The following is a 576,716-nucleotide window of genomic DNA, read 5'->3' on the forward strand; positions in this document are numbered from 1 at the left end:
TAGCACATTGAGCAATTTGTTTTTATCAAGACACGTTATCTGAGCTCTTTATAACGAATGATGCGGAGCGACACTGGTCTTCTAATTATTATATATATATATATATATTGCGAATGAGCCCATTAGGACTACGCAAAGTACTTAGAGACAGGCATTTGCCTTTCTTTGTGCCCACACTTCCTTCATTCGTTTGCTGTGTGCTTCTTTTCTCTCTTGAGACCATGTTGTTCCGGTCTTCTTCTTTGGTTTTTCTTCTTGGTCAACTTGCCACTTATGAACTTTGGTTCTGAAGATAACCCGGCTTTGGATGTCTTCAGATGTAATTCCTGCCAGTTTGAGATCTGTTTTAATTTCGCCAATCCATTTTATTGTGTCCGTTTTAGCTTTACTTCGGTTTTCATAAAATTCAACTATTTGCTTGGTAAGTCTATCTGGGTTCATCCTTTTTATATGTCCAAAGAATCTTAATCTGCGTTTTCTGATGTCGCTGTGAATGTTAGAAAATTGTTTGATTTCCTGTTTCCCTCTAAGGCGGTACTGTTCATCTACGAGTTTTGGGCCTAAATTTTTTTTCTAATGATCTTGCGTTCCTTTTTCTGAATATTTTCTAGATCAGTTTTCCTGTTCAAAATTAGTGTCTCTGATCCATAGAGGCATTCTGGTTTTATAACTGTATTATAGTGTCTTAGTTTAGCATGCTTGGAGAGACACTTTTTGTTATAGATATTTTGGGTGAGTCTATACGCAGTTTCCATTTTTTGGCATCTAACTTCATTGGCTTTTGTTTCCATTCCATTCTCCTGAATTATTTCACCGAGATATTTGAATTGCTGGACCCGTTTTATTTTGCCATATTTTGTCTCCATGAATTTAGGGGCTTCTTTGCTGCAGGTCATGTATTCAGTTCTTTCAAACGATATTTGGAGGCCGACTTTTTCCGCTGTTTCTTTCAGGAGTTCGATCTGGTTTATGGCTGTTGAAACGTCACGAGTTAAGATTGCCAGATCGTCCGCAAATGCCAGGCAGTCTACTGCTAATTTGCCCCTACCAAGAGTGATTGGTTGGTCAATCTTGAGGGCAGACTTCTGTTTGCGCCATTCCTGTATTACCTTTTCAAGGACGCAGTTGAAGAGTAGTGGAGAGAGCCCATCTCCGTGTCTTACTCCTGTTTTGATCGGAAAAGGGTCTGAGATTTCCCCCATGAATTTAACCTTAGATTTTGTGTCTGTCAATGTCTCTTTTACAATTGCGAGTGTTTTCCGGTCTAGACCCTGTTCTTTTAATATCTGAAACAGTGATTGACGATCAACTGAATTATAGGCCTTTTTGAAATCAACAAAAGTACAAACTACATTTTTGCTACAAATTCTCTGATGCCTTAGGATTAACTTTAGGTTCAAAATTTGCTCTGGACATGAACGGCCTGGTCTGAAACCTGCTTGATATTCTCCAATTTTTGGTTCTAGTTGCTGTTGGGCTCTATCGAGAAGGCACTGAGATAAAATTTTGTAGGCAACAGATACCAATGAGATTCCTCTGTAGTTATTTACATCTGTTCTGTCTCCTTTCTTATGTAAAGGATGAATTAGTGCACTTTTCCAATCTTCTGGAATTTGTTCTGTTTCCCAAATCTCTTGGATGATACCGGTGAATTCTTTTATAGTATTTGGGCCTGCTGATTTGAGAATTTCTGCTATGATCCCATCCTCACCTGCAGCTTTATTCATTTTAAGTCGTTTTATCTGTCTGGTAATTTCTTCTTCATCTGGTGGTACTGAATTTGGGTTTGTGAAGTCAGGTTCCTGCGGTGGAAATCTTTGTGTTGGCTCTGGGCATTTAAGCAGTTCTTCAAAATACCTTGCAAGTTCGGTGCAGTTTTCTTGATTGTTCAGTGCAAATTGCCCATTTACTTTCTTAAAGCAAAGGTTTTGTGGCTGATACCCTGTTAGCTTTGTTTTGAAGTTCTTGTAGAAATTTCGTGTGTGGTTTATTTCGAAGTCCTTTTCAATTTCCAGTAGTTGATCTTTCTCGAATTTTATTATTATTATTATTATTATTATTATTATTATTATTATTATTATTATTATTATTATTATTATGCTGTTTCGTACCTGTACTGATCCACAGAAATCAGACACAGCCTCGCCCGCTCTGCAATGATTGAAAAATGTGATTTGTTATCTCAGACTTAAATGAAGTTTGCTTGATATCCCGCTTGCTGTAGTTTCTGACAACTAGCTGTCTGATTTAGATACCCGTAGCAGTTATAAACCCATGAATTGTACAACACTTTGCAGGCAAGCAGGCATTAGTGGAGAGTTGGCATAAACAGCCAGCGTAAGCTTCGCTTGGCAGGAATAATAAATGGATCACGGATGTAGACAGGCGGTTAGATTATCATGCAATCTGCCACATTTGCTTGTCCTAGTTTCCTGACTTTACAACTGGAGCAAACAGAATTCGGAGATGAGTAAGGCTGCTGGCATTTCTTCAGCAATGGACTTTCTGAACAATGTTCTACAATAGACTCTGAATGACATGAATCTGATGTACGAGGGTGATTCAATAAATGTAATAACAAGTTCATATATTGAGTAAATTTAATAAACTACTGCATGCATATAAATGCCTATGTTACATTTTCTCTCCCTGTGGGTGGAGGTGGGTGATAGATTACATCCATGGTATACCCTGGCTGTAAGGTAAGGTAAGGGAGTAATCTGCCCGAAGGCAGGTCCGAACCTCCGCAGAGGTGTGCCTGAGGAGGATTTACGTACGGTAGGGTGGTCAGTTCCTTTCCGGTCGTCCATTCCCTTACCCCCACCAACAATGCGTGGAAATCCATCCAAATCTTGTCCACGCCCAATGTTGCTTAACTTCGGAGATCTCACGGGATCCGGTGTTTGAACACGGCTACGGCCGTTAGAAGAGGCACTCTACTAGATGTTATCAGCTTTACAATGAGGTTTGTCGACCATGGGAATCTGAGTCTGATGTTGATTATACTTTTGTGCCGGCTCTTTGCATTCACATATCCTGTCTGACATCTCTTGGGGAACTTCTGTTCTCTTCCAAGATCGACGGTATGAGGTTTGCAATGCCTAGGGTGTGTTTCTTTTTCAAGCCCCTTGTAGTCCTTCCTGTTCTTTTTATTGATGCCTTCATTCTTCGAAAGATCAGACATCTACCACTTCTTGCTCTGAATAGTGTTAAGAAAGAATGGCTGCCCAGTTGCCTTCCTCTTAGAGCAATAACAACAGTAAACTTTCCCCACACCGTGTGGGTGGTAGAAAGTCATTCACGGTAAATCTGCAATATCAACGACAGTGGCTTACAGCATTGTAGCGTGGTTTGGGACCCGTGGCGGTGATTGGGAGAAATCATTACATTTTTTATTCCATTTTCGTCGGCTGAAACTAGGAATTATTGTAGACATTATTAAAAGAAAATCAATCAATTTGTACAAGTCCTTTTGTCTAATCAGATAATTATTTTCTTTCATTTTCTTATGTTATTAACAAAATTGGTGCAGCTTCAGCACACGGTGTACAGACTTAGGCATGATAAAAATCATATAACAGTGATGTGCAACGATACCTTAACTAGCAGAAAGGAGAGATCCTTCCTTTATGCTTGCTAGAAATCCACTATCCAACCCCAGGATGTATTCTTACTTATACAGCAGAATTAAAGCTGAGACTGTGTAAATCAGCTGAATCGACCATGTGCTGTGTCCCTACTGGCCGGCCAATTTTCGCGATGTGTTCCTATTCGCCCGACAAGGTTCGTATTGTCTCCGATAGCTCGCATCGTGTTCAAGTACAGGGCTGCCATATTCGCTAAAAGTAAGCGAACCATATCCAGACCAATGGTTTTGTCACTAACCTACCGTAACCTATTCAGACCAATGGTTTTGTCACTAACCTACCCTAACCTATCCAGACCAATGGTTTTGTCACTAACCTACCCTAACCTATTCAGACCAATGGTTTTGTCAATAAGCTACCCTAACCAATTATTTTGTCACTGACCTACCCTAACCTATCCAGACCAATGGTGGTATTATGCGGGATACTAGAGGCCTAAGGGCCGTTTCGCGACTTTAACCTGGCGGCTTACGCCCCCAGATCCCCTTTGCTTCCCCCAGGCCAATGGTCTAGTCACTAACCGGACCTAGTCAATCCAGACCAATGGTTTTGTCACTCCCCGGACCTAACCCATCCCACCCAACCAATCCAGCCGAATAGTGTTGACACTAAGAATGCATAAGTTGGCAAGCCTGCCGAATGTTAAGTAACGTCGCCCGAGCCGCGCCATTTTAATCTCTAACCTCACTCTCGCACACCGTGTACGGAAGTTTTACCACAAAATTATTAGCGAAAATACGCACAAAATGTCGTTCGTTAACCGATTTGTATAGCGCCACAGCAAGTAATGGACACTGCATGTGCTGTGAGGAAGAGTTATATGATTTTGCCATGGTCAGGTACACTGAGGAATGATTCAACCGCTTGCCAAGCGCATTCGGCGGTCTGACAATCTCTTTGGTGTCAATGAGCTTCTTCGTGTGTATTCACATACTAAATGATTTTTAATTGTAAAATCTTTCTATTTAACTGTAATGCATGTGTAATACTGTTCCTTTGATGAAAGTTTTACTCTATAGTCTTCTTCTTCTCCTTCTTCTTCTACTACCGCTTTTCCCACGACTGTGGGGTCGCGGGTGTGAACTGCATCACACTTGTAGATATGGCCCGTTTTACGGCCGGATGCCCTTCCTAGCGCCAACCCTATGCGAAGGGATCTAATCACTATTGCGTGTTTCTGTGGTGGTAGGTAGTGTGGTATGTTGTCTGCATATGATGAGGAGAGTGTTGGTACGGGCACATACACCCAGTCCCCGAGCCAGAAGAATTAATCAAAAGCGATTAAAATCCTCGATCTTGCCAGGAATCGAACCCGGGGCCCTCTGAATCGAAGGCCAGTACGCAGACAATTCAGCCAACGAGTCGGACAAAGTTTTATTGTATAGTATTGAATCAAAATGTCAACAAATTTAGTACCGCACTTAAGATACTAAACTTTCAACCTTTACCTCACTGTCGAAATTCACTCAACTTACAATTTTGTAGCTTTCCTTTTTCAGTTTTGATGTACATATCTCCCCTCCCTCGCTCTCTATATCGGACAAACCTGGGTACTTTTTGTCGTCTGTACATATTTTGCAAATCCCAACCCCACTTCTAATTCCTAATCGCTGCTACTGGTGGGTCTTATGCGAGTCCGACATTGCTCCTACTTACCTGAGTCAGTTTTCTCATTTTCATCCATTCTGTCAGATCTCTTTTGGTCAACTCTTTTCTCTTCCAATCCCGGCGGTATTAGGTTTGTGCGGCCTATGGTGCCTTTCATTGTCAAACCCTTTATAATGTAAGTACCCCTATTCTTCAAAATATTTCATTTTTTCCTGTTATTTTTATCAAAAGGGGATAGCAGCCGAATTGTACTTAGTCTTAAAACAATAACAACCACAACCACCAGGCGACATTCAGGCGTACCCGAAGGTAGGGCAGGGTTTGCTGGTAACTGAAGCAACCACTGGACTTCTAATTACAAATAAAAGTGAAGGAGGATTTCTAGAACTCACTGCAACCCAGATGAAACTTGTGGATAAAATTGAAATACCCAGACATGATAATTTTGAAGGATCTATACGCAGAGAGAGAAGGGAATTGATGATCGAATAAGTATAACTTGGTGCATAGATCGAGAGCGAGGTGGTGAATTCTACAGCGAGGAAACGAAATTGCTGGCTGTTGCAGCAGATGGAATAGATACCTGAGATTTAAAGATAAACTCTGTGATGTGTCATCGGTTGTATGAAATCCGGTTGTGAGTGAATAAGGTTACAAATAACTGTTACAAAGTATTGCTTGCTACAGATAAATAGAGTTGTTTGCAGTAGACAAACAAGAGAAAGCATCACATATTATTTATTTTACAAGGAGGAAATATTTACAATGTATTTAATATTACTACTTCACAAGCAGCTGCCTGGCCGAGGCGGTAAAGGCGTGCAAAGCAAAGTCATCTCCGTACAGGCCACGAAGGACCTTGGAGGGGTGGAAGGTAAAGGCTTCCACTATCTGTAACCTCGGCACTTGATGGGGTAGAGTGGTTAGCTCTGCGCCCGGCCGCCTTTGACCCCAGGAATTAACCTGTACTCATTTTTGGTGTAGGCTGAGTGAACCTCAGGGCCATATGCACCTCCGGAAGTGGAAACCTCGTTTCTTAAATTTTACGACTTCCTGACGGGGATTCGAAGCCACGTCCTTCCGGGCGAACTGAGCACCTCTGTTAGTCACTCAGGCTATACTTTCCATATTCCTTGCAAGAAGGAGATTCTGTTTACTAACCTCTCTTGTTTCATCTCTTTGATGTGTCCATAACAGGCTAGTCGCCGTTTACTAAAGGTCATTTTTATATTTTTGTTTCTTTTATAGAGTTCCTCACTCGATCTCAACCAGAAAGTATTGTACCAGGAACCGCCAGCGGTCTGGAACATAATTTATTTCAGCGCGAGGTACTGCGAAGTAAACAAGGTCACAGCTGGAACTTTTGGTGAGAGAGCGAGTAACTACGTCACGAGTTCCACGCAAGGAAGTGACATTGCTGTGACGCGCCGATCACGTGTACAGCGCGTGATTGCATGGAAAGGAATGGAACTTATTTTTACGATAGCTTGATCCAGATAAGCTATCAAATAATGGAATATGTCATTTTGTAGCCCATCATTTGAAAGCAAACATAACCAAATTTCAAGTGAATCGTCCCACGGATTTACGAGTATTTCCACCTCACAGGAGATCAATCCTGCCTCGCAAAATGATATGAAAGGACAGCGATTCGCCAAGTAAAAGTCAGTTCATAACTAGCAGCTGAAGGAACAACACAATGTTGTACGCGAGTGACTGCGCTGAGGTTCGAACATAGCCGCCACGAGTGAGGTTCGCCGGTAAGAACTCTGCCGTAATTGTCGTCAAAAGACTTGTATTCAATGTGCTACTTTTGGACTTTCAAATTTTTCGAAAATTAAAATACGGACTTAGTTTTCACGAACTACTGGGACTATTTCGAGAATGTGTGACAATAACTTAAACTGTGGAATAATACCTTTGAACTTCAACTCAGTTGAAAGCGATTGTGCAGGACTTGTACTCACACCAGATTTATTTTTAACTTGAAACATTTGTAATTTAAAAGCGTGTGCATATTAACGCAATTGCCCAGTGAAATACTTAAGTACTTAGTCTGTTGAAACCAATAACGCAATAAAAGTGCTTAAAGATTGGTATTTAATTGAATTTGTGATTAACTCTAAACAGCATCAAAACATTCGTCGCGGGTGAACAAGACAGTGCCGCATTAGACGATGTCTTCTTTGTAACACTCCAACTATCTGAACGTACAAATATTCTTGAGTTTAAAACACTTCTACTGTTGTAAATAGAACTTTTCTTCTTGTGTCATACCAATGATTATATTGGAACTGTGTTTTTCCTCTGAACAGTTCTTCCGATAAATGAGCTTTCATAATTTTGCTGCCAGTGTTAAGAACAGTGAACAAGTGCGCATTGCAAAGTACCGTACATACTCTTATGAAGTGCAAGTACGAGTTATTTTGAATAGGACACTGCTAAGCAATCAAAATCAGTTGAACTTAAACGTGTTCGCTTACATTACTCAGTGACGCGTGAAATCGTGACAGGTGCCTATTTCTCGTAATCATGATATGCCTGCCGCTACACAAGCTGAATCTCGAATCGACGTGGAACGTGTCAACAAGGGAATGGAACTGCGGTATCAACGTGGGATATGGAGCGTGGTGCTATGGTGATGACTTCACTACATCGGCTGCCTATTGTAACAAATTGCTGTTCGCTGACCAGCAGCTGTCTACATTCCAGTCCTGAGTTCCAGTAAAAACAGGTGATATGAAGTGCATTTTAAACCACTTTTAAAACAAGTGCATAAAATTCCACAAAAAACCTTCTTCTTGCCAAATGGAATAGTAAAATCAGTGACTTCGTTTAGCAGCTTTACGAACAATTATTACAACGCTCATTGGAAACTAGACTTTTGCTAAATTCTAGTTTGTGTTATTTTCGAAGTGTTAAATTTTTTATACGTGTAAAAACTTTTAGGGAGAAATTCACAAACTTTGAAAGTGAAATTTATTATTTAAAAGACTGTAGGAAACAAGTGAAATTTATTATTTAAAAAGACTGTAGGGAAAACAATTCAGTATTTGGAATTTTGAATTTGATCTTCTGGCGAAAGACATTCATTTCAATCAATTTATGGTGACTTACGTAAAAACAAATTATTTTCAAAACATCAAGATAAAGGCAATCTTTTGTGGATATCATGTTTTTAAACCAGGCAAACATTGCATTACGAAAATTTCGTAAAATACTTTGCTTTAATGTTTAAATAATTTGCCAACGAAGCAAATATTTCGTGAAAAGGAGCAGGAATAATACAGTAGGAAACATTGCCCATAAATACATGGCGGTGAATAAATTTAGTTTTAAGCCCAACTATTGTTTTGCTCTGCGTACGCCTCTCTGTACCTGCTCCATAAGAGCCGTCCACCCCTACGTGAAGATTCTCATGTCCAGATCCCTGATCGTTTCCCGGTACAGTATATTGATCATTTTGCTACATTTTCGGATCCAAGATCTGTGTACAGACTAGACATCACCCGTTGCGGGATCATACGTGGGTGGATTTACATTTCAAATAGAGTTATTCCATATTTTTCATCGTTGTGATTCGCATTCCCCATCTGCCGCTGAAGCTGATGACCATCTTTCTGTCTCTCCCAACTCTGATCGGTTCGCCGACCCACTTCCCGCTGGGATTGGTTACCCAAACTTCCACTAGGTTGTCCGAACTAACAGGTGCACATCTTGTAGCTTATGTATGTTGGAGTTGGAGTGACAGTCTAGATGGTACTACTACTACTACTACTACTACTACTACTACTACTGGAGGGCAGGGAAACCAGAATTGGCTGCGTGGTGTGGGTCACGTAGCTATTAGCTTGCATTAGGGAGACAGTGGGTTCGAGTTCGAACCCTGCATGTATCGGAAGCCCTGAAGGTGGCTTTTCGTAGTTTTCCATTTTCATAACAGGAGAATACAGGGTCTATACCTTAATTAAATTCGAAGCTGCTTCCTTCTCACTCCTAGTCCTTTCCTACCCCATCGTCACCGTAAAACCTGTGTCGGTGCGACGTACAGTTAATTGTAAAAAAAACCAGACTATTTTTCTCCCTTCAGAAATCAATTACTCAGCCGTGTTTCAGTTCACGATCTTGTGATCTGGAGGCAGGCAATATTAATAATAATAATAAGAATAACATTATTGTTTCCCGTTTCCACACCAGGCAAATTCTGGGGCTGTACCTTAATTAATAATAATAATAATAATAATAATAATAATAATAATAATAATAATAATAATAATAATGCTATTTGTTCTACGTCCAACTAACTTCTTTGACGGTTTTCGGAGACGCCGAGGTGCCGGAATTTAGTCCCGCAGCAGTTCTTTTACGAGCCAGTAAATCTACCGACTCAAGGCTGACGTATTTGAGCACCCTCAAATACCACCGGACTGAGCCAGGATCGAACCTGCCAAGTTGGGGTCAGAAGGCCAGCGCCTCAACCGTCTGAGCCATTCAGCCCGGCTGTACCTTAATTTAGGCCACCGCTGCTTCCTTCCCACTCCTAGCCCTTTCCTATTTTATCGTCGCCATAAGACCTATCAATGTCGGTGCCACGTAAAATCAATTATAAAAAATGGCGGTAGGCTGTCATTGTAGTAATGGCCGCAAGGTGTTCAGTGTTTCATATATTTACTTATTAGAAACTGACCACGATGTACTCACAACGACAGCCAACCCAAAGTGAGTCAACAAAGCGCCATCTTATCACAGACTATGCGTGTGATGTCACATATTTAGCACATATTTTGCCTAATTTTTGAAGCGCTATTTCATGAAATCTATATTTCAGATTTTCAATGTTTTTGCAACGAGTAGCCTCCTCTTTTATCTGTCAGTTAACGTAATCGTAAGTTAAATACTCTAGGCAATATACGCGTTCTACCCAAAGATTAAAAGCATCTTAATTTTTTCATGTAGGCCTACTCATTGTCGAGGAACGTAAGTATACGTTAAAAAAAACTAGTGTTGATTAAGGATAGCCGGATAGGAAAGACGAAATTGAGGAGACTGTCAGGTGTAAGTGGACGTAATTCCAGACTCAGCTAGGGGACCTGCCGTCACCAATTCAGTCTGTCTAGTTGAGATCCCCTGGGATTGGTCACCTCGTACGGTAAGCGATACCGTGGATGTATTTCACCGCATCTATCTACGGTGATACGAATACCTATCACTAGATTATGTGTCGGACCAAATTCCTCATCGAAGCCTACTGTTCGTCAAGTTTGACGCACTGAGGTGAAGACTATCAATACGGTATTCTTTTAAGTCCGAGTTCACTCCCCATCGGCATGGGAGTTGAGAATGGGCAAAAGAGAAAATATCCTAAATTACCGAGATTATGGATGTATTAAGAATAGCTCTCAACAACACTTGGTACACATGACTTTCTTTCTTTCTTTCTTAATCTGCTTGCCCTCCAGGTTTGGATTTTCCCGAGGACCCAGCGAGGGTTCCCACCTCTACCACCTTAAGGGCAGTGTCCTGGAGCGTGAGACTTTGGGTCGGGGATACAACTGGAGAGGATGACCAGTACCTCGCCCAGGCGGCCTCAACTGCTATGCTGAACAGGGGCCTTGCAGGGGGATGGAAAGATTGGAAGGGATAGACAAGGAAGAGGGAAGGAAGCGGCCGTGGCCTTAAGTTAGGTACCATCCCGGCATTTGCCTGGAAGAGAAATGGGAAACCACGGAAAACCACTTCCAGGATGGCTGAGGTGGGAATCGAACGCACCTCTACTCAACTGACCTCCAGAGGCTGAGTGTACCCCGTTTCAGCCCTCGTAACACTTTTCAAATTTCGTGGCAAAGCCGGGAATCGAACCCGGGCCTGCGGGGATGGCAGCTAATCACACTAACCACTACACTACAGAGGCGGACACACATATGACTTACTATCGGAAAAAATATTGTGGGGTAAAATACCCCTAGCACTCCTAGGGGAGGGGGTGAGATATAATAATATTTGAAAACTACTGATATTAATGCTGAATCCATTGTTTACGAGGTCGATATGTTGATCTGTGATACTCTAGATGCCGGTTAAATCATTCTTCAGCCGCAGTCAGAATGAAGGTTGAGAAGGAATGGAAATGAATGTAAAAATAACCGAGGTTATGGATCTGTGTAGTATGTTCCAGAATAGCTCTCAGCGTAACTTGGTACACATATGACTTACAGTGTGGAAAACAATATTACAGAGATGAAAAATCCCAGCATCCGCTGCGGATGGGGAATGGGAGGGAGATGACATGTAAAATAATTGAAAATAACCTATATTAATGTCGATTCCATCGTTTATGTGTCACTGAGATGAATTGTGACAATCTGGATAGCGTTTAAGTCCATCTTCAGCCTTTGTTTGGACGAGGGCTGAGATGGGGTTAGAAATAAATGGTTTAAATTCACCGAGATTAGTCTTGATTGCACTGCTTTTGGGGTCGCAAGGCTGATTGGTGACGGTCTCAATGACAGTTGGAATCGTATACGTCATATGTACAGCGCGACGGATAAATACATATGGTTATCACGTATTATTGTTTTGAAAGGATCGAATACTTCCCAGTTAATTCGAGCCTCCACAAGGACAAAGTTTTACTCGAAAATTAAATAATCTACAAACTTGAAATCAAACACACCTAAATAACTCTAAATCTACATATTAGATCATAAAATATCAATTAACTTCTCAACAAGGAATTCTATAAAAATTCTAATATACCGGGCGAGTTGGCCGTGCGGTTAGAGGCGAGCAGCTGTGAGCTTGCATCCGGGAGATAGTGAGTTCGAATCCCACTGTCGGCAGCCCTGAAAATGGTTTTCCGTAGTTTCCCATTTTCACATCAGGCAAATGATGGGGCTGTTCCTTAATTAAGGTCACGGCCGCTTCCTTCCCATTCCTAGGCCTTCCATATCCCATCGTCGCCATAGGAACTGTCTGTGTCGGTGCGACGTAAAACAAATAGCAAAAAATTCATCTCACACATAATTAACAAGTAATACAAATCTTAATGGTAAACATTCAAGAACTATCCGGGCAACGCCAGGTACAACAGCTAGTTTGAAATAAATATGTTACTCTTGTTTCAAAATCAGCTATGTAGCTGTGCTACAATTAATGAAGGGCAGCTTATACAGTATATTTTTTTATTCGTCTCTGTTCCATCAGAGTTGTGTTGTTTCACGTGTATATGATCCTCTGATGATGATGATGACTCATATCTTCGTATTACTCTTTATTTTGTGTGATTTATACAACCATCCAGGGTTGACTAGGTATCTATAACTTTCAATGAGTGTAATACCTCATAGAGAAGAATGTATTGATATGTATGGGTGATAGCACAGCGATCCATTACAGCCAGACAGAGCCGTATACACACAGCGGACAGTTTATGTACTGCTGGACATTAGTTAACATCGTCAACACGAGTTCATCGCGCCGAGCAAAGGGGCCTGATACACTGACAAAGTACACACACATATTACAGGGGCTTCCGTCATATCTGTGTACTTACAGGGGTACAAACCCTCATGGATATTCTGAGAGGAATATTGGAAGGTAATGTTCAAAATGATGCAGCCCATCATTGATCAGAAACGTGCTACATAAAATAGGGTTTGACCTCATACGACCGAGAAAATTTGTTTCTATTGTTTAGTTGGATTCTTTTCAAATAATAATATACACGATATAGGCTTTTGGGCTTATGTAATGTCAAGTAAACAAGGTGAAACTGTTCACATTTCACAGACAATCACATTAAACGAGTATCAATTACCTTGTGAAATAATTCAGAAAAAAGGGGCTGGAGACAAGAGACAATAAAATTAGTTGCCACGAGATGGTAAGCGCATACTGTCTAATCAAAAATGTCTCTAACAAAATATGTATCTCAAAGCACATAATACTAAGGCAATGCAATACAGTCATATAACCCGAATGTTCTTATGGATCAGAAACGCTAATTTTTAACAGTAAAACAGAGAGTGAAAATAATGAGGAAAAGGAACGCAAAATCGTAAGAAAAAATATATGCCAAATCTTGCTGACTGACAACACCAACTCAGAGGCAGACAAGAAATCAAACAATACGCAAATATTTACAGTGACATTAGAAAGCGCATGTTAAGATTCTATGGACCTATTGAAAGAATGTATCTAGACAAATGTACAAAACAAATAGTTGAATTCTAATAAAACAGGAGAAAATCCAAAACAGACACAATGAAATGGATTAGCGAACTCATAACGGATTTGAAACAGGAAGGAATTACACCAGCAGTTGTCCACAATAGGGTAATCGTCAGATCAAAAATTCACAAATGGCAAGAGGAAAGACCAAAGAGGACTGAAACACCACATCTGATATGGAGACAGGAAGGAAGCCTACAGTAAAAGAATAAAATAAATATGGGAACAAAAGAAGACAAATGCACTCCTCTAAGTACTTTCCGTAGTCCTAATGGGCTTATTCGCATATATAGAAAAATATCAATACCGTTCAAGCTGAGGCACTGCTAGAGTATCGTCAGACCAGAGGTCCTTTACGCTGCGTAATGTCTCACAATGAACAAGAAAGGCCTGATTGAAAAATTTAAGGCCAAAGAAAGGAAGATTTTGAGAAAATCTTGGGCATTGTGAAAGAAAATGGTGAATACAGAAGAAACCACGAACTATACACCCATGTGGAGAAGATAACAGACACCATCAGGAAAAGAACGATCACCTTTTGTGGAAACGTGACGTGAATGAACCCACCAATATTGGCAAATTGGATCATTAACTATTATCAGGACAAGAAAATTGAGGGCTGGTTCAGTGAGGCAGAAAATGATCTTGAAGAACTCAACGTAATTACATCCTGGAACGTCTCCGACTCTAGAAGAAACGTCAAGCATGCCAATGTTTCCAGGAAAAGTGAAAGCTAAAAACAGGAAAGGCATGGATACAGAAGAGGAAGGAATAACACAGAGAAGGAATGCAGAAGTACTGGACAAATGTCAAAGGCCAAACAAAGAGACAATTGGAATGACGTGGTCCAACTTTGCCGAAACGAGATTAATATAATACTACTACTACTATTATTAATAATAATAATTCGTTTAAGTTCCACTAACTAGTTTTACGGTTATCGCAGACACCGAGATGCCGGATTTTTCGTCTCGCAAGTGTTCTTTTACGTGCCAGGAAATTCGCCGACACTAGGCTGGCATATTTGAGCACCTTCAAATACTGTCGGACCTAGCCGGGATCGAGCTCGGCAACTTGAGCTTAGAAGGCCAGCGCTCTACCTTCTGAGCTATTCAGCCTGGCGATTTATGTACAGCTCATGTAGCTGTTTCATTTGAAGTAACAGGTGGACCCGCGAAAAATTTGGAAATATAAACATAAAATAATACCGTAGCTCCTTAACCCCTTTACCGGGATGTTTTCATCGAGGAATAAACAATCATTGTGGGTAATATATTGGCTGTATAGGAATTAATTCTCATCGACAATACATTGATACGGATGATCGAGTAACTCGTGTCACGTGTTCACGAAAGACGTGCTAGCTGATCCTAGGGGTTTCATTTATATGTTATTAGACTATAATCTAATTTTGACATTAAGAAACGCTCACTAAAATAATGCTATTGTCCTAAAATACTGAACATAATCATTACATTATTGGAATGCTATGACAATAATTGTAAACATATAATTAACAAAGTACTGTAAATTCGAAAGGTTGCAGATAATATTGCATAAAAACTCGTAAGTTTGCGATATGGTGATACAATTTTCAAAGATTCTCTGTTTACAATGGTAGGCCTTGAAGTATGGATCCAGTACGACTGGAAATCCAGTGGATTATTATTATTATTATTATTATTATTATTATTATTATTATTATTATTATTATTATTATTATTCGATTCCTTGGTGAATGGTCAGCGTCTAAAGTCTTCCGTTCAGAGTGTGCCGGCTTCGATTCCCAGCTGGGTCGGGGATTTTAATGGCATCTGATAAATTCTTCTCGTTCTAGGTGACTGGATGTTTTTGCTTGTGCCTCACACTCTCCTCTTCATATTGACACAAAACATCATACTACCAACCATCAGAGAAACAGGCAAATGTGGATAAATCCATCCAGATAGGTTTGGCGTCAGGAAGGGCATCGGGACGTAAAACAGGGCCAACTCCACATGTTCGCACGTGCGAACCCCTTAAGTGTGGAAAAAGGTGAAAAAAGAAAATGAAATGTATTATTATTGTTACGGAGTTATCCGTGGAATGCAGAGGTGAAAGAAGGTGCGGGCTGGAATGGGTCTAACTAAAAGTCCGAAATATGAATTAAAATTTCAATAAAGGTTATATTTTCAATAGACAACAAGATTTAACAAATTTTCACTAGGTGAAATAACAATGAAAAATCAGGTACAATTATAACTTTACAAACGAAAGCACAAGTTAAGGGATCTTAACAAATTCTGGGCTTCGAGCACCAATTTTATAATTCCTGAGCCCTCAGTTCACAACCACAATTACCAAAGGGCAGAAAACCCCTCATTACATGGAGCACTTGCTCCCACCAAGTAATGTCAAGCCTCCTAGAGGCACCTTTCAAAACACCATAAAGAGCTGACCCGCTCTCAATCTTTCAAGCCTATTAAAGGCAATACAATGCTTTACAATCACTTGCCATCGAGGCGCAACTTACAGGAATTAAACCGGGGTATCTCGTACCCAGCCTACAGGGCCTTATAAGAAAAATAATAGGTTAATTAAATGGCCCAAAATACCAATATGAATTGAGGCGTAGCTTGCGTTCCTACATGAAACCTTATAAAACCTAAGGGGCCGATGACACAGGGGCTATTCCCAAACTAGGGAGGTGACTCGTATAAGAAAATTTTAATACATTAAGTGTAGAAAATTGGTTATGAAAACGTAGTCACCTCAACTCAAAATGAAGGGGAGCTCGAGAGGGTAAAGCACTCTCTATCCTCGATTTACAGTTAAAGTAACAAGAAACTTTACATAAGCCGGCACAAGTTACATTTTTAGAAAGGTAGGTTACATTGAAAAAGTTTCGGACCTTCCTCGAGGGCTAAACTGCTGAGCTAGCAAGAAATAAAGATGTTAAAAGGCCATTACCTTGTAGAAGAGCTGCTGGCGGATGAAAGAGGCGCTTCCCGCCTCCTGCTATACTTCCATACACTAAGCAAAATGTTGTACGAGTGGCTGAGAGACAAGAAAATCAGCAGTTTATATACTCTCGGGGAAGATTCGAGACCTTTCATGAATAATTAAGACACACCCACATGCATTTATTGGCTAACTAAAATTTACACATCAAAAGTTGGAGAAGAAGGACACAATTGGTTGAAAATTAATGACAGAAATATTTGATTGGCTAACTTCAAAACTGGCGGAAAGAAAAGATTTATATTGCCAACCCACAAATGAAAGAACGAAATTTAGTTATAGGAAAACTTATGAGTATAAGATACCTTCAAAGAAAAGTTCCGTCACTTCGCACCAGGGTGCATGATCATAGTTTTTGGTAGAGACATTTGTGAGAGAATGTCCACACTTCTTGATAATTAGTAAACAAAAACAATTCGAAATTAACACAGTGACATCTTCTGATAAACGGTTGAATTATTTCAGTTTTAAAGTTCAGAGTTTTAGCTGTAGAGGAATACTTTAAGGCGGAAAATTCAAATGTGCGGCGTATAGGTGTACCAACCGGTACAATTATTATACCTCTTTGCTATGAGATATTGAACACTGTCGTCACATGAGTTGTCTGGAAGTTATTTAGATTTTAAAACTTTCATATTCCCTCAGGCTCACCAGCCTATGTAAGATTACTAAATTATAGATGTATTCTGTATTATTTTACAAGTAGCTTTACGTCGAAACTACACAGTTAGGTCTTATGGCGACGATGGGATAAGGAAAGGCTAGGAGTGGGAATGAAATGGCCGTGGCCTTAATTAAGGTACGGACCCAATATTTGCCTGGTGTGAAAATGAGAAGCCACGGAAAACCGTATACAGAGCTGCCGGCAGTACGGTTCGAACCCACCATCTCCCGAATGCAAGATCACAGCTGCGCGCCCCTAACCGCATGGCCAACTTGCTCGGTTAGTAGTGTTCTATAACAGAATGGTACATTTCGGAACGTCGTGATTTTGGAAAGGTCTATCGTCATGTGATGAGAGAAGGTTTCTGGATGTTTACTATGTGATTATATTAATGTGGCTTGGGAGAGTCTTTTCCAAGCTACAATAGTATTCTAACTTGGAAGATTGATTATGTGCATTTACTATCGTATGAAGGATGTACTGGAAAGTACTGTAGTTAAAAGTAGTGCTGTACTCGCACATTAGGACTCTAATGGCCGGGGGCACACATTAGCTTGGTTATGTTGGCTCACACTCGTTTAATATGTGAACTATATATCTTTATCACTATACTTAAAAAATATTATCTTGCATTCAACTAACTGAAAAGTAGACATTATTTAAAATTTAAGGGAGTGAAGCATGCACTGGATATTTATTTATTTATTTATTTATTTATTTATTTATTTATTTATTTATTTATTTATTTAACGTGGCAAAGTTAAGGCTGATAGTCCTCTCTTACACGTAACCACGTAAATAACAGGATAATCCCTATATACAACTAATTTTCTATTACTTTTATAAAATTAAAAATAACAATGAATATTGAATTTCCACGACTGCATTGTCATCGAAACAGACTTCAACCTATTAGGTCGTGTCACATACATTTAGTACGTGTAGAAGGGATGTTAGGTACAGAACAAAAATGGCAAATGGTACACCATTGGCCATTTTCCACCATGTGCACGGGCAGCTTATCGCCATCCTTCAGACTTTGTGAAAGGTCGAATCATTGGCATGGGGGATATGGGAGCATCATACCATCAGATTGTTCAGACAGTTGGCTGTATTGCAATGACTGCGGAACGAGTAGTGATGAGATGAACTCAGGGCAACAGTGTGGTGCTAAGAGCAGACGCGGGTCCTTCCAGAAGGATTACCCCGCAAGAAGATCGTAGGATTCGTCGGCTAGCTCTGACGAACAGACGGATGACAACAGCTGAAATCCGGACAGATGGTACAGGCACAGTGTCATCACGAACCGTCGGAAACAGATTAATGCCGATAGTGGGATTCGAACCTACTATCTCCCGGATGCAAGGTCACAGCCGCGCGCCTCTACGCGCACGGCCAACTCGCCCGGTATTTGATGATCTCAATAAAGGCATCTACAAAAATACACTTCACACGTAATTAAAAGGTAATAGAATTCCTAAGAGTAGTCGTTCAAAAATTTCAGACTCCCTGGCTGAATGGTCAGCGTTGAGGCCCTCGGTTCAGAGGGTCCCGGGTTCGATTCCAGGCCGGGTCGGGGATTTTAAACGCGTCTGATTAATTCTTCTGGCTCGGGGACTGGGTGTTTGTGTTTGTCCAAATACCCTCCTCTTCATAATCAGACAACACACTACCGTAGAAACACACAATGATGATTATATTCTTTCATAGAGACTTGGCGTCAGTAAGGGCATCCGTTCGTAAAACAGGGTGAAATCCACATGTGCGACACACTTCGCACTCGCGACTGTACAAGTGTGGGAAAAGCGGTAGAAGGAGAAGAAGAAGAGACGTTCAAAAAGTACCCAGGCAGCACATGGAGCAAGTTTACACCAAGAAACGTTATCTGACCTATTTATAACGAGCAGCACGGGTCCTGTAGTAGATATAACAAACAAACGAAACAAACCCCATGGCGCTACAGCCCTGGAAGGGCCTTGGCCTACCAAGCGACCGCTGCTCAGCCTGAAGGCCTACAGATTACGAGGTGTCATGTGGTCAGCACGTCGAATCCTCTCGGCCGTTATTCTTGGCTTTCTAGATCGGAGCCGCTATTTCACCGTCAGATAGCTCCTCAATTCTAATCACGCAGGCTGGGTGGACCTCGAACCAGTCCTCAGGTCCAGGTAAAAATCCCTGCGAATCGAACCCGGGGCCTCCGGGTAAGAGGCAGGGACGCTACCTCTACACCACGCAGCCGACTCTAGTAGACATAATGTTAGTTGGGAGTATCTTTTTTTTTTTTTTTTGCTAGGGGCTTTACGTCGCACCGACACAGATAGGTCTTATGGCGACGATGGGATAGGAAAGGCCTAGGAGTTGGAAGGAAGCGGCCGTGGCTTTAATTAAGGTACAGCCCCAGCATTTGCCTGGTGTGAAAATGGGAAACCACGGAAAACCATTTTCAGGGCTGCCGATAGTGGGATTCGAACCTACTATCTCCCGGATGCAAGCTCACAGCCGCGCGCCTCTACGCGCACGGCCAACTCGCCCGGTAGTTGGGAGTATCCACAGGAGTTGTACCTACATGGGAAATGAATCATATTTTATAAATATTAAAATAATGCTACTAGTTATGAAATGTATCATATACAAATTGAATCAGAAGTAGAATAAATAATCATTTTGCAATCATTCTAAAGAAAGTTGTATGTAAATGTCTACGCTACAGATTAACTATTTGATAGTAGTATGAAATCAATGAGTTGTTTTTAATGGATAGCATGGTTTTACTTCCTAATAAAGTGCGTCATATTTGATTACTGCTGGCTTACTTCTTTTTCATTTCATCTTTCGTGACGTGCGCTGAACATGCAAACTCGTTTATTGTGTACAGACTCATTAACATGCAATTAATTGACCGGGTTGAACGAAACTCCATTTACGTCTTAATGTATTTAGACAAGTGTATGGTTGATGTGTTTCATAACTGTCATGAAATAAAGTCGTCATGACTGTAATTTCTTAGACTAATCTATTAGTGTTGTTCAAGATGTGTGGGATTGTTTTACGTTGCACCGGCACAGGTAGGTCTTATAGTGACGATGGGATAGTGAGTGGCTAGGAGTGGGAAGGAAGTGACCGTGGCGTTGATTAAGACACAACCCCAGCATTTGCCTTCCGTGAAAATACGAAACCACGGAAAACCACCTTCACGGCTGCCGACAGTGGGGTTCGAACCCACAATCTCCCGAATGCAAGCTGATAGCTATGTGCACAGCTACTTTCTCGGCACTACTGAAATTAATTGAAGAGATATCTCAGTGTACATTAAAGATAAAACTGTAACATTTAGTTTACGTGGGATGAGATGGGATGGTAATTTCAGCAATTTCAGAGCACTTGATTTAGAGTTATACACTTTCTAGTATCAGTATAATAACTCTTCTCTACTTCCAAATTACATCTTACAACATTAAAGTTGATAGCAAAATTAGCATTAATTTTGGTCTTTTGATGTTTTCCATCAGTCTGCTTTTCATTTAATATCACGTCTTTAGAGATTCAATAAAATTATAATTACCGGTACCCTGAAGAGTTCACCTGAATTCTAACACTACGAGGCCACTCTATCAGTCTAGTAATTAGTTGATGCGAAGGTAGTATGAACAGTAATGTGAGTATGTATAGTGCAGATAATACAATTTATTTCCCATTTTCTATTGTATAACATATTCTCTATGTTATACAGAAGACTATAGTTGAGTGCTTTTACCACTTCTGTTTTCTTTCCTTACAGGTAAGCTAACGTGGCATTTACCTTTGTTACCAGGAGAGAGCGGCATTGTACTGAAGGTATGTACAATCACTTCTTGTTTTTTACGACGAGGCCTGCTAGCGACCACGTGTCAATTTCAGTTCATCCTTCCTTGTTGATTCGTCTTCCGTTCTTTCCAGTATTCCTTCATCATTGACTATGCCTTATTCTTGTCTTCTCAGTACACTTTGAACCAGGTTTCCTTTCCTTTCTTCCTTGGAATCCTTCCATTCTATAGATAAGAGCGCAAAATACCAATCTCCTTTATCTCATTGTTTCTGTTATATTTTCTATGTTCTAGTATATTTTCTTTTACTTCTTATTTTCCATTGTTCTGTTGTTTTTATTAGTTCTCAGATTTTTCTCATGATTATTCTTTCTAGTACTTCCTGTTTATCTAAATTATTGTTCAAAATTAGACATTCACTTGCGTAAAGACATTCTGATTCCACCACTGCATTGTAGTGCCTTATTTTAAGATCTTTAGATACACATTTCCTGTTGTAAAAATCCGTGGTGCTGCCATACGCTCCTTCCATCTTGTGTAGCCTTTCTTCTACAACAGATTTTTCTAAATCATAAAAATGAATTATTATTTATCCCAATTACGTATTATTATTTGTTCTACCCGTTAGTCATGGGAAAATCACTTTAGATGTGCATGGTTACATTCTTGTCGTCCATCTTATTCAGTATTCTGCGCAGAACGCAATCAAATAAGATTGCAACAAAATAGTCTTTATTATACGTAGCCGGATAATTTTTCATAACTCTCCATACAACTATCGATTATTGGACTTATATTTTCACATGAACACCACCGATATTTCCTTTCTTTTCCACTTTATCGGAAAATGACATGAATATAAATTTTTTAATTTTTTAATTATTATTTCTTTTCCTGAGCAATATTCTTCTACAATCATTCGTAAGGGGGTTACGTCGAGTTTTATACAAACTGTTAATTATTATTATTATAGTTATCATCTATACATTAAATATTTACTAAAAACAGAACACCCTCCATGGCTCAGACGGCAGCGCGTCGGCCTCTCACCGCTGGATACCGTGGTTCAAATCGCGCTCACTCCATGTGAGATTTGTGCTGGACAAAGCGGAGGCAGGACAGGTCCGGGTACTCTGGTTTTCTCTGTCATCTTTCATTCCAGCAACACTCTCCATTCTCATTTCATAGCATCTATCAGTCATTATTAAACCACTTTGGGAGTGGCGACTCCATCGTACTAAGAGCCTTTATATCATTCATTCATTACATTCTTGACCCGGTCAATGACTGGAAAATAGGTTGCAGGTTTTCATTTTCACTAAAAACAGCAAACAGCTTTTTTCCCGTCCGTCCGTTCTACTGGACTGATTTGCTCCATTATTTTTTATTCTCTCCGGAATTACCTGTTGGTGAATCATGAGGCACTGCTACGTTTCTAAGTTCATTAAACTTTTAGTAATCCTAAAATCAATTCACTAAATGAGCACTTCTATAATAGCAGACGGAAGCTTACACTAGCCCGCAATACATTCTTTACTTGGCGGGTTGCACACAGTTAAGGAGCAATATCCGTACGTCAAGTTATCGGCAAATTTAAACGATTAAAAATGACCGCGTCTATAGGCAAAGACAAACCTGCAATTTCAACTAAATATGGGGGAGTAGGACACTCCAGGCTCCTGTAGGTGTGGAGTGTTGAGAGAGTGACATGTAAAAATTATTGAAAACGATCTATATTAGTATTGGATCCATAATTCTCGTGGCCACTGATATGAATAGTGACACTCCGAACGACATTTAAGACTTAGTTCAGCCACCCTCACCATAGGAAAGAAGGGGTGAAGAAAGAAAATGTCCAAAATAATCGAGATTATCGTTGGCAGTTTTTGGGTTCGCTAGGCTGATTGGTGACAGTCTCAATGACAGCTGTAATCGTGTACATCATATCTATAGGGCGACGCGTAAATATATGCAGTTATCACTTACTTTTTTTTTTTGAAAAGATCAACTACTTCCTACACAGTATAGGCTGCACCAACGACAAAGCTTCACGCGAAAAAAAAAAAAGAAATCTAAAACTTAAACTTTGAATTAAACATGCAACAATAACTCTAAAACAACAAAAATTCATAAATTATCAGTTAACGTCACAATAAAGAAATTTTAAAAAATCACCTGACAAAATTAATAGGTAATACATTTCCTAAAAGTACCTACTCGGGCAGCGCAAGGAGCTATTTCATAACAACACATTTACCTGACTTCGCTACGGGATTCTAAGAAAGACTGTCTTTTTGGTTTTCCTCACTACAGTTAGTTAACTTAGGCCATTTCAAAAACGTCGGTAGGAATGTTGGGATTAAAAGCAATGTTATCATATAAAATGCTCGCTCAAATGAAAAACCGCACACTTTCTCACTGTTGACGAACAGTACTACGATGCCGATCTAACAGTCCAAAGTTCCAGAGCTGGAATGACCAGGCCGCAGACAGCCATGAACACTCCTCTGCCATTGTTCCGTTAAATATACACACTGATCATTCCAATCAGTGCCACACGGTAGGTACTGAATAGCTCGAATGCTATGATGAACCAGTTTGTTACGTACCAGTACTATCAGAAAATGTATGAACATGAGGAATGGCATGCTTAAGAAGAAATTTATCTAACTCCCCAGCTACATCCCGCCAATATTCAGGCAGGCTGTTATACTCGGTACGACCGGGCGAGTTGGCCGCGCGGTTAGGGGCACGCAGCTGTGAGTTTGCATTCGGGAGGTAGTGGGTTCGAAAACCACTGTCGACAGCCCTGAAGGTGGTTTTCCACGGTCTCCCATTTTCACACCAGGCAATGCTCGTTCTGTACCGTAATTAACGTCACGGCCGATTCCTTTCCACTCCTAGCCCTTTCCTATCCCATCGTCGCCATAATACCTATCTGTGTCGGTGCGACGTAAAGCAAATTGGTATACACTTGGTATACAGTAGTAATCCCATCTATCGGACATGACTGGCAACAGAAGACACAAAGCACATCACAACAAACAATGGTCAATGTAGTGTTATTATTGTTCAATGTCATGAGCTTTCTGTGTTGTAGGCTTTCACATTTAGTTTTCTTTCGACCCTGTGATAATTATTAGGGCTTCTTACGAAATTATTTATAGTGTAGACTGTAGTTCTTTATTCCCCGACTTTACATAACGATTTTCATTAAATTCTGTCTACCTATTTTCTCGTGACTTGACGCTGATATGGACTCAGCAACAAAAGCCCAAATTCATGAATATCTCTGTTATGATAGCCTGTACGATAAAAATGTATAAGACATAAATGATCGGAAATTTAATACTACCGTATATAACTTTAGTAATGTAGCATTTGTCGATAGGACCACTAATAACACAAATACTTGAGAATTAAATTTTAAGCCTTCCCCTAAACTACCATTCCACTCAGTGTGAATAAAATTATTCATGGCGTAGATTGTAACGACTTATTTCCCGACTTTGAATACCGATTTTCATTAAGATAGGACCACTAATAACATAAAAATGTGAGAATTTAAATTTAGGCCTTCCCCTAAACTACAATTTCTTTCAGCGTGAATAATGTTATTTATGGCCTAGATTGTAGATAGATAGATAGATATGGTTTATTTTAACTGGCAAAGTTAGGGACACGTGTCCCTGTCTTACACTTCACCAGTGAAATACATAAATAACATAAAAATACATAAAATACTAAATAAATGAAAAAAGAGACTGAAACAAATTACTATGGCACTATGCTATCCTGCTGTACATAAAAATAACTATTATAATACACAATATAAATTAACATTTTGCTTCCTACGAAGAAATCAACATACAACGAAGTACAATTTCATTAATAATAATAATAATAATAATAATAATAATAATAATAATAATAATAATAATAATAATAATAATAATAATATAGATAAACATACTAATATTTACAATTAATTTGTCCAAGTCCAGAAATATATCACATTGACGAATGTTACAGTTTTCGTGTGTTTACTGTGAGTGAAAAACATTGCAACTTATTTCCCGACTTTACATACCAATTTTCATTAAATTCTCTTCAGCCGTTTTCTCGTGATGCGTGTACAGACAGACAGACAGACAGACAGACAGACAGACAGACAGACAGACAGACAGACAGACAGACAGACAGACAGACAGACAGACAGACAGACAGACAGACAGACAGACAGACAGACAGACAGACAGACAGACAGACAGACAGACATTACGGAAAATTAAAAAGTGCATTTTCTTGCTACTATGGACACGATCGATACAGAAATACCATCATTTTTAAATTCTGAGCAATGTACAGACAAAACTTATTATATATATATAGCGAATGCTGTGGACCAATTCTGGTCCTCTAGTTACGAGGGTGAGTCAATAAATAAGTCGCAAACATGTGTGTGCCTTATACCATTGGAAATTACGCGCGCAAGTTTTGCCAGCAGGTGGCAGCATATGTATGTTTGTCGTACGACATCTCGCAGGCGCTCAGTCAGTCAGAGGCTGTTAGTGCACGATAACACATGCGTTGCATGACTGAGCACGAGAAGAACAGCGTGCATTTGTGTGTTTTTTGTGGGCCAAAGGGCTGCCCACAGAAGTGCATCGCGAAATGCATCCCGTCTATGGTGAAAACTGTTTCTCACGGAAAGCTGTGTTCAATTGGATACAGAAGTTTAACCATGGAAGGAAAAGCATCAGAGATGGGGAGCGTCCTGGTCGTCCTGCGGAGGTGTCAACTGGAGCATCCACCGTACAGTTCTGACTTAGCCCCCAGTGATTTTCATCTGTTTGGGCCCCTAAAAATCATTTGTGTGGCCGTCAGTTTGATACAGATGATGTCGTAATCTATGACGTTACACGTTGGCTGCGACAGCAACTAAAGGGCTTCTTTGCTGCTGGCTTTCAAGGACATGCAAAGAGATGGGATAAGTGCCTGAATGTACAGGGTGAATATGTGGAAAAGTGAAATAAATGTTACTTTGATTATTTTTGCCTCAATTCAGTTTTGCGACTTATTTATTGACTCGCCCTCTTATTATTACCATTATCATTTTTATTATTATTCTGCTCGATTTTGGCCACTATGGACCACGGAGAAACAACTACGGTATCCTGCATCATCTTTTCCTTCCCTTGTCTTTGATCTTCTGTCAATATATATCATTCCATGGCTTATCTGCTTTCTTCGTTCTTCTGAAAGAATCACTTTTGAAGATTTCTTTTACCGAGCTTGATAGCTGCAGTCGCTTAAGGGCGACCAGTATCCAGTAATTGGGAAATAGTGGGTTCGAGTCCCACTGTCGGCAGCCCTGAAGATGGTTTTCCGTCGTTTCCCATTTTCACACCAGGCTGTACCTTAATTAAGGTCACGGCCAATTCCTTCCACTTCCTAGGCCTTTCCTATCCCATCGTCGCCACAAAACCTATCTGTGTCGGTGCGACGTAAAGTAAATAGAAAAGAAACACACAAATAGCGAAGATTTCTTTTATCCTTCTTCTCGGACACCTCTGAAGTCTGAAAGTAGTTGTCGAAAATGGTTCCTGCTTTGGTTGTCTTCATGACTAATGCCCATTCTCTCCATATCAGCATGTATCTCCATAAACCACCTGGGACCGGGCGAGTTGGCCGTGCAGTTAGGGGTGCGCAGCTGTGAGCTAGTATCTGGGAGATACTGGCTTCAAACCCCACTGCCGGCAGCCCTGAAAATGGTTTTCCGTATTTTCCCATTTCACACCTGGCAAATACTGGAGCTGTACCTTAATTAAGGCCACGGCCGCTTCCTTCCCAGTCCTAGCCCTTTCCTATCCCATCGTCACAATAAGAGCTGTCTGTATCGGTGCAACGTAAAGCAAATAGAAAAAATCTGGGAATAATCCGTTTCCCTTCGAAATATGTAACGAGTTTTTGAGTTAGTCTTCCTTGTTTCATACGTAGGAGATGTCCATAAAATTGTATTCGTCTCTTCTTCATTGACTCTTCATTCAGACCATTGTTATTATTATTATTTCCCTACAGAATACTTACCGTATGAATCTAGTTTTTGGGACAATCTTTCGATCCCATTCCCTGTCGAGCTCAAGAAGTATAGGAATAAGTAATGTCTTATGATTTATTAAGTACGATCTGGTCAAAGAAATCAGTTAGGACGCTCGACGGTGTTCATGTATTTGAACATCAATATTCCATAGCCAGTTATACAGATATCTGAAAAGTATATTAATTTATTGGAAAATGTTTATAGCCAAAGCCGATATTTGAATACGGAAGTAATATGAGTTGTAATCCACAGAAAGGAACATGTAACAATAAAAAAATCTAGTTTATCGTAATTTCGAGTGAACTAATCACGAAACTTGACTCCCAGACAAATAGCTCAATTGACAAGAACATATTATTCTCACGAGACCAATGAAGTTTGCTTGAGTAAAATGCCTTATACACTTATATGTTGAAATCAAATTTGTCTCTGTTGGAACGTGAGGTAGATTCAATGCTTGATGTTGCTTCTAACGAACGAATGTAACTCGATGAAACTTCCACTACTAGTTCGTCTTCAGTCACTGTTCTCTGGCTAATGATTACGCATACTTTCGTGATCCTGAACACAGTGTTTCATTGAAGCCTTGATGGAGTAGTGATAAAACATCACATTCTTCCATTTAATTACTCGTTGAGCATAAGAGTAGCTGAGTAATATGAGTTAATTGAATGTACTTCAATCTTCATAAAACAGTGCGCCTGCCCGTGTTGTAGACGAAGGTAATAATACTGCCCGTTCCCATCCACATTCTCTCTTCTTGTTCCCTCCTCTAGCGTTTTAACTCTCACCCTCTGACAGCAAGTAAACGTTTGTACAAAGCTTAATTTTCTTTCTGCAGCAATTTTGTCTTGGTCTACATGAATTTCTGAAAGATTTCCCGATGATTGTACGTAAATTTACCGCCAAAGTTTCTCAAAATATACAATTCGGCACACGAAGGAAACTCCGGGCTCTTAAAATTTTTTGCAACACTTTCTACGAATTTATTTTGGCAATGGAAATCCTTCTAATCATTTTACCGGGTCAGGAATGGAAGGAATGAAGCCCCATCTAGCGGCTTGGATTGGAATTGTGCCAACTACCGAAGCCTGTCGCACTCATCTGGGGAAATGATTAATGAGTGACAGATGAAATGATATTGGAGAGTGTCGCTGGAATTAAAAACGACAGGGAAAACCGGAGTACCCGGAGAAAAACCTGTTCCGGATCCGCTTTGTCCAGCACAAATTTCACATGTAGTGACAGGGATCTGAACCACGGATCCCAGCGGTGAGAGGCCGACACGTTGTCACCTTAGCCACGGAGGTTCTTTATTTTGGCAAAATATGGAAGTGCAATATATGCAGTACCACTTATCCTGAGCCTTTTCCCAATTTATTGAGGTCCGGACTGTGTATGGATTAGTCTGTTTTACACTACTGTGTATGTCCGACTCGTTGGCTGAATGGTCAGCGTACTGGCCTTCGGTGCAGAGGGTCCCGAGTTCGATTCCCGGCCGGGTCGGGGATTTTAACCTTAATTGGTTAATTCCAATGGCCCGGGGGCTGGGTGTTTGTGCTGTCCCCAACATCCCTGCAACTCACACACCACACATAACACTATCCTCCACCACAATAACACGCATTTACCTACACGTGGCAGATGCCGCCCACCCTCATCGGAGGGTCTGCCTTACAAGGGCTGCACTCGGCTAGAGATAGCCACACGAAATTTAATTACTACTGTGTATTTCTGTGGTTGTTGTTAGTGTTTTTTCAGATTATGTTTCTTAACCCACTAATGCCCACCGTATGATATATCATACGCAAAACGTGCTTTCCAAATTGCGTTATATCTAAGTCACCGTGACTGTTTTGCAAGTTTTAAAGGTATCATTTAGCGCATCAGGGACGCAAATAATGTTTCCTAGCTAATGGCATTGTTGTTTTCCTCCTGTTACGATGATAGTTGGCAAGAGAGTGCGGGTAGCGCAGCAGGCTGACAAAAATAACGCACCGGTGAGTATTTATAATTATTGAGGAATTGAGCTATGAAAAATTAATCATATTTCAGTATATTTGTTACGGGAATAGTACGAGGATTTTACCTCGTATGATAGTTACAATCTTCACTGACCGAGATCGCATTCAAATACAAATATCTTTTAACGTATGAAATATCATACGCTGGGCATTCGCAAGATGAATTTTTTCAATTTCAGATAAAATACAATAACAGATAGGGAGGCCATTCTGAACATTTTGGACAGCTTACAAATTGGTTATTGTGATAATGACCCATTTTTAGTAGCAGATGAAATATGATTAGTGCTTACGGGAGCTGTTGATGGCAATGACAGTGATCAAGACGATGGGCCTAGTGATGATGATGATGATTGTGCTACAGCTTGGGATGTAGGGAAGGGTGTACTTAGACAGGAAATCGAGGTCAGAGGGTAAAGAAATCTCCGTGTGGCTTAGAAGAGTGACTCGATGTATGCATTTTTGAAAATTCAGAGAGAGTATTTACTGCAGCTGATGAGAATCAGGTACCACTACAGAAGGCTCCTACAATTACAGAATCCATTGATGTATCTTCCGAATGGAATAAATCCAGGAATCCACAAAAGAAAGTAAGGGAAGTAAGAAATTGGGTAAACAAGGAGCTTAAGAAGTCAGTGAAGTTTACAGAGAGAGAGATGTGCCAGAACCATCATGCATGTCAGTAAGTTCACTCCAGTGCTTTGTTCAGTTCCATATAATGAAGTGATTACTAAATGGTGATGGAGAGAATCATGAAAACAAACAATACTATGTTTTCTGTGGTTACTGATACTAATAAGTTTCTGCTGTATTACAAAAACAACAGTAGGCTTCAAAATTCGCTTCAGATCATGCTAACACATCATATGATAGGTGGGAAGTAGGGACTTTCCCCACGAGTATTGCTTGCCCCAGAGGGTTCTGAATTATTTAAATTCCATCTATGAGATCAGTATTCTGTTTTTAGTTCTAATTTATGTTGCAATAAATTATTTTTGTTTTTATTAAATCATAACTATATTTGGTGTAATATGTTACCCCCTACTGCCCAGCGTATTGAACCCGAGTGACTTAGGCCCATAATCAATCATGATTTGATCGGTAAAATAATATGATACATTTATTGAAATACAGAGGAGTGTATTTGAAAATATTTCGTTTAGGTAATGTCGAAATCAGAGCGAAGGAAGGACGACAGACTGGAGCCTGACGGATTAGCTCAACCCGACAACTTTTAGCTACTTCACAGCAGGGAATATCATTAGTTGGCGTACAAGTAAATACAGAGTCCACAAATAAGTCTTGGTCAGATAGAGGAAGGGGGAGAGTCATACAAAGAAAACCCACCACATGAGTAAGACCTTGGGATATTTTTGGTAGGACGGAAATTCCATGACCTCATGGAAAATTACAGCGGCTGAGTGTACGTTCGCTAGCCTAAGTTCGAGCAGGTGGAGATTTAAATCACGTGACCGCTTGCCGGCCAATAGTAAAAATTTGATGGGAGACTCAGTGATACCATCTTAAGGAATGATGGATGAGATATTTTCGTAACTACAAAAGTAATCAGTAATAAATTAATCTGAGTACGCGGATGAATGTACTGAATTTATTAGATGTCACGCATGGAAAAATAATCAATACTTAATGGCAAATTAAATAAATTGAAGGCTGGATTTCTTGGAAACCGGACAGCTTGAATCTCATTGGCTGAAAGAAGACCACGTTGTCAGGGACGCTTACAAAGGCGCGAAATGTGAGGAGCGAAATCCATCCATATCTCCTAAATCTGTGATCACCTGGAGTTCATATTTTATCCAGCAGATATGCTAGCGGAGTGGATTAATTTGATGTAAATTTTAACTTCCAATTCGGAGTGCAAGTACCGATATTAAAAATCCACCCCCTCCCTAAGGGGCATGACGTCAACGAATCCGCGGGAAAAAGGCTTCATCCATATATACGGAGCTGAATTGACGGTCGCCAGCCACTAGTCTTGAATCGTTGGAGCTGAATTGACGGTCGCCAGCCACTAGTCTTGAATCGTTGGAGCTGAATTGACGGTCGCCAGCACACGTGAATTGAATATCGGGAGTTGAACTGTTGGTCGCCGGTAACTTAGAATTCTACGGACGTACAGTCATTTAATGGCGCGAGCATCCGCCAGTGTTTGTAAAGTGTGATCGCGCTCAAGCAACATGTTAAATCTGGAAATAGTTAACGTAGGATAGTGTTTGTCCTTTGTGAATATCAGTGATGTAAAGTAATTATCCTGCAAGAGAGTAGTATAAAATATATCACCATAAGTACGTACATAATAGACTGTGTGACGAACAGTACTTTAAGGAAGTAGTAGCCTGTACTTAGCTATACCGAACCGATGTAATGAACACGTCAAGAATGCCGTATAAATCGGGCGTATCGCGGCGGGCGTAATGGTTGACACCACGTCGTACGTGTCCAGGTCCATTGTGCGGTAGGTGGACGAAGATTAAATAGTGTAAATATATTAAATTCTTGGGTCTAGGATAGAAATTTGTTGTATCCAAATTAAAGCATACAGTGTTAACGTAGTAAATGGTGAAGGTTTGTGGTAATCAAGATATGAGTGTAAAATAATAATAATGTGCCAGGAAATCTTTTGTGAAACTACGCCATCAAGGATGGAGGAGTAAAACGCAGAGAGGGGCTGGATGAAGCCTCTCGTCTGCAAAGCTGCAATGGAATACCGATAACTAAGATGAGTACTAAATTGTAAAATATATTTGGGAAATGTTATCGTGATGGGAAAAATGGGAATAATTTGATTATACTTGGTTACCTTCTGTAACAAGATGGGTCGCTTAACGACCCCATCCTAAATTTGTAGCACGGACAGTAGTAAATCATAATAATGTAAATAATCGGGTCTTTTATGTATTCAGTTTGTTGGAGATGTAAATTTGTATATATAGTGTAGTACGTTAAGTCATGCATGCATTCATATTTTCTTTGTAGTCGATAATTTTCTTTACATTTGATTTTGATTATGCTAGTTAAATAAGACCCGATATGTGCTTTTATGTTTTGTCATTTTAACGAGCCATTTAATGACATGGAAGGAAAATCCAGCTTCGCCATACCAAGAGTGTTTTGTTGAAATTAATATGGTCATATTTTCAAAGTGAAGTTGTTAAATTTGTGAGATGCGATTAATATAATATTTCCAAGTAAATCATATCTGGAGTGTTTAGTGCCAGAATAAATTGAATTTGTAAAAGAGGTTATGCGTTAAACATAATAAGAGTGGACTACCGTATTACAGGCGAAAATATTATTTTTTTTTAAATATTAATAATAATAATAAATAAATAATATAACTATTTTTTTTAAGAAGATATCTTTTTTAAATATGATTTGGAGATAATAATAATTCATGTAATTTATGTGATCAAGTGTTGAGTTTATTGGGAATCATTTAATGACGGGATGTCGTTTTTTTTTTATTTGGAATTGAAGTGCGTGGTAATTTAATTTGATCGAATAATAATATTGAAATGTAGATCGGTGCTAATAATCCGTACATGTTAATGAACGTGTGGTTTAAATTACGGTCCAAAATTTTTTTACGTATAAATGTCGCGTTTTGAAGTTGCGATTCATTAGCCGGAACATGTAGTGCTAATATTACGAGACCATGATTGTCAAATTTTGGTAAATATAATTTCAAGATGTTACGATTATTTGTGGAGAATGAACTAAGGCATAGATCCAAATGAGATAGAAAATGTGAAAGAATTTGCAGTCAGATAATAAAAGGTCGTACGATGTCCGAAATGAATAAATAAGTCAGTTGATAATTCTGTGAGGAATAAATAAATGAATCGAGGAATATTGAGATAGAGAGGAAAATAAATTCCGTACGAGAGACACTTAGGATATTGATACGAGTGTAAAATGTACGGGCAGTGTCACAGAGAAATACTGAGTTACGCAGCGGGTAGAATTCGAACCCGTGACAGCATGTACGAAAGAAATAGACTGCACAGCTATTCGTTGAGATACAACGGATCTAAGGATAATGAGAGTTCAGATTCCACAGAAATGGTCGTATATTGTATTCATTGTAATAACGAGCGAGGGACAATCATGATGTCGTGATAATAATAATAATAAATATTGCAGATAAAGGATTGGACCGCCTTAATTAAATGAGCGTTGATAACGATGTTAAACGGGAATCTAATTGAGAATATGCAACCGATAATAATAACAATGTAAGGACGATGTTAAATCACCGCGGTCGGATTAATAATAATTGTCATAATAATAACTGTAATGATGTCGTTGGTTGATCAGTGAATTAATTTGTAATTGCGACCGATATCTTAATATATAATTTGGCGGAAGTGACCGGTCCATTAATAATAATAACCTCTTAAGTGACGTGAATAATAATAAAATCTTGAGTCACCTATTCATTAATAATAATAATAATCACGAGAGGGATATAATAATAATAATAACAGTAATAACCATTTGTGTTTGCGTCCCGCATAATAATGATGATATTAATCAACGTGACAGTGCCAGGAACCGTTGCATAATAATAATAATAATAATAATAATAATAATAATAATAATAATAATAATAATAATAATTTCGTGGATTAAATTATTTGGTGACAACATCCCTCTATTAGTATGTTTGAATATTGAGAGTGATAATATTAGAGTCTTTTGGTATCTTTTTATTGTACGGTTTCCGTACGGGACGATGTTACAGTCATACTTGCGTGTTTGTTTACTTCGCTCGCGATGCGAGGGGGGTCACTGGCACGGTATTTCCAACCGCTTCTCGTTATCTCATCTGTGTCAGTAGTCTACTAAGGCTAACTGGTGACAATTCAGATCACATGTAAATAAAATGTAAATGCTAATTCATTGGTATGGCATCAGCTGGATATCGTAAGATAGGAACTGTCCGTGGAATCCAGTTTTCGCACTTCACGAGAAACATTACCCAGTCCGAGTACCGGTCTCGGAAAAATGTATATAGCCGGAGTACATCATCTTAGTTAAATCGGGAAGCCGACCGTAACATGGGTTATGCTCGGGCTCCCGATAGAAGGAAGCTATATCCTTGAGTAACGGTTCGATTCAAATGGAATCGATCCGTAAATTATACCTCCATAATGTCATTTTATTTCAGAAGCAACGCAGCAATATATTGATACCACTTGCGGTATGGCAAGTGATTTATATATGTAACATGTGTGTAAATTCAAATATTGTTGCCACGTGTATCAAAGTTTTATACGTCAAATGGCGTAATAAACCGCTCCTTCTGGCAAATTATTTCAAAGGAAACCACTCTCATAATCTTTTTATTGTAGTTAGATAATGCCCTGTATAAAGTAACAGTCACTTCCTAGTCCTATCATGGAGTCCTTAAAGTCAAGTTACAATCGAGCCTTCCCCATTTTAATTTTAAGTTGCTCCGTTCATCCCCGTGTTCTATTATGCCGTTATATTTATATTTGATGATTTAAATAATGAACCGACACCCCTGAGATAAATGCTAGTCTGGGACTCGGGAGGTGGACGGGTGCAAAATGGCGCCCAGCGTGGGGCTTTAAGAACGGCAGAGAGGGCCTAACAAATGAAGGGAAGAACTACGAGTCATGTTGGTTGACATCAGTAAAATGATGACCAATTGTAGGACATGTTACAGTTGGGCCAGAAGCAAAATGGCTGGCCCAAAGTGGGGCTTTAAGAACGGCAAAGTGTTGCTTTAAGAACGGCAGAGAGGCCAATTTTATTGCTAATCAATTTTTATATTTTTATACTTTTTTTTCAAAATTTTATATTTTTAATTTTTGATTTTTATTAATTGATGACCGCATCACGGTCAAGTGTGTGTTCACTTGTAACGTAATATCGTGCTAGAGTAAGGTTAGTTTCGAACGGAGCTAGATTTGGCTAGTTATTAATATAATCCATTGCTAATCTCTTCAAGTTTGGCAATGATTCAAAATTCAATAAGCTCGAAGATTTGATGTTTCTCTTTTTCCCATATGGAATTTAATATTTTTTTGGTTATTCAGGACTCCATTTAAATGTCATTGGACATGAGATGAATATTATAAACAGTTGTTTAGGAAGGCTTGAAATGGTAAAAATTTACTGAGCACCAGTTCAAGTTATTAGTTAAAAAGAGGTTGAGATGGTATAAATTAAAATTAACGTATTTCAGGGCAGGAGATTTCCAACTTCATCGTTGTTTTTAATGTTGTTGTTGTTGTTATATTGGAGCGGTTTATTGTGAAATCTTAGGCGCAAGCCAGCATTCAAGTTGAATGACCTGCAAATGTAAACAAGTTTTATAGTCAAAATTTTTTTTGTTAAATGAAAGTTAGTGTAGGGGTATAATGTCATATGATAGGGCCTAGACCCAATAGCGTATTCCTTCGTGTGCAGCTAGGTGAGAGGCCGATCGGCCCTTTTGCTTTCTCAAGAAAAGTTATAATGTCTGACGACGGTGGGGAGCGATCCCAGGACATGGTGGTAGAAGGACAGGGAGAGGTGAAAGATACAACGTTAGAGAAATTAATGCAAGCGTTGGCTTTGAATAATGTTGCGATGGAACGTAGGCTAGATCAAATGCGGGCCGATAGTGTTTCGGAAATTGTTCAACAAATGAAGGCTAATAGTGTTTCTGATAGACAGGAAATTATTTATAAAATAGACAAAGTACAGGCCGATAGTGTTTCTGATAGACAGGAAATTATTCAACAAATGAAGGTTAATAGTGTTTCATTAGAGAACAAAATAGACCAGGTACAGGCTGCGTGTGAAATAAATAAATCAGAACTCAAGGCACAAATAGATGCAGTTCAGGCCGCGAGCGTAGCGATGGGACAGGAACTTAGGGACAAATTAACTCAAGTCCAGGAAGCATGTCACTTCGCGAAAGACGAATTAAAAGTGCACATGGATGCGTACATTACCATCGTTAATGAAAAGGTTGACCGCGTTAGAGATGAGGCTCAAATGGAACGCGCAGAAATTAAGGAAAAATTGAACGCTAGTGTCAAGGAACTCGCCGCTCTGCGATTAACTGATAAAAAAGACATAGAATCACACATAGAGGAAATTCGGGATGAGTGTAGGAAGGAGAATGACATCGTCCGGGGACAAGTAGAAGAAAAATGCGCGCAGATAGCTGGCACCTTGGACAAGCATGACAAGGGCATGAACGAGTTACGTGGGGAAGCCGCACGTACACTTGTCATCGTAGCAGGACTGAAAAACAAAGTCGAAGAACTAACTATAAATTTAGAAGACCGTAGCCAGAGAATAACCAAGTGCGAAGACGCAAACTTAGCGTTATTCCAGCGGACGGAAGACTTAATTGAACAGGGCCAATCATTTGCCGACACGGAAGTTCGCTTGTTAGAACAATGCAAGGCGTATAATGGGCAAAATTCCGGCACAAAAGAAATAGCAAGTTGTAATCCCGACGGAATGGATGACATGCGAAAAGACTTGGAGATGTTGAAGGCTAGGTTGGAACCATCAGCATCTAGCCAAGATTTTAACCTCCAATATCGCGAATACGAAACCCATGATAACCAGGGGATTCATAAGAAAGGAGGCCTATCCCATGCTGATACACACGGTTTCAAGTTTGAAAACAGAGATGGGTCATCTACGTCATCAAATGCTATCCCGACATCGGTGGTACACGTCATTAAGATGTCTGATGACAAGCCACCAAAGTTCGATGCCCGTGGGCATATCACCCCGAAAGGTTTCATCCGGGAAATCGCCGGTTATATAAGTGAGAATAAAATACCAGTAGAGCGACAACTGCGAACGGTCGAGAAATTCCTAGACGGAGCACCAGCTGTATGGTTCAGGGCTTTCTTGTATACTTTTGAAGATTTTGAAGGATTTCGGCGGGCTTTTCTCCAAAAGTTCTGGAGTATTCAGGAACAGCAGGAGTTAAGGCTGGAAGTATACTCCAGACGATATGCAACATCTTCACCAACGAAATTCTCAGATTACTTTGTGGCACAATTTCACAAGCTACGAGAGCTTGATAATCCAATGAGCGAAACAGAATTGATTAGCGCCATTGGAAAACAATTGCCATTCGAGGTCCAACGAATGATGATAGCGTCAAATGTCCAGACAGCTGTCGATGCGGAGGCTTTATTACGTCAATTAGACCTCACAACGCATCATTCGAACCCAAGACAAATTAGGAGCAGGGACCAACAGGTGAATAATATCGAACGGACAATCGAACCGAAGACCACTAGTACGAAGAACCAGGGAACTAGTACGGATCCGGAACCTCGTCGAGCATATAATACGGAGTGGAAGCCGCGACAATGGACGAGACCAAGGAATTTTGCGGAAGGCAACCGGCAAACAAACCAAGGAAATTTTCGAGCCGACAGGGGATACCGTGGATGCCAGAGAAGTAATTACAGGCCGTATCCAGCTAGGAATCAAGGGAACCCGAGATATTACCAGGGAGGATCTCGTCAGGAGAAGGATGACAGATATCAAGAGTCTAGGCGGTATATAGAAGAGCTGAACAAGAGAAAATGGGAGGAGGCGATCCATGATCGAGGCCGTGATGAGGAAGCGACAGGAGCGGAGAGCTTGCAATTCCAAAGAGCAAGGATAGGTGGCAGCGACTTGAACCCGAATGCACCGACGTTCGATTCGGGACAAGGAAACAAAGAGATGTGACTAGAAGCAGAGGATGAACGAGAGGAAGCAGATGACGAGCCGGAAGAAGATGATGTCGAAGAAGAGGATGAAGAAGATGACGGAAGGGAAGAAGAAGTCCAAGTAATCCATACACCAATTGAAGCAAGGCCATGTCCAGAGTGTGGAGAGATAGACAGAGACGTGCAGGAATTCGTCAATGCGATCCATGATATCGAAAGACAGAACGAGGAGTTAAGGGTCAGGAACCAGATGTTGAGAGACGAAATCAATAGCCGTCGCAGAACAAAGGATCCAATGTCAAATCATGATAGTGATGATAAGGACACATCAAAAAAAAAAATCTCATGATGCTCACTAGATTTTTTTTTACCTGGGCAAGAGGAAGATGAACCCGAGTGACTTAGGCCCATAATCAATCATGATTTGATCGGTAAAATAATATGATACATTTATTGAAATACAGAGGAGTGTATTTGAAAATATTTCGTTTAGGTAATGTCGAAATCAGAGCGAAGGAAGGACGACAGACTGGAGCCTGACGGATTAGCTCAACCCGACAACTTTTAGCTACTTCACAGCAGGGAATATCATTAGTTGGCGTACAAGTAAATACAGAGTCCACAAATAAGTCTTGGTCAGATAGAGGAAGGGGGAGAGTCATACAAAGAAAACCCACCACATGAGTAAGACCTTGGGATATTTTTGGTAGGACGGAAATTCCATGACCTCATGGAAAATTACAGCGGCTGAGTGTACGTTCGCTAGCCTAAGTTCGAGCAGGTGGAGATTTAAATCACGTGACCGCTTGCCGGCCAATAGTAAAAATTTGATGGGAGACTCAGTGATACCATCTTAAGGAATGATGGATGAGATATTTTCGTAACTACAAAAGTAATCAGTAATAAATTAATCTGAGTACGCGGATGAATGTACTGAATTTATTAGATGTCACGCATGGAAAAATAATCAATACTTAATGGCAAATTAAATAAATTGAAGGCTGGATTTCTTGGAAACCGGACAGCTTGAATCTCATTGGCTGAAAGAAGACCACGTTGTCAGGGACGCTTACAAAGGCGCGAAATGTGAGGAGCGAAATCCATCCATATCTCCTAAATCTGTGATCACCTGGAGTTCATATTTTATCCAGCAGATATGCTAGCGGAGTGGATTAATTTGATGTAAATTTTAACTTCCAATTCGGAGTGCAAGTACCGATATTAAAAATCCACCCCCTCCCTAAGGGGCATGACGTCAACGAATCCGCGGGAAAAAGGCTTCATCCATATATACGGAGCTGAATTGACGGTCGCCAGCCACTAGTCTTGAATCGTTGGAGCTGAATTGACGGTCGCCAGCCACTAGTCTTGAATCGTTGGAGCTGAATTGACGGTCGCCAGCACACGTGAATTGAATATCGGGAGTTGAACTGTTGGTCGCCGGTAACTTAGAATTCTACGGACGTACAGTCATTTAATGGCGCGAGCATCCGCCAGTGTTTGTAAAGTGTGATCGCGCTCAAGCAACATGTTAAATCTGGAAATAGTTAACGTAGGATAGTGTTTGTCCTTTGTGAATATCAGTGATGTAAAGTAATTATCCTGCAAGAGAGTAGTATAAAATATATCACCATAAGTACGTACATAATAGACTGTGTGACGAACAGTACTTTAAGGAAGTAGTAGCCTGTACTTAGCTATACCGAACCGATGTAATGAACACGTCAAGAATGCCGTATAAATCGGGCGTATCGCGGCGGGCGTAATGGTTGACACCACGTCGTACGTGTCCAGGTCCATTGTGCGGTAGGTGGACGAAGATTAAATAGTGTAAATATATTAAATTCTTGGGTCTAGGATAGAAATTTGTTGTATCCAAATTAAAGCATACAGTGTTAACGTAGTAAATGGTGAAGGTTTGTGGTAATCAAGATATGAGTGTAAAATAATAATAATGTGCCAGGAAATCTTTTGTGAAACTACGCCATCAAGGATGGAGGAGTAAAACGCAGAGAGGGGCTGGATGAAGCCTCTCGTCTGCAAAGCTGCAATGGAATACCGATAACTAAGATGAGTACTAAATTGTAAAATATATTTGGGAAATGTTATCGTGATGGGAAAAATGGGAATAATTTGATTATACTTGGTTACCTTCTGTAACAAGATGGGTCGCTTAACGACCCCATCCTAAATTTGTAGCACGGACAGTAGTAAATCATAATAATGTAAATAATCGGGTCTTTTATGTATTCAGTTTGTTGGAGATGTAAATTTGTATATATAGTGTAGTACGTTAAGTCATGCATGCATTCATATTTTCTTTGTAGTCGATAATTTTCTTTACATTTGATTTTGATTATGCTAGTTAAATAAGACCCGATATGTGCTTTTATGTTTTGTCATTTTAACGAGCCATTTAATGACATGGAAGGAAAATCCAGCTTCGCCATACCAAGAGTGTTTTGTTGAAATTAATATGGTCATATTTTCAAAGTGAAGTTGTTAAATTTGTGAGATGCGATTAATATAATATTTCCAAGTAAATCATATCTGGAGTGTTTAGTGCCAGAATAAATTGAATTTGTAAAAGAGGTTATGCGTTAAACATAATAAGAGTGGACTACCGTATTACAGGCGAAAATATTATTTTTTTTAAATATTAATAATAATAATAAATAAATAATATAACTATTTTTTTTAAGAAGATATCTTTTTTAAATATGATTTGGAGATAATAATAATTCATGTAATTTATGTGATCAAGTGTTGAGTTTATTGGGAATCATTTAATGACGGGATGTCGTTTTTTTTTATTTGGAATTGAAGTGCGTGGTAATTTAATTTGATCGAATAATAATATTGAAATGTAGATCGGTGCTAATAATCCGTACATGTTAATGAACGTGTGGTTTAAATTACGGTCCAAAATTTTTTTACGTATAAATGTCGCGTTTTGAAGTTGCGATTCATTAGCCGGAACATGTAGTGCTAATATTACGAGACCATGATTGTCAAATTTTGGTAAATATAATTTCAAGATGTTACGATTATTTGTGGAGAATGAACTAAGGCATAGATCCAAATGAGATAGAAAATGTGAAAGAATTTGCAGTCAGATAATAAAAGGTCGTACGATGTCCGAAATGAATAAATAAGTCAGTTGATAATTCTGTGAGGAATAAATAAATGAATCGAGGAATATTGAGATAGAGAGGAAAATAAATTCCGTACGAGAGACACTTAGGATATTGATACGAGTGTAAAATGTACGGGCAGTGTCACAGAGAAATACTGAGTTACGCAGCGGGTAGAATTCGAACCCGTGACAGCATGTACGAAAGAAATAGACTGCACAGCTATTCGTTGAGATACAACGGATCTAAGGATAATGAGAGTTCAGATTCCACAGAAATGGTCGTATATTGTATTCATTGTAATAACGAGCGAGGGACAATCATGATGTCGTGATAATAATAATAATAAATATTGCAGATAAAGGATTGGACCGCCTTAATTAAATGAGCGTTGATAACGATGTTAAACGGGAATCTAATTGAGAATATGCAACCGATAATAATAACAATGTAAGGACGATGTTAAATCACCGCGGTCGGATTAATAATAATTGTCATAATAATAACTGTAATGATGTCGTTGGTTGATCAGTGAATTAATTTGTAATTGCGACCGATATCTTAATATATAATTTGGCGGAAGTGACCGGTCCATTAATAATAATAACCTCTTAAGTGACGTGAATAATAATAAAATCTTGAGTCACCTATTCATTAATAATAATAATAATCACGAGAGGGATATAATAATAATAATAACAGTAATAACCATTTGTGTTTGCGTCCCGCATAATAATGATGATATTAATCAACGTGACAGTGCCAGGAACCGTTGCATAATAATAATAATAATAATAATAATAATAATAATAATAATAATAATAATAATAATTTCGTGGATTAAATTATTTGGTGACAACATCCCTCTATTAGTATGTTTGAATATTGAGAGTGATAATATTAGAGTCTTTTGGTATCTTTTTATTGTACGGTTTCCGTACGGGACGATGTTACAGTCATACTTGCGTGTTTGTTTACTTCGCTCGCGATGCGAGGGGGGTCACTGGCACGGTATTTCCAACCGCTTCTCGTTATCTCATCTGTGTCAGTAGTCTACTAAGGCTAACTGGTGACAATTCAGATCACATGTAAATAAAATGTAAATGCTAATTCATTGGTATGGCATCAGCTGGATATCGTAAGATAGGAACTGTCCGTGGAATCCAGTTTTCGCACTTCACGAGAAACATTACCCAGTCCGAGTACCGGTCTCGGAAAAATGTATATAGCCGGAGTACATCATCTTAGTTAAATCGGGAAGCCGACCGTAACATGGGTTATGCTCGGGCTCCCGATAGAAGGAAGCTATATCCTTGAGTAACGGTTCGATTCAAATGGAATCGATCCGTAAATTATACCTCCATAATGTCATTTTATTTCAGAAGCAACGCAGCAATATATTGATACCACTTGCGGTATGGCAAGTGATTTATATATGTAACATGTGTGTAAATTCAAATATTGTTGCCACGTGTATCAAAGTTTTATACGTCAAATGGCGTAATAAACCGCTCCTTCTGGCAAATTATTTCAAAGGAAACCACTCTCATAATCTTTTTATTGTAGTTAGATAATGCCCTGTATAAAGTAACAGTCACTTCCTAGTCCTATCATGGAGTCCTTAAAGTCAAGTTACAATCGAGCCTTCCCCATTTTAATTTTAAGTTGCTCCGTTCATCCCCGTGTTCTATTATGCCGTTATATTTATATTTGATGATTTAAATAATGAACCGACACCCCTGAGATAAATGCTAGTCTGGGACTCGGGAGGTGGACGGGTGCAAAATGGCGCCCAACGTGGGGCTTTAAGAACGGCAGAGAGGGCCTAACAAATGAAGGGAAGAACTACGAGTCATGTTGGTTGACATCAGTAAAATGATGACCAATTGTAGGACATGTTACAGTTGGGCCAGAAGCAAAATGGCTGGCCCAAAGTGGGGCTTTAAGAACGGCAAAGTGTTGCTTTAAGAACGGCAGAGAGGCCAATTTTATTGCTAATCAATTTTTATATTTTTATACTTTTTTTTTCAAAATTTTATATTTTTAATTTTTGATTTTTATTAATTGATGACCGCATCACGGTCAAGTGTGTGTTCACTTGTAACGTAATATCGTGCTAGAGTAAGGTTAGTTTCGAACGGAGCTAGATTTGGCTAGTTATTAATATAATCCATTGCTAATCTCTTCAAGTTTGGCAATGATTCAAAATTCAATAAGCTCGAAGATTTGATGTTTCTCTTTTTCCCATATGGAATTTAATATTTTTTTGGTTATTCAGGACTCCATTTAAATGTCATTGGACATGAGATGAATATTATAAACAGTTGTTTAGGAAGGCTTGAAATGGTAAAAATTTACTGAGCACCAGTTCAAGTTATTAGTTAAAAAGAGGTTGAGATGGTATAAATTAAAATTAACGTATTTCAGGGCAGGAGATTTCCAACTTCATCGTTGTTTTTAATGTTGTTGTTGTTGTTATATTGGAGCGGTTTATTGTGAAATCTTAGGCGCAAGCCAGCATTCAAGTTGAATGACCTGCAAATGTAAACAAGTTTTATAGTCAAAATTTTTTTTGTTAAATGAAAGTTAGTGTAGGGGTATAATGTCATATGATAGGGCCTAGACCCAATAGCGTATTCCTTCGTGTGCAGCTAGGTGAGAGGCCGATCGGCCCTTTTGCTTTCTCAAGAAAAGTTATAATGTCTGACGACGGTGGGGAGCGATCCCAGGACATGGTGGTAGAAGGACAGGGAGAGGTGAAAGATACAACGTTAGAGAAATTAATGCAAGCGTTGGCTTTGAATAATGTTGCGATGGAACGTAGGCTAGATCAAATGCGGGCCGATAGTGTTTCGGAAATTGTTCAACAAATGAAGGCTAATAGTGTTTCTGATAGACAGGAAATTATTTATAAAATAGACAAAGTACAGGCCGATAGTGTTTCTGATAGACAGGAAATTATTCAACAAATGAAGGTTAATAGTGTTTCATTAGAGAACAAAATAGACCAGGTACAGGCTGCGTGTGAAATAAATAAATCAGAACTCAAGGCACAAATAGATGCAGTTCAGGCCGCGAGCGTAGCGATGGGACAGGAACTTAGGGACAAATTAACTCAAGTCCAGGAAGCATGTCACTTCGCGAAAGACGAATTAAAAGTGCACATGGATGCGTACATTACCATCGTTAATGAAAAGGTTGACCGCGTTAGAGATGAGGCTCAAATGGAACGCGCAGAAATTAAGGAAAAATTGAACGCTAGTGTCAAGGAACTCGCCGCTCTGCGATTAACTGATAAAAAAGACATAGAATCACACATAGAGGAAATTCGGGATGAGTGTAGGAAGGAGAATGACATCGTCCGGGGACAAGTAGAAGAAAAATGCGCGCAGATAGCTGGCACCTTGGACAAGCATGACAAGGGCATGAACGAGTTACGTGGGGAAGCCGCACGTACACTTGTCATCGTAGCAGGACTGAAAAACAAAGTCGAAGAACTAACTATAAATTTAGAAGACCGTAGCCAGAGAATAACCAAGTGCGAAGACGCAAACTTAGCGTTATTCCAGCGGACGGAAGACTTAATTGAACAGGGCCAATCATTTGCCGACACGGAAGTTCGCTTGTTAGAACAATGCAAGGCGTATAATGGGCAAAATTCCGGCACAAAAGAAATAGCAAGTTGTAATCCCGACGGAATGGATGACATGCGAAAAGACTTGGAGATGTTGAAGGCTAGGTTGGAACCATCAGCATCTAGCCAAGATTTTAACCTCCAATATCGCGAATACGAAACCCATGATAACCAGGGGATTCATAAGAAAGGAGGCCTATCCCATGCTGATACACACGGTTTCAAGTTTGAAAACAGAGATGGGTCATCTACGTCATCAAATGCTATCCCGACATCGGTGGTACACGTCATTAAGATGTCTGATGACAAGCCACCAAAGTTCGATGCCCGTGGGCATATCACCCCGAAAGGTTTCATCCGGGAAATCGCCGGTTATATAAGTGAGAATAAAATACCAGTAGAGCGACAACTGCGAACGGTCGAGAAATTCCTAGACGGAGCACCAGCTGTATGGTTCAGGGCTTTCTTGTATACTTTTGAAGATTTTGAAGGATTTCGGCGGGCTTTTCTCCAAAAGTTCTGGAGTATTCAGGAACAGCAGGAGTTAAGGCTGGAAGTATACTCCAGACGATATGCAACATCTTCACCAACGAAATTCTCAGATTACTTTGTGGCACAATTTCACAAGCTACGAGAGCTTGATAATCCAATGAGCGAAACAGAATTGATTAGCGCCATTGGAAAACAATTGCCATTCGAGGTCCAACGAATGATGATAGCGTCAAATGTCCAGACAGCTGTCGATGCGGAGGCTTTATTACGTCAATTAGACCTCACAACGCATCATTCGAACCCAAGACAAATTAGGAGCAGGGACCAACAGGTGAATAATATCGAACGGACAATCGAACCGAAGACCACTAGTACGAAGAACCAGGGAACTAGTACGGATCCGGAACCTCGTCGAGCATATAATACGGAGTGGAAGCCGCGACAATGGACGAGACCAAGGAATTTTGCGGAAGGCAACCGGCAAACAAACCAAGGAAATTTTCGAGCCGACAGGGGATACCGTGGATGCCAGAGAAGTAATTACAGGCCGTATCCAGCTAGGAATCAAGGGAACCCGAGATATTACCAGGGAGGATCTCGTCAGGAGAAGGATGACAGATATCAAGAGTCTAGGCGGTATATAGAAGAGCTGAACAAGAGAAAATGGGAGGAGGCGATCCATGATCGAGGCCGTGATGAGGAAGCGACAGGAGCGGAGAGCTTGCAATTCCAAAGAGCAAGGATAGGTGGCAGCGACTTGAACCCGAATGCACCGACGTTCGATTCGGGACAAGGAAACAAAGAGATGTGACTAGAAGCAGAGGATGAACGAGAGGAAGCAGATGACGAGCCGGAAGAAGATGATGTCGAAGAAGAGGATGAAGAAGATGACGGAAGGGAAGAAGAAGTCCAAGTAATCCATACACCAATTGAAGCAAGGCCATGTCCAGAGTGTGGAGAGATAGACAGAGACGTGCAGGAATTCGTCAATGCGATCCATGATATCGAAAGACAGAACGAGGAGTTAAGGGTCAGGAACCAGATGTTGAGAGACGAAATCAATAGCCGTCGCAGAACAAAGGATCCAATGTCAAATCATGATAGTGATGATAAGGACACATCAAAAAAAAAATCTCATGATGCTCACTAGATTTTTTTTTACCTGGGCAAGAGGAAGATGAACCCGAGTGACTTAGGCCCATAATCAATCATGATTTGATCGGTAAAATAATATGATACATTTATTGAAATACAGAGGAGTGTATTTGAAAATATTTCGTTTAGGTAATGTCGAAATCAGAGCGAAGGAAGGACGACAGACTGGAGCCTGACGGATTAGCTCAACCCGACAACTTTTAGCTACTTCACAGCAGGGAATATCATTAGTTGGCGTACAAGTAAATACAGAGTCCACAAATAAGTCTTGGTCAGATAGAGGAAGGGGGAGAGTCATACAAAGAAAACCCACCACATGAGTAAGACCTTGGGATATTTTTGGTAGGACGGAAATTCCATGACCTCATGGAAAATTACAGCGGCTGAGTGTACGTTCGCTAGCCTAAGTTCGAGCAGGTGGAGATTTAAATCACGTGACCGCTTGCCGGCCAATAGTAAAAATTTGATGGGAGACTCAGTGATACCATCTTAAGGAATGATGGATGAGATATTTTCGTAACTACAAAAGTAATCAGTAATAAATTAATCTGAGTACGCGGATGAATGTACTGAATTTATTAGATGTCACGCATGGAAAAATAATCAATACTTAATGGCAAATTAAATAAATTGAAGGCTGGATTTCTTGGAAACCGGACAGCTTGAATCTCATTGGCTGAAAGAAGACCACGTTGTCAGGGACGCTTACAAAGGCGCGAAATGTGAGGAGCGAAATCCATCCATATCTCCTAAATCTGTGATCACCTGGAGTTCATATTTTATCCAGCAGATATGCTAGCGGAGTGGATTAATTTGATGTAAATTTTAACTTCCAATTCGGAGTGCAAGTACCGATATTAAAAATCCACCCCCTCCCTAAGGGGCATGACGTCAACGAATCCGCGGGAAAAAGGCTTCATCCATATATACGGAGCTGAATTGACGGTCGCCAGCCACTAGTCTTGAATCGTTGGAGCTGAATTGACGGTCGCCAGCCACTAGTCTTGAATCGTTGGAGCTGAATTGACGGTCGCCAGCACACGTGAATTGAATATCGGGAGTTGAACTGTTGGTCGCCGGTAACTTAGAATTCTACGGACGTACAGTCATTTAATGGCGCGAGCATCCGCCAGTGTTTGTAAAGTGTGATCGCGCTCAAGCAACATGTTAAATCTGGAAATAGTTAACGTAGGATAGTGTTTGTCCTTTGTGAATATCAGTGATGTAAAGTAATTATCCTGCAAGAGAGTAGTATAAAATATATCACCATAAGTACGTACATAATAGACTGTGTGACGAACAGTACTTTAAGGAAGTAGTAGCCTGTACTTAGCTATACCGAACCGATGTAATGAACACGTCAAGAATGCCGTATAAATCGGGCGTATCGCGGCGGGCGTAATGGTTGACACCACGTCGTACGTGTCCAGGTCCATTGTGCGGTAGGTGGACGAAGATTAAATAGTGTAAATATATTAAATTCTTGGGTCTAGGATAGAAATTTGTTGTATCCAAATTAAAGCATACAGTGTTAACGTAGTAAATGGTGAAGGTTTGTGGTAATCAAGATATGAGTGTAAAATAATAATAATGTGCCAGGAAATCTTTTGTGAAACTACGCCATCAAGGATGGAGGAGTAAAACGCAGAGAGGGGCTGGATGAAGCCTCTCGTCTGCAAAGCTGCAATGGAATACCGATAACTAAGATGAGTACTAAATTGTAAAATATATTTGGGAAATGTTATCGTGATGGGAAAAATGGGAATAATTTGATTATACTTGGTTACCTTCTGTAACAAGATGGGTCGCTTAACGACCCCATCCTAAATTTGTAGCACGGACAGTAGTAAATCATAATAATGTAAATAATCGGGTCTTTTATGTATTCAGTTTGTTGGAGATGTAAATTTGTATATATAGTGTAGTACGTTAAGTCATGCATGCATTCATATTTTCTTTGTAGTCGATAATTTTCTTTACATTTGATTTTGATTATGCTAGTTAAATAAGACCCGATATGTGCTTTTATGTTTTGTCATTTTAACGAGCCATTTAATGACATGGAAGGAAAATCCAGCTTCGCCATACCAAGAGTGTTTTGTTGAAATTAATATGGTCATATTTTCAAAGTGAAGTTGTTAAATTTGTGAGATGCGATTAATATAATATTTCCAAGTAAATCATATCTGGAGTGTTTAGTGCCAGAATAAATTGAATTTGTAAAAGAGGTTATGCGTTAAACATAATAAGAGTGGACTACCGTATTACAGGCGAAAATATTATTTTTTTTTAAATATTAATAATAATAATAAATAAATAATATAACTATTTTTTTTAAGAAGATATCTTTTTTAAATATGATTTGGAGATAATAATAATTCATGTAATTTATGTGATCAAGTGTTGAGTTTATTGGGAATCATTTAATGACGGGATGTCGTTTTTTTTTATTTGGAATTGAAGTGCGTGGTAATTTAATTTGATCGAATAATAATATTGAAATGTAGATCGGTGCTAATAATCCGTACATGTTAATGAACGTGTGGTTTAAATTACGGTCCAAAATTTTTTTACGTATAAATGTCGCGTTTTGAAGTTGCGATTCATTAGCCGGAACATGTAGTGCTAATATTACGAGACCATGATTGTCAAATTTTGGTAAATATAATTTCAAGATGTTACGATTATTTGTGGAGAATGAACTAAGGCATAGATCCAAATGAGATAGAAAATGTGAAAGAATTTGCAGTCAGATAATAAAAGGTCGTACGATGTCCGAAATGAATAAATAAGTCAGTTGATAATTCTGTGAGGAATAAATAAATGAATCGAGGAATATTGAGATAGAGAGGAAAATAAATTCCGTACGAGAGACACTTAGGATATTGATACGAGTGTAAAATGTACGGGCAGTGTCACAGAGAAATACTGAGTTACGCAGCGGGTAGAATTCGAACCCGTGACAGCATGTACGAAAGAAATAGACTGCACAGCTATTCGTTGAGATACAACGGATCTAAGGATAATGAGAGTTCAGATTCCACAGAAATGGTCGTATATTGTATTCATTGTAATAACGAGCGAGGGACAATCATGATGTCGTGATAATAATAATAATAAATATTGCAGATAAAGGATTGGACCGCCTTAATTAAATGAGCGTTGATAACGATGTTAAACGGGAATCTAATTGAGAATATGCAACCGATAATAATAACAATGTAAGGACGATGTTAAATCACCGCGGTCGGATTAATAATAATTGTCATAATAATAACTGTAATGATGTCGTTGGTTGATCAGTGAATTAATTTCTAATTGCGACCGATATCTTAATATATAATTTGGCGGAAGTGACCGGTCCATTAATAATAATAACCTCTTAAGTGACGTGAATAATAATAAAATCTTGAGTCACCTATTCATTAATAATAATAATAATCACGAGAGGGATATAATAATAATAATAACAGTAATAACCATTTGTGTTTGCGTCCCGCATAATAATGATGATATTAATCAACGTGACAGTGCCAGGAACCGTTGCATAATAATAATAATAATAATAATAATAATAATAATAATAATAATAATAATAATAATAATTTCGTGGATTAAATTATTTGGTGACAACATCCCTCTATTAGTATGTTTGAATATTGAGAGTGATAATATTAGAGTCTTTTGGTATCTTTTTATTGTACGGTTTCCGTACGGGACGATGTTACAGTCATACTTGCGTGTTTGTTTACTTCGCTCGCGATGCGAGGGGGGTCACTGGCACGGTATTTCCAACCGCTTCTCGTTATCTCATCTGTGTCAGTAGTCTACTAAGGCTAACTGGTGACAATTCAGATCACATGTAAATAAAATGTAAATGCTAATTCATTGGTATGGCATCAGCTGGATATCGTAAGATAGGAACTGTCCGTGGAATCCAGTTTTCGCACTTCACGAGAAACATTACCCAGTCCGAGTACCGGTCTCGGAAAAATGTATATAGCCGGAGTACATCATCTTAGTTAAATCGGGAAGCCGACCGTAACATGGGTTATGCTCGGGCTCCCGATAGGAGGAAGCTATATCCTTGAGTAACGGTTCGATTCAAATGGAATCGATCCGTAAATTATACCTCCATAATGTCATTTTATTTCAGAAGCAACGCAGCAATATATTGATACCACTTGCGGTATGGCAAGTGATTTATATATGTAACATGTGTGTAAATTCAAATATTGTTGCCACGTGTATCAAAGTTTTATACGTCAAATGGCGTAATAAACCGCTCCTTCTGGCAAATTATTTCAAAGGAAACCACTCTCATAATCTTTTTATTGTAGTTAGATAATGCCCTGTATAAAGTAACAGTCACTTCCTAGTCCTATCATGGAGTCCTTAAAGTCAAGTTACAATCGAGCCTTCCCCATTTTAATTTTAAGTTGCTCCGTTCATCCCCGTGTTCTATTATGCCGTTATATTTATATTTGATGATTTAAATAATGAACCGACACCCCTGAGATAAATGCTAGTCTGGGACTCGGGAGGTGGACGGGTGCAGTATGATATATCATACGCCAAAAAAAAAGGTCCTTAAAATTGAAATATTCAGATTTTTTACGTATTATTGCTTCAAGGATCGGTTATAGATGTAATGTTGAAAAAAGTACAAGAAAACTCGAAAAAAAATATTTTCTGGGCATTAATGGGTTAAGACGAACGCTAATACCCAGTACCCTTAAGGATAAAATTCTCAGCACAACCGAGGATATAACCCGGAGCTCTCTGATCCGAAGGCCAGTACGCTGACTATTCAGAAAAGTATACAGAAAATATGTATGCAATACCACACATTCATTAATATGGTGTTATTTTTTTGTTTGCAATTTGCTATACGTTGCACCGACAGAGGTACGTCTTATTGCGACAATGGGATAGGAAAGTGATAGGAGTGGATAGGAAGCGGCCATGGCCTTAATTAAGGTACAGCCCCAGCATTTGCCTGGTGTCAAAATGGGAAACCACGGAAAACCATCTTCAGAGTTGCCGATAGTGGGGTGCGAACCCACTACCTCACAAATGCAATTTCACAGCTGCGCGCCCCTAACCGCACGGCCATCTCGCTCGGCGAATATGTTGTTAAACTATAAGCCAGAAGTAATAATGCTACAGTTCATCACTTCAACTTTTCTATTAAATACGGTAATTGCTTTTTAAAATAGACGCATAATTAGTTCAGTAGCTCAGGTGCTGGCTTCCCACCCAGAAAGCTAAGGTTCGAATCCCGGTCAATTCTGGGTTGGGATATTCATCTGAACAATCACGTGGTGTTTGGAAGGCCTAAAAATCCAGGTAAAAGAAAATAAGCCTGGGTGGGTCCAGCGACCCGAGAAATAAGGCATTCGATAATGTTGACTGGACCAAGCGGTTTGAGATACTGAAAGCAATAGACTTCATATACCGGGAACGAAGAATTATCTAAAATTTGTATGAAAATAAGTTTGCAGTGATAAGAATCGAGGGCTTTGGAAGGTGTTGGTGGTAATTATTGTTTGAAGAGGAAGTACAGCTACGCAACCATCCTCTATATAACACTAATCAGAGAGAACATATGGAAGGGATCCGACACGTCGGAAAATGAAGGTATCGGCCAAAGAAAGACAAGGGCCACGGAGGGCGTGAAAAGGAGACTCCGTAGGCCTCGAGTGCTCTAATACCGTCGGGGTCGGAAAAGAATAAGAGTTGACCAAGGATGGTCTTATAGGATAGCCTGACGCAAGTAAGTGGAATGCCAGGACTCAGTTAAGGGCCCGGTGGTTGCCAACCCACAAGTTCAGAGCCCCTGGGGTCCCTCCTAGTCGCCTCTTCCGACAGGTAGGGGATACCATGGGTGTTATTCTACCATCCCCACCCACAGTGGGAGGGCTTTGGAAAAGAAGCAGTAATCCAGAAAGGAGTGACGCAAGGTTGCAGTTTATCCCTCCTACTTTTCAATGCTTATGTAGAATAGGCGGTAAAGAAAATCAAAGAGGAATTTAGAAAGGGAATCACAAACCGAGCGGAGGAAATCATAACCGTTGATTTGCCGATGATATTGTTGTTTTATCTGAACCTGAAGAAGATCTGGAGAAATAGCTGAATGGTACGTACAGCACCTTGGCGAAGGAGTATGCAGTAAGTTGGAAAATAAGTCCAAAACAAAAGTAATCGAATGCAGTCGAACAAAGTCTCGTGATGTAGGAAATATTAGATTAGGAAATTAAATATTAAAGGAAGTAGATGAATACTGTTACTTGGGTAGTAAAATAACTAACGATGAGAGAAGTAAGGAGGACATAAAATACAGTCTAGCACAAGCAAGGAAGGTCTTTCTTAAGAAAAGAAATTGGCTCACTTCGAACATTGATAAAGGAATTAGAAAGATGTGTTTTAAGACTTTCGTCCAAAGCGTGGCACTGCGCGGAAGTGAAACATGGCTGATAACTAGCTCGGAAAGAAAGAGGACAGAAGCATTTGAAATGTTGTTACAGAAGAATGCTAAAGGTGAGATCGTTAGATCGAATAATTGGTGAGAGGATATCGATTAGGTTAAATTTAACGAGAAGAAGAGATAGAATTATAGATTATATCTCAAGACACCTAGGACTTGTTCAGTTGGTTTTTCAGGGAAGTGTAGGAGGTAATAATAATTTCGTGTGGCTATTTCTAGCCGAGTGCAGCCCTTGTAAGGCAGACCCTCCGATGAGGGTGGGCGGCATCTGCCATGTGTAGGTAACTGCGTGTTACTGTGGTGGAGGATAGTGTTATGTGTGGTGTGTGATTTGCAGGGATGTTGGGGATAGCACAAACACCCAGCCCCCGGGCGATTGGAATTAACCAATGAAGGTTAAAATCCCCGACCCGGCCAGGAATCGAACCCGGGACCCTCTGAACCGAAGGCCAGTACCATTCAGCCAACGGGTCGGGCAGTGTAGGAGGTAAGAACGGTAGAGCTAGACCAGGGTACGATATGACAAGCAGATTAGAGCAGATATAGTCTATGGACTTATGACTCAAACAACACAAGCTGAAGAAAATAAGTTGCAAAATACTGACGTAAACATATAATACGTCCTCCCCATAAGTGGTGGCATATTCGGCAGCCGGTTTTCTCCATTCCCTCCTATTTCCAGCAAGAGCTTCGGCGTCTTCCGATCCGAAGCTCAGAACATCTTGGTTCCAAGCAAGCGTTCTTAGCCATCTGATTCGGGGACGGTCTCTATGTCGTTTGACGTTTGGTGGAATCAATGCGAACGTTTCGGTTTCCTGACGGGGAATCGAACCTATATCCTTCCGGATGAACCGAGCACGCCTTTACAGCCAAGACCAGGCAGCCTTTAATTGGTGAAGAGTGCATAGGAGTCACTGGAGATGTTGTACCGAGCAGGATATTGCAAAAGTAAGAGAAACTCGTTGTCCTAATAGATGAGGAGGAATGTGATTTTGTGAAACAGCAAGTCAAGAAATTATTTTAATAACTACAATAATAATAGTTGTACAAACTTACTATCAGATATTTAAATACATTTTTCGTGATTTAGTCTAAGGAAGGGGAAATTCATTTAATGTTCGTGTCAGTATCAATAATATTATTTACCGAACGAGTTGTCCATGGTTTCCCATTTTCACACCAGGCAAATGTACCTTAATTAGGCCACGGCCGCTTCCTTCGCACTCCCATCGTCGCCATAAAACCTACCTGTGTCCATGCGACGTAATGCAAATTTTGAAATACAATATTTAAAAAATATATTTTGTGATCAAATTCCAAATTATATCAAAGAAAAGCAGGTTGACAGTAGGAAAATGAAAATAGTCTAATCAAGTAGTTTCGAAACTACATTGAGGCCCTCATGGTTATTTAATCAATGTTTGACTCGACAGAAAAGTTTTGTAAATTATAGTTATTGCACCAAACCCCTCAATTCTCGATAACTGCAGAAGAGATAAATAAAAATAAAACTGAATCAATCCTGTTGTTGACTGTGTTCGTAATACAAATTGCATCACAGACTTTCTTTAGATCTTTAGAGCCATAATGGGGTACTTAGTTCTTTGGTCTCGGTGGATAGTGGATAAAAAAAAGTTAATGTCTATGCAGTTGAATTTGCGAATCTTCATTTAGAAGACGAGCCATTCTCAATCTAGATTTACAGAGTCATGAATAGAAGTAAGTCGTATTTTCCAAGGCTTTTGAATGCATTACGCTGCGCGTTCTCAATGGAGTTCTTTATTTGTTTGTTCCTTCAGTAGTTTAATCATATTAGATTCAAAAGAATCTTCCTTGCAACTTATCTAGATGGAAGTCTGTTTCTATTTTAAAGGAGAATACTCGGTGTCTTGCAGCGGTCTATATCGCAGCTCAATTTACTCACATTTTCTTAGTGATAATAGGTCTTAGATGATGATGATGATGCTTGTTGTTTAAAGGGGCCCAACATCGAGGTCATCGGCCCCTAATGGTACGAAATGAGACGAAATGGAATGCTAAATTAAAAGTCCAAAATCCTCCACTGACCAGAATTCAAAATGTGAGGACGAAGAATGAATGGATGGATATGAATTTAAAACAATCAGTGGATCCGACCTACAATGTCTCGCATTCACAGAAACTGACGTAAAACAATAGTATTACTGACCAAGGGACTGCGTCTATAGCATAATACTGAATCGATGATGCTTTTAGTCTCAAAGGGTCCAAAATCCAAGTCATCGGCCCCTCATAATGGTACTTACCGTTAGGAAAGTAGAACCATTGTATTTGTCATGTTGCGGTACTAATCAAAAATAGCGTAGAGTCGTGGCATTCCACACAGTATGGTACTACTAATGAAATTCGCACATGGAATACAGACCTATGGTGTTTCACACAATGCGGCGCCATTTACAGGCAACGCAAACCTATGTTCATCTCATACGTGTACTAACCACAAGTACCCGCACTATCCCGTGGTGTTCCTCATATAGTGGGTAGTAATCATAAGCAAGCCAGAACCATGGTATCGCTCACCCATGGTGGCGCTCCTAAAGTGGTACTAATCACAGGTACTGTAGAAGCCGGTAACGCACTCTGTTGCAAGTAACCACAAACTGATTTGGTACCTAACATAGTAGTACTACGTGCAAGTAAAAGTGGCCCTGGTGTTCCCCGCGTGGTGGTACTAATCACAAGTAGTTTCGTGGTTCTAATACAGTCATCCCTTGGTCGCCCCTTTTAGTCGCCTCTTACGACAGGCAGAAGGTACCGTGGGTGTAGCCTATTCTTCGCCTGCGTCTCCCACCCACAGGGGGTTATGTGTTTGGTCCGCGAGAGGTATTTTATTTCCATCAAGTCCGCCGGCAAGCCGGTTAGGACCCCCCTATCCACCACCTGGGACGCGTCACGTGGGAGTATCACCTCTCCCCCGGCTACGCCAGAGTAGTAGGTTCATGGATAGGTCATAGAAATAATAATACACTGACAAAAATGGAAATTGCAACATCCAGAAGGAGTGGTGCTACATTGCTGCAATTGAACATGCAGGACGAGTGTTTGGTTGTGATTCGATGATTACACTTTCAGGTCCCTCTGACCGCAAGTTTGGACAACAATCAATATAGGATGTGCCCAACACGAGCTGCAATACATTGATGAATTCGTCGAGTCATGGAATCAATAAGGCCCTGGATCGCTTCCTGAGGAATTGAGGCGCATGCTTGCTGCACTGCACGGGTCAGTTGTTCCAGAGTTGTGGGTGGCTGAGGACGGTTGGCCAGTTATCGACCCATCATGTCCCACACATGCTCAATAAGACTGAGGTCCGGGGATCTGGCGGGCCATTCTAAGGTTGTGATGTCGTGGAGAGCTTCTCTGGAGATGCGTGCAGCGTGAACTCGGCCATTGTCCTGCTGAAATATCACATTAGCAATGTTCGCCATCATAGGGACAACCACTGGATTGGGTACGCTATCAGCGTACTGTCGAGCAGTCATAGTGCCCTCAACAAGCACTAATTGTGATCTCACATTAAAGCCAATAGCTTCCCAAACCCTAATGCTTGGTGTTGGCCCTGTGTGCCTCTCGACAATAAGATCTGGGCGGCCCCTCTCCCCGATACGGCGGCGCACACGATTCCAGCGATCACTCCGGGCAAGACAGAAGCGCGATTCATCACTAAAGACGACCCTATGCCATTCGTCGACCCACGTCGATCTTTCTCGACACCAGGCCAGCCTTACACGTCGCTGTTGTGGGGTCAATGGAACACCTTCTGCAGGGACACGGGCTCGTAAGCCAGCTGCACAAAGGCGATTACCAACTGTTTGTTGTATAGCGTGGGGTGCCACAGCTGCTCGAATTTGCGCTCCTGTTGCATGGGGGTCCATCCGGGCCATCCGAATGATACGGCGAACCTCTCTCACAGTTGTCTGTCGCGCTGGGCCTGTGCCAGGTCTACGAGTGTTGGTACCTTCATTTGACCACTGCTGCCATACACGTTGTACCGTAGATGCCGGTCGGCCAACACGTGCAGCGACAGTCCTTACTGATAATCCAGCCTCACACAGCCCAATTATCCGAGCCCTCTCAAACGGCGACAGTTGTTGATAGCGTGCTCTTCTCTGTCGTCGAGGCATGTTTGACGGGGAACACTTGACTGCACAGACTACACGTCAACTACGCTACACCAGAGTCCGTATACTGGAGTTGATTCCTCCGCAATCAATCACGTGGGGAGACTTGTAGCAACAATCCAATGGGTCTGAAACTTTGATCGCTTACACACCTACATGGCATAGTTCCATATCTTGAAAATCAACAAAAACGACCAATGCCTTCATGGTGTTGCAATTTTCATTTTCTTAAGTGTAATTGTACCGGGAGGTACGCCTCAACGCCGCGCATTCAAAATAAGCGCCCTAATGAACTCCTCTATTGGACAAAAGTGGAAACCACTACAACAGGAACTTAGAACTAACAGAAGATGTCACCACTGAAAAATTAAGTAATTGTTTAGTTGTAAAGTTTCCTAAACTGAGTGAATTTCTCCTTGTTTTCCTTTCATCAAGAAGTTTGGACTTTCTTCCATAGATGACACTACCAAAAACTATGATCATGCACCCTGGTGCGAGGTGTAAGAAGTTATAAATTAAAGAAGTTTTGTATTTCTGTGTTTTTGTAACTGATTAATGTTCATTTATTTTTGCGTTGGCAATATTTCCTTTTTCTTTCCGCCAGTTTTGAATCTGGCCAATGAAAAATTTCTGTAATTAATTTTCAACCTATCACAGGCTTCTTGTTCGATTCTGAGTGTAACTTTGAGATTAACCAATTAAATTGAGAGGGTGTGGCTGGTTTAGTCTTGAATTATCTCGAACCTTCCCTGAGGATTTATAAACTGCGGATTTTTACGTTTTTTTGTCAATTGATCATTGTCTTTCTGAGAGGGTGTGTGTTTAAGCAGGAGGCGGGCGGCCTCTTTCGTCGACAGCTAGAACATCTACAAGGTAATGGCCACATAACTTCATTCTTTCTTGCTACCTACGCAGTTTAATCCGAAGGAAAGGTCCGAATCTTTTGTTGTGTAACAAACTTTTCTAATATGTAAATATTCTTCCGGAAAAATTTCATAAAGTTTTAACCTTAAAACGGGGATAGAGTGTGAGTTACCTTCTCGAGCTCCCCTTCATCTTGGTTTGAGGTGACCGCGTTTTGTACCTGTTTTTCCTTCTGTAATATGTTAAAGTAATTTCTATACGAGGCACCTCAGTAGTATGGGAATAGCCCCTGTTTCACCGGCCTAGAGCCCTTTAGGTTTTTAAGTGTTCATTATCTTGGATCGCAGTATGCCTCCATTCTCTTTGTGTTTGGGCCAGTTATCTAACCTGTTCTTTTTCCATGTAGGCCCAGTGGGTTGGGTATTAAATACACCTGTAAAAATAACTTCCATTTGTAAAGGGTGGTTTGAGAGACCAGAGATTGATGTAATGTTGCCTTGAGCAGGCTTGGAAAACTGAGAGCCTGTTAGCTCTTTTTTCAAAGTTTTTTAACTGTAAAGTGTGCCTCTGGGAGGCTAGATATTGTGATTTAGGGAGCAAGTGTTCTTGAATTAGGGGATTTCTGCCCTTGAATTAATTGGTGCTCATTTGTAAATTTGAGCTGGGAGCTCAGGAATTGTAAAGCGTGGGAATTGAAGCCGAGGATCTGAAAAGTTTACAAATCTTGTTTTTTCCTTGACTTTTTTCAAGATTGTCATTGTACCTGATGTTTTTGTTAAGTTCGAAGTTCTGAAAATATAACCTTCAGTTAAAGTTTTAATTAAATTTTGACATTGTAGATCGTCCCATTCACCCAGGCACCTTCTATAACCTCTTTCTGCTCCACTGGTATCCCCGTAACAATAATAATAATAATAATAATAATAATAATAATAATAATAATAATAATAATGATAGGGTAAAGGTAGGCAATACCGTGATAAATTTTAATAAATCATCATTTATTCCGGAAAGAAAGTCAACAATAATGCGAAATTAACAAAAAAGATTCCGTGAATGTATACACGTATATAACCATAATGAAAACATCAATGGCAAAAAAAGAAAAGAAAATACAATCACTTACACCTGTAGACCAATACCGTGATATGGTGTCGGTAATACCGTGATAGATTTAAACTTCATATATACGTACATACAACTCAATAAGCAAAAGAAAACATTTTATAACATTAAGATATGGAAAATGGACAGTACGAAAAATAGTTTAATAACATGCAGGACCTATTTATAGATGTTTAATTATCATCATCGGACGTCACAACATTGTCACATTTTCTGCACGTGAATTACGGAGATTCACCCACTTCAACACAATTTTCGTAAAACCAGTCTGAACAAAACCCACACCGAATCCATTCTGCCTTTCCTTTTTCCTCATTAAAGGGGGACACTTTCGTAGATATTTCTGTCAACTGAAATGCTAGTCGCTTTATGGTGGTGACATTCAATCCGAAACCCAACTCCTGCATTTCTATGACATGTTTGACCAGCTTTATTTCAACGTCTTTCGATAGAACAAAAGGCCATCCGAGTTTTGGTACCTCATGAGGTTCTTCGTCATTATGACGACTCACGTGGTCTCTTAGGGTGCTCCGTGGTACGCCAAACTCTTTAGAAGCCTTATATAATGTCCATTTCTCACTAACAACCCTTCTAACAGCACTTAAAAGCTGATTACAAGTATAGCTGCCACGCCGCAATTTTTGAACTCCCACTCTCCCAGGCCCACCAACTCGAGATCTGTAAGAAAGAAGGCCGAATTCGTAAGCTTCCCAAGCTCCCCCCACTGCTCGTAACTAACATCAAAGCACACAGGCAAATCGAGCCTTCCTTCTAGTATATATAATGCGATTATCGTTTGCCTACCATGTACACAGAATATACAACACAATTTACACTAACTTCAACACATTTAACATAGTACTTACCGAGTTTCTTTCACCAATTCACAGTTTGACTTCCTCTGTCGTTGTGTCTGTGGCTTCTTGGTCGGCGCCATTACGCTCACTGAAGGGTCACAGAACAAGGAAACTATTCTCCTTTAAAACAACCCTCTGCTTCGCTTAGTATTTTTTTTTTTTGCTAGGGGCTTAACGTCGCACCGACACAGATAGGTCTTATGGCGACGATGGGATAGGAAAGGCCTAGGAGTTGGAAGGAAGCGGCCGTGGCCTTAATTAAGGTACAGCCCCAGCATTTGCCTGGTGTGAAAATGGGAAACCATGGAAAACCATCTTCAGGGCTGCCGATAGTGGGATTCAAACCTACTATCTCCCGGATGCAAGCTCACAGCCGCGCGCCTCTACGCGCACGGCCAACTCGCCCGGTCGCTTAGTATTACCGTGATAGAAGTTCAAATAAAATATCACGATAATACCTAATTTTACCCTAATAATAATAATAATAATAATAATAATAATAATAATAATAATAATAATAATAATAATAATAATAATAACAGCGAGTTCGATAGATGCAGTCGCTTAATTGCGGCCGGTAACCGGTATTTGGAAGACAGTAGTTTCGAACCCCACTGTCGGCAACCCTAAAGATTGTTTTCCGTGGTTTCCCATTACCACATGAGGCAAATGCTACGACTGTACCTCAATTAAGACCACGGCCGTTTCCTTTCCACTCCTAGCTCCTTCCTGTCCCATCGTCGCCATAAAACCTATCTGTGTCGGTGCGACGCAAAAAAAAAAGAAAAGAAAAGAAAAGACTCTCCTTTGTCGCTCTTCAATTGAGGTTGTGCGTGACTTGACGAGTTTCTCCGGTGCATCCCTCATTCCCGCAATTTTCTTCCTTAAGGTTGTTCTTTGCTGTATATCTCCCTCCCAGATCATTTCTTCAAAGTTCTTGTGGACCTCCTTAAACCATAAAGGTTGTGCCTTCCAATTTTCTTGTAGACTAAGTATCCTGTATGCCAGTCTCTTTGATTTATCATCTTTAATGTACCCATAAAAAGATAACCTTATTTTCCTCAGTGTAGCTGTTTAATTCTCAACTTTTTCATGAAGTTCTCGATTCCGTCTCAATACGAACATGGGTTGTGAATCTAGTGACTTTTTTCGACCTAATATTTTACTAAAAAATCTCCTTTTCCTTTTTCCGATGACTGTTTCCGTTACCCTCCTCATGGTTTCCACCGCATATAGACGCTGTGCTCTGGCCACCGTACAATAATGTTTTAATTTTGCTTGGACTGATATGGATTTGGATTTATAACTTCCGTATCATAGTCTGAGAGCAATTTTCATCTCTCCTACCCTTCTATTTATATCTTCTTTCTCATTTCCATTCGGGGTGAGAATTCTTCTTCTTTTTATTCTTCTTAGTATTATTAAAGTCAATTCGGCACTCAATGTCGAATGATGTCGGCATATAAAAGATCTCTGGTGGGATATTCAATATTTACACACACACACATGCACACACACACACACACACACACCAATATTAATTAAAATGAGGTAATAGGGCGTGGTTTTTCTGCCATATGGTAGTATTTGCTGACAGCCAACATGGTGTAAAATTGAAAATCCTGCACGCGATAGCTTATACCATACTATTACAATTTACTTATTCAGTTTTCCTCGTCTTTTCCCTACTAATTTGGGGTCAATACTAGACGCGGATTAAGTCCCGCTTCACGGTCGAATGTCCTTCCCAAGATTAACCCTACGTGAGAAGATGTATTGGCCATTACGTGTTTCTACGGTGATGGGTAGTTCAATGTGCTGCATGTAAATGTCTTTGTTCTATTAAAATTTTACATTTGCAAGCCTAGTTCCAGAAAGGTCCAAGTCTATCAAATGCGCAACCTGCATTTTACAGTTCAAACAGTATTCACTACCTTAGACGCTCAACAGTCGAACCTCTTAACATAAAATAATGAAATTGAATTTTACACAAGTATCAAATACCCATTCTACCGGGCCACTGTGGAAAACAACAGGTTGAATTTACTGGCCTAAAAATTTAGAAAAAGATATGGAGGCGGAAAATTCCACTCCTTGAAATTTGCAATTAAAAGATGAAAGCCCTATTTGGGATTCTATCCCGAAGTTACAGAGTCTAAGCCTATACTACTGAAGTGAACAGATGGAGAAAATTTAAGTTACAAGAGTTACATACAGGAAACGGTTACAAGGCCATTGTCACCTCAAAGTCAACTTGATGGGGAACTCGACAGAGTAACGCACTCTCTATCCCAGAATTTCAGCTAAGTTCTATTAACTTGTTTGAAATTTACATAAGAAGTAGAAATTTACATTTGTGGAAATTTAAGGTAACATTTTTAAAGATTGGAAAACCTTCCCTTCGAACTAGCTTCCATAGACTATCACTTAGTTATATAATGGATGCCAATAGGCGAGACGCCCCCGCCTCCTCTATTAAGACACACTAGGTAGACTGGACGATCAATAAGACAACATGGTCGAAAAATATGCCAGCTTTTATACCCGAGAGGAAGGTTCTAGAGAGCTCTGGGCTAAAGCCCGACACATCCCCAATATCCATTGGGTAATTAAATATATACAAGATAGGTGTGATTGGTTGAAAAATAAATGTACAAAATTTTCTATAGGCCAATTTTTGAAGTTGGCGGACAGAGATAGAAGTGTTGTAAATTTTAAAACGCCAAAATCAGAGAATAATCAACTCAGTTTAGGAAACCTAGGATAACAAAATTACTTAACTATTTTAGTAGCCCATCTTCACACCAGAGGGCATAGACATACGTTTTTATGGTAGAGACATCTGTAGAGAAAAGTTTGAACTTCTTGCACTAGTTGTTGCAACCTTCATGTATCAGTTGGCATTCTTCAAGGTGCTTCCTTTGAATGAACGGGGCGGGTGTACCCCACGGTACAATTATTATAGGCAGAAACAGATAAGTAAATGAATACGTTAGAGCACCTTTACAAAGTTAGCAAGTCAGGACAAATATTATAACAAGTTATGTTCATCACAAGGGACATTAACGGAGCGAGTGGCTGTGCGTTTTGGGAGATGGTAGGTTCAAAACCCACTGCCGTCGCCCTGAAGATGATTTTCTGTGGTTTCCCATTTTCACACCAGGTGATTACTGGGGCTGTACCTGAATCAAGGCCACGGTTGCTTCCTTGCCACTCGTAGACCTTTCCTATCCCATCGTCTGTGTCGGTGCAACGTAAAGCAAATTATAAGGAAACAATGGACTAAGATGTTATAGGACATGAATTGATTGCCGGGGATTGTGAATTTTATATGCTTCTTGAATCGTCTGCTCCTATCCATCGTTCGTCCTATTATCTTTCTAAACAGTGATGTAATGGCTTTTGAACAGCTTAAGATTGTTATTGCGAGATCTAACAAGGTTTATAAACTCTCGTTCATCTCGGAGGCTCAGGGAGACGATTGCTTCTTTACGAGGTGTGACTAACACTTCACTGGATTGAGAACCAGGATAACAAGGATTCAAGAGTCGTTCCGTGTAAGAACAAGCTGTTAAACTCTACAGTTTCCTCCGTCATTAAATGAGCTTTACAACGAGATCGTCAAAGCAAGTTACTCGAAAGTAATCATGAAATTAACCCAGAAGTAATAGAGATAGTAATTGTAATTTTTTTACAAGTTACTTTACGTCGCACCGACACAGGGGATTGATCCCACTATCTCCCGAATACAAGCTCGCAGCTGCCGCACTTAACCACACGGCCATTTCGCTCGGTGATAGTGATTGTTACACAAGTGGTAACATGGGATCCGCACCAGGATTAATTGATTCGAGAATGGAAGGAAACCAAAGGAAAGCAGCACGTTTTGTTCTGAGTTATTTCTGACAAAAGAGTAATGTTACGAAAATGTTGCAAAGTTTTCGCTGGAAAGACTTTGGAGTAAGGAGACGAGCTGCTAGTCTAAGTGGTGTGTTCCGATTTGACATTGGAGGGATGGCGTGGATTGATATTAGTGGACGAATAAGCTTGAATAAAGTTTATACAAGTAGAATGGATCATAATATGAAAATAAAGTTGGAATGCAAGGGGGTAATTTTTTTATAGTAAGAGGATTGACGGATGGGAATAATTTACGAAAGGAGATGTTCGAAAAATATACATCTTCTTTGAAATCAATTAAGAACAGCTTCTTCTTAATCTGTTTGCCCTCCAAGGTTGGGTTTTCCCTCGGAGTCAGCGAGGGATTCCACCTATACCGTCTCAAGGTCAGTGACCTGGAGTGTGAGATTTTGGGTCGGGGAATTACAACTTGGAAGGAGAACCAGTGCCCCGCCCAGGCACCCTCACCTACTATGCTGAACAGGGACCTTGTGGGAGGATGAGAAGACTGGCAGGTAGGTACCATCCCGGCATTTGCCTGCAGGAGAAGTGGGCAACCGTGGAAAACCACCTCCAGGATGGCTGAGTGGAGGGGATTGAAAACCCCTCTACTCAGTTCACCTTCCGAGGCTGAGTGGACTCCATTCCAGCCGTCGTACCAATTTTAAAATTCCATGGCCTAGACGGGAATCGAACCCGGACCTCCGGGAGTGGCAGATAATCACGCTAACCACTACACCACAGAGGCGGACCAATTAAGAATATACTTGGTAAAACCCTGATAGGGAATCTGACACCCAAGTGACAGCCTTAAATGCAGATCATTTGTGACTGATTAAATACAATCGAAGGTTTAAAAAAATAACTGTCAGAATCTTCAGTCTGCCAAAAATAATTTTGAATAAATAAATCTATAAATCATCTGAAAAAGAAACAACTTAATTGTAATAGAAGACATGTTTCGTCCTTGAAATAACATCGTCAGATTGTAGGATATCACACTCAAAAACTTTTAGAATTGTATAAACATTTGTTTATTTCTCTTTAATGAAAGTGAAAATCCACAGCCTGTTTCCAGTAATTCGACCGGGTCAGGAATGGAATGAATGAAGCCCACATCTAGCGGCGAGGATAGGAAATGTGCCGGCTGCCGAAGCCTGTCGCACTCCTCGGGGGCAACGATAAAAGACTGACAGATGATATGAAATGTTAATGGAGCGTATTTCTGGAATGAACGATGACAGGGAAAACCGGAGTACCCGGAGAAAATCCTGTCCTGTCTCCACTTTGTCCATAGAGTGACCGGGATTTGAACCACGGTATCCAGCGGTGAGAGGCTGGCGCGCTGCTGCCTCAGCCACGGAGGCTCTTATTTCTCTTTAAATCCTTAAAAACTTAAAATTTGCGATCATTTTTTTAAAATTAAAATTTTAATTTTTACAAATCTTCCCAATCATCCTTTTGCAAGTCTCGCTGTCAATTTTAAGCTCTAAATGCTAAATTTAAAGGGTAGCATTTCGGCAAATATAGAGCTAGTCCACGCCCATTTCTTCCACGCTGTCAGATAAAATTAACTTCAAAGTTCGTTCGGACTACCATTTCAATAATACAGCTGGAACATATTTATCTCGTATTAGGCCTACACTGTGTGTAAGAGGAGAAAGACATCTGTGGGAGTAATTTACAGTTCAAGACAGTTTTAAAGCAAGTATATTTCTTAAAATTTCCAATTGCTTTTATCTAGCTTAAAACTTTTTCAGCTCTTTGTGTGCATAAAATGCTGCGGGCGACAGAAGTCTTATCTCATTCACCTGAAATGTTTGAATGTGTACAAGAATTAAAACTGGTTCTGCATTTTGGTATCAGTTTAAATATTTCCTTCATATTTTTACTCCTGAAACAGTACGATTTTTGCCTATTGAATGAATAATGAAAAACTGAAAAGAAATATATATATCTCCAATATTTTATACCTGACTGAAAAACCTGGAGTTGTTGATAAATATATGAATATTTTTGACAAGTCTGCCAAATTATAGCCCAAAATAAGAAAACTGTACCTCAAGGAGCACTTCCCGCACAACATATACAAAATATTTGTCAATAACTTTTTAACTCATTAACCAATTAACTCCAAATTTGGTGTGGAGCAAGATCTTATTAATATGTGCTTGTGTTTTAAATTTGGTTTGTGATAAGTGGTAAATTGTAGAGGTTCAAAATTTCAATTACAGCAGTCTTTAATGAAGTTCTCACTTGTCTCCACTCTGGCATGCTACAGTGGAGAGAAGGAAAGACGCAATCTGGGGACTCGAATCCACGCTCCCAAGTTTAGAGCCCATCGTGGTCTCAAATTAGTCGCCTCTTACAACAGACAGAGAGTAGCTCAGAAGAATTTTGTCGCCCCTACCCACAGGGGTTTTCTAGAATTGGCCTTGGAAGATGGAAGTCAATGCTGTTCAATTCAGAGGTGTCCGAATCCTGAAGTTGTGACTATGGAGCCCAGGATCAGGCCAAGTTCCACATCCTCCAAGTACTTTACGTCCTATTAGACTTCACCGGGCGAGTTGGCCGTGCGGTTAGAGGCACGCGACTGTGAGCTTGCATCCGGAAGTTAGTGGGTTCGAATCCCACTGTCGGCAGCTCTGAACATGGTTTTCCGTCGTTTCCCATTTTCACACCAGGCAAATGCTGGGGCTGTACCTCAATTAAGGCCACGGCCGCTTCCTTCCAACTACTACGCCTTTCCTATCCTATTGTCGCCATAAGACCCATCTGTGTCGGTTTACGTTGTTTCCAACCATCCAGTATATAGAACGATTTAAAGCGTTTCATACTTATTTTGGGACTGAATAGAAAATGAAAACTGGAAATCCACAGCCTTTTTCCAGTCATTCGACCGGATCAGAAATGGAATGGATGAAGCCCCATCTAAGGACGAGGATAGGAATTGTGCCGGCTGCCGAAGCCTGTCGCACTCCTCTGGGGTAATGATTCATGAATGACAGGTGAAATGAAATGATAGTGGAGAGTGGTGCTGGAATTAAAGATGACAGGAAATTCGGAGTACCCGGAGAAAAACCTGCCCCGCTTCCGCTCTGTCCAGTACAAACCTCACCTGGAGCGACCGGGATTTGAACCACGGAACCCAGCGGTAAGAGGCCGACGCGCTGCCGCCGGAGCCATGGAGGCTTGAGTGAATAAAGTTGGTTGTTAAAGGTATTAAATAGCTTAAGGGTGAAGTAATAGATATGTATCATGATTCTTATTGTGTATGTATTGTTAATGTTCTGTTATATTTTTGTTAAAATATTTGTATATTTCTAGGACAAACAGATGTGTGTAAGTTAAAAATATTTGCTTCAGCTACAGGCAATTGACTGCTTCTTTGCGGCACATTACCTGTAACTAATAAAATACGTGAATATTGATTGATGAGTATCAGTTTCGCTGCCAGGTCGTTGTTGGAAGTCCTCAAGCGGTCTAGTAGAAGTGGCCACACAGCCGCTGTCTGCTTGAGATAATTTAGGAATCTCTTAAAGTTATCACTTGCATGTTTCTAGCGTGAGGGAAGAACTGGGCTCACTAGCCGCTATAACAGCACAGGATGTTGTAACTTTATTCGGCAAATCGTTTCATCGAGGGTGGATGAGCGAGTTACAGTTTCCATATAAACTTTAGCGAGACTTAGTGAACTCGTTTTCTGGGATGAAGTTCACTCCCATCGAAACAAGCTTCAGAATATCATCAATCGCATCAACCTGCCTGATCTTCCAATCTCAATTTTAACTTTGAAGAAAAGGAGGAAGCGTGTGCTCTTTTCTGCTACGATCAGTCCCTTATTCACAATCGAAGCAGTACTATGTGATTCTACTATTACTATTATCATTTTTTTTTTCGCTGCCTCTGTGGATCAGTGGTAGAGTGTCGGCCTCCGGATCCCAAGATGGCGGGTTCAAACCCGGCAGAGGTAGTCGGATTTTTGAAGGGCGGAAAAAAGTCCATTCGACACTCCATGTCGTACCATGTCGGCATGTAAAAGATCTCTGGTGACACATTTGGTGTTTACCCGACAAAATTAATTAAATCTCAGCCATAGACGCCCAAGAGAGTTTCGGTTTACTCGGTCTGACATCTAGTGGGGGCCTAGAGTAAAACGGAACGTCGAAATTGACGAGCAGACAGCCAGATGGCGTCAAATTGAAATGTCTGCACACGGTAGCTGAGGCCATACGATTATTATTATTATTATTATTATTATTATTATTTATCATTATTTTTAACAACAAGTACTTCTCACTCGGGAAATATCAGGGTGGCAATGGCCACTTACAGTAATGTGATAATAAAATAAAGTTAAAACATAATTACATAACAACGACAACAACAACAACAACAACAACAAGAGTACAACAAGCAATTCCATGGAAAGAAAATTTTACAAGAAATACTACTAGTTTTTTTGCTAGTTTTTTTACGTCGCACCGACACAGATAAGTCTCATGGCGACAATGGGATAGGAAAGGCCTAGGAAGTGGAAGGAAGCAGCCGTGGCCTTGATTAAGTTACAGCCCCGGCATTTGCCTGGTGTGAAAATGGGAAACCACGGAGAACCATCTTCAGGGCTGCCGGCAGTGGGGCTCGAACCCACTATCTCCCGATTACTGGATACTGGCCGCACTTAAGCAACTGCAGCTATCGAGCTCGAAATACTACTAGTTTAACATTCTAAATCCAGCATCATCGCATACAATTTATACAATATTGCTATGCTATTGTTGTAATAATATTGCAATACAAGAACATTTTCTGTAACCCTGTTTTACAGAATGGTCAGTGTCGAGGTCGTTGGTTCAAAGGGTTCTGGTTTCGGTTCTCGGGTGGGTCAAGGATTTTAATTATATGTGGTTAATTCTTCTGACTCGGAGTCTGGGTGCTTTTGTTTGTAATAATACCGGTACAAATAAAACATTATTTTATTACTGTAATTTATTTCAGGATGCCCCAATAAAAGCTCACAAACACATACGTACACTCACAATTCTATCCAACCATGAATGTCAACACTTACTGATTGCTGTATATTTACGAGTCTCTCTTCTTTTTACACAGCAGGTGGTCAGGCCTGTTGGTATTATATGGGGACGGCTATAATCCTTACTTTCACTTCTCCAAGTCCAGCCACCCCATACAGTAGCTGCGAGGAGACCACTGGGTTTGAACACTGTGCTACTGGCTACACAACACGTAATGACTGTCCAGTAATTCAGAGTCAAACACAGTGAACAAATAAACAGCAACATTTCGACAGTGGGAGAGTACTTACAGAATAATTATTCAACTACTCACGATAGCTGCTTCTCTCACTGGCTCACGGCGCTCCTCTGTTCACAGAAGTACATACACAGTACTCCAAGGCAGTACACAGTCTTCTGACCGGTACGCCGTCCTCAGACAGCCACTAACTCGGCTCTCCGACGCAGCAACCTACAACTCCTCGTTCAGACCGCGGTGGGACACTAGCGACAGCCAAAATCTCGGTCACCCTCAGTCCAACCACCGAACACCAACACACTGAGTCCCACAGTGACTCTAACACTGACTCAGGGTACAGCACCAACACTGACTAACCGTCCGAGTTTAGCCTCCCATTTTATAACTCGGGTGCTATGAACCAGAATATTCGCGACGTGGCTGGGTACAGAATATTCCCGTTGCAACTCCCAGGAATTCACAAGTAGAATAACCGGGCAAGTTAGCCGTGTGGTTAGGGGCGCGCAGCTGCGAGCTTGCATCCGGGAGATAGTGGATTCGAACACCACTTCCAGGAAGTAATGAAATGGGCTACCAGAGGGCTGGCACGTAACAATACCTCACTCAGCACGGTACACAGAAAACCGGGATATAACCCACTCAATAGTAAAAACATCATCGGCCTTGTAGTCAAGAATTAGTGAGTCTATTTCTTATCGATATTCTAAGGTTCCATTTCTGTCCAAATAAGGGATTTATACCTGGATCCGAGAGCTAGTTCGAGGTTCACTCAGCCTACGAGAGACCAATTGAGGAGCAATCTGACGGTCTAGAAAGCAAATAATAACGGCCGAAAAGGTTTGTCGCGCCAATCACGTGTTACCTCTTAGTCCCCAGGCCTTCGGTTTGAGAAGCAGCCGCTTGGTGGGCCAAAGTTCATAAGAGCTGCAGCATCATGATGTTCACATCTTTTAAAGTAAATACATTCCTCCGCATAAGGCTGAAGTCGAAAAACGCATCCGGTCATTATCATCATCATCATCTGTTTACCCTCCAGGTTCGGCTTTTCCCTCGGACTTAGCGAAGGATCCCACCTCTACCGCCTCAAGGGCAGTGTCCTGGAGCTTCAGACTCTTGGTCGGGGATACAACTGGGGAGAATGACCAGTACCTCGCCCAGGCGGCCTCACCTGCTATGCTGAACAGGGGCCTTGTGGAGGGATGGGAAGATTGGAAGGGATAGACAAGGAAGAGGGAAGGAAGCGGCCGTGGCCTTAAGTTAGGTGCCATCCCGGCATTCGCCTGGAGATGAAGTGGGAAACCACGGAAAACCACTTCGAAGATGGCTGAGGTGGGAATCGAACCCACCTCTACTCAGTTGACCTCCCGAGGCTGAGTGGACCCCGTTCCAGCCCTCGTACCACTTTTCAAATTTTCGTGGCAGAGCCGGGAATCGAACCCGGACCTCCGGGGGTGGCAGCTAATCACGCTAACCACTACACCACAGAGGCGGACTTCCGGTCATTATACTCAGTGAAATTCAGTTTAGGGCTGACCCCAAATTATTGGGAAGTGGCCAGGAGGCCTCGTACCTGTGAGGTCTACCGAACTACAATATATGAGTCTACCAACATTAATTTTATCGGTTACCTTGTGCATTTTACGTGATCACCATGCGGTGAAATTCCAAGTTCACTCGGAGATATGACAGCTCAATAATAATATTATAAGGAAATCTCATGACCTGTACCAACACTCACAGAGAAACGTCAGCTACATTTATGAAAAGGCGTTTGAAATTTTACGGACAAATTCTCAGAATGAGTAGTCAGAGATTCATCAAGAGAATTTTGAACCTTGCCCTATCAGTGAATGTAAAAAACAAAAAACAAAACTTGCTGCTCGAAGTTGGAAAAGTTCTTCAGGAAATAGGCATCACAGATGACATTGCATAAGACAGATCCAAGTTCAGAAAATTAGTCAACAATCACCGTTTTGCACACCATCCAAACACTAGCACAAACAAAACCTGGTTAGAAGATCGCAAGAAAAGCCACAGCGAGAAGATGAAGAGATTTTGAAAGAAGGAAAAAGGCGATTAAATTAGCTAAATGAGTTCAATCGCGCTCCTCAGTCGGGCATAACGTAGAAATAATAATAATAATAATAATAATAATAATAATAATAATAATAATAATAATAATAATAAGAAGAAGAAGAAGAAGAAGAAGAAGAAGAAGGAGAAGAAGAAGAAGAAGAAGAAGAAGAAGAAATATTTCAGCGAGAAGAATGAAGGTGGCGAGATTCTGGAGGAAATGAAGTAAACACACCAACTAAATAACATCAGTAGTGGTCCTCAGTTGGACACAATGATATCAAAGGTAGAATAACAGTAATACTTATCGTTAGCCATTATTTCAACTTCTAGCGGACGTGAATAAGTTATTCGCTTTCACTTTGAACGAAGTAGGCTCGATTTTGCTTCAGTAAGTCGAAAAATTTAGAAACGAGACTACAGCATCTGCAGAGGCACATTGGTCTGGTGTTCACTTAGCCTACAACAGAAATGAGTACCAGGTTAATGGTTTGGGACAAAGGCGATCAGGTATCTTTTAGAGCTCACTGCTCTACATCAGAAATGAGTACCAGATTAATTGTAGGGGACAAAGGCGATCAGGTATAGAGCTTACTGCTCTGCATCAGAAATGAGTACCAGATTAATTGTAGGGGACAAAGGCGATCAGGTATAGAGCTCACTGCTCTACATCAGAAATGAGTACCAGATTAATTGTAGGGGACAAAGGCGATAAGGTATAGAGCTTACTGCTCTGCATCAGAAATGAGTTCGGTATAAAGGCGATCAGGTATAGAGCTCACTGATCTACAACGGAAATGAGTACCAGATTAATTGTAGGGGACAAATGTGATCAGGTATAGAGCTCACTGCTCTACATCAGAAATGAGTACCAGATTAATTGTAGGGGACAAAGGCAATCAGGTATAGAACTCACTGCTCTACATCAGAAATGAGTACCAGATTAATTGTTCGGTATAAAGGCGATCAGGTATATAGCTCACTGATCTACAACGAAAATGAGTACCAGATTAATTGTAGGGGACAAATGTGATCAGGTATAGAGCTCACTCTCTACATCAGAAATGAGTACCAGATTAATTGTAGGGGACAAATGTGATCAGGTATAGAGCTCACTGCTCTACATCAGAAATGAGTACCAGATTAATTGTAGGGGACAAAGGCAATCAGGTATAGAACTCACTGCTCTACATCAGAAATGAGTACCAGATTAATTGTTCGGTATAAAGGCGATCAGGTATAGAGCTCACTGATCTACAACGAAAATGAGTACCAGATTAATTGTAGGGGACAAATGTGATCAGGTATAGAGCTCACTCTCTACATCAGAAATGAGTACCAGATTAATTGTAGGGGACAAAGGCAATCAGGTATAGAGCTCACTGCTCTACATCAGAAATGAGTACCAGATTATTTGTAGGGGACAAAGGCAATCAGGTATAGAACTCACTGCTCTACATCAGAAATAAGTACCTTGGTAATTGTTCGATATAAAGGTGGTCGGTTATAGAGTTCACTGCTGCACGGTACATCAGAAATAACTACCGGGTTAATTGTTCGGTGTAAAGGCGGTCGGTTATAGAGTTCACTGCTCTACATCGGAAATGAGTACCAGATTAAATGTTCGGTATAGAACCGGTGAGTATAGAGTTCACTGTTCTATATCAGAGATGAGTTGGTCTACCGGGTTAATTCCTGGGAGCAAAGGTGCTCGGGTATAAATTTAAACACAATCATCGTACTGAGTTGCAAGGTTACAAGTTATAGCTGCACTACTTTTCGTGATTGGAACAGGGGTGGTATTTTCTCATTTTATGGGCGACGGACTTAACATACAGGTTGACTGATTACAAATTTGGACGTTTGGAATAGTCAGTGATCGTTCTGAGATATACACGTTGTTTTCTTTTTCTCGATCCCGGTTTGCTTTCGAACGTTGTGAGCCTTCACGTAATTCTGTGTAAAATTGTCCATATTTGTATGAGTTATTCTTTGTCAAGCTCTTCATCCGGTCAGTGTATTGGGCCGAGTACATCCTCTTTGCCGTCTTTCATCAATTTTCCCCGGGATCAGATGCATATCGATGCTATGTTGTCGGATGACATGTTATTCTTGTCTTTTGATATTCAGAATGGAGTCATTTTTTCTTCATGCTACCCATGACTTTTGCCTACCCCATACAAATCTATTACAACGATTAATCTCTAAATCTGAGGAGACCATGAGCAGAACAAAATTCCCTTGATACAATACGGCAGTAACTCTTCCATATCTCATTCATGGTAAGTGTACAGACTCTCATTGAATTAACATTTGCTCTGAAGATCCGCAGTGGATCCACCGTGACATTAGAATTTAATAAAACACGTGTACGGACATAGTGTTAGTTGTTTTCACAATATGTATTAATATTTGATGTCTACATTAATATGGAATATACATATTGTTTCTCTTTTATTGTTTTTATCATTTTATGAAATAAATATGCCTCTCTTCCTCTATCAAACCAAAATTTAATTAACATACGTTGTAACTACAGTTTATTGCACTGGTAATTAAAAATACTTTCAGCGGGAGGATATGAAACGACTAGTGCCCGGTGGGTTAATAAAGTAAATGAAAATGAAATGACGTATGGCTTTTAATGCCGGAACGTGTCGGAGGACATCAGCTCACCAATTGCAGGTTTTTGATTTGACGTGCGTAGGCGACCTGCGCGCCGTGATAAGGATGAAAGGATGGTGAATACGACAAATACACGCAGTCGCCGTGCCAGGGGAATTAAATAATTATGGTTAAAATTCCAGGCCCTACCGAGAATCGAACCTGGAACCACTGTGACCAAAGGCCAGCACGCTAGCTATTTAGCCATGGACCCGGACGGTTAATAAAGTAATAACTGGTAGTAGACTGATATGTTTATATGTTTCGTTTGTTTCAAGATAATGCCCAAAAGACATACATACAGTTCATTTTATTTAAACTCGAATGGCAACATTTTATAGTGCATATAAAAAAAAATATACGTAACATTCTTTACTTGCGTCCATTTAACTGGATTGTTGCAGTTTTGATTATTATTATTTCGTATAAGGTAACAGATATACTGATGTCACAAGTGCAAGGAAATTGAAAAATTAATAGGTGGTAGGCTGTCACTATTGTAACGGCCACAGTGATTTTTGATGGTTTCCTAGACTAACTTATTAGAAATAAAAGACCAATATTATGTGGATAATAAACTTTATTCGTTAGAACGTGATACACTTGGAATGTGGGTAATGATTCGATGTAGTAATGGTGTGTGATATGAGAAACAAGAGACCTAATTTAAGAGTTCAGGAGTAATACTAGGAGTAAAAGTAAGATAAATAAATTAATTGTCCAATGTGCTAGTATAGTTACTCGGAACAACATTCAAATTAAAGTGATGTTTGAGAAAATCAAGTATCTTTTCATTTCTTTGGGTGTCTATATTAAAATCGGCCATCGTGCTGATTGGCACATACATACAACTGACCACGATGTATTTAAAACGACAGGTAACCTCCAAGTGAGCGCGCCAGTCAACACAGCGCCATCTTATAACAGAGTATGTGTGTGACGTCACATATTTAGCACAAATTTTACCTTAATTTGAAGTGTTGTTTCATGAAAACTACGTTTCAGATTTTCTTCTTTTCTTTTACATCAGGTAGCCTCGTATTTTATCTGTCTCGTCGCCATAAGACCTATCTGTGTCGGTGCGACGTAAAGCCCCTAGCAAAAAAAAAATTTATCTGTAAATTGAAACATTGAACATAATCGTAAGTTAAATATTCTCGGCAATATACGAGTTCTACCCAAACACCAAAAGCGTCTAAAATTGTTCATTCCATGTACCTGTTGTCAAGGAACGTAACTCTACGTTAAAATACAAAAATGCAAAGAAATGAATATGTTAAATTATTTTAAAATTCAATTCGCGACCGGAATCCTTTACAATGCATTGTTGCTGACAATCGACAGCATTAACAAGAGCTTGACAATGTATAATTTTATTTCTTTCCTTCGTTGTATGAAGACCAGTAAACGTAAAAATCGTGCCAAAAATAACTAAATATATTCTGATTCAGCAGTGGATATACGGACAACAGATCTTACACTTAGAAATAAAATAATAATACTTAAGCAAAAGTGACATACTTCCTAAATTTAAATGTTGAAATGTTTAAACGTATTTCATGTACAGTAAGAACGTGACGTGATACTTCAGGTGCCTTGTAAAAACGTTTTCAAAACACAAAATATTCTAAAAGTTACTCGTCAAAAATGCTTTAACTGATCAGAGTTACAGGTATAAACAAGTGCTTTAGAATCACTTACGGCGAAGTGCGCAGAAGGCGATGAATTTTAGAAATGTATGTGTAGCGCATTTGTGTCTCCCAACATCCCTTTTAAGAAATTAAGTAATGTATTTCTTCCAAAATACCGTCAGAGTAAAATTCCTATCCAATCAATGTTAAGGAAAAACTACCTCAAACCACTATATTCAGAGTATAGATGAAGTTAAATTCCTACTTGCTTTACATTCACAACACCACAGATAGAATTGCCAAGGTCCTTCTCAAGCATAATATAAAAACCGTGTTTGGTACCGTCACTAAAATTGCTTATAGTTTAGGTAAAAGCAAGGACAAATTGTCCCCACTATTACACCTTGGGGTGTGTAAAATTCCCTGTACTTCCTGCAAAGTATACATCGGCCATACATGCCGGTCCATTGGGACTCGCAACAAGGAACACCAAAGAAATATCCGTCTCAACCAGACAGACAAGTCAGCAATTGCTGAGCACACCCTATCGTTGGGTCATGATGTCATGTTCCAAGATGTTCGAACTCTTACCCGCACTAAACACTACAGGTCTGTGATTATACGGGAAGCTGTGGAAATACATACAAATCCTAGCAATTTCAACAGGACACTGGCTATCAATTAAGTAATACGTGGTTGCCAGCCATTAAGGATATACGTAGGTAGTTCCCTTCTCTGACCTTTCACTACTGTTATTTCGTTTCGCTGTTTTCCAAATTCGTACGTCCGTCATCACCAGCTGGTTCATTCCAAGCTATGCGTTATGTATTATGTCATATTGCAGCACGGCCGACTGGATCGCTCGCTGCGGTCCCTAGCTAGAGCGACGCATCAAGTCGGCCGTGATTGCAGCTTAATATTGTCGTCAGCTCTCGCTTGGAGCGCTGTGCCAGCATACAGCGAGCCACCTGGTGACGAACGAGCGTACCACTACAATTCTCCAACGGTAAAATATTCTTAAATTCAAACTCTCATTATTGTAGAAGTCTTCGCCGAGAACAGTCGAGGTTTTCTTCTGAAGACGCGGAGCAAAGTTCTCTGCGAAATGTAAAGAGTTTCACTTTGTTTTCTTGACGCGGGATAAGCCCAAAAGCTCATATCATATCTTAAATCCCTTTGTTTGTCAGGGGTACATATCTCTGTCTTTCAGTGTAGATTCTTCCAGGGTTGTTAGGAGACCTAAAAGAGTCAAATATAAATGAAGCAATGCATAATATATTGTCAGCTCAGAATGTCATTTGCAACACTACCACACAGCTGTTCATGAACAGACTTCATCAAATAGTTCGCTGTGATAAGCAGCTGCTCCTTTGCTGGAGCGACCTAGTGTTTACTTTGTCTTCTGGCATGAACTAGAAGAAATATCTTACTTTGATTGATATGTCTCAGTCTTATCCTTGGCTTTGACAGTATGAAAGTAACTGAGGTGTGAACGATACTAACAATATGATTTCTAATGAAGCCAGTCCTTGTTGTGAATGGTGTGAAAATGTCTCTCGTAGGGTCGGTAGGTGTGAACGTATCAGTGATCTTGACAGATTCATATGTAATATCAGGGCGAATGAACTCGTGTAGTTCAGCGTTACCACCGCAAGGTGGTGCTAGTGTCAATTGGTCTTAACGCAACTTCATAACGTAATAATGAAACAGTTGGACCTGGAGCTTGTCAGCGATATACTGCTAGACTTCTGCACGTAATTGAAACATTAATGCGTCTATTATTTGGTATTCCATATAACGCACTGAAGTACTCTTTGCAGAAATAAATGGTAAACAATGCGATGCAGAGTATTGAAAATGAAATAAATCTGTAATTAAAGTAATGAAATACCACTTTGAGTAAATATAATACCTGATGATCCTCTGAAGACCACAAATTTCGAAACACTTGAAGCTTACACATCATATCCACACAATCTGAAAGTATATCACCTCACAAGTGTCTTCTCCCTTTTAGCTTCTCTTCCATTGTAGCGTCTTTCAGCACGTCGTAAAAGGCTTTCGAAAATATTTGAGACATTTAGAGTTACTACCGCCAAAGACGCGTAATTTGGAAGGAACGCTTACATCACTAAGGGCATACTGTTATCACTACATTGGATAACATCGTGGAACTTTTTCAATGTGTTTTGATGCTTGTCATCATTTTAGAACCCCCTCAATTGGCAGTTTTAAATCCATAGCATCGTAAATGTTGTTCATACCACGTGAAAATATTTCAGGTACATCTCCGTTTTCGAAGCCATGCATACCAAGTGCTCTATAAAACGGCAGACCGATCGCAACTGACCTGATAAAAAGCTGCACTGCCAATTAGACGATCATCTTTAGAAAAACGTTAGGATTGATGTGCCTTAAGATTTACATCCTGACACAAACAGCATGGCGAGATGCTGTTTGCATTTAATAACAACATTCAATTCACACACAAACAATATTTTACAGTGCGTCGTGCCTACACAATATTGTTTTCAACTGCTACATGTTCAGACCAAACGAACTGTGCGGCGCGTGGTGTTGTAATATGGAACTAAATTATCTGGACTTCGGAGACTTATGGATGTTTCAACACTTGTTAATTTACCCGACCTGGTAATAGCAACTTCTGGCTCGGTGAGGAAAGCAACGGGATACCACCCCACATGACATATCCCTTGTAAGACCCTTGAGTGCCTCCTAGACCATCTATAACCAGCCTTCGGGCTGACTACTCAACACACGTACATAGCCTTTTTCTTCCTGACCTTTGGGGGGGAGCACTTTACGTGGATTAATCCCAGTTTTATACCCGGTTGCCCTTCCTAACACCAAAACCTATGTGAAGGGAAGTATTCACTATTGAATGTTTCTGTGGTTCTATTATTTTCCTATGCGTTTTACGTCGCACTGACACTCACAGGACTTAATAGCGACGATGGGACAGAACAGGACAGGAACAGGGAAGGAAGTTACCGTGGCCTTAATTAAGGTACAGCCCCAGCGTATGAAAATGGGAAATGGTGGAAAGCCATCTTCAGGGCTGCCGAGGCTGGGGTTCGACCCCGCTATCTCCCAAATAGCACATTTGATTTATATTCACAACAATTGATCATTTAAGATTTGATAAAGCACAACTCTTATTTCCCAAGAATATTATCAAGAGTACAATGGACGATTCAACTGTTGTTATCGATCATATGACTTACAATTTTAACAACATTTCTAAGATCTTATTTTAAATGTCGTACCATACATCAATATTTTAATGTGTCTTCCCAATTTTAACAATATCTATGTTGTATTCTGATATATTAATGTTAATTTATTATAGCTGATGATGACCTTTAGGGGACGAAACATGTACTAAACATAATAATTTATATATTGCATTGAATAGGCGGACCACTTGGTTATAATATTTTAGTTTATCTTAAATATTCACTACTTGATTATAGTCAATACGGGATTAGTATTACTTGAAATGAAACTGTTAAAGCTTGTTACATATAATACACACATCTAGGTAACCAATGGTCAGGCCGGGAATTGAATAGAAAACCACTAATTTGAACATGTAGCCAAGGAGCCGGACCCTTTGAACTCAGCCGGACTGAGTGGCTCAGACGGTTGGGGCGCTGGCCTTCTGACCCCAACTTGACAGGTTCGATCCTGGGTCAGTCCGGTGGTATTTGAAGATGCTTGAATACGTCAGCCTCGTGTCGGTAGATTTACTGGCACGTAAAAGATTTCCTGTGGGACAAAATTCCTGCTCCTCGGCGTCTCCGGAGACCGTAAAGCAGTTAGTGGGACATAAAGCAATTATTATTATTATTATTATTATTATTATTATTATTATTATTATTATTATTATTATTATTATTATTATCGGGCGAGTAGGCCGTGCGGTCAGGAGCGCACAGTTGTGAGCTTGCATCCCACTGTCGGCAGCCCTGAAGATAGTTCTCCGTTGTTTCCCATTTTCACACCAGGCCAATGCTGGGGCTGTGCCTTAACTAAGCCCACGGCCGCTTCCTTCCAACTCCCAGCCCTTTCCTATCCCATCGTCGCCATAAGAGCTGTCTGTGTTGGTGCGACGTAAAGCCACTAGCAAAAAAATATTATTATTATTATTATTATTATTATTATTATTATTATTATTATTATTATTATTATCCTTTGAACACAGCCTACCGTGAAGTAAAGAGTGACACCACTGGAAAAGAGACAACTGATAAGGTGTGGTTTAGACTGAAGGATCACGCTTTGCCTCGAAAATCGTGTCTGCCAGCACACGTTGTACCAACGGCGAAATTTTAAGGGGTGGCAGCAAAAGTTAGATACATTTTTCATGGGATGGACTTATCCCTTTCATAATACTGGTGAAAATCCTAAATGAGGGAGAACACAAAGCAGTTTGGCCAGTTGCGTGCACTTGACGGTACAAGAGATGATCAGCTTGCCATAAGACGAGGTGTGATTGCGCAGTTTAGGTCACTAGGTAGGTAGTGGGTTCGAACCCCACCGTCGGCAGCCCTGAAGATGGCTATCTGTGGTTTCCCATTTTTAGACCAGGAATTCCAGCTCCAGGGATCCGGATTCGATTCCCGGCAGGGTCGGGAATGTTAACCATCATTGGTTTATTCCGCTGGCACGGGGACTGGATATATGTGTCGTCTTCATCATCATTTCATCGTCATCACGATGCGCAGGTCGTCTACGGGAGTCAGATCAACAGAGCTATACCTGGAGAGGCGAACACGTCCTCGAACACGCTCGGCACTAAAATCCATACGCTATTTCATTATATTTTGATCAGGCAAATGTTGGGGCTGTACTTTAAATAAGGCCACTGTCGTTTCCTTCCCACTCATAGCCCTTTCCTATCCCATCCTCGCCATAAGCCCTTTTTGTATCCGTGCGACGTAAAGAAAATGTAAAAATAAAACGAAAAAGATAATAATAATAATAATAATAATAATAATAATAATAATAATAATAATAATAATAATAATAATAATAATAATAATGTTATTTGCTGTACGTCCCACTAACTGCTTTTGAGGTTTTCGGATATGTCGAAGTGCCGTAATTTAGTCCCTCAGGAGTCCTTTTATGTGCCAGTAAATCTACCAACACGAGACTGACGTATTTGAGCACCTTCAAATACCACCGGACTGAGCCAGGATCGGACCTGCCAAGTTGGGGACAGAAGCCCGGCTGAAAAACGATAAGGTCTGTGTGGAAATGAATTGTGTACAGTAAGAAATTTCTTAGGACATCTCGCTTTGTTTCACATTGTAATGTTTAAGAAGTCAGATTTTCCGGGTTAGAGTTCTTCACGTAGAATTTAATGTCTATTCGACCCCACTTCCCGGTACGTCATTGGACTCCGATAATAGCGATCAGTGGCGAGATCAGAAGCGCGATAGATCTGTAAAGACAACCCAAGGGCATATACCAACTTGGTGTTTTTGTTTTTGTTCCCGACACGAGGCGAGCGTTAAGTGTGAAAACATGCCGAGTGTGTCTCTAGGTAGCCTATATCGCGATCGCTGCTGGCCGCAGTGCAGGATGAAACAATTTGCTTACAGGTTGAGTCGCGAACTGTTTTATCGAGTGGACGAAAATGTATTATAACTAAAGCCCTGGTTTTCATGCGGTAATAGGTTAGATTGGAAACTAATTTGGTTAGTAGAAAATGTCGGCCACCCGCTCTTCTATAGTGTTGAAAGAATAACATAAATTATAGGGGTTCTGATGGGCCTTACCCCTAATGTTTATGCGAACCCCATAGCATAGTCGTTGTGAAGGTAGGCTATACTTGCTTCTCGCTTCAGTAAGTTTGCATTCTAACCTATCAATGCATAAAATTCCGGGTTCTAATTATAACCTCGCCATCGATAAGGAGGGCTATCCCCTTGATGGTATGGACCTCCCTCTTATTCCATCACGCTGTAATCGGTCTATGACCACATCAAACAATTCTTGTTCAAGGAGAGCAAAATGAGTTAGGGAACGCTTCGAAACGTTTCTCTTACAACATTAACAAAACATTTCCAGACAAGCGATGGGTGATGTGTAGTCACGTTTTATTTGGGGACTGATTACATGTTGCTGAATAGTATTCCGCTGTAAATTTAAGTCCTTGAACAAGTATGTCCTTTGCCCTTTGTCATGTGTACTTTCATAGCAATGCAGTGTCCGACTGGGTGTTTGTGCTGTCTCCAGCATCTCTACAACTCACACACCACACATAACACTATCCTCCACCACAACAACACGCAGTTAACTACACATGCCAGATGCCTCCCACCCTCATCGGAGGGTCTGCCTTTCAAGGGCTGCACCCGGCTAGAAATAGCCACACAAAAGATAAATAAATATAAATACACTTGTGTAATTGCCTGCAATTCCCAACGTCCGATGTGATTATTCTTGTTTCTTTTGTTCGAGTTTGTGTGTTCGTTGCGTATCGCATTAATTATTTGCTCCTTAATGTCTGTCGTCTTCAACACCAAGACAACACAGTCAAATGAAACACGAGGTTGATTGCATCAATCAGAGCGGAGTCAGTCTCGCTGTCATCGCAACCAGCATCCATACGAAAGAAAATCATTTACATCGCGGCGAGACATCGAGGCACTCAGCCGGACTGCGTGACATCGTGGGCATGCACTGTTCCATTCTATTCAGTGCTTTTGTTGTAGCAGCGATGCGGACATCGATAGGCGAGATTCACAGCGACCGGCTCGGTGCAGCTGTAGCTGTAGCTGCCTCTGTGGTTCAGTGGTAGAGTGTTAGCCTCCGGATACCAAGATAGCGGGTTCGAACCCGGTAGAAGTAGTAGAATTTTTGAAAGGCGGATAAAATTCCATTCGACACTCCATGTCGTACGATTTCGGCATAGAAAAGATCTCTGGTGACACATTTGATGTTTACCCGATAAAATTAATTAAATCTGAGCCAAAGACGCTCAAGAGAGTTCCGGTTTACTCGATCTGCCATCTAGTAGGCGTAGAGTAAAGCGGAACGTCGACATTGACGAGCAGACAGCCAGATGGCGTCAAATTGAAATGTCTGCACACGGTAGCTGAGGCCATACGATTATTATTATTATTTATTTATTTATTATTTATTTAGCGTATGATGCTTCATTTGACAATCGTTTGAAATGCATTTTATATATGTGTTATTAGAAAAAAGAAACATATTTAAATGCATGGATATAGGGTATTTACAGACTAAGTAGGAGGTAAACACACATACACACACAACTCCAGGTTCTGAGATTTCAGCACAAACTGATGTCAAGTCCTTCCAGCCAAGTGAGTGCCGTAGGGGTTACTTGATGTAGCTCCTCCATAGGCCCAGTGAATGCTCGGAGAGCACATTCTTTCACGATGTGGCTGATGGTTAGCACTTCAGCACCACAGTTGCAGGAAGGAGACTCCAACCACCCCCATTGGTGTAGTGCAGAAGCAGTTATTCCAACACAGCAGCGTATCCTGTTTAATCTAGTCCAGATGGTGCGTGGGAGGTTGAACCCAGGAGGTTTTGCTGTTGGGTCATCAATGTTGATTAGACCATGTGGGTATAATCTGGCCCATTCTTGCTTCCATGCTTCGTCAGGTCTAAAAGGTATGTCAGTTAAATCCCTGGCCGCCTTCCAGGCAGGTTTCTGGGATTTCAGTCTCGCAACGGCGTTTTCTTCTGCATCCTGGTGGATGGGAAGTGAGCTGTTCATCATCACCTTAGTCCATAATATGACAAGAGCGTTTTGTCGTCTGATGTGAGGAGGTTGAATGTGGCTCAGTACGGGTAACCACTGTACAGGAGTGGAGTGTAGGCTGCCAGATATGATTCTCATTGTATGGCGCAGCTGGACATCGATCAGACGAGTATGGGAACTATTCATCCATACAGCAGAACAGTATTCAGTTGAAGAATATACTAGTGCTAAAGCAGTTGTTCGCAGTGAATTCGCATCTGCACCCCATGATGTTCCAGCTAGTCTACCCAGAAGGTTGTTACGACTTTTCAGTTTAGCTGCCAGTTTCTGAAGGTGATGGCGGTAGGTTAGGGATCTATCTAAAGTTACACCGAGGCTTTTGGGGGTAGCATTACACCGCAGTGTGTGATTTCTGAACCTGATTGTCGGTTGGTAGTTTGCATTCCTGTTACTGAGGTGAAACGTAGCTACTTCTGTCTTTAGAGGGCTAGGTGTCAATCGCCACTTTGTGAAATAACCGTCCATCTTTTCAAGGTCCTGGGATAAGATTTCTTCAGCTTCACTGAAGTCTGCTCTTTGTATGGTGAGGTTGATGTCATCTGCATAGATGAACTTGCGAGATGTGGTTCCTGGAATGTCGTGTATGTATAAGTTGAAAAAAATTGGAGACAGCACTGAACCCTGTGGCAAGCCATTGTTGAGTTTGTGGAAACGACTGTGGACATGTTCTGTATGAACCTGGAAAAATCTATTTCCCAGCATATTTTTTATTAGAGTGAAGATCTTGAGACATGGTATTGCTCTGCCAAGTTTCAGGATGAGGCCTTCATTCCAGACTGTGTCATAGGCGGCGGTAAGATCGAGGAACACAGAGACACTTTTCTTCTTCCTCTCAAATTCATTTTCTATAAGGAAGTCAGAGCAGGCAACTGATCGCTGCAGTCACGGCCATGACGAAAACCAGCTTGCTCAATCGGAATGAAGCATTCAATCGTAGGAGCTATTCTGTTAAGAATCAATCTTTCCAGAAGCTTGTAATTTACGCTTAGTAGGGCTATCGGTCTGTAGCTTTGGGGTAATTTGGGATCCTTGCCTGGTTTCAAGATAGCGATAATCTTAGTTTTCTTAAACAGCGGAGGCAGTTGCCCAGACTGCATAACATTACTAAAGAAAGAGGCAAGCCAGCGCTTGGTTGCAGGACCAGAGTTCTTTAAAAGTTCTGGGAATATGTCATCAACTCCGGCACCTTTACCACTATGAAGTGAGTCGAGACCATTTTGTATCTATTCTGAGGAAAACTGACTTGAATATTGGTCATTTGGTTGGATTTCTTGTTTTCTCTGCCTTAGTTCCGACTTAACTTGCTTTGTGAATTTCTTATTCCCCGGAGCCCGTGATACAGATACCAGGTGGTTTGCTATGGTTTCCACATTTATGAAGGTCTGCAACCTAAGTGGTGTGGAAGTTGGATCTAGTTTATGGATAAGTGACCACGCTTTTCTACTAGAGTGTGTGAAGTTGAGATCTTGTACTGCTGTTATCCACTTCTCTCTTCTAGCATTATCTAGAGATTTCAGAAGTTCAGTTGCTTTCTACTGACTGTTTTTTTCTAAGTATTCAGCAAACAAGCGACTTGTTTCCTCGTTCCAACCAGGTATGTAATCCTTCCGATAGCCACGAGGAATGGTTATTTTTGCAGCTGATTTTATTAGTCCAACAAACCTCCAGTAATTTTCTGGCGTTGGAGCTATTCACCTAATGTTGGCATCTGTGTGCAAAGCATATGACATCCAGTCAGCTTTATGGAAGTTCCATCTAGGTATGGGTACAGGCCTAATAACGGGGATCTGAAGACCAACTCTATAGATTATGGGTCTGTGTTGGCTCCGAGGGAAATTGTTCAGTACCTGTCTGTGTATTGAGGTAGTTGTCATAAGGTTATGGGAGCAAAACAGAGATCTGGCGAATAGTCTTTTTTCCAACGACCAGAGTGGAAAGTTCCTTTGCCCTTGGCATCGTACACTAGCTTAAGATCGCTTGCATCCATCCATCCAAATAGCCTGTCTCCATTTTCATCGCACTCATCGTATCCCTACAGCGTGTTGTGGCTGTTCAAGTCGCCATGAATGATGCTGTTTTCTGGAGTTACCAACATTCTGTGTTCTGGCCAGCTGACGCTAGGTGGCTTATATACGTTAGTAATCACGACATTATCTACCTTTATAGATGAGGAGAAGAATGCTTCGTTTGCAACGTGTTCCATTGCTTCACAGTTAGCTATATCGTTCTTGACAAAGGTGGCTATTCCGTATGTAGGATCATTCACTGCTACCGCTAGTTGGTATCCTGGAATTTTACCCCTGTGTTTCAACTGCTGGTCATCTTCAGTGTGAATTTCCTGGAGTAGAACCACATCCACGGAGAGTTCATGAAGGATTTTGGATAAATATTCACTTTTTGTCTTACTAATGCCTTCTATGTTAAGTTGGCAGATGGTTAATACAGAGCCGAAGGTTCGGGTGTGTGAATGTGAATGTGAATGTGAGTCCTCAGAAGGACTATTATTTAAGTTCGTTGCACGATTGACATAGCCGTGAGGCCCTGTAGGGCAGTACGGCGGCATCCTGCTGTTGTTGCTCGATTAGCACCACCCGGAGGACACGTGTAGGCTACTTTAAGGTTAAAACCTACGGACGTTGAGTATCGTTGTCCCCCATTCTTCTTCTTATTATTATTAGCGATGTTGTGTGGTCAATGGCACACTTGCTGCAGGGATATGGACTCGCAACCCAGGTGCACACGGGCTAATGTCTCTAGGGTTCCGTCTAGGCTTACCGAATACCACAACGATCCTGCCGATGGCAGGTGCTATATCAGATCCAAGTGATTGTGTGTTCTTGATTGAACTCTGCTGACACACACACCGTAGCTGAATGTCGACCAAGATGTTCTGCTTAAATCCTTAGAGATATCAGTGAACTTTTGTTAAGTTTCACTGTGATCCGAATACTGAAGTCGTTCATTCGTGTCACATCACATGAGGGGGTTAGGTGGCGTGTGTACATACAGTACGCTGTATGAGGCAAAGCAGACGATACGAAAATTACAGACGTGCTCCGAACATCAATAGTCTATATGTCGTTATAACATGGGAGGTGACGAAGGCAATACGTCTGCAAGGATAATGAGAATCAGAACGAGGAAAAGAAGCTGAGTAAGAAAGTAACTATTCGAGTAAAATATATTGACAGGCAAATGATTATGTCAGAATAGAGGACCAAAAGAACAATACTGGAAATCTGAGAAATTAGAAAAAAGTTCTCACTAAAGAAAGAAACACTTACGAATGGAGAAGTAAGAGCTATGGTGTGGTTGCCTATTGCTCACGGTAAAATGTTTCGTAAAATTTGTTGTAGAATAAATTTTATAAAAATTTGGTGAAAAGTTGTGTTGCTCATGGTAAAATTATTTTATAAAATCCGTGGAAGCATCAGAATGGCCATCTATGAACTCACTTCTGAACTAAGACGTGTATGTGCTGCCATCTATCGATACACTTTTAAATCAAGAATCAGCTGTTCACTTTACATTGCTTTTGAGAGTATGGCTCCAACAAACAAAGCAAAATTTGCTGCTTTAGCTGCAATTATATGTTTTACAGTGGTAAAAAGGAAGAAAAGAAATGCCAGGAAATACTGGACTCGGGGATTTGATCAAAAGAAGAGAAGAAGGTAGAGGATTGCTGTCCTTGGTCGAAATTTACTTGAGGTTAGAAGACCAGCATTCATATAGGAATTAGGTGATTGTGTTTTCTGCCTCTCTTCTTGCATTTCTGTTGTGGTAATGTGGCGTTTTAATTTCATGCAAACAAGGATATTTCTGGTTATTCGTCCAGTAAAACGCTAACAGCTTCCTTAGTCCACCAGGATCCTGCCATTTTAGAAAGACGTGTTTGTTTACAATCTTCTCACGACGTAGTGCCAGCATCACCGTGATGTCAGCTTCGCTGATTGGTTCGTTTCGTAGAATTAATTTTACGGAATAGAACATGTCCTATTTTATGAAAAGTTTTATCAAAGGTTTTACAAAACTTGAATATGACCGTGAGCAATAGAAATTTGATAAAATTAAATTATTGTACAATAAATTTGACAGAAAATTTTACCGTGAGCAACAGGCATAATGGTTATTTATAAGAATAAGGGCCAAAGAGAGAAACATGAAGGGTATCGTTTTTTATGTGGGGGAAATCATGAAAGAGGCATAATTGCTGAGAGTACTGTACGTCAGGAAACAGACTAACTTAATGTCAAATACCTGGGCAGTGACTGAAACACAAACAGAGAAAGAATATCATACGATTATAGACATGTCATAGGCTTTTGGGCTTATGCCTGTGTCAAGAAAATGAGGTGAAATTCTTTACGTTTTGCAGAGAACTTTGCTCTGCAGCATCAGGAGAAAATCTCGACTGTCCACGAGAAAGGCTTCTTAAACAATGAGCTTTGAATTTAGACGTTATAATAGAAGTGGAAATGGTACGTTCATTCGTCACCAGATGACTCCCAGGACGTGGCACAGTGCTAGCGTTCGAAGCGGAAGCTGACGGAACCATCAACATCAGTCTAAGAGGGTCACATAACATAACAGGCGTACGCAGCATATGACATTGACAGGTGTATGACATTGACAAAAGCCCGGAATGAAATATCTGGCGATGAGGAACGTACGAATTTGTAGAACACCGAAACGAAATAACAATAGTGACACTGGCTATCAGTTAAGTAATATCTGATTGCCAGCCATTAATGATTTACGTAGGTAGTTCCCTACCCTGTCCCTTCACTTGTCTTGCATTCGGGAGATAGTAGATTCGAACCCCACTCTCGGCAGACCATTTCCCATTTTCACACCAGGTAAAGGATGGAGATGTTCCTTAATTAATAATAATAACATTATTGGATTTACGTATCACTAAAACTTTTACGGTTTTCGGAGACGCCGAGGTGCCGGAATTTAGTCCCGCTGGAGTTCTTTTACGTGCCAGTAAATTTACCAGCACGAGGCTGACGTATTTGAGCACCTTCAAATATCACCGGACTGAGCCAGGATCGAACCGGCCAATTTGGGGTCAGAAGGCCAGCGCCTCAACCGTCTGACCCACTCAGCGCGTCGTTCCTTAATTAAGACTACGGCTACTTCCTCCACACTCCTAGCCCTTCTCTATCCCATCGTCGTCATAAGACCTATCTGTGTCGGTGAGACGTAAAAAATATGAGTTTAACTACCGTCGTTTCGGACTCCATCCACTTCTCATACCTCAATGTACGAATCCGTTATGCTTCTACTACGTATATAACCTCTCCTCCTACTTTCGTCCTAATACGACCCGACCATGGAGGTTGGTATATACTCACAACTTCATCCACCGAGTTTATTCCTAATTGAGCCTCTATCCCCTCATTGGAAATACCTATTTTTCTACCTGTTCGCACCAGCGATCATTCTTGCTACTTCCAACTTGCCAATTAGTCCACCCAGCTTACACCCTTGTAGATCAAAGCTTTTTACGTCGTACTAACACAGATATATCTTATGGTGGCGATGGGATAGGAACAAAATTAGCAGCAGGAAGGAAGCGATAGAAGCCTTAATTAGGATACAACCTAAGCCACCAATTTGACTGGTGTGAAAATGGGAAACCACGAAAAACCATCATTAGGGTTGCCGACAGTGGGGTTTGAACTCACTCTCCTCCGAATGCAAGTTGAAAGCTACGTGATGCGGATCATGCAACCTCTCGCTCGCTAGATGCGGGTTGAAAACAGACCAATGTAATGATAGCTTCTTTCGAGAACGTACTTCCTTCATACAATACACCGTTGATTACAGTTTCGAGCACCGAGCTCGATACTGCAGTCGCTTAAGTGCGGCCAGTATCCAGTATTCGAGAGATAGTAGGTTCAAACCCCACTGTCGGCAGCCCTGAAAAAGGTTTTCCGTGGTTTCCCATTTTCACACCAGGCAAATGCTGGGGCTGTACCTTAATTAAGGCCACGGTCGCTTCCTTCCCACTCCTAGCCCTTTCCTGTCCCATCGTCGCCATAAGACCTATCTGTGTCGGTGCGACGTAAAAGCAACTAGCATAAACAGTTTCGAGCTTACTGCATTAACTTCGCTAAACCGTGATTCGGTTTCACTTACTATACCAATTTTCTGGGAGAATACTCATCCAAAGTACTTAAACCATTCCCACCGGGCGAGTTGGCCGTGCGGTTAGGAGCGCGCACCTGTGAGCTCGCGTCCGGGAGATAGTGGGTTCGAACCCCACTGTCGGCAGCCCTGAAGATGATTTTCCGTGGTTTCCCATATTCGCACCAGGCAAATGCTGGGGCTGTAGCTTAATTAAGGCCACAGCCGCTTCCTTACAATTTCTAGGCCTTTCTTGTCCCATCGTCGTCATAAGGCCTACGGGTCCGAGTTCGATTCCCGCTACTGGTAATACCAGAAAATTAAAATTTGGAGAGGAAACTGGTAAGTTGTTAAGAACGTACACGCATGTACAGAAATGATGTCCTTAAACAGAGGCCTAAAGAAAGCATGGCCCTGTCGCTTAACGCATTGCTGCAGGTACACAGCCCGCTACAATACTGTTGTGATTGAAACGGGCAAAGTGGTGGATGTGTAGATACACACACTGTACCTTCAACACCAACCTTGACTTCCCTCCCCTTCCCTCCTTTTCAGTACTCGAGTGGAGCAGTGTTGTTTGTTTATGCACGGACACCATTTCTGTGCATGCGTGTACACACAGTTCACCTCCACTGGAGCTGTGCATTAAAAGAACTGCACTACCTCGGGTAGTGGACATGATTTACACTTTATACGGTTTCTTCTCTCAATTGTCAGCGTCGTTCAGAAGGTTACGTGTTCCATTCCTGTCTGGTCGAGAATTTTATTCTTGAACAGTTAATTCCTTTGCATCAGGCAGTGAGTTTTAGTGTTGAATCCAACATTACTGCAACTCGCGAACCATCCGCACACACACACACACACACACGCACACGCACACGCGCGCACGCACGCACACACACACAATATATTTCCTCCAACACAGTAACAAGGCGTTTCCCATACACAGAAGATGCCACCTACTGAACCAGACTAGTATAACGACACAAAATTAAAATTATTATTATTATTATTATTATTATTATTATTATTATTATTATTATTATTATTACTATCTACATATTAAAACTTTTATTAAAACACCTTTTTCCAGTCCGACCGATCGGTCTACTGTATAGATCTACCTCATTTTTATTTTATTCTCTAAGGTAAAACTTGTCGAATCAACAGGCAATTTGGTTTGAGAAATCCTAAAATCAAATCACTAAATTACCACTCCAATAATAGCAAGCGAATGCTTACCCTAGCCCGCAATATATTATATACTTAGCGTGTTTTTTCCTCACCAGGTGGGACGGCACGGCCGGTCAGTAAGGTAGTTATAAGGGTGGCTCTTACGTGTGGATAGGTTTTTCCGCCCATGTGAGCGTCCACATAATAAACTTAGTTTATTTTTATTTTGCAAGAGATGGCGTTTACATGTGGATAGGTTTTCCACCCATGTGAGCGTCCACATAATAAACGTAGTTTATTTTTATTTTGCAAGAGTGGCGTTTACATGTGGATAGGTTTTCCGCCCATGTGAGCGTCCATATAATAAACTTAGTATATTTTTATTTTGCAAGAGTGGCGTTTACATGTGGATAGGTTTTTCCGCCCATGTGAGCGTCCACATAGTAAACTTAGTTTATTTTTATTTTGCAAGAGTGGCGTTTACATGTGGATAGGTTTTCCGCCCTTGTGAGCGTCCACATAATAAACTTAGTTTATTTTTATTTTGCAAGAGTGGCGTTTACATGTGGATAGGTTTTCCGCCCATGTGAGCGTCCACATAATAAACTTAGTTTATTTTTATTTTGCAAGAGTGGCGTTTACATGTGGATAGGTTTTTCCGCCCATGTGAGCGTCCACATAGTAAACTTAGTTTATTTTTATTTTGCAAGAGTGGCGTTTACATGTGGATAGGTTTTTCCGCCCATGTGAGCATCCACATAGTAAACTTAGTTTATTTTTATTTTGCAAGAGTGGCGTTTACATGTGGATAGGTTTTTCCGCCCATGTGAGCGTCCACATAGTAAACTTAGTTTATTTTTATTTTGCAAGAGTGGCGTTTACATGTGGATAGGTTTTCCGCCCATGTGAGCATCCACATAGTAAACTTAGTTTATTTTTATTTTGTAAGGGTGTCGCTTACATGTGGATAGGTTTCCCGCCCATGTGAGCGTCCACACACACACACAAATTATATTTCCTCCAACACAGTAACAAGGAGTTTCCCATACACAGAAGATGCCACCCAGTGTTAGGGTGGTGCTTGCATGTGGCCCGGTTTTCGGTTCATGTGAGCGTCCACATAGTAGACTTAGTTTATTTTATATTTTGAATTTTTTCATTGTAACGGAAACAAGGTAATTATAAGGGCGGCGCTTGCATGTGGCTCGGTTTTCCGCCCATGTGATCGTCCACATTGTAGATTTAGTTAATTTTTCTCTTTTTCTTTTTTATGCTACAATTTTTCTTTGTAACGGAAACATGTATTTGGGCCGAAAGCCTGTAATGTTCTTCATTAAAAAATACATAAATACTTAGCGGGTTGCATACAGTTAAGGAGCAATATCTTTACATAAAGATGTCGGCCAAGCTAAATGATTAAAAATGACGGCGACTGTAGGCAAGCATGCCGTTTTACCAAACTTTGTATACATATGATTCAATACTATCTGGAAATAAATACTGTGGGACACGCCTAGCACCGCTAGTGGGGAGGGAGTGACATGCAAAAATAATCGACTACGACCTATATTAGTTTTCGAGGTCGTTGAGATCAGTAGTGACACTCCTGATGTCGTTTAAGCCTCCATTCATGTCAAGATACGTTATTTGACCTGTTTACAGCGAACGCTGTGTAGCAGCACGGGTCCTGTAGGTATTATTATTATTATTATTATTATCATTATTTTATTATTATTATTATTATTATTATTATTATTATTATTATTATTATTATATAATGCGTTTTTCCTTCTAAGGAACACGTAGAACCATTATTTAGCTCTGGACTTCTTATTATTCTTATCTTCGCTAAACCTCCTCATCCTTTCACGATGGGCTTGTCTTCTCTCTTGTGTCCAAGCACTTTTGAGTTTCAAGTTCCTGGTTGTTTGATTCTTGGATGTGAGCTTACGTGAATTGATTTTCTGTCTGAATGTGGTCCGTGTAGTTTCCAGTGGGTCAATACGGTATTAATTTCGGCAAGGTCGCTTTGTGTGTCTACCAACGACCGTAATTTGGTTGTCGGCTTCCGTTAACGATGAAAAAGATTTTTTTGTCATTTGAGAGTCGTCTATGCGTGGTATGTATCCGTAAAATTTCATGCGCCTCTTACGTGCAAATGGCGAGAATTGCTCGGTCACGGGATACAGTTCTTATGAGGTTTACGCATCCAGATACCGTCTTGGATCTTGCGTCCAAATATCTTCCTCAGTATCTGCCATTCTATTTTCTCTATGTCCTTGATGTTAATGGTTAAGGATGACGTCTCAATTGCGTACAGTGATACTTCTTCTTCTACCGCTCTTCCCACACCTGTGGGGTCGCGGGTGCGAACTGTGTCACATATGTGTATTTGGCCCTCTTTTATGGCCGGATGCCCTTCCTGACGCCAACCGTATAATGAAGGATGTAATCACTATCGCGTATTTCTGTGGTGGTTGATAGTGTAGTGCGTTGTCTGAATATGAAGAGGAACGTGTTGGAACAAACACAAATTCCCAGTCCCCGAGCCAGAAGAATTAATCAAACACGACTAAAATCCACAACCTGGCTGAGAGTAGAACCCGGGGTCCTCTGAACCGAAGGACTCAACGCTGACCATTCACCAAAATTGCGTAGAGTAATAATAATAGTAATAATAATAATAATGCTAATTGCTTTACGTCCAACTAACTACTTTTACGGTTTTCGGAGACGCCGAGGTGCCGGAATTTTGTCCCGCAGGAGTTCTTTTACGTGCCAGTAAATCTACCGACACGAGGCTGACATATTTGAGCACCTTCAAATATCATCGGACTGAGCCAGGATCGAACGTGCCAAGTTGGGGTCAGAAGGCCAGCGCCTCGACCGTCTGAGCCACTCAGCCCGGCAATAATAATAGTAATAATAATAATTATTATTATTATTAGACATGTCAAGTTTCTTCTAATAATCGCCGGCATTCTTTCAAGTAGTGAAAAATTAGACTTTTCTTTACTAGGGGCTTTACGTCTAGTAAAAAAAAATAGACTGTAGCTTTCTGCACAGTCTTATAAATAATCCAACGAACGTGAACGAATATCGGTTATATGACACCATTCCATACCTCCATAACTCTGAAATCAATAGATCGTTTCTGATGTTACAATTTCCATTGGGAACAGTGTATAAATCCAAAGCGAAACATACAGGCTGTTCCCGTAAGAGTGTGCAATTTTTTTTAAGAAGATATAGAGGATGCTCCACTGAACATTTAGTAGGAAACCTGGGGTCGGAAAAGCCAGCGTAAGGAGGTAATAGGAATACAATCACATTACTGTGTACTGTTTTATTTACATTAGTTACAGTTAACTGCAAATACTATCATTGACACAATGAACGTACAATTTTACAGTGTCTTACAACATGTGCTGAAACTGACGGCCATCAACCTCAATGCAAGCATGTCATCGACGAACAGGTTTCCGACGCAGCCTGACAATTATCCCTGGTGTGTTCCGAATCACAACACAAGCAGCTACAATTCTGGCAACTAATTCCATCTCCGTATCCACTGGGGTCTCATACACAAGTGACTTTAGATATCCCCTTAGGAAATAATCAAGGGATTCAGGTCAGGTGACGTTGCAGGCCATGGAATAGGACCGCCTCTTCCAATCCAGCGACCAGGAAATACAACATTGAGATGGTTGCGAACATCCACACCGAATTGAGGCAGTGCACCGTCATGTTGCATCGACAGCCTCGCACCAACAGCTAACAACTCAGGTAGAAATCTTCGATAGCTGCAGTCGCTTAAGTGCGGCCAGTATCCAGTAATCGCGACCCCACTGTCGACAGCCCTGAAGATAGTTTTCCGTGGTTTCCCATTTTCACACCAGGCAAATGCTAGGGCTGTACCTTAATTAAGGCCATGGCTGCTTCCTTCCAACTCTTAGGCCTTTCCTATTCCATCGTCACCATAAGATCTACGTGTGTCGGTACGACGTAAAGCCAATAGCAAGGGTAGAAATATTTGCAAGAGCCTCAAGTACAGGTGGCCATTCAGACGGCCAGGTAGAAGATATGGCCCGGTGGGATTGTCGTCCGGCTCCATAGCTAACGGTTAGCTTGGTGGCTTTTGGTCACAGGGGTCCCGGCAGGCTCGGGAATTTTAACCATAATAGGTTAATTCCCATGGCACGGGGACTGGGTGTATGGGTCGTCTTCTTCATCATCATTTGATCTTCATCACGACGCGCAGGTCGCCTACGTGAGTCAAATTGAAAGACGTGCACCTGGCGAGCCGAAGTCCTCGGATACATCCCGGCACGAAAAGCCATACGCCAATTCATGATATTGTCACCTGCAATGCCGGCCCATATATTCACAACAAAACGTACTTGATTGTGTGTCTCTATTACAGCGTGGGGGTTTTCCACAGCCCATACGTGGTTAAATCCCTGCTGTTCGGACTACCATCACGATCAAATGAGGCCTCGTCACTAAACAGCTCGATTTGGATGATATCTGGTCGCTCAATCCATTGTTGAAGCAACCACTGACGCAATGCGAACCTTGGTGCAAAGCCATTCACAAGAATTGTGGGTGATGTGGGTGTTATTTTTGTTCGTGGAGTACTCGCCACACGCTAGTATGTGCAATACCTATTTCACGTGCAATACGACGAGTACTTGTAGTGGGATCCGCTGCAGCACGTTCTGGCACCTCCTCTTCAAGATTGGGTGTGCGAGTGGTCCTCGCGTTTGCCAGGTTCCTCATTTCTTCTTTCCAATGAATTAGTCTCCCTCATTCGTCGCTCGAGAGAAATAAACACTCCTCGTGAAGGATGATGCCTGTTAGGAAATCGTTCCCTGTACAGACTTTCAGCAGCATGAGCATTGCAACACAAGTTTCATGCCAGTGAGTTGTGCGAAACTGTACCGGTACCGCTCCATCGTATTGTATTGCATTTCTCTGAATAGCACTGAGTAATGAATGGGTCTGTCGGTGATTCATATCACGCTCTGTCATGGGACAATGCAAATACGATACAACAGAGCCACCTTATGGACAGATAAAGTAAACAAAACCAGCATCAAGACTTCCTAGTAATCAGGAAATAAAGAATGTACATGTAAATAAACAGCACAGTACCTGTAAACTTGTACGCATGTTAGTAGTAAATAAGCTGGAAAATGGTAATGCAAGCCAGAGTGGTAGACAAGTTTACTTCCATATCTCCGTAAGCCGGCTTCTCCAAACCTAGGTTCCCTACCTCAAATTGTTCATTGGAGCATTCTCTATGACCTGTTAAATTTTTGCACGCTCTTACGGAAACACCCTGTATGTGTTGAAATTTGCAGACTCCAGTTATTATGTATTACCCGTATATGGCTAAGTGGTTAGCGTGCTGGCCTTTGGTCCAGAGTGTCCCGGGTTCGATTCCCGGCCGGGTCGGGGATTTTAACCTTAATTGGTTAATTCCAGTGGCTCGGGAGTTGGGTGTGTGTGGCGTATTGAGCATTAGGTATCACCCTAGGTAGGGTCCTCATCTTCACAGACATGCAGGTCGCCTAATAGGCCGTCTACTAGAAAAAGACCCGCACCAGGCCTCTCCTGAGGCCATACGCCATTATTATTATTACTCGTATATATCCAAATATTTTCCACACTGTTGATGACTAAATATTTTCCATTTTTAAAGTGAAACGAGAATTAAAGAAATAGTAAGACTGATGAGGAATTGATGACAATCCATAGCCAGTGTATTTGTTTAAAAAGCTACAGTTTCACTTTATTCTAAAACGTGAGTAATTAAGTCATCTTAAATAGAAATTGCTTTAATTAAAAATAACTCAATTTGAAACATTCTGCTGTCGATACGAGAGATTGTATCGAGAGCAGCAGGTATTGACGTGCTATCAATTCTTGCCGGTAGAAATTGAATGCGGGTTATTTTTTACAGAGCCTGGTTGAGCTTCACCAGTTCAAAAGCTAAATGTGAATACAATTAGCTGATATCTTGCTGCCAAACACTTCATATTTCGTAAGGACTGGATGTTTAAGGTCTCATAGGACTCTATCAATTTTCTTTTCATCTTCAGGTCTAGGGTTTGGACATATACAGGGTGGTCCGAAATAACGTGAACAGGGTATGTGAGCATTAGAGAGTTGGTCATACTGATACATAATCTGAAGGAAATAATTCGATATCTCCCACCGTTATCATTTTATCGATTGGTGAAGTTAGCCAATCAGATCACTTCTCGTTCGAATTCGAATGGGGTTCATGAGGCGGTGTTGCCAAATCAGCACGTGGCTAAAGACCGGCTTGAGAGTCATGCCGAGGAATTAACATTAACTACAAATGCACCCTGGGTTTCAGCCGGTGTCACAGTAGCGCACTTCCTACGGCGCGATCTTATCAGCTCGGAGGTCCGTGTTCAAATATCTCACCTGACGAAGTTTCTTCCTTAGATTGGTTTTCTCAGCATGCCACATGAAATGTTAAAAATGCCCTCCGTTAACATTTAGGAAAGCATCAATCCGCCAGCCATTCTGATGCCATCATGCCGTCTGTTCGGTAAAAATCTATCCATACATTCGCTTTGTTATCCTGCAGTTATTGATGTAAAGCTTAGTATTATGTCGTAAAAGGCAGTGGTATTTTTTTTCCTAGTGGCTTTACGTCGTCTGAAGATGGTTTTCCGTGGTTTCCCCATTTTCACACCAGGCAAAAGCCACTAGCAAAGAAAAAGCTTTACGTCGCACCGACACAGATGGGTCTCATAGCGACGATAGGATAGGAAAGGGCTAGGAGTTGGAAGGATGTGGCCGTGGCCTTAATTAAGGTATAGCCTTAACATTTGCCTGGTGTAAAAATGGGAAACCACAGAAAAAAATGGTATTTTTAATCGCAGTTTTTCTATATAGAACGGTTGCCTGGTGAGCTCATAGTTTTGTCTCGAAGGAGCGTTCTTTTCCAGGCAGAGAACATTTTAAAGCTATATGCCCTTCACTCTTTCTAGTGTAGCTAGGTTCTCCTTCGATAGGTGTTCGCTGAAAATGTCTAAGCCGTATGTCATGATGGGGTCTGTTTGTACGTAGACTTTCATCTCTCAGCAGCATGTACGTTATTAGTAAACTCTTTTAATATGTAGATATCAAGATGGAGAAAATGAGTTGTAACATGGAAATAAAGCGCTTGCTGACCGATGTCCATAAACATCATTTACTCCTTCTATGTGTGAGGAATGTGTCGTGAAAGCTTGGCTGTACCTTAATGTTATACGGTTATCGGTATACGAATTACCGATTCGTTACGATATGGCTCATCAGATCACAAGTAAATAACGATACTACTCGGTCTGTGAAGGCGGTCATTTCACGAGTTCAAGGTAGTGGAAAAGACTTTGTACTCAATCGGTTGAACAAGGATGCTTAAATACAATACAGCAGTATTTCTAGGTTACTACCGAGTTAAGAATCTCTTTTCAAGGTGAAATTGCGACACTCAAGCATCTCTCAAAGCCAATAGTCAAAGCCTATTAGCCACTTGTCTGTCTGACGATCCTGTCGACCATTGATATGTTCCATTGATTATGATTAGAATACTTTTCGATACACATATAATCGACATAATACTTAGCAAAGAGCTACATTCAAATCACATAAATGTTGAATCGCACGCTGCACAGACATGTTTATTTTACTGTATGTGTGGAGGATAAAACCCTATTAAAATTCGGACGTTCGAAACCTAAGCAAGAAGGTACTTACTGCTTGCAGAAAGTTAAGGCGTTCTTCGCTGCTTGTCCTCAGACTACGTTGAAGATCTGACGCGATTCGGAATTCTCAAGACTAAAATGACGCCAGTCAGTCGAGAAGACACATCTACTTGTCGACGCAACCTTGTTTATCTTCTTTCTGGTTTTTAAACCAGTTCTTGATACTGTAGTTCTTGTCTCTGTTACATTTTTTACTTCGTCCTTCTCTCTTCTACCGGGTAAGTTGGCCGTGCGATTAGGGGCGTGCAGCTGTGAGCTTGCGTCCGGGAGATGGTGGGTTCGAACCCCACTGTCGGTAGCCCTGAAGATGGTTTACCGTGGTTTCCCATTTTCACACCAGGCAAATTCTGGGGCTGTATCATAATTGTTATTTTTATTTACGTCCCTCTAACTACTTTGACGGTTTTCGGAGACGCCGAGGTGCCGGAATTTAGTCCCGCAGGAATTTTTTACGTTCCAGTAGATCTGTCGACATGAGGCTGACGTATATGAGCACCTAGAAATACCACCGGACTGAGCCAGGATCGAACCTGCCAAGCTGGGGTCAGAAAGCCAGCACCTCAACCGCCTGCGCCACTCACCCCGGCCGTGTACCATAATTAAGGTCACTGCCACTTCTTTCCCGCTTCTAGGCCTTTCCTATCCAATCGTCCCCATAAGACCTATCTGTGTCGGTGCGACATAAAACAAATTGAAAAAAACCTCTCTTCTGATTTTCTTCTCCAAAATCCTTCCTCCAATTATATTCGTGAGAAAGGCATTGTGCCTCAACAAATGGCCTAAAAGAAATGTCTTCTTTCTCCAAAAGCTGTTTGCATAATGCCTGCGTTCTTTGATCATGTTAAGGATATTGTCATTAGTTTTCGTTTCATCGAGTTTATTCCTAATTTACCGGGCGATTTGGCTGAGCTTGCTTCCGGGAGATAGTGGGTTCAAACCCCACTGTCGGCAGCCCTGAAGGTGGTTTTCTATGGTTTCCCATTTTCACACCAGGCAAATGCTGGGGCTGTACCTCAATTTAGGCCACGGGCACTTCCTTCCCTCTCCTAGCTCTTTCCTGCCCCATCGTCGCCATAAGACCTGTGTAGGTGCGACGTAAAGCCAGCTGTAAACAAAAAGAAAATTCCTAATTTATCCTTTATCTCCAGGTAGCGAGTGTTCTGCTACAGTTTCTACCTCTTTGTAGCAGAAATCTCTCCCGCAACTTTACCTTCATTACCTCCAGTCTCCACAACTCCACTGATCCCATAGGTTTGCGGTCTTTGGACGTTCGTAACGAAGCCAGTAGACGACTTATTGGCTAAAGTCTGCTAAATGATGGTGATATGAAATGAGGTCGCAGAGCTGGTTGTAAACAGAGGGTAGGTTAGGTTAGGTTAGGGAGTTCTGCAGACAGCGTTTAAATGAAATATGCAGCCGCCTTTAAGAAGCACACTCCAGATGATTCTTAATAAACTGCTTTTGTATTTCAGTGTTGATTGATTGATGAGTAGCTGTCCTTTCTCTTGAAATGTATGTAAGTACTTTAAATTTCACATAGGGAATACGAAAATGGAACATACGGAACATGTCAAATACTTAGAATGTGTATTTCCTGAAGATGGCAGATTTGTGCCTGTACGAAATCCCACCAAGGTGCAGGCCGTGAGTTTGGAGATGCAATCAACAGTATTCTATAATAAACAAGTGAGCTGTGCAGAGAGAGTTTACCGTAGGGGAATAAAACCTCGATGGCTCAGGATTCATAGATTAGAGATAACGGAGTAAAGTAGCGGGAATGATTTGTGCTAGGAACAGATGGGGATAAAAGCAGGAGAACACTCGCTATATTTATTTATTTATTTATTTATTATATATGCCTGTAACAGAGTTTTACTCCAATTACAACAAGTTAATTCATATTGAAATAATACAATTTGGAAAAAATAACACAGAAATAAAGATTAGATTTAAAGGACTTGGCATATATAGGTCAGGATAAGGTTTTCCTTTAAATTTACAGTTATTGACTATTACTTCTATAAGTTACATTATATATATATACATATATATATGCCAGCACGGATGTTTAAAGGCAAATGAGGTTCATAATTAATTAATTTGATGAAGTAATATACCAATGATTACATACTGTTGAAATTCATTGCGGTGACTCCGAATGAGTTTGCGTAGTTAATTCTATTCCCTTTTTAAACAATGCTGCTTTTGTATTTTAATGGGATACGGTGGTGGGATAATGCGAGGAAAATGCATTACCTAAGGAAATATTGATATGTAGAGGCAGATCAAGACGGTGATGATGAGACTCGGTTTTAAATTATTTAGTGTTAAATGAGATAAAAGCTGGTTAAAAATAGAGACACTTGTAGTGTTTAAATTATTGATACAAGTGCGAGGCACGTATTATGGTAGTTGGTGGTTTTTATTAGAGATGAATAATTATAGCACCCAGTATCTTAACCTGGAAATGTTTTCCAATCATCCACTAATTTTTCATCAGCTCATCTTTGATGTATTAAATACGGATCAGCAGTTGTTACTATACACATCAGATGATTGGAATTTTAGTTTGGTGTTGGTCTGCGCACGAAATGGTCCATTAGTATGGCATTAGCCCAGAATTAGAAAAGTGAAATGGATACCATAATATTGTTTATAATGTAAAATGAATAAGGTTTTAAATTTACATTTATATATTGCAGTACTGAATATCCAAAATACCACATTCTGCAATTTATCCTCATTTTAAACCCATATATATAGTACCTCGGATTATTCAGTTCTTTTACAATACATCTGGTAAAAATGAGATTTGGGCCTATGATATAATATGCTGTACTGAAGACACTACTTCGCCGACATCCCTTCGCCTTCGTTCAGTTCTGAAGAAAATAACAATTAATTCTTATTAAATTATGTAGACACAGTAGTTATGTATCATATGGTAGATATTTTTTACAATTCTGCTTTATGTCGCACCATCACAGATAGGTATTGTGGTGGGAAGGAAGTGACCGTGGCCTTAATTAAGTTACAGCCTCAGCATTTGCCTGGTGGGAAAAAGGGAATCCACGGAAAACCATCTTTAGGGCTGTCGACAGTGGGGTTCGAACCCACTATCTTTCGAATGCAAGCTGATAGCTTCATGACCCATTCCCATTCAAACGATTACATATCCACAAACATAGTGTTTCAATTCCGTCTTTTCCCATCCCTCCTCATCAGTCATCCTTAGTGCCATTTTTAAATTTATTTCACGATTGCCATAGCCGTGAGGCCCAGTAGGGCAGTACAGCGGTATATTATTACTTGTTATTGCTCTATTAGCACCACCCAGAGGACACGTGTAGGGTACTTTAAGGTTAAACCTGCGGAGTCGGAAGATGTGATTCTACTCTACTTCAGTGGGGCTGGAAAGACTCTCCAGCTTGTGACTGTGGTGCTGAACTGCAAACCATCGTGCACATTCTGAGGGACTGCCCTCTACGAGCTTTCGTTCGTTCCATCGAGGACCCCTGAGACACTCTCTTGGTTGAAAGAACTGGACATTCTTCTGTAAGGGACTGAAAGTACTCCAAATTAACCTTTTTAATGTGGAATTTGTATATATGTATTTTTAAGGAATATATAGAGTCGATTGTATGCCTTTTTGTATGTGTCAAGAAAGTGTACATAGAACATCATACGCTAACTAACTAGCTAACTAACTAACTCACTAAATAAATAAATGCCATTTTTTTAAACTTAGCCCACCTGTTGGCCACGATCGTTACGGGGACATGCCTATATGGTTTGACACCATACTTAGCCGATTTGAGTATCGGTGGGTCCGCCTCTGTGGTGTAGTGGTTAGCGAGATTAGCTGCCACCCCCGTAGGCCCGGGCTCGATTCCTGGCTCTGCCACGAAATCTGAAAAGTGGTACGAGGGCTGGAACGGGGTCCACTCAGCCTCGGGAGATCAACTGAGTAGAGGTGGGTTCGATTTGCACCTCAGCCATCCTGGAAGTGGTTTTACGTGGTTTCCCACTTCTCCAACAGTCAAATGGCGGGATGGTACCTAACTTAAGGCCACGGTCGCTTCCTTCCCTCTTCTTTATCTATCCCTTCCAATCTTCCCATCACCCCCACAAGGCTCCTGTTCAGCATAGCAGGTGAGGTCGCCTGGGCGAGGTACTGGTCATCCTCCCCAGTTGTATCCTCCGATTTAGAGTATGTAGCTCCACGACACTGCCCTTGAGGCGGTAGAGGTGGGATACCTCGCTGAGTCCGAGTGAAAAACCGACCCTGCAGGGTAAACAGATGGAGAAAGGAATGTTGACCCTCAAGATAGGAGAGATGGTGGTGTACAATGTCTAATCACTAGGTGGCATGCCAAAAGTTTGGATTCAATTCTAAACCTCTCCCGGAGTTCATATGGAGTGAGGGGATATGACGCTGTTGATGGTGATTCGTTCATCGGATGGAGACATTAAGCCTTGAGCAGATCTCTTAGTGTTATACGATAGGAGCGGACTGTGTGCCGACACTATATTTCACCCTCTCCCTACGTCATTATCATCATCCTACATCCAGACGTGCAAGTCACCCGCGGGAGTCAAATAGAAAGATCTGCACCTAGCCAACTAAACATCTCCTTAGGCCCTCTCTGCACTAAAAGCTATCCTCTAAATAAAAAAGAAAGGAATGGAAATGCCAACGTAAATTATCTATACAAGTATTTTAAAGTTTATAAGTTTGTTGATGTATGGATGGTAAAACTGACAGTGACGGACATTTATGTACTTCCACTCCCAATGCCACACTGGTACGAAACGCTGGTAATTTCGCGATGCTAAGGACTATTAATACTTTTAAAATATTGAAAATCAGTGAAATTAAATCAGGGTTCCATTATAGAAAATTAATTTGTGACACATAATAATAATTTATCGTTGATAAATAGGCATGGAATTTTCATTAGATGAGAGAGATAATTATCTCTATAGACAGAGGTGGTATGTCACAATGTTTACTAATGACCGGTGTAGTTCTATTCAGATGGGTGAATTGGTAATGTATTACTGCGTCAGCTGCTAATGTTCCCATTTGTAGATACACTCGGTACTTCGGAGTACATTGAATTGTCACAAGATGCATCTCAATTAGAGGTGGAGACATCAGATCTGTAGCATCCATTGATTGTGTCAAGGGAAAGACAAAATTGTGGAATAATCGAAGGGGGTTTGGATATGCAAACTACATGCATTGTATTTCGGAAATATCCGCTACTAAAACGTCTTTAAAGTTACAACTTCTTTTGATACTTGGTACAGTATTTATGAACTCGAATTAAGCGAAAGAACCAGTTTCAGTAAGTTATGAGTCTCTTCTTGACGTAGAATATTTGTATCATTTCGTTCCTGTGCTGGTATTCTTCTTCTTCTTCTTCTTCTCCTTTCTCATGGCATTTTCTCATTTGTATTTGGCAGTGCTCCTTGACTTGGCGCACGTTTACGGCTGAATGCCCTTCCTGACGCCAATCCTATGTGGAGCGATCTGTTCATTATTGCATGTTTCTGTTGTGGTTGCTTGTGTGGAGTGTTCCGTCCATCAAGACGATCACAGCGGGAGGAGTTAACCAGATGTGACTAAAATCCTTAGTCCGACGCGAATCCCAAACACGATCGGCTGAACCGAAGGCTGCTACGCTGTATGTTCTAATGCTGGGTCCCTCAGTAAAAAATGTGATTTCCAACATTTCCGGATATCCTTAACAATGATTTCAAAACAATAAAAGCTAACAAAATTATAATGACTGAGTTGGAGAGAGGAAGATGTCTGGCTCCTTGGCTAAATGGTGAGCGTAGTGACCTTCACTTCAAAGGGCCCTTGAATCGATTCCGGATCGTAGATCTTTTGTCTAATTCCTGATGATTGAGGGCTGGGTGTTTGTGTTAGTCTTATGAAAATGAAAATCCACAGCCTGTTTCCAGTCATTTGACTGGGCCAGGGATGGAATTAATGAAGCCCACATCTAGCGACGAGGTTAGGAATTGTGCCGGCTGCCGAAGTCTGTTGCACTCATCTGGAGCAATGATTAATGACTGAGGGCTGAAATATTATTGCGGAAATGAAATGGCGTATGGCTTTTTGTGCCGGGAGTGTCCGAGGACAATATAGGCTGGTCAGATGCAGGTCTATTGATTTGACTCCCATAGGCAACCTGCGCGGCGTGATGAGAATGAAATGATGATGAAGACGACACCCAGCCCCAGTGCCAGCGAAATTAACCAATTAAGGTTAAAATTCCAGACACTGGCGTGAATCGAACCCGGAACCCCTGTGACCAAACGCCAACACACTAACCGTTCAGCCATGGAGCCGGATGATATTGCAGAGTCTTGCTGGAATGATAGATGACAGGGAAAACCGCAGTACCAGGAGAAAATTCCTGCCCCACCTCCGCTTAGTCCAGCAAATGTCTCACATGGAATTACCGGGATTTGAACCACGGAACCCAGCGGTGAGAGGCCGGTGCGCTGCCACGTGAGCTATGGAGGCTCGTTCTTGTGTTAGTCTCAACACACATCTTAATTTACATAGAACACATCACGCTGCAAACGGTCACAAAAAACACGCCGTAATGAATATTTCCCGCCAAATAGGGTTGGCGTCGTGAAAGGCATCCGGCCGTAGAAATCGGCTAAATCCATACAATGTGCCAACTCCACGTAACTGGGAGAAGACGAGAAAGAAGAAAAAGTAGGAGAGAGGAAAATCTGCAGTGTCTAGTGGAATAGCGTTTAATGCTCGGTACACAACAGTGAGAAGCGCGCCTTCGGCATTTTGTTGTGAAATTCGCATTTGGTGTGCGTGGTAAAATTAATGTAACGTGAGACTGAGTCGTGATTTGCATTTGTTTCATCCACGTGAGATCCATTTATTCCTGTAATAATATTTGTGAGTAAAACTTAATTTAATAATAATAATAATAATAATAATATTAATAACAGGCCTAATAATAGTAATACAATTTCGTGTGACAATTTCTGGAGTAATAATGAAAATCCGCAGCCTATTTCCAGTCATTCACACGGGTCAGGAATAGAATGAATGAAACCCCCATCTAGCGGCGAGGTTACGAACTTTACGCACTCCTCTGGGGCAATGATTAATGACTGACACATGAAATGAAATGGTAATGGAGAGTGTTGCTGGAATGAAAGATGACAGGGAAAACCGGAGTACCCAGAGGAAAACTTCTCCCGCCTCCGCTTTCTCCAGCACAAATCTCACATGGAGTGACCGGGATTTGAACAACGGAACCCAGCGCTGAGAGGCCGGCGCACTGCTGCCTGAGCCACGGAGGCTCACTCTAGCGTAATAATAATAATAATAATAATAATAATAATAATAATAATAATAATAATAATAATAATAATTGTTACCGTGTTTTGTGGTAGTTATGCGTGAAAGAAGGTGCGGGTGTGAACGGGTCTCAAACTACGAAAGTAAAATTAATTTAAAATTTAACAAGGTTATATTTTCTTTTCAAAAACAAAGAAATAACAAGCATGGCAGGTACAAAGTAGCAAGTCAAAGGGTAGTTACAATATTTACAGGATTTGGGCTTCGAGCCCTGAAAACACAATGCTTGGGCAATCAGCTCAGTTTTACCCCAAACACAAGTTTCAACAGAGGGGCAGAAAATCCCATTCATGCCTAGGAGCCCTAGCTCCAAATTACACTGAAAAGCCTCCACGAGGCATACAACACTCAATTTACAAAAAGAGCCACTCGCTCTCAACTTTAAGCCTCTCAAAGGCCACACCGAACTCCACCTTCAAGTTGTCCTCACTGGACATAGACACAGGGGTAAAATACCCAACCTACTGAGGTCTATTAAATGAAAAGGGGTAATTACATGACCTCTAAAATAACAATTTGAGAGGAGGCGATCTGCACTCCTAATACACTTGTTTTAAAACCTAATCCGGCTCAAGGCCACTAATGCAAGGGCTAATCCCATACTACAGAGGTGACTTTAGAAAAGAACAATTTGTTTTACGTTAACGAAGAATAGGTTGAGAAAATAAGTTCACCTCAAAACAATATGATTGGGAGCTCGAGAGGGTTAAGCACTCTCTATCCCGATATGCAGTTTAAAAGATAGGATAGATACCAGTTTCTTTACATTTTACGGAAGGTTACATAATGGAAAAACTTCGGACCCGCCCCGAGAGTTAAACTGCTGATCTAGCAAAGAAAGAAGTTATTAATTGGCCATTACCTTGTTGTTGACCGCTGCCGAAGAAAGAGGCGCTTCCCGCCCCCTGCTATGTACTTTACACACAGAAAGATGGAACAGAAGTGGCGCAGAGACCCTAAAATCAGCAGTTTATATACTCTCGCGGAAGGTTCTAGGTGTTAGGGGAATGAAAACACCCTCCCACAAACTTTTTATTGGGTAGGATACAGCAACATATTCAAGTTGGGGGAAGATACCTATGATTGGTCAGAAATTAATAACGGAAATTCGGGATTGGTTAAATGCAAAACAAGGGGAAAGAGAGGGGTATACAGCCAACTTAAACAATAACAGAAAGAAATTTAACAAAGAACAAACTTTTGAAATAAAATTTTCTCCAAAGAACAGTTATTTTTTTTCGCACTAGGGTGCACTATTGTAGTTCTTCAGTAGTGTCCTCTAGAAGAGAAAGTTCACACTTCTTACTTCAAGCAAAACAAAAACACATCAAAAATGAAAAACTCCGAAATTTACAGGTAGTGACATCTTCTGTGAAAGTAGAAAATTAATACCGTCAATAAAGTTCAGACTTCCTCCAGCAGAGGAGTTTCAACTGGCGCACATTTTAAATTAGCGGCGTGGAGGTGTACCGCCCGGTACAGACCTCCCCCCCCCCAAAAGTTCCTCCAGGGGTTACACATGAAATCTGTTTGAGACAAGTTCCAAGTTATGATGTGGATATGAAGATTAATTGCTGAAGAATTTATAAGATTTTCGTAATGAGGTTTGATTCAGTTTCAAAATTTTTGTTGTAACTGGAGAAGTACAGTTTTTATGTTTGTAGAAGTTGAATTCAGAAGGAAATCTTTAGTTTTTAAAGTTGTGGAAAATTTTCTAAGTCCACCAAAAATTGCCGTAGAATACCCAAGAAAGGGTAGTAAAGTTGATCTGGAATGTCCATATAGTTGATGTTGATTAAGTTGGATGGCCAGACCGGCCATTGCAGCTTGCGTCCAGAGGAGGCCGCCCGGACCCCTCAAGTACCCTGAGATACCGCTCGCCCGCACCATGAGGGGAGCAGTGGTGTTGAAACACGCCGCGCCCGCGGTGAACATATACAGGCTGCGGGCAAGTAGCAGGTCGTGCGCCGCACATCAGCCTTGGCCGGGAGGAGAGCTCCGGCTCGCCGTGCACAAGTCGTCCTCGCTGGGGTCGAGGGGGCCCTTCCTCGAGCCCAGGCGCGGCACGGCGCCACGCGGCTGCGGGGGCACTGAAACATTAAAACTAGGCGGCAGAATTGTTGGACCATCATCATTTTTTGAGGGCACAGACTTGGTGGAGAAGTTGAGGGGCCAGCGGCGTGCAGATATCCATGACATTTAATATACGCAAGCCACAGTGTGTATAGCAGGAGACGGGAGCGTGGTAATGGCCGTGGTAAGGACAGAAGGGCAGTTTAACGGATCGGGGAAGGTCTTACAAAAGCTTACATATAAAACAAAATATAATAGGAGGAGCAGAATGCCTTAAAAGTGAAACTCAAAAAAATATAACCTTCATATTCCTTTAAATTATATGAAGCAAGTTGACACAGAAATTACACCGGTTTCACCTGGGACAGGTGAACCCTAAATATCCTCTCGGTGGCTGGATTGCTTACTAACAATGTAACCGGCGTAAGAAAATCGAGAATGATACAAGGCCCATGAAATCTGGGGGCAAGCTTGCCCGCGGGAACAAAGTTCTTGACCATAACTTGGTCACCTACCTTCAAAGGGGTGGGTCTCCGTCCACGATCATACCTTTCCCTAACCTTTTCATGAGACACTTTAAGATTGGCTTTAGCCTTCTTCCAAAGATCTTTAATGTTGTCCGGATCTATTGTCTCGGGTAGAATGTCACTCAGAGACCAGAGGTTAGAGAGCGGAGTGTTGGGAACAAACTTGAACATCAACGAGGCTGGAGTAAATTTATGTGATTCATGAACCGCCGAATTCAAAGCAAAAGCTAACCAATGCAAGGACGTGTCCCACCTGGAATGATCTTCATGATGATAGGCAATAAGCGCGGACCTGAGATTACGGTTAACCCGTTCAGCCAGCGATGGTTGAGGGTAATAAGCAGAAGTAGTTACATGAGAAATAGACAAGTCAAAACAGAATTTACGAAAAAGGTTTGATGTGAACGCCTTAGCATTATCAGACACAACATATTGGCACGGACCAAAAAAAGCAAAAATAGATTTTAGGCAAGTAATGGTGGACTGAGCGGTAGCCAGCTTAGTCGGAAATAACCAGGAAAATCTTGTAAAACCATCTACACATACAAAGATGAATTTGTTGGCATTTCCCTTCGACTGGGGGAAGGGTCCTACATAATCGATATACAGGCGTTCCATGGGGCGCGACGCTTGATGCGAAGACGGAAGGCCTACCTTGGTGGACATGGTGGGTTTACTAAGCAAACAAGATTTACACGCTTTTACAAGTTCACGGATTTCACCGTCCATACCCTTCCAGATGAACATTTCACGAATCTTTTCACGAGTTTTAAATATTCCCAGATGCCCCCCCAATGGAATCTCATGATAGTATTTGAAGATCATAGGCACAAGAACAGCTGGAACGACAACCTTCATCATCTTGTCATGCCTCGAAGGGCAACATAAAACACCATTCCTCAGAACATAAGGGACGACATGTTCCCCAGAAGAAAGGGTTTCCATTATCGGAGCCAGCGTCGGATCTTCACGTTGGTATTTCTCAATATCCCTAAAAAGCATGGGAGCATCTGTTAAGATGGCATTAACACCAGATAGTATGGACTCGGGAGGTGATGAACTGTCGACCGGTTCCTGGGTCTCGACGTCGTTAGAAAACATACGGCTGAGTCCATCAGCAACAACATTTTCGGTACCTCTGATATGCCTGACATCAAATTGGAAGGCAGAAATACGGATGGCCCAACGGGCTATACGACCAGTACGACGCGGCCTACCTAAGACCCAGCTTAAAGCTTGATTATCTGTCTCCAGGTCGAATTTGACGTGTTCCAGATAGAGACGGAACTTTTCTAAGGCGAATAAGACTGCCAAACCTTCGAGCTCATAGATGGAATACTTGGCTCCTTGAGCCGATAGAGTCCTAGATGCATAGGCGATGGGTCGCCTCCCTAGTTCAGTCTCTTGAAGAAGGACTGCCGCAACAGCTGACGACGACGCGTCGGTTTGGACGATGAATTTCTTCGAGAAATCAGGCATAGCAAATACAGGGGCATTGCAGAGAGCTAATTTAAGATCTTCAAAAGCGGCTTGTTGAGAAGGTCCCCACTCGAATTTGATGCCTTTCCTACGAAGAAGGTTTAAGGGCGCCGCTCTATTAGCGAAGTTAGGAATAAACTTCCTGAAGAAATTCACCATACCAATGAACCTGGCGATACCTTTAATGTCCTTGGGAGGTTTAAAATCACGGATGGCCTGCGTTCTAGAATGATCGACTGCTACACCATCAGGTGACACAATATGCCCTAGGAATGACATAGAGGGCTTAGCAAAGGCGACCTTGGACAACTTAACGGTTAACCCAGCCTTACGAAGGCGATTGAGAACTTCTCGCAGATGATCTAGATGTTCTTCAAAAGTCTCTGAAAATACGACGACATCATCCAAGTAGTGATATAAGTACTCAAATTTGATGTCGGAGAAGACCCTATCTAGTAGCCTAGTGAGTACAGCTGCTCCCGTGGGGAGCCCGAAAGGCACGCGGTTGTATTCGTATAAGTTCCAGTCCGTGGCAAACGCTGTAAGATGTTTAGACTCTTCGGCAAGGGGAATTTGATTATAGGCCTGATTCAAGTCCAAGATAGTAAAGAACTTGGCCTTACGAAACCATGAAAAGCAAGAATGAAGGTCAGGAAGGGGCACAGATTGCAACACCACCTTCCGATTGAGAGCCCTATAATCAATGACAGGCCTGAAGCCTCCTTGGGGTTTCGGGACTAGAAAAATAGGCGAAGAATACGCCGACTTAGAGGGCCTAATAATACCATCCTTCAACATTTGATCGATGATTTCTTTCAATGCCTTCATTTTAGGTGGAGATAGCCTATATGGTGGAAAACGGACAGGAATCGAATCCGTGACCTCAATTTTGTATTCAATAAGGTCAGTAACACCAAGAGTATCAGAAAACACCTCTGGAAATGACTGACATAATTTACGAATACTATCAGCCTGCTCCTCAGGTAGATGTCTAAGGTCTAACAACATCTCATCCTGGGTAGGCGAAATAGATGAACATGACACAGAATTACACTTTAACAAGGGAATTTTACATTTGGACGCAAATTTGAATGTGCACGACTTACTCTGAAGATCGAGCACAAGACCAGTGTGAGAAATGAAGTCCGCTCCCAGTATGATGGGGCAAGACAAGTGCTTAGCCACAAACAGTTTGGTTTTCCATGTAAATTTAAAAATACGAATTTTGACCAGTAAGGAACCTAGAATTTCTAATGGGGATGAATTAGCCGAAACATATTGAACAGGAGAGGAGACATAGTCAGGTAGTTTACAAACAGACTTAAATTTTGAATACCATTGGTCCGAAATAATTGAACAAACACTACCTGAATCTAATAGAGCGGTTATAGGCTCGTTATTTAACTCAATCTTAAGAAAAGGAATAGGTGCGGGGGTATCCGCCGCAATCCTAAGACATTCTTTAGGGCATTCAAAAGATGAATTTGAAGACTGCTCGTTCCCTGAATTTACAACCTGTTTACCAGGGGCTGAGTCCCGGGAAGATGGATTAGTCGACTCAGCCGAAGCCACTAGTCACTTTTTATTATTGGCATAGGTGGAATTTGCACCAGAAGTTGAGCAGGAGGGGGTGCTATTTGAGTTTGGGCAATTCTTGGCGATATGTGAGAAAGCCCCACATTTAAAACAGCCTTGTGATGAACCAGCCCCATTCCTTGTCCCACTCGACTTGATCAGTGGACACTTATTGCGCAGGTGGTCAGGCGACCCACAAGCATAACATTTACGAGGGGTGACTGATCGGCGAGGTGGAGGCCGAGTATTACTAAAGGAAGGCGGGGGTTCTTTCGCTACACGCAAAGAATCGGCGTATCTAACTCCTTCTGCTGAGACGGCCAATGCTTCAAGTTCAGAGAAAGTTTGCGGGCACGCCGCGAAACACAAATATGACCTATAGGGAGGTGAAATTCCCTCTACAATAGCCTGTACAATCTGATCCTCCGGAAAGTGAAGAGCAAACACCCTAGTATAGAATTTAATATCTTGGATGAAGTCAGCCAGGTTTTCATCCAAACGCTGTACACGATAATAGTACTTCTGAATCAGAGATGACCTCGCGCGGGCGGGAATAAAATTTGCAAGCAGATGTGCATGAAAATCTTCAATAGATGACTGTTCGGCTATGGCTCTTACTATTTTGTCAGAGAGAATACCAATTGCATAAGGATAGATAATTTGCAAAATTTGACATGGAGAAAGAGAAAATACAAGGGCATGATCCTGAAATTCAACTAGAAATCTTAAAAATGAAATTACGTCACTGGTGGTGTTAAGGGAAAATTTAGAGATACCTCTGAGCAACATTGCCAATGGATGAGGCAAGCTACTGAACCCGGGAGACATAGTAGGCAAAGGTTTCAATGGCAAGGAAGTTAATTCCGAACGGATGTTACTCAACGATGCACGGCGTTCAGATTCGTTGTCCAATGGGGCAGGGATAGTTTGAGCAGCAACGGTTATCCTATTGACTTCTCCCTTGGGAGGCGCTTCCTCACTACCTGCATTCACTGTGGTGGGTAGGTCGCTTTTGGGAGGAACTTCCCCAGTTAACAATTGAGTGACCTTGCTAGATAATTCAGACATATTTTCAAGCAGCGTACTAGCTTCCTTCTTCTGAACGTCATTCAACTTTAGAGACAACAGATCGTTAACTCTATTTGAAAAATGAAACAGCCTAGCTTGCACACGCTTAATTTGATTGGGAGAAGGATCATTTTCATCAAAAAAACTAACTACAGAAGCTAGCCCAGTAATATTCTCCGTGATCGTGGAAAGAGAGTCGTCAATTTCTTTCTCTCCCAAATTGGGGATGGAAATGGGCAAATCTAGGGACTCTCTAAGCTTGTTTGTGTCTACTGCAACCGTGCCTCCAGATTGTACATTTCTGATAGTTAACTCATAGATCAACTCCTCCTTGCGCAAATAGTTAAGATGGAGAACATCGCGAGGTCCGGGCATGATGACAGAACAATTTTGAAAAACTCAAAAAAAAAAAAAATCCAGCAACTGAGAAAATTGTTAGAGTTCGGAACAAAACAATGTTTAGCCGTCAAAAGGGGCTAAATTGAGACCCATTCAACCACGCTCTGCTACCACTTGTTACCGTGTTTTGTGGTAGTTATGCGTGAAAGAAGGTGCGGGTGTGAACGGGTCTCAAACTACGAAAGTAAAATTAATTTAAAATTTAACAAGGTTATATTTTCTTTTCAAAAACAAAGAAATAACAAGCATGGCAGGTACAAAGTAGCAAGTCAAAGGGTAGTTACAATATTTACAGGATTTGGGCTTCGAGCCCTGAAAACACAATGCTTGGGCAATCAGCTCAGTTTTACCCCAAACACAAGTTTCAACAGAGGGGCAGAAAATCCCATTCATGCCTAGGAGCCCTAGCTCCAAATTACACTGAAAAGCCTCCACGAGGCATACAACACTCAATTTACAAAAAGAGCCACTCGCTCTCAACTTTAAGCCTCTCAAAGGCCACACCGAACTCCACCTTCAAGTTGTCCTCACTGGACATAGACACAGGGGTAAAATACCCAACCTACTGAGGTCTATTAAATGAAAAGGGGTAATTACATGACCTCTAAAATAACAATTTGAGAGGAGGCGATCTGCACTCCTAATACACTTGTTTTAAAACCTAATCCGGCTCTAGGCCACTAATGCAAGGGCTAATCCCATACTACAGAGGTGACTTTAGAAAAGAACAATTTGTTTTACGTTAACGAAGAATAGGTTGAGAAAATAAGTTCACCTCAAAACAATATGATTGGGAGCTCGAGAGGGTTAAGCACTCTCTATCCCGATATGCAGTTTAAAAGATAGGATAGATACCAGTTTCTTTACATTTTACGGAAGGTTACATAATGGAAAAACTTCGGACCCGCCCCGAGAGTTAAACTGCTGATCTAGCAAAGAAAGAAGTTATTAATTGGCCATTACCTTGTTGTTGACCGCTGCCGAAGAAAGAGGCGCTTCCCGCCCCCTGCTATGTACTTTACACACAGAAAGATGGAACAGAAGTGGCGCAGAGACCCTAAAATCAGCAGTTTATATACTCTCGCGGAAGGTTCTAGGTGTTAGGGGAATGAAAACACCCTCCCACAAACTTTTTATTGGGTAGGATACAGCAACATATTCAAGTTGGGGGAAGATACCTATGATTGGTCAGAAATTAATAACGGAAATTCGGGATTGGTTAAATGCAAAACAAGGGGAAAGAGAGGGGTATACAGCCAACTTAAACAATAACAGAAAGAAATTTAACAAAGAACAAACTTTTGAAATAAAATTTTCTCCAAAGAACAGTTATTTTTTTTCGCACTAGGGTGCACTATTGTAGTTCTTCAGTAGTGTCCTCTAGAAGAGAAAGTTCACACTTCTTACTTCAAGCAAAACAAAAACACATCAAAAATGAAAAACCCCGAAATTTACAGGTAGTGACATCTTCTGTGAAAGTAGAAAATTAATACCGTCAATAAAGTTCAGACTTCCTCCAGCAGAGGAGTTTCAACTGGCGCACATTTTAAATTAGCGGCGTGGAGGTGTACCGCCCGGTACACTATTACTTTACTGTTTTACTACCTTTTTACTTTTTTACTACTTTTGACGGTTTTCGGAGACGCCGAGATGCCAGAATTTTGTCGCGCAGGAGTTTTTACGTGCCAGTGAATATAAATAATCTAAATATTTGAGTGTAATTTGATAGAATCTGAGGATGTTCTTTCAAGAACGAAATATCCCATTCTTTGTTAAATAGTGTGTATTTTTATTCCTAATTTAATGCGATGTTTATAGGTTAAATTAGTTGTGTGTTTGACAGACTGAAACGCTTTTAAGTTACATTTAACTGAGTTGACACTGGTAAGTTCGTTGTTAAGCGCGTAGATCTACTGACATGAGGCTGGCGTATTTAAGCACTTTTAAATACCACCGGACTGAGCCAGGATCGAACCTGACAAGTTGGGGGTCAGAAGGCCAGCACCTCAACAGTCCGAGCCTCTCAGCTCGGCTTCTTCTATCAAAACAAGCAAAGAGTAATTTACAAAGAACTGTCCTGTTGAAACCCTTGTTTCACTGTTTCCTCAGACACTGACCACAAAGGTTTGTGAAAGAAAAAGAGGCATCGATGCCTTTGAAATGTGGTGTTGTCTTAGAATGGTAAGACTGCCTTCCACCGGATTAAGAACCAATACATTCATACTTCATGCGTGGAAGATTTTAGAACACCTTCCTTCTCGTATCAATGAAAGATGCAATGAGAGATGACCTGGATAAAATTTAAAGAAATTCATGATGGGAAGGAATACCAGTGGGGTCATGACGCTCAGACACAAGTACATCGATAGTGATTATATTTCCTAGCCTGGTGCATCGTTTCATCCCTCGAGTATAGAAGCTACGGGTTGCGCGTTATTGTGAGGGAGGATAGTGCAGTGTTGTGTGTTAGTTGCTAGAATGTTGAGGGGAAAAAACACCCAGCCCCTAAGAAAATTCAAATCCCATGATCCAGCCAGGAATCGAACCCAGGGCCTCAAAGGCCAAAACTCTGACCACTCAGGCATGGAGACGGACGATTTAATGAGCGAAATAATGAAAAATACTTTGGAAATTTCCAAATTATTACAATATGTTAATTGAATCGGCCATTTGTAGAAGGGCACATGTCCAGAAAAGTAAATTTTACAGGAGAGACAAAATTTGGCAATGTATATAACTAGTAAAGGGCCTTTTATTTCCATAATATAGATTTTAAATTCCACTCCTCAAGAGCAACAAAAAAAAAAAAAAAGATATCAAATTTGATTCCTGGAGATGTACTCTTTTCCAAGTGAATTGAATTTCCTTTGAAATTAAACACACATTATTCATCCCGGTATTGTTAATTTTGTTTTAATTATATTTTATCATTTTAGAAATTAGAAATCAGAAAATTACGGAAAGATTAAAAGCATTGTACATAAATAGTTTTGATAAACAAAATTGGTAGTACTGTTCATTACAGTGCGGTTACGGGGGCCCAGCTGTGAGCTTGCATCCGCGAGATAGTGGGATGGAAGCCCACTATCGGCAGCTCTGGATATAGTTTTCCATGGTTTTCCATTTTTACACCAGGCAAATGTTGGGGCTGTCCTTTCATTAAGGCCGCAGCCGCTTCCTTTCCACTCCTAGCCCTTCCCTAACCCAGGACGAAGTCCAATCGACTTAGACAAAGTAATCATTTCTGATATTTCTGGGAGTCTGGAGATATACTTAGACACAGACAGAACTCCGGGTACTGCATTAACACGGCTTTCCTTCGTGTGCATTAACGCGTCTATATTTCAACTACAGGAATATGAGAAAAGATGCACTTGAAAAAAAAGTGGACATGTACCCTTTTCCAAATGATCGATTCAATTTAAGGACATTTCTAGCGCGAAGGTAGCAGGAAAAAGCAAGAATGAGTCAAAAGGAATATAACAAACCTCAAGTGCCCAAAAATAAATATGAGAGAGCTTATGGGAAACGTAAGAAAGCCGAGGATAGACAATACTGGAACCTCCTTTATGTTGACGACACTCTACTCGCAAGTACCAGAAGATCGGATCTACAACATGAAGTCCAATCATGAAACGACCATCGTAGCCAATACTACCTCCATCATAACACAAAGAAGGCTGAGAACAGTGACACCAATCCGAGTGATGATACTCTTAATGGTGAGAATCTTTTAAAATATTCCTCCTTCAGATAGCTGGGGTCCTGTCTGCAAATTAATCACAGTTTGAATTACGAGGTACGGGCGAGGATATACGCGACTTCGATGCAGTGGAGAGAATGGTCTGTTCTGTGAACACCACATGTCAATCCATCTTAAATTCCAGATATTTAGCAGTGTGGTCCACCCCCTTGCTCTGTATGGATCAGAATATTGGTCAACAATGTAGAGTGCAGAGCACTCTCCACATCATGGAAATGCAAATGTCTCGATGGAGCATGGGAATTACGTGATTATACCTCGCTTACAACGATACAATCAGGCAGCGAATGGATATCACTCCTATTCATGAAGAAACGCGAAAGAGGTTCTTCTAATGGTAGGACCACGTCAAATGTGGTGCACATGAAACTGTCACAGGTACAACATGCAGTTTTGAGCTCGATGGTTAACGCTCTCAAGGAAGATCTAAAAAGCGAAGGTTGAATACAATTCAGTCTGATATATAATGCGTCAGCTTATATCCAGCTGACGTATTTGATACATTGAAATAACGTTTTGCGAATTGAAATGTGGGCCCTGAAACTTTTGGAAAACGTTAAAAGGAAGAGGACGAAGAAGAACAAAAATAAGAAAATCACTGAAATTGAGATATTCAGAAATGTTATTCCTGTTGTTGTTTGAGTCATCAGTCCATAGACTGGTCTGATGCAGCTATCCATGCCACCCTATCCTATGTTAAGCTTTTTATTTCTACGTAACTACTGCATCCTACATATGCTCTAATTTGCTTGTCACATTCATACCTTGGTCTTCCCCTACCGTTCTTACCACCTATACTTCCCTCAAAAACAAACTGAACAAGTCCTGGGTGTCTTATGGTGTGTCCTATTATTATATCTCTTGTTCTCGTCAAAGTCAATCTCCTCTCACCAATTCGATACAGTATCTCTTCATTCGTAATTCGATCTACCCACATCACCTTCAGCATTACTCGTTGGCTGAACGGTCAGCGTACTGGCCTTCGGTTCAGAGGGTCCCGGGTTCGATTCCCGGCCGGGTCGGGGATTTTAACCTTAATTGGTTAATTCCATTGGCAGGGGGGTGGGTGTATGTGTTGTATTCATCATCATTTCATCCTCATCACGACGCGCAGGTCGCCTACGGGAGTCAAATAGAAAGACCTGCACCTGGCGAGCCGTACCCGTCCTGGGACATCCCGGCACTAAAAGCCATACGACATTTCATTACCTTCAGCATTCTTCTGTAACACCATATTTCAAAAGCTTCTCTCTTTCTTTCCGAGTTAGTTATCGTCCATAATTCACTTCCATACAGTGCCATGTTCTATAAGAATCTCTTCGAAAATATCTTTCTAATTCTTAAATGAATGTCCGAAATGAGCAAATTTCTTTTCTTAAGAAAGCTCTTCCTGGCTTGTGCTAGTCTGCTTTTCATGTCCTCCTTACTTCTGCCATCGTTAGTTAATTTACTAACTTTACATAAGTAAGTATTCATCTACTTCCTTTGAGACTTCATTCCCTAGTCTAATATTACCTGCACCGAGCTCGATAGATGCAGTCGCTTAAAGTGCGGCCAGTATCCAGTATTCGGGAGATAGTAGGTCCGAACCCCACTGTCGGCAGCCCTGAAAATGGTTTTCCGTGGTTTCTCATTTTCACACCAGGCAAATGCTGGGACTGTACCTTAATTAAGGCCACGGCCTCTTCCTTCCCACTCCTAGCCCTTTCCTGTCCCATCGTCGCCGTAAGACCTATCTGTGTCTGTGCGACGTAAAACAACTAGCAAAAAACAAAAAAACAAAAAAATTACCTGCATCACCTGACTTTATCCGACGCACACTCCATTACTTTTGTTCTGGACTTATTTATTTTCATCTTGTATTCATTATCAAAGACTCCGTCAATAACATTTAGCAATTTCTTCATATCCTCTGCACTTTTAGATGAAATAACAATATCGTCGGCAAATCTCAGTGTTTTGACTTCTTCTCCTTGGATTGTGATTCCCTTCCCAAATTTCTCTTTGGTTTTCTTTACTGCCTGTTCTATGTAAACATTGAAATTTAGGGCCTTGGCTCACTCCTTTCTGGATTGCTGCTTCTTTCTCAAAGCCTTCGATTCTAATCACTGCAGACTGATTATTTTTTTTTTGCTAGGGGCTTTATATCGCACCGACACAGATAGGTCTTATGGCGACGATGGGATAGGAAAGGCCTATGAGTTGGAAGGAAGCGGCCGTGGCCTTAATTAAGGTACAGCCCCAGCGTTTGCCTGGTGTGAAAATGGGAAACCACGGAAAACCATCTTCAGGGCTGCCGATAGTGGGATTCGAACCTACTATCTCCCAGATGCAAGCTCACAGCCGCGCGCCTCTACGCGCACGGCCAACTCGCCCGGTAGACTGATTTTTATACAGAGTGTAGATAATTCTTCGTTCTCGGTATCTGATGGCAATCATCTTCAGAATTTCAAATAGCTTGGTCCAATAAAAGTTTTCGAATACCTTTTCAAGGTCTGCGAACTTCAAGTACGTGGGCTTATCCTTCTTAATTCGATCCTCTAACATCAGACGTAAAGTCAGGATTGCTTCACGTGTTCCTGTATTTCTTCTCAAGCCAAATTGATCTTCTCCCAACTCAGTTTCAACTCCTCTTTCCATTCTTCTGTAAAAAATACGTGTCCTCTTGATATAGATGTTGATTCCCATAGGGAATCTGAAATATTTGTCCTGAATGAGCAAATTTATAATACCAATATAAATGGTCCGTTATTGGACATTATAAATTTTCCAGCTAGCTCATTCTTGGTTGCCAGCGTTTCGCCCTCGTGTGCTAGGGTGGGCTCATCAGTTGGTACCTAGCACACCTACCAATACGCTGGCTAGTGCATACCGTGGAGGCCACTGCGTAGGCTAACTGGAGCCACCGGCAGTGCCAATGCACTAAGAGACTTTGTCTCAACACTAAAAATTGATGCCTGCTTGGCCATCAGATGATATAGATGTTGATTCCCATAGGGAATCTGAAATATTTGTCCTGAATGAGCAAATTTATAATACCAATATAAATGGTCCGTTATTGGACGCTGGCAACCAAGAATGAGCTAGCTGGAAAATTTATAATGTCCAATAACGGACCATTTATATTGGTATTACGTGTCCTCTTGTTGCGAAATTTTACGCGTTGATTAATACGGTTCTAATTCAGTTTATTTTGTGGGCAAATATTTTGAAAACGAGGATTTTTTACATATTTAATTCTGTAGAGCTTCTTCCATGGTAACGCAACCGCGAGACCTGTGCTTTAGAGTAGAGTGAAGGAGCAGTTGTCCTGTTGGACTGGGAACATTGCAGAAACTTGTGGTGATCTGCAGTGTTTATACGCATAACGCTCGGCATTACCTACACCTAGGCGTGTAAAGTCGGCAGATAACGCTCATTTCTAGCAGAGCCCGCAAGCTAATTATGCCCTGGAGAACTTAGAAGTGTCCTGCAAGACTGTTCCCAGGTGTCCGCTCGGGTTTAAACAAGGAATTCACATAAACTGCCCGCAAGAGATTACGGATGTTCAAACGCTGGGGAATAATTGAAATTTGAGACGCTATAGTATGATAGGTATTGGTCCATCAGACAGGTACACTTGACAGCGGCATTCCTAAATTAAAAATTACAATTGGACACTGTCTTCTCTTTGTTTTGGTGTGACTTTATTATTTGTTATTTGTTATTTTGAAGTCCAAGATGTGAAATATTTTAGCCACTTATCAGTACTTTTTATAAAAGAATGTAATTGAATTTAGATTGAACGTTAATACACAGAGAACAGTACGAAGATCTGCTACGGCTAATTTTCTGTATATCTTTCTTTCTTTCATTCATTCATTCATTCATTCATTCATTCATTCATTCATTCATTCGTTCATAATTGATTTTGGCCAACCATAGACCACGTAAATAACTCTTCATGAGTCCAGTCTTCTTTGGTGCCAGTATTCATTCATTCTACGAGCCTCCGTGGCTCAGGCGACAGCGCTGGCCTCTCATCGCTGGGTTCCGTGGTTCAAATCTCTGACATTTTAATATGAAATTATTTCTGTTGTGAAGATTCAATAATCGTAGCACATTGCATTGTTCTTGTAGTCTTCACTGACACTGTTCAAAGTAGAGGTTGAATTTATTCTTAAAAAGATAATTGCTCCCGTCTGTTCTACGACATTGTTACCGTGGATCAAGGCTTAAAAATTCGCATCATCACTCGGTTGCAAGATACTCACTGAGTTGAGATCGAAAGGCCTTGAAAAGTTGTGTTGCCCAAGTGTGTAATTACTGAGTACATGTCGACACGTCCTATTTGCCAGACTAAAATGTGAGGCACTGGTTACAACAATTATTACCCAAGTGGCGAATAATTTTGATGTGAGTCTGAACTACCTCTAGGGCCCTGCACATGTTACCCTGTCCTCTCCAGCTCTTGGTGATTGCTTACTGGGACCCTGTTTTTTCCGGACAGGCTTACTGGACAGAAATAATAATAATAATAATAATAATAATAATAATAATAATAATAATAATAATAATAATAATAATAATAATAATAATAATAATAATAATAATAATGTCCGCCTCTGTGGTGTAGTGGTTAGTGTGATTAGCTGCCACCCTCGGAGCCCCGGGTTCGATTCCCGGCTCTGCCTCGAAAATTTGAAAAGTGGTACGAGGGCTGGAACGGGGTCCACTCAGCCTCGGGAGGTCAATTGAGTAGAGGTGGGTTCGATTCCCACCTCAGCCATCCTGGAAGTGGTTTTCCGTGGTTTCCCACTTCTCCTCCAGGCAAATGCCGGGATGGTACCTAACTTAAGGCCACGGCCGTTTCCTTCCCTCTTCCTTGTCCATCCCTTCCAATCTTCCCATCCCCCGCAAGGCCCCTGTTCAGCATAGCAGGTGAGGCCGCCTGGGCGAGGTACTGGTTATTCTCCCCAGTTGTAGCCCCCGGCCAAGAGTCTGCAGCTCCAGGACACTGCCCTTGAGGCGGTAGAGGTGGGATCCCTCGCTGAGTCCGAGGGAAAAACCGAACCTGGAGGGTAAACAGATGATGATGATGATGATGATAATAATAATAATAATAATAATAATAATAATAATAATAATAATAATATTGCTTTTTACGTCCTACTAACTACTTTTGACGGTTTTCGGAGACGCCGAGGTGCCGGAATTTTGTCTTGCAGGAGTTATTTTACGTGCCAGTAAATCTACCGACACGAGGCTGACGTATGTCAATATCTTCATATACCATCGGACTGAGCCAGGACAGAAATAAATAGTTCGATTGCGTACTACATTGCCTGATTACACTGAGGTGAATTCCGGCTCCATGGCTAAACGGTTAGCGTGCTGGCCATTGGTCACAGGGGTCCCGGGTTCGATCCTGGCAGAGTCGGGAATTTTAACCATCATTGGTTAATTTCGCTGCCACTGGGGCTGGGTGTATGTGTCGTCTTCATCATCATTTCATTCTCATCACGACGCGCAGGTCGCCTACGGGTGTCAAATCAAAAGACCTGCACCTGGTGAGCCGAACATGTCCTCGGACACTCCCGGCACTAAAAGGTATAGGACATTTAAATTCATTTACTGGAGTGAAACGCTGGTAATTAAGAAACATGGAGAGCCTGGATACTTTAAAATTCGCAGTCGGAGAAATTAAAATATGGTTCGTTGTTGGAAACATAGTTTTCGAAATAATTTATTGGTTTTACGTCCAGCTAAGTGCTTCTAACGGTTGTCGCAGACGCCAAGGTGCTGGAATTTTGTCCCACACAAGTTATTTTACGTGCCGGCAAATGTTTCGACATGAGGCTGGCGTATTTGAGCACCTTTAAACAACACCTGACTGAGCCGGGTCCAAACCAGCCAACTTGAGCTACCCAGCCCGGTTCTGGGAAACGTTTTGCATTCTCAGAGTGCTGCCAACAAGCAGTCTCGTGAAACTGTAAGAATGGCAGTCAAGTAATTCAGATCACATACCACATGCATATCTAGAAGAAAGGGAAATTAGAATTAGAATTCCATTCTCCACCTATCTTTAGACGATCGAAGAAAGGCGTTTCACATTCTGTTGGTAATGGGGTCAAACACAAGGCGGTGTAGATCCGTAACTTCTAACGATGTTTTTAAGAGCTTACAGATCTCTCTTTAATAGTTTTAGGATTTAAATTGTCTTCAGCTCAGGAGACACGTACCCGCCCACAGATTGTGCAGGTATATGGAAGTTTGAGATTTATCGCTCCATTCAGCTGGTCAATCCTTTCTCGCTGCTGACATTGCGTTTTGTCACATCTGCTTCCCACTCATCAATTGTATTCAAAACGTGCCCGAGCATTTTGTCCTAGGATATGAGAATTTCAAAACTAACCTGACAGGGGTAGGATATGAGGTCTATATGGTGGATAACATACTAGGTAGGTGACCTCAAATGGATCATCTATTCCTAAAACAGTATTTTTCACTTTTTGACGTTATATGAGTTGTAAATATTTTCACGATTACAGACGCAAAGACCTATTTCCCTGCAAAAAGAGCACTTCTGATTCTACAACAATTCATCATCTTTGTGAAGTCGGACTCGTTGGCTGAACGGTCAGCATACTGGCCTTCGGTTCAGAGGGTCCTGGGTTCGATTCCCGGCCGGGTTAGAGATTTTAACTTTAATTGGTTAATTCCAATGACACAGGGGCTGGGTGTATGTGTTGTCTTCATCATCATTTCATCCTCATTACGACGCGCAGGTCGCCTACGGGAGTCAAATAGAAAGACCTGCACCTGGCGAGCCGAACCCGTCCTGGGATATCCCGGCACTAAAAGCCATACAACATTTCATTTTTCATATCTGTGAAAACTCTCTGAATAACTTAAATAGCTGATATGAACCACAAAATGTTCTTCAAACTTTCTACATTAAGCCCTATCCCATAAATATATTAATCATATGTGTTAGAACTAGAAGGAAGCAAATGTTTAGATATCGATGATGCGCGAGAAAATACTCGTATCTCACAATCCTCTTCCGATTTATGATTCTCCTTAACACTGGTCACGCCTCCCAGCCACATATGGATATGCAGTCCATCAGGACAACATTCATTGTGTTCATTTTCCTGTGTTCATGTGTAAAGGGAAATAAATGCATTATACTGTAGGAATGCGTAAATACTTCATGAACATATACAGTACTACAGTACGGTAAAACAAGGTTCATTTTCCTTTACATAATGGCATAGAAAAATGAACGCAACGAACATTGTTCTGATGGACTGCATACCCATGTGTGGTTGAGAGGCGTGGTCAGTCTTAAGGAGAATAATAGATCGTAAGAGCATTGTGAGATACGAGGTTTTACCTCGCGCACCGTCCATATGAAGTACGTTCCTTAATTTTTAGTTTGCTCTTTATTGTAAAGATCAAAATAAATATGAAATATCGTTTCTTTCTCATTGTAAATATAATATTAGAATAATTAAGATAATAGGTTGTTGTTTCAGTCATCAGTACATAGACTGGTTTGATGCAGCCGTCCATGCCACCCTATCCTGTGCGAACCTTTACATTTCAACGTAACTGCTGCATCCGTTCTAATCTGCTTGACATATTCATACCTTGGTCTACCCCTATCGTTCTTACCCCCTACACTTCCCTCAAAAACCAACTGAACAAATCCTGGGTGCCTTAAGGAACCGCGAAGTGTGATAGGCTCCAAAATGATAATTTTCGTTGTTGAGTTTTAAAGAATCCAATCTTTCCTGAAGAATTTGGTGTGTCAGTTATTGTGCTGAAATTATATTTGAGGCAATAAAATTAGGTTTGAACATCTGAATATTATTGAATGCCAGTTACCAGTCAAACATTCTTTTTTGATTTTCAGTTAGTCTTGTTTTTTTTTGGAAATGTGTGTACCTTTCTCCGAGAAACTATCACATCAATGTATTTGAAAGTTGGTAGACTCTCAGAAACTATATAAATCTGCTTGTGGAAGTAAATTTAATCAGATATCTTGATTAGTTCATGGAGGCCAGTTTGAAGAGCACTGAAAATTTTACAGAAAATTTCAGTTTTCAACTAGGATATTAAAGAAAAACATTCTCAACTCCCGTAAACAATTGGACAATAATTTTACTTCAGAAGCTCAAAAAAGTTTTAAATATTGTACATGATAATTTTATTGGATCTGGTTTGAGTATTTTCTCAGAAAAAAGTACATCACTTAAGGCAATTTTTAACAATAATTTTAAAAATATTATTTTAATAATTTATTTCCGACACAAAATATTAAACAGAAAAGCTTCATATTCTACCCAAATAATGACGAATGTAATCTCAATATATTAAAAGTTCATTCAAGGAAATACCTCTTTTAGTTTCTGAGATATGAAACTAAACATCGGATGTTACATTTTTCTATCGTTTTACATGTCCCGGTTCCTTTAAAACGTGTCCTATCATTATATCTCTTCTTATCGTCAAGTTTAGCCGAATTGACCTCCTTTCCCCAAATCGATTCTGTATCTCCTCATTCGTGATTCGATCCATCCATCTCACCTTCAGTGTTCTTCTGCAACACCGCATTTTTTAAAAGCTTCTGTTCTCTTTCTTTCTGAGCTAGTTATTGCCCATATTTGACTTTCATACAATTTCACGCTCCAGATGAAAGTCTTCAACAACATATTTTTAATTCTTGTATGAATGTTCGAAGTGAACGAATTTCTTTACTTAAGAAAGACCTTCCTTGCTTGTGCTAGTCTGCATTTCATGTCCTCCTCACTTCTGCCATCGTTAGTTATTTTAGTACCTAACTAACAATATTCATTAAGATTTCATTTCCTAATCTAACATTTCCTGCATCACCTGACTTCGTTCGACTGCACTCCATTACATTTTATTTTTATTTTTTTGCTAGTTGCTTTACGTCGCACCGACACAGATAGGTCTTATGGCGACGATGGGACAGGAAAGGGCTAGGAGTGGGAAGGAAGCGGCCGTGGCCTTAATGAAGGTACAGCCCCAGAATTTGCCTGGTGTGAAAATGGGAAACCACGGAAAACCATTTTCAGGGCTGCCGACAGTGGGGTTCGAACCTACTATCTCCCGAATACTGGATACTGGCCGCACTTAAGCGACTGCAGCTATCGAACTCGGTCCATTACTTTTGTTTTGAATTTTTTTATTTTCACCTTGTACTCCTATCCCAAGACTGTCTATATCATTCAGCAATTTCTCGTAATAATAAAAAAAAGAGCTAGCAGCTCTATTCCTCTTTGTGACGAGTTTATAAATAAAGAAATACTTTCTTGTATTCGAGGGAAAGTGGGTTCGAATCTCACGGTCGACAGTTAGAAGATGGTTTCCCGTAGTTTCCCATTTTCACTCCCGGCAAAACGCTGGGGCTGTACCTGAGTTAAGGCCACGGCCGCTTCCTCTGCCTCCCTCCTCGCCCGTAACCCTTTCCTATCCCACCATTGCAATAAGACCTATCTTTGTTGGTGCGACAAAGCAAATTACAAATTTTTAGAAGAAAAATAGATACTTTTCAGCAGGAAAATGGCTATAATTTCCTTATATATACTGAATGAATGTCGATATTTCACCTGAAATAATCACTATAAGTAGAGACTTTTTCAACTTCCATCACTGAATATAACTTGAAGAGGCTGCAATATTTCGTGGCCTGGCGCTGTCGTCATCAAAATGCTGTAAGCCATGTTCTGTTCCGCCGCTGGGAATGATCGATTACCCTCTCTTCAGCGTTATGAGCCGTCAAACTGATTGACATATTATCGATTCCAGGTTGGAATTTAATCTAAATACTCTTGTCTCGTGAGACACGAGCTGACAGGGCCCTACTCCACACTGGAGGGTCATTCTCATTGAACCTGCTTTTACGCGAGTTAACATCTATATCAAACATTGCTTTCAAGTGGAAAAAATTCTACATTCAACCAAGCCACCGTTTCAAAACTTTGTTAATTATGAAAGGAATTTGTGTGCTCTGTTTTATTTCCTCGCTGAGGTTCTTCAACAAACATTCCGTTTCGAATCACACTCTTTGTCGGAGAGTTTGTCCAAAAGGCAGGGATTTTATTGTTACCGATTATCAGGGTCCTTAACACTTTCAGTAAATCACTAAGCTAAGAGATTGAATGTTTAACTATCCACTAAATTTATTGAACTACTATTTACAGTTAATTGAAAGTTCACTCGTTTTTTAGTTTTCAGTTCGAAAAAGCTACTCACCGCGTACTCCACTGTCGACAGCCCTGAAGATCGTTTTCCGTGGTTTTCAATTTTACACCAGGCAAATGATGGGACTGTACCTTAATAAAGTCCACGGCCGCTTCCTTCCAACTCCTAATCCTTTCCTATCCCGTCGTTGCCGTAAGACCTCTGTGTGCCGGTGCTACGTAAAGTAACTTACAAAAACAACTGGATACTGCCACGTTGAACTCCTGCGCTCCACACGGGTTTCCACAGCTCAGTGTCGTTCCGGGATGGCTCATAATTTAGAAGGTTTGGTGAACTCCGCGTAGCCGACTGACGGGCTCATGCTCGATAAGTGATTTGCCACGGACTCGCGACCGTCTGTTTACGTCCACTCATGATTGACGCACTCGAGACAGACGGTGCTGCAACGGTTGAAGTTTTTATATAGAGCCACAGAATCTAAGAGTACCCATTTCCAGTTCATTCTGAGTGCCTAGTCAATCGTTAATCAACTTCCAACTTCTTCTAGGGGCTTCCTCTTTTTTTTTTTTTTTTTTTTTTTTTGGTAGTGGTTTTACGTCGTACCGACAAAATTGGTCTTATGGCAACGAAGGGACAGGAAAGGCCTAGGAGTTCGAAGAAAGCGGCCGTAGCCTTATTAAGGTTGCCTGGTGTGAAAATTGGAAACCACGAAAAACCATCTTCAGGGTTGCCGGCAGTACGATTCGAGCCTACTATCTCGCGGATGCAAGCTCACAGCTGCGCGCTCTTAACCTCACGGCCAACTCGCCCGGTAGGGGCTACCTTATCGCGAGAATAAACAATTCGTTGGCGCCATTGTGTTGCTCACTGCCGGCCACCCTATATTCGGCCTTCACTATCACGATATTATATCTGTACATATATTAAATCTGTAAATCGGAGCGATGTTTTTGAGTTTGATTGACCGTAACTTAGAAACATATGGAGATATTTCAGTGTAATTTTCTGAATGCTTAGGTGCATTCTTGCCTTAAATACTAGCTATATATATGAAATTATAATTTTATCTGTACATTTTAAGTCTTTGACTTTGACTTCTTGTACTTAGTATAATTTTGACTAGGTTTATATTTATCAATATCACCGCCCTGCATTATATAAAATTTGGTCAGTACTAAAGTACATTTTTTCATCCACCCAGTTTGGAATGTAATGTGTCTAAGTTGAGAAATTTAAGGTAAAATATAAGGGCATTAGATAATTGATTTCTTCCTGAAAGTATTCTGTATATCGCAACCTTTTATTGTTCCGAACTACGCTATGAGTCTCTTTATCTAATTTCCAATCATTTGCGTCAATATAAATTTCTTATGAATTACTCTACCTTTAAACAGCAAGTTACCTTTGTTATCTGAAATATGAAGCACAGGGTAAACTTTCGGTGTATTAGTATGTAATATTATTTATTAACACATCTTTGTAAACAAATCTTAAAATGTAATGTAGTTAATATGCTGAGATAATTAACTACATGACCTGTGCTATTTATGAGGAAAGGGTGAATTCTTGACCGATGACTGCCCTTAGCAAAGGGTTAAGATGAAATTCAGCTCGCTAATTATTTTAAGGATAAACATTCATTTTGAAAATTTTGCTTAGTTATAAACGAGATATCCAGAATCCGCTGCTCCGTAGAACAAGCGCTTTACTTTACTTTTCAATGAAGTGGTGCATGTGATGCTGTACATTACATAGAGAGAATATTAACACATTTGGTCTATTTCTTGTACTGCGGATATACTAACTTAAAACGGTTGAAAAATAGTACTTATACATTTGACTTTCTCGTCTGAGGGAGTGGGCCATCTTCATTTTACGCTGATATATATATCCTGAACCTTTCCACACCAGCATGTATCATCGCACCATGATGTAAACTTAATATTTCTTCACTTCGGATTCATGTGACTAAATATTCTCGAGTGGTTGTACACGATCAGATAAGTGATATGAGTGCCAGTTGATTTCTAATTCGTTTGATATAATATACTACCTGAATTAATGTGCGAACAACAGCCCTACTACTTCTGAGATTTTTACACTGTATTTTTATTCCAGATATTTACAATAATATTTCACGCTTAAATCAAGCAGTCAGTTTGAAACCTTACATATTTGTTTTATTTTGATGAGAAACCTATGGCCTATTCTTGTTCTGAAATAGTAAAGAATGTCTTGCACATGACTTGGAAAACCGTTCATGACAGACATCACCACAGAACTGAAGGACACCTTACCCTTCTGTAACATTAAAATTGTGTTATTGGTGTTTGATTTCATTGCTATTTAGAAAGAATCTATATTTTGCTAAAAGGTTTCTTTTGTCACTTAGCATTTACCAAGATAGGGAATGTAAGGATTAGTAAAAAATCTCTTCATCGATATCCTGTACCTTACTGTATACAGGATGTTAGAAAACAACGTGAAGCGGGTACTTGAGCATTAGAGGGTTGGTTATACCGATAAATATTTTGATAAAATTAATTCGATATCTCGCATCGTTGTCATTTTATCAGCTGCTGAAGATAGCCAATCAGATCGCTTGGCGGGCGAATTCAAATGAGCTTTGCGAGGCGGCGTTGCTAAATCTGTACGTGGCTTAAGAACGGATTCAGAACATCCATCGAAGAAAAAGAACTTCGTCAGGGCAGTGATATGAAGACGGACCTCGGAGAAAACAGGATCGCGCCATAACAAGTGCGTTACGGTGTCACCGGCTGAAACCCACGGTGTGTTTGTATTGATGTTTATTTCTGGGCAAGGCTTTCAAGCCATTCTTAAACCACCTGCAAATTTAGCAACGCCGCTTCGCGAAGCCCATTTGAATTCGCCCGCGAAGAGATCTGATTGGCTACCATCAGCAGCTGATAAAATGACAACGGCTCGAGATATCGAATTACTGTTTTTATATTATTTATCAGTATGACCAACCCTGATAGCCTCTGTGGCTCAGGCGGCAGCGCACCGGCCTCTCACCACTGGGTTCCGTGGTTCAAATCCCGATCACTCCATGTGAGATTTGTGCTGGACAAAGCGGAGGCGGAACACGTTTTTCTCCGCATATTCCGGACTTTTCCTCTCATATTTCATTCCAGCAACACTTTTCAGTATCATTTCGTCTGTCATTTATTAATCATTGCCCCAGGTGACAGGCTTCGGCAGCCGGCACAATTCCTACCCTCGCCGCTAGATGGGAGCCTCATTCATTCCATTCCTGACCTGGTCGAATTACTGGAAACAGGCTGTGTATTTTCATTTTTTTTCATGACCAACCCTGTAACTATTATATACACGGTTGAGTTTGTTTCCGACCACCCTGTATATCGTTGAAAAATTAACGGAAATTGCAATATTCATTTTATTTTTCGTATGACTTTTCGTCCCGAGAGTTTCCGATGACTTGTTCGGCTCGCCAGGTCCAGATCTTTCTATTTGACTCCCATGGACAATCTGTGCGTCTGGACGTGGAATGACGATAACGAGTTAGCGAGAGGGTGAAACCCGGTGTTGGCACATAGCCTGCTCCTGCCGGATAACACAAAGAGGTCTGTTCAAGGCTTAACGTCTCCATCCGACGGACGAATCACCATAGACAACATCATATGACATCATTCTACATGAACACTGCGGAGAGTTTTGGAATAGAATCCAGGCCAATCGACAAGTTAAAATGGAAAACATCATGAATGAATCTGGGTGTAGAGAAAATTCGCAACGTCGAGGCGAATTGGATAGTGACGGATAGCAAACAAAAGAGAGCGTCGAGACTAAACTTACCAATGCTGTGAGGATGGAAGAAACTCCAGACGGTGTAGCGTATCGACTGCAACTTCCGACGCCCCTGTACTTCAGCCAACGGTTGTGGACTTGTATATCGATGTATTCCAAGCTAGTGAACACGATACAATACTGTAGAGTGTAGAGAACAGTTTCAGAGGTGGTGGGGTTTCGAGAGACATTGTAAGTTCGCGAATGAACACTTCCAGAGGTTGTTTCAGATAAATCCGTCAACATCCCATCCCGAGAGACATATCCATGCATGACACTTCCATCTGTCTCTCCAGTCAGTCTACCCCATACTTTAATGCTGAAAAAATTTGTTCACAGACAAAGTAAGGGTCCTCATACTACCAAAAGCAGAAAATTAAGCAATTTCCTCAATTGTGCCGAAAGTCCAAGACCTAAAAGGCCCGGAAAGACTTCAAATTTTGAGTCTTGGATAGCTCTATCAAACTAAAAAACAAATTTTGAAAATCACTTCTGACCCAAATGCAGTTCCGGAAAAATAGCCAAATATCGCTTGTTTTTTTACTCGTTTTTCTTTTTGAATCAAATTCTAACCAAATTAACCTATTTATATAATCCTTTCTGTAATGTGTTCCTCGGTTGAATACCCTCAGGCTTTTCTTATTTTTTGAAAAATGTCCACACCGAATGTAGTTTTAAGTGCTTAAGTGAAACTCTGTATTGACTTGCATTAGCGCTCGTAGTGGTGCTCAAGTGAAACAATGCATTGACTCACATTAGCGCTCGTGGTGGTAGAAAAAGGCAAACTGCTAATTTAATTGACCGGATAACTATGCTAAAGGAAATATTGTAATTTTTAGGAATAAATAAAGAGTATATTCTCATGATTTTATATAGTTTATTTACCTAAAATTCATGGCCAATATCCTTGGGATGTTTTCGACTTTGAATTGCTTGCCTGAAGGGCTAGAACTGTGCATTTCTCGTTGCTTTCGTGTTTCACACAATATGTAACTCCATGTCCTGTTTCAAGTTAACTACCGTTACTATCAAACTGTCCGGCTCCATGGCTAAATGGTTAGCGTGCTGGCATTTGGTCACAGGGGTCCCGGGTTCGATTCCCGGCAGGGTCGGGAATTTTAACCATCATTGGTTAATTTCGCTGGCACGGGGGCTGGGTGTATGTGTCGTCTTCGTCATAATTTCATCCTCATTACGACGCGTACGTCGCCTATGGGTGTCAAATCAAAGGACTTGCACCTGGCGAGCCGAACATGTCCTCGGATACTCCTGGCATAGAAAGCCATACTCCATTTCATTTACTATCAAACTGTCGTATTAGTAGCATGATTCGTATTGTATTTTATGTCCATTGCTGAGATGCATCTAACTAGAGTCGTTCCCTCCATGATCATCAGTTTGTCATGACTTGTACACGCATGCACAGAAATTGCGTCCCGATATGAACAATGCATTGCGTCCCCCCATCTCCTCACTTAACTCATTGTTGCAGGTAGACAGGCCGCTGCAAGACTGTTGTGACTGAACTGTGCACAGTGGTGAATGTATAGCAATACACACACTGTGCCTTTAGCACTAACCCTACACTCCCCTTTCCTCCTTTTCGGTACTGGAGTGACCTTCAACACTCCTCCTTCACTCCCTTCACTCCTTTTCGGTACCGGAGTGGCCTTCAACACTCCCCCTTCACTCCCTTCACTCCTTTTCGGTACTGGAGTGGCTTTCAACACTCCCCCTTCACTACCTTCACTCCTTTTCGGTACTGGAGTGGCCTTCAACACTACCCCTTCACTCCCTTCACTCCTTTTTGGTACTGAAATGGCCTTCAACACTCCCCTCCCATACTTTTCGGTACCGGAGTGGCCTTCAACACTCCCCCTTCACTCCCTTCACTCCTTTTCGGTACTGAAATGGCCTTCAACACTCCCCTCCCATACTTTTCGGTACTGAAATGGCCTTCAACACTCCCCTCCCATTCTTTTCGGTACTGAAATGGCCTTCAACACTCCCCTCCCATACTTTTCGGTACTGGAGTGGCCTTCAACACTACCCCTCCACTCCCTTCACTCCTTTTCGGTACCGGAGTGGCCTTCAACTTTCCCCTCCCATACTTTTCGATACTAGAGTGGCCTTCAACACTACCCCTCCACTGTCTCCCCTCTTTCCAGTACTGGAGTAGCGTTCAACACTACCCATTCATTGCCTCCCTACCTTTTCAGTAATGAGAAGAGTTCAACACTACCCCTTCAGTACGTAGAGGATGGTTTCAATCAACAGTGGTTAAAATGTAAAAACTTTAACCGTAATAGTTCCTGCGATATTGGAATATCTTTTCTGTCAAATTAACATTGTCAAGATAGGGCTTTCTCACTCGCCTTAAATAAATAATGACCGAGCTCGATAGCTGCAGTCGCTTAAGTGCGGCCAGTATCCAGTATTCGGGAGATAGTAGGTTCGAACCCCACTGTCGGCAGTCCTGAAAATGGTTTTCCGTCGTTTCCCATTTTCACACCAGGCAAATGCTGGGGCTGTACCTTAATTAAGGCCACGGCCGCTTCCTTCCAACTCCTAGGTAGAAGCTATAGTCCAAATACTTAGTAAAGGTCCTTCTAAGTTACCAGCGGGGTGTGGATATTTAGATAGGGTGGGAGGTATCTCTCTTTACCAGCAACTATATCTTAACTCACTTGTTGGCAAGTTGTGTTCAGTCACAGTGGACAGTGCTTAGCACGATGTATAGACGAAGACTGGGCAGTGAGAAAGACGTGGCAGTCCCCTACGATTGCCCCTTCTATATGCGCGGCCGTTATCCGCGCCGGACCTTTACTAAGTATTTGGACCATAGTACTAAATATCTATACTACAGTATTAACAAAAAATGAGGTGGTGTTTGTTTGTTGCGGATAGGCTCGAAAACTAATCGACCAAATGATCCGAAATTTGGTAAGAATGTAATTTGAAATACTGAGCCTCGCAAGGGATACTTTTGATTTTGATATACTTCAACGTTTTGAACCAGAGGGGAATTTTAGAAAGGCATGTTTCATATTTGGGCAACTTTTGCCCTACTTCAACTAAAATAACGGGTAAACAGTTGGCCCTATCGAAAATTAAGTGCACTACGTAGCCATGTATTTAAATTTCCTACAAGAAGTGCCTGTCATATGCGTCATCTTCGTAACTCTTAACGGTTTTCGAGAAATTTCAGCTTCTTTGTGTTATTACCTTTGGTCACCTTTACTAATGAATTGGCTGGCACGTGAGTAGGCGTTTTCCCCATGGCGTACAGCCCAGAAGGGCCTTGGTATACCAAGCGACCGCTGTTCAGCCCGAAGACCTGCAGATTACGAGGTGTCGTGTTGACGGCACGACGAATCCTCTCGGCCTTTATACTTGGCTTTATAGACCTGGGCCGCTATCTCACCGTCAGATAGCTCCTCAGTTGTAACCACGTAGGCTGAATAGACCTCGAACCAGCCCTCAGATGCAGATAAAATTCCCTGACCTGGCTGGGAATCGAATCCGGGGCCTTCGGGTAAGAGGCGGGCACACTACCTTTATACCATGGCGTAAGTAGGGGTTACGTGAGGTAATGTTCATGTCATTTGCGTATGTCGTTGTTGGTTTGTTAACAGGCCAGCTGAAGAATGAGTGCGCCATTCTGCGAAATGCTTTTGGAGGCTACCGTTGTATGTTGAGAGTGCTAACCGTCCTCATCCATATTTGAGAACTGCTGTGGGCCGTAGTTCATTTATTCAGCCATTTTAATTATCGTCATTGTATTGTATTTATATTCCATGTTTCTATCGTTTAATATTCTGTAGGTTCAAGACTTGCAATTTGCTTTACATCGAACCGACACAGATAGGTCTTATGGTGACGATAGGATGGGATAAGCCTAAGACTGGAGGAAGGAAGCAGCCATGGTCTCAATTAAGGTATAGACCCAGCATTTGCTTGGTGTGAAAATGGGAAACCACGGAAAACCATCTTGAGGGTTGCCAACTGTGGAGTCCGCACGCATTATCTTACGTATGCAAAATCACAGCTGCGCACCCCTAACCGCACGGCCAACTCACCCGGTAAGTTTAAGATTCACATTTAGTGACTTTATAATTCACACTTCATTTTGCGTCTTTAACCACTTTAATTCTTGCTTATAAATCTGCACGAAGTACGGGTACTTTAGCTAGGTTTCGAGTAAGAGTATAATATCCAGAAATCTGATTTGCAGTATTGAATAACTGTAATCCCCTAAATTAGTCAAGTAATACTAGAAATGACGTGTGTAAGGTAGCAAACATCCTTTGTTCTGTGAAAGTGAACTTTATTAGCGTTCCATGAAGCTACATTTCTGTTTGAACCTTGAGTTAAGGTTATAGACAATGTTAGATTGCTCAGTTTGAATTGAAGCTAATGTGGGCCGTAATTTGCTAATGCTTTATATATAGCAGCTGTGAGTTGCCTGTTCTCAATCACGCCTTCATTATGTCCAATTGATTATCGTCGTCGTTCTCCGTCAGAGAGCGGACACTTGAACTATTTATTCCGTCACTGCTTCTCGACTTCAGTACAGTTCTGTTACTTTATATAGTCTACCTAGAAACCCTTCAATAAGCGGATTACCAGGTAATGTATTTGTAGAAAAAATGTTTAGCTCTATCCTTCTGTGGAAGTATTTGATGTCGAATTAAATTTATGAAGACTTCTCGTGTGGTCAACAGCCCTTATTGATCACGACGATAATGGATATAGCTAGCGAAATGTGACGAGAACTTGAAACTTAAAGGAAAGGTCACTTGAAGAACGAGTGACAACAAAGAGAGAGCGGGGGGAGGTGCGGAGTGTAGTAGGCTGAAAGCGTTTGAAAGTCCAGGTCTCGAACGTCCAATATAGCCGAACCAGAAGAAGAAGGAAACCGAGGTTAAAGCCGCAAACATTTTAAGTGAAGATATACATGTTATAAAGTAACTCATGTATTATTCCCTTGATGCAATTTTTAAAAATATACAGGTCTGTGACTATGGAGTATGATACATAAAGTGTAAGGTCTGCATTAATACCATGCAGAAAGGTAAGATCACTCTTGCTAATTCCAAGAGGTGTGTAATCAAGACACGTACTCCCATCCAATATGTTCCTTTAAGAAATTTAAGACCGGGCGAGTTGGCCGTGCGGTTAGGGGCACGCGGCTGGCGGCCTGCATCCGGGAGATAGTGGGTTCGAATCCCACTATCGGCAACCCTGAAGATGGTTTTCCGCGGTTTCGCATTTTCACACCAGGCAAATGCTGGGGCTGTACCTTAATTAAGGCCACGGTCGCTTCCTTCCAACTCCTAGGCCTTTCCTATCCCATCGTCGCCATGAAACCTATCTGTGTCAGTGCGACGTAAAGCCACTAACAAAAAAAAATTAAGAGTCGATAACATAGATCTTAGGACGTTCAAACAACAAGAGTAAAGAAATCATCAACAGGCGAAAATAACTTGAAAAGGTTTGGAATAATAGTCTATTAGTGACATCTGTAAAAATTAAGTACAATCAATTTCGCAAGCTAATCATTTTGTATGGAGTTAACTGACAGAAGAGATATACATATCGTTGGTTCTGTAGTTCTTTGCTCTGTTAAACGATATATGATATCAATCTGTAGTTATAATACATTCAAATCCAATTATCGAAAGACTACTTAAAAATCACTATTTTTATCCCTTGTAATTTGAGGCCCAACGGTCTAATTTTAAACTCTGCTCAAGCTGTTTGAATATTCTGAAATTGAGATTGCCGAACAATATCTCCGCGACCTTGTGCTGCAACTTCGTATACACATGTAGAGAAGGATGAATTCATAATGAAAAAATGAATGACCTACAAAAGTTGTCAACAATAACACAAAAGGTGGATATTTCGACCAATGTTGGAAACTAGATCCCGCAGCAGTCCCAAACATTTTTCCAAATCTTTCTATATATTTTTCACGAAAAAAAAAAAAAAAAAAAAAAAATGGCGCATGGCTTTTAGTGCCGGGAGTGTCCGGGGACAAGTTCGGCTCGCCAAATGCAGGTCTTTTGATTTGATTCCCGTAGGCGACCTGCGCGTCATGATGAGGATGAAATGATGATGAAGACGACACAGACACCCAGCCCCCGTGCCGGCGAAATTAACCAATTAAGGTTAAAATTCCCGACCCTGCCGGGAATCGAACCCGGGTCCCCTGTGGCCAAAGGCCAGCACGCTAACCATTTAGCCGTGGAGCCGCACTTTTCACGAAACATCCTAGTAAAATGTTTTTCATATCAACGGCAGTCAACCGAAATAGGTATTCCTTCCTCTCATGGTTATGATATTCCATACTGGATGCATTTTTTTACAGACGGAGCCTGGTGTGAAAATGGGAAACCACGGAAAACCATCTTCAGGGCAGCCGACAGTGGAGTTCGAACCCACTATCTCCCGGATGCGAGCTCACAGCTGCGCACTCCTAACCGCACGGCCAACTCACCCGGTGACCAAGCCTTTAGGCCAGGAACTACGAGGGTACGCACCACCCCGTCCTGTAAACAGTCTGCTTTGTACTGCAAAGTATTCAACTGCTATGGTACGTCACTAGTCATGATTGTGATGTGCAGTACCGTTAAGATGCTATGGCATGCGGCTAGTCAAACAACATACAGTACTCTGACTAAAATGTAGTGATTGCTTATCTATATATTATAAAATAGCTTGTCCTGACTGACTGACTGACTGACTGACTGACTGACTGATTCATCATCGCCGAGCCAAAACTACTGGACATAAAGAAATGAAATTATGGGGATATATTCATATTATGATGTAGGTGCTCGCTAATAGAGGATTTTTGGATATTCCTTTGCTAAGGGGGTGAAAATGGGGGTGAAATTTTAAAATGAGTGTATCTATATCTCAAAACTCTAAAAGTTTACAGATGTAAAAATTGGTATTTAGAATGTTCTTTAAAAATAAGGAAACACGTATTTTTTTGTTTTCAGAAAATCCCAATATGAGGGATGAAAAAGGGTGAAAATGGGGGGAAATGGATTGAATGCCTTTAATCAGGATACCGGTACTTCTATCTCAGAAACTGAAGATATTACAGACCTGAAAATTGGTACTTTTGATCTCTTTTAAAAATAAAGAAGCACGTATTTTTTTGTTTCTGTAAAATCCAATTAATGGGAGGGTGAAAAGGGGGTGAATTTTTAAAATGAGTGAATCTATATCTCCAAACTTTTAAAGTTTGCAGATGTAAAAATTGGTATTTAGAATCTTCATTAAAAATAAAGAAACACGTATTTCTTTGTTTTCGGAAAATCGCAATAGGAGGAGTGAAAAGGGGTGAAAAATGGGTTGAATGCCTTTAATGAGGCTACTTATATCTCAGAAACTGAAGATATTATAGACCTGAAAATTGGTGCTTGGGATCTCTTTTAAAAATAAAGAAACACGTATTTTTTGTTTTTCTGGAAAACCCAATTAAGGGGGGTGAAAAGGGGGTAATATTTTAAAATGACTGTATCTATATCTCAAAACTTTTAAAGGTTATAGATGTAAAAATTGGTATTTAGAATCTCCATTAAAAGTAAAGAAACACGTATATTTTGTTTTCGGAAAATCATAATAGGAAGGGTGGTAAAGGTTGAAAAAGGGGTCGAATGCATTTCATGAGTCTACTTATATTTCAGAACCTGAAGATATTACAGACCTGAAAATTGGTATTTGGGATCTCCTTTAAAAATAAAGAAACACGTATTTTTCTTTTTGTGGAAATCCAATTAATTGGGGGGGGGGGTGAAAAGGGGGTGATTTTTTAAAATGAGTGTATCTATATCTCAAAAACTTTTTAAGTTTATAGATGTAAAAATTGGTATTTAGAATCTCCTTTAAAAATAAAGAAACACGTATTCTTTTGTTTTCGGAAAATCCCAATAGGAAGGGTGTAAAAGGGTGAATAATGGGTTGAATGCCTTTCATGAGGCTACTTATATTTCAGAACCTGAAGATATTACAGACCTGAAAATTGGTATTTTGGATCTACTTTAAAAGTAAAGAAACACGTATTTTTTCGTTTTTGGAAAATCCAAATATTGGGGGGTGAAAAGGGGGGAGGTGAATTTTTTAAAATGAGTGTGTCTACATCTTAAAACCTTAAAATTTATAGATGTAAAAATTGGTAGTTAGAATCTCCTCTAAAAATAAAGGAACACGTATTTTTTTGTTTTCTGTAAATTCTAATAGGAGGGGTGTAAAAGGGTGAAAAATTGGTTGAATGCCTTTAATGAGGATACATATATCTCAGAAACTGAAGATATTACAGAACAGAAAATTTGTATATGGGAGCTCCTTTAAAAATAAAGAAACACGTATTTTTTTGTTTTTGGAAAATCCATTTAATGGCGGTTAAACAGGAGTGACAAACTGGGGTGAATTTTTTGAAAGACTATATCTACAGAATATCTGAGAAACGTAAAATGTTACAGACGTAAAAACTGGGTATTTGGAATCTCTGTAAATGTAAAGAAATATAGGTGATTTGTTTTTGGAAACTCCACTTAAGGGGAACTTAAAAGGGGTGAAATTTTAAAAAGAGAATTTCTACAGTATATCTCAAAAACTTAACATGTTATAAAAGTGCAAAATTGTATTTTTTATCTCTATTAAAAATAAAGAAACGTGTATTTTTAGCTTTCGGAAATACCACTTGGGTGGAAGGGTGGGGGTGGGGGGGGGTAAAAGTGACTGAAAATGGTGATGAATTCTTTTAATTAGGCTACTGATATCTCAAAAATGAAGACATTACAGACGTGAAATTAGACATTTGGAATCTGCTTTAAAAGTATAGAAACACGTATTATCGGAAAATACAATGAAGGTGGAGGGGGGGGATGAAAGAATTGAAAAATTAATTGACTTAATTGTATGAGAATACATACATCTAATAAAAACTAAAGTTGTTACGGACGTGAAAATTGGTATTTGAATCTCCTTAAACAAAGAAAAACGCGTTTGGGGGGGACCATCTTGGGGAGCGAGAGTGAAAAGGAGTTGAATTCCTTTCATGAAGACATGTAAATAAAAAACTGAAGAAGCTAGAGTCGGGATAATTCCTATTAGAAGATCCTTTACTATTAAAGAAACAAGTATTTTTTGCCGGAAAATTCACTTACGGGTGGGGGGGAGTGTGAAAAGAAGTGAAAGAAAGTGAATTATTTTTATGGGAATACTTACATCTCAAAACTGAAGGTAACAGACGTGAACAATGGTGTTTGGAATCTCCTTTCAACATAAAGAAACACGCCTTCTATTATTTATTTTTTGGTGGGGGGTAAATTAAGTTAACGGCGGTGGGGTGTAAAAGGAGGTGAGACCAATTGATTTTACTGTTAATAATGTACTTATAAGGAGCCTCCGTTGCTCAGGCGGCAGCGCGCTGGCCTCTCGCAGCTGGGTTCCGTGGTTCAAATCCCGGTCACTCCATGTGATATTCGTGCTGGACAAAACGGAGGCGGGACAGGTTTTTCTCCGGATACTCCGATTTTCCCTGTCATCATTCATTCCAGCAACACTGTCCAAATTTCATTTCATTTGTCATTCATCGATCATTGCCCCAGAGGTGTGCTTCGGCAGCCGGCACAATTCCTATTGTCGCCGTTAGATGGGGCTTTATTCATTCCATTTCTTACCCTGTCGAATGACTGGAAACAGGCTATATAGTTTCGATGTACCTATTCTGATCATAAACCGATCATGTTTTAATCTTTCCTGGGTTCGTTTTCAACAGCCATCTTTTCATTCGGAGAACGTTCTTAGATTACAGTAGATTCTCCTGGCATATAAATAAAAATTTAAACACATTTTAAATGAACGATAGGAATGAGATGGACCGTCAAATTGTTCACCTCTATAATAAGGTCAATAATGCACGGAAGTATGTCATTGGTGTCGGCAGAAATCCCGCACACTTGCCTACGCGCGACAATGGTGCTGGTCACATTGTAACAATGACACTGGCAGCAGATGTAATTTACCGCCACGTAGCGGTCTTGCATCTTGCTCTGGGGTCGAGAACATATTTTAATAATAATAATAATAATAATAATAATAATAATAATAATAATAATAATAATAATGTTCTGGACCGTTGTCAAATGTGCGGACCACCCTGGAAACGGGTCCTGGACGTGTAATGACTAAGAATGCAGTCCGGCCGCGGGTTCAGTACCGCGAAGGCACCCAAGACGACACCAAGCCGGATCTCCTGAAGGATTTGATTCATATTAAAAACGCTTATAGGAAGAGATGGCAAAGATTTAGGGACCCAACTGACCGGGTGGAATATCTGGACCTAGCCCGGGAAGTACGAAATCGATTGCTGGAAGGAAAGATTGAAAAATGGGAGGAAACATACCGTAATCTATTAGAAAACGAGTCAGATCGCGAATTTTGGCGGATTCTCGCAGAAAACGAGTCAGATCGCGAACTTCGGCGGATTATATATCTAAAACAATAAACATTCAATTGTAAACTTCAGTATAATACCGTAGCGAAGCACGGGTATCTTGCTAGTACTTATATAAGGAGGCGACTTATGTTCAGGTCCCTTCTAGATGAAGATTTTTCGTGAGGATAATGTGTACGTAGAAGTACAATGTTCCGCATAATTTAGAGTTACAGAAACAGATTTTACATATGGCCTTCAAATATCTTTTGAGGTACCAAAAAATTCGTGTGTTAGAACCTCGAGTAATAGAAAATAACACGTAAAAGATATAAGATTCCGTCGGGAAACGAAAATCCTTGCGAGATATCGAAAATTCGAGGTCGAGTAATAAAATCTCGACTAATAGAAAATATATACACGACTCTGTCGGCAAACGAAAATCCTTTCCACATATCGAAAATTCGAGGTAGAGACGTTCGACTTATAGAAGTTTGACTGTATTAGCTCTCTAGGTTCTAGCGCCGGTGATATTCATGTCACAGCCTGTAGAAGTTGAATACGTGCATGTACACTAAAGCACTTAACAAAACTCTCTTTTATTTGTGTTATAAATAATCATTCCAACTGAATTTGATATGTGGACGGTTTCGTGGTGAATTACTGAAATAACACAGAGTTCATCTACACGCATAATCGTTTGAGATTCCGTGGTTTTCCATTTCCATACCAGGCAAATTAAATTAATTAAGGCCGCCTCCTTCCCACTTCTAGGCTTCTCCTATTCCAACGTCGCCATAAGACCTATCTGTGATGATGTGACGTAAACAACTTGTAAAAAAAATCGTTTGATGCTGTTTGAGACACTGGTAAAGTTATTAATGAACCAATTTCTGAACTTGAGTCACTTCAAATTGTGAAATATTTCCTAAGCAGTTTTCATCGCTTTCTTTGGAAACAAAGAACAGTGTGTCTTATTTTGTATCAAACACATAATAAACATAGGTGTGGAACAGTAAGTATAGCATGCAATACTGAAACATCACAATGTTAAATACAGTTCTTAAAATAATTTTGCCGGGCTGAGTGGCTCAGACGGACGAGGCGCTGGCCTTCTAACCCCAACTTGGCAGGTTCGATCCTGGCTCAGTCCGGTGGTATTTGAAGGTGCTCAAATAAGACAGCCTCGTGTCGGTAGATTTACTGGCACGTAAAAGAACTCCTGCGGGACTAAATTCCGGCACCTCGGCGTCTCCGAAGACCGTAAAAGTAGTTAGTGGGACGTAAAGCAAATAACATTATTATTATTAAAATAATTTATTACCGGGCGAGTTGGCCGTGCGGTTGGGACGCGCGGCTGTGAGCTTGCATCCGGGTAATAGTGGGCTCGAATCCCACTGTCAGCAGCCCTGAAGATGGTTTTCTTGGTTTCCCATTTTCACACTAGGCAAATGCTGGGGATGTACCTTAATTAAGGCCAAGGTCGCTTCCTTCCAACTGCTAGGCCTTTCCTATCCCATCTTCGCCATAAGACCTAACTGTGTCGGTACGACGTAAAGCCACTAGCAGAAGAAAAATATTTAAACATGAACTTCCGAATTGAATCGCTTCACATGCCATTTTCACAGTCAGCTGCACCCCAATTAGTTACTCTCGCCGCGTAGTGAAGGTAAATATCAACCAGCACAAGTCCTCACTTTGTTTTATTTCTATTCCTGATTCGGTCATGCTTGGTTCTTTCTCGATGGAATGCCTCTCATTTACTGAAGCAGTAAATTTGTCATGTAGTTACAAACAGCAATATTAACGTCATCTCCTAACACACTACTGAACTAGGTCCTTCGACAGTCAACTACATTAGATTAACGCTACGCTCTTTATACCGACATAGACAATCACTTCTGAAGTCACCCAGCAAGTGGTCAAGTGGTTTGGCTCACGTAACTATCAGCTTGAATTAGGGAGGCATTCGGATCGAACCCCACTTTCGGCAACCCTGAAGATGGTTTTCCGTGGTTTACCGTTTTTACACTAGGCAAATGCTGGGGCTATACCTTAATTATGGCCACGGTCGCTTCCTTCGCACTTCCAGCCCTTTTCTATCCCATCGTCGCCATAAAACCTATATGTGTCGCTGTGATATAAACAAATCTAAATAAATAAACAAATATAAATAAATAAATAAATAAATAAATAAATAAATAAATAAATAAATAAATAAATAAGGCTGAATTTCAATTGATATTGTCGGGTAAACGCCGAATCCGTCACCAGAGATGTTTTACATGCTGACATCGTACAACATAGAGTGTCCAATGGACAATATTCCGCCCATCAGAAATCTAATCATCTCTGCTGGCTTTTAACCCTCGATCTGGGGATCGGGAGGAGTTCGACGCTCTACCACCGACCCACAGACGAAGCTGTTGAAACTACAATCGCACACTGTAAGTGGTATGTCATTATGCATGGACAACATCATCCAGGTTGTCTATATTACATATAAAAAGTAGTCCGCCTCTCTGGTGTAGTGGTTAGCGTGATTAACTGCCACCCCCGGAGGTCCGGGTTTGATTCCCGGCTCTGCAACGACATTTGAAAAGTGGTACTGGAACGGGGTCCACTCAGCCTCGGGAGGTCAACTGAGTAGAGGTGGGTTCGATTCCCACCTCAGCCATCCTGGAAGTGGTTTTTGCGTGGTTTCCCACTTCTCCTCTAGGCAAATGCCGGGATGGTACCTAACTTAAGGCCACGGGCGCTTCCTTCCCTCTTCCTTGCCTGTCCCATCCAATCTTCCCATCTCTCCACAAGGCCCCTGTTCAGCATAGCAGGTGAAGCCGCCTGGGCGAGGTACTGGTCATCCTCCCCAGTTGTATCCCCCGGCCCAGAGTCTGAAGCTCCAGGACACTGCCCTGAAAGAGGCGGTAGAGGTGGGAACCCTCGCTGAGTCCGAGGGAAAACCGACCCTGGAGGGAAAACAGATTAAGAAGAAGAATTATCTGGAAAGTTTTGATGAACTTCTGTATTTGAAGAATTTTAAAACTCTGATTTAAAAATGACGCTTATCGCAGGATCAATACTTTCATAACATCAGAATACAAACGTATTGAATACAATCGTTAAGTTCTAATATTTATGTAAATGCCTACTTTAGGAGTCCGCCTCCGTAGCGTAATGGTTAGTGTTATTAGCTGCCGTCCTCGGGGGTCCGGGTTCGATTCCCGGTACTGTCAGAAATTTAAGAATGGCACGAGGGCTGGTATATGGTTAAAATGGTACATGCAGCTCACCTCCAATGGGGGTGTGCCTGAAAAGAGTTGCATCACCTCAGGATGAGGACACGAGTTTACTACTACTACTTACTGCCTACTTTAGGAAATATAAATGATTGCTATATTACTCGCAGTTATTGACTGTCAGCTAGACCGTTATAGTCCCAATCTCTTACCAATGTAATATGTCATTATTTTGGTAAACAGGATTACTTGATTCAAGAACTCGAAAAAATTAAAAGAAGGGCAGGCAGCTCGATTTGTTCTGAGTGATGTCCCACAAAAGAGTAGCGTTACAAAAATATTGCAAAGTTTGGGCTGGGAAGACTTGAGAGAAAGGAGATGAGCTGCTCGACTAAGTGGTATGTTCCGAGCTGTCAGTGAAGAGATGGCGTGGAATGGCATTAGTAGACGAGTAACTTTGAGTGGTGTTTTTAAAAGTACGAAAGATCACAATATGAAGATAAAGTTGGAATTCAAGAGGACAAATTGGGGCAAATATTCGTTTATACGAAGGGGAGTTAAGGATTGGAATAACTTACCAAGGGAGATGTTCAATAAATTTCCAATTTCTTTGCAATCATTTAAGAAAAAGCTAAAGAAACCTCAGACAGGGAATCTGCCACCTGGGCGACTGCCCTAAATGCAGATCAGTAGTGATTGATTGATCGATTTAAGTAGGCTTTATAATTATAAATATTAAAAGATATTAACCGAAATATATCTTTTATGGTTCTATACAAGTGACAGGCACCGGTATGTAAAATATGGAAAGTGAAACTATTATTCCAAAAATATATTAACACTTTCATTCCAATGATCCAGTTACATTTTACGTACTAATTATGATTGTCGAAGACTGAATTACGTAATAGTTCCTTGTAATTTCCAGTGTTTATTATAAGTTCTACAAATACAGCGTGGTCGGAAATTATGTGAAGCGGGTATACGAGAGTTAGAGGGTTGGTCATACTGATAAAAAAAAGTTAATTTGTCATCTCACGCCGTTGTTGGTAGTTATCGGGCGCAGATTCAAGACCATTCGAACAAAATCGATTAACTTTTTTACTAAAAATCACTAAAATTTCTTAGTAAAAATAGCTATTTTTAAGCAAATAACATCGATTTGTAGTTATTTTAGTAAACAATAAGAAAAAATTTGAATTCAGTTTTATAATCTATATTTATAGTTGATTTTTAGATATTTTAGGTTCATCATTAAATTTATCTTTAGATAACAAAAGCTTAATTTTATTATCTATATATGTCTTTTCTTAGACGTCCGACTCGTTAGCTGAATGATCAGCGTACTGGCCTTCGGTTCAAAGGGTCCCGGGTTCAATTCCCAGCCGGGTCGGGGATTTTAATCGCTTCTGATCAATCCTTCTGGCTCGGGGACTAGGTGTTTGTGTCCGTCCCAACACTATCCTCTTCATATTCACACAACACACTACACTACCAACCAAGACAGAAACACGCAATAAGGATTGCATCCCTCTATATAGGGTTGGTGGCAGGAAGAGCATCCGGCCGTAAAACAGGTGCTAAATCCAGATATATGTGTGACGCAGTTCGCACCCGCGAGCCCACAGGTGTGGGAAAAAAGCGGTACAAAAAGAATAAGAAGAAGGAAATCTGTCTTTTCGTAGACACTATCAAGTTATTCTTTTGTAGTAATATCATTATCATAGTAGTCCGGCTACATGGCTAAATGGTTAGCGTGCTGGCCTTTGGTTACAGGGGTCTCGGGTTCGATTCCCGGCAGGGTCTAGAATTTAAACCATCATTGGTTAATTTCGCTGGCACGGGAGCTGGGTGTATGTGTTGTTTTCAACATCATTTCATCCACATCACGACGCGCAGGTCGCCTACGGGTGTCAAATCAAAAGTCCTGCACCTGGCGAGCCAAACAGGTCCTCGGACACTCTCGGCACTAAAAGTCATACGCCATTTAATTTCATAATCATAGTTTTAAATTTTATTTCCGAATATATCCTTTTATTACATCTAAAAATTTAATGAAATTTATAAACGTTTGAAAACAACTTTAAAACAAAAATACATAAATATCCACAAATATGTTCATCAAACTTTTGAAATATTTCATTTCTTACTAAGAATCGCTCCTTTTACTAAGAACATCGCTATTTTTAATGTTTTTTGTAAAATTAATCAATTTTGTTCGAATGGTCTACAATCTACGCCTGATAACTACTGTTGTCATTCTACCAGCTTCGCAGCCGGATTCAAATGTTCTTTGAGAGGCGATTTTGCTAAATCTGCACGTGACTTAATACCGGCTTGAGAACTATGCTGAGAAATCAGCTTCAAACACAGCGTGGATTTCAGCCGCTGTCACCATAGCTATGGCACGATCCTGTCAGATCGGAGGGCCGTGTTTAAATCCATCCCCGTGTGAAGATTTTTTCATGGATAGGTGCTCTCAAGCCAGTTTTAAACCATATCGCCTCACAAAGCCCATTTTAATTCACCATCGAAGTGAGCTGGTTGTCTATGTTCATCAGCTGATAAAATAAAAATCGAATTATTTTTTCAAATTATTTACCAGTATGATCCGTCTCTGTGGTATAGTGGTTAGCGTAATTAGATGCCATCCCCGGTGGCCCGGGTTCGATTCCCGGCTCTGCCACGGAATTTGAAAAGTGGTTCGAAGGCTCGAACGAAGTGATTTTCCGTGGTTTGCCACTTCGCCTCCAGGTAAATGCCGGGATGGTACCTAACTTCAGGCCACGGCCGCTTCCTTCCCTCTTCTTTGTCTATCCCTCTAATCTTCCCATTCCCCCCGGTACCTCGCTGAGTCTGAGGGAAAAACCAACCCTGGAGGGTAAACAAATTAGGGCAGAAAGAAAGATTTATCAGTATGACTAATCCTCTAACGCTCATATACACGGTTCATGATTTTTCCGACTACCCTACAGAAAGAAATGCGAATTACCCACGTGTAAAGCCAGAGGCAAAAGCTAGTAATTTATAAATCTCTAAACGTAGCTCACGCGGTGTTACAGTGTAGACCTCTGGATTTCAAGGTCGTGAGTTCAAATGCGGCAGAGGTTGTTAGAATTTTGAAAGGTGGAAAAAGTCCATTTGGACATCCATTTCGTAAAATTTGGCATGCAAACGATCACTGGTGACACCTTTTTCTCTCGAACGCAAGAGAGAACGATTCTTGCACGCCTCTCACCCTAATTACGTGCAACTAGAACTCTGTCGCGCGAGCTAGCAGAGTGCCATTCATGTCCCGGAACAGGTGAAAAATGATAGTTTGGACAATTTTATCATAGAATGGCGCAGAAAACGGCATATTTTATCTCCTGGGTATCATGAGATACTATTGGTGATGTTAAGAACGGTCACAATATATCTACATAACAAATTAAATTACATGACAGAATTTATTGAAACTCAGCCATTTAGTCCAATAGGGATCCAGTTTGCTCCACCATTTGGTAGAGTGAAACTAAATGTCAGCCTGTCTCTGTGGTGTAGTGGTTAGTATGATTACATTTTACTCACTAATTTTGACTATCGAAGACCGGCTTACGTACTACTTTGGTGTAATTTCCAGTATTTATCAGTTCTAGCCCGTGTTCGATTACCGGCTCTGCCAAAAATTTTTAAAAAGTGACGTGAGGACAGAAACGGGGTCCATTCAGTCTCGGGAGGTCAACTGAGTAGAAGGGGGTTCGATTCCCACCTAAGCCGTCCTCGAAGTGGTTTGCCATGGTTTCCGACTTCTCCTCCAGGCAAATGCCGGGATGATACTTAACTTAAGGACACGACCGCTTCCTTCCTTCCTTCCTTCCTTCTTCCTTGTCTATCTCTTCCAATCTTCTCATCCCCCGCTCCCCCATACAGCCACCTGTTCAGTATAGCAGGTGAGGCCGCCTGGACAAGGTGCTGCTCCTCAACTCCAAATGTATCCCCGATCCAAAGTTTCGCACTTAAGGAACGAACCCCAGATGTTAAACGAAAAACGAAATGACATGAAATATAAAGAAACTGACGTCGAAGTTAACGTGCAGGTAGTCTAAATGATAACAAGTTGAAATGCCTGCACAATGTAAATGAGGTCATACGATTATTATTATTATTATTATTATTATTATTATTATTATTATTATTATTATTATTATTATTATTATTATTATTATTATTATCAATTGAGATCAATTTTTGCTGTGGTGTAGTGGTTAGTATGATTACATTTTACTCACTAATTTTGACTATCGAAGACCGGCTTACGCACTACTTTGGTGTAATTTCCAGTATTTATCAGTTCTAGCCCGTGTTCGATTACCGGCTCTGCCGTGTTCTAGACTTAACTTGTTCTTGCTCAAAATTCCCCAATTTGAAGGTTTTTAAAAGACTAATTTTACAAAGCTTCTTCTTCTTCTTCTTCCTCTTCTTCTTCTATTGCTTTTCCCACACCTATGGGATCGCGGGTGCGAACTGTGTCGTACATGTGGATTTATCCCTGTTTTACGGCCGGATGCCCTTCCTGACGCAACCTTATATGGAAGGATGTAAGCACTATTGCGTGATTCTGTGCTGGTTGGTAGTGTAATGTGTTGTCTGAATATGAAGAGGAAAGTGTTGGAACAAACAGAAACACCCTGTCCCCGAGCCAGAAGAATTAATGAAACACGATTAAAATTCCCGGCCGGGACCCTCTGAACAGAAGGCCTCAACGCTGATCATTCCATCAATGAGTCGGACAGAAAGCATCTGCTTATAACCCCGCTATAATCGTCGAAGCAGATTCCGTACTTGAATCAGCTGTGATAGTTTTAATACTTTGTTTTTCTCAGAAGCAAGTAGGCTACATGAGTATATAATTTAATGAAATTTAATGAAAGTATACGAATTTCTGTCCCGGACGTTGAAGCTTCCGCTATTCCAGCTGCTCTCTTGTTGGAATTCACCATTCTACTGGGGAAGCAGCATAAGGCGTTTAGTGGGCTTTATGAAATTAAAACTGGCAGAGAAGTGGGGGCTTGCAATAAGAGGATTGTAGGACAGCGAGAACAAAGCTAATTACATTGGCAGTACTGCGTGCCGTGGGGAAGCGACAGATCCTACTGATGGTAGTTGTTACATTTCTGCCTTGCAGCAATCTGAAACTGCTGTCACCCCTCGATCCCTTACAATTCATCCTGCATTGAATCTCAGAGAGAACTCGTCCAGAATGAAAACAAGTTGCATTCCTATTATCCTGTAATATCTCGCATCTCTGAACACTGGCACGTTACAAATTCCCTAAAAAATTATCGGTAGGCTGTCACTACTGTAACGGGTTTTGAGGGCTTCGAAGACTTATTGGAAATTATGTGAAATCGTTATGCCACAATTTTGACCCACGACGACTTGGCTATGAACATGGACGTTCTTGTGGTTTTTGATCTGGACAGTTGTTATTAGGTCCGCCTCTGTGGTGTAGTGGTTAGTGTGATTAGCTGCCATCCCCGGAGCCCCGGGTTCGATTCCTAGCCCTGTCACGAAATTTGAAAAGTGGTACGAGGGCTGGAATGGGTACACTCAGCCTCGGGAGGTCAACTGAGTAGAGGTGGGTTCGGTTCGCACCTCAGCCATCCTGGAAGTGGTCTTCCGTGGTTTCCCACTTCTCCTCCAGGTAAATGCCGGGATGGTACCTAACTTAAGGCCACGGCCCCTTCCTTCCCTCTTCCTTGTCTATCCCGTCCAATCTTCCCATCCTCCCGCAAGGCCCCTTGTCAACATAGCAGGTGAGGCCGCCTAGGCGAGGTACTGGTCATCCTACCCAGTTGTATCCCCGACCCAGAGTCTGAAGCTCCAGGACACTGCCCTTGAGGCGGTAGAGATGGGATCCCTCGCTGAGTCCGAGGGATAAACCGACCCTGAAGGGTAAGCAGATTAAGAAAGGACAGTTGTTATTAGTAAGCTATGTACCTGATCTTGTTATCTTTTGTTATGCTTGTTATATTTTATTATGACAGTTAATTATACTAGTTAATTAGTCTGTTGACAGTACAAGTGAGATTTGCTCAGTGCATCTGTATCTTGTGTTTCGCGAATGAATGAATAAATAAATAAGTATTATGTGAATAATAAATTTCATTCAGTAGACTTACTATTTACGGTCAAGTAGTCAGAATGGACAACAAGAGACAGACCTCAAGAATCTACATCACCATTTCTAGCGGGAAGGAGACAAATGCTACATGGAAGGAACTGATTCGAAAAGATTTAGAATTTTTTTTAAAAAAATCTCAAAGATATATATTCAACGGGGATACATTTAGAATAATGATAACCGGGTGAGTTGGCTGTTACGGACACGCAGCTGTGAGCTCGCATCCGGGAGACAGTGGGTTCGAACCCCACTGTGCGCAGCCCTGAAGATGGTTTTCCGTGGTTTCCCATTTTCACACCAGGCAAATGCTGGGGCTGTACCTTAATTAAGGCCACTGCCGTTTTCTTCCAGTTCCTAGGCCTTTCCTGTCCCATCGTCACCATAAAACCTATCTGTGTCGGTGCGACGTAAAGCAACTAGAATGCTGATCAGAACATCCGACACTCTCCAGTCACTGTCAGAGAAAACATTGCGTCTTGAAATGGGAGTGAAGTGGACTCGGAAAAGGAAAGAAACCCACAGTGCACAGATGAAGAAATACCGGGCTAAGAAGAAACCTCATCAGAGTTACGAACCACATGGTCCAAGGGAACTCAACGAAACAAGAGGAACGTGGTACAGTTGAAATGTGGATAATAACTCGGTGTAGTATGGGTCTGAGATATGAGACATACTTTAAGAGTACGGTAATAATATTACGAATAAAATAAGATCAATAAATGAATTGCCCAGTTAAAGTGATGTTTGAGCAGCCTCCGTGACTCAGGCGGCAGCGCGCCAGCCCCTCGCTGGATACCGTGGTTCAAATCCCGGTCACTCCATGTGAGATTTGTTCTGGTCAAAGCGGGGGCAGGGCAGGTTTTTCTCCGGGTACTCCGGTTTTCCCTGTCATGTTTTATTCCAACAACACTCTTCATTAACATTTCATTTCATCTATCAGTCATTTATCATTGCCACAGAGGAGTGCGACAGGTTTCGGCAGCCAGCGCATTTCCTGTCCTCGCCGCTAGATGGTAGCTTCACTCATTCCATTCCTGACCCGGTCGAATGACTGGAAACAGCTGTGGATTTTCGAAGTGATGTTCGAGAAAATCAACCTCCAACTTAGCGCGCGAGCAATACAGCACCATCTTGTAACAGAGTATGTGTGAAACGTCACATATTTAGGACATATTTTGGTTTACTTTGAAGCGCTCTTTCATGATTCTTTTGCATCAGGTAGTCTCCTCTTTTATCTGCCAAATGAAACATTAAACATAATGGTAAGTTAAATACTCTTAGAGTTATACGCGTTCTATCCAAACACTAATAGCGTCGTAAGATTTCTCTTTCCTTCTACCCGTTTTTGAGAAACGTTAACTCTACGTAAAAAGTCTCCTTTATTTATCGAGACCCCTGAGAAACGCGGATAAACGAATACAGTTCTAGAGAATTCAAAAATTCTTTCATCTGCCAATAAATTGAGCGAGTTGGACGTGCGGTTAGCGTCGCGCAGCTTTGAGTTTGCATTCGGGAGATTGTGGGTTCGAATCCCATCGTCGGCAGCAATGAAGGCGTTTTTCCGTGGTTTCCCATTTTTACACCAGGCTGTACCTTAATTAAGAAAAAGGCCAACACCTTCCCAAACCTTTGCCACCTTGCGTCGCCGTAAACCTTCGAACTGTTAGTGCGACGTTAAACCACTAGCTAAATAAATAAATAAATAAATAAATAAATAAATAAATAAATAAATAAATAAATAAATAAATAAATAAATAAATAAATAAATAAATAAAATTGGATGATGGTATGTTTGAAGCTAATAGACTCGAAAACTACTGGACCGATTTCGCTGAAATTTTCACAGTTTGTTCTTATTACATCTGAGAGGTATTATGAAGTGGTTTGAACGAAATCTGATTGGTGGTTCGGCACTAAGGGGTGAAAAAATGAAATAGGGAAAGATAAGCAAACCGCAAAACAAGTCAGATCAGCGGGTTGCCTGCCCAACAGTATGTGAAGATTATGATGTGTTCCTTAAAAGTTAATTCTGCTTTTATCGAATAGCGTGGGGGCAGGACACTCCTCCCAGCCCAAGGGGAGAGGATGAAATGTAAAAGTAATCGAAAACGACCGGTATTAGTGTCGTGTATGTTGAGGTAAATAAATGTACACAGGCAGGACAACGTCTGTCGGGTTTTGCTAGTAAATAAATAAATAAAAAATAAAAATCAGCGAATAATTGTAGAGGTGGTGTTATTTTTCTTTATCTAGTGGTGCAACTAGGATTTTACTGTCAGGTGTGTGCTCTGAGAGTCATTTTAGTTGTTGTTGGTGGTGGTGGGGGGAGGGCAATTTTACTGGCTCGGATATATAACTGATAAGAGCATTAAAGTTGTGCACGGTTTAGTTTCATTTCGTTTATACAAATAGTTTCATTTGTATAGTATCATCGTTAAACAAGGACAAGTTAATAAGTACCTACAATTTTGCTCAACTGCCTTTAGGTTGGCTCTACGGCATTGTGTGCTCACCAACTGCTATATGGCACCGTTATCTACGTCTGTAGTAGGTTTCAGAGTTATTCGCCACTCTGTTTGCACCAAGTAAGAACAGCAGAACCATGGCTATATGTCTTTTCGCGAGAGTTTAATCCTGATGTAAACATGATATGTCCACGCCTGCGCCAAAGAAAGGGTTGTGATTCCATCCCGTCAACGTCTCGTGTTCGGACGTACAAGGCTGCGCATAGCATTTGACAACAGTGCGAAGATGAACTTCTGAATAAACGACTAAACCTGGATTCTGTTCACTTAGTAGTTTATTGAACACATTCACGACGCACTGCCTATGGTCACTTCTGAGCGGTTTTCCTCTTTTTTGCTTCACTACACGCGATGGCCCTACCTCTTGCTCCATTTATCTCACTATGAATACTGACTCACTGACTGCTGCTGCAAGATGCAACACCTTATCTCCACGATGTACAGCTTGGGACTTTCCCCCACTACGAGGAGACTTCCTGTATTACACCACGCCTTGTGCCTTCATTTCTCATTATTTACTCGCTATTTTTATTTTTTTTAAAAGCACACATATATATACCGGTACATATGACAACAATATTTTAATTTGATTACGCACTCTTCCAACCTTTCTAAGTGTATTGAACTAAAATAAAATAAAATGAATGCGATGTACTACTTTTCTTCGAGCTCGCATACAGTCGAGTGAGTGCGACGGTTGCTTCTAACTACGTCTAAGTATGTCCACGTGCAAAGGCAAGGTGCACAGCCTATTTGTTTACATCAGGATTAAACTCGTGTGAAAAGCGGTATAATGTGCATATGCTTTGCCACGTCATCAGGAGTCACGCGTCTGTTATTCAGGATAATATCACGCACTTGTTCAATATTGGCAACAGTTACGGCTGCAGCCCGGGTCTTTCCTCATCCTTCACGCTCGTGCGACCATTTTTTTTTTTTTGCACTGTTGAATCCATTGGTAAACACCTTGCTGCGGCAAAATATTGTCTCCGTATTGTGCTGAAAGTCGTCTATGAATTTCCGCTCCTGGTACGCCCTCACACCACAAAAATGAAATGGCGTATGGCTTTTAGTGCCGGGAGTGTCCGAGGACAAGTTCGGCTCGCCAGATGCCGTCTTTCGATTTGACGCCAGTAGGCGACCTGCGCGTCGTGATGAGGATGAAATGATGATGAAGACGACACATACACCCAGCCCCCGTGTCAGCGAAATTAACCAATTATGGTTAAAATTTCCGATCCTGCCGGGAATCGAACCCGGGACCCCTGTAACCAAAGGCCAGGACGCTAACCATTTAGCCATGGAGCCGGACCTCACACCACAGAAAACCGATTACGAAACACTGTTCTTCCTTGGTGCAAACGAAGAGTGGCGCAAGCTCTACTGATCCGATAACTCTGAAACCTACCACAGACGTTGATAACGGTTCCATCTAGCGGCCGAGCAAGTGGCTGCGCGGTTTGCGTCACGTAGCCATCAGCTTGCATTCGGGAGGAAGAGGGTTCGAACCCCACTATCGACAGCCCTGAAGATTATTTTCCGTACTTTCTATTTCCACACCAGACAAACGCTGGGGCTGTACCATTATTAAGACCACGGACGCTTCGTTCCCACTCCTAGTCCTTTCCTTTACACTACCACCGTCACCATTAGACTTACATGCGTCGGTGCGACGTAGAACATGATGATGATGATGCTTGTTGTTTAAAGGGGCCTAACATCGAGGTCATCGGCCCCTAATGGTACGAAATGAAATAACAAAAAAATTCAAATTCATCCACCACTGACTAAAATAAGATAAAAATGTCATGAAGAATGAATGGATGGACATGAACCCTACAAAAAACAAAAACAAACAAACAAACAAAAACAGTGGACCAGACTCAAAAATAAGGTAGTTAATTAGATTATTACTGACCAAGGGACCATTTATAAAGCACAATGATGCTTGATGTCTGAAGGGATGCTAAATTCACGTCTAAGGCCCCACCGAATGGTACATGTCGCGAGTAAAGTAGAACCATGGTATTTGTCATTTTGGGGTACTGATCAAAAGTAGCGAAGACTCACGGTGGTCCACACAAGATGGTACTACTCACAAGTATTGCAATTCGTACAGGGAACGCAGACCTATGGTGTTTCGCACACAATGGCGCCACTCACAGCCAACGCAAACTGGGAAAGTTCCTCACCTAGGTGTACTAGTCACGGGCGCCGGTATTCCCGTGGTGTTCCTCACATAGTGGGTACCAATCACAGGCAACGCTGACCCACGGTGCCGCTTATATAGCGGTACAACTCACAGGCTACGCCCAGACCCGCGGTGTTGCTCACATGGGTACAACGCACGGGTACTGGAATCCACCAGGCCAGGCTTTTTACTGCAACTAATCACAAATCTATTTCGTACCAACTTAGTGATACTACTCGCAAGTACATGCAACCCATGGTGTTCCCCGCATGATGGTACGAATCAAGAGTAGTTTCATGGTTCTAATTCAATCATCCCTTGGTCGCCCCTTGTAGTCGCCTCTTACGACAGTTAGGGCATACCGCGGGTGTATTCTACATGTGCGTCCCCCACCCGCAGGGGGTAGTGAGTTTGGTCCGCGAGAGGTATTTTATTTCCCTCAAGTCCGCCGGCAAGCCGTTTAGGACCCCCCCTATCCGCCACCTGGGACGCGCCACGTGGGAGTATCACCTCTCCCCCTGCTGCGCCTGCGTAGTAGGTTCGTGGCGACGTAGAACAGATTGTAGAATAAACTAATTTTGATGAAATAATAATTGATAAGTTTGCTACAGTAGATGCGAGGTAACTATTAATATCATTTCGTTTCCTTCAGTTTTGTTTTAGCTAAAATCAAAATATCAGTTGAATGCATAAATTTTAGAGATAACACGTAATTTTCCAGGGAATTCATTTTTTGTTTATTCAAAAAATTGGCCATCGGCTTCTACACACTTCGCCCACCTTTTAGTTAAGTTATGGGTACCATGCCAGAAAAACTGCTTGTCTTTTGCGGCAAACCATTCATCGAGCCAATTTCCAGCTTCTTCGAAATCGTTGAAGTGCTGCTCTGCGAGCGCGTGCCCCATTGATGCGAAGAGGTGATAGATGGTGCCAGGTCGGGGCTGTACGGCGGGTGCGAAAGGATATCCCATCCAAGCGATTTCAAGGTGTCATTCACTGGTTTTTCTGTGTGAGACGGCGCATTGTTGTGTAACAAAATCACTTTGCCATGTCTTCTGACCCATTCCAGTCGTCTTTCGAACAATGCGTAATTTTAATTAATCATTTGTTCGCGATAGCGTTGAGTTTGATTTGGATCATAATCTTGTAACGCCTGCAATTGCTCGTCTTCGCACATCTGTGGTCTACCAGACCGAACTGTCTTTCACATTGAAATCACCACGTTTAAGTTGTCGAAACCATGCCTCAGATGTTCTAATCGATTAAACGCGTTCACCATAAGTTTCTACCAGCAAACGATGACTTTCCGCAGTCTTTTTTTTCTTTTGATTAAATAAGAAAATGTTCTTTTTCAGGCACAAACTTAGACATGATCACTGAACGATACAAAACAGACTGTAGTGTTTGGCGGACTCAACTTCTGTGTATATCAGACGAACAAACTGACGTATGTGTCAAATTCATACGCTGCGTACTGTTCGCTGGCGCCATCTTTTAATGAAAGCGGAAAGGACTTATGCATTCACTTAGTAGTTAAGATTTGACTAATGGATGATAACCCAAACATATTTGTAAAATCACATAAAGGTAAGGGTGTATTCTGCCCGAAGGCAAGTCCGAATCTCCACAGAGGTGTGCCTGAGCCGGAGTTTACGTACGGTACGGTGGCCAGGTCCTTTCCGCTCCTCCATTCCCTTACCCCCCACCAACAGCGCGTGGCAACCCATCCAAGTATTGACCACGTCCAATATTGCTTAACTTCGGAGATCTCACGGGATCCGGTGTTTCAAGACGGCTACGGCCGTTGGCATTAAATCACATATGTTGAAAATATTTCAATTTTAAGAATTTTAAAATGACATTTTTAGTGTAAATGCGGTGTACGTCACTTTACGGAATTCTAGATTTTATTTTTTAAGCTGCCTTCTAATAATGTTGCGGGGATGGGAGGTGGGGGGAAGGGGCAAATCACGGCTTGCCCAAAGGTTCTATTTTACTTAGTTACGCCACAATGTACTACTGACACTATCGGATTATCACATATAGCCATGAAAATGTCATCTACTGCAATCTTGACCCCAGAATGTTTGACGGATTATGTTGAACGCTTCTTGCTTTGTATGTATCAACTGATTGGTATTTCCACTGTAGAATCCTAAATGTCCGTCTCTGTGGTGCAGTGGTTAGCGTGACTATCTGCCACCCCCGGAGACCCGGGTTCGATTCCCGGCTCTGCCAGGAAATTTGACAAGTGGCACGAGGGCTGGAATGGGGTCCACTCAGCCTCGGGAGGTCAACTGAGTAGAGGTGGGTTCGATTCCCACCTCAGGCATCCTGGAAGTTGTTTTCCGTGGTTTCCCACTTCTCCTCCCGGCAAATGCCGGGATGGTAGGTACCTAAATTAAGGCCATGGCCGCTTCCTTCCCTCTTCCTTGTCTATCCATTCCAATCTTCCCATCCCCCCGCAAGGCCCCTGTTCAGCATAGCAAGTGAGGTCACCTGGGCGAGGTACTGGTCATCCTCCCCAGTTGTATCCCACGATCCAATGTCTCACGCTCCAGGACACTGCTCTTGAGGCGGTAGAGGTGGGATCCCTCGCTGAGTCTGAGGGAAAAACCAACCCTGGAGGGTAAGCTGATTAAGAAAGAAAGAAAGAGAATCCTGAATAAGTATCTGATATTGTCAAAGTAGATAAGCTTTACAAGTAGTTGCATTAGAGTTCCCTTAGACTCAATATTATATGTGAATTTTAATTATTGAAATGGCTATCTTCCCTTTCCCATCCTTGCGTCGTAAAAACCTTTAGTGTGTCTTCATTTTAAGGGAATGAAGCGAGAAGGAATTTCGTGTGTCTGCATGAATCGAAAGAGCTCAGTACTTCGGTCACATACTTTATTGATCAAAAAATTATATATTTTGGAAGATCATGAAGGAAATGTGACAGAAAGGGTGAATATAAGACACCATATAATCTCTCGGCTACGTAATATAAAATGTTTGGGGAGAGGTATGACTGAAATTCGAAACATTTCGGGGGGAAAAAATTCAATTTCTTCTTTTTGCATAATAAAATAGCCCAGTCCATGCCGTATCAGAAAATAATAAATTAGTATAAAATACGACATGATAATAAGGGCCATAACAGGACAGAGAGGGTCCCGGGTTCGATTACCGATTTTAATCACGTCTGGTTAATTCTTCTGTCCAGGGGACTGGGTGTTTGTGTTGGTCCCAAAACTTTCCCCTTCACATTCAGACATCATACTACACTATCAACCACCACAGAAACACGCAATAGTGATTATATCCCTCCATATCGTGTTGGCGTCAAGAAGGGCATCCGGCCGTAAAACAGGAACAATCCACATGTGCTACACAGTTCTCACCCACGAACCCACAGATGTGGGAAAACCGGTAGAAAAAGAAGCAGATGAACGGCCATAACAGGGCAGTTCTGAGGTGAGAACTTCGTTGGCTCCTTTTTAAGTGTTTTCTCAGTTTCACATTTTAGTAGTTGTTGCTGTGTACAAAATGCTCCTTGTAACAGAGTTTTTCTTATAACCTGTACAAAATTTATATACAAGCTGTGTTATATGGATAGATAGATAGATAACTCTTTATTGCCACCCTAGTTTGCACCATCGGTTACAGACAATAAAGAGCATAAAATACACATGAACCCAAAAAACCAAACAAAACAATATAAACCAAACAAAACAAAACAATATAGACTAACATACCATTATATATAATATAAAGCTCTAACTATCTACACTAAAACTATTAACTAAGAACCCCAAAAAAACCGCACAAAATAATATAAACCAAACAATACAATTACTATCTACTCTACTTATTAGTGGTGTCAATGTCGGCGGAATCCAGCCTAACACTGCACCAACTTGTCTAAAACTATTGAGATGCCTCTGGTATGCGAGGAACTCCTCCGCATGTAAGGGCATCCCCTATCTACTCTCTACAGCTAACTAAACATAAAAAAAAAACCTCGGCTGCTGCGGCATTCCCTGTGAGGAGAGATCCATCCCACCCTGGCCGCTTCAGCCACTCCTCCCGGGTTAGATATTACCCCCACCTATAACTCGTACTTCTCTCCTCATCTTGCGTGGCGAATCGTAGAGGCGGTTTCCGGTCCGTCATACGATCCGTCACGCATTTATCTACTGCTCCGCCTATAATCGTGTCGTCTTACCGCCACCATCTTGATTCAGTTGTTATTCTGTGAGCGGACATGTTTCCTCTTTCACCTAGGGATGGGACTGTACCATCCAACCCGTCTGTCTCTTATACCCCTCCCCCCTTCCATCCCCAATCTTCCCCTCTTACTCTTCCTAGCCTCTGTCCATCTCTCTTATAATACTTATTCGCTAACTACTAACTACTTTCCACTTTACCGTATAGTTAATATTTATACACTATATACAAACGCACTTGTTGACAATTTCCAGTTCCTTGCTCATCGCTTTTCTTTCTTATTCTTGCGTCTCTTAGACTAAAACTACTTCCTAATTTCATTTTTTTTAAATAGTTTAACTTACATATTAAACCACGGAATTGCCACAAAACAAATCTGTCTTTTCCTAGTTTCCTCACATCACTTATCAATCCTTTCCGTCTCTAAACAGTCCAACAGTTCCTCTTCCTCACGGCCACTCATTACTTATTAAATTTTTTTTAAGCCAGAGTTTAGAATTATCTACTATTATGTTATCCAAACACCTTTTCTTGTCCACTAACCCTATCATTCATATTCTAACACTGTTTACAAATGTATTTGTTGACAATTCTATAGCTCCTACGAGTCTTAGACTAAAACTAAAAAACTACTCTCTAATTTTTTTTATTTTTTTTATTTTTTTGAACTTAAATCTTAAACAATCGAATTGCCAACAATCAAACCTGGCTTTCCCTTCTTCCTTCTCTTTCTTCCGCTTATTTCCATTTCTAAACAGTCCAACAGTTCCTCTTACTCACATCTCTCATTGCTTTATTATTATTATTATTATTATTATTATTATTTTTTCTAACATTAACTACCACCTCCGTTCTCTCACACATGCAATCCTCTCCAAATATATACAAATCTTCTTTTCATCATACAATCAGATTGTACTTCAAACTCCTCTTATTGTCTTCAATTTTTATATAACCTAGCAGTTTCGTCTACCTCCTTCCTCTCCTTCCTCTGTAACCCTCTTTTACCCCTTATTCTCTTAATTTATTTATAAATCTCATTCTAACCATATTTAAATATTTCGAAATATTTGTTCCTCTTCCCCATTCTCTGGCCAGCCAAACCGTCATCTTTTCAATTTTTTCTACTTTTTCTATCTCTTTTTTACTCAACACTTTCTTTTTCAGCTCTTCTAACTCCCTACATTCAATGAATATATGTAGGTCCGACCATTTTTCTCCACACAGAATACATCTACCTGCATTTTCTGTACCTATCCAGCCTCTGTTGGTAGGAGTTCCAAAAATCCACCAGTATAGACCTCTCTTGCCCTTCCGGTCCTCCACTTCGATTTTCGGGTTCATGATTTCTAACAATTTATTAAATACTGATAGTGAGGCTCTTTCTCTACATTCCATTATTAAACTCTGTCTCTCTATATCGGCAACTCTCCTTATAACCCTTCTCCATACCCATTCTTTCTTTTCTCTCCACCTCTCATATCCTATATCTCCTAACCCCAGTTTTCGTAATTTATTTTTGCACTTATTTACCCAATACCTCTCGTTCTCCATATTTTTCTGGAACCTATATGTGTCTTGTACTAAATCCCCTCCCTTCCCTTCTTCCAATCTCATCCAGTACTTAATCACCCTCTTGGCTATATTAGTGTCTATCGATTCTTTACATACTAATCTAGCCCCCACATTTGCAGTACAGTTTGGGACTCCCATAATAATCTTACTGAATTTCGCCACCACCTGGTTTAGTTCTTTTCTATTTTCCTCTAATCCCCATATTTCTACCCCATATAACATTTTTCCTTTAACCATTGATTGGAACACCAATCTCTGTATTTTGTACTTTATATCCGGAAATTTATTTTCTAATATCCCCACTACTGCCAGTGCTCCCCTTCCTTTATATCTGGCTCTTCTAATCTGATTTTCCCACGTGCCGTTACTACTAATTATAACTCCTAAATACTCCATTTTTTTTCTGGTCTGATTTCTTGCTGCTCGACTGTCCAGAATTTCTTTTCTTTTTTGGCTTTCCTCTTCCTACATATCATTATCTGCGTCTTCCGTACATTTATCTTGAGTGCCCATCTTCTAGTATATTCCACTACCTCATTTAGTCCTTCCTGCAACCCCTTTGCTGTTAATGCCAAGATTAATAAATCGTCTGCAAATAGCAGCCCCGGTATCTCCCTCTTCCCAATCCAAGGGCATTGCCATCTCTCGCCTCCATGTCTATCCAATACATTATTTATAAACAGTAGAAATAATATGGGTGATAGCTTACAACCCTGCCTCACACCCCTTTTCGATTCCATACACTTACTCAACCCACCCCCTTTTAGTTTAATCATCACCAATACTTTCTCATATATTCCTTCTATTGCCATCCTCATTTTTACCGATAACCCAACCTCTCTTAATCTAGTAAATAACGCCTCTCTATTCACTGCATCGAAGGCTTTCTCTAAATCTACTGCTGCTACATATAATCTCTTCCCTGCTATTTTCACATACTTCGTAATTAAAGTATCCAAAATCCATATATTATCCACAGTATTTTTCTCTTTACGAAATCCATTTTGATAGTCCGAAATCCTTCCATATTTCTCTGCCCAATTTATAATCCTATTAGCTAAAATACCTGTATATACCTTCGACAGCGAGTCCAGGAGTGTTATTCCTCTATAGTTGTTTGGATCACTTCGACTTCCTTTGTTCTTATATATAGGACAAAGTACTCCTTTTCTCCACTCGCTAGGGAATTTATTCGTTTCCCATATCTTGTTAAAAAATTTCACCATCACTTTCAACATTACTTCATTTGCTCCTACTTCCTTCCATATCCTGTTAGTAATACCATTTGCCCCACCCGCTGTTTTGGTTTTTACTTTACTTAACACCCTAACTATTTCCTGACTTGTTATCTCCTCATCTAGTAACTGTACTCCTGTTTGTACTTCCTTTACAATATACGTCTTTTCCATACCCCCGTGGCCTTCTCCCCTCCCACCCAAAAGCTCTGCAAAATATCCTATCCACTCATTTTCTGTTATCATTGTTCCTCCCCCTGTCGATCTAGTTCTCTTTATCTTATTTATAGTTTCCCAAACCCTATCAAATCTTTTCTCTTTGCAATACCTGTTTACTCTCTCAGCTTCCGCTGCTTTCCAGCACTTTTTTTCTCATTTAGTAACTTCTTGTAATCTCTTCTTACTTTACAATAATCCTCTCTTTTCCCTTGTTCTCCTCCTTTCTTGAAGTCCGCTAGAGCTGTCATTACTACCCTTCGTTTCCTCTTACACTCTTCATCAAACCACCCCGCGCCTATGTTTCTGTCTATCTCTTCCCTTATTCTCACTTTCTTACCCACCTTCCATACTGGGCGTTCTATTAGTTTTAAAACTTCATCCACATCCCCTCCTTCCAACATCCTTTCACTTTCAACCCTTATTCTCTCTTCACTCTCTTTTAACTCTGTTCTCAATCTCTCGATCGTGGTATCATTCCAAATGTACTTCCATCCCTCCTTATACCTATCTCTTTTTCCTACCCTTCTCTGCACTCCATCATACTCCCCCCTTAATTTTATCTTGATGGGCATATGTTCTGTTATCACACATTCTGTCACCTCAAAACTTATTATCTTCTTTAGAGCTATTTCCGTGCTAACTCCTATATCTACTACACTCCCGCCCTTCGATGAGATGAATGTCAGCTCACCATTACTATCTCCCTTCATCCATCCATTTAAAATATATAATTTTTCTATAGCACATAACTCTAATAATCTTACCCCATAGCTATTTATATCTTTGTCTTTACTATTTCTTCTGTACTCACTCACTTCCTTATCCTCTCTCCCATAATCGGGTACCCTATTACTCACTCTTGCATTCCAATCCCCTAACAATATCATTCCATCTTCCACATATAATCCTTTCATTTTGTTTATTTCTTCAATCAGTTCTTCAAAAAATGTTTTATTAGCATAAGTTGAGTCTTTAGGATGGTTGTATAATAGAGCCAGGCAAATTGCCTCCGCATCATTTCCCATTTTAATTCTCAGCCATACCACCCCTTCTACCTCATTCTGTATTCTCTCTACTCTCTCTACTAACTCATTTTTTATTAAAACTGTTATCCCGCCCGGATTTCTTCTCATTCTCCCCCTTTTTTCTTTTATCACGTTGACTACTCTATACCCATTCCATTCAATTTCTATCCCTTTTCCTAACCACGTCTCTACTAGGGCAATAATCTCATACTCCTTTACTGTTTTCTCCAATTCTTTATTCCCTATTTTCCCCATCAACCCCTCAATATTCCACACCCCTATCGCCATCTCTAGTTATTTATTCCCTCCTACTCTTTGCCCCTGTGCTTCTCCATTTCCACCTCTACTCCTTGTCACTCTTCCCTGTGAGTCCTCTCCAGATCTCTCCTCGTTCTCTTTTCTCCCGTCATCCTTCCCTTTCTCCATACCTACGCCTTTTTTCTTTCCCCAGAGATCTTTCAAACTTAATGATCTTTCCTTATTTAGCGCCTGTCTTTTTTCCATTTTATTTTCAGTGTTCCTTTTACTCGGAGAGGATGCATTCTTACCCTGCCTACTGTTACCTTCATTCACAATTTTCACTGTACTCCTCACCAGTTGTGGCACATTACTTGCTTCCTCCATCTCTGTGTTGTGATGACTCTTCAAGGACTCTCCATTTCCGCCCACCTGGTTGCTGGCACTGCTGTTCAGCACATCCCTACTTCCCGCATCTGATGTGATGTGGACTTCGCTCACTTCCGTAATATCACTCCTTTCACTGACCTTCCTTGCTACTTCCACTGTTGCCAAGGACACGTTCTGCTGCTGTTGGTGTTCTTCATCAAGCTTTTTCAGCCTTCCCGCCCCCCACACTCGATTCCACCTTCCGTTTCCAATCACCAGCTGCTGCCCTCTAATATATGCCTTAAGACCTTGTTTTCTTGCCTCTCTTAAATGTTTATTCAGAATTCTGTTCTTCTCTATGGCTTCCCTGTCCATCTCCCGTTTTATCCACACTTTCTCTCCTTTCAGATTACTCGAATTTCTTATTACAATGTCCGCCATCAGTGTCGATAGTAATTTCACTCTAATTGGTCTCTTACCTTTCACTCTCCCCACACGCTGTACATCGTCAATATCAACTTCACTGAAGTTGATCTTCATCCTGTTCTGGATAACTTCTACCACTTTGTACACTAGTTCGACTTTAGACTCTCTTTCTTCTTCTTGGACACCGTATATGAAGATATTTTTTCTTACGTTGTCTTGTAGACTCTTCTCGACTGCTCTCTTAGTTTCTCTCAGGTCCCACTCCAGGCTTCTTACCTTCTGCTTCAATAGGTCTAATTCATCTTTATTACACCCTTCCTCTTCCACAAACTTCTTTACATCTTCTTTGATACTCAATTTTAGGTCCATAAATTCCCTGGATAACTCTCGGAACATTTCTTTTATTTGCTCCGTCTGACAAGCCTCTCTAATCATCTCTCTAATCGCCTCGTACTCTTCCCATCCAATGGAACCTACTGGACCTGGGCCGGGATTAATCTCTACTCCTCCTATTATCAGCAACACCATCACCACCGCCGCCACCAGTAACGTAGCCACCATCTTCCTTTTTTCACCCTTTAACTCCATTCTTGTTTCCATTCTGCTTCCCTTTTTACAGTTCCATCTGCCGATCGCTATCCTATATTGTGTCAACGTGATACCCATTGCTCCGCGCTCCACTCAGCACATACGCTCAGCTCACTGTCTCACAGACGACTGTGCTGTGTTATATGTCAGAATTAACACTTGGTGTTGATTTTTTATATCCAGAATGTATAACAGCTTTATTTTTCACATTGAATTGGGGCCATGCCCTTCAAAATGATAACAAACAAATTTTAAGAATTAAAAACTCTATTGACTGCAATAATCTTTATATAATTATACAATGGTTAGCAAACTTTATTTGTACATCCATACGGTACCTTTTTATTGGATTTGGTATCATTTCTCACAAAATGTCAAAAGGAGCGTTTTATATTGCGCGTCAAAACTTGTATAGAAATAAGAATAACTTCAAAACCAAATAACCTAAATGAATGAAATTTAGTAAACAGCTTTCTAATAAGGGTCTATGTACGTGACAGAAATATCATTGCAATAGCTTGAAAACAGTAGTAGTTTGAAGTTTCAGTCGTACCTCCCCTAAAGAGTTACGGTATACAGTTTTTTTTTGCTAGGGGCTTTACGTCGCACCGACACAGATAGGTCTTATGGCGACGATGGGATAGGAAAGGCCTAGGAGTTAGAAGGAAGCGGCCGTGGCCTTAATTAAGGTACAGCCCCAGCATTTGCCTGGTGTGAAAATAGGAAACCACGGAAAACCATCTTCAGGGCTGCGATAGTGGGATTCGAACCTACTATCTCCCGGATGCAATCTCACAGCCGCGCGCCTCTACGCGCACGGCCAACTCGCCCGGTGGTATACAGTTTAATGCGTAATATAAATGAATTGGCAAGAAACAGAACTCGTGGTCAGATGGATTTGTAAGTTGATGGACGAGGTACAGTACATAACAACTGGCACTGTAAATGTGAATACATGTCTACTACACCAAGGTGTTTGATCTTTAAAGGTGGACACCCCTCTGGAGTATTCTCTAGGACAGCGGACTGCACTTAGTGGCACTCGTGTGGAAATACGAGTGAGCAACTTGAAAGCAGAAAGGCGACAATGGCTGCATCTCAACACTCCTCCTCTACGTTTTATAGAACATATAAGGAAAGAGCTTAGGAACTAGGAAAGAGATGTTTTCATCAGGAGACATAGAATTGGTGATCTGAGGTACGCTGATGACACTCCGATTCGTATTACTTGGGTTGTAGAATAATTAACCATGTCAGAAGTAAATACATAATGCAGACTATTGTAAGTAAACAAAACCTTTCTTAAGAAAAAATGTCTTCAAGCATCGATATGCATATTCAAAACATGGATAGTAACTAGCGCATAAACTAAGAAAATGAAAGCTTCGAAAAGTAAGCGGGAAGTAAGCGGCTCATGTTTCAATTAAGAGGTACTTAAGGATATTTTCCTGGTTGGAAATGCGACACTACGTAAAACTACCTTCAGGGCTGCCAACACTGGGGTTCGATTACACCATCATCCGAACGTAAGCCGGCAGCCATATGGCACAAACTGCATAGTCAACTCACTCGGAGTAGAATAATACTGAAGATGGAATGGGTAAATCGGATCATACTGCAAATATAAGGATCCCGAATCGAGAGTCTGAGAGAGAACTATCTGACAAAATTTGACTAGACGAAGAAAGAGATCGATAGTACACATCTTACGACAAGGAAAACTTGTTCACGATACTCATATGTGAGCAAGGCACACTTTTATACCTTCCAATACATTACTTTCAAAATTCCATTTCGTGCACTACCACTTGCCAGACAGTAATGAAATTCACAACATATAACAAAATCTCTCTCCATAAAACTGAAATACCGGGCTGAATAACACGAATGGTAGAGCAGTGGCCTTCTAAACTCGGCTTGGCAGGTTCGATCCTGACTCAGTCAGGTGGTATTTGAAGGTTGTCAAATACGTTAGCCTTGTGTCAGTATATTAACTGGCCCGTAAGAATAAATTCTACGGGACAAAGTTCCGACAACTCGGCGTCTCCGAAAACAGTAAATGTAGTTAATGGGACGCAAAATCAATAACATTATTATCATTATTATTATAATGAAGTGTCTGTCTGCTTTCCGATGTGACATCACATGTAAAGCGCTACGCGGACTTGCATGCAATTTTGCACAGACTTTCTCATAGAGATATGTCACATGACTATTTTTCATTTTAAAGCGTAGACCTAAAAATAAGAAATCTCCGAAATTATTTGCGAAAGATCCTTACTCTGAAACGGGGTATCATAATCTCACCAAGCAAAAAGTTTGTCACCCCTGGAGAGATCAATACGATCATCATTAATACCGTTTACCTCCGCCTCTGGACTTGATAACCGCCTGGATTCGGTAAGGGTGTCCACAAGGTTGTGCAGATACGTCGTATCTGGGTTAAGCCACTCGCAGAGGATTTGATCGCGCTATTCCACCAAATTGCGGGGATCCTGATGTCAGCGTTTTACCCGCTATTCCAACATGTCCCACAGATTTTTAATGAGGTTCAAGTCAGGTGAATATGCAGTCGAATCGAGATATAGTAAGGTGGGGGAGTGTTCATAAAACGAGACACATATGAGTCCATCCCGATGAACCTTGCTGTTGTCAACTTCAAAAATCGGGGTAACAATAATATAATTTTTTTTGTTATTGGCTTTACGTCGCACCGACACAGATATGTCTTATGGCGACGATGGGATAGGAAAGGCCCAGGAATGGGAAGGAAGCGGCCGTGGCCTTAATTAAGGTACAGCCCCAGCATCTGCCTGGTGTGAAAATGGAATACCACGGAAAACCATCTTCAGGGCTGCCGACAGTGGGGTTCGAACCCACTGTCTCCCGATTACTGGATGCTGGCCGCATTTTAGCGACTGCAGCTATCGAGCTCGGTAATAGTATAATCATCATGCAGATGTTGACTGAAAGGCAACGCCTGATCATCCAGAATGGTTCATATTATTGGTCACCTCAGTGCGCGGGCCCAATCCATAAAAATAAAAACACCCCCAAAACATCACAGACCCACCTCCGGCTTGAACCCGACCTTGCACACATCCAGGATGAAATGCTTCATTTGGCTTTCGGTGAGCTCGACGACGTGCGTCATTGGAAATCAGGCAAGAAAGTGATCCGTCAGACCATATTACGTTTCACCAATCAGCTGCTGTCTACGTTCGATGAGTTCTAGCCCATTGAAGATGCGCAATGTGCCCGTGTGAACAATGGCCTCTAGCGAGGTGGCAAACTCCAAATGTGCATTGCATGCAGTTTCCGTCGCTCACGCTAACAGCTGGGATGGACCTTCATTCACTGTAGCAGCAATTCCTGTCTAGTTTGGAAGCGATTTTGGTTCACAAGCTGTGAAATTCGCCTCCGGTCCCTCTCAGTCAGGATCTTTTTCCGACCACACTTCTGACGTAGTGTTTCGTGGCCACGTGCAGTACACCACTGCTTGTAGACACGTGCAAGAATCCGTTGCGAAACACCAACAAATCCTGCAACTTCACGTTCTGTATGGCCATGGGCACGGCCAAATACGATTGGCCTTTCTTGCCACTTTGTCACATTCTTACATTCAGCCATGTTGACGCACACTGTCCGCTTGAAACATGAATATGTGACTGAACGCTACTGCCTTACACTCCCTTCCTGTACACAGAACAGCAATCTACACGAAATCATTCACCGTTACCGCAGCCCGACAATGGAATCTCTTACCAGTGGACGTCAGAAGCATGTCCAGCAGCTTAGCTTTTAAACATGCCTGTGTCGAAATACTAGATAAACATGCATGAATCATCAAATTATGACCTGAAAACACCTACACCTATCGCCTCTTCATCATCATTTCCCTCTTCCTTTCACAGATATTCTTCTTCTTCCTCTTCTTCTACTTCTTACTAATCCTTCTCTTCACCTCTCAATTGAAGGCGATATTTCGGTGTACTGTAGAAATGTATATATTTTCTAAACTTTTTGTTAAGTAGTTGTTATAGTACTCATTATTCATAATTATATTCTTAGTACTCATTATTCATAATGATATTCTTAGTACTCATTATTCATAATGATATTCTTAGTACTCATTATTCATAATTATATTCTTAGTACTCATTATTCATAATTATATTCTGCACTTTACGTACGATTTATATTATATAGATGATATGATCTTTTTTTTAAAAGTGTGGTTACTTTTGTTAATGGTATTACTGTTTTTTTTTTGCTAGGGGCTTTACGTCGCACCGACACAGATAGGTCTTATGGCGACGATGGGATAGGAAAGGCCTAGGAGTTGGAAGGAAGCGGCCGTGGCCTTAATTAAGGTACAGCCCCAGCATTTGCCTGGTGTGAAAATGGGTAACCACGGAAAACCATTTTCAGGGCTGCCGATAGTGGGATTCGAACCTACTATCTCCCGGATGCAAGCTCACAGCCGCGCGCCTCTACGCGCACGGCCAACTCGCCCGGTGGTATTACTGTTACTATTGTCCATATTATCATATTATTGTCATCAGTAGTTATTATTAAGTGTTCTAGGTTAAGACTGGTTAAGTGTAAGAAAGGGAGTACATCCCTAACTTTGCCAGGATAAATAAAACATATTACTTACTCACAGACAGTCATTGCGTGTGCGATTGAGCACGGGACTCTGTAAAGGCTTAACGATCCATCTGTGCGTGCGCGCTGGGATGACTAACTTCCTGTCCGGTGGGCTTTGTTACTTCAGCATATCAATGGCAGAAGTAGGCTGTATGATGATGATAGCCCACACTTAAATAGTCTGCGGTATGCTGAGTGTAGTGAAAGTACTTCGGTCTTTGTAGAGCTTTCCTGCACTAAAAGTATCGAGCGAATTAACAGTGCATTTGGCAGCTCTGAAGATTGTTTTCTGTGGTTTCCCAGGTTCTCAAAGAGCTACCAGCTTGCAGTCGGGGTACAGTGTGTTTAAACCCCACTCCTGACCGTGATTTCCCGTGGTTTCTAATTTTCACATCAGGCAAATGAACCTTTATTAAGGCCAAGGTCTCTTCTTTTCTACTCTCAGATCTTTTCTATCCAATCCAATTGTTAAAATAAATCCGATTTTCACACCAGGCAAATGTTGGGGCTGTAACTTAATTATAGCGACGGCTGCTACTTTCGCAATCCAAGCACTTTTTTACACTTGCTTCGACGAAAACGTCCGATAAGAAAGTGCGACACTAACTAGCAAGAAAGAAGACATATTCCTTGCGACATTATCTTTCTTAGTTGAATTCAGATTTCTAACTGGGCAAATTAATGCGTGCTAAAAGCTTCAAAGCTACTCAAATTCTGGGAGAATAAATAACGGCCTCTGTTACAATCTTAGTTTAACATTTTAAACGCAATAGAAATAGAATTTGAAATTGTGTATTCGAGGATGTAAATCACTCCATTATCCTTCAGTTAGAATTTGGGGGATGTATACACATAAGAACAGTAAGGACCTAAGGCTTGAATCTGAAAAAGAGATTAGAATAGATTTAATTGCAAGATAATGAAAAGTTTAGCACAGGGTAAGTTCAAAGACGGACGATTCAAAGAGCAATAAAATTAGACGCCAAGGTGCCGGAATTTAGTCCCACAGGAGTTATTTTAGGTGCCAAAAATCTACCGACACGAGGCTGACGTATTTGATCACCTTCAAATACCACCGGACTGAGCCAGGAACAAACCTGCCAAGTTGGTGTCAGAAGGCCACCGCCTCAACTGTCTGAGCCACTCAGCCCGGCATTATTATTATTATTATTATTATTATTATTATTATTATTAATGAGGGAGTGGGCCGTGTGATTAGGGGCGGGCAGCTGTGAGCTTGCATTCGGAAGATATTGGGTTCGAACCCCACTGTCGGTAGCCCTGAAGATGGTTTTCCGTCGTTTCCCATTTTCATACCAGGCAAATGCTGGGGATGTACCTTAATTAAGGCAACAGCCGTTTCCTTTTTTTTTTTTTACAAGTCATTTTACGTCGCACCAATACAGATATGTCTTATGGCGACGATGGAAAAGGAAAGGGCTGGGAGTGGGAAGGAATCGGCTGCGGTCTTAATGAAGGTACAGCCCCAGCATTTGCCTGGTGTAAAAATGGAAAACCACGGGAAACCATCTTCAGGGCTGCCGGCAGTGGGGTTCAAACCCACTATCACCGAGCTCGATAGCTGCAGTCGCTTAAGTGCGGCCAGTATCCAGTAATCGGGAGATAGTGGGTTCGAGCCCCACTGTCGGCAGCCCTGAAGATGATTTTCCGTGGTTTTCCATTTTCATACCAGGCAAATGCCGGGGCTGTACCTTAATTAAGGCCACGGCCGCTTCCTTCCAATTCCTAGGCCTTTCCCATCCCATCGTCGCCGTAAGACATATCTGTCGGTGCGACGTAAAGCAACTAGCAAAAAAAAAACCACTATCTTCCGAATACTGGATACTGCGTTTCCTTTCAACTCCTAGCTCTTTCCTATTCCATCGCCACCAAAAGACCTATCTATGTCGGTGTGACCGAAAGCAACTTTCATTATTATTATTATTATTATTATTATTATTATTATTATTATTATTATTATTAAGTAATAATAGTAATTTCGTGTGGTTATTTCTAACCGGGTGCAGCCCTTGTAAGACAGACCCTCCGAAGAGGGTGGGCGGCATCTGGCATGTGTAGGTAACTGCGTGTTATTGTGGTGGAGGATAGTGTTTTGTGTCGTGTGTAAGTTGCAGGGATGTTGGGGACAGCACAAACACCCAGCCCCCTGGCCATTGGAATTAACCAATGGAGGTTAACATCCCCGACCCGGCCGGGAATCGAACCCGGGACCCTCTGAACCGAAGGCAAGTACGCTGACCATTCAGCCAACGAGTCGGACATTATTATAATTTCCAAACAAGTAATCTTACGCACAGTCGTGATGTCAGTTTTTCATGTAACTGGTGGAAATGTGGTCGCAGTGAACCGTACTGGCATTTAATGTGACTGTGACACGCGAAGTTGTGAGGGAGACATTTTTTGAGCTGTCCGGTTGACGTTCATCAATCAGTGGAATCACAAATTGAGACACCCTTTATTGTTTTGTTTGCGGACATTTGACAAAGTGACAGCCTTTCACCACCACACAGGAAGTACTTTTGATTCATTTTGACACAATAAACAAGACAAGTGTTGGGGTGAATTGAAATATCTGCCATAAATGTCACTTTTCTCGCTAGTGTTGTGCAATTCAGGTTTAACCTATAACATACATTAACACTAGAGGGAAATGTTCTTCTCAAGGATATAGAAACCTAACACAAGTCTCGTCTGTATTTGTTAATTCATTGCCGTTTTAGAAGGCCAGGGGATTTAAAAAAATTGATGGTAATTGAGGTATATCAGGTCGTAAGAGTGAACTATATGCCCTTCTCGTCACCATTATGAAGGGGCCTAACTACACAGGACACAGTTTACGGATATATGCCCTTCTCGCCGCAATTTTGGAAAAGTCCTAACTACACAGGGCACAGTTTCACGGACAGATGCCCTTCCCGTCACTATTTTGGAGGGGCCTAACTACACAGTCACCGTCTTGAACTCAGTTTTACAGACAGATTCCCTTCCCTCCTCACAGACGCCATTTTTGGAGGTGCCTAACTAAACCGTCACCATCTTGGGCCCAGTTTTACGGACACATGCCGAATCGCAGTTCAGTTCGTCCAACACAGAAACCTTTAAAACTCCGCTTCCTCGAAACAGTTTCGGCTACATAGTTCTTTTTATATTATTATTTTTATTCACAGCGTTGTGCCAAAAGAGGGGGTGCGATTTAACTTATTTAGTAGATGTACTTGCTTTTTCTCTTTCCAAAATCTCTTTATCCTCTCGCTGTGGATTTTCTTCCGTGGTGGTTCTCATCTTGGGTTTTTGCAGCAAAATGACGTTCGTTCACCAACATTCGAAAGCTAGGCCTGTTTTGTATAGGCCATTTACACCTGTTATGTTGATTTCTTGAAGGTATTTTTCGATTTCGATTATGCAATTAACTTGACTTTTAGAGAGGAGGCAAAATAAATATCTACCTTTTTTATGTCTTTCATTGTTCATTCTTTGAATGTGGCCACCAAATTTCAATCGTCTTTTTCTAATAGCGTCTGACATTTTCTCAGAATAACTCACGAGACCTCCCTTAAATCCACACTACTCCCATGCATACTTGGCCAAAGACTTTCCTAAGGATTTACCTTTCTTGCTTTGAAAAATTTTAAGTTGGTGATCTGCCTCCAGTGGCCCTGGTTTCAGACGTGTATTATGACTCAAGCTTAATTCCCGTGTAATATAGTGTTTTAATTTAACATTCAGAGATATTATTTTGTTTTTGTAGTTGGTCCATGTGATTATATAAGATTATTATCATAGATATTATTTCAGTAGTATAGATCCCTTTTGCGGCCCTCACAATTAACCTGTCGTGACAAATGAGCACTCAAAGAAAAGAAAAAAAGATATTAGCAGTGAATAACTGCACTCTAATTTCATAAATATCGATAATTTCTTTAAAAAAATGTTTGAAAAATTGTACAAAGTGTGCGATTTGCAAATACTGTTGCTGTAGGAAAATCATTGCTGTCCACTTCACACTTTGGCCACTGGGACACCTGTTTCACGTCATTTTAACATGCTGTATTTATGAGTTAAGAAAAGAAAGAGAATAAAACCAAAAATTACTTTCGGAACATTCCTCAGTATAATAATGCACTTGCCTTTGCTTCCGTTCAAGTGGATGCCATAAATATTAAAAAATCAAACAGTACATTAAATGGTGAGTAAGACTGTCTAATATTGTACTGATCTGCGTATTCATTAATTCACCAGCTCATCAGGGGTCTACTCCATCATATACTTTATGAAAGTGCGAGATTTCTCGCACGGGTCCTCTAGTTATTATTATTATCATCATCAAAATACTTTACTTATGGTCAGACAACGTGTCAAATTTTCATTATTGGGTGATGATGATGATGATGATGATGATGATGATGATGATGATGATGATGATGATAAAAAGAGGAACATCTCCGAGGCTCTTGATATCAAGAAGATTGTTTTCACTTGAAGAGTTGTTACAGGTATAATATTAACTCGATTGAAAGGAGGAAGTAGAAGTTTAACTACATATTTCCGCAGGAACAGTATTTTTATGAGTCGTCGTTGCGCCTAGGAAAAGCGCTATGTGATAATATTGCAGCTTAGAACTCTGACCGGCTGTGAGCTTGCATCCGGGAGATCGTGAGTTCGAGCCCCACTGTCGGCAGCCCTGAAGATGGTTTTCCGTGGTTTCCCATTTTCACACCAGGCAAATGCTGGGGCTGTACCTTAATTAAGGCCACGGCCGCTTCCTTCCAACTCCTAGGCCTTTCCCATTCCATCGTCGCCATAAGACCTATCTGTGTCGGTGCGACGTAAAGCAAATAGCAAAAAAAAAAAAAAAAAAAAAAAAAAAAGAACTCTGACCCCACGAACCTACTACGCTGGCGTAGTATCATCATCGTCATCATCATCATCATCATCATCATCAGAACTCTGACCAGAAACGTTCTTTCATCTAAGGTTCAGTATTGAATGAACTGTATCAACGAATTTTCGTTCTTAAGTGATACATGTACTTGCTTTTAGGTGGCCTTATTCCTCACTGCCTTGACTGAAAATATTAACATTTTCTGTGAACTGTATAGTGGTGAGCGCAAAATACGAACTTTTATTGTAAAATAAGCTAGCAAGCACACAATCTTGTAGTTTTACGTGGCTGTTTATATCGTGACTATAGCCATCGCACCTCGAGTTTAACGTAAAATCTAAGCACACAGGAACGAGACTATGCTACGCGGCTATCATGCCCCGTACATGGAAAATACTTGCTTTTTGAGGAAGAAAGTCCAGGCTATTATGGGTCTGCCTTTGCACTTCATTGATGGTAAAAACAAAAGGAAGGATACTGTGAGCTTTCATCTTTTGAATGTGAAAGGCAAGGTAGTGTGATAATGGAAATTATTTTCTTTGCAATTCCAGGTTTATCGGATAACATCCTCTGTTAGAATAATTCCACGGGAATTCTATCTCCGTTTCGGGCTAGGAGATTCTTGCATGCAAACTTGCAGCTTGTTATAAGCACACTAGCTTCGTGAATGAGCGGCAGGCCTTTGGCAAGACCTAGTGACAATGTTAGCGGATTAATGGAACCCATTTAATCTCACCGCACCAATTTGCTGTGTCAATTTGTCTCATTCTCCAATAGCAATGGCACGGCAGTGTACTGACGTTTGTATGTCTGCACCACTTGTAGTGAGAGTTGCGCCAGGAACCTATAGCAGTGTTCACATCAACTGCTATTTGTAGTCCAACCTGCCCATTTAGATTACTGGCCATCAACCGCGTGATCAAGCAAGCTTATGAGGAGGTGACAACAACGCATTCTTAAGAACTTGGAGGAAGGTGCCACGCATCTCTACGGCTTGATGTGTCACTCCTTATCGAGAGTAGTGCGCGAGATGTACTAGTTTCCAGTTTTTGGGAAGTTTTTCTATTTTTTGGACATTCCTATTCTATGAATAAAGCATAAGCATTAAGCCTTATAGCCGCTATCTTGTTCCAAGTTTAGCTCCAATTCCGGGGAGGTCAAGTTAGGTTAACGTGTGGTCAGCGTAACGTTAGGCGTACAGTTTTATGCAGTTAGCTTGGGTATCGAACTTGAAGTCTGTTCAGTTCAGCTTCCACTCTTATGCGGTTAGCCGTTGTGTTGAACTTTGACTCTCTTAGGTTAAAGCTTGTACTCATAGACTTCGAACTAGGGTCTGTACGGTTAACGCTCTTAGGCCTGGAGTCGAACCTGGGTTCTGTGAGGTTAAGCTTGAACACGTAGCCAGCGTAAGGTCATGTGAGGTTAAGAGAGCGCTCTTAGCCAACCACACTTGTAAGGTCATGTGAGGTTAAGCATGTAATCTTAGTCAGCACATCCCGGGTGGTCGCCTCGCACAGGGGGCCGGAGGTGGAGGTGGTGGCAGAACCATCCTAAAGTACCTACTATACTTTCCTCGCATATTGCTGCCTACGTGGGATTGGATTAAAAGGGAGTCAATGGATGCACACTATGAACATTTCACGGTGATATAAAATACTTTTTGCAATTTCAGTTTTTTTTTTTTTCGAAAATCGTAATTGTTGTAATACACATGGGAACTTTAATTTGCCAGTTATTCCTGCGCCGTTGTGGGGCAGCTTTGAGATATTTTTGTCTGGACAGAACGCAGAGGAGGTGGTTAATAAATAGGCTGCCCATTAAATAATAGAGCAGGCCATTCCCAGGAGAACGGCGAGTGCAAAAGGATGCTTTTCTAATTTGAGTACAGTTTGAGAACAAAAATATATATGAACATTTCTCCGCTACACGGAAAAACATAGAATCATGGATACGATTTTGGGCACAAAAGAAGATAAGAGGGAGAGAGAACACATTATTTGTTGTTCCCCTCTAAGTAACCTCTTACGACTCCACGCGCAGGCGACATAAGGAGTTCCCAATACATCGAAAAAATGTAACTTCATGACCTACGTCCAAAAATATGGCAGCTGATCTAGCACAGAACATTCCCATGACATGTCACAAGATAGCACCATCTGTCATGATCTACGTCCAATAATATGACAACTGATCACGCACAGAACATTATCATGCCACGCCACAAGATAGCACCACCTCTCATGATCTACGTCCAATAATATGGCAGCTGATCCAGCACAGAACGTTCCAATGCCATGTCACAAGATAGCACCACCTGCCGTGATCTACGTCCAATAATATGGCAGCTGATCCACCGCAGAACGTTCCCATTACATACCGCAAGATAGCACCACCTGTCATGATTTTCGTCCAATAATATGGCAGCCGATCCAGCACAGAACATTCCCATGCCATGCTGCAAGATAGCACCACCTGTCATGATCTACGTCCAATAATATTTTTTTATTTACTGCGCACTACAGAATTTTTAATCCCAATTACAGTGGCAGATGTTTACACGTGTTTTATTTTTAATGTTTCAATCAGTCTAATAACCTAATATCTAAACTATTCTAATATTATATTTACGTTGAGAAATAAATAATATTACTTATCTAATCCTTACAAGAAACAAGTAGATAAAAATCATAATTTCGTATCTAAACCAGTCTAATAACCTAATACCAAACTATTCTAATATATTTACAATGAGAAAGGAACAGTAGTTCACATTTAATCTAATTTAATCTTTACATGAAAGAGTAAAATAAAAAATAAAAATCGTAATTTCATATCTAAACTATTATTTTCTTCTAGTTCTAACACTTATAATTACATTTATGGGGTAGGGCTTAATGTACAATGTTTATAATACATTTTGTGGTTCAAATCATCATTACAAATTAGAGAGTTTTCGCGGAGATGCTGAACTGTTGTAAAAGCAGGTCTAGAGGTACACAGCAGTCTAAAGAATTATTTTTCTGAACTGCACTGTTGTAGACATTGCATAGCCTGTAGAGTGGGGAATTTTTATGAGCGGTTGTTCTGACTTTTTTGTTATGACAAGTTACATTATTTTGTCCTCGCATTAAAGCGGGGCACGTGGAAGCTCAAAAGACATACAAAGTCAGGGGTTTAAAGGGTTTGACATTCTTCATCAAAAATCCTAATATCCTGTATGACTCAGCAACTACCTTCTGTATATGTGGGGTGAAGGTGAGTTCTCGGTCTAATAATATCCCGAGGTCTTTAACCTCATTTACTAGTTTCAGGTCATCGTAACCTAGTTTATAGTTAAAGGAAATACACGTTTTATTTCGAGTGAACGACATGGATACACATTTCTCTACATTTAGATATGGTTGATTTTCAGTCATCCTTTGTATTAAATTACTTAAGTCAGCCTGGAGAAGTTCGCAGTCGTTAATGGTAGCAATGGATTTGAATACCTTAAACTCATCGGTGTACAAGAGAGAGTCCGATAATTTTATTCGTTCAGGTAAGTCATTGATTAGCACCAGGAACATCCACGGCCCTAGATTAGAGCCCTGAACTATTCCAGAATTTACAGGGAATTCTCTGGACGAGTTTCTTTGATAAGTTACATACTGCTTCCTACCACTTAGGTAGGAGCTGAAAAGACATAGTAATGGGTAAGATAATACAAGCGTATTTAATTTTTTAGCAGTATGTCGTGGTCAATTTTGTCAAAGGCCTTTTCGAAATCAGTAAATATTGCATCTATCTGGCCACCTCTATCAAGTTCTGCGGATATTGCTTGTGTAAAATTTATTAGATTTGTTACTGTAGATCGTCCTGAAATAAATCCATGTTCCTGTTCTGATATTAAAGGTCTTGTATAGACTGTGAGTCTACGTCATAAAATAAATTCGAAAACCTTGGCTATAGCTGAATAATTGATATTGGTCGGTAGTTTTTTATTAACATTGGATTACCCGATTTAAACACAGGACATACTCAGGACAGTTTCCATACTGTGGGAAATACGGATATTTTGAAAATTAAGTTAAAAATGTAGAGGAAAGGATATTTCAGTACATCTTTGCTACCTTTTATAACATACGCCGGTATCTGATCTGGTCCCGCGGAAGACTTTGGCTTGAGCTTTTTTAACGCTAGTTCAACAACCTCTACAGTCATGCTGTCAATATGGATATTGTCAGTGGTTCCTGATGGAACGTTTGGAATGTTATACTGAGCTCTATCTTAGGAATATACAGACCGAAAGTGCGTTGCAAACCCTTCCGTAATATTCCTATCATTCTCTAATACTTTTGAGTCGTATTCATAGGTATTGCGATTATTGTTGTTTTTATTTTATTCTTTACCCACGTCCAAAAGGTTTTGGTGTTATCAGTGATATCCTGCTCTACAGTTTTTACATAATCGTTATATGAGGATTTAATTGCCGACTTAGTTTCGGACCTTAACGTTTTAAATTGCCTATAGTAATATTCTGAAAGGTGCTTCCGTTTTCGGTAGTATTCTTTCTCTTTCAGTTTTTGTTTTATGCTCTCTGTGAACCAAATTGGGTATGTTCCGACTTTTGAGAACAGTCTCATTTAACACTGCGTAAATTTTAGAATAAAGACAGGTTACTGCTGTGTCTGCATCAGTGCATTCGTACAGGTCTTACCAAGTAAGATCTCTTAGTCCTGTGAACAAGTGTTCAAATTTAGCTTGTTTGAAATTATAAGTATTTTGAGCTTCCCTTTTGCAGTTTCGACGGTTTGGAGTGATATGTACTTCTATTTCTAGGGCAGGGTGATGGGAGGGGAGTCCTTAGGTAGCAGCGGATCAGTGTTCTTTTTACAGGTGACATTCGTTATTGTCTGACTGGCGAATACTAAATCCAAAGTTTTACTGTTACTATTGGGAACGGAATTATAGGAATTCAAGTCGTGTAGACTGAGGAAGTTTTTTAATTCTGGCAGCTGATCCAGCACAGAACATTCCCATGCCATGTCACAAGATAGCACCACCTGTCATGATCTGCGTCAAATAATATGGCAGCTGATCACGCACAGAACATTCCCATGCCATGTCACAAGATAGCACCACCTGTCATGATCTACGTCCAATAATATGGCAGCTGATCACGCACAGAACATTCTCATGCCATGCCACAAGATAGCACCACTGTCATGACCTACGTCCAATAATATGGCAGCTGATCCAGGACAGAACATTCCCATGACATGTTACAAGTTAGCACCACCTGTCATGATCAACGTCCAACAAAATTGTTGCTGATTTGGTACACTAACTTTTTGGTCATAAATGTACGCATGATATGAATTATGAGAAGCGTTCTGCTGACTTCGGTGACGTTGCCGTGTTTAAGGGGCTTTGCTGTGACCTAGACGAAACGCTATATAACGATAATGCAAACGGGGTGAAAAAAGACACCACATTTCCCTTTGCGAAAATCAAATGGTCATAAGTACAACCTGTTAAAATAAAGTTCGGTGAATACTCCTGCACTATCAACATAGATGAACAATGCACGGCAGTGACCTTACTGCCTTTCGAAATAGTCTCCTCCCATAACTATGCACTGCTGAGTTCGGCGATACATATCCTGAAAACTTTGAAATAAGGCTTCATTTGGAATGGTGTTCAAGAGCCTCGTAACGTTTCGTTGGATGTCAGGAATATCGTCAAATGTTTTTCATTTCAAAGCGAGTTTGATGCGTGACTTTTCGGCTCTGACCTTTTTCCGACGAGGGGATCTCGTAGAACGCCATCGCATGCTTTGCCGTTTCGTTTCAGAGTCGTACCTGAGACACCAGGTTTCATCCTCAGTGACAAAACAGTTCGTGAAATTTGGTCGCATCCACCGTTTCGACAAAATCCTGTGAAGCCTCTAAACGTGCATGCTTCTGATCGTCAGTCAAGTGATGTGGCACAAGACGAGAACACCTTCTCCTCTTCCCTAACTTCTGGGTAACGATTTGTCGCACGGATTCACGGTTAATCTGCAGTTCATCCGCTATCACGTGCACAGTTAATCGCCGATCGTTCGTGATTAATGTCCTCACCTTCTCAATGTTTTCATCACTGACGGCGGTTGCCGGTCTTCCGCTACGGGGGTTGTCAGAAACACTTTCCCGGCCTCCTCGTACACGGCAAACCACTCGTACACACACTTCAAGGGCAGTGCTTGATCTTCATAAACACGTACCAGCATCGCATGCGTTTCTTTCGATGTCTTGCCAAGCTTAAAACAAAACTGTACATTGATCTTTTGGTCGTTCATGCTCCTGTTTGCAGTTCAGAACCAACGCACTAAACACGCACCGTGTCAAACAGGTCTTACACGGCACACACACGATGCTCAACTGAACAACGTTGGGAGCAGGTGGTCAAAACCTGCTGCTACGCAGGTGCAACGTTGTGTGTTGCCAGTGTTGCCGGATCGACTGAACTTTGTCACAGGTTGTATATCACCCCTGTGGGTGGGGGGACGCTGACGAAGAATACCCCCACGGTATCCCCTGCCTGTCGTAAGAGGTGACTGAAAGGGGCGACCAAGGGATGATGGACTTAGAACCATGAGACTACTTGTAATTAGTACCATCACGTAGGGAACATCATGGGTCGGTTTTACTTGCCAGTAGTATCAGTATGTTAGGTACACAATAGGTTCGTGATTAGTAGCGACAGTGTGTGAATCAGGGTGGATTTTACAGTACCTTTGATTAGCATCCCTATAAGAACGACACTATGGGTCTGTCTTGCCTATGATTAATACCCATTATGTGACGAACGCCACAACTGTGTGAGGAACACCATAGGTTTGCGTTGCCTTTAAATGGTGCTGCAATATGAGAAACAACATAGGTATGTGTTATATGTGCGCATTACATCACCCGTGAATAGTACCATAATGTGTGGAATACCGCGAGTCTACGCTGCTTTTGATTAGTATCGTAACATGACAACTGCAATAGTTCTACTTTCCTAGCGATAAATATGAGGGACCGATGACATAGTTTTGGAACCCTTTAGTCTACAAGCATCATCGATTCAGTCTTGTGCTTTAGAAGCAGTCCGTTGTTGAGTAATACTATTGTTTAATGGTAGTTTCTGGGAATGTGAGGCATTGTGGATTGGATCCACTGATTGTTATAAATTCATATCCATCCATTCATTCTTCGTCATCACGTTTTGAATTCTAGATGGTTTTGGACTTTTAAATTGCTATTACATTTCGTCTCATTTCGTACCATTGGGGGCCGATGACCTAGAGGTTAGGACCGTTTAAACAACAAGCATCATCATCATCATCATCATCATCATCATCATCATCATCATCATCAATACCTCTCCTGGTCATGGCCATCTATCAACGGCTGCAGATTTCAGTTGGCAACCAGCCTTACGACAGCGTCTGCACGGTTGCTAGGTAACATTGTGTACCATCCATACATTACATCACTGCCTGCACCTTTGCTATGGTTACACTACAGTCACATGTTTTGTCGCATTACACTACACAAATTTCCGAATGAACCCCAGCCTTAACACATTATTATTATAAGGCGTCATTTGTACCTGCTGTACATATAAGGCAGACTTTTGGCACACGGTAATAATAAGAGGGGAATTTCTCATGGCGGTATTATTGGACCTTTATGGTTTGCTATAAAAATCAATGATATGAGTAAAGAGTTGAACCAGAGACAAGGCTTTTTGCGGATGATGTTATTCTGTACAGAGTAATAAGTAAGTTAAAAGAATGTGAGCAACTGCAAAATGACTTCGACAATATTATGAAATGGACAGTACGCAATGGTAAGACAATAAACGGGGTTAAATGTCAGGTTGTCAGTTTCACAAATAGGAAAAGTCCTCTTAGTTTTAATTACTGCGTTGAAGGGGTTAAAGTTCCTTTTGGGGATCATTGTAAGTACCTAAGTGTTAATATAAAGAAAGATCTGCTTTGTGGATATCACATAAAGCACATGGTTTTGAGAGTATTTAGGGGTTGCAGTAAGGATGTAAAGGAGACGGCATATTAGTCTCTGGTAAGACTCCAAGTAAAGTATGGTTCCAGTGTATGTGACCCTCACCAGGATTACTTGATTCAAGAACTGGAAAAAATCCAAAGAAAAGCAGCTCGATTTGTTCTGGGTGATTTCCGAAAAAGGATTAGCGTTACAAAAATGTTGCAAGGTTTGGGCTGGGAATAATTGGGAAAGAGGATACAAGCTGTTGGACTAAGTGGTATGTTCCGAGCTGCCAGCGGAGAGGTGGCGTGGAATGACATAAGTAGACGAATACGTTTGAGTGGTGTCTCTAAAAGTAGGAAAGATCACAATATGAAGATAAAGCAGGAATTCAAGAGGAAAAATTGGGGCAAATATTCGTTTGTAGGAAGGGGAGTTAGGGATTAGAATAACTTACGAAGGGAGAAGTTCAAAAAATTTCCAATTTCTTTGCAACCATTTAAGAAAAGGCTAAAAACAACATACAGGGAATCTGCCACCTAGGCGACTGTAAGAGGTGCAGATCTGCAGTGATTGATAGTAATAACTTGAGAATAAAAATGACGAAGACTTATTACGAATAGATGACGAAGACTGGTTTCTTGGTTACCACGGGCTCAGTTTTCCGTCCATGCCAAATCGATGACACTAGTTTCAAATAGACCCCCTGCCCAAATACGTATTCAAGTCAATAAAGAACTTGACAACGTCGTACAGTTCCTACACATCACCGTGTTGCAAACAGTCGTGGGAAAACAAACGTTCGCGTGTAGTGTAAGATTCATTTGCTGGGATCCTATGCTGTGCTCAGTAGCTAAGTGGGGCAAATGGAGGCCCTGCTTGCCCGAGTACGTGCCAAGCCAGTCCGTGCCACACGCCCGGTGTAAACGTTGACATCTCCTTACTTTCAACTTAATTTCAATGGGCTATATCTTCATAACTATACTTATAAAGGATTTTGGAACAAAATACGTTACGTTTCCCTATCTTAGAGGTTTCATAATGTGTTTGGTTTGCGCTACCATTTACCGCCAGTTTCCAGGTGACGACGTAATCACGTTTGCTACCAGCACGACGTTGTAAAAGCCTTATATTCCATGGCATCCTGACATAAACAATCACACACTGCCTCACTCCAGTACTGAAAAGAAGGCGAGAGAGTGTAGAGGTGGCGTTGAAGGCCGCTCCAGTACCAAACAGGAGGAGAAGGGAGTGAACGGTTAATGCTAAAGGCACAGTGGTTTTTTTTTTTTTTTTTGGCTGTACATCCATCACTGTGCCCGTTTCAATCACAACAAAGTCTTGTAGCGGGCTTTCTACCTGCAGGAATAAGGTAAGCGAGGACGTGGGGGCACATCATGCTTTGTTCATATTTAGAAGCCATTTCTGTGCATGCATGTACCAAGCTCCACATTGGATTTCAACAGATTCTTACATTAGTAGAAGATTTTGAAACATATTTCATGGTTTAAAGCCAGCTTCATCTCTTAATAATACGTGCATGAGGAACTGTGGATTGTCTAAGCAAACATTAATTGAAGGCAACTGGGGCTGGAAAGTCTTTTGTGGCCAAGGCTTGCACTTTCTGTAAATGGCGAAGGTCTGTCGCCACGTGGTCGTGTGCTCAGTATGTTCTGCTGCTGTATTACTTCTCGTACTTGTTCACGGCGTCTTCTCCACTGTGTATAACATACCTAGTCTTCACCTGCATGGAGCATGTGAACGAACCAGTTCCGCCCAAGTGCTGACGGAGACTTATCAGTGCACAACTGTGTCTTCTTTGAGGAAAAAATGTCATGGTACAGTTCTCTCAATTTCCTCGTCAACAACGGGCGACTCAAATGTCAGGCAGTACCAGCCCCCGACAGTAACCAGATTTAGGACTGTCTACAGGCGTCTCTGTCCTGACCAATAGCCGATGGCTCTCGACCAATAGCATGATTGCTTTGGCAGCGACAGTCGACGTGGAGTACTTCAAAACCGTTCCGGTCCTGAAGCCGGCTCGCTTGTCAGGTCTCCAGTGTTGCACAGCTGCACACAGGTCTATCCAGTCTCATTCTCAGGGGCTAAGTAGATGAAGCGGAGAGTTGACAACGCTGTTTCTCGAGTTGGGAAAATTCTGACACACCGTGGACAAGGAATGTGAACAAAACAGACCAGCTAGACTTCAAAAGTGTGCCGGTCGTTAATGAGGAATTTACAAGAACTATACTGCCACGTTCCTACCCATGCATCAGCGTTAGCACGTCCATACATGCTGAAGTTCGGTGAGGAGGAGCCATGTACCTAGGACATTAATCATAAACATCGTTGTAACCTTTACGTGACATCTTGGAAAGGTTTTCGTTTATTAGGACATCTTTCTTGATTCATTGCTCTGTACTTATCCATGCAGTTTGAACATATTGTTTTTGAAATATCTTGTACATTTAGGATTATTGTGGAACATTATGGGAAAAAATTGTCTGTGATTGGTTGTCCTGTTCTTTTATTTCATGAATGTCTGACTCCTTCGCTAAATGGTTAGCGTGCAGGCCTTTGGGCAAGGGGTTATGAGTTCGATTCCCGGAGGGGTCAGGGACCTTAACCTTCCTTAGATAATTCCTACGGCTCGGGGGCTGGATGTTTGTGCAGTCCTCAGCATTAGAATTCATCTTACGCAAGTCCACTTCCTCATAGCCACTCAAGTCACCTATACGGAGTCGAACTGAGTGGCTCAGATGGTAGAGGCGCTGGTCTTCTGGCTTCAACATTGCAGGTTCGATCCTGACTCAGTCCGATGGTATTTGAAGGTGTTTTAATACTTCAGTCTCGTGTCGGTAGATTTACTGGCGCGTAAACGAACTCCTGCCGGACCTCGCCGTCTCTGCCAAATAGCAGAAGTAGTTGGTGGGACGCAAATCAATACAATTGTTTATTTATTTATTTATTTATTTATTTATTTATTTATTTATTTATTTATTTATTTATTTATTTATTTATTTATTCGCTGGAGCCATCAAGGACCACGTTAAGTCTTGTTACATTTGACAATGAACTTTGCTTTCCTTTGAGCCCGGAATTTCCTAATTCTTGCTGAGTGGGCTTTACTTGCGTTATTCTGTACAATATGAAGATAAAGTTGAAATTCAAGAGGACAAACTGGGGCAAATTTATATGACGGGAAGATAGGGATTGGAATAACTTACCAAGGGAGATGTTCAATAAATTTCCAATTTCTTTGAAATAATTTAGGAAAAGGCTAGGAAAACAACAGATAGGGAATCTGCCACCTGGGCGACTGCCCTAAATGCAGATCAGTATTGATTGATTGATTGATGGATTGATGGATTGATTGATTGATTGATTGATTGATTGATTGATTGATTGATTGATTGATTGATTGATTGATTGATTGATTGATTGATTGATTGATTGATTGATTGATTGATTGATTGATTGATTGATTGATTGAATTGACACCGTGTCTTCTTTTCGATTCCTCGTCTCGGTTTAGCATGTTCGTCACTATCTTTTTTCCGAAGAGATATCTGACGAAGACGTCTTCCGGTTTGATTTGTATCACTTGAAGGTTTTCTTTGGTGTTTCCAAAACAAGGCATCGTGGTTTTAGGTTCTGAATCAAATAGGTGAAATATCTATTTGGTCAACCTGTTCGTGTCTGTAATTTTTTTCTATTTCGTTATAACCCATTCCTGTATTTGGATCCCATGATACCCTTATTTATTATGGGCTCCTTTTTCTCCACTTCTTCGAGGAGTTCTTTATTGGCATTTAAGGATAGGATTTCGGATGCATAAGCAAGTACTGGCCTCAGAACCGCTTCATAGTGACATATCTTAGTATTTGGGAAAATACATTTTTTCTCGTAGATCCATTACCTGGAAGGACAGCTTCAACAAACGATCTTCAGCCTTGGGAGGTGAGAATGAACGTCTTGCTGTAGATAAGACGACGTTGAGGACTACTACGTCTTTCTATTTACATTTGCTCGTCCATTTCACGTGTTTTATTGAGCTCTTACTCCTTTCCAGTCTGAAAAGTTTTAAGAATTTCAGTAATTTCGACGTTTCGTGCAGGAGCCAGAAAAGTTTTCTTTGGTATATAGACGATATACGTTCCACGAAGAGAGTGATGTAATATTGGAACTACTAAGTCATAGTCGGTCCTATCTGGTACGAGAGCTCATAAACTTAGTGGAATCACCAATCAGAAATTTATAGGGCACTGCCGCTACAACACTTTAAAATACGATATGTTCCCTGTCTGTACTTAAATGCTCGCTTGTAGTTTTGTACAAGATGATGGACGGTATTCGAGGAGAGCGGAAAATAATTCATTCTGTAGGTAGAGAGTGCAAGGTAAATTGTATACCTATTTCTGAGCCTCAGTGGCTCAGTCCGCAGCTCGACGGCCTCTCACCGCCAGGTTCCGTGGTTCATATCCCGATCACTGCATGTCAGAATTTTGCTGGACAAAGTGGAGGCAGGAGAGGATTTTCTTCAGGTACACCGGTTTCCCTGTCATCCTTCATTACAGCGAAACTCTCCAATATCACCTCATTTCATCTGTCAGTCATTAGTCATTGCCCCAGAGGAGTGCGACAGGCTTCGGCAACTTCGCCGCTAGATGGGGACTTCGTTCATTCCATTCATGACGCGGTTGAATGACTGGAAGAGGACTGTGGATTTTTCAACTCCTAGTGCTGTTCACAGTACTTAAGCTCTCCCTCCTGTCATTAAGAGTGGTATAAAGATCCCCGACTGGATGAAATACGTCCCTGGTATCTCCTGTCTTCGTAAGAGGTAATAATAATGATAATAATAATAATAATAATAATAATAATAATAATAATAATAATAATAATACATTTTTAATTTCGTGTGGCTATTTCCAGCCAGGTGCAGCCCTTGTAAGGTAGACCCTCCGATGAGGGTGGGAGGTATCTGCCATGTGTAGGTAACTGCGTGTTATTGTGGTGGAAGATAGTGTTATGTGTGGTGTGTGAGTTGCAGGGATGTTGCGGACAGCACAAACACCTAGCCCCCGAGCCATTGCAATTAACCGATGAATGTTAAAATCAATGACCCGGCCGGGAATCGAACCCGGGACCCTCTGAACCGAAGGCCAGTACGCTGACCATTCAGCCAACGAGTCGGATAATAATTATTATTATTATATTATTAATTATTAATTATTATTAATTATTATTATTAATTATTATTATTATTATTATTAATTATTATTATTAATTATTATTATTATTATTATTATTATTATTATTATTATTATTATTATTATTATTATTATTATTATTATTATTATTCTTGTCCGCCTCTCTGGTGTAGTGGTTAGTGTGATTAGCTGGCACCCCCGGAGGTCCGGGTTCGATTACCGGCTCTCCCACGGAATTTGAAAAGTTGTACGAAGGCTGGAACGGGGTCCACTCAGCCTCGGGAGGTCAACTGAGTAGAGGGGGGTTCGATTCCCTCCTCAGCCATCCTCGAAGTGGTTTTCCATGGTTTCCCACTTCTCCTCCAGGCACATGCTGGGATGGTATCTAACTTAAAGCCACGGCCGCTTCCTTCCCTCTTCCTTGTAAATCCCTTCCAATATTCCCATCCCTCACAACAAGGCCCATGTTCAGCATAGCAAGTGAGGCCTGGGCGAGGTACTGGTCATTCTTCCCAGTTGTATCCCCCGACCCAATGTCTCACGGTCTAGGACACTGCCACCTAGGCGGTATAAAGGTGGCATCCCTTGCTGAGTCCGATATAATAACCCGTCGAGTTGGTATCAGAAGGCCATCGCCTTAACCGTCCGAGCCACTCAGCCCGGCAGATGAATGTAAGTGTAACAACCAAGGACTCTCAGTTTGATAGTGTGGGTTGGAGATCACGGGTCCCCTACCTGTGTCTAGCATTGTTTGCATTTATTTGTGTTGGGCTTTTCACTTTCATATTTTCTATCCGGCCTTTAAGCCTTTGCGAGCTAGATGTAGTGTTTACAGTGCACTATGTCTTCTGGTATGGGCTATTTCAAATTTGTTACTTTCATTGACCTGCCTCAGTCTCATCCTTGGCTTTGACAATATGAAAGTGACTGAGGTATGAGTGATGCTAGTAATCTTTCTTTCTTAAACTGCTTACACTCCAGGGTTGGCGTTCCGTCGGACTTAGTGAGGGCTCCCACCTCTACCGCCTCAAGGGCAGTGTCCTGGAGCTCAGACTCTGGGTCGGGGGATACAAGTGGGGAGGATGACCAGTACTTCGCCCAGGCGGCCTCACCTGCTATGTTGAACAGGGGCCTTGGTGGGGGATAGGATGATCGGAAGGGATAGACAAGGAAGAGGGAAGGAAGCGGCCGTGGCCTTAAGTTAGGTACCCTCTCGGCATTTGCCTGGAGGAGAAGTGAGAAACCACGGAAAACCACTTCTAGGATGGCTGAGGTGGGAATCGAACCCACCTGTACTCAATTGACCTCCCGAGGCTCTGTGGACCCCGTTCCAGCCCTCGTACCACTTTTCAAATTTCGTGGCAGAGCCGGGAATCGAACCCGGGCCTCCGGAGGTGGCAGCTAATCACACTAACCACTACACCACAGAGGCGGACATGTGATGCTAGTAATACAATTCCTTATGCAGCCAGTCCCTGTTATGAATGGTGTGAAAATATCGCTCATAGGGTTGGTCGGTGCATGCATTTCAGTGGGCTTGGCAGACTGATATGTAATAGCAGCGGCTGGATCGGTGAGGAAAGCAACGGGGAACTACCTCACTCCTCATTTCCCTAGTACGCCTCTTTAGTGACGCCTAGGCTATTTATGACAGCTGTTGGCGGAGTTGCAGAGGATCAAACCAGCCTTCGGACTGAATACCCAACATACAACATACATCCGGCCTATCTTGGTCAACTCTAGTTCTCTTCCGATCGCTACGGTGTAAGGTTTGTGAAGTCTGGGGAGTCTTTAATTTTTACGCCCTTCGTGGCCCTTTCAAACTTCGAAGGGACTTATATCTTTAATAATTTCCTCTGATTAATGTTGAGAGTGATGTTAACCCACTTGTTCTTACTCTTAATAATTACACAACCAGCGGCACTCGGATTAGCTTTATTAAATTGGCTTCGTGAGTAGCTTTCACAGATTCACCTCGGGTACAGTGGATGGGACACAAAAATCATTACTTTCAAACAAGTTTTGTAACTTCGTACTTAACTTCCTCAGTTACGTTTCGCGAAAATAACTTCATGATTTTAACAAAAAAAGTAGTATGTTTGGCAATGTTGTTTTATGGCATGTAGCATACGCAACATCAGAACTCAGGGGTGATTTTCCTACCATTATTATATTTTTCTTATATTGTTGTAAGTACACACAACTACATATAGAGCATATGCTATGTACGGACTGAGGAGGCAGTCATAGGTGCACAAAACATAGGAACCATAGTATTTGAAACATAGGCATTACCCTGCGCATGTTTGGTTTGAAACAATCCCAACTGGTACTGTGTAGAAAAAGAATCAAAACACGTTTCTCGAAGATAACTTACCCCAAGATTGCTCGCTTATCCCTAGATTTGAATTCAATGAACATCTCACCAAAGTCTCCGTGGCTCAGATGGCATTGCGTCGGCTTCTCACCGCTGGGTTCCGTGGTTCAAATCCCTGTTACTCCATGTGCCATTTGTGCTGGAAAAAGCGGAGGCAGGACAGGTTTTTCTCAGGGTACTCCGTCCGGTTTTCCCTGTCATTTTTCATTCCAGCAACACTTTCAACTATCATTTCATTTCATCTGTCAGTCATTAATCATTGCCCCAGAGGAGTGCGACAAGCCTCGAAAGCCGGTACAATTCCGATCCTCACCGCAAGATGGGGGCTTCATTCATTCATTCCATCCCTGACCCGGTCAATGACTGGAAAACAGGTTGTAGGTTTTCATTTTCAAAAATTTCACCACTTCTAAGAGCAGGGAGAAAACACCTGTGAGTTAGTACCCTTCCACCCCATGCTGTATTCAGCAACAAAATCCACACTTATCATTCGTTCCTTTAAGCGTCTTACAGAATATTATGATTTTCTTAATGAACAATCTCACTTCTTTATATTTTTATTCATACATACATACATACATACATACATACATACATACATACATACATACATACATACATACATACATATATCTTCATTGCGGACTGTTATGCATTTCAATGTTCGGTCTGCAAGACTGTGAATTTACTAATCGCCGCCACAATCTCCAATTTGTAACTAGTTCTATGGCCTCGTTTAATTCTATATCTCTTACCTTTGAATCGTTAGAAACTGAGTTTAACGATCGTCGTCTTGGTCTCCCTCTATTCTCTGATCCTGCATAATAGAGTCCATTATTCTCATAAGTAACCTGTCCTTCTCCATTCGCCTCACATGGCCTCACCACCGAGGTCACTTTATGAGTGTTACCGTGTTTTGGTGGATCAGCAGAGGTGAAAGAAGGTGCGGGCTGGAATGGGTCTAACTACAAGTCCGAAAGATGAATTAAAATTTGAATAAAGGTTATATTTTCAATAGAGAACAAGATTTAACAATTTTCACTAGGTGAAATAACAAAGAAAAATCCGGTACAATGTAACTTTACAAACGAAAGCACAAGTTAAGGGGTCTTTACAAATTCTGGACTACGAGCCCCAAAGTTTAACAATTTCTGAGCTCTCACCTCACAACCACAAATTACCAAAGAGCAGAAAACCCCTCATAACATGGAGCACTTGCTCCCACCTCCACATCTCTAGCCTCTCTGAGGCACTTTTATCACAACACCATAAAGAGCTGACCCGCTCTCAATCTTTCAAGCCTATTAAAGGCAATACAAAGCTTTACAATCACTTGTCAAACTTACACGAATTAAACAGGGGTATCTCGTACCCAGCCTACCGGGCCTTAAAAGAAAAATAATAGGTTAATGAAATGGCACAAAATACCAACATGAATAGAGGCGTTGCTTGCACTCCTACATGCAACTTGTTAAAACCTAAGGGGCACTAGGCCGATTACACAGGGGCTATTCCCGCACTAGGGAGGTGACTCGTACAAGAAAAATAATTTAACACATTAATGAAGAGAAGAAAATCGGTTATGAAAACGTAATCACCTCAAATCCAAATTGAAGGGGAGCTCGAGAGGGTAAAGCACTCTCTATCCCCGATTTACAGTTAAAGTAATAAGAAAATGTTTACATAAGCCGGCACTAAGTTACATTTTTAAACAGGTAGGATACTTTGAAAAGGTTTCGAACCTTCCCCGGGGGTTAAACTGCTAAGCAAGAAAGAAATAAAGATGTTAAAAGGCTGAAGAGCTGCTGCTCGAAGGAAGAGGCGCAACCCGCCCCCTGTTATACTTCCATACACTAAGCTAGATGTTGTTGAAGTGGCCGAGAGACCAGAAAATCAGCAGCTTTTATACCCTCGTAGAAGATTCGAGACCTTTCATGAATAATTAAGACACACCCACATGCGTTTTTTGGTCGGCTAAAAGTTACAAGTCAAAAATGAAGAAGAAACCTGTGATTGGAGGGAAATTAATTACAGAAATTACTGATTGGGTAAATTCAAAACAGGCGGAAAGAAAGGATTAATATTGCCAACCCACCAACGAAAGAACGAAATTTAGTAAAGACAACAACTTATGAATACAAAATATTTTCAAGAAAAGTTCCTTCAATTCGAACCAGGGTGCAGGATCATAGTTTTTGGTAGAGACATCTGTGAGAGAATGTCCACACTTCTTGATAATTAGTAAACAAAAACAATTCGAAATTAACATAGTGACATCTTCAGATAAATGGTTGAATGAATTCAGTTTTAAAGTTCAGAGTTTCAGCTGTAGAGGAGTAATTTAAGGCGGAAAATTCAAATGTGCAGCGTATAGGTGTACTAACCGGTACAATGAGTACAGCTTCATACATAAAATTCACTCCTAATTTAGCCCTTAATCAATTATTAATAATAATAATAATAATAATAATTGTTACCGTGTTTTAGCGGTAGGTAGAGGCGTAAGAAGGTGCGGGCGTGAATGGGTTTCAAACTACGGAATCAAAGTTAATGTAAAATTAATTTAAAATTTAACTAGGTTATATTTTCTTTTCAAAAACCAAGCAATAACAGACATGGCAGGTACAATGTAGCAAAACAAGGGGAGATACAATATTTACAGGTTTTGGGCTTCACGCCCTGACTTCAGCGATCAGCTCAGTTTTACCACAAACACAAGTTTTAACAGAGGGGCAGAAAACCCCATTCATCCCTAGGAGCCCCTGGCTCCGAATTACACAGAAAAGCCTCCACGAGGCATATGACACTCCATTTTCAAAAGAGCGATCCGCTCTTAAAATTTAAGCCTCTCAAAGGCCACACCAAACTCTACCTTCAAGCTGTCCTCTAAGGACGTATTCACAGGGGTAAAATACCCAACCTACAGAGGTCTATTACATGAAAAGAAGGTTGATTACATGACCTCTAAAATAACAATTTGAGAGGAGGCGATCTTGCACTCCTAATACACTTTGTTTTTTAAAACCTAATCTGGCTCTGGGCCGCTAACGCAAGGGCTAATCCCATACTACAGAGGTGACTTAGAGAAGAACACTTTACATTACATAAGCGAAGAAAGGTTTGAGAAAATAAGTTCACCTCAAAACAAATGTGAGTGGGAGCTCGAGAGGGTTAGCACTCTCTATCCCAATATGTAGCTTTACAAGAAAAAGATGAAAAGAGTAATTACATTTTAGGAAAAGGTTACATGATGGAAATGCTTCGAACCCGCCGCGAGTGTTAAACTGCCGACCTAGCAAGAAAAGAAGTTATTAATAGGCCATTACCTGGTGTTGAACGGCTGAAGAAGAAAGAGGCGCTTCCCGCCTCCTGCTATGTACTTAATACACTGAAAGATGGAACAGAAGTGGCCCGGAGACCCCAAAATCAGCAGTTTATATCCTCTCGCGGAAGATTCTAGGCGTTAGGGGAAATAAAACACCCTCCCTCAAAGTTTTTATTGGCTAGGGAAAAGAAACCCCTACATAGAGGAAGAAGAAACACATTATTGGTGGAAAATTAATTAAAGAAATTCGGGATTGGCTAGATCCAAAATAAGGGGAAAAAGAGGGGTATACAGCCAACTTAAACCATGACAGAAAGAAATTTAACAAAGAACAACCTCTTGAAATAAAATTTTCTCCAACAAAATAGTTCTTTGATTTCGCACTAGGTTGCACTATTGTAATTCTTCAGTAGTGTCCTCTAGAAGAGAAAGTTCACACTTCTTACTTCAAGCGAAACAAAAACACATCAAAAGTGACACAGTTCAAAAACTCAAAATTTTCCACGTGGTGACATCTTCTGAGAAAGTAGAGAATTAATAGAATAGATAAAGTTCAACCTTCCTCCAGAAGAGGAGTTTCAACTGGCGCAACTTTTAAATAAACGGTGTAGAGGTGTACCGCCCGGTACAATAATAATAATAATAATAATAATAATAATAATAATAATAATAATTGTCCATTTGCTTTATGTCGTAGCGGCACAGATAGGTGTTATGGTGACGACAGGATAGAGAAGGGCTAGCAGTGGGAAGAAAGCCTCCGTGGGTTTCGAACCCACTATCACCCGAATGCAAGCTGATAGCTGCGTGACTCAAACTACGCAGCCGATCGCTATGTTGTTATTGTTGTTATTAGGGCCCACTAGACTCCAGTGTATAGTGAACGGTACATTATTGTGCTGTGGGACGTTTAATAAATAGGGCCTACGTTTCTTCATTATATGTTTTTTTTTTGCTAAGGGCTTTACGTCGCACCGACACAGATAGGTCTTATGGCGACGATGGGATAGGATAGGCCTAGGAGTTGGAAGGAAGCGTCCGTGGCCTTAATTAAGGTACAGCCCCAGCATTTGCCTGGTGTGAAAATGGGAAACCACGGAAAACCATCTTCAAGGCTGCCGACAGGGGGATTCGAACCCCCTATCTCCCGGATGCAAGCTCACAGCCGCGCGCCTCCACGCGCACGGCCTACTCGCCCGGTCTTCATTATTTGTAGTTGATTACGACATTATTTAAAATTACAAGAATAGTATCTGGTTAATTGTAAGAAAGAACCTGGCTTTATCACTTTACGAAAACTTGAATAAATACGATCAAACAAATAAATAAATAAACAAACATTAAAAATTCAATTTCGTGTTTGGCCTAGATATTGAACATTGTTGAGGACGAGCTACCGAACCATTGCTGCGTTAACGTGGTGTCCCTCTGTGATCGACTTGCGAAGTAATCAAAAGGACTTTTGTCTACCGCTGTAGCATCAATACAGCCACTTCCTGCCTGATGTTACCACAACGCACTGGGGAATTACAGGTACGCCGGAACCAGTACAAAATGCGACATCAAAGAAGGTTTCTGTATTTAGTGAAGCATTCCCTGACTACAAGCCTCACTTTCACTGTACTTCTACATTCAGCCGCATTTTATTCTAAATGAGTCAATAGAGGTACCGTCGATATTGTACTGCAGTGAAATCTGTTTTTTAGAAGGATGGTTTATTTAAAGGGATAGGCATCATTTCCTTCATATTATGATATAATTGTGTTTTTTATATGTTGGAAACATTTGTTAGCAGACAAAGTAGGGATTCTCATACTACGAAAAACGTAAAATTAATCTTTAATCAGTCGCTCATGGAGTTTTCCTCCGCGCCGGTTACATTTTGCACGGTACTGAACTTTCCAGTTGAACTATGGGTCTCTCCTTCCCTATACCTTTCTCCTTGTTCATTTGGACTCGTCCAGTCAGCATTTCGGCAGGATCATGCATCCTGTGTGCGAGTGTGGGATCATTGTTGTGACGAGTGACATCGCCTGGACGTTCCCTCCGTGTGCGATTAAGTAAATTACCTTATATTTTAGAACATATTTTTTTATTTTGGAGGTCGATGACCTTGTTGCTTTGTTCTCCTAAACCTAGAAAAATATTATTTCATATTTCATATGATGTTATCGTCGTAGGTAATGGCGAGTCTCACGAATTTAATATCATACGATCATTCGGCATAGTTAATTTCTACAGTATTCTGCTTTTAGATCAAACAAACTGTAAAATAACCTATAAAGTAATCTAAAAGGGTTTATTTTAATTATACCGAAGAATACTGCAAACGAACTTGCCAAAACAACATCTCAAAGGACGAAAATGACGCGTATTTTTAATCCTGGAGATTACCTCCGTGCACGACTAGTAACGTAATAATTTTCGCGCGACTAGACAAGGGTTAAGCTCCTCGATTGTGCTGAAAGTTGAAGGGCTGAAGGGACCGGAAAGGTTGTAAATTGTGACAAGTATTTCAAAATTTTACACCATGACTTACAGTAAATTACTATTTTCGTAGCATATACAAATTCACACATATTTTAAATAATTTAGATGCATTACTACTACCATTTACAGTGGGTTGAGCGTTGCATTAAAATATAACCCATCACATAGAAAATTACACAGACATTTACATACAATTTACAGAACGCTGGAGTTTATTCTTGAAGCATCTTACATTTTTGGGAAAAGGCTCTCAGACAGCTGCACGTAATGCATTCCAATCATGAATTCCTCGATTTACAAAAGAATATTTACCATAGTTAGTTTCCAGCGATCTACATTTTACTTTAAGTGGATGGTCTGTACTACTTACGTAACCGGGCTTTTCTAGTTGACTGTTCAACTCTCCAGAAGTTGGCTTATTCGTGTAGGCATTATACACGGCACATAAACATGTTCGCTTCGTTCCAGTTTCTAGTGTCTTCCACCCAAGTTTTTTCTATCATACTTTACATTCTACTTCTAGGGTTGAAATCGTTAAACACGTATCTTGCAGCATTTCACTGTACTATCTTAAGTTCCTTGATGAGTCCTGTTTGGTATGGATCCCAGACCCCTTTTCTTTTCTTTTCTTGTAATACCTGGTAAAGTAAAACCGGGACGTCGAATTTATTCTTTTTCTACCGCTTTTCACACATCTGTGGGGTTGCGTGTGCGAACTGTGGACCACATGTGGATTTGATCCTGTTTTGGGGCCGGATGCCTTTCATGACACCGACTCTGTATGAAGGGTTTTAATCACTATTGCGTGTGTCTGTTGTGGTCGGCAGTTTAGTGCAATGTATGGATCAGAAGAGGAAGGTGTTCGGACAAACACCCAGTCCCCGGGCCACAAGAATTAATCCAGGGGAATCGAACCAGGGACCCTGAGAACCGAAGGCCTCAACACTGACTATTCAACCAATGAGTCGGACAAGGCAAAGGCAGTCAATATGGCGTTAAATTAAAATGACTGCACACAGTAGCTGAGACCACATTATTATTAATTACTTATTTTTGAAATGACCACTTAAGATCACACAACAATTTCAGTTTTTTTGTCTGAAATTTCCTATTCCTCCAGTAATCCTTCATGTGGGCGCTATATGCTTTTTCTTCTGTTCATCCGTGCAGGCTATTTCCGTCTTTGCAGCTCTTTTGACCTGAATCCATTCCAAATTTTGAATCATGGCCCGAAATGTTTTACCGTCTAACACCTGAATTTCCCGGATGTTGGACTTCTATAGATCTTTACGAACTTCGTTAACCCGTGCCGTCGTTGTCTTATTATTGTTATTACTATTATAATTCGATGAATGACGATAGTGGAAAAAAAGAAAGGGAAAAGCGACGAAGAGGATAAACATGAAAAGCTCCACAGATTTCACAAACGTAACACCATCGGTGTTGGTAGCGAGCAAGAATTGACCCAGGGACGTCTGATAGATTATATCGTTGTACATGAAAGCGAGGAGTCTTATCACAAGGAAGTGGGAACAATTCTGGACTCAGCTATCGGTCCTATGGCCACCAAAGTCTGTTCTAAAGTTGAGAGCTCCTAGGCTTCCCTTCCAGTCACCTCATACGACCATAGTATTATTGTACTTCCCTAAACGTTACCGTGTGGCGCGGCTTCGATGTTCCTTGCCTTGCGCCGCGCCAGTGACATAAATATTCTTTAACTGAAGCCGCACCAGTGAGCGCTCTGTAGTATCCAATGAAAACGTGAGAATGACGTATGGCAGTTCCATATCAACTGCGCGTGGAGTTGCGACATCTTGTCGTCTTGTTTCATACTGTGCTAGTTCGCTTGGCAGTATGGATGGTGTTATTATGAGTTGCACTGCAGAAAGAAAATTGGCAACTCTGCTTCCTCTTCCCATTCCACTCGCTTTTGGGCAACCCTTTGAGGCACCGGTTGTTAACCTAGAGAGAAGCACAGTAATACCGTGACTTTGCTCTAAAAATACCGTAGTGGAATGAATATATGGGAACCATAACAGGCACATTTCAATGCACCCCAATCCCGTGGTTGCATACTATCAGTAATGGACCACTTCCAGAACTGAGATGACAGGAAGCATCAATACGTGATTGGAGAAAGTCACATTATCCTAATCATCCACAGAATCTCCAAATCCGTGAGGTGCTTAATGACCTACCCCCTTCTCGTCTTATATCAAGAAGAATGGTGTCAAAACTGGAGCTCTGCACCTGTGAAACACAAAGGTGTCCATGATCCCACAACTTTTGCAAGTTGCTTTACGTCGCACCGACACAGATAGGTCTTATGGCGACGATGGGACAGGAAAGGGCTAGGAGTGGGAAGGAAGCGTCCGTGGCCTTAATTAAGGTACATCCCTAGAATTTGCCTGGTGTGAAAATGGGAAGCTACGAAAAACCATCTTCAGGGCTGCTGACAGTGGGGTTCGAACCCACTGTCTCCCGAATACTGGATACTGGCCGCACTTAAGCGACTGCAGCTATCGAGCTCGGTACCCCACAACTAGACTCCCAGGATTTCATCTCAAGAGACACCAATGGATTGAGGACATGGCACGCTAGATATAATGCCATGCTACATAAGTGGTGACTTTGTTGACGAGGTTGTGTGTGCCTAAAAATTGTGTACAGCTGCAAACCTCTCCACATTGCTAATGTGGAGTAAAGGCTTATAGCGCTGTTGATGGTAATTCGTCTGTCGAATTGATACATTAAGTCTTGAACAGATCCTCGCCTGTGACTGCGGAGCCCCTTCCCAGTCAGTGTACCACTTTGTTGAGGAGTATCCTCTGAAGATGTATGACGGACCAGTCTCAGATGTCATCAATGCTACACCCCACTTTTTAGACTGGCTATAACAATTGGACATTCATTTGTAAATGTGACTGCTTCCAACACTCTTGTCTTCACTTGCCATACGATAAGTACATTTAATAAATAATAGAATGAAGCAAGTTTGGGGTATAGTTAAAAGAAGATTTGGAGCTGACTCCCAAAGAAGATTACGATACTTGACTATCTAGTGAAGAGCACCTTACTCTATGCAGAGATATGGAGATGGGTGAAGCAACCAAATCTGGAAAGAAACAAGTGCGTTACATAAAATGGATCTTGGAACTAGACAGATGCACATCTAACTTTATCGTACTAGAAGAATGCAAAAGGGATGACATCAGAATACACGACGAAATGATAGCAGCAAAATTCGAAGAAACGGTGCGGCAAAACAATCAAAGTACTGAAATAATACTTGAAAGAAAGAAATAGTGGGAAGAAAGCACTATCAAAATGGGAGAAGAGACGACGATAATATTGTAACCGAAACGGACTGTCACCAGGAGAAGTCAGAAGGAGGTGGGGACAAGACGAAGACGTACTTGACAGCTTGCGCAGGACGTACAACAGCAAATCAGATCGAACAAGATCGATAGAGACCAGTACTGCCAAATATCGCCGTTGCGCTAGAAAAACCGCTATATGATAATATTATTTCAGCTTAGAACTCTGACCAGGAAGGTTTTGTCATCTAATATTCAGTATTACATGAACTAAATCAACGAATTTTTGTTTTCATACATGTTCTGCGGGTCAGTATTTCCCCCCTTAAAATTGTCACATAGCGGTATTCCGATGCCCAACGACGATATATAAGAATATTATAACAAGGGATCTACCACAATACCTACGCAGAAGAGCACACAATCAAGAGCAAATAATCATCATCATTGCCAAACTCTGGCCAACGGCTACCGGGCTAAAAATAAAATAAAAAATTAACTCATGAATCTGTGGAGAAAGTAAAGAAACAATGAGATACCTGTTATACGAGTATATACTGTCAAAGAGGAAAGAAAAATTCCTCCAGAGGATATATTGAACGAAAGAGGGGATGGAAAAATGAGAATGGGAGAAATCTTAAACCACCGGAGAAAATACATTGCATAAATTATTTCATGTTTTGTACGTGTAAGTTCACGGATTATTTAGGGATGCAAGTGCCGGATTGTATTCAGTTATCATCATCATCGACATCATAATCATCATAATAATCATTTTTCATTTCCCCATGTCCAGCTCCTGTCAGGTCGGTGTAATGATGGTATACCATGAGTCATTTTTAGACTGTCCTTAGGACAGAGTCGCCACTCCCAAATACATTATAGAGCTATTACCAACAGTTATTCAGATGGCCCGTTACTAGGGAAAATACGCCTTTGTATTCGCCCCTAACATAGGAAACAAACGCTGCTGATGAATAGTGTACTCATACTATTCCCTGAGTACTGGGCTTCCTCTTTTGCAATCTCCGCCGTTCCGAAGTCCATCTTTCCCACAGTAGATTTCGATGACGTTTTCATTCGTTACCCTGAGCTTGGACTCTTACCGGATTTTTTTTTTTTCGTGGGGGCCCCCGAAGCCCGCTACATCCGCGTAGCAATCGTCACTAATCTAGATTGTCTGCGACATGCTATTAGTTCTATACTGCTAATAATAAGAGTTGGCGTGTGGCATTTCTTAGAGGGAGGTCCGTTTACTGCCTGCCGAGACGGGATAAAGGGAGTGGCTGTGTGGTTGGCATGGAAACGAGGGTGGGGCGACTGCGGTTGCCATGCAGATAAAACTTCCGGGCAGCTCGTCTTGCTGGGAGTTGCCAAACCTGTCACTGTCACTGATAAGAACCTGACTGTATAAGAGTGATCGCAAATGGGACGACACCGCCTGGCCAGGTAGTCTACAACAGATCACAGCGGTCAGAATGAAGGAGGGAACAATTGAGCCGGAAGCGAGGGGTAAGAGCATGTAGAAAGGAATGCTGGAATGTGGCAACATCGTGAAATGGCACGTGCAGTGCTCCTCCCTCCAACCTTGCCCGTCAGACGCCAACTTTAGTTAAGTCTAGTATAGGAAGAAAGAGTTAGTAGGGAAGAATGGGAAATGATACTACAAGAGTATCTGCTTGTTTGCACGTCAGACGCGTTACCAGGCAAGGTGGTGTTGAGGCGTGGTATTAAGAGTCATGGAAACCCACATAGGTGGAAAAAGAAAGAGCCTGACAAATTTTGATAGTACAGGCGAGGATGTGGTTTCTGGATAGGTCCAGGTGGTAGTTGAGATTAGGTGTCATGCACAAGTCATTAGCCATATTCTCGTGAGTCCAGTTATTCAGGATATAGATCCTTCTGGGCTTGCCGTGACTAGCGTGGGCCTTGCCGGTTGCGGGGCCACGTGCCAATAGCCACTAGGATCTGTCCCAACGCTCGGCCCCCTTGCGGTCTCTCGTATCCTGTTTCCGATCCCGGTGAATGAGGCCAAGCCAACCAAGACGGGGTCTCCTGGTTGGGGGTGGGACATGACGCCGAGCCTCCTTCCTCTCTGCCCACGCCATGGCCCGGTAAACAGGGCAACTGCGATGACAGGCCAGATGGCCCCCCACGCAGTTAGCGCACACCGGCGCCTCCTTACGAGTTGTTCAGGCCGTGTAATGGTGATCAACCTCACAATGGTTGCACCTCACTAGGAGCACACTCAGTGAGCTCTGAGACTCACATAGGCAAGGGCGCCACTCCCTGGGTAGGGCTACCTACAAAGAGGGTTCCTACGTACTACCGTATCAGTTAACATCGTAAGTGGACTATTTTCAATGCCGAAAGTCAAGAAATAAAATTGCTACTACCACTACTAATAGTACTACTACTAGTAGTGGAATTATGGTCTCAGTCAAATTTAATGGTCCGTTCCTGAGCTTGGACGTACTCTCACTGCGGCAGGGTGCGGTGACAGAGAGCAGTTGCTGAGAGTCTATGTCAGGGCCTTTCAGGGTGCATGCACCGGTGCATTGCGTGGCGCAAAGTGCAAAAGACGACTTCGCTTGGTTGACCAAACTGCAGACTCCCACTCCTCAATTTCGAGCAATAGCGCTGTCTCTCTCTTTCCCTCCACCTGTCTAGCTCACTCCGCATGTCTCCCCCTTCCTCAGTTACTCTGCAGCGCTCCACCACCCGAGCCTAGCTGAGCCGAGCTTACCCAAGTCACCCCGAGACAAAACGCTGGTCCGAACACAGCCGAGTCGGACCGATGCACTGTGCACAGAAGCTCTGCGCCTCGGTTTGCACGCGTGAGATTTTGGGCGTTTGAAAGGCCCTGGTATATGTTAAACGACAGAAGTTTCTCTTTGTCCACTACTGTACAATACGTCAATCTCTGAATATGAATCAACAGCAACAACAATTAATATACCGTCATCACTCATGCATACATATTCTTCTTTTTACGGGACACCAACCAAAGCAGTTGGGCTCCGAAGTTTTCATTCGATGGAGAACGTAACCACACACACACATACACTCGTCTTCCGCTTACAGCTCGCTTTAAATGGAATACGCCCATTGGCGATATCAGGAGGTGGGAAGGGAAGGGGAGGGAGTGAAATGTTAAAATGAGCGGGAGCAAAATAATCCTCTTGACTCAGTAACAGCACCAGAGCCAATGTCGCCAGGCCCGAGGCTTTGAAAGCTTTCGCCACTTCACCAGTCTCTCTCCACTGTAAAGCTTTAGGCGCCTGCATTTTTAAGAAGATTTCTTAAAGCTTCACATCTCTTTAACGACGAAAGGATTAGATTCCCCATCCAACACAGCTATTAACTATTTCTTCTTTCATTCTTTTCTCTTTTTTTTATGAAAGAAATATGCCCTTTTGAAAACGGTGACCACAAAAGCACTATATACAACACCTGGATAATGCTGTTGTTGTGAACCGTGTTTTTAAGTAAAAGAAAAAAAGGATAAAGAAGTACGAAAGGAGATTTAGAGTATAAAGTGGACAAAAAAAGGTCCAAGCTGTGAGAAGATGAAACTTCACATGTAGTAGCGAAGCAGATGAGTTTCCCCACAGCAAATCGATGAAGTACCACGAACACCTGCATTGAGCTCGTACGAGAGGGAAGAACGTTTTCATTATCCTCTGCCTTCCAAAGGATAATTGTTGCTTTAATTTCAAGAGATTTATATCAATACGGGGAGGGGTGTTTAAAGAGAGCAGTAGGTTAGCTGCTGCATTTCCACTCAGAGAGTCCTGGTTCAAATGCTGGATAATGTTGTGAACAGCGATTTTTAAAAGATGAGTGATGGGAATAGACAAAATAAGAGAAGTATGCTTGGATATTAGAACAATTCAGTAATTGACATAGGAAGAGACAAAATTTCTATAATTTGTTAATCAGGCGTTAAGCACGTCTCAAAGAAACTATTAATTTGACTACAAATAGAAGAAACATAGCATATCAAATAATCTTCGATTTAAGGTATTCAGCACTTTTCAAGTAAATACACTGTTATTCCAAACACAAGAACAACTGATTTTTAAACAACTATCTATTTTTTGTCGTACATGTGCATTTATCCCTGTTTTGCGGCCGTGTGCCCTTCCTGACGCCAATCCTATGTGTAGGGATATAATCACTATTGCGTGTTTCTGTGGTGGTTGGTAGTGTCGTGTTTTGTCTGAATATGAAGAGAAGAGCGCTCAAACAAACACAAACATCCAATCCCCGAGCAAGAAGAATTAATCAGACAAAATGAACATCTCCGACCTAACCGGGAATCAAACCAGGGACCCTCTGAACCGAAAGCCTCAATGCTGACCATTCAGACAAGGAGTCAGACAACATAACTGTACTATCATCTCTATACATCACATCTTACATAAATTAACCTTTAACACAATATAGCAATAAGTAACACACATGGGACAGAGCGAGTTGGCCATACGGTTAGGGTCGCGCTGCTGTGGGCTTGCATTCGGGAGGTGGTTGTTCGAATCCCCCCATCGGCAGCCCTGCAGGTGGTTTTCATTGATTTCTCATTTTCACACCAGGCAAATGTTGGGGCTTTGAATATCCGTGCACAGTTTCTATATTATCTATATTAAAACAAACCCCCACTAAAAAATTCAACAATTCTAACACCTCTTCGAAGAGTGCACCATTTGGCAGATGATCAAGACCGGCTTTCTTTGAATCAAAGATATCTCCTGCTGCAACGTGTCACGTATGTAGACTCACTACTGACTCAACGCTGTCGAAAGAGTATAGAAAACATATATGATATTCCATTTGAGCAATGCATAAGCCCTGTGGAAGTGAATATATCACTAACATATCTATATAAAGATCACAGATTGGCGCAGTTATGTCAACATGATTTGACTCTCCGATATCCTTCGTCTGTTAACATTTATGCTGGTGGATCAAAAATACCAATAAGCGACGTAGGTTGTGCGTTCTACTGCCCTGAACAACATGAAGGTCAAGTTTTTTGTTTGTCATAACATATTTCTATCTATACAGCAGAAACTATTTCCGTTATAGAAGCTCTCAAATATGGCAGACGATTCAACCGTAAAGGTATCACAATTCTTACCGATTCACTGAGTGTCCTTTCCACACCATCCACACCGCTTTTCCTCCCAAAACCCAATGGATCTACAGTATATACCATATCAGTATCTTTTTTAAAATCACACGAATTCCAAAGACGCGGTTCCGGAGTAAACTTCGTATGGGTCCCTGCTCTCATCGGGATACCACATACAGTAGAATTCCATTAGTCCGGCATCCAGCAGTCCGGAACGCCCAATGGTCCGGCACCATTCCAGGATTTTTTATGTTAATTATTTTACGTTTGTGACGGTTAAAGCGCACGGCGCGGTTCGAAACCACCCGGAAGTGTCCACTACGCGTCTGCTATTGTTAGATACAATCTGCATTGTTGGCTGTCACAACACACAGTTTCAGTACATTGTATTGATTGCGAGCACTTTTAGCTGCAGTATTTTTTCTTGCGATATAGGATCCGTATTACAGTAGTGCAGTAGTGTAATGAACATAGGCCTACATATCAAAGTGCCCTGTGGAAGTTTTCTTGGTATTTAAGCAGTGACAATGTTCCCGAAACCGAAACCTTCTTCAAGTTCCAAATCAGGAGAGAAACGTAAGCACGTAACTCTGACCATCAACCAGAAACTGGAAATAATCAAACGCCTGGAGGAAGGTGAGAATAGAAATATTTTGTTCAATGAATTTAAAATTGGCTTGTCGACCATTTTCGACATAAAAATAATTTAAAAAATGTTGCTGCAAAACGCCGTGTTACAGCTGTTTTCGCTGTACGCCTTAACCTATACCTAGTAAGAGGTACCGCCCGATAGTCCGGCATTTTCGGTAATCCGGTACCGGGCCGGTCCCGAACGTGTCGGACTATCGGACTTCTAATGTAATGAATTCGTAGATGCCTTAGCGAAGGAAGCATATGTTTTTGGACAGGTCATGAATACTACCAGCAACTTCATGGATTATACAGAGAGCCTATAGTCAGTGGACAAAGAAGTGGAAGGAAACAAAGGACCATAAAGGTAAATATTTCTCTGTGATCGAACAGAATCCTCCGCAATCTCCTTGGTTCGCACAACAGACGACTCAACGACGATTCATCTCGACAATCACGCGAATGCGATTCAATCATGGACGTTTCAGTAGTCACCTTTTAGTGGACACACCATGCTGTACATGTGATGGTCAGTCGATTCAAGACCTAAATCGTCCGTTTTTTAATGTGCTCATTACCACAAACAAAATATGTTGATTATATCTCTGACGTGGTGCTGGTGATTATTGTTTTGTGAGGAAGTACACTTAAGCAACCATCATCTATATAACACTAATCAGAGAGAAAAATTGACAGCGATCAGACACTTCGAAAAATGAAGGTATTGACCAAAGAAAGACAAGGGCCACGAAGGGCGTGAAAATGAAAGATTCCCTAGCCGTCGGAAACCTAATAGCGTCGGGGTCGGAAAAGAACAAGAGTTGACCAAAAGAGGTCAAATATATGAAAATGAAGAGTCTGGCACAACTAAGTGGAAGCAATACCAAGATTCAAATAAGGGCCCCGTCGTCGCCTGCCCACGCTCCCAATTTAAGATCTCCTGGGGGGCCTGTTAGTTGCCCCTTACGACAACCACAGTTTACCTCCCTCACCCGTAGGGGGGATAAAGTGGAAGAAAGGTACAAGCTGTGAGGAGATGAATGTTCACATGCAGTAGCGAACCAGGTGAGTTTCCCGCAGCAAATCGATTAAGTAGTAAACATGAGAACTGAGCTTATGAGAGACGGAGGAACGTGAACGGATTTTGTCTCTCCGCCTCCGAATCCCTAATTGTTCTTAATCTCGGTTATTAACCCCTTATTTGCAAACTTTTTCTTTAGGAAACGCGATGAAAATCGTAGTTACAACCCGAAATTCGCTCACTATTAAGAATATTACGACCGGGCGAGTTGGGCGTGCTGTTTAGGCGCGCGGCTCTAAGCTTGCATCCGGGAGATAGCGGGTTCGAATTCAACTTTCGGTAGCCCTGAAGATGGTTTTCCGTGGTTTCCCATTTTCACTCCAGTCAAATGCTGGGGCTGTACCTTAATTAAGGCCACGGCTGTTTCCTTCCAACTCATAGGCCTTTCCTATCTCATCGTTGCCATAAGGCCTACCTGTGTCGGTGCGACGTCAAGCCAACAGCAAAAAAAATGAAGAATATTACAAACTCAGTTTATTACATGCCTTTGCCGGTGAGTGAGACGTAGTGTTTACAGTGCACTATGTCTTTTGTTACTTTCATTGACCTGTCTCAGTCTCATCCCAGGATTTTACAGTGCATTTCTACTGCGGGAGTTGATTGAAGAATGAAGTTACAAATGCCTTATTTCATAATTTAATAGTGTACTTTTGAGTAATGTATAATAAGGGGTTATGAAGTATCTCATTTTCGTTTTAGTTAGGTCAACTAAACAAAATATATTTAAATATTTTTTAAAAACTTCTTTTATGTCGCACAGACACAGATAGGTCTTATGGTGACGATGAGACAAGAAAAGGCTAGGAGTCAGAAGGAATCGGCCGTGCTCTTAATTAAGGTACAGCCCCAGCATGGGGGTGAGCTTGCATCCGGGAGATAGGGGGTTCGAATCCCACTGTCGGCAGCTCTGAAGATGGTTTACCGTGGTTTCCCATTTTCACACCAGGCAAATGCTGGGGCTGTACCTTAATTAAGGCCACGGCTGCTTCCTTCCAACTCCTAGGCCTTTCCGATCCCATCGTCGCCATAAGACCTATCTTTGTCGGTGCGACGTAAAGCATAAACGAATAATATATTTAATTCAAATTAAAAATACACAACGATAGATAAACATATAGTCAACAGAATAAAAGAAAAATTATAAACAATGGAAACTTCACTTTTAAACACGATAAAACGGGCCACTATCCTTCATAAAACTGAGAACGAAGTCTACTGGCTGCTGGTCATTTCGTAACTCTTTCTATCCCGTACTAGTGATGGGAAGTGATTTGCAAACCTGCTACTAAATCACTGCTAGTGTGAAATCACAGTTCAACCTGCTAGCAGGTTGGCCACACTAGCAGGTCTTAACTGCGATTGTGATGTTTCGCAGGCGGCAGCGCTGCGCTGCGAGAAATCCTTAAACTAACGTGATCAACCGACGTAAAACGCACAGCAAGGCCAATAATAGCAGTCGGTAGCAGTTAAGAAAGCAGTAGCAGATAACCTACCTCTTTCTAACTCGTTGCTAATCAAGTACCGGCAGCGCTGCGCTGCGAGAAATCGATAAACTAACGTGATCAACCAGCGTGAAACGCGCAGCAAGACCAATAGTAGCAGCCAATAGCAGTTAACAGACTAGCAGTTAAGAAAGCAGTAGCAACTAATCTAAATCAGTAATCACAGCATCACACTCACAAGTCCAAGTCTAACTGTGACCCATACCTGATCAACCAGCGTGAAACGCGCAGCAAGGCCAATAGTAGCAGCCAGTAGCATTTAACAGACTAGCAGTTAAGAAAGCAGTAGCAACTAATCTAAACCAGCAATCACAGCATCACACTCACAAGTCCAAGTCTAACTGTGACCCACACCACAGTCGCAGTTGCGGCTGCGCTGTGATTGTAAACATTTATTGTCGACATTGTCATACGATCACAGGAAGGGAAAGTAATTAGAATCTGCGGCCGTGAAAGCCATCTTGCCCATTTTTTAAAGGAGCTATTGTCGTGTTGTGTGATTTATAACCTCCCAACCTGTGATTTATTTTAGTCTTCTCATTATATAATTCATTTTATTGGGTTGTGACTTGTGGTTGTAGGTCTAAAAGTGAAAAATTGTGATGGTAGCAGTTGAGTTGACTAAGTATTTTGATCAGTGATTTATGGCGTTGTAGGCATAATATTTTGCCTACTGTTTTTTTGTTTTTACACTATTGTACAGTAGTATAAGTATTCGGTACTAAAATTAGTGGTATTGCTAACAAGAGAAGTAGCAGCAGGCGAACACTGAGTGAGTTTTGGGCATTTTATCAGAATAATCTTTTCCTCATCCTGTCTGACTCCTTGGCTGAGTGGTCAGCGTTGAGGCCTTCGGTTCAGAGGGGTCCCGGGTTCGATTTCCAACCGGTCGAGGATTTTAATCGCGTCATATTAATTCTTCTTGTATCTGTGAGATAGTGGGTTCGAACCCCACTGTCGGTAGCCCTGAAGATGGTTTTCCGTGGTTTCCCATTTTCACACCAGGAAAATGCTGGGACTGTACCACAATTAAGGCCACGGCCGTTTCCTTCCCACTCCTAGGCCTTTCCTGTCCCATCGTCGCCATAAGACCTATCTGTGTCGGTGCGACGTAAAGCAAATAGCAACAAAAATTATTCTAGCTCGGGGACTGGGTGTTTGTGTTTGTCCCAACACTTTCCTCTTCATTTTCACAAAACACACTACACTACCAACCACCACAGAAACACGCAAATTACATCTTTCCATATAGAGTTGCGTCAGGAAGGGCATCCGGCCGTAAAACAGGGCAAAATCCACATGTGCTAAGCAGTTTGCACCCACAATCCCACAGGTGTGGGAAAAGTGTCAGAAGAAGAAGAAGAAGTCATTTTCTCCTCCTCACTCCCTGATTTTCTTCCTTAATGAGTAACTCTTTAATTCCAATATAATTATACCAATGATTTTGATAAAAAGACAATTGGTTAACCTTCAAATCTATAAGAGTTTTTTCTGTGCATTGCTCAGAATTCAAAAAGGATGGTATTTCTGTATCAGTCATGTCCACAGTAACAAGGAAATGCACTTTTTAATTTTCCGTAATGTCTGTCTGTATTACAGCATCACACTCAAAGGTCTAACTGTGATCCACACCAAAGTCGCAGTTGCATGTATATACACGCATCACGAGAAAACCGCTGAAGAGAATTTAATGAAAATCGGTATGCAAAGTCGGGGAATAAGTAGCTACAATCTAGGCCATAAATCATTTTATTCACGCTGAGTGAAATGGTAGTTTGCGGAAAGGCCTAACATTTAATTCTCATATATTTATGTTATTAGTGGTCGTATCATAATGGAAATCGGTAAGTCGGGGAATAAGTCATTATAATCTAGGCTATAAATAATTGTATTCATGCTGAGAATATTGGTAGTTTAGGGAAAGGCCTAAATTTCAATTCTCAAATATTTATTAGTGGTCCTGTCTTAATGAAAATCGGTATGCAAAATCGGGGAATATATTGCTATAATCGAGGCCATAACTAATTTTACTCACGCTGAGTGAAATGGTAGTTTAGGGGAAGGCCTACAATTTAATTCTCAAATATTTATGTTAATAGTGGTCGTATCGATAAATACTGCATAACTAAAGTTACATAGTGTTAAATTTCCGATCATGTATGTCTTGTATATTGTTACCGTACCGGTTATGATCACAGATATATTCATGAATTTGGATTTTTGTTACTAAGTCCATATCAGCGCCGAGTCACGAGAAAAATAGGTAAACAGAATTTAATGAAAATCAGTATGTAAAGTCGGAGAATAAGGAACTACAGTCTACGCTATAAATAATTTTATAAGCCGCCCTAATAGGCTATAGCAGAGTGGAAAAAAACCAACTAAATGTGAAGGGCTACAATATAGAAAGCTCATAAAATTGATCAACAATAACATTACATAGAACATTGTTTGTTGTGACGTGCTTTGTGTCTTCTGTTGCCACCCATCTCCGATAGTTAGGATTGCTACTGCGTACCGAGTATTTTTTTTAAAATTTGTTTTACGTCGCAACGAAACAGAGAGGTCTTACGGCGACGATGGGATATGAAAGAGCTAGGAGTGTGAAGGAAGCGTTCTTGGCCTTAATTAAGGTACAGCCCCAGCATTCGTCTGGTGTGAAAATGGGAAACCACGGAATACCATCTTCAGGGCTGCCGATAGTAGAGTTCGAATCCACTATCTCCCGGATGCAAACTCACAACTGCGCACTCCTAACCACACGGCCAACTCGCCCGGTCATACCGAGTGTAACAGCCTACCTGAATATTGGCGGGAAGTAGCTGGGGAGTTATTTAACTTTCTTCTTTAGCATGCTATTCCTCTGGTTCATAAATTTTCTGATGCTACTGGTACATAACACACTGGTTCATCATAGCATTCGAGCTGTTCAATCCCTACTTTGAGGCACTGACTCGAATGAGCAGTGTGCATATTTAACGGAAAGTTGGTAGAGAATCTTCACGGATGTCTACGGCCTGGTCATTCCAGCTCTGGAACTTTGGACTGTTAGATCGGCACCTTAGTACTGTTCGTTAAAAGTGAGAAAATCTGCAGTTTTTAATTTGATCGAGTATTTTATATGATAATGTTGCTTTTAATCGCTACATTCCTACTGACTATTTTGTAATGACCTATGTTGACTTCTGTTAGGAAAACGACAAATTCAGTCTTTCTGAAAATCCCGTAGGGAATCACGGGCACATCAACTAGCAATTATAAATAAAATAGTCCTTTTTGATTCGTACGGTGGCGTACTTTTTGAAAAAAGGTAATGTATATAATTGTTTAAAATATGATTCTGAAAATGAGTATTTGTTTTCAGCGTTAGCGCGAGTTCGCCCGTGTACTGAATGCTGCACGACATCGTACTCCTCGGTACTCCTGTAGGCCGCAGAGTGATGACGGTCATATTTCGAGTGGCCTTGTATCCTAGGTGGCGTTGGCTGAATCACAGTTAATCACAGTTAAAAATCACTGCTACTTCAAAATAGCAATCACAGTTTGACCTGTGAGTGTAAAATCACTGCTAGTCACACCACTTCGAACCTCTCATGATGATGTGCATGCCGCAGGTTCCAAATCGCATTGCGTTCGAAGACAGGTTCAGAAAGCAAGGAAGAGTGGGAGAGGTGTGACCTTGAAAGAACCAATCACAGTCCAAGTTACAGGATAGCTGGCGATGTGCCAGGCTCGAAAATCAAACGTGTTTGAGACCATGGATGTGGCGAGGATAGCAGCCAGCAGCGCAGCTATAAGCCGAGATGGAGGGGTAAAAGCACCGATTGAGATCCATTGGTTTGTTTCATCATTGCCTAAATCGAGCAGCGAAGCTTGGCGATGTGCCAGCAGCGAATCTGCAGCTTAAACGTACCCTTACAGCGTTTAATCTTTAGGGAAGGCTTTCCGCTAAGTTCTGATACTGAAGGTGGAATTTGATTGGAAGATGCAGAGTGGGTCTCGGCCCAGAAGTGGCCATGGCTGGTCCGTGGCTCGACAGCTCTGCATTCTGACCGGCCAGCCGAGTAGTGGATGGGTGGCCACGGCTATAAAGCGGTCTTTTTTTTTCCTTCGCCCTTTTTGTCCTTATGTTTATAATATATATGTGTTTTATGTATCTACTGATCTTCAAAATATTGAATAGCGAATCTGCAGCTTAAACGTACCCTTACAGCGTTTTTTCTTTAGGGAAGGCTTTCCGCTAAGTTCTGATACTGAAGGTGGAATTTGATCGGAAGATGCAGAGTGGGTCTCGGCCCAGAAGTGGCCATGGCTGGTCCGTGGCTCGACAGCTCTGCACTCCGACCGGCCAGCAGAGCAGTGGATGGGTGGCCACGGCTATAAAGCGTTCTTTTTTTTCTTCGCCCTTTTTGTCCTTATGTTTATAATATATATGTGTTTTATGGATCTACTGATCTTCAAAATATTGAATACCCTCTTCTCTGGATTTTATCTCAACATCTGCAGAGTATTTGGGGTGCTGATTTACCTGTCGCGTTAGTTATATGTCATATTATTATTATTATTATGATTATTATTATTATTATTATTATTATTATCTGAAATTGAGTACGGCCTGTACCATATAAGCGGCTGGCTGGCTGTAGCGGTGAATGCGTGATCAGTTAATCCGGAAGGACGTGGGCTCGATTCCCGGTCAGAAATTCGAAAAATTCCACTTCTGGAGGTGCACTTTACCCTGAGGTTCACTATGCCTACATTGAAAATGAGTAAGAGGTTAATTCTTGGCGGCAAAGGCGGCCGGGCGTAGAGCTAACTACTCTACCTCATCAAGTGCCGAGATTACGGATAATATAATGGGAAGCTTTACCCTTCACCTCTCCAAGAGCCTTCAAGGTCTATACGCAGATGACTTCGTATTGCTGTTCCATATAACCAGTACCTGACAGCCGTTGTCAATTGAGTTCTACGCCAGTAACAATCCGTTTGTTAAAGGAGACTGTCAGAGCGTACGGTATATTGATATGGTTTCCCATTTCTGTTCCTACTGTCTATACTTGGAAATAACGCACGAATTGAGCTTCATAACTAATAATTACTGTATACCAGTTAATTAACCGTACATGTTATAATGAATGAATTTAAATGCGCGTTAAAGTTGTAACAATTAATTTGGTATTGTATTTACCCTATACTATGTGACAAATGCTTTCAAATGGAAATCAACGCTCTGAATTGAAACCTTCATTTCGTTGCTAATAATATTAAAACGAAGCTGAACGCTACAACAAAAGAGCATTTTAATTCTACATATTGCTTCCAGCGGGTTCGCCTTTCAGGGATATGAAGTCGCTGTATGAATAAACATCAAATAATATTGTTCTAACAACAAACGGAACGTCTCTTCACTGATTTCACAGAAGGAAGCATACATACATACATACATACATACATACATACATACATACATACATACATACATACATACATACATACATACATACATACATACATACATCAACATAATTATAGACCATTATGCCTTCCAGCGATCAGTCTGCAAGCCTCTGTGTATTCACTAAAAGTCGTCAAAATCCTCTATTTGCAACTCGTGCTGTCTTTATTTAGTTCTATTCCTCTTATCTTTAAATCATTAGAAACTGAGTATAACCATCATCGTCATGGTTTCCTTCTACTTCTCTTACCCTCCATAACATAGTCTATTATTCTCCTAGGTAACCTATCTTTCTCCATTCGCCTCACATGACCACGCCACGAAAGCCGGTTTATACGTACAGCTTCATCCATCGAGTTCATTCCTAACATAGCATTTATCTCCTCATTCCGAGTACCCTCCTCCTATTGCTCCCACCCGTTTTTACCAGCAATCATTCTCGCTACTTTCATGTCTGTTACTTCTAACATATGAATAAGATATCCTGAGTCCACCCAGCTTTTGCTCCCGTAAAGCAAAGTTGGTCTGAAAACAGACCGATGTAAAGATAGTTTCGTCCGGGAGCTGATTTCCTTCTTACAGAAGGAAGTAAAGATACACGAAAACTGGAGCCATTGTTTTCGAAGACATGCTGGCTGCAGAGATCTACACCATTCAGTAGGAAATTTGGCAATGTTATCTGTATTCAGAAAAGGTGACAGGAGAAAATAAACAAAATTCACATTAGTAAATCTTCTGAATTCACCACACAAAAATGCTAAGGATTTTAAATCTCTTGATGAGTGGAAAGTTCGATGGGAAGCAGCAACAGATGTGCGCCTGCATACCTTCTTCTCAGCTCCCATACTCCCAAGCGCATCCCACTTACCATGCAAGAGCCGGACTGCCCTGAATAGAATCAGAACAGGACATGGCCGGTGCAGAGCCGCTCTCCGTAAGTGGAAAAAACTACCTAATCCAGACTGTGACTGCGTAGCTCCACACCAGACTATTCATCATATTGTCAGGGAATGCAAGATTCGAGCCTATCACGGTGATGAAGCTGACTTCCTGCTGGTAACTCTAGACGCTGTTCGCGTTCAGTTGTGAAGCACAAATTACTTTGTTTCTCATCTGAAAAGATATATATATTACCGATATTGTCTATATAAGCCATCCGCTAAATAATAACCACACAAAATTTATTTCAAATTTAAAACATCAATATACAGAATGTTGATATAATAATCCTTAGAGAACGATCCGTTTTTAGGAAAGGAAGACCTTTAATAAGTAATGGAATTAAATTAAAAAAACAATGTTATAGAACAGAGGAAACCGAGCAACTTGGCCACGTGGTGTGGGTCACGTAGATGTGAGCTTACATTCTGTAGATGGTAGGTTCTAACCCTATTGTCGGCATCCGTGAATATGGTTTTCCGTCGTTTCACATGGTTTTTCATTTTCACACCTTCACGAAGAAAAATTAATGTGATGCAAAGATCTTCAGTGAGAAAGGGTGAATTCAAGCAGTTCTTGGCATGATGTGGCGTGGCGTGCAGTAACTTCTTAATATATATTCAAACAAATAATATCGGTACTTTTAAAGGTAAAGTATTATCTCGTACCTTTTTAAATACAGTAATGTCAAGGTAACTAGAATAAAAGGTAGGCTACTCTGGCGGTTCAAGCTTCCATTGGCTGGAGCGCTATGGCGTCACGCGATATGAACGATAGCGAGTAAGGTACACAGTCGCAGTACAGCAAGCCTGTGAGTTCTCGTGCCTGTGAAACATCTTCTCAATCTTTCATTAAATAAGAGTCTGGTTTAGTCCGATTCGATAAGTAACGGCACTTCCAATAAATTAAAAAAACGTGAAAATGCATTAGATTTCGTCACATGCTGAGTAGGTAGAACATCAACTATCAAATACATGATATATAATACGATAAGAAATAAAATATTGCCATGCATCTCAAAACCTACAGAATATTGTTCATAACCTGCAGTATCCATGTTTAAAATAGTTCAAATATTTCAGAAATACCTCGAGACAACGCATGAAATAATGAGCTCTATTTAAGTTGCTATGTCACTCAAAATTGAAAAGGCTGTTGTTAAAGTATGAGCTTTCAGTTAATAACAAGCGTAATAATATAAATGATTCCTTTGACATCCATAAGATTATCAACCAAGTTTCAAACCGCAAAACAAATCATTACTCTGCCTGGATTCTTTGAAGAAATCCGGCTCCATGGCTAAATGGTTAGCGTCCTAGCCTTTGGTCACAGGTGTCCCGGGTTCGATTCACGACAAGGTCAGGAATTTTAACCATCATTGGTTATTTTATCTCACACGGGGGCTGGGTGTATGTGTCGTCTTCATCATCATTTCATCCTCGTCACGACGCGCAGGTCGCCTACGGGAGTCAAATTTAAAGACCTGTACCTGGCGAGCCGAACTTGTCCTCGGACACTCCCGGCACTAAAAGCCATATGCCATTCCATTTTCACTTTGAAGGGAGGTTAATTTTGCAAAAAGAGTAAAGATCCCTAATTATGAAAGTAATCACTCGATTTAAGCCACACTGTCTTAATTTAGACTATATTGTCTGTCTCATCAAATTTGATGTCAACAGGTTGAATTTAACAAAGGTAGAAAATTCAGTAGGCCACTAATAAATGAATAACAGGTCTCTAAATTTTCCCGGTAATACAGAGCGATCTTTATTGAGTGAGAACCAAACAAGAGTTTGCGGCAAACTCAAGCGAGGCGGGCTGAATGACTCATAAGTGACAATCAAAAAGGAGATGACGGCTTCTTTTTCCCATAATCGGTCCTGTAAGGTTTGGTCGATTGTAGAGATGTGTATTTGCGCTTTTAATTAATTTATTTATTTATTTATTTATTTATTTATTTATTTATTTATTTATTTATTTATTTATTTATTTATTTATTTATCGTATGGATTTTAGTGCCGGGACTGTTCGAGGACATGTTTGGCTAGCCTGGTGCAAGTCCATTTGACGTCCATGCGTGACCTACACGTTTGTGTGTGATATGATGATTATAATAATAATAATGAAGAATGGAGATAGTGAAACCCGGAGTAGGCATATAACCTACTCCTGTTGAATATCATCAAGGAGACTAATGAAGGCTTAACGTCCCCATCTGACGGACGAATCACCATCGACAGAGTCATTTACCCACTCTCAATAAGAGCAATGCGGAGAGGTTCGGAATTGAATCCGGACATTTTGCACGGAAATTAGTGATTAAAACTCGTATACGAGCACCTGTCCTACACAGCTGGTCAACAATCTGATGGTGAACACTTTTCTGTCAACGGGATTCAAACCGGCTAAATACGGTTTTAGACCAAATGGTCTTTACTTCTTAACGATCATGGATACCAAGCAGGCTACTTTTGCTAATGAGATACGTGATGTACTTGGTCTACCCCAAAGAAGTGTATTGACTCCATTACATTTCAATATGTACACGAATGATCAGCCAGTATTTTTAAACACCAGAAGCTTCCTGTATGGTTATGACCTTGCTCTGGCCACGCAGAGCACAGATTTTGAAACAGTTAAAACAATGTCTCTCAAAAACCAGTGAAAACCAGTTAAAACCTAACCCGACGAACACTCAGGTGTGTGATTTTCACACGAAGTGGTATCAAATTAGAGAACTGACACTCGAAAATATCTGGGCGTAACTCTTGACAGAACTCACCTTCAAAAATCACTGCATGAACTGCAAACTCAATTTGTCGGCAAGGAATAAGCTATTTCGTATTTTGCCTGGTTCACAGTGGGGTAGTCAACCGCGAATCCTCCGTACATCTGCAATGGCACTTTGCTGTTCCGTTGGAGAATATGCATGTCCTAATTGGTATTCATCATCCCGTGCCGGACAGGTGGATGTGGTCCTCGACGAGACATGCAGGCTAGTGACTAGCTGCTCAAAAGTCAACTCCAGTTGACAAACTTTGTTGTCTTGCAGGGATTGCTCCACATTGTATTGGAAAGAAAGAAGCTACAGACAAGAAGAGGACTAGAGCGGAGTACTCATCCCCTGCATGGCCGTACACCTCCAGCCCAGAGACTGAAGTAAAGGAAAAGTTTCCTACGAACGTCTGAGGAACTAACTGGATCACCTGCAAGCTGCAAGAGTACAGCTTTGGAAAACCAAGGTCCTCGTCATACCAGGATAGATGACAGTTGCAGGATGTTTGCCACCAGGGTGCCATGAAGGCTGGTCTGTAGGGAAGTCATTGAACAGACTGAGGACAGGAGTGGGCAGATACAAAGTCAACTAGCAAGATGGGGCTCTATCAAAGCTAGCAACATCAAATGTGATGTGGTGAAGAACAAACAATGCAGCATGGTCATTGGGTCCATCTTCCTGCACTGAATATGATCTTTTCCTTACAACACGGAAAACACTTTATGTCTGGTCGAGATTGGTGTGAAGTGCTTTGATTTTTATCTGTGTTATAGTTTGATATGTAGTTTAGTATATAACTTATAACTGAACTGTGTAAATGATATTACTGCTCCAGTAATAATAACAGCTAAGATTAAGAATATTTTGTTTATGTTATTTTGTGTCATGTTACTGCTAGTTTGTAAGATACGATTGTGACTATTTTCTCTCAGATGTACACTGTTAAAAAAGTGTGGTTAAGCTTAAGAGAGGACCGTGAGTCCGAACTTCCCCACTATGAGTAAGGCAAATATAAAATATAATAATTGAAAAAAGAGGGTCGTACCACTTTAGATTAGCTCTCAGAAATCATCCGGCCGTTTAGCACAAGAATGTGAGAATCGCACCCACCTTAGTGCTAAGAGGGCTTACAATTCTGATTTTAACACGGACTATTACTTGAGCTGGGGTTTGCCTATATAGCCGGGCGTCAGAATTTTTTTTTCTACTGGCTTTACGTCGCACCGACACAGATAGGTCTTATGGCGACGACAGGAGAGGAAAGGCCTAGGAGTTGGAAGGAAGCTTCCATGGCCTTAATTAAGGTACAACCCCAGCATTTTTCTGGTGAGAAAATGGGAAACCACGAAAAACCATCTTCAGAGCTGCCGATAGTGGGATTCGAGCCCACTATCTCCCGGATGCAAGCTTATAGCCACGCGCCCCTAACCGCACGGCCAACTGGCCCGGTCAGAATATTTTAACATGGATGTTTTTGAACTGGCACTTGAAGTTCGCTTGTGCGAATTGTCGAGACATTAGTTGTTATTTGAAATGTTTTGTATGACGTTGTCTAAATTCTTATTGATCCTTCACGCCGGCCTCCTCCTTTCTCAAACACTTGCTTCGTCTGGCTTGCCCTTCTCATTCTGTCATTAATAATCTGATTTGCTTGTCAAACGGTTAGAGGTTCATTTTCAACCTGTGGCTGCTGGGCCGCGAGCACTGGAATGTAAGTTTTTCTTACTCGTGAGTGTGTGCCGTGTTAAAGCTTGGTGCTTGGGGCAGCAACTGCGGGAGTGTGAATGCGGCAAGTGTTTCTGTGCTTTGGGTATACGTGAGATAAATGTGGTTCATGGGCCAGAATACTTGTTAATGGAAGAATATTCAATCCAAACATTTAGTTACATTATTTTAGTCAGCCCAAAATATTTTTTTATTACTGAAATACAATTTGCTTTAGGTCGCACCGACACAGATAGGTCTTGTGGCGACAATGGGATAGGAAAGGTCTAAGAGTGGGAAGGAAGCGACCATGGCCTTAATTAAGGTACAGCCTCCGCATTTGCCTGGTGGGAAAATGTAAAACTATGGAGCACCATCTTCAGGGCTGCCGACAGCTGCGTGCCCCTAACCGCACGGCCAACTCTCCCGGTCATTACTGAAATATTCGTCAGAATATTCAGTTAATAGCCTGTTATTTTTCCGATTTTCGCATGCATTTTCTCCACAAGAGATGGTACATTTTACTGCATTTTAAAGTTATTCTAACACGCATGAAATAAGCACTTACAAGTGCAAAGAAATAAGTTACGTTTGTATTGAAGTGTACGTCAATTTTCACAGTAAGATTATAGATGTTAATCTGCTTTTATTTTAGAAAAAATTGTTTTTTCCTTCGTCGATGTAAGTTATATTTGTTTTCTGTACGTGCTACAAGTTCTTCCTTCCTCGCTAAATCTCCCTTATTATGTTCAACTATCGGTAGTCTTTTTCTGCCAAGGCTTACAGCTTCTCCACAGTAGCTGTCTTTTCCGTTCCGGTTCGTTTTACAGTCCTGCCGTGCCACTTCTATGTTTAATTCCCGTCTTTCAAGAGAGTTCTGTCGCGTTCGAGTTAGCCTGGATTTTGTATCTTCATTGATCTGGTCTACTGTCTGAATTAGTCTAATTGCATTTTCAGTCAACTTGATTTGCTGACGCTTGTCCATTAATGGTACAAACCCTTTTATATAGAACGGATAAAAAAGAGCAGCAGTAAGTTACTCGTCAAATAAATGAGAAACTCTTTGAGGCCGGAAGTCGAATGAACGAGCGAGTTGGTCGCGCGGCTAGGGTCGTGCAGCTATGAGCTTGCATTTCGGAGATGATAGGTTTGAATCCCACTGTCGATAGCCCTGAAGATGGTTTCTGGGGTTTCCCATTTTCACACCAGGCAAATCCTGGGGGTGAACCTTAATTAAGGCCACGGACGTTACCTACGTAACCCTAGCCCTTCCCCATTCTTTCGCCACCGAAAATCTTCGATCTTTTAATGTGACGTTAAACCACTAGCAAAAAACAAAAGAAGAACAAATAAACCACCAATACTGTGTCCATACCATTGAAAAATTTATTTTCCCGATCTTCTGCAGACTCTGATAAAGGTAATGTAATATCATCAGCAAACTTCAAATACCCCTATTTTGCCATTCTCTCACTGTGTCTCTCTCTATATATAAAATAAGAGTTTCGTCTGTACATTGCTCAGAAGGTAGAAAGGATGGCAGTTCTGTATAGGACGTGTCCACAGTAACAAGGAAATGCACTTTTTAATTTCCCGTCATCTCTGTATGTATGTACGCGAATCAAGAGAAATTGGCCGAATATAATTTAATGAAAATCGGTATGTATAGCCGAGGAATAAACCACTACGATCTAGGCTATAAATAATTTTATTCACACTGAGTGAAGTGGTAGTTTAGGGGAAGGCCTAAAATGTAATTCTCAATATTTATGTTCTTAGTGGTTCTATCGATAAATAAGTAAAGTTATACAGAATTAAATTTCCAATCATTTATCTCTTATACATTTTTACTGTGCCTGCTATGATAACAGAGATATTCATGGATAAGTCCATATCAACGCCGAGGCACGAGAAAATGGGCAGAATTTAATGAAAATCGGTATATAATGTCGGGGAATATGAAACTACAGTCTAGGCTACAAATAGTTTTATTCATCCTAGGTGAAATGGTAATTTAAGGGAAGGCGCCTACAATTTAATTTGTAAATACGTATGTTGTTGGTCTTATCGAAAAGTACTACGTAACAAAAGGTATAGAGAAATCAATTTCCGATCATTTATGTTCTATTTAGTTTTACCGAACCAATTATGATAAGGGTGGTATTTCAGAGTCGGAAGAGAACTGAATGGGAAGTTCAACAATATCAAAAGCTCATAAAATTGATCAATATTGAACATTGTTTGTTGTGATGTTCTTTTTCTCTTATGCTGTCACTCATCTCCCATATATGGCTTTACAGTTGCGTGCCGAGTATAACAACCTGCCTTATTATTGGCGGGAAATTGCTGGGGAGTTAGATAGCTTTCTTCCTTAGCATTCCATTCCTCTGGATCATACATTTTCTGATACTGCTGGTACGTAACACACTGGTTCATCATAGTATTCCAGCTATTCGATCCCTACTCTGAGGGGCTGACTAGAATGAGCAGTGTGCAAACTTAAGGCAATAATGGCAGACGAGTCTTCACGGCTCACGGTTGTCTGCGGCCTGGTCATTCCAGTTCTGGAACTTTGGACTGTTACATCGGCAGCGTAGTACTGTTCGTTAAAAGTGAGAAAATGTGTGTTTTTTTCATTTGATCGAGTATTTCATACGATAGCATTGCTTTTTATCGCGAAATTCCTACTGAAGTCATTATAATGACCTATGTTGATTTCAGTTGGGAAAACTGAGGATGACCGAGCTCGATAGATGCAGTCGCTTAAGTGCGGCCAGTATCCAGTATTCGGGAGATAGTGGGTTCAAACCCCACTGTCGGCAGCCCTGAAGATGGTTTTCCGTCGTTTCCCATTTTCACACCAGGCTGTACCTTAATTAAGGCCACGGCTGCTTCCTTCCAACTCCTAGCCCTTTCCTGTCCCATCGTCGCCATAAGACCTATCTGTGTCGGTGCGACGTAAAGCAGCTAGCAAGAAAAACTCAGGATGTAAAAAAAAGGCAGGTGGAGAGTGAGAATCTGCTATTATAATGAAAGCTCCCCAGCTTGATTGTCACTGATGGTAAGCAAAAAGGACCTACCACTACAATGAAAATTCCCTGACTCAGTCTTCACATGAGAAAAGACGTTTGGTGACTTCCCTGTCGCGTTTCTGGGATAACGTTAAGAGCTATGCAATTTAATACAATCTTACTCACAACGTGTTGGCCTACACTACCTAACCTAGAATTCTGTATAGAGTGTAGAATTCCGTAGCAAAGCACGGTTACATCAGCTGGTCTCGAATATATCAACATACTTGGGCAGAATGAAGTTTATTAAAGTTATTGAGTACGGTATTTTCTTCAGCGTATCTTACGAGGCTTGCTGTTGTTAGGCCATAAAGGAGATTGTCTAGTGTTAGAATATCATCGCTGCGCGAGCAGTACATCGTATTCCACAATGCTCTTCCTATTTATACCGGGAGGTACACCTCTACGCCGCACATTTAAATCTTACGCCTAAAAGAACTCCTCTACAGGAGAAACAGTGAACTTGAAAGCTAGACCTACTTAAACCTTTACTCAGAAGATGTCACTGCAGTAATTGGACGTAATTTTGTTATTGTGAAGTTTCCAGAACTGTGTGAATTTCTGCTTGTTTTGTTTTCAATTGATCAAGAAGATTGGAGATTCTCTCATAGATGTCACTGCTAAAAAACTATGATCATGCACCCTGGTGCGAAGTGGAACCTTTTTTTGAAGAAATTTTGTATTCATAAGTTTTTCTTTACTAAATTTCGTTCATTCATTTTTGGGTTGGCAATATTTATCTTTTCTTTCCACCAGTTTTGAAGTTAGCCAATCACGAATTTTTGTAAGTAATTTCCTACCAATCCCGTATTTCTCCTTCGACTTTGAGTGTAACTCTTGAATGTAACCAATACAATTCTGTGGGTGTGTCTTGATTATTCATGAAAGGTCTCGAACTTTCCTCGAGGGTTTATAAACTGCGGATTTTCACTTCTCTTGGCCACTTGATCAACATCTAACTAAGTGTGTGTGTCAAGCAGGAGGCGGGAGGTGCCTCTTTCATCAGGCAGCAGTACTCCGACAAGTTATGGCCACTTAACATCTTCACCTTTTGCTAGCTCCGCAGTTTAACCCGAGGGAATGGTTCGAAACTTTAACTATGTAACTAACTTCTTTAAAATGTAAATCTCCTTTCGGCTCATGTAAAAATTTCATAAATCTTTAAATGTAAATCGGGGTAGAGAGTGATGCACCCTCTCGAGCTCCCCTTCATGTTGGTTTGAGGTGACTGTGTTTTGTAACTGGTTTTCTTCCTTCCGCAAAGTTTTAATTTTTTCTTATACGAGTCACCTCAGTAATTTGGGAATTGCCCCTGTGTCGTCGGCCTAGTGCCCCTTAGGTTTTAAGAAATCTGTTCTAGGAGTGCTAGTACTCGCCTCCATTCTATTTGTGTGTAGGGCCATTTACTTAACCATTATTCGTGTTCCATGAAGGCTCAGTAGGTTGGGTACAAGGTACCCCTGTTTCCTTTTCTGTAAATTGTAAGATTTCTGATATTGCCTTGAATAGGCTTGAAAAACTGAGAGCGTGCACGCTCGTTTCGATTGTTGTAGAAGTGCCTCTGGGAGGCTTGATATTTGAAGTTGGGAGCAAGTGCTCCAGGTATTAGGGGCTTTCTGCCCTTTGAACTATTTGGACTCTCTGTAAAATTTGAGCTGGGAACTCAAAACTGTAATACTAGGGGCTTGTAGCCCAAGAATGTTAAAGTTCTGGAATCTTGGATCTTTCTAAGTCTTGTTTCTAAATTGCTATGTCATTGTTATCTCACTAAGTGAAAAGTTGTTAAAGTTTTGTTGTTTTCCGAAAATAGAACCTTTGTTAAAAGTTTAAATTAACTTTGACTTTGTAGTTAGAGCCATACATCCCGGCACCTTCTTTCACCTCTGCTGGTCCACGGGTAGCCCCGTAACACTATTGCTTATTTTAGCGTCTTAAGAAGGATAATAAATACGAGGAACGTTGTGGGATACGAGATAGGCCTATTGCTTGCGCTGCGATATCATTCTTCAGTTTACTTTCAATAGGATTATTTATTGCAAATAGGTTTACAGCCGAAACGAAGCTGTTCGGGATGAGTTCAGTTCCTTTCCCAACATCGACTTAGGAATCCTAAAACCTTACTTCGTTCTTCTTCTTCTCATTCTTATATATGTCATACCCAGGTTCTCCAACGTTTGTGATCACCACAGCTAAAGTCCGCCTCCGTAGCGTAACGGTTAGTGTTATTAGCTGCCGTCCTCGGGGGCCCGGGTTCGATTCTCGGTACTGCCAGAAATTTAAGAATGGCAGGAGGGCTGGTATGTGGCTGAAATGGTACGTGCAGCTCACCTCCAATGGGGGTGTGCCTGAAAAGAGCTGCACCACCTCGGAATGAGGACACGAGTTTGCATTTTACCACAGCTAAAGAGTTTCAGTCTTCTGCAACCCGGAATAGTCGTTCAGTACTCTGTATACCAGTCCAGTCTCTAATATTGTTAAGGCAAGATATTCGCCTTCTCCCTATTCGCCGTTGCTGTTCAATATTCCCGCTTAAAATAAGATCAAGCGAGTTGGTCGTGCGGTTTGAGGTGGGCAGCTGTGATCTTCCATTCTTGAGATAGTGGGTTCGAACACCACTGTCGGTAGCCTTGAAGATGTTTTTCCGTGGTTTCCAATTCTCACACCATCCAGATGCTCGGGCTGTACCTTAATTAAGGCCAGGGCCGCTTCCTTCCCGCTCCTAGCCCTTTCCTATCCCATCGTCACCATAAGACCTACATGTGCCGTGCGGCGTAAAGCCAATTTTAAATAATAATAGAAATAGTAATAAGTTGTAGAACTTTGTATCTCTCGCCACGAAGTGTATGGCACATGTAAACAATATTTCTGCTTTTGATAGAAACCAAGAGTTTTCTTTTACTGTGTGCGCGTTGTAAAAACGTGTTCATTGCTTCCGTGTTTAACCGAGGAGAAATTTAACATTCGTCTGTGTAGCCACATTGCGAAGGCTTCCAATTTTTAAACTGTGTGCTGTTCCAGGGCCCATGTCTCGACACCACAGAGCAGGGTGGACCACACACAGAATTTTATCTTGCGCCTCCGAGTTTTAAATTGAACTGTCTTTACATAACAAAGATTTCATTCTGATAAATATGGTGTGAGCTATTTCTATACGGGTCTATGGTGTCAGTAATTCAACAAGCAAAGTACTTAAACTTGCTTTTTGTTAATATTTTAAAAAGCTTTATGGCTTTTGTCGTATCAAGAAAATAATGTGAAATTCTTAACGATTCGCCGAGAACTTTGCTTCACGCCTTCAGAAGAAAATGTCGACTGTTCACTAGGAGGATTTTTCCAATATTGAAGAATTTCATCTTGTGTTCTTGACACTGCAAAAACCAGAAAGTTTACGGGCCTTGAAAGCAGCAACCACTTACTTGTTGTCTTCTTCTTCTTCTACAGCTTTTTCCACACAATGTAGAGTCGAGTATGTGGACTATGTATCCCAATGTGGATTTGGCCCTGTTTTATGGCAGGATGCCCTTTCTGACGCCAACCCAGTATGGAGGGATTTAATCACTATTGCGTATTCCAGTTGTTGTTGGTAGTGTAGTGCGTTGTGTGAATATGAAGGGGAGAGCGGTGCGACAAACACAAACACAATAACCCAGTCCTTTGCAGAGGAGAATATTGAACGGACACGATTAAAATCCACGACCTGGCCGGGAACCAAACCCAGGACCCTCTGAACCAAAGGCCTCAATGCTGTTCATTCAGCCAAACAGTCTGACACATGTTTCCTAATCCCACTGAAATTGCAGGCACCAATCGACCCTATAAGCGACATTTTCACACCATACATAAAAGGATCTGGCTGCATAAGGAATGGTATTACAATCATGGCTCGTACCTAGGTCACTTTCATATTGTCAAAGTCAAGGATGATACTGAGACAGATCAATGAAAGTAACAAGGCTGCTCTAACCCATACCAAAAGATCAAGCGCACTATAAACATTAGGTCTCGGCAGAAAATGAACATCCATAGGCTGTTTCAAATCATTCAACCGGGTCAGAATGGAATGGAACGACTAAATGAATAAATGAATAAATGAATGAATGAATGAATGAATGAAGCTCCATCTAGTGGCGAGTATAGGAATTGTGCCGGCTGCAGAGGCCTGTCGCTCTCTTTTTGGGGCAATTACAAGCGACTAACAGGACATAGGGTTGGCAGGAAGGACATCGTGCCGTAAAAGTGGTCGAAAACCTCACGCGTATTGATCCCTAAAAATTGGGAGAACGGTCAGGAAGAAGAAGTTCGATTTCACCACTAACTTAGCTTCCGCTTACTTCCACCTCCGCCACCGGTTTCAAAAATCCGTCTTTCTCACGAGGGAAGAACGCGTGTTTGAACGCACTATAACACATGAAAATTGGTAGGAAAGCTCAAATAGAGTCACTGAAAATGGCTATAGGATTATTTTCCGTGTAAAATTACGCATTTGATCAAACACATAACTTCATTTAGTTGCTGTTAGTAACGTTATGCTCTGACATTAAGTCTCAACGTTGAAGATCGATAAGTCAATCAGTCAATCAGTCACCACAGATTCTCTATCTGTTGTTTTCCTAGTCTTTTCTTAAATAATCGTAAAACATTTCGAAATTTATCGAACATCTCCTTTGGTAAATTTGCCCCAATTTGTCCTCTTGAACTTTAAGTTCATATTATGATTTTTTCTACTCTTAAAAACACTACTCAGACTTATTCTTCTACTAATATCAATCCACGCCATTTCTCCGTTGGCAGCTCAGAACATACCGTTTAGCTGAGCAGCTCGTCTCCTTTCTCCAAGCCTTCCCAGCCCAAACTTTGCAATATTTTTGTAACGCTACTCTTTTATCGGAAATCACACAGAACAAATCGAACTGCTTTCCTTTGAATTTTTTCCAGTTCTCGAATCAAGTAATCCTGGTGAGGGTCCCGTGCACTGGAACCATACCCTAGTTGGGGTCTTACCAGAGACTTACCTACCTTCTCCTTTACAACCTTACTACAACCCTTAAATAACAGCGAATCGATGTGCAGAGATCTATACCCCTTATTTTTAATCCCCTTTATGTGATTTCCCCAATGAATAGTTTTCCTTAAAATGGGAGGACTTTTTCTATGGTTGTTGTTAAATGTGCTCGTTGTTACGCTACATTGAGCAGAACACTTCAGTCAATATGCAGATGAAGATGAAGATATAGACATATCTCGTCCATATAAACACCTGAGTGTACACCGGGTAAGTAATGGCTTTTTACGTATTACACTTGTATTGATTACTATAGGGGGTGTTCTACAGTCATTTCCAATTACTGACCACAACTACTTGAAGTTACTCTTGATGAAATGAGTAATTTTACAGGGAAACGAACTCTTCAGCCTTTTCGTGTGATATGAATGCAAATGGGATGAAAAATGAATTTGTAGGTTTCACCAATAAGGAAAGCCCTCTCAGTTTTAATTATTGTGTTGATGGGGTGACAGTACCTCTTGGGGAACTCTGTAAGTATCTGGGTGTTAATATAAGAAACGATCTTCACTGGAGTAATCACATTAACGGGGTAGTTAAGAAAGATTACAGATCTCTTTACATTATGAGAGTATTTAGAGGTGGTTGTAAGGATGTAAAGGAGAGGGTGCACAAGTCTCTGGTAATACCGCAGTTAGAGTATGGATCCATTGTATGGGACCATTAAACCAGGACTACTTGATACGAGAACTGGACATAATTCAAAGAAAAGCAGCACGGCTTGTTATGGGTGTTTTCCGACAAAGGAGTAGTGATACGAAAATGTTGCAAACTTTCAGCTAGGAAGGCTTGGGAGTAAGGAGAAGAGATGCTCGACTAAGTGGTATGTTTCGAACTGTCAGTGGAGATTTGGTGTGGAATGACATAAGTAGATGAATACGCTTGAGTGGAGCTTTTAAAAGTAGGAAAGAAGATAAAGTTGGAATTCAAGAGGACAAATTGGTGTAAATATTCATTTATAGGACTAGGAGTAAGGAATTGGAATAAATTATCAAAGGAAAGGTTCGATAAATTTCCAATTTCTTTGAAAATGTTTAAGAAAAGTTTAGGTAAACAACTGATAGGAAATCTGCCATTTGAGCGAAAGCCCTAAATGCAGGTGATTGATTGATTGATTGATTGATTGATTGATTGATTGATTGAATGATTGATTGATTGATTGAAACTAATATATCTGAAGTCCAAAATATACCACATGGTACTACGTCCTGTGAGCTTTATACAGTGTTGAATGTCGACCATATGACAAATACACGGAACGCCAATTACATAGTACGGAATTGTGAATGTTTCGTTGGTCATTGGGCATTACCCTCCTGGTTCACCTTAAGAACGACACCGGTCGCCAGCAAACAGGTATCGTATCCATCACTGAGAAAGCACAAGGAGAACACCTCGAATGGTTTGGCAATGTTCTACGTGCTGCACCTGGAACAATCACTAATCTCGCTCACCACTTTGAAATTGATTACCATCGCCCACGTGGATGTCCGAAACAGCGTTGGCATGACACAGTATATGCTAACATAAAGACTGCAAGTTTCCCAGGCTCGTGCAAAATGGAGCGTACCCCTGGTAGAGTATTCAGCACGTAAGACTATACACTAAAAAGCAAACATCGCCACCCTATTGACCTTTTTTTTGAATCGCTCATCTCCGCCGCCAAACTGACTAGTTACGTGTTGAAATTACGAGACATAAGCATCAAAAAACTAACCTCAATTTAAGTAACAATAATGAAGGTTCCCTTCCCCAGGTAAATGATCAGTCAAGCTATTCACAATTAAGTCGGTATTCTAGTCTCCGTGGCTCAGGCAGCAGAGCACCGGCCTCTCCCCACTGGATTCCGTGGTTCAAATCCTGGTCACTCCATGAGAGATATGCTGGACACAGCGGAGGCGGGACAGATTTTTCTCCGGGTACTCCGGTTTTCCCCTCACATAATTCAGTCCATCAACTCTCTCCAATATCATTTCATTTCATCTGTTATTCATTGATCATTGCCGCAGAGGAGTGCGACAGGCTTCGGCAGCCGGCACAATTTCTATCCTCGCCGCTAGATGGGGTCTTTCATTCATTCCTTCCACTCCTGACCCATTCGAATGACTGAAAACAGGCTGTGGATTTTCATTTTCAAGTCGTTTTTCTTAATCATTGAGGAATTAAGGAAATACACGCTCTTTTTAACCCTTACTCAATTTAATGTTATATGAAATACAACCTACAGGATGTCTAAAGAATCTGGAGATAGTAAAATAATTTGTGTACCTTGGGTCAGTAATGAATGACACTGGTTTCTGTGAAATAGAGATCAAAATATTGCTTGCTTGTTGTTTTAGGGGGCCTAACATCGAAGGTCATCGGCCCAAAAGACGTATTGTTCGAGGTCGTGCTGCAATGGTTAAACATACTAAGATCTGGCAGAATCGGACAGTATCAAAACCTATGAAGATGCGCTTCGTGGAATCACTAGTGTTCTCAGTATTTTTGTACGGCTGTGAGACCTGGACTGTAAATACTAGATACAAAAGTCGAATTGATGTCTTTGTAATGTGATGTTGGCGGAGAATGCTGCGTGTGCCTGGATGGAAAGAATAACAAACATTTCCATTCTGAACGAAGTGAGCATTCAGAAACTCCTATCCTCCCGTGTGAGCGATTGTTACCTTCAATTCCAGAAGAAAAGGAGAGAACTTGGAAAAGACCATTTTGCAAGGCAAAGTTGAAGGTAGTAGATCACATGGAAGAACAGAAAGTAGATGGTTAGATCAGGCGAAGAAGATCACTGGCCTGCCTCTTCAGATCATGCTAAAGTATGCTGAAAACCGCTCTGGATGGAGATATCTCGTCAAGGCTGCAAGGAAGAAATGAGAGAGTTATGAGGTCTCGACGCTCAGAAATGATAAAAATGACTAATAATAATGATTTCCACCTTTATTTCGATATATCCATTACTATTTCCGTAATCTTCGGTGTTTGCCTGATGTAAATAATTTAGCTCCCTTCGCGAAATTGTCAGAGTGAAGTGAAACCATGCTTTTTCGTACCTACAAACAAATATATTACATGTACATTTGCCATAAGTCAATAATAATACACAAAAGTTAAGTCTGCAAACCGTAAAAGAAGTGACAAGGTAAGGTTAGGTTGGGTTGATAACGAAATTTCCTGCCATTTCAACTGAACTGATCTTTATAGAGGAGGTAATGATGCTTTCCTTTCCGGAGGAGTTCTTGCAGATATTTTTGGGTTCTTACACATTCCAATTGAATTCTATACAATAATTGGACGAAACAATACCGTATTAATAAAACGCTGCGTTCATTATTTAACACCTACTACCTTATTAAGTGCATTATTCGAACAGCCAAAATTCTACGTACACTAACTGGTATTATCCAAACAGATTTACAATTCTGCAGAAAATATTCTTTATTTGTACCCTCAAATGTAACACTAGTAATTTGCATAATACAGCAGTGGCAATGCCGTTTACTCTTGCAAGTTATGAAAAAAAATCATGACTACATAGTGCCGACCTGGAGGGTTAACAGTAACTGTAAAACGTAATATCGACAAGTAGGGTCCCTAAACTGCATTGTTGGCGATACTGAATCGAACCCAACAGTTAGAAAACACCTATAAGTCACTACCTTCAGTATTAACATTGGAGAAAGAGTAAGGTTGTACCTTTAGTGTATAAGCTTACACGTCATGGACTATATAACGGGAAAGCGCTGGGAAGTAGAAGATGAAGATTATGAAGGATATCCTACCAATTTACATGCAATTCACAGCGCTGGAACACAAATTCTTCCCTCTTCGGATATTTTCACCGTGTATCGCAGTGGTTGAGAATAGCCCGGATGACGGGCACACTTTGTCACACTCATATGGACACAAGTCTTGTTCCCACTAGCCCAGACGGCCGACGACACTCAGTATAGCGCAGAAACTGGTAAATAGACTGCCTGTGGGGAGAATTTGCGGGACTACATCAAATGATGTGTGAGGTACAGAGTGACACACCCCGACAACTCTCTGGAAATAGCCCCAAGAAGAAAAACTGTGTCTAATAATCGTTATATCCACATGGTAAAAGTGAACCTTATAGTATGAAGAATATCACGCAACAGCCTGGATAACATTTCGCACCAATGATTTCATAATAAATCAGCTCAACCTCAGAACTATGGCTCTGAAACCTGGACTCTATTACAGGCTGATAAGAAAAGAATAAATGCATTTGAAATGTGGTGCTGGCGTCGAATGTTACGAATTCCCTGGACTCACAGGCTAACAAATTAAGAAGTTCTCAAGAGAGCTGAAGAAACCATCAGTCTAGAGAAAATGATCGCGAAAAGAAGATGTAGTTGGACAGGTCATTTACTCCGGCATTCATCATGGTGCACCACACTGCTTGAAGGGAAACTGGAAGGAAAGACTAGAAGAGAACGACCTAGAGCAGGGTTCCTCGATAGCATTAAAGGGCGACGTCCATATCAACTAATCAAGCAGCTAGCTCAGGATAGAAGGTCGTTGGACGAGGACAGTCATGCTACCCACCAACCATCAGGTTGAGGAGAATGAGAGAGACATGCAAACAAAGAGTTTTATAAATCTTTGGACACACTATGAGACGTGGGAATGACCGCATATAAAAACTGATCATTCTTGGACATATTCCCAGTAAGATGGATCGTGGACGAGTTTTCCACTCGATGGTCTAACATTATGAAGACTGTAACAAACTAGGTTGAACGTCTTTGGTGCAGCACGTCTGTCCGAGGACTGCAAGAGATGGAGACAACTCACCAGTAGCCCCCTCGGGGACCACGATTCTCAGAATTGAGAGAACAGTGAGAGGGAGAGAGAGAGAGAGAGAGAGAGAGAGAGAGAGAGAGAGAGAGAGAATTGAACAGGATAAGAATTAGATTCAGTATATCAAACGAAGGAAAAAAATTCCGTGAAGAATGGGTATAGAAAGAAGAAACCTGCAAATTAATTCAAAATCGTCACAATTATAAAAGAATTAGGAAAAAACAGAGATGATGAATATGATGGATGATAATCACGTTACTGCTTTTACGTCCCACTAACAAATTTCGCAGTTTTCGGAGACCCCGAGGTGCCAGACGTTTGTCTCACAGGAGTTCGTTTACATGCCGAAAAATCTACCGACACAAGGATGATGTACTTGAACACCTTCAAATACCACTTGACTAAGCCAGGTTCGAACCTACCAACTTAGAATTAAAAGACCAGAGCTCTACCCCCTGAGCTACTCATACCGGCAAGATGATTACAGATTAAGCAGCTTTTTTTATTCAAGCTACTGATATCTGCTCGATTGTTGTTCAAGAGCCCGGTGCTAGAAGCAGACTGCCCCACTTTATGGTTCATCACTTTTTTTTTTTAATCTTACTGTAAACTTCCATGAAAAGAATGCTCTCGGCGCAAGATCTAGACTATTCACTGATTTAGGTACGTGGTAGTAAGAAAATAAGGAAAATCCTGGGTTTGTTTCACTGTTTTTGCTGGCGTGACAGTGGACAGCTCCTAGAGCAGTCAGGTCCTTGCAGCGGCTATTGTTCGCAGCTCGACTGCACTGGTAAGAGATTCCTTTGTTCTGGAAATACTTTTGTAATCAGATGCACCCAGTCTTTCACAACCCAGTGTGTGTTTAAATTATATCCAAATAAAGTCTGTGATGATAGTGATCTTCTTCTTCTTTCACCGTTTCCTCGACATCTGTGGGGGTCGCAGGTCCTAACTGTGCAAAACATATTTATTTGGCCTGTTTTACCGTCGGATGCCCTTCCTTACACAACTCCATTTGGAGGGTTGTAGTTACTATTGAGTGTTGCCTTGAGGGTTGATAGTGTACTGTATGAATATGAAGATGAAGATGAAGATGAAAGCGTTGGAAAAACACGAACACCCAGTCCCCTGGTCAGAAGAATTAATCAGACGCAATTAAAATCCTCGACCCAGTTGGGAATCGAACCCGGGGTCCTATGAATTAAAAGCCTCAACGCTTATCGTTCCGCCAGTGAGTCAGACATGGTCATGATAGTAAATGGGGCTATTTCTAGCCGAGTGCAGCCCTTGTAAGGCAGACCCTCCGATGAGGGTGGGCAGCATCTGCCATGTGAAGGTAACTGCGTGTTATTGTGGTGGAGGATAGTGTTTTGTGTGGCGTGTGAGTTGCAGGGATGTTGGGGACAGCACAAACACCAAGTCCCCGGGCCGTTGGAATTAACTAATGAAGGTTAAATTCCCCGACCCGGCCGGGGATCGAACCAGGGACCTTCTGAACCGAAGGCCAGTATGCTGACCATTCAGCCAACGAATCGGACTATCTGTAAAAGAACAGGGGTAACTCGAGGGTTTTAAAAATGAAAGACTTCCTAGGCCACGTAAACCAAATAACGTCGGAGTCAGAAGGGACCAAAAGTTCATAGAGCATGAACCCACCCACCCAAGTATGGTTCTGCAATCAGATAGTTTCAATTGCAATTCATGTAACTGATATGTATGTTGATGATGAATGAACATGAACTTCTTTTAGAATTATTACATTTAGCACTTTATTCTTTATTGTTTCATAAAAAAGTATTTATTCTCACGTAAATTTTCTAAACACAAATGTATGTTATATAGACAATCATAGTAAATAGCGCTAGTCATTACGATTTTTCTGCTGTAAAATAATTTATCAAGGGAATCAACACAACAGAACAAGAGGATAAGACAACAAATTAGGGAAAATATTCATTTGTGGGAAGAAGAATTCAGGATTGTGCCTACATCTCACCCGAAGGCCCCGCGGCTTTGTTTCCCGGCCAGGTCAGGGATTTTTACCTGGTTCTGATGGCTGGTTCTATGTCCACTCAGCCTACGTGATTACAGTTGAAGAGCTATTGACGGTGAGATGGCGGCCCCGGTCTAGAAAGCGAAGAATAATAGCCGAGAGGATTCGTCGTGGTGACCACACGGCACCTCTTAATATGCAGGCCCTCTGGCTGGGCAGCAGTCGCGTGGTAGGCGGGTCTATTGCGCCTTTTTTTTAATTAGAGACTGGAATAATTTATGCAGTGAAATGTTCGATGAATATCCAAGTTAATAATAATAATAATAATAATATTAATTAATATTAATATTATAATATTATTATTAATATTATTATTATTATTATTATTATTATTATTATTTTTTTTTTTTTTTAAGCCTCCGTGGCTCAGGCGGCAGGACGCCGGCCTCTCACCGCTGGGTTCCGTGGTTCAAATCCCGATCACTCCGTGTGAGGTTTGTGCTGAACAAAGCCGAGGCGGGACAGGTTTTTCTCCGGGTACTCCGGTTTTCCCTGTCATCTTTCATTCCAGCAAGACCCTCCATTACCATTTCATCTGTCATTCATTAGTCTTTGCCCAGAGGAGTGCGGCAGGCTTCTACAGCCGGCACAATTCCTATTCTCGCCGCTAGATGGGAGCTTCATTCATTTTATTTCTGACCCGGCCGAATGGAAACAGGCTGTGAATTTTCAGTAAATACTTTGTGGGTTTATGAGACTCCGTGCTGCCAAAATTTAGTCCTGCAGGAGTTCTTGTACGTGCCAGTAAATCTACTGACACGAGGCTGACGTATTTGAGCACCTTCAAATACCACCGGACTGAGCCAGGATCGAACCTGTCTGTCCAAGTGGCTTTACGTCACACCGACACAGCCAGGTATTATGGCGACGATGCGATAGGGAATACCTAGAAGTAGGAAGGAAGCGGCCGTGGCCTTAATTAAGGTACAGCCCCAGCATTTGCCTGGTGTGTGTCCAAGTTCTTTGAGATCATCTAAGGAAACGGGAAGGTAAACGCTTGATGGAGAAACTTGGGTGGCAGCTTTAAATTCAGATCAATGATCACTGATTGATTGAATAGCTCCAGAAGAGGTTTGAAGGTACTAAGAGGAGTAATATACAGTAATTATTATCTCCACGTTTTTTGCTTCATTGTTTCTAGTTTTAATGCGTGGATTATTCTTAAATCTTATGAATTTAAACATTGTTATCAGTCTTCCTTTTTTGCTGTAAATTTGAATAATTTGAAGCTGTCTAACTGTGCCACCAGGCTTTTCAAATATGTCTAAACTGTGCTTGAACTATTCCCTTTAAGGTACCTTACCCGCACTACATATAAGTATTCCTCACCTTAATAAACGGCACAATGAATTTACCGCAAAGTTATTACATTGTTCTTAGTTTCCCTTAGTCTGCCTTATTGTAAGAGGAGATACACATGCAGACACCCACACACATTTATGATAATGAGTGCTAGACTTAGAGAACAGTATACAGTGGGTTTATACGAATAATAATAATTTTTAGTGACTTCATACTGGAGGATGAAGTATTAACTATGTAGAGGAGATTTTAAAATAAAATGGTGTTTTGAGGGCACGTGTGTCCCAGCGGACGAGAGGCTGGGGCAGATGATGTGTCAGAAGAGAAGGAAGGCCCGGATTATTAATCCCCATTAGTGACTTGAATGTGCTCAGCCGGGTTAAGCTTTTGTTTTCCTGCGCAGCGGCAATGCCCAAGTGACAAGTGTATGCACACACAGAAAGAGAGAGAGAGAGAGAGAGAGAGAGGGAGGGAGAGAGAGAGATAGAGTATCCCAGTCGACTTGGGGCCTTAACGATCTATTATAAAACTCTCTCATTCAGAATTAGCAACTTTCTGTATATTAGAGAAAAGGCCCTTATTTTAAAATTAATTTTGAAAAAAGTAACTTAAACTTTCTAAATTTATTCATGTATGATCCCTATACAGGGTGTACCAGAACTCTACCGACAAAAAATATCAGGGATGTTCTTCGTATTACGTTAAGAACAATGGTGCAATCACATTGGCGGAGAACATTTTTCTTTTTGAGAAAATTGAGGTTACTATGTTACTTCCGGTCGCGCGACTCAAATTGAACTTGCCTGTATTTGCTATGCCGCTGCCTGTTGCTGTGCGTCAGAGGACAGAGGAGAAGGGAAGGTAAATGGGAAGTGGAAGACGGAGGTAATGCTCGGTGCGAATGTGCACAAGTTCTTCATTCGTTTCTCATAGTCACCTCCCAGCCCGAGTGGACAGTGTACAGTTTGTTCTGCACAATTTGACAACTATGCGAACTCCATAGAAAGAGCAGATGAACTTGTACCAGTATTACAGGCAGCTTTCCAGGTCGTTCGCGACACACCACACATCCTAAACAGAGTATTTTATTCCGTTTATAATGCTGTGAGTGAAGGAATATACTGTACAATCGCGGGGCGTCAGTGTTACATCTTCGAGCACGTTAAATAATAAAGAACGTTACTGCGACCAGCAGAGGAGAGGAGGAACGATCTGATGCATTCCTTGACTGACAACTGTGTCTTAATTACAGTATGTTATTTTACTGTGTGTGCAATTTCGATTGTTTAACAAACTAGTGCATACGCGCGGAGCATTATCTCTGTCTCCATGCAGCGGCTTGTACTCTGGCATAGCAAATACGGCGAGTTCGTCAAATTGGATAGCGCGCCCGGAAGTAAGATAGTAACCTCCTTTTCTCAAAAAAGAAAAATTTTCTACGGTAATCCGATTACACCATCCTTTTTAACATAACACGAAGAGCATCCCAGATTTATTTGTCGGTATAGTTCTGATACACTCTGTATGGGTGGGAGTTGTAGAATATGTCAGCATTATCTCCTTCTTATGGTAAGAGAAAACCTAAATGGGTATTCGCCATGGGCAATCAAATTGGGAGTGCTGTTTCGTGACCGCGAGGCTCCTAGTTGAGGCTAATAGTGCTTTCGTTTACTTACGTGAGCCTTCTCACTTTGATCTTTACGATCCAACCTGCCTTGGTCAACTTTTTATCTTCCGATCCCGATATTATTCATATTCACGCCCTTCGTTGGAACTTAACTTTCTTTAGCCGGTACCCTGATTTTCCTAATGGTTGGAATTCTTTCTGTTTCAATAATAATAATAATAATAATAATAATAATAATAATAATAATAATAATAATAATAATAATAATAATAATAATAATAATAATAACAATAATAATAATCCGAGCGAGTTGGCCGTGTGGTTAGGGTCGCAGAGCTGTGATCTTGCATTCGGGAGGTAGTGGGTTCGAACCACATTGTCGACAGCCCTGAGAATGGTTTTGCGTGGTTTCCCATTTTCACACCAAGCAAATGCTGGGTCTGTGCCTTAATTAAGGTTAATGGTTTATTTCGTTCTCCTGAACCTGCATCCTTCTTTTCCCTATATGTCTCAACTCGCAAAACCATGATAAAGCCAGTCCTTCATATTCCGTATTCCCGCCTCTCTCTTCTTTAAAGAACTTTATTTATCTGTACTCCAATCCTCCTTAACTCTTTTACCTCTGACAGGTACTTGGAAGTTTTTTCTTCTTATATCTCCTTTAATCAATTCTTCCTTAACTTAACCTAGCTCATTATCTTCATATTCCTTTTTTCTCTTCTCATTGATGTCCCCTATATTGTACATAATGTAATATTTATTTTTACTATCCTATACCGTTACTTATGTGTCATATCTGTATTTATCTTACTGTGCCTAGCTAGAAGTTCTTATCTTCGTTTTATTTTCAGTCTTTAATTTTCTTTTATTTAGCCTTTATGTTTTATTGTTAATTGTTTCGTCTCTACAGTTATTTTGTTAGTTTTTAATTTTCTTCTGCTACTTTTATCAGATGATTTTCACTCATTGTCCTTTCACTTATTTCTTTTTAATGCTACTCCGTTGTAAATATATTTTTCATTGTGGAACTCTAATTCGGCTTCTTGCTGTTTTGATTTCCAAAATAAATAAATGCTCATGTTCATTTTCATTATACACCACCCTCTATAAATCATTACCCTTCTGCTTCCATTTCTTCTCCTTCTGGTTTCGAATGGGGCTACTTGGCACCATGCGTGTTCAACCACTGTACTTTGAATTTTGCTCAGTATTGTTGCATATTCTACCGGCGTTGCCTTTTCCTTTTCTCTGACCGGGAGTGTATAACTTTATTCTTCAGAGGTGACCCCTGAAAACCAGGAGCCACCGTCTTCCAGCCCCAAGATGTCCTTCTCAGTCTCTGTCCGCCAGATGGGGTGGAGTTTCTTGTTTCACCAGTAAATGTGCAGGTGATTGGTCAGCCTGTTGGGAGGCAAGGTAACCACATGGCCACAGAAAGCTACCCTACTTTAAATCGCACAATTTGGGAGCCTCACTATTTTGACAGAAACGTATAGAAAATATAGTTATTTTGCACGTAGAGCAGGAGTAATATCATTCTTGCAAAAATGAAAGATTAAAGGACCAAATTTTTAATCGCAAGTAGTGCTGATGACGTCATCACACAAAATAAGGTGGCTGTCAAGATGACGGGTTACTTCCTTAGTTTCACGACATTGTAGCGTGGGAATTAGACGGGGTAAGATCATCCGAATGGTGTGGTCTAGTAGGAAATGGACAAAAGAACACATATTGTTGGGCATAATGAAGGCACAGTAGTGGATAACCCAAAATTCCTGACGGGAAAATTGGAAATTTGCGGGGTTTCGGTAGGAAAAAACGTACATGGTAAATAAGCGTGAGAAAGAACACAGAATGTATCATACTACAAAGAAGAGCGAACCAGGATTCCCACCTTTAGCTCAAAACATCATCGAGCGAATACGTCGGTGTAGGGAGCGCTGCAAAGCTGAGGCTCTGGAAGTACGTCTAGGGACGCGTTCGTTATGGAGACGGATTCCGTCGGAGGGTCGAGTGAGGTCGGTAGGACACTCCAACCTAAATTTCGTGCTATTAATGCAACTTTTCAGCAAAGTACTGATTTGTGTGACATATAAATGAAAATATCCGCAGTCTGTTTCCAGTCATTGGAACGGGTCAGGTATAGGATGAATTAAGCCCCATCTAGCGGCGAGGATAGGAATTTGCCGGCTGCCGAAACCTGTCGCACTCCTCTGGGGAATAATTAATGACTGGCAGATGAAATGAAATGATATTGGAGATTGCCGCTGGAGTGAAAGATAACAAGGAGAACCGAATTACACGGAGAAAATCCTGTCCCGCTTCCGCTTTGTCCAGCACAAATCTCACATGGCGTGATCGGGATTTGAACCATGGAACCCAGCGGTGAGAGGCCGGTGGGCTGCGGCCTGAACCACGGAGGTTACTGTGACAAATAAATTAAATGCAAACAAATCAACCCTATCATTTCACACCAACGTTTTCACGCGAAAGCAATGCAGCAGATTTTTGTTCGTTGAACTGTCGAAATACGTAACTAAACCTTGGGGAACCCCGACTGCCTGATTCATATTTTATTAATAAGATATAGCGTTGAACTGTAGGCGAGTCAAGTAGCAATTCGTATATTTTAAATACAACTTTAGAACAACATTAGTTAATGCAGAAGAGCATGTACTTTAATTTTACAAGTTACAAAAATGTTACTAAGAGAATCATCAGTCTTATATTAACACGTACGCCTTAATAGTACATTATGCAAGAAGGCTATAATGGTAATAATTAAGATATTAGTGTGTTTATAAAACCAGCGAAGCGAGTTTAATAATTTCCATACGAGTTTACCATTATAGGCCAGTTGTACACGACTGTTTACGCTCGACGATAATTATAACGCTATTTATTAAATATTCAAAAATTTCTGTCGAGATGTCGCTTGACAGTTGAGTTTACTGAACACAGAGCAGAGCGCATGCGCTGGGTTATCGATTTTTCTTGAGTGAATCAGAGACCTTGACAATGTCATATGTTTTCAAAGCTTTGATAGAAGGTTTTCCGAGGTATCTGTGGAACAGCAGAGGTGAAAGAAAGTGCGGGCTGGATTGGGTCTAACTACAAGGCCGAAAGATGAATTAAAATTTCAATAAAGGTTATATTTTCAAAACTTAACAATTTTCGCATAGAATTCAAAAAATTTAACAAGAACCATCAACAACAATCCAATAATCAGGTACCAGGTACAATTTTACAAACGAAAGCACAAGTTTCGGGACCTTTACAAGTTCTGGGCTTGAGCCCCAAATTTCACAATCTTTCAGCTTTTAGCTCAACCATGCCAAGTTACAATATAGTTCCAAGGGCAGAAAACCCCTTCATACCAGGAGTATAAGCTCCAAAAACCATATCGGCCCTCCTAGAGGCACTTTATCACATCAGAAAGAGCTGACCCGCTCTCAATTTCTCACGCCTTTCAAAGGCCACAACAACATTCGCATTGCCTGCCTCTCAAGGCACACTTACAAATGAACAGGGGTACCTTGTACCCATTCTACTGGGCCTTAAATGAAAATAATAGGTTAATTTAAACGGCCCTAAATACAAAAGTAATGGAGGCGAGAACTTGCAGTCCTACATGAAACTTGTTAAAACCTAAGTGGCGCTAGGCCAATTACACGGGGGATATTCCCGTACTATGGAGGTGACTCGTACAAGAAAAATTTAAGACATTACATAAAGAAGGAAAACAATTACAAACGTAGTCACCTCAAAACAAAAGGAAGGGGAGCTCGAGAGGGTAAGGCACTCTCTATCCCCGATTTACAGTTAAAGTAATATGAAAATTTTACATGAGCCGGCACTAATTTACATTTTCAGACAGGAAGGTTACACTGAAAATGTTTCGGACCTTCCCCGATGGTTAAACTGCTGAGCTAGCGAAATAAGGATTTTAAACGGCCATTACCTTGTAGAAGAGCTGCTGGCGGACGAAAGAGGCGCTTCCCGCCTCCTGCTATACTTCCATACACTAAGCTAGATGTTGTACGAGTGGCCGAGAGCCAGGAAAATCAGCAGTTTTAATACTCTCGGGGAAGATTCGAGACCTTTCATGAATGATTAAGTCACACAAACAGCCGTTTATTGGGTAGCTTACAGTTACACATCAACATAGGGGGGAAAAGCCGCCATTGGCTGAAAATTGACAGAAATTTACGATTGGCTAATTTCAAAACTGGCGGAAAGAAAAGATTTATATTGCCAACCTACAAATGAAAGAACGAAATTTAGTTATAGGAAAACTTATGAGTATAAAATATCTTCAAGAAAAGTTCCATCACTTCGCACCAGGGTGCATGGTCATAGTTTTTGGTAGAGACATCTGTGAGAGAATGTCCACACTTCTTGATAATTAGTAAACAAAAACAATTCGAAATTAACACAGTGACATCTTCTGATAAACGGTTGAATTAATTCAGTTTTAAAGTTCAGAGTTTCAGCTGTAGAGGAGTACTTTAAGGCGGAAAATTCAAATGTGCGGTGTATAGGTGTACCAACCGGTACAGAAGGTTATCATAACCTAACTTTATTTCAAATACAAATTGTTTATTGTACAGTTGGTGAAGTGAATTTGCGGGAATGCGCCGTGTGGTTGTGGAATAATGGAAGTAGAAGGTGTGTCCGACATGTTTGATTTTGGAAACAAGAGCGAAGCTAGTGCGTTAAGCGCAGGTGCGATGCTATCCTTACCTAATTGGTGAAACAGTTCTATCATAATGAAAATCTGAACTCTGATTGGTGGAGAACCTGTATCACAATGAAACTTGAGCCTCATTAGCATTCAGTTTTCTGGCATATAATGTATATATTTCGGCATCGTCGAGTATAAAAACATTTATATCATACTATCTTTGGAAAACATTTCCTTTTAACGATTCACATGCCAATTATAAAAATAAACAGTTCTTCAAATGCATTGGTCCCTTGTCACTTTAATGTGATATTCAGGCTTGCCTGTTGGTGCACAGGAATGTTACTGGTGGCCATAACTTTGCTAGGCAAACACAAAGTTCTTCATGCACGGACAAAGGTCCATTTCATTGTTTAGTTTAACAGTTTGTCAAACACAAAAGCGCATAAATGGGATGTGGAGAACTGGAGCAATAAGTTTAACGATTTATATGATATAGAGCAAGCTCACATGTCGAATCTTGAGAAAAGTTCTTTCTCAGTGTCTGCTATACTGAGAAAACGGTTGAGTTTTTGACTGTTCGTAAAATATTTTATATAATTTCGGGAACCCTTAAGAGATCGCCGCAGATCTTCGGGTGTTAACTACTGATTTATTGCCTAGATCAAGATGATTTTACTCCGTACATTTGAGTGTGTCCGCCTCTGTGGTGTAGTGGTTAGTGTGATTAGCTGCCACCCTCGGAGGCCTGGGTTCGATTCCCGGCTCTGCCATGAAATTTGAAAAGTGGTACGAGGGCTGGAACGGGGTCCACTTAGCTTCGGGAGGTCAACTGACTAGAGGTGGGTTCGATTCCCACCTCAGCCATCCTGGAAGTGGTTTTCCGTGGTTTCCCACTTCTCCTCCAGGGAAATGCCGGGATGACACCTAACTTAAGGCCACGGCTGCTTCCTTCCTTCTTCCTTGTCTATGCCTTCCAATATTTCCATCCCCTCGCAAGGCCCCTGTTCAGCATAGCAGGTGAAGCCACCTGGGCGAGGTACTGGTCATCCTCCCCAGTTGTATCCCCTGACCCAGTGTCTCAGGCTCAAGGACACTGCCGTTGTGGCGGTAGAGGTGGTACCCTCGCTGAGTCCGAGGGAGAAACCAACCGTGGAGGATAAACAGATTAAGAAGAAGAAGAAGGAGGAGGAGGAGGAAGAGACGCCATTTGAGTGTTAGGAACGCTTATAGGCGACTTACTGAGTTTCTCTGCCATTTTCCGTATTTTGGAAACGCGGAGATCTTTCTCAGACTTAAGGACTTGAATACTGCTGCAATAGACACCTGGTCCTAAATATTTCCTCTTTGTTCCTCCAGGACTTTCTGGTGTAACAGTGTCTGTCGTAAGCCCCGCCTCTCACACAAATTACCGTCTAATTAGAGCTGTTGGTGTCAGATACAACATTTAGTGCTCGACTTAATATAATTGATGCTGAGTGTTCCATAATGCTTACATATCATGCCCTACACGGGCACGAATGACCGCCCAGTTTGTGTTCTACAATGCCGTCCTTTACCTCTGATGGACAGAGAAAAGAGCATCGCTTGCAGTACGTCAATCATATCGCACAGAATAGCCCTTGAATGTAGATACAGTACATGGCAGTGCTAGTCAAAGCGAATTCCTCCTACTGTAAGAATGGCTTGTCCAATGACGTCAAGAAGGACGTGAGATGCATCGGTGAGATATCCTTGTATGTAGTCCACAGAAAACAGTCATCTTAAGTATTTAATTCTTTTTTTCACGTCACACCGACACAGATAGGTCTTATGGCGATGATGGGATAAGAAAGGCCTAGGAGTGGGAAGGAAACGGCCGTGGCCTTAATTAAGGTACAGCCCCAGCATTTGCTTGGTGTTAAAATAGGAAACCATGGAAAACCATTTTCAAGGCTGTCGAGAGTGAGCTTCGAATCCACTATCTTGAGCTCACTGCTGCGCGCTCCTAACCGCACGGCAACCGAAGAATTATTGTGCTGTTTGGGTCACCTAGCGCTCAGCTTGCATTCGGGAGATAGTGGGTTCGAACCCCTCCGTCTGTGTCGGTGCGAGGCAAAGAAAATTGTAAAGAAAAGTTAGTTCAAAATGATACTGTGTGTGGATTTTTGTATACAGTTATTCAGATATATATTTTTAAATGTTTGATGAAAATTTTGGACATAATTATTTCTATTACATGAAAAATCCCAGTTGAAATTTCCATTTTCATGTTATGTAGTAAGCCTATACAGGTGTCCCAGGAGGGATGGTCTGTATTCAGGGATATGGCAGGAACGATCATTTGAAGCAAAACTCTTCATATGGACATATAGATAGAAAACATTTAATGTACATTTGTTTGTGGCTAGTGGCGCGCACCATGTGTCTTACCCATACAGTCTGTTTGACGTTTTGAAATTGGGTACAAGTTTTGAGCATGTAATGTTCGCCATACACGTGTTCATGAGACATCGATACGTGCAGTAAGTCACCGTGTGCTGGTAGTAAGACTTCGTTGCACCATTTCCTACAAAGGTTGCTGAACTTCACGTTCAAAATAAAAAAATCGGAACCTGGAAAAATACCTGTTTCACGCAATGTGCTCAAAACTCTGGTGAACACTCTGCGATCAGGAATTCGTCGTGTTGGAAAGTGCCAACGGTATTCCTCGACAGCAGCAGGAGCACTATCATCACAGAAGCCGTAAATATACACCATATCTGCATATTCTTCATTAGTGTAGATGTGTGGCATTTTATCCAGCGCGTTTACAAACACAGTTAACCGATGCTTCTCCCTGATACACTCTGTCCCTTGCACTAATTCACTCACAACACACCGTGGACAACTGCGTATTGAACAGGCTAGTTTAATGACAGAAAGACATCAGGAGCAAAGAGGTTGAAAGCAACGAGGTAGGTTGGGCTAGAATAAAACTTCAAAGAGTGTGTAAGACATATACGTGCGTGCCACTAGCTCAAAAACAAATGTGCATTAAATGTGTTCTATCTTGGAATCCATTCGCAATAAGGCATATGCCCACATGAAGTTTATTTTTTACTTTGAATGATCGTTTCGATTATGTCCATAAATATTGACCATTTCTCCTGGGACATTCTGTATATCATCGTTTAACCTGCGAAAACCACTACGTGAAATATTTCAGCTTAGAACTTTGGCTTCCGTGGTTTCCCATTTTCACACCAGGAAAATGCCTTAATTAAGGCCACGGCCACTTCCTACCACTTCCTAGGCCTTTACTATCCCATCGTCGCCATAAGACATATCTGCGTCGGTACGGTGTAAAGCAAAAAAAAAAAAAACTCTTTGGCAGTAGGGTTCTATCATCTAAGATTCAATATTGTGCGAATATTGTAAAGGAATCCTAGCTCTTCCTAATATATGTACTGCGGGTCAGTATTTCTCCAAAAATATTATCACATAGCGGTTTTCTCAGGCGCAACGACGGTGTATATGATACACGTACCATAAATAGTTTGTAGAGTTAAGACTGGAAAAGGAAGTTGAGAAAACTGCATTAGTGGGATCATCATATGTCCCAGGAGCACTTTATCAGCCACTGGAAGGCTGCTGTGTTTCTGCAGGGGTCTAATAATTTATGCAGCTCTTTTTCTCAAAACTATATTTTTCAAAACCATTTCCCTTGTAACTCCTAAATTATTATGCTACTTTTCGTTCATGATCTGAGTGATAGAGTCTAAATAACCGACCAAACTCATGTGCCTAGAGTTGATAATTGTTTGGGAAAAATAATTTGTCTATATGCAAAAAAATGTCCAAAGTATGCAAATTTAAGTAACACAAAATTAAAAATACTAATTTTGCAAATATAATTCTGGAAGTGGCCCGTTTTGTAGCTGCGACTTTTAACAGTACATAAAGAATGCAGAACACTAATATATTGATAAATGGCCCTGCTATGAAGGAAACGATGAGCAGCGACACTTAATTTTTGCTAGTTGCTTTACGTCGCACCGACACAGATAGGTCTTATGGCGACGATGGGACAGGAAAGGTCTAGGAGTGGGAAGGAAGCGGCCGTGGCCTTAATTAAGGTACAGCCCCAGCATTTTCCTGGTGTAAAAATGGGAAACCACGGAAAACCATTTTCAGGGCTGCCGACAGTGGGGTTCGAACCTACTATCTCCCGAATACTGGATACTGGCCGCACTTAAGCGACTGCAGCTCTCGAGCTTGGTAGGCGACACTAAAAAAGGCAGCAATTTAGAATAATTAATTAGCGAGTTTCATAATGCCAAAAATCAATTGAGATATGTGCTTGCATAGTAAGTATGTAGTATGCTGCATTTAGAAAGTTTCATTGTTGTACATACAGTATGAGCTGATTAAAAATTATTTAAAATACCGAAATTTTTAAGGTTGTTTACTGTAACGATCCCCTTAAACTGAATATTACGGGGGGGAAATGGGATTAAATCTGTAAAAATAAATGGGTTAGAGCGAAGCTAAATTAGTTGCATTTTTCTAATGAATTATTACCTAAAAGTTTCCAGAACGACATGCTTTTGCCAAAGCAACCCTATTTATCTGCCGACTGTCGGCAGCCCTAAAGATGGTTTTCCGTGGTTCCCCAAAGTCACGGTCACTTCCTTTTCATTTCTATCCCTTTCCTATTCTATCGTCGCCATAAGACGTATCTGCGTCGGTGCGACGTAAAACATATTGTAAAAACATAAAATAAATAATAATAATAATAAATACATTTCTTTGACCAAGTGGGAGGCGTGAATACGGAACGTGGAGTGGATTTATACTGATTTTGCGAGTTTTCTGATTCGAGAACTGGAAAAAAAAAATCAAAGAAAATCAGTTCGATTTGTTGTGAGTGATTTCAGGCAAATAGTACCGTTACGGAAATGTTGCAAAGTTTGGGCCGGGAAGACTTGGGAGAAAGGAGGCGAGCCGCTCGACTAAGTGGTATGTTCCGAGCTGTCAATGGAGGGATGACATGGAATAATATTAGTAAACGAATGAATATGAGTGCTGTTTTTAAAACTAAGAACGATCACAGTATGAAGATTAAGTTGGAATTCAAGAGGGCAAATTGGGGAAAATATTTGTTTATAGGAACAGGAGTTGGGGATTGAAATGATTTATCAAGGGAGATGTTCAATAAATTTCTACATTCTTTGCAGTTATTTAAGAATAGGCTAGGTAAAAACAGATATATAATCTGCCATCTGGGCGACTGCCCTAAATTCAGATCAGTGGTGATTGACTTGCAGGGATATATCAAATCCTGCAGCATGTAATACATAAAGTTAGAAAAACGAAATTAATTGACAGAAGTTAAGATAAACTGCTTACGGAGCATGCTGTCGGATGGGGAAGAAGACGTAACAGGCTAGTAGACGATGTGATGCGATCTGTATCGAGTCACGCTCGGGGAACAAAGTTATCCCGCCCGGCTCAGCAGCCCCAACAGCAACTCCGATAATTAAAACACTTGTGCTCGCAGTTGGTAAAGCCTTCAGCTCCCACTGCACGGTACGTGGTGGGATTATCATAGGCCGCCTGGCGCACACAAAAGGCTCGCGCCGTGCCATGATGAATGACGACGAATGCAAGTGTTGCTCCGAGTCTAAATCATTCCAGGTGGTGCGTTTCATGAATAGCTGAATGAACTCAAGTGTACTTCGTTTCTTCAAACATCTCCTGCAATACTGTACCTCCTTCTCTTCTTACCGTTCGTGATACCGATGTTACATATCACAAGACGTAGAAATATGCACAAACTTATCGTACCCAAGGGTCTACTCAAAATTCTTACAATATTGAACAAGCAGGAGAAATTTAAATTTAAACCTGGAACAGTACACCGGGGTACTGGATGCCTCGGGAAATTTTTACTTATCAGTAATTTCGTGTTCACTACCCATATAGTCTCCCACCTACATGACTTTTCTTTGACCTCCATACTCTATCAGCTCGTGCACTAAATCTAACGAGTGACGACAGCTTGTATATTAAAAAATATGTTTGGGGCATACAGTTTCCCGGTGTACGGTTAATGAAACTTTGTTACATAGCAGCCAATTTGGTTTTCATACGGTTTTAACATCTACCTTTTTACTTTGTGTAAAGAGTGTTTGAAATCCATTGCCTTGAAAGCGATGATTTTACCAGAATCATATTGGTCTGAATTTCATATCCTTGATGATTTCGTCGATGCTCTAGACGACTTTGGATATAAACGTTTTTGAAGAAGATGGTGTGATGGAATATATATTTTCTATTTGTGCTTTAAATTAACTTATTTTCACGTTGGAAGAAGAACTAATCAGTTCCTGAGTATGATTAGGACTGGAAATCCCATCAACATGGAGAAGAATCAGTCTTCCTATTGAGTAAAAATGGTACTCACTTTACCCCATCAGCCAATACCAGTCTGTCTCAGGTGTGATGTAACTACTGTACAAGAGTCTAAGATCACTGTTATTTGCAGTAAATGAAATACATTCACATTCAAAACCATATGCTGGAGTTGTGCCCAAATTTTGCAAAGTGAACCTTATAGTAGTATCAAACAACTTAAGGAAGAAATTTCTTAATGTGGCCTTGTCATTTTATTTTATTTGGCCACTAGCGATTACAGAACTGTTCTACTTTTCAAATATGTATTTATTTATTTATTTATTTAATTTAGGATAAGCAAGAGCATAACGCAGAATTACAAAGATCCAAGATATGTACAATAGTTATTAATCTAAAATGAAAAATATACAATCATTTGCAAAGGACACACATATACGCAATACAATTGTACAATCCTATGAATTACATATTTACATATACAATGACATAAAAATGGAAAATACACATAAATACAAGAGAAGAAACAGGAAAGAACAAGAGGAAAATCAAGATATATGGGATATATCATGCAAAAGGAAGGATACGGTAGGAAGATATCTAGGCTCTTGTTGTTAGATAAGGTTAGGATATTAAACATTGCTGGAATACGTACAGAAATGGACCTTTGGGTAGGAGAGCCGTGAGTAAGGAATATAGAAATGGGTCTTCATTTTGGTATTGCGTGATAGAACGTGGAGGGGAAATAAGAAAACCAATTCTGGAGATCTAAAAAAACCATTAGCTGCTTTTAGAGCACTTTTAGGTCTGCTAATTTCCTCCGCGCAGAAACAGTTGTGAGTTTTAGTTTCTCAAGCGCTTGATTAGTGCTCAAGTTGTGATAGGTATTGAAAATAATCCATTTCATTGATTTCATAAGATTTTAGAATAAATAAATAAATAAATAAATAAATAAATAAATAAATAAATAAATAAATAAATAAATGTGTAAAATCCGTTTCTTTTGTGGAGTATTCAGTGTCCATGAAATATAGGTGTACGTTTCCAGAGTTAAAATTAATTCACAGAGTACGATAGGAAAATCGTCATTTCTAGAAATCATATCTTTTGGGTTTCAGCAATGTGAAAGAATCATTTACAGAGAATTTCTACCTTTTATGTCCGTTTACACAAAATAAATACTCGACCGATTGCAAGTCAAGGATCACAACTTTGCTGACCAATGCCGAATTATTTGAATTTAATTGACAATTGCCCTTTTATTTATTTATTTATTTATTTATTTATTTATTTATTTATTTATTTATTTATTTATTTATTTATTTATTTATTTATTTATTTATTTATGAAACCAAAACAGTGAGGTACCGAATTACAGAATTCCCCAATACCAAACATATTTGCAATGGGGTAGCACGATGCGAAGTAAAACAAATAATAAATGAAAGAACAACAAATCAAGGCATCTAATGACAAAAGTAGTGGAAGAATGAAAAACTAACATGATGACTGTATGGAAACAAATTAAAAATAAACATAAAGGCAAATGAAAAGAACGAGGAAAATTAAGGATTGAAAGTAAAACAAAGAGAAGAACTTATTGCTAGGCAGAGAGATAATCCACCCGAAGGCCGCCCCCATTCGGGAATCAAAATATCGACCTCCTAATCAGTTCATATGAACAATATTTATTTTATATATTTTTGGATTAAGCAAGGCTTGAGTCATAACTCAAGATTAAAATTTCCACCATCACGCAGTGTGTCTCTTTCAGATTTTATTTGAAAAAGGAAATCCATTACAGTGTACTTCAAGTTAAGGAATAAAATGGTATCTAAAAATCGCCAATGTATTTTTCAACGCAGAATCCGCTGTGGTCTGTATAATGGGATTTTCTTTATTCTTAAGAAGTTCAGCGTCCCAATCATAAGGCCAATGACTTCCCATTTTGTAATTTCATACTCCTTTCCGTGATCCTCAAGGCGTACTTCATACATGTCCTTTTCCTCCTCCCACACTAGTCAAGACTCCTGGTCATTTTCCTCGATTCTTACAATGGGATAAGTCACCATACCCGGACCTTTCACCCAGCCGATGAAAACAATATTAGCTCGTCTCGTGGATCCCTTTGTGGAAAGACATCCTACTTCTTCACAGATCTCCAAGTGATGTTGCTTACGGAGCCTTCCGGCAATCAATGTGGGAAATGTATTGCACCTATTGATTCTCATCAACTCTCCCTTACGACAGACATGACATATAAATAACGGTAAAGTACATTAAAAATAAATATTACATTATGTACAGTAGAGGAAACAGAAATGAGAGGAGGAAAAATGAATATTTGGGAAAGGAGCTGGGTCAAGTTAAAGAAGAATCGATTAAAGGAGGCATCCGAAGAAAAACAGCGTTCATGTTCCTGTCAGAAGAAAAAGAGTTAAGGAGGGTTGGAATGCGGATAAATAAAGTTCTTTGAACAAGAAAGAGGCGGGAATACGGAATGTGAAGGGGTGGATTTATTCTGGTTTTGCAAGTTGGGGTAGTTGAAATGATGAATCAGTTTATCGAATGCCGTTTGTAACCCGCCTGAATAGCCTCACTTCAAAGGTCTACTACCAAAATCTTAGGTTATTGATTTTTATTGTTATTTCCATTTTGTACGAAGCTGAGCCTCTACGAATTGAGTGTTAGCAATCAATTTCATTTCAGTGTCTAAGTTATATGTTGTTCTTCTCCAGGCCTTGACATACTCTCAGTATTTCTTGAGCCCATCAGCCAGCTCTTGTGCTCTTCGTCTTTTGGGTTTTCATTCCATCTTTAAGCCTTGGCACCTCTTTACCATCTGTCTAAAGTTGACCCTTTTTTATAACGGTGGACAATCGAGATTTCTTCTGAGGAATTTCACCTTATTTTCTTGACACGGCATAAGCCCAAAAGCCTATACAGTATCATGTCTATAAGTATGGGCCGTGAAAGCATCAATGGCAACATTACAGTACTTTCTTCTTTCACATCTATATATTTCTCTCGGCTTTTTTCATGTATCCTTCCAGTTTTTTAGAAGATGTGCCACTTTTATTACGTTTATTGCATAAAATGCATAGATTTTCATTAATTTTTAATCCTTCTTGTATATTCCAGCGACCACCAAATTATTCCACTCATTTCCCATTTTGTTAATATTTGAGGGATATTTTTGGTCATATTTCCACTTATATTACACAATCTTACTACCAGTATCCAGTATTCGGGAGATAATGGGTTCGAACCCCACTGTCGGCAGCCCTGAAGATGGTTTTCCGTGGTTTCCCATTTTTACACCAAGCAAATGCTGGGGCTGTACCTTAATTAAGGTCATGGACGCTCCCTTCGAATTCCTAGCCCTTTACTGTCCCATCGTCGCCATAAGACCTATCAGCGTCAGTGCGACGTAAAGCTACTTGCAAAAAAAAAAAAAAAAAAAAACATTGCAATCTTACACTGTCTTTTTATTGATTATTTCTATATCTTTCACTCTTTGGACAATTTCTTGTCATTCCTTGATAAATTTATTTCCCAGGTGTAGCTTCTTTATCCCCATCCACCCAGTAGCCTTCATTTTGATGTTTAATTTATTTCTGATATGCTGTGCCTGGAATTTCAGCTCCTTCCCGCATGTTTAGTCTCAACCAATAATTAACAGTTCGTTTCACAATATCTGCCAACATACTCATCCCTTTGCACATCATTTTCACTCCACTAATTGCAATAAAGTTTGGCAATACCATCATCATTTTGCCGAATTTACTTACGACTACATCTCAAGAAGGACCAATATGCAATTGACCTAATATAATTTTCTATCAATGACAGAATGTCTGTTTTAGGACATTGATAATAATAATAATAATAATAATAATAATAATAATAACAACGAATAGCACTTGAACAAGTCGTTGACAAGTTAGTTTTATACACATGCATTGGCAATGCCATCTAGTGAAGATGAGTGACAGTCGTTAGGTGGAGTCACGGCTGACTGGATCCTTCGCTGCGCCAGAGCGACCGTGGTGGAGTGCACGTCTCTGTGACAACAGTCAGTGTGACGTCATTGTCGATAAGTTTTTATGATATTGTTGGCCACCACTTTGTTTTATTCCAGCTCGGCGATATTAGGGCATTCGAGGTCAGAAGAGCCCTTCAATTACATCATCTTTCATGACTGCCTTTTCTCATACTACTTTTCATCTCGTTTTCTTTATCATTTTCATCGTTATACTAACCCTCCAGCATTGGTGCTTGGTCTCTCAGACCCATGCCCCATGTTTTTTATTTGGGGGGCGAATGATGGGGGTCGGGGTGGGGGTGCAAACCTGATTCTCTGTGTACCTTCCTTTCTCCTTAACTAGTTTGACTTAGCACTCTCGGGTTGCGTGATCAGTCATAGTAACAGAAATAATAGCCGCTTGGGTCTGTCAGACATCGCGCCAGTGTTCGTGGTACACATCTAAGTGCACACACATTCCTATAACATTGCGTGTACGCACATTGGGGTTTTAAAAATAATGTTTCAAACGTTGATTACTTACTTCTTGGTGTGTTTTGTGTGAACTTCTTTGAAAACCTACAATCTGTTTTCCAGTCATTGGCCGGGCCAGGGATGGAATGAATAAAGCAAATATAGGCTATTAAGTATGATGGGGTCGCCACTCCCAAAGTGATTTATATTAATGACTGATAGATGCTATGAAATGAGAATGGAGAGTGTTGCTGGAATGAAAGATGACAGGGAAAACCGGAGTACCCGGAGAAAAACCTGTCCCGCCTCCGCTTTGACCAGCACAAGTCTCACATGGAGTGACCGGGATTCGAACCACGGTATCCAGCGGTGAGAGGCCGACGCGCTGCCATCTGAGCCACGGAGGCTCTGTGTGAACTTCTTTATTAATGAAATTTTATTTAGTGAACTATGGCCAGTGAACAAGAAAGTGAGCGTGTAAGAGTGTTACTGGAAGAAGACTGTGACAACGATTTGGAGTCAAACCCTGACGAATCAGACAAGGAAGAGAAACATAATGTGATTCATATGTATAATAGAGAGTAAGACTATTGCAAATTTTGTAAAAAGTTTTTTTTCTTTATATCTTTTATGGCTGTTATGAATTCAATCATCACCGGGTAGAGGCGCGCGGCTGTGAGCTTGCATCCGGGAGATAGTAGGTTCGAGTCCCACTATCGACAGCCCTGAAAATGGTTTTCCGTGGTTTCCCATTTTCACACCAGGCAAATGCTGGGGCTGTACCTTAATTAAGGACACGGCCGCTTCCTTCCAACTCCTAGGCCTTTCCTATCCCATCGTCGCCATGAGACCTATCTGTGTCGGTGCGACGTAAAGCCCCTAGCAAAAAAAAAATTCAATCATCGAATTTGAAGCCCAGAGTGATTATTTTTTAAGGAAATGTATTGAATTTTGTGTTTTACTATTTTATAATATAGTTCTGTATCAAATAATTTCACATCCCAGACACTAGTGTTTCCTTATTGTGTAATTTAAATTACCATTTCAGTGACTTTTAGAATTTTAAGTGCATCTCTAAAATGCAGCACGAGTGTTTGATTTATAATTGCACCTGTAATTTATGAACCATTTAAACTATTACAATAAAACAGTTTGTTGCTTATAATTTGGAATAATATTTAAAAATATACATGCGTCTGTAAGACTAGGCGCAAGCATAGGGTTAATTACCTTCCGGAACAACAGTCACTCTATTTTGTACATTATAAAGACATCACGACAACAATGGCTGTCATTGCATTTAACTCGTTACCATTACAATTCTACTACGTTTGCTTCTCAGCGATGTTCACCGCTGTAATGTATGAAACAAAAGTGGTCTTAAATTGAATTTTCTACTATTTTTTTTTAATGCATATGTATTTAGATAACGGCCAAGAGGTTTCGTCGCACTGGCCATGTCTCATCTTATAATCTTCAGGAGTTCTGAGCAGCGGTCGCTTGGTAGGCGGAGCAAAATATTTTTGGTGATATTTCGAAGTTCGTGAAAAGTGTAATAATCGTGAATATCTCCTTAATTCTTCTTCTTCTTCTTCTTATTCTTCTTATTATTCATAAACCTTAAAGGAAGAAAATTACAATTTGCACAACGTTTATGATGTATGTTTTCTCGATACAGCTAACATCAACGGGAGAATTTGACATTTCCTCTTCCGGTCCCTTTAATATTGCTACGCATTTGTGTGCCAATCAACATATGCAGCACCGAGCTCGATAGCTGCAGTCGCTTAAGTGCGGCCAGTATCCAGTATTCGGAAGATGGTAGGTTCGAACCCCACTGTCGGCAGCCCTGAAGATGGTTTTCCGTGGTTTCCCATTTTCACAGCAGGCAAATGCTGGGGCTGTACCTTCATTAAGGCCACGGCCACTTCCTTCCCACTCCTAGCCCTTCCCTCTCCCATCGTCGCCATAAGACCTGTCTGTGTCGGTGCGACGTAAAGCAACTAGCAAATATATATATATATATATACAGCTTAGAGCAGTCTCCACATATCCCTTTGAACTTAAATAAAAAATTCTAGACATTTTTATCCAGCTTATTTATCTTATTTTTCACACAAACAAACCAACCGTGAGGGAGGGGGGGGGGCGTGAACTCTCTTTCGACTTTTGTATACGTAATCCGAGATAACAATGGAAGTATAAGGCAATAATTTCAAGTATACTGACAAAATTGTAATTCTATTCTATTTGTATACAGAAGGAGCACAAGCCAATATGCTTAAGAAGTTTGCATAATAATTACATTGTCGTTGCGCCTGCAGAAACAGCTATGTAATAATGTGGTGCGATAAATACTGACCCGCAGCACAAACTTACCGGCCAAAATAGTTGCAGAAGCAAGAAAAGTATAAAGTGTACGTGAGAACAACTGAAAACAACTGAATTTGAGCTGCTAGAACAAAGGTTTCTAATTTGTAAGGGCTCGAGGGGCACATTAGAAAACATAGGCATGAACGCGGGCCGCACTTAATAATAGGACAATTATTATAAAATTCTGCAAATAGTCAGAGGTGCCTGTAAGAAATAATATGCATAGTTCAATTGAAACAAAAGTTTAATAATACGAATTTCTTAAACCCCTATTTTACGATTGCATAAAAGAGTGAAATTAACAGTAAGCAAAAACTATTACAGTACCGGTCAAAAGTTTAGGACCACATTGAAAAATCATGAAGTTCCATCTGGAACCTACAATTTTGCTACTAGACCGCTGTATTTTTTTTCCTGGGCTCTTGCATCTAATGTGATATACGTCGCCTGATTTCAGTGATTTACGCCAAGTTTTGTATAAGTTATACAATTTTAAATATTATAAGGTCACATCAGAAAGTCAACATTTTTGGAAATATTATGTACTATATCCTCTAATTGGTTTCAAGTAACTCCACCAAGATTCTTTCATAGACTTAGAAATAGTTAGGAGTCATTTTAGTATAAATATGAAAATTCCTAAAAAATGCGCCACCCATTTTTATGCGTTTATCTTTTTTTTCAAACCAGCGCTAAAATAGTCAATTTTTCTTTCTTCTTGTCATAGGTCACAGTGTGAACTATCGGCATCAGAAACGTATTCTTGGATGCCATCCACAGAGTGCAAATGAAACTATCAGGACAGATAAGTTTGACGCCGATAGCTCACAATGAGACCTTGGGCCATACATAAAAAAGGCAAAGAAAAATCAACAATTTTGGCCCTGGTTCAAAAAAATAATACACGCAAAAAACCGGTGGCGCATATTTTTGGAATTTTTATATTTATACTAAAACGGCCCCCACCTCTTTCTAAGTCCACAGAAAAATCTTGTTGGTGATACTTGCAACCAATTAGAGTATTCAGTACTTATATTACCAAAATTTTTGATTTTTTGGTGCGACCTTCCAAGAGTTAAAAATTCATAACTTCTACAGTGTTTGGACCAACTCAATTAAATCAGGCGACTTATATCCCATTAGATGTGAGAGCTCAGAAAGAAAATTACAGAGGTCTAGTGGCACAATTTTAGGTTCTAGATGACATTTCGTGATTTCTTCATATGGTCCTAAACATTTGACCGGTACTGTATACCTAGAAGTACGGTAATGCATTTTGAAGAAGAACATTCAACAATGTCAGTTTATTTGAATTAATATTTGACAAATGGCCTAAACAGAAAAGAAATACAAACTGACGTTAAAAATGCAGTCAAAACAAAACTTCATAAAGGAGAATTTAATGGTCTGTGTCGATCAGCTGCATCTACCAATGAACGAGTAACCACCTCCAGCTCTTTGTTGATAATCTCATAATGGGGAGCAAGCAACAATCTGCACGTCGACTTCTGTACTAATTTTGAATGAATTTCACTGAAAGATAAAACACTTTCACATATGTACTTGCTACCAAACAATGAATTCACGTTTAATCTAAATTGTCTTAAGTTTAAGTATTTTCCGCTGGATAGCAGTTTTAAAAAATGTGATCCCTTTTCTTGTCTGTTCTAAATCGAAAGATTTTTCTTGTTTAGAGAACATTGTTATTCAATTGAAACAGCCTAAAATCCCAGCAATGTACTTCCACGAGTGCTTCTCTGAAATATCCTTTGGAATTGCAGTTCGGTGTACCAGACAGTATTGCCAACAAGAGAAGGGTGAAGAACAGGAACTGCATCCTAAAGCAATAAAAATTAAAGCACTTTGGTACTCATTATATGCTTGGTTGGATAAAATTTCCATGGATGAGGTTAGCATGAAATTCAAGATTTAGAATTGATCCCATAGCCGTTTGTATAATGGATAAGACCGAACACTGACATTTGTGAGGGCTCATTTCCCCACAAATTCTGTATTTAAATTCATTAATCAATCAAGCGTACTCTATTTAGATCAAGTGAACAAATAAAAATAGGAAATAATATTAAACAATGAAAGTTCTCATTCGAGTCTGTAATGGGTATGAAAATCAATGCATTTTTGAACGAGCTATGAATATAATTCCGTAAAAATGTAATATTCATATTTCTTAAAATCGTTTTAAAAACGTTTTGCGAGGTGTCAGTTGGATAATCCTGTGGTAGAAGATGTAGCAGAGTATATTTAAGAGGATATGTCTCGAAACCTGAAAATATGTTCATAATCTGCTTGTTAACTGATTATGTTAAACATTTAAATCGTCGGGATGCTAAAGTGAGAGAGAGAGAGAGAGAGAGAGAGAGAGAGAGAGAGAGAGAGAGAGAAAGAATATCTCATAATGCAATGTAATGAAACAGCACACCGATCTTCATCTGAAAAGAAAATCTGCCAGATATTTCCGCTTTGCATACTGTTTTGTAACAATTCTGAAGGCTGAAAGGGAATACGTCATCAATTTTTTGCCGTAACTATTTTCCTCATAAACCAACGTTTGTAATTCATACTCTTATTTTCAAATGTATTATAAAACTGCTGGGAATTTAAAAGAAACAAGTTATTAATGATATACAATTTATAAACATACATATTCCTGAAAAATATTTCGAATATATTTATTAATAGAAAACGTGACATGATGGAAATAAAAGGATTGAATTCTACGTAGTGGGTATGTTTAGGAACGGTTATTTGTTGTTAGACATAGACATCCATGCCGAGCAGTATTATTATTATTATTATTATTATTATTATTATTATTATTATTATTATTATTATCATATTTGACAAAATATCAGATTAGCAGTGACGTGCGGTGAACGCGTTCGTTACCCCAGCTGCAAAAATGTATTATATAAGCAATCGTAGACCTACTACACCCTCTAAAGTCAAAATTATTACGCGACTGCATTTTTCGTGGAAAGGTCTGCCTGAGAAAGGTATTTGAAGAATGTTCAACAACACGCACATATTTCCAAATTGATATTCACGGCAGGGACGACACCATCATAACTTAATCTAGAGCACATTTTAAACAATGTACTTACAGTTTCACCCGGTGACGCTTCGTGATAGTCCAGTCATGGTTTGCACAAAAGTACACTGCGACTAAATATTTGTTTTTAACTTAAAAAGCCTAACCCAAACTGAAGGAAAACATACTCTGCACGTGCCAACAACGAATTGCTCGAAAAATCTTTATACATGCCGAAATACAAGAATAAAATGTACTCTTCGATATTACAATTGATTTCATAAACTGGCTCTATTTTTATTAGCAAAACGATGTGCAAGTGGCTATGCTGTTAACATGTTATTTTTCTTGTAATGACTAGTGTGTAGCGCTGAACACTTCGAGTGTCAAGTATTAAAACTAACATCCCTTACCTATATTAGCTGGCCTGTCACCGTAAATTGCTGTCGGGGGAGGGCCCACAGCCCCGGGCGCTCCCAGGACAAGGAAGCTTCGACTGCATGCGTCAACCAAGCGACTTAAATTTCGCTGGGGTAGCTCTCTTTCGCACCGGCAAGGAAACCCAGCTCGCTGGAGAAGCTGAACTGCGGTAGTGCGAGTGAATTGTCGAGACAGCTGTACTTGGTTTAATTTGATGTTCTCAGTTTTTAAACTGAATAAGGAATAATAAGAAAATCTAAATCCAAAATAATTTACCGCTGGGGTAGATGGAGTTCAGTGCACGTCACTGCAGTCGGTCAGCTTTAATACCCCAAGCCTTCGTGTAACGATGGAGCATCATCTCAGCAATCTGCTATTTGCAGTTCACCCGTACACCACTTTCCCTGGTGTCATTAAATACCGAGTGCAACCACCGTTTCTACGTTTGCTTCACTCGCAGCTGAGTCTCTTTGGTAATCTCTTCCCATTCATTCGCGTCAACCATTATGAGCGAGGCCGAGTTTTCTAACCTATGATCTTTTAGTTCCGTAAATGTAAGTAAACCGGGAAAATTAATGAGAAACATTTTCTGACGACGAAGATTTTATAGTTAAAATTAAATGCTATGACATAATATTTCTCCCTTATGACCCGACCCGTAACTACAAATAATATTGTCCTCTGCCTACTCCATAGACATTCATATATGCATAGGTTCACCGAGCTCGATAGCTGCAGTCGCTTAAGTGCGGCCAGTATCCAGTATTCGGGAGATAGTGGATTCGAACCGTACTGTCGGCAGCCCTGAAGATGGTTTTCCGTGGTTTGCCATTTTCACATCAAGCAAATGCTGGGGCTGTACCTTAATTAAGGCCACGAACTCTTCCTTCCCACTCTTAACCCTTTCCTGTCTCATCGTTGCCATAAGATCTATCTGTGTCGGTGCGACGTAAATGAACTTGCATTCATAGTACTTCGTTTGTAAGCAATAACGCGGACAATATCGGGCAACCAACTCGTTGAATGATCTTATAATAACTGATCACATCTTTTAAATGCTTCCTAAATTTTAACTACCGGGCGAGTTGGCCGTGCGTTTAGTCACGCGGCTGTGAGCTTGCATCGGGGAGATAGTGGGTTCGAATCGCACTGTCGGCAGCCCTGAAGATGGTTTTCCGTGGTTTCCAATTTTTACACCAGGCATATGCTGGGGCTGTACCTTAATTAAGGCCACGGCCGCTTCCTTCCCACTCCTCGGCCTTCCCTATGCCATCGTCGCCGTAAGACCTATCTTTGTCGGTGCGAAGTAAAGCAAGTAGCTAGGAAATTTTAACTATGCCATAGGTTCATAGAAATCTTCACCACTTGCTACATATTGAACTATATATCAGTGTAGAATATCTGAAGAATAAAATATTTCGCCGAACTCATTCGGTGACATTAATGAGCGCTCTTACCTTCTCAGGGGTTATTATGGCTCTTCGTCATTTGAAGATAAGACTACGGGGACAGTTATTATTCAAATATAGTATGAAATGAAAGTCTGGTAAAAGGGGCATTATATAATTTATTGAAATCTAAAAAATTATTCAAGTCGCGAGGATTGATGAACGAACTGGTCCAAAATTTGGATGATATTATTTCAGGTGCCTAGGCCATGTCTCTTACAATGGTGCCTGAAGGACAAAGAACGAAGAAAACCATTGTAAATGAAACTCGTGTCCTCAAAACAATCAGAATAATATCCTGAAAGCCGATATGTTAACTTCCATTGACAGCCATGGTTTGTCCCCTTGTGGGTGAGCGTGGTAGAATAACACCCACGGTATCACCTGCCCGTCGTAAGATGCGACTAAAAGGGGCCCCAGGGGCTCTGAAGTTTGGAGCATGGGTTGGCGACCAGGGGACACTTAGCTGAGTCCTGGCATTGCTTCAGCTTACTTGTGCCAGGCTCCTCACTTTCATCCATCCTATCCGACCTCTCTTGGTCAACTTTTGTTCTTTTCCGAGCCCGACGCTATTAGGTTTGCGAGGGCTAGGGAGTCTTTCATTTTCACGCCCTTCGTAGCTCTTGTCTTCCTTTGTCCGATATCTTCATTTTTCGAAGTGTTGGATCCCTTCCATTTTTTCCCTCTGATTAGTGTTATATAGAGGATGTTTGCCTAGTTGCACTTCCTCTTAAAACAATAATCACCACCACCACCAGCACAGCCGTGGGATGTTCAATGTGATTCTAGAATGTATAGCTCCCGAAACTGGAGCTCTGCACTTTCTCTTAATTCTTAAGGTGGTTCACTAACTTCAACGACTTACAGGCTTACTGGGAGTCACTTGAGCCATCTCTAAGTGCCTGAATAGCTGGTTTGAGCCGGCGAGCAATCTACTCTCGACAGTTCTTTTACATTCTATCCGACCACTCTAAATACGAACCGAAGGAAACACTTTATTGACAAACTTCCAGCCCACAATAAAACTCATTCTATGACCAATGTGAAATTTACACAACAAGAACTATCCTCTCTCGAATTTGCTTGACAACTGTTACCAAATACACTGACTGACAGAGCAAGTGCAACACCAAGAAGGAGTGGTCAGAACTTTATGCCAATTGCAGGGTAGACTGATGTCACTGAGGTATGCTCATGATGTGAAATGCGCCGCTGTGCTGCGCACGTAGCGAACGATAAATGGGACACGGCGTTGGCGAATGGCCCACTTCGTACCGTGATTTCTCAGCCGACAGTCATTGTAGAACGTGTTGTCGTGTGCCACAGGACACGTGTATAGCTAAGAATGCCAGGCCGCCGTCAACGGAGGCATTTCCAGCAGACAGACGACTTTACGAGGGGTATGGTGATCGGGCTGAGAAGGGCAGGTTGGTCGCTTCGTCAAATCGCAGCCGATACCCATAGGGATGTGTCCACGGTGCAGCGCCTGTGGCGAAGATGGTTGGCGCAGGGACATGTGGCACGTGCGAGGGGTCCAGGCGCAGCCCGAGTAACGTCAGCACGCGAGGATCGGCGCATCCGCCGCCAAGCGGTGGCAGCCCCGCACGCCACGTCAACCGCCATTCTTCAGCATGTGCAAGACACCCTGGCTGTTCCAATATCGACCAGAACAATTTCCCGTCGATTGGTTGAAGGAGGCCTGCACTCCCGGCGTCCGCTCAGAAGACTACCATTGACTCCACAGCATAGACGTGCACGCCTGGCATGGTGCCGGGCTAGAGCGACTTGGATGAGGGAATGGCGGAACGTCGTGTTCTCCGATGAGTCACGCTTCTGTTCTGTCAGTGATAGTCACCGCAGACGAGTGTGGCGTCGGCGTGGAGAAAGGTCAAATCCGGCAGTAACTGTGGAGCGCCCTACCGCTAGACAACGCGGCATCATGGTTTGGGGCGCTATTGCGTATGATTCCACGTCACCTCTAGTGCGTATTCAAGGCACGTTAAATGCCCACCGCTACGTGCAGCATGTGCTGCGGCCGATGGCACTCCCGTACCTTCAGGGGCTGCCCAATGCTCTGTTTCAGCAGGATAATGCCCGCCCACACACTGCTCGCATCTCCCAACAGGCTCTACGAGGTGTACAGATGCTTCCGTGGCCAGCGTACTCTCCGGATCTCTCACCAATCGAACACGTGTGGGATCTCATTGGACGCCGTTTGCAAACTCTGCCCCAGCCTCGTACGGACGACCAACTGTGGCAAATGGTTGACAGAGAATGGAGAACCATCCCTCAGGACACCATCCGCACTCTTATTGACTCTGTACCTCGACGTGTTTCTGCGTGCATCGCCGCTCGCGGTGGTCCTACATCCTACTGAGTCGATGCCGTGCGCATTGTGTAACCTGCATATCGGTTTGAAATAAACATCAATTATTCGTCCGTGCCGTCTCTGTTTTTTCCCCAACTTTCATCCCTTTCGAACCACTCCTCCTTGGTGTTGCATTGTCACTGTCAGTCAGTGTATTAAAGAGCAATATGACTTTACTAGCAAATGTACCCGTGCTTCGCTACGGTATTCTACATTGTATACGGATATCGACGTAAATACTGTGCGTGCAGCAAATGAGATTGTTTTAAAATTGCATGTCTCTTGGCCTTATCCGAGAAATAACATGGGGAGGTCCACATACGTTGTTTCCAATGTAAAGTGAGGGTTGCGGAGTTGTGATGATAACGCCAGGCTCACTTGCCTACTGCCATTCACAATCGAGTTGGCAAGTTTACATTATAATTGCAGGCCCCAATGCCTACTGCGCGGTCACAATCGATTTGGGGAGTTTTAGTTACAATGGCAGACCCATTTCCTACTTTCAGACAGGTTACAGTTGAGGAGTTTTTATTATAATACCAGGCAACTTCCCTACCACCAGTCAAAATTGAGTTGTGCAGTTATCATTATAATGACAGTCCCTTTTTACTGCTGCTAGCCAGCTTACTGCCAGTCACACAGAATTAGTGAGTTTCCATAAAAATAGCAGGCCACTATGCCTAATGCTAGTCAAATTTTAGATTGGAACATTTGTTTAAATGGCGGGCACCCTGGCCAAGAGCCAAACACAATAGAGTAGGGGACTTTCGAACAAAACTGCATGATCCCTTGCCTTCTGCAAGACAAATCGAAAAGTGAATTATTCATTAAAATGGTAGGCCCTCCTTACTAATGCCAGTTACACAGGAGTTGGAGAAGGACCCCATTCCTACTGCCAGCAGTCAAAGTCGGTGTAGGGAGTACTGCTTACAATAGCAGACACATCCTTTCTCGATCGCTACAAATCGACATCAATGAATATATACAGATGGACATACGAAAGTATATGAATGTTTACAATATTGCAGACCTTCATTTACAGATTAACTGCTGCTAAACGGTACGTCATATCGACAAAGGATTGTACCGTAAGGCGCAGTATTTAGCGATCTAAATGGCTGGTCCTATGATATTTTCTCGCATCTAATCTATTCATGGGTCAGATTGAATCAGAAACGTTGAATAGGTTGAAATTTGTGTAAGATTATCTTACATTGCATTACTTTTCGGATAATTATGTGACATAGCATTTGGCTCACATATGGGTACTGGGTGGGCCAATGTTCGTGTAGAGTTTTATCACACTATCTTTCCTGTAAGTGATTGAAATGATGCACATGAGAAGAAAAGGTTTAGAAATTAATTTCCAATTAAGGCAGGTAGATTTCCATTAAGTTTGGTTGTGTGTATTTTGAGGGAGTGCAAAGTCACGGTTTCGGTTTCGTATAAACCCCCAATTAGTTCAGGGATTTAGAAACAATATTTGCCCTAAAACCTCCCCAAAGGATAGGTGGATTCTAAATATGAAGTTTGGTGGAAATATATCCAGTAGTTTTCAAGTTAGAGAAAGACAAACAGACCAAACAAACAAACAAACAAAGAAACAAACAAACAAATTAACTAACTAACAGACACCAAGGAAACCTACCCTTGGACAGATGGATGCTATATATAAAATTTGGTTCAAATATCTTGTTAGTTTTCAAGTTGTAAGAAGTACGCTTTACACGTACCCGCTCTTGCGTTAAGTCCGCTGGGATTTGTACCGAAAAACGGCCCGTTAATGATATCTCCCTTACTAAATCCTGTTATCGAAATGATGCACATGAGAAAAAAAGGTTTAGAAATTAATTTTCATTAAGGCAGGTTGATTTTCATTAAGTTCGTTTGTGTATACTTTGAGGGAGTGCAAAATCACGGTTTCGGTTTCGTAAAAATCCCCACTCAGTTCAGGGATTTAGAAACGATATTTGCGCTAAAACCTATCCAAGGAGAGGTGGATTCTAAATATGAAGTTTGGTGGAAATATATATTTAGTAGTTTTCAAGTTATAGAAGGACAGACAAACAGACAAACAGACACCAAAGCTAAAAATGATGCAGATGGTCATTATTACACCTGAAACGGATAACTGTACGGAAATTTCGCCAAAATAATCAATGTACGGACACACAGTCGTTACGATTTTATTTTTTGCGCTAAAACCTACCCAAGGACAGGTGGATTCTAAATATGAAGTTCGGTGGAAATATATCCAGTAGTTTTCAAGTTATAGAAGGACAGACAAACAGACAAACAGACAAACAAACAGACAAACAGACACCAAAGCTAAAAATGATGCAGGTGTTCATTATTACACCTGAAACGGATACCTGTACAGAAATTTCGCCAAAATAATCAATGTACAGACACACGGTCGTTACGATTTTATTTATATAGATGACGGATAAGCATGAGCACGTTGAAAATTGCAGACTTCCACTTCGAGATTCATATCTCCTAAACGGTTTATGATATTAAGAAACGGTTTGCGCCATCAGACGCCTCATTTATCGCTCTACATGTTTGTTCCTAAAACATATCCTCGTATCTCCCATATTAAGGGAGTAAATTGAGTTCACATTTTGAATAGGGTGAAATTTGGGTGCATTTTTAACATTTTACATTACGTTTTGCCTACTTATGTATAAGCTTGAATCATAAAATTTGGTACACATATGTCCCTTAATCGTGCCAATGTGCGCACCTAACGCGATGATCCTATCATTCTTATAAGTGTGTCAAACAATGAAATATACTTGTAAAAATCACCAAATTTACGAACAATCCAGAAATACGGCCAAATTTAACGTATAACGGAGAGAGATACGACAAAATGTCACAGGACCAAAGTTGTAGATCACTCCGAATTGAAGGGACATTGTGCCATCCGTTTTGTGATACGACTTACCGTTTAGCCAAAAAATAGCTCAAAAGGAATGTCTGCACAGTCATTAAAATTGCCTTCATATTTCGATATCTTTGGGGGTAAAAAGTGAAAAATTTGAACATCTTGGAATTTTCCCGTCGGTTAGGGACCAAAAGCTATAATTTCACCAAATTTCAATTGTCTACCTCGTCTGGCAGGTTGTGCCGCCATCTTGATTTGGGGGGATAGGGGATAAAAATGAGGAAATTCCCGAAAATTTTTAAGCCCACGAAACCTATAGGTTATCGTTTTGGATATACTATACGACTGTGTTCTTATGCTGTGTCCAAAATTTGAGCCCCCCCAGCGTGACCCCTTCAGGGAATTTTGAGAATTTCCGATTTTTCTAGGGATCCTGGGGTCATCAGTTTCCCTCGTACCAAGTTTCAAATTTCTGAGATTTCTGGAAGTGCCTCATTAATTCACGTCTTTTTTCATTTTTAAATATTTATATATACATCGCTCCAGCCCGACTTGCTTTTATATATATAGATGACGGATAAGCATGAGCACGTTGAAAAGTGCAGACTTCCACTTCGAGATTCATATCTCCTAAACGGTTTATGATACTAAGAAACGGTTTGCGCCATCAGACGCCTCATTTATTGCTCTACATGTTTGTTTCTAAACCATATCCTCGTATCTCCCATATTAAGGGGGTAAACTGAGTTCAAATTTTGAATAGGGTGAAATTTGGGTGCATTTTTAACATTTTACATTACGTTTTGCCTACTTATGTATAAGCTAGAATCATGAAATTTGGTATACATATGTCCCTTAATCGTGCCAATGTGCGCACCTAACGCGATGATCCTATCATTCTTATAAGTGTGTCAAACAATGAAATATATTTGTAAAAATCACCAAATTTACGAACAATCCAGAAATACGGCCAAATTTAACGTATCAGGGAGAGAAATACGACAAAATGTCACAGGACCAAAGTTGTAGATCACTCCGAATTGAAGGGACATTGTGCCATCCGTTTTGTGATACGACGTACCGTTTAGCCAAAAAATAGCTCAAAAGGAATGTCAGTACAGTCATTAAAATTGCCTTCATATTTCGATATCTTTGGGGGTAAAAGGTGAAAAATTTGAACATCTTGGAATTTTCCCGTCGGTTAGGGACCAAAAGCTATAATTTCACCAAATTTCAATTGTCTACCTCGTCTGGCAGGTTGTGCCGCCATCTTGATTTGGGGGGATAGGGGATAAAAATGAGGAAATTCCCGAAAATTTTTAAGCCCACGAAACCTATAGGTTATCGTTTTGGATATACTATACGACTGTGTTCTTATGCTGAGCCCAAAATTTGAGCCCCCCCCCAGCGTGCCCCCTTCAGGGAATTTTGAGAATTTCCGATTTTTCTAGGGATCCTGGGGTCATCAGTTTCCCTCGTACCAAGTTTCAAATTTCTGAGATTTCTGGAAGTGCCTCATTAATTCACGTCTTTTTTCATTTTTAAATATTTATATATACATCGCTCCAGCCCGACTTGCTTTTATATATATAGATGACGGATAAGCATGAGCACGTTGAAAAGTGCAGACTTCCACTTCGAGATTCATATCTCCTAAACGGTTTATGATATTAAGAAACGGTTTGCGCCATCAGACGCTTCATTTATCGCTCTACATGTTTGTTTCTAAACCATATCCTCGTATCTCCCATATTAAGGGGGTAAATTGAGTTCAAATTTTGAATAGGGTGAAATTTGGGTGCATTTTTAACATTTTACATTACGTTTTGCCTACTTATGTATAAGCTAGAATCATGAAATTTGGTACACATATGTCCCTTAATTGTGCCAATGTGCGCACCTAACGCGATGATCCTATCATTCTTATAAGTGTGTCAAACAATGAAATATACTTGTAAAAATCACCAAATTTACGAACAATCCAGAAATACGGCTAAATTTAACGTATAAGGGAGAGAGATACGACAAAATGTCACAGGACCAAAGTTGTAGATCACTCCGAATTGAAGGGACATTGTGCCATCCGTTTTGTGATACGACTTACCGTTTAGCCAAAAAATAGCTCAAAAGGAATGTCTGCACAGTCATTAAAATTGCCTTCATATTTCGATATCTTTGGGGGTAAAAAGTGAAAAATTTGAACATCTTGGAATTTTCCCGTCGGTTAGGGACCAAAAGCTATAATTTCACCAAATTTCAATTGTCTACCTCGTCTGGCAGGTTGTGCCGCCATCTTGATTTGGGGGGATAGGGGATAAAAATGAGGAAATTCCCGAAAATTTTTAAGCCCACGAAACCTATAGGTTATCGTTTTGGATATACTATACGACTGTGTTCTTATGCTGTGCCCAAAATTTGAGCCCCCCCAGCGTGCCCCCTTCAGGGAATTTTGAGAATTTCCGATTTTTCTAGGGATCCTGGGGTCATCAGTTTCCCTCGTACCAAGTTTCAAATTTCTGAGATTTCTGGAAGTGCCTCATTAATTCACGTCTTTTTTCATTTTTAAATATTTATATATACATCGCTCCAGCCCGACTTGCTTTTATATATATAGATGACGGATAAGCATGAGCACGTTGAAAAGTGCAGACTTCCACTTCGAGATTCATATCTCCTAAACGGTTTATGATATTAAGAAACGGTTTGCGCCATCAGACGCCTCATTTATCGCTCTACATGTTTGTTTCTAAACCATATCCTCGTATCTCCCATATTAAGGGGGTAAATTGTGTTCAAAATTTGAATAGGGTGAAATTTGGGTGCATTTTTAACATTTTACATTACGTTTTGCCTACTTATGTATAAGCTAGAATCATGAAATTTGGTACACATATGTCCCATAATTGTGCCAATGTGCGCACCTAACGCGATGATCCTATCATTCTTATAAGTGTGTCAAACAATGAAATATACTTGTAAAAATCACCAAATTTACGAACAATCCTAAATACGGCCAAATTTAACGTATAAGGGAGAGAGATACGACAAAATGTCACAGGACCAAAGTTGTAGATCACTCCGAATTGAAGGGACATTGTGCCATCCGTTTTGTGATACGACTTACCGTTTAGCCAAAAAATAGCTCAAAAGGAATGTCTGCACAGTCATTAAAATTGCCTTCATATTTCGATATCTTTGGGGGTAAAAAGTGAAAAATTTGAACATCTTGGAATTTTCCCGTCGGTTAGGGACCAAAAGCTATAATTTCACCAAATTTCAATTGTCTACCTCGTCTGGCAGGTTGTGCCGCCATCTTGATTTGGGGGGATAGGGGATAAAAATGAGGAAATTCCCGAAAATTTTTAAGCCCACGAAACCTATAGGTTATCGTTTTGGATATACTATACGACTGTGTTCTTATGCTGTGCCCAAAATTTGAGCCCCCCCAGCGTGCCCCCTTCAGGGAATTTTGAGAATTTCCGATTTTTCTAGGGATCCTGGGGTCATCAGTTTCCCTCGTACCAAGTTTCAAATTTCTGAGATTTCTGGAAGTGCCTCATTAATTCACGTCTTTTTTCATTTTTAAATATTTATATATACATCGCTCCAGCCCGACTTGCTTTTATATATATAGATGACGGATAAGCATGAGCACGTTGAAAAGTGCAGACTTCCACTTCGAGATTCATATCTCCTAAACGGTTTATGATATTAAGAAACGGTTTGCGCCATCAGACGCCTCATTTATCGCTCTACATGTTTGTTTCTAAACCATATCCTCGTATCTCCCATATTAAGGGGGTAAATTGAGTTCAAATTTTGAATAGGGTGAAATTTGGGTGCATTTTTAACATTTTACATTACGTTTTGCCTACTTATGTATAAGCTAGAATCATGAAATTTGGTACACATATGTCCCTTAATTGTGCCAATGTGCGCACCTAACGCGATGATCCTATCATTCTTATAAGTGTGTCAAACAATGAAATATACTTGTAAAAATCACCAAATTTACGAACAATCCAGAAATACGGCTAAATTTAACGTATAAGGGAGAGAGATACGACAAAATGTCACAGGACCAAAGTTGTAGATCACTCCGAATTGAAGGGACATTGTGCCATCCGTTTTGTGATACGACTTACCGTTTAGCCAAAAAATAGCTCAAAAGGAATGTCTGCACAGTCATTAAAATTGCCTTCATATTTCGATATCTTTGGGGGTAAAAAGTGAAAAATTTGAACATCTTGGAATTTTCCCGTCGGTTAGGGACCAAAAGCTATAATTTCACCAAATTTCAATTGTCTACCTCGTCTGGCAGGTTGTGCCGCCATCTTGATTTGGGGGGATAGGGGATAAAAATGAGGAAATTCCCGAAAATTTTTAAGCCCACGAAACCTATAGGTTATCGTTTTGGATATACTATACGACTGTGTTCTTATGCTGTGCCCAAAATTTGAGCCCCCCCAGCGTGCCCCCTTCAGGGAATTTTGAGAATTTCCGATTTTTCTAGGGATCCTGGGGTCATCAGTTTCCCTCGTACCAAGTTTCAAATTTCTGAGATTTCTGGAAGTGCCTCATTAATTCACGTCTTTTTTCATTTTTAAATATTTATATATACATCGCTCCAGCCCGACTTGCTTTTATATATATAGATGACGGATAAGCATGAGCACGTTGAAAAGTGCAGACTTCCACTTCGAGATTCATATCTCCTAAACGGTTTATGATATTAAGAAACGGTTTGCGCTATCAGACGCCTCATTTATCGCTCTACATGTTTGTTTCTAAACCATATCCTCGTATCTCCCATATTAAGGGGGTAAATTGTGTTCAAAATTTGAATAGGGTGAAATTTGGGTGCATTTTTAACATTTTACATTACGTTTTGCCTACTTATGTATAAGCTAGAATCATGAAATTTGGTACACATATGTCCCATAATTGTGCCAATGTGCGCACCTAACGCGATGATCCTATCATTCTTATAAGTGTGTCAAACAATGAAATATACTTGTAAAAATCACCAAATTTACGAACAATCCTAAATACGGCCAAATTTAACGTATAAGGGAGAGAGATACGACAAAATGTCACAGGACCAAAGTTGTAGATCACTCCGAATTGAAGGGACATTGTGCCATCCGTTTTGTGATACGACTTACCGTTTAGCCAAAAAATAGCTCAAAAGGAATGTCTGCACAGTCATTAAAATTGCCTTCATATTTCGATATCTTTGGGGGTAAAAAGTGAAAAATTTGAACATCTTGGAATTTTCCCGTCGGTTAGGGACCAAAAGCTATAATTTCACCAAATTTCAATTGTCTACCTCGTCTGGCAGGTTGTGCCGCCATCTTGATTTGGGGGGATAGGGGATAAAAATGAGGAAATTCCCGAAAATTTTTAAGCCCACGAAACCTATAGGTTATCGTTTTGGATATACTATACGACTGTGTTCTTATGCTGTGTCCAAAATTTGAGCCCCCCCAGCGTGACCCCTTCAGGGAATTTTGAGAATTTCCGATTTTTCTAGGGATCCTGGGGTCATCAGTTTCCCTCGTACCAAGTTTCAAATTTCTGAGATTTCTGGAAGTGCCTCATTAATTCACGTCTTTTTTCATTTTTAAATATTTATATATACATCGCTCCAGCCCGACTTGCTTTTATATATATAGATGACGGATAAGCATGAGCACGTTGAAAAGTGCAGACTTCCACTTCGAGATTCATATCTCCTAAACGGTTTATGATACTAAGAAACGGTTTGCGCCATCAGACGCCTCATTTATTGCTCTACATGTTTGTTTCTAAACCATATCCTCGTATCTCCCATATTAAGGGGGTAAACTGAGTTCAAATTTTGAATAGGGTGAAATTTGGGTGCATTTTTAACATTTTACATTACGTTTTGCCTACTTATGTATAAGCTAGAATCATGAAATTTGGTATACATATGTCCCTTAATCGTGCCAATGTGCGCACCTAACGCGATGATCCTATCATTCTTATAAGTGTGTCAAACAATGAAATATATTTGTAAAAATCACCAAATTTACGAACAATCCAGAAATACGGCCAAATTTAACGTATCAGGGAGAGAAATACGACAAAATGTCACAGGACCAAAGTTGTAGATCACTCCGAATTGAAGGGACATTGTGCCATCCGTTTTGTGATACGACGTACCGTTTAGCCAAAAAATAGCTCAAAAGGAATGTCAGTACAGTCATTAAAATTGCCTTCATATTTCGATATCTTTGGGGGTAAAAGGTGAAAAATTTGAACATCTTGGAATTTTCCCGTCGGTTAGGGACCAAAAGCTATAATTTCACCAAATTTCAATTGTCTACCTCGTCTGGCAGGTTGTGCCGCCATCTTGATTTGGGGGGATAGGGGATAAAAATGAGGAAATTCCCGAAAATTTTTAAGCCCACGAAACCTATAGGTTATCGTTTTGGATATACTATATGACTGTGTTCTTATGCTGAGCCCAAAATTTGAGCCCCCCCCCAGCGTGCCCCCTTCAGGGAATTTTGAGAATTTCCGATTTTTCTAGGGATCCTGGGGTCATCAGTTTCCCTCGTACCAAGTTTCAAATTTCTGAGATTTCTGGAAGTGCCTCATTAATTCACGTCTTTTTTCATTTTTAAATATTTATATATACATCGCTCCAGCCCGACTTGCTTTTATATATATAGATGACGGATAAGCATGAGCACGTTGAAAAGTGCAGACTTCCACTTCGAGATTCATATCTCCTAAACGGTTTATGATATTAAGAAACGGTTTGCGCCATCAGACGCCTCATTTATCGCTCTACATGTTTGTTTCTAAACCATATCCTCGTATCTCCCATATTAAGGGGGTAAATTGAGTTCAAATTTTGAATAGGGTGAAATTTGGGTGCATTTTTAACATTTTACATTACGTTTTGCCTACTTATGTATAAGCTAGAATCATGAAATTTGGTACACATATGTCCCTTAATTGTGCCAATGTGCGCACCTAACGCGATGATCCTATCATTCTTATAAGTGTGTCAAACAATGAAATATACTTGTAAAAATCACCAAATTTACGAACAATCCAGAAATACGGCTAAATTTAACGTATAAGGGAGAGAGATACGACAAAATGTCACAGGACCGAAGTTGTAGATCACTGCGAATTGAAGGGACATTGTGCCATCCGTTTTGTGATACGACTTACCGTTTAGCCAAAAAATAGCTCAAAAGGAATGTCTGCACAGTCATTAAAATTGCCTTCATATTTCGATATCTTTGGGGGTAAAAAGTGAAAAATTTGAACATCTTGGAATTTTCCCGTCGGTTAGGGACCAAAAGCTATAATTTCACCAAATTTCAATTGTCTACCTCGTCTGGCAGGTTGTGCCGCCATCTTGATTTGGGGGGATAGGGGATAAAAATGAGGAAATTCCCGAAAATTTTTAAGCCCACGAAACCTATAGGTTATCGTTTTGGATATACTATACGACTGTGTTCTTATGCTGTGCCCAAAATTTGAGCCCCCCCAGCGTGCCCCCTTCAGGGAATTTTGAGAATTTCCGATTTTTCTAGGGATCCTGGGGTCATCAGTTTCCCTCGTACCAAGTTTCAAATTTCTGAGATTTCTGGAAGTGCCTCATTAATTCACGTCTTTTTTCATTTTTAAATATTTATATATACATCGCTCCAGCCCGACTTGCTTTTATATATATAGATGACGGATAAGCATGAGCACGTTGAAAAGTGCAGACTTCCACTTCGAGATTCATATCTCCTAAACGGTTTATGATATTAAGAAACGGTTTGCGCTATCAGACGCCTCATTTATCGCTCTACATGTTTGTTTCTAAACCATATCCTCGTATCTCCCATATTAAGGGGGTAAATTGTGTTCAAAATTTGAATAGGGTGAAATTTGGGTGCATTTTTAACATTTTACATTACGTTTTGCCTACTTATGTATAAGCTAGAATCATGAAATTTGGTACACATATGTCCCATAATTGTGCCAATGTGCGCACCTAACGCGATGATCCTATCATTCTTATAAGTGTGTCAAACAATGAAATATACTTGTAAAAATCACCAAATTTACGAACAATCCAGAAATACGGCTAAATTTAACGTATAAGGGAGAGAGATACGACAAAATGTCACAGGACCAAAGTTGTAGATCACTCCGAATTGAAGGGACATTGTGCCATCCGTTTTGTGATACGACTTACCGTTTAGCCAAAAAATAGCTCAAAAGGAATGTCTGCACAGTCATTAAAATTGCCTTCATATTTCGATATCTTTGGGGGTAAAAAGTGAAAAATTTGAACATCTTGGAATTTTCCCGTCGGTTAGGGACCAAAAGCTATAATTTCACCAAATTTCAATTGTCTACCTCGTCTGGCAGGTTGTGCCGCCATCTTGATTTGGGGGGATAGGGGATAAAAATGAGGAAATTCCCGAAAATTTTTAAGCCCACGAAACCTATAGGTTATCGTTTTGGATATACTATACGACTGTGTTCTTATGCTGTGTCCAAAATTTGAGCCCCCCCAGCGTGACCCCTTCAGGGAATTTTGAGAATTTCCGATTTTTCTAGGGATCCTGGGGTCATCAGTTTCCCTCGTACCAAGTTTCAAATTTCTGAGATTTCTGGAAGTGCCTCATTAATTCACGTCTTTTTTCATTTTTAAATATTTATATATACATCGCTCCAGCCCGACTTGCTTTTATATATATAGATGACGGATAAGCATGAGCACGTTGAAAAGTGCAGACTTCCACTTCGAGATTCATATCTCCTAAACGGTTTATGATACTAAGAAACGGTTTGCGCCATCAGACGCCTCATTTATTGCTCTACATGTTTGTTTCTAAACCATATCCTCGTATCTCCCATATTAAGGGGGTAAACTGAGTTCAAATTTTGAATAGGGTGAAATTTGGGTGCATTTTTAACATTTTACATTACGTTTTGCCTACTTATGTATAAGCTAGAATCATGAAATTTGGTATACATATGTCCCTTAATCGTGCCAATGTGCGCACCTAACGCGATGATCCTATCATTCTTATAAGTGTGTCAAACAATGAAATATATTTGTAAAAATCACCAAATTTACGAACAATCCAGAAATACGGCCAAATTTAACGTATCAGGGAGAGAAATACGACAAAATGTCACAGGACCAAAGTTGTAGATCACTCCGAATTGAAGGGACATTGTGCCATCCGTTTTGTGATACGACGTACCGTTTAGCCAAAAAATAGCTCAAAAGGAATGTCAGTACAGTCATTAAAATTGCCTTCATATTTCGATATCTTTGGGGGTAAAAGGTGAAAAATTTGAACATCTTGGAATTTTCCCGTCGGTTAGGGACCAAAAGCTATAATTTCACCAAATTTCAATTGTCTACCTCGTCTGGCAGGTTGTGCCGCCATCTTGATTTGGGGGGATAGGGGATAAAAATGAGGAAATTCCCGAAAATTTTTAAGCCCACGAAACCTATAGGTTATCGTTTTGGATATACTATACGACTGTGTTCTTATGCTGTGCCCAAAATTTGAGCCCCCCCAGCGTGCCCCCTTCAGGGAATTTTGAGAATTTCCGATTTTTCTAGGGATCCTGGGGTCATCAGTTTCCCTCGTACCAAGTTTCAAATTTCTGAGATTTCTGGAAGTGCCTCATTAATTCACGTCTTTTTTCATTTTTAAATATTTATATATACATCGCTCCAGCCCGACTTGCTTTTATATATATAGATGACGGATAAGCATGAGCACGTTGAAAAGTGCAGACTTCCACTTCGAGATTCATATCTCCTAAACGGTTTATGATATTAAGAAACGGTTTGCGCCATCAGACGCCTCATTTATCGCTCTACATGTTTGTTTCTAAACCATATCCTCGTATCTCCCATATTAAGGGGGTAAATTGTGTTCAAAATTTGAATAGGGTGAAATTTGGGTGCATTTTTAACATTTTACATTACGTTTTGCCTACTTATGTATAAGCTAGAATCATGAAATTTGGTACACATATGTCCCATAATTGTGCCAATGTGCGCACCTAACGCGATGATCCTATCATTCTTATAAGTGTGTCAAACAATGAAATATACTTGTAAAAATCACCAAATTTACGAACAATCCTAAATACGGCCAAATTTAACGTATAAGGGAGAGAGATACGACAAAATGTCACAGGACCAAAGTTGTAGATCACTCCGAATTGAAGGGACATTGTGCCATCCGTTTTGTGATACGACTTACCGTTTAGCCAAAAAATAGCTCAAAAGGAATGTCTGCACAGTCATTAAAATTGCCTTCATATTTCGATATCTTTGGGGGTAAAAAGTGAAAAATTTGAACATCTTGGAATTTTCCCGTCGGTTAGGGACCAAAAGCTATAATTTCACCAAATTTCAATTGTCTACCTCGTCTGGCAGGTTGTGCCGCCATCTTGATTTGGGGGGATAGGGGATAAAAATGAGGAAATTCCCGAAAATTTTTAAGCCCACGAAACCTATAGGTTATCGTTTTGGATATACTATACGACTGTGTTCTTATGCTGTGCCCAAAATTTGAGCCCCCCCAGCGTGCCCCCTTCAGGGAATTTTGAGAATTTCCGATTTTTCTAGGGATCCTGGGGTCATCAGTTTCCCTCGTACCAAGTTTCAAATTTCTGAGATTTCTGGAAGTGCCTCATTAATTCACGTCTTTTTTCATTTTTAAATATTTATATATACATCGCTCCAGCCCGACTTGCTTTTATATATATAGATGACGGATAAGCATGAGCACGTTGAAAAGTGCAGACTTCCACTTCGAGATTCATATCTCCTAAACGGTTTATGATATTAAGAAACGGTTTGCGCCATCAGACGCCTCATTTATCGCTCTACATGTTTGTTTCTAAACCATATCCTCGTATCTCCCATATTAAGGGGGTAAATTGAGTTCAAATTTTGAATAGGGTGAAATTTGGGTGCATTTTTAACATTTTACATTACGTTTTGCCTACTTATGTATAAGCTAGAATCATGAAATTTGGTACACATATGTCCCTTAATTGTGCCAATGTGCGCACCTAACGCGATGATCCTATCATTCTTATAAGTGTGTCAAACAATGAAATATACTTGTAAAAATCACCAAATTTACGAACAATCCAGAAATACGGCTAAATTTAACGTATAAGGGAGAGAGATACGACAAAATGTCACAGGACCAAAGTTGTAGATCACTCCGAATTGAAGGGACATTGTGCCATCCGTTTTGTGATACGACTTACCGTTTAGCCAAAAAATAGCTCAAAAGGAATGTCTGCACAGTCATTAAAATTGCCTTCATATTTCGATATCTTTGGGGGTAAAAAGTGAAAAATTTGAACATCTTGGAATTTTCCCGTCGGTTAGGGACCAAAAGCTATAATTTCACCAAATTTCAATTGTCTACCTCGTCTGGCAGGTTGTGCCGCCATCTTGATTTGGGGGGATAGGGGATAAAAATGAGGAATTTCCCGAAAATTTTTAAGCCCACGAAACCTATAGGTTATCGTTTTGGATATACTATACGACTGTGTTCTTATGCTGTGCCCAAAATTTGAGCCCCCCCAGCGTGCCCCCTTCAGGGAATTTTGAGAATTTCCGATTTTTCTAGGGATCCTGGGGTCATCAGTTTCCCTCGTACCAAGTTTCAAATTTCTGAGATTTCTGGAAGTGCCTCATTAATTCACGTCTTTTTTCATTTTTAAATATTTATATATACATCGCTCCAGCCCGACTTGCTTTTATATATATAGATGACGGATAAGCATGAGCACGTTGAAAAGTGCAGACTTCCACTTCGAGATTCATATCTCCTAAACGGTTTATGATATTAAGAAACGGTTTGCGCCATCAGACGCCTCATTTATCGCTCTACATGTTTGTTTCTAAACCATATCCTCGTATCTCCCATATTAAGGGGGTAAATTGTGTTCAAAATTTGAATAGGGTGAAATTTGGGTGCATTTTTAACATTTTACATTACGTTTTGCCTACTTATGTATAAGCTAGAATCATGAAATTTGGTACACATATGTCCCATAATTGTGCCAATGTGCGCACCTAACGCGATGATCCTATCATTCTTATAAGTGTGTCAAACAATGAAATATACTTGTAAAAATCACCAAATTTACGAACAATCCTAAATACGGCCAAATTTAACGTATAAGGGAGAGAGATACGACAAAATGTCACAGGACCAAAGTTGTAGATCACTCCGAATTGAAGGGACATTGTGCCATCCGTTTTGTGATACGACTTACCGTTTAGCCAAAAAATAGCTCAAAAGGAATGTCTGCACAGTCATTAAAATTGCCTTCATATTTCGATATCTTTGGGGGTAAAAAGTGAAAAATTTGAACATCTTGGAATTTTCCCGTCGGTTAGGGACCAAAAGCTATAATTTCACCAAATTTCAATTGTCTACCTCGTCTGGCAGGTTGTGCCGCCATCTTGATTTGGGGGGATAGGGGATAAAAATGAGGAAATTCCCGAAAATTTTTAAGCCCACGAAACCTATAGGTTATCGTTTTGGATATACTATACGACTGTGTTCTTATGCTGTGCCCAAAATTTGAGCCCCCCCAGCGTGCCCCCTTCAGGGAATTTTGAGAATTTCCGATTTTTCTAGGGATCCTGGGGTCATCAGTTTCCCTCGTACCAAGTTTCAAATTTCTGAGATTTCTGGAAGTGCCTCATTAATTCACGTCTTTTTTCATTTTTAAATATTTATATATACATCGCTCCAGCCCGACTTGCTTTTATATATATAGATGACGGATAAGCATGAGCACGTTGAAAAGTGCAGACTTCCACTTCGAGATTCATATCTCCTAAACGGTTTATGATATTAAGAAACGGTTTGCGCCATCAGACGCCTCATTTATCGCTCTACATGTTTGTTTCTAAACCATATCCTCGTATCTCCCATATTAAGGGGGTAAATTGAGTTCAAATTTTGAATAGGGTGAAATTTGGGTGCATTTTTAACATTTTACATTACGTTTTGCCTACTTATGTATAAGCTAGAATCATGAAATTTGGTACACATATGTCCCTTAATTGTGCCAATGTGCGCACCTAACGCGATGATCCTATCATTCTTATAAGTGTGTCAAACAATGAAATATACTTGTAAAAATCACCAAATTTACGAACAATCCAGAAATACGGCTAAATTTAACGTATAAGGGAGAGAGATACGACAAAATGTCACAGGACCAAAGTTGTAGATCACTCCGAATTGAAGGGACATTGTGCCATCCGTTTTGTGATACGACTTACCGTTTAGCCAAAAAATAGCTCAAAAGGAATGTCTGCACAGTCATTAAAATTGCCTTCATATTTCGATATCTTTGGGGGTAAAAAGTGAAAAATTTGAACATCTTGGAATTTTCCCGTCGGTTAGGGACAAAAAGCTATAATTTCACCAAATTTCAATTGTCTACCTCGTCTGGCAGGTTGTGCCGCCATCTTGATTTGGGGGGATAGGGGATAAAAATGAGGAAATTCCCGAAAATTTTTAAGCCCACGAAACCTATAGGTTATCGTTTTGGATATACTATACGACTGTGTTCTTATGCTGTGCCCAAAATTTGAGCCCCCCCAGCGTGCCCCCTTCAGGGAATTTTGAGAATTTCCGATTTTTCTAGGGATCCTGGGGTCATCAGTTTCCCTCGTACCAAGTTTCAAATTTCTGAGATTTCTGGAAGTGCCTCATTAATTCACGTCTTTTTTCATTTTTAAATATTTATATATACATCGCTCCAGCCCGACTTGCTTTTATATATATAGATGACGGATAAGCATGAGCACGTTGAAAAGTGCAGACTTCCACTTCGAGATTCATATCTCCTAAACGGTTTATGATATTAAGAAACGGTTTGCGCTATCAGACGCCTCATTTATCGCTCTACATGTTTGTTTCTAAACCATATCCTCGTATCTCCCATATTAAGGGGGTAAATTGTGTTCAAAATTTGAATAGGGTGAAATTTGGGTGCATTTTTAACATTTTACATTACGTTTTGCCTACTTATGTATAAGCTAGAATCATGAAATTTGGTACACATATGTCCCATAATTGTGCCAATGTGCGCACCTAACGCGATGATCCTATCATTCTTATAAGTGTGTCAAACAATGAAATATACTTGTAAAAATCACCAAATTTACGAACAATCCTAAATACGGCTAAATTTAACGTATAAGGGAGAGAGATACGACAAAATGTCACAGGACCAAAGTTGTAGATCACTCCGAATTGAAGGGACATTGTGCCATCCGTTTTGTGATACGACTTACCGTTTAGCCAAAAAATAGCTCAAAAGGAATGTCTGCACAGTCATTAAAATTGCCTTCATATTTCGATATCTTTGGGGGTAAAAAGTGAAAAATTTGAACATCTTGGAATTTTCCCGTCGGTTAGGGACCAAAAGCTATAATTTCACCAAATTTCAATTGTCTACCTCGTCTGGCAGGTTGTGCCGCCATCTTGATTTGGGGGGATAGGGGATAAAAATGAGGAAATTCCCGAAAATTTTTAAGCCCACGAAACCTATAGGTTATCGTTTTGGATATACTATACGACTGTGTTCTTATGCTGTGCCCAAAATTTGAGCCCCCCCAGCGTGCCCCCTTCAGGGAATTTTGAGAATTTCCGATTTTTCTAGGGATCCTGGGGTCATCAGTTTCCCTCGTACCAAGTTTCGAATTTCTGAGATTTCTGGAAGTGCCTCATTAATTCACGTCTTTTTTCATTTTTAAATATTTATATATACATCGCTCCAGCCCGACTTGCTTTTATATATATAGATGACGGATAAGCATGAGCACGTTGAAAAGTGCAGACTTCCACTTCGAGATTCATATCTCCTAAACGGTTTATGATATTAAGAAACGGTTTGCGCCATCAGACGCCTCATTTATCGCTCTACATGTTTGTTTCTAAACCATATCCTCGTATCTCCCATATTAAGGGGGTAAATTGTGTTCAAAGTTTGAATAGGGTGAAATTTGGGTGCATTTTTAACATTTTACATTACGTTTTGCCTACTTATGTATAAGCTAGAATCATGAAATTTGGTACACATATGTCCCATAATTGTGCCAATGTGCGCACCTAACGCGATGATCCTATCATTCTTATAAGTGTGTCAAACAATGAAATATACTTGTAAAAATCACCAAATTTACGAACAATCCTAAATACGGCCAAATTTAACGTATAAGGGAGAGAGATACGACAAAATGTCACAGGACCAAAGTTGTAGATCACTCCGAATTGAAGGGACATTGTGCCATCCGTTTTGTGATACGACTTACCGTTTAGCCAAAAAATAGCTCAAAAGGAATGTCTGCACAGTCATTAAAATTGCCTTCATATTTCGATATCTTTGGGGGTAAAAAGTGAAAAATTTGAACATCTTGGAATTTTCCCGTCGGTTAGGGACCAAAAGCTATAATTTCACCAAATTTCAATTGTCTACCTCGTCTGGCAGGTTGTGCCGCCATCTTGATTTGGGGGGATAGGGGATAAAAATGAGGAAATTCCCGAAAATTTTTAAGCCCACGAAACCTATAGGTTATCGTTTTGGATATACTATACGACTGTGTTCTTATGCTGTGCCCAAAATTTGAGCCCCCCCAGCGTGCCCCCTTCAGGGAATTTTGAGAATTTCCGATTTTTCTAGGGATCCTGGGGTCATCAGTTTCCCTCGTACCAAGTTTCAAATTTCTGAGATTTCTGGAAGTGCCTCATTAATTCACGTCTTTTTTCATTTTTAAATATTTATATATACATCGCTCCAGCCCGACTTGCTTTTATATATATAGATGACGGATAAGCATGAGCACGTTGAAAAGTGCAGACTTCCACTTCGAGATTCATATCTCCTAAACGGTTTATGATATTAAGAAACGGTTTGCGCCATCAGACGCCTCATTTATCGCTCTACATGTTTGTTTCTAAACCATATCCTCGTATCTCCCATATTAAGGGGGTAAATTGAGTTCAAATTTTGAATAGGGTGAAATTTGGGTGCATTTTTAACATTTTACATTACGTTTTGCCTACTTATGTATAAGCTAGAATCATGAAATTTGGTACACATATGTCCCTTAATTGTGCCAATGTGCGCACCTAACGCGATGATCCTATCATTCTTATAAGTGTGTCAAACAATGAAATATACTTGTAAAAATCACCAAATTTACGAACAATCCAGAAATACGGCTAAATTTAACGTATAAGGGAGAGAGATACGACAAAATGTCACAGGACCAAAGTTGTAGATCACTCCGAATTGAAGGGACATTGTGCCATCCGTTTTGTGATACGACTTACCGTTTAGCCAAAAAATAGCTCAAAAGGAATGTCTGCACAGTCATTAAAATTGCCTTCATATTTCGATATCTTTGGGGGTAAAAAGTGAAAAATTTGAACATCTTGGAATTTTCCCGTCGGTTAGGGACCAAAAGCTATAATTTCACCAAATTTCAATTGTCTACCTCGTCTGGCAGGTTGTGCCGCCATCTTGATTTGGGGGGATAGGGGATAAAAATGAGGAAATTCCCGAAAATTTTTAAGCCCACGAAACCTATAGGTTATCGTTTTGGATATACTATACGACTGTGTTCTTATGCTGTGCCCAAAATTTGAGCCCCCCCAGCGTGCCCCCTTCAGGGAATTTTGAGAATTTCCGATTTTTCTAGGGATCCTGGGGTCATCAGTTTCCCTCGTACCAAGTTTCAAATTTCTGAGATTTCTGGAAGTGCCTCATTAATTCACGTCTTTTTTCATTTTTAAATATTTATATATACATCGCTCCAGCCCGACTTGCTTTTATATATATAGATGACGGATAAGCATGAGCACGTTGAAAAGTGCAGACTTCCACTTCGAGATTCATATCTCCTAAACGGTTTATGATATTAAGAAACGGTTTGCGCCATCAGACGCCTCATTTATCGCTCTACATGTTTGTTTCTAAACCATATCCTCGTATCTCCCATATTAAGGGGGTAAATTGTGTTCAAAATTTGAATAGGGTGAAATTTGGGTGCATTTTTAACATTTTACATTACGTTTTGCCTACTTATGTATAAGCTAGAATCATGAAATTTGGTACACATATGTCCCATAATTGTGCCAATGTGCGCACCTAACGCGATGATCCTATCATTCTTATAAGTGTGTCAAACAATGAAATATACTTGTAAAAATCACCAAATTTACGAACAATCCTAAATACGGCCAAATTTAACGTATAAGGGAGAGAGATACGACAAAATGTCACAGGACCAAAGTTGTAGATCACTCCGAATTGAAGGGACATTGTGCCATCCGTTTTGTGATACGACTTACCGTTTAGCCAAAAAATAGCTCAAAAGGAATGTCTGCACAGTCATTAAAATTGCCTTCATATTTCGATATCTTTGGGGGTAAAAAGTGAAAAATTTGAACATCTTGGAATTTTCCCGTCGGTTAGGGACCAAAAGCTATAATTTCACCAAATTTCAATTGTCTACCTCGTCTGGCAGGTTGTGCCGCCATCTTGATTTGGGGGGATAGGGGATAAAAATGAGGAAATTCCCGAAAATTTTTAAGCCCACGAAACCTATAGGTTATCGTTTTGGATATACTATACGACTGTGTTCTTATGCTGTGCCCAAAATTTGAGCCCCCCCAGCGTGCCCCCTTCAGGGAATTTTGAGAATTTCCGATTTTTCTAGGGATCCTGGGGTCATCAGTTTCCCTCGTACCAAGTTTCAAATTTCTGAGATTTCTGGAAGTGCCTCATTAATTCACGTCTTTTTTCATTTTTAAATATTTATATATACATCGCTCCAGCCCGACTTGCTTTTATATATATAGATGACGGATAAGCATGAGCACGTTGAAAAGTGCAGACTTCCACTTCGAGATTCATATCTCCTAAACGGTTTATGATATTAAGAAACGGTTTGCGCCATCAGACGCCTCATTTATCGCTCTACATGTTTGTTTCTAAACCATATCCTCGTATCTCCCATATTAAGGGGGTAAATTGAGTTCAAATTTTGAATAGGGTGAAATTTGGGTGCATTTTTAACATTTTACATTACGTTTTGCCTACTTATGTATAAGCTAGAATCATGAAATTTGGTACACATATGTCCCTTAATTGTGCCAATGTGCGCACCTAACGCGATGATCCTATCATTCTTATAAGTGTGTCAAACAATGAAATATACTTGTAAAAATCACCAAATTTACGAACAATCCAGAAATACGGCTAAATTTAACGTATAAGGGAGAGAGATACGACAAAATGTCACAGGACCAAAGTTGTAGATCACTCCGAATTGAAGGGACATTGTGCCATCCGTTTTGTGATACGACTTACCGTTTAGCCAAAAAATAGCTCAAAAGGAATGTCTGCACAGTCATTAAAATTGCCTTCATATTTCGATATCTTTGGGGGTAAAAAGTGAAAAATTTGAACATCTTGGAATTTTCCCGTCGGTTAGGGACCAAAAGCTATAATTTCACCAAATTTCAATTGTCTACCTCGTCTGGCAGGTTGTGCCGCCATCTTGATTTGGGGGGATAGGGGATAAAAATGAGGAAATTCCCGAAAATTTTTAAGCCCACGAAACCTATAGGTTATCGTTTTGGATATACTATACGACTGTGTTCTTATGCTGTGCCCAAAATTTGAGCCCCCCCAGCGTGCCCCCTTCAGGGAATTTTGAGAATTTCCGATTTTTCTAGGGATCCTGGGGTCATCAGTTTCCCTCGTACCAAGTTTCAAATTTCTGAGATTTCTGGAAGTGCCTCATTAATTCACGTCTTTTTTCATTTTTAAATATTTATATATACATCGCTCCAGCCCGACTTGCTTTTATATATATAGATGACGGATAAGCATGAGCACGTTGAAAAGTGCAGACTTCCACTTCGAGATTCATATCTCCTAAACGGTTTATGATATTAAGAAACGGTTTGCGCTATCAGACGCCTCATTTATCGCTCTACATGTTTGTTTCTAAACCATATCCTCGTATCTCCCATATTAAGGGGGTAAATTGTGTTCAAAATTTGAATAGGGTGAAATTTGGGTGCATTTTTAACATTTTACATTACGTTTTGCCTACTTATGTATAAGCTAGAATCATGAAATTTGGTACACATATGTCCCATAATTGTGCCAATGTGCGCACCTAACGCGATGATCCTATCATTCTTATAAGTGTGTCAAACAATGAAATATACTTGTAAAAATCACCAAATTTACGAACAATCCAGAAATACGGCTAAATTTAACGTATAAGGGAGAGAGATACGACAAAATGTCACAGGACCAAAGTTGTAGATCACTCCGAATTGAAGGGACATTGTGCCATCCGTTTTGTGATACGACTTACCGTTTAGCCAAAAAATAGCTCAAAAGGAATGTCTGCACAGTCATTAAAATTGCCTTCATATTTCGATATCTTTGGGGGTAAAAAGTGAAAAATTTGAACATCTTGGAATTTTCCCGTCGGTTAGGGACCAAAAGCTATAATTTCACCAAATTTCAATTGTCTACCTCGTCTGGCAGGTTGTGCCGCCATCTTGATTTGGGGGGATAGGGGATAAAAATGAGGAAATTCCCGAAAATTTTTAAGCCCACGAAACCTATAGGTTATCGTTTTGGATATACTATACGACTGTGTTCTTATGCTGTGTCCAAAATTTGAGCCCCCCCAGCGTGACCCCTTCAGGGAATTTTGAGAATTTCCGATTTTTCTAGGGATCCTGGGGTCATCAGTTTCCCTCGTACCAAGTTTCAAATTTCTGAGATTTCTGGAAGTGCCTCATTAATTCACGTCTTTTTTCATTTTTAAATATTTATATATACATCGCTCCAGCCCGACTTGCTTTTATATATATAGATGACGGATAAGCATGAGCACGTTGAAAAGTGCAGACTTCCACTTCGAGATTCATATCTCCTAAACGGTTTATGATACTAAGAAACGGTTTGCGCCATCAGACGCCTCATTTATTGCTCTACATGTTTGTTTCTAAACCATATCCTCGTATCTCCCATATTAAGGGGGTAAACTGAGTTCAAATTTTGAATAGGGTGAAATTTGGGTGCATTTTTAACATTTTACATTACGTTTTGCCTACTTATGTATAAGCTAGAATCATGAAATTTGGTATACATATGTCCCTTAATCGTGCCAATGTGCGCACCTAACGCGATGATCCTATCATTCTTATAAGTGTGTCAAACAATGAAATATATTTGTAAAAATCACCAAATTTACGAACAATCCAGAAATACGGCCAAATTTAACGTATCAGGGAGAGAAATACGACAAAATGTCACAGGACCAAAGTTGTAGATCACTCCGAATTGAAGGGACATTGTGCCATCCGTTTTGTGATACGACGTACCGTTTAGCCAAAAAATAGCTCAAAAGGAATGTCAGTACAGTCATTAAAATTGCCTTCATATTTCGATATCTTTGGGGGTAAAAGGTGAAAAATTTGAACATCTTGGAATTTTCCCGTCGGTTAGGGACCAAAAGCTATAATTTCACCAAATTTCAATTGTCTACCTCGTCTGGCAGGTTGTGCCGCCATCTTGATTTGGGGGGATAGGGGATAAAAATGAGGAAATTCCCGAAAATTTTTAAGCCCACGAAACCTATAGGTTATCGTTTTGGATATACTATATGACTGTGTTCTTATGCTGAGCCCAAAATTTGAGCCCCCCCCCAGCGTGCCCCCTTCAGGGAATTTTGAGAATTTCCGATTTTTCTAGGGATCCTGGGGTCATCAGTTTCCCTCGTACCAAGTTTCAAATTTCTGAGATTTCTGGAAGTGCCTCATTAATTCACGTCTTTTTTCATTTTTAAATATTTATATATACATCGCTCCAGCCCGACTTGCTTTTATATATATAGATGACGGATAAGCATGAGCACGTTGAAAAGTGCAGACTTCCACTTCGAGATTCATATCTCCTAAACGGTTTATGATATTAAGAAACGGTTTGCGCCATCAGACGCCTCATTTATCGCTCTACATGTTTGTTTCTAAACCATATCCTCGTATCTCCCATATTAAGGGGGTAAATTGAGTTCAAATTTTGAATAGGGTGAAATTTGGGTGCATTTTTAACATTTTACATTACGTTTTGCCTACTTATGTATAAGCTAGAATCATGAAATTTGGTACACATATGTCCCTTAATTGTGCCAATGTGCGCACCTAACGCGATGATCCTATCATTCTTATAAGTGTGTCAAACAATGAAATATACTTGTAAAAATCACCAAATTTACGAACAATCCAGAAATACGGCTAAATTTAACGTATAAGGGAGAGAGATACGACAAAATGTCACAGGACCAAAGTTGTAGATCACTCCGAATTGAAGGGACATTGTGCCATCCGTTTTGTGATACGACTTACCGTTTAGCCAAAAAATAGCTCAAAAGGAATGTCTGCACAGTCATTAAAATTGCCTTCATATTTCGATATCTTTGGGGGTAAAAAGTGAAAAATTTGAACATCTTGGAATTTTCCCGTCGGTTAGGGACCAAAAGCTATAATTTCACCAAATTTCAATTGTCTACCTCGTCTGGCAGGTTGTGCCGCCATCTTGATTTGGGGGGATAGGGGATAAAAATGAGGAAATTCCCGAAAATTTTTAAGCCCACGAAACCTATAGGTTATCGTTTTGGATATACTATACGACTGTGTTCTTATGCTGTGCCCAAAATTTGAGCCCCCCCAGCGTGCCCCCTTCAGGGAATTTTGAGAATTTCCGATTTTTCTAGGGATCCTGGGGTCATCAGTTTCCCTCGTACCAAGTTTCAAATTTCTGAGATTTCTGGAAGTGCCTCATTAATTCACGTCTTTTTTCATTTTTAAATATTTATATATACATCGCTCCAGCCCGACTTGCTTTTATATATATAGATGACGGATAAGCATGAGCACGTTGAAAAGTGCAGACTTCCACTTCGAGATTCATATCTCCTAAACGGTTTATGATATTAAGAAACGGTTTGCGCCATCAGACGCCTCATTTATCGCTCTACATGTTTGTTTCTAAACCATATCCTCGTATCTCCCATATTAAGGGGGTAAATTGTGTTCAAAATTTGAATAGGGTGAAATTTGGGTGCATTTTTAACATTTTACATTACGTTTTGCCTACTTATGTATAAGCTAGAATCATGAAATTTGGTACACATATGTCCCATAATTGTGCCAATGTGCGCACCTAACGCGATGATCCTATCATTCTTATAAGTGTGTCAAACAATGAAATATACTTGTAAAAATCACCAAATTTACGAACAATCCTAAATACGGCCAAATTTAACGTATAAGGGAGAGAGATACGACAAAATGTCACAGGACCAAAGTTGTAGATCACTCCGAATTGAAGGGACATTGTGCCATCCGTTTTGTGATACGACTTACCGTTTAGCCAAAAAATAGCTCAAAAGGAATGTCTGCACAGTCATTAAAATTGCCTTCATATTTCGATATCTTTGGGGGTAAAAAGTGAAAAATTTGAACATCTTGGAATTTTCCCGTCGGTTAGGGACCAAAAGCTATAATTTCACCAAATTTCAATTGTCTACCTCGTCTGGCAGGTTGTGCCGCCATCTTGATTTGGGGGGATAGGGGATAAAAATGAGGAAATTCCCGAAAATTTTTAAGCCCACGAAACCTATAGGTTATCGTTTTGGATATACTATACGACTGTGTTCTTATGCTGTGCCCAAAATTTGAGCCCCCCCAGCGTGCCCCCTTCAGGGAATTTTGAGAATTTCCGATTTTTCTAGGGATCCTGGGGTCATCAGTTTCCCTCGTACCAAGTTTCAAATTTCTGAGATTTCTGGAAGTGCCTCATTAATTCACGTCTTTTTTCATTTTTAAATATTTATATATACATCGCTCCAGCCCGACTTGCTTTTATATATATAGATGACGGATAAGCATGAGCACGTTGAAAAGTGCAGACTTCCACTTCGAGATTCATATCTCCTAAACGGTTTATGATATTAAGAAACGGTTTGCGCCATCAGACGCCTCATTTATCGCTCTACATGTTTGTTTCTAAACCATATCCTCGTATCTCCCATATTAAGGGGGTAAATTGAGTTCAAATTTTGAATAGGGTGAAATTTGGGTGCATTTTTAACATTTTACATTACGTTTTGCCTACTTATGTATAAGCTAGAATCATGAAATTTGGTACACATATGTCCCTTAATTGTGCCAATGTGCGCACCTAACGCGATGATCCTATCATTCTTATAAGTGTGTCAAACAATGAAATATACTTGTAAAAATCACCAAATTTACGAACAATCCAGAAATACGGCTAAATTTAACGTATAAGGGAGAGAGATACGACAAAATGTCACAGGACCAAAGTTGTAGATCACTCCGAATTGAAGGGACATTGTGCCATCCGTTTTGTGATACGACTTACCGTTTAGCCAAAAAATAGCTCAAAAGGAATGTCTGCACAGTCATTAAAATTGCCTTCATATTTCGATATCTTTGGGGGTAAAAAGTGAAAAATTTGAACATCTTGGAATTTTCCCGTCGGTTAGGGACCAAAAGCTATAATTTCACCAAATTTCAATTGTCTACCTCGTCTGGCAGGTTGTGCCGCCATCTTGATTTGGGGGGATAGGGGATAAAAATGAGGAATTTCCCGAAAATTTTTAAGCCCACGAAACCTATAGGTTATCGTTTTGGATATACTATACGACTGTGTTCTTATGCTGTGCCCAAAATTTGAGCCCCCCCAGCGTGCCCCCTTCAGGGAATTTTGAGAATTTCCGATTTTTCTAGGGATCCTGGGGTCATCAGTTTCCCTCGTACCAAGTTTCAAATTTCTGAGATTTCTGGAAGTGCCTCATTAATTCACGTCTTTTTTCATTTTTAAATATTTATATATACATCGCTCCAGCCCGACTTGCTTTTATATATATAGATGACGGATAAGCATGAGCACGTTGAAAAGTGCAGACTTCCACTTCGAGATTCATATCTCCTAAACGGTTTATGATATTAAGAAACGGTTTGCGCCATCAGACGCCTCATTTATCGCTCTACATGTTTGTTTCTAAACCATATCCTCGTATCTCCCATATTAAGGGGGTAAATTGTGTTCAAAATTTGAATAGGGTGAAATTTGGGTGCATTTTTAACATTTTACATTACGTTTTGCCTACTTATGTATAAGCTAGAATCATGAAATTTGGTACACATATGTCCCATAATTGTGCCAATGTGCGCACCTAACGCGATGATCCTATCATTCTTATAAGTGTGTCAAACAATGAAATATACTTGTAAAAATCACCAAATTTACGAACAATCCTAAATACGGCCAAATTTAACGTATAAGGGAGAGAGATACGACAAAATGTCACAGGACCAAAGTTGTAGATCACTCCGAATTGAAGGGACATTGTGCCATCCGTTTTGTGATACGACTTACCGTTTAGCCAAAAAATAGCTCAAAAGGAATGTCTGCACAGTCATTAAAATTGCCTTCATATTTCGATATCTTTGGGGGTAAAAAGTGAAAAATTTGAACATCTTGGAATTTTCCCGTCGGTTAGGGACCAAAAGCTATAATTTCACCAAATTTCAATTGTCTACCTCGTCTGGCAGGTTGTGCCGCCATCTTGATTTGGGGGGATAGGGGATAAAAATGAGGAAATTCCCGAAAATTTTTAAGCCCACGAAACCTATAGGTTATCGTTTTGGATATACTATACGACTGTGTTCTTATGCTGTGCCCAAAATTTGAGCCCCCCCAGCGTGCCCCCTTCAGGGAATTTTGAGAATTTCCGATTTTTCTAGGGATCCTGGGGTCATCAGTTTCCCTCGTACCAAGTTTCAAATTTCTGAGATTTCTGGAAGTGCCTCATTAATTCACGTCTTTTTTCATTTTTAAATATTTATATATACATCGCTCCAGCCCGACTTGCTTTTATATATATAGATGACGGATAAGCATGAGCACGTTGAAAAGTGCAGACTTCCACTTCGAGATTCATATCTCCTAAACGGTTTATGATATTAAGAAACGGTTTGCGCCATCAGACGCCTCATTTATCGCTCTACATGTTTGTTTCTAAACCATATCCTCGTATCTCCCATATTAAGGGGGTAAATTGAGTTCAAATTTTGAATAGGGTGAAATTTGGGTGCATTTTTAACATTTTACATTACGTTTTGCCTACTTATGTATAAGCTAGAATCATGAAATTTGGTACACATATGTCCCTTAATTGTGCCAATGTGCGCACCTAACGCGATGATCCTATCATTCTTATAAGTGTGTCAAACAATGAAATATACTTGTAAAAATCACCAAATTTACGAACAATCCAGAAATACGGCTAAATTTAACGTATAAGGGAGAGAGATACGACAAAATGTCACAGGACCAAAGTTGTAGATCACTCCGAATTGAAGGGACATTGTGCCATCCGTTTTGTGATACGACTTACCGTTTAGCCAAAAAATAGCTCAAAAGGAATGTCTGCACAGTCATTAAAATTGCCTTCATATTTCGATATCTTTGGGGGTAAAAAGTGAAAAATTTGAACATCTTGGAATTTTCCCGTCGGTTAGGGACCAAAAGCTATAATTTCACCAAATTTCAATTGTCTACCTCGTCTGGCAGGTTGTGCCGCCATCTTGATTTGGGGGGATAGGGGATAAAAATGAGGAAATTCCCGAAAATTTTTAAGCCCACGAAACCTATAGGTTATCGTTTTGGATATACTATACGACTGTGTTCTTATGCTGTGCCCAAAATTTGAGCCCCCCCAGCGTGCCCCCTTCAGGGAATTTTGAGAATTTCCGATTTTTCTAGGGATCCTGGGGTCATCAGTTTCCCTCGTACCAAGTTTCAAATTTCTGAGATTTCTGGAAGTGCCTCATTAATTCACGTCTTTTTTCATTTTTAAATATTTATATATACATCGCTCCAGCCCGACTTGCTTTTATATATATAGATGACGGATAAGCATGAGCACGTTGAAAAGTGCAGACTTCCACTTCGAGATTCATATCTCCTAAACGGTTTATGATATTAAGAAACGGTTTGCGCTATCAGACGCCTCATTTATCGCTCTACATGTTTGTTTCTAAACCATATCCTCGTATCTCCCATATTAAGGGGGTAAATTGTGTTCAAAATTTGAATAGGGTGAAATTTGGGTGCATTTTTAACATTTTACATTACGTTTTGCCTACTTATGTATAAGCTAGAATCATGAAATTTGGTACACATATGTCCCATAATTGTGCCAATGTGCGCACCTAACGCGATGATCCTATCATTCTTATAAGTGTGTCAAACAATGAAATATACTTGTAAAAATCACCAAATTTACGAACAATCCTAAATACGGCTAAATTTAACGTATAAGGGAGAGAGATACGACAAAATGTCACAGGACCAAAGTTGTAGATCACTCCGAATTGAAGGGACATTGTGCCATCCGTTTTGTGATACGACTTACCGTTTAGCCAAAAAATAGCTCAAAAGGAATGTCTGCACAGTCATTAAAATTGCCTTCATATTTCGATATCTTTGGGGGTAAAAAGTGAAAAATTTGAACATCTTGGAATTTTCCCGTCGGTTAGGGACCAAAAGCTATAATTTCACCAAATTTCAATTGTCTACCTCGTCTGGCAGGTTGTGCCGCCATCTTGATTTGGGGGGATAGGGGATAAAAATGAGGAAATTCCCGAAAATTTTTAAGCCCACGAAACCTATAGGTTATCGTTTTGGATATACTATACGACTGTGTTCTTATGCTGTGCCCAAAATTTGAGCCCCCCCAGCGTGCCCCCTTCAGGGAATTTTGAGAATTTCCGATTTTTCTAGGGATCCTGGGGTCATCAGTTTCCCTCGTACCAAGTTTCGAATTTCTGAGATTTCTGGAAGTGCCTCATTAATTCACGTCTTTTTTCATTTTTAAATATTTATATATACATCGCTCCAGCCCGACTTGCTTTTATATATATAGATGACGGATAAGCATGAGCACGTTGAAAAGTGCAGACTTCCACTTCGAGATTCATATCTCCTAAACGGTTTATGATATTAAGAAACGGTTTGCGCCATCAGACGCCTCATTTATCGCTCTACATGTTTGTTTCTAAACCATATCCTCGTATCTCCCATATTAAGGGGGTAAATTGTGTTCAAAGTTTGAATAGGGTGAAATTTGGGTGCATTTTTAACATTTTACATTACGTTTTGCCTACTTATGTATAAGCTAGAATCATGAAATTTGGTACACATATGTCCCATAATTGTGCCAATGTGCGCACCTAACGCGATGATCCTATCATTCTTATAAGTGTGTCAAACAATGAAATATACTTGTAAAAATCACCAAATTTACGAACAATCCTAAATACGGCCAAATTTAACGTATAAGGGAGAGAGATACGACAAAATGTCACAGGACCAAAGTTGTAGATCACTCCGAATTGAAGGGACATTGTGCCATCCGTTTTGTGATACGACTTACCGTTTAGCCAAAAAATAGCTCAAAAGGAATGTCTGCACAGTCATTAAAATTGCCTTCATATTTCGATATCTTTGGGGGTAAAAAGTGAAAAATTTGAACATCTTGGAATTTTCCCGTCGGTTAGGGACCAAAAGCTATAATTTCACCAAATTTCAATTGTCTACCTCGTCTGGCAGGTTGTGCCGCCATCTTGATTTGGGGGGATAGGGGATAAAAATGAGGAAATTCCCGAAAATTTTTAAGCCCACGAAACCTATAGGTTATCGTTTTGGATATACTATACGACTGTGTTCTTATGCTGTGCCCAAAATTTGAGCCCCCCCAGCGTGCCCCCTTCAGGGAATTTTGAGAATTTCCGATTTTTCTAGGGATCCTGGGGTCATCAGTTTCCCTCGTACCAAGTTTCAAATTTCTGAGATTTCTGGAAGTGCCTCATTAATTCACGTCTTTTTTCATTTTTAAATATTTATATATACATCGCTCCAGCCCGACTTGCTTTTATATATATAGATGACGGATAAGCATGAGCACGTTGAAAAGTGCAGACTTCCACTTCGAGATTCATATCTCCTAAACGGTTTATGATATTAAGAAACGGTTTGCGCCATCAGACGCCTCATTTATCGCTCTACATGTTTGTTTCTAAACCATATCCTCGTATCTCCCATATTAAGGGGGTAAATTGAGTTCAAATTTTGAATAGGGTGAAATTTGGGTGCATTTTTAACATTTTACATTACGTTTTGCCTACTTATGTATAAGCTAGAATCATGAAATTTGGTACACATATGTCCCTTAATTGTGCCAATGTGCGCACCTAACGCGATGATCCTATCATTCTTATAAGTGTGTCAAACAATGAAATATACTTGTAAAAATCACCAAATTTACGAACAATCCAGAAATACGGCTAAATTTAACGTATAAGGGAGAGAGATACGACAAAATGTCACAGGACCAAAGTTGTAGATCACTCCGAATTGAAGGGACATTGTGCCATCCGTTTTGTGATACGACTTACCGTTTAGCCAAAAAATAGCTCAAAAGGAATGTCTGCACAGTCATTAAAATTGCCTTCATATTTCGATATCTTTGGGGGTAAAAAGTGAAAAATTTGAACATCTTGGAATTTTCCCGTCGGTTAGGGACCAAAAGCTATAATTTCACCAAATTTCAATTGTCTACCTCGTCTGGCAGGTTGTGCCGCCATCTTGATTTGGGGGGATAGGGGATAAAAATGAGGAAATTCCCGAAAATTTTTAAGCCCACGAAACCTATAGGTTATCGTTTTGGATATACTATACGACTGTGTTCTTATGCTGTGCCCAAAATTTGAGCCCCCCCAGCGTGCCCCCTTCAGGGAATTTTGAGAATTTCCGATTTTTCTAGGGATCCTGGGGTCATCAGTTTCCCTCGTACCAAGTTTCAAATTTCTGAGATTTCTGGAAGTGCCTCATTAATTCACGTCTTTTTTCATTTTTAAATATTTATATATACATCGCTCCAGCCCGACTTGCTTTTATATATATAGATGACGGATAAGCATGAGCACGTTGAAAAGTGCAGACTTCCACTTCGAGATTCATATCTCCTAAACGGTTTATGATATTAAGAAACGGTTTGCGCCATCAGACGCCTCATTTATCGCTCTACATGTTTGTTTCTAAACCATATCCTCGTATCTCCCATATTAAGGGGGTAAATTGTGTTCAAAATTTGAATAGGGTGAAATTTGGGTGCATTTTTAACATTTTACATTACGTTTTGCCTACTTATGTATAAGCTAGAATCATGAAATTTGGTACACATATGTCCCATAATTGTGCCAATGTGCGCACCTAACGCGATGATCCTATCATTCTTATAAGTGTGTCAAACAATGAAATATACTTGTAAAAATCACCAAATTTACGAACAATCCTAAATACGGCCAAATTTAACGTATAAGGGAGAGAGATACGACAAAATGTCACAGGACCAAAGTTGTAGATCACTCCGAATTGAAGGGACATTGTGCCATCCGTTTTGTGATACGACTTACCGTTTAGCCAAAAAATAGCTCAAAAGGAATGTCTGCACAGTCATTAAAATTGCCTTCATATTTCGATATCTTTGGGGGTAAAAAGTGAAAAATTTGAACATCTTGGAATTTTCCCGTCGGTTAGGGACCAAAAGCTATAATTTCACCAAATTTCAATTGTCTACCTCGTCTGGCAGGTTGTGCCGCCATCTTGATTTGGGGGGATAGGGGATAAAAATGAGGAAATTCCCGAAAATTTTTAAGCCCACGAAACCTATAGGTTATCGTTTTGGATATACTATACGACTGTGTTCTTATGCTGTGCCCAAAATTTGAGCCCCCCCAGCGTGCCCCCTTCAGGGAATTTTGAGAATTTCCGATTTTTCTAGGGATCCTGGGGTCATCAGTTTCCCTCGTACCAAGTTTCAAATTTCTGAGATTTCTGGAAGTGCCTCATTAATTCACGTCTTTTTTCATTTTTAAATATTTATATATACATCGCTCCAGCCCGACTTGCTTTTATATATATAGATGACGGATAAGCATGAGCACGTTGAAAAGTGCAGACTTCCACTTCGAGATTCATATCTCCTAAACGGTTTATGATATTAAGAAACGGTTTGCGCCATCAGACGCCTCATTTATCGCTCTACATGTTTGTTTCTAAACCATATCCTCGTATCTCCCATATTAAGGGGGTAAATTGAGTTCAAATTTTGAATAGGGTGAAATTTGGGTGCATTTTTAACATTTTACATTACGTTTTGCCTACTTATGTATAAGCTAGAATCATGAAATTTGGTACACATATGTCCCTTAATTGTGCCAATGTGCGCACCTAACGCGATGATCCTATCATTCTTATAAGTGTGTCAAACAATGAAATATACTTGTAAAAATCACCAAATTTACGAACAATCCAGAAATACGGCTAAATTTAACGTATAAGGGAGAGAGATACGACAAAATGTCACAGGACCAAAGTTGTAGATCACTCCGAATTGAAGGGACATTGTGCCATCCGTTTTGTGATACGACTTACCGTTTAGCCAAAAAATAGCTCAAAAGGAATGTCTGCACAGTCATTAAAATTGCCTTCATATTTCGATATCTTTGGGGGTAAAAAGTGAAAAATTTGAACATCTTGGAATTTTCCCGTCGGTTAGGGACCAAAAGCTATAATTTCACCAAATTTCAATTGTCTACCTCGTCTGGCAGGTTGTGCCGCCATCTTGATTTGGGGGGATAGGGGATAAAAATGAGGAAATTCCCGAAAATTTTTAAGCCCACGAAACCTATAGGTTATCGTTTTGGATATACTATACGACTGTGTTCTTATGCTGTGCCCAAAATTTGAGCCCCCCCAGCGTGCCCCCTTCAGGGAATTTTGAGAATTTCCGATTTTTCTAGGGATCCTGGGGTCATCAGTTTCCCTCGTACCAAGTTTCAAATTTCTGAGATTTCTGGAAGTGCCTCATTAATTCACGTCTTTTTTCATTTTTAAATATTTATATATACATCGCTCCAGCCCGACTTGCTTTTATATATATAGATGACGGATAAGCATGAGCACGTTGAAAAGTGCAGACTTCCACTTCGAGATTCATATCTCCTAAACGGTTTATGATATTAAGAAACGGTTTGCGCTATCAGACGCCTCATTTATCGCTCTACATGTTTGTTTCTAAACCATATCCTCGTATCTCCCATATTAAGGGGGTAAATTGTGTTCAAAATTTGAATAGGGTGAAATTTGGGTGCATTTTTAACATTTTACATTACGTTTTGCCTACTTATGTATAAGCTAGAATCATGAAATTTGGTACACATATGTCCCATAATTGTGCCAATGTGCGCACCTAACGCGATGATCCTATCATTCTTATAAGTGTGTCAAACAATGAAATATACTTGTAAAAATCACCAAATTTACGAACAATCCTAAATACGGCCAAATTTAACGTATAAGGGAGAGAGATACGACAAAATGTCACAGGACCAAAGTTGTAGATCACTCCGAATTGAAGGGACATTGTGCCATCCGTTTTGTGATACGACTTACCGTTTAGCCAAAAAATAGCTCAAAAGGAATGTCTGCACAGTCATTAAAATTGCCTTCATATTTCGATATCTTTGGGGGTAAAAAGTGAAAAATTTGAACATCTTGGAATTTTCCCGTCGGTTAGGGACCAAAAGCTATAATTTCACCAAATTTCAATTGTCTACCTCGTCTGGCAGGTTGTGCCGCCATCTTCATTTGGGGGGATAGGGGATAAAAATGAGGAAATTCCCGAAAATTTTTAAGCCCACGAAACCTATAGGTTATCGTTTTGGATATACTATACGACTGTGTTCTTATGCTGTGCCCAAAATTTGAGCCCCCCCAGCGTGCCCCCTTCAGGGAATTTTGAGAATTTCCGATTTTTCTAGGGATCCTGGGGTCATCAGTTTCCCTCGTACCAAGTTTCGAATTTCTGAGATTTCTGGAAGTGCCTCATTAATTCACGTCTTTTTTCATTTTTAAATATTTATATATACATCGCTCCAGCCCGACTTGCTTTTATATATATAGATGACGGATAAGCATGAGCACGTTGAAAAGTGCAGACTTCCACTTCGAGATTCATATCTCCTAAACGGTTTATGATATTAAGAAACGGTTTGCGCCATCAGACGCCTCATTTATCGCTCTACATGTTTGTTTCTAAACCATATCCTCGTATCTCCCATATTAAGGGGGTAAATTGTGTTCAAAGTTTGAATAGGGTGAAATTTGGGTGCATTTTTAACATTTTACATTACGTTTTGCCTACTTATGTATAAGCTAGAATCATGAAATTTGGTACACATATGTCCCTTAATTGTGCCAATGTGCGCACCTAACGCGATGATCCTATCATTCTTATAAGTGTGTCAAACAATGAAATATACTTGTACAAATCACCAAATTTACGAACAATCCAGAAATACGGCTAAATTTAACGTATAAGGGAGAGAGATACGACAAAATGTCACAGGACCAAAGTTGTAGATCACTCCGAATTGAAGGGACATTGTGCCATCCGTTTTGTGATACGACTTACCGTTTAGCCAAAAAATAGCTCAAAAGGAATGTCTGCACAGTCATTAAAATTGCCTTCATATTTCGATATCTTTGGGGGTAAAAAGTGAAAAATTTGAACATCTTGGAATTTTCCCGTCGGTTAGGGACCAAAAGCTATAATTTCACCAAATTTCAATTGTCTACCTCGTCTGGCAGGTTGTGCCGCCATCTTGATTTGGGGGGATAGGGGATAAAAATGAGGAAATTCCCGAAAATTTTTAAGCCCACGAAACCTATAGGTTATCGTTTTGGATATACTATACGACTGTGTTCTTATGCTGTGCCCAAAATTTGAGCCCCCCCAGCGTGCCCCCTTCAGGGAATTTTGAGAATTTCCGATTTTTCTAGGGATCCTGGGGTCATCAGTTTCCCTCGTACCAAGTTTCAAATTTCTGAGATTTCTGGAAGTGCCTCATTAATTCACGTCTTTTTTCATTTTTAAATATTTATATATACATCGCTCCAGCCCGACTTGCTTTTATATATATAGATGACGGATAAGCATGAGCACGTTGAAAAGTGCAGACTTCCACTTCGAGATTCATATCTCCTAAACGGTTTATGATATTAAGAAACGGTTTGCGCTATCAGACGCCTCATTTATCGCTCTACATGTTTGTTTCTAAACCATATCCTCGTATCTCCCATATTAAGGGGGTAAATTGTGTTCAAAATTTGAATAGGGTGAAATTTGGGTGCATTTTTAACATTTTACATTACGTTTTGCCTACTTATGTATAAGCTAGAATCATGAAATTTGGTACACATATGTCCCATAATTGTGCCAATGTGCGCACCTAACGCGATGATCCTATCATTCTTATAAGTGTGTCAAACAATGAAATATACTTGTAAAAATCACCAAATTTACGAACAATCCTAAATACGGCCAAATTTAACGTATAAGGGAGAGAGATACGACAAAATGTCACAGGACCAAAGTTGTAGATCACTCCGAATTGAAGGGACATTGTGCCATCCGTTTTGTGATACGACTTACCGTTTAGCCAAAAAATAGCTCAAAAGGAATGTCTGCACAGTCATTAAAATTGCCTTCATATTTCGATATCTTTGGGGGTAAAAAGTGAAAAATTTGAACATCTTGGAATTTTCCCGTCGGTTAGGGACCAAAAGCTATAATTTCACCAAATTTCAATTGTCTACCTCGTCTGGCAGGTTGTGCCGCCATCTTGATTTGGGGGGATAGGGGATAAAAATGAGGAAATTCCCGAAAATTTTTAAGCCCACGAAACCTATAGGTTATCGTTTTGGATATACTATACGACTGTGTTCTTATGCTGTGCCCAAAATTTGAGCCCCCCCAGCGTGCCCCCTTCAGGGAATTTTGAGAATTTCCGATTTTTCTAGGGATCCTGGGGTCATCAGTTTCCCTCGTACCAAGTTTCGAATTTCTGAGATTTCTGGAAGTGCCTCATTAATTCACGTCTTTTTTCATTTTTAAATATTTATATATACATCGCTCCAGCCCGACTTGCTTTTATATATATAGATGACGGATAAGCATGAGCACGTTGAAAAGTGCAGACTTCCACTTCGAGATTCATATCTCCTAAACGGTTTATGATATTAAGAAACGGTTTGCGCCATCAGACGCCTCATTTATCGCTCTACATGTTTGTTTCTAAACCATATCCTCGTATCTCCCATATTAAGGGGGTAAATTGTGTTCAAAGTTTGAATAGGGTGAAATTTGGGTGCATTTTTAACATTTTACATTACGTTTTGCCTACTTATGTATAAGCTAGAATCATGAAATTTGGTACACATATGTCCCTTAATTGTGCCAATGTGCGCACCTAACGCGATGATCCTATCATTCTTATAAGTGTGTCAAACAATGAAATATACTTGTACAAATCACCAAATTTACGAACAATCCAGAAATACGGCTAAATTTAACGTATAAGGGAGAGAGATACGACAAAATGTCACAGGACCAAAGTTGTAGATCACTCCGAATTGAAGGGACATTGTGCCATCCGTTTTGTGATACGACTTACCGTTTAGCCAAAAAATAGCTCAAAAGGAATGTCTGCACAGTCATTAAAATTGCCTTCATATTTCGATATCTTTGGGGGTAAAAAGTGAAAAATTTGAACATCTTGGAATTTTCCCGTCGGTTAGGGACCAAAAGCTATAATTTCACCAAATTTCAATTGTCTACCTCGTCTGGCAGGTTGTGCCGCCATCTTGATTTGGGGGGATAGGGGATAAAAATGAGGAAATTCCCGAAAATTTTTAAGCCCACGAAACCTATAGGTTATCGTTTTGGATATACTATACGACTGTGTTCTTATGCTGTGCCCAAAATTTGAGCCCCCCCAGCGTGCCCCCTTCAGGGAATTTTGAGAATTTCCGATTTTTCTAGGGATCCTGGGGTCATCAGTTTCCCTCGTACCAAGTTTCGAATTTCTGAGATTTCTGGAAGTGCCTCATTAATTCACGTCTTTTTTCATTTTTAAATATTTATATATACATCGCTCCAGCCCGACTTGCTTTTATATATATAGATGACGGATAAGCATGAGCACGTTGAAAAGTGCAGACTTCCACTTCGAGATTCATATCTCCTAAACGGTTTATGATATTAAGAAACGGTTTGCGCCATCAGACGCCTCATTTATCGCTCTACATGTTTGTTTCTAAACCATATCCTCGTATCTCCCATATTAAGGGGGTAAATTGTGTTCAAAGTTTGAATAGGGTGAAATTTGGGTGCATTTTTAACATTTTACATTACGTTTTGCCTACTTATGTATAAGCTAGAATCATGAAATTTGGTACACATATGTCCCTTAATTGTGCCAATGTGCGCACCTAACGCGATGATCCTATCATTCTTATAAGTGTGTCAAACAATGAAATATACTTGTAAAAATCACCAAATTTACGAACAATCCAGAAATACGGCTAAATTTAACGTATAAGGGAGAGAGATACGACAAAATGTCACAGGACCAAAGTTGTAGATCACTCCGAATTGAAGGGACATTGTGCCATCCGTTTTGTGATACGACTTACCGTTTAGCCAAAAAATAGCTCAAAAGGAATGTCTGCACAGTCATTAAAATTGCCTTCATATTTCGATATCTTTGGGGGTAAAAAGTGAAAAATTTGAACATCTTGGAATTTTCCCGTCGGTTAGGGACCAAAAGCTATAATTTCACCAAATTTCAATTGTCTACCTCGTCTGGCAGGTTGTGCCGCCATCTTGATTTGGGGGGATAGGGGATAAAAATGAGGAAATTCCCGAAAATTTTTAAGCCCACGAAACCTATAGGTTATCGTTTTGGATATACTATACGACTGTGTTCTTATGCTGTGCCCAAAATTTGAGCCCCCCCAGCGTGCCCCCTTCAGGGAATTTTGAGAATTTCCGATTTTTCTAGGGATCCTGGGGTCATCAGTTTCCCTCGTACCAAGTTTCAAATTTCTGAGATTTCTGGAAGTGCCTCATTAATTCACGTCTTTTTTCATTTTTAAATATTTATATATACATCGCTCCAGCCCGACTTGCTTTTATATATATAGATGACGGATAAGCATGAGCACGTTGAAAAGTGCAGACTTCCACTTCGAGATTCATATCTCCTAAACGGTTTATGATATTAAGAAACGGTTTGCGCCATCAGACGCCTCATTTATCGCTCTACATGTTTGTTTCTAAACCATATCCTCGTATCTCCCATATTAAGGGGGTAAATTGTGTTCAAAATTTGAATAGGGTGAAATTTGGGTGCATTTTTAACATTTTACATTACGTTTTGCCTACTTATGTATAAGCTAGAATCATGAAATTTGGTACACATATGTCCCATAATTGTGCCAATGTGCGCACCTAACGCGATGATCCTATCATTCTTATAAGTGTGTCAAACAATGAAATATACTTGTAAAAATCACCAAATTTACGAACAATCCTAAATACGGCCAAATTTAACGTATAAGGGAGAGAGATACGACAAAATGTCACAGGACCAAAGTTGTAGATCACTCCGAATTGAAGGGACATTGTGCCATCCGTTTTGTGATACGACTTACCGTTTAGCCAAAAAATAGCTCAAAAGGAATGTCTGCACAGTCATTAAAATTGCCTTCATATTTCGATATCTTTGGGGGTAAAAAGTGAAAAATTTGAACATCTTGGAATTTTCCCGTCGGTTAGGGACCAAAAGCTATAATTTCACCAAATTTCAATTGTCTACCTCGTCTGGCAGGTTGTGCCGCCATCTTGATTTGGGGGGATAGGGGATAAAAATGAGGAAATTCCCGAAAATTTTTAAGCCCACGAAACCTATAGGTTATCGTTTTGGATATACTATACGACTGTGTTCTTATGCTGTGCCCAAAATTTGAGCCCCCCCAGCGTGCCCCCTTCAGGGAATTTTGAGAATTTCCGATTTTTCTAGGGATCCTGGGGTCATCAGTTTCCCTCGTACCAAGTTTCGAATTTCTGAGATTTCTGGAAGTGCCTCATTAATTCACGTCTTTTTTCATTTTTAAATATTTATATATACATCGCTCCAGCCCGACTTGCTTTTATATATATAGATGACGGATAAGCATGAGCACGTTGAAAAGTGCAGACTTCCACTTCGAGATTCATATCTCCTAAACTGTTTATGATATTAAGAAACGGTTTGCGCCATCAGACGCCTCATTTATCGCTCTACATGTTTGTTTCTAAACCATATCCTCGTATCTCCCATATTAAGGGGGTAAATTGTGTTCAAAGTTTGAATAGGGTGAAATTTGGGTGCATTTTTAACATTTTACATTACGTTTTGCCTACTTATGTATAAGCTAGAATCATGAAATTTGGTACACATATGTCCCTTAATTGTGCCAATGTGCGCACCTAACGCGATGATCCTATCATTCTTATAAGTGTGTCAAACAATGAAATATACTTGTACAAATCACCAAATTTACGAACAATCCAGAAATACGGCTAAATTTAACGTATAAGGGAGAGAGATACGACAAAATGTCACAGGACCAAAGTTGTAGATCACTCCGAATTGAAGGGACATTGTGCCATCCGTTTTGTGATACGACTTACCGTTTAGCCAAAAAATAGCTCAAAAGGAATGTCTGCACAGTCATTAAAATTGCCTTCATATTTCGATATCTTTGGGGGTAAAAAGTGAAAAATTTGAACATCTTGGAATTTTCCCGTCGGTTAGGGACCAAAAGCTATAATTTCACCAAATTTCAATTGTCTACCTCGTCTGGCAGGTTGTGCCGCCATCTTGATTTGGGGGGATAGGGGATAAAAATGAGGAAATTCCCGAAAATTTTTAAGCCCACGAAACCTATAGGTTATCGTTTTGGATATACTATACGACTGTGTTCTTATGCTGTGCCCAAAATTTGAGCCCCCCCAGCGTGCCCCCTTCAGGGAATTTTGAGAATTTCCGATTTTTCTAGGGATCCTGGGGTCATCAGTTTCCCTCGTACCAAGTTTCGAATTTCTGAGATTTCTGGAAGTGCCTCATTAATTCACGTCTTTTTTCATTTTTAAATATTTATATATACATCGCTCCAGCCCGACTTGCTTTTATATATATAGATGACGGATAAGCATGAGCACGTTGAAAAGTGCAGACTTCCACTTCGAGATTCATATCTCCTAAACGGTTTATGATATTAAGAAACGGTTTGCGCCATCAGACGCCTCATTTATCGCTCTACATGTTTGTTTCTAAACCATATCCTCGTATCTCCCATATTAAGGGGGTAAATTGTGTTCAAAGTTTGAATAGGGTGAAATTTGGGTGCATTTTTAACATTTTACATTACGTTTTGCCTACTTATGTATAAGCTAGAATCATGAAATTTGGTACACATATGTCCCTTAATTGTGCCAATGTGCGCACCTAACGCGATGATCCTATCATTCTTATAAGTGTGTCAAACAATGAAATATACTTGTAAAAATCACCAAATTTACGAACAATCCAGAAATACGGCTAAATTTAACGTATAAGGGAGAGAGATACGACAAAATGTCACAGGACCAAAGTTGTAGATCACTCCGAATTGAAGGGACATTGTGCCATCCGTTTTGTGATACGACTTACCGTTTAGCCAAAAAATAGCTCAAAAGGAATGTCTGCACAGTCATTAAAATTGCCTTCATATTTCGATATCTTTGGGGGTAAAAAGTGAAAAATTTGAACATCTTGGAATTTTCCCGTCGGTTAGGGACCAAAAGCTATAATTTCACCAAATTTCAATTGTCTACCTCGTCTGGCAGGTTGTGCCGCCATCTTGATTTGGGGGGATAGGGGATAAAAATGAGGAAATTCCCGAAAATTTTTAAGCCCACGAAACCTATAGGTTATCGTTTTGGATATACTATACGACTGTGTTCTTATGCTGTGCCCAAAATTTGAGCCCCCCCAGCGTGCCCCCTTCAGGGAATTTTGAGAATTTCCGATTTTTCTAGGGATCCTGGGGTCATCAGTTTCCCTCGTACCAAGTTTCAAATTTCTGAGATTTCTGGAAGTGCCTCATTAATTCACGTCTTTTTTCATTTTTAAATATTTATATATACATCGCTCCAGCCCGACTTGCTTTTATATATATAGATGACGGATAAGCATGAGCACGTTGAAAAGTGCAGACTTCCACTTCGAGATTCATATCTCCTAAACGGTTTATGATATTAAGAAACGGTTTGCGCCATCAGACGCCTCATTTATCGCTCTACATGTTTGTTTCTAAACCATATCCTCGTATCTCCCATATTAAGGGGGTAAATTGTGTTCAAAATTTGAATAGGGTGAAATTTGGGTGCATTTTTAACATTTTACATTACGTTTTGCCTACTTATGTATAAGCTAGAATCATGAAATTTGGTACACATATGTCCCATAATTGTGCCAATGTGCGCACCTAACGCGATGATCCTATCATTCTTATAAGTGTGTCAAACAATGAAATATACTTGTAAAAATCACCAAATTTACGAACAATCCTAAATACGGCCAAATTTAACGTATAAGGGAGAGAGATACGACAAAATGTCACAGGACCAAAGTTGTAGATCACTCCGAATTGAAGGGACATTGTGCCATCCGTTTTGTGATACGACTTACCGTTTAGCCAAAAAATAGCTCAAAAGGAATGTCTGCACAGTCATTAAAATTGCCTTCATATTTCGATATCTTTGGGGGTAAAAAGTGAAAAATTTGAACATCTTGGAATTTTCCCGTCGGTTAGGGACCAAAAGCTATAATTTCACCAAATTTCAATTGTCTACCTCGTCTGGCAGGTTGTGCCGCCATCTTGATTTGGGGGGATAGGGGATAAAAATGAGGAAATTCCCGAAAATTTTTAAGCCCACGAAACCTATAGGTTATCGTTTTGGATATACTATACGACTGTGTTCTTATGCTGTGCCCAAAATTTGAGCCCCCCCAGCGTGCCCCCTTCAGGGAATTTTGAGAATTTCCGATTTTTCTAGGGATCCTGGGGTCATCAGTTTCCCTCGTACCAAGTTTCAAATTTCTGAGATTTCTGGAAGTGCCTCATTAATTCACGTCTTTTTTCATTTTTAAATATTTATATATACATCGCTCCAGCCCGACTTGCTTTTATATATATAGATGACGGATAAGCATGAGCACGTTGAAAAGTGCAGACTTCCACTTCGAGATTCATATCTCCTAAACGGTTTATGATATTAAGAAACGGTTTGCGCCATCAGACGCCTCATTTATCGCTCTACATGTTTGTTTCTAAACCATATCCTCGTATCTCCCATATTAAGGGGGTAAATTGAGTTCAAATTTTGAATAGGGTGAAATTTGGGTGCATTTTTAACATTTTACATTACGTTTTGCCTACTTATGTATAAGCTAGAATCATGAAATTTGGTACACATATGTCCCTTAATTGTGCCAATGTGCGCACCTAACGCGATGATCCTATCATTCTTATAAGTGTGTCAAACAATGAAATATACTTGTAAAAATCACCAAATTTACGAACAATCCAGAAATACGGCTAAATTTAACGTATAAGGGAGAGAGATACGACAAAATGTCACAGGACCAAAGTTGTAGATCACTCCGAATTGAAGGGACATTGTGCCATCCGTTTTGTGATACGACTTACCGTTTAGCCAAAAAATAGCTCAAAAGGAATGTCTGCACAGTCATTAAAATTGCCTTCATATTTCGATATCTTTGGGGGTAAAAAGTGAAAAATTTGAACATCTTGGAATTTTCCCGTCGGTTAGGGACCAAAAGCTATAATTTCACCAAATTTCAATTGTCTACCTCGTCTGGCAGGTTGTGCCGCCATCTTGATTTGGGGGGATAGGGGATAAAAATGAGGAAATTCCCGAAAATTTTTAAGCCCACGAAACCTATAGGTTATCGTTTTGGATATACTATACGACTGTGTTCTTATGCTGTGCCCAAAATTTGAGCCCCCCCAGCGTGCCCCCTTCAGGGAATTTTGAGAATTTCCGATTTTTCTAGGGATCCTGGGGTCATCAGTTTCCCTCGTACCAAGTTTCAAATTTCTGAGATTTCTGGAAGTGCCTCATTAATTCACGTCTTTTTTCATTTTTAAATATTTATATATACATCGCTCCAGCCCGACTTGCTTTTATATATATAGATGACGGATAAGCATGAGCACGTTGAAAAGTGCAGACTTCCACTTCGAGATTCATATCTCCTAAACGGTTTATGATATTAAGAAACGGTTTGCGCTATCAGACGCCTCATTTATCGCTCTACATGTTTGTTTCTAAACCATATCCTCGTATCTCCCATATTAAGGGGGTAAATTGTGTTCAAAATTTGAATAGGGTGAAATTTGGGTGCATTTTTAACATTTTACATTACGTTTTGCCTACTTATGTATAAGCTAGAATCATGAAATTTGGTACACATATGTCCCATAATTGTGCCAATGTGCGCACCTAACGCGATGATCCTATCATTCTTATAAGTGTGTCAAACAATGAAATATACTTGTAAAAATCACCAAATTTACGAACAATCCTAAATACGGCCAAATTTAACGTATAAGGGAGAGAGATACGACAAAATGTCACAGGACCAAAGTTGTAGATCACTCCGAATTGAAGGGACATTGTGCCATCCGTTTTGTGATACGACTTACCGTTTAGCCAAAAAATAGCTCAAAAGGAATGTCTGCACAGTCATTAAAATTGCCTTCATATTTCGATATCTTTGGGGGTAAAAAGTGAAAAATTTGAACATCTTGGAATTTTCCCGTCGGTTAGGGACCAAAAGCTATAATTTCACCAAATTTCAATTGTCTACCTCGTCTGGCAGGTTGTGCCGCCATCTTGATTTGGGGGGATAGGGGATAAAAATGAGGAAATTCCCGACAATTTTTAAGCCCACGAAACCTATAGGTTATCGTTTTGGATATACTATACGACTGTGTTCTTATGCTGTGTCCAAAATTTGAGCCCCCCCAGCGTGACCCCTTCAGGGAATTTTGAGAATTTCCGATTTTTCTAGGGATCCTGGGGTCATCAGTTTCCCTCGTACCAAGTTTCAAATTTCTGAGATTTCTGGAAGTGCCTCATTAATTCACGTCTTTTTTCATTTTTAAATATTTATATATACATCGCTCCAGCCCGACTTGCTTTTATATATATAGATGACGGATAAGCATGAGCACGTTGAAAAGTGCAGACTTCCACTTCGAGATTCATATCTCCTAAACGGTTTATGATACTAAGAAACGGTTTGCGCCATCAGACGCCTCATTTATTGCTCTACATGTTTGTTTCTAAACCATATCCTCGTATCTCCCATATTAAGGGGGTAAACTGAGTTCAAATTTTGAATAGGGTGAAATTTGGGTGCATTTTTAACATTTTACATTACGTTTTGCCTACTTATGTATAAGCTAGAATCATGAAATTTGGTATACATATGTCCCTTAATCGTGCCAATGTGCGCACCTAACGCGATGATCCTATCATTCTTATAAGTGTGTCAAACAATGAAATATATTTGTAAAAATCACCAAATTTACGAACAATCCAGAAATACGGCCAAATTTAACGTATCAGGGAGAGAAATACGACAAAATGTCACAGGACCAAAGTTGTAGATCACTCCGAATTGAAGGGACATTGTGCCATCCGTTTTGTGATACGACGTACCGTTTAGCCAAAAAATAGCTCAAAAGGAATGTCAGTACAGTCATTAAAATTGCCTTCATATTTCGATATCTTTGGGGGTAAAAGGTGAAAAATTTGAACATCTTGGAATTTTCCCGTCGGTTAGGGACCAAAAGCTATAATTTCACCAAATTTCAATTGTCTACCTCGTCTGGCAGGTTGTGCCGCCATCTTGATTTGGGGGGATAGGGGATAAAAATGAGGAAATTCCCGAAAATTTTTAAGCCCACGAAACCTATAGGTTATCGTTTTGGATATACTATATGACTGTGTTCTTATGCTGAGCCCAAAATTTGAGCCCCCCCCCAGCGTGCCCCCTTCAGGGAATTTTGAGAATTTCCGATTTTTCTAGGGATCCTGGGGTCATCAGTTTCCCTCGTACCAAGTTTCAAATTTCTGAGATTTCTGGAAGTGCCTCATTAATTCACGTCTTTTTTCATTTTTAAATATTTATATATACATCGCTCCAGCCCGACTTGCTTTTATATATATAGATGACGGATAAGCATGAGCACGTTGAAAAGTGCAGACTTCCACTTCGAGATTCATATCTCCTAAACGGTTTATGATATTAAGAAACGGTTTGCGCCATCAGACGCCTCATTTATCGCTCTACATGTTTGTTTCTAAACCATATCCTCGTATCTCCCATATTAAGGGGGTAAATTGAGTTCAAATTTTGAATAGGGTGAAATTTGGGTGCATTTTTAACATTTTACATTACGTTTTGCCTACTTATGTATAAGCTAGAATCATGAAATTTGGTACACATATGTCCCTTAATTGTGCCAATGTGCGCACCTAACGCGATGATCCTATCATTCTTATAAGTGTGTCAAACAATGAAATATACTTGTAAAAATCACCAAATTTACGAACAATCCAGAAATACGGCTAAATTTAACGTATAAGGGAGAGAGATACGACAAAATGTCACAGGACCAAAGTTGTAGATCACTCCGAATTGAAGGGACATTGTGCCATCCGTTTTGTGATACGACTTACCGTTTAGCCAAAAAATAGCTCAAAAGGAATGTCTGCACAGTCATTAAAATTGCCTTCATATTTCGATATCTTTGGGGGTAAAAAGTGAAAAATTTGAACATCTTGGAATTTTCCCGTCGGTTAGGGACCAAAAGCTATAATTTCACCAAATTTCAATTGTCTACCTCGTCTGGCAGGTTGTGCCGCCATCTTGATTTGGGGGGATAGGGGATAAAAATGAGGAAATTCCCGAAAATTTTTAAGCCCACGAAACCTATAGGTTATCGTTTTGGATATACTATACGACTGTGTTCTTATGCTGTGCCCAAAATTTGAGCCCCCCCAGCGTGCCCCCTTCAGGGAATTTTGAGAATTTCCGATTTTTCTAGGGATCCTGGGGTCATCAGTTTCCCTCGTACCAAGTTTCAAATTTCTGAGATTTCTGGAAGTGCCTCATTAATTCACGTCTTTTTTCATTTTTAAATATTTATATATACATCGCTCCAGCCCGACTTGCTTTTATATATATAGATGACGGATAAGCATGAGCACGTTGAAAAGTGCAGACTTCCACTTCGAGATTCATATCTCCTAAACGGTTTATGATATTAAGAAACGGTTTGCGCCATCAGACGCCTCATTTATCGCTCTACATGTTTGTTTCTAAACCATATCCTCGTATCTCCCATATTAAGGGGGTAAATTGTGTTCAAAATTTGAATAGGGTGAAATTTGGGTGCATTTTTAACATTTTACATTACGTTTTGCCTACTTATGTATAAGCTAGAATCATGAAATTTGGTACACATATGTCCCATAATTGTGCCAATGTGCGCACCTAACGCGATGATCCTATCATTCTTATAAGTGTGTCAAACAATGAAATATACTTGTAAAAATCACCAAATTTACGAACAATCCTAAATACGGCCAAATTTAACGTATAAGGGAGAGAGATACGACAAAATGTCACAGGACCAAAGTTGTAGATCACTCCGAATTGAAGGGACATTGTGCCATCCGTTTTGTGATACGACTTACCGTTTAGCCAAAAAATAGCTCAAAAGGAATGTCTGCACAGTCATTAAAATTGCCTTCATATTTCGATATCTTTGGGGGTAAAAAGTGAAAAATTTGAACATCTTGGAATTTTCCCGTCGGTTAGGGACCAAAAGCTATAATTTCACCAAATTTCAATTGTCTACCTCGTCTGGCAGGTTGTGCCGCCATCTTGATTTGGGGGGATAGGGGATAAAAATGAGGAAATTCCCGAAAATTTTTAAGCCCACGAAACCTATAGGTTATCGTTTTGGATATACTATACGACTGTGTTCTTATGCTGTGCCCAAAATTTGAGCCCCCCCAGCGTGCCCCCTTCAGGGAATTTTGAGAATTTCCGATTTTTCTAGGGATCCTGGGGTCATCAGTTTCCCTCGTACCAAGTTTCAAATTTCTGAGATTTCTGGAAGTGCCTCATTAATTCACGTCTTTTTTCATTTTTAAATATTTATATATACATCGCTCCAGCCCGACTTGCTTTTATATATATAGATGACGGATAAGCATGAGCACGTTGAAAAGTGCAGACTTCCACTTCGAGATTCATATCTCCTAAACGGTTTATGATATTAAGAAACGGTTTGCGCCATCAGACGCCTCATTTATCGCTCTACATGTTTGTTTCTAAACCATATCCTCGTATCTCCCATATTAAGGGGGTAAATTGAGTTCAAATTTTGAATAGGGTGAAATTTGGGTGCATTTTTAACATTTTACATTACGTTTTGCCTACTTATGTATAAGCTAGAATCATGAAATTTGGTACACATATGTCCCTTAATTGTGCCAATGTGCGCACCTAACGCGATGATCCTATCATTCTTATAAGTGTGTCAAACAATGAAATATACTTGTAAAAATCACCAAATTTACGAACAATCCAGAAATACGGCTAAATTTAACGTATAAGGGAGAGAGATACGACAAAATGTCACAGGACCAAAGTTGTAGATCACTCCGAATTGAAGGGACATTGTGCCATCCGTTTTGTGATACGACTTACCGTTTAGCCAAAAAATAGCTCAAAAGGAATGTCTGCACAGTCATTAAAATTGCCTTCATATTTCGATATCTTTGGGGGTAAAAAGTGAAAAATTTGAACATCTTGGAATTTTCCCGTCGGTTAGGGACCAAAAGCTATAATTTCACCAAATTTCAATTGTCTACCTCGTCTGGCAGGTTGTGCCGCCATCTTGATTTGGGGGGATAGGGGATAAAAATGAGGAATTTCCCGAAAATTTTTAAGCCCACGAAACCTATAGGTTATCGTTTTGGATATACTATACGACTGTGTTCTTATGCTGTGCCCAAAATTTGAGCCCCCCCAGCGTGCCCCCTTCAGGGAATTTTGAGAATTTCCGATTTTTCTAGGGATCCTGGGGTCATCAGTTTCCCTCGTACCAAGTTTCAAATTTCTGAGATTTCTGGAAGTGCCTCATTAATTCACGTCTTTTTTCATTTTTAAATATTTATATATACATCGCTCCAGCCCGACTTGCTTTTATATATATAGATGACGGATAAGCATGAGCACGTTGAAAAGTGCAGACTTCCACTTCGAGATTCATATCTCCTAAACGGTTTATGATATTAAGAAACGGTTTGCGCCATCAGACGCCTCATTTATCGCTCTACATGTTTGTTTCTAAACCATATCCTCGTATCTCCCATATTAAGGGGGTAAATTGTGTTCAAAATTTGAATAGGGTGAAATTTGGGTGCATTTTTAACATTTTACATTACGTTTTGCCTACTTATGTATAAGCTAGAATCATGAAATTTGGTACACATATGTCCCATAATTGTGCCAATGTGCGCACCTAACGCGATGATCCTATCATTCTTATAAGTGTGTCAAACAATGAAATATACTTGTAAAAATCACCAAATTTACGAACAATCCTAAATACGGCCAAATTTAACGTATAAGGGAGAGAGATACGACAAAATGTCACAGGACCAAAGTTGTAGATCACTCCGAATTGAAGGGACATTGTGCCATCCGTTTTGTGATACGACTTACCGTTTAGCCAAAAAATAGCTCAAAAGGAATGTCTGCACAGTCATTAAAATTGCCTTCATATTTCGATATCTTTGGGGGTAAAAAGTGAAAAATTTGAACATCTTGGAATTTTCCCGTCGGTTAGGGACCAAAAGCTATAATTTCACCAAATTTCAATTGTCTACCTCGTCTGGCAGGTTGTGCCGCCATCTTGATTTGGGGGGATAGGGGATAAAAATGAGGAAATTCCCGAAAATTTTTAAGCCCACGAAACCTATAGGTTATCGTTTTGGATATACTATACGACTGTGTTCTTATGCTGTGCCCAAAATTTGAGCCCCCCCAGCGTGCCCCCTTCAGGGAATTTTGAGAATTTCCGATTTTTCTAGGGATCCTGGGGTCATCAGTTTCCCTCGTACCAAGTTTCAAATTTCTGAGATTTCTGGAAGTGCCTCATTAATTCACGTCTTTTTTCATTTTTAAATATTTATATATACATCGCTCCAGCCCGACTTGCTTTTATATATATAGATGACGGATAAGCATGAGCACGTTGAAAAGTGCAGACTTCCACTTCGAGATTCATATCTCCTAAACGGTTTATGATATTAAGAAACGGTTTGCGCCATCAGACGCCTCATTTATCGCTCTACATGTTTGTTTCTAAACCATATCCTCGTATCTCCCATATTAAGGGGGTAAATTGAGTTCAAATTTTGAATAGGGTGAAATTTGGGTGCATTTTTAACATTTTACATTACGTTTTGCCTACTTATGTATAAGCTAGAATCATGAAATTTGGTACACATATGTCCCTTAATTGTGCCAATGTGCGCACCTAACGCGATGATCCTATCATTCTTATAAGTGTGTCAAACAATGAAATATACTTGTAAAAATCACCAAATTTACGAACAATCCAGAAATACGGCTAAATTTAACGTATAAGGGAGAGAGATACGACAAAATGTCACAGGACCAAAGTTGTAGATCACTCCGAATTGAAGGGACATTGTGCCATCCGTTTTGTGATACGACTTACCGTTTAGCCAAAAAATAGCTCAAAAGGAATGTCTGCACAGTCATTAAAATTGCCTTCATATTTCGATATCTTTGGGGGTAAAAAGTGAAAAATTTGAACATCTTGGAATTTTCCCGTCGGTTAGGGACCAAAAGCTATAATTTCACCAAATTTCAATTGTCTACCTCGTCTGGCAGGTTGTGCCGCCATCTTGATTTGGGGGGATAGGGGATAAAAATGAGGAAATTCCCGAAAATTTTTAAGCCCACGAAACCTATAGGTTATCGTTTTGGATATACTATACGACTGTGTTCTTATGCTGTGCCCAAAATTTGAGCCCCCCCAGCGTGCCCCCTTCAGGGAATTTTGAGAATTTCCGATTTTTCTAGGGATCCTGGGGTCATCAGTTTCCCTCGTACCAAGTTTCAAATTTCTGAGATTTCTGGAAGTGCCTCATTAATTCACGTCTTTTTTCATTTTTAAATATTTATATATACATCGCTCCAGCCCGACTTGCTTTTATATATATAGATGACGGATAAGCATGAGCACGTTGAAAAGTGCAGACTTCCACTTCGAGATTCATATCTCCTAAACGGTTTATGATATTAAGAAACGGTTTGCGCTATCAGACGCCTCATTTATCGCTCTACATGTTTGTTTCTAAACCATATCCTCGTATCTCCCATATTAAGGGGGTAAATTGTGTTCAAAATTTGAATAGGGTGAAATTTGGGTGCATTTTTAACATTTTACATTACGTTTTGCCTACTTATGTATAAGCTAGAATCATGAAATTTGGTACACATATGTCCCATAATTGTGCCAATGTGCGCACCTAACGCGATGATCCTATCATTCTTATAAGTGTGTCAAACAATGAAATATACTTGTAAAAATCACCAAATTTACGAACAATCCTAAATACGGCTAAATTTAACGTATAAGGGAGAGAGATACGACAAAATGTCACAGGACCAAAGTTGTAGATCACTCCGAATTGAAGGGACATTGTGCCATCCGTTTTGTGATACGACTTACCGTTTAGCCAAAAAATAGCTCAAAAGGAATGTCTGCACAGTCATTAAAATTGCCTTCATATTTCGATATCTTTGGGGGTAAAAAGTGAAAAATTTGAACATCTTGGAATTTTCCCGTCGGTTAGGGACCAAAAGCTATAATTTCACCAAATTTCAATTGTCTACCTCGTCTGGCAGGTTGTGCCGCCATCTTGATTTGGGGGGATAGGGGATAAAAATGAGGAAATTCCCGAAAATTTTTAAGCCCACGAAACCTATAGGTTATCGTTTTGGATATACTATACGACTGTGTTCTTATGCTGTGCCCAAAATTTGAGCCCCCCCAGCGTGCCCCCTTCAGGGAATTTTGAGAATTTCCGATTTTTCTAGGGATCCTGGGGTCATCAGTTTCCCTCGTACCAAGTTTCGAATTTCTGAGATTTCTGGAAGTGCCTCATTAATTCACGTCTTTTTTCATTTTTAAATATTTATATATACATCGCTCCAGCCCGACTTGCTTTTATATATATAGATGACGGATAAGCATGAGCACGTTGAAAAGTGCAGACTTCCACTTCGAGATTCATATCTCCTAAACGGTTTATGATATTAAGAAACGGTTTGCGCCATCAGACGCCTCATTTATCGCTCTACATGTTTGTTTCTAAACCATATCCTCGTATCTCCCATATTAAGGGGGTAAATTGTGTTCAAAGTTTGAATAGGGTGAAATTTGGGTGCATTTTTAACATTTTACATTACGTTTTGCCTACTTATGTATAAGCTAGAATCATGAAATTTGGTACACATATGTCCCATAATTGTGCCAATGTGCGCACCTAACGCGATGATCCTATCATTCTTATAAGTGTGTCAAACAATGAAATATACTTGTAAAAATCACCAAATTTACGAACAATCCTAAATACGGCCAAATTTAACGTATAAGGGAGAGAGATACGACAAAATGTCACAGGACCAAAGTTGTAGATCACTCCGAATTGAAGGGACATTGTGCCATCCGTTTTGTGATACGACTTACCGTTTAGCCAAAAAATAGCTCAAAAGGAATGTCTGCACAGTCATTAAAATTGCCTTCATATTTCGATATCTTTGGGGGTAAAAAGTGAAAAATTTGAACATCTTGGAATTTTCCCGTCGGTTAGGGACCAAAAGCTATAATTTCACCAAATTTCAATTGTCTACCTCGTCTGGCAGGTTGTGCCGCCATCTTGATTTGGGGGGATAGGGGATAAAAATGAGGAAATTCCCGAAAATTTTTAAGCCCACGAAACCTATAGGTTATCGTTTTGGATATACTATACGACTGTGTTCTTATGCTGTGCCCAAAATTTGAGCCCCCCCAGCGTGCCCCCTTCAGGGAATTTTGAGAATTTCCGATTTTTCTAGGGATCCTGGGGTCATCAGTTTCCCTCGTACCAAGTTTCAAATTTCTGAGATTTCTGGAAGTGCCTCATTAATTCACGTCTTTTTTCATTTTTAAATATTTATATATACATCGCTCCAGCCCGACTTGCTTTTATATATATAGATGACGGATAAGCATGAGCACGTTGAAAAGTGCAGACTTCCACTTCGAGATTCATATCTCCTAAACGGTTTATGATATTAAGAAACGGTTTGCGCCATCAGACGCCTCATTTATCGCTCTACATGTTTGTTTCTAAACCATATCCTCGTATCTCCCATATTAAGGGGGTAAATTGAGTTCAAATTTTGAATAGGGTGAAATTTGGGTGCATTTTTAACATTTTACATTACGTTTTGCCTACTTATGTATAAGCTAGAATCATGAAATTTGGTACACATATGTCCCTTAATTGTGCCAATGTGCGCACCTAACGCGATGATCCTATCATTCTTATAAGTGTGTCAAACAATGAAATATACTTGTAAAAATCACCAAATTTACGAACAATCCAGAAATACGGCTAAATTTAACGTATAAGGGAGAGAGATACGACAAAATGTCACAGGACCAAAGTTGTAGATCACTCCGAATTGAAGGGACATTGTGCCATCCGTTTTGTGATACGACTTACCGTTTAGCCAAAAAATAGCTCAAAAGGAATGTCTGCACAGTCATTAAAATTGCCTTCATATTTCGATATCTTTGGGGGTAAAAAGTGAAAAATTTGAACATCTTGGAATTTTCCCGTCGGTTAGGGACCAAAAGCTATAATTTCACCAAATTTCAATTGTCTACCTCGTCTGGCAGGTTGTGCCGCCATCTTGATTTGGGGGGATAGGGGATAAAAATGAGGAAATTCCCGAAAATTTTTAAGCCCACGAAACCTATAGGTTATCGTTTTGGATATACTATACGACTGTGTTCTTATGCTGTGCCCAAAATTTGAGCCCCCCCAGCGTGCCCCCTTCAGGGAATTTTGAGAATTTCCGATTTTTCTAGGGATCCTGGGGTCATCAGTTTCCCTCGTACCAAGTTTCAAATTTCTGAGATTTCTGGAAGTGCCTCATTAATTCACGTCTTTTTTCATTTTTAAATATTTATATATACATCGCTCCAGCCCGACTTGCTTTTATATATATAGATGACGGATAAGCATGAGCACGTTGAAAAGTGCAGACTTCCACTTCGAGATTCATATCTCCTAAACGGTTTATGATATTAAGAAACGGTTTGCGCCATCAGACGCCTCATTTATCGCTCTACATGTTTGTTTCTAAACCATATCCTCGTATCTCCCATATTAAGGGGGTAAATTGTGTTCAAAATTTGAATAGGGTGAAATTTGGGTGCATTTTTAACATTTTACATTACGTTTTGCCTACTTATGTATAAGCTAGAATCATGAAATTTGGTACACATATGTCCCATAATTGTGCCAATGTGCGCACCTAACGCGATGATCCTATCATTCTTATAAGTGTGTCAAACAATGAAATATACTTGTAAAAATCACCAAATTTACGAACAATCCTAAATACGGCCAAATTTAACGTATAAGGGAGAGAGATACGACAAAATGTCACAGGACCAAAGTTGTAGATCACTCCGAATTGAAGGGACATTGTGCCATCCGTTTTGTGATACGACTTACCGTTTAGCCAAAAAATAGCTCAAAAGGAATGTCTGCACAGTCATTAAAATTGCCTTCATATTTCGATATCTTTGGGGGTAAAAAGTGAAAAATTTGAACATCTTGGAATTTTCCCGTCGGTTAGGGACCAAAAGCTATAATTTCACCAAATTTCAATTGTCTACCTCGTCTGGCAGGTTGTGCCGCCATCTTGATTTGGGGGGATAGGGGATAAAAATGAGGAAATTCCCGAAAATTTTTAAGCCCACGAAACCTATAGGTTATCGTTTTGGATATACTATACGACTGTGTTCTTATGCTGTGCCCAAAATTTGAGCCCCCCCAGCGTGCCCCCTTCAGGGAATTTTGAGAATTTCCGATTTTTCTAGGGATCCTGGGGTCATCAGTTTCCCTCGTACCAAGTTTCAAATTTCTGAGATTTCTGGAAGTGCCTCATTAATTCACGTCTTTTTTCATTTTTAAATATTTATATATACATCGCTCCAGCCCGACTTGCTTTTATATATATAGATGACGGATAAGCATGAGCACGTTGAAAAGTGCAGACTTCCACTTCGAGATTCATATCTCCTAAACGGTTTATGATATTAAGAAACGGTTTGCGCCATCAGACGCCTCATTTATCGCTCTACATGTTTGTTTCTAAACCATATCCTCGTATCTCCCATATTAAGGGGGTAAATTGAGTTCAAATTTTGAATAGGGTGAAATTTGGGTGCATTTTTAACATTTTACATTACGTTTTGCCTACTTATGTATAAGCTAGAATCATGAAATTTGGTACACATATGTCCCTTAATTGTGCCAATGTGCGCACCTAACGCGATGATCCTATCATTCTTATAAGTGTGTCAAACAATGAAATATACTTGTAAAAATCACCAAATTTACGAACAATCCAGAAATACGGCTAAATTTAACGTATAAGGGAGAGAGATACGACAAAATGTCACAGGACCAAAGTTGTAGATCACTCCGAATTGAAGGGACATTGTGCCATCCGTTTTGTGATACGACTTACCGTTTAGCCAAAAAATAGCTCAAAAGGAATGTCTGCACAGTCATTAAAATTGCCTTCATATTTCGATATCTTTGGGGGTAAAAAGTGAAAAATTTGAACATCTTGGAATTTTCCCGTCGGTTAGGGACCAAAAGCTATAATTTCACCAAATTTCAATTGTCTACCTCGTCTGGCAGGTTGTGCCGCCATCTTGATTTGGGGGGATAGGGGATAAAAATGAGGAAATTCCCGAAAATTTTTAAGCCCACGAAACCTATAGGTTATCGTTTTGGATATACTATACGACTGTGTTCTTATGCTGTGCCCAAAATTTGAGCCCCCCCAGCGTGCCCCCTTCAGGGAATTTTGAGAATTTCCGATTTTTCTAGGGATCCTGGGGTCATCAGTTTCCCTCGTACCAAGTTTCAAATTTCTGAGATTTCTGGAAGTGCCTCATTAATTCACGTCTTTTTTCATTTTTAAATATTTATATATACATCGCTCCAGCCCGACTTGCTTTTATATATATAGATGACGGATAAGCATGAGCACGTTGAAAAGTGCAGACTTCCACTTCGAGATTCATATCTCCTAAACGGTTTATGATATTAAGAAACGGTTTGCGCTATCAGACGCCTCATTTATCGCTCTACATGTTTGTTTCTAAACCATATCCTCGTATCTCCCATATTAAGGGGGTAAATTGTGTTCAAAATTTGAATAGGGTGAAATTTGGGTGCATTTTTAACATTTTACATTACGTTTTGCCTACTTATGTATAAGCTAGAATCATGAAATTTGGTACACATATGTCCCATAATTGTGCCAATGTGCGCACCTAACGCGATGATCCTATCATTCTTATAAGTGTGTCAAACAATGAAATATACTTGTAAAAATCACCAAATTTACGAACAATCCTAAATACGGCCAAATTTAACGTATAAGGGAGAGAGATACGACAAAATGTCACAGGACCAAAGTTGTAGATCACTCCGAATTGAAGGGACATTGTGCCATCCGTTTTGTGATACGACTTACCGTTTAGCCAAAAAATAGCTCAAAAGGAATGTCTGCACAGTCATTAAAATTGCCTTCATATTTCGATATCTTTGGGGGTAAAAAGTGAAAAATTTGAACATCTTGGAATTTTCCCGTCGGTTAGGGACCAAAAGCTATAATTTCACCAAATTTCAATTGTCTACCTCGTCTGGCAGGTTGTGCCGCCATCTTGATTTGGGGGGATAGGGGATAAAAATGAGGAAATTCCCGAAAATTTTTAAGCCCACGAAACCTATAGGTTATCGTTTTGGATATACTATACGACTGTGTTCTTATGCTGTGCCCAAAATTTGAGCCCCCCCAGCGTGCCCCCTTCAGGGAATTTTGAGAATTTCCGATTTTTCTAGGGATCCTGGGGTCATCAGTTTCCCTCGTACCAAGTTTCGAATTTCTGAGATTTCTGGAAGTGCCTCATTAATTCACGTCTTTTTTCATTTTTAAATATTTATATATACATCGCTCCAGCCCGACTTGCTTTTATATATATAGATGACGGATAAGCATGAGCACGTTGAAAAGTGCAGACTTCCACTTCGAGATTCATATCTCCTAAACGGTTTATGATATTAAGAAACGGTTTGCGCCATCAGACGCCTCATTTATCGCTCTACATGTTTGTTTCTAAACCATATCCTCGTATCTCCCATATTAAGGGGGTAAATTGTGTTCAAAGTTTGAATAGGGTGAAATTTGGGTGCATTTTTAACATTTTACATTACGTTTTGCCTACTTATGTATAAGCTAGAATCATGAAATTTGGTACACATATGTCCCTTAATTGTGCCAATGTGCGCACCTAACGCGATGATCCTATCATTCTTATAAGTGTGTCAAACAATGAAATATACTTGTACAAATCACCAAATTTACGAACAATCCAGAAATACGGCTAAATTTAACGTATAAGGGAGAGAGATACGACAAAATGTCACAGGACCAAAGTTGTAGATCACTCCGAATTGAAGGGACATTGTGCCATCCGTTTTGTGATACGACTTACCGTTTAGCCAAAAAATAGCTCAAAAGGAATGTCTGCACAGTCATTAAAATTGCCTTCATATTTCGATATCTTTGGGGGTAAAAAGTGAAAAATTTGAACATCTTGGAATTTTCCCGTCGGTTAGGGACCAAAAGCTATAATTTCACCAAATTTCAATTGTCTACCTCGTCTGGCAGGTTGTGCCGCCATCTTGATTTGGGGGGATAGGGGATAAAAATGAGGAAATTCCCGAAAATTTTTAAGCCCACGAAACCTATAGGTTATCGTTTTGGATATACTATACGACTGTGTTCTTATGCTGTGCCCAAAATTTGAGCCCCCCCAGCGTGCCCCCTTCAGGGAATTTTGAGAATTTCCGATTTTTCTAGGGATCCTGGGGTCATCAGTTTCCCTCGTACCAAGTTTCGAATTTCTGAGATTTCTGGAAGTGCCTCATTAATTCACGTCTTTTTTCATTTTTAAATATTTATATATACATCGCTCCAGCCCGACTTGCTTTTATATATATAGATGACGGATAAGCATGAGCACGTTGAAAAGTGCAGACTTCCACTTCGAGATTCATATCTCCTAAACGGTTTATGATATTAAGAAACGGTTTGCGCCATCAGACGCCTCATTTATCGCTCTACATGTTTGTTTCTAAACCATATCCTCGTATCTCCCATATTAAGGGGGTAAATTGTGTTCAAAGTTTGAATAGGGTGAAATTTGGGTGCATTTTTAACATTTTACATTACGTTTTGCCTACTTATGTATAAGCTAGAATCATGAAATTTGGTACACATATGTCCCTTAATTGTGCCAATGTGCGCACCTAACGCGATGATCCTATCATTCTTATAAGTGTGTCAAACAATGAAATATACTTGTAAAAATCACCAAATTTACGAACAATCCAGAAATACGGCTAAATTTAACGTATAAGGGAGAGAGATACGACAAAATGTCACAGGACCAAAGTTGTAGATCACTCCGAATTGAAGGGACATTGTGCCATCCGTTTTGTGATACGACTTACCGTTTAGCCAAAAAATAGCTCAAAAGGAATGTCTGCACAGTCATTAAAATTGCCTTCATATTTCGATATCTTTGGGGGTAAAAAGTGAAAAATTTGAACATCTTGGAATTTTCCCGTCGGTTAGGGACCAAAAGCTATAATTTCACCAAATTTCAATTGTCTACCTCGTCTGGCAGGTTGTGCCGCCATCTTGATTTGGGGGGATAGGGGATAAAAATGAGGAAATTCCCGAAAATTTTTAAGCCCACGAAACCTATAGGTTATCGTTTTGGATATACTATACGACTGTGTTCTTATGCTGTGCCCAAAATTTGAGCCCCCCCAGCGTGCCCCCTTCAGGGAATTTTGAGAATTTCCGATTTTTCTAGGGATCCTGGGGTCATCAGTTTCCCTCGTACCAAGTTTCAAATTTCTGAGATTTCTGGAAGTGCCTCATTAATTCACGTCTTTTTTCATTTTTAAATATTTATATATACATCGCTCCAGCCCGACTTGCTTTTATATATATAGATGACGGATAAGCATGAGCACGTTGAAAAGTGCAGACTTCCACTTCGAGATTCATATCTCCTAAACGGTTTATGATATTAAGAAACGGTTTGCGCTATCAGACGCCTCATTTATCGCTCTACATGTTTGTTTCTAAACCATATCCTCGTATCTCCCATATTAAGGGGGTAAATTGTGTTCAAAATTTGAATAGGGTGAAATTTGGGTGCATTTTTAACATTTTACATTACGTTTTGCCTACTTATGTATAAGCTAGAATCATGAAATTTGGTACACATATGTCCCATAATTGTGCCAATGTGCGCACCTAACGCGATGATCCTATCATTCTTATAAGTGTGTCAAACAATGAAATATACTTGTAAAAATCACCAAATTTACGAACAATCCTAAATACGGCCAAATTTAACGTATAAGGGAGAGAGATACGACAAAATGTCACAGGACCAAAGTTGTAGATCACTCCGAATTGAAGGGACATTGTGCCATCCGTTTTGTGATACGACTTACCGTTTAGCCAAAAAATAGCTCAAAAGGAATGTCTGCACAGTCATTAAAATTGCCTTCATATTTCGATATCTTTGGGGGTAAAAAGTGAAAAATTTGAACATCTTGGAATTTTCCCGTCGGTTAGGGACCAAAAGCTATAATTTCACCAAATTTCAATTGTCTACCTCGTCTGGCAGGTTGTGCCGCCATCTTGATTTGGGGGGATAGGGGATAAAAATGAGGAAATTCCCGAAAATTTTTAAGCCCACGAAACCTATAGGTTATCGTTTTGGATATACTATACGACTGTGTTCTTATGCTGTGCCCAAAATTTGAGCCCCCCCAGCGTGCCCCCTTCAGGGAATTTTGAGAATTTCCGATTTTTCTAGGGATCCTGGGGTCATCAGTTTCCCTCGTACCAAGTTTCGAATTTCTGAGATTTCTGGAAGTGCCTCATTAATTCACGTCTTTTTTCATTTTTAAATATTTATATATACATCGCTCCAGCCCGACTTGCTTTTATATATATAGATGACGGATAAGCATGAGCACGTTGAAAAGTGCAGACTTCCACTTCGAGATTCATATCTCCTAAACGGTTTATGATATTAAGAAACGGTTTGCGCCATCAGACGCCTCATTTATCGCTCTACATGTTTGTTTCTAAACCATATCCTCGTATCTCCCATATTAAGGGGGTAAATTGTGTTCAAAGTTTGAATAGGGTGAAATTTGGGTGCATTTTTAACATTTTACATTACGTTTTGCCTACTTATGTATAAGCTAGAATCATGAAATTTGGTACACATATGTCCCTTAATTGTGCCAATGTGCGCACCTAACGCGATGATCCTATCATTCTTATAAGTGTGTCAAACAATGAAATATACTTGTACAAATCACCAAATTTACGAACAATCCAGAAATACGGCTAAATTTAACGTATAAGGGAGAGAGATACGACAAAATGTCACAGGACCAAAGTTGTAGATCACTCCGAATTGAAGGGACATTGTGCCATCCGTTTTGTGATACGACTTACCGTTTAGCCAAAAAATAGCTCAAAAGGAATGTCTGCACAGTCATTAAAATTGCCTTCATATTTCGATATCTTTGGGGGTAAAAAGTGAAAAATTTGAACATCTTGGAATTTTCCCGTCGGTTAGGGACCAAAAGCTATAATTTCACCAAATTTCAATTGTCTACCTCGTCTGGCAGGTTGTGCCGCCATCTTGATTTGGGGGGATAGGGGATAAAAATGAGGAAATTCCCGAAAATTTTTAAGCCCACGAAACCTATAGGTTATCGTTTTGGATATACTATACGACTGTGTTCTTATGCTGTGCCCAAAATTTGAGCCCCCCCAGCGTGCCCCCTTCAGGGAATTTTGAGAATTTCCGATTTTTCTAGGGATCCTGGGGTCATCAGTTTCCCTCGTACCAAGTTTCAAATTTCTGAGATTTCTGGAAGTGCCTCATTAATTCACGTCTTTTTTCATTTTTAAATATTTATATATACATCGCTCCAGCCCGACTTGCTTTTATATATATAGATGACGGATAAGCATGAGCACGTTGAAAAGTGCAGACTTCCACTTCGAGATTCATATCTCCTAAACGGTTTATGATATTAAGAAACGGTTTGCGCTATCAGACGCCTCATTTATCGCTCTACATGTTTGTTTCTAAACCATATCCTCGTATCTCCCATATTAAGGGGGTAAATTGTGTTCAAAATTTGAATAGGGTGAAATTTGGGTGCATTTTTAACATTTTACATTACGTTTTGCCTACTTATGTATAAGCTAGAATCATGAAATTTGGTACACATATGTCCCATAATTGTGCCAATGTGCGCACCTAACGCGATGATCCTATCATTCTTATAAGTGTGTCAAACAATGAAATATACTTGTAAAAATCACCAAATTTACGAACAATCCTAAATACGGCCAAATTTAACGTATAAGGGAGAGAGATACGACAAAATGTCACAGGACCAAAGTTGTAGATCACTCCGAATTGAAGGGACATTGTGCCATCCGTTTTGTGATACGACTTACCGTTTAGCCAAAAAATAGCTCAAAAGGAATGTCTGCACAGTCATTAAAATTGCCTTCATATTTCGATATCTTTGGGGGTAAAAAGTGAAAAATTTGAACATCTTGGAATTTTCCCGTCGGTTAGGGACCAAAAGCTATAATTTCACCAAATTTCAATTGTCTACCTCGTCTGGCAGGTTGTGCCGCCATCTTGATTTGGGGGGATAGGGGATAAAAATGAGGAAATTCCCGAAAATTTTTAAGCCCACGAAACCTATAGGTTATCGTTTTGGATATACTATACGACTGTGTTCTTATGCTGTGCCCAAAATTTGAGCCCCCCCAGCGTGCCCCCTTCAGGGAATTTTGAGAATTTCCGATTTTTCTAGGGATCCTGGGGTCATCAGTTTCCCTCGTACCAAGTTTCGAATTTCTGAGATTTCTGGAAGTGCCTCATTAATTCACGTCTTTTTTCATTTTTAAATATTTATATATACATCGCTCCAGCCCGACTTGCTTTTATATATATAGATGACGGATAAGCATGAGCACGTTGAAAAGTGCAGACTTCCACTTCGAGATTCATATCTCCTAAACGGTTTATGATATTAAGAAACGGTTTGCGCCATCAGACGCCTCATTTATCGCTCTACATGTTTGTTTCTAAACCATATCCTCGTATCTCCCATATTAAGGGGGTAAATTGTGTTCAAAGTTTGAATAGGGTGAAATTTGGGTGCATTTTTAACATTTTACATTACGTTTTGCCTACTTATGTATAAGCTAGAATCATGAAATTTGGTACACATATGTCCCTTAATTGTGCCAATGTGCGCACCTAACGCGATGATCCTATCATTCTTATAAGTGTGTCAAACAATGAAATATACTTGTACAAATCACCAAATTTACGAACAATCCAGAAATACGGCTAAATTTAACGTATAAGGGAGAGAGATACGACAAAATGTCACAGGACCAAAGTTGTAGATCACTCCGAATTGAAGGGACATTGTGCCATCCGTTTTGTGATACGACTTACCGTTTAGCCAAAAAATAGCTCAAAAGGAATGTCTGCACAGTCATTAAAATTGCCTTCATATTTCGATATCTTTGGGGGTAAAAAGTGAAAAATTTGAACATCTTGGAATTTTCCCGTCGGTTAGGGACCAAAAGCTATAATTTCACCAAATTTCAATTGTCTACCTCGTCTGGCAGGTTGTGCCGCCATCTTGATTTGGGGGGATAGGGGATAAAAATGAGGAAATTCCCGAAAATTTTTAAGCCCACGAAACCTATAGGTTATCGTTTTGGATATACTATACGACTGTGTTCTTATGCTGTGCCCAAAATTTGAGCCCCCCCAGCGTGCCCCCTTCAGGGAATTTTGAGAATTTCCGATTTTTCTAGGGATCCTGGGGTCATCAGTTTCCCTCGTACCAAGTTTCGAATTTCTGAGATTTCTGGAAGTGCCTCATTAATTCACGTCTTTTTTCATTTTTAAATATTTATATATACATCGCTCCAGCCCGACTTGCTTTTATATATATAGATGACGGATAAGCATGAGCACGTTGAAAAGTGCAGACTTCCACTTCGAGATTCATATCTCCTAAACGGTTTATGATATTAAGAAACGGTTTGCGCCATCAGACGCCTCATTTATCGCTCTACATGTTTGTTTCTAAACCATATCCTCGTATCTCCCATATTAAGGGGGTAAATTGTGTTCAAAGTTTGAATAGGGTGAAATTTGGGTGCATTTTTAACATTTTACATTACGTTTTGCCTACTTATGTATAAGCTAGAATCATGAAATTTGGTACACATATGTCCCTTAATTGTGCCAATGTGCGCACCTAACGCGATGATCCTATCATTCTTATAAGTGTGTCAAACAATGAAATATACTTGTAAAAATCACCAAATTTACGAACAATCCAGAAATACGGCTAAATTTAACGTATAAGGGAGAGAGATACGACAAAATGTCACAGGACCAAAGTTGTAGATCACTCCGAATTGAAGGGACATTGTGCCATCCGTTTTGTGATACGACTTACCGTTTAGCCAAAAAATAGCTCAAAAGGAATGTCTGCACAGTCATTAAAATTGCCTTCATATTTCGATATCTTTGGGGGTAAAAAGTGAAAAATTTGAACATCTTGGAATTTTCCCGTCGGTTAGGGACCAAAAGCTATAATTTCACCAAATTTCAATTGTCTACCTCGTCTGGCAGGTTGTGCCGCCATCTTGATTTGGGGGGATAGGGGATAAAAATGAGGAAATTCCCGAAAATTTTTAAGCCCACGAAACCTATAGGTTATCGTTTTGGATATACTATACGACTGTGTTCTTATGCTGTGCCCAAAATTTGAGCCCCCCCAGCGTGCCCCCTTCAGGGAATTTTGAGAATTTCCGATTTTTCTAGGGATCCTGGGGTCATCAGTTTCCCTCGTACCAAGTTTCAAATTTCTGAGATTTCTGGAAGTGCCTCATTAATTCACGGCTTTTTTCATTTTTAAATATTTATATATACATCGCTCCAGCCCGACTTGCTTTTATATATATAGATGACGGATAAGCATGAGCACGTTGAAAAGTGCAGACTTCCACTTCGAGATTCATATCTCCTAAACGGTTTATGATATTAAGAAACGGTTTGCGCTATCAGACGCCTCATTTATCGCTCTACATGTTTGTTTCTAAACCATATCCTCGTATCTCCCATATTAAGGGGGTAAATTGTGTTCAAAATTTGAATAGGGTGAAATTTGGGTGCATTTTTAACATTTTACATTACGTTTTGCCTACTTATGTATAAGCTAGAATCATGAAATTTGGTACACATATGTCCCATAATTGTGCCAATGTGCGCACCTAACGCGATGATCCTATCATTCTTATAAGTGTGTCAAACAATGAAATATACTTGTAAAAATCACCAAATTTACGAACAATCCTAAATACGGCCAAATTTAACGTATAAGGGAGAGAGATACGACAAAATGTCACAGGACCAAAGTTGTAGATCACTCCGAATTGAAGGGACATTGTGCCATCCGTTTTGTGATACGACTTACCGTTTAGCCAAAAAATAGCTCAAAAGGAATGTCTGCACAGTCATTAAAATTGCCTTCATATTTCGATATCTTTGGGGGTAAAAAGTGAAGAATTTGAACATCTTGGAATTTTCCCGTCGGTTAGGGACCAAAAGCTATAATTTCACCAAATTTCAATTGTCTACCTCGTCTGGCAGGTTGTGCCGCCATCTTGATTTGGGGGGATAGGGGATAAAAATGAGGAAATTCCCGAAAATTTTTAAGCCCACGAAACCTATAGGTTATCGTTTTGGATATACTATACGACTGTGTTCTTATGCTGTGCCCAAAATTTGAGCCCCCCCAGCGTGCCCCCTTCAGGGAATTTTGAGAATTTCCGATTTTTCTAGGGATCCTGGGGTCATCAGTTTCCCTCGTACCAAGTTTCGAATTTCTGAGATTTCTGGAAGTGCCTCATTAATTCACGTCTTTTTTCATTTTTAAATATTTATATATACATCGCTCCAGCCCGACTTGCTTTTATATATATAGATAGATCACCCTTACACTTATGTGGAAAACATCACGTCCTAAATTTGTCGTCACCGCAACTAATATATCAAACTACATGGTCATTACATCCTCTCGTCACTAAGACAAATATTGGATCAACATGACGACACAACATGCATGTTATTACCCATTGCATTACCTTACATAAAAGTATTTTGTTTTACAATAAAGTATCGGTGACAAGTAGGGGAAAAACTTCCACGTCCAAGGGGATGAACTCAGCAAAATCGGACTTAGAGGAACTACACATCTCACTAGAAGCCGCAGAGAACGATCTCAATATCGACAGGCCATCCTACAGGGAGTCTTCCCACAGTCCCTCAAAAGCAAAAAGAATACAGTATAATGAACTATGGGCAGTAGTAGACGCTTTGCTAGCAGACTGGCGATAAGTAATATTAGGGTAAATAAATATTAACAGTGATAAAGTAGAAAAGCAGCGTACGAGTGAATTAAGTGATAGTAACCAAGCGCTCAACGAGAAGGTAAAGAGCACCCAGAGGGACAAGAGAAAAGCAAATATAAACAAAGTAAATAAAAATATTTAACAATCAACAAGTAGAATACGTGAATATCTGTCATAAGACAGGGAACACAAGATAAGAATTTTGTCTAACAATACCAAAAAAGAAAGCTCGTAAAGTGAGCGAAATATGCCACGTTTACAATATCCAACAGTTTAATGAACATTAAGAAAATAATTACGAAGGGTGAAAACCGGATGCAATATGAGTATAGTTAATCATTACAGAACTCCAGTGAATGAATGCTGGGTAAGAATGAAGAAAAATACAAAGAAAGGAAAGGGAAAGAATCGAAACTATAGGAGAGATTCATTTCGGGCGGATAGTACTTACAAAAGAAGTCTCACAAGTGCGGAATTAGTAATACACGTCGCAAACAGGCCATGTAAGTTATTTAGATAACAGTTCTCATTGTCCAAAGCAAAGTCCGTATTAGATAAAAGAAGAATGGAGTCTGCAAGCATAACTTTAAACGCCGGCATAAGCTGGCAAGAGCAAAAGTGGGTAGAGGCCAGATAGCCTAGTAGAGTCCAAATAACTAGTTCATAGTTCTTGGTCACCAAGCACTCGGCAGGTATTAGAACAGATGTTCGGTACTCCACCACTCCGATACAAAGACAGACTCATTTGTGAGAGGTGGAGCCCAAGAATATAAAGCACTATGAAATGTCTAGATATATACGGAAAAACAAAGCCAGCACGTTCCAGAAACACGACGTCACAATCACGTGTCCATTGATGTTGCATAGGCACGCGCGGCATAGAAGGCGAAGATCGCAGCGTCTTGAGGGAGATGACGTCATAGTCACATGTTCAGCAGAGTATATGACAGCGGACGATCACAGCAGTAGAGAGTGAAAGGCCGCAGCAGAGCGGTCGAAGAAAATGCGGCAGCCGAAGGTAGGAATAATACTTAATATGTAGTGGAGAGATAGTAACAACAGGGACCACCAGATCTAAATGGACGGATGGAAGGAAGCAGGCACACAGCCAGAAAATGAAAGCATACTGGGCAAAGGAAAAGCAGAAGACCATACCTAAGAGTTAAGACGAGTCCCGTGGTTCCTGGTAGGCCGAAACGAACCCAAAAATATGTATCACAGTACCGATAATATGTCCGAAAATAACATGTCCGAAAAATATAAATGGTTCAACGTATTTTGAAAATATTATCAACCTCTGCTATCCACTATGATTGAAGTTCAACATTCCCTTTCCGGGAAACGACCAATAGATCAACCGATACAGTGTTGGCTTGACACATTGTATGAAGGTCACAAAATCAGAGGTCTGCACCTTGACCAGACACATGATCGTGTCAAGTAGCGACAGAGAACCAAAGAAGAAGAAGAAGAAGAAGAAGAAGAAGAAGAAGAAGAAGAAGAACACAGAGTCTCAGCCCAAATATTCACCACAAATAACTTGTAAGCCGTTAACGATATCAGATATCTGTTCTTAGTTCCAGTAACGTTACGAAGGGATTCATAAGCGAACATACCAACCTTTATTTTAAAGTGAAGCTATATTGACTTATATATGTATCTAGCTTTGGAGGAAGAAATGTGATTATTTTTAAAATATGACTCATCGTGAGAATGGAGCGTTTTCAAATTTGATTCGTTCACCAGGCAAGTATTCGAATGAATCACTAACTGCGCGGTCAAGATACACGTTTATCTTCTTCTGACAGCTAGATTCGCTCAATATTGTAGATATGTCTGTCTGTTAGGTCATCAGCCCAGAGGCTGGTTGGATCCTCAAATAGCACCACCAAAGGTTATGCGGTTATAAGGAAACCGCAAAAACCAATGGCAGCACCAAAATGAGGCGTACTAGGCAAGACGAGGAGCGAGGTAGTTTGCCATTGCTTTCCTCACTGGGTCAGAAAGTACTATTGCAGCACGACTGACCCTATGAGCAACACATTCCATAACACGCAGATGCACTAGTCGTGCTCTGAATGCCATTACTCAGCACCACCCATACCCCAGCAGCTTCCATATTGTCACAGCCATGGATGAGACTGGGACTTCGGTGAAAGCTACACTTTACTCTGGCCTGTGCTAAGAGATAGATACAAAAGTACTGTATCCATCAAGAAATGGCAGCAGGCAAACATTGTAGATATCCCATAAAATAGTGTATGATTTAAAACCTTTAATATGACCCTAGTTTACAGATAAAGGAAAGATGGATATTCGACGACTTTTGAGGGACGTTTTTCTCGAATAGGACTTCCCACGGCTAGCGAACGAAGCATGTTTTAAGATATTCTTGATATAAATAAATACATAATATGTCTTTAATTTTTATAGCACATCATTGCTAGGAAAATGTTATGCAGTTTGAACTAAAACACGATGTAACTGTGTGTACTCTCCCTACCTTTTGGAATGTCCTTAATATGCCGGGATGAGTGGCTCAGACGGTTGAGGCACTGGCCTTCCCACGCCAACTTGGCAGGTTTGATGATATTTGAACGTGCCCGGTGTCGGTAGATTTACAGGCACGTAAAAGAATACCCTGATATGTTTAATTTTGCTTTGTTTCCTTCTTTCTTTCTTGATCAGTTTACCCTACAAGGTTGGTTTATCCCTCGGAATCAGCGAGGGCTCCCACCTCTATCGCCTCAAGGGCGGTGTCCTGGAGAGTGAGATTTTGGGTCGGGGATACAACTGGGAAGGATGACCAGTACCTCGCCCAGGCGGCCTCACCTGTTATGCTGATCACGGCTCTTGTGGGGGATGGGTGGATTGGAATTGATATGCAAGGAAGAGTGGTTGAAGCGGCCGTAGCCTTAAGGTAGGTACCATGCCGGCATTTGCCTGGGGGAGAAGTGGGAAACCACTTAGATGATGGCTGAGGTGAGAATAGAACCCTCCTCTAAACAGTCGACCTCTCGAGGCTGGATGGACCCCGTTCCAGCCCTCGTACCACTTTTCAGATTTCGTTTCAGAGTCGGGAATCGAACCCGGGCCTTCAGGCGTGACATCTAATCACACTAACCACTACACCACAGAGGCAGACTGATATATTTAATACGGCATTTAATGTGCTATAATCAGCTGTAGCCATTTTTCATTCTTATGTAGTTGCCATTCTAGGTATCCTTTATTCTAGAGTAGTAAATTCATCACGGAAGGACCTTAAACTGTATTTTACTATTCTCATTAATTCTCTTCAATATCTTCTTAGGGTTATTCCCTTAGACTTTCACAAGCTATAGCTAATCATCACTAACACTCGCTCTAGCCCTACCTTTTTGATTGTCCCTAATATGCAAGGATGAGTGGCTCAGATGATTGAGGCGCTGGCCTTCTCACCCCCAACTTGGCAGGTTCGATATTGGCACAGTCCGGTGGTATTTGAAGGTGCTCAAATACGTCAGCCTGGTGTCGGTAAATTTAGAGGCACATAAAAGAACTGCTGCGGGACTAAATTCTGGCATGTCGGCGTCTCCGGAAACCTTGAAAGTACTTAGTAGGACGTAAAGCTATTATTATTATTATTATTATTATTATTATTATTATTATTATTATTATTATTATTATTATTTCTGTTAGCGTCTTCTAGAGACCATCAGACTATTTCAATGCTTCATCCTTTGTTATTCCTTATTCCTCCTCCAATAATCCTTCATCTGCTCACTATGGCTCCCTTTCCTCTCTTCGAACCATTTTGAGCCTATTTTCTTTCTCTCGTAACCTTGGAATCCTTCCATTCTTAATACTTTCTTTCTAAAAATCTCTCTCTCTCTATCTGTTGTTTTTTCTTCCCTTATATTGTTTCTTTCAAAATCTTTCTTGACTTCATGAATCCAGGTTGTTGTTGACTTCGTGTTACAAAGATATTTGGAGATCTGTTTGGTTAACCTGTTGTCCAAATGTCCAAAAAATATCAATCGCCTCTTCCGAATTGTATTTGTTACGTGTTCTATGTTCCGGTATATTTCATCATTGCTTCTTGATTTCCAGAGATATGTAGTTCTCAGTGGACCGAGTACTCTCCGTATATTTTTTTCTTCCCAGTACTTCTAATTTATTATTATTATTATTATGTCCGACTCGTTGGCCGAATGGTCAGCGTACTGGCCTTCGGTTCAGAGGGTCCCGGGTTCGATTCCCGGCCGGGTCGGGGATTTTAACCTTAATTGGTTAATTCCATTAGCCCGGGGGCTGAGTGTTTGTGATGTCCTCAACATCTCTGCAACTCACACACCACACATAACACTATCCTCCACCACAATAACACGCAGTTACCTAGACATGGCAGATGCCGCTCACCCTCATCGGAGGGTCTGCCTTACAAGGGCTGCACTCGGCTAGAAATAGCCACACGAAATTATTATTATATTATTATTATTATTGTTTTTAATATTATATGGATGAATCAACCTCCTCCTCAAGTTTAATCATTAGTGATTGGTGGAGAATAATATTGTATTCTATCTCTTGTGTTTAGGTGGCTGTCTGGGTCTGCGGGATGTACGAGTGGTTGTGCCGATCGCCATCCTTCGTGGAGATTCAGCGGTTTTGTCCTGCCACTTCAACCTCGAGGGAGACTCACTCTACTCTGTAAAGTGGTACAAGGGGAGAAGAGAATTCTATCGCTTTACGCCCAAAGAAGATCCTCCCATGAAAATCTTCCCCATACAGGGACTCCATGTTGATGTGAGTTAACAGTCATCATAAATCCTAATTATGAAGCCTTTTGTAATTATACTGAGTAGTACTCTAACACCCTGACACGAAATTACGACCTATAAGTTAGACGTGTACTATTTGCAGTTCAGGCATAAAGATATGGCGAGATATTAATTTCCTGATAATGATCTTTAGTGATCGACTGAGCTCATTCCATTTCCACGCATGGAAGGACGGTCACAATTTATTGTTCGTTGCTTCATATACAACCGAGGCTATGAAATTACTAGGCATTCTGTACCGTTCCACAGACATTTCTGATACCACTGATCTTCTTCCCCACGAACATTCAACTTCTCTTGAACTACTGTTCTCTAATTTGGACAACAGCCTCCCTCCCCAATATTAACCAGTTAGACAGAACAGTGTCCTCCTTTGCTGCAAGTATAATGAACAGAATCCCCAAGCTCAGAAATCTGTCTACGCAGCAGGTATTAAGGGCAATAAATGTGTCACCGCTGCACATCAGGCGACAGGCAGCTGACCCGAGTTTCCTCTTAAATGGGCGTTACCGCTCGGATCGTCTTGTATCACTCTTCTCTCTCCGCGTTCCTTCCCGCTCCACAACAGTCAAAGACATTATCCACATTCCTCACACACAGCACTTAGTACTTCAGCGACCTTTCCTAATCCGCCTCCCAACTCTCTTTAACACTATTACAGTAATAAGAGAGAAGAGATTGATATAGCATCGATTAAAAGTATATTCCAGAGGGGTGTAAAATATCTAATAAGTTGATTTGTAGTGTTCATACCTCCACCTTGACCCACGACGATTTGGGTATTAACACATACATTGTAACGGTTTTCGATTTGGACAGTTGTTATTAGCAGGCCACATACGTGGTCTTGTCACTCATTTCTTATGTTTGTTATATTTAATTATCTTTTACTTTGTATTATTATTATTATTATTATTATTATTATTATTATTATTATTATTATTATTATTATTATTATTATTATTATTATTATTATTAGCGTATTCTCCCAATAATGGAAGACGTTAAGCAAACAACTCAATCAAGCTTTCTTTGGGTTCTTCTTGTTCTTCCAATAGGCTTTCATTCTCTCTGAGAAGGCTTGTTTACGTTCTTACGACCATTTCCGTCTGCACTGTTTTTGCTTTGGTTGCTCTGATGTAACTTCCCACTTGTTGACTTTGTGTCTGAAGGTGTCTCTTTCTAAAATGTCTGTTGCACATATGTTTGCGTTTTTGAGGTCCTTTCGAAGTTCGTCCAGCCAAGGTGTTGAATTCTTAAGTGAGCTAACATAATTTAATATTCTTTTTGACAGTCGATTTTCTGGTAATCTTGTGAGGTGTCCAAAGAATTTCATTCATCTTTTCTTAATGCCAATTTCAATGTTTGAAACTTTTTCTGTTGTTTTGATTGATTGTAGCCTGTAACCATCTTGGGTATATCTTGCTCCTAGGATTTTCCTGATGATGTTACTCTCTTGCTTTTTTATTTCTTCTAATTCTTGTTTACTGTTAAGTGGCAATGTTTCACTTGTGTAAAGGACTGTTGGTTTTATGACTGTGTTGTAATGCCGAATTTTTGTCTGTCTTGACATGCATTTTTTGTTGTAGATGTCTTGAACTAACCCTAATGCCTTCTTGACTTTTAGGAGTCGGTTTTGCTGTGAGATCTTCTCAAGGCCTGTCGGTTCGATGAATTCTCCGAGGTATTTAAAGTACGAGACCCGGTCGATTTTACCGTATTTTGTTCTCAGGCTCGTGATATCTGTCTTTGAACAGAAGAATTTTGTTTTCTCAAATGAAATCTGTAGTCCCACTTTTTCTGCAGATTCCTTAAGTATCTCAAGCTGCTTGATGTCAGTCTCCTCATCCTCTGTTAAAATTGCCAGATCGTCCGCAAATGCAAGGTATGGTACGTAGAGGTTGTTTTTGGGAAAGCCCAATCGGATCGGTTTCCAAGATTCACGTTTCTTGAGTTCCTTCTCCCATTCTTCCATAACCTTGTCTAGGACGACGTTGAACAGAATAGGAGAGAGTCCATAACCTTGTCTCACACCTGTTTGAATGTCGAAGGGTTCTGAAATTTCTCCCATAAATTTCACTTTAGATTTTGTGCCCGTTAGTGTTTGTTTTATGAGTTCTAGGGTTTTGGGATCTAGTCCTCTCTCTTCTAGAATTTGGAATAGTGAGGGTCTGTCTATCGAATCATAGGCCTTTTTGAAATCTACAAATGTGCATACTGTAGGCTTTTGTCTGAGGGCTCGTAGTTTAAGTATGGTTTTGAGGTTGAAAATTTGTTCTGGGCATGACCTGTTTGGTCTGAATCCTGCTTGAAATTCTGATAATTTGGGTTCTAATTGTTGTTGTGTTCTATGCAAGAGACAGGCTTTTAGTATTTTGTATGTGACTGATACAACTGAGATTCCTCTGTAATTGTTTACTTCTAACTTGCTGCCTTTTTTATGTAGTGGATGGATTAGAGCAATCTTCCAGTCATTCGGGAGCTTTTAGGTTTGCCAAATGTTTTGGATTATTCGTGTAATTTCTCTGAGTGAATTTGGGCCTAAATTTTTCAGAAGTTCAGCTACAATTCCGTCTTCCCCTGATGCTTTGTTGTCTTTAAGTTTCTCGATATGTGAATAAATTTGTTCTTGAGTTGGTGGTGACGAATTTTCCGGTATGATTTCTGGCTGTACTTTCGGTAATCTCTTTTTGGGTTCTGCACAATTTAAAAGCTGTGAAAAATATGTAGCTAATTCTTGGCAGTTTTCCTTATTTGTCAAGGCTAGTTTACCATCGTGCTTCCGAAAGCAAAGGTTCTGTGGGGAATATCCTTTAATTTGGTTCGCAAAGGTCTTGTAGAAATCGTGTGTGTTGTAATTTTTGAAGTTGTCTTCAATTGACTTCGGTTGGACATTGACGTATTTCCGTTTATTTTTATTATTTTTATTATTGTTACATTTGTTAATTCGTCTGTTGACTGTATAAGTGAAATGAGCTCAGCGTAAGTGTATCTTGTGCTTTTTAAATACATAAATAAATAAATGAATAAATAAATATTAAATAAAGAAGTACATACATAAATATTACGGGCCTGCGACAACACAGTCTTGAAGGAACGTGGCTCTAACATGTCTACATTATGTGTTGTTCACGGGTTTGGAACACTTGCACGGTGTGACACTTGCATGGAGCCCTTCACTCTAATAGTACTTGGTGAGTCAGTAGTATGAGGGTGACACTTGCACGGTGTGACACTTGCATGGAGCCCTTCACTCTAATAGTACTTGGTGAGTCAGTAGTATGAGGGTGACACTTGCACGGAGCCCTTCACTCTAATAGTACTTGGTGAGTCAGTAGTATGACGGTGACACTTGCATGGAGCCCTTCACTCTAATAGTACTTGGTGAGTCAGTAGTATGAGGGTGACACTTGCATGGAGCCCTTCACTCTAATAGTACTTGGTGAGTCAGTAGTATGAGGGTGACACTTGCATGGAGCCCTTCACTCTAATAGTACTTGGTGAGTCAGTAGTATGAGGGTGACACTTGCATGGAGCCCTTCACTCTAATAGTACTTGGTGAGTCAGTAGTATGAGGGTGACGTTTGCACGGTGTGGCACTTGCATGGAGCCCTTCACTCTAATAGTACTTGGTGAGTCAGTAGTATGACGGTGACATTTGCACGGAGTGAGTCTTGCACTGAAATTCGATTTTCATATATTCCGGTGTTAATAGACACGTACAGTACTTACCATAGCCTCAATTGAAGAGCTGGCCTACCTCCTTGGTGTGAATTATTGAAATCATACTCTCTGTTTACCTCGCTTCATCCGGATTTTAAACACGATTTGCTTCGCTAAAAACTATATTACCTTTCTTGTTATTCCTCCTTTAGAGCCTGACTGAGTGGCTCAGACGGTTAAGGTGCTGGCTTTCTGAGTCGAAGTTGGAAGGTTTGATCCTGGCTCAGTCCGCTGGTATTTGAAACTGCTCGAATAAGTCAGCCCCGTGTCGGTAGATTTACCGGCACTTAAAAGTACTCCTGCGGGACAACATTTCGGCACCTCGCCGTTCCCGAAAACCGCAAAAGTAGTTGGCAGGACGTAAATCTTTAGTGTTGTTATTATTATTATTATTATTATTATTTATTTACATTTACTTTTGTTGAAATCTACGAGGTAATACGTCAGTTGATCTTTATTGGTATAGACCACAATGTACTGATGTCCGTTGTAAATCAACAAAGGATTCTCCTTGGTGATCTTGGTGTACTCCATAGCTGTAGAACAATTCGTCGCTGTTCGGGAAAAAGGTCATATCTCACAATACTCTTCCTATTTATTATTTTCCTTAAGACTGGTCACGCTTTCCAGCCACATATGGATTTTCAGTCCATCGGAACAATTTTCGTTGTGTCCATTTTCGTATGCTAACGTGTAAAGGAAAATGGACTTTAAGTACATTGTACTGTAGGAGTGGTTAAATAAGCCATGCAAAGATACATTCCTAGAGTGCGTTACGGTAAGGTCCATATTACTTTACACGTAAGCATAAGAAAATGAACACAACGAATATTGTCCTGATCGACTGCATATCCATATCAAGCTGGGAGGCGTGACCAGTCTTCAAGAAAATAATGGATATGAAGTGCATTGGGAGATAATATGACCTTTTGCACGAACAGCGACGAATTATGACCAGTTCAACACGGAACACTAGTGGTCACTATGTACTAACTTTAATGAAATCTAAAGGCATCTTCAGCCTGTGACAATAAAGTTCGGTGAATACGCCTGCACTTTCAACATAGATGAACAATGCACGGCAGTGACCTTACTGTCCTTCGAAAAAGTCCCCTCCCATAACTATGCACTGCTGAGATCGGCGATACATGTCCTGAAAACTTTGCAAGAAGGCTTCCTTTGGGATGGTGTTCAAAAGCCTCGTCACGTTTCGTTCGATAATGCCTTGTGAACAATGCCTTGACTATCGAAGAAAGGAGATGAGCATCTTTTTGATGCGTGATTTTTCGGCTCTGACCTTTTTCCTGTCGCGGGGATCCCGGAGCACGCCATTCTATGCTTTGCCGTTTCGTTTAATTGTCGTACCTGAGACACCAGATTTCATCCTCAGTGGCGACACAGTTCAAGAAATTTGGTGTCGTATCCGCCGTTTCGACAAAATCCTGTGAAACCTCTAAACGTGCCTGCTTCTGATCGTCAGTCAAGTGATATGGCACAAGACGAGAGCACGTTTTCCTTTTCCCTAACTTCTTGGTAACGATTTGTCGCACGGATTTACGATTAATCTGCAATTCATCCGCTATCATGCACACAGTTAATCGCCGATCGTTCGTAATTAATGTCTTCACCTTCTCAACGGTTTAGTCACTAACGGCGGTCGCCGGTCTTTCACTACGGGGGTTGTCAGAAACACTTTCCCGGCCTCCTCGGAAACGGGCGAGCCAGTCGTACACACACTTCAGCATTGCATGCGATTCTTTCTGTGTCTTGCCAAGCTTAAAACAAAACTGTAAATTTATATTTTGGTCGTTCATGCTCCTGTTCGCAGTTCAGAATCAACGCACTAAACACGCACTGTGTCAAACACGTCTTACACGGCACACACACGATGCTCAACTGAACAACGTTGGGAGCAGGTGGTCAAAACCTGCTGCTACGCAGGTGCAGCGTTGCGTGTCACCAGTGTTGCTGGATCGAACGTTCTGACTTCATTCACCGAACTTTATTGTCACAGGTTGTATCTATCTATCACGTTCGTATTCCCCTCCCCTGCTTCTGCTTTGCAACTCTCCTTGGGCCTCCGTACAAGTGTTACTGTATGACATACCCGCTTAGGAATTTCCGGGAATGTTTGTTGTTCCGTGCAAATTTCAACACATTCCACCTCCGTGCAAGTGTCTGTCCGTTCAAGTGTCACAGTTTCGTTGTTCACAACGGTATTATGTTGCCCCCAATTACAGCGTACCTGCACAAAGAAAATAATGTATAGGTGGCCTGTTTCACTGTTATGGCTGTTTGGTGTGTGTGTGTGTATGTACCAGGTGTATCCATAAATCTTTTCCGATTTCACTGAGAGATGGCGCCAGCGAACAGTACGCAGCGTATGAATTTGACACGTACGTCAGTTTGTTTATCTGATATTAACCTACCAACACACACAAGTTGAGTCCGCCAAACACTAGCGTCTATGTTGTATCGTTCACTGATCATATCGATTTTTGTACCTGATAAAGAACATTTGCGGCACGCATTGTTTTTCTTATTTAATGAAAAGTAAAAGGCTGTGAAAAGTCATCGTTTGCTGGTAGAAACATATGGTGAACACGCTCCATTGATTGGAACATGTGAGATATGGTTCCACCAAATCATTCCGGCCGGTGATACCAGAGCGGTATTGTGTATTATGAACTCTTGAAGCCCGGCGAAACCATTAATGCACAACGCCGTCGCCAACAAATGATTACTCTAAATCACGCATTGATCGAAAGACGACCGGAATGGACCGGAAGGCATGGAAAACTTGTTACACGACAATGCGCCGTCTCACAGAGCAATACCTGTGAAAGGCACCTTGAAATCGCTTGGATGGGACCCACCCTTCTTCCCCAACCGGTTACCATCTACCGCCTCTTCCCATCAATAGGCCACGCGCTCACAGAGCAGCACTTCAGAAATTTCTATGACGTTGGAAAATTGCTCGATGCATTGATTGTTGCAAAAGACAAGCAGTTTTTCTGGCATGGTATTCATAACTTACCTAAAAGATCGCTGAAGTGTGTAGAATACGATGGCCAATATTTTGAAAAAGCAAAAAATGAATTTCCCTTGATAATTACGTGTTTTCTTTACCACAAAAACCAGCAAAAAATTATGCATACACGCGGTATGTACAGAGTGTAAACCAAGATACAGAACCATATTTCGGAAAGTAGATTTCGCATAAGCAAAAACAAATTTATACAGGGTGAAGCCGAACTTGACCGACAGACTTTTGCATGCTGTTCGGTGTTACGTCCTGAGTATATTGGACCCATGGTTTCCGGTGGCTCATTACATAGTAATTGAATTTCGTTTGGTTTGTTGCCCAGTTAGCTTTGAACCTGTAATGCACTGAAAAACGCCGGGGTGCCGGAATGTTTTCCGTCAGGAATTCCTTAACGTGCTGGAATCCAACAATGCCATGATCATGGTAGTCGACACTTTGAACAATATCTGTAAGGGAACACTTTTGCATTGGTTACGTACTATACTGTACAGTACACTGAGAGAACATACTGAACACTGTGATAGTAATATATCACACCCTCGCACTATATGTAGAATTGAGAGATATTATTGTCAGTATTCGATTTTGTTATTATTATTACTATTATTATTATTATTATTATTATTTTCAGTTGTATATTTTGTCATTAATATTTTTAAGCTGGGGGTATCCATATGTGGTATTAGTAATTTGTTTTTTACAACGGCTGGGAAAATCGTTGCTATCAGAAATCAGGAAATTCATATGACTCATGTGTATATTCCAAAGTCCGATGAGATGGACTTGTTATTGTAGTCGACAAGTTCCGATGATCATGTGAAACCCCCTAGTGTTCGTTGATGGTGTTATTGTCTTGGGGCCAGGAAGAGATTCAGGGCGCGGTCTTGACTGGAGGATATACTCATGATTGGCTGGCCAGGATGATTCTAGGCGGATCATGTCAGAGGAAGGAGAAAGCTGATGTCTATTTAGGCATGTGAGGATACGGCAAGGAGACACTGGTATACTTACAACTTCTGATACGGTACTGGAGTGACACTGCTGCACTGTACTGGACTGGAGTGGACTTCAAACGTTCGTGGCACGTAGTCCTTTTATGGTTGTGAAACGTGACTGACCTACAAACTGTGGAGTGCTTAGGCACTGTGTATTGTATCTCTTGTGGTGGCCTGATATTATATGTTGGTGAAAGCTATCTCAGACTTTCCATAATTTATGTCCAGGAACGACAAGCGTGTGTTGCTTTAGTGAATATATCTTTAAAACAAGTGTTTTAGAGTCAGTGAACACGGTATTATGAGATACACTATCTGTGTGATATAATAAGTGCCGATTTTAAGAATCGGCATGTCGTATTGATACAATGACAGTGATGGGTACTAATCTACATATATGTGCATTGTTTGACGGACTAACTGCAAACGGTAGATTGGTCCACGCTTTCGCTTTCCCACTGTTTTCATTGTTGTTGTTGTTGTTGTAAATATGGAGACCTCCGGCAATATATTGTGTGGTTATTATATGTATATTTTGGTGCGTTGATGAGGTGCTCATGCACGGATTTTATTGAGGATATAGTTAGTTATTTTAGAAACAGTGGAATTATTGATGAACCTAGGTGCAGTTCCTACCTATTTAGTGGTTTTCAGAAGGTTAGGTAAGGCATGAAGCAGATGTACCAGTATGCATCTTTTATGTACACGCCCTGGGAGAGAAAGAAATATCATGCTCTATCTAAATTCAAGGTATCCATTCTGGTGAACCCTGGCGCACGTACTACCGACGTTCGATGAATTATTTTTATTAGTTTAATTTATTTCGAGTATTTTATTAAGTTTTGAGTAATTTTATTTATGATATTTTATTATTATTCACAAAGAGTAACAACACACTGTGATAAAAGTGTTCGTGTTTCCTGTGGGGGGTTGTTGCGTTACTCTGTATTTTGTGTTGTTCGTTTTGGTTATTGCATATTACAGGCATTTTCACTTATATGAAGGTAGTTTCACAGAAATAAGGATGATTCGGGTAACGTAACGAAACAAATCATAATTACATTATTGCTTTGTAACAAACCACTGGAGGCCACGGGTCCCTGGTACCAATATGCTCAAAAAATATCACAGAACAACCTCCGAAAGTCTGTCGCTGGAGTTTGGCTACAGTGTGTTGTCATCCCCTGACACATCACGCAATTTCAATGGAATGTGTCTTCGAAACCTTAACTCGCAGTATTTTGAAACTAAGTGTGTCGCGATTCCTTTTCAGAAATTGGTTTTAACCCCTTCGGTTTGCTCTTTCATTTCTCGGGCATTCTGTAGCATATAAGTTGCCCACATACCTTGACTATCCGCAATATCTCCGTATCGGAGGTCCAAATGAAAAGGTGTTTAATACAAAAGTTATTTAAATTGCAAGGGGGAAATAGTACTTTATTAGTCAGGTCAGATTAGTAGCACAAGTTCCTTAAATGGCACTAGAGTATTTATTGGTCAGAAGTTCAGTAAAACTTGTCAAGTCCTACTCAGCAATGTAAATTCTAACAAACATATCTTTAAAAATAGACACAGAAAGGTTAATGAAGATCCGTTATTTGATGCCTTGCAGCACAATTGCGTTGCACGATACAGTACGGCATGATATTGCCGCTCTGTATTTGAGTATTCAGCCTTATAAGATTACTTATTAGCGAGATGTGAGTATAAATATCAGTTTATTGAACGGTTCGGTGTATTCATTGTTTATAAGTTACTGCAGCTCTTCAAGACCCATTCAGGAAAGTAAATATTTCATAATATGAATATTAAATATAACATAGAATATGGGATATCTACTGACCGTTTATAGTACTATCTACTGTATATAGGTACTGTGCGGGGCATACCGTTCAGGTCAGATGTTCAGAGCTGTGACCATCGTTACAGATACACAAGTTCCATCTCTGGATGAATGACTAAAGTGAATCTTCTAGTGTTCTCTACTGAAGACCGCTAATATCACGCACAATTCATGTTCTCTGGCGTTTTAGAAATATCTCGATAGACAGTGCATTTCAGGTAACCCAAAAGAAAAGACTCCAGGAGGTTAAGGTCAGAGACCAAGCAGGTCACTTATCTGATCTTCCACGAGTAATTCGCGTACCAGAATATTTTCCGTCTAGAAAATGACGAGCATACATGGCATAATATGCTGTGTATCGTTAGTGTAGGTGACCTAATCCCGCCGGACACTGAACGGAACAAGAGTTGACCAGGGGAGGTCGGATAGGGCAGGTGAAAGTGAGGAACCTGGCACAAGTAAGGAAAAGGTGAGTTTCGATTAACTGGAAAACGTGGAAACGGCAGTCCGTCGTATAAGTGTTACGTGAAGATGAAGGTGAGGTATGAAGGCTAGAAGCACTTCTTCCCTGCCGTAGACAGGCTTAGGCCTGCAGCTATAAATAATAATAATAATAATAATAATAATAATAATAATAATAATAATAATAATAATAATAATAATAATAATAATAATAATAATAATAATAGGAAGTTGTGAAATCAGAAATTTTGGATAGAAGAGAGTTTAGCTAAAACACTAGTCTAAGAAAAGGAATTTTTAGTTCTCTGTTAAATGATAGGACGTTTAGATTCGATCGTACAACCTTAAATATACTTTTGGCCAAACACCCTTATTGAAAATTGATTACCCGGACGAAATGTTTTATACGCGGCTTGTGATGGCTAGAGACAACGAAAACTGAATCACAAGACTATGTATCTAAGCTAAATTTGCAGATGAAGTACCATAAGAACGGCTCTGCTTGTGTCTGGAGAGCAAATGCTATCAGTAAACTGTAGGTTCAGCAATATTCTGCCCATGAGTCATATTGAGTCGCTGCATACCTCAGGATCACATTTAACGGAATAAGACAGTAGGAAAGTACGAGAACAGCATTCATGAAATTGTTACCATACTAGTTACACGTCACCACCTTCAAAAGTGAAATGTGAACCATACCCGGAAGTACAAAAAATAAAGTATAAATAGTATAGTACGCCCCTCGTATATACGGCCTGTATTATTCTCTCCTTAATGGGATGTTTCTCGCTTCTGACACGATGAATAAATTACGATTATTATTATTATTATTATTATTATTATTATTATTATTATTATTATTATTATTATTATTATTATTATTATTATTATTATTATTATTATTAGTGCAAGTAGGGCAGCATCCTGCTTCATGAATTTACCAAGCTCAGAACACTTTAAGCAAGCCTCGGACCTATGGGAGTAACGGAGTCCCACTCCCGTTTGACAGGCGAGGGACTCCTTGGAAACAACTTGGCGAACGAAATGGAATTCGATGGGGAGCTATCAATATTAATGGGGCTTATGGAAGAAAGAAGGTAGAACTGGCTGAGTCAGCAAAGAGGATGCATCTGGATGTGCTAGGAGTAAGTGATATTCGGGTAAGGGAAGATAATGAGGAAGAGGTAGGAGATTATAAAGTGTACTTGACGGGTGTTAGAAAGGGAAGGGCAGAGTGTGGGGTAGGGCTCTTTATCAGGAATACCATTGCACGCAACATAGTTTCTGTTAGGCACGTAAATGAGCGAATGATGTAGGTAGATTTGTCAGTTGGAGGAATTAGGACAAGAATTGTGTCCGTGTATTCACCATGTGAGGGTGCAGATGAGGATGAAGTTGACAAGTTTTATGAAGCATTGAGTGACATCGTGGTCAGGGTCAAGAGCAAGGATAGAATAGTGCTAATGGGTGATTTCAATGTGAGAGTTGGGAATAGAACTGAAGAATACGAAAGGGTGATTGGTAAATGTGGGGAAGATATTGAAGCTAATGGGAATGGGAAGCGTTTGCTGGACTTCTGTGCTAGTATGGGTTTAGCTGTTACGAATACATTCTTCAAGCATAAGGCTATTCACCGCTACACATGGGAGGCTAGGGGTACCAGATCCATAATAGACCATATCTTAACAGACTTTGAATTCAGGAAATCTGTTAGGAATGTACGAGTTTTTCGCGGATTTTTCGATGATACAGACCACTATCTGATCTGTAGTGAACTAAGTATCTCTAGGCCTAGGGTAGAGAAAGTGAAATCTGTCTGCGAACGAATAAGGGTAGAAAGTCTCCAGGACGAGGAAATTAGACAGAAGTACATGGATATAATTAGTGAGAAGTTTCAAACAGTAGACAGTAATCAGGTTCAGGATATAGAAAGTGAATGGGTGGCATACAGGGATGCTGTAATAGAAACAGCAAGGGAATGCCTAGGAACAACTGTGTGTAAAGATGGGAAAAGGCGAACATCTTGGTGGAATGATGAAGTGAGAGCAGCCTGTAAACGTAAAAAGAAGGCTTATCAGAAATGGCTCCAAACAAGGGCCAAGGCAGAAACAGAGCGAAACAAATAGTTGTTGAATCCAAAAAGAAGTCTTGGGAAGACTTTGGTAATAACCTGGAAAGGCTAGGTCAAGCAGCAGGGAAACCTTTCTGGACAGTAATAAAGAATCTTAGGAAGGGAGGGAAAAAGGAAGTGAACAGTGTTTTGAGTAATTCAGGTGAACTCATAATAGATCCCAGGGAATCACTGGAGAGGTGGAGGGAATATTTTGAACATCTTCTCAATGTAAAAGGAAATCATCATGGTGGTATTGCAAACAGCCAAGCTCATGGGGAGAAGGAAAAGGATGTTGGTGAAATTATGCTTGAGGAAGTGGAAAGGGTAGTAAATAAACTCCATTGTCATAAGGCAGCAGGAATAGATGAAATTAGACCTGAAATGGTGAAGTATAGTGGGAAGGCAGGGATGAAATGGCTTCATAGAGTAGTAAAATTAGCCTGGAGTGTTGGTAAGGTGCCTTCAGATAGGACAAAAGCAGTAATTGCACCTATCTATAAGCAAGGGAACATGAAGGATTGCAACAACTATCGAGGTATCTCATTGATTAGTATACCAGGCAAAGTATTCACTGGCATCCTTGAAGGGAGGGTGCGATCAGTCGTTGAGAGAAGGTTGGATGAAAACCAGTGTGGTTTCAGAGCACAGAGAGGCTGTCAGGATCAGATTTTCAGTATGCGCCAGGTAATTGAAAAATGCTACGAGAAGAATATGCAGTTGTGTTTATGTTTCGTAGATCTAGAGAAAGCATATGACAGGGTACCGAGGGAAAAGATGTTCGCCATACTGGGGGACTATGGAATTAAAGGTAGATTATTAGAATCAATCAAAGGCATTTATGTTGACAATTGGGCTTCAGTGAGAATTGATGGTAGAATGAGTTCTTGGTTCAGGGTACTTACAGGAGTTAGACAAGGCTCTAATCTTTCACCTTTTCTGTTCGTAGTTTACATGGATCATCTGCTAAAAGGTATAAAATGGCAGGGAGGGATTCAGTTAGGTGGAAATGTAGTAAGCAGTTTGGCCTATGCTGACGACTTGGTCTTAATGGCAGACTGTGCCGATAGTCTGCAGTCTAATATCTTGGAACTTGAAAATAGGTGCAATGAGTATGGTATGAAAATTAGCCTCTCGAAGACTAAATTGATGTCAGTAGGTAAGAAATTCAACAGAATTGAATGTCAGATTGGTGATACAAAGCTAAAACAGGTCGATAATTTCAAGTATTTATGTTGTGTGTTCTCCCAGGATGGTAATATAGTAAGTGAGATTGAATCACGGTGTAGTAAATCTAATGCAGTGAACTCGCAGTTGCGATCAGCAGTATTCTGTTAGAAGGAATTCAGCTCCCAGACGAAACTATCTTTACATCGGTCTGCTTTCAGACCAACTTTGCTTTACGGGAGCGAAAGCTGGGTGGACTCAGGATATCTTATTCATAAGTTAGAAGTAACATACATGAAAGTAGCAAGAATGATTGTTGGTACAAACAGGTGGGAACAATGGCAGGAGGGTACTCGGAATGAGGAGATAAAGGCTAATTTAGGAATGAACTCTATGGATGAAGCTGTACGCATAAACCGGCTTCGGTGGTGGGGTCATGTGGGGCGAATGGAGGAGGATAGGTTACCTAGGAGAATAATGGACTCTGTTATGGAGGGTAAGAGAAGTAGAGGGAGACCAAGACGACGATGGTTAGACTCGGTTTCTAACGATTTAAAGATAAAAGGTATAGAACTAAATGAGGCCACAGCACTAGTTGCAAATCGAGGATTGTGGCGACGTTTAGTAAATTCACAGATGCTTGCAGACTGAACGCTGAAAGGCACAACAGTCTATAATGATAATGTATGTATGTATGTATGTATGTATGTATTATTATTATTATTATTATTATTATTATTATTATTATTATTATTATTATTATTATTATTATCATTATTATTGCTTTTGTCAGCACAAGCCAAATTATTACCTGCCGCTACAGTTTTCTAGTGACGAAAATGTTACCCTTTACGTTCTTCAAGTTTTCCCTGTCATTCAAACATTATGTTTGAGAATGCATGGAACTAACTCGTGAAGGTGTTTTTATGGTTTATTTCATAAGCTTCAGAACTGTACGGTTATTAGGCCTTATTGATCAAAAGTGTAATGAAGGTGACTATTTAAATAAGAAAATTACATGAAAGAATGCTACATGGAGGAATCAGGGGAAGTAAAAGAAAACGTAGAAAGGGGAAGGAGATCAAAATCCCAGGTTTCGAATGCCTTAACAAAGTCGAGCTGAATGAAAACTGAATGTGATGGATAGGTACCGGCTTTTCAGACAGTAATAGGTTTGGGTAGAAACTAATTTGGTTATTAGGAAGTGTCATCTAGCCCGTTATATAGTGAGAGTAACATAAATTCTAGAGATCTTATGGGACGTACCCCTAAACCTTATGCAAACCTCATATCATAACCGTTGTGCATGTAGAGTATACTTGTTACTCGTTTCAGTAAGCTTGTATTCTAACCTATTGAAAATCCAGCCTGTTTCCAGTCAATCGACCGGGTCAGGAATGGAATGAATGAAGCCCCCATCTAGCGGCGAGGATAGAAATTGTGCCGGCTACCGAAGCCTGTTGCACTCTTCTGGTATTCTGACCTATTACTGCCTAAAAATACGGACTGTAGTGATGGCCTGCAACATATTAAGGGGTCGGCAACTTGTTGTTCGCTGCCACCATGGCGCCCTTTTCACAGATTTTACGTGTCCGCTTTGTATTTCGTAATTTTGTTAGTTTTATTTAAAATATCTTCGTTTGATAAATAACAGAATGATTGCCGAGTATTATCTACATTCAAAATTATTTGCTAGGTGGTGCTCATTAAACAGAATGAATTGGAACTCAGTTCTTTTATAGTGTTGGTTTCTGTGTTTTGTGGACGGTCCACTTCAATCAATCAATCAATCAATCAATCAATCAATCAATCAATCAATCAATCAATCAATCAATCAATCAATCAATCAATCAATCAATCAATCAATCAATCAATCAATCAATCAATCAATCAATCAATCAATCAATCAATCAATCAATCAATCAATCAATCAATCAATCAATCAATCAATCAATCAATCAATCAATCAATCAATCAATCAATCAATCAATCAATCAATCAATCAATCAATCAATCAATCAATCAATCAATCAATCAATCAATCAATCAATCAATCAATCAATCAATCAATCAATCAATCAATCAATCAATCAATCAATCAGTTTAGGGGTGTCGCCCAGCTGGTAGGTTTCCTATCCACTTCTTACCTTGTATTTTTTTGAATGATGTCGAGGAAATTGGAAATCTATGGAACATCTCCCTTGATAAAGTATTCCAATCCGTAATTATTCTTCTAAATATTTATTTGCCTTATTTTGTCCTTTTGAATGTCAACCTTATCTGTATAATCACTCTTTTGTGTCGTTCAATAGACGTCGTTTACGACAGAAGTGTTCCATTTATTTTACTTCTCCTATGGCTTTTATTGCTGGGAGTGTCCGCAGACATGGTCGGCTCCCCTGGTGCAGGTCTTTCTCTTTGACGTACATGGGCTACCTGTGCGTCTGGGTGTATGATGATGATGATGACGACGACGACGACGATGATGATGATGATGATGATGATGATGATGATGATGATGATGATGATGATGAGAGTGTTAAACCTGATATCGGTACATAGCCTTCTCCTGTCAAATAACACAAAGGAGTCTGCTCAAATCTTGATATTCCCACCCGATGAACGAATCACCAACAATGTAGTATGCCCTTACTCTATATAAAAATTGCTAACGAGTTTGGAATTGAATTCAGGCTTCTAGCACGCAACCCATTGATTATAAATTGTATACTACCACCTCTCCTAGTTGCCAGCCAACATTCGGATGTTTAAATTTCTTCCACCATGGGTCTTGAACCGGTTAATCAGATCACTAAAGCTTCACGACTTAACGGTAAGTGCCACCAGATGAGTTAGTAATCTCCCATAATCTACCCCATTAAAAGCTTCGGGTAGATTAATAGCAGTACAGTTCATTTGGTGCCGTGTTAACGTGATGTGATTTTAACATTGAGTATTACGAGGCAAATACTTTATTATTTTAAAAATGGATGCGACCATAATTTTTATTTTTCAGATGTGTGCATATATTCTAACGCTAGAGTGCCTGTTCCCAAGAAAAATCAACTCTTTAATACAGTTCACAAATCTGTTTACCAATATTTTTATGCCGATTGAAGAATTAAGAAATGAATTGTCACTGATTTGATGACAAAATTGAAATATCAACAGCCAGTTTTTCCGCATTAAATAAGCAATCAACAAATGCAACTATTACATCCTTCAAAGTTTTCCGTAGTACTGAAAGGGAAAAAGGAATCATATTTATGAAAGCTATGATTGTTGATTCGGAGTCACTATTCTAGGGTTTTAGAAATAAAATTGAAATTATTTCTATGGTGCAGGGGTATTAAGAATGTTATTTACAGGAAGAACAAAGATTCGATTCCCTGCGAGGTTAGGGAGGTTTACCTGAATGTGAGGACAGCTACGAAATCTACTTACCCTGCATCGAAATAGTTGGGCAGCTATCTGACGGTTAAAAAGCAAATAGACCAATCGATGGACATTTAGCAAACAGCACAGGCATTAATAATAATGTAAATGGTGTTTTTGTAAGTTACGTTGGTGTAAGAGAACGTTTATTCTTCTATTTCCAATGGAAGGACGAACTAAAGGCGATGACATTTATATTAACTTCAAGAACTATGCGCAGGAATGCAATATTCCTCTCGGAAAGTTGACGGCTATTACAGTAGATGGAGCTACTGCACTTGTTGGCTGCAAGAACGGATTTTACAGCTTCAAGTGAAAGAAAAATCTTTTGATATTGTATATTTTATAACACCTTTTACAGTAGCAATTACTACGTACAAAAGTCTTTAATTTCATTCACGTCATGAACACAGTTCTCTGAAGCACAAGTTGTTTAAAGCAATGGTAGAAGACGAAGACACAGATTATATTGGCTTGGCATTCGAAGTTAGGTTGTTTAGTAGGGGCAGCGTTAATTGAGAAAGTAATTATTCACAAAGATGGATGATTTGTAACTTGTTGATCTTGAGTTACTGACGAATATAATGTTCAAACTGAATGAGCTTAACCTACAGCTGTATGGCAAGGACCTCACATTCCATAAATGATACGTGCAGTGAATACCTTTCAATGTAAACCTTCGTCGCGGAAATATCATTTTGGAAGAAAAAATGGTATACAATTTTCCGGCCATTGTTCACGTAGAAACTCTTCAAAAATGAAGGAATCTGTGAAGATTCAATGATTTATCTGTACTAGAACCGGTAGTGATACATTCTTCTAATCGTTTCGTCACGTTTGATGTCAATGAGGTAACAGCTTACATTTAAAAAATGATTACATACTGAAGATGAAGAAGCTTTTGAAACGGAAATAATAAACTTTCAAAGAAATAACGTTCTAAAATCTTAATGCACTGAAAACAAATATTGGAACTTGGCAAATAACAACTCTGATTCATTGTTGAAAATGTGTACCTTGAAACTCCAGCTCTTCTGTGCATCAAGTTACACATGTAAATCAGTGTTCTAAACCTTGAAGTACCTTGAAGTACAGGTCAATACTAACACATTTTGATCTTGACCTGTACCTGAGTACATAAAGTTGGTTAATGCTATTCGCTGTCAAGTTTTGTGTTACTGATGTTGCTACTTAATTTAATATCACGATCTACAAAGTTTTATATTTATGCTAATTTAAATTTGTATTTAGCGATACCTAAAAGGATTTTCACAATACTAGACAGCAGACCTAAAGTGTCGGACAAATGGTTCAGGGAGGTGAAAAAAGGACCTCAAACAGGTGGGACTAATTTCAGAAGGCACCTCAAACAGAACAAAGTTTAGGTCAGTGATCAAAAAATTCCAGGGATTCCATGACGAACCAAAACTTAAACGTGGGTGGACCGAAGAATGAAGACAGGCTGACGGAGAAAGGATGCTAAAGATTTGGGCTGTGAAAAAGGCTTCCAGAAACATTTAACTGTTACCTAACGTTGTCTCTAATGACCGTAAACGAAAATATATATATTTTTAGCGATACCATTAACATTTTAAAAATCAGGTTTTCGTGGAGATAGTGGGTTCGACCCCACTTTCGATAGCCCCGAAGTTGGTTTTCCGTGGTTTCCCATTTTCGAAAGAGGCAAATTCTGGGGCTGTACTTTAATTAAGTCCAAGGCCACTTCCTTCCCATTCTTAGGCCTTTCCTTTCCCTTCGTCGCCATAAGACTTATTTGTGTCGGTGCGACGTAAAGCCAATAGGAAAAAAAGTCGGGCTTTAACAACTTTCTAACATACCTCAAAACTTGAAGCTATTATTGTTAGTGATTTAAGCCTACTACGGGGCGCTTATGACTGGTTGTTTTTGGGTGTTCACTTTCATTCCCAACGCCTCTTGAGTCCCGCTATTTTTTCCTTTCATTCCCGTGAAAGAGGTTTGCGAAATTTAACAACTTTTAGTAGAGGTGACCAGGAGTTTACCATTTTACAAAATTTGGGGCGGTCTGAGACATCAGTATCACAAATCCCAGCGGAAGCTAAGTCCGTTTTGTTGTTGTTTATTTTTACTTCATTGAATCACATGCTTCCAGCCTTGTAACTTTCGATGAGTAAGATGATCATCTCCGTAAGCCTGCCGTTGTCCATTCTCAAAAGTGCCCGTAAGACTTCAGTCGCCTACGTCTCGTGCTAGTGTTAGCCACCGTTTCCAGCTGTAGGTTCAGTTCAGAGTTCACTTTTAGTTGGTAGGTTCTGTCCAGGAGCACCTTTGACCCATGAACTTTCCGGAGAATACGTCTTTCGATTTTTGGCAGGTCGTCCATGGTGCCTTTTCTATTCATCAGTAAGGTTTCCGCAGCATGTAAGAATAAGGGTTTGATAGCAATTTTGTAATATTTAAGTGTGCTGTAGTTTGTGTATGTACAGTATATAACCGGGCGAGTTGGTCGTGCGGTTAGGGGCGCAGCTGTGAGTTTGCATGCTGGAGCTGTACCTTAATTAAGGGTACGGCCGATTCCTTCCCACTCCTAGGCCTTTCCTCTCCTATTGTCGCCATAAGATCTATCTGTGGCGGTGCGTTTTCCGTTTAGAGTTCTGAGTTGAGTTGAGTTGAGTTGAATTGAGTTGAGTTGAGTTGAGTTGAGTTGATTTTGATTTGATTTGATTTGATTTGATTTGATTTGATTTGATTTGATTTGATTTGATTGGATTTGATTTGATTTGATTTGATTTGATTTGATTTGATTTGATTTGATTTGATTTGATTTGATTTGATTTGATTTGATTTGATTTGATTTGATTTGATTTGATTTGATTTGATTTGATTTGATTTGATTTGATTTGATTTGATTTGATTTGATTTGATTTGATTTGATTTGATTTGATTTGATTTGATTTGATTTGATTTGATTTGATTTGATTTGATTTGATTTGATTTGATTTGATTTGATTTGATTTGATTTGATTTGATTTGATTTGATTTGATTTGATTTGATTTGATTTGATTTGATTTGATTTGATTTGATTTGATTTGATTTGATTTGATTTGATTTGATTTGATTTGATTTGATTTGATTTGATTTGATTTGATTTGATTTGATTTGATTTGATTTGATTTGATTTGATTTGATTTGATTTGATTTGATTTGATTTGATTTGATTTGATTTGATTTGATTTGATTTGATTTGATTTGATTTGATTTGATTTGATTTGATTTGATTTGGGTAATGGATTTCAGACCTATCACTTTCGATGAAAATGTACAGTTATAAGACAAGTACCTCTTTATGCTACTTTACACTCGCCCCGAACACATAGTTAACTACTCACATATGTCAACATTAAGTTACAACCGCTCTCTGCTATATCCCTTTTACTTCAAACAGAGAAATGGTTTATGAATATGTCTATCTTGTGGATGATTCGACATGACACACCTGAAAGGAGAAATTCGCTCGCCGTCCTGTGTCATATACGGACGATCGATTATTCATTTTAGCTGCTTTGAGTAGGACGTAAAACGTGGGTCATGAATGTTGGAGTAAAGATTGTCGAAGGGCTCGAGCATCACCCCGAATATAGCGTGAATACGAGAGTGTGAGGGTTAGATTGGAGAGAATCAGCAGCTTCTCGACTGGACTACGCTTTTCACTTTTCTGCCGACACCCATTGTCGGGAATAGAATTAATAAACCTAGGGTGGAAATAACGCAAATGGATTATTTAAATTGTAAATATTTATTCTGTTAAAATACAACAACAACAACAACAACAATCATTGATCTGCATTTAGGGATGAGGCCCAGGTGGCAGATTCCTTGTCACTTGTTTACCAACTCTTCTCTTAAATGATTTCAAAGAAATTTCAAATTTGTAGAACATTTCCCTGATAAATAATTCCAGTCCCTAATTCTTCTTCCTATAAATGAATATTTTCTCAAATTTGTCCTCAGGATTTCAAATTTTATATTCATGTTATGATCTTTCCTTCTTTTTAAAACACGGCTCAATATTATTCACCTAATAGTGTCATTCCAAGCCATTTGCCCAGCTCGAAATATTCTGCTTACTCGAGATGTTCGTCTCCTTACCATCAAGTATTCCCAGACCAAAGTTTGTAACATTTTAGAAACACTACTCATTCGTTGGAAGTCATAAGAACAAATCGTGCTGCTTTCCCTTGAAATGTTTTCGGTTCTCGTATCAAGTTATTCTGGTGAGGTTCCCATACACTTGAACCATACAGTAACTGGAGTCCTTCGAAGTACATGTCCTCCCATTCACTTCCGTAATGACCCCCTAAATATCCTATAACCTTTATTTACAACCCCATGTATTAAGACTACTCCTACCACTACTCTAACACCTTAATCCCCTTCACACAATATACATTACATTTTTTCAGCACCAGTTGCTTTATTAAGCAACAAAATTCGTAGAGCATGCCTCTTATCTCAATTATCTCCAGGCGTGAGGTGATAAACTCACACATCTGGCAATATACAGGAATATGGATCAGGACAATTGTAGATTACGGTTGCATTCCCACAATTGAGGATTGTACTTGGAAATAGAATCACTTGTTATTCTTAAAATAAAACTGAGTTTATGACCATAATTTACGTCACAATGAACAAGCATTGCCGTACTTTAATTTAACAAAAATTATGTACCCAGTGAGATTTGTTGTTACAATCAAAAAAGAAAATTTAATCTAATCAAAGAAAGCTGTTGGCATGAACTTGAAGTGAAATATGATATCGCCGCTGATTACATTCCTATTCATGTTATTAATGCATAACATGTCTGATGCTGTAATTACCTGATGTCTGCACACACCGCTGTTGAACTTGAAATTCCTGGAAAAACCAATGAGCTGAAATCGGGAGCCTTCTTATTCTGCTATTTGTTTTACGTCGCACCGACACAGATAAGTCGTCTGGCGACGATGGGATAGGAAAGGCTTAGGAGTGGGAAGGAAGCGGCCGTGGCCTTTATTAAGGTACAGCCCCAGCATTTTACTGGTGTGAAAATGGGAAACCACGGAAAACCATCTTCAGGGCTGCCGACAGTGGGTTTAGAACCCACTATCTCCCGATTACTGGATACTGGCCGCACTTAAGCGACTGCAGCTATCGAGCTCGGTATCTTCTTCTTATGTAACCTGGAGTTGACCTAAATTTCCTTTCCGAGTGTAGTGACTTCCAATGCGGTTACGTCCACTCAGTAGATTGTAAGAAATTGGAAAATATTATTGAAACACATTATGAAGTCCATCCTCAAAAGTAGATGATGTTTCACTATCAGCACAGTACCAGTCTCTACTCAGATCCAACCAACCCTCGTAGAACTCTTCGATGATTCTAAGACTTCTTCAAACACCTCTTAGCACTCTTAGCACAGCTTGCTTCTAACTTTGACCACCACACTTAGACCACTGACCACCACTCTCAGACCACTGACCATCACTCTTCCTTCTACTCACCACTCTAGTATCGACGTTTATAACCTCGTGATGACCACTCATCTCCCTACTCTCTGCTCATCCCATCCATATCAATATATGGTAGCTGGCGAATACAGACACTCGGTCGAAATCACGTGCCCACTCACTGATGTCATCAGTCATGTGTCGTATTAGCTTGCCCACGCGGACTAACTATGACTACCCTGCATGTGACAGCGGAAAACATACTTGCTCAATACAGTCTCGGTTAAACATAGCCTCGATTGCAAAATAATCTGCCAGACATCTGGCCAGAGTTACAAGTTACAGTATGACCATTTGAAACCAACACTTATTAATATACAGAATGATTACAAACAAAATTCACCTAACCTACGATTAAATAAAATAATATGTGTGATACCTAATTATATTACAGTATAAATGATGAAAATCACAATATAAAATCTAATGAATCGGGTTAATTAATGATAATAATAATGAAATATGTAACCCTGTTGTACAGTTACAATATACCTAGGAACTTCCACTCGTTGCTGGTAATCAGAAGAAACGGCAGAGCTTATTTCTCGTGTCATGAATGTCAATGCTCAAATAGGATAACAAATCAACGGAAACAAAATCAAATTAATGATTGTTGTCAGAGACGAGAAATTACTACTACTAGTAAAACGTTTTCATTCCTCCCCTGAAGGGGGAGGCGGGCCTCTTAGACGGTGACGTCGTCTCTCAGGCCGGGAGACATTACGGTGAAGAAGATGCTCGAAGAAGGTTGGCGGCCTTGGCCTATACTAGGAACTGTCCCGTCATTCGCCTTAGTGCTGGAGAACCACGGAAAAACCATTCTCAGGACAGCCGACGGTTGGGACCAGCCGTGAGATCAAGCCCTGTCCCGTCTCCCGAATGCAGAGGTGTAGAGCCACGGTGGAGCCGTGGCCACCCCTCCTCTGTTCGGTTGCCCGGTCAGAGTGCAGAGCTGTTGGAACACGGACCAGCCGTGGCCCCTTGTGGGCCGAGACCCACTCTGAATCCACCGACGGTGAAATTAGCCAGCGCAGAGAGGTAAAGGTTCACAGTTTACCAATTGTGCGGTAATAATAGTTTATTGGAGATTTTGATTCAACAATATTGCACATGTATTATAATGAAATATAAGTATGGCGTGGTTATACAATTAAAACCCATTTAGTATTTGACTACGCACTAAGAAACTAACAGGCACTAAAGACAATGCCAGGCTGACGAATGTACGCGGCAATAGAGTGAATCATACCTCAGTGCCCATGCTTTTGGCAAATTATATACCCCGCTACCCTTCCCACAGCACAAGGAAAGTGTCCACTACTTGTGGCGGCGCTATAGAAATCGGTTAGCCGCAACGAAAGATACTTTTTGCGTATTTCTGCTAATAATTCTGTTAATATTTAAAGAAAATAAAGGAGAGAATTAGCTTATAACACGACAGGGCTTATGGAAATTCTAAGTTCCCATGGAGGGAATTAGATATACGTCATACGACAGGGCTTGTAAACATTGGTTTAAAAAAATGAAGTAAAAATGTAATGTTTTCTCCTCAATGTGAGTGTGTGCGTGGGGGGTTTGCTACTGCTCCCTCCCCTCATTTTTTTTGCTTCACGTCGCACCGACACAGACAGGTCTTATGGCGAAGACCCTCGCCCTTTAATCGCCACAACTGTCTTTTGTTTTTCCCCCATTTTCACGTCAGGCAAATGCTGGGGCTGAACCTTTATTATCGTGTGAGTTGTCCGTGCGGTTAGGGACGCGCAGCTGTGAGCTTGCATTCTGGAAATAGTTGGTTCGAACACCACTGTCGGCAACGAAGATGATTTTCCGTACTTTTCCATCTTCATACAGACAAATTCTGGGACTGTACCTTAATGAAATACAAAGTCGCTTCCTTCGCACTCCTAGCCCTTTTCTATCCATCGTCGCCAGACCGATCTGTTTCGGTATGAGGTAAAGCAAATTGTAACAGAAAGAAAGAAAAATGTCCAATCGAACCCGAAACCCTCTGAATTGATGGCCATTTTGCTGACTGTTCAGCCAACTAAGCGAACTGTCAAAAGGCTCATTATTAACCCTTTCGCTTTCAAGCTCTCAGCTGATGGATGTGTGAAAACTGACAGCCATATTTAGCACACTATGCATACACTTCTTTTAAAATTGCATTGAAGGCACACCAATGAAGATATCAACATGAAAGTTGGCAAACTTATAGAATATACATCACTTAGTATCACTGCATGTAAGTCATTTCCCTAAACCAAAAGCGAATAATGTTAAAAAATTATAAATATAGAAGCAAAGTTATAAATTTCAGATTTTGAAAGTTTGGAAGTAATTCTAGGAAATAGTGTTCACAATCCGAGTTTGTTATTCATGTCAGTAGGAAGGCCATATTATTGTTTACTATCATGGTAAATATCAGGATTCTATGTCCATTACATCCAAGGATAGATTAAAATGTTTAAAGTGATGTAACACTGAAAAATGTCAGCCATTTTTGCATAAAACACACATTTCTTAAATCTGATATCGCTATCCACACTAACATCTCTGTCTGGAGGTGCTGGATTATTATCATCATCGTCTACACTTTCCGATTCGGACAGAGAAACATCACCATCACTTGAATAATTCTCAAGGTATTCAGTGATATCATCGTCAGCTAAATGAACACTCTTCGCCATGTCGCGTGCGATAAATAACTAGGCCTAACCTAAATGAACTATATCTTACACTTCACTATCACTATGCACCTAATTACCTAAGAAAACTATTTCAATAATGATCTAACAAGTAAACTAAATATATTGCCTACGATACAGCCTAATTTCACTATACGATCACGAATGAAAACAGAGAGAAATGAACGCAAGTTTGCCGCCAACCACGATGTAAACAAGACACGGAACTCCAGTGAGCACATGTATCAGACCTCAAGAATAACGATAAATACGGTTAGCCGGCAGTTCCCGCGGAGTATAACGTGAGATAAAACTGTACTCTTCTTATTCCGTGCAAAAAAAAAAAAATGCTATTTGGCGCGTAAATAATGAAATAATTATAATAAAGGCGGGTAACGACGGATCGTTACCCTGACAGTTTTCGCAGGACCCGTGGGTACCGATAGATCGTTACCTTGAAAGTCAAAGGGTTAACAATGTTAAAGAGAGCTGAATTGGTGAAAAAAGTCGAATAACATTTACATTGGAAGCAACAAATTATGTCCCAGTATCATTTCAATGAAATTCAATGAAGTTCTTGTTATGGAAATCTCAACATATCTTTCTTTACCTCTGTAGGTACAGTCTGACAAATGCTGCATGAAACAGCGCGACTCCATTGAAATTCTTCACCTCGAAGTGCAAGCGTATGGAATATTTTACTGGCACCTATTTGTCCATGTTAGGTAAACCGCCATGAGCGGAGACCAGAATAATTGCCTATTCATGCGCGTCACAGGGACCGCGCGGCGCTGATGGATAGTGCAGAGACACACACTGGTTACAGTGTTGCGTGTGAAGCTATCAGCTTGTTTCTCGGTAAGGGGGAACACGCGTGTCGACAATGATACAGCTCTAGACGTAATGGATATGTAAAAGAGTATGTTATGAGACATACGTGAACGTCCATTTTGTAGAGTAATCAAATGCGAGGAGGAAACTAAACCTTTACTTGTGACGCCTGTAAATGAAGCTAGGCCAGAGAGAAACCCAGAATATTAGAGCAGAATTATTACCTCAGCTAAAACACATTGATACTCATCATGACAACAAAACATTCTAAAAGTACAGGGTGTACCAGAAGCAATGGTGAATATTCAGGGAGCAAAGCGAAGCAAAGTCACCTCCGTACAGGCCATGAAGGCCCTTGGAGGAGTGGAAGGTAAAGGCTTCCACCATTGTTAACCTCGGCACGTGATGGGGTAGAGTGGTTAGCTCTACGCCCGGCCGCCTTTGCCCCCAGGAATTAACCTGGTACTCATTTTTGGTGTAGGCTGAGTGAACCTCAGGGCCATATGCACCTCCGAAAGTGGAAATCTCGTGTCTTAAATTTTACGACTTCCTGACGGGGATTCGAACCCACGTCCTTCCAGGCGAAAAGAGCACGCCATTACCGCCTCGCCCAGGCAGTGAATATTCAGGGATATAGCATAAATGATCATTTGGAGCAGAAACTTCATATGGACATATGCCCTATTACGAATGGTTTTCGAGATGGAACACATTTAATGTACATTCGTTTCTGAGCTAATTGAGGGCACGTATGTCTCTTACCCACCCAGCCTCTTTGACGTTTTATTCTAGCCCAGAATAACTCGTTGCTTTCAACCTCTTTGCTCCGGATATCTTTCTGCCAATTATTCTGGTCGGCGCTTTCCGACAAGTCGAATTCCTGATCTAGAGCAGGCATCGTCAATCGAGGGCGAAATGCCTTTCGGAGCCAGTTTGCTCCCCGCTCTTGAGGAACGAGAGCAGCTTAGCGAGCAGGAAGCGGACTTGCTCCGCTCGGGACGGCTGCCAGTCACGTGACAATAATTTCGTGTGGCTATTTCTAGCCGAGTGCAGCCCTTGTAAGGCAGACCCTCCGATGAGGGTGGGCGGCGTCTGCCATGTGTACGTAACTGCGTGTTATTGTGGTGGAGGATAGTGTTATGTGTGGTGTGTGAGTTGCAGGGATGTTAGGGACAGCACAAACACCCAGCCCCCGGGCCATTGGAATTAACCAATGAAGGTTAAAATCCCCGACCCGGCCGGAAATCGAACCCGGGACCCTCTGAACCGAAGGCCAGTACGCTGACCATTCAGCCAACGAGTCGGACGTCACGTGACAAGAGAGCAGCGGACAGGCGGGTTGCATACCGTGGTTTTACTGTACTTGCCGTTCGAAAATGCTACCATCTGAACAACGCCGGCTCCCTAGAGCAACTACGTGAAGACGTCTGATCTAGAGTGTTTACCAGAGTTTTCAGCACATCGCGTGAAACAGGTATTCTTCTAGGTTCTCATTTTTCTACACGCTCACAGGAAATGCTGCAGCGTAGTCCTACTACCAGCACACGGCGACTTTCTGCACGTATCAATGTCCCACGAACATTACACGCGGAAAACTTGTACCCATTTAAAAACGTCAAAGAGGTAAGACACATAGTGCTCGCCAAAGCCCCCAAAAATATGCATGTCAATCATATGTCCATATGCAGTTTCTTGTTTCAAATGATCGTTCCTGTCATATCCCTGAATACTGACCATTTCTCCTGGGGCACTCTGTATACGAAAAAAATTCTCCGCTATACGAAAAGCATAGAATAATGGATATTTTGGCTTAGGAGACGAGAGAGGGAGTAGAGTTCCATTGGCTGTGGGGTGCAGGAGACGCTCGAACTCAGACTAGCTGATGACGCGACTGTTGTTGCCCTGGTCATTCGCTTTACATATGATGGACTAAACAAGGGTATGTCACTTTAAAGTGTTCTGTTACTCAGGGAACTTATGTTCCCTTTTCATCCGTGTGTGAAATTTTCGGTTTAATACAATAATTTTAACCGGGGAAATGCAAATATCATTATTACAAATTGTAATATTATTAACACAATTACAATATCTTCCCTTACCATTGATACATATTGAATCAAAAGTAGCCATACTGGCTATTTTTTTATTAAATCTCGTGGAAAATTTATACATAAAGTTAGATTATTGGTTTTTCTTTTAGGAGTGTAATAATTCGAACGGGGATGAGGAATTTGGTGATTATCGAGATGGAATTTTACTCCCCCGTCCCGGTACCTCCGTTTAATTTAACACTGATGTGAAACGTGGCCAATTTCAGTGCAGATAGCTCGGAAACTAAGCGTGGTTCATCAGTGCTGCCTACATAACATTTTTTAATAAAGTCTAGTTTGATCAAGTCTGAAAAAAGGAACTTATCCAGTGGGGTGGATTCATTAAGTTAGACAATATTGTGCGAGATCGACGCATGTGTCTACCGGGGTACTATCTATGATTGCCATTAACTATATATTTGAAGAATACAGTCCAATGGGTACCCTTGGAAGGCAGGAGGAAGCAAGGAACATCACGGAAAAGATGGTGCTGAACATTGCAAGAAGATCTTCCGTCAACTGGAATACGATTGGAGGATATAGAAGGTACTGCTTCAGACAGAACTCACTGGTAGAAGCGTAAGGGAAATGATGATGATGATGATGATGATGATGATGGTGATGATGACAGTTTTTTGAGGTCTGATAGTTTTTCATTTTCTCACACTTCATGGCTATTCACTTCCCTTCGAAGGATCGGTACAAGTTGGGTTTCTCCCGTGTTTAGTGTTAAGATTGGGTGGTTACTTACAGTAGTCATACTTACCCTTAAAACAAAAATACCTATCGCTACGAAATATAATTCTGCATCCATGTAATTCGCATACATAATAATGATTTAAATATTTTAGTTTATTTTCGTTACACTTTTGGTTTAGTTATTTATAAATAATTTAGTTGTTACTTACTTAATAGCTAGGGTGAGTGGTTCAGACGGTTGAGGCACTGGCCTTCTGACCCCAACTTGGCAGGTTCGATCCTGGCTCAGTCCGGTGGTATTTGAATGCGCTCAAATACGTCAGCCTCATGTCGATAGATTTACTGGCATGTAAAAGAACTCCTGCGGGACAAAATTTTAGCATTTCTGTGTTTCCGAAAACCTTCGAAATATTTAGTGGGACGTAAAACAATAATGTTATTAATTAATTAATTACACTTTTACACTTTTGAACATGTTAAGCACAAAAAAGCACAATATTACTAACTCGTTCATATATTAATAGAGAGTGGTCGGAAACCATATGAACCGGTTATATGAGCGTAACAGGATTGGTCGTACTGATAAATAACTTGAAAGAAATAATTCGATATTTTGCTTCTTAGTCATTTTATCAGCTGCTGAACTTAGCCAGTCAGATCACTTCACGGGCGAATTCAAATGGGCTTTGCGCAGCGATGTTGCTTAGTCTCCTTAAGATCGGGTTGAGAGCCATGCAGAGAAATCAGCATCAAAGTTTCAGCCGGAGTTAACGTAGCTTACTTGCTATGGCACGATCTTGACAGCTCGGAGGTCCGTGTTCATTTCCTTCCCCGGCAAAGCCTTTTTCTTCAATTTGTGCTCTCAAGGCTGTCTTAAGCCGCGTATGGGTACTTACTGTACCTGCCCCAATTACAGTATCTCACTTTAAACTTTGCTATTTTAACTCCTTTCGTCAACTCTTGTTCTCTTCAAACCCCGACGGTTTTCGACGCCTAAGGAGTCAATTTCTATGACAACGAGAGGGTCGTATAGGTGTCTTTCGAATTCCACCATCAGCAGCCTTGAAGATGGTTTGATGATGATTATGTTATCCACAGTGCCTCCTTCAGTTGTTCCAAGGTGAGGGTTGTGTCTCTTTTAATGGTGTCTAACCAACGAGTCCTCTGGCGACCTGGTCTTCTTGTACAGCTGATCATTCCTCATGCTTGCTTTTTCCAATGCATATAATCGCATAACGTGGCCAAAATATGCTAGGTTCATCTTCATAATCTTACCAACCAATGACATACAAGACTTGATGCGCTCTAAAACTGCCATATTGGTGATTTTTGCAGTTCATGGTATTCATAAGTTTCTTCGTCGACAGTAGAGCTCAAAAGCGTCGATCTTCCTTTTGTCTGCCTGTTTCAGCGTCAGGTTCTCACATCCATACATGAACAATGGGAATATAATCGCATTGACTAATCCGTACTTGGTAGCCAAACTGATATCTCTGCTCTTCCAGATCGGGGTCACATTCATCATAGTGATACGTCCAAGCGAAATCCGTCTTTTGATATCAGGACCACAATCTCCACTTTGACTGATTTTGTATCCTAAGAAGATGAACTCCCCTACACTCCCTATCTCATATCCATTTAGCTTTAGACAAACTGTTCCACACTCATCGGTATTCATAACTTTGGTCTTTTTAATATTGAGATAGAGGCCAATTATTTCATTTTCATCATTGAGGTGGCAAATTAAAAGCTTTGGATCTTCTTCTGTTTCTGTCAGAAAGGTTGTGTCATCACTAGAGCCCGGATTTCCATGCACTATCAAATCTCAAAATATGCATGCATTCATGCACTATCAAATGATGGAACATGCACAATAAACTGGAAAATATGTACGATCAAAATTCAGTTCAACATTGTTATATTTTCACTTCCTTTTGAAACATTATACGACTAATTTCTCCACGTTTTCTTCATTCAAGTTCATTCGTTTATCTGACAGAACATTCTCGAACACAGAAAATGATCTTTCTACATCACAAAAAGTGACAGGCTCAGACTTAAATGAAGACATTTAGGAAGAAGTATATCTGAAGTTATCTCTTTTCGAAAATTAACTTACAAATTTCTTACCTGAGTCCATTTCGACACGAGGACTTTCGTAGACTTACAACAGGTGACATTACACCAACATTTCACAGCACAGTCCAACACTAAATTGCGATTTGAAGCGTGTAAGCGCGCTGCTTACCAACTCTCTTCTTTCCTCAATTATTTTGGTCTCAGACATGTGAACAATGAGAGTTCGGAGGTCGGGGTAGGAAATTCGAGGAAAACAAAACAGGATTAAGTGCAAAACAAAGGTTCGTAAGCTACTATCTCAGTACAGTAAAGCGGCGTCAGAGTAGTGTGATTCGAGTTTTGATTTCTTCAAAGAAATAACACTTAGGGTTCAGTTTCTACTAGGACACCTTATTTCTTAGTATTAGAGCGGTCGTCGCGGGGTCTTACCGCTTGTCAATGTTTACTCAAGCACCAGACAACGTGCTTGGCTAACTGGATTATAGGACCTCTATGCATCTAACTTTGGTTGTCAAGTAGTATGCCAGAAATGCATTTTCTTTCTCTCTCAATAAGATACAAATAACGTGGACGTACGGTCCCAAATTCTGCAAACCCATGTCAAAAAAGGCACTATCATGCAAGTTAATATATGCATCAAAGTCAGAAGAAAAGTCATATAATCCAATATAAATGTCCAGTTATTCGCTATTAAATCCAAATTGTCAAAATATGCATTATGCATGAATTTTCTCCCCAAAAGGCCAAAACATGCAAACATGCACGGAAAAAGTACGGTTGTTTGGAATTGATTAGTCATAAAACGAATATTTGCAAAGTTTCAAAAGTGTAACGAGCTCATTTAGGAAGATGCATTTACATAGAAATCCGGGCTCTAGTCATCACAATACCTCAAATTTTTAATACTTCCTCCTCCATTATTCACACCAATGTCGAAAGTTCATAATGTCTTTACCGTAGCAGGATGTCCTGGTCAGACATATGAAGATGGTTTGCTATAGTCCAATTTTCACACCAGGCAAATGCTGGGGTTGTATCTTACTTAAGGCGATGACCGCTACCTTCCCAATCCTGACTCCTTACCATTTGTGCGTTGCCGAAAACCTCGGAGGTGTTACTGGGAGGTTAAAAACTATAAATATATAATTATATTTCCACGCTCCCTTTGTGGGCCTTTCTTTGTCCAATACCATTATAATTATTCGGAACTATTCTACCTTTCTATGGGATCAGTAGGCTATTAGTGGAGAATAGAAGCCCATTTCCCTTAAAGCAGTAATCACCATCACCAGTAGAATCTCAAAACTACGATTTCATTCTAATATGTATATTTAAGAATCTAACATTACATATACTGCACTGTTCATTTATTTCACCTTCCACAATTACTATCAGTTGTTACAGAATAAATTCGAGACAATCCATACAAAATATGGGCTAATATATCGCTATGAATGAAAACACGACTGTCATATCACGTCGTACGAGTTCGAACCGTTGCACTTGAACAAGAGAAAATAATGAACTGGCAATAAATCGGCTTGGACTCGACTTTAATTTGCATTTCTAGTTAAAATAGCGGTGGGATAGCGATTTTTTAAGTTACGGCCGTGGAAGTAATAAATCTGCGATAGAAGCCGGCACTTGGCTACACTGTGTGGACTATCGATTGCTCTCGTGGACTTGTTTATCTCCGGACCCTCGCGTCTTAACTCACACTTCCCAACTTTATCTCCTTTTATTGACTTGGAACTCTTTAATTTTTATTAGCTGCAGAACATGGTCTGTGAGAGTTAGTTCGAGACCTGTGGTTTAGAGAGTAATCAATACTACAAATACCATACATTCTACGAGAACCTTGAAAGTTATACACTGTATCTCCAAAGAATCTCTGGAATGGGTTCATTACAGAATGAACATTTAGCAAATTATTTAATTTCCACAGTGTTAGTTCTTTAATATAATGAAAAATCTTTGTTTTAGAATACACTAACCACTGTTTAACAATCACTGCTGGGTTAGTTTTTGTAATTGTATCAGTAATACAGTCTATTGGAGATAAGTGTCAGCAGACGAGACCAAAGCTCACCTCAACTAATTACACTATTGAATCAGTCGTTTAAGTAAAGGCACATGTCCAGAAATGTTACATTTCAGGAGGAGCAAGAAACTGATTTAAAAGCAAGTCTTGCCATTTACGAGAAATGCATATGTTTTGACTGTTAGTGTTGATGATTACGGTAGGTTACTTCATAAAGTATGAAGTAAGGATGAAATAGTTCATTGAAATTGGCAGATAAAACATATGGATATGTGCCCTTTTACTAATGATGGCTGAATGAAAATCACTTTTACAGGTGAATCACAGATAAGTAAGACACACTGTGTCGTTCATCTACAATAATAATCATTTGAATGATGACAGTCAATCAAAATCATCGTCAGTCGCACGAAGAGTTGGCCACGAAAGTATTTCGTTGAAAAATTCTTTGTACTTCCCCCGGAGTGTACACTTCTAGACACTTCAGGTTATTCATCTTTTTCCCGCCAATAGTAATTGGTTCTTCACAGGCTACTTCGTTAGGAAGCTGGACATTTCTGTCTAGTTTCAAACGGGCCGTTGAATAACAGTTTATTTATTTATTTATTTATTTATTTATTTATTTATTTATTTATTTATTTATTTATTTATTTATTTTATTTTTTATTTATTTATTTATTTATTTATTATTCGCTAAACGGCCAACTAGGGACTACGATCATTTTCATTATACATTCTGGCATTTACTCAGTTTTCGACTGATCCAGTAGGTTTTCATTACCTCGCTATATTGATCACGGCATTCATCCGACCACTTTGCACCAGTTGTCCACTTGACAACCCGGAAAGTCTCATTTGTGCGTGTCATCTGGTCGTAGACCCATTTCTTTGAGACCTTTTTTGACGTTAACGTACCAGGGAACTGTTGTTTGTGATGTTGAGTCAAAATTATTTTAAAATTCGTCCTCTTCATCAAGAGTCGTCCATCCGTCGTAGGTGACCGTAGAAGTGAGCCCAGCGTTTGCGCATAGTGCCCGCGATCTTCTCTACCTCAGAGTAGATTTCTTGTCTGGATTTTCTTATGTATACCGTTTCTGTAATTTGGGCCAACAATGTTGTGGAGAATTCTCTCTTTTTGCTCCAACTTAGCGAGTTCACATTTCTGAGAGAGGATAAGGCATTCTGACGCGTAGAGGATACCGGTTTGACGACAGTGTTATAATGGTGAATTTTTGTGTTTATAAAAAAGCACATTTTGTTGTGTATGTTTCGGGTGGTTTGGAAAAGCTACCTCCATTTTCCTTGGTCTGGTCACTAGGGCCGTCTCTATGTAGACCATTTGATTGGATCCACTCACCGAGGTATTTAAATTTTACACGTGGTTCATTGTTCCATATTTAGTGTTCGGTTGGGTCTTGTTGTCTTTAATGTTTGACATTACTTCCGTCTTTTCACAGGATATCGTCAAGTCAGTTTGTTCTGCTACCTCTTTCAGCACATTACTTTTTCGGTTGCAATTTCAAACTTTTCTGTCAGTATTGCTGTATCATCCGCAGAAGCTCATCAGGTACTTTCGACTCCATTCTTCTTTGTCCCAATCCGTAAAGGTCTGAACAATTTTCTACCTTGTAGGATCTGACGCCACTAAAATATGTTGCAAAGTTTGGGTTGGGAAGACTTGGAAGAAAGGAGACGAGCTGCTCGACTAAGTGGCATGTTCCAAGCTGTCAGTGGAGACATGGCGTGGGAGGACATCAGTAGACGAATAAGTGTGAGTGGTGTCTTTAAAAGTAGGAAAGATCACTATATGAAGATGAAGTTGGAATTCAAGAGGACAAATCGGGGCAAATATTCGTTTATGGGAAGGGGAGGCAGGGATTAGAATAACTTACCAAGGGAGATGTTCAATAAATTTCTAATTTCTTAGCTATGATTTAAGAAAAGGCTAGGAAAATAACAGATAGGGAATCTGCCACCTGGACGACTGCCCTAAATGCAGATCAGTAGTGATTGATTGACTGACTGACTTTCTCCATTAGGCAGTTGAACAAGAGTGCTGATAATCCGACTCCCTGCCTAAGACCTGTTCTAATTTCAAAAGGTGCAGAGTAGCATCGTTGGAATTTTGATTAGGAGATATTATTATTATTACTATTATTATTATTATTATTATTATTATTATTATTATTATTATTATTATTATTATTATCTTCTCACGCGTAAGCCAGCCGTCCCGAGCGGAAAAACTATAGCCTGATCCATAGACCAATTATTTGATGGCGTCTGATATAAGATTTGCTCCGTCGTCTCTGGGTAAAGAGCAGGTTGAAATGGTTTCTTCCACCGTAACAAGGTGCACCGTAGCCAGTTTAATATTCTTCTTCTTTCACCGATTTTCCCATACCTGTGGGGTCACCGGTGCGAACTATGTCGCACGTATGGATTTTGCCTTGTTTTTCGGCCGAATGCCCTTCCTGACGCCAACCCTACATGGAGGTATATAATCACTATTCCGTGTTTCTATGGTGCTTGGTAGTGTAGTGTGTTGTCTGAATATGAAGAGGAAAGTGTTGGTACAAATACGAACACCCAGTCCTCGGGCCAAAAGAATTAATCAGACGCGATTAAAATCCCCGACCCGGGACCTTCTGGAGAGAAGGCCTCAATGCTGACCATTCAGCCAATGAGTCGGACAGCCAGTTTAATATATCGAAGTGTAATAATAAAAATTACCTTAAATGGGCTTACAGTTCTTCCTTCCTCCATCAAGTGATTCAAAGCGGTCATCATCAGAGTTCACGAAATGATTAAACACGTTTAAGATGCACAGTGAAGAAAGAGTCACAGTATTGATTACGAAAGTTCTTACTCAGTGACTTGGCCGTGTAGTTAGGATCTCACAGCTGTGATGCATCTGGAAGGTAGTGGGTTCGAATACCACCGTCAGCAGCCCTGAAGATGGTTTTCCGTGGTGGTTTCTCATTTTAACAGCAGGCAAATTCTGGGGCTGTACCTTAAGACCACGGCTGAAACCTTTCCAATCCTAACCCTTTCCCATATTTCCGTCACCAGAAAACATATCGTCGCTGCCGGGACAAAACCTCCTATGTGAAATATTTTTGCTTAGAACTTTCTGGTTCTGTCATCTAAGGTGGAATATTGTCAAGGCATTCTCGCTCTTCATAGTGAATGTGCTGCGGGTCAGTATATCTTCAAAAATATTATCACATATGAGGTTTTGTCCCGGCAGCGACGATATGATGTGTTAGTGAAACGTTAAAAAAGTATCAAAACATAAAATAAAATAAAGTAAAGAAAGAAAGAAAGAAAGAAAGAAGGAAAGAAAGAAAGAAAAGGAACAAAATTTCCTCTTCTTTTGATGGCTTTCCCACGCTCTGGTGGGGTCGCTCAGGTGAATTGAGTTGCATATGTGGATTTGGCTCTGTTATACTGTACGACCGGAAGTTTTTTGACGCGAACTCTATGTGGTGTGTTTCTGTGGTGGTAGGTAGTTAGATGCGTATAACCGAATACTTCCCGCAATTCGTCCTCTTGAATCCAGGGTTATCTTCATATTATGATTTTTTTCTACTTAAAACTTGTCAAGCCTATTCGTCTTTTAATATCATTACTTGGCATATCTCCACTCACAGCTTCGAACATACTACTTAATCGAGCACCTCGTATTCTTACCCTCTAGCCAGCCGGAAGTTTACCACCGGCGAACTGGGGGAATTAAACAAACATGACTAAAATCCCTGACTTGGCCGTGAATCGAATCCGCGACCCTATGAACCGAAGGTCACTATGATAGTCATTTAGCCAAGGAATTGGAAAGGAAATAAATTTACCATTATAAAAAATTTAAATTATTGCTAAAATTACTACATCAGTACTTTTTTAATCATCGCAATCATCATCAACATCATTATTTACTACTAATATCCATGTAAGGCTCTCATCCAGGTTGCAGATTCCCTATAAATTGTTTTAAAAAATGTTGTAATTATTATCCATCATCTCTTCTCTTCTCTTCTGACATACTTTGCCAATTCCCAGTTACTCTTCTTATAAACGAATATTTCCCGCAGTTTGCCCTCTTGAATTCCAATATTATCTTCATATTATGACCTCTTCTAGTTAAGAATCATTCAAGCTTATTCGTCTTGTAACATCATTACTTCGCATCTCTCTGTTCGCAGCTCCGAACATACCATTTAGTCAAGCAGGTAGTTTCCTTAGTCCCTAGTCGTGCCAGCCCAATGTTTGCAACATTTTCGTAACATTACTCATCTTCTGGAAATCGCCCAGAACTAATCGTGCTGCTTTCTTAGGATCTTTTCTAGTTCTCGAATAAAATAATTCGGGTGAGACTCCCATTGGAACCATATTCTAATTCGGGTCTTACCACTGACTTGAATGCACTCTTCTTTACATCCATACTATTAACACTAAATACCCTTATAATAAGCAGCCTCTGTGGATCAGCGGTAGAGTGTCGGCCTCCGGATCCCAAGATAGCGGGTTCAAACCCGGCAGAGGTAGTCGGATTTTTGAAGGGCGGAAAAAAGTCCATTCGACACTCCATGCCGTACGATGTCGGCATGTCAAAGATCTCTGGTGACACATTTGGCGTTTACCCGACAAAATTCATTAAATCTCAGCCATAGACGCCCAAAAGAGTTTCTGTTTACTCGGTCTGCCATCTAGTGGGGGCCTAGAGTAAAACGGAACGTCGAAATTGACGAGCAGACAGCCAGATGGCGTCAAATTGAAATGTCTGCACACGGTAGCTGAGGCCAAGCGTTTATTATTATTATTATTATTATTATTATTATTACCCTCATAATCATATTTACAACCTCCCTAATGATATTAACAGCTGGGTACTTACAGTGATCCCCATCAGATATATTCTCTCCATAAACGCAGTAATTAAAACCGAGATGACCTTCCCTCCTGGTGAAACATCAACCTGACTTTGCAATCCATTTTCCATCATACTATTGTCTGCTGTCCATCTCACAATATTGTCGAGACCATTTTGCAGTCACTCACAATCTTTTCTTTTACAAGACCAGTGTTTTGTTAAACTAAGAAAACAATGGTAACAAGTGTAAGTTGAGTTACGTTGATTTTAACCTAAAAATAGATAACATAAAGACCCTTAATGATATTTTATAGGATAAAGAAAACTTAGAAATTCCATATCCTAACCATCCTCCTACTACACTAAAAATTAAGGCCAACAACTTTAAACCATTTGGTAAACAAATTATAGAGGGCGATGGAAGTATAACTCAACTCTATACAGAAGAGGATCATTTACAGAAAGCATTATCTAAGATTCCAGTTCCTTACTCGTATCACTTTCTGGTATCTACCCTGTTCTTTTCTACTCGACATTGTTACTGGTGAAGCGACACCAATAACTGTGTTGTGAGATGGCTGTGAAAGTATTCTCTCATCTTGTATTTTTATTTCTCTAGCTCGTTACGACTGATGGAGTTGGTCTCCTAACGAGGAACTTGTGTCGATTGGTGTTGCGGTTAACCCGCTCTCTCACCACACAGCACGTACAGGGACCACAAAGCTGTTCCCATTACTACTTCCAGAAGAAGAACGCATGTTCCATAAATTCAAGCCACGAACGTAGAGAAGTCTTTGCGAGAGCATTTCTGGCGTATTAAGGGGAATTCCTTAAAACATTTATCAATAAATTTGAACTCCGTTTTTCGGAAAACGCCAACGGCCGTAGCCGTGTTGAAACACCGGATCCCGTGAGATCTCCGAAGTTAAGCAACATTGGGCGTGGTCAGGAGTTGGATGGGTTGCCACGCGCTGTTGGTGGCGGGGGGGGGGGAGATAAGGGAATGGAGGAGCGGAAAGGAACTCGGGCCACCCTACCGCACGTAAACTCCGGCTCAGGAACACCTCTGCGGAGGTTCGGACCTGCCTTCGGGCAGAATAATCCCTACCTTACCTTTCGGAAAAAAGTACCTTTGTGGTGTTTGGTTCAGTATGAATTTTAAAGCTAATTATTATACCGAATGCTTAACAGAACGCTTTACAATAATTTACAGTGTCCTCATTGGAAGTAATTGATTAATTGAAAATATGCCTAAGGCTTTCAACGCTACCATACTGGACCCTGGCAGTGAACTGGGTGTTTTTCCTGAATTTTAATACATTATTGCACAACAGCGAAACATATAAAGGTATCATCCATCCAAAATTAAGATGTCAATCAGGAAGTATATATATAATGTAATTTCATTATAATAGTCTTATGAAAATCATAAACATATAAAAAAGGACGTTTACATTCAAGTAATACCAATACGCCTGCTCAAACAATAAAAATGAATAATTTACTTTGGCTACTTAACCCAAAAATAAACACAATTACATTTGAAATACAAAATTTACCTATTTAGGAATAGTTTGTTTTGGTGTAGCCCTGTAAACACTGGGCAATGCACAGTCAAACCTTGCGCTCCTTGCTCTATCATCAATTTTCTTTTCGTGGTACAGGTGAATCAACAGCCTTCGTATCATCATTTAAACGAAAATTAAAAACCTACAACCTGTTTTCCAGTCAGTGACCGGATCAGGGATGGAATGACTGAAGCCCTCATCTTGCGGCGAGGATAGAAATTGTGCCGCCTGCCAAAACCTGTCGCACTCCTCTGGGGCAATGACTAATGACTGACAGATGCAATGAAATGGAATGATAGTGGAGTGTGTTGCTGGAGTGAACTATGACAGGGAAAACCGGAGTACCCTGAGGAAAACCTGTCCCGCCTCCGTTTTGTCCAGCACAAATCTCACATGGAGTGACGGGGATTTGAACCACGGAACCCAGTGGTGAGAAGCCGGCGCACTGCCGCCTGAGCCACGGAGGCTTCTCTAAAAGAAAAATAAGCCGACATTTCTGGAGAGGTGAAGTACTTTTTTGGTTTGTATTCTGAGTAAAATAATGCAGCTAAAAACTTGCATTCCAAAGTGACGTAACAAATAAAAATCTTGCCCAAACTATTACTTGATATGTGATCTGGTTCGTAAGCAGAGTTTTCATCGCTGACATCTACAGTCTGTCTCAACCCGCTCCTCGCGATAAAATATCCAAGATATCACTGAGCCGGCTTGAGGACATGTTTGTACAGTAATACAGCTGACAGCGCGACAGATGTGGCGCGCTCAACACCCCATACATCGAATGTTTCGATAGAGGTTACGGCAAGGAGAAACTACCTTTTTTTATTGTTTCACTTTGAACTTCCCGATAACTGCTGCATTCTAGGGGACACTAGATAAACTACTACCCCCAAGCAAGGGACGGAAACCGTATGGCATACGGGCGCCGTCCCCAACCACAAAAGCAATTAGCCCTATCCCCTACGGTCATAGTGTTGAAAGTGTTAAAAATATGATATAATAGTAGTGATTTTTCTCTAAAACCTTGTTTACCAGCAGTAATCTGTTGAGCGAGGAGCTGGGGGGACGCCATGCTTTGTTATATTGGAACGTCATTTCTTTGCATGCGTGTACCTGAACAAACTGTCGGCTGACGCGAGTAAAAACTAAATCCCTGAAGAATTTTAATTCCAGTTATATAAAGCCTACCTGAGGGAAAGAAAACTGACAAATCAAGTCCCATTAATGTAATGAAATTAAAGTAAAGGATTTAATGTTTTTGTGCCGTAATATTCTTGAGTTGTACGTCTACTCTGCTACTGTATCAGGACGTGGGTACAGAGAAACAAGGGTAGTGGAGTCGAATTTCATGGCATGGTGAGGGAAAGGGAAAGCGTGACATGCCTCGTCGCTGAGCTGGATCATGGAGCTGAACGTGACCGGAGTGCTAACTCCTCACTGCCGGAGATGGGAGTCACGGAACGAGTCCTATGGTCTGACTTGGAATTTACTTAAATAGCGTACGATATTGGATCGCCAGAGTCCATAGACGTAATTAAATAATAATAATAATAATAATAATAATAATAATAATAATAATAATAATAATAATACATGAAATGCCGTGCGGCCTCCGGAGAGCCTTGTGCAGGTCTTTTGATTTGACACCCGTAGGCGACTTGAGCGTCGTGATGAGGATGAAAATGATGATGAAGACGGCACGTACGCCCAGTGCCCGTGCCAGGGGAATTAACCAATTATGGTTGAGATTCCCGGCCCTGATGTGAATTGGACCCGGGACTGCTGTGACTAAAAGCCAGTACGCTAACCACGTAGCCATGGAGCCGGACATAATAATAATAATAATAATAATAATAATAATAATACAAGAGGCTTTGTATGCAGCGCAATACTTTGTTATGAACAAGAAAAGCCTGATAGAAAAATTGGAAATTTAAGAAGGAATGATCTTAAGGAAAATTCTTGGCCAGTTAAAAGACAAAGACGAATACAGACGTCGGCATAACCATGAGCTCATAATATCTGACATCTTCAGGCAGATAACTTGTGGGGAAAGTTTTAAACTTCTTTTATTCATGTAAAGTTCTAACTCCATGGTTTGCATGTAGATTTTCGGCAATTCTGAGGACTCTTTTCAAATCCCTGCTAGGAAGCATGTAAACTAGGGAACAAGGAATGATTACCGTCAGCTGATTTTCATTCAACTTGGTATGTGGTGACTAAAATTTTCTGAACCTCTAAATTCTTAAAACTTATGGCATTTAACATTTAGTCACCCTTCTGTTGAATAGACTTAAAATCTCTAACTTCCGGCCATAAGCCCACATAGGGTTTGAAGACTTTGCTAGAAGGAATGCAGGCTTTTCGCCTCCTTACATTTTGTTCTTGGCCGTTCATAATCAACCTTTTCTTTTTCATATTAAGGCCAGTGGTATGGGCAATCATACCCCTGTTTTATCAAACAATAGATTAGGGAGTGAAGTTCCTTTTGGAACACAAGAATTATAAAACTGTTGAGCAAACGATGAGCCCAAACCAGGGCTAATTGATTGTATGAGAATTGTCAGGTTAAACTTGTGTTGTAAGAAATTATGCCTCCTCTGACAGGCTAGACTGAATTTACTTTTGGAGCTCAGACTCCTAGGGTATATAAGTGGGTGGAGCAAACATACTCTTATAAGGTAGTGTACCTGTAAATGGCTATAATGTTCATTCCTGTTATCGTGTTGAAAATTCTCTCAAGTTTTGTAACTGATATTCGGATTTATAGTCCGCTGTTGTTGTAGGAGCTGACGAGCTCATTTAGATTTCCTTAATTGTTATTTGACCGGGCGAGTTAACCGTGCGTTTAGGGGCGTGCAGCTATATGTTTGTATCCTGGAGATAGTGGGTGCGAACCTCACTGTCGGCAGCCCTGAAAATGGTTTTCCGTGGTTTCGCATTTTTACACCCGGAAAATGCTGGGGCTGTATCTTAATTAAAGCCACGCCGCTTCCTTCCCACTCCTAGAATTTTCCTATCCCATCGTCGCCATAAGACCTATCAGTGTCGGTGCGACGTAAAGCAACTAGAAAAAAATTGTAATTTGTTCCAAATTTTCTATCTATTAAATTTTAGATAAAAAGGAAATAAATAAAGAAATGAAATTTCAAAATTTGGTGCATCAACTTATGCTTTGGTCAGTTCCTTATCCGCCTATTCACCCTAGCACTTCTTACACCTCTTTTATCCACGATAATCTCGTAACAATTATTGTTAGCGAGGTGACCACTTAGTATCACTCCATAATCTCATTTCTTTCTCTTTATGTGGAGTTTTCTCTGTGACCAATACTCCTTGATGCGCTCGCTGGCCTGCTTCCGTTGTTCTCCTGTCCAGACTCTTCTTGTTTCCTTAGTTCTTCCTTCGCCCTGTAACCCTTCCAAATTTTTCACTGTGTTCTTAAATTTATTTCCGACTAACATTTGTACCTTCGAGATATTTAACCTTTCCATATCTTTATTTAATCCATGCTGTAGTAGTTTACTTTTCTTCCACAAATAATCAAGTATCTGCCTGATAAGTATATTTCCGTTCATTTAGTACCAATGTCCTAGAAATGCCAGCCTCTTCCTCTTCTTGGTCTCTGAGATTCTCTCCACCTTCTGGTAAAAATGTTTGCTGCTCTGACGTTTCCATCCTCCTTTAATCTGGACAGGGACCGTATATTTTTCTGAGGATGCTTCTAAGACCTCTAGCTTCTTCAAATTGTAGTTCATGGACAGGCATTCACTGTCTTAATGGCATTCTGTTTTAACCAAAGTGATTTAGTGTTTTATTTTGGCAATCCAGGATATGCAAGTCATACTGTAGATGTTTCCATATTGCTGTCTCCATTTTTGAGCTCCTATCTTCGACTGCAGCTTTTTCTAATCCATTCTCCTGTACGGTCTCACCAAGCTACCTGAACTTCTTACCCCATTATTATTATTATTATTATTATTATTATTATTATTATTATTATTATTATTATTATTATTATTATTATTATTATTATTCGTTGTGCCCAACTGTGGAGCGCGTTTGAACTTATTTTGCACAATGTTTCTTCTTCTTTTCTTCCCAATATCTCTTCATTTTTTCACTGTGTTCCTTTCTGCGTGTTTCTGTCCAGCCTGTATTTTTTCTTGTTGGTTTCTCTGCAAATTTATGTTTGTTTACTAAGCTTCTAAATTTCATTCTATCTTGAATGGTTTCGTCCTCAATACCCATTTCTTGTAGATCTTCATGAATTTCTGCTAACCAATTGTTGCGGATGTTCAGGGTTAGAGCTAGATTTGGAATTTTCTTTGTCAGCCTGTTGTTATCCATTCTGTGTAGGTGTCCGTAGAATTTTAGTCGTCTCTTTCTGATGGTATCTGTGATTATTTCTGTGAATTATTATTATTATTATTATTATTATTATTATTATTATTATTATTATTATTATTATTATTATTATTATTATTATTATTATTATTTGTACGTATCGTCCGGCCTAAGTACCAATTAATTTCAGCTGTCTTCTCTGAGCTTTGATCTTTGCCCAGTACTCCTTAATTCGTTACCAGTGTTGCTCTTTTATTTCCTCCATTCATATAGTTACCGTCTTCAGCTTTGGCCTTTCTTGAAAACCCTAGTGTTTTTTTCTTATCTTTCTCCTGAGTAGGTTGTGTTTTTCTTATATCTTCAAAAGTTGATCCCCATCTCCTCTAGGTCCCTTTTCACCTCCTTGAACCAAGCTGCTTGGGTCTTCTTATCCTTAAAATACTGTAGGTAAAGATCCGGTTCGATAATAGTGTTGCTTTCATTCTTAGCAAGTGAACAAAAAATACAATTCTCATTTTCCGTCAACCCCGGCCTCTGCCCCTTTATTACACGCCGTACACAATAAACTGGAGCTATGAAGATGAAGATACAGCCCTAAAGTGCCCGGCTTTTATAGTATTTAGAGGGGAAGTTTCCAGAATTCTTTACGCTCGATGCCTGTACTCACCCCAAATTTAATTGGCTAGAGAAAATACTTAAAAAATGTTGATTGGTTGGTGGATGCAGGAGTTGGAGGGGGCTGAAGTGTTGACAACCTTGACACAACTATAAAACGATCTTCAAAAACTAAGGTTGGCCAACTGTGAAAATAGACATTTCTTAATAAATTAATTAGAGTTCGACCCGTTAGGGGGAGCAATTAAACTGATGATAGACTTCTAGCGGTTGAAAATCCAAGTATCTTGCATAACATCAATTCAAGGCAGATAACCTAGATTGTCTTATAGGAGTCGCGCAGTTTAACTGGCCTAAGAAATTGTATCGCCGGTATAATAATAATAATAATAATAATAATAATAATAATAATAATAATAATAATAATAATAATAATAATAACAATAATAATAACAATATCATAAAAGAAATCAACAAAATAATCCAAGATATTTGGCAAATAGAACATACATCGGAAACGCCTGAATTCACCCATTACAAGGACGAGGAACAGAGCATATATTGTTGTTCTTGTTGTTCTTGTTGTTGTTGTTGTTGTTGTTTAGGTCATCAGCCCACAGACTGGTTTGATTCAGCTTTCTATGCCACCCTACCCTGTACTAACCTTTTCATTTCTACGTAACTGCTGCATCCTACATCTGCTCTTATCTGCTTGTCATATTGATACTTCGGTTTACCCCTGCCGTTCTTCCGCCTATACTTCCCTCAGAAACCAACTACACAAGACCTGGGTGTCTTAAGATGTGTCTCATCATTCTGTGTCTTCTTCTGGTCAGATTTAACAAAATCGATCTCCTCTCACCAATTCCATTCAGTATCCCTTCATTAGTGAGTCCATCTCTCCATCTGACCTCCAACATTCTTCTGTAACACCACATTTCAAAAGCTTCTATTCTCTTTCTTTCTGAGCTAGTTATTGTCCATGTTTCACTTCCATACAATGCCACGCTCCAGATGAAAGTGTTCAGAAACACCTCTCTAATTCCTGTATCAATGTTCGAAGTGAGCACATTTTTTTCCTAAATAAATGTCCGCCTTACATCCACCATCATTAGTTATGTTACTACTCAGGTAATAATGTTCATCAACTTTCTTTAAGACTTCATTTCCTAATCTGATATTTCCTGCAACACCTGACTTCGTTCGATTGCACTCCATTACTTTTGTTTTAAATGAACTTTTTTCCGTCTTGTAGCTCTTCTTCAAGACTGTGTCCATACCATTCAGCAATTTTTTCAAATCTCCTGCAGACTAAAATGCATATAATAACAATATCATCGGCAAATCTGAGTTTTGATTTACTCTCTTTGGATTGGAATTCCCTTCTCAGATCCATTTCCTTTACCGCCTGTTCTATATGCACATTTAAAAGAAGAAAGGACACTTCTAATGGTTTAAAGTGAAATATAGTTTAGAGCGCCAATAATTCCCCGCATTTTAGATAAGTTATTCAGGATTATAGAAATATAATGTATCAAGAAGCTAATACTAAATGCTACACATATCTTAAGGCGACACTCCGGAGATAAAAATAGATATTTTGGTAATTTTGGTAAAAATTTTTATGACTGAAGTTGAAAGGATTGAGTTTCCTTTTTATTGTCACGAATTGATTCCGCTGAATTCAAACAATTTATCACTGTAATAATGCTTTGTCTGCTAACTGTACATTTGTATTTAAATCCCATTTTCTCCCATAATATTCTGCGAAATGTAACAACATTTTAGTATGGTATATGTATTACAGCTATATTAAGAATCCTGCGTATGGAATTTTTTTTTTTTTTTGCAGAATTTTTTCAGTAATAGGGATTTTTATGACCACAATTTTAGAACATAAAAATTACACAAACTTTAATACGATATATCTCCTTATATAAATTATGTGGAGAAAATCGATACGTAGTGCTTTTAAAAGAAGTATTTTCTAGCTAATTTCGAATTTACTTTAACATGTTAATAAAATTTCATGAAAAAATGGAATTAAACATTCAAAAACAAAAATTTATTTTGGAAAAACTATTAATTGTATATGAAAGAAATGTTCGTGGTATCTCTACTTTTATGTAGGTGACATTACCACAATGTTTCGTGAAAACCCGTGCATTAAATAAAATATATATTTTTTCTCCGGTGTGCCGCCTTGAAGCAGTTAATTGCTAAGGCATAGGAAAGATATCTTACGGGCCTTGGCTCGAAACCTGTTACCCACGAAAGATTTTGTCTTTAATTATTATAATATTTGCTCTTCATTGTGTTTAGTTTTGTTCCACTATTATTACTCTCCAAATTTATTTTCTTTTTATAATACTTTTAGAACGTCTATAACAAATGCTGTTTCTGTTCTTCATGATCAACAAAACACAATATACAGGGTGTCTCAAACTTTTTTGGTCAAATTGAAACAGGTGATGTGGGTCCACAACCGATTACATTGAGACAGGGAACCAATAGTCGGAAATGCATATTTATTGTGTTATGGACATACACAGTGTACACCACGTAACAATAACATAGCTCATAGTAATCGTTCGAAAGTGACGACCATCGGTCTCAGTGCGTATATAGCAACAGTGCAAGCAGTTCTGCCGCACTCTCGCAAAGGTCCCGGTTGTCTGTTGTACACTGAAACAGGCAGCAGCTAATAAACGGCGTACACCCCGACCAACAAGCAGACGTACTCATAGCACATGCGTCATGTGACGAACGGATGCATCGCACCGACGCATTAACCTGTGCTACACGCACACCATTATTCCTGGTGTCAGGCGTGCATTGCATCAGTCAGCTTGTGACGTGTCAATGGTGAAGTGTGTTACTGTGTACGATGCATGACGTGTAGTCAAAGACGGGGAGTTACTCGTCACGAGACAGTGGAAGGATCTGGTGCCAGTACAACACCACGAATGTATAGAGAACGCATTTCCAAAGGCGTCATCATCACTGGAAGAAGTTTATCTCCGGGGATACCAACTTACGAGAGACGGGGTCGTCATTCACGCCACAGAGAGCCGGCCAAGATTCATGCCAAAGACATGTCCGAACACCAGACTTTGGGGTGATGGTGTTGGATCGTGTGAACGACCACCCAGCAGTAAGCACACTTCAACTTGCTGTGAAATGCGCCCTTCGAAGGATTCAGTGTGGAAAGTACTGGCGGAACCGGTATTACACCCCTATCATGATGAACGTGTGCAAGCACTGGAATCAACAAAATTTGAGCCCCGCGTTCACTTCTGTCAATGGATTACCCACCACAGTGCTGTAGTGCCGAACTTAGTACAGTTTGTATTGTTCACGGATGAGGCCTCATTCACCCCTTATGATGTATTCAACAGCCGCAAGAGCCATGTCTGGAGTGACGACAATCCCCACGCCACCCAAATCGGTGGCAACCAGGAACGATTCTCTGTCAACGTAAGGGCGGGTCCATGATCACATAATAGGACATTATTTGCTGCCTCCCCGTCTGACTGGTCCACGTTACCTGGTGTTCCTGCGAGATATGCTGCCACAGTTTCTGGAGATTGTACCCCTTGTTGTCCAAGAAGGGATGCGGTTTCAACACGACGGACCACTTAGATGTTAATGTCCGCGAGCGCCTGAAAAACACGTTCACTCGTAGTTGGATTCGATGGCCAGCGCGATCGCCGGATCTCACACCTCGCGACTTTTTCCTCTGGTGTTACGTCAAATCTTAGTGTATGAAACCCTCACAGAAACGGATGAAGACCTGCTTGCTATGGTCCAAGGTGGCTGTCTTCTGGTACAACAGGCACCAGGGATCTTTGAGGGTGTGCGGCAGAATTCATGCGCCGTTGCCATGCATGCATTGAGACTGGCGGTTGTCGCTTACTATGAGCTACGTTGTTGTTATACGGTGTAAGCTGTGTATGTCCATAGCACAATAAATATGCAGTTCTGTATCTCAGTATACTGTGATCGGTTGTGGACCCACTATTCCCTGTTTCAACTTGATCCAAAAGGTTTGAGACACCCTGTATAATGACGGAAGCACTTATTTTATACTATTTGTTCTGGCCGTAGTCTAAATTAAGGTACAGATTGTCTGGTGTGAAAAGAGGAAACCGTAGAGAACCATGCCCAAGGGTGCCGTTAGCGCGGTTCAAAGCCACATTTCGTGAATACAAGCTGGCATGTACGTGACTCTAATCGCGCGGACATTCAATCGGTTAACGTAAGCACAAACATACACTGAATTATGTAGTTCTTATCATATGACTTCTGAATTTTACTTTTCTATGTACATTTTTCATTATAAAATTTAACTTGAAGAGAAATCATTTTGAAACTAAGTCGTAATAAAATGAGTAAAATGCTTTTAACATTTGTGAACAATGACATTCAGTTATGGTTTCCTTCTGCGAAAATAATATAAAACTCGAAGGCAGACACTTATACAAGTGAAGGTACGTATTTCCCCTAGTGCACCGTCACTGCATTCTTACATAGGAGGCTTCTGTTGGTGTATCAACCATCGGTGGTTGCAGACTAAGCTTCGGCCTACAGGTGGCCACGGTTTGTCCGTGGTCCCACACTTCTGCACTCCGACCGACCAACAGAGCAGAGGATGGATGTACACGGCTCTACCGTGGCTCTATGCCTCTGTATTCGGGTCATGGAGAGGGGCTAGTTTCCACCGTTGGCTGTCCTGGGAATGGATTTCCGTGGTTTTGCATTCTCTTACACTAAGGCGAATGCCGGGACATTTCCTAGTATAGACTAGAGCCGCAAACATTCTCCGATACAAATCTCTTAGCCTGAGAGACGGCGTCACCGTCTAGGAGGCCTGCTTTCCCCTTCAGGGGAGGAATGAAACATGTAGTAGTAGTAGTAGAAGTAGTAGTGGTAGTAGTTGTAGCAGCAGTTAACTGCCGGGACAGTTCCTAGTGTAGGCCAAGGTTGCCAACCCTCTCACCATTGTCCGCACATCTCCTTCACCGTAAAAAATCTCCTGGCCTGAGAAAGGGTGTTACGCTTTAAGAGACCCACTCTTCCCCTTCAGGGTACGGAATAAAAATTTGTATAGTTAGTACCTCGTCGATGAACTAGCCACCAGTGTCTTGGAAAGATGTGGCAATTCAACTGGTGAGTGCACTGCCAAGCTGGGGCGAAACGCTGGTAATTTCACGATTAAAAAGGCCTAAAGAGAGTTTTAATAATAATAATAATAATAATAATAATAATAATAATAATAATAATAATAATAATAATATTTGAATACACACTAAGAAACTAACAGACAATAAAGAGACTGCCAGACTGACGAATGCGCGTGGAGAGCGGGTGAATTATAACTCAGTGGCCACAACCTCGGCAAAAAAAATTGCACCCCTACTACCCTTCCTCACAGCACATGCAAAGTATCCACTACCTGCCGTAGCGCTATACAATAAAAGAAAGATTTAGCATATAAGACAACAAGGCTTGTACAAATAGCTTTTTTAAAATAATCCCTAGTTCCAGCTGGCTAAAGTCGAATAAAATGTAATATTTACTCTACAAAATGGGGGTGGGAGCGACTGCCCTCCTCACCCCACCCCCTAACCGCCGCTACTGTTTGTAGATACGCCAAAGGTGCAGTAAATGAAATCTAATAACTTATTAATTTATACACGTGTAGACATTCAACTCGATAAGAGAGTTGATTGTATGGAACCAAAACTAATACTGTTCGGCGAAATATGTGTGTAGAAGACGTACGTCTGTTTGGAGCTCCTGTTGCACTCCGACCAGGTTGTCCAGCTTAAAATAATGTCTGTGTATTCACCGCTGCTGATTACGCTAGCCATTGCCGATATGCAGACAGCAAATATAGTGCTGTTGTACCATACACCAGCCTAGAACTATGCGGTCGTAAACAATGTTTATTAATGCAAGGGGTGCATTAGACCAGTAGCGCTGAGTAACATGCTGCGAGCGACACTCCGTTTCTTATCTCTTCATATTCTGACGTAACCTACCCGCTGGCAGTGGTTCCCCTGTGAAAATCTGTTGGTAGACATCCCATTCATCATTTGAGCATGCGGGACATTTATGAGTAGAAAGTACGGCGTTCGAGAGTAACCTGGTATGTAACTAGAGTTTCATGTTCATGAGGATGACTCCTTGCTTAGGCCGAGTCAGCCCATTATGTTACCGGCACAAGCCGAGCCTTCCTAAATTGATGTAATAATAATAATAATAATAATAATAATAATAATAATAATAATAATAATAATAATAATAGAATAGCCAAAATGATGATCCCTACAAATACACCGAAAAAGTCACAGTCACCATGCCAAAGCGAGGGCTAAAGTTCTATGGGCATCTAGAAAGAATGGATGAGAAACGGCTAACTAAGAAAATATTCAAGTATATCACTGCACTGAAAGCTTCGACGAAGTGGGTAGAAGAGTTAAAAGAGATGCAATAGAAAGTGGACATACAATGGATATAATTCATGACAGAAAATAACTTAGAAGCCGAGTGGACAGTATCAAAATATTACAGGAGAAACCACCAAAATGTAGACCCAAATTGGTCATATCTGAGAAAGAAAGGAAGATCAGAAGTGAAAGGATAAAGAGGTTCTGGGAATAGAGGCAGAAGAAGCAGAGGAAGAGCCTTAGGTTCAATGCGGTCCATAGGCGACCAAATTCGGAAACAAGAAGTAATAATCATAATATTAATAATAATAATAATAATAATAATAATAATAATAATAATAATAATAATAATAATAAACAACTTGGCGAACGAAATGGAATTCGATGGGGAGCTATCAATATTAATGGGGCTTATAGAAGAAAGAAGGTAGAACTGGCTGAGTCAGCAAAAAGGATGCATTTGGATGTGCTAGGAGTAAGTGATATTCGGGTAAGGGGAGATAACGAAGAAGAGATAGGAGATTATAAAGTGTACTTGACGGGTGTTAGAAAGGGAAGGGCAGAGTCTGGGGTAGGGCTCTTCATCAGGAATAGCATTGCACGCAATATAGTTTCTGTTAGGCAAGTAAATGAGCGAATGATGTGGGTAGATTTGTCAGTTGGAGGAATTTGTTACTAGAATTGTGTCCGTGTATTCACCATGTGAGGGTGCAGATGAGGATGAAGTTGACAAGTTTTATGAAGCTTTGAGTGACGTTATGTGAGGGTCAAGAGCAAGGATAGAATAGTGATAATGGGCGATTTCAATGCGAGAGTTGGGAATAGAACTGAAGGATACGGAAGGGTGACTGGTAAATGTGGGGAAAATATGGAAGCTATTGGGAATGGGAAGCGTTTGCTAGAATTCTGTGCTAGTATGTGTTTAGCTGTTATGAATACATTCTTCAAGCATAAGGCTATTCACCGCTACACACGGGAGGCTAGGGGTACCAGATCCATAATAGGTTATATCTTAACAGACTTCGAATTCAGGAAATCTGTTAGGAATGTACGAGCTTTCCGCGGATTTTTCGATGATACAGACCACTATCTGATATGTAGTGAACTAAGTATCTCTAGGCCTAGGGTAGAGAAAGTGAAATCTGTCTGCAAACGAATAAGGGTAGAAAATCTCCAGGACGAGGAAATTAGACAGAAGTACATGGATATGATTAGTGAGAAGTTTCAAACAGTAGACAGTAAGGAGGTTCAGGATATAGAAAGTGACTGGGTGGCATACAGGGATGCTGTAGTAGAAACAGCAGGGGAATGCTTAGGAACAACTGTGTGTAAAGATGGGAAAAGGCGAACATCTTGGTAGAATGATGAAGTGAGAACAGCCTGTGTAAAAAGAAGGCTTATCAGAAATGGCTCCAAACAAGGGCCAAGGCAGACAGGGATTGGTACGTAGATGAAAGAAACAGAGCGAAACAAATAGTTGTTGAATCCAAAAAGAAGTCATGGGAAGACTTTGGTAATAACCTGGAAAGGCTAGGTCAAGCAGCAGGGAAACCCTTCTGGACAGTAATAAAGAATCTTAGGAAGGGAGGGAAAAAAGGAAGTGAACAGTGTTTTGAGTAATTCAGGTGAACTCATAATTGATCCCAGGGAATCACTGGAGAGGTGGAGGGAATATTTTGAACATCTTCTCAATGTAAAAGGAAATCATCATGGTGGTATTGCAAACAGCCAAGCTCATGGGGAGAAGGAAAAGGATGTTGGTGAAATTATGCTTGAGGAAGTGGAAAGGATAGTAAATAAACTCCATTGTCATAAGGCAGCAGGAATAGATGAAATTAGACCTGAAATGGTGAAGTGCAATGGGAAGGCAGGGATGAAATGGCTTCATAGAGTAGTAAAATTAGCGTGGAGTGTTGGTAAGGTACCTTCAGATTGGAGAAATGCAGTAATTGCACCTATCTATAAGCAAGGGAACATGAAGGATTGCAACAACTATCGAGGTATCTCCTTGATTAGTATACCAGGCAAAGTATTCACTAGCATCTTGGAAGGGAGGGTGCGATCAGTCGTTGAGAGGAAGTTTAATGAAAACCAGTGTGGTTTCAGACCACAGAGAGGCTGTCAGGATCAGATTTTCAGTATGCGCCAGGTAACTGAAAAATGCTACGAGAGGAATAGGCAGTTGTGTTTATGTTTCGTAGATCTAGAGAAAGCATATGACAGGGTACCGAGGGAAAAGATGTTCGCCATACTGGGGGACTATGGAATTAAAGGTAGATTATTAAAATCAATCATAGGCATTTATGTTGACAATTGGACTTCAGTGAGAATTGATGGTAGAATGAGTTCTTGGTTCAGGGTACTTACAGGAGTTAGACAAGGCTGTAATCTTTCACCTTTGCTGTTCGTAGTTTACATGGATCATCTGCTGAAAAGTATAAAATGGCAGGGAGGGATTCAGTTAGGTGGAAATGTAGTAAGCAGTTTGGCCTATGCTGACGACTTGGTCTTAATGGCAGACTGTGCCGAAAGCCTGCGGTCTAATATCTTGGAACTTGAAAATAGGTGCAATGAGTATGGTATGAAAATTAGCCTCTCGAAGACTAAATTGATGTCAGTAGGTAAGAAATTCAACAGAATCGAACGTCAGATTGGTGATACAAAGCTAGAACAGGTCGATAATTTCAAGTATTTAGGTTGTGTGTTCTCCCAGGTTGGTAATATAGTAAGTGAGATTGAATCAAGGTGTAGTAAAGCTAATGCAGTGAGCTCGCAGTTGCGATCAGCAATATTCTATAAGAAGGAAGTCAGCTCCCAGACGAAGCTATCTTTACATCGGTCTGTTTTCAGACCAACTTTGCTTTACGGGAGCGAAAGCTGGGTGGACTCAAGATATGTTATTCATAAGTTAGAAGTAACAGACATGAAAGTAGCTAGAATGATTGCTGGTACAAACAGGTGGAAACAATGGCAGGAGGGTACTCGGAATGAGGAGATAAAGGCTAATTTAGGAATGAACTCGATGGATGAAGCTCTACGCATAAACCGGCTTCGGTGGTGGGGTCATGTGAGGCGAATGGAGGAGGATAGGTTACCTAGGAGAATAATGGACTCTGTTATGGATGGTAAGAGAAGTAGAGGGAGACCAAGACGACGATGGTTAGACTCGGTTTATAACGATTTAAAGATAAGAGGTATAGAACTAAATGATGCCACAACACTAGTTGCAAATCGAGGATTGTGGCGACGTTTAGTAAATTCTCAGAGGCTTGCAGACTGAACGCTGAAAGGCATAACAGTCCATAATGATAATGTATGTATGTATGTATGTATAATAATAATAATACTAATAATAATAATAATAATAATAATAATAATAATAATAATAATAATAATAATAATAATAATAATAATGTTTTCATGCCGAAAATCTTCAGGAAAAGGGCGATTGAAATTCAATGGGTATATTCTTAGAATGAGCGAGGATAAAATGACCAAAACAATTTTCAACCTTGCCCTTTCATTAAGAACCAAGAACAACTGGCTTGGTGCAATTGAAATAGACCTCCAGAGTACATCATCACCAAGGAAATTATATGGGATAGATGTCAATTCCGAACACTAATCAAAACCCATCAATTTGTAGACACCAGAACCGCTAACACCTAGACAGAAGAACGCAGGAGAAAACTTAGTGAAAGGATGAAGTGTTTCTGGGAGAAGAAGAAAGTAAAATCATCAGCTATATGAGTTCATAGATGCTCCTTAGTCGGGCATAACGATGTAAAAATATAATGCTTTTCCACCCACTGTGGATACGATAACAGTTAGTCGGTCGGAAATGTCAGGTTCGAGATACTGCACACTGTCTCAAAATCCTCGTTTGCTATGGTATTTGCTTCTTCCGCTCTCCTAATACTGCACCAAATAGAGGAGATGGGTTTAGGGAAGAAGGATATGAGCACCACTGCAGGTAAACTCCGGTAATTACAGTTACACACAATTCCATACGCACAAACATACCACAAAGCCGCACATTACCAGACAATGCATAGTGGCCCAAATACTTCCTAAGTACGGTACCTAACCTCAAACAGTAACAACGTCGTAACTAGGCAGTAAGTATGAATACGTTTTAGTGAATTTTACTGGGTAGTGTTTTGAGCGTTAAGCGGCGTGAATATGGTTTGTAGCTAAGTAAACGGCATGTTAAGTGGCCTTCTGAGCAAGATCATTTCTTGAACTTTCATCAGCCAGTTCCAAGCTGTCACTTCCCCAAGTAAACACAATGCCAAATGTTACTTAATTTCGGATATCTAAATGGATCAAGATTAAGTAGGTAAGGTGGCAGCAAGCCGGCCTCTTACTAGTGGGTTCCGTGTTTTAAATCCCGGTCACTGCATGTTTGATTTGCGCCGGACAACGCAGAGGCGAGACAGGTTTCTCTCCGGGTACTCCGGGTTTCTCCGTCATCTTTCATTCCAGAAACACTCACCACTATCATTTCATTTCATTTGTCAGTCATTATTCATTGCCCCAGAAGAGTGTAACAGGATTAAGCTGCCGGCACAGTTCCTATCCTCGACGCTAGATGGGGACTACATTCATTCCATTTCATGACCCCTTCAAATGACTAGAAACAGATTGACGATTTTCAACTAAAGGGATCAGGTTTCAGTACAACTTCGTGGTTGTAACTGTACGACAGGGCCTTTCAAACGCCCAAAATCTCACGTGTGCAAATCGAGGCGCAGAGACTCCGTGCACTGTGCGTCGGTCCGACTCGGCTTGACTCGGATGGTGTAGTGTGCTGAGAGCGACGAAGCGTTCGGTGATAGACGGCTTGTTTATCAATGAAATAGATAAGCACAAGACAACATAATAATCGGGCAACCTCTTTCGAAGAAAGCAATGACTTCCGAAAGTCCATTTCAATCGAACTGGGAAGTTTCGTAATTGTTTGTCAGTCGTGACGATAAAGCCAAATGCTTAATCCGTGGGACACTAATTATGTGATAAGTTAATCAAAAAGATCCATTTTCCAACACAATAGCTTTGCTCAAATTCTACGAGAATTTGTCGAAGGAAGATTTTCTTAAACTGCATCGAGGAGCAGCTAAGATTATTTCCATGTTTGGTTCCACATGCATATGTATAAGGTATTTTTTCCTGTTTTGACTTGTACGAAAACTAGATTGCGTGCGAGTAGGCCTATTTCTGATTGTAATTTAAAGAAGGTTCTCAGAATTGCTGTCAGCCGATCTCTTGTTCCAGGCATAAGTGGTATCATTGCAAAGATAAAGGAAAAGAAGAGCTAGAGAAGATAAATTGTCTGCTCAAACCAAATTGAAAGAAGAGTGTTTTAACACCGGTAACGTTGTCCCATACAACAGTGTCACCGCTTACTGCACATAAACATTTCGCAGTGAGGGGAGAATCAGCAGGGAAGATGGAGAAAGCGAAGCCAGGCCGAACGGGTGAGACAGGTGTAGGGGAATTGGAGTGGGGGTTTGCACTCTGGTCAATCTTGTGAAGTCGTCTCCTGCACCTTGCGCCGTGCAGTGCACGGGCGCATGCACCCTGAGGGGCCCTGCTGTACGATGATGAAACGGAATACACTTCTTATCCAGTTTTAAGCAGTATCCTATTAATTGCTATGGTTTCTGGTCTCCAAACTAATACAATATATGAAGGCTTTGTTCTATTGATGAAAGAATGGCTGACTCAAGATATATGTGTGTATGAAGTCTTGCTCTCTGGTATATTTCATGTATACAGTACGGTTAGGTACATATTTGTACAAATCCTTCCTAGGTTTATTCTGCCCTGTCTCGTTAATTAGATATACTTCTTTAGGTGCATTTTTAATGCCTGTCTCTCAGTTAAATCCATTGTCCTTAGTAGCAGCTAATTAAAGCATGTCATCGCTGCTCGAGCAACATCTCGTGTCCCACAGTGCTTTTCCGATCCATTATTTTCCTTAATACTGGTCACGCCTCCTAGTCACATATGGATATGCAGTCCTTCAACACAATAAGTCGTGTTCATTTTCCTATGTCAATGTGTAAAGGAAAATGAACCTTACCTTGTATGTTTCCATGACTTATTCACGCACTCCTTCAGTAGAATGCATCTAAGGTTCATTTTCCTTTACACATTGGCATAGGAAAATGAACAACGAAAATTATTCTGATGGACTGCATAACAATATGTGCCTGGGAGGCGTGACCAGTTTTAAAGGAAAATAACTGGTAGGAAGATTATTATGGGATTCGAGGTTTTGCTGGCGCAGCGACGATAGAATACATCAAATTTCCTTCACGAGTAATTTTAAGGTGTGTACGTGTTAGTCGGGGTATACTGGGTTATAAAGGTTTGTACACTTCAAATACCTTCACTTTTCTTCGGCTCTACATGTCCATTAAGTTAGAGGCGACAAAACCCATACAATAAAGAATATCACATCAAGAGGGTCGTCGTGGAGTCACCTAAAATGTCGAACGCAGTTTTCGGCGAAACATCGGGACTTTTAGAGTCCAGTATATTAAAACTAACCAGCCCAGAAAGCTTGTCTCTTTAACCCGAGTGTCAGCAAAACGACATTTTTCTCTGTTTCAGAGGACGCACTCGAACGATACCCAGCTTACACTCAACCATATGGAGCCCAACATGTCTGGCCGATACAGCTGTGAGGTATCAGCAGATGCGCCATCTTTTCACACGTCTCTTGTGTCCGGAGATTTGGAAGTAGTCGGTGAGTGTAATTAAAACCTATTCTTACTTACTTCTAGCTTCGACATGAGTGCATTTTGAATCGTATGAGCCCTACTGTCCGCCTCTTTGGTGTAGTAGTTAGTGTGATTAGTCGTCACGCCCGGAGGCCCGGGTTCGATCCCCGCCTCTCCCACTAACGTGGTGCGAGGGATGGAACTGGGAAGTCAACTCAAGAGAAGGGTGTTCAATTACCACCTCAGCCATCGTCGAAGTGGTTTTCCGTGGTTCCCCACTTGTTCTCCAAACAAATGTCGGGATAGTACCTAACGGCCGATTAATTTCTTCTTCCTTGTTTATCCCTTCCAACCTTCCTATCATGCCCTCACTTACACGGCCCCTGTTCAGCACAGCAGACGTGGCCGCCTGGGTGGGGTACTGGTCCTCCTCCCCAGTTGTATCCCGGACCCACAGTCTAACGCTCCAGGACACTGCCTTTGATGCGGTAGAGGTGGGATCCATCACTGAGTCCGAAAGAAAAACCAACCCTGGGGGGTAAACGGAATAAGAAAGAAAGAAAGAAAGAAAGAAAGAAAGAAAGAAAGAAAGAATGAGCATTACTCTGAATGGATAGAGGTAAATATATTTGACGATTTAACCACTATGCCGACCTGAACAACGATATTCATAGAGAATACCGCACTTGTACCTAACAGGTAGGCCTACTTAAGGGAACCATGGTGCCTTATTCTACAAAATATTCTTCTAAATGCAGCATCGAACGGAATAATAATAATAATAATAATAATAATAATAATAATAATAATAATAATAATAATAATAATAATAATAATAATAATAATTGTTACCGTATTTTTGTGGTAGTTAGAGGTGAAAGAAGGTGCGGGGGTGAACGGGTCTCAAACTACGAAATTAAAGTTAATGTAAAATTTAACAAGGTTATATTCTCTTTTCAAAATCAGGAAATAACAAGCATGGAAGGTACAGAGTAACAAGGCAACAAAAGAGCAACAACAGTATTTACAGGCTTTGGGCTTCGAGCCCCGAACTTACAATTCTTGAGCGGTTAGCCCAAGCTTACATGTACATAAGGTTTAACAAAGGGGCAGAAAACCCCAATCACGCCCAGGAGCACTTGCTCCAAATTACACAGTAAGACCTCCTAGAGGCACGCAGAAACAAATTTCAAAAGAGCGATCCGCTCTCAAAGTTTTAAGCCTATCGAAAGGCACACCTAACTCGACCTTCAAGCTGTCCACTAAGGACGTAAACACAGGGGTAAAATATCCAACCTACTGAGGCCTATTAAACGAGAAAAGGATAATTACATGGCCTCTAAAATACCAATGTGAGAGGAGGCAAACTGCACTCCTAATACATTTTGTTTTAAAACCTAATCTGGCTCTAGGCCACAAATGCAAGGGCTAATCCCATACTAAAGAGGTGACTCTAGAAAGAAACAATTTACATTACGTTAAAGAAGAATTGGTTGTGAAAATAAGTTCACCTCAAAACAATATGAGTGGGAGCTCGAGAGGGTTAAGCACTCTCTATCCCAATATGTAGCTTACAAGAGAATAGATACAAAGAGTCTTTACATTTTAGGGAAAAGTTACATGGTGGAAAAACTTCGGACCCGCCCCGAGAGTTAAACTGCTGAGCTAGCAAGAAAAGAAGTTATTATACGGCCATTACCTGGTTGTTGAACTGTTGCCCGAAGAAAGAGGCGCTTCCCGCGCCCTGCTAGGTACTTTACACACTGAAAGATGGTACAGAAGTGGCGCCGAGACCCTAAAATCAGCAGTTTATATACTCTCGCGGAAAGTTCGAGGCGTTTCAAGAAAGAAAACACCCGCCCACAATCATTTATTGGTTAGGGTTAAGCAGCATATCCAATTTGAAGAAGAAACACCTTATTGGTCATAAATTAATTAAAGAAATTCGTGATTGGCTAAATTCAAAACAAGGGGGAAGAAAGGGGTATACAGCCAACTTAAACAATACCAGAAAGAAATTTAACAAGAAACAAACTTTTGAAATAAAAATTTCTCCAAAGAAAACAGTTCTTTCACCTTGCACTAGGGGGCACTATTGTAGTTCTTCAGTAGTGTCCTCTAGAAGAGAAAGTTCACACTTCTTACTACAAGCAAAACAAAAATACGTCGAAAACGACCCAGTTCAGAAACTTCAAAATTTCCAAGTAGTGACATCTTCTGGGTAACTTGAAAATTAATACATTAGATAAAGTTCGGAATTCCTCCAGCAGAGGATTTTCAACTGGCGCAAAATTTGAATTAGCGGCGTGGAGGTGTACCGCCCGGTACAATAATAATAATAATAATACAAGGGCATTGAGAAAATTGAACGACAGATACTGAGGAAGACATTCAGGCCCAAGTTTCAAGAAGGTATATGGATGCGAAAAAGCTCGGAAGAACTCTATGCATTAACTGAGCGATTCGCTTCAGTCGCACGCAAACGGCGTATGAAATTTTATGGACATTTAGCACGCATGGATGACTCACGACTTACTAATAAAATATTTATTATTATCAATTGAAACCAACAAACCAATGTTCGCTGGCTAGTGGATACACAAAAGTACCTCGCAGAAGTCGACGTTCATCCAATGGCAACCACAAGGAATACATACAGACAAAAGATCAACACCCATAAATTTGCACCCAAGAATCCATCTGAGAAAAGCTTGAAACTCAAAAACTCATGGACACAAGAAAGATGGCAGGCCCATAGTGAAAGGATGAGGAAGTTTTGAGAAGATAATAAGAACAAGAAGATGAAGAATACCAGTGCTATTTAATGGTTCCATGAGGGGCTAAGCGAATGTGTATATATATATAATAACACACTGGAGCTCCTCCCTAGGGGCACTCCTCAAATACAAGCAAATCATTATGCCCCAAGTAAAATTGAAGTAATTAATAGTCAAATCAACTGAGCGGTGTGGCTACACGTGCTAAGGCTATGGATTCCAAACTGTACATTCGGGAGATGGATGGATTCGTACCTCATCGTCGGCTGTCCTGGGAATGGCTTAATGTGGTTTCCCATCTTCACTTCCGGGCAAACGCCGGGACAGTACTATTAATTGGCCACAGCCGATTCCTTCCACATTCTTACACAATTTCATTTACCATCCTTCATTTCATCTTCATTAGCTCCTCAACTGAAGTTCACAACAAGCAGGGCATCCAGCCATAAAAAGCGTACCATATAATTATATCTCATCTCATTCCTATCCCACTTCAGCTAACGGAATTTCGATGTACATAGATTAGAGTCAGAGATAAGTCTAAAGGTTAGGGTCGTGCGGCTGTGAGCTTGCATTCGGGAGATAGTGTTTTTCGAACCCCACTGTCAGCAGCCCTGAAGATAGTTCTCCGTGGTTCCCATTTTCACACCAGCCAAATGCTGGAGTTGTAACTTAATTTAGGCCACGGCCGCTTCGTTCCACTCCGAGCCCTATCCTATCACATCGTTGCCATAATATTTGATATTTCTCTAACTATGTTTGACCAGGTGAGTTGGCCGTGCGGTTAGGAGCGCGCAGCTGCGAGCTCGCATCCGGGAGATGGTCGCTTCGAACCCCACTGTCGGCAGCCCTGAAGATGATTTTCCTTGGTTTCCCATTTTCACACCAGGCAAATGCTGGGGCTGTACCTTAATTAGGACCAAGGCCGTTTCCTTCCCATTCCTAGGCCTTTACTGTCCCATCGTCGCCATAAGACCTATCTGTGTCGGTGCGACGAAGAACAAGTGATCAAAACAAAGAAGGGGGTGGACTGGAAAGGTTTCTATTCGACTTTATGTAGGGAAATGTTTTCATCGTCTCTTACCTAATGGAGATATCAGTAAATGGAACCATTAAATGCAGCGCAATAAAGTGAACGACGGACTCGTACGTGGTTTAACAAAAAAGAAAAGAGAGGCTGCTAAAACACTAATTAATGCAGTAAAAGAATTTTTAATATCAAGATAATACTGCCATGGTAAGAGTAAATGTACAGCAAATGAAAAAGAATGTTCACTAATTATCATGTTTTGTTTTTTTTTGTTTTTTTTTTTTTTTGCGGGAAGCGGTCTTCAGTACTGAAATTAATTTTTTTCTTTTTTTTTGCTAGGGGCTTTACGTCGCACCGACACAGATAGGTCTTATGGCGACGATGGGATAGGATAGGGCTAGGAGTTGGAAGGAAGCGGCCGTGGCCTTAATTAAGGTACAGCCCCAGCATTTGCCTGGTGTGAAAATGGGAAACCACGGAAAACCATCTTCAGGGCTGCCGATAGTGGGATTCGAACCTACTATCTCCCGGATGCAAGCTCACAGCCGCGCGCCTCTACGCGCACGGCCAACTCGCCCGGTGAAATTAATTTAATTAGCGACTGCCATTCTTGTGATGTAGCGGTATCAAGTCTGCCATTCACCTGGAGGCTCTGCTTTCGATTCCCAATTCGTTCAGATATTTTAATTCTGGACTGAGTTGCTGGGACATGGTTTGCTCAGACTCTTGAGGCGAAGAGGGGAGTTGCCTGAGATAATAGGCAGTGGCGTAATCAAGAAAGCTGAGAATGTCGTGTCGCTTACAACGTGATACCCTAAAACCAAAATATCTGCCGGTTGGGCAGCAGCCGACTTAACAAGACAAGGTCCTAAATGAGCTGCGTATGCCATAGAATTATTTACTGATTTAATTAATTCAATGAATGAATGAAACATACACTGGTATCTAGAAAATTACACTGTGTGTAGTGGAGAACATAATATACAGGATGAAGCAGAACTCCACCGACAAACTTTCGGAGGTTGTTCAGGGATATCTTCTGAGTATACTGGTATAAGGGACCCGTGGTCTCCGGTGGCTCCTTACAAAGTAATAATGTATTTACGATTTATTCGGTTTACTACCCCACTCATACTTGTTTCTGTGAAACGTGAACTATGGCGATGTTATTACCAAATGCGTCCAAACAGGACCAACGAGCTGTTAATCTGTTTTTGGCTTCAGAAGGACACAAACCGGTGGACATCCATTAGAGAATGAAGACTGTGTATGGGGCAGCATGTCTGTCGAAATTCACCGTTGTGGAATGGTGCGGGTCGCGTTTCGACACAACACGCAGGTTGATCTGGGAGGCCAGCAGAAGGTTCGCCAACTCAAGTGGCAGACACTCGAACACCCGCCCTATAGTTCTGATCTCTCCCCATGTGATTATCACGCTTTCGGTCCCCTCAAAAAGACCTCGAAGGGTCGACGCTTCCTGTCGGAGAAGGATGTGCAGCGGGCGGTTAAGGACTTCTTCACGCAGCAGGATACGGTGTTTTACCACACGGGGATCTTCAACCTGGTGCGTCGGTCACATGAGTGCCTCTGTGCTCACAGTGATGTTACCTGATAGACACCGCGATGTAGGACTTTACGCCCGAAGAGCGGAAACGTTTTTGATCGCCCCTCATATATTGCAACTACTACGTTTTGATGATAGTTTCAGAAAGTTTGACAGCAGTTGGTAAACGGGATGAGAATTCAGGTGGTTTCACCAAGAGGAAAAGTCCTCTCAATTTTAATTACTGTGTTGATTGGGTGAAAGTGCCTCACGGGTGTGAGTGTATGTACTTTGGGATTAATATAAGAAATTATCTTCATTTTGGGAAATCACATAAACGAGAGTGTAATTAAAGGGTACATATATATTTATATGGATACGAGAGTTTTTAGGGTTTGTTGTAAGAATATAAAGGAGAGGGCGGATAAGTCTCTGGTAAGACCCCAATTAGAGGATGGTTGTTCCTGCTTGCACGAAGGTTCAGGAACTTAAGCATTGCTTGCTAGTCTAAATTTCCTTTTGATATACAGAATTGATATACCTCTTTATTGAGGTACCTATTATAATCAAAGTCATATTATTACTTGCTTATTATATGAGCTGTCTTCCTTCAGTTTAATTCATCCTTTATGAAGTAGCTTCTGGCGCGGCCTGTCCTGTTGGAGGTTCACTGTCTACTGCCTCAGTTTTCTGCTTGGCAAATACAGCTTCGTCTTTTCATAATTACGTAATGTTCTCATTGGTTTACTCTTAACGCATCATACTGTTTACGTCTACTGCAACTTCATTCGCTATTGATACCGGATGACGTCAGGGGCCACAACGAAACCGACAATGGCTTTGATAACTATTCATACTTCTGAAAAGCTTTTTCAAGGAAAAGAAGAATCCTGCTGGCATTTACAGGATTTTTTGATTCATTATTGTAAACTTCTTCAAATTTATTAATCTCTGTTATGCCACTTAACCGTTTTCTTCATTTTCTATTCGTATAATATTAATTTGTCAAGGCTGTGTCTGCTCGTTTTATACTGAGTATTCAATATTAATCAACTTTGATATTCTTTGAAATGATCTAGAACTGAGAGTTGCTTTCTAGTCAGCTAAATTGGTGACTTGTAGCTCCAGATTAAGTGCATTTTTCAAACCTCTTTTCTCCAGTCAATGTATATTCGATTTCAGAAATCAAGTTTGTACTAAAAAAGCCAGTCTAGCCTATGCAAGCAACGAGTGCGCACGTGCTCAGTAGGAGAGCGGAGTAGTATGGTGGGAGTAGAGTAGTACCGGAGAGTTGACGTGCTAAGTGACTAAGTGACGAGTGCCGCGTAATATGATCGGAATAGAGCAATATTGGGTCGTAATCGGAAGATTGTAGGGGAGTTCGAATAAGAAAACAACCAAAGGAAAGGAAGGTAAAGAGGTTCTTGGAGAGATGGGAGAGGTGGTGTTGATGGCAGCAGTGAAAACTATGTTGCTAGTTATTGAGGGCTTGGTAGGTAACGTCGGCCCGAACACAGGTGGAAATGTGAGTTGGGAGGACGTAGAAGTCATCAAGAAAGTGGTAAAGGAGGTGGTCAAAGAAGATTGTCCATTTGACCAGATAAAAAGTTGATAAGCGATCAATCCAAGGAGTTAATAAATATGAGGAAATGGATACAGGAAGAAACGGAAGAAACAACGAGCGAAGTGGGAAACAATGGGAAAGAAATTGTGGGACTGAGGGATAAAATAAAAAATCTGGAAGAGGAGGTGCTGAAGCAGAAATCAGCAGTCAGAAACGTATGAAGAAATGCATATATGGTATACAGGAAGAAAAGAGAGAAAACAAAGAGGACATAATATACAAAGTGGTGGAGGTTATCCAGAATAAAATGAAAATTAATTTTAGTGAAGTGGACATGCGACGAGGAAATGGTACATAAAGTGAGAGGACACAGGCCAATAAAAGTGAAGTTATTATCTACTCTGATAGCGGATATATTGATAAGAAACGCGGGAAATCTACAGGGCGAAACAAATTTGATTAAGAGAGACATGGGAAGAGAAGAGAGTGAAATTCTGAAAAGTTTGAAGAGACATTTAGTGAGAGCCAGGAAGCAAGGACTAAGGGCGCACGTAAGAGACCAACAGTTGGTGGTATCCAATGGCAGGTGGGTACGAGTTTGGTCAAAGAAGAAACTTCAAGTAATGGAAGAGAAACTTAAGCAGGAAGAAGACATAGCGACAAGACAGGAGGGAAGGCAGGTCGTAGAGAGAGCGGTGGGACGTAGAGAGTTTAGAGACGCACTCAGTGAAGAACGAACTGGACAGTGTAGTGCAGATCAGAAAAGAGGGCCCAGGAGGTGCTGGCGGAAAGAAAACCTCAAGAAATGGCAAGCATAGTGTGCAGTGGTCGAGTGCATTGTAAAGACAAAGTAAAGACGACAAGACAGGATGGAACGCAGGTCACAGAACGAGATTGAAGAGACGCGAGCATGGCAGGAGCCAGTGAGGGTTTTAGGTAGACGGGGGAAAGAAAGAGAGGAGGACAAGGAAGGCAAACAGCGCCCGAAAATATTAAAAAAGTGGGAAAAGAAGTGGAATGAGGGCCATAGTAACTGTACCGGGCGGTACACCTCCACGCCGCTAATTCAAACCTTGCGCCAGTTGAAACTCCTCTGCTGGAGGAAGTCTGAACTTTATCTACTGTGTTAATTTTCAAGTTTCTCAGAAGATGTCACTACTTGGAAATTTTGGAGTTTCTGAACTGGGTCGTTTTCGTTGTATTTTTGTTTTACCTGTAGTAAGAAGTGTGAACTTTCTCTTCTAGAGGACACTACTGAAGAACTACAATAGTGCACCCTAGTGCGAAGTGAAAGAACTGTTTCTTGGATAAATTTTTATTTCAAAAGTTTGTTTCTTGTTAAATTTCTTTCGGTTATTGTTTAAGTTGGCTGTATAACCCTTTCTTTCCCCTTGTTTTGAATTTAGCCAATCCCGAATTTCTTTAATTAATTTATAACCAATCAGGTGTATCTTCCCAAAGGGGATATATTGCTTAACCCTAGCCAATAAAGTTTTTGTGGGAGGGTGTTCTCATTCCTCAAACGCGTCGAACTTTCCGCGAGAGTATATAAACTGCTGATTTTAGGGTCTCCGGGCCACTTCTGTACCATCTTTCAGTGTGTAAAGTACATAGCAGGGGGCGGGAAGCGCCTCTTTCGTCGGGCAGCAGTTCAACAAAAAGGTAATGGCCGTTTAATAACTTCTTTTCTTGCTAGCTCAGCAGTTTAACTCTCGGGGCGGGTCCGAAACCTTTCACCATGTAACTTTCCTCTAAAATGTAAAGACACTTAGTTTCAATTCTATCTTTTTAAACTAAAAATTTGGGATAGAGAGTGCTTAACCCTCTCGAGCTCCCACTCACGTTGCTTTGAGGTGAACTTATTTCCTCAACCGTTTCTTCCTGTCTAGCGTAATGTAATTTGTTTCCTTCTAAAGTCACCTCTTTAGTATGGGATTAGCCCTTGCATTAGCGGCCTAGAGCCAGTTTAGGTTTTAAACAAAATGTATTAGGAGTGCAGGTCGCCTCCTCTCAAATTGTTATTTTGGAGGTCATGTAATTAACCTTTTTCTCACTTAATAGACCTCAGTAGGTTGGGTATTTTACCCCCGTGTCTATGTCCTTAGAGGACAACTTGAAGGTGGAGTTTGGTGTGGCCTTTGATAGGCTTAAAGTTGAGAGTGAGTGGCTCTTTCTTGAAAATTGAGTATGTATGCCTCGTGGAGGCTTTTCTGTGTAATTTTGAGCAAGTGCTCCTGGGCATGAATGTTGTTTTCTGCCCCTCTGTTAAATCTTGTTTTGGGGTAAAGTTGGGCTAGTTGCCCAAGAATTGTGAGTTCGGGGCTCGAAGCCCAAATCCTGTAAATACTGTAATTGTACTTTTGTTGCCTTGCTACTCTGTACCTACCATTCTTGTTATTTCTCAATTTTGAAAAGAAAATATAACCTTGTTGAAATTTTAAATTAACTTTAATTTCGTAGCCTGAGACCTGTTCACCCCCGCACCTTCTTTCACCTCTGCTAATCCACCAAACCACGGTAACAAGTGGTAGAAGAGCGTGGTTGAATGGGTCTCAATTTAGCCCCTTTTGACAGCTAAACATTGCTTTGATCCGAACTCTAACAATTTTCTCAGTTGCTGGAATTTTTGATTTTTCCTTTTTCAAAATTGTTCTGTCATCATGCCCGGCCCTCGCGATGTTCTCCATCTTAACTATTTGCGCAAGGAGGAGTTGATCTATGAATTGACTATTAGAAATGTGCAATCTGGAGGCACGGTTGCGGTAGATACAAATAAGCTTAGAGAGTCCCTTGATTTGCCCATTTCCGTCCCCACTTTGGGAGAGAAAGAAATTGACGACTCTCTTTCCACGATCACTGACAATACTACTGAGCTAGCATCTGTAGTTTTTTTTGAAGAAAATGATCCTTCTCCTAACCAAATTAAGCGTGTGCAAGCCAGGCTATTTCATTTTTCAAATAGAGTTAACGATCTGTTGTCTCTAAAGTTGAATGACGTTCAGAGGAAGGAAGCTAGTATGGTTCTTGAAAATCTTTCTGAATTATCTAGTAAGGTTACCCAATTGTTAACTGGGGAAGTTCCTCCCAAAATCGATCAACCCACCACGGTGAATGTAGGTAGCGAGGAAGAGCCTCCTAAGGGAGATGTCAGTAGGAAAACCGTTGCAGCTCAAACAACGTCTGCCCCATTGGACAACGAGTCTGAACGCCGTAACTCATTGAAAAATGTACGTTCTGAATTAACGTCTTTGCCACTTAAACCTTTAGCTACTATGTCACCTGGGTTCAGCAGCTTGCCTCATCCTTTGGCAATGTTGCTCAGAGGTATCTCGAAATTTTCTGTTAACACTACCAGTGAAGTTATTTCCTTTTTAAGGTTTTTAGTTGAGTTCCAGGACCATGCTCTTGTTTTTTCTCTTTCTCCATGTCGGATTCTGCAAATCATTTATCCCTATGCAATTGGTATTCTCTCAGACAAAATAGTAAGAGCCATTACCGAGCAATCATCTATTGAAGACTTCCACGCCCACTTGCTACCTAACTTCATCCCGGCTAGGGCAAGGTCCTCCCTTATTCAGAAGTACTATTATCGTGTACAGCGCTTGGATGAAAACTTGGCAGACTTCATCCAAGATATTAAATTCTATACTAGGGTGTTTGCTCTTCATTTCCCTGAAGATCAGATTGTACAGGCTATTGTGGAAGGCATTTCACCATCCTATAGGTCATATTTGTGTTTCGCGGTGTGCCCGCAAACTTTCTCTGTACTTCAAGCATTGGCCGTCTCAGCGGAAGGAGTTAGATACGCCGATTCTCTGCGTGTCGCGAAAGAACCCCCTCCTTCTTTTAGTAATCCTCGGCCTCCACCTCGCCGACCAGTTACACCCCGTAAATGTTATGCTTGCGGGTCGCCTGACCATCTTCGGAACAAGTGTCCATTGATCAAATCTAGTAGGGCAAATAATGGAGCTGGTTCATCACAAGGATGTTTTAAATGTGGGGCTTTCTCACATATCGCCAAGAATTGCCCAAATTCAAATAGCACCCCCTCCTGCTCAACTTCTGGTGCAACTTCCACCAATGTCAACAATAATAAGTGACTAGCGGCTTCGGCTGAGTCGATTAATCCATCATCCCGAGGCTCAGCCCCTGGTAAACAGGTCGAAAATTCAGGGAACGTTCAGTCTTCAAATTCATCTTTTGAATGCCCCAAAGAGTGTCTTAGGATTGCGGCGGATACCCCCGCACCTGTTCCTTTTCTTAAGATTGAGTTAAATAATGAACCTGTAACTGCTCTATTAGATTCAGGCAGCGTTTGTTCTATTATTTCGGCTGATTGGTATTCAAAATTGAAATATGTTTGTAAACTACCTGACTATGGCTCATCTCCTGTTCAATATGTTTCGGCTAATTCATCTCCATTAGAAATTCTAGGTTCTGTAAATGTAAAAATCCGCATTTTTAAATTTACATGGAAAATTATATTGTTTGTGGCCAAGCACTTGTCTTGCCCCATTATATTGGGAGCTGACTTCATTTCTCACACTGGTCTTGTGCTCGATCTTCAGAGTAGGTCGTGCACTTTCAAATTTGCGTCTAATTGTAAAATTCCATTATTGAAATGTAATTCTGCATCATGTTCATCTATTTCGCCTACCCAGGATGAGATGTTGTTAGTCCTTAGACATCTACCTGAGGAGCAGGCTGATAGTATTCGTAAGCTGTGTCAGTCGTTTCCAGAGGTGTTCTCTGATACTCTTGGTGTTCCTGACCTTATTGAATACAAAATTGAGGTCACGGATTCGATTCCTGTCCGTTTTCCACCATATAGGCTATCTCCACCTAAAATGAAGGCTCTGAAAGAAATCATCGATCATATGTTGAAGGATGGTATTATTAGGCCCTCTAAGTCGGCGTATTCTTCGCCTATTTTTCTAGTCCCGAAACCCCAAGGTGGCTTCAGGCCTGTCATTGATTATAGGGCTCTCAATCGGAAGGTGGTGTTGCAATCTGTGCCCCTTCCTGACCTTCATTCTTGCTTTTCATGGTTTCGTAAGGCCAAGTTCTTTACTATCTTGGACCTGAATCAGGCCTATAATCAAATTCCCCTAGCGGAAGAGTCTAAACATCTTACAGCGTTTGCCACTGATTGGAATTTGTATGAATACAACCGCGTGCCTTTCGGGCTCCCCACGGGTGCAGCTGAACTCACTAGATTGCTAGATAGGGTCTTCTCCGACATCAAATTTGAGTACTTGTATCACTACCTGGATGATGTCGTCGTATTTTCGGAAACCTTTGAAGAACATCTAGATCATCTGCGAGAAGTTCTCAATCGCCTTCGTAAGGCTGGGTTAACTGTTAAGTTGTCCAAGGTTGCCTTTGCTAAGCCCTCCATGTCATTCCTAGGGCATATTGTCTCACCTGATGGTGTTGCAGTCGATCATTCTAGAACACAGGCCATCCGTGATTTTAAACCTCCCAAGGACATCAAAGGTATCGCCAGGTTCATTGGTATGGTGAATTTCTTCAGGAAGTTTATTCCTAACTTTGCTAATAGAGAGGCGCCCTTAAAACTTCTTCGTAGGAAAGGCATCAAATTTGAGTGGGGACCTTCTCAACAAGCCGCTTTTGAAGATCTTAAATTAGCTCTCTGTAATGCCCCTGTACTTGCTATGCCTGATTTCTCAAAGAAATTCATCGTCCAAACCGACGCGTCGTCGTCGGCGGTAGCTGCAGTCCTTCTTCAAGAGACTGAACTAGGGAGGCGACCCATCGCCTATGCATCTAGAACTCTATCGGCTCAAGAAGCCAAGTATTCTATCTATGAGCTCGAAGGGTTGGCAGTCTTATTTGCCTTAGAAAAGTTCCGTCTCTATCTGGAACATGTCAAATTCGACCTGGAGACAGATAATCAAGCCTTAAGCTGGGTCTTAGGTAGGCCGCGTCGTACTGGTCGTATAGCCCGTTGGGCCATCCGTATTTCTGCCTTCCAATTCGATGTCAGGCATATCAGAGGTACCGAAAATGTTGTTGCTGATGGACTCAGCCGTATGTTTTCCAACGACGTTGAGACCCATGAACCGGTCGACAGTTCATCACCTCCCGAGTCCATACTATTTGATGGTAATGCCATCTTAACAGATGCTCCCATGCTCTTTAGGGATATCGAGAAATACCAACGTGAAGATCCGACGCTGGCTCCGATAATGGAAACCCTTTCTTCTGGGGAACATGTCGTCCCTTATGTTCTGAGGAATGGTGTTTTATGTTGCCCATCGAGGCATGATAATATGATGAAGGTTGTCGTTCCAGCTGTTCTTGTACCTATGATCTTCAAGTACTATCATGAGACCCCATTAGGCGTGCATCTTGGTATCTTTAAAACTCGTGAAAAGATTCGTGAAAGATTCATCTGGAAGGGTATGGACGGTGAAATCCGTGAACTAGTAAAGGCTTGTAAATCCTGTTTGCTTAGTGAACCAACCATGTCCACCAAGGTAGGCCTTCTCATCAAGCCCCATGGGACGCCTGTATATTGATTATGTAGGACCCTTCCCCCAGTCAAAGGGAAACGCCAACAAGTTCATCTTTGTATGCGTAGACGGTTTTACAAGATTTTCCTGGCTATTTCCGACTAAGCTGGCTACCGCTCAGTCCACCATTACTTGTCTAAATTCTATCTTTGCTTCTTTTGGTCCGTGCCAATATATTGAGTCTGATAATGCTAAGGCTTTCACATCAAATCTTTTTCGTAAATTCTGTTTTGACCTGTCCATCTCTAATGTGACGACTTCTGCTTATTACCCTCAACCATCTTTGGCTGAACGGGTTAATCGTAATCTCAGGTCCGTGCTTATTGCCTATCATCATGAAGATCATTCCAGGTGGGACACGTCCCTGCATTGGTTAGCTTTTGCTTTGAATTCGGCGGTTCATGAATCTCACAAGTTTACTCCAACTTCTTTGATGTTTAAGTTTGTTCCCAACACGCCGCTCTCTAACCTCTGGTCTCTGAGTGACATTCTACCTGAGACAATAGACCCGGACAACATTAAAGATCTTTGGAAGAAGGCTAAAGCCAATCTTAAAGTGTCTCACGAAAAGGTTAGGGAAAGATATGATCGTGGACGGAGACCCACCCATTTGAAGGTAGGTGACCAGGTGATGGTCAAGAATTTTGTTCCTGCGGGCAAGCTTGCCCCCAGATTTCATGGGCCGTGTATCATTCTCGATTTCCTTACGCCGGTTACGTTGTTATTAAGTAATCCAGCCACCGAGAGGATATTTAGGGTTCACCTGTCGCAGGTGAAACCGGTATAATTTCTGTACTAATTTGTTTCATATGATTTTGAAAGAAATATGAAGGTTATATTTTTGAGGGGTTTCAATTTTAAGGCCTTCTGCCCTTTCTATAATATTTTTTTATATTTAAGCATTTATTGTAAACCCTCCCCGCACAGTTAAACTGCCATCCTGTCCTTGCCACGGCCATTACCACGCTCCCGTCTCCTGCTCCACAACACACAGTGGCTTGCTTATGAAAAGAATTTCTCCACGCCGCTGGCCCCTCAACCTCACCACAATGAATGTACCCTACTATCATTCTGGTTCAACAAAAATTCTGCCGTCGAGCTTTAATGTTTCAGTGCTCCCGCAGCCGCGCGGCGCCGTGCCGCGACTGGGATAGAGGAAGGGCCCCCTCTACTCCAGCGAGGTCGACCTGTGCACGGCGAGCCGGAGCCCTCCTCCCGGCCAAGGCTGATGTGCGGCGCACAACCTGCTACTTGCCCGCAGCCTGTATATGTTCGCCGCGGGCGCGGCGTGCTTCAACACCTCTACTCCTCTCATAGTGCGGGCGAGCGGTATCTCAGGGTACTGGAGAGGTCCGAGCGGCCTCCTCTGGACTCAAGCAGCGGCGGCTGGCCTGGCCGTCAAAGTCATCGACAACTGATATATTTAGTCAGTTACATGGACGTTTCACATCAACAATTATTACCTTTTTGGATGTTACTGCAATATCTGGTGGACTTAGAAAATTTTCTTGTCTTTCAAGAATTTAAAGTTTTTCGTTCTGAATCCAACTTCTACAAACATAAAGACATTACTTCAACAGTTACTACAAGAATTTTTAAACTGGATCAAACCAAATATTGTTAATTTTTATAAATGCTTCTGCAATTAATCGCCATATCAACAGCATAACTTGGACCTTGTTTTCAAACAAATTTCATGTGTCACCACTGGAGGGACATTTGGGGGGGGGGGAGGTCTGTACCGGGCGGTACACCTCCACGCCGCTAATTCAAACCTTGCGCCAGTTGAAACTCCTCTGCTGGAGGAAGTCTGAACTTTATCTACTGTGTTAATTTTCAAGTTTCTCAGAAGATGTCACTACTTGGAAATTTTGGAGTTTCTGAACTGGGTCGTTTTCGATGTATTTTTGTTTTACCTGTAGTAAGAAGTGTGAACTTTCTCTTCTAGAGGACACTACTGAAGAACTACAATAGTGCACCCTAGTGCGAAGTGAAAGAACTGTTTCTTGGATAAATTTTTATTTCAAAAGTTTGTTTCTTGTTAAATTTCTTTCTGTTATTGTTTAAGTTGGCTGTATAACCCTTTCTTTCCCCTTGTTTAGAATTTAGCCAATCCCGAATTTCTTTAATTAATTTATAACCAATCAGGTGTATCTTCCCCAAAGGGGATATATTGCTTAACCCTAGCCAATAAAGTTTTTGTGGGAGGGTGTTCTCATTCCTCAAACGCGTCGAACTTTCCGCGAGAGTATATAAACTGCTGATTTTAGGGTCTCCGGGCCACTTCTGTACCATCTTTCAGTGTGTAAAGTGCATAGCAGGGGGCGGGAAGCGCCTCTTTCGTCGGGCAGCAGTTCAACAAAAAGGTAATGGCCGTTTAATAACTTCTTTTCTTGCTAGCTCAGCAGTTTAAATCTCGGGGCGGGTCCGAAACCTTTCACCATGTAACTTTCCTCTAAAATGTAAAGACACTTAGTTTCAATTCTATCTTTTTAAACTAAAAATTTGGGATAGAGAGTGCTTAACCCTCTCGAGCTCCCACTCACGTTGGTTTGAGGTGAACTTATTTTCTCAACCGTTTCTTCCTGTATAGCGTAATGTAATTTGTTTCCTTCTAAAGTCACCTCTTTAGTATGGGATTAGCCCTTGCATTAGCGGCCTAGAGCCAGTTTAGGTTTTAAACAAAATGTATTAGGAGTGGAGGTCGCCTCCTCTCAAATTGTTATTTTGGAGGTCATGTAATTAACTTTTTTCTCACTTAATAGACCTCAGTAGGTTGGGTATTTTACCCCCGTGTCTATGTCCTTAGAGGACAATTTGAAGGTGGAGTTTGGTGTGGCCTTTGATAGGCTTAAAGTTGAGAGCGAGTGGCTCTTTCTTGAAAATTGAGTATGTATGCCTCGTGGAGGCTTTTCTGTGTAATTTTGAGCAAGTGCTCCTGGGCATGAATGGGGTTTTCTGCCCCTCTATTAAATCTTGTTTTGGGGTAAAGTTAGGCTAGTTGCCCAAGAATTGTGAGTTCGGGGCTCGAAGCCCAAATCCTGTAAATACTGTAATTGTACTTTTGTTGCCTTGCTACTCTGTACCTGCCATTCTTGTTATTTCTCAATTTTGAAAAGAAAATATATCCTTGTTAAAATTTTAAATTAACTTTAATTTCGTAGCCTGAGACCTGTTCACCCCCGCACCTTCTTTCACCTCTGCTAATCCACCAAACCACGGTAACAGTAACGAGAAGTAAACAAATTGGAGGGAGTAATCAAGTATGCCTATCTGACCAGATAAAATAGTTGATAAGGGAACAAGTCAAGGAGTTAAAAAAATATGAGGAAATGATGTCCATTGGAAGTAAGGCTATATGAGATTAAGTTAAAAAGATAGGGCTTGTAAATATTTGAATTGTAAGATGTGGTTGTATAACGAGCGGTAAATAAATAGGTAAGTAAGTTAGGTCCCTGTTCAGCATAGCAGGTGAGGCCGCCTGGGCGAGGTACTGGTCATTCTCCCCAGTTGTATCCCCGACCCAAAGTCTGAAATTCCAGGACACTGTCCTTGAGGCGGTAGAGGTGGGATCCCTCGCTTAGTCCGAGGGAAAAACCGACCCTGGAGGATAAACAGATTAAGAAGAAGAAGTAAGTTAGGTAGTGATGAAGGCTTGTTAAGATATGTTAAGATATTGTAAATTTGGAAGGTTTGTGTAGTGTGATTAAGATAAAAAGAGATTAGATTGAGAGTGTTAAAGAAAGATGAAGATATTGGAGGTTTGTGAAGAGTGAAGAAGTTAATAAAGGTACAGCTTGTAAATATTGGAATTGTAAGATGTGGTGGTATATAGGGTTTGTAAATAATGATTGACTATTAAGTAAGTTAGGCAGTGGTTAAAAAGGATTGTGTCATAAGTGGATATGAACTTCAATGAACTTAAACAGAAGTACAGCAGTGTATGTAATAGCAGGTACTGAAAAAACAGTAAGTTTAAATGACAGAATAATGGGGACAGGCACTCAGCGGATGACGTAACTTTATGATGGAGTCTGCGAGTCTCAGTAGAGTGAGTCATGGTGTGTAGGTACGGAATGTTTGTAATGAAAGGTTCTCATACTCAATCAGGACAGTGGAGGCAGGTCATCAGCCTCCCTTAAGAGACGTGTTGGCAATCGCCAAGCATCTGGTTAACACCAGGGTCCATATAGCAGTTAACACTGCTTGATGGAGTTACTATTCTTATTACTCTTATGTTATTATTATTATCGTGAGCATCCTCACGATGCGATGGCTAACGTCAACTATCTGATTAGTGCCTGTCTCCGCCTTGACTAGATGGGAGGCGCTATTATTCCTTATTGTTAAGTATTTAGGCAAAGTGTAAATTGAAAGAGCTCTTTAGGTTTGTATACATTGCTATTTTTCTCCATTATATAGATCGATTAGGTTATATACTGTAAGATCTGGAGGAATATATACTAAAAAGCGCCTGTCTGGTGGCAATGATCGTCAAAGCGTTGCAGTCTAAATGGCCTGACACCGTAGTTAGCCGATTGGTCAAAACATTTTATCATCATTTTCATGTACAGTAGCTCTAGACAGTTAAAGGAAGTTAATGTATGAAGGTATTAAAATTGGGATGGGTTGACAGGCGTTATGTCTAATGTATAAGGATTGTCCAATTGGAATATAAACAGGGCAGACGGGGCAGTTGAGAGGTGGCAGCACTGTATTGTTTGTTACGTTGCTTACGTTATTATACAAGGCTGGGAAATACAAGGCCTCGCTGGTCGTGAAACTGGTTCCCGCTCGGGTTCGTGAAACGCATCGTTTTTTCCGCTAGGAGCGCTCATTTTAGTCATAAATTTGCGCAAGCCAAGTACTCATTCAAACATTCACGAGCGTGTCAAGACATATTTTTGTATTTTATGAGTTTTCGTATGCTTGTACGGTTGATTATAATTTAGTAACTGAAATTAATGACCGTATTTACGTAATGCGAATTTCGGATCATTCGTTAATAACATGGTGTACTGTAGTGGTCCTTGCTGTACATTAAGGACTTCAAAAGGATGCAGTATTTCATTTCACAGATTTTTGAAAGACGAGGAATATAAAACTAAATAGTATTTGGCAATTTCTCGTCTAGGTAATAGACTGGGATCTCAGTGGAAACCTAGTGTGCATTCCGCTCTTTGCAATAGTCATTTTAAAGATTCAAATTAGTGTAAACACAGCACTATAAAACCTATTTTCGAATGTCATTCAATCTGTATTTCATGTTTTTTTCCGGACACAAACAAACAATCACATAGAGTAAGACCACATAAGAGGAAGGCTACAGAAGTGGGAAATGAAACTAAATTCTACAAGAACATTTAACTTCATGTAGAACCAACCACATCTGCAGCCAGCAAAGAGAAGGACCCTCCACCTGTAATTATCAGTGAACCATTATAATAAAACTACGGCATAGAGTGTTCTATTAAACTATACAGCACTAAATTAGGTTTGAAATTGAAAAACAAAATGAAACAAACAGGACTTCTAATGAAGCAGACAAATATGATTACCACTTTAAAAGCAAGGATGCATGAACTCAAAAAATGGAATAATGAAGCTCCCATCTAGCGGCGAGGATAGGAATTGTGCCGGCTGCCGAAGCCTGTCGCACTCCTCTGGGGCAATGATTAATGTCTGACAGATGAAATGAAATTATATTGGAGAGTGCTGCTGGAATGAAAGATAATAGGGAAAACCGGAGTACCCGAAGAAATTCTGTCCCACCTCCGCTTTGTCCAGATCAAATCTCACATGAACTGACGGGGATTTGAACCATGGTACCCAGTGGCAGGCGCGCTGCCGCATGACCCACGGGGTATCAAGTGTACGAATTCTTTTAGCTCTCTTTTATAGTGCAGTCTTCGTCACATCGTTTTCTCACATTTACTAGGAGTATAATTCATCTAGCATAGTTTGGGTATCTAACACTGTCTAGGGTCAGAATCACTTGCTTTCTTATCTAGTAAATACATTTTGGGATTTGGCTATGAGTTTGGTCAGCTCTGGCTTGAAAGAAAATAATGTACTATCCTTGTCCCAAGAAGAAACACGAGATTGAAGCGCTGTACAGTATGTAAAATTGTAAGTCATATCAGAACAGAAAAATATATCATGATCTTGAAAACATTTTGGAATTACAAATGTACGTTTCATAATTTTATTGCTTACGAGGAAACACATACATGTGTTACACTCGGATTCGGTTGAAATTCGGTAGAAATATTCATGGGAGGCAGTAGAATGCTAAGGTGAAACCTTCATGTGCCCAGCGCAAGTTTAAACGCTAAAATCGAACAAATAAACAGTCGTAAAATTAGAAGTGCCGCGGGAGTTTTGAGATGTGACGGAGAGGTAGGGAGGAGCGGAGCAGCGGACGTGAGCCAACCGGGCTGTGTCGAGCTCCGCCAGCAGCCAGGCAGCGTGCCCCGTAACTTCCGGATCAGATGTGCAAAACGTAAATATGAAAACAGCACATGAAACAAGTGTAGAACGGACGATGTTTGAACAACGATGCCAATAAGGTTTAAAAAATTACAACGAGTAACAAGAACCCGGGCGTGAATTTTAAAACCTTATTGGCATCGTTGTTCAAACATCCTCCTTTGTACACTTGTTTCATGTGCTGTTTTCATATTTACGTTTTACACATCTGATCGGAAGTTAAGAGGAACGCGCTAACTATACGCTGCCTGGCTGCTGGCGCAGTCCGTTACAGCCCGGTTGGCTCAGTCCGCTGCTTCGCTCCTCCCTACCTCTCCGCCACACCCCGATACTCCCGCGGCACTTCTAATTTTACGACTATTTATTTGTTCAATTATGGCGTTTAAACTTGTGCTGGGCTCATGCAGTTTTCACCTTAGTATTCTACTGCCTCCCATGAATATTCCTACCAAATTTCAACCGAATCCGAGTGTAACACATGTATGTGTTCCCTCGTTAATCACTTTTGACTAGTTTCTTTCTATTAAAGCCCAAACTCATCCTCTGGGAATATTTTAATAAAGAGCTCTTAGATATTTATCTTCGACTGCAAGTACGTATTCATAAATAGAAATATATATGTAAACATATGATATTCACTTGAATCACATCAAAAGTTGTATGATTATGATGTTCCCTCCCTCCGCTGATATGTAAATGACTGATGTGTTACTCTGTAAATAGGCAATGTGTAAGTAGGGTCAATGAGGAGTGCTAAACGTCCATAGATTAGAGATGCGGAAAGTTGTTCTTTTTTGGAACAGTTGCGGTTGTTCCTGTTCCGGAAAAATACTATGTTCTGTATACCAGTTCCAAAATAACAATCAAAGGTTTAGGCAGTGGGGAATTAGAAAATACCAACGAACTTCATAAATGTTAACTCGAAGATTGTTTCCTTACTGCTAGTTTCATGCTTTACCTTTAATGTCTCCACAAAACGCTAAAACATGGTTTTATCAACCCAAATTTGTTATTAATGAAACATGAAAAAGTTCAGGTTTAATCTGTTGTTAAATGTTTTCTTTTTCAGGTATTTTATATGTTTTATTTAATTATAAATTGGTTTCGATAGACAGCGAGAATTCATACGAACAAATATTACAAAGTGTCGTACGTACTTACCGTAGATTCGCTGTCTGTCAATATGCTGACTAAGGCCTCTTACAGTTTCATATTTCCTGCGTTCCCCTCCCCTACACTTGATGCTCCATTGCTGGTCATCGCAGCCAATTCTGAGCCAATAACTAGTTTAAAAAATATCTAAACCAGTATAGAGTTCTTCTGGAGTCGGAACAAACAGCCAACCAGCGGAACATGTGCGATTCTCAAACACTTAAGGCCAATCAAGACCGTTGGAGTCGGTCTTGGACCAATCCAGCTGAGTGGACGCGATGCGGAATACTGTTGTTTCGGAGCAGTATTTTGCTAGACCAGTCTTGCTGAAGTGCAGACGATGCGGAATACTGTTGTTTCGGAACAGTATGTTGCTAGACCAGTCTTGCTGAAGTGCAGACGATGCGGAATACTGTTGTTTCGGAGCAGTATTTTGCTAGACCAGTCTTGCTGAAGTGCAGACGATGCGGAATACTGTTGTTTCGGAGCAGTATTTTGCTAGACCAGTCTTGCTGAAGTGCAGACGATGCGGAATACTGTTGTTTCGGAACAGTATGTTGCTAGACCAGTCTTGCTGAAGTGCAGACAATGCGGAATACTGTTGTTTCGGAGGATATTTTGCTAGACCAGTCTTGCTGAAGTGCAGACGATGCGGAATACTGTTGTTTCGGAGCAGTATTTTGCTAGACCAGTCTTGCTGAAGTGCAGACAATGCGGAATACTGTTGTTTCGGAGGATATTTTGATAGACCAGTCTTGCTTAAGTACAGGCGATGCGGAATAATGTTGTTTCGGAACAGTATGTTGCTAGACCAGTTTTGCTGAAGTGCAGACGATGCGGAATACTGTTGTTTCGGAGGATATTTTGCTAGACCAGTTTTGCTGAAGTGCAGACGATGCGGTGTACTGTTGTTTCGGAGCAGTATTTTGCTAGACCAGTCTCGTTGGAGTGCAGACGATAAGGAAAACTGTTGTTTCGGAACAGGATGTTGCTAGACCAATCTCGCTGAAGTTCAGGCGATGCGGAATACTGTTGTTTCGGAACAGTTTGTTGTTAGACCAGTCTTGCTGGAGTGCAGGCGATACGGAACACCTCTTTCGGAACAGGATGTTGCTAGACCAATCTCGCTGAAGTGCAGGCGATGCGGAATACTGTTGTTTCGGAACAGTTTGTTGCTAGACCAATCTCGCTGGAGTGCAGGCGATAAGGAAAACTGTTGTTTCGGAACAGTATGTTGCTAGACCAGTCTCGCCGGAGTGCAGGCGATACGGAACACTTCTTTCGGAACAGGATGTTGCTAGACCAATCTCGCTGGAGTGCAGGCGATACGGAACACTTCTTTCGGAACAGGATGTTACTAGACCAATCTCACTGAAGTGCAGGCGATACGGAACACTTCTTTCGGAACAGGATGTTCCGGCGTACTGTTCATTTAACGAACAGTTCCCAGTCCGGAACAGTTCCAAAATAACTGTTGTTACGTTTTGCCCATCTCTGCCATAGATTATAAGATTGCATTTCATTCCAATTATACCTAGAGTGTGAAGTAAATCATACAGGTACAGAGCGAGTTGGATACGCGGTTCGAAGCGTGTACATGCTAACTTGCACTCAGGAGATAGTGGGTTCGAACTTCACTGTCGGCAGCCCTGAACAGTATTTTCGTCCGTTTCCCATTTTCACACCAGGCAAATGCTGGGTTTGCATTTTAATTAAGGCCACGTTCATTTCCATCCCGGTCCTACTAGACCTGTCCCATCCCATCAATTTCGTAGGACCTATCTGAGTCTGAAAGAAAGTCGTATGTTTTAATACAGAACTAGAGGATCAGTGCTACTCCTCAGTATTCGTTATAAATAGGTCAGATAACTCGCCTGTCGTAGTCATATTGTTTTGCCTGCCCTTTTCAATGGTTTTGTGAACATTTGCGTTGTGGTACGCCACAGTTCGTAGTAAGAATTCAACCATTCTGACGTCATCATGACGTCTGTTTGCTAGGGGCTTTACGTCGCACCGACACAGATAGGTCTTATGGCGACGATGGGATAGGAAAGGCCTAGGAGTTGGAAGGAAGCGGCCGTGGCCTTAATTAAGGTACAGCCCCAGCATTTGCCTGGTGTGAAAATGGGAAACCACGGAAAACCATCTTCAGGGCTGCCGATAGTGGGATTCGAACCTACTATCTCCCGGATGCAAGCTCACAGCCGCGCGCCTCTACGCGCACGGCCAACTCGCCCGGTGACGTCTGTTTGGTAAAGGTGTATCCATGTAGTCGCATTCTTTATCTGCAGTTCTTGATGTAAACCTTGGTACTGTGTTGTAGAAGGCAAAGACATTTTAATCGCAGTTCTTCTATATAGAACGGTTGTCTTGTGAGTTCATAGGTTAGTCTCAAGGAGCGTTTCTTTCCAGGTAGAGCACACTTTCTAGTATAGCTAGGTTATCCTTGGATAGATCTCCCAGGAAAGTATGTAAGGCATATGTCACGATAGGGTCTGTTTGCACGTAGACTGTTTTCCCCTTAGTAGTATGTAAGTTATTAGGAACACTCTGCCATCTGTTGAATATATTTGGAAGCTGAGCAAGGTTAGAGAATCAAAGAGTATCGAGCAGGGAATAGTATTAATCCATGATCAGAGGAAGTGTATACCCTCTGGCTTGACAGGTAATAATCAAACATGGCTGCATGCAGTGACATTACAAAGGATGAAAATGGCATATATCAGAATATTAATGAAAGCATTAGTCCCTTAGTAAACTGCTAAGTACAGAATGTATTTCAGATTGGGGTAAGACTTCGTCTCCAATTATTATTAGAGTAATCATGAAATGAGTTGTTTTATGATTACTCAAATTTGGCTGAATTTTTAGAACTATCAATGTCTTATGATTCACCGCCAGGTAATTCCGGAGAGAATAGAACACAAACGAAGCAAGTCCGGTCCAGTAGAACGGATTAGCCAAAGCCGCTTTCAGCAAACATTTTAATGTAGAGATAACGTAGACGTCACGCATGGGTTTTGAACAATTCATAAAGATACACTTAAGAAAATGGAAATTGCAACACCATGAAGCCATTCGTCGTTTGTGTTGATTTTCAAGATGTGGAACGATGCCATGTAGGTATGTAAACGATCAAAGTTTCAGACCCATTTGATTGTTGTTACAGGTCTACCCACGTGATTGGTCGCGGAGGAATCAACTCCAGTATACGGAATCTGGTGTAGTGTAGTTGACTTGCAGTCTGTGCAGTGAAATGTTCCCCGTCAAACATGCCTCGACGACAGAGAAGAGCACGCTATCAAGAACTTACTGTCGCCGTTTGAGAGGGCTCGGATAATTGGGCTGTGTGAGACTGGATTATCACTAAGGACTGCCGCTGCACGTATTGGCCGACAGGCGTCTACGGTACAACGTGTATGGCAGCAGTGGTCAAATGAAGGTACCCACACTCGTAGACCTGGCACAGGCCCAGCACGACAGACAACTGTGAGAGAGGATCGCCGCATCATTTGGATGGCTCGGATGGAACCCCATGCAACAGCAGCGCAAATTCGAGCAGCTGTGGCACCCCACGTTACACAACAAACAGTAGGTAATCGCCTGCGTGCAGCTGGCTTACGAGCCCGTGTCCCTGCAGAAGGTGTTCCATTGACCTCACAACAGCGACGTGTAAGGCTGGCCTGGTGCCGAGAAAGATCGACGTGGGTCGACGAATGGAATAGGGTCGTCTTTAGTGATGAATCGCGCTTCTGTCTTACCCGCAGTGATCGCCGGAATCGTGTGCGCCGACGTACCGAGGAGAGGGGTCTCCCAGATCTTATTGTCAAGAGGCACACAGGGCCAACACCAAGCATTATGGTCTGGGGAGCTATTGGCTTTAATGTGAAATCACAATTAGTACTTGTTGAGGGCACTACGACTGCTCGACAGTACGTTAATAGAGTACTCAATCCAGTGCTTGTCCCTATGATGGCGAACATTGCTAATGGGATGTTTTAGCAGGACAATGGCCGGGTTCACACTGCATGCATCTCCAGAGAAGCTCTCCGCGACATCACAACCTTAGAATGGCCCGCCAGATCCCCGGACCTCAGTCCTATTGAGCATGTGTGGGACATGATCGGTCGACAAGTGGCCAACCGTCCTCAGCCACCCCCAACTCTGAAATAACTGACCCGTGCAGTGCAGCAAGCATGGGCCACAATTCCTCAGGAAGCGATTCAGGGCCTTATTGACTCCATGCCTCGACGAATTCATCAATGTATTGCAGCTCGTGGTGACACATCCTGTATTGATTGTTGTCCAAACTTGCGGCCAGAGGGACCTGAACACTCGTCTTGCATGTTCAATTGCAGCAATGTAGCACAACTCCTTCTGGGTGTTGCAATTTCCATTTTCTTCAGTGTACGTTCTTTAATGTAATGCCTATATTTTTGCCACAGTGGTAACATGCATGCTTTGGAAATCTGTGCAGACTACTTGAGAAACATTATGAAAGGACTAATGTTATGTGGCACTTTATCTTATGCGTGACTTCTCCAGCCATCCTGTGTATATATATATTTTGCTAGTGGCTTTACGTCGCACCGACGCAGATAGGTGTTATGCCGACGATGGGATAGGAAAGGTCTAGGAGTTTGAAGGAAGCAGCCGTGGCCTTAAGGTACAGCCCCAGCATTTGCCTGGTGTGAAAATGGGAAACCGCGGAAAATCACCTTTAGGGCTGCCGACAGTGGGATTCGAATCCACTATCTTCCAGATGCAAACTCACAGCCGCGCGCCTCTAACCGCACGGCCAACTCGCCCGGTCCTGTACATATGTGAGTTACTCGGAAAATGCAAGCTACAAGTTACTTAGGTATCTACGCGTACTGTTGTATGTAAAGTAATCAATGTTACTATTTATATGTTGCAGAAATTCCAGTGGATCGACCAAGTATAACCGGTGTTCGAGCCCGGTATCGTCTAGGAGAAGAGCTTCAATGCAACTGTTCCTCGTCGTGGTCAAGACCTGCGGCCAAGCTGACGTGGCTGGTCAATGATGAACAGGTGAGTCAACTTAGAAATAAATATAAAAGACGGATGAGAAGCTAAGCTTCAAAAATTCACAATATTAAATGAAAACCGAAGAAAATAACAATATAAAGCGATATATATGACAGTAACCCTCAGTATACAGAGCAATGCGTGAATTGGCTTGCAAATAATATTGAGTAAATGCATTCGTACGTGTCGCGTGTTCCTATTTAGCGAATATATACAAAAATACTAAACAGTACTTCGGAAATTCCTTACAAACTTCCTAGTATCCTCATAACTAAGATAATGGTCAATTTTTAATAGTTTCTAGTTGGGTCCATTTTAGGAGTTTCTAGTTTATCCTCCTCTTTAAAATTCTTCTATCGCTTTTTGCACAGCTGTGGGGTAGCGCATGTAGATTCGAGCATGTTTTGCGTCCGGATACCCTTCGTGACGCCAACCTCATTTGGAGGGATGTAATCACTACTGCGTGTTCCTGTGGTGGTTGGTAGTGTAGTGTGTTGTCTGAATATGAAGTGGAGAGTGATGGAGCAGACACAAACATCTAGTCTCCAAGCTAGAGGAATTAATCATAAGCTATTAAATATCCACGACCCGACCGGGAATCGTACCCGATACCCTCTGAACTAGAGGGTAATACGGTGACCATTTAGCCAAGGAGTTGGAGTTTTTAATGTATTTAATGAGAATGTTTACTATTTTCTTTGCTTCACTATAAATAATTTCGTCCTGTTCTGTTGGTCGTGTTGTGATTTCAGAAAACTGATCGTAGAATGAGTTCTCACTTCAGGGTATTTAAAAGTTTTAATCTCATAGCTCACAGTTTACGTGGATCATTTACTAGAAAGTATGAAATAGTGCGAAGGGATTCAATTGGATATAAATATAGTAAGTAGTGGCCCTGGGCTGACGACTTGTGTTAATAACAGACTGTTTTAGAAAGCCTGCAACGTAATATATAGTCTAACCTGAAATGAAATGCAGTGCATATTATATAACAGTCAGCATTTTCAAAATTAAAATTATCTCAATATGGAAGAAACCTAAGAGTTTCGAACATGAGTTAGGGAACATCTGGATAAGTTCAAATATTGGGGATGTATTTTCTCCCGAATTTGTAATATATTAAGCGAAATCGGATCGAGATATGGAAAGCTAGAACAGTTAACGAACAGTACCCGTTGTGGGTGGGGGACAAAGAAGATGAATCCGCTCGCGGTATACCCTGCCTGTCGTAAGAGGCGACTAAAAGGGGCGACCAAGGGATTATGACATTAGAACCATGAGGTTACTTGTGATTAGTACCATTACGTACGGAACACCATAGGTCTGCGTTATTTGCGAGGAAAACCATTGGTCTACATTACCAAGGAACAGTACCATTATGCGAGGGACACTACGTATGTAGGTGTTACTTGTGATAAGTATCATCGTGTGTATTCCACCGACACGGGGTGCTCGGTTGCATAGACAAGTATCTAGCGAGAGTATGTGCCGAGCGATGCACACGACTGTATAGGTTCCACTGTGTTCAGGATGGGCCTGCGTTACCTAATGTATGAGGCACACCATGGGTCTGTGTTGCCTGAGATTAATACCACTATATGAGGAACACCATAGCTCTGCTTTTACCAGTGATTAGTACTATTATGAGGGGCCGGTGATGTGGATTTTGGACGTCCTTTAGGCAATAAGCATCATCCCAGTAAATAAGATAACGTGAACTGAATCCACTGAATGTTTTGTTTAACGATCACTTTTTAATCATCATTGGTTTTGGATTCTAGTCAGTTTTTAAGTTTGAATTTTCATTTCTTTGCACTTCGTACCATTAGGGGCCAATGACCTACCTATTAGGCCCCTTTAAACAACAAACATCATCATCAATTTACCAAGGGAGTTGTTTGATAAACTTTCTACTTTTTTGAAGTCATTTAAGGAAAGGCGCTGATATAATTTAAGAAAATACTAGCTGAACAACTGATAGGGAATGTACCAGCTGGAAGATAGCTCCAAATACACATCAGTGGTGATTGCTTGTTTGATTGATCAACTAGAGAAATAACATAACGGAATTTCCTTAAGAGTACCATTTTAAAATGACTTTGTAAAATACAGGGAAGGGGGCAACACTATATCTTTGTTCGAAAGGAAAACCTTGTCGACCGGGAACGATGGGAAATTTTACATTTAGGATATCCGCAGTGCTTCTTACTCAGAATATAAGGATGGTTCTTGGAAGATGGGAATTATATTTCACGAAATGGTCATCTTTAGAGTTTATAAAACTACCGAAGCAGACTGTCAATTTGCATCATAAGAAGCGAACGAAGAACTTGTCACTGTTCTCATTTCAGAGGTTCACTCCATCTTAACCATTAGCGCACTTTTCTGGTGTGCTAAATGTTTCAGGACGACCAGATGCGTATCCACTCATCAATGACTTATACGGAATATTACGACTTACATAACGCTGCACATGTGAACTAGAAGCTGTTTGAGATTTTCAGTGCTATCAACAGTTCTATGCTTTTCTGACCTCTAACAGAGATCGTTTCTCATGAGTATTTCTGGAGAAATGATACAGTATGGCGCAATTACAAACATGTCTGAACATCAAAATGCGTCGTTAAAACATCCATGGTGACGACGGCTACACGTGACTTATCCCTTGTCGTAATTCGGGGCATGAGTAAAGAATCAATTTTCCGGTTAAATAATAATAATAATAAGAAGAAGAAGAGAAGAAGAAGAAGAAGAAGAAGAAGAAGAAGAAGAAGTAGAAGAAGAAAACGACTACGACTAGGTGGCATCTACCGTGAATAGGAAACGACTTGTTACTGTAGTGGAGGATAGTGTTACGTGCTGTGTGAGTTGCAGGAATGTTAGGACAGTACAAACACGCAGTCCCCGAGCCAGGTGAATTAATCCATTTACGATTAAAATCTCCGACCCGACCGGTGATCGAACCCGGGGCCCTCAGAAGCGAAGCAGACTATACTCACGATTCAAGCAGGGAATCGCACTCGGGTGAAAGGACCCATTTAGGAATGTCCTCGAATGACGAGAAGTGATAGTCATGTTTTTAATCCTTGTGACAATTTACAAGAACGTGAAGGTGCACATTCTCAACACATGCTGTACCGATGGAGCTGCATAGACTACGCCAGGGCCTCTCTGAGTGCATACACCGGTGCATTGCACAGCGCAAAAGACGGCTTCACAAGTTTGACCAGAGTGCAGACCCCCACTCCTAGATTTTGAGCAATAGCGCTGTGTCTCTCTTTCCCTAAACCTGTCTCACTCGCTCCACCTGTCTCCCCCTTCCTCACTTCCTCCGCAGCGCTCCACATCCGAGCCGAATTGAGTCGAGCTTAGCCTTGTCACCCTGAGACAAAACGCTGGCCCGAACGCAGCCGAGTCGGACCGATGCATGATGCACAGAACCTCTGCGCCTCGGTTTGCACGCGTGAGATTTTGGGCGTTTGAGAGGCCCATGTGTTACTACCGTCACATTGTAGTTAATCATGGCTTATCTCGATATTAAGAACATGTACTTCAGTACTTTTATTTAACTATAGGATATAACGACCCTGAAGTTTGTTTCTAGTTGTTGCTAAAAATGTCGTATCTGTAAGTTTTAGGCTGCACTCTTGCATGGTTAATTATCAGATTACAGTTAAAATTGAAAAAAATTGAAATAAGAACTGTATTTGAGGAGTAGATCATTCAGAAATTTCATTGGTTTCGCTTGAAAAGTAGGTCCATTGATCGAAAAATTATTTGTTCTTTGCGGCTCAAACTATCTAAATAAACATTCCTCAACATCTTTGTGTTCGGATGATCTGGCCCGCTTGATTATAAACACTTTTCTTCTAAAAGAGACTTATTTTAGGTCTATCCTTTCAAATTGTAGAAATCGTTGAGTGTGATACATCGTATTCCTTTGTGATGCTGACGTCTGTTTCCCCATTTACTAACCGCCATAATATGTGTGACCTTTCTTCAGTATTAAACACTTTCCCCTTTTATTTTGTGACAACTTGACAGCGATGCTTGCCTGGACTGTTTAACAAACAGACTGATTTTAAATCTACAACAATAAGCGTTACATTGTTTTCACCAATCCCCAAATACCTGACAAAATAGATCAACATCGTACTATAATTCATTTCTTATGAGTTTCGACTTAAGAGTTAAGGGCTGTCTTCTGCCGGAGGCTAAGTGAATTAATAAACAGCCAACACGGCCGACTGGATCGCTCGCTGCGCTCCTTACACCGGCCTTGACAATCGCTTGTGAAGCCCAGTATAAAGCTGTAATTGGAAAATTTCAACATAATGCCGCTGGAGCGCTGGTCACCTAAGTCACTAACAGGAAGCTGTATGCCGCAAATTATATTTTCAGTTTCATTTATATTATTTTTCTGCGGTAAGTGTTTATAATGTGTTGTAATGAGGTGTTTGTTAGCTTGTTATTGAGAGTTTATAGTTCTGAGCTAATTAGTTTATTTTTAATTGTGTAATGTGGTGATATGGTTTTTCAAATATTGTGTTTACAAAATGTTGGAGTATATGATATTGTTGTGCGCCTTTTAGTACTTCGAACAAAAACTTTCTATAAACGAGAACAAATTTAATGAGTGGCTCAAAGTAATTTCTCAACACAACTTTGTCGTAAACAAGAATTCTAATTTATGCGCTAATTCATTTTTTAATTGTATAGTAATATGTTTTTCTTTAACTGTGATTGGAAGTATTCGGACATGTATTGCTGTGTGCCTTTTCGTAATTCAAACAGGAAAAACGAGCAAAGGGACACTATCATTCACGAATTCCCTGTAGACCAGGACAAATCTAAGGAGTGGATCAATGCAATTTCTCGCGATAACTTTGTCCCTAACACTAATTATGCTACTTCTGTTGTCTGTAGCCATCATTTCAAAGAGCATGACTATTGATTTGTAGGCAGAAGTAGAAGAGTACTAAAAAGGTTCTGTATCATCAATGTTCCCCAACTATCCTAGTAAAGGTAATTAATTCCAAGAGTCCTAGAAGAAAAATTGCTAGAACCGCACCACCCAAGAAACGCAAAAGATTTGAACCTGCTTACCTTTCTCAAAATCCTGATGCAAGCAGTTCAACAGTCAATAACGAAGGTACAGGAAAGTTTTCAAATTTCAGTTTTATTGTAGAACAACTAGCATACAGTGAAGATATGCTTGAAGCAGAAATAGCATTACAAGCACAAGTATGACCGAAACACCTAAGTTTGTACTATAGCTCCCTACAACCATCCTTGAATTGGCACGTTCATCTTAGTTTCCCGTTTTTATTTTTGGGTATTTCTTACCCCTAAATTTTCTTTAATTGAATAATCCTTTAGGCGGAGTCATATTTGCCACAAGACAGCAGCACAACACATTTTTATCCAACATAATCTGAACTTTAACATTTAAACACTGACAAGTAGCAACCGTTACTGTTATGAGAGTAAGACCAACGTGTTACCTGTGCAATGAAAATATTACGAATTATTTACTGAGAATACTTTTCTCTCACTGAATTTTTATTTAAAATTCTATGAAATGGCGTATGGATTTTAGTGCCGGGAGTGCCCGAAGAAAAGTTCGGCTCGCCAGATGCAGATGTATTGATTTGACTCCCGTAGGCGACATGCGCGTCGTGATGAGGATGAAATGATGATGAAGACGAGATATACACCCAACCCCCGTGCCAGAGAAATTAACCAATTATGGTTAAAATTCCCGATCCTGCCGGGAACCGAACCCGGGACCCCTGTGACCAAATGCCATCACGCTAACCATTTAGCTATGGAGCCGGACTAAAATTCTATTACAAGGTATGAATGAAATATAATCTGAAACTATATGTTGACATTAAAATCGAAACAAGTTTGAGTCAAAATATTTATGTTATCCATACACCGAATATTTAAATAGAAAAAATAAGACTTTTAAGTTTTGACCACGCCCTCGTCCTGGCAGCAACACTTGAAGAATTTTAAAGCTCGAATTGAACAATGACTTTTAATCTCACGATGGACATCAGAAGACAAAGGTATTGTGATACGTTCTGCTATGTACCTAAACGCTATGGATAATAAAAGTGATTATTCCTCACAGTTAACGAACGTCAGTTCGATTACTCCATCTCCCCGCAGTTTCATTTCACGGCATTATTTTGACAAATATCAACGAAAGTAGCCTTTAGGATTAATCATGTTTAACAGTACCGGTATTAGTCAATGTAACATACTCCTTCATTCTTCTAAATTAAGGTAAATCGGCAATCAAAGTGAATATCAGAACATCAGCCGGACTACTCCATCTCTCCGCAGTTTCATTTCACGACATTATTTTGGCAAATATCAACGGAAGTAACCTTTAGGATTAATCATTTTAACAGTATGAACCTATGTAACATTCTATATACGATAAATCGGCAATCAATTTCAATCAATATCTTTTTCATAGAGGAGTGTGCATTTCTACCGCAAAAAACTTAGGCCACCAGTGCCACGTATCGAGCTATGAAACTACTCCGATTACAATGCGTGGACCCGATCATCAAGGCCGGAAAGGATCTAGCTAGAGCGACGCATCACGTCGGGCGTGCAGCCAATCATAGGCAGCCGATCGTTCTGTTAGAGCGCGTTAGACTCCAGTTCCGGTTACCAGTGTTGTCGATCTGTTATTTCCTGTAACCACGTGCTATCAGCTGTGTATTGTATTGTGCTCAGTTTTTCCGTGGTCTTTGTCAGTTCACTCGGTAATTTTTGACAAAGCACCAACACTGGCGGCTAGAAATAACGAGTTGATTGAGCGGTTGAAGGAGGACAATATTTGGGTTCACGATAACGTAAGGAATGGGGGAAACTCGCGCACCTTGTGAAACAAAAAGCCCTAGTACCAAGTTTAAGAGGTGGATGAAATAGCCAGGAGAGTGAAACCTCAACAGACGATGACGATGCCGATAACGACTCAGAAACGAGTGATGCATACCATTTTTAGGATTTTTTCCCTTCCTTAAGAGAAATTGATTCTATCAGCAACGCGAGCTCTTCTAGATGGTGGGTAGAAATTTTTTTTTCGTTTTCTCGTGTTTCATCTGTTCAATTATTGATCTTTTTTTATCTGATAGCAAAGCAAAGCAAAATCACCTCCGTACGGGCCATGGAGGAGTGGAAGGTAAAGGCTTCCACCATTGTTAACCTCGGCACGTGATGGGGTAGAGTGGTTAGCTCTACGCCCTGCCACCTTTGCCTCCAGGAATCAACCTGGTACTCATTTTTGGTGTAGGCTGATTGAACCTCAGGGCCATATGCACCTCCGGAAGTGGAAATCTCGTTTCTTAAATTTTACGACTTCCTGACGTGGATTCGAACCCACGTCCTTCCGGGCGAACCGAGCACGCTTTTACCGCCTCGGCCAGGCAGCCCCTTTAAGCTGATAGCCTTATCCTAAATATATTATGTGTTAGTGTTTATCTTATGTGAGTTATGCAAAGAATAATTGATTCTGGACTTATATTCGAGTATATACATTTCCGTTCGTATTGTGTGTCGTGAATGAGCTGTTTGTAATCGTAACAATTTGGCACCAATGTCTGACTTCCGGTTAACTGTCAAGTCGAAACTCATAGAAACAGAACTAAAAGTGATTTTTAAAATATATTGTTTATATAGGACTTAGACGGGACCGTTAGTTTTCGCCGTCATGTCCAATGCATGTTGTTGCGATAGCAATAAACGATTTCCACTGTATTTGCTTTACGTTGCACCGCCACAGATAGGACTTACGGCTACGATGGAGCAGGAAAGGGCTGGGAATGGAAAGGAAGCGAGCATGGCCATAATTAAGGTACTGCCCCAGCATTTTCCTGATGTGAAAATGGGAAACCAGAGAAAACCATCTTTTGTGCTGCCGGCAGTGGGCCTAGAACCCACTATCTCCCCCAATGTAAGATGGTAGATACGCAACCCTTGTTGCGCAGCTAACTCGCCCGGTGAGAGAAAACTACTCTTCCTTTACGGACGAGAATGAAAGGCTATATGAATATGGATCAATTTTGCTCTACTTCAAGTTAGTAACGCTTGAACGGACCTTCTCTGGGAAGTTAATAAAGCGTGGACCAGGATTAAAACTCTTGATTGGTTTCCTAGGTTATCCAAATAGAAGTACGAACTCTGTGATCACCTCAGTGGGCTTCCGAAGATTAAAATCGCAAAACGAGAGAACTGTTATTTTATGGCTGGTAGGTTGTGCACATAGATAGGTAATTCTTATGTTTAGAAATAAAAATCTTCAATATGATACAGATAATTTAGCGCAAGGTATATAAATTTAGCACGACAGCGTACTAGTATTTGAAAACAAAAATGTGTAAGTTTCACAACTAATGTTTCCAACAATCTTCCAAACACGCTGTGAATATTTTCTAAATTTGAATTTATTTTACTGTATAAATGCTAATTACACGATTCCCTCAATTTTTTTTAATACGAATTACCTCACGTCGCACCGTCACAGATGGGTCTTACGGCAACAATGAGGTAGGAAATGGAGAGGAGTGGGAAGGAAGCAACCGTGGCCTAAATTAATGTACAACCTTGGCATTTGGTTTGTGTGAAAATGGGAAAACATGTAAAACCATTTTCAGGGCAGCCGACAGAGTGGTTGAAACCCACTATCTCCCGGATGTAAGCACATAGCTACGAAACCCAAACCATGCAACTACTTGTTCGGTAAACTTAAGTTTCAATGACTATCTGAACTTAAATAAATTTTGAAGAAATGACTCCACATTTTACGATTAAATTGTGAGCACGATAAAACCTAATTTTAATCGTTTATGAAGATAAAATATTATCCCCTGATTTTTAATGATGTTATGAATGACTATTTTTTCATTATATCCGATAATAAGTTCAAAAATTAATTTCTCCAGTTCATCCAAAATTTGTGATTTTAAAAATTATTTCAGACATTTCCTTCTTCTTCTTCTTCTTCTTCTTAATCTGTTTACCCTCCAGGGTCGGTTTTTCCCTCGGACTCAGCGAGGGATCCCACCTCTACCGCCTCCAGGGCAGTGTCCTGGAGCTTCAGACTCTGCGTCGGGCGATACAACTGGGGAGGATGACCGGTACCTCGCCCAGGCGGCCTCACCTGCTATGCTGAATAGGAGCCCTGCGGGGGGATGGAAATATTGGAAGGGGTAGACAAGGAAGAGGGAAGGAAGCGGCCGTGGCCTTAAGTTAGGAACCATCCCGGCATTTACCTGGAGGAGAAGTGGGAAACCACAGAAAACAACTTCCAGGATGGCTGAGGTGGGAATCGAACCCACCTCTACTCAGTTGACCTCCCGAGGCTGAGTGGACCCCGTTCCAGCGCTCGTACCACTTTTCAAATTTCAAGGCAGAGCCGGGAATCGAACCCGAGCCTACGGCGGTGGCAGCTAATCATACTGACCACTACACCACAGAGGCGGACACAGATATTTCCTTAAAAAGTTAAATTAGTTGTATATCATGATAATTCTTTCCAATGTAGGTAGGAGCTGGTTGACTGAATCATAATTCAATGATTAACATGAATCCAATGTATGTCGTCAAGTTCCCTTCAACAACTTTTAAACAAATCTCAAGAGCTGTGATGCATGTATTTTGCTTTCAAAGTAAGTTATTTAACGTATCAGTGGTATGGGTTTCTTGCACGTAACCACACTAAATGCCAATTGACTACGTTAAAATATTAAAACAAGGCGTATAATGCCATTCGTAATGGCTCTAAAAGAATATGATATTTACATTCTGATGGGACTTAAAACTTGACGTGGAGTTTCTACGTCGTACGAAGATATTACTTCTTTACTCTAATATTAACAGCGAGAAAGGAAAGAAAACACCGACACCCTTATTGATATTCTCTCTCTAAATGTTTATAGCATAACTATTTAATTTTCAGTAAAATTATAAAAATTAAATCATATTTTTAATCATCTCCCGAAATTTTGTCTACATGCTTCAGTCAAATGTTTCCGAAATATTATTTTTGTACCTGTCAATAAAAGCAAAGGTATCTGCTTTATGTACAATTTCATCCATCATCATCGTAATAATCATTTAAATGAGATTCACCACAAGTACATTCAATCAGTCCACTACTCCTCAACTATCACCATGTTCCAGTCCAGATCCTTTCGCCTTAAGTTATTCTTTACTATGCCAATTCATCATGAACTGAGTCTTCTTCAGCACCATTACTTTCAATCGTAATTGTTTTAATATTCCATTTTTATCTGTTTAATATCCGGCTCCATGGTTAAATGGTTAGCGTGCTGACCTTTGGTCACAGAGGTCCCGGGTTCGATTGCCGGCAGGGTCGGGAATTTTAACCATCATTGGTTAATTTCTCTGGCACGGGGACTGGGTGTATGTGTCGTCTTCATCATCATTTCATCTTCATGACGCGCAGGTCACCTAAGGGAGTCAGATCGAAAGACCTGCACCTGGCGAGCCGAACATGTCCTCGGATGCTCCCGGCACTAAAAGCCGTACGCCATTTCATTTCATTTCATATCTTTAATATATCCAAATCATTTCATCCTGTCTTTCTTCATCTTATCTTGAAACTAATTCACATTTCATGTCCATTTTTCAACTCATTATCATTCTTTATTGCAGCATATTCCTTGGAAGCGTTTGCGACGTGCTTAGTCTAAAAAGGGCAGAAATACACTCAGTTTTTAACAACTACAGAAAATTTTTCGATAGGCTAGACGTAGATAATCCTACAGAAGCTTCAATCAGTGCTAGAGCATAGAAACAATATCCTATCAATAATAAGCAGTACCCTGTATTATTACATCCAAACCGTCAATTACAAAGTTAAGAGCTCGGAAGCTGTCATGCACTCCAACAAAGTTTTACAAGGAGATCCTCTAATTTCAGTCATATTCAGCACCCTAACTCACGAGTTAGTGGAAAAGGTGGTATGATACTTTTCTCCACATACAGTATCGCATGTTAACAGGAAATAGGCAAATCAAACGTAATATATAACAAACTAGAAATATGTATACACCTAATCAAGACAAAGGTTATGAAGTTCAGGCAGGGTAAAAATATCAATGAGTTAAAACGGTTCACATGTGCAAATACCCGGCTAGGGTTATGAAGATTCCCAATTACTTGGGGATAACTCTCCAAAATACAGTAAAATATTCTATAAGTACATCCAAGAAAGAACTAAATCAGATGTTAAAGCAATTTTTGAAAACAAGAATCTTCACAAACTTTTAATCGATAGAGCATCACAGATATTTCTCGTGATATTTATATATATTTACAATTTGCTTTATCTAATAGGTCTTATAACGACGATTCTCGTGAAGGTAATACAAATATCAACTTACTCCCTAACGAATATTTGATAACATCTGAATACCTATCATAAACCTAAGAAAATTGAAGAGCCTAAGAGCTACTTTTCTAAAAATAACTCTGTGTCCATCATTATTCACATCATCTCTCTTCGGGTAGGTACCATTTGGTGAACCGACACCCTCAGGAGAGATCTTAAGGCTACGCACAACCTCAGAAGAACGCCGGCCGTGGCCGCTGTGTTGCGAACAGCAGAAATAGACGCGAAATTCTGTCAAACTCCAGCAATGAAATGACGCGAATGAAATGAGTCACATTACGCTATATGGTTTCCATCATTGAATATACAACCAAAGAGGTAACCTTTGACCAGCCGGGAAACGCAAATGTAAGCTTTGTGGACAACAATGCGGGAAATACCACATTCTGAATTGTTCAGAAAGGACAAACTCATTGTTACATTATGCTTGTGCTGATAATTTTCCATAACCTATGTTTATACTCTGATAATGCAGGTTGTGTTCAATAAAATCATATACATAGAATTTCTCAGAATTTTCACTGGTGTTGTTAATATTATAGTTTAATACACTTCCCCCTGTCCTTAGTAAGTCGTACCTGAATGTGCCATGGCAGGAACGTGATTTTCATTAATTTTGTGCCTTTCTGAGTCTCATGGCAGTTTCTGTACTTAGTGATGGAAAACGCATCCAACTTATAATCATCTCATGATTTCCATGTCTATTCTTGAATTATTACCATAGGCAGTCAGAATAAGTTACATCTATGTGTTTGTCTCAGGACTTTCATTACTGATGTTCCATCTATATTTACTTTCGTCACAATCGAAATCTTGCTTTTATCTGCACTTATTCTCAATCTCTATTATTCGATCTCCTCATTTAATGTAACTGTTCCAGAAATGCTTTCTTATGTGTATGTGCGTTCTAATACCCTGGCACTTGGTAATGAGTCCTTGGCTACGATTACGGTCGGTTAGTGATCTCAGTGTCTAATCCATGCTGTCTAGGCACTTATCTGGGCAATATCAAACACGCGGCACATTCTCTAGGTCAAAACGTGCTAGCGTACTTCGTTAGATCTTTTACAAGTACATTGTAGTCTCTATCTAAACATACATCAGTCCGTGATATTTACTTGCGAAAGAATATAATCATGTCAAGGTGTTGAAATTAGGCAATGTTCTGTCGAATGTATGCCTTGGATACCAGAGGGTTATTAAATTGAATTGTATATATTTGATTGCAGTTTGCCACTGAGGCTAATGAACTTCATTGTGTAACGTTTAGGTTGAATACCACGTGTATTTATTTCATAACAAAGCGAAAGAGAAACTTATTGATGTGGTTACTGCTACAGGATAATGGGCGGACTGTAAGCGGTTGCCATGAGTTGAGCTGGTTACAAATAATTATTCTGATTTCAAGTATACGAATGCATGAAAATGTAATTAAAATATCACTCGATACACACTGCTTACATTCATTGAAAACATATTAATATTGAAATACACTACAAAATATTGACTTCAAATAGATATTACTGGCATGTAAAACACGCTCTACGCTCGGTTCATATTTGTCGACTATGGCCATGACCGAACTTCGCTTCTCGGAGACGAGGCGAGCTATGTTCGCTCAACCTTGCCTCTTCATACTCGCTCCTTCACGCGCTGTCTGTGTCACCGGTAGCAGTGCACGCCTCCCTCCGTTCTCATTTAGCCATACTCAAGTTTGTCTCCCGTAGGCCTGCCTTTATCTCTAAAATCACTAAGCTTTTGCCGCAATGGTGGACTCATGACTGGAAATGAAAATACGAATAGTTACTCATAATTTTGTACTGTGTTTCTGCTTCGTATTTAAGAAAAAACTGGAAATAATGTAGTAAATATCACTCCTGTCGGAGAAATGGTCAATGAAGTGCACGTGCTGCCATGTGTATTCCTCCTGGATAGCGTACTTCACTGCTCTATACACGTTAACTAAATAGACATTATTAATGCATAAGCCATATATTTCACTACGAGCCATGCCAAAGACATTTTATACAAACTGTGCAAATTATTAAGACATTATATCACATAAAGTTAAATATAAACCTCAAAATTGATTTTAAAAATCCACTTTGCTCAAGGTTTCTATCCAAGGAGGTATGGCTAGTGCAAAACTCTAGCTTCAATTTGGGAATGAATTGCAAACTAATTATTTATCCTTATGATTGTTATGAGTTAATAACATGTCGTTGACTTGGTCTAGGTCTAGCTAACTTCTAAGACGCCTTAAAATCATCCCCGTTCTACTGAAGTTTCTTTCGCTGCCTGGTGGAATATACGTCTGGCAATTACTGACAGAGTAGGTAGACTAATTTCATGATCCTTCCACCGGGAGAATGGGAAACCACGGAAAACCATTCTGAGTGCAGCGGATGGTATGGACCGGCCCATCTCCGTCTCCCAAATACAGTGGCGTAGAGCCGTGGTCACCCCTCCTCTGCTCGGTTGGCCGGTCTGAGTGCAGAGCTGTAGGACCACAGACCAGACATGGCCACTTGTGAGCCGAGAACCACTCCGCATCCACCGACTCTTAACCAACCATTCCATTACCCTTTTATACCTCCGAATTCCCGGCCTTTGCTCTTTCTAAACAAGGGCTTACTCATATCTGGCTAATAATGTCATGTGGCCTCCGAAGAGTTGACGACGTGTAGGCGACCTGCGCATCTGTGAGGACGGGGACCCTACTTATGACGAATTCTAACGATGAAGACGGCACACACATCCAGCCCACGAGCTATCAGAATTAAACAATGAAGTTTAAGATCCCCGACCCGTCCGGAAGTCGAAGCCGGGACCCATTGGACCAAAGGCCAGCACACAAACCATTTAACCCTGGAGCCGGACTCATGTCTGTATGAACCACATTTATTGCAACGTCAGAAAAGCAAGCAAACTCGGGTATTTTACTTTACACGCTCCACTCATGCGTGATAGTGGTTGCATATGCTGCAAGGCACATGTTGCTCTCTCGTGGTTACCCGTCTCAAGTTCGAACAATGCACGCCACTAATTGATATGGAGCTTGATTGATGTCCGTACACGGCACCTTTCCTGGAGGCACGGGTCACACGATGTTTATATCAAACATCTAGCCGGCAGTCTGTTTTTATTTCCCCCGTTGCCATACTAATAGTGGCGAGTGCTTCCTGGCCGATAATTCACTTTTGTAAGTGAATTTATGACACTTGACCACTTTATACTATAATCCTAAATACAATGGTAACTTGATAGAGGAACATATTGCATCTAATTAAACTGTACCCTAAATATAGTCTTGTAATCATTTTTTGAGCCAAGCAACCTCTGCTCAGCTCGAAGGCCTGCAGATTACGTGGTGTCGGGTGGTCAGCACGATGAATACTTTCTAGACCGCAAATATGCACAACCTGCATATGAGGTAATTATAGGTGGTCAATCCCATATATCATAATGATTGCGGAGATTTATAGACAAATACTTTTTAAAGAATTTGCTGAATTATAGAAAATGTTATATGATAGGGAACATAGTATACATAAGAATTCTTCACTAATAAATGCCATACATTCAAACATAGCTACAATATTCACTTATTGTGTATACTATTTTGTTGTATTTATCCAGAAAGAGGGTTGTTAATTGGTTTTTGACTGACGTAGTGTGAGCAGAAAAATCTATGAAGATCTAAAGAATTCAAAACCATTGATATTGTGCAGAGGAAAAAAATGTTTAATTAATCAATGTTATGTGCCAAACCATTAAAAAGGTATGAATGTATTAAGGGGATGTATTCTTTACTTAAGCCTTAAGTTTAATACTATTTTAAGGACATAAATAAAATGCTTTTTATTTACAATTACGATCTTGTTAATGTAACAGATTTATTAGTGTTATGTTGAATAACACTTGTCACGCATCTCAGTATGAATTTAACTCTAAGGTTCAAATAAAATGATCTAATATTTCCGAATCAGTGAGAGCAATTAATGCTTTATCAACCCTTTCTTTCTATTCGCACATAATTGTCGTGAAGTGTCTTCAATTTAATCTGGTTCCTTTCTCGTCTCCAGGCGTCTCAGCACGAATTGAAGCCATACCCAGCTAGACGGGATGCACATAGTGATAGAGAGAATTCTTTATTGGGTCTTCAGCTGGTTGTCAAGCCGCATCACTTCCAGACGGGCCGTCTGAAGATCCGCTGTATCGCCAGCATTCACGACGTCTACTGGCAGAGCACGGAGAAGAGCGTGGAGGAGGATCGACCAAAGGGCATCAAACTAGGAGCCGTGGGGCCAGAATTCGTGCCCAATCTTCCGGAGCTATCAACGGCACATCCGCGTCTCAGGAACAATCTCTATGATGATTACGAAAATGAAGGTGAGTTTCCATCTGACGTGCATACATCCTAACTTCTTCATTGACTAAGATGTTACATGAATTTTAAAACTAATTGAGGAATATGAAGTTACGTCCTAATCAGGATTCGTAACAATTCTTAGTATTTTGTTAATCACCAGGCTCTATCCAGCAGTTATCACTACTGATGGGAGCTATTATTCCTATTATTCCAAAATTCTTTTAGTATCGTGAGTAGCCTCGCGATTCCTGGCAATCGCCGAATATCTGGTAACCACCAGACTCCAACGCGTAGTGATCATTGCATGGAGGGCTCACTGTACCTACTACAGTTTACTCTTCTGATAATCACCAGGTTCCATACAGCAGTTATCACTGCAGGAGGGAGCTATTATCTCTATTATCACAAACTCTTATCATTATCGTGAGTTTCCTCGCGACTTCTTGACAATCGCCGAATATCTGGTAAACACCAGGTTCCTCCGGGCAGAGATCACTGCGTGGAGGGTCCACTGTACCTATCACAGCTTGTTTGTTACTTATAATTGTATATTATATTTGATTTGTTCACTACTAACAACACAGGGTCTAAGTTGGAGGAGAGCTCTGTGTAGGCTCTTTGGAAATAAATATGATAAATATGATATGAAGTTACGTCAGAATTTTCCTGATTTCCGATCATTTGTTTTTCATGTTACTTACGTTGAACAAAAACGTGTTGTGGAAGGTCGTCTAGGGGAATAGTATTTTGTATTTGGTAACTCAAAAAATAGTGTGAAACAGTAATCCTGTGACATGATACGAATAGACTCGTTCTAAAATCTACTCAGTTAAACAAATTTTGTTCCAAGAGAATTAAATAAAACTGCCCTTGGCAAAAATAAAACTCCCTATGGCAACGAAAAAAAGAAAGAAGATACATCAGTGAATGGTTACAAATGCATGCATTTAAGTATTAGATTTTTCTTTCTGTTTTCCGTAAATAAATGTTTAAAGTTTTCGAATGAGGCCAATTAAGTATATACAGGTTGGTCGGAAACAAAGTGAATAAGTATACATAGGGTGCTCGGGGTGCTCGGAAACAACATGAACCGGGTATATGAGCGTTGGTGGGTTGTTCATACTGATAAAAATATTTAAAAAATAATAATTCGATATCTGGCAACGTTGTCACTTAATCAGCTGCTGAATTTAACCAATCAGATCGCTTCGTGGGCGAATTCAAATGGGCTTTGCTAGGTGGTGTTGTTAAATATGCACGTGGATTAAGACAGGCATGAGAGCACCAGTCAAAGAATAAAACGTCTCCCAGGAAGGGGTTTGAATACAGACCTCCGAGTTGAGAGGATCGAGCCATAGCAAGTCCGGTACGGTAACACCTGTTGAAACCGACGTTGTGTTTGGATGTTTGTTGATTTCTGTGCATGGTTCTCAAGTCGGTCATATCAGGTGAGGCCGCCTGGGCGAGGTATTTGTCCTCCATCCCAGTTTTATCCTCAGACTCAAAGTCTCACGCTCTAGGAGACTGCTCTTGAGGCTGTAGAGTTTCTATCCCTCGCTGAGTCTGAGTAAAAAAGCCAACCCTCGAGGGAAAACGGATTAAGAAAGAAAGATTAGTTCTTTTCAATTTTAGAAAATCAGTTACGATATCAGCCACCATGGCTCAGGCAGAAGCGCACCGGCCTCTCACTGTTGGGTTCTGTGGTTCAAATCTCGGTCACTCCATGAGAAATTTGTGATGGACAAAGCGGAGGCGGGATAGGTCTTCCTCCTGGAACTCCGTTTTTCCGGTCATTCATTCCAACAACACTCCCCAATATCATTTCATCTGTCAGTCAGTAATCATTACCCCAGAGGAGCGCAACAGGCTTCGGCAGCCGGCACAGCTCCTACGCTCAACGCTAGATGGCACTTCATTTATTCCATTCCTGACCAGGTCAAATGACTGTGGATTTTTATTCATTCAGTTACGGCATTGAAAAGTAAGTGTGGTGCAGCTATATGGGAAAGAAGAATTTTAATACTGATTCATCTTCTCTCCATCTTATTTTACTAGTATAGTAGTATTTAATAGGCCACCTTGGGGAAGTGCTACTGTTGTCGTCTTCCCTGTTCATCTATTTTGCGGTTTGTTTGTCATATATTACCCCATCTGATTATTATTCTATAAACGTGCTGCCCACACTGTCAGACTCTCATTTTTAGTCCTTGTTTGAGCAGGGCAATATGTTCGATGTAGATAGTCCTCCATCAGTGGTGGTTACCAACGGACTCACCATCGAAGTAGATTACAAGATCCAAATTAGCATGATCGTAAATTACTGTACAGCTCTTTTGCAGACAGACCTTCACCGATGGTATCATTCAACGGATTGATTACTGGAGCGTCTCCCAAAACTACTTCTGGTACTGTAGTAGGTTCAGTGTGTTAAATCCTCTTCCAGGCAGACCTCCTTCAGTGATGGTACAACTCGACTGGCCATCCATGTACCTTCCAAGATGCTTTCATAACCTTACTGTTTCTTAAGTTTTTGAGATAAGACTCCTTCAGTAGTAGTAGCCGATGGACTGTTGAGGATAGACTATCCAGGTTTGTTCTAAGACTCCTACTAGCCGTCTTCAAATACATCTATGATGTTCAACTTTCTTGCAGAATAAGTAACAAGTGTACTATTGTGTTTGTGTCCATCTGTGATATTACTGTGCTCATCTATTTTCCAGACTGGCTTGCTTCTGTGGTCAATGTTGCGGACAGACCGTCTAAGTACCTGGTAGCAGTCCTTTTTGTTTTCTTCCATTTTCTTATTATGCTCTTCTCTCTTGCAGACTGATCACCTACAGCGGTTGGAGCCGCTAGGCTCACCATCAGTGTATGTCCCAATCTTCTTGCTTTTACCCCTCTAAGTTTTTCATGTGCTTTTCTCTCTTTCAGAATGACAGTCTTCATTGGTAGTAGCCGCTGAACTCACCTCCGTGTCCTTGCTGTTATTGGTCTACGTTATTATTAATCCGTCTCTCTAGCAGGTAGACCTCCACTGGTGGTTATGGTGGCTGGTAAACTCACGGTGAGGATATATTACAAGACTACTGCCTGTAATATTGCAAGTTCTTACTGTTTCGAGATATCTTACAGACATAACTCCAGGAGAGTTGGTAGTCAAAGGACTCACTATTTAGGATCTTCCAAAAATCCTGTTTGTACTATTTTCGGTTCTAACTGAGTTCATTAATCTTGCAGACAGAACTCCACCGGTGGTGATGGTAGGCAATGGACTGCTGCAGACAGATCATCCACGTATCTCACAATGCTTCTGTTTGTATTTATTTGACTTGCAGATATACCTTTTTCAATTGTGATAACCAGTGCCCTATTACAGACAGATTAACCAGGTATTTTTTAAGGCTGCAGCCTACGTTCTTCTAAGATCAGAATGTTCAAATCTTTTCCAGACAGACCTCCTTCAGTGGTGGTGGCCAATGGACTCGCCACACGGATAGGCCACGCTCATCTTCCACAACTCCTGTTCGTGCTACTCCATGTTCTTTGGTGGACTCTACTTGTAAAAAACACTGTATAGAAAATTGTTGTATATATAATTTTTGTACATAAATCGCAGAAATTTACACGTGTTTTCATTTAATTCCCTAATGAATTTTACTCTTAATGGAGGACGCTATCTCAAACTTTCACTGATGGTAATAAGAGAATAAATTTGATAGAATAAAATAATTTGATTCTAAAGATGCTGTGTGCAGGAATACAGCTGTCACATTCATATCCATGATAATAGTTTTCTCTGGTTCAATAGTATATCACTCACCCTTTTATAAATAAAATAATATCTTGGTAAGCTAAACATTATTTCAATGTAATCGACCGGATTTTAGAAGAATACTGGAGGAGAAGATAACAAAATCAAATATTTGTTCACAACATAATGATGAAAGTGGCTGTATAATTCAGTGATATTAACTCAGAATTATGAATGTTATCAAATTAATCCTTATAGATTCATACAAATTTGCATATTCCCAGGAAAATTTCAAAGACAAAGAAGTTCTGAAGTACGGAAGAGAGCAAGAATGACTGAGGATCCTTTAAGGCACCACGAAAACAGGACCACATATTACATGGAAGATGGCTGAGTATCCAGGATATACATACACAGTAGTATATTTCAACTGCGTAAAGTACAGTATTTTATTGAAATATATACAACATACTGTATATTATTTAAATGCACTGCGTTGTGAGTTCGTACACCTGAATTTCAACTAAAGCCAGGCAGGCTATACAGTAGTGTTCGCAGATGCACTGAAATTGATCACTTTCGAAGAAAGTTACTGATGAAGGTTTGCCTTGCGTGCTAGCAGTGAATAATGATTTCATTTGCTACCCTTATGTGTTGTATGCTGGGTATTCAGCCCGAAGGCTGGTTTGATCCTCCACAGCTCTGCCGACAGCTGTCATAGATAATCTAGGCGTCACTGAAGAGGCATACTATGATGATGAGCAATGAGGTAGTTTCCCGTTGCTTTACTCAGAAGTTGCTGTTATATATCAGTCTGTCAAGTCCACTGAAATGCATGCACCAACTGACCCTATGAGCGATATTTTCACACATTCATAACACGGACTGGCTGCATAAGGAATGGTATTACTAGCATCGCTCATACGTCGGTCACTTTCATATTTTCAAAGCCAAGGATGAGACTGAGACAGGTGATATCCAAACCCCATGGCACTAAAGCCCTTGAAGGGCCTTGGACTCCCAAGCGTCTGCTGCTCAGCTCGAAGGTCTGCAGATTACGAGGTGTCGTGTGGTCAGCACGACGGATCCTCTCGGCCGTTGAGGCAGGTCATAGCAAGTAGTAACTTTATTCTAGCCCATACCAGAAGACAGTGTACTGTAAACATATCTCGCCGGCAAAGGAAATTCTACCTTATATAAGTACGAATAGATGCAAAAGAAGAAAACTGACAAATTTTCTGATGATGATGATGATTGTTGTTTAAAGGGACCTAACATCGAAGGTCATCGGCCCGACAAATTTTCTGACCGCGGTTATTGTTTTGAATGATTCCATCCATGTGGGAATCGGTTTTTCAGCTGATTCTTCTTCTACTTATTATTATCAATATTATTATTCTCTAACAACAGCGTGGTTATCGATAATATAACATAGTTCCAGAATTTATGATTACAGCTTATAAATCTCATATTTATTCCGTATTGGCTCAGCACAACTGAGGTTAAGTTATGAGTAGGTTCCCACCTTCCAATACTTATCAATTTCTATATAATAGGTTTATTAGTTACATAACATAAACTATATAATCTCTAGTACATGTTTCGTTCCGATTATGGAACATCTTCAGCTAAAATTTGACAAAATGGCAAGACAATTAAAATACATTGTTAAAAAATTTTAAACAACATGAATGAACTTTATTTCATCATCATAATTATATGTTTTAATCTTCGTGCCATTTTATCATATCTTTTAGCTTTTGTATCATCATAACATCAATGTATTTTAATTGTCTTGCCATTTTGTCAAATTTTAGCTGAAGATGTTCCATAATCCGAACGAAACATGTACTAGAGATTATATGGTTTATGTTATGTAATTAATAAACCTATTATATAGAAATTGATAAGTATTGGAAGGTGGGAACCTACTCATAACTTAACCTTAGTTGAATTTATGATTGTCATTAAATCATTGTCTACTGTCACAAGACCCTCAAATTCAGTGTCTACCAGTTCTTTTGTCGACGGTATCCTAGTCCTCGTCGTCACCGATTCCATCAGAAGAGGGATTTTCAGAGACTGTATGAAAACTTCTAAGAACTGGAACAGCAGTAGCGGTAATCCCGAGGACATACACAGAGACACGATCTGTACATTAGCGCTAATATAGTTAATCAAAGTTTATTACTTTATCATACTCAGCTTTCCCGATGCAGTTTGCGATGGTCTAAGAGTTGACACCTTTCCACGAAGCGCGTCTAGTGGTGTGATAGGTTTTATTTTCCACTCTCACTGCCTTCCAGTCACTGCAGGAAAACTCGATTGCGATAAGAATGCTCCACTACCATTGGTATCTCTTGATAAATAGGCTACAGCTTAGTAGTTTAGGTACATGCCGAGAAACATTGAGGGGGTTTTTGCTCGCGAGTAGGGATGGCTGAAAAATAACGTAGCAGTTACTTTGTCACAGTTACATGCCTGTCACTATTACAAATGTAACGAGGACAAAAAATAACAGGTTACCGAGTAACGACAACAGAATAACGTACTAGTGAAAACAGTAACTGGGAAGTGTGAACTGTCACTAGTAGCAGCTTACAGACACCTTCAGTGCTCAGACAGTACGCATATGTATCAGGTGAGAGCGCTTTCGTAGGATACTGCTTTAAGTCTAATACACTATAGTGTATAATATACTGTATAGTGTATTTGTTTAAGTTGCTGCTGTCATCTGGTAATTAAAGTGTAAACTGTTATGACATATTCAACTGCTCAGGGATAATCGTTGACTCAGACACCGCGCAGGGCTACCTGGATTATAACATGATTATAAGTTTCACCCGTATAAGTTTTCTTGTGACGTAAATAAATTAGTATGCTAACTTTCCATATTGATATTATAGATAACATACCATTAATTCATTTCACTTAATCTATTCTCTTGTACCGGTTTGTGTCGAGGTTTGGCAGACAGATCATCATGTTTTCTTGTCTTCTATCCTTGATCGGGCCATTGTCAAACTCACTCCTCTAGATTTCAGAAAAGACGCTATGTTGTATTCTCATTTCATCCGTTGTCTGTCTCTCGTTAACTTTATAGCAAATAAGAATGCGTGTTTAGTTGCACCGACTTTCAACAGTGTAGTGGTGCGTGCGCGCATGTGCGAGTGAATGAATGGGACTCCGCAACGCAGCTGTAAGGAAACAAGCTTGAAGCCGTGACCAGACTGTGACCAATAAAAGGTGAGTAAAGTTGGACGTTATTTTTAACTGTTACTTTTCACAGTTACTTTATTGCAGCAGTGACAGATGTAACAGTTACATAAAAATAACCGTTTGTCACACCTCTAGTCCACATTCTTAGAATGAGCAGGTTAGTTATCTACAACCACTGATCAATAAATACGACGAATGAATTGCTGGCATGTGGTGTAGTTGGTACTACAGGCCCCAGGTAAGTCAGTCAGTCAGTCAGTCAGTCAGTCAGTCAGTCAGTCAGTCAGTCAGATAGTCAGTCATCATTCACGAAGATGTGTCGTTGTCCAGACGTGTAGTTGTGTGTACACCTTGTGGATGTATTTTATGATGGAGTGATGTGACACTGTAAGGGTGAAATGGAGCAACAAACGAACGTAAAATTATGCTTCAGACTTGGGGAAACGCCAAAAGAATATTACAATATGCTGCGACAATGTGTGGAAACAGTGCTTTATCGAAAATGTCAGGATGGAGACTTTTGGTGACTTCATCGACATTGTACATGTTAACTCCACCTTTCCTGAACGCATCGTTACAGGCAATGAGTCGTACTACTACCTACAAGACTCGAAGAGGCAAAGCATGGAGTGGCGCGCCCGAGGGTCACCGAAATCCAAAAAGGCATCGTGACAATGCTCATTACCTTATATTGGCTGCTGGAGTGATCATTCATAATGAACACCTACCGGGAGGACGACATTGAATGCGACCACGTACGTGGACATCTTGGATCGTCTCCTGAATGTCAGACGTGTGCATCTCCAGTATACCTCAAATAAATCCTAGTCGCTGCTGAAGGATAATGCATGCCCCTATAAAGCCCTAACCATGTAGCAGTTCCTGGCACGTAAGGTGGTTGTTGGGCTCTATCACCCCGCTTATTCACCTCATCTATCCCCTATCGATTATTCATTCTCCCTCGCTTGAAGAAACATTGGAAACGACAACTGTTTTCGGAGTTTGCCAACATTCAACGCAATGTGATCGCTGAACTGAACCGCATCTCACAAGCTGCCTTCACTCAAAGTATGCAGGACTTCTACACGTGTTGTCTGAAGTGAATAATCATTTGAGGCGATTATTTCGAAGGACAATAAGCTGTATAAGCTATATTCCGGCATAAATGTATAAGTAAATCATGAAATAAATCGTTCACCGTATTTATTGATCACAGGTTTTATAAATAACAGGATTTTACGTCTTGCTTTCACCTTTTGTTCATCTAAATCTCTTACCCGTTCCAAAATAAGTATCTGGTCATCCATACTCACGTATGAATTTTGTAAATGCACTGTAAGTTATTAATATTTTTGAAGTGCCGTGGTTTCACTGACTTCCCGACCACAACCAGAGGCAACTTTTCAGAGCCATCACACTTAGCATTTCCTAATTTTTCCTATTGACACATTTCACCTTTAAAACTTACGATATGTTCGGTATGAGCTTAAAGAACAAAACCACATTCTTCATCCCTGAAGATATCATGGGGTTCTTACCTCGAAATTAAGTTAAATAGTACTTATGCCTTTGCTGGCAAGATGTAGTATTTACAGTGCACTATGTCTTCTGGTATGGGCTATATCAAATGTGTTACTTTCATTGACCTGTCTCAGTCTCATTCTTGGCTTTGACAATATGAAAGTGACTGAGGTATGAGTGATGATAGTAATACCATTCCTTATGCAACCAGTCCCTGCTATGAATGGTGTGAAAATATCGCTCATAGGGTCGGTTGTTGCATGCATTTCAGTACGCTTGGCAGACTGATATGTCATGGCAACGGCTGGCTCGGAGAGGAAAGCAACGGGAAACTATCTCACTCCTCATTTCCCTAGTACGCCTCTTCAGTGACGCCTAGGCTGTTTATGACAGCTGTTGGCGGAGTTGCAGAGGATCAAACCAGCCTTCGGGCTGAATACCCAACATAGATACATACTCCACATTGCCATTCAGTAATGCCACTTTAGGTGACCGATAGTGATTCTATTGATAACTGACCTTAAAGTCGTTGCTTATATTCTTTTACTCTTCACTTTACTAAGGGCCTTGCAAAGAACTAGCTACTCAGCACTAAACCACTCTTCATAGCTCTTATTGTGTAAAAAATTTTTTATTTGCGAGCCAACATAAATTTCCTATGCTACTGCCTCATCGTTGAGATTTAGAAATTGATTTCTGACGTCGTTATCGTTCTTGGTCAAGAGAGGCAACTTTATATGTAAAGGAGGAAAAAGTTATGTTTTTCCATCAGGATGCACATGAAGTACCCAAAGGAAAAAAACAACTAACCCAATAGCATGTAACTTTACAGGAGAGCCATTTTAAAGTTCAAATCACTATAACGTTATAGTTTCACAAATTAACCAATGAAGAGGTTCTTTATACTAGACCATGGATATTCGAGGGATATTAACGGTGGAATTAACTTAAATGGAGTTTTATATAATTGGAAAAACATTTAATTGCACCTTGAATACAGGGTATCCTAAGGAAAAACCTGCTAACAGGCAAGTTTTCAAGGGAAAACTTAACTTTCCGTGATATCAAAAATTAAATATCACACAATGTACGTTTCTGCTGTAGTTTGCAAGAGTTCTTTCTAAATAGCTGTACTCATTAGAATCACTATAAAATGTTCACACTTCAATGAGGTCAAGCTTCGTTTCTTGGCGTTCTTTGTATATTTAAACTTGTCAGAGTATGCCTTGGCTTTCTTACCACTGAAAGTCTTTACACGTGTCATTCATGTTTGGATAAGAGTAATAATACTGTTAATGTTACAAAGTTTGAATTATGCTCCATAATATGAGTTGTACTGTTTGTAACCTACTACACTGTAGCAGAGTACAGAACTGTAGTAATATTTATTTGGCAACAGTGTAAGGCTGATGACATACGGAGCGGGTTTTGCTGAGTCGGCCGCCGAGTCTGCCACCTAGTCGGCGCATGTTTCTATTGTATCAGATGGGATGAAACAGACAGTGGTGCTCACCGATTTGGCGCCCGAATCGGCCCGTCGTTTGATGGCGATGCAGCGAGCGTTTTGAAGGCTTCGTGCGCACTCTGGCGCCATTGATTGAATACATACATGCAACTGAATTTACTCGGCATCATTGGTATCAACTCATACAGTATTAGGTTACTCCTCGCTATGTCTGCTCTGGTGTTGTATGGCAGCCATGTTTTTATTGTTTTTTTTTTGTATTGTGGTTTGAAAATTGTAGTTTGTCTTGCCTCATCTAACGTCGCACTCGCTCGTGAGTTTTGTCACAGTCGGCAAAAAACGCTATGTGCGGCGCAGACTCGGCACCCGACTCAGCCAAAACCGCTCCATGTGATATCAGCCTAAGACAAGTCAATAGTGGAAGTTCTATAATAAGTCATCACGTGGAAGTGTGGACAGAATGAAGTCATCATGGGTGTTAGCTGTTTCTTCGCTTGAAGCTCTGTGCGATAGTTGATTTTCCATTGAATACTGATACTTCAAACTGTGCTAACGTAGTAGATTGGCTTGCTTTTTACTCTTGGTATTAGGGTATATTTTAGTACTCTAAAAGGACAAACAGAAGCCGCTGAAATCCCAATGTTTTATATTTGGAAGGTTAGCTGGATTTCTTTTGGACCTTTAACATTCCTTACATTATGCTTTCCTGGGTTATATTTACGCGTACGTTTGAGAGAATATTTTTTTACTGAATAGTGAAATCTCGTATAAATACCGTTCCACTAAAGAACGAAATAATTTTGGTAACTACGTGCGGGATTTTTACTGTGATAGAGTAGTAAATTAGTTATAGGATTGTGAGTGACTACAAAAAGCCCTAGACAATGTTGTGGGACAATGGTACGATGGCAAATGGGATGAAAAGTCAGGCTGCAAGCTTCAGAAAGAGAAAAGTTCCTCTCAGTTTTAATTACTGTATTTATGGGGTAACTGTAAGTATCCAAGTTTTAATATAAGGAGTGAACTTCATTGGGGTGATCACATTAACTAGGTAAAGAATGAGTACATATCTTTTCACATGGTTATGAGTAGAGTCCGGATTATTAGGTACTAATAGGTTAGAACGCAAACTTACTTAAGCCAGTAACAAGTATACCCTACACTGTACAACGGTTATGCTATGAGATTTGCATATATATTAGGGGTACAGCCTATAGAACTCCTTGAATTTATGCTACTCTTCCTACATTGTGCTACAACGGGTTGCATGACACTTCCTACAAACCAAATTACTTTGCATTCCAACCTATTACCACCTACAAATCCGAGGTACAGTTATGAGGGTAATTAGGTGTTGCGGTAATGATGTAAAGGAGAGTGCATCTAGGTATGGTTCCAGTGTACTACCAGGACTACTTGATACGAGAACTGGAAAAGATACAAACGAAAGCAACGCGACTTGTTCTGGGTGATTTCCGACAAAAAGAGTTGCATTACGAAAATGTTCTAAATTTTGGACTGGCAAGTGTTAGGAGTAAGGAGACTACTTGCTCGTTTATGTGTATGTTCCCAGCTGTCAGTGGAGAGTTGGCGTCAAATGACATTTCTTTGCTAGTGGCTTTACGTAGCACCGACACAGATAGGTTTTATGGTGACGATGGGATAGGATAGGCCTAAGAGTTGGAAAGAAGCGGCCGTGACCTTAATTAAGGTACAACCCCAGCATTTGCCTGGTGTGGAAATGGGAAACTACGGAAAACCATCTTCAGAGTTGCCGACAATGGGATCCGAACCCACTATCTCCCGGATGAAATGACATTAGTAGACAAATAAACTTAAATGGAGCTTTCAAAAGTAGGAAAGATCATAATATGAAGATAAAGTTGGAAATGAAGAGAACAAATTGGGGCAAATATTCATTTTAGGACGAGGATCAAGGGACTGGAATAATTTATCAAAGGAACTGTTCGATAAATTTCCAATTTATTTGAAAACATTGAAGAAAAAGCCATGTAAAATGTTGATAGGGTGTCTGCTAACGGAGCGACAGTCCTAAATGTAGATGATTGATTGAAATGAAATGAAATGGCGTGTGGCTTTTAGTGCCGGGAGTGTCCGAGGACATGTTCGGCTCGCGAGGTGCAGGTATTTTGATTTGACTCCCGTAGGCGACCTGCACGTAGTGATGAGGATGCAAATGATGATGACAGTCTTGCCTAAGCCACGGACGAAGGAGGTCGCAGTGAGCTGTGGGTCCCGGGAGGAGAGTGGAGTTCGAGAGTGTGGAGTGTTGGAAGGTCGCCGAGAAGTGGGTCGACAATGATTGGGATAGAACAGTACAGAGTGACGATAGGAAGATGGCAGAGGAAAATGAAGAAAGAAGAAAAGAAGCCAGGTGGGTGTAAAATGGATATGGAGAGGAAAGGAGAACTATTGTTATCGGCAGCAGTGATTATAATTTTACTATGTATTGGGGGGTTCGAGTTGTACCCAGGCCCGTCATCTAGTAGAGGTGAGGAAAGGGAAAATATGGACGCTATCAAAAGAGCTGTAAGAGAGGTGCTGACAGAAGTTTGCCCTTTCGGGCAAATAAAGGAGATGATTGAAGAACAAACCAGTAAGATTGAAAAAATGGAAGTATGGATAAGAGAAAAAACGGACGACATGGATGCACAGGCGAGAAATAACACCGAGGAAGTGGTAGCATTAAGGGAAAAAGTAGGACGACTTGAAGAGGAGAATTGCAGGCTGAAAGCAGAAGTGGAAACAAATACTTTATACAGAAGGAAGAAGTGCTTGTTTATTTATGGAGTGCCTGAGGAGTCGAGAGAAAGCAAAGTACTTACAACTTATAAAGTAGTGGATCTAATAAGGGAAAAATGAAAATAAACTTTAGTGAAGTAGATATTGATGATGTGCAGAGAGTGGGGAGAACTAGAGGCAACAGGCCTATAAAGCTACAATTGTTTTGAACGTTGATGGCGGATGTTGTGTTAACAAATGCGGGAAACGTAGAGAGGGAGAAAATATGGATAAAGAGAGACGTAGGAAGTGACGCGATCAAAAACGAGAGGATACTCAGAAAACATAGGATACTGGCTGTAAAACAGGGGCTGAAGGCTACTATTAGAGGTCAAAATCTAGTGGTGTCAGACAGAAGCTGGAAGAGGATCTGGTCTGTGGATATATTGATGGATTTAGAATTGAAGTTAAAACAAGATGAGGAAAAGGAGAGTAGTGCAATAAACTGTAGGCAAATGAGGAGAAATTCAAATAACAGTGTGCTGAGGATGGACGTAGGGATGAAGTCAAAGCAGGCCGAAGAAAAAGAGAGTAGTGCAGCGATTAGTGGAGATGATAGGCAAAATACCAGAAGTATCAGTGTACCGTGTGAAGAGAGGCAGGGAGAAGTGCCAAGTGCTAAAGTGACCAATAGCAGTGTTCGGAGTGAAGAAGTGCTGGTAGAGAGGCGAAGTGAGAATATGGCTATTTGCAGTGAAGAGGGAAGTAAAGGAAGTGTATGCAGTGAAGTAAGGGAAACGCAAGGTAAAAAGGTAACGGCAAGGTTAAACTTGGGGAGCCTAGACCAGAGTAGGGCCAGATACAGGAACAGAGATCTGACAGAAATGTGGGGTACAAGTGGATATGAGAGGGGGGTAGTTACTAGAAGTAAAAAACAGTAGTAGGTGGTTTGGTTACTGAAAGTAGAGATGAGAAGCGAGAATGGTTGGTAAGGTCTGGACATTGGTATATAGAGTACTTGTGTAGGGTAAGATGTCTTTTAATTATAGTGTATTTCAGAGAAGGAGTACATAGGGACCTATATGTACATGTGAGAGTGGAATAGGTATCATGGGGTGCTCCGGGATCGCATATGGGATATTTTAAGTTTATTATTTACTGTAAGTAAGGCAAACGGTTCATAGAGGGAATCTACCGTTGGCTAGTTGATTATTAATATTATTATTATTACTATTATTATTATGAGTATTACCATTATTTTTTATTATTATTATTATTATTATTATTATTATTATTATTATTATTATTATTATTATTATTATTATTATTATTATTATTATTATTATTATTATTATTATTATTGATATCATTATTATTTTATATGTGGGTAGGGGGTATTGTATATTTAGTTATTTATTTATTTATTCATCTAATTATTTATTTGACGTGATAGTGTGAGAGAGATGAGTTTATTATCATTTTGTAAATTTTGGTTTGTTTGTATGGAGAGGAGAAAGAAATATGAGGTTGGAGAGGTGTTGGTATATGCGTGATCGGTATTTGTGTTGTTTGCAGTATTGATTAGGTGTAGGTCAGTAACAATAAAGTGACGAAAGTGCAGAACGAAATAAGGACACTTGATGAGCAAGCTTGAATATTGAGTAAGAGACTGCTACAGCATATGACTGTTACGAATAATACTCTTATACATAGATTATTATTATTACTATTATTATTACTTTCATTACTATTATTACTATGTTTCTCTTTTTTAGTTTTACTCTACGATAATTTTCGCTTCTTTTTCTTTTTTTGGTGAACTGAGTGGTTTATTATTATTATTATTATTATTATTATTATTATTATTATTATTATTATTATTATTATTATTATTATTATTATTATTATTATTATTATGGTATTTATGTGTGGAGGCTGGTGTCTGTTATGAGTATTTAATTTTTGGAGCTGGAGAGAGGTGAGTTTACTAACATTTTGTAAATTTTGGTTTGTTTGTATGGAAAGGAGGAAGAAATAATACTCTGATATATAGATTATTATTATTACTATTATTATTACTTTCATTATTATTATTACTATGATTCTCTTTTTTTAGTTCTACTCTATTGATTTTGGGGGGTTAATTCTACGGTATGAGGGGCAATGACACGAGGCTATGAGGATGACTGCTGTGGTGGCTCTACTTTAGGGGTTTCACGATTCCGGAGTGTCCAAACGAGCCTTATGACATGCCCAGGGGATACGAATTTTGTTTCCTCCTTTTCTTTTTCTTTTTTTGGTGATCTGAGTGGTTTATTATTATTATTATTATTATTATTATTATTATTATTATTATTATTATTATTATTATTAATATTATTATTATTATTAGGGTATTTATTTGTGGAGGCTGAAATGTTGTGATGATGGGGTATTCATTGTTAAAATGTGGTGAGAGTAGAAGTATGTCTGTTAACTAGATGGTAATTAGAGAAGTGGCATAGCGGTCTATGTGTATGTGTGAGAGTAAGCAAAATCTGAAAGATGGCTGGTTTGGTATGCAATAGTGTAATGTTGCTGTTGTAGCTTATTTTGGAGTAGGTCAGGGAACAATAAAGGTGATGAAAATGCTGAAGCATGAAGGTTTGCGTGATGTGTGGGTACGTGTGAATGATAACAAGCAGAGAGTTGCAACACCAGCAATAGAATGTAAATATAGGCCCGGCGGAGGAGGTCTGGTTTATAACTGTAGCGTTAGGTCTTTTTGTTTTATTGTTCATTTTATTTTGTATATGGTGGAGAGGGGTGGCTTAGGTTGGACTTCGTTTATTAATTTTAATAGTTATTGATGTTTTATGTGTGAATTTAGAATTAGACAGGGGAGTAGCTGGACGTGGCATGAAGAGACGGAAGATGACTACCGTGGTGACCTAACTTTTGAGGTCACGTTTCCGGAGTATCTGACAGGCTTCATGGCACGGCCAAGGTGTACAGTAGCAGTATTTAGTATTTATTTATATATTATTATTGTGAACATGTACTCGGGGCTGAACGCCTGTTTTGTTCATTAATAAACATACATACAAATGATGATGAAGATGACACATACACCCAGCCCCTGTGACGGTGAGATTAACCGGGTATGCTTAAAATTCCTGACCCTGCAGGGAATCGAACCCGGGACCCCTGTGACTAAAGGCCAGCACGCTAACAATTTAGCCATGGAGCCGGACATGATTTATTTATTGATTGATTGATAGTGATAATTTTCAGTTCTCATTAAATTGACAAATGACACTTATTAATTTTATAGTACCGTATCTAACCACTACGAAAGAGGTTCAAATATACAAGATGACCTAAAAATCTGTTAACATTTGTCGAGGCAGTACTTCACGGAATATTGGAGTTAAATAAAGTAAATAAAGCTTGAATAACAGTGCCTTTTCTGGTAACGTCAACATGCCACGATTGCATGAGTATCTGACTTCCTCCGAGCGCGTAGCGACACCGCGCGGTGGTCCAGTGGGTCTTTTGGAACCGCCGACCTGCTTTGGTCCTTTGTCCCTCTGCTGCTGATGGGTTTCCTCTTCTTGTTTCAACCGATTGTTGAGTAGGCGACTTTTCCTCATTTAGTGAGTTGTGTAGTAGTTGCTCCTGGCGATTGGAGCGGTTATGCCCTAACTTCCAGTATTTCAGGGAAGGTAGAAGCAGGTAAGAGTGTGGAGTGGTGAAATGTGGTGGTCGCGACCATTGATTTGTGGGCGAGGGGTATGTGAGTACTTGCATTTGGAGGCGTTTGAGGTTTAGAGGAGTTGTGAGGCATGTGATATTGTTGGTTAGGCATACAGTGTTCTTAGTGGGAAATCGTTTCACCTGTGCTGGAGACATTTTAAAATCTCTATAGTGCGGATGGATTGTGATGGGTGGTTTAGATTTTGTGTGAGAGGGGGGTGTTGCGATTTAGGTTTAGTAGTGACGGAAGTTGTTGGTTGGATGGTTGAGGGTGGCGCAGGTGATTGCTTGTGACATAGCGAGCTTTTATTGCCTTTACAGTTGACACACTTGGCCTGTTCTCGTGGAACTGGACAGACCATGTGATGGTGTTGATCGCTGCATCTATTACAGCGGGTATCATTAGGGCAGCTTTCAGCGGAGTGATTTACTTGAAGAGAGTTGTATCACATGAAAATTAGAGAAGAGTGTCGGCGAGGTTTTTTTAAGATTTGAGCGGGTTCGATTTAGGGTAGGTGCAGATTGGCTGAGAGGGGACGGGGATATTTGAGTTTTCGACATGGGCATTGCTTGAGAAGTTTCTGATAGTGAAAAATCAGTTTCGGTAGGTTTTGTGGCTGCAGTTTGGATTTCCCTTGGTTTCGTTTTGATATGTTTACTTTTGGTTTCCTTGGTTTGTGTATAAACTGGGCGGGTGGATGGAGGTGAAGTTTGAGTGCTGGTGTCCCCTAAGGAAGAAGGTGGGTAAGTTCGAGTGAAGCAGTCCCATACTGTAAGATACTCATCCAGTGGTTCTTCTTCTGCCTCTTCAACTTCTTCGTCCTCTTTTTCTTTTGGTACTACTGGTTCAGCGTCTTGGAGGGATTCTGAGGGCTGTAAAATTACAGTGTGGTGGATATCTGGGAGTGGAGTGAGTCTCTGAAGTATGTCTTTCAAGAGAAAGTCTCGGATAGGGATTCTGTTATTGTGAAATTCTTCTATTACTGCATTATCAGTTGGAATGATCTCTGAGATGGCACCAGGTATTGCGCACCGTTCATGAGCACAGGTCCTTGGATGCCAAGAGGGATCATGTCTATGCTGCATTCAGGTGAAACGGGGAATATGGTGTTATTCTTGACATATCAGAATGGGTTTTCAAAGTTTAGGTTTTCCAGATCATGGTGGGAGTGAGTCGTGGAGGTTGACTTGTGTGAGAGTGCAGGCGGTGGGGTTCAAATGGAGTGAGAGGAAGATTGAGTTGGGGAGGAGAAAAACTGGGTAACTCTCATGGAAAATTCGTCGATGGCTGAAGTATCGAGGCATGGGGGTTGAACAGGGGCCCGGCTACTCGATCCACCGGGCATGTTCTGGTTTCTGAATTTAGGAAGATTTTCTTGGCGGGAGTTTGTTAGGTAGGGTTGCAAGGAGTGGGAATAAAATATTGGAAAGATCAAACGTACTTGCGGACCGGGCTATATAAATTTCAACTTTTTTCCGGAGTCGTGTTGGGCTAGTTTTGTACGTGGATTACGCCACGGGCAAGGCACGACCTCAGGACACCAAGATAATCTGACAAATTGCTCTGGGGCCACCAGGGTGGCTAGTGGCTGCAGTAGACTCCGTCGATAGCACGCAGCTAGCGACTGGTAGCGGCGAAGCCGTCCTCTTGGCAATAGTCTCCTTGACTGTGCGAGGCTAGCGGTTGCTAGCGGCGATGCTGCTCTCTTGGCGGTCGGTTAGCTGGAAGTCTTGGTTTCCAGTACCGGGCTTCGGGGCAAGCTCTCTCCGATGTGCTCTCTAGCGTGGCTGCACGATGAAGGATGATCTGACTCCTAGCGATGGGCGTGACTGAAGCCTGGAATTGAGAGTTTCGACGCCATCGACTCCGAACACCGGACTCGGTTCGCATGAAGCCTTGCGACTCCAAGCTACAGTAACTTGACTCTCGTTGCGCAGCCGCTAGCATGTCGAAGCGCAGAAAATAACATGAAATAATTTACATGGTTCTGCTCATTTTTCCATTGGGATTTTTACGAGTATTTTAGAATGAAGTACGGTATCCTTAACGAAGACAACGAGCGTAATGGTGTAGTTGAAGTAAAATAAAACGTGTCAAGTCAAAAAGTATCGGCAGAGTAGACCACGGGCATTTCATTTCACGTCTTTATTTATCGTGATCAGGTAATTGTTAAACAAATATCGATTGTAAATCATTACGATTCGCACATGAAAGGTGAAAACAAATCTAATACGTGTAAAGCCACTAAGATCGTCGCCGTAAGACCTATCTGTGTTGGTGGGACGCAAGGCAACTAGCAAAATAAAAAGCTACTAAGATATTTGGAACATAGATGAAACCATTAAAAGTAAACACTGTGAACGAAGCCTTAATAAATAACGTCAATGTTATCTCCCACACAAGTTGATGGCTATACAGTACGACAATGAACACTGAATAATATTCGTCCCACAAAAGACGTTTCACAAATGAACTATACCAATGACGCCCGTATATAATTCGCGCATATTTTACCATCACGAAGACTGAGATACAGGTAAAAATTCCTGGCCTAGCTGGAATCGATCCCGGGGCCTCCATAGACTGCGGAGGCGGCTTATATGATGCACAATAATTGGTAACATATTTGTTGTAAAATCATACTCTAAGCACTCGCCTTTTTCTGTTTTACGTCATTGAAGTAAATATTGGCATTTATTTAAAAGTATACTATCATAGTATTATTGTCACTACTAGTATCGTCACCATCATCATCATCGTTGCCAAGATAGATCTCCAACATTAACAATAACGATGATAGTAACCCAAAACAATATATAATGTTTGCTGGTTAATAATCATCTTGTATTCATCGTATCTCAAGTTTCCAAGGGAGGAACGTGGAACTATAGTTCCAAGGAGTTCCGAAAACACTTGTTAGATGGCGTTAGTGCATCAATGGAGTCGACACTGGAGTCGAGAGTGTCGGTTCCAGAGGCAGCAGTCTCGACTTTCCGCGACCCCGTTCGCAGCCCATCACTACTGACTTCCTCTGTTACGACAGCTCCCTTCATACCGTACGCGGGTCTCACGAGGCATCACCTAGGTGTTGCTGTCCAGCGCCATCTGTTGGCCAGTTTGTGCACTCGTTGTTGGTATCAATAAAACCCGATGACATGTCAAGCATGTGGTGGCCATATGTACCTAATGTGTTGCTGTCCAGCGCCATCTGTTCGTTATTTTGTGTAGTTTGTTTTGGTGTTAATAAAACCCCATATCATGCCAATCATGTGTGTCAATTATTACCTCTCTACCTCCAATATTCCGTGAAGTATTAGATCGTCAAATGTGAACGGACTTTCGGGTCACTCTGTATATGCATTCATGTCTGTGGCTTTTATTTTTGGCAATGTGATGGATTGGAGTAATCATGGCGAAATTATGGTAGATTTGAACTTACATTAGATGTGTTAATATATGGCCTCTACTCTTCTGGGTAGTCCTGAAAATATAGGTCATCCATTAATCTGAATTAATAAGTGTTTTGAGGTTTTTTCTAATGAAGTCGTCAAACTTGCGTTGGTTGACTGTCCTTTTTTCTTTCTCATTTTTTTTGCGGGTCGGATCCACTGATTGTTTTAAGTTCATAATCATTGTTCATCGTCGAGTTTTTGAATTCTAGTCAGTGGATTGATTTTGGAATTATTTTTAATTTTTAATATTGTGAGTTGGATCCGCTGATTAAATTATTTTACAATCTTATTCGTCCATTCATTCTTCATTATCAAGTTTTGAATTCTGGTCAGTGTATGAATTCAGGAAATTTTAATTATGATTATATTTCGTCCCATTTCGTCCCATTAGGGACCGATGACCTAGATGTTAGGCCTCTGTAAACAACAAGCATCATCACCATCATCATTTATTTTAGTTTGTTGGATACTCAGATCGAAGCCTGGATAGATCTCTAACATCCCACCAATAGCAATCATAGAAAGCCTATTCGTCACCGAAGATTCTTAATAAGCCAGAAGTTGTTATAGGGTATCTGTCAGCCATGCACTCGCAAATTCACCAATCTCCCATCATGCACCCTGCCCCTGGTTCCAAATTAGTTACCTTTAATGACGGACAGAGGATACTGTGGGTGTGATGTATTCTACTGGCCATACCCACATAGATTTAGCAATACTAAATTAGTATAGTATCTAAGAATAGATCATAATGGGGAGGTGGGCTGACGAACGAATTCACAGACGAAAATTATTTACAGTTCTTCTCTGTTCAGAAATTACTAGATTTTTAAAAATATAATAAAAACGCAATATTTTTTTTTTGAAATAGTGATATTTACGATGATTCAAGGTTAATATAACGCGATCAAATGCGTTGCCCAGAATAATGCATAAATAACATGCAATTCAAAAGATTTGTGAGTCATTGTGTCATGCAGTGCTAACGTACACACAATAACAAGTTGCATTAAATGCCACGTCGTCCATTTAAGGATGTGCAATGGTAATATAGCTGTGGACAATAGAGATGTGGTGCTGTAGGAGAATGTAAAAGATCTCCAGGACATCAGAATTCACAAATAGAGAAATTCATTGAGGAATAGATGAAATGTATCTTGATTATCAACCACATGGAAGAGAGGAGACCAATTAATTTGTCAACTCCACAGGCATAATATAAGGGGCGATCAAAACGTTTCCGTTCGACGACCGATGTCAATCAGGTAAAATCGCCCTGAGAATTGAGGCACCCATCCCAACGACGCACCGTGTGGTGAAACACCCTGTCCTGCTACGTAAAGAAGTCCGTAACCTCCTGCTGCACCTCCTCATCCGACAGGAAGCATCGACCTTTCAAGGCCTTTTTGAGGTGACCGAAGGATTGATAATCGTATGGGGGGAAATCTGGACGAATGGTTATGCGCCAGTCCGCCCTAATCACCCCATCCTGCGCCCGCTCGTTGTTGTCCGTAATGGATGAGGGTGGTATCCCAGATCGACCAGCGTCTTGCGTCCAAACACGACCCGCACCGAACTTGGTGCACCATTCAACAACGGTGGTTTTTGACAGACATGCTGCCCCATATGCAGTCTTCATTCTCCGATGAATGTCTACCAGAGTTTGTCCTTCGGCAGCCATGAACAGAATAACAGCACATTGTCCTGTTTGGACGCATTTGGTAATAACTTTGACATAGTTCACGTGGCCACATTTAACACACGCACCTCGGCAAGACGCGACTGCCACACTATTTCCATTGCCTACATGTTCGTTGCATATATACCCGTTTCGGAGTCGCACTGCGTTGCACGTCCGCTGCCGCAACGCCCTCAAACGGAAACCTTTTGATCACGCCTTAGAGTTTTATAATGAATGTTGTGGAAAGAATGATTCAAGGCAAGAGAGGAAGACTTAAGACTGCAATACTCTAGACAGATGAGATAAGATGTAGGAGCAGACTCATATGAGGAAGCGATTATAGGGAGGAGTGGAGGAGAATAATTGCTGCTAACCAATATATAAATAAATTCGTACGTTTGTCATCACCAGATGTTTCATTCATAATGTGTATAACACCTGTTATACGACCCCCTCTCAGACTGATTCTGATGGTGCTATCAGCTTCTGCATCGAATGCTAGTGTTTTACCGCGTACGGTGAGCCATCTGGTGACGAAAGAACGTACCACTTACACTTCTATTACTAACGCATAAATTCAAACTTTCATTCTTGGACAAGTCTTCCTCTTGAACAGTCGAGATGTTCTTCTGAAGACGTAGAGCGAAGTTCTCTGCGAAACATAAAGAATTTCACCTTACTTCCTTGACACCACTTAAGCCCAAAAAGCCTATATCATGTCTAAAAGTATGGGCCGTGAAAGCATCAATGGAAACAATAAATAAATGAGTTTAAATATCCTTCCTATTTGCATCTCGTTCAGCATAAGGTATATTCATGTCAAACAGTAAAGGTAATATTATCAAAGTTCATCAGCGCTAAGCTTCCCTTCTCTAATCATAACCAACTTCAGCAAAATTGTCATTAATTGCGCTTAGCTCAGGGAGCTTTCATCCATGCTATTTGGTACTACCAGAGTGGATTCATTAAGCAGTTACTAATCCATGGAAACCAATTTCTTTCCACTTGTGTAATCATTCCACTAATTACAACAAGTCTACACTATGGGATTGAACTGTGCACATCTGAGCCAGAGCAGCTGGTATACTGACGTGGCCTGGGGCTCTTCAAACACACACCAGTATAAGTTAATGATGTTTGCTGTCTCTCAATTAGTGACCTCCATTAAATTAGCCCTTAATGAAGTGCAAGATCTTGGGCACAAAACTCATGTACTCTTCCTTATTTTTAGAACAGTGCTCACCTTGTGTAAACCAGCTCGTTACAAGAGGGGGAGTTCTTTTTAATGAGTACAAAGAAGAAAGAAGCAATGTAGACACTTTTTGCTGTCATGACACGGGATGGGGGTGCTTCAATACAATGGGTATGTTGAGCAACGGTTATTGCTTTATTCTATAAAATGGGCAAGGATTTTAAAGTTAATCCAGTCGCGTGGACGTCAGACTAGCCGTATTCTTATATTATGTCGCACATTTCTCACCAGAAATTTGAGAGAGGTCTTGGAGGAGAGGTATTCCTTACTTAGTCATCTGGACGCATTTTGGCGTTCGTTTTCAGCCCGCCCATCCCTCCCCGCCATCTCAGGACAGCCCGAAAGCTGACTGTGCCGTATTACCAGCAGGAGCGAAAATTAGTTTTCCAACTTTAGGCAGAAGATGTAAGTGAATACTTATTTTTGCTAGTATTTCAGAATAATATTCATCTTTCGGTACACTAGTGTAGCAAAACGTTTTTTGATTTTACTTTGAAAAAGCGCTCTTTTCTTTCGGCCAGGCAAGAAAATGCACATCTGGCCGGGAGTTGAACCCGTTCTCAGGGTAAGAGAAAGCCTCGCTGCCCCTAAACTGTGGGTCCAGTTAAATTTCATTATACACAGTAAGAAATGAGTATGATGTTTCCAGCAGGTAATCATATCAAGCAGAGTTCTCAAACAACTGACTCCTTAGGACAGATAACTAACAATATTTTATTTAATATCCAATAAACAATACAGAAACCCTATTTTACCAAAGGTATATTATTACAGTTTAAAATCATAACAAAGAGAATTCTTATAAATTTATTTTACAAAATACTTTCTTAATGAATGTGAGAAGCTGCACATACCAACATTGTCTCTTGAGTACATGATACAGTGGTATAGAGTGTTCCAGGTTACAACCATTAAATTGGCACAGTGAAAATATCTTCTCATTTCAAACACTGGACACTCAAATATCAAATGATTCACTGTCGAAATTTATCCACAAAAGCATAAGCAGCCGTCTTCAACGTTAAGTTTAAAGCGTTCGTAATAAGATGTTAATTTTCCATGACCAGTTAAAAATTGAGTTAAAACTAAGTTCGGCACTAATGATTTACACAATAGTCGATTTTGAACTTCAGAAAAACATTTATCGTGTAACAGATCCTTTCAAACTACATGCTCATGAAATATTCCAGTGATGTAAAATATATTGCCTGATTTGCCTTTGAACGTAGCAAATTGGAGATTTATGGTATACAATGTCCAAAAGAGACATAGCAGCTGATTTAGCTAATGAGTCTGCATTTTCATTACCAGTAAACCCAGTGTGACCTCTTATCCAAGATATACAGTTGCGAGAACACTCCTGATCCCTTGCTCTGATACTGACAGCTATTGGATTTAAGTCATGTTTATCGTTTACTGAGTTCAATGCAGCTTATGAATCACTGAAGATTTGCATTCTTTTATTGTTAGTTCTGGATCATTTTAACGCACAATTTAAGGCCAAAAGTTCTGCATGGAAAATTGAGCAGTTGGGAGAATGTTTATCCTGAGCTGCAACTAGAAATACACAGCCAACACTGTCAATTCCGTCAGAACAGGTACTTAAGTGGCATCCGGGAAAATAATATAAAATCGATAAGACGCCAGTGAGCTTAAGAACGAATGGTATACACACCCTTGATAATCTATTATTTCAATTCTTTCATAGGATTCTTAGGTCGCCATTCCTCTTCTATTCTACTCTTGAATCTCTGTAGTCTATATACCTCATTTCCCACAAATTCTCGGGATTAATATACAAAGCTCTACACAACGTTAGAATTCACCTCTGTTATATAATTTCCCTTACTTAGGGTCTGGATTTTGGTAAAGCAGTACTTATCAATAATTACGCGATGATACAAGCTGGCACGCTAACTCCAAAGTCGATACACTTTAAACCACACAATTAATTAAGACCCATTTAATTATTAGATTCTCACAAACCGCAAGATGATATCGTATTCCTGAGTAACAGCAAACAAATTATACACTCATGCTAATTCGAAACAGCAAGATTTGATTCAAAATCTAAGGCATTGTGAAATTTTTGCATCCCCTTGTGGGTGATAGAACAACTATACACATAATATAAATGCAGTGCATCACAAAGGGGATTAAGAAGAAGAAGAGTATTCTTTAAGTAACAAAGAATTACATTGGTGTGAAAATGATCAGACCCAACAGCAATTTCGATTATTTCCGTTATCACGTTACTTTTTACATCCTGCACATACAAACAATCATGAAAATCCCTTTGTGCTTCAGTGAGAACTGATGGTAGAACGAGTTCTTGGTTCAGAGTACTTACAGGGGTTAGACATGGCTGTAATCTTTGGTCTTAATGGCAGATTGAGCCGAAAGCCTGCAGTCTAATATATTGGAACTTGAACATAGGTGCAATGAGATGTATATGGTATGACAATTAGCCTTTCGTAGACTAGATTGATATCAGTAGTTAATAAATTAAAAAGAAATGAATGTCAGATTGGTGATACAAAGCTGGAACAGGTAAATAATTTTAAGTATTTAGGATGTGTGTTCTCCCAGGATGGTAATATAGTAAGTAAGATTGAATCAAGGTGCAGTAAAGTTAATGCAGTGAGCTCACAGTTGTGATCAACAGTATTCTGTAACAAGGAAGTCAGCTCCCGGACGAAACTATCTTTAAATCGATCTGTTTTCAGACCAACTTTGCTTTACGGGAGCGAAATCTAGGTGACTCAGGATATCTTATTGATAAGTTAGAAGAAACAGAAATGAAAGTAGCAAGAATGATTACTGGTACCAGCAACTGGGAACAATGGGAGTAGGGTACTCAGAATGAGGAGATAAAGGCTAAGTTAGGAACGAACTCGATGGATGAAGCTGTACGCATAAACCGGCTTCGGTGGTGGGCTCATGTGAGGCGAATGTAGGAGGATAAGTTACTTAGGAGAATAATGGACTCTGTTATGGAGAGTAAAAGAAGTAGAGGAAGACCAAGACGACGATGATTACACTCAGTTTCTAAGGATTTAAAAATAAAAGGTGTAAAATTAAACGGGGCACAGCACTAGTTGCAAATGGAGGATTGTGGCGACGTTTATAAATTCACAAAGGCTTGCAGACTGAATGCGGAAAGGCATAACGGCCTATAGTGATGATGTATATGTCTTAAATTAATGTACATAAGTTGGTTGTCATTATACAATAATATACAGGTTGTCATAATTTAATGAGTAATATTTCAAAGACATATTCCTCGCCGTAATCTTCATCGATTTAAATGCCTTAATAGCTTACTATTTCTAAAGCCAGGAACTTAAAACCTGTATGTCTTATAGAAGGAAAGTTAAGAACAGAGCAAATCACTACAAAAGACATGATACTTAAGTGCACTTTGTTTAGAAATTGGGGGCGATGACCTAGATGTTAGGCCCCTTTAAACAACAAGCATCATTTGGAAATTGACGACGCAAAGATCTGCAAAAATAAGTCGCGGGTCAATTATCACACAACTTTCGGTTTGGTTCGGAAGGCTAGTTGCCAGTATCTGGTGCTCGTTTATCCAGAACACCTTTTCACTATTTTCCCCTTGCATTCATACCTTTAAAATTTCAAAACGGCACCAAGATCTATATAATACGTAAAGCTATAAAGTCCAATTAGAGAAAAGTATTAGCTTAGGAGATGGTTTACGAAAACATCCCGGTTCCTTGGCTGAATGGTGAGCATATCAGCTTTCGATTCTGAGGTTCCCGGGTTCATTTCCAGGTTGGACAGGGGTTTTATATATATACTAGCTGTACTACCCGGCTCAGCCCGGTTGATTTAGGATGTTTACTTTTAAGATTATCACCGGTTAGTTATGTTAAAGTGAATTTTTATAGAATTCCTTTCTTGGATATGGATTTTTACCATCTATTATATAGTTTTACCGTCTTACTAATAAACGGTGTATAACTTTTATACAAGGTTTATACACCGTTTATGTTAAATTCGTTACTAATAAACCGTGTATAAGCCTCCTGTGTATACGTCTGTTATAGTTATTCACGGAATTGCTTATACAGACCAGGACCCTTGTATAAGCGCTGTATAGCAGCGAGTAGCGGGAAAAGAAACGAGTGAGCAGTATATTTTCGTGGTATTGATTGTCTACAGTAATATAATCGTGGTGAAATATTCGACTTATCCACATAACATTGAACACACAATGAAAGAATGGACGATAACGTTGATGATCCTCACGGTATTTTAAACATAGAAGACATACTCCGTTCAGAGGTTATGGAGGCTAGACATCTTCGTAAAGTAAAATAATTTAAAGAGACGGAATGACAATGAATGACTATAAAAGAAGTGATGATTGGGCGTATTTTTGTGTAATAATGTGTTACTGCTTAATAGAATATTGAAATTGCGAGTTTACTGTATTATACATTATCTGCCTCTAGAAAGATCTTTCTCAAATTTGAGTATAAAAAGAGTCATATTCCTCGACATAAGAAATGGTATAACTTGAAAACCGTACGCAATATGATTTCCATACTTTGTACTTGAATACGCAGAAATATGATGTATAAATGCCTAATAGAAACATTTTTGATCAAACCTTTATTTTAGCTACAAAACAGGTTTTCCTTTCTCTTGAAAAGTAAGGATTTTGGAATGTGTACACTTTTCAACTCGCCGATTCAATTACAATTGCCTACGTTTTCCGTACTATCCCAGTTAGGAGCTATTGATCTTTCCTACTCTTTCCGGTCTAACTGCGAGCATAGATCGCAGCGGCCGAAATTACGTTCAGGACGCGCTGCGGGCATAGCCCGTAGTAAGGTTTGACAATTCGTTAAAAATCGAGAACGAGCTATGCACGCATTCTGGTGGTTACATCCTGTTTCCAAATGTATTAGTTACGAGAATATTTAAGCAGATGGCAGTATTATATGTCTAAGTCAGATAATTTACGATATATTTGAACAGCATGCATCAGTAGATGTTGTCACTCAGTGAGCTCTAAGACATGGCTTCTCGTGGCAAACATGTGCTTGACGAAAGTGATATTTTCGATATTTTATGATACATTATAAGTTTATGCGCAAATGAACATATTATTGACATATGAATTCGAAACAACTTCTTTCTTTTCATTATGATTGGAGTTCGTTTTACGGCCTAGCTCATGTTCCCGCGCATTTCATATTTGCGTGAATACGTAAGATTGTCTACATATTAGTAAAGTTGTCTATTTAGAAGACTGTATTTTCTCTTTCTCAGAAGTCTTTTGTGGTAAATGAAACAATATTTTTACATTTGAGTAACTTTTAACAATATTTATCAATTAAAATAAAATTTCGTAAGAGCACCCATTTTCATTATTGTAATTATTACTATTATTATTATTATTATTATTATTATTATTATTATTATTATTATTATTATTATTATTATTATAGAAAAATTATTATTTTTATATCGTACGTATTATCGTTGTTGTTTTGTAATTGCAATGCACATTTTATATTAGCGAAATAGGGTAAATATTACTGTATTTCAGAAAAATGTACTTGCTTCATTATCCGTCAGACCTTTCCTCCATTCGCAAAACATGGTATAATATATCAACTATTTTAAAATCTCAAGTGATAGTTGACAGGATACAAAGAGCGCTTTTGAAAATTAGATGCTCAAACAAGCACAAAGAAAAAATAATCACGCCGATATCTCCTACAGGTACAGAGATATAATGTTTTAAAGATCCTTAAAAATGCTCAGTCCAGAACGTTTGTTAGGGATATTTAGGCCCAGACTGGAATGGGTTAAGCTTTTCCATTTATTTTTTGGCGTTCATTACGCAAGCAAGCTGAAGAAATGTTGATATCAGGATAAGCTAATTTCCAGCTGTCTCACTTTGTGTTGCCACTGCCGTTTCGATATGCCGTGCTATTGCGCGACTTTTCGGAAAGTTTTGCTCGTAGATAACCGTCAGAAGCGATCATAAAGGCGGTGAACGTGCGAAAAACGCCAGTGAACTGCAGGAAGAGATTCCTATGCCTTGGAACGAGTGTATACGTGCTGTATAATAATACAATGCGTATAACACGTTTATTAGTAAGAAAAATATAAAACGCTTATACAGAGTTTATTCAGTTTCTAAACAACTGTTAGGACATTTTTATTAGTAAGACGGTTAGAGTTATTTAGATGTGTTCGATTTCAAGTTTTAAATGATTTCATTTTTGCGTAAAATTTTATCCTTGTGGGAGCTCGAATTGATTGGGAAGTATTTGAGCCTTTCAAAAAGATAATAAGTGATTACTTCATGTATTTATCAGTCACAGTATACATATGATCTACACGATTTCAACTGTCGTTGAGGCTCTCACCAATCAGCCTTGAGACCCCAAACGCAGTGGATTCAACACTGATCTCGGTCATTTTATACTATTCACTACAAAACCCCGTTCGGTGTACCGTTCCAATGGAGGCTGAACGTCGACTTAAACGATATTCAGGGAGTCACAACAATGAATTCGACATTAATATAGATTATTTTCCGTTACTTTTAAATAATGGAAAATGTCATGCCCTCCCATTCCCCACCCCCAGCGGGGATTGGTGTTTTACCTCCATAGTATTTTTTTTCAGATGGTAAGTCATATATGTACCAAGTTTTGTTGAGAGATATTTTGGAATATACCCACATATACCCATTTTTGACTGTTATTTTTACACTCATTTTCACCCCTTCTCAACCTCCATACCAGTTGCGGTGAAGTATGACTTATCCATCTAGAGTGTCACAGTTCAACTCAGTGAACTCGTAAACATTAATATCAGTCATTTTCGTTTCTTTTTATATTTCACCACCTCCACGAGGAGTGCTACTGGTGTTTTACCCAATAGTATTTCTTTCAGATAGTAAGTCATATGTGTACCAATTTTGTATGAGGGCTGTGTTGGAAGAAACATACACAGAACGACGCCCTGAGTATCAATATTCGTCTCACTACTCCACACTATTTTCGATTATTCTTACATCTCAGTCCTTCTCACGATAGTAAGTCATAAGTGTACCAAGTTTGGCTGAAATCTCTCCCGTAGCCCAGAAAACTATGGATTCAACGCTAATATCGGTCGTTTTTAATTATAATTATATTTCGCCCCCTTCCCTAGGGCTTCTAGGTGTGTCTTGCCCCTGCAGTATTTTTTACAGATAGTATGAATTTATAAAATAAATTTATTATTGTACCAAGTTTAGTTGACACCTATGCTGGAACATGCATACTAAATCCCTAAATCTCGGTCATTTGTACATTTTCTTTTCTTCACCCCTTCTCACAACCCTGCTTACTGGGGCTCAACTTGGACTTAAACGACATGCGGAGTGTCACTGTTCATTTCAGCCATCCCGTAAAAAATGGATTCGACACTATTTTCGATTAATTTTATGTCTCACCCCCCCCCCCTCCCAAGGTCGCTGAACTCACTTCAATAGGGAACACTACGAAATTCTTATCTCTTAATGCTGAACATGGACTTTTAAAAATCCGGAGTGCCACTATACATCTTAGCGGCGCGGAAAACTATAGATTCGTCACTATTTCCGATTAATTTTATATCTCATTACCCCTCGCCCCCCACCCCAAAGGGTGATGAACATTGAATTTCAAAAATTCCGGAGTGACACTATTCATCTCAGCGACCGCGAAAACTATGGATTCGACTTATCTTTTCTATTACTATAATTATAATATCTCACTCCCACCTCGTCTCCCCCCCCCCACTAAGGGTGCTGAATATGAACTTAAAAAAATCCGGAGTGTCACTATACATCTCAGCGACCCTGAAAACTATGGATTCGATACTATTTCCGATTATTTTTATATCTCACTCTTCCCTCGTCCCTCATCCCAAAGGGTGATGAACTTGGATTTTAAAAATTTCCGGATTGTCACTATTCATCTCAGCGACCTCGAAAACTATGGATTCGACTTCTATTTTTCATTATTAATATGTTTATATTTCACTCCCCCTCACCCCCCACCGCTAATGGTGCTGAATATGGACTTTAAAAAATCTCGAGTGTCACTATTCATCTCAGTGACCCCGAAAACTATGGATTCTACACTGTTTCCGATTATTTTTATATATCATTCCCCCCTCGTCCCTACCACCGCAAAGGGTGATGAACTTTGAATTTAAAACATTCCGGAGTGCCACTATTCATCTCAGCGACCCAGAAAACTATGGATTCGACTTATCTTTTCTATTACTATAATTATTTTATCTCACTCCCGCCTCGTCCCCCCCACTAAGGGTGCTGAATATGAACTTTATAAAAAATCCGGAGTGTCACTATTCATCTCAGCCACCCTGAAAATGATGAATTCGGCTCTATTTTCTATTTTTCTTATTATTATTAATATTATTATTATTATTACTCACTCCCCCTCGCTGAAATTGGACTTTAAAATCCGGACTGTCACTATTTATCTCGGCGACCCCGAAAACTATGAATTCAACACTATTTTCGATTATTTTTGTAACTCACCCCCCAAGCTCCCCCTTTAAGGGTGCTTGTGGTGTCTTTCCCCCACGAGGTTTGTTTTCTGATACTAAGTCATAAGTGTACCAAGTTTGGTTGAAATCGCTGGAGTGGTATAGGAGGAGATGCAATACATAGATACCCACCTATAGACCTATAGATTACATAGACTCGCCTTTGCTCGTTGAGAACCCCCAGTTGCTCTTCGTTGGGAGGGGGGTGATAACTCTTGTCATTGCATTGTTGATAATCTATATTTTTAACAGTTTCTTAAATATTGTACACGTCTAATACACAGCTACATTCTTCAAAGTGGGCAGACCTATCAATGTTGGTACTGTGACATGGAAGTACATCTCGATCACGGCATGTTGGATTGCTATTTCAAAATAATGGGCATAAGAATGCACCTCCTATCAAGAAAGTTACTTTGTAAGTCAATGCGGCGTGTTTTCATCCTCCTATATACAGCAAATATTATCCTCATCACGACGCGCAGGTCGCCTACGGGAGTCAAATCACAAGACCTGCACGTGGCGAGCCGAACATGTCCTCGGGCACTGCCGGCAATAAAAACCATACGCCATTTCATTTAGCGGACTATCATGTTATAACGTAAGCTGCTGTCCATCAAGTCGATCCAATCTTGGTGCGGCTTTACAATTTAATAAAATTGCATAAAATTACTCATAATAATAAAACTACCTTACCGATTTCGTTCAAACCACTTCATAATCCCTTTCAGATGAAATAAGAACAAATTGTGAAAAACGTCAAATATACCAACATTCAATTTTATATACATAGATTTGGAATTTTGCGCACAATTATGCAAGTAAAATTTATGTAATTCAGTCTTTACTGTAATCGACTATCGATCTGACTCTCTTGTTGCGAACAGTTATATGATATTTGCCACAGTGTTTTACACATAAAACACACACGCACTCAATATTTGGCTCATGAAATTTATTATTAGTACACAATTTATGATGGAAGCCATGAATTGCAAGTCTTGTTAAAACATATCTTATTGGTTCGTTTTCCTTCGACCGTCTTCTGTCAATCATTGCGTCAGTAGAGTAGAAGTCTTGAGATATTTCTGCACGTTTTTGTTTTCTTCTCTTATCACTTTAGTTGCAAGATTTGTAGCAGGTAGTGGTAGATTCAGCCGTAAATCTTCTAAATAGAAATGTTCTCTTGGCAGTTCATAAACTAGACAAGAAGATGCTGTTCTTGAGACTCCCAACACTCTTTTCAGGTAAGCTGCTTTTATTTTTGCCAGTGTAGTTAAATCAGTTAAAGATAATTTTTCCCAAATAAATTATATTCCGTATGTTAGTATTGGCGATTTCTTTTGCGTGGAATAGTGTTAATGCTGTTTGCAAACACAGTCTGGTAATGTTCTTAATAGTGTATATCCCTCTGATAGTAGCTGTAGCTCACTCTTTTATGTCGAGCCGAAATGAATTACATGAAGTCTGTAGTGTTATGCCAAGATATTTGTATGAATTTACAGTCTCAATCTCTTTTTTCCTTGGGTCACTTTGTACTCTGCTGAAGTTTTCCCCCTTTTCGGAAAATCATGTGCAATGTTTTGGTGAAATTGATGGTGAAGTCATTTTCATCAACCCAGATATATAAAGCGTTTAATGTTTTTTGTAGTTCACATCTGTATGATGAGCCCAGGATCATATCATATCATGGGGATTTCAATTTCGTATAATTAATTCACTCTGCTCGGGGGCTTTATACAACACGTCACCAAACGCGCAAGAGTGAATACATTCCATCACATAGAATCGGTTTCAGGAAGGGCATCCGACCGCAAAACTGAGAAAATCCTTTAAAAAATTCCAGAGAATTTGAATAAAATCAGCAATTGGAGGAAGTAGAAGAAAATTCTTTACGAACTAAAACAGCACACCCAGTGGTAGACCCCTCCCCCTACCTCCGATGCGCAGTACAGCACTCCCGAAGAACCGTGGACAATCAAGCGCCGCTGCTCAGCCCGAAGGCCTGCAGATTGCGAGGTGTCGTTTGGTCGGTACGACGAATCGTCTCGGCTTTGTAGACCGGACCTAGTGGTAGCAGTGATTATTATTTTAACGGCTAAGTTCAACTAGATCACCATTAATCACACTGGGAAAAGGTAAATGGACCAAACTTTCAAAGACTGAAGATATCAACAAAAGAATCAGTAGAGTCATACTAGTGGAATTAGCCTAGACCTCACAAACTAAGCACTGTCGAAGTCAGAATAGGAGAAGAGTTGACAATGAGAAGTCTGATAGGAAAGGCGAAAGTCAAAAGTCTGTCAGAAGAAAAAATATGTAGATTACAAATTAAAATCTAGGGAGGAAATATTACACTAACCAAATATGTGCAGAATGATCAGATTGTAGGAGAACAATAATCTTATTATCGACGAAGCACTCTTGTGGTTCACGTGCTGCATTCATATCTCCAGAAAGTAGCCTAAGATGGGAGAACAGAGAGCTGTAGTTACAAAGGAGATATTTTAATTTTTCATTCCAGTTTACAGATCGTAGAGCTGTGCGAATCGACGTGTAGATAGGCTAGTAAAAACTCATCTGAAAGGGATGGTTTTGCTGAATATTTCGGAGAAAATATAGTTTAACCACAAACACTTCATTCATTCATTCATTCATTCATTCATTCATTCATATCCTAAAGGCAAGGCCTTGCAGTTGCAACCACATTTATCTCTCCTCTTCTGAGCGTTTCAAGTCAACATATTTTTTTCAAATTAAGCCTGTCCATCACGGAATATAGATATTTCTTCCTCGGCCTTCCTCTTCCCTTCTCATCCAGAAATTTTCCTTCCAGTATAGTCGTGAGGAATGTGTTATGTCGAATAAATAATAGTAAAAGATCATATAGATCAGGGGTTTCTAAATGGCGGCCCGTGGGGGGCATGTGGCCCGCGAAGCCATTTTTGCGGCCCGCGAGAGCATTGTAAGAAATAATGTGAAGAAGAGTCACAGACATTTTTAATAGCTCGTTCAAGAACGTATTAATTTTTATACACCTTATAGACCCAAGTCGGAACTAATTATTCTTAGTACTAGTCCCTCTTTTCAAGTATTAGCTTGTTCTCAACTGATTATTTTTGATTTTAAAACATTTAAAATCCAAATTTCAAGTAATATTGTTATTATTTTTGCGTCACACTGTCTACTATTGATGGTTTTCGGAGACGCCGAGGTGTCGAAATTTTGTCCCACAGGAGTTCTTTTACGTGCCAGTAAATCTACCGACACGAGGCTGTCGTATCTGAGCACCTTCAAATACCACCGGACTGAGCCAGGATCGAACCTGCCAAGCTGGGGTCAGAAGGCCAGCGCCTCAACCGTCTCAGACACTCAGCCCGGCTCCAAATTTCACTCCGTTATGCAATTTTAAAATAATGTTTTAAGCAATTAAAATGATCAAACCCTCCTTTCAATTGAACTATGCATATTCTTTCATAATGGTGCTCCTGTACTATTTGCAGAATTTTATGAAAATTGGCCTATTCAAGTGCGGCCCGCGAACATGACTAAGGTTTCCAAAATGGCCCTTGAGCCCTTACCCCTGATATAGATGTATGAAATGATCTTAACATAAATTCATTTGAATGAAAGATCATGAATGCACTATTGGTGCAGAGCTTGTGTGCTGAATGGCTCGAAGAGCCGAAACATGTCCGCTTTTGTTCCATAAATAATCTTTTTTAGATTATAACACTGTGTATTGATTAGGTGGTTAAACTGCATATTTATTTTTCGCAAATTATAGAGTCGATACGGACCAACATGAACATAATTACTTGTAATAATATTTTGGAGTCTAGACTTGTTCGGAGCTTCCTGCTCGGTCACTCTGGTCAGTGAAAGTGTGAAAGAATCAAACTCGAAAGGACTCTGAACAATTTAGTCTTCCAAACTGCCCATAGTGTCTCATCACTAGAAACCAGGTGTTTAGGTAGTAATAGGTCAGAATGCAAACTAATTCGTCTTGCAGGAAGTATCGTATAGCTCTCTCTTCCGTATTATTTAAGACTCCGAGAAGGAGTCTTCCAAGATGCTGAATGTGTTGTCGGAGCACTGTCATATTGGAGGACCAAGGTTTTAGTTGTCAGTAAACATTCTGGACGAATCATACTAATATCAAGCTTACTGACAAGGTAGTGGAACAAGGTACCAGTTTCCCTAGTCTTGGAAGTCTATTCGCCAATGACAACAGGTGCAGCAAAGAGATCAGAAGGAGAAGAGTGTTTAACAAACAAGCGTTTAGTACTGACAGAAATCTCTCGATCAGTGCAAATTTTGGTTTTGGAATTAGGAAGAAAATTGTTATATCTTTTGGATAGAGTTTGTTATTTTATGGATGTGAATCTAGGAGAATCAAGACTGTAAACGACTTGAAGAGTATGAGATGTGGGTCAGGAGAAGGAAACTACGGATTAAATGGATTGAAAAGAGAACAAAGGAAAACATCCAGCAAGAAATTCAAAGGTAGAGATAAGTGATACTTCCGATACAGAGAAGGAGAACATTTTGCGACACAATACCTTTCTTTCCAATCCTCTGTCAGGGAGAATCAACTGGAGGAAAGGCCAAGGAGGGCCGAGGAGAAATTTCCTTCAAGACTTCGCACAGAATTTTCATTATGGTTCCTACAAGGAAATTAAACGAGGAGATGAAGACAGAGGACAATCGTTGCATAAGGAAGGAAGAGTCCTAAGAAATTGATGGCGATGATATGATTTCCGTCATTTTTCTCCATCACACCCTTCCGCTTATGATAATATAGTTCTAAACTTTCGACAAAGTCATAAACATCCCCAGTTCCAAATGTCTCATTTCAAACATATAGATCGCATGTATGGTTTCCAAAGTTACGGAATTGCCATGAACTCGTTCCTTAATACCGCACCAAGTTAGTTTAATAGGACTAAGATTTTCGTGGTATAGAAGAAGACTCAACATAAAATAACGAAGAATAATTAATGGCATCTCCGAGGAAGCCAGGTGGAGGTCTTTCGAGTTGACACCTGTAGGTGACTTATCGGTCTATGTGGAGAGGACCCTACCTAGAATTAATTATAATGCTGAAGACTGCACACACCCCCATCCCCGAGGCTGATAAATTATCCAGTGGAGTTTAAAATCCCTGAGCTAGCCGGAAATCGGACCAAGGACACTTTGGACCAGAGGCCAATATGTAAATCAGTAAGCCATTGAGCTGGAACACTAATAGCCATTTCGTACCGAACGAGTTAGCCATACGGTTAGGGGCGCGCAGCTGTGAGATTGCACTCGGGAGAGAGTGGGATCGAACCCGACTGTCGGCAGCCCTGGACAAGGTTTTCCGTGATTTCCCATTTTATCACCAGACAAATGCCAGGGATGTGCCTTAATTAAGGCCACGATCGCTTCCTTCCTACACCTAGTCCATTTCTATCCCATCATCCCCATAAGGTCTGTCTGTGTCGGTGAGACGTAAAGCCAACTGTAAAAAAAGTTTATGCTTTTTGTCGACTGTATCTCAAACATATTGTGAACTTGTATACATTCCCATTGATCCCCATCGTTTGCTCTTTCTTAATAGAACAAGTAATTTCGAATTTACCTATGGCATTACGTACGAGACCTACACTCTGAAAGGAAGTTGAATTCAGACAGTAGGAACTTCCTCAAATTACTGCTAATTCCTCAACTCAAGTCTTTCTTCAGAACATCTACATTTCCCTTTTCATTATGATTAACTAACAATAGCCCCTTAAATGACCTCACTAATTATTTTAAGTGCACAATCCATTACAATTAAATCGACTGTGGAGCTGACTTTCGCACCGGCACGTTTCGCTATATGGATTCCAGTAATTATATGGAGGAAAAACACAGGCTTTACACCTAACTGTTTCGATGTAAACAGAGGCCAATTAGTTTTGAGGAGGGCCGATAACCTATATGTTAGACATCATTAAACAGCAAGCATCATGATCACCACCACCATCATCAATCATCATCTTCATCAGCAGCAGCAGTAAGAGCAGCAGTTTTGAGGATTGAGTACCTGTAGGCTTTTGACTTTTATAAGTGGATAAATGTGACAAATTGAGACGAAAAACCTTCGTCCTTTCTGTCGTTTTAGTTGTGAGGAGTCAGGATATGACATACGTAAGACCTAGACGTGCCTGTTGTTTAATGTTAGTTATTCTTGTTAAAGCTGTTACTCAATAAATAAATTTTAAAATTCAAGCTTCCTAAAGAGGCTTAATGTTTAAATAGAAGTTCAAAATGCTGCGACTCAAAGCATTTTTGAACTTTTGGTATTGCTGCTGAATGTATAATTATTTAATATAAAAACTTTTTTCAAATTTTCGTTCAACTTCACCACAGCTTTCAAATTCACTCCATTTGACGGTACCAATTCACTGGTACCACCGTTTTCTCATTCCGCGATGGGTCCACATTTCAAAAACCTTCATTCAACACTAAACCAAATATGAAAAGACGTCAAACAAAATTGTATTGATCCTTAGTGTGTATCAGTAGACATATGGAAAAATATCTGTGACCCTTGACTGTTAGTGTAGACTTCAGAAGATCTGTATATTCACATGAACTTTTGCTAAACCAGGGAAATCATACTTTAACAGCCAATGAGGCTGACCGGCCAGCAATAGCTACAAAGCAACAACAAAATGTTGTCATTAGTGTTCTCATCCAGGCTGTACCTCCTACACTCTTTGACCCCTAACCAGGTATTAGAACAAACTTATCTGGTAATTTCCTTGTGCTTTGATTCCAGTCGAATGTATCCAGCAGCACGCAATAAAAGTTCTACTGAATGAGAACGACTAAATCCGTGATCTACCAGCTCATTCCAATCGAATGGAATCCCGTTACGATTGAGTGGATAAAGCCGCTAGCGTTTACACCTCTGATTTTCTTGCCCACTGTCAATGAACGGCCTCTCCACTTTAGTTTCCAGTTTTATTCTCAGTGATTCTGTTTCGATTCGGAGGTCAAGGATTAAACGAGTCAATAACTAAATGACCTTCATGAATGTACAACGATGGTGGAAATATCAACAAAAACGATTCATTTTAAATAATAATAATAATAATAATAATAATAATAATAATAATAATAATAATAATAATAATAATAATAATAATAATAATAATAATAATAATAATAATAATAATAATAATAATAATAATACCGAGCGAGTTGCTCGTGCGGATAGGAGCGCGCAGCTGTGAGGTTGCATTCGGGAGATAGTGGGTTCGAACCCCCACTGTCGGCAGCCATGAAGATGGTTTTCCGTGGTTTCCCAATTTGACATCTGGCAAACGCTGGGGATGTACCTGAATTGAGGCCACGGCCAGTTCCTTCCTACTCCTAGCCCCTCCCTGTCCCATCGTCGCCATAAGACCTATCTGTGTCAGTGCGACGTAAAGCAACTTGCAAAATAAAAAAAATAAAAAATAATAATGTACCCAGCAATTGGCTGCGGTTTGGGTCACGTAGCTGTCATCTTGCATTCGAGATATAGTGTGTTCTAACCCCACTGTTGGCAGCCATGAAGATGGTTTTCCATGGTTTTCCATTTTCACACCAGGCAAAGGACGTGGCTGTACGTTAATTAAGACCACGGTCGTTTCCTAGCCAATCCTAGCCTTTACCTACCCCGTCACCCGGCTTTGTATCTAAATGGCTAGCGCTGTGGCCATTGGTCCAGGGGATCCCGGGTTCGATTCCTGGCTGCGTCGGGGATTTTAACCTTCATAGGTTAATTCCAATGGCTCGGGGCCCATCCTCATAATCCCTCAGGTAACCTATATGCCATCAACTCGAAAGACTTGCACCAGGCCTTTACAGAGGCCACACGTCATCATTTATTTCCTACCCCATCGCCGCCGTAAGACCTATGTGTGTAGATGCGACGTAAAGCATTTTTTTGCTAGGGCTTTACGTCGCACTGACACAGACAGGTTTTATGATGACAATGGGATAGGAAATGGCTACGAGGGGAAGGAAGTGGCCGTGGCCTCAATTAAGGTACAGCCTCAGCATTTGCCTGGTGTGAAAATGGGAAACCACGGAGAATTTTTTTCAGGGCTGCCGACATTGGGATTCAAGCCCACTATCTACCGGATGTAAGCTCACAGCTGCGCACCCCTAACCGCTTCGTCCACAGATCTTAAAATCTCGGAAATAGAACCAGATTTTGGGTGGTTAAGCCATGTGCGTTTGTAGAGTTTCGCCCAGACGTTCTTTTGGGCTCATCAGTTGGATTGACACGCCCCTCCAATATTCCGAAAAATAGAGTCCCAACAGAGAGCGAATTATATCTCACACGCTCAGGAAATCACCCATTCAAAACAGTGTGGCGAGAAAATGGGATGCACACAGTCCCCAAACTACTAACCAGAATTGTAGTATTCGAATACAAAATCGGGTGTGTCCATCTAACGCCACCATTACAAAGTTGAATCTTCTCGTGCACCCCCGCCGACACCTACTCGCTGCGGAAGATGTTTGACAAACAAGTCACACAGCACCAACCAGTGTCGAGCTCCGAATCGAAAATGCGGGCATTGTCTACAAGAACATCCAACCTACAAGTGTCCTAACGCTGCGCAACCCCCTGTCTGAAAGTCTTGTGGAGAAGCACATCTGACCTACGCCCCCGATGTAAAGCTCATCCCGCCCCCTCCTCCTGACAATCCCGAATTCGTTGCACCTATCCGCATAGTTGATTGACCTACCAGTCCTAGCCACTCTCTTTTCCCCTCTCCTACCGTCGAGGATTTAATCCGGATCATCACTATAGCCATACACAATATTCACCCCGATCACCATCCTCTCGTCTAACACACACACAAGCTGCTGCAAACCAAACCCTTAGCGTCCACTTTCAGACTTCACATTCCGGCCTAAATACTCACTTCCATTTCACCCTCTTGGATACTCTTTCCTGAACCCCGTTGCTCATCCCTCGCCCCTACCACTGATTTTTCTCTTCAGTGTACATTGAAGCGTCCAGTTAACAAACGTCATTACGATGGGGAAGAAAGCCACAAAGATCACATTGTCGGCAATCTGCAATCACACTTTGCTTTCCAGAAGGATCACTCATAATCTCCTAACTACTCTGTATTTCTCACTTATTTAAACCATGTTATGTATTTTTTTCATACCAGAATATATGGATACTTCATGTAAAATCGCTCACCCTCCAGACCAACAAAAATTATGAAATAAAATATAGTAAATAAAATAAATAAAAAATCACCTAATAAAGCAACCTTAGCAAAGATGCCGCTCCCCTCCCATATCTACCTCAAATTCCTTAATCCCACTTAACCCACCTTCTTCCTCCCATGCAACTCCCTTAAACCCCCTACCTCTCCTAGTGAGAGAGAGAGAGAGAGAGAGAGAGAGAGCGCGTTTCCCTCTAGGTGGCCCGCCCCTCCCCTTCAGGGAGGGGAATGAATGTTTTGAAAGTTGGTCTTCCACTTCTGAACAGAGTCTTGGAAGAGCGTGATAATCCAACTGATGAGCCCAAATGGCACGTCTGGGCGAAACTCTGCACACCCACACGGCCTAACCAGACAAAAGCTGGTTTCAAACTCTATTTTGCTTCAATTTCCATGTTTTACTTTCCCCATTTTGGTTCATTCTCTGTTGGTGAGAGTTTTGATTGATTTGTTTGCACCAGACTCCAAAAAAAGCTATTTTATTGCTGTTCGGGGTTTAGACACGTAATTTTCCTCTTAGAGCAAGGGATCATGATTTATTTTCTCTTTGCTGGTTACGTGCGTGGAGATAATCTTTGCTAGCACAGCAACGGAATAGCGTGGGCCGTGCATAAGCCTATATCCCCGGGATGTTTTGAAAGATTATGAGACATACTTGGTAGGAGAGTCGTGTAGCACAAGAAAAGAAAACTTCTGCTTTATGTACTTACATCCTGGGGTGAGGTACTATAAATATTTGATGCTCTGAATGATACATAAGAAGCTATTGTACTGCTTTGGTCTTTGATGTGTTACAATTGAATATAATGCGGACATTGGTTTACTCAGTGGAAGTCCGTAAGTTATCTCTGCCTTTATTGTTTTATTTGTGTGTATACGAATTTTATATTTTGGTTCTTTCTCTCGTCCTCTGCTCATATTCATTTGCCTTCATTTTATTTTTGATTAATAAACACAGAGTTTTGCCAACTAATTTATTTTTAGAATTGCTGGTACATCTAATACACTGAACGTATGGTGAACATTAAAGCTTGAAATTTTCTTCACCAAACGAAAACGAAAAATAATTCATGCAGTAGAGGGTTAATAACCTCTGAGTGTGAGTCATGCTGGGGTGGGTCCGGTGCGATTTGGCAGCAAGATAACATTAGTGGAACTTTGTGAAATCAATGAGAATATGGTAATATGTACTCAAATGTTAACATAAAGGGTAATGAGAGGGATAATCGGGCGGTTGGTGGGAGTACATATGAAAAAATCCCTAAGTAAAAATTTTACGAAAATCATTAAACATATAGAAGTATCACATCTGCTAAAAGACTGTAAAAATATCAGACAAATGGGAAAGAAACATATAAAAAAATTCTTTTTGGTAATGGTTTAACGTCGCACTAGCACATCGAATGGTTTCGGTGATGCAAATATGGGAAAGGCCTGGGATTGAAAACGCAGCTGCAGTGGCTTTAATTAAGGTACATCCCCAGCCTTGCCTAGTGTATAAATGGGAAACCACGGAGAAACATGTTCATGGTTGCCGACGATGGAATTCGAACCCATCCCGAAGGTAGGATCACGGCTGCGTGACCCTAACCATGTGGGCAACTCGTTCTGTAGGTAAAATTGAAAAAGAACCTGAATTTTACACATTTAACAAACTATTAAACAGAGAAAGGACGAAACCAGGCATAACAACAACATTATGTGATATCATCACAAGAATGTATGAGAAGGAATCTAAAGAAGGCGGAGAAAGAAAATACATGTTGCAATGTACAGTATAGTATGTAGATGAGACGGTATTCTTGACTATAAAACTTAGTTAAAGTTCAGGAAAGATATTAGAAGAGCTTTTGAAGATATGCAAGTAATATCCAGGTAATAGTAATAATCTATAGGCACTATTTTCTCAGGAACCATAAAAGCTCGAGGAATTAAACTCAGTATATTCTTCTTTATTTGTCTAAGACCAAAAATATAACTTTCAAAAACTAAATTTTCCTCTAAAATTTAGGTATTATAACGCTAACCACATCCAAGTTCTTAAGGTAAATATTTTCTTAATACTGATCGGATACATTTATAAGTCTCTTTTGTAGGGGTTACTAACTTGTACAAAACTAAGTATTACTCACAAAAGTGATTTCTCCCGTAATTATTGTATTAAATGTTTTGTTGCTATTCACATCCCTTTTGATGAATAACTGAGAAATTTGATATTCTGTATTTATTTTGCACTAATTGATGTTAAATGGTGAGCACATCTTGGTAATCTTGGAAAAAACATATTTTAATTATCAACCTATCGACCTATATGACAATGATCTGAAAATTATTCCAAATTAGGCTTTCTCTAAGATTTGGAAGGGAGGATATGAACGATGTTCATATCCGATGGGGTGTAAGGCAGGGTTATATAATGCCTCCATTGTTATTTTACATCTATTCAGAATGCAGCTTCAGGGATGCTCTGGAAAATATAGAAATGGGACTGATTTTAAATCCCCAATGGATAAACAATACTCGACATGCGGATGACACTGACATTTTTAATATAAACACAACCAAAATTATAGTCATAAGCTAATAATTTATCTCCACATATAATGTTGTAATCCACCAAAAAACTATTGAATGAGTCCAGAAATACTCATACCTTGTTACAATTCCTAACGAGTAATGGGATAATTTGTATGAAGTGAAGTCCCGCAGGAATATGTTCAACTAAATGTAAAAGCTTTTTAAAAGTCGTGAGTTAATATCATCCACAAGTATGATACCTTACCTGCTATATGTTTTAGTTCTCTATTACTGTGTTGAAACCTGGACTGTAACAAAGTCGTTCAATAAAACGTCAGTGACCTTTGAGATGTGGTTCTACTGGAGGATGCTAAGATTGTCATGGACAGATCATGTCACAAATTTAGAGATCCTTCGAAGGATGAGAAAGACCAATGTAAAAACGAGAAAGCTTCAATACCTCGGTCACGCCATGAGAAACAGAAACAGATACAATCTACTGCAATAAATGTGCAAGGAAGGGAGGTGTTGGCATGAGACGCGAACCTCCTGCCTAAGAAACCTCAGAGGCTGGACTTTCATGACATCGGCAGAGATATTTCAAGCAGCCCACAACGGAGGAAACACAGCAAAACTCGTTGCTGAGATGCGTAAGGGATAGGGACTAGGAGAAGAACAAGAAGGAAAAGAAGAAGACGAAGAAGATATGAAGGTACACAATGTACCTTAAAGAACACAGGTTTCACATTGAGGTGCCATTAAATATTTAAATAATAACAGCTTCTAAGTAGGGTTTAGTTCAGGTACTGATTTAATCATCCGATAATACATTAGTAGTAATAGCTTGTTGCTGCTGGGGAGCCATTCCCTGTGGAGCAATAGCGGTAACCTCTACTTGTCGTAAAGGGGCAAGTGGGGAATCCCCGGAGGTCTCATAAAGCCCCTTCCGCGACAAACTCTGACAGACATGAAGTGGACTATTTCATTAGCAACTGAGAGATTCACGATACGAAATGTGATGATCCCGAAGTAAATGGATTCCGTTGCTTACTGTACACCGAATCCCTCCACACGCATCATCTTAATTTACGTAACGCAGTTGAGTTATTAACCTGGTTTTCGAATCTTGATGAGATGAAGCCGTACACTTAAACTTCCCTTTCTTTACTATTTTAAAGCCATCTCCTTATTGAATTAATTCCTATTACACTATTGCCCCTCACAAAATTCACGAATCATTTGTCCCTTCTCGAACAATCTTCCCTACATTTTCTTATCCTAAGACCATTTATTCCATGTATAAGGGTTATTTAATTGAAACATAGACTGATATTCAGAAACTCATACAATATATACTGGACAACATACACTCTCTCTACACGATAACATATTGATAATATCTGGTAGGGGCATAAGTCCGTTCGCATTTAAATCCATACAGCACCCTGGGAAGGCCACAACCCATTCTACAGCAGCAATAACAGACGTCCTTGCACTGGAATGGCTAGGAGTTGGTTGCTGGTTGAAACACTCTTCCACAGCAGCTGGAACCACTAAATCGGTTGTGAAACACTTACTCTTCAGGACTTTCTTCGACATACTAAAGAGGCGAGTGTCACAAGGGGAGAAATATTAGCTGCAGGACCCCAGTGAAACGAGAGCCGTCAGTCCATTGTTGATTTGGCCGCGTGTTCCTTACCGTGGAGTACAAGCACACTTCGTGCACTTCTAGTGCTGATTGTGCTTATTTTCCCAAAGTCCAGGTCTCACAACCGTACGTTAGCACACTCCAAACAAAGGTTTTAACAAATTTCTTCCTGGTTTCAATTCCTATGTGCTTATTTAACAACAGATTTGTCCTGCTTTGAAACACTTGCTTTGCCATAGCAATTCTTCTTTTTACTTCTGTCAGGTGCTGATTATCATTGGTAATAACACTACCCAGATAACAAAATCCTTTAACCTGATCTATTTTTCACAGCCTAATTTAATGTTTGTTTTCAATTCAGTCTATTTCTTTGGAACGACCATAATTTTCGTTTCCTTTGTGTTTAGTTTTAGCCCGAACTTCTCTAACGTGGTGTTTAGAAGAATTGAATCATGCCACGTTGAATTAATTTGGATGTAACCAGTGAACACTAATGTTGTTTCAGCGGTTTCCTATACTTTTTGGATGCGTGTCTGTAATAGACAACGTTCTGAGCTGCAAAAACAACCACCAAACCATTCAGTGCTTCCAGTTCTAGGTTGTCCCATAGGTTATTTTCACAAATGGCTTCTCTGTTTGAATTTTTGAACCCTGATGATACTCTTTACTTGTACATAATTTTCCCTGTCTTACACATTCTTGCAGAAACAATTCTTCCAAAAATCTTTTACTACAAAGGCAATATTACGTAAATGTTTTTATAAATACTTATTCACTCACGTTTTGCCAAAACTGTTCCAAAATATTACAGGCAAACACCACCCATCTCTATAAATATCTTGGATAGTAACACAAAAGGAACAGAGTAAGAGATAATCGGCAATTACGCAATATCTCTTGGCCAAACAGTAACGTATAACCGAAAAAAAACAACGTTCCATTACTCGGATTACTTTGGATTACTCCACGTTGTAAATCTGGGCTACCTTTCCAGATTATAAAACAAATTATACTTCATATTTAGACTGTTAAAAATTTTGAAATAAATTGCTGTAATTTTTAATTAAATGGTTAATTAAAGCCTCTTAAATTTACAACGATTATTCTTAAGTCATATTATTATTATTATTATTATTATTATTATTATTATTATTATTATTATTATTATTATTATTATTATTATTATTATTATTATTATTATTATTATTATAGAGGTTTAACGTTTTCGGCTACCCAGGAATGGCAAATGGCTAGGGAAGATAGTGTCCGTGGCCTTAATTAAGGTACAGACCCAGAATTTACCTGGTAGGGAAACGGGATACCACGGAAGATCGTGTCCATGGCTGCCGACGGTAGGATTCAAAACAACCATCTCCCGAATAAAAGCCCACAACTAGGAGTCAGTTTAATGTAGAGTATTCTCTGTCCCTATAAACCGGTTATCTGAACTAACAGGATCCTGATGTATGGGTTCGATTGTATAACGAAAATTTCTATATCCAATACCAAAATGTTAATTTCATTTGTTTCATTATTCTGTGAACATCGTGGCAACCATCAACTAAGGGAATTTTTGTAAATTAAGTAAACAGGTTTCGTTCTAATCATCCTCCAGTCGGGACAGCTAAGGATCCAACTTCCATATCGATTTGGCCTGGAAGCTCTCCACCGGAGCTCCATTCTTTTCCCAGAGACAGTGTTAAACCTGATGTTCTGAATTTTACTCTCAGAATGTGGTCGACGCAGAGCAGGATCAGAACGAATTGTGGTAGACCTGCTGTGCAAGCGAAGGAAAATTTAGAGTCCAACATGCAAATACCAGTCTTTCTGCTACTCCAGAGGCTTCGAAATATAGAAATTAGTTTGTAACTTCATTCTTTTGAGTTTTGCTACGGTGTTTTGTTGTTATAAATTAATGTCGTATTATAAAAGATAATATATTTTTTTACAACTGGCTTTACGTCGCACCGACACAGATAGGTGTTATGGCGATGATGGGAAGGAAAGGGCTGGGAGTGAGAAGGAAGCGGCCGTACAGAAGGTACAGCCTCAGCATTTGCCTGGTGTGAAAATGCGAAATTACGGAAAACCATCTTCAGGGCAGCCGACAGTGGGGTTCGAACCCACTGCCTCGCGGATGCAAGCTCATACATGCGCACCCATAACCGCACGGCCAACTCGCCCGGCAAATAATAATCTATATCCAGTCCAAAGTGGTTGCGTGGCATTTCTTCTCTATGTATCTAAGGCATGGCTTTAAAAGTTCAATCTTTAGAGGATCCACTTCTTTTCCCTGCATTTCCCTAGGTAAACCTCTTTTATAGATTATGTTAGGTGTATATTTTGCTTCATGTTAAGTACTACGATTTCAGATAGTTATTGGATCCATCAGTTGATGTACGAAAGTCACTTGTATGCATTTGGCGTGGCAAGATAGGATATGTGGTAGAGGTTTGAATTGATGACAACTTTCGACGTATTGCCCCTGAACCTGTTTGCGCCTATCTCAAGGGTTATTTAGTATTAAAAACTTCATTTTTTGTCCGTATTGACTCAAGATTTTACAATGCTTGGTAAAGCTGGTCTATTTAGAACATTACATATTTATTTAACTTATTGTAAAATACATCTTTGGGACCGGTTTCGGCAATCCACTATGCCGTCATCAGCCATTGGAAGTTTAATAGCAAGGAACATTCAAAAAAGTAAAAATATGCTATAAAATCTTTATAAAATGTATGTTTGGCATACTTTTTACAGCAAGTCCTATTCTACATGAAAAACATTAAAAATATTGACCCATTGTACTATACAAATTACATGTCTTTTTTGAAAAAATACAGTATTATTTGGTGCGTCTAAAATTCTTTTGTATATAATTGTATATTGTATAATATAATTGTATAATTGTATAGCATATTTTTACTTTTTTGAATGTTCCTTGCTATTAAACTTCCAATGGCTGATGATGGCATAGTGGATTGCCGAAACTGGTCCCAAAGATGTATTTTACAATAAGTTAAATAAATATGTAATGTTCTAAATAGACCATTATGATAATGTATTGAATAGGTGGAACCTTTAGCTTTATCGAGCATTGTAAAATATCCCAAGGGTGTTAGAACTTCATGGGAAATTGAATGTTCCTAGGTGTCCAGCCGATCAGTCACAGACCGAGCTCGATAGTTGCAGTCGCTTAAGTGCGGCCAGTATCCAGCATTCTGGAGATAGAGGGTTCGAACCCTACTGTCGGCAGGTCGGATATGGTTTTCAGTGGTTTCCAATTTTCACACCAGACAAATGCTGGGGATGTAGCTTCATTAAGACCACGGCCGCTTCCTTCCCACTCCTAGCCCGTCCCTAAGGAGTGACTAGAAGGGGTGCCTCCAGGGTCTCGCAACTTAATAGCTTAGGTTGTCTACAATGGGTTCCGTGGCTGCATCAGGCATTTGTTCCACTTACTTGTGTGTATTTAATTACTTTCGACTCTTCTCTATGCCTTTTTTGGTCATATTTTGTTATCTTCCAATCCTGAGGACTTTTTAGGTTTGCAAGTCCTAGGAAGTCCTTCATTCTCACGCCCGCCGTGTGCGTTACCTTCTGTTTACCGAAACCTCACTCTTCGAAGTGTCAAAACTATTTAGTTTTTCCTCTGATTAGATGCCCAGTTGTATCTACTCTTAATACAATAATCACCATCACTTCAGTTCGGGTGATTTCAATGGATGTTGGACAAACTAGTCGCAGTCATTACTACAGTGTGAGACGTGTGTAGTCCTGAAGGAACAAGAGGTGTTCAAGTTTCTTCATGAGCTCGACATATGTACTGAGTGTTCGTGCATATTGTATCATACATGTTTCTCTTTCGGGTATATTCAAGAAGCTGGAGTTGCTACTCGGTCCCGTTACGCTAATATTGGCGTGTTTCCTGGTATCTAGTGAAGACAGGGATGATATTCTGAGCACGATAAATTTGTAGTTTATCTTTACGGCTTTAGACTCCTGAGATTTGTTCAGCGTCTTCAGTGTTACGGTCCATACTGTAAAGGTTGACTTGAAGCTCTCAAAGTCCACTGGGACTATTCGTGAAGATGTCATAGAGTAAATGATAATACGCCCCTTGTATATCTACTATTTAGCGTGATGAAAATAAAAGTTCAAAAATTGATATTAGATAAAAACCATCATTATTAGTCGTAGTAGCAAGAATTGATTTATTCATAACTAAGTTCAGTGCAATAAAAGTCTTCTTTTCGTTAAATTTGCGAAATTGTTACAAAGCATTAGATAGATTTAGTAGCTTATAATACTCAGAACGTAGTTATGATAAGAATTATGATTCCTTCTTAGTATTTTTCGTGACCGAGCCCTTACTTTCCATGGGCCTTGATTTTACATTTTATTAAAATAAGTAATAGTATTGATGTTATTAGCTTTACGTCCCACTAAAAACCCCGAGCTACATGATTGAAACACGCGGCCAATTGCACTCGGTTTTCATCGTCACAAAAGTCAGTTATGATGATGATGATGATGATGATGATGATGATGATGATGATCATGATAGTTGTTGTTTAAAGGGGCCTAACATCTAGGTCATCGGCCTTAATGGTACGATATGAGAGAAAATATGATGACAATTTCAATGTCCAAAATAATCAACTGACCGGAATTCAAAACCTGATGACGAAGAATGAATGGATGGATATGAATTTAAAACAATCAGTGGATCCGAATTGCAATGCCCCCACATTCACAGAAACTAGCGTTAAACAATAATATTACTGACCAAGGGACTGCTTCTTAAGCATAATCCTGAATCGATGTTGTTTGTAGTCTAAAGGGGTCCAAAATCCAGGTCATCGGCCCCTCATTATGGTACTTATCGCTAGGAAAGTAGAGCCATGGTATTTGTCATGTTGCGGTACTAATGAAAAGTAGCGTAGACTCGCGGTATTCCACACATTATGGTACTACTCACAGGTAATGTAATACGCACATGTGATGCGGAACTATGGTATTTCTCACATTGCGGCGCCATTGAAAGGCAACGCAAACCTATGATGGTCCTCACATGGGTGTACTAATCACAGGGACTCGTACTATCCCGTGGTGTTCCTCACATAGTGGGTACTAATCACAGGCAAGGCAGACCCATGGTGTCGCTCATATAGTGGTACTAATCACAGGTACTGTAAAACTCACCCGTTTCACACACTGTCGCTACTATTCACAAACCTACCGTGTACCTAACATTGTGGTACTACGCGCAACTAAAGGCGACCCATGGTGTTCCCGGCGTGGTGGTACTAATTGCAAACAGTCTCATGGTTCTAATTCGATAATCCCTTGATTGCCCGTTTTAGTTGCCTTTTACGATAGGCAGGGGATACCGTGGGTGTATTCGGCGTCCCCCACCCACAGGGGGATGTGTGTTTGGTCCGCGAGATCTATTTTATTTCGCTCAAGTCCGCCGGGAAGTCGGTTAGGACCCGCCTATCCGCCAGCTGGGACGCGCGACGTGGGAGTATCATCCCTCCCCCTGCTGCGCCAGCGTAGTAGATTCGTGGAAAGTTAGTTATGGAACATGTATCCTACGAGAGTGTTTTATGCACCTTGCGGTCGCTCTACGTTAAAATGTTTCAGACAATCGAATTATAATGGTATTTGCAGCAAAAGCAATCACTCCAGCTGTTATTATAATGTTGACTGGTTACTATACGCTTGTTTTAATATACTGTTATGTATCACACGGAACACCAACAATCTAAGGACTTCGAATTTCGAATGCGTGTTCGATTGCCTTTAGAATGGGGCTCTAGAACTACTGTCTTTTTCAATTATTTTTCTTAAACAATATAATTGCTCCATGCAACGAAGCTGTGACTTTATAATATATTTTCTGTTAAATTCATTTTCTTATTATTTCATCATTCTTCTTTAAATACGGGACTTAATACTTTCCAATTAATTTTGCATTTTTTCTGCATATGCAGGAATTAGATCCTGGCGATGGGTCAGCTATTAGTGATTTCATCAATAGAATTCCGATTTTTAGTCATTATTAGGTTATAATGCAAAGTCCGATTCATTGGCTGAATGACCAGCGTTGAGGCCTTCGGATCGATTCCTGGCCGGGTCGGGGATTTTAATCACCTCTGATTAATTTTTCTGGCTCGGGGACTGGGTGTTTGTGTTTGTCTCAACACTTTCCTCTTCATATTCACACAGCACACTATACTACCAATCACCAGAGAAACACGCAATAATGATTACGTCCCTCCATGTGGTGTTGGCGTTAGGAAGGGCATCCGGCTGTAAGACAGGGCCAAATCCTCATGTGCGACACAGTTCGCAGCCGCGATCCAACAGGTTTGGGAAATGCAGCAGAAAAGGAAGGAGAAGAAGATTAGGTTATATTGCAAACTTGTTTTGTTATGCAACCCGCTCATCCATAATGTTGCAAGAGTAACATAAATTCTATGGGCTTTTGATAGCCTATACATCTAATGTTTATGCAAACCTCATCGCATGATCGTTGTGCAGGCTGGCGTATACTTGTCACTCGCATCCGTAAATTTGCATTCTAACCTATACCTGCCTAAAAATCTGGACCCTTTAGGAATGAAACTCGAGAAAATCATAATACAAGATTAGTGTTTAAAGAAAATCACAAATAAAATATAATTCCTCTGTTTTGGAACATATCATTCACGATGAAATGCCAGCACATGAAAGTAAGTTATTTAGATATTTTATCGAGAAGTCACTGTCAAAATTCGACTGTCTATGAAATACTTTTCAACTTTTAAAACATTTAAGGAGGGTTATTAAATGAAATGCAAAACAAAAAGCACGTTTTAATAGTTGCCCATTAAAGGAGTTAATGAATTAGCTTACAGTACAGTAATGTAGTTCTTTGTTTAGCAACAGGCGGATCATAAGGTCGCAGACAAACCGTGTTCAGTAGAAACTCCGTGCTCCATTAGCGTGTTATCTTAACTCCGATGAGGGCAGTTCAGCGCGCGACGAGATGTTCCTCTGTTTATCGCGGAACGAACTCCCTCAAACATTGTAGAAACATAATATTTAGTAACATTAATGTCCTGCTCTTTCATCACTCATGTAATCTCTAGAACAATTCACAGCATAAACCCTTTCTCTGGGATTCAACATGGATACAAACTTGTCTGAGTTAAATAACAATGGGTAAGGATGAAAGCACCTCACAGTGCAACTTAATAAGCACCAGCGAAGCGTAATCGAATGTTAGTACCTTCTTTCAGATCAGTCGTTTAATCCCTGGCAAAAGTGATATGGACGTGGCTTACTTTATTGTTTCGTTCCAATGCTGGGTCCCTTGGTAAAAATCCACATGTACCAGAAATGCATTCAACAAACCTCCTCATATAATTTTCAAACTATAAATACTAGAGGAACTATAATAACTGAGGTGGATAGAGGAAGATCAAAAAGTTCTACCCAAATAGCTGTCTAGGTCAGTTCTCGGAGCTTGGTACGTATAGAAATATAGTGTAACTATGGACTTCGATGTGATAGCACATACCGCGAAGTCTCATTCGTTTTGTCTACGAAAGGTCTGTTGATTTCTGTAATAATACTTTTGAGGAAACTTGACTAGGTGCTGGGATAGTTGTTAAATATTTGAGAACTATGCGAACATTTCCGTGATATCTCCATATCATAATTTGAAGATGCTGGGAGTCTGTAGAAATGAAACCAAGTGGAAAAAATTAATCGAAGAGAAACGGATAATTTCACGGTTTTTTGGGATGAGCTTAACGGAGTTAATGTACAATATCAGAAACCCGAGGCGGGCGAGCACTATGAGCCTCAGACGAGTATACCTAACTTACAGTACTGTTACCGTCGAGTACGGAAACACACAGCAAGATGTTATCGACTAGCTGTATATTGGAAATAGTGTGATTTAAAAACATTGTAGGATAAGAGTCTGACCAAAAAAATAATCTCTCTGTACATTAACGTTTCATAACACCCGCGTGGATTTTCCAACGCCCAAACCACCTGCGTTTGTGTTCTCCACACAGCTCCCGGCTATTTATGGATGACTAATATGAGGTTATTCCGTTCTTTCAGAGTTTCAATTATGATTACAAATGAACTGAAGATGCGGGTACAAACACTACAGACTGCTTAAGCGGAGATTGTTTTGGAAATGAAAAACGGAAAAAAGCGAATTCTAGAAAATCATGAAATGCCACTTTGTGTATAAAAAGTTAGGAGCAATCCATAGCCATACATATACATATGTGAAGGTGAATGGAGAAAATCTGGAAACCAGAAATAAGATAACCTGAAAATTAGCAGGATCAGTTCGGGGAACAAAAGTGGGAACTCTATGGACGACTGTATTGGCACGGGCATATTCTTCTGAAGAATACAGCACACCAGTCTGGCACCTAACTGCTCACGTTGGGAGCATCCAACTTCACGTCAAAGAAGCAATGAGGATAACGAAATATAGTGGACGTCCTCCTCCATGGCTGAAACGCCATCAAGAAGCAATTCACGAATGGGGAAAATGTAGTAATGTAGTAATGTTAATTTCCCACAATGGTTACTTATCCAAGAAACTGTATAAATGCACCAACCTTTTGCCTGAAGTCAAGGAAACCATTCTGGACCATTAGCTAACAACACGGACTTGAGTTCGATGACGCATGAAAGGCAGTATGGAAGAGCATTCCAAACTTCAACTACATCAGCTTGACGACACATGTACTGGGGGTTACCTATGGGAACGTAATGCAGTCTGAACGTAAATAGCTGTCAGGTTCCACACACATAATAATAATAATGATAATAATAATAATATAATAATAATAATAATAATAATAATAATAATAATAATAATAATAATAATAATAATACGTTAAAATTGGAAAACCAAGCCATCGAATCGGTTGACGAGCACATCGTAGATCGATCTTGGCTTCAAAATCAACCAAGGGAACGACAATGGACCGTAGGAATTACTCTAAGAAAAGGATTGATATGTCCGAAAAGTGTTAATTTCATTTTGCTATAATATTTTCTTGGTAGTTACATTTTACAAGGGGCTGTAAGGCCGAGGTGGAAAAAGGCTTGCTCGGTTCACCCGGAAGGACATGTGTTCGATTCCCAGTCAGGAAGTCGAAATAATTTAAGAAACGAAATTACCACTTCCGGTAGTGCATATGGTTGTGAGGTTCACGCAACTACACCAAAAATGAGTACCAGGTTAATTCCTGGGGGCAAAGACGGCCGCGCGGAAAGCTAACCGCTCTACCCCATCAAGTGCCATGATTAGTGATAGCGGAAGCCTTTACCTTCCACCCTTCTAAGGGCTTTAATGGCCGGTACGGAGATGACATTGCATTGTTTTTATTTATATTTTATAACAGACCCTCTTCAGACGTAATTTCTTGATTGATTTTACTTTCCGAACCAGTCGGAATGGAAAAACGGGCAGCGCCCGTCCGGCGTTTAAAACGTCATTTTTCTTATTTCTGTTAACACATAGCATTATTATGTTACTTGCCACGAGAATACTAAAGTCTTTTTATGTTCCTTGCTTGAAATCGATTGTGTTCCATCGATAATTTAGTTTCTGTGAACGCATTTTTGAAGAGGTGCAAGCGGTCATTTTTTATGTTTAGGCCTACATCGTGGCATTGGCGGCGCCGAGGCAAAATCGGGATGAAATGTTCGTGGGATGTGAGGAGATTGCATATTGGGCAAATGGAATATTTAGTGACAGTTATAGTGAAGTGAATGACGAGGAATCTAGAGTTGTTGATTTTGATTAAAGTACATGTAGCGAGGAAGATGTTGTGTATTTGAATATATACCGTGTGACTGGGCTTGTACAGACGATCCTAATACTCCCACAAAAGTAAACTTCATTGGTAAGTCGGAAATCAATCCACTGATTTCCAGACAGCTGCCTGAATTAGACGTGTTCAGTCAGTTCTTGGGCAATGATCTCTGGGAACATATCGTAACTGAATCGAACAAGTTTGCTCGTGATGCAGTTATGGCTGGCGGAGATTCTTGTAGGAAGTGGGTATATTTATGTATCCGTAGATGAAATGAAAGCCTATTTTGCCCTAATAATCATAATGTTTCAAAATAAATAAATCTAACTTCAATGATTATAGGAGCACTAGAAAATTTTTATATTGCCCCATTTTTGATGAAACGATGTCTAGAGGAAACTCAAATATCTATTGCTTGTAAATTCTAGTTGCCTGCCCCAGCATTCTGTATATATAATTTATAAATCCTCGCTTACGGCACATTCCATGAATAATAGTACCATGTTCTGTGTGTGACTGTATTTGACTCGACATACTGTACAATAGATGTGAAGTATGTTCTCAAGTACTTGAATTACTTTACAAGGTGAGTATGGCGTATGCTGAGGAAAAACACGCTGAATATATCAGGAGGAGGAGTTGATGTTTAGTTGACGTGACTTCCTACTATGACTTAAAGTGCCTTGTTACGACGATGAGTGAATATGTTTAAAAAAAGGAATTATCAAGGAATACTAGAACTTGTTTTTTGTCCATCAGTCGGTTATATTTTCAATCTTAAGTATCCCTTGACCCAGATTTACCAAAAATTGCAACTGGCGGCTTTCGCTTTCGTTTTGCCACAAACTTGGGCCGATAGCTCATAAATCAGACCCCTTACCACGCGAGTTGTATGACGGAAGCGAGCGAAGATTGACACTGCGTGAATAATGGAGCGGCTAAGCCTATGGATATAAGTTAAAGGGAGTCTCGTAATTTATGTAAAAGAATATCGGTGCGAGAATATGATATACATATTTTACTAATGCTGTATAATAATAATAATAATAATAATAATAATAATAATAATAATAATAATAATAATAATAATAATAATAATAATAAATTATATTATTATGAATATTATATTATTATTATTATTATTATTATTATTATTATTATTATTATTATTATTATTATTATTATTATTATTATTATTATTATTATTATTATTATTATTATTAGGCTATCACTTGTTAACAAGTACGATTGTCTTCCAAAGGTAAAGTTCAAATCGCATGAGTTCTTTGATGGCTGTATAATCCAACTCTGGAACCACAAACTCTTCCACAATGTTGGTACACGGTGTCTTGGGAAGCCACTGGTCCTTGAGGGTTGATGCTTCTGCTATCCATACGCTCTTTCTGAGCATTGCGTTTGTTGGCCAGAAGTTTCCTCTGCTGTAGTTCAAAGGATGGTGGCTCTTGGTGGACGAGGCGGCAGCATTCTTTAGGAGTGGAAGCCACAACCTCCCAACTTTCAGGGTCAGTTTGACATTATTCTTTAGATTCGCTTTCAGAACGTATTTATATCGTTTTTGTTGCCCATCCTGTTTTCTATGTCCGATCTTCAACTGACAATACATGATTTGTTTTGGGAGACGTGACTCAGGCATACGAATCATATGACATGTCCATTGATGTTGGTGTTTTATTATGAGAGCCTCAACGCTGGTGGTATTAGCTTGCTCCAAAACACTTACGTTAATGCGCCTGTCTTGCCATTTTATTCCTAGGATTCTCTTAATCCAGCGTTGATGGTACTTTTTGAGGCATATTAAGTGCCTTCTGTATGGAACCCAAGTTTCACAAGCATAGAGTGGAGTCGGAAAAACAACGGCTTGGCATAAATACAGCTTAGTTTGAGTACTGATGTTATGGTTGTCGAACACCCTAATTTGGACAATACCATAGGCTGCGCTGGCACATTTGAGACGATATTGAATTTCAGCGTCGATATTTGCATTTCTTGAAAGATAAATCCCCAGATAGGGTAAGTGTTCAATGTTTCTTAAGCTAGTTCCATTAATCATAATAAACATAGATGACACATTTATTTTCTCTTCCAGTATCACACACAACAGAGGATCTGATTTATATTTGTTGCCGTTATTATTAATATGTTTATTTATAACTCACTTCACGTCGCACCGACACATATAGGTCTTACGGAGACGGTGGGATATGAAAGGGCTGGGAGCAGAAAGGAAGCTTCCGTGACCTTATGGCTATTCCCCAGCATCTGCCTGGTGTGAAAATGGGAAACTACGCAGAACTACCGTGTTTTCAGCGCTGCCGATAGTGGGGTTCGAAACCACTATCTGACCAATGCAAGCTGACAGACACGTAACCCAAACCACGCGGCAATATCTGTCTCAAATACTATCTCATTGTCCTGTAATTGAATTTTTTAATAAGGACATTTGGAAAAGAGTATAGTTTTAAATTCGTACATCACAATGTGGTCGCCAGCGTAAACCGTACTTGCTGTACTGCCATGCTTTGTCACTACTCACTGAACCTGCTGCTGTTGTGTCTTCAGCCATTAAACTTTCACGTTTATACTCTAGGCGTTGTCGTGAAATTTGAGCTTGCCATAGCTGTCTTAAATCGTATTTCGATATTGTAAATTGATTTTCTTAAACACAAAGGGTTCTAATTTGACATCCTGTTAATTATATTATTTATTTTATTTACTATTCCCAGCTCAGAAAGGAGGAGCTGCCTGGTCGAGGCGAACGTGTTCATTTCACTTGGAAGGATGTGGGTTCGATTCCCCGTCAAGAAGTCGAAAAAATTAAGAAACGAGATTTCCATTTCCGGATGTGCACATGACCCTGTGTGTCACTCACCCAACACCAAAAATGAGTACCGGGTTTATTCCTGCAGGCAAAGAGGGCTGGGTTTAGAGCTAACCACTCTGTTCCTCTAAGTGCCGCGGTTACGAATTGTGGAAGCCCTTACCTTCCAGATGACTTTACCTCGGAGGGGAAGAGAATAGAAACTCTTCAGGTGTGCCGTTAAAGAACAATACTGAAGGTGGTAGATCGGTTAACGAATCAAGAAGTACTGAATGGAGTTAGTGAGGAGAGAAAAATATTTGTTGAAATACCGACCAGAAGAACAGATTTGTTGATAAAACACTCTTAGAGATACTTGTTCACTTTGAGTATGAGGGAAGTGGAGTGGGTAGATAGAAAGGCAGGGGTATACAAACAGTTTAGAGTAAATCTAGGATGTAATAGTTACGCAGGAATGAAAAAAAGTGAGCACCGAATAGGGTGACATGGACAGCTGCATCAAACCAGTCTCTAGTGTAAACTGATGTGCGGCAGAGCAATAACAGCATCATTTACACAATTCTTCGTATGGAAACATAACACGGGCTATAGGCTCCTCAAACCTTGATAAATAAAAATACGAATCTAATGGATTCGAGCATAATACACACATTCTGAATGTGTTTAATCAACTCAAACTCTTATTCATAGTAACGTATTTTCAGGATGGCCTACTGTACCTATTTACATTAAATGAATATCTATTCTAGTCAGTGCAGAATGAATAGAACTACAATGTAATGGAGTGGACGGCCACAAATTTTCTTCCCTACAAGCCGACGAATCTCGTAACACTAGTATTAAGTGTTCAAATTAAATATTATGGAGGCAGTCTGTTTTCAGCTTGCGCTGTCGGTGAAAGGTTGTAATCTCATTTATTTTGGAGTACAAGCTAAGTGGAGAAGTGCTTGAATGGGACTATTATTTAGCGCTGTGTAAGGCACAATAATAAATTTTAAGAATCAAGTGGTCCCTTATGAGTAGGGATGAACATTATTGGGTATATAACGAAGTTAAATCTGCTGTGAGTCAACAGAATTGTCAGAGGAAGTTAGCATAAATATTTAACCAGTTCTCTTGCTACTAACTTGTGTTCTTTACTAATTAATTTATTTTTTATTAACCTATTTGCTGAATGTTCGAGAAAATGAAGGGACCTGTCAACATTTTGTGTTCAAGGATTTTTATTTCAGGTATGGAACTGCATGGCTTGGTTTCCCCCATGGTTCTTGGACAAGTTAAGAAAATCGCCCTCTTACATATTCTTCGCTTTACGGAAAACGATAAAATCATGGATACGTTTTTGGGCTTGTGAGTGCGACTGTAGATTCTTTGGTTGTTCCCCGTTTAGAAGCCTCTTATGACATGCAAGGGGAACAGATGTTGCATCCTTTGGCTCCACCCACAGGGGAGATAAAGAATTCCGATAAATAGAAGTAAAACTGTGCGTATTCACAAAATAATTGGAAGGCTCATGAATTGTGAGAAAATGAATATAAATTCTAGACCTCGTAAATATAATAATAACTTTATAATAATAATAATCATAATTATTATTATTCGTAATAATTTAATAGCCAGCCCTATGGTGTAGAAGTAGCGTGCGTGTCTCTTATGTTATGGTCCTGGGTTCATTTACCGGCCAGTTCGAGGATTTTAATTCTGGACTGAAGAGTAGAACGGGGTTCAATTGATACGAATTTTCTCAAGTTCTTAGTTACAGGAAGAAAGCGCACGATAATAAAATGACCCTACTAGCCCAGTACACATAGATGAAAACTGGTTGTCATGGCTATAGTAGTGTCAGGAAGTTTTATATCTCTAATTCCAGATAGACCCCGACCCCAGAAACGTATTCATGTTAAAATGATTTTAGAGGATGTCTTCTCTTGAAATGATCGTTGTTTCGAGGAGAGAAATTGACGACACTCAGGGCTCAAACCAGAATCCCTCACTCTCTAAGCTGTATTTTATTTGATTCCTCTAAGACAGATGCTGGTCATAGACATCACAATTCTGACGTGAAAGCATCAATCTAAACAGGGTCATTATTGTTTTACGGCTAAATATTTTTAGGTAACCATTCTCTGTTAACAGTAAGCAGAGAGAAAACTCAAAGGTTATGATACTTCGAAGAATGAATGTATCTGTGGAACAAAGGAAAAACGTCTCGAAGGGATTTGAAACAAAGACTCTGAATGCTTAGGAAACCCAAGATAATCAGCATCAGAAGACAAAATGTGTTGACAAAGAAAGGTCAGGATAGTTGTTTTGGAAGAATTGAAGATTTCCTCGGAATAAGGGTGTAATCAACAAATTTTCCAGCAGTGAGATTTCGATGGAAATATGGTCCATCATCACTCGTCTAAGCTGTGGTAGCATCTTATGTCTTACATTTGAATTTTACAGCCAGCAGAACATCGTTCTCCGTGGTGTTAAGATTGAACAGTGCTTGTGTTGGTTCATTACCACGTGTAATAGGTCACTTGTCCGACTCGTTGGCTGAACGGTCAGCGTACTGGCCTTCGGTTCAGAGGGTCTCGGGTTCGATTCCCGGCCGGGTCGGGGATTTTAACCTTAATTGGTTAATTCCACTGGCACGGGGGCTGGGTGTATGTGTTGTCTTCATCATCCTTTCATCCTCATCACGACGCGCAGGTCGCCTACGGGAGGCAAATGGAAAGACCTGCATCTGGCGAGCCGAACCCGTCCTGGGATATCCCGGCACTAAAAGCCATACGACATTTCATTTCATAGATCACTTAAATAAAGATCATAGACGAAATCACATTCACATTTTGAAATATTTCCTTGACATTTGTATTGTTATTGTTGTTGTTTTTATCATTACACCAATTAAATATGCTATCATTTGTATTCCAAGTGCATGCGGCGATGCTGATGTCAGCGTTTTACCCGCTGTTCCAACATGTCCCACAGATTTTCAATGAGGTTTAGGTGAGGTGATTTTGCAGCCCGATCGAGATATGATAGGGTGGGGCAGTGCTCATAAAACCAGTCACATATGCGTCCAGCCCCATTCACTTTGCTGTTGTCATCTGGAAAATTCGGGGCATAAACAGCGTACTCATCATGCAAATTTTTACTGAAGGGCATCACCTGATCATCCATAATGTTTAAGTAAACATACTGGTTCATGCTAGTGGGCTCGATTCCAAAAACACCCCCAAAACGCAACACTGAAGATGTTGAGGAAGTCAATTGATTTTTAAGTATTTATAATTATAGTGCCAACGGCCGTAGCCGTGTTGAAACACCGGATCCCGTGAGATCTCCGAAGATAAGCAACATTGGGCGTGGTCAGAAGTTGGATGGGTTGCCACGCGCTGTTGGTGGGGGATAAGGGAATGGAGGAGCGGAAAGTAACTGGCCACCCTACCGCACGTGAACTCTGGCTCAGGAACACCTCTGCAGAGGTTCGGACCTGTTTTCGGGCAGAATAACCCTTACCTTACCTATAAATATAGTTTATATTATTTATACAATGAAAATGTATTGTTTTATTTAAACTATATAAATTAAGAAATGTTAATGGAATGTCATTGGAATACAGGCAAACACGTGATTCGTCAAACCACATTATGTTCCGCCAGTCAGCTACTGTCTGCGTTTCATGGTTACTAGCCCATCGAAGACGTGCAAGACCTTTTGCGCGACTCAAAATATTCATTGCATGCAGTTCCCGTCGCAATGTTCTCTCGCTAACAGTCTGGGGTGGACCTTCATTCTCTGTCGGGTTTGGAAGTGATTTTGATTCACAAGCCGTGAAGCGCGTCTCCGATCCCTCTCAGTCAAGATCTTTTTCCGACTACAATTCTGATGCGTTTCGTGGCCACATGTAATACCCCTCTGTTTGTGGACACGTTGAGCAGTCCGCTGCGAAACACCAAAAAATCCAGCAAATTCACGCACCGTATGGTCCATTTTTGCCATTCTGTCATATTATTACATCTACCCGCTGTCCGCTTGAAACACTGATCGCTGCTACCTTATGCTCACGTAGAGGCAATGAGCATGCGGTTGAGCACGAAACACTTTCGCTGCGTCATCTGTAAAGGCTTAACGATCCATCTGTGCGTGAGCACTATGATGACTAGGTCTACTTTCTTCCGGTGAAATTATACATTTAATTACTTATTATGTTTAATATTATTATTATTATTATTTAATCAGTTTACTGACCAGCTTTAGTTTTTTCCTCGGGCTTAGTGAGGGATCCTACCTCTACTACCGCAAAGGCAGTGTCGGACTTTGGGTCGGAAGATACAACTGAAAAGGAGGACCAGCACCTCGTCCAGGTGGCCTCACCTACTATGCCGAACGGGGCCTTGCGGAAGACAGGAAGATTAGAAGGGATAGGCAAGTAAGAGGGAAAGAAGCGGTCGTGTCCTTAGGTATCACCCCGCTATTTGTCTAGAAAGGAAGTAGGAAAACACTTAAAATTTCTTCGAGGATGACTGGGTGTTGACCTTCCGAGGCTGTGTAGACCTCGTTCCATCCCCCGTACCATTTTTCAAATTTTGTGGTAGATCCTGGAGTCAAACCTGGGTCTTCGGGGTTGGCGGCTAATCACACTAACCACTTCACCAGAGAGACGGGCTTAGCATTTATTAATAATTAGCACTTAATATTGAATATGTAAGTATATTTCCCAGTCTAGTTTCATGAAATAAAATTATTGTGGAATTTTATCCAGGTTAACCTTGTGAATGTTTAGAATACATTTCAACAATTTGTTCCACCGGCCTTCATGTGAGTGGTTTGTCAATATTGTGGCTGAATTTAGAGAGGCATACGTTTTGTTGTTTCCAATACACAAACGTTAGTAGAAATTATGCTTCGTTACATTATTGATAATTTCTGTTTATATTTTACCCGTAGCTTATTGACCAGTTTGTTTATACAGTGCAATAGTAATCATTATTCAACTAGTCATTGTGAGAAATACATTTCAGCATAAATTTAATGATACAAAAGAAAAGTACGAAAATAGAAATATGCCTGCTTTCTGAGGATTCCTAATATTCTCGGGCATTTGTGTCAAACAGAGAAATGCACATGTTGATACTAACATCTTTTTACAAGAAATGTTCCAGTAGACTTGATTCAATTTCTTCCCAGAAAGTTAAAACCACCTAAATGCTTTTCATTACTCTAACTTGAAACACTTCTAAAACAAAAATGAATAACTTAGTAAAATTTCAAAGAAAGGCAATAGTGAAATTAAGTTCACTTTCTGAGAAAATATTTACTTCAACAGGCCTAAAAATTGCAAGTTTTCTTTTTTTAAGACGTTTAATGTCGAAGGTTGGTCTTTCCCTTGGACTCAGCGAGGGATCCCATCTCTATCGACCCAAGGGCAGTGTTCTGGAGCGAGACTTTGGGTCGGAGGATACAACTGAGAAGGATTACCAGTACCTTGCTCAGGCGGTCTCACCTGCTATGCTGAACAGGGGCCTTCTAGGGGGATGGGAAGATCAGAATGGATAGACAAGGAAGAGGGAAGGAAGCGCCCGTGGCCTTAAGTTGGGTACCATCCCCGCATTTGCCTAGAGGAGAAGTGGGAAACCACGAAAAATCATTTCGAAACCATTTCGAGGTGGCTGAGAGGGGAGAATCGAAACCCCTTGTACTCAGTTGACCTTCCGAGGCTGAGTGGACACCGTTCTAGCCCTCATACCAATTTTCAAGTTTCGTGGCAGAGCCGAGAATCGAACCCGGGCCACCAGGACTGGCAGCTAATCACACTAACTATTATATCACGGAGGCGGACTACAAGGTTTTTCTTCTACTTTTGTTTGAGCCTATTAAGGAAAGTGAACTTCATAACTGAAACAGATTTAAGTACAGGAAATAAATATGCACAAAAAACTTCTTATTCATTTCTTCAAATTAAATATCTTAAAATCTATTGAAACTTAATTAAATAAGTTTACTTATCAGCACTTGCTACTATTTGCAAAATATATTTCTAACCTAACCTAATCTAACTTAACCCCATGGGACTACAGCCACGAAGGACCTTGGCCTACCAAGCGACCGCTGCTCAGCACGAAGGCCTGCAGATTTCGAGGTGTCGTGTGGTCAGCACGACGAACCCTCTCGGCTACTACTCTTGGCTTAAAATAACTTTCTATGTCTAATAATTCCTGGTTAAATTTTATCTACACTTGCGAAATCATTATATTAAGGAAAACTGATTTCTTACATATTACACCTTAAAAAGACGCACCGTAATTTGCGAAAATAGATATTTATATTGTCCGCCTTCCCATATTCCTCCAGAATGATACATTTTTAAAGAGACTAATGACACATCACAGCAAAAGTAGGTTCATTTATCGTATAACTTTACATTTAGAATATGCCTTGTAATCATTGTCATTTTCCTTTCTTTGGTAGACTAAATGTTGAAAGGATATTATATAGATCACTTGGCACGAAAGCCTCTTATTACATGCAGAATGCATTCATTCTTTCACTCCACCCGCAGGGGAGATAAGGAGTTCCGATAAATCGAGGGAAATAAGTAGCATCATGATCTATGCCCCACAATATGACAGCTGATGAAGCAAACGCTATTCCGATGGCATGTCACATGACAGCCTCACCTATCAAGATCTACGTTCATCTGCATGGTCGCTGATTTAGCACACAATTGTATGGCCATAAATACCCGTATGATACATATCACAAGGAAAATCCTACGGTCTGCGGCTACGTTACCGTGTCTAAGGAGCTTTGTTGTGATCTAGACGAAACGCCAGTCGTAGGCAGTGCGCACGGCACCATTTGTACCTACTGTACACATAAGGCCGTGTTCTGCTACACGATGTGAATGCCATAGGGCCCGGATGTTTATGCAGTAGTAGGGTAGAGTGCAAAGTTACTGAAGCGAGTAACAAGTAGGGTCTAATGGGCCGAACCCCTAATGTTTATGCAAACCTCATAACATTACCGTCGTGCAGGTAGACCCTACTTGTTACTCGGTTCAGTAGGTTTGCTTTCTACCCTATTATTGCATGAACATCCGGGCCCTAAGACCAATGCACAGGAGGATATAAACCGAACTTCGTATTCCGACTATTTGATCTCAGATTAACAAAATGGTTAAGATGATCATAGCTAGAATCCTCCTAAGCCATTCAACCGACCCTGGCATCCTACTCTGGAAACGAATCTTAAGAACCAAGAAGACGAGCGCACGTCACAAATATGGCGGCCTTTTCTCACCTACGACTTGTTTTAACAGGAAATCATAATTGTTTGTTTAGGCCTTTTCCAAATATATTATAATTTTCTCACTAATTGAACTCAAAATTACCCCCAGAAAGGGGTCGTTTGTTAAGAGGGGAGGTCCTCCGTCCGTACTCCCCCAATAGCTCTCCGACTCAAAATTAAATTCCCTTACCTCAGCGAAGAGGGTGGGGGTTCCTTCTTTAACGGAAGGTGAATACCGCCTCCCAGCCAGATCGTTTTCCCCCCGCCAGTGCAAAATCAGAGATTTTTCCGACTCATCGGGATTTCCCGGAAGGAGTTGAGTAAAGGGGCATAGTTTTCGCCCTGCAACTCTCAGGTATTCGCCCTCAACAAACAAGCAAAAAAATGCCACACGGTAAAAACGTGAGGCAGAAGATGACGAAGACTTAGTATTGATGGATGAAAAACATTGGTCGCCGTCTTACCAAGCTGTCTGTTTTCTGTCCACGCAAAATTGTCCACGCTAAATCGACGATATTTATTCCAGATAGACCCCGAAGTAAAACCCTTATCACTGTTAAAATAACCAACTTCATCTAGCCCATACTAGGAGAACACAGTACACCCTGCGCATTGTATCCCAACATACATGGATCTGAGCAGGATATTCTCTGGAGTGTACAAAGTTTTCAGTTGGTGACTATATCTAACTTGAAATTCACAGTATCCTTGTAGTGATGTTTCCAGTGATGACATTACACAAACTATCTGCAGACTTTGTAACACAGCGACAACCACTCCACTCCAAAGTTGGAGTGCACTCACAATGTCTGTGGTCTGCACCTTGATTATACATACCTGCATAGCTACTGCACAGTTGTCTTCAGCGGTAAGTAATATTAACGCCACAAGGGTGTAAATATGCCATCTCTGTCTTTAACTTAACAAATTATTCGACATCAATAAATTCAGAAGATTTCTGACCTCACAGAAATCATATCAGTAGAATTTTATTAGATATTGGAATTAATGATTTCTATTTTATAATGGTGGCTCACATTTATGAACTAAAATTGCACTTTCTACTTTTTCTCTTTACAGAATATATTCTTCTCTCTAATTTTGCGATGTAAAATATCTCCTCTACTTCAAAATATGTATGCTTAGATATCATTGTATATCACTTACTACATATACTCTGTCCTATATTTTTTGCTCATTTCCCAAAACTATAATTACATATTGCAGATATTTTTTATTATCATTCAAAAGCTATCGAAGATATTTGCGTGCAAGTTTGTAAGATACCGTATATTATGTATATAAACAACATGCTCTGAGATCCGTTCTCTGACACAGGGAATTTAACTTTCAATGGGTTTCGGGCCGGAATATATTTGCAATGTTTTCTTAGCCATTTTAAGGCAACATTTTCTCTGAACGTATTCAAAGAAAGAAGATAAAAAGCTTTACAGATTGTTTTAATGACTTTTCCACATGCTCGGATGGAATACATCTTTATTTTCTTATTTTGTGCTTCAAATATGTTTTTCAAATTTTTAACTTTTTAAAATTTAAGCTGACAGTCTGAGTTACTTCTTCCACCAAAAACATTATTAATCCCCTTTTAAACGTAGGGAGTAGTGACATACATGAAATTCAAAAAAATAAGTAATAATTGTTTAAAACATTTCAGCAAAAATTAATGTGATCAATAAATGAATTATATCCGATTCTGTGGTGTAGTGGTTAGTGTGATTAGCTGCTACTCCTGGAGGCCTGGGTTCGATTCTCGGCTCTGCCGCGAAATATGAAACGTGGTACGAGATCTGGAACGCGGTCCACTCAGCCTCGGGAGGTCAGCTGAGTAGAGGGGGTTCGATTCCCTTCTCAGCCATCCTGGAAGTGGTTTTCCGTTATTTCTCACTTCTGATCCAGGCAAATTGCCCGGATGGTACCTAACGTAAGGCCACGGCCGCTTCCTACACTTTTCACTGTCTGTCCCTTCCCATATTCCGATCCTACCACAAGGCCCCTGTTCAGCATAGCCACCTGGGCGAGGTACTGGTCCTCCACCCAGTTGTATCTCCGACGCAAAAGTCTCATGCTCCAGGACATTGGCCTTGAGGCGGTAGAGGTAGACTCCGAGGCGAAAACCACCCTGGAGTGTAAACAGATTAAGGAAAAAAGTAAAAAATGAATTATGTTTTTAATCCATTTAGCTGTAAAAAGTTAATGTGCAAATCTGGTTAGAAATTTACCTAGAATTGCAGTTTTTTTAAAAATTTCAACTATATATCACAAATGCTAATACTTTTTCTGTAAGGATGCAGAATTTTGCCCAAGTGAGTTGCGTAATACCAGGGCTATAACTATTATAATCTTTCTTTCTAAATTTAAGAGAAAGTTAATCCGACTCATGGCTGAATTGTCAGCGTTCTGGCTTTCTGTTCAGAAGCTCCCGGGTTCTATTTCCGGCCCGGTGAAGCATTCTAACATTCAGTGGTTAATTTCTCATCTCGGAGATTTTCCTCTTCTTCTTCTTCTTCATCTTCTTCTTCTTCTTCTGTTTACCCTCCAGGGTCGGTTTCTCCCTCGGACTCAGCGAGGGATCCCACCTATACCACCTCAAGGGCAGTGTCCTGGAGTTTCAGACTCTGGATCTGGGGATACAACTGGGAAGGATGACTAGTACATCCCCCAGGCGGACTTACCTGCTACGCCGAACAGGGACCTTGCGGGAGGATGGGAAGTTTGGAAGGGATAGACAAGGAAGAGGGAAGAAAGCGACGGTGGCCTTTAGTTAGGTACCATCCCTGTATTTACCTGGAGGAGAAGTGGGAAACCACTTCCAGGATGGCCGAGGTGGGAATCCAAACCACCTCCACTCAGTTGACCTCCCTAGGCTGAGTGGACCCATTTGCAGCCCTCGTACCACTTTTCAAATTTCGTGGCAGAGCCGGGAATCGAACACGCGCCTCCAGGGGTGACAGCTAATCACACTAACCACTACACCAGAGAGGCGGGCGCTTAAAGATTCATTTTCATACAAAACATCTCACTATAAAACCACCATATGAACACGCGATAGCGCATACATCCCTCTATATAGGTTTGGCGACAGGAAAGGCGCCCGGCCGTGAAACCGGACTAAATCCATACAAAAGGTTGAATCCAGGAAATAGGGAAAAGGTTAGGAAGAAGAAGTAGAAGAAGTAGTTACTGAAAGGCGTAGCACCTATCTTAAGAGGATTGTGTTCAAATATTGTTTCAGTCTACTGAGCACTTAAAATAACGTTCACTCTCGGTATATGAAAGAGGCTATCTAACCAAGGAAGGAAAGGCGTGCTCCATTTACCTGGTAGGATGCGTGTTCGAATCATCGCAAGACGTTAAAAAGGAAACTCGATTTCTTTCCCTAACAACTACAATAACTTTATTGGTTTTACATCCTACTAACTATATTTAAGGTTTTCACATGTACTGAGTACCAGAACTTTGACCAGCAGGAGTTCTTTTACGAACAGGTGAATCAACCGGCACGAAGCTGACACATTCGGCCTTCTTCAAATATCATCGTATGCGTTCGGATAGAATCCACCGACTTGCCTTCCATCTGACATATTCAGGCACCGCACTCTTACTTTTTAAAGTATTCGTATTCTTATTCCAGGAGCCGCAGTGTGGAGATAGCGTGCTTGCCTCTTACCCTGAAGCCCTGGATTCGATTCTCGACCACATCAGAGACTTTTACCTGATTCTGAGGGTTGGTTCGAGGTCCAGTCACCCTACGTGATTACAATTGAGGAGCTATCTGATGGTGAGATAACCGCCCCGGTATAGAAAGCCAAAAATATCGGCCGACAGGACTCGTTTTGCTGACCACACGACACTTCGTAATCTGTAGGACTTCGGGCTGGGCAGCGGTCGCTTGATACGCCAAGGCCCTTCGGAGCTGTTTCACCATGGGGCTTGGCTTTGCTTTATTATTATTATTATTATTATTATTATTATTATTATTATTATTATTATTATTATTCTGCCTGCTGTCATTTCTTGATGGATATAGTACTTTTCCATCCATCTCTTGCCACAGTCCAGAGCAAAGTGTAGCTTCCACTGAAGTCCCAGTCTCATCCATGGCTGTGACAATATGGAAGCTGATGGGGTAAGGGTGGTGCTGATTAATGACATTCAGAGCACAACCAGTGTGTCTGAGTGTCATGAAAGGTGTTGCTCATAGGGTTAGTTGTGCTACGACAGCACTGTCTGGCCCAGTGAGGAAAGCAATGGCAAACTACCTCACTCCTCATCTTGCCTAGTACGCCTCATTTTGGTACTGCCATTGGTTTTTGTGGTTTCCCTTCCTTTGGTGATGCTATTTGAGGATTCAACCAGCCTCTGGGCTGATGACCTAACAGACAGATTATTATTATTATTATGTATAAGCAACATCACGTTCAATAAATTCACTGTACGCGTTGAGATGAGGCTAATGATTACTGTACGACTCACACATCACCTTTCTATTGTGCCTTTATATAGATGAGAATTTGCAACTGTGTTTAATGAGTAACACAGAAGATGGACGAGTATAAAGGATAAACAGAGAGAAGGACAGAAAGTGAATTGTTTCACCGCTGTTTCCGCACTATGCACTAAAACTCTGATTTCTAAATTAAATTTCGCAAGCTGCTACAGCTGCCTGAATTTTATCCCCGCCACATGTTGATAGCATCATATTATTCCAGTTCTATGTTCATTCCCAAGCGAGGCAATCTCTACGTTATCTCCATACATCGTGGAATGTTCTGAAATAGTAAACACTGTCCCATGTAATTTGTCTGGAACGTGCCTGGCTACTGTACGGTCGGTGGCTCAACTCGGCGATCCATCATGCCGACACAACCAACGCTCACACGATTGTAACTCAATTTTCTCTCAACATACTACCTCTGATGAATGCGTTGTTCTACTATTTCTGATGGATATCGGGTCGCTAACATGATCTACAAACGCACTATTTCTCTGATTGCCCTAATTTCAACGTGTATGATCAAAACTTGGTTGTTGAACTCTGACCTATGTCAATGAATGATTAAAGGATAACAATTTAAACAAGATGATGTTGATGATGGTTGTTATTTTAAGGACGAAAATAAGAGATAATCGAGGGAGAAAATACTAAATGTTTTTGAAGGAGGAAATATCGGCTATAGGAAAGGAAAGGTCATAAAAATTTAAACAAATGTCAAATGAAAGAAATTCTTAACGTCACAAAATATACACAAATTATTACTATTACTATTATTATTATTATTATTATTATTATTATTATTATTATTATTATTATTATTATTATTATTATTATTATTATTATTTGTTTATTTGTTTATTTGTATCGGGCTACTATGGACCACGTCTTCACTGGGCTTTGATCTTTGCCCAGTACTCCTTCATTCTCTGCCGGTGTTGCTTTTCTCTTTCCTCCGTCCACGTCCTTCCCGCCTTCAACTTTGGCCTTTCTTGAAAACCCTGCTGGTCTTTTAGTTTCCTCCTGAGTGGGTTGAATTCTTGTATATCTTCATAAGTGATCCCCATCTCCTGTAGGTCCCTTTTCACCTCCTTGAACCAAGTGGGGTGGGTCTTCTTATCTGTAATATAGTTAAGGATTTTGTTCGATATTCGTGTGGGTTTCATTCTTTGCAAGTGACCATAAAATGCAATTTTTCTTCTCCGCATGACATCAGAGATCTTCTGGACATGAGTATACAGCTCATGGTTACGCCGACGTCTATATTCATCTTTGTCTTTAACTCGACCAAGAATTCTCCGTAAGATATTTCTTTAATTTCAATTTTTCTATCAGGCCTTTCTTATTCATAACAAAGCGTTTCGGTGCATAAAAAGCCTCTAATCTTACGACAGTGCAATAATGTCTGAGTTTTGCTTTCAAGATCATGGACTTATTATTATTATTATTATTATTATTATTATTATTATTATTATTATTATTATTATTTTAGGAAGGCTCGGCTTGTGCCGGTAACATAATGGGCTGACTCGGCCTAAGCAAGGAGTCACCCTCTTGATTATGAAACTGCAGGTACATATATGTACAAATATTTACAACAGAAATAATTACAACATATACATTTATACAATAAATACAAACAACTTCAGACTTCTTATGTCCCCGTCTTGGGAATCTGTTCTTCAGTATTACTGGAACTGCGGCCTGGAACTTCATGCTGTTTGGCGTGAGTCAGAGGAAAAGTCGTTCCTAGGAACTTTCTCACAATGTGGCAAGTGCTGAGGAGGGTGGCTTTCTGTAATTCTACGTATGTGTGATGATGCAGGTTTAATGCGGCCAGAGAGCTGTGCAAGCATTTTGGAATAACACCGGTACATGATATTACTATTGGAACTCTGGTGACTGACTCTAGTTTCCACAGGCGTTGTATTTCTATTGCCAGTTCTGTGTATTTCGATATCTTTGTGGCTATTGTTGTTTGCAGGTTGGAGGTATTTGGACAAGCAATTTCTATAAGGGATGCAGATCTTTTTGATTTATCAATTAGAATAATATCTGGCCTATTATTATTATTATTATTATTATTATTATTATTATTATTATTATTATTATTATTATTATTATTGTGCTGATCCATGACCGGGTTTTGTCAGTCCCCATGGCTATTTCGCTTTTGCTGACTACAGTTTCAAGTAGTTCTGTACATGAAGTATTGAAACATGTCCCCAGATTTTTTTAGCCAGATCGTCCGAGGTCTTCCGTGCCCACGACTGCCTGAATGTATTAACTGAAGGAGTTCAAATCTCTCAGCATTTCTCATTATCCAATTTTTTTCTGTTCTTAATAGTTTTATTGTCTAATTCCTTCATGAGATTTAGTAATATATCATGATTTGTCATATGGTATGCAGATGGGAGTCTTAATATTCGTCTGTAGGCCCACACCTCTTGCAGTCAGTGCCCATGTTTCTACACAGTATAGTAAGAGTACGGCCGGCCCCACGGTGCAGGTGTAGCGTGCCTGCCTGTTACCCGGAGGCCCCGGGTTCGATTCCCGGCCAGGTCAGGGATTTCTACCTGGACCTGAGGGCTGGTTCGAGGTTCACTCAGCCTACGTGATTAGAATTGAGGAGCTACCCGACGGTGAGATAGCGGCCCCGGTCTAGAAAGCCAAGAATAATGACCGAGAGGATTCGTCGTGCTGACCACACGACACCCCGTAATCTGCAGGCCTTCGGGCTGAGCAGCGGTCGCTTGGTAGGCCAAGGCCCTTCAAGGGCTGTAGTGCCATGGGGTTTGGTTTTATAGTAAGACTACGAAGACGCAGCATTGCACGATCCGAACCTCTTTATTTCGAATGTACAAATGGTATCTTTTCAGTATGGAACTAATCTTGCCAAAAGTATTTCGCAATAGGGAACATGCATGATCCGGGGTTTTAATTAAAAATATGCTAATCTGATACAAAATTGCATGCAGAATTCAAAAATGTGATCAGAATGTACAAATAATAACTCCAAACATGATAAAAATCTACGAAAATGTCACGTCACGCAAGTACGCGATCTCATTGGCCTGACGTCATCGTACAGGTTGACTGAATTAGCAGACGAAATAACACGCAGTGTGCTGTGAGAAGCAGGATACACTTCGCGTATTTCTACTTTACGTTGGTGTCTAGTATGGTTAAATTCGAGGTCTATACATTGGATAATAATCTGAGTGGTATATTTTAGACTTAAAATGAATCCTGTGCAGACAGTGAGGCAGAAAACTTATAAATGGTGTAGAGTTCCGATGTGCAATAGCACATCGCATACCATCCCAAACAAATTGTTTATAAACGTTCCAAAGACGCTAAAACTAGGGAGAAATGGATTTTGGCGAGCTGGAGAAATGCTGGTGATATATCGGAAAAGTCTACAGTTTATTTTTTTGAAAATTTTAACGTAAGATGAATTTGTTTGAATTTTCAAATCACTTTTCCATGTCAGCTGTTCTAGTGGTAAAACTTTAAATTTTAATGTATGATGCTTTATTTAAATGCTTCAATTACATCTTGGAATATGAAAGTAATAAACGGTGCATTAAATAATGCTGATTATTAAAGTATTCTCCAAACCTAACCTATGTTTTGGGTGATCCATGTCAAGATAATAAATCAAAGGGGTTATGAACCATTTTGACAGCTCTAATTCTACCAATATATCTTGGCATGGGAGAGTTATGTATGTCTTTATTGAAGAGCTTAATTGGTAAAGAAATTCAGGCTATATCTAAATACCCTATAATGTAGCAAAGAATAGGCGTGTACATCATGAAAGGAAACGACGTGAATTTAACAAATGTATAACTCTACACAAAACCAATGCTTGTCTGTTGGAGTCTTATAAGTTAACAATGCTCAGTTATAATAATTATCATAATATTAATGAAATAAATAACATAATTGCACACAGGTGAAAATAGTGATGTAGGTGTTTAAAATATAATCCAACTTAGCCTAAGTTTTAGGTTATACAAGCCAAGTCAATAAACCGAAGGGTAAAAATACCGCGCGAGTTGGCCGTGCGGTTAGGAGCGCGCAGCTGTGAGCTCGCATCCGGGAGATAGTGGGTTTTGAACCCCACTGCCGGCAGCCCTGAAGATGGTTTTCCGTGGTTTCCCATTTTCACACCAGGCAAATGTTGAGGCTGTACCTAAGGCCACGGCCGCTTTGTTCCCATTCCTAGGCCTTTCCTGTCCCATCGTCGACATTATGTGACGGTGTGACGTAAAGCAAACAGAAAAAAAAAATTAAAGTCACAGCACCCAAAGACATTCCTGTATTGAACGACTAAAATGTCACCAGGACACTTTTCTTTCCTGATATGCTCAGCTTGTTAAAAGCCAAATGTAATTAATGTTATTGGCTTCACGCCCCGCTAGCTACTTCTACGATTTTCGGAGACGCCGATGTGCAGGAATTTAGTCCTGCAGGAGTTATTTTACGTGCCATTAAATCTACCGACACGAGGCTGACGTATTTGAGCACCTTCAACTACCACCGGACTGAACCAGGATCGAACCTGCCAAGTTGGGGTCAGAAGGCCAGCACCTCAACAGTCTGAACCACTCAGCCCGACTTGTGAAAACTAGATGAAGTCATATTTACCTTTATCATGTTTAACTTTTTCCCTCCACAAAGATATTTAATTCTATTTCATGGGCCCCGGAAGTGGGTAGGCCAGTTGTCCCAACCATAAATATATATTTTTTGGGGAATGATAGATTATAGCCCTATAGTACTATGATCTTTCTTTCTTTCCTTCTTTCTTTCTTTCTTAATCAGTTTATCCTTCAGGGTTGGTTTTCTCTCGGACTCAGCGAGGGATTTCACCTCTACCACTTCAAGGGCAGTGTCCTGGAACGTGAGACTTTGAGTATGGTGATGCAGCTGGTGAGGAGGGCCATTACCTCGCCCAGGAGTCCTCACCTGTTATGCTCAACAGGGGCCTTGTTGGAGGATGGGAGGATCGGAAGGGATAGACAAGGAAGAGGGAAGGAAACGGCCGTGGCCTTAGGTGCCTGGATGAGAAGTAGGAAAATACGAAAAACCACTTCGAGGATGGCTGAGGTGGGATTCGAAACCCTTCTACTCAGTTGACCTCCCGAGGCTGAGTAGACCCCGTTCCAGCCCTCGTACTATTTGTTTTCAACTTTCATGGCAGAGCCGGGAATCGAAACCGGGCCTCCGGGAATGGCACACATTAACCACTACACCACAGAAGCGGACTAGTACTATAATGCTACCTATATGTTTATGTTAGTGCTGAAATCCGATTTCTTACTTTACTAATGCTGAAAGCCCGAAAATGTAATGTTATTCTTTAATAGGGGAATCAGTCTAGAAGGAAATGTTGAAAGTGATGTGATATCTATCCAGGTTCAGTTGTTATCCTAATACTATGGGTTACAGTACATTGCACGTATATAAAAGATGCCACTTACAAACTTGCTTTTTATCCGCGAAATTCTGCGGCCACAAAAGTCACTATTTTTCAAGAATGATGACATCTACACATGATAGATTGTCTGATTGTGCTGTTTTGAACCTTTCTTCTGTCATTCTGAAGTTATTCGCGATCATGAATAATAAACAATCGGCTTTAGCAACGGCTGATGCACAACGGCTGGTAGAGCTCCATGCGATACGGGATCGTGACGTCACAGCGCGCCGCTTACGTCAGAGGCCGTTTCACTCGCCTTGCGGAAAGGCACTATTAAATATTTTTTTAATGGTAGAAAACAAGGCAACATACCACAATGTAATACGTTTACGTACTATTTCATTGGTGTACTTTTCAAAAAAAATATTTTTGAAAATGATGCATGTTCCCAATTGTGAACACTAACAACAACCTGGAAATACTGATAAAGTTATTGAGAAATTTTGTCTTCCCTGTTCTCCTACATGGTACTCTAATATAGAAAATAATGGGAATATACAGTTCAAGGACTGTTGCCCTTGAAAAATGTGGACGGTTCTAAGAATCTCTAGTTTGTTAAAACGGATAAACAATCTCAGAGAACTAAAGCTAGGAACGATGATTGTACTAAGTTGGTGTGAATTTTTTAATACAAAGTATTCATATTGGGTGCACGCTTTTTTATTTGAACTATGAACAGTGAAGGAGCTTTTCAATTCATCACGATAGTTCACTCCATCAAAATCCACAGCGACATTTTTTGGTGTGCTAAACCATACAGCGCAATCGCATGTGTAATTACCATTGAAGAAAGTGTATTCAATAGCATTTGTATCTCGCGGTCGAAGGTGCTGAAATTGAGTCATCTGCCTACGAATCTGTCACGGAATTTATCATGACTTCTTTAGTAGCCTAACATAGAATAGCAATAGGTATTCCATATTGTACACTGTTGCAATATAGTATACTGTATCTCCGCTGATTTACTCAGCATTTACCCCATAAAAGATAGTAAAACTCCAGAATATGGCATCTAAATAGGCGTCACAGTTCAGAGGCAGGCAGTCTAAATTGCATAAAATCCGAATGCATGTAGAGTGAAGTAAGGCCATATTTTTTGTTTATTATTATTATGTTTTTGTGGTGAGGTGGGGAGTGGTCATTTAGGCCGACTACAGACCACATGGTTATTAATTGTGGCTGGCTTTCTGCATAATTCACTACTAATATATCCTCGTACTGTGAGTGTCGCTTCGGTCCTGTGACCATTTCACCACTTCTCCAGGGTGCAGTGTTTTGGCTACTAGTGATGGGTGAGAATCTGATGTTCCGATCAGCATTCTGTATTTCTCTCTCTCTCTCTGGTCGATCACATAGGGATCAATTTCTAAATTGTTCTAAGTTTTTTTTTGTAACTAGCTTTTCCTTTAGAGATAGCATTGAAGGCTCTTTATTATTATTATTCCTCCGTTAGGATCTTCTACGGGACACGTGGCAGTTTCAATGCTTCATCCGTTGTTAACTTGTGAAAATTTAAATGTATAATTCCTCCTTTACGATACTGTAATTGTCTTTATTGAAAAGACTACATTAGACTATATTCGTGATACATGTTTCGTCCTCTTATGGGACATCTTCAGTCACACATATAAATATTGAAAATAAAGTGAGGACACGTTCAAATAAGTAAATGAAAAGTCTTTAAATCTTTTGACGCGGCGTGTTGGCGTCTTGTCAATCTTGAATCTTAAAATGGTGCAGCATGAACATAATATGAACCATGAAGTCCAGTTAAAACACAGAATAAAATGTTGTTGTGTGCATAGAATTGCCCAAATATAAAGTAACATGAGTGGCTATGCGAATAAAATTAATTGCATATTGTACACAAAATAGTGTGATGATAATGCCACATTAAAGTAGCTTCCTTGATTAGATGAAGAAGGTGGAGTTACGTTGATGTCGCAAGTTGAACTTGATTGTGTGTTGAAAATATGAGCCCAAAAAAGAAAAAAGAGTATGAGTGAACTAAATAAAACATTCACAAGATTTGAAGACTTTTCATTTACTCATTTTAACGTGTCCTCACCTTATTTTCAATATTTATATGTTTGACTGAAGATGTCCCATAAGAGGACGAAACATGTATCACGAATATAGTTTTTTTTACAGTTTTCTTTACGTCGCATAGACACAGATGGTCTTACGGCGACGATTTGACAGGAAAAGGCTAGGAGTGGGAAGGAAGCAGCCGTGGCCTTAAGTAAGGCACAGCCCCAGCATTTGCCTGGTGTGAAAGTGGGAAACCACGTAAAACCATCTCCAGGGCTGCCGACAGTGGGATTCGAGCCCACTACCTCCCGAATACTGGATACTGGCCGCACTAAAGCGACTGCAGTTATCGAGCTCGGTCGAATATAGTCTAATGTAGTCTTTTTAATAAAGACAATTACAGTATTGTAATGGTGGAATTATAAATAAAAAATTTCACAAGTTGATACTTTGGCAATCCGGGCTCTAATATGAAATGTATTACGTGCAATTCATCCGTTGTTGTTTCTTCTTCTTCCCCCAATACTCCTTCATCTGCTCACTCTGTCACCTTTCGCTCTCCTCGGGCCATTTCGAGCCTGGACATTGGAATCCTTCCACTCTTAACACTTTCTTTCTAAAGATCCCTCTCTTTATCTATGTGCTGCTTCTTCTTCTCTTATATTGTCTCTTTTCAAATCTTTCTTGACTTCATGAATCCAGGTTTTGGTTGACTTCTTGTTCCAAAGATATTTGAAGAGCTGTTTAGTTAACCAGTTGTCATCCATTCTGTATAAATGTCCAAAAATATAAATCACTTGTTCTGCATTGTTTATGTACCTTACTTCTTGATACCCAGAGTTCTGTATTTCTTAGCGGACCAAGTATTTTCTGTATAATTATTCTTTCCAGTACATGTGATTTATTCAGATTTTAATTCAGTACTAGACATTCACTCGCGTATGGGCATTCCGGTTTAACTACTGTGTTGTAGTGTTGTATTTTAAGGCTTTTAGATAAACCCTTTATGTTGCAGATATTCCTTGTTATACCGTATGCACTTTTTGCCTACAGCGGATTTTCCTCAACTATTTTCTTGAATTGTTTCCCCCCCAAATATCTGAATTTCTTTACCATCCTTATTCGACCAATTTTTGTTATTAGAGATTCTGGAGCATTTTTTATATTCCTCATAAATGTGCTTGTTCTACAGAATTTATTATTATTATTATTATTATTATTATTATTATTATTATTATTATTATTATTATTATTATTATTATTATTATTATTATTATTATTATTATTATCGCCTAAGATGGTGCAAGATTGATGTCAGCCTTGATTGTTTTGTGAACTCTGACAATGACGATTTTATGAGTAATTTTTGCAGATCATTTTCCTTTTCATATAGACTTGTTTTCCACACCAATTCTACTCCTTCCTACGGATAATACAATCTGTGACAATAAAGTTCGGTGAATATTCCTGTACCATCAACATAGATGAACAATGCACGACAGTGACCGTACTGTCCTTCGAAATAGTCCCCTCCGATAACTATGCACTGCTGAGATCGGCGATACATGTCCTGGAAACTTTGCAGGAAGGCTTCCTTTGGGATGGTGTTCAAAAGCCTCGCCACGTTTCGATGGATGTCAGGAATATCGTCAAATCTCTTTCCCTTCAAAGCGAGTTTGGTGCGTGACTTTTCGGTTCTGACCTTTCTCCGACGAGGGGATCTCGGAGAACGCCATTCCATGCTTTCCCGTTTCGTTTCAGGGTCGTACCTGAGACACTAGGTTTCATCCCCAGTTGGTGTCGCATCCGCCGTTTCGACAAAAATCCTGTGAAGCCTCTAAACATGCCTGCTTCTGATCGTCAGTCAAGTGATGTGTCACAACATGAGAACACGTTTTCCTCTTCCCTAAATTCTGGGTAACGATTTGTCGCACGGATTCATGGTTAATCTGCAATTCATCCACTATCATGCGCACAGCTAATCGTCGATCGTTCTTGATTAAAGTCCTCATCTTTTCAATGTTTTCGTCAATGACGGCGGTCGCCAGTCTTCCGCTATGGGGGTTGTCAGAAACACTTTCCCGGCCTCCTCGAAAACGGGCGAACCACTCGTACACACACTTCAAGGACAGTGCTTGATCTTCATAAACACGTACCAGCATCGCATGCGTTTCTTTCGGTGTCTTGCCAAGCTTAAAATAAAACTGTACATTGATCTTTTGGTCGTTCATGTTCCAGTTCGCAGTTCAGAACCAACGCACAAAACACGCTCTGTGTCAAACAGGACTTACACGGCACAGACACGACACTCAACTGAACAATGTTGGGGGCAGGTGGTCAAAACCTGCTGCTACGAAGGTGCAGCGTTGTGTGTCGCCAGTGTTGCCGGATCGACCGTTTTGACTTCATTCACCGAACTTTATCGTCACAAGTTGTATATCCCATTAAATTGTATGTCTCAATGTATCGAGAATTAAATTTCCCAACCACAAACCAGTATGAGTTCCTTATTAGTTTAATAGCTAAATAATTAGCTCATTTCTCTCGGAAACCATGTTTCGCAGCATAGTTCCGTCCGGGTAATAAATGTCCTTCATGTCTGCTATCTAGGCTAATTAGTGATTTAGTTTCATTTCAATTGAGACCATTTGGGCGCCAGTCAAGTCCATTATTCTCCTCCAGTGACTATTTCCTTCTGGAATCAGAGACAATAAAAAATCACGAAACAATATCCATTCAATTAAATAACATCTAGTACTCACAACACAAAGAAAAAGTCAACTGGATATGACCATGACAGCTAACAAATGTCAAGTGAGACATATTAATTGCTCGACTATTTTGTTATTGCTGAGTCCACTCGAGTGATTTAACTGCCCGTCTTCGAGTTCATTTCTCCACTCGACTTGACTCCCTTTTATATCTTCTTGAATTTATCTTCTCCTTTGTTTAATCCCAGCTGATGTTACTTGTTCTGTTACAAAACTGACACTAATTAAACAGAGCCTACGACTTCTTTACAAGACAAATAACTGTAATTATCTTTTCAGCCCTGGCTTTTTTATTAGACAATTCTCTTCTCTTAATTTCCTCCCTCTCATTTTATGTTAAGAATTTTCTTCAGAAGGGAACCAACCACGTCCATTACTGTTCGCTTAAAAATTATGAGATAATCTATGTCTGTTTTCCAACTTAGTGGGTTGTGCAGCAAATGAGCGCATGCCAGATAGAGCTAAAATAATTTATTTAGCGCATATCCTTTGTTGAGTGTACATACATACATACATACATACATACATACATACATACATACATACATACATTATCTTTATAGACTGTTATGTCTTTCAGCGTTCAGTCTGCAAGCCTCTGTGAATTTACTAAACGTCGCCACAATCCTCAATTTGCAACTAGTGTTGTGGCCTCATTTAGTTCTATACCTCTTATTTCTAAATCGTTAGAAACCGAGTCTAACCATAGTCGTCTTGGTCTACCTCTATTTCTCTTACCCTCCATAGCAGAGTCCATTATTCTCCTAGGTAACCTAATCTCCCCCATTCGCCTCACATGGCCCCACCACCGAAGCCGGTTTATGCGTACAGCTTCATCCATCGAGTTCATTCCTAAATTAGCCTTTATCTCCTCATTCCGAGTCCAACCTGCCATTGTTCCCACCTGTTTGTACCAGCAATCATTCTTGCTACTTTCATGTCTGTTACTTCTAACTTATAAATAAGATATCCTGAGTCCACCCAGCTTTCGCTCCCGTAAAGCAAAGTTGGGTCCGCCTCTGTGGTGTAGTGGTTAGCGTGATTAGCTGCCACCCCCGGAGGCCCGGGTTCGATTCCCGGCTCTGCCACGAAATTTGAAAAGTGGTATGAGGGCTGGAACGGGGTCCACTCAGCCTCGGGAGGTCAACTGAGTAGAGGTGGGTTCGATTCCCACCTCAGCCATCCTGGAAGTGGTTTTCCGTGGTTTCCCACTTCTCCTCCAGGCGAATGCCGGGATGGTACGTAACATAAGGCCACGACCGCTTCCTTCCCTCTTCCTTGCCTATCCCTTCCAATCTTCCAATCCCTCCACAAGGCCCCTGTTCAGCATAGCAGGTGAGGCCGCCTGGGCGAGGTACTGGTCATTCTCCCCAGTTGTATCCACGACCAAGAGTCTGAAGCTCCAGGACACTGCCCTTGAGGCGGTAGAGGTGGGATCCCTCGCTGTGTCCGAGGGAAAAGCCGACCCTGGAGGGTAAACAGATGATGATGATGATGATGAAAGCAAAGTTGGTCTGAAAACGGACTGATGTAAAGATAGTTTCGTCTGGGAGCTGACTTCCTTCTTACAGAATACTGTTGATCGCAACTGCGAGCTCACTGCATTAGCTTTACGACACCTTGATTCAACCTCACTTACTATATTACCACCCTAGGAGAACACACGACCTAAATACTTGAAATTATCGACCTGTTCTAGCTTTGTATCACCAATCTGACATTCCGTTCTGTTGAATTTCTTACCTAATGACATCAATTTAGTCTTCGAAAAGCTAATTTTCATACCATACTCATTGCACCTATTTTCAAGTTCCAAGATATTACACGCAAGGCTTTCGGCACAATCTGCCATTAAGAACAAGTCGTCAGCATAGGCCAGACTGCTTATTACATTTCCACCTAATTGAATCCCTCCCTGCCATTTTATACCTTTCAGCAAATGATCCATGTAAACTACGAACAGCAAAGGTGAAACGTTACAGCCTTGTCTAACCCCTGTAAGTATTCTGAACCAAGAACTCATTCTACCATCAATTCTCTATGAAGCCCTATTGTCAACATAAATACCTTTGATTGATTTTAATAATCTACCTTTAATTCCATAGTCCTCCAGTATGGCGAACATCTTTTCCTCGGTACCCCGTCATATGCTTTCTCTAGATCTACGAAACATAAACACAACTGCCTATTCCTCTCGTAGCATTTTTCAATTACCTGGCGCATACTGAAAATCTGATCGTGACAGCCTCTCTGTGGTCTGAAACCACACTGGTTTTCATCCAACTTCCTCTCAACGACTGATCGCACCCTCCCTTCCAAGATGCTGGTGAATACTTCGCCTGGTATACTAACCAATGAGATACCTCGATAGTTGTTGCAATCCTTCCTGTTCCCTTGCTTATAGATAGGTGCAATTACTGCTTTTGTCCAATCTGAAGGTACCTTACCAACACTCCATGCTAATTTTACTACTCTATGAAGCCATTTCATCCCTGCCTTCCCACTATACTTCACCATTTCAGATCTAATTTCATCTATTCCTGCTGCTTTATGACAATGAAGTTTATTTACCATCCTTTCCACTTCCTCAAGCATAATTTCATCAACATCATTTTCCTCCTCCCCATGAGATTGGCTGTTCGCAACACCAACAGTGATTCTCTGGGATCTATTATGAGTTCACCTGAATTACTCAAAACACTGTTCATTTCCTTTTTTCCCTCCCTTCCTAAGATTCTTTATTACTGTCCAGAAAGGTTTCCCTGTTGCTTGACCTAGCCTTTTCAGGTTGTTACCAAAATCTTCCCATGCCTTATTTTTGGATTCAGCAACTATTTGTTTCGCTCTGTTTCTTTGATCTACATACAAATCCCTGTCTGCCTCGGCCCTTGTTTAGAGCCATTTCTGATAAGCCTTCTTTTTACATTTACAAGTTGCTCTCACTTCACCATTCCACCAAGATGTTCGCCTTTTCCCATCTTTACACACAGTTGTTCCTAGGCATTCCCATGCTGTTTCTACTACAGCATCCATTATGCCACCCATTCACTTTCTATATCCTGAACCAGCTTACTGTCTACTGTTCGAAACTTCTCACTAATCATATCAATGTAATTCTGTCTAATTTCCTCTCCTGGAGATTTTCTACCCTTATTCGTTTGCAGACAGATTTCACTTTCTCTACCCTAGGCCTAGAGATACTTAGTTCACTAAGATCAGATAGTGGTCTGTATCATCGAAAAATCCGCGGAAAGCTCGTACATTCCTAACAGATTTCCTGAATTCGAAGTCTGTTAAGATATAGTCTATTATGAATCTGGTACCCCTAGCCTCCCATGTATAGCGGTGAATAGCCTTATGCTTGAAGAATGTATTCATAACAGCTAAACACATACTAGCACAGAATTCTAGCAAACGCTTCCCATTCCCACTAGCTTCCATATCTTCCCCACATTTACCATTCACCCTTTCGTATCCTTCAGTTCTATTCCCAACTCTCGCATTGAAATCGCCCATTATCACTATTCTATCCTTGCTCTTCACCCTGACCACGATGTCACTCAATGCTTCATAAAACTTGTCAACTTCATCCTCATCTGCACCCTCACATGGTGAATACACGGACACAATTCTTGTCCTAATTCCTCCCACTGACAAATCTACCCACATCATTCGCTCATTTACGTGCCTAACAGAAACTATGTTGCGTGCAATGTTATTCCTGATAAAGAGCCCTACCGCAGACTCTGCCCTTCCCTTTCTCACACCCGTCAAGTACACTTTATAATCTCCTATCTCTTCCTCGTTATCTCCCCTTACCCGAATATCACTTACTCCTAGCACATCCAAATGCATCCTTTTTGCTGACTCAGCCAGTTCTATTTTCTTTCTTCCATAAGCCCCATTAATATTGATAGGTCCCCATCGAATTCCATTTCGTTCGCCAAGTTGTTTCCAAGGAGTCCCTCGCCTGTCAAATGGGAGTAGGACTCCGTTACTACCATAGGTCCGAGGCTTGCTTAAAATGTTCTGAGCTCGGTAAATTCATGAATCAGGATTCTACCCTACTTGCACATAGTCCAAGTGAGGATCTCTCCTCTAACGGGTTATGGACCACCGGTGAATTGTAAAGTCCTAGCCGCCTGAGCACAAGAGGGCCATGACTCAGAATATGTCCAAGATGCCCACTCCCATTCCATAGCAACTGGTATCCCGACTCTCAGGACCACTTACTAGGCCACTCAGCCGTTGCCCATGGTTCACGAACTAGGACGTGACTACAGTAACCCACAAACATGAACCATTTTTTGAATGTTATGTGAAATATTTCTACGGTCTTCAGCTCTTGGCCTTGTGTACTCTGCTGCAGAATACTGCTCATCGATATTGCTGAACGGCAGTCACACCAAATTAATTGATACTCAGCTGAATCACACTATGCGTATGATATCAGAGACAATTAGATCTACTCCCACTTTCTGGCCACCTGTTCTATCCCATATTCCACCACCTCACGCCCGTCGGGGAAATGACCTCCTACGAGATTATAAGAAAATAACTAACAACAGTCAGTTGCCAATCCATGGTGACATGAATGATGCTCTCATCAACAGGATAAAATCTAGACATCCACCATTTAGAACAGCCAGAAACCTACCAGACGCTGATTTTAATCTGCTTCAGGCCTGGAAACAAGCTCCATCAGAATATCACAATCTACCACGGCTGAAAAACAAACCAGAAGGTTTCAATTCCACGGACGACCTGGACAACCATCAACAGGATTCGCACTGGACATGACAGATACGCCGACTCCCTCCATAAATGGGGAATACTTAATTCGGCAGCATGCAGTTGTGGTGCTGTGAAACAAACTGTTCATCACATTGTGGACAAGTAGTGTCCTCTCATCGACTACCAGGGAAACCCTAGAGACTTTTGTCTGCTCCCACCTTTGTGTGTTGACTATGTAAATAACTTGAACCTATAAATAGTTAAAACTGTAAATATTAGGTATTACTACTGTATTTATGTGTAATGTGATGTGTTAGCCATAAATTAACTCCCCAAGAGGTGCTTGTTACTTTGTCGATTATGGAGTATACTTGGCTGAAAGATTTGAAATATCCATCGTGTACATCAGTGAGCAAAGTTTTCTCCAGATATTTGGATGTGCTGCAGGGTTGAATGGTATGTCCTCTGCATGTGACTGTTGGCTTAAAGTATACGTATCCATGGCGTAGACTGAAGGTAGATAAAACTATTTTGAATGTAAATTCGGAAACAGACGTTTATACCTAAATACAGTAACACCGTCTACCTTTATTTCTTCTATAGCTTTATAAATTTCTTCTTCTAGATTGTAATAAAAGAAATATAACAGAAAACATAAAAATTTATATAAATATCAAGCCTGAGTTGAATCAGCGAGTCTGGTCATCCAGCTCTAGTCTCGGAAGCCAAGACCTAGAACAATGCTCATATCACCCCGTCCTTGAATCATATTTCTTTCGCAGCAAAGACTCATCCCCACCACCACCTCTGAACGGATCCCGTGTGGAAACAGATTATTATCCAGTGATTATCCAGCTTTCTCAGAATTGACATTTCAATCAATAAATACTGATCTGCATTTAGGGCAGTCGCCCAGGTGGCAGATTCCCTATCTGTTGTTTTCCTAGCCTTTTCCTAAATGATTTCAAAGATATTGCAAATTTATTGAACATCTCCCTTGGTAAGTTATTCCAATCCCTAACTCCCCTTCCTATAAATGAATATTTGCCCCAGTTTTTCCTCTCGAATTCCAACTTTATCTTCATATTTTGATCTTTCCTACTTTTATAAACGCCACTCAAACTTATTCGTCTACGAATGTCATTCCACGCCATCTCTCCGCTGACAGCTCGGAACATACCACGTAGTCGAACAGCTCTCCTTCTTTCTCTCAATTCTTCCCAGCCCATACTTTGCAACATTTTTGTAGCGCTACTCTTTTGTCGGAAATCACCCAGAACAAATCGAGCTGCTTTTCTTTGGATTTTTTTCCAGTTCTTGAATCAGGTAATCCTGGTGAGGGTCCCATACACTGGAACCATACTCTAGAGGTTGTAGAAAGGATGTAAAGGAGAGGGCATATAAGTCTCTAGTAAGACCCCAACTAAACACCCTCATAACCATGTGCAGAGATCTGTACCCTTTATTTACAATCCCATTTATGTGATTACCCCAATGAAGATCTTTCCTTATATTAACACCTAGATATTTACAATGATCCCCAAAAGGAACTTTCACCCCATCAACGCAGTAATTATAACTGAGAGGACTTTTCCTATTGGTGAAACTCACAACCTGACTTTTAACCCCGTTGATCAACATACCATTGCCTGCTGTCCATCTCACAACATTTTCGAGGTCACGTTGCAGTTGCTCACAATCTTGTAACTTATTTATTACTCAATAGAGAATAACATCATCCGCAAAAAGCCTCATCTCTGATTTCCATTCCTTTACTCAGATCATTTACATATGTAAGAAAATATAAAGGTCCGATAATACTGCCTTGAGGAATTCCCCTCTTAATTATTACAGAATCAGATAAAGCTTCACCTACTCTTATTCTCTGTGATCTATTTTCTAGAAGTATAGCAACCCATTCAGTCACATTTTGTCTAGTCCAATTGCACTCATTTTTGCCAGTAGTCTCCCATGATCCACCCTATAAAATGCTTTAGACAGGTCAATCGCGATACAGTCCATTTGACCTCCGGAATCCAAGATATCTGCTGTATCTTGCTGGAATCCTACAAGTTGAGCTTCAGTGGAATAATCTTTCCTAAAGCCGAACTGCCTTCTATCGAACCAGTTATTAATTTCACAAACATGTCTAATATAATCAGAAAGAGTGCCTTCCCAAAGCTTACATACAATGCATGTCAAACTTACTGGCCTGTAATTTTCAGCTTTATGCCCATCACCCTTTCGTTTATACACAGGGGCTACTATAGCAACTCTCCATTCATCTGGTATAGCTCCTCCGACCAAACAATAATCAAATAAGTACTTCAGATATGGTGCTATATCCCAACCCATTGTCTTTAGTATATCCCTAGAAATCTGTTCAATTCCAGCCGCTTTTCAAGTTTTCAAATTTTGTATCTTATTGTAGATGTCATTGTTATTATATGTAAATTTTAATACTTCTTTAGCTTTAGTCTCCTCCTCTATCTGGACATTATCCTTGTAACCAACGATGTTTACATACTGCTGACTGAATACTTCTGCCTTTTGAAGATCCTCACAGACACACTCCCCTTGTTCATTAGTTATTCCTGGAATGTCCTTCTTGGAACCTGTTTCTGCCTTAAAATACCTATACATACCCTTGCATTTTTCACCAAAATTTGTATGACTGCCAATTATCCTTGCCATCATGTTATCCTTAGCTGCCTTCTTTGCTAGATTCAATTTTATAGTAAGTTCCTTCAATTTCTCTTTACTTTCACAGCCATTTCTAACTCTATTTCTTTCCAGTCTGCACCTCCTTCTTAGTCTCTTTATTTCTCTATTATAATAAGGTGGGTCTTTACCATTCCTTACCTTCCTTAAAGGTACAACCCTGTTTTCGAATTCCTCAACTATTTCTTTAAACCCATTCCAGAGTCTGTTTACATTTTTATTTACCGTTTTCCACCGATCATAGTTACTTTTTAGAAACTTCCTCATGCCCGCTTTATCAGCCGTATGTTACTGCCTAATGGTCCTACTTTTAAGACCTTCCTTTCTATCATATTTATTTTTAACTACGACAAAAACAGCTTCATGATCATCTGGGTTTATCAGCACCACATCCAGGATATTTTTCCCTCTGGTTGGTTCCATCACTTTCTGAATCAGCTGTCCTTCCCATATTAACTTATTTGCCATTTGTTGGTCATGCTTCCTGTCGTTCACATTTCCTTCCCAACTGACATCTGGTAAATTCAGATCTCCCGCTACAATCACATTTCTTTCCTGTTGATTTTGCTTCAGATAAATTTTTATCTTGGCATATCTGTAAATGTATTTATGAGGTCGACCACCACGACAGCAGTTTCTCACTGGATCAGTACTGATTCTAAAGAAAACCAAAGCAAAGCAGAACAAAGCAAACCAGTCATCTCAATGCAAACCACGAAGACCTTTGGAGGAATAAAATATAAAGGCTTCCACTGTCTACAAGCTTGGCACTAAGGGGGTAGGGGAGTTGGCTCCTTGTCCGTCCACCTTTACTTCAAAGAATTAACCTGGTACTCAATTTTTTTGTGTGTAGGAAAAGTGAACGTCAGGCTAATTGCTTCACTACAAGTCGCATTTCCGTTTCTAAATCTGTAGTCGTTCTTCTTCTTTCCTAGATTTTGGTACCGCGCTGGTGTAGGGTCCGCTTTTAAAGGTTGCCATCCTCCACTTCCTGCTGTCAACGGCATCAGCTTCAGTTATGTATACAAGACGCATATCTTCACTGAAGAAGTCGAACCATCGATTCGTGGGATGACCTCGGGATTAAGAACCTCCAGGATGAAGAACCTCCAGGATGAAATTGAAGGGCTATTTTTATCACTGAGTCCGCAGGGCTTCGGACGACATGACCATACCATGTAAGTCGTGATTCTCGCATATTCTTCAGAATAGGAGCGATTCACAATCGTCTTCGGACGTCTTCGTTCCTGACATGGTCCAATCTTGTAAGACCAAACTTTGTCGTCATTCTGGTGAATAATTGAATCGCCGTCTTTCTATGTTAACCGAACGTACTTTTACCACCTCAGCTGTGCATTTGCTAAACTACTGCTAAGCTTTTGGTAAACAAAACGTGAAAGCAATGAAACCATTAAGTCTACACCTTCCTTCAACACTGTTGTATTGTTAACTCGAATGTTCAAGAACATGGGGAATTACATAAATCCACACAACTATACATTCCATGAGTTTCGTTGAAGCCTCTTTTTTAATCTTCGCTCTTGCTCCATAAGACGGTGTCTGCTTGTTCCATCACACTCTGCCGAGAATTTCAATTTCTATTCTTCGGGTAATATTTCATTCCGTGTAATATCTTCCTCATATTGTCCTTCCAAAGCCTTGTCGTGTCTCCCCAGTTGAGCCCAGGAAATAACATTACTGGTGTTATCTCAACACCCTTCACTCGTAAAGTGAGAAAATGCTTAGCTAGGAGAGGAACGAAACTGCGTCAAGTATACAGTACGCATTATTTATCACAAACCAATACTATCCTTCTAATGTGTCTTTGCAATCATACCCTTGTTGTTCCTTCAACCCTCACAAGAAGGGGATAATCTTTCCCCTTGCAGGAGAAGAGCGAGTGCAATCTGCAAAACGACTTCTGAGGGGAAATGGATTGTGTTCCCCTCGTGTCATAAATACATGGGTGACAATACTTGCGACAAACCAATGATATTTTATTATAGTGCAGTCGTTCAAGAATAGCAGGGGTCTTCACAGACAATAATAAAACTGGCTGGAAGTTCTGTAAGTAGTGAAAAAGTACGTAGTGAAAGCAAAGAGGAAGAAAATATTTTTAATTTTCATTCATGCGTTCACGGATGCCTAGCTGAGATTGTAGTGGTCTACCCGGTTCACACGGAATAATATAGGTTCTATTCGACGTCAGGAAGCCGAAAAATTTAAGAAACCGAATTTCTAATTCTGGAGAGGTACACAGCGCTGATTTTCACTCAGCCTACACTAAAACTTAGTACCAGATTAATTCCTGGGGCAAAGGCGTCTGAGCATAGAAGTAACCACTCTAACTCACTATCTGTAGAGGTTACGGAAACTTCTACATTCCATTTCTCCATTATTATTTATGTCAAACATGGAGATCACTTTGCTTTGCTTTCGTTTCGATTTATTGAGTACTGGCCTTCATCCGATGTTTCACGCACGTGTAAATTAATTTTGTGGCCATTTATAGAACTGAAGATCGCTGGAAACTGCATCACAATGCACTCAAAAATTTTCAGTAAAATTTTTGGAACTGTTAGCGTTTGGTGAGTTTTTCATAACAGTTGAATATTACAGGAAATAAAATAATGAACACGTAGGAAAACCATCAAACCATAGAAAATCTCTGAGAGTGGACAAAAAATACCATGACTGACAAAAAACTCCAGTACTGGCGAATCCAGTAGTAAACTACTAAGCCTGAAAACAATATGAGCGGTGGTAGAATTTTATATTACGTATGAGAATGAATTCCACGCTGTGAGTTATAGTTGAAAGTGGAAAGTCTACGTTTTAACATCGAGTGATACCTCGAAACTGTGAACAACTAAAAGACTCACACAGTAGTGGCGATTGGAAAATGGAAGTGAGGGGGGTGGGATGGGGTGGGAGCACAACATTTATAGAAATCAAAAAGGTACCAGGGGCCTGGGGAATATAGTGGGAAGTGTACCACAAAATCGAAACGAAATAGGTCCAAAATGGTGAGTTTTGACATTGACTTACGTTCATCGACAACGGGTGCATGGAAAGAAAATTTTAAAAACGCCTTTAGCGTTTAAGTAGAACGCGTTTATCGTCGAAAGTATTTAACATATCCGCCACCCCCATACCCTGATACCATTACACATCAACACAGTACACGACATATACGCGCAGATACTTACCTCGCTTACCTCTCTTCGTAAATTGCCGTGGATGGACTGGAACGAAGCTAAAACACCTCGGAGCTGGATCCGTGCGTAGACAAAGGGAAGCGAAAGGACAGAAAGGCATGAACCCGTAACCCCCATGAATAAAAGAATGGATCAAGGAAACTGGGGTTTATTATAAACACACATAATATTAGAATGAAAACAGAAATGTGAGGCTGCATTAAAAGTTACTTACATAACTGTAGAAAATAGAAACATCAAGTAGTATCCCGTTCAATGACATCGTAAGTTTCGTGTAACACGCCGACAGTACACACGATCGCACTACACACCTACGTACGACTACATAGAATTTACAAATTCGTTTGAGAAAAATAATGTGACGTGAAACAAATCATCGAAGGAATCAGAAAATGGAACCACAAAAGGAATAATACAGTCGCGGTAATACGGGCCGCACACATATCACAGATTGCATCCGCACTCCAAACGAGCGTCCATTCGATGCCAGCGCGTCCCAACAAAAGCAAAGCACAGCCTCCCAAAAGGAGCAGAAGCGAAGGAGAAGAAGACGTTGCCACAGTTACAAAAACAAAAACTAATCGCCGACAATGAACCATATAACGGCCTAGAAATATAAAATCGCACACTACACATGGCCCAAATAGGCCAACTAAAACAAAAAGTAAAATAAAATAAAGAAAAATTAAAATTGAAATTATGAGATACGGAGAGTACTATAGACCGTACACAAGCAGACAGCACCGGCTCGCACACACACACACACACACACACACGTATGAACAAGAAGAGAGACCCAATATAAAATCGACCAGATCAGGCCGGAGTGTAAAGGCACGCGACGTATACTATCGCACAAAATTGCGAAGGATATCATGGGCTCACGAGCATGGTTCGAACACCGCAGATACAGTGCTGGACCGCCGCAAAATATAGGCAAGGCTGATCCAAATATAATCGTAGCAATCACAACACTCGTCGACCCGGTACACGGGACATCCAAATTGCCTCACGTGGTCAAACATGGATTAAACCCCGTAGCGTCAAATCACACAATACACCAATGCTCAGCCATGATTTCAAATGATGAGTAAACAAGAATGCATGGTCTCAAAACCCACAAACACACACAGGCCCAAACAAACAGATAGGTAAATACCACTCTCCGTTCCCACGCGTGTGCACACAAAGAAAGAAAAAAATAAAACACACACATAAAATGAAGTAATTAAGAGCCTGCAAAGACAGGTGATAAAAGACTACCGAAATACAATCACACAGAACAGTTTTTGTAACTGGCATGAAATAATGAAGTGAATAATGAAATGAAATAAAATGAATGAATACCTGGGAGCAGCAATCAGGAGTCTCGAAATATATACCTCAATCAAAATAATATCTTCAAGCAGAGAAACGAGCCTTGAAACAAGTAAATCCACGATAATAGCAATTCGCAGATCAAGAAGCACATATTAAGTTCCAGTCTGCTTATCACGTTTTGATCCGACCATTGTTGGCATCGCGAGCAGACAAATTTAACACTCGGAGAGCGCGAGACAGACTGTGTCAAAGAGACTGTGTATAAACACAGATGGCTAGAGCGCCATCTTCAATGAGAAACTATAAGTTTCACGTCACATTCGGGTAATGTTATCGCTAATGGCGACAACGACAGTCAAGGAGAAGTAGGAATAAAGGAAGTGAACCACCAAGGCAGGCTTGGTTCGGCACACATACGATTATGCTTAATATCTCAAATGACAGAGAAAAGAGGAGGCTGTCTGTTGCAAAAATAAATTGAAAATCTGGAACGCCGTTTTATGACCTAGCGCTTTAAAATAGGACAACATTTGTGCTAAATATGGGACGTCACACGCATACTCTGTTATAAGATGGCGCTGTGTTAACTAGCGCGCTCAGTTGGAGGTTAGCTGTCGTTGTGAATACATCGTGCTCAATTGCATAGAATAACAAATTTAATAATTGTACAGAAAAATTGACGCCACACGTATACTCTGTTATTTATAAGAGCTGTATTGATTCGCGCACTCAGTTGGAGGTTAGCTGTCTTGAATACATCTGGTCAGTTGTATAGAATATAACTTTTAATAATGGAAAATAATTATTTTATGAGGATTGAGTAAGTCTGTCAGACCCTCAAAACCATGCGGCCATTACAATAGTGACAGTCCCTACCACCAGTAGTTTGATACTCTCCGAGCGAATTTCAACAGAGAAGTGAAGGTTGATAGTTTACCAACTTAACTACGGTGACAATAATTTTGTTGATATTTTTATTCAGTACTATACAATAAAATTTTCACTAAAGGAGCAGTTACGCCTGTGCACAACTAAGGTTCTCTACCATCACATAGTTCTACATGTTGCTACGCTAGTCTCCACTACTTGCTGTGGTGTTGAAAAATCTGTGAGCTGCGTCGAATGACATTTCGTGAGTATTTTCGATAAGTATTTTTGTAATATTTTAATAAGGCAAACGAAATTATTATTTAATGGAAATCAAGGTTTCTATACATTGGTTTTAATTAAACTTTATTCCTAATTTTAGGTAGCTAAAAGGGAATAGCAATGCATTTTGTTTTCTACAATGTCACTGATCTCAAAAGAGCATGTGTGGCGTAAGAGTTATCGTGGTTACGGTTGTAAGAACATTATATTAAAAGATCTCAGTGAGAGAACATGTGAAATATGTTAGAGTATTTTAGTTCGAGTGGCTGTGTGAATTGAACATGGCGGGCAGACGGCAAGAAGTGTCAAAAAACAACCACTATTATTAGCAAGAAAAGAAACAGTGGAGTTGATTGTGAAGGATGTCTTTGAACTGATTGTTCCGTTCGATCTGGCTCAGAGACCGTATTCTCATATCCTGCGTAGTAGATTCAGATAAAATTCATTGCAAGTAAATTCTGTTTGTATTTCCTTTGATATCATCAAGTTTCAAGATAAGTAGATCAATATTCTTTTGTGTATAATCAGTCCAAACCGAATGACAGACAGATAGTCCGAATTTTTTTCAAAAATGATAGAGATCTTCTCTGTATCGTGTATACTACCAACCCCTCAATCAATGAATCGATCATCATTGATCTTCTTCTTCTGTCGTCACGGCCCCTTTAGGACTACGAGCAGCTTTGTTATTGTTTGGGTTTTCTTCTTCTCCTCTCGGAATCTATTCATCCTCTCTCTCTCCTCTTCTGCCGTTCTTCAGCTGATATTTTCAGGATCCACTTTCCTTGTCACCCCCACTGGTGCTTCTCTATCCTATTCCTGTACCTTTCTCTGTCATTCAGCTCTGGCATATTGGTTGGTGTATATTTATTTCTCCAGTTCTCTGAACCTTTCCCTCGATCCCCATCCCAGTCCAATCCTTCCGGAGTCGGACAATCCACTTAGTTCCCGTCCTCCCCCTCATCCAGCCCCTTGTCTCCCACCCATACTCTTCAGTCATTCTCAAAACGTCCATCCTCATCATTGATCTACATTTAGACCTGTCACCCAAGTTGAAGATTACCTATCAATTGCTTACCCAGTTTTTCCTCAAGTGATTTCAAAAACGTTGGAAATATACCAAACATTTCCCTGATCAAGTATTACATTCACCAATTCCTCTTCATACAAAATTTGTCCTCTTGTATTCCAGTTTGATGTTCATATTATCTTTGAAAGCTCCACTAAGCTTATTCGTCTACTCCATCTCTCCACCGACAACTCAGAACAATCCGTTTATTCGAGAAGCTCGTCTCCTTTCTCCCAAGTCTTCCCAGCCCGAAGTTCCAACATTATTGTATATCGGAAATGACATGGAACAAATTGTGTTGCTTTCTCTCTATCCTTTTCAATTCTCGTATCAAGTAACCCTGGCTTGGGACACGTACACTGGAACCATACTCTAACTGGAGGCTTACCTGTGGCTCTCAAAATCCCAACAAAAAGCGAATTTACGGACAGATATTACTGTACTTTCTTATTTCCTTTGTAAGGTGAAACGACGCTGCAAGGAATTTCACAGCCTGTAATTTCGTGAGAGTGAATAATGGTCAAAAATATTAACGGCCCGACAGGCACACATTTGTAAAGAATCAAAGACATTATTTACATTATGTTTAGCACTTCAATATTAATGACCCGGTGTATTCCTATATTACCCTCTTCTTTTGTGTGCAATGTAATCACATGGTAGCTAATGCATATACTTAGGTTGTGCCATCGATTTGAATCAAAACAAATGAATATGTTGTAATGCTTGTTGCACAATGCACGCGTACTTTCTCAAGACTATAATTTACAAAACAGAAGGGAGTCAATATAGGCCTAATAATTTTTTCTGTAAGCGGTATCGATGGCCAGTGGCGCTGATCGTATTCAAGAGTAGTATTTGTCTGTCCAGTTTGGAAAACACCTTTGAAATCAATAAAGGAAACGTAATGACGAAATCCTCTGCGTTTTGTCAGTGGACCGAATGCGGTTTAGGGGCGCGCAGCTGTAAGGTTGCATTCGGGAGATAGTGGATTCGAATCCCACTGTCGGAAGCCATGAAGATAGTTTTCCGTAGTTTTCCATTTTCATTTCCATTTTCCTAATTAGAACCACGGCTGCTTCCTTCCCACTCCTAGCCGTTTCCTCTCCCATCCGTCGCCATAAAACCTACAGTATCTGTGTTGGTACGACTTGTAAAACTAAATATTGTAAGAGGCGACTAAATGGAGTGATTTTGTAGAGGTTTTGAACTTGGCATCGTGGGCTGGTGACCACTGGGCTTCTACTTGAGTCTGGCATAGTTCCTAGTTACTTGTTTCAGTCTCCTTATTTTAATCTTTCCTTCCCGCTTTCGCCTTCTCGTCGACGGTAAGGTCTGAAAGGCCTACGATATATCTCAGTTTCACGCACTTTGAGACCGATACTTTCATTTTTCGAAGGGTGGGATCTATTCCATTTTGACATGAAAATGTGTCTGAAACATTGGCGTCACAAAATTGGCAATTCAGAATGTGAAACGCGATGTTACCTAGCAACCGTGCAGGCTGTGATGTGAAATAATAATGGATGGCCATCGCTGAGATACATATTATCAAAGAGAGGCGTTAGAGTACAATGATGGAGGTGACCTTGCAGACTGTGATAATGATTTAGTATGGCTATTTCTAGCTGGGTGCAGCCCCTGTAAGGCAGACCCTCCGATGATGGTGGGCGACATCTGCCACGTGTAGGTAAGTGTGTGTTATTGTGGTGGAGGCTAGTGTTATGTGTGGTGTGTGATGTTAGGGATGTTGGGGACAGCACAAATACCCAGTCCCCGAGCCAATGCAATTAACCATTTAATGTTAAAAACTCCGACTCGGCCGGGAATGGAACTCAGGACTCTCTGAACCAAAGACCAGCACGCTAAACATTCAGCCATGGAGCCGGACGCAGGCTGTGATGTGAAGTACAAGTGGATGACCATGACTGAAGGCTCTTTTATGAAACAGACCTCATCTCAAAATACTCTATTATTGCCTATTTCATTCGTGGTAGCTTCATAGGCCATGAGTCAGTCTCACCCCATTTCGATGCACTGAATTCTATACTTGCCGACTTCAGATTCCAAACAGATATCCCTCCAAAACTATTCGTTAGATGCAAATAAATAAATCGTTATCAATTTGAGTTTCATTTATTTAAAGACATTATGTATGATCATTTTATTTTCCCAAAAGGAAATTTGACAACATTTTATCCTCTGTGTTATGAGTAGTAATAAGGACAACTGCACGTCAAAGGCCACCCAAATATCTTATTTTGCTTTCTCACACCTTTCAATGGAGTGATCTTTCCTGTATTTTAGAATATGTAACGTGTGTATGATTCTGGAGCAAAAGTGTATTTTAAGTGCCTATTTAAATATGGCGGCACAACTAACACTTCTCCTCAACTGTAATATTACATTCCTGAAAGTTCCTGTTACACGTGAACCCTGTCTTAGACCACTTTGGCGTTTCCTGGAAGACATGGCTATAAGCCATGTCCGGTATCTCCCAGCCGACCCGAGGACATGTCACAGCCTCTCGCTCTACAGTTCCCTTCGTCTGGTCTCCCCGTGCACACCTTCTCGAACAAGAAACGAGAATGTTCCGTCTCTCCCGAGCCCCGAATGATCTACCACGCCATCATCATGATATAAAAGGAGGCTAGGGCGAACAGTCAGTAGTTGAAGTATTCGGAGACTTGGGCGGCAATAGCACTAGCTGTCGCCAGTTGTTGTTAGAGTGTCGAGTGTGTGGTGGGTGTTCGACCAGAGTTACTGTCTTAGTATCGTCGTGTTGCAGTACGGAGTACTAAGTTCTGTGTATGTACAGCCCTGGTGCACTGTGTGGGCACCGACTGGCATTCACCGTGGGTCATCCTGAATTCAAGTAGATCGGTAACACAAAGAGTGTATTATTCGTAACGTTACTGTTTCATTTTTACGTGTTTTACAGTTTTCACGGGAGCCATATGAACAAGAGGAACAACTCAGCATACTTCTTTATTTGCCAAAAAGTTACAAGGCAGACTTGTGAATATCATATTGATCCTTAAAATATAATTAGTGTGGAACTAATTGCCTCCCAATTTTAGAACAATTCTTAAATGTAATTCGTTGCTACTTGTACCCAGTTGATATTATGCAAAATATTTTCCATAGTTGATGTTAAAAGATGGGCAAAGTGTGCTAGTCCTAGAAAAGAAAACTTAATATGAACCTAAAATGTGGGCCTCAAAACCTTCAGGTTTCATGTCCAGGTGCCTTTAAGACAGGATGATTGACTACTTCCCCTCTAAACAAAAATCACCACCACTCTTCCAAATAATAATGTTATTGGTTTTAAGTCCCACTAACTGCTTTTATAGATTTTGGAGACGTCGAGATGCCGGAATTATTTTAATAATTAGGAGTTATTTTACGTGCACATAAATCAACCGACACAAGGATGACGTATTTGAGCACCTTAAAATACCACCGGATTGATCCAGCATTGAACCTGCCAAATTAGATTCAGGAAGCCAGTGCTTAACCGTCTGAACCACTCAGGCCCCAACTTTTCCTTTATCAATTATGGCTGCTAGCTCTATACACGGGAGACAGTTTGGTTCGAATTTTGCGTCGGTCATCAATGAAATAGTTTTCCGTGCTTTCCAATTTCAACTCCATGCACGCAAATGCTGAGAGGGCTCCGTTCACAAGGTGGCGGCAACTTCCTTCCGATACCCTGCAAAATGAAGGAGGCTTTTTATTGGTTGAACCATCCTTCTACAGCATCAGGTATTTGCTGAGCTCACCCAAGACAAGAGTGTCGCTAGGGTAGAAATCTTGACTGTAAATCGGGTGATCCATGAGACTCCAGATTCACAGTTCCATGTTTCAATTGAACAACCCTTATATTCGAATTTCAAGTACACTGACCACAGAGAGGAATATCTACCACTCCCTTTCTTTGTATTTCTCGCCAGCTCTCGCAGTGAAACACGCAAGTTTTCATTGACAATGTGATGTTACAAGATGTTAGTTTCATTAAGCCACAGTCCAAACCTGTCATGAAAACAAGACAATGAACCGTGGGCGATCATCTCCATGGTCGATGACCATATAATTTGAACTCATCATCTCCAGTGGGAAATATTAAAGCTGTGACATCCGTATCTCTTCATGCTAATTCCATTCAGAATTATAAATTCACAACTTAAGGCAGGAATTTTGATGACATTTGTGGTGATTTGAGTTTTAAAATGGAGTACAAATACTGTAGATAGCCAACTCAAGAATACATCATTCGGGAATAATGAGAATTTTCGTCATGGTGAAACTTACAATCTGACTTTTCACCCTGTTTAACATCATACTATTTTCTGCCCTCCATCTGAAAACATGGTCGAGGATTTTCTACAGTCGGTCAACATTCTGTAATTTACTTATTACTCTTGTATAATACACTGACTGACAGAGCAAATGCAACACCAAGAAGGAGTGGTCAGAACTTTATGCCAATTGCAGGGTAGACTGACGTCACTGAGGTATGCTCATGATGTGAAATGCGCCGCTGTGCTGCGCACGTAGCGAACGATAAATGGGACACGGCGTTGGCGAATGGCCCACTTCGTACCGTGATTTCTCAGCCGACAGTCATTGTAGAACGTGTTGTCGTGTGCCACAGGACACGTGTATACCTAAGAATGCCAGGCCCCCGTCAACGGAGGCATTTCCAGCAGACAGACGACTTTACGAGGGGTATGGTGATCGGGCTGAGAAGGGCAGTTTGGTCGCTTCGTCAAATCGCAGCCGATACCCATAGGGATGTGTCGACGGTGCAGCGCCTGTGGCGAAGATGGTTGGCGCAGGGACATGTGGCACGTGCGAGGGGTCCAGGCGCAGCCCGAGTGACGTCAGCACGCGAGGATCGGCGCATCCGCCGCCAAGCGGTGGCAACACCGCACGCCACGTCAACCGCCATTCTTCAGCGTGTGCAAGACACCCTGGCTGTTCCAATATCGACCAGAACAATTTCCCGTCGATTGGTTGAAGGAGGCCTGCACTCCCGGCGTCCGCTCAGAAGACTACCATTGACTCCACAGCATAGACGTGCACGCCTGGCATGGTGCCGGGCTAGAGCGACTTGGATGAGGGAATGGCGGAACGTCGTGTTCTCCGATGAGTCACGCTTCTGTTCTGTCAGTGATAGTCACCGCAGACGAGTGTGGCGTCGGCGTGGAGAAAGGTCAAATCCGGCAGTAACTGTGGAGCGCCCTACCGCTAGACAACGCGGCATCATGGTTTGGGGCGCTATTGCGTATGATTCCACGTCACCTCTAGTGTGTATTCAAGGCACGTTAAATGCCCACCGCTACGTGCAGCATGTGCTGCGGCCGGTGGCACTCCCGTACCTTCAGGGGCTGCCCAATGCTCTGTTTCAGCAGGATAATGCCCGCCCACACACTGCTCTCATCTCCCAACAGGCTCTACGAGGTGTACAGATGATTCCGTGGCCAGCGTACTCTCCGGATCTCTCACCAATCGAACACGTGTGGGATCTCATTGGACGCCGTTTGCAAACTCTGCCCCAGCCTCGTACGGACGACCAACTGTGGCAAATGGTTGACAGAGAATGGAGAACCATCCCTCAGGACACCATCCGCACTCTTATTGACTCTGTACCTCGACGTGTTTCTGCGTGCATCGCCGCTCGCGGTGGTCCTACATCCTACTGAGTCGATGCCGTGCGCATTGTGTAACCTGCATATCGGTTTGAGATAAACATCAATTATTCGTCCGTGCCGTCTCTGTTTTTTCCCCAACTTTCATCCCTTTCGAACCACTCCTCCTTGGTGTTGCATTGTCACTGTCAGTCAGTGTATAATACCATCCACATACCGCCTTATATATAATTTATGTTCTTTACTCATCACTCTTGCACGTAAATATAAAGGTTCAATAATACCGCCCAGCGCAGCCGCTCTCTTCATCATTACAGGATCATATAATGCTCCACCTAGGGTACTGAAATTCTCCGAGTTCTATTTTCTATAAATTTAGCCATCCATTCAATCACTATTTTATCTAATCCTTGCCCTCATTTGCATCAGTAGTCTCTCATGAGCAATACCCTATCACAAGCCCTGGATACAGCCAATTTGAACTCTGTAATCTAAAATAATATATCTACTATATCTTGCTGGAATCCTGCAAGTTGAGTCTCACTGGAATAAACTTTCCTAAATACGAACTGCCACTATTATCCAACTTATTAATTTCGTAAATGTGTGTAATATAATCAGAAATGTTTTTCCCAAGATTACATGCATCACATGCCAAGCTTTGTCCTGTAATTATCCACCTTACGTTTATCATACTTTCTTTTGTACATTGGGGCCACTAGGCCTATAGAAACTCTCCGCTCATTTGGTATAGCTCTTTCCTGCACGCTATACAAAGAAGTATTTAAGACATGGTACTATATCCCCAGATATCTTATCGATCCCAGCTGATTTCAAACTTTGTATCTTTTTGTAAGATCACTTGTTATTCCTGGAATGTCCTACCTGGAACCAGTTTCTGCCTTCTTCCAATTGTCTTTAAATCTGAATTGACTGCCAGTTATACTTGTCGTCAGCCTTAGCTCACTTTTTGCTCAATTCAATATCATAGCTAATTCCGTAAATTTCTCCTTACCTCCGCAACCATTCCTAACTTTAATATTTTCTGACCTGTTCCTGATTCTTAAAATCTTCCTTTCTCTGTTATAATACAGCATGTATTTACCATTCCTGCCCACTTAAAATATATACCTGATTTCACATTTCTCAACAATTGCTTTAAACTCTTCCCACAGGTCTTTATACATTTACTTATCGTTTTTCACCGATAATAATCACTTCTTAAAACTCCCTCATGTTACTGCTTAATGGTCCTACTTTTAAAACCTTACTTTCTATGTTATTTGTTTTTAACTACGACTAAAAGAGCTTCGTAATCACTGTAACATAACCATGAAGCTAATGGAAGACAACTTTTAAAAGAGAGCACAGACTCTTCCGAGAGACGGTGGACACCCCCTTAGCCTGCGACTAGATTCTCATGGGAGTCTTTGACTCACATAGTAGCCCTTTGGGGCGACGGGCAAGCACATATGAAGAACCAATTCAATTTCTCCTTGTCCCTTGTGGGGATGGAAAAGTTAACAACACCATAACATAAAATGTAATCAATAATTGGAACATGCCTACAGTATTGAACTGCGTGACCCGCACATACACAAAGAACCACCTCTCTCTCTCTCTAAGGGGAAAGGATGCGGATAGAAAACATCCACGATATCCCCAAAATGTCGCAAGAACCTACTAAAAATAAAAGTATACTTGGCTGAGTGGCTCAGATGGTGGTATTTGAAGGTGTTCAAATACATCAAACTCGCGTCGATAGATTTATTGGTACGTGAAATAACTTCTGCGGGACTAAATTCCGGCATCTCGGCGTCTCCGAAAAACCGTAAAAGTAGTTAGTGCGCAGCAAAAGCCAGTAACATTATTATTAATAAGGATAAATCCTCGGCGATATCCAGGACGGTGTTTTTCTACTTGGCCATGAAATGGATGATTTGGACTGTATATATTTATACGTACCTAACTTTGTTACTCATCTGTTGTGTTATATTTTAGATTGAGAGTTCACGTCTATTCATTCGTGTGTTGACAGTACGTGCGAGAAGTGCTCGGTGTTATGTGAATACGTCTTTTTCTTCTTCTTCTATCAGTAAATATGTCCTTAGACAGGTATCAACTGGATGTCCATTTCTGTCTGTCCTGATAATCTTCATCCATTTGCTTGTAACTGCTTTCTCTCTTCACATCTGTGAATATTCCAAACTTTCTTCGTCCTCTCCCTCATTTTCCTTCAAACTTTTCCCTCCATGATTCTCTGTAATGGACTGTTTCCACGTAATATGTGACCAATCCAAGATGTTTTCTTCTTCTGTATCATCATCATCACGAACTTCCTCTCTTCTCCTACCCTGCTCAGCACCTCCTCATTTCTCACTCCATCGGTCCATTTCACTTTCTCCGTTCTTCTCAATAACCACAATTCAAAACTTTCTAAACATTTTTGTTCTTTATGTCAGACTGTCCACATTTCAGAACCATAAGGCACCACACTCCACACAAAACATTCGTCAAATCTCTTCCTAAGTTTGATTGATATGCTTCTAGCTGTCAGCCAACCTTTCACTCTCCCGAAAACCCTCTTTCAAATGGATATTCTGCGTCTCACTTTCTCTGTACAACTTCCGCTGGAAGTTATCAAGCTTCCCAAATACTGGAAATATTGAAGCATCTATTGGTATATTAATTTTGTCGTCTCCTTCCCCATTTTCATCACTTTGGTCTTGCCAGTGTTCAGTTTGATTCCAAATTCTTTACCCTCACAATATACTCCCCCATTACCTGGAGTTATTCTTCCGTTTCTGCTAGCACAGACATGTCATCAGCGTATTTGATGGTTCTTATTCTTTCTCCTTCTACTACAGGTCCCTTTGATTTTTTACAAGGCCTTATTGATTAGCTTTTCCGCACATATATTGAAAAGTGTCGGTGACGTACAATAACCCTGTCTCATAACTCCTCCAATATTTTTATCTTCAGTTTGATCGTCTTCTACTTCAACTACCACCTTCTGTCCCATATACAATTGCATTACCAACCTTCTATTTTTCCAGTCTATACCAGTATCGTTCAGAATCTTCATCAGCATACACCAGTCAATTTTGTCAATGCTTTCTCCCAGACGACAAAACGAACATATATTTCTCTATTTACTTCCAAAAGATCTTTCTGCCATCATCCGCAGATACCCAATTGCATCTCTGGTCCCTCTTCCTTTCCCGAATCCGGACTGATCTCCTGCTATAATCTCCTCTATTTTCTTTTCTATTCTTCCTAGCACTATTCAGGTAACAGCCTTAGTGATATGACATATGAAACTAGTTGTCCTATAATCCTTACATTGATTGGCTTTGTGGATACGTATAAATAAATAAATAAATAAATAAATAAATAAATAAATAAATAAATAAATAAATAAATAAATAAATAAATAAATAAATAAATAAATAAATAAATAAATAAATAAATAAATAAATAAATAATTTAATTAAATAAATAAATAAATCATCACTGTGCCGTATTTGAATCGGGCATTGCTTACAAACTTACTTTTGCCAGACTCCTCACTTTCATGACTAGAACGTATTTGGTTTTCAGGACCAAAGAATCTCAAATTTTCACGTCCTTCGTGGACTTCCCGTTGTTTTGTTAATGTCCTCAAAAGGACGATTGACCGTAGAGCATATGTTTATAGAGACTTTTTGTGTTGTTTTAGGGTTTAGTATACATCCCTGATTAATTCCCACGTGATTGGGGACACCCTGAACGTAAGAAGGTTTTCTCCAGAATAAAGCCTGTAAAGTGTGTAATGAGATCACGAATCACCGACAGTTATCTGAAAAGTTTTCTTCGAGTTGCTACTGCCGTACATCTATCATACTGATATTAGGAGCCCTGTTCTTAAGAAACAGTACAAAGTCTTGCACTGACAGTAAAATATTAAATGTAAATAGCCTACCTACATCCTTAATTATTAGCGCAATGAAATAATATGAACACTTTTTCACCTTTAACGAATTAAAAAAGAGGCACATTGAATAGATTTAATTTGCTCGATTTAGTTTGGCTTAGATAAGAATAATCATCATCATCATCTGTTTACACTCCAGGGTCGGCTTTTCCGTCGGACACAGCGAGGGATCCCACCTCTACCGCCTCAAGGGCAGTGTCCTGGAGCTTCAGACTCTTGGTCGGGGATACAACTGGGGAGAATGACCAGTACCTCTCCCAGGCGGCCTCACCTGCTATGCTGAACAGGGGCCTTGTGAAGGGATGGGAAGATTGGAAGGGATAGGCAAGGAAGAGGGAAGGAAGCGGCCGTGGCCTTATGTTAAGTACCATCCCGGCATTCGCCTGGAGGAGAAGTGGGAAACCACGGAAAACCACTTCCAGGATGGCTGAGGTGGGAATCGAACGCACCTCTACTCAGTTGACCTCCCGAGGCTGAGTGGACCCCGTTCCAGCCCTCATACCACTTTTCAAATTTCGTGGCAGAGCCGGGAATCGAACCCGGGCCTCCGGGGGTGGCAGCTAATCACGCTAACCACTACACCACAGAGGCGGACTTAGATAATAATGTATATCATAAATACATAGAGGTTTCGTATTTGTCCAATATAACATTAATATAAACAATATAATAATACCTTTAAGGATCAGCAAGAAATGAACATCAACAAGATCATCAGAAACAAGACACACACATTTCAGGGTTTCGTAGAGCCAGACACAGCGAACAAGAAGAAACAATTTCGGACGGCCGAAAAGAAATAAGCTGTAAGCAAGAGAATAAGGAATACTGGTACCAAAGAAAACTGAAATCATGAAGAGTTACTTACGTTATCCATAGTTGGCCAAAATCGATTGTGATGATGTCATTTAAGCATGCGCCCCTTAAACCAATGAATGAGGATATTACTGAACTCTTGTCAAAAATGGCTGGACGACCCTTGTCTCTAATTTCGTAACTGTACTTGGGTCTGTGAGTGTTACAAAAACATAATCATCATCATCATCATCATCATCATCATCATCATCATCATCATCATCAAGTCGGGTATGGTTGTGTACGAGCCTCCTCCAGTTCGCGCTGCCCATCCACATATGTTATGGGTCAGTTGGTGATTTGCATTTCAGTGCGCTTGGCAGACTGGAATATAATAGCAACTTCTGGCTCAGTGAGGAAGGCAACGGGACAATACCTCACTCATTATTTCTCTAGTACGCCTCTTTATTGATGCATAGGCTATCTCTGACAGATAATGGTGGAGATGTTGATGATACAAGCAGCCTTCGGGATGAGGACTGAACATACATATACTTTGTAGAAGCTGATTTTTGAAACACCGGGCGAGTTGGCCGTGCGGTTAGGGGGGCGCAGCTGTGAGCTCGCATTCGGAAGATAGTGGGCTTTAACCCCACTGACGGCAACCCTGAAGTGATTCCCTTTTTTCACACCAGGCTGTACCTTATTTAAGGCCACGGGCGCTTCGTTCCCACTCCTAGCCCTCTCCTCTCCCACCGTCGCCATAAGACCTATCAGTATCGGTGCGACGTAAAACCAATAGCGAAAAAAGAGATTTTTGAAACTAACGGAAATGTATCATCCCAAATTATTTGACATACGTAGTGATAGAACTTGGAAGCTTTCTGTATTCTTTTGTTGGAAGTCTCAAAATCGAAATAATTCCAAGACACCGACGACGCGGTTCAATTTTTCTCTTTGTAAAGATAAAGGACCATTGCACCTTGAACCAGAGTCTTACTTTGTATGCCGGCCTGAGTGGCTTAGACAGTTGAGGCACTGGCTTTCTGATCCCAACTGGGCAGGTTCGAACCTGACTTAGTCCGGTGGTATTTGAAAGTGCTCAAATACGTCAGACTCGCATCGGTAAATTTACTGGCACGTGAAAGTACTCTTGTGGGACAAAATTTCGGCACCCGGCGTCTCCGAAAACCGTCGAAAATAGTTAGTGGGACGCGAGGAGAAAAACAATAACATAACATACTTCCATATGACGCCATCGGGTGATGCAATAACGCCACCAACGTGTGGTATTAAAATCGACGTGCCGCGTGGCTGACAACAACGAGCAGATTAGCTACGACTAACAGTTACCAAGGCTTTACTGTGGCTTTTCAACTCTGAATTCGGGAGGCTATGAGCTTGTCCCACCGTCGTCTGTCCCAAGAATGGTTTTCCGTTGTTTTCTATTCTTTTCATTAAGGTGAAAACCGGCACAGTTCCTTTTATATTCCACGGCCGTCACCTCTCACCTTATCTGGGCCTCAAATCACCTCTACACACCTCCTGGCCTGAGAGAGGACTTACCATCTACTAGTAGGAGGACCGCCGCACCCCTTCAGTGTTACGTATTCTTTCAATTCCTGATACTCTGTGCAGGCGTCGGTAGCACTTATACCGCCAGATGTCTCACGGCGATGCATAATCGACTCATATTTTTTGTGTCAGAGGTTGTCAATACGAATCTCGAACATACCTGAGGTCTACCGATTTCAGCACTAGGGAGGCGAAGTAATACTAAAAGTTTCGCGGATATTAACTGCTTATTCTTATTGCTCAAATCAATCAGGGTGATGCGTTTTTATCGTTAATTAAATATAATTCAAGACAAAATATTTATAAGCTCAATAACTATTTTTACTGTTAATTTGCTTTCCTATTCAGAGTTGTCCACCTCAAATATTTTATATTCTGATTATTTGAACATAATGATAGTTTTCATCTAGATGTATATCATTGCATATTTAGCTGCTTGAAATTGAATTTTAGGCACATAAGGCAAACTTTTTTGTGATTATTTGATAATTTGAGAGTCTACTCAGATCTATTGATCCTTCAAACAGGCTACAGAACAAAATGTTTGTCCATTAGTTCTTAGTTAGGACGGTAGAGGCTCTGTTACGTTTTGAAGTCCTCTGTCATTTCTGCTAGCCTGAAATCCCTAAGCGTATTATTTCACTCTGGTCAAATGGTGGAATAATTTCTACCTTTACCGCTTCTCAACTTCTTGGTATCTGTTTCACTGCCAACAAGAACAACAGAAGGGGGAGAGAATAAGCACGCCAGTAAAATTCTCAGAGGAGATGCACACGCCCCAGTGCCTGCAGCATCTACCTCCCCCAACTCAAGTTGTACCCCCTCCACCCGCAGAGAAAACGTCTCGTAAGTTAGACGCCGCGCCGCTTGTGTAAGGCAAGGGTGCGAACTTTCCCTTAATGCAGGCTATCAGTATGCAGAAGAAACTTCCCGTAAATGTCACTAATCGATCTGCACGTAGTTGAGAAGAACAGGATGCAGTAAAAGTTCAGGAGGTAATACACGTGTGAATGTCCAACTTGGGAAGACGTGCAAGAAAAAGAAAAAGAAATAGGCAAACCTAGTAGGTTTGACTTTAAATAAAATTTTGAACTGCAATCAAAGAAACAGCAGAAATATTACTGGGCTAGCTCGCAAAATAGCCCTCAATTGAGGACAGTATAAACCCATAGCGGATACAACAGAAACCAAATACCAAACCGCAAGTAAGGTAGACATCAAGAACACAGATACATAACTTAACTTACCCGTAATGTATCCCGGCCGGAATTATCAATCAAAAATGAACGTGGAAGGGCAGGCATCAGAGAGCATACCATAAATTAAATACCGAACGTAAAAATTAAATCTATCAGACATTGTTCTAGTCTACTGAAAGGATCTGACATCATGATTATTCGTAACGATGAGATGGTAAAATAAATGATGCGAGACTTAAGACATAATTCCTGACTGCAAAATTAATACAAAATAACCCATTCATTCCAACTGATAAGATAATGTGGGATAGGACATATGGTCATGGACACATTTCATGTGTTTAAGAGATTTGTTGTTAGTTCCTTGGATCTTTGACCGTACGGAAAGGTAAACACCTAGTGACGAGCACGTTGCATCTTTTGTGAGAGTGTGATACTGCTCAATCTTAAAACATTGTCTCAGTGCTCACAAGCAACACACCGTACGCCTGAACACACTCCAGCTTGATATCTTCCAAACTGCGTGTGGACACGCTGAAACAAGCAAGTAGACTGACCCTCCCTCTTCACACGAGATGAAGTAGATGTTGATAATGATAATGATTATGATGATAATGAGATAGGGATAGCAAAGGGACTGTTCAGCAATTGACGTCTCAGTCTGACGGACGAATCACCATCAACAGCATCATATTCCTTCACTACATATGGACATTTGGGGAAGTTTGGAACTGAACCCAGGAGTTTGGTATACAAACTAGTGATTAGGAATTGTATTCCACAACCTGTCCTACCCTGACGGCCAACATTGTGATGGTGATTTTTTCCACCAATGTGATTTGAACGAGATAACCATGGTGTCAGACAATAATCACTTGTATTCGAAACCGACTTTCAACCTATTAGGTCGTGTTACGTACATTTAGTACGTGTTGAAGAGATGTTAAGTACAGAACAAAAATGGCCAACCAGACACCAGTAGGATCCGAATCCACAACCTCCCGATTTCGCGTCAGCTGCTCTACCAATTGAGCTATGGTGGCCTAGGCCATCTTTGTTCTGTTGGAAAGGATCTAAGCTACAGGTCTGGTACTACTACCATCACACTGTAGAGTGCGTTTAAGTTGCCCGTTGAGGGCCACGTCAATGAATATTGAATTTTCACGACCGCATTGTAATCGAAACCGACTTTCAACCTATTAGGTCGTGTTACGTATTTTAGTACGTGTCGAAGAGATGCTCAATTGCTCACTTGGTAGAGCAACCGACGTGAAATCGGGAGGTTGTTGGATCGGATCCCACTGGTGTCTGGTTGGACATTTTTGTTCTGTACTTAACATCTCTTCGACACGTACTAAATGTACGTAACACGACCTAATAGGTTGAAAGTCGGTTTCGATTACAATGCAGTCGTGAAAATTCAATATTCAATAATCACTTGGATGATCACCAGGTGATGGCAGCATCTCCCCTTTGACCAATAGTAACCACCATCATCTAAACAGTATCTTGTGTACCGCACTGTTTGTGAACCTTTTACTTGTCTCCATCAAAGCTGAAATGGTGAAGCAACCAACATACCCCAATCACAGTACTGACGACAACAATGGAATGGACCGGAAATGATGCGGCAAGCTGCCATATAACTGTTTTGAAACTTAACGAATATTAATTCTATGCTTTAATTAGATCATTTCCACTGCCAGGACCGCAAACTGAAATTGTATGTGGGCAGTGTACGCAGGAGAAAGAGTAATATTGAATTTACTATGAACAACAGAACTGCGGGTCGAAATTTCCAGTGAATGCAGCACCCACACCAGAATGAGATGACATGTATTGGGTGTAGGAAAATGCAACAAACTGCATGTAATAGGATGAATTTATGATAATGTCACTTAACGGTGGGCTGAAGAAAGAAATTGTACCACTGAAACATCTGATATTTTAATTCTTTTCCAACCATTAGCTTCTATTCTGTGTTTATTCTCAGACGGTGAAAAGATCCTGCTTGCCGAGTAAGACCATCATCATTTTTCGTGATTTTTAAGGCGTTGGACAAGGATGTTTCGTCGAAGCCAGCCGTTGTATATTTAGGAGTGTAATTAGTTAATGAAATGGAAATGGCATATTGCTTTTAAAGCCGGGAGTGTCCGAGGCCAAGTTCGTTTTGCCAGATGCAGGTCTTTTGATTTGACTCCCGTAGGCGACCTGCGCGTCGTGATGAGGATGATATGATGATGAAGAGTTCACCTACACCCAGCCCCCGTGCCAGCGAAATTAACCAATGAAGGTTAAAATTCCCGATCCTGCCGGGAATTGAACCCGGGACCCCTGTGACCAAAGGCTAGAACGCTAACCATTTAGCCATGGAGCCGGACTGTAATTAGTTAATATATAGCTGTATAAGAGAGAGAGAGAGAGAGAGAGAGAGAGAGTTTTTATATTGTGAAGGGAACCAATCAATTGACTTCAGTAATCCATTCGTAATTCGAAACCCTATATGCCAATATTCCCTATATCACAGAAATTGTGGTGCATATTGTATGAGGGTCATTAATTAGTTTAAATTGACTTAAATATATTCGACTTCTTGGCTAAGTGGTCAACATATAGATCTGCAGTACAGAGGTCCCGGGATCGATTCTCGGTCTAGTTGAGAGTTCTAAATTTCTTTTCTTCTTTCTTAATTCGCTTACACTCCAGGGTTGGGTTTTCCCTCGGTCTCAGCGAGGGACACCTATTTCTACCACCTCAAGGTCAGTGTCTTGGAGCATGGGACTTTGAGTCGTAGGGATAGAACAGGGGAGGAGGACCAGTACCTCGCCCAGCCGACATCACCAGCTACGCTGAACAGGGGCCTTGCGGGGGCATGGGAAGTTTGGAAGGAATTGGCAAGGTAGAGGGAAGGACGCGGTCGTTGCCTTGAGTTAGGTAGCATCTCGGCATTTGCCTGGAAGAGAAGTGGGAAAGTACAGAAAACCACTTCGAGGATGGTTGAGGTGAGAATCGAATCCCCTGTACTCAGTTGTCTTCCCGAGGCTGAGTGGATCCCGTTCCAGCCCTTGTACCACTTTTCAAATTTCGTGCCAAAGCCGGGAATCGAATCGAGGCCTCTGGGGTGGCTGCTAATCACACTAACTGAGAGCTCTAACTGCGTACGGTTCATTCCTGTAGTTGTGGCGCTGGGTATTGGGTATTTGTCTTAATACATTTTATCTTCCTACAGCACACCACAACTGACTCACACACTTATTTACGGTGGTTTAACGCCACATTAACACACGAGAGACTTTCGGTGGCCTAAGGATAGAAAGGGAAATTGTGAACTTGTGTTTGGGAAATACTGGGTTCGAACCGCACTGCCCGCAGCCTTGAGGATGGGGTACGTGTTTTCCCATCTTAGCACGAGACAAATGCTTGGGTTGTGCCTTAATTAATAATAATAATAATAATAATAATAATAATAATAATAATAATAATAATATTTGGCTTTACGTCCCACTAACTACTTTTTTGGTTTTCGGAGACGCCGAGGTGCCGGTATTTAGTCCCGCAGGTGTTCCTTTACGTGCCAGTAAATCTACCAACACGAGGTTGACGAACTTGAGCACCTTCAAATACCACTGGATTGAGCCAGGATCAAACCTGGCAAGTTGGGGTCCGAAGGCCAGCGTCTTAACCGTCTGAGCCACTCAGCCCGGCTGTACCTTAATTAAGGCCTCGGCCACTTCATTCCCACTTTTACTTATCTGTGTCTGTGCGACGTAGTGCAAGTTGTAATAGAAAAACGCACAGTGTGAAAATGACGCTACTGACATAGTACAAATAGACTAACGTTGGTTGCCATGGTTACATTGCTGTCGGGAAATTGATGACGCTATTTCCAGATAGACCCCAAGCCAAAACATTTATCTATATTAGAAGTATGTCCTGTTTGTTTTGCTGCTAAACATTTCCACTAAATGGCCTTTATGTCAATTGGACAGAAACTGAGCCTTTATCATAGGGTACAACACCTAATCTATACACAACATCGCAACGACAGTGTGTCCGTAGATTGAATATGTAGGCGAAATTTCCGTACTGTTGTCATTTCAGGTGTAAATATGACCTCTTTTTTAGCTTTGGTATCAGTTTCTTTATTCGTCTGAGTTCTTGTAACTAGTGTATATGTTTCTGCCAAGCTTTATAATAGAATTCACCTGCCTTTGGGTAGGTTTTAGTGCCAATATTATTTCTAAATCCCTGAATGAACTGGGGGTTTATAGGAAGATCGGAAACAGTGATTTTACCTTCCCACAAAATAAGCATAAACCAAACCAAACCCCATGGCACTACAGCCCTTGAAGGGCCTTGGCCTACCAAGCGACCGCTGCTCAGCCCGAAGGCCTGCAGATTGCGAAGTGTCGTGTGGTAAGCACGACGAATCCTCTCGGCCGTAAATCTTGGCTTCCTAGACCGGGGCCGCTACCTCACCGTCAGATAGCTCCTCAATTCTAATCACGTAGGCTGAGTGGACCTCGAACCAGCCCTCAGGTCCAGGTAAAAATCCATGACCTGGCAGGGAATCGAACCCGAGGCCTCCGGGTAAGAGGCAGGCACGCTACCCCTACACCACGGGACAAAATAAGCATGGCCGACCTTAATGGAAATCAATTTTAAATTTTTTTCTCATGTTCACCTTTTCGATAAGAGGATTAAAAAGGGAAATATCATTAACGGACCGTTTCTCAGTCTGTGTCCCTGCGGGCGTAGTCTAAAAGTGGGTGCATGTAAAGCACATTTCATATAACTGCAAAACTACTGGAAATATTTAAACTAAACTTTCCCGGAGTGGACTGGAGATTTATAGGAAACCGAAACAGTGACTTTACTCCCCCACAAAATATACTAGACCAGCCTGGAAGGGAATCGACCAACCTTGATGGAAATCCATTTCTGAAACTTTTTTCTCAGGTGCTTATTTTCAATAGGATGTTTAATAACGGAGATTTCATTAACGGATGGTCTTACAGGCTAAGTCCAGTGGAAATAGCCCTAAAGGCGTTGTACGTGAAGCAGATTCCTTATCGGTACAAACAAAATAGTAACGATGGTTTGTCGGTACATTAACTAATTTGGCGAAATTTTCGTTCAGTTATCCGTTTCAGGTGTAATAATGACCATCTGCATATTTATTAGTTCTGGTGTCTGTTTGTCCGTTTGTTGAGTTCTTATAACTGTAAACTGCGGGATATATTTCTACCAAACTTTATATTTAGAGTCCACCTGTTCTTGGGTATGTTTTAAGGACAATATTATTTCTAAATCCCCGATTGGTTTGGGGGCTTATAGGAAGTCGACGCAGGGAATTTACCTTTCAACAAAATATACATGACCAACGTTAATCTAAAACTACCAGTCTTAATGGAATTCAATTTTAAATTTTTTTCTCATGTGCACCTTTTCGGTAGGATGATTAGGCAGATACCATTATCGGACTGTTTTACAGGCTGTCATGTTACTTCAAGGTGGGTTAACTGGAATAACTGAAGATCCATTTTACTCTTTTCGATAGAACAGACAATAAGAGGGATTATCGTCAACTGTTGGTTTCATGAGTTCTCAGACTCAGCGGCACTCAAGGTTTTTTTTTTAAATTATTATTATTATTATTTTTTGCTAGGGAGCTTTACGTCGCTCCGACACAGATACGTCTTATGGCGACGATGGGATAGGAAAGTCCTGGGAGCTGGAAGGAAGCGGCCGTGGCCTTAATTAAGGTAAGCCCCAGCATTTGCCTGGTGTGAAAATGGGAAACCACGGAAAACCATCTTCAAGGCTGCCGACAGTGGGATTCGAACCCACTATATCCCGGATGCGAGCTCACAGCCGCGCGCCTCTACGCGCACGGCCAACTCGCCCGGTAACTCCAGGTTTCAGATAAACGACAATATGTAACTGAGAATTGGGGATAATTTCGCACAACCTTTGACCAGAAATTGTGCTGTTCAATAAACTCTTCCATCATCAACATTCTGTCCCTATTTTGTTACTATTCATCGTACTTCACGTTACCGCCACGTGCTTTCACAGAAAAAATATCAGTTTAACATGCCGTATTAAATGGTTGAATACAGGCAGCTGACTTCGCATAAATTCATGAAGGAACTGTGTTAGTCATTACTTGGGCTCGTAATTTGAAGAATTATAAACATCCTAAAATATTACCCATAAAAGGACACAAAGTCCGCCTCTGTGGTGTAGTGGTTAGTGTGATTAGCTGCTACCTCCGGAGGCCCGAGTTCGATTCCCGGCTCTGCCACGAAATTATAAAAGTGGTACGAGGGCTCGAACGGGGTCCACTCAGACTCGAGAGGTCAACTGAGTAGAGGTGGGTTCGATTCCCACCTCAGCCATCCTGGAAGTGGTTTTTCCGTGGCTTCCCACTTCTCCCCCAGGCAAATGCCGGGATGGTACCTAACTTAAGGCCACGGCCGCTTCCTTGCCTCTTCCTTGTCTATCCCTTCCAAACTTCCCATCCCCCACCCAGACCTCTGTTCAGCATAGCAGGTGCGGCCGCCTGGGCGAGGTACTGATCATCCTCCCCAGTTGTATCCCCGACCCAATGTCTCACGCTCCAGGACACTGCCCTTGAGGCGGTAGATGTAGGATCCCTCGCTGAGTCCGGGGGAAAAGCCAACCCTGGAGGGTAAGCAGATTAAGAAAGAAAGAAAAGAAAAAGGACACAAACACTATCCAAGAAAAACTAAAACTGACAGCCAGACCGTAAAAATGCGATCCGAATTCATTCATAATTTTAGTTTTAGCTACATATTTAATGGAGGAATATAATGTTTAAAAATTCTGTTGGTATGAACACACAGCGCAAAAATATATAAAAGATAGACTTCTTTCAGACAGTACTATATAATTTTAGATAAGGTAATTTTTAAAAAACGAATTCCGTCTTTGTTTAAAGAAGTATTTGCAGAATTTGGAATTAAATATTACTTTTCTACATACAATGAACTTTGCGAGCCCACAATGGACATCCTGGAGAAAGATATTGAAATTGGTATAACTTGCAATCATATTTGGCTTCACCATACTAGGGTTTCAGAAATTGGAATACGGAAAGTTTACCTCTGTTGACTTTGCAGTATATCACAATAATCATCTCCGGATTCTCAAGTGCAGGGTTATTCAAAAAGAAGGAGCAGATTTCAAACATTTTTTTCTTCCAAACTACAAAAGCTAGAACCACCATTCCAACGTTCCTGGACAGACAAAGGTTCAAAATGTGAACAATCCTTGTAGAAGCGCCACTGTTGCAAGTTCCAATCCCGGCCGCATTGGCGCTGTCAGTTGGAGTGTAAGCAAATGGCGACACAAGAGGAAAAAGCATTTTGTGTGCTGCAATTAGCAAAACTAGAGTCCAGTATTGGAGTTCAACGTGCTTTTCGCCGTCAATTTAATAAACAACCACCTCGGCATTAGCAGATTTACCAGTGGCATCCACAGTTCGTAGAAGATTGTTGCATCTGCAAAGGGAAGAGCACGGGACGTCCACGCACATCGAATAAATATGTCGATCGTATTCGTGCAGTCTACGAAAGGAGCCTAAAAATATCCACAACAATAGGAAGCAAGGAACTTAACATTCCTCAACCAACGGTACGCCGAGTTCTAAAACACCGTCTGCTTCCGAAAGCGTACAAACTGCTGTTATTGCAGAAATTGCATTCAGGCGACTACAACAAAAGGTACGACAATCGCATTAACATGCTAGATGATATGGAAGAAGACAATTTTCCTAAACGACTATTTTTTTAGATTAATGCACTTTTCATCTTTCCGATAAAGTTAATCGGCATAACATTAGAATTTGGGCAAGTGAAAATCCTACGGCAGTTATTGAATATGAAAGAGATGCATGTCTTCTGTGCCATATCTGTAAAGAAAATTTATGGACCTTTCTTATTCATGGAGAAAACTGTGACAGGACTAACCTATCTAGATACGCTTAAAATTGGCTATTTCCACAAATCGAAGATGATTCCGATGACTTCAGCTTCTCTCAGGATGCTCGAAGTTACCTAAATGACACCATTCCAGGACGTTGAATTGTAAGAGGAGGAACAGAAGATAACCTTCATCGTCTGTGGCCTCCTAGGTCTCCAGACCTCACTCCTCGTGATTTTTAACTGTGAGGTTACGTAAAAGACCATGTGTTTAACCCCCCTGTGCCTGACAATCTTTAAAGTTTGCGAGAGCGAATTGTTGAAGCTGTGAATTCGTTAACTAGAGACCACCTGATTTGTGTGTGTCAAGAAATGAGCCACCGTTTTGATATTTGTGTGCAACATATGGTGCTCATATTAAAACCTTACAAAAGTGAAAATTGAACTCTTTCTCTTTCTAGGAACGTTGGAATCGTGTTTCTACCTTTTGTACTTTGGAAGAAATAAATGTTTGAAATCTGTTCCTTCTCTTTGAATAACCCTGTAAAAAGGATCGTTGGTTTTCAGACAGCACGTTATGATACGACCTCGAAACTTCTCTTCTCGTCAACGGATATTAAAGGTTCATAGTTAAAAGCAAGTGAAATCTTCCTCTTTGAAACACATCAACATTTTCTCCTTAGAATATTTCACTTATCTTGCACATAATTTGATATTCCTTGTTTGTTTTCAAAAGCTGTTTAAAAGTGGTGATGGATGAACTAATGGTCATTTGGACTTAGAATGGGCAGTAAAAATGTATTCGAAAGATGGTGAATTGCAAAGAAAAGCCGCTAAGGCAAAAAAGGGATAAATAATAAAAAATGGAAAGAAGAAGGCAAAAAAGGACAAATAAAACCCAAAATTTTGTGGTCTACAAGAACCCAGAATGAACATATATTATGTTGGGCCTCGTCTTCGGACACTCGAGAAAGAAAGGATTTTTTCTCAGCTTTCGAACCCTAGTCATTTACCAATTTCCGTGCAAAGAACCGAAAATATGCTAGTTCTTCTTCTTCTTTATCTGTTTACCCCCCAAGGTTCGGATTTTCCCTCGGACTCAGCGAGGGATCCCATGCCTCATGGGCAGTGTCCTGGAGCTTCAGACTCTGGGTCTGGGGATACAACTGGGGAGGGTGACCAGTACCTCGCCCGGGCGGCCTCACCTGCTACGCTGAACAGGAAGCTTGCGGGGGGGATGGGAAGATTGGAAGGGATAGGCAAGGAAGAGGGAAGGAAGCGGAGAAGTGGGAAACCATGGAAAACTACTTCCAGGATGGCTGAGGAGGGAATCGAACCCACCTCTACTCAGTTGACCTCCCGAGGCTGAGTGGACCCAGTTCCAGCCCTCGTACCACTTATGAAATTTTGTGGCAGAGCCGGGAATCGAACCCGGACCTCCGGGGGTGGCAGCTAATCCCACTAACCACTACACCACAGAGGTGGACCAAATATGCTAGTTAATAAATAAAATGAGTGTGAGTAATGATCATTACTTACTTTGAAAGTAAAAATGCTACTGTGCTTCCTTTACGAATACTGTATTGGAAGCTATGTGAAACAAGAGCTTTGAGTTACGGAGAGTGGAGAGAAATTTCTGTGCGGTGGCCTGGTTCCTTCCGCCAGCTCACCTTACATAACCCCACAAAGCGTAAATGCATAAGCTGTAGCAGTACAGTAAACTACACTGCATTAACCTGCAGAGGACATGCTACAAGATTTATGAGTCAATCCAGCAGTGCAGTCACCAGGATGACGTGAATTTATCACCACAGACGTTTGTGTGACCCCTACCTGAGCTCTATCACGCCCTTCTGTGTAACAGCAAAGGCGTATGTGCATGAGATAAACATACAAGTTCATTCCTACTTTAACCGTGTTCCGTGCCTCCTGAAACCTACTACAAAATGGAGACCTCGGTTGCGTAAGACAAAACGAGGACTCCTCCTTCTGCTACCGTTTTCCCACATCTGTGACACACATGTAGTTTTGGACCAGTTTTACGGCCGAATGACATAGCGACTTGGCCGTACGAATAGGGTCGTGCAGCTCTGAGCTTGTATTCAGAAAACAGTGGGTTCGAACCCCACTGCCAGCAGGCTTGAAGATTGTTTTCCGTGATTCCACATTTTCATACCAGCAAAATGCTGGGTCTGTTAATTAAGACCACGCTCGCTTTCTTCCCAGTTCTACCCCCTTTCCTATCCCATCGTCGCTATAACACCTATCTGTGTCGGTGCAACATAAAATAAATAAATAAGTAAATAAGAAGTGATGGCAAAAACGAAACGGTCCAATTTCCACCACAGGAGAAGCAAAAATATCTCAGTGAAGATAGGGTAACATTAAACTGTTGGTGAGATAATGGCGACTAAATGTTGACACTCTGCCACTGGTGTGCTTACATGTACACGCATGCACAGAAATTGTGTTCCGATATAAGCAAAGCATGGCGTCCCCTCAACTCCTCACTTAACTCATTAGTGCAGACAGACAGCCTGCTACAAGGCTGTTGTGATAGAAATGGGCACAGTGCTGGATGTCGTGGATGTATAGCAATGCACACACTGTGCCTTCAGCAGTACCCGTTCTTTCATTCCCCTCCTGTTCGGTACTGGAGAGGCCTTCAACACTATGTCTCCACCCCCACCCTTTGGGCCCATTGCAGAAACTGTATTTAGACGATGTTTATGGTTAAACATTGTCTAAGTATGATTGCCGCATTGCTTCCTTTTTTGGTAGTTGCTTTACATCGCGCCGACACAGGTAGGTCTTATGGCAACAATGGGGCAGGAAAGGCCTAGAAATAGGAAGGAAGCAGCTGTGGCCTTAATTAAGGCACAGCCCCAGAATTTACCTGGTGTGAAAATGGGAAACCACGGAAAACCATCTTCAGGGCTGCCGACAGGGGGGTTCGAACCCACTATCTCCCGGATGCGAGCTCACAACTGCGCGCTCCTAAACGCACGGCCAACTCGCCCGGTACTGCTGCATTGCGAAGACGTTATTTCTCACTCAGACACTGTGTAAAACCGATGTTTAACCGGCCATGATTAAACACTGCCGAAAACACTGTTTAACCACCCATTTTAAGAGTGAATCACAATCATAGGTTATGTACCATGAATCATATGACACAAGGGACACTCAGGTAACTGTCAACTGGAGTGCGATTCTTGGTAACCGACATATTTTATTATATTTGGGATAATTTCGCTGGAATTGGGCCACTTTGACTATATACATATCAGAATAACTTGTCCGGTCGTCAGAGAGGCGGTAGCGATTCAGTTATATTTACTGCTAAGTAAATACACATGTTTAGTGACACTACATAGTAGGATGTACGTGTTTCCTCGGTTATTCATCGTGCTAATTCAGGTAAGTTTTCGGCAACTATTAGATATTGAATAGACAAGGACTGTGAAGGAAGAACCGTGCCCATATTAACAGCCCCATTATTTGTCTGCAGTACAAATAGGGTAAACTACGGAAAGCAGTCTTCAGGGCTGGCGTTGGTGCGTATGGAACTATGATCTCCAGAATGCAAGCTACATCTATATGACCCGTACAACATATTCGGTTAGACACTACTGTAGTTTCATCTTCCCTTCGCCGAAACCATTTAGATTACACTCACCGTAACAACACTATAATGAAAGCTATACTTCCTCGTAAGTTGGCGGTCGGTTTAGTGTCGATAATATTATGAGATTTAATTTCCACCGAAAGCGATATTCTTATCTTTGGGGAAGTCATGCTCATGCTGAGCAATATTTGAGTAATGTGTAGGAGGATGACACCTGACTAACGTTTGGCACACGCACCGACGAATTTCATTGGTTGCATCAAACAAAGAGTTGCATGAACATACTGCTATTTTCATTGTCGAACCAATATAGAAACTTTAAAACGATATCTAGCTTAACACCGGCTGAACATTGTTTAAGGAATGGAACGTCGTACGTAACTTAAACGTTGTTTAGGTAGACGTTGTCTAGGCTTAACACTAGTCACTGTTTTTGCAATCGACCCTTTATTTTCTTTTCTGGAGTGGGGCAGTGTTGATTGTTTATGTCGGTACACCATTTCTGTCCGTGAGTGTACCTGTGGACATGTTGTGTACACGCGGTGTCTCATCCTAGTCAGCAGACTATCAAATAACTGAAACACGCCTTACAACTAGTGAACAATAATACTTAAAACAATATTGTAACAGATTCAATTGTACATTCCATGTAACATTGCCCTTGTTCAAAGCTGTCCACCAGGCATTGTGGTTAATAAAAGCAATTGTTAACGAGGTGCAGTTATGTTTCGGATAGTTGGTACTAACCGAGACTACATCGCCGGGTGTACAAACGCGTGTAGCATACAATGTGTCCATGCGTACAATGATGCCACTAGCGGGCATTAAACTTCGTCTGCCATAATCTCATGCACGGTTCGACGGCGTCCCTATGTTCACTGAGGCGTTTTTGCTTCCCCTGCTGTGTGTGTGTTCCACCGTTTCACTACTTCTGATACAATCTGTATAACTTGCATAATTAGGAAAAGACGCCAAGCTTCTTAGTCTAGAAATTGTATCAATAAAAATAGCTATTTTAAACCCAAGTTGAAGACATAACTTTATATATACAGTAAGGTACCAACATTTACTTTAATCCTGACTACCTAAAGACGTTGTAGAAAGAAATGTGGCTTCGATAAAACATTATAATAGATAATATTACCATTAACATATCATTAGCCGCCTCTGTGCTGTAGTGGTTAGTGTGATTAGCTGCTACCCACGGAGGTCTGGGTTCGACTCCCGGCTTTGCCACGAAATTTGACAAGTTATACGAGGGCTGCAATGAAGTGCACTCACCCTCCGGAGGTCAACTGAGTAGAGGGGGTTCGATTTCCACCTCAGCCAACCTCGAAGTTGTTTATCGTTGTTTCCCACTCCTCCTCCAGGCAAATGCCGGGATAGTACCTTAACTTAAGGCCACGGTCGCTTCCTTCCCTCTTCCTTGTCTATCCCTTCCAATCCTCCCACCTACCACCCGCACAATGCCTCTGTACAGCATAGCAGGTGAGGACGCCGGGGGGTTACTGGTCCTTCTTCCCAGTTGTATCCCACGACCCAAAGTATTACGCTCGAGAGCACTGCTCTTGAGACTGTAGAGGAGGGATCCCTCGCTGAGTCTGAGGAAAAAACCAACCCTGGAGGGTAAACGGATAAAGATAACATTAATATTTAGAGTGAAATATTACCGACAACTTGTGTAAAATATGCATGTGTGTGCAGGTATGATACAAAAGGAAGCAAGAATAAATAGGCCTAATAATATCATGGGTGTTTTGCATGAGGTATACGTCTTCTTTCAGGTCATGTCCCTGTTGTTCCGATTGTACGTAAATATAGATATACTAGCTGATGTACCCGTGCTTCGCTACGGAATTCGACATTGTATACAGAATTGTAGGTTAGGTAGAGTACACGTTGAGAGTAAGAATGTATTAAATTGCATAGCTCGTAACGTTACCCTAGAAACGCGACGGAGAAATCACCAAAAGTCTTTTCTCTTATGAAGACTGCGTTAGAGAATTTTCATTGTAATGGTAGGCCCACTTGCCTACAATCAGTCACGATCAGGTTGGGGAATTTCAATACAATGGCAGACACTCACTCTCCACCTGCCTGTTTACATCCTCAGAAAGACTCTCTTAGCAGTTTTCCCAACTGAAATGAACATATGTCATTACAATGACGTCAGTAGGAATGGCGCGAGCAAAAGGAATGCTTTCACATGAAATCCTTGATCAAATGAAAAACCACATATTTTCTGACTTAACGAACAGTACTACGCTGCCGATCTAATAATCCAAGGTTCCGTGAACACTCTTAATCTTTTCTTCGGAGGGGGGGAGGGTCGAATAGTGGAGATTCCCAGGGCAAAAACTATGCGCTTTTACTTATCTGTTCCCTAGGAGTACCCGATGAGTCGGAAAATCTCAATTCAGTACACTGGCGGCGAAAAAATCTATCTGACTTGGAGGCAATTTTTTCCTCCAAGCCAGAGGAGAAACCCCCTCTTCACTGCTAATTTTGAATAAAATGAATGTAGAATTTAATAAAAGTGAAGAGGAAGAAGCTCTTTTTAAGAAACGGCTCTTTTCAGGGTTGAATTTCGAGTTATTTAGTGAATTGTGGGGCTATAATTTTGGAATATGCCTAAATTGTAATTCTAGACCAGGTCATACTACTACCACCACCACCACTACTACTACTACTAAGTGAGCCTCTGCCTTAAAAGTGCACACTGCTCATTCAAAGCAGCGCGTCAGAGTAGGAATCGAATAGCTGGAATACTATGATGAACCAGTGAGTTACGTACCAGCAGTACGGTATCAGAAAATGTATGAACCAGAGGAATGACATGCTAAGGAAGAAAGTTTTCTAACTCCCCAGCTATTTCCCGCCAATATTCAGTCAGGCTCTTATACTCGGTACGCATCAGCAATCCCTTCTATCAGAGTTGAGCGTCAGCAAAAGAGACAAAGAACATCACCACAAACAATGGTAAATGTAACGTTATTGTTGATCAATGTTATGCGCTTTCAATATTGTAGACCTTCCCATTTAGTTTCCTTCCGACTCTGAAATACCATTATTATCATAGTCGGTACGGTGAAATCGAATAAAACATAAATAGTCGGAAAATCTATTCTCTATAACTTTTGTTATGTAGTACTTTTCGATAGGACCAATAACATAGGTATTTCAAAATTAAATTTTAGGCGCCTTTCCCTAAACTACAATTTCATAGGGGGTGGATACAATTGTTTATAACTTAGACTGTAGTTTCGTATTCCCCGACTCTACACACAGACTTTCATTGAATTCTGTTAACCCATTTCATCGTGGCTCGGCGTCGATATGGACTTGGCAACAAAAATACAAATTCATGAATATCAGCGTTATCAAATCCGATACGGTAACAATGTATGACATAAATTATCGGAAATTTATTTCTATATAATTTTAGTTATGAAGTATTTATCGATAGGACCACTAATAATATAAATAGTTGAGAATTAAATTCAAGTCTTCCCCTAAACTACCATTTTACTCAGAGTGAGTAAAATGATTTATAGCCTAGAATATAGTGGCTTATCCTCCGACTTCACATACCGATTTTCATTAAATTGTCTTAAGCCGTTTTCTCGTGATGCGTGTACAGACAGACAGACAGACAGACAGACAGACAGACAGACAGACAGACAGACAGACAGACAGACAGACAGACAGACAGACAGACATTACGGAAAAGTAAAAAGTGCATTTCCTTGTTACTATGGACATGACGGTTACAGAAATTCCATTCTTTTCAAATTCTAAGCAATGTACAGACAAAACTCTTATTTTATATACAGGGTTATTCTAAATGATTGTCGGGGTTTCGTGAATTCTTTTTTGAAAACATGGAAAACGTATCATTTTTATTGTTGCAGTAACGGTTAGACAAACTCTCAAAGTTTTGTTTTGCATCAACTGTAGTACATAAGTTACCACCAGATGGCAGCAATAGCAGTGTTTAACAAAATGGCGGTTAGTGATAAGGAGAAAGCTCTTTGTACTCTTGAATTTCATCAACACCGATCCGTTACCAGAGTCCAGCGCCATTTTCGGACAAAATACGGGAAGGAGCCTCCTTCCGACAACTCTATTCGCAGATGATGCACACAATTTGTGGATACAGGTTGTTTGTGGAAAGGGAAAAGCAGTGGGCGTCCCGCTGCCAGAAGCGGATGTGTATCGGATTAGGGGCGTTACCTTTAGGTGCCTTCGTAACACTGTGGTTTGAGGAACATGCAGTTCCCTATTACATCTCGTAGTTGATTTCTTAGGATTATCGAGATAAACGCCGCACGTTTTCAAAAAGGAATTCACGACAATCATTTAGAATAACCCTGTCTTATATAGATGGTTACGATACCAACGACATGTAAAACTACAAGCTTGCTGTTGCCCTTAAGTTTTATTCCAGCTTAAGTAATCGATTTCATTTAACGGAGGACAAAAATCTCTAATTTCCATATTATCATCAAATTTGTTACTTTCATTAACGCTGGGCTGAGTGGCCAAGACGGTTGAGGCGCTGGCCTTCTGACCCAAACTTGGCAGGTTCCATCCTGGCTCAGTCCGGTGGTATCTGAAGGTGCTCAAATACGTCAGCCTCGTGTCGGAAGATTTCCTGCGGGACTAAATTCCTGCACCTCGGCGTCTCCGAAAACAGTAAAAGTAGTTAGCGTGACGTAAAGCAAATAACATTATTATTACTTTCATTAACCCATCTGTCCGGCTCTATGCGTAAATAGTTAGCGTGCTGGTCCTCGGTCCAAGGAGTGCCGGGTCCGGGATTTTAAGTTTCATTGGTAAATTCCGATGGCTGGGGGGCGGGGGCTGGATGCGTGTGTCGTCTTCAGCATTAGAAATCGTCATAAATAGGGCCCCATCCTCACAGCCATGCAGGTCGTCAATAAGGTTTCAATCAAAAGACCTGCAGCAGGCTTCTCTGGATGCCATACGCCATTTATTATTGACCTGTCTAAGATTCTTTTTACAATTGGCTTTACGTCGCACCGACATAAATAGGTATTATAGCGACATTGGGACAGGAAAGGGCTAGGAGTGGGAAGGAAGCGGCCGTGGCCTTAATTAACATACAGGCGTTTGTTGGGTGTGAAACTGGGAAACCACAAAAATAACATCTTCAAGTCTGCCGGCAGTTTGGTTCGAACCTACTGTCTCCCGAATTCAAACTCACAGCTCCACTCTCCTAACCGCACGACCAACTCACTCGGTATCTCAATCTTGTCCTTGGCTTTGACAATATAAATATGACAGTGGTATGAGTGATATTAGTAATGCCATTGCTTGTGCAGCAAGTTCCTGTTATGAGTGGTGTAAGACTGTTGTTCATTGTTGTTCATAGGGTAGGTTGGTGGGTGAATTTTAGTGGACTTGGCAGACTCGGTGAGGAAAAGAATTGGAAACTAGTCCACTACTCATTTCCCTAGTATACCTACTCAGTGTTACCTCGGCCATCTATGTCAGGTGACGGAATAGCTGTTGAGGTTCCGAGCAGCCTTCGCTCTGCATAATCAACATACATATAGTAGATGCACCGCCGTCTCAATCCTACACACTGCCTGCTCTATGCCATCCGGTTAACATGCTGCTCAGCGTGAGCTCTTAGTGTCACAAACCTCCGCTAGGGGCGCCAGCTAACGCATCCAGTTTATGTCCACACCCACTCTGTTGTTTCCGTGCGTTTGCATCGAGTATTTATGTGTGTGTCTCTGGCTGTAAAACGATGAATTGTTGTGTTCCACTCTGTATATCACAGCAAATAATCCAAAATCTTCAGGTGTGAGCTTTCATGAAATCCCCCCAGGTAAAGAACTTTGAGGAAATTGGCTTAACAGCACATCAAGGCAAGGATCAACCAAAGGAAGTCAATTAATTCCATCCGATTATCATCGTGTTTGCAAGTTTAATTTCAGCGATGGAGATCAAAGATAACACTAAAATAAAAATATATTGAAGCCAGAGAGTGTGTCTAGTCGGTTTCCGAATTGTCCCCATTACATTCAAAGCAGAAAAATAGCTCCACGAAAAACCAGACCAGATATTTCTTCGGGACAAATCTATGATGAAACAAGCTCTGCAACCGCTGGAAATACTTTGCATGAAGAGTACGAAGTTCATGTGAACAATGATTTCAATCCTAGTCAGTATTCCAACGAGTAAGAATGACAGCAGTCATCAGAGAAACATACATTAGAGGCTCCGATCGAGAATTCTGACGCTGCGATAAAATCTGACGACTAATCATAATGAATTTAAAAGACTGCGGACTAAATTTGAAGACAACTCAGAAATGTATCGGCCGAATAAAGGAATCAGCTAAATATAATGAACAAAACACCGTTTAACTTGTAGATCTAATCCATGATTTTCGGAAGACAAAATCCGCGCGGTCAGAACAAATCACACGGTGCTGTGCGGCGTGGAGAATAGTACCGTAAACGGGTACCGGTATGGGAGGACTCCTGCTCTAGTGCCAGCCCCACCCCGGAATAGCCTGGACAGGTATCCTAAATGGGAAATGTTGAGTGTGGTGTCGGCATGTCCCAATTAGTGAAGGAAAGACTTAGAGCTGAATATAAAACTCTCAGACCAACAGAGAGGAGTGTAACAGTGATCGCCGATTAAACGGCTAATTCGGTACGGCTGCTCTACGACCGAACCAGTGACAAGTTCGTTTACGTGGTCAATGATGAAGGTGTATGCGCCACAGATATTGGAAAATCTCCTGCTCTCGCGAATAAACTGTTGTCGTTTTGTTGTAAACGGACTTTCAAAACAGTTCCCTATTCCTGTTGCCTACTTCCTCGTTAAAGGCTTAGAAGGCTCCGATTTAATCCTTTTAGTTCAGAAATGATTAGTGCCGTTGACTGACAATCATAGACCCAGTGTTTCTATGTTTAAATATTTTGTAGAAGGAAAAGTGAGAACCTGTGTGACTCATCTATGTGATCCCAGTTCCGTATTCGTGCATCCTCAAGGAATGTATTCGCAAACGTCTTCCTTGGTCTTTACCGTTAGTGCTCGCCAAATATTTTACCTTCAACCACCTCCAATATTAGATTAATTTGCCTGAGTCAATAACCCATTTCACGCAAGTTGTCTCTTCCTGATTTTGCCTAGCAGTTGTCTTTTCCTGCACACTATCTAATACCTCGGTGTTGGTCATAATCTCTGCCAAGCTAATCTTTTTATTTACTTATTTATTGTCTCTAACAGAGCACAGCTCCAATTACAACACTCTTCCCTCCGATAACCAATAATAATAATAATAATGTTATTTGCTTTACGTCCCACTAACTACTTTTTAAGGTCTTCGGAGACGCCGAGGTGCCGGAGTTCTTTTACGTGCCAGTAAATCTACCGACACGGGGCTGTCGTATTTGAGCACCTTCAAATACCACCGGACTGAGCCAGGATCGAGCCTGCCATGTTGGGGTTAGAAGGCCAGCGCCTTAACCGTCTGAGCCACTCAGCCCGGCCCTCCGATAATCGTAAAAGTAGTTAGTGGGACGTAAAGCCAACAACATTATTATTAACAACACCCACCTTTCTTGGCTTACCTAACCGTCGAATCGACGGGTCGCGCTACCTTCGACTTGACTTACGTAGCCGCCAAATCGACGGAACAATGCAGCGCCCTATTCTATCAACGAAACAGTGGAGTAATTGATTATTAATTCAACAGATGGCATTAAAATACTTCCTTATATTACAAGGAAGTCTCTTATCTCTGTATTTACATTATATTTCGGTGAATAACCGCTGTATTTAAAGATTGTCGCGATTATTCAGTGAATAAAGATGAGCGCGCGCAAAGCTATAACCGAGCGGGAAGTAGTGGATATTTTACTGGAGAGTGATTGTAATGAAGATTATGATAACTTATGTCTGAAAGTTCTTCTAGTGAATGTATTGATGAAGACAACTTATCTGTGCTTAGTGAAGTTAGTGATAATGATGATGCGAGTGATGAAGCAGACGTAAATATTGTGACTGTAAATGTTCCCGCGCACCGTAAACAAAAACAAAAAACAGAATGTAGAAAAGTGGAAGTGGAAATCAACGTGTCCATTACAAGATATTCCTACAAAAGAGCAATTTACGGAAATCTTTGGGGTAACTTCTGTTTTTTTTTTAAACGTTGAACTTAGATCACTTTCTCGGTGATGACTTTTGGCAAAGCGTGTGTAATGAAACAAACATACTGTGTAGAGATGAGAAGAATGCAAGAATGAGGAATGTGGCCTGCAAGCACGACCTTCCTGTTCTTCCCAGACAGATCGGCTCTTATCTTCTTATATCTGCTACACGAAAACATTGACTCACACTTTGCAGTTTGCTGGACTACAACATACAAGAGCGAAGAGCTGCCAGTAGAAGATAATATAAAGTTGCCTGGATGGTAGTGGAGTTGCTATGGTAACCATTGCGTCACTAGCTCTGCTGGTGAAAACCACATCGTCCCGTGCCTCATCGGGCATGTGCATTCTTCTGATCTCCCAACAGTACATGCGAACAGTTCTATCAATATTGGCAAAATTAAAAGCCAGGATTCGAAGTGGTATGATGCAACTGTTGATGAAATAAAGGCATATATTTCACTATGCATTCTGCAATCATAGGATAGGAAAGACAATCTTCAGTCTAACTGGAGCACACGGAAATCAATTAAAACACCTTTCTTTAGAACTGTTATGCCATATAAAATGTTTGCAATAGTTTGTCGTTATTTCAACTTCGTAAATAACAAAGAGACAGACAACACCAATCGTTTAGGCAAAATAAGGTCTGCCGTCGAACACCTTAACAGTACATTTCAGACCCTGTACACTCCGGACGAAGACATCGCAATAGATGAGAGTTTAGTGAAATTTCGGGGCGGACTTGCATTTGTACAATATAATCCATCTACGAGGGCACGATTTGGGATAAAGTACTACAAATTATGTGAATCGTCCAGTGAATACTGCCATCAGTTCCGTATATACAGTACACAGGGAAAAACGTATGTAATGATGACAATGTTCCTTCAGATGAGGTTATTGCTACAGAACTTATGGCTCCCCTAATAAACAAAGACTAGATAGCAGAGAACCTGTATAAGCCGAGACTCTATTATTTAGCGAAAACTAACGCTGGACACAGTTAGACTAAACAGAAAGCATGTGCCTCAATACTTGAAAAAGTTGAAGTATAAGAAAGGCGAAGCTGTTGCAAAGTATAAGATGATTGTCATCAAGTGGCAATATAAGAAGCCAATTTCAATACTGTCCAGCATGGACAGTGACACGGACGTGACTAACACATGAAAGAAGAATCGGTGAACAAATGAATCAATTGTGAAACCAAAGGGCGTTTTCCATTTTAACAAAGGAATGGGTGAAGTAGATTTAATGGACCAGCAGCTGGCTTCTTTTCCATTGATGCGACGGTATGTGAAATCATGCAAGAAAATATTATTTTATCTTCTTTTAATGGCAATGTTCAATGCTTATACACTGCACAAGAAAATGGCTAAAGTAAGCTTGAAATACAGTCAACTCAGGCTTCGTATGGCCGAGGAGACACTAGAAAGTATCACCTTACCAGACTATGCGACAAGAGGCCGTGAATCTCCTGACACCCCATTGACGTACAAGCGGCTCGGTGGGCACACTTCGCTAGGCAGATTCAACCGAATAAAGTGAAACAAGACCCTTCAATGCAATGTGGAGTGTGTGCGGAAAAAAACGAAGACCAGTATGAGCAGATGGTGTGTGAGGCTTACGAAGTAGCTTTGCATATGCCGGAATACTTCAAGATATATCACACCAAGAGCAATTACTAGGTGAGTTTATTTCCTACAGTATATTTTTTCGCCGTAATGTAGCAAATTTCATTGAAACAGCTATTTGTGCAGCGTTCGCCTTTGGAGAACAAGGCGGCTGCTGCCCGGCTCATGACCTGAAGATAACGGGAGGGCAGAACTGCAGTTTTGGTTCTATGTTAGGTGCTACTACTCACATCAGCAGCCTAATTGTCTTCACGACGCATGGCTAAAGCCGTTCCAAGATTCCTTGTATTTCTAAAATATTGTCGGTGCCAAGAATCGAACCCAGGTTGCCTTAACCAGACGGTAGAATTCTAGTCCAAAACTGCAGTGAGGGTCTGTTTAATTCTTAGTATTTATGTGCCAGTTTCACATTATTTGACCAAATAATTGCGGATATTAATATTTAAATACAGCCGTGTATGAACCTGATTTTCATCAGAATTTAAATGGTAGATCTAAGGTTTAAAGCACATGTTTATACAGTAAGCAAAGGGGTTATAGAGGAAGTAAATAAATCCAAAGAAAACTAAAAAATACATAAATCTGAAACAATTGAACATTAAAAGAGTTTTTTTCTAAATATAATGCAAATTCATTTTTGAAACATGCAGTAGCATGCGCTAAAATATATACAGGGCCGATGGCCATATATGTTAGGCCCCTTTAAACAACAAGCATCATCATCATCATCATAAAGAAATATAGCAAAGCAAAGCAAAGCAAAGCAAAGCATAGTCACCTCCGTACAGGCCATGAAGGCTCTTGGAGGAGTGGAAGGTAAAGGCTTCCACCATTGTTATCCTCGGCACGTGATGGGGTAGAGTAGTTAGCTCTACGCCCGGCCGCCTTTGCCCCCAGGAATTAACCTGGTACTCATTTTTTACGACTTCCTGACGGGGATTCGAACCCACATCCTTCCGGCCAACCGACCACGCCTTTACCGCCTCGGCCAGGCAGCCCCTCATAAAGAAATATACATTAAGAAAATGTATCTAAATAATATCTATGTAGTCCAGGTTATTTTTCAACATTAAAGCAATGTCCACCGGCTTTCCCGCTATAACTATCACACATTCTTATTAAGAACGAGTTCTTTTAGGCCAATGTTCTTGAACGTGTACAATAAAATGGTTGACACGCATGCAGATTGGGTACATTTGTGTTGAAATTTATGATCCCCAGAAATTCCGTATTATCAATAACCCCATTAACACATTTATTAAAAAAGCGAGCTGTATTTTTCCCTCCACGTACCTACGGATTCGAACTGAAATTCTTCCAGTAATCACTTACATTATCGTTTGTATCGGATATTGCAGAAAATTATTTTGAACGTTTTCAAATTCATTTATGATAAACGCGATAATAATATGTCCAGGCTGAGTGGCTCAGACGGTTGAGGCGCTGGCTTTCTGACCCCAACTTGTCAGGTTCGATCCTGGCTCAGTCCGGTGGTATTTGAAGGTATTCAATTACGTCAGCCTCGTGTCGGTAGATTTACTGTTTCCTATAAGAACTCCTGCGGGACTAAATTCCTGCACATCGGCGTCTCCGAAAAACTGTAAAAGTAGTTAAATCAAATAATATTATTGTTATTATTATATTAAACAGGCGTACAGTACTCAAGGTACCGAGTTCGATAGCTGCAGTCGCTTAAGTGCGGCCAGTATCCAGTATTCGGGAGATAGTAGGTTCGAACCCCACTGTCGGCAGCCCTGAAAATGGTTTTCCGTGGTTTCCCATTTTCACACCAGGCAAATGCTGGGCCTTAATTAAGGCCACGGCCGCTACCTTCCCACTCCTAGCCCTTTCCTCTCCCATCGTCGCCGTAAGACCTATCTGTGTCGGTGCGACGTAAAACAACTAGCAAAAAAAAGGTACTCAAGGTTACTTTTAACTACGGAAAAGAGCAATGCACGTAATGTATTAGTGGCATTGCATTCCTTCGAATTTAGTGGTAACTCTCATGCTTCGTTAGTCTTTCAGTACGACTATCACTGATTATTTTACGCAATTTAATCTCTGAAATATTAATGTATTTATGAAATAATTAAACATTTGAGTGAATTTTTCTTTCGAGGAAATTGTAAAACGAAATATTTATCTGCATTATGTGCCAAATGGATCTAACTTCGATATGAATAATTTTTTTTAAAGCGTTTAGTTCTCGGGACTGAACAAAGTAACAGACCAAACGTATGATTTCTTTTTCTTAAGCTGAAGGGTATTGTACTGTGATATAACACAGCCTGTTTATCACGGAAGGCTTCCTCTGCCATAGCTATTCATTTTTAATGTTAACAACATTTCTTTGCAGGCAAAGAAGCAATTTTCTTAATTTTTCCGGACGCTGAATGGCTAAAGACCTCGGAAAGGTTTCAAATTGTGAGTACTGGGAAATTAAAAAGGTCGAAAAGCACCTTCGGCCTAAATGCGGCCCCGGGAAAAAGCAGCCTAAAATCTTTTCATTATTTACTCGTTTTCATCTTGATTCAAATATTAGCCAAATTAATTTATATCACTCTTTATGCAATGTGTTCCTTGGTTCAATATCCTCAGACGCTTTTTGATTTATTGAAAAATGTCTACACCGAGTGTAGTTATAACGGCTTAAGTGAAACTCTTGCATAGACTCACATTGCTGTACCGTACCTTAAAAATATAACTAATCTTGGAATCTCCATCAATGAGAATCTGACCTGGAATGAACACGTAACAAATGTATGTAGAAAGGTCCATGCAGCTCTATATCCCCTGAAACGTCACAAGAATTCCTTTCCTCAAAAACTTAAAATTAATCCAAGCACTACTATTCCCAATTTTAGACCACTGTGATACAATACTAGTCAATCTAAATGCTGAACAAGCTTTGAGACTTCAGCGAGCACAAACTCATGCATACGATATGCCTTCTAACTGCGACATGACGCTCATGTTACACCATATTTCAAAACATTGGAATGGCTACGCATAAATGAACGAAGGAATTTTCACCTAATGACACTTGTTTACCAAGTGCTCTCGACGAATACTCCTACTTACCTCTCTTCTAATTTTCGTTTCCTTTCCTCATTCCACAAAATCAGTACCCGTTCTGGTTCCCTACTTGAAATTCCACTAAGTCGAACGAATTCCTACAATCATTCCTTTTAAGTTACCGCATCGAGACTCTGGAATACACTCCCAATGGACATTCGGCACATTACTTCCTCTCATAAATTCAAATCTGCCTGCAGAAAGTTTTTCTTGGGAACATAAAACTGAGTTGTATGAGTCATTGTGTGTATGTTGTGTGAATGGGTTTTCTTAATTTATTATTATTATTATTATTATTATTATTATTATTATTATTATTATTATTATTATTATTATCACACTAATTGCTGTACTGATACGTAGGCCTAACTTAGTCTTAGAATTATCTGTCCGTATTATTATTTCTTTTTAGAATTTCTATGTCCTATTATGTTTACATTTTAAAATTTTGTTTATAGTGGTTAAGTGTAAGAGAGGGCCGTGAGCCCTAACTTCGCCATAAATGTAAGTCAGGAATAAATAAATAAATAAATAAATTAGCGCTCGTACTGGTCCTTAAGTGAAACTCTGCATAGACTCACATTAGCGCTCGTACTGGAGCTTAAGTGAAACTCTGCATAGACTCACATTAGCGCTCGTACTGGTGCTTAAATGAAACAATGCATCGACTCACATTAGCGGTCGTACTGGTGCTTAAGTGAAACAATGAACTGGCTCACATTAGCGGTCGTACTGGTGCTTAAGTGAAACTCTGCATAGACTCACATTAGCGCTCGTACTGGTGCTTAAGTGAAACAATGAACTGGCTCACATTAGCTGTCATAGTGGTGCTTAAGTGAAACAATGCAATGACTCACATTAGCGCTCGTAGTGGTGTTTAAGTGAAACAATGAACTGGCTCGCATTAGCGGTCGTAGTGGTGCTTAAGTGAAACAATGCATCGACTCAGATTAGCGCTCGCAGTGGTGCATAAGTGAAACAATGTATCGACTCACATTAGCGCTCGTAGTAGTGCTTAAGTGAAACAATGCATCGACTCATATTAGCGTTCATAGTGGTAGACAAAAGGCAAACTGGTAATCTGAACGACAGGATAACGATGATTAAGGAAAGGATCGACATTTTTAGGAATAAACGAAGAATATACTGTCATACTTTATTTACCTAAACTTCGTAGCTCATATCCCTAGGTATTTTCAACTTTGGGTTGCTTGCCTGAAGGGATAGAACTGTGGAATTTTAATTTCGTGCTATCAATGGAGATTTTTCGTTATGCTCTAGCGATGATATCTAAATAGAGCGAATTTCTGTACTGGTTCATCGCATATTTTCATATGCAGTGAACGTGGATTCCTGCTAAACATAATTAGTTTTTCCTTCCGATATTTATTTTCATCCCTTATTCCTTTACTTTCTCATTCAGCCAGGACAGCGTATTTGACAATGTGGAATGACTTCCTGTAAACACAGCTTGATCGTCGGCAAATTTGATGGTTTGAGTTATCCACCCACTTTAATCCAAAGCTTGGTGTTTGTTAGGAAGTAATTAACGATTCGTTACGCAAGGACATTAAACAGACCTTGCGCGAGCAGCGAGCTTTCTGTTACTCACTTGTGTTTATTCGCTGGAGAATGTTACTTCACTGCCAAACCTAGGAACTGACCATTAGTGTTGATAAAAGCTATAATTTAAATGAGCCGGTCGCTGTGGAAAGCCTATGTCTTCATGAAGTGGGAAGAACCATCGCCAGGAAACATGATAAAATGCTTTTACACAATCAGTTATTATTTATTTATGTAACTGTCACGACAAGTGACCTTTCACCTTACGAGTAACGTAAATTTATCACTTTAGGTCACATGTCTGTGAGATCACAGTAAAGTAGTGGAAAATCACTACTGTTTCCATCATAATGTTACGAATAAAAGCACAAGTGTTTCATTATTCTAATTTATTTCAGGATAACCTAATAAATGCACACAAGCAAATTTAAACACACACAATTCTAACCAGCTATGAATGGCCTCACTTACTAATTACAAGTTATTCACAAGTCCCTCCTCCTTACGGCACAGTAGGAGGTCCAGCCCGTTGCTATACCTGCGGACGCTAAACCCTTACTTTCACTTTCCTCAAGTCCAGCCACCTCATACACCAGTTGTGTGTACATAGCTGTATCTGATCACAGGAGGACGGGCACTTGACACACGATGACTGTTCGTTGGTTCGATTTCACAGACAGTCCAGTAACGTTACATGCAGTGAACAACTAAACAGCTCAACAGTATTCAACAGCAGGACGATATTCACAACAGCGAACATTAACACAGGTCCATTTACCTTTACATTCGCAATAGCGGCTTCCCTCGCTGTCTCACGGCGATCCTCAGTCCACAGAAATACACAAGCACACAGTACTCTCAGGTACTGTGTGGAGATGAGAAGAATGCAAGAATGAGGAATGTGGCCTGCAAGCACGAACTTCCTGTTCTGTCCATACAGATCGGCTCTTATCTGCTATACGAAAACATTGACTCACACTTTGCAGTTTTCTGCCAGTAGAAGATTAATATAAAGTCGCCTGGGTAGTAGCGGAGTTGCTATGGTAACCACTGCGTCACTGGCTTTGCTGGTGAAAACCCCTTCGACCCGTGCCTCACCTGGTATGTGCATTCTTCCAATCTCCCAACAATAGTACACGTCTTCCGTTCCGTCGTCTCCAGCCCATCTACTCACTGGACTCTCCGACACCACGACAGCTCCTCGTTCAGACCTCGGTAGGATACTAGTGACAGCCAACACATCTGTCGTCCTCAGCCCAGCCACCGAACTCCAACATACCAAGTCTCACACTGACTCCACGTCGGAGCCCAACTGACACTGACTGCCTGCGGCTAGCCTCCCTTTTTATAGCCAGAATTTTTGCGAGGTGTCTAGATGCAGAACATTCCCATTGAATCTCCAAGAAACTCACATGTAAGCCGTCCTACGAGAACAATACACGGAAAGGGCGGCCCCAACCCACAAGCCGACTGGGAGATCCCAGGTCATCTAAGTCATCAGCCCCTTCCCGGAAGTACCGAAAGGAAGGGGCTACCACGGGGCTGGCACGTAACAATAATTTCGACAGAATTACTTACTCCAGGTGGACAAAAATTATCATGTTTAGTGAATGAACATTGTAGATTTTTAGTAGCTTATTATTTACTGGTTATACTTCATGGTTATTTTTATGGCAGATTTTTCCTTGCGATGATTTTTAAGGCTGTAAATTCACTCAAAGCTTTCGGAAGTGCAAACTTGGAGGCTACTCGTGTGACAAGAATTATATTTTTACAGCTACTATCCATAGCATGTAGGTACAAAGCAGATTATAATAATGGTATTTTGTGAAATAGCTTGCTTGTAGGAAAATTTCAAATATTGCTACACAAATGTTCTCAAATTTTGTTGAATATTTTATGGCCTAGTTTTTCATAAATAAAGAGCTAAATTGATGATTGTGGTTCACGATTAATACAATTGCACACTAAAGCAGTATTACAAAGTACATTCGTCTACCACTAATAGTTACTGAGGTACTGGACTTAATTTTTTTTACTTTGTATTTGCTTCCGTATAAAAGCGTATTTTTTTAGAATATTAATTTTACTATCTCTGTAACCATTACTCGCAAACAAATAAAATTAGGCTAGCTCGTTATTCATGAAATCAAGGGCAATAAAATTTTCGACAACATTTATGAAAATTTGAACAAGAATATTTCAAAATTTTCTTGACAAAAACTATTTTACTAGATATTATTATTGTAGTCACTTCGTTGCTATATGATGACTGTACTAGCTGTAAAAATATAATTTATGTCACATGAGTAGTTTCCGAGTTTTCCCTTCCGACAGCTTAGAGTGAGTTTGCAGCCCTAAAAATATTGCATAAAAAATCAACCACGAAGAACATCCTCTAACTAATAAGCTAAAAACACTATACAATGATCATTCATTACACATGAGAATTTTTGTCTACCTAGAATGAGTAAGGCCTGCCGAGGCGGTAATGGCGTGCTCGGTTCGCCCGGAAGGACGTGGGTTCGAATTCCCGTCAGGAAGTCGTAAAATTTAAGAAACGTGATTTCCACTTCCGGAGGTGCATATGGCCTTGAGGTTCACTCAGCCTACACCAAAAATGAGTACCAGGTTAATTCGTGGGGGCAAAGGCGAACGGGCGTAGAGCTAACCACTCTACCCCATCACGTGCCGAGGTTAACAATGGTGGAAGCCTTTGACTTCCACTCCTCCAAGGGCCTTCATGGCCTGTACGGAGGTGACTTTGCTTTGCTTTGCTTTCCCTTGCTAGAATAAGTAATTGTATCCGAATTATGAAGGCAAATATAGTAATATTCTTCTTCTTTTCTGTGATAATCACAGACACGTGCCCATTAGTGGCTGTTGCGTACAATATTTTCTTTCATTGGTGAATATACTTAATTATGTAAATGTAAGTTATTTAGTCATGAAAATCATCCTACTCAGGCAGTGACTTTGTTGTTTTTTGTCGCTAAGAATTATACATAAGAAGTGAGTGCATGGAGTTATGTGGTATATAAAACATCGAAATTAATGTTATTTAAAGCAGTGAAAAGTCCATTAAGCTACGAAGGTCGTAAACACGTCCCTCCATTCCTGGATTAATGAAGGTAATATGAAATTGTAATTCACTGACTGACAGAGCAAATGCAACACCAAGAAGGAGTGGTCAGAACTTTATGCCAATTGCAGGGTAGACTGACGTCACTGAGGTATGCTCATGATGTGAAATGCGTCGCTGTGCTGCGCACGTAGCGAACGATAAATGGGACACGGCGTTGGGGAATGGCCCACTTCGTACCGTGATTTCTCAGCCGACAGTCATTGTAGAACGTGTTGTCGTGTGCCACAGGACACGTGTATAGCTAAGAATGCCAGGCCGCCGTCAACGGAGGCATTTCCAGCAGACAGACGACTTTACGAGGGGTATGGTGATCGGGCTGAGAAGGGCAGGTTGGTCGCTTCGTCAAATCGCAGGCGATACCCATAGGGATGTGTCCACGGTGCAGCGCCTGTGGCGAAGATGGTTGGCGCAGGGACATGTGGCACGTGCGAGGGGTCCAGGCGCAGCCCGAGTGACGTCAGCACGCGAGGATCGGCGCATCCGCCGCCAAGCGGTGGCAGCCCCGCACGCCACGTCAACCGCCATTCTTCAGCATGTGCAAGACACCCTGGCTGTTCCAATATCGACCAGAACAATTTCCCGTCGATTGGTTGAAGGAGGCCTGCACTCCCGGCGTGCGCTCAGAAGACTACCATTGACTCCACAGCATAGACGTGCACGCCTGGCATGGTGCCGGGCTAGAGCGACTTGGACGATGGAATGGCGGAACGTCGTGTTCTCCGATGAGTCACGCTTCTGTTCTGTCAGTGATAGTCACCGCAGACGAGTGTGGCGTCGGCGTGGAGAAATTTAAAATCCGGCAGTAACTGTGGAGCGCCCTACCGCTAGACAATGCGGAATCATGGTTTGGGGCGCTATTGCGTATGATTCCACGTCACCTCTAGTGCGTATTCAAGGCACGTTAAATGCCCACCTCTACGTGCAGCATGTGCTGCGGCCGAAGGCACTCCCGTACCTTTAGGGGCTGCCCAATGCTCTGTTTCAGCAGGATAATGCCCGCCCACACACTGCTCGCATCTCCCAACAGGCTCTACAAGGTGTACAGATGCTTCCGTGGCCAGCGTATTCTCCGGATATCTCACCAATCGAACACGTGTGGGATCTCATTGGACGCCGTTTGCAAACTCTACCCCAGCCTCGTACGGACGACCAACTGTGGCAAATGGTTGACAGAGAATGGAGAACCATCCCTCAGGACACCATCCGCACTCTTATTGACTCTGTACCTCGACGTGTTTCTGCGTGCATCGCCGCTCGCGGTGGTCCTACATCCTACTGAGTCGATGCCGTGCGCATACTGTAACCTGCATATCGGTTTGAAATAAACATCAATTATTCGTCCGTGCCGTCTCTGTTTTTTTCCCAACTTTCATCCCTTTCGAACCACTCCTTCTTGGTGTTGCATTTGCTCTGTCAGTCAGTGTATATGCGATATTTAACTGTCGGAAATGGATTGACCTACACATTAGTCGACTTGGTGATGGCAGCAGATTGCGAGCTGGGAATGTAGAGACGCCATTTCTTGTGTAGATGGGTAAGAAAGCACGGTGCTGCAATCAGGCGGAGGAACAATTCAACAAGGTTAAATTTGGTGCTCGCCGATTCATAATCTCTTTGTCTATCCGAGTTTACATTACCGTGAAGCGGAGTTCAGCCAGTCGGAGACGATGCCTAATAAAACAGTGCGGGGAGTTTATTACAGTACAATAAAGTGTCATTTTCCGCACTCGTTTGAGTACGGAAAGAAAGAAATTACGTCCTAGTATGAAATAAATATACACACAGGTGTTTGACACAACAAAATAACCATCGTCTCCCCCAATCCATATCCCCAGGGACTCTCAATTTAGGAGCGGGGATTTGTGACCACAGGAACCTTAGCTAAGTCCTTGTACTGCTTCGACTTACTTATGTCAGACTCCTCACTTTCATCTTTTCTACCCGACCTGCCTTAGTCAACTCCTGTTCTCTTCCGAACCCGAAGGTATTCATTTTGCGAACGCTATGGAGTCATTCACTTTCACGCCCTTCTGGTCCTTGCGTTTCTTTGTCCGATACCTTTATTTTTCAAAGTTTCGGACCCCTTCCATTTCCCCTGATTAGTGTTAATAGGGAATAGTTGCCCAATTGTTCGTCCTCTTAAAACAGTAATCACCACCACCACCCAAACAATAGCATCCGTATGGACATTTTTGCACAGAAACCGAACTGTCGGTACTTCTTATTGAAACAATAATCATAACGCACATACTCCCGTAGAAAAACCTTTCAACTCTTCGGTCGATAGCTGCAGTCGCTTAAGTGCCGCCAGTATCCAGTATTCGGGAGATAGTAGGTTCGAACGCCACTGTCGGCAGCCCTGAAGATGGTTTTCCGTGGTTTCCCATTTTCACACCAGGCAAATGCTGGGGCTGTACGTTATTTTTGGCCATGGCCAATTCCTACCCACTCCCAGCCCTTCCTTGTCCAATCGTCGCAATAATCCATATCTGTGTCGGTGCGACGTAAAACAACTAGCAAAAAAAAAAATAATAAAAAAAGGCAACTCTTCGATGAATGGATCATCAGATTTAAAAACATACAGATAAAGAATAAGAGGAAGACGAAGATTTGATGAGAACTATTTTGCCTTTGCTGATGATATAGCAGTAATTTCTTAAAACGAATTACAAGCGCAAGTAATGGTGGAAACTGTACATGACAAAGCCATTTGAAACTGGTCTTAACGAGCTCGATAGCTTAAGTGCGGCCAGTATCCAGTATTCGGGAGATAGTGGGTTCGAACCCCACTGTCGGCAGCCCTGAAGATGGTTTTTCGTAGTTTCCCATTTTCACACAAGGCAAATGCTGGGGCTGTACCTTAATTAAGGCCACGGCCGCTTCCTTCACACTCCTAGCCCTTTCCTGTCCCATCACCGCCATAAGACCTATCTCCGTCGGTACGACGTAACATAACTTGTAAAAAAAAAAAGAAAAAATACAAACTGGTCTTCAACGGAGAAAGGAAACTAACAAGACAACTCGGACATATTCAAAGAGTTGGTAAATATAAATATCTGGCAGAATGGATTCATTCAATCGCAAGAAGTAGGACATGGCTTATAAACTCACTCAACACCGTTACAGCAAACTATCGATATCGTTCCAGGAAAAAATCTGGCACTACACACCTGCGAATTCGACTTCAAACTCGGAGAGTATTATAGGAGGAATTGAGGCAGACCCTCAGCCGATCTGGAAGAAAACAAAAGGAGAAGTACTGTACCATATTCTTAGGTTCTAAGTAGTCTATAATTAGTAATATTTTTAATATAATAATAATGTAATGGTCATAGCGTCCGCCATGCCAGCTGGTAGTGGGCCCGGCTCGGCACAGTATAGGCCCACCACTTACGCTTCAGCTGCGCCAATCACAAGCAGCGCTTAAGTGCTAAGCCAGCCCCACTCGCTTCCGCTCGCGGTCCCGTAGTAGAGGAGTATGGAAATGACTCCACGATTAATCTGGACTGTTCCATCTCGCGATGTTACTGGATACATCCAGCATCCGGACGATTCTAGAAGGGCCAGCGCAGGTATATATGAGAGGAACGACCTGCCTGGAGTTAGTGAGAGTCAGACTGAGTTAGAAGTTGGTGTGATTCAGTCGTGAGCGACTGCTAGTGTAGTGAATTATGTGAACTGCCGTGATTATCGGACTAGTGTGCTACAGTGCGGACTGTCGGCGAAGGAGAGAACGTGTAGCCGTGCTACGTGGAACCTTGTGTGTGAGTGTAAAACTGTGTAGTGTGAGAACAAGTGAGAAACGAAGGGAGAGATAGCGCGCGTAATGTGTAAGTGTGTGTTATGAGCAAAAGTTGCGTGTAGTCTTGTGTAGTTTAGCGCGTAGCTGATAAATCTTAGTATTGAAGCTACCAGTCTAGTGTTAATTGAAACTACTACCCCGCCAACTCGTTACAATAATAATAGGAAGAAGAAAAAGAAAATTATAAATCTCTAAGGCACATTGCGAAAAAGAAGGATAAATTTTTACGGTAATCTTCTCAGAATATACTCTAATAGATTAACCAAACAAATCTTTCACTTCTTACGTAACCGCAAAACAAAACAAAACTCAGTTTAATGAAACTGAAAAAGACCCAGTAGAATTAAAAATTACAGAAAATGAACTATTCGATCGAACAGGAAAATTAATATCTAAAGACGAATATATAAGGTCCCAAGACAAATCTACATTAACAGCCAAACCTATTATTTCGGAAGACGAGAAGAAACGAAGATCATGAAGAATGGTAAAATACTGGGCACTAAGAAAAGAACAACACACAGAGAACCGATTGATTCAACGTACTCCAAAGAGGGTGAAGCGAATGAATAATAATAATAATGATAATAATAATAATTGTTGTTACGGGGATACCGTGCTGGACAGAGGTGAAAGAAGGTGCGGGCATGAATGGGTCTGTCTAACACAGACGAAGGATTAATTACAATTTTAAAATTAATGTTATATTTCCTTTATCGGTTATCTTTTTTTTAGAAACAAGACTTTACAAAATTCAGGTACAAAATTTTACTTACAAGCTAATTGAACAACTTTTAGAAAATCGAATTACAACAACCTTGAGCTTGAGCTCACTAATTATACATTTTCCAATAAGCGCCGCGGCTTTTTCAAAAACAGTCAAGGAGACGTCCCTCCCAATTTCTTTTACAGAGTATTCAAAATATACAATATTTCAAGAAGACCATTTGCTCCACAATATTATCTAGGAGACTAAACCGGCCTTTGAAAGGCACAATTTAACCTTTACAAAGAAGGAGCGTCATTTCTCTATTAAAATTTTACACTTGGAAACCTTGTTCCAGAAAGGTCCAGGCTTATCAAGGGCACATTCTACATTTTACAATTCAAACAGTATTCACTGTCTTAGACACTCAATAGTCCAACCTCTTAACATAAAAGAATGAAATTGAACTTTACAGGGGTATCGAATACCCATTCTACCGTGCCTTTGTGGGAAACAAAATACAGGTTAAAGTTACTGGCCAAAAAATCAAAATGATGCTGAGGCGGACACTTGCACTACTCGAAATTTGCACTTAAAAGATTAAACATTATTTGGGCTTCAGTTCCGAAGTTACAGAGGCTAAGCCAATACTAATGAGATGACTAGATGGAGAAAGTTTAAGTTACAAAAGCTACAGACAGGAAACGGTTACAAAATCATAGTCACCTCAAGGTCAAGTTGGTAGGGAACTCGAGAGGGTGTCACACTGTCTATTCCCCAATTTCGGCTAAGTTTCTTAGGCTAGTTTTTGAATTTACATTAGAAAATGAAATTTACAGTATTGAAGATTGGAAATTTAAGGTTACGTTATTAAAGATTAAAAACCTTCCCCTCGAGATAGCTTTCAGAGGCTATCAGATAGTTATAAAATGGTTGCCGTTACCTTCATCTGCTGGAATACTCAATGATGGGCGAGACGCCTCCGCCTCCTCTATTATCACACACTCAGTAGACTGGACGACCAATAAGACAAAGTTGCTCGAAAAGGTGCCAGCTTTTATACCCGAGAGGAAGGTTCTAGAGAGCTCTGGGCTAAGGCTCGACAACCCTTCAAATTTTATTGGAAAGTTAAATAGGTACAAAGAAAACGATTATTGGTTGAAAATTAAATACACAAAATTTTCTATTGGCCAACATCTCAAGTTAGCGGGAAAAGATAGAAGTGTAGCAACCTGTGATACGCCAAAAACAAAGAATAATAAACTCTGTTCAGGAAACCTTAAAATAAAAAAATTACTTTAGGATTTTAACATTTCCTCTTCACACTAGAGGGCATGACATAAGATTTTTGGTAGAGGCATCTGTAGTGAAAAGTCCATACCTTTTGTACTATTTGTTGCAACCTTCGTATATCAGATGGTGTTCCTCAAGACGCTCCCGGCACAATAATAATAATAATAATAATAATATCAAAGAGTTAACCGAAGGAGGTCGGTTTGGTGAATTGAAAGTGAGAAGCCAGCCATAAGTAATAGGAAACAATGCTTGGCCCAGCTCGGGTCTCCGTAGCCACCATTTCACGCTCAACGAGTGTTGAGTCCCTGAAGATGCCGGAGTGCGAGTAGGAAACAAAGATGATGATAAAAAATAAAAATGGCTAATGTAAATCAATTACTGGAGAGATGCAGTTGAACAGGAATGCTGACCACTGCTAAATTTATAACTTCCGCCGCACAGACGTGCTCGTTATCGGCATTCACAGTCTGCCATACCTTTTTTCTGCATGAGTGAGGAAGAGAGAGATGATTGACACTGGAAATGAAAGAGAGTGCGAGGTCCTGCTGAAGTACTGTAATTGCGTCCATAGAGGGTAGAACACGTCCAGAAGCCAAGCGACAGGTACAGACGTAGCCCCGAGCAGATCCTCGCCCACTATCATTACACGCACTTCCCTCCACTCGACACACCATACAGCGTGTCGTTATTTACAGAAGTATGGAAATTTACCCTCTTTAACTGTAATTCAAGTGTGCGAAGTGCTGAATCAGAAAAAAGAGAGAGAAAACAGGAATACATTATTCTTTACCCAATTGTAGACGTAAAGGGCACAAATATTCTATCTCACGCATTCTTTAAGGATGTACGTTTGTTCATAATTGTCATATTCACCAAAACTATGCCCATAATATTTGTTTTTATAATAACAATAATTAGAAGTACTGGGAAGAAAAATTATAAAGAAAATACTCTATCTGCTAACAACTACAGAGTGCCGGGCTGAATGGCTCAGACGGTTGAGGCGCTGGTCTTCTGACCCCAACTTGGCAGATTCGATCCTGGCTCAGTCCAGTGGTATTTGAAGGTGCTAAAATACGTCCGCCTCGTGTTGGTAGATTTACTGGCACGTAAAAGAACTCCTGCGGGACTAAATTCCGGCACCTCGGCGTCTCCGAAAACCGAAAAAGAGTAGTTAGTGGGACGTAAAGCAAATAACATTATTTTATTAATAACTACAGAACTCTGTAAATCAAGAAGTAATAATGAAATATACCGGAACATAAAAAACCTAACAGATAACAGATACAATGCGGAAGAGGCGATTAGTAATTTTTTGGACATTTATACAGAATGAATGACAACAGGTTAGCCAAACAGATCTTCAAATATCTTTGGAACAAGAAGTCAACAACAACCTTGTTTCATGGAGTCAAGAAAGGTCTGGAAAGAAACAACATAAGAGAAGAAGAAGCAAACTTTTAGAAAGAAAATGTTAAAAAGGAAAGGATTACAAACTCGCGAGGGAGAGAAAACAGGCTCAAAATGGTTTGAGGAGAAAAAATGGAGCCATAGTGAGCAGATGAAGGAGTTTTAGAAGACGAAGAAGGGACAACAAAGAGTTATGCATTGGAATTATCTCGTGGTCCCTAGAAGACCCTAACGGAGAAATAATAATAATAAAACCAGTGAATAAGTTCAAGTACCTAGGAGAAGTAATTCAGCCATCAAGGAGAGGAGCTCAAAATTAGAGAAAGCTTATAGATTCACCTGGATCAGACGTAACAAAAAAATCAATTTTTCGGAACGCAAAATAAGGACATTACAACTCAGTTTTCAAACGTGGAGGAAAATACGCCTCGGAAACCTTGATCAATGCAAGCAGATCCCTTATTAAAGATACTGCCTATAGAGAAAAAGGAAAGGAAAGTATTGAGGAAAATCTTTTTTTCTTTTGCTAGTTGCTTTACGTCGCATCGACACAGATAGGTATTATAGCGACGATGGGACAGGGAAGGGCTAAGAATGGGAAGGAAGCGGCCATGGCCTTAATTAAGGTACAGCCCCAGCATTTGCCTGGTGTGAAAATGGGAAACCACGGAAAACCATCTTCAGGGCTGCCGACAGTGCGGTTTGAACCTACTATCTCCCGAGTACTGGACACTGGCCGCTCTTAAGCGACTGCAGCTATCGAGCTCGGTAGGAAAATCTTTGGTCGAGTCCATCAGGAGGAATCTGGATGAAACGGAAGTCTCGGGAGATTTATCAGCATTCTGAAAAGATCACCGACACCAATTGGAATATGTGATTAAAGTTCTATGGCCACATTCTCAGAACGAACAATTATGGCTCACGAAAAGTATTCTCAACCTTGCTCTTAATGAAAGTCAAGAAATAGAAAAAAAGACCTTCCGTAAATTGGCATCCCACAGGAAATTATTCAAGATCGAGTACGGTGCAAAGAAACAGTCAACAACCACCATTTTGCTGAGAAAATGAATTGACTGAAGAACGGAGGAACATATTCAGTACCCAGGAAGAGATTTTGGGAGAAGAAAAAAATCAACATCAGCTAAATATGTTCTATCGCTTTGCATTCGAGGGTAGTGGGTCAGACCCCCACTGTCAGCAGCCCTGAATACGATTTCTTGTGATTTCCCATTTTCCCACCAGGCAAATGCTGGGGTTGAACCCAATAAGACCTATCGATGTTAGTGCGACGTAAAAAGAAATGTTAATAATGACAATAATAATCTAGATAGCTGTGCTGTTATTTTTAATTATAATGTTAAGTATTTGAGTTTTTTACCGTAAATAGTGTTTTAGTATTTATGTCATAACTGTGGGCGAAAAATATTTCTAAATAGGATTTGATACAAAG

General features: G+C 40.5%; 1 protein-coding gene across 3 annotated transcripts; it reads left to right on the plus strand.

Annotated features, from left to right (window-relative positions):
* The first annotated feature begins 20,070 nt into the window (after nucleotides 1–20,070).
* Nucleotides 20,071–435,474, plus strand: LOC136881008 (cell adhesion molecule 1). 3 transcript variants are annotated; one of them, XM_067153588.2, is made up of 7 exons: nucleotides 20,168–20,213; nucleotides 20,927–20,982; nucleotides 332,358–332,566; nucleotides 389,806–389,941; nucleotides 415,925–416,058; nucleotides 431,578–431,884; nucleotides 435,314–435,474. In XM_067153588.2, exons 3-7 carry the CDS (start codon nucleotides 332,531–332,533, stop codon nucleotides 435,439–435,441), a joined length of 741 nt encoding a protein of 246 aa, XP_067009689.2. In that variant the 5' UTR covers nucleotides 20,168–20,213; nucleotides 20,927–20,982; nucleotides 332,358–332,530; the 3' UTR covers nucleotides 435,442–435,474. The 3 variants fall into 3 exon arrangements, with proteins under 3 accessions (XP_067009686.2, XP_067009687.2, XP_067009689.2); XM_067153585.2 differs by lacking the exon at nucleotides 20,927–20,982 and having other exon boundaries at nucleotides 20,071–20,213; XM_067153586.2 differs by lacking the exon at nucleotides 20,927–20,982 and having other exon boundaries at nucleotides 20,071–20,213; nucleotides 435,318–435,474.
* Nucleotides 435,475–576,716: the final 141,242 nt, after the last annotated feature.

Source organism: Anabrus simplex, chromosome 9 (assembly GCF_040414725.1).
Source record: "Anabrus simplex isolate iqAnaSimp1 chromosome 9, ASM4041472v1, whole genome shotgun sequence".
Classification (NCBI taxonomy): domain Eukaryota; kingdom Metazoa; phylum Arthropoda; class Insecta; order Orthoptera; family Tettigoniidae; genus Anabrus; species Anabrus simplex.

What these genes read in the sequence shown, in the direction of transcription:
- LOC136881008 (XM_067153585.2), top strand. Translation starts at nt 20,180, where the DNA reads ATGTGTGGGATTGTTTTACGTTGCACCGGCACAG. An exon ending in TTTACGTTGCACCGGCACAG is followed by an intron (nt 20,214 to 332,357) that starts GTAGGTCTTATA and finishes TCTTGTGTTTAG; the next exon opens with GTGGCTGTCTGGGTCTGCGG. An exon ending in TACAGGGACTCCATGTTGAT is followed by an intron (nt 332,567 to 389,805) that starts GTGAGTTAACAG and finishes TCTCTGTTTCAG; the next exon opens with AGGACGCACTCGAACGATAC.